Source organism: Spermophilus citellus (genome assembly GCF_964194105.1).
Source record: "Spermophilus citellus genome assembly, chromosome: 1".
Lineage (NCBI taxonomy): Eukaryota > Metazoa > Chordata > Mammalia > Rodentia > Sciuridae > Spermophilus > Spermophilus citellus.
In genome coordinates this window covers 230,270,485-230,847,200 of record NC_138182.1, presented here as the reverse complement: position 1 = coordinate 230,847,200, position 576,716 = coordinate 230,270,485, and the positions used below count along the sequence as shown (strand labels likewise).

At 38.7% G+C, this 576,716-nt stretch overlaps 7 protein-coding genes across 8 annotated transcripts; 2 read left to right on the top strand and 5 right to left on the bottom strand.

Annotated features, from left to right (window-relative positions):
• Positions 1-41,777: 41,777 nt before the first annotated feature.
• CRHBP (corticotropin releasing hormone binding protein) lies at positions 41,778-55,067 on the bottom strand (the record flags this gene model as incomplete). The annotated part of the gene is made up of 7 exons (XM_081305085.1): positions 54,952-55,067; positions 54,491-54,584; positions 54,047-54,204; positions 52,421-52,631; positions 50,166-50,314; positions 45,834-45,951; positions 41,778-41,935 (listed from the first exon to the last, which is right to left on the bottom strand). The coding sequence occupies exons 1-7, from the start codon at positions 55,030-55,032 to the stop codon at positions 41,778-41,780; spliced, it is 969 nt and encodes a 322-aa protein (XP_081161211.1). The 5' UTR covers positions 55,033-55,067.
• A 48,645-nt stretch (positions 55,068-103,712) lies between these two features.
• S100Z (S100 calcium binding protein Z) lies at positions 103,713-106,025 on the bottom strand (the record flags this gene model as incomplete). Its single annotated transcript, XM_081308359.1, has 2 exons — positions 103,713-103,871; positions 105,885-106,025. The coding sequence occupies 2 exons, from the start codon at positions 106,023-106,025 to the stop codon at positions 103,713-103,715; spliced, it is 300 nt and encodes a 99-aa protein (XP_081164485.1).
• A 28,717-nt stretch (positions 106,026-134,742) lies between these two features.
• On the bottom strand, positions 134,743-146,721 carry F2RL1 (F2R like trypsin receptor 1). 2 transcript variants are annotated; one of them, XM_081288060.1, is made up of 3 exons: positions 146,376-146,721; positions 140,342-140,380; positions 134,743-137,170 (listed from the first exon to the last, which is right to left on the bottom strand). In XM_081288060.1, the coding sequence occupies exons 1-3, from the start codon at positions 146,455-146,457 to the stop codon at positions 136,059-136,061; spliced, it is 1,233 nt and encodes a 410-aa protein (XP_081144186.1). In that variant the 5' UTR covers positions 146,458-146,721; the 3' UTR covers positions 134,743-136,058. The 2 variants fall into 2 exon arrangements, with proteins under 2 accessions (XP_081144186.1, XP_081144187.1); XM_081288061.1 differs by lacking the exon at positions 140,342-140,380.
• A 12,760-nt stretch (positions 146,722-159,481) lies between these two features.
• Positions 159,482-160,587, top strand: LOC308652667 (protein N-terminal asparagine amidohydrolase-like). The gene has a single exon (XM_081300695.1). It carries the CDS (start codon positions 159,488-159,490, stop codon positions 160,424-160,426), a length of 939 nt encoding a protein of 312 aa, XP_081156821.1. The 5' UTR covers positions 159,482-159,487; the 3' UTR covers positions 160,427-160,587.
• A 65,259-nt stretch (positions 160,588-225,846) lies between these two features.
• Positions 225,847-247,310, bottom strand: F2R (coagulation factor II thrombin receptor). The gene is made up of 2 exons (XM_081287435.1): positions 246,753-247,310; positions 225,847-229,088 (listed from the first exon to the last, which is right to left on the bottom strand). Exons 1-2 carry the CDS (start codon positions 246,838-246,840, stop codon positions 227,893-227,895), a joined length of 1,284 nt encoding a protein of 427 aa, XP_081143561.1. The 5' UTR covers positions 246,841-247,310; the 3' UTR covers positions 225,847-227,892.
• An 8,166-nt stretch (positions 247,311-255,476) lies between these two features.
• IQGAP2 (IQ motif containing GTPase activating protein 2) lies at positions 255,477-541,465 on the bottom strand. The gene is made up of 36 exons (XM_081284983.1): positions 541,152-541,465; positions 497,928-498,027; positions 404,277-404,433; positions 395,672-395,749; positions 391,691-391,767; positions 368,872-368,939; positions 368,456-368,569; positions 367,521-367,699; positions 365,369-365,456; positions 361,608-361,771; positions 357,746-357,906; positions 351,911-352,035; positions 344,619-344,782; positions 329,413-329,503; positions 323,944-324,111; positions 322,402-322,544; positions 318,324-318,491; positions 309,646-309,729; positions 308,346-308,417; positions 307,637-307,706; positions 305,966-306,174; positions 297,960-298,109; positions 294,785-294,948; positions 292,614-292,838; positions 291,089-291,229; positions 290,644-290,728; positions 289,735-289,967; positions 287,409-287,541; positions 276,858-276,960; positions 276,112-276,253; positions 267,483-267,570; positions 266,210-266,422; positions 264,044-264,204; positions 261,757-261,894; positions 260,578-260,686; positions 255,477-256,352 (listed from the first exon to the last, which is right to left on the bottom strand). The coding sequence occupies exons 1-36, from the start codon at positions 541,195-541,197 to the stop codon at positions 256,239-256,241; spliced, it is 4,725 nt and encodes a 1,574-aa protein (XP_081141109.1). The 5' UTR covers positions 541,198-541,465; the 3' UTR covers positions 255,477-256,238.
• On the top strand, positions 333,069-340,354 carry F2RL2 (coagulation factor II thrombin receptor like 2). Its single transcript, XM_081284994.1, has 2 exons — positions 333,069-333,244; positions 338,316-340,354. Exons 1-2 carry the CDS (start codon positions 333,181-333,183, stop codon positions 339,365-339,367), a joined length of 1,116 nt encoding a protein of 371 aa, XP_081141120.1. The 5' UTR covers positions 333,069-333,180; the 3' UTR covers positions 339,368-340,354.
• Positions 541,466-576,716: the final 35,251 nt, after the last annotated feature.

Genomic DNA, 576,716 nt, shown 5'->3' with positions numbered 1-576,716 from the left:
AAGCTAGCCTCAGCAACACAGTGAGGCCCTAAGCAACTTTGCAAGACCCTGTCTCTAAATAAAAATTTTAAAATGGGCTGGGGATGTGGCTCAGTGGTTAAGTGCCCCTGGGTTCAATTCCAATTTATTTATTGGTGCCAATAAATAAGTAAATAAGAATCAAAATTTTTAAATACCAGGGAACAAAATGTGAGTTCATTCATGTAAATTTATGTGTTATATGTGCATGGTAAACACAAATCCAGGGTGATATCCTCAAATTAACTATGAAAATATTAATACTGGAGTCCCATTAGACTATGATTTCCACGACTACTTCCTAATGAGACCTTTCTACATCACTTGAATTTTAAAATAAACTCTTTGTTTTCACAATTTAGTAAAATAAAATTATTTCATTTCCTAAATGATACAGAGGCACAAACATTAAGAAGCTCTACTAAGGTGCTAGGGGCATAGCTCAGTGGTAGGGTGCTTGCCTAGGATTATGAGGCATATTTGATCCCCAATACCAAAAAGCAAAAAAGAACTATAAGGGGCAACGAGGAGGAGATTAAAGCTGCAGACCTTAGGTCAGTTGAGGGTCACCCACAGAAAAATCCAAACAGCAAGGGGCAATAGAAGCAGATACCTTAACAGACAGTGGGCAGAGCAGGACAGTTCAGAGAACCACAGACCAATCAGAGTCAGGAGAGGTAGGGAGGGGTTGAGTGGGCAACCAAAGAATTCTGATTCTCCTTCACAAGACAAAAAAGACAAAGGAAAGAAAGAGCGGGCTGCTAAATTTAGCAACAAGATATTGAGGACCTAAAGGGAGTGCTCAGCATAGTATTCTATGCAAATAATGTAAATTTCCAGAGGCGCCCCCCAGTCCAACAGGAGTTGAAGCACAAGTCACAATCTAGGGGGAGACGGGATGTTCCCAGAACAGCCAGAACACCCACAGGTTTTCTAATAAGACAGCTCAGACCCTGAGGCCTAAGGATAGTTTCCATCCCTTTGCACCTAAAAAGAGATCAATCTGATGCTAAAATTTTTAAATTATAATCCCTCCACTCCACTGAAGAAGTACCTGATGCAGGTACCACCACCCTTGTGTTCACAAGGGAATGAAAGGCCAGCAGTTTGTGCTAGATTCAGCATCTCTCTCCACACTGGACTTTAAAGCCCTTCTTAGAAGGTCACCCACAGGCCAAGAGCAGAGGCTCATGTTTGGAGGTCAACCACTAGGGGAGCAGAGGCAGGAGGACTGAGAATTCAGTGCCAGTCTCAGCAACTTATGAGGCCCTTAGCAACTTGGTGAGACACTGTTTCTAATTAAAACATTAAAAATTGGCTGGGGATGTGGCTCAGTGGTTGAGTGCCCCTGGGTTCAATTCCTGGTGCCAATAAATCAATAAATAAGAATCAAAATTTTAAAATACCAGGGAACAAAATGTGAGTTCATTCAGGTAAATTTATGTGTTATATATGCATGGTAAACACAAATGTAGGGTGATATCCTCAAATTAACTATGACAATATTAATACTAGAGTCACATTAGATATGATTTTCTCGAGTACTTCCTAATGAGATCTTTCTACATCACTTGAATTTTAAAATAAACTCTTTGTTTTCACAATTTAGTAAAATAAAATTATTTCATTTTCTAAATGATACAGAGCCACAAACATTAAGAAGCTCTACTAAGGTGCTAGGGGCATAGCTCAGTGGTAGGGTGCTTGCCTAGGATTATGAGGCATATTTGATCCCCAATACCAAAAAGCCAAAAAAGAACTATAAGAGGCCAACAAGGAGTACATTGAAGCTGCAGACCTTAGGTCAGTTGAGGGTCACCCACAGAAAAATCCAAACAGCAAGGGGCAATAGAAGCAGATACCTTAACAGACAGTGGGCAGAGCAGGACAGTTCACAGAACCACAGACCAATCAGAGTCAGGAGAGGTAGGGAGGGGTTGAGTGGGCAACCAAAGAATTCTGATTCTCCTTCACAAGACAAAAAAGACAAAGGAAAGAAAGAGCAGGCTGCATCTAAATTTAGCAACAAGACACCTAGGACCTGAAGAGAGTGCTCAGTATAGTATACAAATTTCCAAAGGCGCCACCCAGTCCAACAGGAGTTGAAGCACAGGTCACAATCTAGGGGGAGACGGGATGTTCCCAGAACAGCCAGAACACCCACAGGTTTTCTAATAAGACCACAGCTCAGACCCTGAAGCATTGAAGTGGCACCCCCTCTCTCCACAGGAAGGTCTTAACTGGGCTTCTCCAGATATCTTTACCATGGCTGATTTTAGGACTGTCAGCAAAAGAGTCTCTGCAAAAGACTTCAATGTAGATAAACTTCCTATATTCTTGTTGCCCTGTTTTACTTGGCCACTGGCAGAGAAGATAGCAGCACTCCAGGTACTGGACACCCCCTTACTAGTTTTTCACAAACATATTCAGTATAGTACTTTGAAGAAATGTGCAAACAAGGCCTCTGGCCTTGAGCTGGGCTTCACAGAGATGTCTACATTTTTAAGATAAGTTACAATTGGGTTCCTTGGTAACAGCTGGCAGGGAGAGGAAAAAAGGGGAGAAGAAGCTCTCCCCTACTCAGGTGTTGTCCTTGAAGAGTTAACTTGCCCAAAACAGTGAAAGAAAAAGCTGCTTTTATGTGAACTTCTGCAGACTGTGAACTTCTGAGACCCTCCCCTTACATGCTGGGTATAAAACTCTGAAACTCCCTGAACTCGGGGTTCAGGGAATTGATTGATTACAGCAAAGGCTGTACCCTCTGAACCTGGCTGCAGCCAAATAAAACTGTTTCCTGCCATCTTCGGTGGCTTGCCTCGTTTGTCCCTACAACAGATCAACCTCTGTTGGGTCCGGAGTACTGTCCAAAGTAGTTGAAGCTGAAATGAACCCGGGGAGTCATCAGAGTAGTCTCTGTTCAGGGACAGCGAGCAGAGGGGAAACCGTGACTCCCTTTTTGTTTGGTTTGGAATTATTGGAATTTGGGTGGTATAGAAATTCTGTCCTGGCCATGTCTGTGGGGAAGTGTGTGAAACTTTGTGAATGACACAGACAAAGGGAAGGGTTCCGACCCAACCCGAGGGCCAAAGCAAGTGCAGAGTCCTGATCCGAAGTTCCGTGGCACCTCATACAGTCTATGGCGGAATTTCACCAACCAACATCCAGATGAAAGCTCCAGGTCAGCGGTTGATACCGACTTGCAAGGCTAAGAGGGCCCTAAGTCCCCATGAGAGGAGCGGCAGGAGATGGACGAAGCAACTCTAGTCCTAAGTGTGTTTTGTTCTAAGTGTGCTCCAAGGATGCAGGGTGGAACATGGGAGGCACACTAAGGAAACTGAGCCTTCTGAAATGTGTTAGAAACCTTTAGAAGGTTTTCCTGGTAACTGTGGAGTGAAACTCACTCCACAAATGTTGCGTACTCTGTGAATTAGAATGGCACAGCCAAGATGTGGGCTGGCCACCAGATGGATCTTTAGAAGAGAGAGTCATTGCTGAGGTCTTTTTGATTGTTGTTGGAACCCCTGAACCAATTTGCTTATATTGATTGCTTGCAAGAGATAGTTCAGAAACAGCCCCCTTGGTTGAGAGCCTGTCCAGATGGACAGTCCAAGCTGATGTTCACCAGGAGCATCTCTAAGACCCAGCGGAAAGCAGCTAAACAGAAAATCTGACTAGGAAAGAGGAAGGCAAACAGTTTTTCCTGTGAGCCAGAAGACGACCCAACACCTTATGTGCCACTCTACCCAACTTTGCCAAGACCACTGGGACAACAGACTCTCCTTTCAGCCCCCTTGTCCTCAGAGGCAACAAATGATGGCCCCCAATACTGGCTATTCCTTCCTCTGTGATGTCCTCAGAGCTGAAGGCTTCCTAGGACCAAAGACTCTTTCACCTCCAAAGATGAAGGTAGGAGATCTGTCCTAAGACCATAGCCACAACTCAGATGAGAACTCTCCAGATGCCCCTCCAAGGGACTAAAGGACATACCCATGTTGACCAGAAGGGAAATGTCTGAGGGAGAAAAGGCAGTTTTGTGTGCCAGCCTTTCACCACCACTGAGTTCATAAGCTGGAAAAATCATATTCCCTCCTACATGGAGAAAGCTTGGGCCATGACTGATCTGATGCAGCTCATTATCCAGACCGAGGACGGGGCTCAACAAAGAAGAAGGTCTAAAAATGAAGAGATGTCAAGAAGCCCTCATAGAAACTCTAAAAGAAAAGTAAAAAGAGAACAAAACACACTGTCTGTGCCCAAGAGTTAGAAGGAATCAGAGCCAGCCCTGAGCCCCAGCCTAAGCCCAGGTACATCTGCAGACAATCAGAGCTGAGATAAGCCTCCCGCTGCTCCAGCATCTCCCTGTCACACCCTCCATAGCCCTGAACATTTCTCTGGCAGCAATAATCAAAAGAGATGTGCCCAACTGACTCAGAGCTAAGTGTCCAGACCACCTCCGCTGCTGCCCCTCTGTCTGCCCAGAGGTGCCCGGGGGAGGAGGGGCACATACAAGTGTAACAGCCACAATGCAAGTTTGTCAGTAAAGAAATGCACAGGTGCAAGCAACAGGTGATCAATGCAGCCTTAGTGGGACAGGCTCAGAGAGCCATTTGCCAAAAATTACAATCCTAGAGGGCTTTACTGAGAAGTGTGCCAGTGAGCTGATTAAGGTGGCCACCACAGTTTTCGTCAATCGAGATCCAGAGACTCAAAGACAGGCAGACCAAAAAGATGAAGAGGAGGATGGATCTTCTTACAGTGGCCCTCACCACAAACCCAGAGGTCACTCAAAGGGGGGGGGGGTCTCACTAGAACAAAGCCAATGGTCCAAATGTTTATAAGGAAAAAAATCGTGGCCAGAAAAATGGGAAGCCTCCAGTGGCCCCAGCAGGCAAGCACCCACTGCCATGCTCAAATGCTAAGCCTTGAACAGAGAAGGAGTGAATGTTTTCCTCCAGCCTTTGGCCCCAGCCCCTCCTTTCAGTTTCTTCCCACTTACTTGGAAGTTGATGGTTGACGAATATGGCAGGGGTCCCACAGACACACAACTGCATCTGATGCTCGGGACCCAGCACCTCAGGAGGGCTCAGCTGCTGCAAGCCCCCAAATGAACCATGAATATGTTCATGTTAACAGCCGATAGTGGGCCATAGGGTGCTCACTCCAAAAGGACGTGCCACCCTGGCTCCAAGCCACATGCTGGGAGCCACCAGCAGGAAGGGCCACAGAGCCCCATGCACCCAGGCATACTGAACAAAAACACAAGTGGGGCAGCTACTATGGACAATTAGAGCAGGCTTCCACCTGGCAGGAGGAGAAAGCCACACAGTCAAGGAGCAACACCTAGGTGGGCACAATGTGGCTGCCACACTGGGACCTGCACGGGACCACACCACTGCCCTCCATCCTTGGCACACAGCCCACGACGAGATTGACATAAGTGGCTTTTACACAAATGATGTCCCAGATCATCAGTCTCTGTTAAGATTTACATTAGATTTAAGAGTTGGAGAATCCTAGCAGCAGACATCCTGCACTGGGAGATAACAACAACAACAAAAAATCCTGCATCTTAAAGCGCCAGAGGCTCTATATATGCTTCCCTTCCCTAAATGACAGTTCCTCCCAGGTGCTTGAGTACACCATGTTTGTGACAGCACTGGACTCTAACATAAAAGTCCACATCTATCAAGAAAAAGTCAAATACCTTAGTCACCATCTGACTCAGCAACAGAAGAGAACAACCAATGGGCCTCAAAAGAAACAGGAGATCTGCTCAATTCCAGTCCCTTCAACCTGCCATCAGACTAGAGAATTTTGGGGGGCTACTGAGTTCAGCCATAATTGGATCCCCATCTTTCAGTTAAGACAAAACCCCTCTATGAAGCCACAAAGAGGGGAGAATGGGATCGTCTAATATGGGGGCCAACTAAGCAAAAGGCCTTTGAAGACATTAAACAAGCACTCACCGGTGCACCTGGATTAGGGCTCCCTGACCTCACAAAGCCTTTCTTTCTGTATGTCCATGATAGGTCTGGAGTGGCTATGGGAGTTTTGACTCAGATGCTGGGTGTTGGGAAAAGTATAAACGGCAGCCATACCCCAGAGAAAAAACCCCAGCATGGCGCCTAAGGACTTCTTCTTCCTACCTTCTTCTTCTCTGCAGTGGCTCGAAAAGTTCCCGCCCTTGTGAACTCTCCAGCCGGCGCCAATTTCAAACCTCGCTGGCGGGGAACCTTAGCCCCAATGAGAGCTAATTCCTGGGCGCGGGAGCTGATATCTGGAAGAACTTGCCAATAAACGGGTGGCCTGCCATTTATCTAAGCCCTACCATCTCCCCTTTAGTTCTATATAAGCACACAGCTTTTTGCAATAAAATTGGAATTCTCCCTGTGAAGTGTCTTTGCGTGGGGAATTCTTTCACTGGGGACATGGAACCGTCCAGTGCCTATTTGTCTAAACAGCTGGACTCTGTAGCCCAGGACTGGCCACCTGGTTTACGGGCCCTTGTAGCCACAGCTCTTCTGGTATTGGAAGCAGATAAACTGGCCATGGGACAAGAGCTGGTTGTCAGAGTTCCTCATTCAATTTTGACATTGTTAGAATATAAAGGACACTATTGGTTGGCTAATGAAAAAATGGTCAAATATCAGGGCATGATATGTGAAAATCCATGTATCCACGTCGAGATCCTCAGAACTCTAAACCCAGAGAGTTAACAGAGAGGCCAGGTTACCTATCTGCAAGAAACGGGAAGAAAATCCAGTCCCAGGTTTAAATGCTGCCCTTCTGTCTGGCTGACTAGCTAACAGAATAGGAGCCAACATACTCCCAACATGAAAGTAAGTGATTTAAGACTGAAAAAGAAACTTTTCTCCTAGGTGGATGGTGGAGATTTTCTGATGGCTGGAATAGCCATCCCGGAGATTCTAGCCCCAGCCTTTATCAGACAGTTTCGCAGGAAAACATGTTGGACCTATGTTACCGCTGATGAGTCCTTGCTTCCGCAATGCTGAAGTGTAACACCAGAGAAGCACACCCAGGCAAGTTTAGAGTGGAAAGTAGAAACTTTATTAAGGACAGCAGAAAAGACTTCTCCCTGGAGGAAGAAGGGGACCCAAGAGGTGGAATCTGTGGAAGGGATTATAGCTAAGGTCTTCTTTCATCTTTCCCACATTTCTGTCCTTTGTTCTGTTATTTTGCAGTGATAGAATGTAGGTGAGCAGACTAAAGGTGAGGGGTAGGTGGGCCAGAGAAGTAATCTGGGCAGGAAGGGTATGGGGCTGCCTTTGATTAGCACTTCCCAGTTGGCTGGGAGCTGCTTCTTTAACATTTCTTTAGAATGGGCTCTGGGCCTTGGGAACATTACATTTCAATTTCCCCAAGGGCTGCTCTACTTCCCTGGGCTCCATTCTCAACATGGCCTTCATTTTTTATTTTACTGGATATTAGACCCGATTTACTAACTACACTATATACCTATCTTTAAACGTGGCTTCACATACAGCACTTGAGACAGTTCTGAGTCGACATTTCTATGTCCCCTGGCTCACAAGCAACACCTGGATGATCTGCAAACAATGTGAGGTTTGTGCTCACAACAATCCTTGTCAGAGGCCAGAGCTCCCAACAGAAATCCAAACTATAGGAGGAGCATCTTTTGAAGACTTGGAAGTAAGCTTCACTGAACTACATGCTCAGGGGGCTATAAATAACTTTTGGTTTTTGTGTGTTCATACTCTGACTGGGTGGAAGCCTTTCCCACCCACACTGAAAAGGCTAGGGAGATACTAGGATGCTTCTCTGGGAAATTATTCCCAGATTTGGTGTCCCAATAATTGTTGGCTCAGACAATGGGCCAGCTTTTGGACAGAGGTGATATGATTACTGACCAAGAGTGTAAACATCAGATGGAAGTTACATACTGTCTATAGACTGCGGAGTTCTGGATGAACAGGACTTTAAGGTTCAATTGGATAAGCTGTGTCAGGAGACTCACTTACATTGTGATGAACTTCTCCCTATTACACTGTTGAGGATTAGATCTACTCCCACTAGTAGGAATGAAAGTATCCAGGGAATTGGCTTCTTTCTCATTTCATTATGATTGTAGAGACCTGCCTTGTGGCCATTCCTATGCCTTCTAGGAATGGAGGAAAATCCTTCAAACTTGATTCTCTAGGATAACAACACTTTTTCATGAACATTCTTAGGTCAGTGTTTAGACAAGAAATTCATTGCTCTGATGGATCCTCTTGTAGCCTGGCTGGAATGGAGCTTGCTTTGTCATTTGTTTGGTCCAGATTCTGGAACAGCCTCCTCTGCTTTATATAGCTGGAACATGATGCCAGATTCACAGTCCAGAGTCCCAGGCTACATTCCCAGGCTTTCTCCTTACAGTATAAACAGTGTCTCTCTCATACTCTTTGTTGAAATCTTGACAGGCCAGCAAGGCTCACTAAAAGAAAAAAAAAAGTGGCTCTTCAGAAGAGAAACCTCTGCATGAAGCTGTTGCTGGTGTTCTTAAAGGAAAGTCTCTATCTGGCAGTGCTTTTTGAACTTGACTGTGACTCTGAATCATCTGGGGATGCTGCTAAGGTCAGCTTCTGATGCTGGGGTGGGGTCTGAGATTCTGAGATTCTGAGATTCTAGCAAGTTCCCCACTGCTGCTGCTGCTGCTGCTAAGGGAACAAGAACTGCAAGGATGTACACACCTGTGCAGAGGCAGGAGATTGCCACATTAGCACAAAAAAGGTCCAGAGGGAGAACCCAAGGCCAGCCTGTTGCCATGACACCAGATTAATGACACTGAGCTGAAAGAGGGATGATCCCTGGAGTAGGTATCGAGTGACACCATCTTAATCACTCATTGAAAAGAGTGCTGCTTCCACCAGAGCATTATTTCCTGATCAATAGCCCTGTCTCCTCAAATATGCTTTCTGGCCATTTATAACCAGAAAGAGAATCAGCTTCTAAGCAATCTCTACTTATCAGCAGCCCACATCCCTCAGGACCCACAGAAGTTTCTGTGTGGAGCTATTCTGAGTGGTTGGAAACTCCTCATCACTTGCTGTGTGTCAGGGACTTTGGGCTATGGATTACAGAGGCAGGCATCTCCCCTTGTAGCCCTTGTGTTATGCCCCTGAGGCAGCCTCTGTTTGAGGGAAGGGAGGGGGTTCTTGTGAGCCCTCTTTGAGGCATTTTGACCTGGGCTTCCTGTTGTTGCCTGAAGGCTTGTGGCTGGCCATCCCATAATGTGCTGAGAAATGGTCTGGGAAGGCAGAATGGCCCTCCCTTCCCTCCATGATACCACCTCATTGATTAGAAAGGTATTGATGAATACAGGGGATTGAATAGTGTCCTCCCCAAATTTCCTTGTATTCCCTTTTCTGTATGCCTCTGATTAGAGTTAGCAGTTCTTTTCTTTTCTTTTTTACAAGGTTGGTGTTTTGTTTTGTTTTTTTGACCTTTATTTTGTTTATTTATATGTGGTGTCGAGAATCGAACCCAGTGCCTCACACATGTTAGACAAGTGTTCTACCCTGAGCCACAACCCCAGCCTGAAGCCTTTCCTTTCTATGGATCTTTTGTCTCATCACTGAGGAGGCCTGGAGACTTGGCAGAGTTAGCAGAGCAGTCCCTGTCACAATGCAGTGATGCCAGCTGACACCATCCTTCGAAAGACCTCTGGACAGAGAAGATGGTCCTGATGCTTGGCAGTGATCTATAGAAGACCCTCTGTGTAGAAGGGAAGTGAACCAGGAACCCAGAACAGCTGGCTTGAGCCTTGAGCACCCCTGTTGGCTGATACCTTCTTGGGGTTCTCAAAAACTAAAGTGATTGGGAATGTGTAGGATCTAGGGTGCCAGGTCCTGCTGCTCCTGATGAAGGCCTAGTTCTTTAAATTGACTCTAATTCCTACCTGTGAGGGTATTGTCTGCACTCAATTATTTCTTCTGCCTAGTTTATCAACTGTGGTGTGTTGATGAGTCCACCTGTGGAGTTCTCAGCCTCAGCCCTGGTCAGGTGTACTGCTAGAGGTCAGCAGGAGAGGGGTTCTCTCTGTTGGAAGAAGGCTGCTGGTTTTCCCCACTGGCCTGTGTGGAGCAGCATGGAGCACACAGACAAAGAGCACACTGATGGGCCTGGTACTGACACAGTCAGCACTGTTACAGTAAGCAGCTATTACCACCTGGCAGGGCCACTTTCCAGGGCTTAGCACCATGACAGGAAATGTTAAACTGATTAGGGACTTTGCCATCCTGCCAAAGCATGTCTGGGGAAGCCACCGCCAGAGGTTGATGAACCAGTCACATATGTGCAGCCCTGAGAGGTTGGTCTGTCCAGAAAGGCTCAGCTTCTGAGTTGAGGGGCAGGGCTTGTAGCAGTGCAAGTACATCCAGTCCCAGAGGATCTTCAAAGACCCCTTGGGCACATTCTCCCTGCACTTCCTCTTGCCAGCCAGGGAGAAAAGGCCTTGGTCCCCACCCAGATCATGTCCGACATGGTGCCTAGGAGCTAGACAGGACCCTGGATGAGCTTTTCTTGATGGCTTTCAAACCCACTTGGCCTCATCTGGGCATTCTGAGTGGGACAGGGGAACCGCGATTGCACACAACATATGGACCAGGCCTGACAGCTCACAGGTCTAACCTCCTTAACTTTTTTTGAATTCTTTTTTTTTTTTTTTAAAGAGAGAGTGAGAGAGGAGAGAGAGAGAGAGAATTTTTAATATTTATTTTTTAGTTCTCGGCGGACACAACATCTTTGTTGCTATGTGGTGCTGAGGATCGAACCCGGGCCGCACGCATGCCAGGCGAGCGCGCTACCTCTTGAGCCACATCCCCAGCCCCTTAACTTTTTTTTAATATTTATTTTTTAGTTGTACTTGGACACAATACCTTTTTATTTATTTATTTATTTTTATGTGGTGCTGAGGATTGAACCCAGGGCCTTGGACATGCTAGGTGAGCGCTCTACCGTTGAGTCACAACCCCAGCCCTAACCTCCTGAGCTTCAAGAGAATACATCCATGCTGTTTTAAGCCATTAAGTGAGTGTGGTAAATTTTCTGCACTCAATCATTTCTTGTGCCTTGTTTATCAACTGCTTAAAGTCTGAATGTCTGGCTTTCTATAATTAGGTTTGGGGCTGTTGAAGGGAAAAAAGAATATTAGTATTTACATTTTTTTTGTTTTGAGTATTTCTTTTATTTCTGTGCCCCAAACCCAGTGTTGGGAATTGAACCCAGGGGTGCTTTACCACTAAGCTTCATTCTTAGCCCCTTTTTTAAAATGTTTTATTTTGAAACAGGGGCTCATCAAGGTGCTAAGGCTGGCCTCAAACTTACAATCCTCTTGCCTCAGCCTCCCAACTTGCTGAGATTACAGGCATATGCCATGGTGCCCAGCTTATTTTATGTACTTCTTAGTAACCAGAAAATTGCATACACATATATAATCACCTCTATATAAGTACGCAACTTAATGCAACAGCATTTTACTTTTTTATTTTTTCTCCTCTTTTTAAAATTTGTTCTTTTAGATATACATGATGGTAGATGTATTTTGACATATTTTACTTACATGGAGTACATCTTATACTAATCAGAATCCCATTTTTGTGGGTTATACATGATATGGAGTTTCACTGGGCATGTATTCATTTATGCACCTAGGAAAGTCATGTCCAATTCATTCTACTGTCTTTTCTATTCTTATCCTCCCTTCCTTTCATTCTCCTTTGTATAATCCAGTGAACTTTCATAGCTGCTCCCATTGTTAGAGCTGCATATCAGAGAGAACACTTGACTTTTGGTTTTTTAGAACTGGCTTTATTTTACTTAGCATGATAGTCTACAGAGCCATCCATTTACTATAATTTCAGTCTTCTGAGAATATTCCATTGTGTATGTATACTACATTTCCTTTATCCATTCATCTGTTGAAGGATAGGTTGGTTCCATAGCCTAGCTGTTGTAAATTGAGCTACTATAAACATTGATGTGGCTGTGTCATTGTATAATGCTGATTTTAAGTCCTTTGGGTATATAGCGTGGAGTGGGATAACAGGGCCAAATGCTAGTTCCATTCCAATTTTTCTGAGGAATGCAAGAGCATTTTAAAAGTCAAAAATTTTAAAAATAGGGCTGTGGGTATAGCTCAGTGATACAGTGCTTGCCTAGCAAGCAAGCACAAGGCCCTAGGTTCAATTCCCAGCATTGCAAATAAACAAATAAATAGATAGATAAAATTTAAAAATTAAAACCCCCAATTGTTGTCATTTCAAAAATGATCATTGAACTCGTTGATGAAATTATAATGCAATTCAGGGAGGAAAGAGTTCAATTGTCTAACAGCCTTCCAAGGAATCAGCACTTTGTAAAAAATGGTATGTCTGTGTCCATTTTAGTGGCAAGTTAAGCTGCAACAGAAATGAATGGGCTATCTTTGTTGCAAATCAGTTACCTACAGATGAAATATACCACTTTCTTACTAGCTTGGGGAAGAGATCAGCCTGCTTGCTAAGGAGATGAATTGTTAGTGCTTGAGAAGTGGGGAAAACTCTGAAGGGTCCTGAATTCCCAATGCTTATCTGGTGCTTTGTGTACATTTTGTTGAACTTAATTTTGTACTTTAAAACAGAAAACTTCCCCTCTAATAAATTGATACAGTTGACATTCTACTTAGTATTTCACATATAATAAAATGATCTCAGGGGCTGGGGCTGGGGCTCAGTGATAGTCAACTTGTCTGGCATGTGTGAGGCACTGAGTTCAGTTTTCAGCACCGCATATAAATAAATAAAACAAAGGTCTACCAACAACTAAAAATAAATTAAAAAAAAGAAAAAAATGATCTTAGTCCTGATGTTCTGCCACAGAATGCACACACCATTGGAAAAATGATAAGAGAGTTCTTGAGTCTCTTAAGGAAAATAGAATGAGCAATGATGCAAGCATGAAGTGAGACAAAAGGAGATTCTTTGTTCTTTTAACACAGTTGATTTTTTGATATACTGATTTGCTAATCCCTGCTGCTTCTTCTATCTAAAAGAACATTAGTCATCTTGACCCATTGGGCTTTAATGATTTTGGTAATTGTCAATTCCATTTGCATTTTCCTTTTGGAGGGGGGACCAGAGACTGAACTCAGGGGCACTTGGCCTATTTCCAGCCCTAGTGTATTTTATTTAGAAACAGGGTCTTACTGAATTGCTTAGCACCTCGCTTTTGCTGAGGCTGGCTTTGAACTTGCAATCCTCCTGCCTCAGCCCCCTAAGCCGCTGGGATTACACCACGCCCAGCTGCATCTTCCTTTTGACCATGCAATTGCACTCCAAGTATAGAGGATTTTGCAGCAGCAGTGTCTGAAATTGAGCAGAAAAAAGATTTATCTCATTTAAAACACTTGGGTACACAGGGGAGAGAACAAAGAGTGTGCTAGTAATACTGGCCCCTGCTGCATGTCTGCATGTACTCTGGATGGGATTCATGGCTTATCAACAGTCATAGCTACTGTCTGTCATTGTTGCTGCTTCTTTCTCTTGGTCCCCTGGGCACCTAAACAACTTAGCCGAGATGGAGTCCCTAGAAGGAAAATGTTTATTTTTCTGTTTCCCCCAAATTGGTGGCCAGGCTGTATTGCTCCAATGCTAGTCTTCCATACATCACAACTGTCTGCTTGTCCTTGGCCAGCTCCTTAAGGTACACTGGGCATACTATTAGGCATATTGGCTGAAATGATGAGAAATAAAATGCATCAATTAAATGACAATACATAAAAATATTTCCTTATAAATTCACAATACCTGAAATTAGCAAGTGTATGGCTTGTCTCAATTAATTTACCCCTAAAACTCTTCAAGAGCCTGAGGATGAAGGTGGCAGGTGATTTAAGTGGAAGACAGAACTTAGCTCTCAGCTAAGGTGCTCTGAGCCCCTTACCTTAGTTTGAGTGTGATGCTGAATCCCAGTGCCAAGGGTGAATGGGTTGTCTTCTCATTCTGGTCCTCTTATTTTGTGATTGTGTCTTGTCAACTGTCATTGTCTTCTTCCTCTGTGCCCCACTGCATCTGTTTTGTGCTTTTCCTGTGTCATTTTGCCTTTAGGGTAATTTTGGTTGTTTATGTTGGGCCTCAGCTACTATTAAGATTAAGTTCCTTGACAGTCAAAAATTTATATCTCAGGCTGGGGCTGTAGCTCAGTGGCAGAGAACTTGCCTAGCCTGTGTGAGGCACTGGGTTCGATCCTCAGCTCCACATAAAAAAATAAATTAAATAAAGTCATGCTGTCTATCTATAACTATAAAATTTTTTAAATATCACTCATATTTGTCTCTTTTACAACATATCAAAGCTCTGAGCACATACACATTTGCTGAGTATTCATTGATTGAATAATGGCAACTGATTGAATTATTTTTTCCTATTTTTTTCTGATTGAATTATTAACTTACAGATTCTTACAGAGCCAGGTCTGCAATGGCCTGGAAGAGTTACCTGGTAGATGCTTACCAAGGATCTTTACTGTATTGTTTTAAAAAATATGTAGAATATAATTTTTTAAACAAATTCCTTTTAAAAAATTAATGTATTTTTTAGTTGCTGATAAAATTTTATTTTGTCTTATATATGATGCTAAGAATCAAACCCAGTGCCTCACACCTTCTAAGCAAGTGCTCTACCGCTGAGACAGAACCCCAGCCCAGCCCTGCTTTTTTGTTTTAATTGATGATGTTTACATTCATAGCAAGTTTTACTTTTTTTTGTCTTTTGATGGTGCTGGGGATTGAACCCAAGGCCTTGTGCATGTGAAGCAGGCAGTCTACCAACTGACCTATATCCCCAGGCCCATAGAATGATTTTTAAAAAGGTGTATTTATCCATCAAATCTACCTTATTTTATTTTTTGCCATACTCAGGATTGAACTATGGCATGGCACATGCTAGGAAACACTCTTCCTCTGAGTTGCATCTTCAGCCCTACTTCATTCTTTTGACAAAGAACATGTATATAAGGATATTTTAGAATTTTTTAAACGACCAAGCACATCCCAAGATACTTATTATTTGAATAGAATTTAATGTCTGTAGAAGTCTTGGAGCTTCAAATTTCATAGAAAAGAAATACTGATGAAGTCTAAATCAATCACAGTAAGACAAAAATGAAGGTAAATTTGTCACATGGAGTCATTAGGATGGTTTCAAACTAGCCCTTTTTTCCTTTTTTCTATTTTTGAAAATGATGTTCAGTTAATCTATATAGTTTACATAGATAAACTAAAAGCACACTGTAAAAGCTATACCTTTAGTCATTAACTACTGAAATCAAACTCTGATAGTTTTTTTAAAATATATTTTTAATTATACATGGACACAGTATATTTATTGTATTTATTTATTTCCTGTGTGGTGCTGAGGATTGAACCCTGTGTTTCACATGTGCGAGAGAAGCGCTCTGCCACTGAGCATCACCCCAGCCCTCAAACTCTGCTAGTTTTGATTGTTCATATCAGTAAGCCCTTACTCCACTGGGTCACCATATCCCTCTGTTGGAAAAAAAAGGGAAAGGTGTTAGGAAGAGGAAAGAAAGAAGGGTTGTGACAGCTCATGCTGAGAAGGACCCCTTCTGTCCATTCACCTGTCCATTTAGAGCACAGATAACTCTAAAATGTGTCCCAGACCACCTGGATTATTTTTACCTATGATACCCAATTATCAAGAGTCCCATAAAACCGTGTCAGGCTAAACCAAATAAAATAAACCAAGGGTGAAAAAAATTGAGAACATTTGGAAAATTACACAAAAATGTTAATAAAAGGGTAGAGATCATTCAGTCATATTTGAATTAAATTCTATAGTCATATAATATATCAAATAAGAAGTATTGGCTCTCTGATTACCATGTGTTTCTGACATTATCTAGATCTTGAGGCCAGATATGAGTGCTCAACTGATCTGGCGCTGTGCACTGCCATATGTGAAATGAAAATATTTCTAACAAATATATCCTGGAATGTATCTGATTCAACTACTTACAGTGGAATTTGAATTCTGGAATTATCAAAGAAAACATCAATTTCTTTGTTATTAAAAAGGACTGAGTTGTACAAAATAAGTGTATTGTCTATTATTTGTGACTCAGGTCTAAGATTTTTTTGGAAAATGAATAAAATCTTTATGTAACTATTAATCTGTCATCTGGTGTTTTACAATACCAAAAAAGAAAGCGTTGACATTTTATAATTTGTTGCTGACACAAACCCATAAAATGAAATGTCATCCTCTAATTATTTTCTGATACCAACTTATCACAATTCCTACACTAACTTTTAAAGTGTTGTGTTTAATTTTCCAGTACCATCAATCTCCCCGCAGCATAACTCAGGTGACTCAACAAAATCTTCAGATCAAACAGTGCCTCCTGTCACTCTATAAACACTCTGTTTAATAAGGTTGAAAAATGTGTGAATAAGTTCTGTTGCAATCCCTAAGGCAGGCTTCTGATTAAGGGCTGTTAGAGTAACCACCATCCTTTGAAATGAGGGAAATTTTTATTCTATAAATTCACATTTGGAATCACCATTTGGTGAAGAAAAATCACTCTTCATTAAAGTTGGTAAACATGAGAAATGGCTGATATAACCACTTCCTAATTTATTCATTTGTTTAATCCTTTTTTTGGTACCAGGAATTGAACTCAGGGGTGCTTAACAATTAAACCACCTCCCCAGCCCTTTCTTAATATTTATCTAGAGACAGGGTCTCACTGAGTTACTTAGAGCCCCGCTAAATTGCTGAGGCTGGCTTTGAACTCACGTTCCTCCTGCCTCAGCCTCCTGAGCCATTGGGATTACAGGCATGTGCCATGGCATCTGGATATTCATGGCATCTTGTTTATTCTTCAAAAAATATTGATACTACTGTGTGCCACCCACCTGCCAACTGCAGATACAAAAGTACAAAGTAGACATGGTCTCTGCCTCAAGGAATTTTCATTGGAAGTAAGTCAGTCACGTGTTGCCACATGCACTTTTAAAAAATTTTTTGATCTCTTTATTTTTTACTTGTTCTTTTTAGTTATCCATGAGAGTAGAATGTATTTTGACATATTATACATATGTGGAGTATAACATCTCATTCTATGATTGTAAATAATGTAGAGTTACAGTGGTCATGTGTTCATATGAACGTATGAAAGTTCTGTCTAACTCATTCTACTGTCTTTCCCATTCCCATCCCTCCTCTCTTTCCCCCATTCTTCCCTGTCCAATGCAAGAAACCTCCAGCCCTTCCCTCATTCTCCCACTTATTGTGAGTCAGCATCCACATATCAGAGACAACATTTGGCCTTTGGTTTTTGGAATTGGTTTATTTCCTTTAGCATTCTACAGAGCCATCCATCTACTGTCAAATGCCATAATTTCATTCTTCTTTGTGGCTGAGTAATATTATATTGTGTATATATACCACATTTTCTTTATTCATTCATCTGTTTTTACTTTATTTCTTCTAATTAGCTATACTTGACAGTAGAACACATTTTGACACATCATACATTAAGGGAGAACTCCTCCCTCTTCTGGTTGTACACAATATAGAATCACACTGGTCGTGTAATTGTATATGCACACAGGGCAATAATGTCTAATTCATTCTACTACCATTTCTACTCCCATATTTCCTCTTCTCCCTTCACTCTCCTCTGTCTAACCTCAATTACATCTGTTCTTCCCTAGCCCCCACCCCCTTATTGTGAATTAGCATCCACGTATCAGAGAAAACATTTGGCCTTTGTTTTTTTTTTTTAAACTGGCTTATTTCCCTTAGCATGATAGTCTACAGAGCCATCCATTTACTGGCAAATGCCATAATTTCATTCTTCTTTAAGGCTGAGTAATATTCTACTGTGGATATATACCACATTTTCTTTATCCATTCATCTGTTGAAGGACATCTAGGTTGGTTCCTCAGTTTGGCTATTATGAATTGAGCTGTTATAAACATTGATGTGGCTGTATTACTGTAGCATACTGATTTTAAGTACTTTGCATATATAATGAAGAGTAGGATAGATGGATCAAATTGTGGTTCCATTTCAAGTTTTCTGAGAAATCTCCATACTGCTTTGCATTATGGTTCCACCAATTTGCATTCCCACCAGCAATGTATGAGTGTACCTTTTCCCCTACATCCTCACCATTATTTATTATTGTTTATATTCTTAATAATTGCCATTCTGACTGGAGTGAGATGAAATCTTAGTTTTTATTTGCATTTCTCTAACTGCTAGAGATGGTGAACACTTTTTCTTATATTTTTTGATCGATTGTATTTTTTTCTTCTGTGAATCATCTGGTTCCATTCCCTAGCCCGCTTGTTGATTGGGTTATTTGTGTCTTTTTGATGTTAAGTTTTTTGAGTTCTTTATATATCCTGGTGATTTATGTTCTATCTGAGGTGCATGTGGTAAAGATTTTCTTTAATTCTGTGGGCTTTCTCTTCATGTTATTGATTGCTTCCTTTGCTGAGAAGAAGCTTTTTAGTTTGAATCCATCACATTTATTAATTCTTGATTTTACTTCTTAACACTTTAGGAGTCTTGTTAAGGAAGTCAGTTCCTAAGCCAACAAGGTGAAGATTTGGGCCTACTTTTTCTTCTAGTAGGTTCAGGGTCTAATAGAAATAGAAAATAAACAGGAAATTTTAAAGACATCAACAAATTTCTAGAGACATATGACCTATTCAAATTGAATCAGGAGGACATACCCAATTTGAACAGATCAGTTTCAAGCAATAAAATAGAATATGCCGGGCTGGGGATGTGGCTCAAGCGGTAGCGCGCTCGCCTGGCATGCGTGCGGCCCGGGTTCGATTCTCCAGCACCACATACAAACAAAGATGTTGTGTCCGCCAATAACTAATAAATAAATAAATATTAAAAAAAAAATAGAATATGCCTTCAAAAGCCTACCAACCAAGAAAATCCCAGGACCAGATGGATTCTCAACTGAGTTCTACAAGATCTTCAAAAAAGAATTAATACCAATACTCTTCAAGTTATTTCATGAAATAGAAAAAGAAGAACCCCTCCAAACTCATTTTATGAGGCTAATATCACCCTATACCAAAACCAGACAAGGAAGGAAAACTTCTGTCCAGTATCCCTGATGGAGATAGATGCAAAAATTCTCAGTAAAATTCTGGCAAATTGCAATCAAAAACATTAAAAAGATACTGCATCATAATCAAGTGGGGTTCACCTCAGGGATTCAAGGTTTGTTCAACATACAGAAATCAATAAATATAATTCATCACATCAACAGACTTAAAGACAAGAATCATATGATCATTTCAATAGATGCAGACAAAGCACTTGACAAAATACAGCACTTCTTCATGTTCAAAACACTAGAAAAACTAGGGATAGTAGGAACACACTTCAACATTGTAAAAGCTATATATGCTAAACCCAAGACCTGCATCATTCTAAATGGAGAAAAATTGAAAACATTTCCTCTAAAAACCAGAACAAGGTGCTGGGATTGTGGCTCAGTGGTAGGGAACTCGCCTTGCACATGTGAGGCACTGGGTTCAATCCTCAACACCACATAAAAATAAATAAATAAAATAAAGGTATTGTGTACAACTACAACTTAAAAAAATATTTAAAAATAAAACTAGAACAAGACAAGAATGCCCCTTTTCACCACTTCTATTCAACATAGTCCTTAAAACTAGCCAGAGCAATTAAAAAGAAATTAAAGAGATATGAATAGGAAAAGAGGAACTCACTATCCCTATTTGCCAATGACATGATTCTATATTTAGAAGACACAAAAAATTTCCTCAGAAAATTTGTAGAATTCATAAATAAATTCAGCAAAGTAAGAGGATATAAAATTAACACCCTTAAATCAATTGTGTTCCTATACATCATTGATGAATCCACTAAAAGAGAAATTAGGAAAACTACCCCATTTGCAATAGCCTCACAAAAATAAAATAAAATACTTGGGAATCAATCTAACAAAATAGGTGAAAGACCTCTACAGTGAAAACTATATAACACTGAAGAAAGAAATTGAAGTAGACCTTAGAAGAAGGAAAGATCTCCCATTCTTGGATAGGCAGAATTAGTGTAGTCAAAATGACCATACTACCAAAAGTGTTTCCTGTTAAAATCCCAATGAAATTCTCCATAGAAGTAGAAAAAGCAATCATGAAATTCATTTGGAAAAATAAGGAACCCAGAAGAGCCAAAGCAATTCTTAGCAAGAAGAGTGAATCAGGAGGCATCACAATACTAGACCTTAAACTATACTACAAATCCATAGTAACAAAAACAGCATGGTATTGGCACCATAACAGACATGTAGGCCAATGGTACAGAATAGGAGACACAGAAACAAACCCACATGAGCACAGTTATTTCATACTAGACACAGTCACCAAAAACATTTGTGGAGAAAAGATAGTCTCTTCAACAAATGGTTCTGGGAAAACTGGAAATCCATATGTAGGAAAATGAAATTAAATCCTTATGTCTCACCCTGTACAAAGCTCAACTCATTCTTCTGTGAAAGGGCATCTAGGTTGGTTCCATGTCTTAGCTATCGTGAATTGAGCTGCTATGAACATTGAGCCCCAGGCACTCTTGGAAAGAACCATTGTCCAGGGGTTTTCCTGTATTCAACCACACTTTGTTCAAAGCATATTTTCCACAGATAATATTCACAGGTATGACTTAGGAGAACTTGATCATGCTGTAAAAAGTTTGAAACAATTTTCTAAATGGAGGCCAACAGAGCAATTGAGAACATCATTTACAATACCTTGAAAGATTGACAAAGCATTACCTAATCTCAAAAGACTATAATCCTACGGTCAAAATGTTCAAGATTAAAAGAATTTTTTCATTCCTTCTACTTAATGTTTCTCAGCTTTCTGCATCAATAAAGTTCTTTGAAATCATTCTTTTGCAGTGGTGAGGGCCCATAGTCCTAGCTTCTTGGGAGGCTGAATCAGGAGAATTGCTTGAGCCCAGGAGTTCAGGGCCAGCCTGAGCAAGACAGTGAGACCTCCATCTCCAAATAAATGAATGAAATATAACATTAAACCACTTAAGCCAAGAAGGGCTGCAGATAAATTGATTTTCAAGGATGGAACACATGGAGGTCACCACAGTGTCCCATCTTATAGAATTGTTCCCTTTTTCTCAACTTCCCATCATTCACATCTGCCTGTCTCCAGCAATAGGGAGGTGGTGAATGTGGCAAAAAGCAATGTTCACAGGTCCTCTGCACAGTCCTGGCACATACCAAGCACTGAATGTAATATTTACCATCATTGCTGATTTATCTTATTATTACTTTTATTTATTTTATAACTACTTTGGGTCCTTAACAATTTTTTAAAGCTTTTTGATAATTATGATTTTAAAATCCATAAAATCCACTGAAAGATTATTCTAGAAAAATATAATAATCTCAGGGAAATCATCTCAAGCCCCTGCTCCCACAATCATAGCCCACTCCCAACCCCCAAGGAAAAAAATTTAAAGAACAGTTGAGGTATTTTCACTCCCTGGATCCAACAAATGAAAATTTTGTAACGTGGCATGTCATATTTCACAAATCCAGCAGGTGGCAGGATTCCCAAATGTAAATGCTCTGGGGCTGAGAAACAGAGGTGACGCCCTGAGGGGAGTGCAGTGTGGAATCTGTGGACTTTCAGAAATGTAATACTTCCTTCAAGAAAAGTAAGATATCAAAACAAACAAACAAACAATATTTTAAGGTCTGGAAACCTTCCTGGTTGTATGTCATCTGCCTGCCCTGGCCTGCTGCAAGCTTGTGAAATAAACAAAGACAATGTCCGGTATTCACAGTCACTATTCTCCTTGCCTTTGCTCTGGTATTCTGTTTGCTTCCTCCCACTTCTTTGTTTCCTTCCTCTATGGAAAACTATCATCGGGAGAATAACTGGGATATAAATGTTAAAGAAATGTAAATCCTAGGGCTTTGACTTCATTACCAACACAGTCAAGATTGTCACTAACAATGGGACTTCACGTTTTTCAGGTGTGCTGCCAACATTCATATTAAAAGTGTCCCAATAGGAGTGGTTTAAAGCAAGGGCATTGCAGGGATTCACAGTCTTTTCTGTGCTCCTGTCTCAGGTAACTGTGCCAGGAAGATTTCTTTGCTGTGACAAAATACCTGAGAGATCACTTTAAAGAAGGAAAGATGTATTTTGGCTCATGGTTTCAGAGGTTTCAGTTTATGTTACTTGTCCCATCACTTTGGTCCTGTGATGAGGAAGAACATGGTAGAGGAGGGGTGTGATAGAGAACACAGCTGATTACCTTGTGACAGCCAGGAAGCAAAGAAAGAGGAAGAGGGAGGAGCAGGGTCACTATATACCCCTCAAGGGAAGGCCCCAATGACTGACTTTCTCGAGGTAGTCCCCACCACCAACAGTGCCATCAGCTAGAGACCAAGCCTTCAAAACATGGCCTTCTGGGGGACATTTAATATCCAATCCATAACTATAATTTTACTTACTGATGATAGAGAGAGAGAACATTTGTTCTCTCTCAAACACTAGTGCATCCTCTCCCGTACAGTCCACAGAAAAATAATAACAACCACAAATAATTAGAAGGAGCACAGACCAGAACAACAAAAGTAACAACAAAAGCCAGCAAACCTTGTCAACAGCCCTTTCTTTACTCTGGTCTTGGTCATGTAGTGATGATGGTGTTACAAAGTGCTAACAATCCCTCCTGACTTTGGAAATCTCCGATCATGTGTTAGAGCCAATGCACACACCCACTTTTGTAGAAAACAGAGGTTTGTTTTAAAATTTCATGATTTTTGAAGCAGCCATATAATAAAGACCTAAATTTCAAGATTTCTGTCATTTCCTCTCAGTGGAGAGTTATCAGAGATAAACAGAAAATTGATTCAAAAAAATCTATTTAAATGAGTGAAGCTATTTGGTACTAAAGTAGTGAATCCTAACTTTTTTCCCAGTGGGTTTAGGGAGGCATTTTAGTGACTTAGACTGGTGGTCAAATGTGTCTCTTCTTTCCTGACTTTTTGTACCTACAGATAGTTCTGGACCATACTGGTTCCCACTCAGGTCAACTCCTGCTATACCCAGACTTGTGTCTCCTCTGGGGGAAGGAAAAAATCAAGTTGCTTCCCTTCTTTCCAAACTATGATCTCAATCATAAGGTGCTTTTTTTTGTTTGTTTGTTTGTTAGTTGTAGATGGACATGATACCTTTATTTTATTTATATATTTTTATGGGTGCTGAGGATAAAACACAGTGCCTCACATGTGCCAGGCAAGCACTCTACCACTGAGCCACAACCCCAGCACTTCAATCTTAAGTCTTAAACCCAGATATTATGGGGCAGCTCTCACATTCCTTTAAATTTTCTCATCCTCAGAATTACCTAACATTAGACAGGTACGGTGGTACATGCCTATAATCCCCGCAATGCAGGAGGCTGAGGCAGGAAAATCACAATTTCAAAACCAGTCTCAAAAACTTAAATGAGACCTTAAGCAACTTAGCAAAACAAAACATAAAAAGAAGGTCTGGGGCTGTAGCTCAGTGGCAGAGCACTTGCCTGGCATGTGTGAGGCACTGTGTTTGATCCTCTGCACCACATAAAAATAAACAAATAAGGTGAAATGGTGGCACACGCCTGTAATTCCAGTGACTCAGGAGGCTGAGGCAAGAGGATGGCAAGTTTAATTCTAGCCTCAACAAATTAGCAAGGCCCTCAGAAACTTTAAAAAAAAAATAGGTCAGGGGATGTGGCTCAGGAGCACAGTGCCCCTGATTTCAATCTCCAGTATAAAACAAAACAAAACAAAACAAAACAAAAAACCTATTTGGCACTGGGCAACATTATAGAAATCCTAATTCAACAGTAATCAGAGGAAGAACTCATAGTTTGCTTGTCTATATTGTTGGCTTCCCATGTTCATTTCAGAGTGTAGTTTTTTAAATAATTAATTTATTTGTTCTAATTATTTATACATGAGAGCAGAATGCATTATGACTCATAGTACACGAATGGAGAACAATTTTTTATTTCTCTGGTTGTGCACAAAGTAAGGTCACACTATTCATGTCATCATACGTGTTCCTGGGTAATGATGTCCCATCTTTCCTATCTCCATGACCCCTCCCTTCCCCACACTCCCTTTGGCCCTATCCAAAGTTCATCCATTCCTCCCATGATGTCCCCATTATGTATCAGCATTCACTTATCAGAGAAAACATTGGCCTTTGGTTTTTTGAGATTGACTTACTTCATTACTTCATTTAGCACAAGTCTACAATTTCATCCATTTATCTGCAAATGCCATGATTTTTTTCTCTTTCATTGTTGAATAATATTCCATTGTGTATATATACCACATTTTCTTTATCCATTCATCTACAGAGGGCATCTAGATTGGTTCCACAGTTTAGCTATTATGAATGTACTGCTATAAACATTGATGTGGCTGTGTCCCTGTAGTATGCTGTTTTTAAGTCCTTTGTGTATAGACTGAGGAGAGGGATAGCTGGGTCAAATGGTGGTTCCATTCCAAGTTTTCTAAGGAATCTCCACCAATTTGCAGTCCCAACAGCAATGTATGAGTATGCCTTTCCATCCAAATCCTTGCCAATACCTAATATTACTGACTGAAGTGAGATGAAATCTTAGAGTAGTTTTGCTTCTCATTTCTCTAATTACTAAAAAAGTTAAACATTCTTTCATATATTTGTTGGTCAATTGTATATCTTCTGAGAAGTGTCTGTTCAGTTCCTTAGCCCATTTATTGATTGGGTTATTTGTTTTTTCGGTGTTAAGTTTTTTGGGTTCTTTACATATCCTGGACATTAGTGCTTTCTCTGATGTGCATATAGTAAAAATTTGCTTCCATTCTGTAGGCTCTTTCTTCACCTCATTGTTTCTGTTTCTGAGAAGAAGCTTTTCAGTTTGAATCCATCTATTTATTGATTCTTGATTTATTTCTTGTGCTTTAGGAGTCTTGTCAACAGGGTGTAGTTTTTAAGAATGGGTTTTATGAATAAGTTTGTCTAATGAGCTAGGAAGGAATACAAGACAAATGAGTTCTAGGTGGCAGTGGAAAAAAATAGGAAAAGTCTTAATTTATTACATAAGAAAAAGAAAGTTTAATAATATATTAGGAGAGGTAGCATAGTGAAGAGAGTAATGAGTCTGGAGCCAGACAGCCAGAGTTCAAATCCCAGCACTCCACTCCTGAGCTGGGAGACCTTGGGGAAGATACTTAATTGTCCTACCCCTCAGTTTTCTCAACTGTCTTCATCTCCAAGTGGTGGGTAATAGTGAGGCTTGCTATTTATAAAGAACTCAATATAGCACCTGTTTCCTAAGAAGTTCTCAATTTAGGAAAGCCATTGTTTTTCTTCCCCAGGTCTATTTAGGTAAAGTTCTCTTAGATGGGTCTCTCATTCAGGTCTGTGGTACATAACATACTAAACTTATCCAAACTTGCTGTCCTTCTACTTTGACCAATAGTGCAGGAATGGGGAAGTCTCCTGGAGAAAGTCCCCTAGGATGTCATGTATGGTGCTCACCCTAAGGGCAGACTTTGTGGAAGTTAAATTTACCTTTTGATAATACACTCATGTTACTCTATTTTTGGATAGCTTTAAGAATCTGGATGCCGGTCTGGGGATGTGGCTCAAGCGGTAGCGTGCTCGCCTGGCATGCGTGCGGCCCGGGTTCGATCCTCAGCACCACATACAAACAAAGATGTTGTGTCTGCCGATAACTAAAAAATAAATATTAAAATTCTCTCTCTCTCTCTCTCTCTCTCTCTCTCTCTCTCTCTCTCTTTAAAAAAAATAGATAAAGATCATTGTTAAAAAAAAAAAAAGAATCTGGATGCCCTTTAGGGTTTATAGTTAATTTAGGGTTTAGGTGTCTCTTCATCTACAGTTTGATTAATATGAGTAATTCAATTAAATATTTGATGAACCCATCTCAAATGCAAGGCAGTTCATGTACAAAGTTCTGTAAAAATGACTAAGAAACAGTTCTCAGTCTTGGGTTTGACAAGGAAGTTTATTTAACAGATTGCTAAATACATCTAATGACATTCTTACATGAAATAGGTGAGGAAGGAATCATTTATAAAAGATGATCACATTGTCGTGAATTTCTTCCACATGTCTCTTATCAACTGCTTCTAGCATCATAACATAATCCTAAATATCCATTTCTGAGGTTTACTTCACTACATGTATCCCTGGTAAACTGAGAAATTGATTATATGATCAGAGATAATTCTGAGTGTCAACAAAAGAAAGGAAGGTTGTTTTTATGCAAAAATAAAAAGACAGTTTCATAAAATGGAATGTTCTGTTTTTCCCAACTCATAAGGATATAGAGCCATAAAAGGAAGAAAATTTTAAAAACACTGGGTTTGATCCTCAGCACCACAGAAAATAAATAAACAAAATAAAGATACTGCGTCCATGTAAAACTATAAAATATTAATAAAAAAAGGGGGACTGGGGATGTGGCTCAAACGGTAGCACGCTCGCCTTGCATGCGCAGGGCACTGGGTTCGATCCTCAGCACCTCATAAAAATAAAATAAAGATGTTGTGTCCACCGAAAACTGAAAAATAAATATTAAAAATTCTCTCTCTCTCTCTCTCTCTCTCTCTCTCTAAAAAAAAAGAAAAGAAAAGAAAAAAGAACTGACAATACAATGGGGAGTTTCAGCAGGTGGTGTTGGAAGTAGAAGTGGAAGGAGAGATGAACGTGAGCAAATGAACTTCCTGTCATCTCTCAGTGAGAAGCTGGTCAGAAGCAGCCCTGGGCACTGGGGATGTGGCTCAGTGGAGGATCCTAGCATTCACGAGGCCCTGGGTTTGAACACCAGTATGGAAAAACAAAAAAGAAGAAAGAAGAAAGAAAGGGAGGGAGGAAGAAAAGCAGCCCTGGAAGGACAAGTTGCACATGCAGTGCTTTGCAAAACTGTCCAGGACAAATTTTTGCCCCTAGAAATTCTACTGCAATCAACAGGACGGAGTATACGGCAGGTGTTTTCAACCCTAGTTGTATATTGGCCTCCCCAGACCAATTTTTGGTGGGTCAGGGCCCAGATACCATCAGTTCTTTTGAATGTTTCTAGTGTCCAGCCAGGATGAGAATCCTGGTCTTGTAAATGTGGATTTTCCAGAACAATTCTTACACTAGGAGTTTGTATTGTCTTTGATGGCAAGTTGCTAAATTATAACTGAGTAGAGTTTATTTTTCTAAAATTTTGTGGTTTTGTATACATACATTTGAAGGTCTTCTGTCATCATCATTTTATTTTTGCTTTTGAGATGGAATCTCACTGTTTTGTCCAGGCTGGTCCTGAATTTGTGATTCTCCTGTCTCAAGCTCCCATTTCCTGGCACCCCAGGGCAAAGGGCCTGCTGGTGTTCCGATGGAGTGGATTTGGCCTTTGCCTCTGAAATAAGAGAAAGAAATATAAAAAGTAAAAATGAATTTAATTGTAGTTTGACCCAAACTGAGAAGGTAGCTAGTCTTCCTTCTCTCATCCTACACTAGTGTTGCAATTTATAGGAACAAAAGCCAGGAAATATACATATGCAGATTTAGCCAGGCTGTGCTACTCCAAGATTTGTTACAATTCCAGTTTCCTTGGTGCCTTTCTTCGGGGTGGGTGGTTTCTCAGTTTCCATTCTTAGCAAGGGAAGTTAAGACAAAGAAAGCAAGAAACAAAGGTCACCCTCCAGAGTCCACATGGAGATGGGATGAACTGTAAGAGAGAGATATCCCACCAATACCAGCTATATCCATTCCCTGCGATATCAACTCTAGCCACGATCTGATGACAAACCACATGGAAATGATGAGCCAGAAGCTGCCAGGTGAGTTCTTTCCAAGTCCCTCACATGGAAACAATGATAATACAACAATTAATGTGTGTGTGGGGAGGGAGGGGGGAGTTAAACTAGCAACAGAAAACCAAAAGAGAAAGTGGTGCCCTAGAAGTGGGGTACTGCTGCAAGAAAAGCCTAAAACAAGTAGCATTAGCTTTGGGATCAGTGATGGGTGGAACTGGAAGGGCCTCAAGCAAACCTTTAGCAGAGCAACCCCACTGAGTATTTCCCAAATACCAAACCCCATAGGAAACAGTGAGAGTTAATAAAACGACTATTGTTTTAAGTGAATAAGAGTTGTAATATTTTGTCACATAACAACAGGTAACCAGAGCACCCTGCCTCTGGTACCAAATTCTGAATGGGTTACTACTATTAAGAGAAGCAAAACCAACATGAGTAATTCAGATGGGTAAGACACTATGCAATTGTGGGAGGTAAGTAAGCACTCTCTGTAAGCCTGCAGCTTCTGCTATTGACATTGAACAGGAAATTAGCAGACCCAGCATTTTGGGAAAGAAGAATGGGTGTGAAGTAAGGACAAAGTGGAACTTAGGATGCAAACTGAGCACCACCTCTATTGCTCAAGACTCCCAACCTTAATGATGCAGATAAGCTGCAAAATAAGCTCATGTCCTTTACTATGGAGTGAGACACATACCCTTGAAGTAAACTAGCAGATTAGTGGCAGCATGGGGGAGTTGCGACAGCACCTGGCCCCACATTATCCTGTACAATGCGACAAAGTGGCTGCAGCTTCATTTCTATATTCCATAAATTTCCATGCATATAAATTTCTCCCAGGGCTAACTCTATCCTAGGAGCATACAGGGAAGGGAATTGTGGGAAATATAGTTCCATTAAAGTTGATGCAGTACAAATGCACCACAGGACTGACTACATAAATATGGAAGCACATTTATTGACGAGGAGAAAATATTCACAAAGTACAACTTAGGAAGAAAAGCAAATTTTATGGCTATGCTTGTAGCTTGGTGGTATAACATATGTTCAGCATGTACAAGGCCATGAGTTCAATTAGAAGTATTTTGGTGCCAATACCATGCTGTTTTTTGTATAGTTTCAGGTCTGGTATAGTGATGCCACCTGCTTCACTCTTCCTGCTAAGGACTGCTTTAGCTATTCTGTGTCTCTTTTTTATCCAGATGAATTTTATGAGGAAAGCAGTATAGAGATTCCTTGGAAAACTGGGAATGGAACCACCATTTGACCCAGCTATCCCTCTCCTCGGTCTATACCCAAAGGACTGAAAAACAGCATACTACAGGGACACAGCCACATCAATGTTTATAGCAGCACGATTCACAATAGCTAAATTGTGGAACCAAACCAGATGCCCTTCGGTAGATGAATGGATAAAAAAATGTGGCATTTATACACAATAGAATATTACTCAGCAATACAAGAGAATAAAATCATGGCATTTGCAGGTAAATGGATGGAATTGGAGCAGATAGTGCTAAGTGAAGTTAGCCAATCCTAAAAAACAAAATGCCAAATGTTTTCTCTGATATAAGAAGGCTGATTCATAGTGGGGTAGGGAGGGGGAGCAGGGGAGGAATAGACGAACTCTAGATAGGGCAGAGGGGTGGGAGGGGAAGAGAGGGGGCATGGGGTTAGAAATGATGGTGGAATGTGATGGTCCTTATTATCCAAAGTACATTCATGAAGACACAAATTGGTGTAAATATACTTTGTGTACAACGAGAGATAAGAAAAATTGTGTTCTATATGTGTAATATGAATTGTAATGCATTTTACTGTCATATATAAATTTAAAAATGGTTTAAAAAATTTCCAGTATTAAAAAAGGAGATTGTAAGACATATGATATCATTCCATTTATGAAAATATAAATATTTGTAAATATAGAAAAAGCCTGAAAGAATATCAGTAATACTGGTAAAAATATTTGTACTTATTTCTGCATTGATTCTCCTTAGAACGCTTTATTTTATTTTGGTATTTTTCTTATCTATATAATGGTAAATTGGATGTGTTTACTTCATGGAGCTATAGGATGCCCCAAATAAATATTATATCTGAGCTTAGATGTGAGGTGTTTCCAAATGAGATTAACATTTAAATCAGTGGACTCAGTAAAAATGGATTACCCTTCCCAAGGGGCACAATCCAACCCCTCAGAACTCAATAGAACAGAAGGAGGAGGATGGAGAAGTTTAGTCTTTTTCTCTGCTTCATTGTTAAAGCTTGGAAGTCTCACCCCAGCTTCTTCTAGTATACAGAATCTCCTATGTCCCATTGGTTCTTTTTTTCTAACACACTTTCTATCTGTATTAACATCCAATGTTTACACTAACAAACAAAATAAGTTCCCAGAGATGGTCTGGGAGAGCAGTGCTTGTGGCACTCCTATCTCTGTCCTCATTGTCACATGCCTTCTCCCTGTGTGACTCCTCTATCTCTTTCTTATCAGGAGAGCAGTGATTGGATTTTAGAGGCTCCCCCTTACCCAGTGTGACCTCATCTTAATCACACTTCCAAATAAGGTGACATTCTGAGGTTGTTGGTGGACACAAACTTTGGGAGGACACTATTCAATCCTCTGTACTCATCAATAACCTTTCCAATCAAAGAGGTGGTATCATGGAGGGAAGGGAGGGCCACTCTGCCTTCCCAGACTATCTCTCAGCACATTATGGGATGGCCAGCCACAAGCCTTCAGGCAACAACAGGAAGCCCAGGTCAAAATGCCTCAAAGAGGGCTCACAAGAACCCCCTCCCTTCCCTCAAACAGAGGCTGCCTCAGGGGCATAACACAAGGGCTACAAGGGGAGATGCCTGCCTCTGTAATCCATAGCCCAAAGTCCCTGACACACAGCAAGTGATGAGGAGTTTCCAACCACTCAGAATAGCTCCGCACAGAAACTTCTGTGGGTCCTGAGGGATGTGGGCTGCTGATAAGTAGAGATGGCTGAGAAGCTGATTCTCTTTCTCAGGACAAGTACATCAAAGGTTCAGTTATAAATGGCCAGAAAGCATATTTGAGGAGACAGGGCTATTGATCAGGAAATAATGCTCTGGTGGAAGCAGCACTCTTTTCAATGAGTAATTAAGATGGTGTCACTGGATACCTACTCCAGGGATCATCCCTCTTTCAGCTCAGTGTCATTAATCTGGTGTCATGGCAACAGGCTGGCCTTGGGTTCTCCCTCTGGACCTTTCTTGTCTCTTGTTCACAAGTTTCAGCTTGCTCCTTCCTCTGTGTTTCTCCCAGCATAAGTGACAAGGTGGGAAAAAGTGAGGCAGATTTTACTGTTTAGCATGACTTTTGAGGTCATCCCAAATGAATAATCTGGCCAGCAGCTGGCTACACTGGAAGGCAGTCTCCTGCCTCTGCACAGGTGTGCACATCCTTGCAGTTCTTGTTCCCTTAGCAGCAGCAGCAGCAGCAGCACTGGGGAGCTTGCTAGAATCTCAGAATCTCAGACCCCACCCCAGCATCAGAATCTGACCTTAGCAGCATCCCCAGGTGATTCAGAGTCACAGTCAAGATAGAGACTTCCTTTTAACAGCACCAGCACCAGCTTCCTGCAGAGGTTTCTCTTCTGAAGAACTTTTTTTTTTTTTTTTTTTTTTTAGCCATGCTGGCCTGTCAAGGTATGAGAGAGACACCATTTGTACAGTTAGGAAAAAGCCTGGGAATGGAGCCCTCCCAGTCACCCCAGGGACTCTGGACTGTGAATCTGGCATCATGTTCCAGCTGTACAAAGCAGAGGAGGCTCTAGAATCTGTACCAATCAAATGACAAAGCAATCTCCATTCCAGCCAGGCTACAGGAGGATCCATCAGAGCAATGAATTTCTTGTCTAAACACTGACCTAAGAATGTTCATGAAAAAGTGTTGCTATCCTAGAGAATCAAGTTTGAAAGATTTTCTCCATTCCTAGAAGACATAGAAAAGGTCACAATCCAGGTCTCTACAATCATAATGAAATGAGAAAGAAGCAAATTCCCGGATACTTTCATTAAAAAGAAAAGAACTAAAGCAAACCCACTGAATTATCTAGATATTTTTCCCCAGGACATAGATATATTTGATTTGTGGGAAGAGAGGACGGGATAGGATGGGTGGTAATGAAAAAAGAGGGGAAGGATTGTAATGCAAAAGAATGAATTATAAATAGGAATGAAATGGATTATTCTTTCAATCAATCAACCTTGGCCTAAAATTTGAATTCTTTTCTTTTATGGTTGAACACCTGTATCACCTTGGACAAGTGTCTTAAGCTCCTTCTCCTCTCCTTCATTTGTCAAAGTAGAAAAATAATATCCCTACCATGTTAGATTGTTGTGAAATTAAACGAGATAGCATACACAAACCATCTATCATTGCTCAGTATATATTGAACATTGAGTAAATATTAGGTCTAAATTATTATATAAAGAAGCAGTCAATTCTGGAACTAAAAACAGTGTTAATGTAAAAATGTGCATATAAATCAATTTAAAGTCTATATACTTATCAAAAGTAAAATAAGCATGCATGATTCCCTGGGTTCACCCTACTACCAGGAAAAAGAAAGAAAGACAAAGAAAAGAAAAGGGAGGGAGATTGACTACTATGTGAAATTATTTAAGAATAAAAAACAAGAGGGGGCAGGAGGGAAGCACACCTGTAATCCCAGTGACTCAGGGGTGACACAGGAAGATCCTATGTTCAAAGCTGCCTCAACATTTTAGTAAGGCCCTAAGCCACTTAGCAAGATCCTGTTTCAAAATAAAAATAAAAAGGGCTGGAGATGTGACTCAGAGGTGGATTTCCATCCCTAGTATGGCTTAAACATAAATAAATGAAATTAAATAAAAAATAAATTGTAAGATGGATCAGGCCAGGAAGGGGTTATTCTGAATTACTAAATTTGATTGCCTATATTTATTCAGTTAATAAAAGTGATCATTTCTTCACGTCTCATCATGGTTATCACTTCCTTAGCTGGTCATTTTCAAGAGAAACATTTTAAAGGACAGCAAAGTACCTGAGAATCTTCATCTAGAAGATTCATCTCCTGTAATGAGGAGAAACAAAAGACCTAATATCTTAAACCACTGGCCACTCAGATGAATGTCAGTGCCTCTCATTCTCTCCTCCATCTCTCCTCACTTTTCTTTCACAAATGACTTTGTCATTGACCTATTTTTGAACCTGTTAATTGTGCTTTGTATTTTAATGACTCTTTTCTTCATTTTCTACATTAAAAAAAAATCTGTCTTCTGACTTTTCTCCTCCAATAATGTTCTGCTCTTATTACAGAGCAATATTCCAGATGTTTCTGCAATCCTGAATAGAGCACCACCATAGAGTTTCTTATTCATTCTGAAGGCATCTTATCAAGGATCTGGGTAGATACATTGTTCATTCATGCAGGAGGGAGCACTTTCCAAATATATACATTGCTCTAGAAGAGACTTCCAAATTGATTTCATTGAAAACAAATGAGCAGGGGCTGGGTGCCTGTTCAATGGTAAAGCACTTGCCTAGCATGCATGAGGCCCTGGGTTCAACCCCCATCACCACATAAGAAATAAACAACACATTGTCATTCATGCAAGAGGGAGCACTTTCCCCAATTAAAGACTCCTCTCTGAAAAAAACTTCCAAATTAGTTTCATTGAAAAGAAATGAACAAGCTAAAAGCCTTTCACTTGAGTTTTGACAAGAGCCAGAAAACCTTAACTAGGAACCTTAAGTGAACATTTAATTAGCATGGCTATAAATAGAATTTCTCCCAGAATTTACGTCAGGCACAGTCTTATGTTTCTGCATAATTGGTGGCTGTTCCTTCCATGGTTATTCCTAAAAATGGCACTATGATATCTCAACCATTTTTGCACTGGTCTCTCACTTCAGAGATATTTTGGCTCTTGCCATCCTCAAGAGTTGGTTCTCAGGTGGAGGGAACTGAGAGGCTGTGAGGAAAGGCCAAGGAGTCTGTTGGCATCCAGGTATTTGCCCTTCTGTGCACAGGTAAGTGAGTCAGTTGAATTGTTAGCAGGAGTCACACAAGACTGTGTGAAGAAAGAAAACAAGGAAGAATCGATTCAGACTCTTCATTGATCAATACATATTTAGCAACAGCTTTGCCTACCACACATTATGGCTGAGTACAAGGAAAAGTTTTCAGGCTAAAAAAACAAGAAAAAAAAAATTAGTAGTATTTGGTGTTAGTCATGGTCCTCCAGAGTAACAGAACCAATGGAGACTCCCTATTCCTCAGGAGATCTCTGGTTTCCCATACCCCCTTCAGCCATCAACAGATTAGACAAGGCCCAAGTCCCATCATGGAGGGTAATCTGCATTATTTGAAGTCTACTGATTTAAATATTAAACTGATAAACAGCACGAGCTCCACTGTGGGATCACTGAGCTCAGAATCCTGCTCTCCAACTGCTCTCCAACTCTGCGATTTTCTTCTTTGTGCCTCAGTTTTCCCAGCTGTAAAGTGGGGGTAGATTTAAATGTTTTAACTCATGGGAAGTTTGTAAAACAGTGAAAGGATCATACTACATTTCAGTAAACATTAGTTTTATTCTAATTTAAATTAGCAATCAAGACATACATTTTCTTCATGTTTGTTGATCTTAGAGATAGGTTTTTTGGTTTGATTTTGTTTTGTTTTTTAAATCTGCAACCTTACAGAAAGTTACACCAGCCTCACTACTTCTTACTTTTACCCTGGGGTTGGCATTTCCATGTCCCCTAAGAGGCCTTCAATAACCATTGTTTTTCACAGGAAAGGCCAGAAGAGGGAAGCATTGTGGAGGCCCCTGTTCATAAGCCTGAATGTGATGGGTGGAGGATTGGTTTTTTTCTGAACAGATTGCTGCAAGGTAGAGCTACTATTTTATTAACCCTTGCAAATGAGCCACCTTATTTTTTTTTTAAAGAGAGAGAGAGAGAGAGAGAGAGAGAGAGAGAGAGAGAGAGAGAGAGAGAGATGATTTTTTTTTAATATTTATTCTTTAGTTTTCGGCGGACACAACATCTTTGTTTGTATGTGGTGCTGAGGATCAAACCTGGGCCACAAGCACGCATGCCAGGCGAACGAGCTACCACTTGAGCCACATCCCCAGCCCAAAGAGCCACCTTATTTTAATGAATTGATGAATAAATTCTATAGAGGTGAGGCCATTTCAAGAAAAAAAAATACATCACCATTTAACGTTACAAAAACAATAAGTTATTTTCTTCTTACAAAATAAATTCTCTTCACTTAAAAGAGCCAGCTCTAGTTCCTTTCAATAGTGAACTTTTTTACAGCATTTAAGTGAAAATATATTACCAAAAACCTGGTAGATAAACAGCTTCTCCAGGAAAGGGCCACAGAGTTTCAGCATCTTCCATGTCCCTAGACTGGTGCTTGGAGCATCATGTAAGCCACTGCATTAAAAGACAGAGGCACCTCTTCCACTTTAAATGGGAGGAAGCTAACATTCATAAAGGTGCAGCAACTGGCAAGGTCACACAGCTGGTTGTTGGCTTTTTTTTTTTTTTTTTTTTGTAGTTTTAGAAGCTCAACGTGCCTTTATTTTATTTGTTTATTTTTATGTAGTGCTGAGGGTTAAGCCCAGTGCCTCACACATGCAAGGAAACTGCTCTGCCACTGAGCTACAGCCAGCCCTGGTTGTTGGTTTGATCAGAGTTTAATCTACCTCTGGTTCTCCAGTCTGGGTCCGCCCATGTCCTGACATTGTGACCTGTATTTACAGGTCTAGGTCCTGCTTCTCCAGCTGATTATTTCCATTCTGTACTCCCATCCATTCCACACGGGCAAGACTGCATTCTGAGCTGGTCCTAGGAAAAAGGAAGAATGTACACAAAGTTCATCTTTTTCTTTTTTGGCAGTGGAGATTGAACCCAGGGATGCTTTAACACTGAGCTACATTCCCAGCTCAGCCCTTTTCATTTTTTATTTTGAGACAGGTCTTCCTGTTGCTTAGGGCCTGGCTAAGATACTGAAGCTGGCTTTGTACTTGCAATACTCCTGCCTCAGCCTCCTGACTCCCTAAGATTCAGGAGCACATTACCATGTCCAGACAAAAATTGTCTTTGACAACACCTCAACTCCATAGCAAGCTTTCTTTTTGCTTATTTCTATGAACTTTCAGCCAGCTAGGATTTCATTTGTACCTTGCTGTCTGTAGCTTTAATGAAGCATTCATCTGAGTTCATTTCTTCTTTAGTATCTCATACTTTTAATTTTACTTACTACCCTCTCCTCTATTCAAAACTTACCTGCCAATTTGACATCATGTCATACATAATGATTTGCTATACCATATGTGGCCTAATTAACTACCTATGTGTAAGCTAGTTCATTACCTAGTGTTTGAAGCTTTTAAACAGTAAGGTACTAATTCATTCCTTGCTTAGTTCAATCTACATTTTATTTTTAAAATTTATTTATTTATTTGTTCTAATTTGTTATACATAACAACGGAATGCACTTCAGCTCATAGTACACAAATGGAGCACCATTTTTCATTTATCTGGTTTACACAAAATAGAGTCACACCATTCGTGTCTTTACACATGTACCTAAAGTAATGATGTCCATCTCATTCCATCGTCTTTCCTACCCCCCTACCCCCTCCTTTCCCCTCCCTCCCCTTTGCCCTATCCAAAGTTCCTCCATTCCTCTTATGCTCCCACTCACCCCCATTATGGATCAGCATCCACTTATCAGAGAAAACATTCCGCCTTTGGTTTTTTTGGGATTGGCTTATTTCACTTAGCATGATACTATCCAACTCCATCCATTTACCTGCAAGTGCCATGGTTTTATTCTCTTTTATTGCTGAGTAATATTTCATTGATATACATTTTAAAGAACAAAAGGAAAGAATAGTAAGGGTGGCCATTTCAGTAGAGAGCAATATTTTTAGTCAAATGGACTTTTGTTCTCCCTCAAATCGCACACAGGTAGTCACTGATTTTGCCTGTGCCTGTGGCCAGCTTGATCACATCAGAGCCATTAACACAGGACACAGTTGCTTACGAACCTGAGCAAGGGAGGGGAGTCAGCAGGAAGACCTCATCTTCTTGCTGGGAACCTCCACTATCTGATAACCCTTGTAGTTACAAAGTTCATGGTTCCCTGGGGCTCATCCTCCTCCATGCCTTAGTGTTGACATTAAGGCTTTTCCCCCCTAAGCACAAGATACTTCCTGTTTTCCATTTTTCAGCTGCAGAGGGATTGAATGCACTGCAGTTACCAAGAGCAAGGGCCAGAGTCCAATTTAAATACTTTGATTTTCATTATATGTTCAAACTCTCTAATCAAGCCTTCTTTTTGTCTACCAGATTTCCTCTCCATATATGTGAGTCTTCTTTCTTAATGTAGTTTGAATGGAAAAACTTTCAAATTTAAAAATGGATGTTAATCATTACAAATGATCCGTTCAAACAGAGGCCATTCAACCTGCTTATTTGAACATACAAAGGTGTGTCTCTTTTCCTTGAGTTTTCACTGCACAGAGAAGAGTATATTCAAATACAATTTCATACGATTATCCTATAATAGGAGTTCCTTTACCCAAGTCTCTGTTGGGTGTTTTTGAGCACACAAACAAACTGCCTAAAAGTAAAGCCTGTCCACCAAATATTTGTTTTCTTTCATGAAGATTCTACTCTGCAGGCAAGCCCAGACAACATTGTTTTCCTGATCAATAGCAAGAAAAGAAATTTTTTTCTGTTGGGAGAAATATGAAAAAACTTTTATGTGTGTATGCTAGGGATCAAACCCAGGGCCTCACACATTAAGCAAACACTGAACACTGAACTGTAGTTCTCAGTCCTAGAAAAAACTGTCCCTAAAATTTGTTCCAAGTCAAATGTATGTCTTTCCCAAGGAAAAACTACATGGCAGATGAAGAAAAACTCAGCAAGAAAAAGGCAACGTAAATGGTAAAATGAAGGACCAGAGAAATTAAGTTGCTATTATGAGCACATTTACAGCCAAGTTAGTGAATGCTTTTATTTAGTATGGAAGACAGGGCAACCCAGTGGGAGAAAGCTGGTGTAAAAGTGATATTTCTCATTATTTACACATAAAGCATGAGTTCTGTGAACTTCAAGGGTCTCTGAACTCTCAGGAGATTTGAACGTGTATTTGAATTTTTTTTTTCTTTTCTGAGAGATCACCTATAAGTTTCCAAGGGGTCTAAAATTTGCAATTATAAAATTATTTAAGGGATATGGATAAGTTGGATACTGCTACTTCAGTGAAAGCTTGAGGATCATAAAATCAAAGATGTGCATTTGAAGTATTTTACATTGGAAGAGAACTGAGTCAGGGATAGTTATAGCAAACTGGACAGAAAACCTGGAGAATTAGCTGAGAATTGGATCTAGACAGGCCCACAGTATAAAGTAGGGTAACATTCAATTATATAGAATATTTAAAAATCCCAGGGGCTTAGCAAAATAAAAGCTTATTTCTCATTCACATAAAGCTTAGTATGGAAATTCCTAGTCAGTAGGCAGTCTTACCTGTGGTCATTCAGAGACCAGGCTCCTCGCATCCTGGCTCTGTTCCTGTACAGCGTTGGAGCCCTCTGTTTGAAGAAGCCTGTATCTAGACAATCCATAGGGGAAGAGAGAGAAGGTGTGGATCGCATGATTCCATCACCTGCCCATACTCCTCCTGTTGGACTTCAGTGACATCACCAAACTTAATTGAAAGGGATGATGGAAAATGTAGTCTAAATCTTCACTCATGAGGTAGAAAAAGTGAGTTTTGGTAAACACATAGCATCTTTACCCACTTAAAAGAAGCAATAGTACCAGGAAGCAGCTGGGAGTGAAGAGGACATACTGCTTTAGACACCAGGAGAAAGTCCAATGTCATAGGCAGAGGAGGAGACTAATAGGACTATGAAAGTGTCCAGAGGATGGGATGGTCACAGTGACGTACAACCCAGGAGCAAAGTGCTCAGAGTTTCAGGCATAGAGGCAGGAGGAATTGGGAGAATCAGTCATGAGTAGTAGAGACCTAGTGACCCAATAAATATTTAGGAAGACTAGGAGTAGGAGTGGGGGATAGGAACAGGATGAGGCAGGAGCTGGGATGGAATAACCCAGATCTAGGAAGATCACAGTCATGGGGAACAGAGCACAAGCATGGATCGTCAGGACAGGCTATTTGTGAGATGGCTCATTCATGAACAGCATGTCAGATAAGAGCTGGTTCAAGTTCCTTTTGCCCAGGTCAGCATTGGTCCTGGAGTAATACAGGGCCTCCTGACAGAGGTCAGCTGTAAGGAGAGGGATAAGGGAACAGGTAAGATCTGATAACAATCCATCATCAAGTGTTACCATAACTTTCTCAGCTTCTTGGTCGCTGACAACAGCCCTAACTAACCCCAACTTCCTCACAAATGTCCTGGGATGAAACGGCATCATTGAGTCAGTTCAAATCCTCCAGAGCACAAAGCAAATGCCCATTAAGAGGATGGGGTGGTTTATTTGCTTAGAAGAAAAAATAATAAAAAATAATAGTCAATATGTGCAACGCACTGTTCTTAGGCTTTCGACATATTAAAGCATTTAATCTTGACAACAACTTTATGAAGAAGGTACTTTTCATGTGTGTGTGTTTGTGTGTGTGGTCCTGGGGATTAGAATCCAGGTCTTATGCATGCAAGGCAAGCACTCTACCAACTGAGCTATATCCTCAGCTTAAGAAGGTACCTTTATTACCCTAAAATTACGGATTAAACACTGAGCAATGGAGTCTGACTAAGTGACTTAATCCAAGTAAGCAGTACAGCTAAGATTCAAGCAGAATCGAGTCTGGAGTGGATGATCTTAGAGACCTACATTTGACCATTTTCATCGCAATGTTCACTCACTCCATGGATGAAGATGCACCTTGAAACATTTTGTTTCAAGTTAAAGTTATCCACCCTAAGAAGAAGACATTAACAGTTTCCTAGTGTGTCCACACTCTCAAATAATGTAAGCTATCTGCACTAAAAAGTTTTGAAGTAAAATATGTCACAAATGAATGATTGCAGAAAGTCAGGGCTAGAAGGAACCTCAGGGATGACTGTCTTACCTGCATTGGGAAACCACATGTCACTTAGCATAATTGAGTCAAGAGGGTTAAGAGCCAGAAACTTTTGACAGTGATATAACTCCCCTAGTTCTTAGGTGGCTAGAGGGACAATGATAACAGGCCTCAACTTCAAAGGATTTATTTTTTATGAATTGAGGAGTCCTGTATTATGTGTAACTATTCAAGGATTGTATATTCGATCCATCCTCCACACATTCTTCTACCCATCCATTTATCTGTCCATGTATTTATTAATTCAGTTGCTAAAATAGACACTCATTCAAAAATATCTGCTGAGGGGCTAGAGTTGTGGCTCAGTGGTAGAGCACTCATCTCGCAAATGTGAGGCACTGGGTTAGATCCCAGCACCACATAAAATAAAGGCATTGAGTCCATACACAACTAAAAAAAATTTTTTTTTAAATTCTGCTGAGCCAAAACTTGTGTTAAATTCTAGATGTTTCTAACCCATTTGATCAGAATTCTTCCTTATGCCTGTATTTTTTGTTTGTTTTTTTGAGATTTTTGTTAAGCCCAGGGCATGGGATCCCAGTATATATCAATAAAGTTTATATTAAATATGTTTTAGGAGTCATAATCAGGACATTAATTATGGCATAATTTGAAGCTTCCTGCCACTATTCAAAGTAAAGAACTCTCTTTTTACTTTGAAATTCTAAGAGGATTTCTTACAACTTCATTTTGTTCTAAGATGTCTTTTCCATACCCCATGCTTAATCTCAAGCCAAACATGGACAAGGCTCAGTCAATAGTAAGTTGTTTTCAGAACCAAAGAAGAACTCAGTTTTCTACAAGCAGTATCTATAAGATTTATAAAGGTCCTTGCTGTTTTTGTTGAAAAGTGCATCCCCTATGACAGACATGTATTCTGAGTCTCCTGCAAGGATAGGGGGAAATGGATGTCAGTTCCTTGCTCCCTGCTAGGAACAGTTAGTGTTCCTTGTGCAAACATTGCAATTCTGCCTGTGCCCTACATAATTCACCTTAAATGTTCCAGAGTTCTACTAGCTCTAAAAAACTTAAAGTGCATTAGCTCAGCATTTGGTTCTGCAACACAGGGGAACATTATTTTCTGAGGGTAACAAAGGAGGTATCACTCAGGAAAACAAATAAAGCACAAAGTCAAGGTGCCAACCTTCTGACTATGTTTATTCACATTTAAATTTATGGATGGAAAGTTTTTTCCTTGCTACAAAGTTTTGTTAAACATAAATCAATAAATACAAATTACATAGTTACAACTTCTATCTATTGCAAGCAGAATTATAAATAAACAGATGCTACTCCTTTGGTATACACAAGACTTTTAATTTTTTCTGTTGTACAACTACAGTTGCCATCATTTTCCCTTTTTTTGTAGGACTTCCTTTGGGGATACAACTGTTCATTGCACATTCCTTAACACTGTCTTAACAGTTAAGATTTGTAGTACACCAAACAACTACAAGTATTTTCAGTTAAAATTTGTTTTCAGCCAAGCAGGGTTGATTTCTATCATGTGTTCATTAAGATATTACAAACAAAAAGGAAGCAAAGTACAAAAATGAATGTCCATATATATGTTCATGGCCTGGAAGGAATACTGGCTTGAAAGGCTTTTCACTGTCTGGTCATCAAAATGACATGCAATAGCCATGAAGAACTCACTTAGCTAGCAGCATGGAAATCACTGAGCTGGTTATTCAAAGATTGGACAAACAGAATTCCGGGATGCTATTTCCATTTTGATTTTCCAGTTCAAATGGTTCTAATTGACGATACTCAAAGGTCACACGATTTACTTGTTTTCCACTGGAGACCATGCGCACCACAGTGTTGTCACAGCCAATTTTCACTTGGGCTATAATTGATGGAAAAAATAAAAGTTTCCCAGCAGGTTAGAAAGCATAGCCAACTCATTGTTGTTGACTAGATTATTTAAGCACAACAAAAGTGAGGCAATGAATTTTCATTTATCGTACTGGAGCCACTTTTAGTTGAAATGTGTTTTTGTTTTTATTGTAGTATATAATTAATAAGAATCCTGAAATTGAACTCAGCCTTTCTCCTCATGTGCAAGAATACTGTAAGCCACAACTAGCTGGAAAGAGGCAAGTCATCTCTGCATAGGGGCCCTGGGTCAGTGTTCTTGATGGGGACAATACTGCCCTCCAGGGAGAGGCTGGACATTGGCAGGGGCAGTGTATGATTATCACAACATCTGGAGTTGCTGAGGGAATGTACTGCTGGATATTTATGTAGATGAAAATATTTTCTTCATTTTCTGAGTCTAGATAACAAGTCTGGTAGAGCACTTGCCTGGCATACATTAGGTACTGGGTTCAATCTTCAGCACTACATAAAAATAAATAAAGGTATTGTATCCATCAATAACAACAACAGAAAAAGAGGAATCAGGGGTTATGGTTGCAGGAAAAATGGTGGAATGTGATGGACATTATCACCCTAGATACATGTATGACTGCACATATAATGCGACGCTACACTATGTACAAAGAAATGAAAAGTTGTGCTGCAATTATGCACAATGAATCAAAATGCATTCTGCTTTCATGTATACCTAATTAAATTAAATAAATAAAATTTTAAAAAAGAATCATGTGCAGGGTGTAGAAATGCCCTGATTATACCAGCTTTTGTTCTATTGTCCACTTGAATGCTTCCTCATTTTTTTTCTTTCTCATGTTGAATAGCTTAAAACATTCTTACTTGTCTCACATTCAATATTTTCATTATCTGTATAAGCATCTGACAACTTTTATATCTCTTTTCATGAAGTTATGCATGAGCAGTTATATATTAAAGGTCATTATTTTATTAAAAATTGCTTTCTTCTTATTTCTCTAGCCTCAAATTGGTTCCTGAAGCAAGATTTTTCAGTCTTACAATAATTCTTTCTGCTCAGTCCCCCTGCCCATACCTATTATTTCTTAAGGTGTGGCTAAATTCTAAGAAATGGCATTGTAATTGTGTAACAGGTAGCTTACAAATATTACCTGGGCTGAAAGGAAGTAAAACAATTCTGTAATGTTAGTGAGGTAAAGTCAATTTGAAAACACAACAAATATAAAATGTATAATCATTTTAAAATAAGTTCCAGAGATCCTAGGGTAACTTCTTCCAGGAGAGCCAAATTTGTCTTTATTTAAATAATTTGGAAAATCATTCTTTTTTTTAATTTTTAATATTTATTTTTTAGTTTTCGGCGGACACAACATCTTTGTTTGTATGTGGTGCTGAGGATCGAACCCGGGCCTCACGCACGCCAGGTGAGCTCGCTACCGCTTGAGCCACATCCCCAGCCCCGAAAATCATTCTTTTTTTCAGATCTTGCTTTGGATTTTAATCTATATAGTATGCCTTATTTCCTATAGTTAATCTGCATATAATTTGTCTAAAATTTCACCTAATCTCTAATTAAATTTATATCTACAGATTTTTTGAAAAATTTAGGAGAAACTCATAAAAACAGAGTGGATAAAAAATCTAAAATATCTAAAATGAGCCACAGAGTGATATAGTTCAAGCCTTAAAAGCATCTTAATATTGGTTTTCATTATCTAGATAATTTAAGCAAAAAAAATATTTGGGGGCCTCAATCTTATCCTTTTGCCTTATTGAAGTCATATAATTCTAGCAGAAAAAAATGAACTTTGCTTCAATTATTTAAATTTTAAGGCATGCATGTTATTCAGTCCCAATCTTTTTTTTAAGTTGTAAATGGACACAATGCCTTTATTTTATTTGTTTATTTTTATGTGGTGCCGAGGATTGAACCCAGTGCCTCACATATGCTAGGCAAGTGCTCTACCACTGAGCCACAACCCAGCCCTTAAGTCCCAATCTTTTTACCCTATTCACATACACATCCTCAAGGTCTTCTCTCCACACAGTGCCTCAGAGAAAACATGAGCCAGGTCGGAAAAGCCATGCATACAAACATTTGGAACCAGGGCTCAGGTGTTGGCATAAATGAATCGTCTAATCTTCAGCAAAGTGGGCTTTTAGAAATCCACCCTTTCTTACTTCCAAGAGAAAGCTTTCCTTGAGCTCAGTTCTGCCTTTAATCTCATCTGAAACTGTAAGGATTCTGGCTTTGGAAATGTACAAGGCAGTGTTCCTCTGGTGAGCAAACTCACAGGGGGTAACGGGCCCCTGTTTCCCGTGGTTGTAATATTCTGCAGTTTTTCCAGGAACTAGTAAGATGACTAATACATGCTCAATGCCTAGCTACTATGGTAATGTCCTTCGTGAGGAGGATCTGTGCTAGAGTCTTATTAGCCTTGACCTTAATCCCAGACACTCAGCTTTTAGAAATAAAGAAACTCTCTTGTTAGACAATACAGTTAGGTCACTGAGCCCTAACCTGCCCATATAACAGTAACTTTATTCATTGAAAAATATGTTCTAATGATACCAATGAACTAAGGTAACCTATGGATATAAATAAAGCTGGCAACTCAGACAGCAGCCTCTTTTACTTTGCCCTCTGTACCTTGCTTCTGTCTCTGTTTTCTTTACCTGAAACTTTTTCATTCAGGGTATCCACAAAGGGTAGAGGACACATCAGGCCTTAGTTCTTACCTGTGTGTATTAATTCTGTTTCAGAGATATCCAGGTACCAGCATGAGTTCAGAGAGAAAATACTGGTGTGCTGATCTGGTTTTAATTATACCAGGGCACAACTAACAAAATGACTGTCTGTTTTGTAGCTTCATTACCTAGCTGATAACATCTGTGGTGACAGGACAGGAAGTGTCTTTAAGATTAGACACTTGTATGTTTCATTTGTGTTTTACTTTTGTCTCTGTAATGATAACCGGAGATTCCTGTACCTAAAGTACAAGTATGGAAGTGACTCTTACAGAAATATTTTATATAATCCACACCCCAACACACACATACATATTTGATTAGATTGGTATGAGCATCAGTAATTTCCACCTATCCTCACTGACCTGAGCATAATAATGACGTGGAAAATCCTCATTGGTTCCTGATAAAGAAGATCTGGTTCTATTTGGCAACTATGCACTAAGTCATTTATAACTGGTGCCCACTTTTGGATTTCAGAATTTACCTCTGGATCCTATTTTTTTTTTAAATATTTATTTTTTAGTTCTCGGCAGACACAACATCTTTGTTGGTATGTGGTGCTGAGGATCGAACCCGGGCCGCACGCATGCCAGGCGAGCGCGCTACCGCTTGAGCCACATCCCCAGCCCCCTCTGGATCCTATTGGCCTTTGAGAGACTGGTGTGGCTGTCACAAGTTAGGCATATTCGACAGTTCAGAAAATTTCTGAAAAAGCTTACCTCTTTGGTGTTCATTTACTATGACTAATACACTTATTTACATACATAGAAACTTAAATAGTATTTCATTATTATGCTATTATTAATTGATGATAGATCTACTATTGAATCATTTTAATTGGTAAGCAACCCTTTAGTCTTCAGGAAATGAAAGCAGGGACCACTAAGAACATGGAAAGAATTGAAAAGCTTTGTATTTTTCACAGTTCTACTTAGGACCAACCTTAAATATATGTCCTAATTGTTCCATAGGTTTATCTCTTTATGTCAAATTTTTGGAAATAGAGTTTGATATTATACATAGGCCTAACTGTATTTCCATACTGGATCAACATATAAAATGAAAGATTTTTGTGGTGGAATTCATCTTCCAAAATGTATTTTTAAAAATTGGGTATTTTATGCAAGGAAATGTTAACTCACCAGCGCCATGAAAGGGGTAGCAAAGATCAGCTAAAGGCATCATCTTGGAAGGGTCCAATCCAGTTCCTCCCAGCAATTCCACAAAGTCTCCTATTCCCCCACAACCTGCAGGGGCTTTCTAAGAGAATAAAGCACCAAAGAATACATTTAAACAAATTACAAAAGCCAAACTATTTGGTCAATGGTGGATAGTCAAATTCACTCAATCAGCCTTCAACATCCTGGCAGCATCATTGAATTTAACATCTGAGACTCCGGAAATGAAGACATTTTTAACAGAAAAAAAAATCACAAGAATTGCTTTTCTAAACCAGTTGAGTAATCATTTTTTTAAATGTGTGTGCCTGGTATTTTTTTTTCATAATTTTAAGCTTAAGGGCCGGAAGCTTGATATAAAATGTATGAAAATGGAATCCAAAAATGCTTTGCTTTTCAAATCTTTTGGACATACATACTGAATTATTTGAATTTCTTAATACATGAAGTCAGAGTTAAATAAAGTTGATTATCGGCATTTTATAAGTTGGGCATGCGCATTGGTTTTTCCCTTTGACTCACCACTTTCTCTTCTTTAGAAAAGAATTTCTCCACGTTGGAACACATCTTTTCTACCAATAAGGGTTTATTTTGATTATGAGTATATTTTTAAAAGGATAAAATTCTGATTTGGGGGCCCAAGTTAGCTAGACTTATCATCACCTTCAAAGCTCAGAAGGGACCTCTGCTTGGTTTAATGCTCTATTGTCTCTGTGTTGAAATTCCTAATAATTTTAAAAATAATGGTCCTCACATTTTCAGTTCATATTGTCTCCCACAATTTGTGTAGTCAGTTTGGCCTGTGAATATTTTCTTCATGGAAGTGAATTTATTAAGTGGCATGTGACAGGTGCCCAGAAGTTAACCAGATAGACTCTGACACACAGGAACCAAAATCTAGATAGGGAACTTTAAAACACACACATGTACGTGTGTGCGCACACACACGCACGTGCACACACATGCGCACACACACACACACACACACACACACACTCCAACATTTAGAAAGACACTGAAAAACAGCTGGAATGAAACTACAAGTTAGAAGATAACTTATAATAGCAATTGCTTAGCTAATGAATTGGCAAATGTTTTTTGTTTTTTTTTTTTGTTTTTTTTTTGTTTTTTTTTTTTTTAAAGAGAGAGAGAGAGAGAGAGACAGAGAGAGAATTTATTAACATTTATGTTTTAGTTCTCGGCGGACACAACATCTTTGTATATGGTGCTGAGGATCGAACCCGGGCCGCACGCATGCCAGGCAAGCGCGCTACCGCCTGAGCCACATCCCCAGCCCTGTTTTTGGTTTTTATTTTTTATTGTTTGGCACTGGAGATTTAACTCAGGGGCTCTTTTCCACTAGGCTACATACTCTGCCCTTTTAATTTTATTTTGAGAAAATGTCTTACTAATTTGTTTAGGACCTCACTGAGTTGCTGAAGCTGGTCCTGAACTAGCAATCCTTCTGTTTCAACCTCCCAAGTTGCTGAAATCAGAGGTGTGCAGCATCTGGTGGGGACATCTTTTTTTTTAAATTTTTTTTAAAAGTTGTTTTTAGTTGTTGAAGGACCTTTATTTATTTATTGATATGTGGTGCTGAGAATCGAACCCAGTGCCTCACACGTGCTAGGTAAGCACTCTACCACTGAGCCACAACCCCAGCCCTGGGACATCAATTTTTAAAGGGCCTACTATGTGCAGCGTTCTAGGCTTAGGTTCTTTTCACATAATTTCATCAAATGATGAAATAGAGATTTAATTAGCCCCACTGTGCACAAGGTTTCATGTTTGTGAATTGAGAGTTAATGAGCTACTTAGGAGTGAAGGGAAAAAAGACTAAACTGCCTTTCCCTTGAGTAGAGGATGTCCTGGGGGGAACATCTCTACAGACTAAAGTTTCCACTCAGTTCTTTAGGTTCCAAATTTCAGCAGGTGGTGTTGAAGGGAAAAGGCAGCCTTGAGAGAGAGAGAGAGGAAAAAAAATGGGAATTTAAAAAGTTGTGAAGAAGTGGAAACTAAAATGAGGGAACCAAAACAAGAGACAAGGAAGTTAGGTGGACCTAACTTAGTTAGGTGGACCTAACCTAACATTCCTAAGTGTTGAATGACATTTCTGTCTTCTTTGTAATCCTCTGCAGTTTTCTTATAAACAATGGCAGAAACTGAGTTGAGTAGGGACCTATCTGGGGTTTCATTCTTCAGAAGCATCCTTGAGATGTCTTTCTTGAGGTTTTAAGTTACTAACCATCTCTTGCTAGGTTACAACAATGTGCCAAAGGAGTACCTAGACTCCTTGTACCTAATGTAGAGTTCCCCACAGTACTCAATGTGCAAAACTGAAGCTTCCCTTGGTGAAACTCACTTTCCAATGCGTAAGAAAGCTGGAATGTTTTATTTTAGGAAATAGTCTTGATGGATACACAAATAACAACCAAAGAGACATCTATCTCCTGAGGACCGTGAAAACAGCAATATGGTCCCTACAGCCCATTCACTGTGTAGAAGCCAGAGGGCCTTTAGACATAAATATATATCAGGTCATGTTGCGTTCCTGTTTGACCTCTCCAATGGTTTCTCATTTTATTTAATATGGGCAACAGGGTTCTCCACACTATTGTGTTGCCCATCTCCCTAAGACATCTCACACAAGTCCCCGCTATCTTTTCTTCTTCTCATTTCTAGAACCCAGCAGGTTCAGTCCTGTCTCTCAGCCTCAGCACCACTGTTACATTTGCCTTTACTCTTTCTTTTTTCCCCAGATCTGGCTCCTGATCTATTACTCAGGTCTCGCTTTAAATGTCTCCTTCTTAGAAGATTTCTTTCCTGATTACCTTATATCAGATAGTTCCTCCCTCTCTTCACCTCCTTGTTCCCAGTTTATTGTCTATCAAACCACTGAGCTGCATTTTCTGTACAGCACTTGCCCCTAGTAGAAATGCATGGCAGCTTTGCCTGTCTCAGGACCTGTCTTGTTCATTGCCAATTTTCAGCATCAGAAAATATTTTTTCGGGGGGTGGGTACCCGGGATTAAACTCAGGGGCCCTCAACCATTGAGCTGCATCCCCAGCCCTATTTTGTATTTTATTCAGAGACAGGGGTCTCACTGAGAAGAATAAATGCCTAGGACACTGGGAGCTCTAAATTGTTAAGAGGAAACACTAACATTATTTCTTATAGCCTCAGTACTGAAAGGACAGATCTCTTCACCTGCTATCAAACCGCCTTTTACATCAAGAATGGCATGCAAACAATATCAAGCCAAGAAGACTAGAGCAAAGATATTAAAAGATGTGCTTATCAAAGAACTATTCTTCCATTAAGGTCCAACTTAAAAAAAAAAAGGCAGTTGCCCATTAATGTAGGACTAGAGGAAATTGGAGATTTGCTTTTCTCAGTCCGGTCTATTAATTTGGCTTCACTTGAATCTGTCTGATTAGGAACTATGACTATCTTTTTAAAAAATATATTTATTTTTTAGTTATAGGTGGACACAATATCATTATTTTATTTTTAATATCATTATTTTATTTACCCAGTGCCTCTCGAATGCTAGGTGAGTACTTTACCTCTAAGCCACAATCCCAGCCCACTATGACCACTTTGATACCAGCAAATGTGTGTCATTTTAACTTGGTCATATGAGAAAGTAATAGGAAATAAGGATGACTCATAGGGAAAATGCTACCAGTACAAGTAAATGTGGATAAGTTCAACATTAATTTTAAGGTCCATTCAGAAATTCATTTGAAAGAAAATTGATATGGATTATCAACTAATATTTTCATGCAAAATGCATAAAATTTGATGTGTTTCAAACAACTCTTCAAAACTTTACTGTCTTTGAAATATAAAAAATCTAATTTCGTATTTTATGCTACAGTTAGCATTCTTTCATACAACAGTTCTGTCAATGAGATACTTCCTTCATGTAAAAAAAAAATTCCAATAATCAGAAACAGCTGTGTAGATGACTCACAGGAGGTTCTGCTAGGAGAGAATTTTTGTAAAAGAGGCAAGTACAAGAGAGTTCAATTGTAATTACATACTACAACTTTACCAGTTGAAAGCATTTCTTACATCACAAGAAAAGTATTGAAATAGTCAGAATGGGCACCTGAGTAGGGTTCTGACAGCATAACAGAAATAGAAGAGGGCTTTTATTAAAGAAGCTGGGGCAAACATGAGATTTAATAACCAGAGGGACATAATACTCCAATTTGTTGATGCCAGGTTTCCTTTTCCTCTGATAAAGCTGTGGCTTTACCAAATGATTAGGAAGCAAGTAAGTCACTCACCTTTGACTGAACACCATGTAAGCGTCCCAGAGTAAGATCAGATATTTTGATCACTACTGGATAAATTATGGAGAAGCTGCAGTTTCGATGCTGGTGTGGAACTACCAGGGTGAACCTTCCATTTGGAGTCTGAGAGATGACATTGCAAGCTTTGTAGGAAACAAAATGTTACATTTGCATTACTTGGTTTGCTGGGTTTTAATAGAAGCTTATTGTCTCCTTATTCTAGATTTATGTTCATGGCCTAGAATCTTGTGCCAGAAAGAGAATATATATCACATGACGATTTGGAGAGAGGAAGGAGTTGGGAAATAAATCATCACTGATATTTAGATATTGTCAGGAGACCCTGGGCACAGGGGGCTTCTCATTTTATTTCACAGGGTTCTGTTTTTTACAAAAACAAGACATGAATTGTTAACCAGACAAACAATACTAACTGGTGTATTGTTCTATGAAGACTTCTGTCAACTAGGATCTAGGTTCAAGCTAGGAATATGGAATAATCCAGGCTTAAAGGTGAAGCTAGAACTCCAACTCTGTCTGTCTGAAGTCTTCACTCATAGAATTTGGAGCCATAATGTTGTTTAAAAAAATTAAATAAATAAATAAATAAATAAATAAATAAATAAATAAATAAATAGGGCTGGGGTTGTGGCTCAAAGGTAAAGTGTTTGCCTAGCATGCATTAGGCACTAGGTTCAATCTCAGCACCACATAAAAATAAAATAAAGATATTGTACCCACCTATAACCAAAAAAAATATTAAAAAAATAATAAAAATAAACAAATGATTTTATTTTAAAATAGCAACAAGATAGGCTGGGAAAAATAGCAGGCTTAAGTCTAATAAATATTTTCCAAATGTTCAGTGATATTGATTAAAACAAATTTTTTAAAAAATCAGTTGTAGATGGACATAATACCTTTATTCTATTTACTTATCTGTTTATTTTATGTGGTGCTAAAGATCAAACCCAGTGCCTCACATGTGCCAGGCAACCACTCTACCACTGAGCCACAATCCCAGTCCCCAAAACGTAAGCTTTTAACATTCAATTACTCTCCGGAATTTCTGGAAATTTTTTTGTTTTGTATCTCAAATCTAGACTTGTATTTATTTTTCTAACTTTGAAACAGAAGAATTTGCATTTTTGTTGATTATGGCAAAAGTTCCTGGTTAATCAGAAAAAGTCTGATTAACCCACCTCTTGCCTCCTTCTTATATTTTTAATCACACTTTTAATTTCAAAAAGAACTGAAATTTCATAATTCTAGAAGACTTCTTTTGACTTCTCACCACATGTAGGAGAAACATTTTCTTTTGTCCTCAAGAATTATTCTGTACCTCAGAAACTGCCTTTTCTGGAGGCAGGGGAGCTTCTTTCAAAAAAAATTATTGTTTATTTTTTTAAAAATAGAAGTCAGAAGACTAGTAGTACATTATTCTTGGGCAGATTAGGCCCCATCCTTCAACTTTTTGAAGTATTAATATTAATACTAGTATATGTAACCTAAATGGTTGATATTCTTTCATCTTCTTTCATTTTTAAAAATGTTTTTCTTCTAATAGGAAAAAATAAGCAAATGAGTGAACTCGATTTAATTAAAATAATAGGCTTCAGGCCTGAACTGTAGTTTTATAGAATATGTGTGTCTCTACCAGAAATGAAATAAATTAGGGTGGTGAGTTCAGTATCAGAAGACAACACAAAAGTATTCTGGTTCAATCCTCTGCTCAGGACATGACATCTGTCCACCATGTCTCTGATATGCAGCCTTTCAGTTTTTGCCTAGGTAGTTCTAGATCACAACTTCATATCTCATCCTTCAAGCTTATCCTGGATCAGTGGAATGACTTGGGAAATTGAAATTTCCCACTGAAATCATCGTAGTATCTTAGGAGATCTGAACAAGACTTTGGAGGAAAAAATAGAATTGTACCCACCCTAAATTAGTATACTACTTAGCCTGGGAAATAAATTAACAAGTGTGACTTGATTTTCATAATAATGATCAGAAAATAACCCTTAGATCATTTCCAATTATAAGTGAATTTCAGTTGTAGATGGACATAATACCTTTATTCTATTTACTTATCTATTTATTTATTTTATGTGGTGCTGAGGATCAAACATTATTTCTCAGTTCAAGTTTTCTAAGTCTGTGAGATAATGCTATTTTGGAAAAGCAGTTTGACTCCCCTCATTCCCCAAGTCTTGTCTTTTTACTGAGAATGCAGGAAAATCACTTACGAAAGAGGTTGGGGTCTGTCTTTATGGTTAGTGTGAAACCATTTCCTGGTTCATGGACCCTGAAGAAGATCATGGCCACATTCTGGGAGGATCTGATGCTCCTTCGGCTAAGACCACTCTCACAGAAATCTATGTACCGCTCATTGGTGGGGAGAGGATGATCCTGGGAGCTGGGGAATTTCTCCCCCTTAAGGATCCAACCATCAAATACCTTCCAAAAAAATAACAATACAGAGACACAGTTGGTCACTTTCATCAATTCCTATGTTAAAATGGGGAAACAGTTACCCAGCAGTAAGCCTTCAGTGGTGAGAAATTGGCAGCCCACTCCCTGCCTGCTTCCTTTCCATTTGTATGTATTCTGACTGTGAAAGTTCATTGCAAGTAATATTATTAACCAGTTAATGCTTTTTTTTATGTTAAGACTTGATGTTGTCAAATAAAGAGATTTTCTTATACTTCATTTTTATCATTTCAACTATTTTGGTAAAATGAAATCATAAATAATATACATTTTTATTTTGATCATATTTTCTATATCTCACCTTTAGAAGAATTCCACCAAAGCATAACGTGGATTTCATTCAGCTCCTTTCTTTCCTCTATTCATTGAAATATGAACAAAATATCTCAAAAATAGGTAGCAAAAGAAAACACAGGGGCAGCAATTTTATCTGCCAGTTCGCAAAAACTTATTCTTCTCTCTCCTCTCTCTCTCTCTCTCTCTCTCTCTCTCTCTCTCACACACACACACACACACACACACACACATACACACACACAGAATTTTTCCTGTTGTTACCATCTATGGTTGAACAAAAGGTGAGAGTCAATTGACTTTACTCTCAGAATTACCAGGGATCTTTAGTTTACTGAGTCCAACATAATCCACATTAACAAAATTACCAACACAGCTACAAATTATTTCTCACATGTTTGACAGGTTACAATATGATTCCATTTTGAAGGTTTTAATCATGATTATTTTCATTGAACAGTAGAGCTCCATATAAACTGACCTATTAAACATATGGAGACTGGTAATGGGGAAGCTGTGAGAATGGGGGGCTTTTCCTCCCCTCCCACCTACTCAAACTCGATTCCCCCACAGAATCCCTCCCAGTAGCCAGTGCCCTACTGCTCCAAAGTCGGATCACCCAGACTTTGCAGACAACCTCTGCTGGCCTGGAACAGCTCAGGCAGGGGGGAGGGGGGGGGTCAGCAGGAAAAAGGGCTCGGATCTCAAGGATCTCAAACGTATGAGGCTGGCATTCTCACCAAGACTGGCTTCCTAGGTGGACTTCCTGCCAGTTAGTTTTCATTATATTTTGTCTGTTTCAGATTGCATCACAACGTTTCAAGCTGCTAATTCTCAATTTCCCAGGGCCTCGAAAAGTTTAAACCACGCAGCGTCCAGCAGCAACGGCCCTACAGGCAATCGGGATAGGTCTTTCTAGGAATTGGGACCAAGTTCCAGCAGCTTGGGAGCCCGAGCGCGCCTCTCCAACACCGGCACCAGCAGAGTGTCTAATTGAGAAGTGTCATCTGTTTTCCACGGCGGTAGCAACACTCCAGCCCTTTCCAATTCCCCGGTTACCCCCATTCAGGCAATGACGGGCGCCTTACCTTTAGGAAGTCCCCGCCCTCACAGTCGATGGAGACCAGGTCATAGTGGATGTTGATGAACTCCTCTGGCTCGGCGATGAAAAACGCGGCGCAATGCAGCTGCGGCCTGTCGGCGGCGAAGGTGAACTGACCCGGGAGGCTCAGCATGTCCAGGCACCCTGGGGAAGGGAAAGGAACCAGGCATCCAGGACTGTAGCTCTCTCGGCACCAGCCTCAGGCGACCCTTCTTCGTTTGTCTCTTCTCCGGCTCTGCAGCGCGCACTGCAGCTAGCCCGGCCCAACTTCGGCTGCTCGGGGTTCCCGATCTCATCCTTAGCAATGAGGATCACGCCCAGGAGATCACGGCCACCCCGCGCCGTAAGATCCCGGGAGGCACTTAACACTAGGTGTCCAACCCTAACCTTCCAGCCTCCCAGGCGCCAGCGGACTCGAGCCCCGACTTACGCAGAGCACGGTGGTAAGGCTGCTCCCCAGCCAGGTCCCGCTTCAGGTTGGCGCTGAAGAGTAGGAAAGGGTCATATTCCGCGGTTTCTTGCAGCTGACAAGGAAAACGGGTCGGTTAGGAAAAGTTCAAGACGTGAGAAAGAAAATGCACCAGGAGCTGGGCACCCTATCTGCCTCGCAGCAAAGTGAAAAGAAAGTCTTGGGTGTCTGGAGACAATGGGAAGGTCTTAGACCCTTTCCCCTCAGACCAGGGCATCCCCAAGGGCGAGAGAAAAGCAGGCAGTAGAGATGCTCAGAGGCAAGGAGAAAGATAGGTCTAGGCGAAACCGGGGGAAAGGACCCAATACAGAGGAAAGAAAGAGCTAACCTCATAAAAGGTTGATAACAGAGGCCACCTGCCTGCCTCTCAAGGCTGAACATTCATAAGAAATGTGTGATGGGTCAATCTAGGGATGGCTTACCTCTAGGTACCGGCTCTCTCCTCTTAGAGCCATCAGGAAGATCAGAATGAAGTGACATTGGAGCTTGAAGTTAGGTGGCATGCTTGGCCTTGCAGCTTATGCACTCTGCTCCCGAGATCCTGGGCTTTTCTTCCCGCACCTTTGCCCAGACTGAGTGCTAGAAGGCAGTAGGGTCCCTCGGTTAGGTCTCTTTTATAGAGCAGCAGGGAGGGGAGGCTCTCTGCCCCTTAACTCATGGGAGCTTAGTTACCATGGGTTACCCTTTCTCAGTGACAAAGTGCGTGGTGATGACGAGGGTCCAGCTCTCAGTCACAAATTTTCAGCGTGGCCCAGCATTATTCACGAATGATTTCGATCATAACTTAGTGAATTAAAAGTGTGGGAGAAAGAATGAGGCAGGGACAAAGAATAAGGAAGGACATTTTACTTGGTCTTCCAAATGCTTCATTATACTTCCTGTGAACATTTGGAAATTTTTCATTTTTGCAAACAAAATCAACAAAGTTATACACATGCATAAAAATACCCAAATGCACATGACCTTATCCTACCTTGTCACATCAACTTGGATGGAATCATGCTGGAAATTGTCAGAGTACAGTACTTACACAATTGTTCATGCTACTCACTAAGAAACTTGAGGCATTTTTAGCTCCAAAACTTTGACAGAAATTGAAGTCTGATTTTGTAGAACATTGCCGTAATGCAATTACAAACTTTCTTCCTGTCCCTTAATTTTTGCTTTATCCTGGTTCAGTTTCTTATAAGTATTTCCTTAATGGAAAACTAACTTTCTGTGGTCTACGGACTTCTGAATTTTAGCTGAGCTCTGTCACTTCACCCGGTTGTTTATACTATGTATACACTCCTTAACAGGTAACTGCACCATAAATTGAGTAGCCACCTGAACCACTGGGAGAGTGTTGTCTACTCAATGGGTACACATACCTGGATTACTTCTGTACTATGGTAGAAAGAAGAGATGAGAAGCTATATTGTTACTGCTCACTAGCAAATGTACAGGTCTAATTAAATGACTTAGGGGTTCAGACATAAGTTAGGTATACACTTCTCTTCCCTGATGAACAAAGAAGAGCATTGCTTCTGCTGTATGTTCATAATTATGGGAAATATGGAGATGCTCTGCTTTTGGCTTTACTATCCCCCCCTTTTTTTTCCTGTAGTGCTGGGGATTAAGCCCAGAGCCTTAGTGCATGTGACACAAGTACTTTACCAACCGAGTTATATTCCCATCCCACTCCCTCCTTTCTTATAAAGCACCTAGTAGTGTTATTAAAATTATCATACACAATTAGACCATACTGCAGGGTTTTAATGGAAGGAAATGGCTATAGTTTGGGTTTAAAAAATACTCAACACTAACAGTAATTTGCCTAGTAGTGTCAGAACTTAATATTTTCGTATTCAGGACAATTCTGAGCTTTTTAGGGACTGCACCTTCATTAAACAGGAGGGCTTCTTACCCCAGCCTAACTTTATAAATACTCCTCAGACCTCAGAGGGGGGAAAGAGGGAGAACACCCAAAGGTCATGAACACTGGCAACTATGTCATTCTCTCCATCCTAGTGACTGTTTAGTTGTCTGGATTTTAGAAAGAATATAAAGCTATATGAGAGGAATAAAAGAGGAGAGAAACAAATTGCTTAACCCCCACTAACTTGGTCTCAAATGTGGTAGGTCATCCTCTTGTCCATCTCCCACTTCATTTGGGCCTAGAGAGAACCTCAGGCACATTCACCTTGCCTGCCAAGGGCTCATTCTCCTTTCATACCAACTTAGCTACAACCCTGGCTTACTTAGAACTGGAACTCACTTGGAAAACTCTGTCTTTCCCACTTGGGGGTCTGGCAACTTGTGTCATCCCAACTCAGTGCTACTTATTAGCATCACCAAAGAGACACTGTTCTCCAACATGCCCCCCCTCCACACAAACGTCAGCCACTGGTGCATGGATAACAATGATATTCCCAAAGTGCTTTCATGAAGCTCTTCCCTCAAGAAACACGCACATGAATGCAAGCAAACATAGGACTCATAGGTAGTATCTGACATTGCACAACAATTCACAAATTATAGAAATGAGCTTCATTTCCACCAAATCCTGTGTGGGGAAATCAAAATGGAATTTCCACCAGCTGGGAAACATCTTTTCAGCCAGGGGGGAATGTTTTTTTTTTTTTTTTTTAAATAAGGCTAATTAAAAGATGAAAACTAGAACTTATGGAGGAAAACTAAGAAGATAGAATTGGAGGACAAACAAAAGCCAGGTGGCCATCATCCATGAACCAAATTATTAAAAATGAGATCTGGTTGGTTTGTAATGGAGGGCTAGTTTGAATTGGATAGGGAAAAAGTTTCTGGACAATAAGCAGGCCTATGTTTGCAGACTGAGGATAAATTGTTCTACTGTATGGATTTGGTCATTCAAACAATTAGATTATTATTTGATAATTGATTTTTCAACAAATAACTGGGTTTCTGTTGTTGTTTGACATATGTTCTGTATAAACTCAAGAGTCCCCAAGCATACTGATTGGAAATGATCTGTGTATATGAAAATTATCTGCATCCATTCTCTCCAAATATTTTAAATTTTCTCCATACTTTTCTGACAGCTCCTTTGATGTTGGTGTTAGATAGTCCCTAATAAGTGTTTTTTAAGTCTTGAGCTATTGTTGGGCAGAGTGAAGACTTTCTTTTTGTCAGGTAGGAAAAGGCATTTTTTTCCTTTCATAAAATTCCAGAGCACATTGTCACCTGAAGGTCAGAGTAGCCGCACAATGTCAGATCCATGTCCATATTCATATCCACATTCAGATCCATATGAATTTGAGATGAGGGAAGAAACTGAAATTGTGCCAAGGCTGAAAAGGCACACACAGACAACTTGTAACTGGCAATGCAGAGGGACTTTGTGGTCACTATGGAAAAAATGTCCTAAAATGTAATTGTGATAGCCAAGGGCAAGCTTGTAGTCTCTTCCACTGCTTATGCCCTTAGGTGTCAGAATAAGCAAAGGGGACTATGTAACTTAAATCTCTATTTCATGGTCCCATGACTCATTAAGTATTTCTTACCTGCTCTACTAAATTTTTTCTTTTGTTTATCACATTGAAAGAGAACATCACTAACAGTGCATTCAAAGAACTTCTTGGGGTTGGCATCATGGCTCAGTGGTAGGGCACTTAACTAGCATGTGTGAGGCACTGGGTTCAATCCTCAACACCACATAAAAATGTATAAATAAAATAAAAGTATTGTAGCCATCTACAACTAAAAATAATATTTTTTTTAAAAAAGAACTTATTTTTTTCCTTCCCTGATTAATTTGTTATAACATTGGAAAAAAAGGTGTATAATTGAGTTTTCTTTAAGAAATAAAGGTGACCTAGCCAGTGTGTGTGATAGCACAGGCCTATAATCCCAGGAACTCAGGAGACTGAGACAGGAGGATTGCAAGTTTGAGGCCAACCTCAGTAACTTAGCAATTTAGAGAGACTCTCAGCAATTTGACAAGATCCTGTCTCAAAATAAAAAATAAGAAGGACTGGGGATGTAGGTAACTGGTAAAGCACCCTGGCGGGTTCAATCTCCAGTACAAAAAGAAAAGAAATCAAAAGAATGAAACTCATTATAGTTAGCCAGCAACAACAACAAAATATTTCCACTTGCTTTCAATAGGTTCTGCTGTTGGAATGAATTTGGAGGGTATTATTTTTATTTTATGTTGGTAAGAAAACAACATGAAATCTACTTTCTCAATTTAAATGCACAATTCTAGGCAAAATATTGTATAGCAAATCTCCAAAACTTATTTATTTTACACAACTGAAACTTTAAACCCATTAATTAATAACTTCCCATTTACCACTTACCCCTCCCCCAACTCTTGGCAACCACCATTCCACTCTCTTCCTCTATTAGCTAACTATTTTATTATAGACTTCATATAAGCAGAATCTTACAGTATTTGTCCATCTGTGATTGGCTTATTTCACTCAGCATAATGTCCTCAATGTTTATCCATTGTACAAAAATGGGATAACTATAACATTACTTATCCTAACAGGGAATTTCCTTCCTTTTAGGATAAGTAATGTCCCCTTATATGTATATACCACATTTCTTTATCCAGCAATTGACATTTAGGTTGTTTACACATTGTGGCTATTGTAAATAATGCTGCAGGGGCACAATTCACAATAGCTAGACTGTGGAACCAACCCAGATGCCCTTCAATAGATGAATGGATAAAAAAAAATGTGGTATCTATACACAATGGAGTACTATGCAGCAATAAAAAATGACAAAATCATAGAATTTACAGGGAAATGGATGGCACTAGAGCAGATTATGCTTAGTGAAGCTAGCCAATCCCTAAAAAACAAATACCAAATGTCTTCTTTGATATAATGAGAGCAACTATGAACAGAGCAGGGAGGAAGAGCAGGAAGAAAAGATTAACATTAAACAGAGACATGAGATGGGAGGGAAAGGGAGAGAAAAGGGAAATTGCATGGAAATGAAGGGAGACCCTCATTGCTATATAAAATTACATATAAGAGGTTGTGAGGGGAATGGGAAAATAAACAAGGAGAGAAATGAATTACAGTAGATGGGGTAGAGAGAGAAGATGGGAAGGGAGGGGAGGGGGGATAGTAGGGGATAGGAAAGGTAGCAGAATACAACAATTACTAATAGGGCATTATGTAAAATAGTGGATGTGTAACCGATGTGATTCTGCAATTTGCATTTGGGGTAAAATTGGGGGTTCATAACCCACTTCAATCTAATGTATGAAATATGATATGTCAAGAGCTTTGTAATGTTGTGAACAACCAATAAAAAAAAAGAAAACAATAATGACTTTGCTAAAATATTGGGGGGGGAAAAGAAGAAAATTCTATACCTAGTAAAAATCTTTCATGAATAAAAGTAAAAAAAAATAATGCTGCAGGGAACATAGGGTGCATAGATCTCTTTGAGACTTTAATTTCACTTCTTTTGGATAAATGCCCAGAAATGGGATTACTGGGTCATGCATGCATAATTCTATTTTTCATTCTTTGAGGAACCTTCACACTCTTTTCCATAGAAATTGCACCATTTTTGCATTCCTACCAACAGTGCATAAGGATTCTGTTTTCTTTACTTCTTCACCAACACTTGTCATCTTTCATCTTTCTGATAATAGTCATCCTAACAGGTATGAGGTGTTTCCTCATTGTGATTCTGATTTGTATTTCCTTGACAATTAGTGATGTTGAACATCTTTCTATATACATGTTATTCATGTGTCTATCTTCTTTGGAGAAATGTCTATTCAAGTCCTCAGTCCATTTTAAAATCAAGTTATTAATATTTCTTTTTTTCTGTTTTGGCTATTAGGCTATTGTAGTTCCTTATATATTTTGAAAATTAACCCCTTATCATATATTTAGTTTTTTAAAATATTTTCTCCTATTCAGTAAGTTATCTTTTCATTCTGCTTAGTGCTTTCTTTCTTTCTTTCTTTCTTTTTTTTTTTTTTTGAGAGAGAGAGAGATGAGAGAGAGAGAGAATTTTAATATTTAGTTTTTTGTTTAGATCTTCTGTGCCACAGTCTGGCTGGGCACAGAATCACGAGCCACCACACACCTTGTAGATTCAAACAGCAATTCTTTATTCCTGAACTCACACCGGCCTCTACACACGTTCTGGGGAAATCCAAGTTCTGCGCCCAAAATCACGTACTCCACCAGGCTTTTTTCCAAATACTTTCTGAATCCCACGAGAACTCAACGGGAACTCAGGCAGCAGGACACGCCCTATTCCCAGCAGGAATAACCTTAAACCTGGAACTGCCCTAAACCCAGATTGTCCTAAACTGGGAACGCCCTAAACCAAATTGTCCTAAACCGGGAACACCCTAAACCCAAGGAGCGGGATACTTCCTAAAACCTGCAGGATACACCCTAAACCTGGATCCACCCTGGTCCTTGAGCAGGGTCACCTTTCTCAAACATACATGCAATGTCACAGCGAATGTCCAAGGCAAGTCCATTTCCACGAATCCTTCCTCTAAGCAACATGGGGTACGCTGGCAAGGAAATTTCGATGCGTCATTCCTACTTAGCAATGGCCCTCAGCATCTCCCACCTTCTGGTTAATTAAACAACAAGCAATGTGGCTTAAGGACCGTGCCTGGTAGGTTGTCCAATTCAACATATGGTTCTTACCCGTCATGGGAAAAACTGACCTCTAGGCGTCAGCCTCCTGTCTTAGGTTGATACCACTGCAATTGGATCATACCCGTCACTGACTACCGGTCCAGCATTCAGCCATACTTGTGGATAGGCCTATGCACCAGTGGGGGGGTGAGGTTCTTGCCTCACCTCTGTTGGCCCCCAAATTTAGCCTTGGTGCCAGCGGGGGGGGTGAGGTTCTTTGCCTCACCTCTGTTGGCCCCCAAATTTTAGACCATCACTAGTAGAAGGGAGGAGGATACAGAAATGCCACGACACCAAGCCAATTGACGGCTCCTTTGGAAAAACTGCATCACTGCTGACACCATCAGCAAAGATATGCCAGCACTACCACAATTCGCTGCACCAAATGATAGTTCACAATGCATACAAGTGATATATAGTCCAGGCAAGTTCTGCAAGCAATTCAAAGCGGAGGAGTCTATCAGTATGTCCATTTCCTCCCAAAGTAAATCGAGTCCTTGACTGAGCATTACTTGTTGAGTTATATTCATTGATGCATCAGTTTATACAGTTTATTGTGATAGTTATCATAGAAGCTGTAGTTTGGTTTTATCTTAGTCTTCACCGGCACTGGGATGGAGATAGGAATTCTGGCAATGATGCTAAAGAGACATTATCCTGAACAGAATTATTAAATATAATGAGAAGGAAAGGTGAAAGTAAACAAACAGATCTGTTAACCTCCTTTAAAAACAATCCTTAACAGCTGTTTACCTAATTTAAATTAAGCCATTTAAATCACGTGAATAAAAAAAATAATAATAATTTGGATCCATTTTTTTCATGAGCGCTCCTCATATATGAAATATGGACATACACACATACAGACATACAACACAAAACAGAAGTGTGCACACATAACATACAACACATAAGACAATAGTAAAGGCCTTGTAACTTTACCTAGGGGAAATCTCCATTGCAATGTTTAAAAACTCCATAGTCAAAAAATAAAACTGATCAGAAAAACATTAACCTAGGTTTGTATGAGCTCAAAAATAAAATAGAACTTTATGATGTGGGAAAAATGCAATAATAAAATAGATATTGAAAAAAGCATCCTGGTTAATCACTGTCGCAGATGTAAGAATAGCCAAGCTGGAGCTCTGGATATCAGCTGTTACGGATTTGAGTCAAATCATCTTCTTTTTCTGTAGAAACTGCTTTAGTTAATCTCTCTGGAATCCAAATCGGCTGCTGTTCTCCCTGTGGAAAAACGCAAACGGAGCCCCGATTCCAGACAATCACTGGGTCAGGACCTTTCCATTGTCCTGTTAGAATATCTTTCCAAAGTACCTTAGGCTTATGTACATTTTTTTGGATATATATGTCTTTCCGCAGCACTAAGTCCTGATGAATCCAAATTTAGAAAGTTTAGAGTAAAAAGGTTTATTTAAAGTTTATCTTTGGGGGATATATACCCCTTTCCAATTCCCTCTTTTTGCTTTAATAAGTATGTTTTAATAGTTTGATGAGCTCTTTCAACTATGCCTTGTCCCTGTGGATTGTATTGGATTCCTGTTATATGAGTAATACCAAATGATGAGCAAAATTGTTTAAAAGAGGTAGAAGTATAACCAGGACCATTATCTGTTTTTAACTGTTTAGGAACGCCCACAGTGGCAAAATTTTGTAAGCAATGAGCTATAACATCTTTAGTTTTTTCTCCGGCATGAAGGGAGCCCATCAAAAATCCGGAAGAAGTATCAACTGTAACATGTAAATATTTTAATTTTCCAAATTCTGGCAAGTGTGTGACGTCCATCTGCCAAATATGGTTAGGTATCAGTCCTCTAGGATTGACTCCAAGATTAACTTGTGGTAAAAAGGTCACACAATTTTGACATTGTTTTATTATATGTCTGGCTTGTTCCTTAGTTATTTTAAAACGCTTTTGTAAAGTATTAGCATTAACATGAAACCTTTTATGAAAATTTGTAGCTTCTTCTAGTGTAGAGAAAATATGTATGTCATGTGTAGTTTAATCTGCTAAATCATTGCCCAAACTAAGGGCTCCAGGCAATTCTGTATGTGCCCTGATATGTCCTATAAAGAATGGATCTTTTCTGTCCCAGATTAGACTTTGTATACTGGAAAACAAAGAGAAAACAGTAGAAGAAGGGGAAATCCTACCAGCATCTTCAAGGGATATAATAGCATTAACTATATATTGACTATCAGAAAATAAATTAAATACAGAATCTTTGAACATCACAAAAGCTTGTAAAACTGCATTAAGCTCTACCTTTTGAGCTGATTGTTTGGGTACTAAAAATGTAAAAGTTTGATCAGGGGTAACTACTGCTGCTGTACCATTATTAGACCCATCAGTGAATATATTTGGAGCATTCATGATAGGTGTTTTCCTTGTCATTTTAGGAAAAACTACAGGATGCTTAGACCAAAAAGACAACAAAGGATTAGATGGTAAATGATTATCAAATGAAACATTAGATTTACACATGATTATTGCCCAAGTATTTAACTCATTAGCTAACTCATCAATTTGATCCATAGTATATGGAGTAATAATTTTATTGGGAGAAATTCCAAACACTCCCTTTGTTGCTCTTATTCCTTTGAGTATTAATTGTCCTACAGCCTCAGGATACCTAGTAAGAATAGTGTTAGGAGAATAAGATAAATGTATCCACAATAATGGACCTTCTTGCCAAAATACTCCTGTAGGAATATTTTTTGTTGGTAGTACAATAAATAATAAAGGCAAACTTATATCAATTCTATCCAGATGCATATTTTCCATATATGTTTCAATAATTTTTAATGCCTTTCTAGCTTTAGGAGTTAACATTCGGGGTGAATTTGGATCTGATGGACCTTTTAGAATATTAAATAAAGGTCCCAACTCTCCTGTTGGTATGCATAGATAAGGCCTTATCCAATTTATGTCTCCCAATAACTTTTGAAAGTCGTTAAGTGATTTGAGTTGATCTACTCGTATTTGAATTTTTGGTGGACGGACCATGGTTGAGGATAATAGAACTCCTAAATAATTAATTGGAAAATTTAACTGTACTTTATCTATTCCTATCTCTAGATTATAATTTTTAATAAGTTTGTAAGTGTGGCATAACATTCCAGCAATATGTTTTTATCTTTATGTGCTAATAATACATCATCCATATAGTGAAATATTTGTAGTTCAGGATTTTGATTTCTAAGTGGCTGGATTGCTTTATTAACATAGATTTGACACATAGTTGGACTGTTAGCCATCCCTTGAGGGAGTACTTTCCATTCATGATTTAATGCAGGGATAGTAAATTCAAAACGTGGACTATCCTCGGGATGAATTGGAATCGAAAAAAAAAATCTTTAATATCTATAGCTAAAACATGCCAGGTTTTTGGTAAAGCAGACAATTGAGGAATCCCCGACTGAGCAGGTCCCATAATAACCATCTCATTATTAATGGCTCTTAAATCTTGCAATAATCTCCATTTACCAGATTTCTTTTTGATGACAAAAATGGGAGTATTATGGGGAGATATGGAAGGTTGTATATGTCCTTCCGCTAATTGTTGTTTGACCAGATCATGGGCTACTTGTATCTTTTCTTTAGTCAGGGGCCACTGAGGAACCCACACTGGTCTTTCTGATTTCCAAGTAATTTTGATTGTCTCAGTGGCCCTTTCTGAAAATCCAACCCATGTCTGTCTGTTCATTGATCTATTTGAATTGGTGCTTCTATACCTTGTTCTTGTTCTCCTAATCTTTTTTCTTTCCTACAACCTTGTCTAGCCCTAGTAGTGGGCGCATTAGGATTGATGTTATTTGTTAACGTCAAACCTAGTTGATCTAGGAAATCTCGTCCCCATAAATTTATGGGAAGATGATCCAATACATAGGGCTGTATAGTTCCTTCACATCCTTCAGGATCCTTCCAATCTAATATCATTGCACTTCTATGGGGATTAGTCGCCACTCCTAGGCCTCGAAGCGTTTGAGTGGCTTGTTGTAATGGCCAATGTTTTGGCCATTCTTGACGAGATATGATGCTAAGGTCAGCACCGTGTCCAGTAGCCCATTAAACTCATGACCTTGAATATTTAGTTTTAGCATTGGGCGAGAATCTAAATTTAAAGACAGCATAGCCCAATCTACACCTGTGGAGCCTAATCCCCTGGAACCTCTTTCTACACTACAACTAGAGAATTTATTATGTAGGCTGGGTATTATTAACAACTGTGCTATTCTATCTCCAGGTGAAATTACTGATATACCTCTTAGAGAACTAGCTATAATTTTTATTTCACCTACATAATCGGGATCAATTACCCCAGGACTTATCATAAGTCCTTTTAACGTAGATGAACTACGTCCCAATAATAAGCCTACTATTCCTTGGGGAAGAGGTCCTTTTACTCCTGTGGGAATGATTTGAACTCCCATCTCTGGAGTTAGTACTGTTCTGGCAGAGGTTCAGATGTCCAACCCTGCGCTCCCTCGGGTTTGTCTGATGAGGGATTTAATGGACAATGTGTCCTGCGCACCACCCTGATGGTGTTGCTGGGTTCCTCCACTGCCCCGTTTATTTGTGGTTGTGGGCCCCAGAACATTGGGCCCCCAAGTCCGTTTTTTGGCAATGGAGCCTGATGCCTTTCTCCACAATATCGTGGGTAAATACCTGATCCTTGTCTGTTTTTTGATAAGGGAGTACCCTCTATGGTGGTTTGAGAACGGCATTCATTAGCCCAATGTCTCCCTCTATGGCATCATGGGCAAATACCCGGTATTCTATTCCTTTGATTTCTAGTTTTGTTAAACCCTCCTCCTATGGGGCAACTCCTTTTAAAATGTCCTGTTTGTTCACAATTATAGCATGTTTTTGGCCTGGCATCTAAAGCCTGTTGTATTGCAGCTGCCAAGACTTGCCCTTGTTCATTAATATCTCTACATAATTTAATATATGTGTTTAAATCTTCATGTCTCCATGGTCTAATAACCTCTCTGCAGCAACTATTTGCTTGGTCATAAGCCAGTTGTTTTATTAATGGCATTGCTTGTTATGTATCCCCCAAAATTCTGGCAGCTGTTTGAATAAGCCTATCTACAAATTCAGCATAAGGTTCATTAGTTCTCTGTATTACCTTAGATAGCTGACCTTGTAAATCTCCATGTCCTTGTAAAGTCTTCCATGCCCTAACTGCGTCTGCAGCAATTTGTGCATATATAGCAGGATCATATTCAATTTGTTGCCGTTGACCCTCATAAGGTCCTTTTCCTAACAACATATCTAGATTTCTTTGAGGGTAACTGGCTGCTGCATTTCGCCTAGCTGTCTCGGTGCAAAATTCCTCATTGGCAACCTTCCATAACAAATATTGTCCTCCATTTAGCACAGATTTACACATGCTAGCCCAATCTGCTGGCATCATGTCCAAGTTAGTAATGGACTCGACCATGCTTACCGTGAAGGGAGCTTGGGGACCATAGGTTGTTACGGCCTCCTTTAACTGCTTCACTGTTTTAAAATCTAAAGCACAGTGAATTTGCTGCCCTCCTACCTGTTCAAGTACAGGGCATGCTAATCTTTGAGGTCCTGTCTCAGGATCCCATTTATCAACTACGGGGTTTGAGGGCCACTCAGCTGTCTGCATTGGTGGGGCTGTTGGTTGAATTACGCCCTCTGGTAATAAAATGGAGTTAGTAACAGCCTCTTGTTGTGGCCTTTTTCCTAATAACCCCTTTTCCTTTAAATTTTCTTCCTCTGTCTGACTAGCTCGAGAGACCTTCTCTTTTGCTTGATCTAAAATGTCTTTTTCCATGGTCTGAACCTCTAACAATTTACTTAAGATCTTTGTTTGTATGTGGTGCTGAGGATCGAACCCGGGCCTCACGCTTGCCAGGCGAGCGCAATACCGCTTGAGCCACACCCCCAACCCTAGTGCTTTCTTTAATTTGATGTAGTTCTATTTATGTATTTTTGCTTCTGTTGCCTATGTTTTTGGTGACATAAAAAAATCATTACCAAGATTAATATTATGAATCTTTCTCCTATGATTTCTTCTAGGATTTTTACATTTCAGGTCTTACTTTTAAGTCTTTAATTCATTTTGTTTATTTTTGTATATGATGTAAGATAAGGGTTCAATTTTTTGCATGTGGATATCCAGTTTTTCCAACATCATTCGTTGAAGACATTATCCTTTCCCTATTCTGTATTCTTTTTTGAACCCAGAGCTTTGTAAATAATAAACACTTACTCTACCCTGAAGTATATACTCCAGCCTCTTCTCATTATATATTCTTTAAAATTTTTGCGGGGCGGCCACTGGGGATTGAACTCAGGGGTGCTTAGTCACTGAGAATCACATCCCTAGCCCATTTTTAATATTTTACTTAGAAACAGGACCTCAATAAGTTGCTGAGGCTGGCTTTGAATTTGTGATCCTCCTGCCTCAGTCCCCTTAGTTGCTGGGATTTCAGGCATGTGCCACCATGCCCAGCCTTATTATGTATTCTTGGCACCCTTGTTAAAGATGAATTGGGCTTTCTGTTCTCAATACGTCCATCTCCATGCCAGTACCCTAGTTTTAATTACTGTAGATTTGTAATGCATTTTGAGATTAGGAAGTATGATGCCTCCTGCTTTGTTCTTCTTTCTAAAGATTGTTTTGGCTATTTGGGGTCCTTTGTGGTTTATATGAATTTTAGAATTATTTTTCTATTTCTGTAAAAAATGGATTTGGCTATATTTAATGCAATTATTTAAGTAGATAAGATTTATTTTTCAGATGTGTTTGAAATTAGGAAAGAAGAAACTAAGCAAATATCCTTTCAGAAACTAGTCAGCCTTTGAATGAAATCCTCATGTGCCAGCTACTTTCAACCCACATGAAGAGGGGCAGTCAGTAGAAATTAAGATTTTGGGGATTGCGAGTTTACTGATTCCATACTTGAGCTCGAGCCCAAAGGGGAATTTATTATCAGGACACAGGGATGGCTTCCATAAGGTATAAGTGGAAGGACAGAAGCAGGACCTCTAATGCTACTCCTTAGCCTCTTTGTCTGAATGTTATCAACTTCTGCAGCCCTGTGGCGTAACCAGGCCACCAACAATTCCTAGGCCTCATGCATTACTGTTAGGCAAATGGGAATAACCAAAGTGATGTTTTTATAATCTCCAGTCCACAAAACTGTGGGAAGAGGCTCAGAGGCCAGGTGTAGGATCCTGCCATGACTCTTTCCTGATAGCCAAAGGGCAGAGAAGAAAGGGGAAGCAGTTTCTAGAAGCAAGGATGCTAGATTTACAAAGTTAAAGTATGTATATAAGAGAAAAACAAAACAAAATTTATTTGGGCCTTTGGTCATAAATTCATTTATAAAATGGTGTTCTATACTAGAAATTATTAGAGTCACTAAATATTGTATCATAAAAACTAGATTTAAATGATAGCTATTATTAAGTTTTACCAAATTATGGGGTTTTATCACTATGGTTTTACTTCTAATATAAGAAAGCATGCATAGGATATGTTTTTACATCATTATTAAGTTGGAATGAATGACTTTATATTAGAACATTAAGAGAGTTTAAAAGCCATAGTTTGAAAAAGAGAGAACTGGCTGAAATATAATTACAGAACTGCATTTTAAAAGTTGAGCTAGAAATGAGTCCTATTAAAGATTATGTACCATAATGGATAGTAGCTTAGCTCATCAGAGAGAAAAGCTGAAATGTGGAGTGGAGTGAAATTGAGAAGATTGAGGAAAGGAAGTTGAAGTCATAAAGCAGAAACAGAATATAAGATAATTAGGAACTAGCCCAAGGAAGTATTTTGATCCCATATCAAGATTGTTGAATGATATCATCTGTTATAGCTGAGGAATATTTCTTATTCTGGAAAAAAGAAAGTAGTGATTTGGTGAGGTTTTCAAAGAGTTAGATATGGAGAAAAGAATAAGAGATTAGATGATCTATCCAGATTATCACAGTGAGTGAGAAACAAAGTCCAAACAAACCAAAGGATCTGTCTATATCCAGTCAGTTAATCCTTCTCCAAAAACAACAGCCCTGGAAATGAACCAGAACAATAATATTTTAGGTTTAAAAATTACAAGACTAGCAGCAAACTGTGAGGTGGTGCAGCCCACAGAGAGAGGCCCGCAGATCAATAAATATAAAGGAGACTGGGGATTGTTTATGTTCGTGTAATGACTTCCTTGACTTTGGAGTGACTTTGTTATCTCAACTCTCTTAGGCTTATTCCAAAATATGCCATGACTAATATCTAGCCAGTGGATCATAATGAAATGCCATTTAATATCCTTCACTGCCTGCATCAAAGGGAAAAGTACAGCGAGGTCCAGAGCTGTCAGTGTATGTGTCATTAGGTAGTGGTGACGTGAATTGGCATGTAGCATCAACATCTGCCACTTCACTGACTGAAGAGAAATGAAGTATAAAGCATCATATTCCTTAGTGCCTTAGAATAAATCTAAAGGAGAGAAATCTGTCAGCTCTATACAGAGATTCAAGCGGTTCTAAATAAGGACGGGAGAGAAAACTGCAAGCTAGGCAAGGTTTAGTTATCTGTGGTGCCTCTTGTCTCACTTATTGAGACCCTTGGCAACAGCCAGCCTTCTTCTCTCCTTCCTCTCTTTCTCCCTTCCTTTCCTCCTTTTCTCTCTTTTGGGAAAACTCTGAGCAATAGATTTAGTTGATAAATGTTCAAAATATCCTATATGTGGCTTGAATAACCTTTATTGAATTTTATTCTAACATAATATATCTGACTTCCATCCTAATATAAAGTCCTCAAATTTTGACTCTGCCTCTGATCCATCTCCCTTCTCAGTACCCAGCACACACCCCTGGCACTTCTAGATAGTAAGAAAATTGAATAGAAGGTTTTTTTCTTCCACCTAGTTACAAAGTAGAAAATAGTCACCAATAAGATATTGCTGACAACATCCAGAAATGTGACACCTCCAGACAATGAGAGTCGAGTGGTAAAACCTCAGTGGGTAAAGGCAAGTGAGGAGGTGCTGAAGCATTTTCTAGGGTCACCTCTAATAGACCACAACCAGTTCCACCATGTGCTGGTGACATAAAGTATGGAGGAAGCTGTGGTGATAGGGCTGGGTGAGGGCAAGGCAAGTAGGGCATTCACCTAGGACCTGAAAGTTAAAGGGATGCAAAAAAAAAAAAGTCACCAAGACAAGTAATATTATAATGCAGCATATTACTGAATGAAATGAATAAAAAATTACAATGAACAAAATACCAAAGTTTGAAATAAAGATACTATCAGTATCTTCTGCCTTGAGTTCTATTAATGGCTCAGGACAGCACTGTGGAGACATATAGGCAACACCCCATGAAAAGAATCAGTAATTTTAGGCCCTGGAGATAGTCCCAGTTCCAGCCACCATCTGACTGCAGCATCACGAGAAACCCCAAGCCAGACCATTCCTATGGAGAGAACTTTCCCATACCCATCCATAGGAACTAGGAGAAATAATAAATGACCATTGTTGTTTTAAGCCACTAAGTTTTGTTGTGATGGGTCATTCAGGAATAGACATTTCTCATCTTCTCTATACACCCTGGAGCTTTGACTTTGGGGTTCCTAACTATCCCAGCTGTGTGATGGCCTTTGTGTATGAAGCCCTTGAATTGACTCACCATCTGTGAGGCATAGCCTTCTATCCAGACAGCTACTTCTAGACTAAATCAACATCTGTAAAATCAAGCTGCCTGGGGCCAAGCCCAGCTTGTGGGGGCATAGAAAGTGACTGGAAAAAAGATACAAGCCAGCCCCAATGCCTCAGCCCTGAAACCAGCATGCCCTCACCAGCTGCTGTTGAAATTATGTATGAAATATCAATAAACACTGTTCCCTTTTTCATCCTGACATTTCTACATTTCTAATCATCTCTACTGTGCAAACAGAACAAATTTCCTGTAGGTCGTCTAGGGGAGGAAGTCCATCAAATCAGGTTTTTGCCCATAGAATAGCTATACTGTAGGTCCCATTCATGTTTTTAAATATCACCGTATAAAAACATACCAGAACACTAAACTTTAGGATTTAAAGAGTAAACTTTCAGAACCAGCCAAAAGAGTTTTCAGAGGCCCAAATTGAAATACCTTGAACAATAGGATAAAGTTGTATTGGATTATAATCCAATGCATAAAATAAATTTCCATGAGACCATGTTAATGTAAATGAATGAATGAATAAATTATTAAGTGGGAAGAAGAGACAAGTCTCCCTTGCAGAAGAATTCCTAGTCAATTATGTTGATACTCTGCCACTAAGGAGGGGGAGCATAACCCCACTCCTTAAACATGGGCCGTGAATAGTGCCTTCCTGCCAAAAAGTATGAGAAGAGGTAGGTGGGGGGGGGGTGCATTGAGAGTGGTTTTTAACAGTGGAGAAATCTGACAAACACAGTCTCAGCCACACCAAATTCAACATCAATCATCATAAATCACATTGATAGTATGTACAGTTAATTTTATTTACATCTTAGACATAAGAAAGCAAACACAGTAAAGAGAGTGGAATGAGATGAACATCATTACCCTAAGTATATGTATGAAGACATAAATGGTACGACTCTACTTTGTATACAACAGGAGATAAGAGAAATTGTGCTCTATGTGTGTAATATGAATTGAAATGCATTCTGCTGTTATATACAACAAATTAGAATCGATCAATAAATAAAAAGTAAGAAAGAAAACAGAGTCAAAGAATAACACTATTAATTTTTGCTCTTGACAATGTCTTTTTTCCTCTATTAAACTAAAATACATAATTCTAAAGGAGTACATAATTTATAAATATCTGGGAGTCCTAAGCATTGGTTTTTAAGATTACTGGCCATGATTTAAAGAAGTAGTGGGATGCAGAGTACAAGGATACATACTTCTAAGATTTGATCCTTAGATTTAGAATATTTTTTCTTCATAAACAAAGACAAAGATAGAGGCATTCCATCAGTTTAATTATGTAGGCTACTAGAACAACTGAATTTCTTTTTTTTCTTTTAGTTGTCATTGGACCTTCACTTTATTTATTTATATGTGGTGCTGAGAATTGAACCCAGTGTCTCACACACTCTAAGCAAGCACTCTACTACTGAGCCACAACTCCAGCCCAACAACTGGATTTCTATATGGAAAAAAAAATGATCCTTACCTCACATTGTATATAAAAATGAATTTGAGATAGGTCTCAGAATAGATATGAAAGTTAAAACTATAAAGCATGTAGAAGAAAACATAAAATAGTATCTTAGCAACCTTAGGATAGGCAGAGATTTCTTAGGAAAACACTAAGAATAATTGAAATATTAAACTTCATTAAGATTAAACATTCTTGTTCATCAAAAGACAAAATTATGAGAGTGAAAAGACCAACCACAGAGAGAAAATATTATTAATTATTATTAATTCATGTATATGACAGTAACACATAAAAATTTCTATTTTTTAAAAGTGCAAATGATTTGAATAGTCACCTTACAGAAAAAGATAAACTTATTACCAACAAGTGCATGTACAAGGGTTCAATATCGTTAGTCACCAGGGAATGCAAATTAAAACCACAATGACAAACTATTTACATCCATAAAGGGCTGAAATTTAAAATACTGATAATAGCCTTAAAAAAAGGTAGTGTATTTTTAATAGAAAACTGCTATTTTATTGATTAACATGAATGAATCATTAAAATATTTTATTCAGGGGAAAAATAAAAGAAAAATCCAGTCACAAAAGAAATACATGCTGCAGAATCTAATACACAGAGTTTTAGAAAAGGAAAAAATACTAATACATGGTGATAGAAACCTGAACAATTTTGCCTCTAAAGGAGAAGAATGGACTGGCACAAGGGAACCTCTTTGGGGATGGAATGTTCTATATCTTCATTAGGATGGTAGTTCCATGATGTATCCACCCATTTATCAAAACTCACAGTGGAACAGTGAAAATCTGTAGGTTTTTAAAATTTTTTTTAAATTGTAGATGGACACAATATCTTTATTTTGTTTACTTATTTTTAATAGGCAAGCACCCTACCGCTGAGCCACAACCCCAGCCGCCAAATCTGTGTATTTTATCTTACATAAATTATGCCTCAGTTTTAAAACCTTCAAGAGAAATTCAACAAACTTTTGTTCCCTGAGGTACACTGGTTAGGTGTGACCAAGAGATATAAGGTAGAAGAAGGGGAAACAAGAAAAAGAAAGATGAAATAAGGAACAGGAAAAACAGAATAGGAATGAAAAGAAGAAAGGAAGAAAAAAACACACTAGGAAGTAGGAGGTCTTGGATTGTCCATTCTTAGTTTTCATCCTGGTGGTATACTCTTGGAATACACCAATTTTGTTTTGTATTATAAAATATATAATACATAGGGGGCTGGGGTTGTAGCTCAGTGGTGAAGCGCTTGCCTAGCATGTGTAAGGCACTGGGTTCAGTTCAATCCTTAGCACCACATATAAATAAATAAAATAAAGGTCCATTGACAATAAATACACACACACAAAAAAAAATACATGGGGGAGAGTATATAAACTGTACATCTACATTTTGTATTAGAATGATAAAATGCACTGCCATCCACATTCCAACCACTCAGTTGAAGAAATTGAACACTATCAGGGCTCTACCCCCAGTTGCATACCCCTTCCTCTCCATCACAGAAAACAAGAGTGTCCATTTCCTTATTTTTATTTTGTTTTTATCACTTATATATGTGTCCTAAGTGATTTATTATTTAATTTCAAAATCTTGAGGAGCAAGCACACATGTGGTCTGTAAGGAAGGCCTTTGGCATCCCCCAAGGAAGGGAAAGAGTCTGGCTGGGGCTGGGGCACAGCCCAGTGGAAGGTCCACGAGGGCTCTGGTGCATGGTGCATTCCTTCTGTTTGGGGTCTGGCGCGACTTTCACCTGTGTCTGGCACCCTAATACAGAGATCCTCTCTAGAAAATAAACCTTCAGTCTTCTTATGAGAGACTCAAGAGCTGAGGAATGACTAACAGCCGGAGACTGTATCCTGAGGTTTGGCAGCTTCTCAGACTGATTTCCCCTGTGCGCCTAATTTTGGTGCCCTCGCCTCCTCCCTACTCCCACACCTAGGCCCACCACGCTCATTACAGACGCTTCCTGTCAGGATTCTGCACAGAAAAGCAGCCTAGTTTGTGACTTTCTCCATTGCTGCCTTGAGATTATGCTTTCTCTAGCCTACCAAACCAGGTACTGTGCTCATGCTCACATCTCCCCCAGTTTCCAAAATGTTCTTGTTGTCTCCTTCACGGTTCTCCTGAGAGGAAGAGTGAGAGATAACCTGTTTATTAAAACTTTAATGGAGTTTGGGAGAGAGTGAAATTGGATATTGAGTTCAATCTGCCAACCTCACTTCACAATTATAAAAAAAAGGTTCTTATTTCCTCTATTGTATAAAACACACGTTCATAGTAGAAGAAAGAAAAAAACTCTTAAAATACAGCTAAATAAAAAAGAAAACCCACAGATCACCCTTAATCCTCCCATGTAGCTATAACCATGATTGATATTTTGGTATTTATCTATCCTTCTAGAGTTTATAAGTACATAATTTTCCTTATAAAAATCAGATTATAGTTCACATCTTTTGCAATGTGATTTTTTTGATGTCACATATGACAAAAATGTTTTCTTTTTTTTTAAAGAGAGAGGGAGAGAGAGAGATATTTTTTTTTTAAAGAGAGAGAGAGAGAGAGAGAGAGAGAGAGAGAGAGAGAGAGAGAGAATTTTCAACATTTATTTTTTTTTTTAAACTTTTGGCAGACACAACATCTTTGTTTGTATGTGGTGCTGAGGATCGAACCCGGGCTGCACGCATGCCAGGCGAGCGCACTACCGCTTGAGCCACATCCCCAGCCCGAGAGAGATAATTTTTAATATTTATTTTTAGTTATCAGCAGACACAACATCTTTGTTTGTATGTGGTGCTGAGGATCGAACCCGGGCCGCACGCATGCCAGGCGAGTGCGCTACCGCTTGAGCCACATCCCCAGCCCTGACAAAAATGTTTTCATGTAGTATACTTCCCTATCACTTAAGAGGTTGCAAAGCATTTTTTGACATACTTAGTTGTAGATGGACACAGTCTTTATTTTATTTATTTATTTTTATGTGGTGCTGAGGATTGAACCTAGTGCTAGTCAAGCGCTCTATCACTGAGCCACAGCCCCAGCTCCATGGTTGCATAGAATTTTATTGGTATGTAATATTTTATTTAACAGATCTCCTATTGATGAAATTTCTATTGTTTCTAAGAATTTACTATTGTAACAAAATTGATGTATAATTTTATTTTTTTAAAGGAGGAGGAGAACTTATTTTTTCAAGAGAGAGAGAGAATTTTTTAGTATTTTTTTTTTTTTTTTTTTTTTTTTTTTAGTTTTTGGCGGACACAACATCTTTGTTGGTATGTGGTGCTGAGGATTGAAACCGGGCCGCACTCTTGCCAGGTGAGCGAGCTACTGCTTGAGCCACATCCCCAGCCCTGATGATGATGTATAATTTTAAATCCTTTATTTTAATTCTCGAGATTTAAAGCTAAATAGTCAAACCAACAGATTCTTTACAATATTTCTTTGAGTCTGGATAAATCAACAGACCAGAGGGCAGCAGTACCATATATATTATCTGAGGAGAGATAAATCGATTATTTTTTATAAAATCTTGATCACTCTGAATTAGATGTGTCCCCCAATATTCATTCATTGTCTTCTTTTCAATTCAGAAGAGAGTTTAAAAGTAAAGGAGTAAGTATGAGACCCAGCTGAGCAAAGTGGTGGCTTTAATTTGTGACACTGAAATGGTGGATTCTACACTGCCACATACGGCAACTCATGAGTATTATGAGACCAAGAAAGGCCAAATTGATCTCAATGATGTGTCAAATTAGTAATCATACTAATTCATATTGTCACCTGCTCCTTGCCAGATTTGGTAAACCACATGTAAAGCTGATTATGCAGATAATTTTAGGTAAATTGAAATATCTTGTTCTACATAATGTCAGACTTCAAGGTGAAAGTCTTCCTGAAGGTGAGTTTTCAGTTCCACACTAAACATCTGTGGCAGCGTCATGCATAGATTTGCCAACATCTCAACTCATCCTTGTGTCTTTTCTTATGCCACCCATTGGGATGCTACATTTTGGCAGCATGACACAATAAGCTAGTTTGTTTTTCATACTTAATACATGTTGATGTGATCCATAAAAATGGGGATGAAAAATATGGAATAACTATAAAAAAGATTTATCTTTTCACTTCATAAAAGGATAAGTCTTGAGGTCACAAAGGACATATAAGGTTAACACAACAGAAATCATTCCAGGAGACCCTAACGGCATATATATAGTCTTTGACAACTCCTAGATTCTTGTTTTCTTAGTCTGTTTGTGCTACTATAACAAGATATCACAACTAGGCAATTTATAAACAATAAAAATTTATTTCTCATAGTTCTGGAGGCTGGGAAGTCTAAGATCAAGGTGTCAATATATTCTGTTCTGCTTCCAACTTGGCTCCTATTGCTGTGTCCACTGGAGGGGAGGAACTGTGTGACATCACGTGACAGAGAGATGGAAGGGCAAAAGAGCACTATCTTCAATCCGGAACTCTTTTATAAAAATGCTAATACAATACTATTCATGATGATGAAGCCCTCGTGACTAATCACTTCCCAGTGGTCACATCTCTTAATAATCTTACAATGGGGGTTAAGTTTCCACATGAAATCAGGAAGAGATACCATCATTCAAACCATAACATTTGTCTTCTGAGAGCACCGAAAACAAGCCTATAGTTTGTTATCATGCCATCGTTTTCTCCATCATCATCTTTTATTAGTTATATTTTCAAAAGGGAAGGATGAAGTAATTCTCAAACTTTGCTTTTACGTGGGAATTACCTGTGGAGTTTGTTAATCATACAAAGATGATCATTTAGTACGGCTGGAGTGGGGCCATAGAGTCAATGATTTTTAATCATTCAAGGTGTTTCTGATCTAGTGATCTGTATTCTGCATTGGAAAAAATACGTGGTAAGGTACAATTAAGAACATGGACCTTGGGGCTGGGGTTGTGGCTCAGTGGTAGAGCACTTGACTCAAATTTGTGAGGCACTGGGTTCGATTCTCAGCACCACATATAAATAAAAAATAAAGGTCCATCAACAACTACAATGAATAAAATAAATAAAATTTTTAAAAAAGAACATGGACCTTGTAGTTTTGTACAAGAGGATAAATTTTGTTATATATACTTTACCATAATAAAATAAAAAGAAAGATATCATCATAAGGGAATGAGAATAAACTTTCAAGTTTTTTTTTTAAGGGGAATAATAATTTCTGCTTCCTAAGGGTGTGGTGAATATTGAGTAAGACAACATGTGAAAAGTGCTTAAGACAGGGCCTGGTACTTAACAAATGTTCAATGGATGATAGTGACCTGAGGAACAGGTGGACTGCTCATCCTGCATATGACAACTTTTCCCAGGCTTTTCTGAGAAGCTGAGTGATCATATACCAGGGCTGGTCAGATGAAGCTGGGACTTGACCAGATAAGAGACTTCTCAGCTCTCTTGAAATTGACTCATACAGTCTGTCCCCTTGGAACTACTTCTAGAAGAATGCCTCACTCCATAGGATTCTCTCCTGCTCCTCTGTCCTGACAGAGGAGACATCACTCCGAGAACATTCTCCCTTCCATTCTGTTCCTTGAGTGGGGAGAGAACTCCACCCCACAACACAGTGGAGAATTGGAGAGGGAAGCTTCACCTGGGGAACCAGCTTGAAGTCAGGGACTTTGCCTTCCTTCTTGGAAACTGAATCACCCCACCACCTGACATCCCCTCCTCTCTCCTGCTCCTTTGAATCATGTCAGTTCTGCACAAAGCTTAGCACATTGTTGACTCTTTAAAAACTACATCCTTAAACAATCTTTAGGGGGAAAAAAAAGAACTCTCACAATTGCAAATGCAGGAGCTAAGATTATTACACTAAATTAAATTTAATTACTGAAGTACTTCTTTGTTTTCCCTTGGATTTATTTTAGCATTGATAAAGTGAACATAATTTTGATTTCTAATTAGTTTTAGCTCCCACTGGCAGTGAGCTTTGTTTAGGTTTTAAATGTTACAAAGAATCATTAAAGCCTTTTCTTTTCTTGGTTTTTCATTTTTAATCTTTCTTCCAAAACCTCACCAGAAAAAAATATAAGTCTAGCTTCATTTCATTTTCATTTTTTAAATGTTAATGAATAAATAAAAGATTTTTCTTTGAAAAAGGTAATATGAAGTCATTTATCTGTGGGCTGAGGATGATGGGGCAGCTCAGTGGCTTCATTTCGCTAATTGGAGTTTCAGAAACAGTCTTCACTTTTGTTTTCTTACTATAAGAAAATAAAAAGCCCATGCTGTTGAAAGCCTAGGAGAAAATTCAATAAAATATTTATTTTCCAGCTTACACAAATTTCATTGCTTAGGCATGTCTATGGGTTATCAAAATACCTAGTCAGGTCTGCCCCCAAACCAAATGGACACTAGTGACAAATCTTGTATCATTTTGGTGGAGAGAAAAACAAGAACCAACAATAAATGCTTAAATTTACAACTTATTGTTTTGAAAGATGCAGACACAACACAAGTGACCTTTGAAAACAATTGACATCTTGTGAAAAGATAAATTGGAGAGATTTTTTGACATAAATTACATATATAAATAATGAAATTTATTTTAGAAATCTAGCACAACAGATGCATAAAAAGATAAAAATAACTCATAATTCTACCACTCAGAGTTAACTGCCATTATGTACTCAAATTCTATTTGGTTTTTATCTCTTCATATACATGTGTACGGATATATGTGTCAGAAATCTGGTGTCAGATTTTATATACTATGACTGAACAGGTGCAAAAAATTTTTTTTTTCTTGCAGTGCTGGGATTGAACTCAGGGCCTCACTCATCCTAAGCATAAGCCCAACCACTGAGATATAGCACTGACCCCCTCATCTTGTTTTTAAGACTGTGTCTTGCCTCTGGGTATTAGGCTCCCATATCAGTGGCTTCCTAAAGCAACCCTGATATTCTACCATCTGGTTCTTTCTACAGTGCTTCATCCCAGCCAAGTTTCAAGACAGGCTGGAAATGAGGACATCTTCTGTTATGGGCTGAATGTTTGTGTCCCCCAAATTCGTATGTTGAAAGCCCTAACCCTCAGTGTGATGATATTAGAGGTTTCCCACCTTTGAAAGGTAATTAGGTTTAGATGAAGTCACAAGAGTGAGGCTCTTATGAGATTAGAGTCCTTATAATAAGAGGAAGAGAGACCAGAGTGTATGCGCTCATGCTCTCTCTCTCTCTCTCTCTCTCTCTCTCTCTCTCTCTCTCTCTCTCTCTCTCTCTTTCACACACACACACACACACACACACACACACACACAGTCGTGTGAGCTCACAGAGAAAAGCCAGGTGTCTACAAGGAAGGAGGAGAGCCCTCACCAAGAATGGGAGGACACCTTGATCTTGAACTTACCAGCCTCAGAGCTGTGAGAAACAAACATCTAGCCTATGGGTTTTGTTATAGCTGCTCAAACTGACTAAGACACTTCCATTTTCTAGTTGTGCAATTTAGAACAATTTATTCACCTCCCTGTGTTTGAGGATGATATGTGAAGTAAGGAAAACCTTCACCCAATTTTCTGAGTTGTTGAGAGGATGAACTGAAATAACGTGCCAGAAGCATTTTCTCTACTTGGTACAAAATAGTATTCAACAAATGCTATTTCCTGTCCCTATCTGTCTCTGCCCAGAGAAATAAATTCTGAGTAAACCAGGTAAAGCCTAGATTTTCATTCTTATCCACCCCCCCCCCACCGTCTCTCCTCCCTCTCCCTCTCCCTTTCCCTCCCTCTCCCAATCCTCCTCTTGTTAATTAAATTGCCAAGGAAGAATTCAGAGTGCCTAAGCACAGAAGAATGAAGAAGCACTTTATGAGTTTAAGGTACCAGTGTGGTTTTGAGGGCTTTCTAGCCCCCTTCAAATCACTCCTGAAATGTCATTGTCCCTGCAAGAAGCACGAATACCCTGTGAACTGGAAGTTTATTGTCTCCGCTGTCTTAATTCTTTGCTTGGTAATAATCAGTCCACAGAGTTCAGGGCTTGGAGTGGGGTGTACAGTACTCAGAAGTAGAGTGTTCTGTCGTAGAGTGCTTTCCTAGCAAGGACAAGGCTCTGGATATGATCCCCAGAACTGATGGGGATCATATGGGGATTATATGATGGTGATCCCATAAGATTATATTGCCTAGTGATATTGCATCCAATTTAGTTTGTGTGAGTACCCTCTGTGGTGCTTGTATAATGATGAAAGCTGCCTTATGACATGTTTCTCAGAAACTGTCTTATTGTTAGGCTATACATGAGTATAGATAGAAGTCAATGTATCAAAAATTATAAGTCAACATCAGTTGAATTTGGGAACTCTTATGGCTTTTCTTAGGATAAATGCAAAAATCATAGCCCAACGGCCTCCAAAATGCAATGGAGGTCTCTACCATAAATTAACATCTTAGGCAGAAAATACATTAATAAGGCTGAATCAATTTCTGTTTTCCCATGAAATTATCATTCAGAATACCCAAAAGGGTCCTTTTTAAGTCTACAACAGATTTTGCTTTTTTACAGTTCTGTAAGCATGCAGACTTCCTCTGAACCCCACTGCCTCCAGCCCTTCAAGCAAGGAAGCTCTTTGTTTTCCAGGGGTACCTCGTTCTAGCTCTCCCAGACAATTCCCCAATTGACTCAGGTGTCAGTTTCTATGAAATGTCTGCTGCACTGTACTTTAAAATATCTCCTCCAGTGGATTTCTTTTTTTTTTTAATATTTATTTTTTAGTTCTCGGCGGACACAACATCTTTGTTGGTATGTGGTGCTGAGGATCGAACCCAGGCCACATGCATGCCAGGCGAGTGCGCTACCGCTTGAGCCACATCTCCAGCCCAGACACAACATCTTTGTTGGTATGTGGTGCTGAGGATCGAACCCGGGCCGCACGCATGCCAGGCGAGCGCGCTACCGCTTGAGCCACATCCCCAGCCCTCCAGTGGATTTCTAAACCATATCCTAGGCAGGTAATATGCCCCAAATCTCAGGACCACAAATACCCTTCTTCTCCTTGGATTCTCTCTTTACACTTCAGACATAAGAGTCAACTGCTCCAAAATATCAGTGGTGAGTCAGACCCAGCAATCAATAGAACAGAGCTTGGGGTATTAAATAGATGTGTGATCTGGACATAAAGTAGCCCCAGGTGACCAGTGAATCAGAGTTGGATGGTGGTATCTTTGATAGGGCATCAAGCTCATAAAAGAACTTCCTGCTGCAGATTGAATAGAAGGGGTTGGTCCTGTCTCCTCCCGCCCTTGCATCATAAGATTTGGAATGGAAATTAAGTCAGATTGGGTTGCAATGTGCTTTAGACACATTTGAAAAAAAAAAAAACTACTCTTGTTAAAATAGTGAGGAATGCCAGGTGTGGTGGTGTATGCCTGTAATCTCAACAGCTCAGGAGGCTGAGGTAGGAGGATCACAATCTCAAAGCTAGCCTCAGCAACTGAGACTCTATCTCAAAAAAATAAATAAATAAAAAGGTTTGGGGATGTAGTTCAGTGGCTAAGCACCCCTGGGTTTAATCTTAAGTACAAATAAATAAATAAATACTATGTAGGACATGGTGGCACACACCTGTAATCCCAGCAACTCAGGAGGTTAAGGCAAAAGGATTACAAGTTTGAGGCCAGCCTCAGCTGTTTTGTGAGATTCATTTTCACAATTTAAAAATTTTTAAAAAATGGCTGGGGCATGCCTGTAATCCCAAAAGCTTGGGAGGCTGAGGAAGGAAGATTGTGTTTAAAGTCAGCCTTAGCAAAAGTGAGGCACTAATCAACTCAGTGAGACCCTGTTTCTAAATAAAATACAAAATAGGCCTGGGGATGTAGGTGCATAGTCGAGTGCCCCTGAGTTCAATCCCTGGTCCCCACCCCCCCCAAAAAAAGTGACTGTGGAGGTAGCTCAGTGGCAACCCAGTAAAACATACATATATACACAGTACTATAATGGGGTTTTGCAGGAGGGCAGAAAGATCAAGCTCAACTTGGAATCTAAGGGAAAAAGTGGGAATTCTATAGTTAAGGAGCAAAGTGGGGGTGTTGGTGGATGGAAAATTAATAGGAGAATAAGGGAATTCTTGCTGAAGGCAGGCTAGGTTGATTAGGTATCATCTGGGGGATGGTGGAGGATGATGAAGGTAATCAGATATATAGGATAGGATTTTTTTTTGTCTTTTCTTTTTTGGAACTGGAGATCAAACCCAGGGCTTCCTGAGTGTGAGGCAAGAGCTTTGCTGAGCTACAGCCCAGCCTAAGATGGGGATTTGGGCTAAATTGACTTAGATGGATTCTTGCTTAAACTGGCTACTGAGGCTGAGGCCAGTAAGGCCTAGTGGCAAAAAGTAATATAACAACAATGTTAATAAAGACAATTCAACAGAACCTGACAGGGTTTGCTCAAGGAGAAATCTTCATCACAGCTCAGTTCTGTCCTGGTTCTGCTGTGTCCTAAGAGATTTTAGGTATGTCCTTCTGTTTACCTCAGTTTCCTTCCTGATACAATTGAGATTTGCAGTAATCATATTACCAGACCTGGAGAAGCTTGAGAGTAAGCAAGGAGCTTGTTCAGTGGTGAGATCCCAGCTAATTCTCTGGAGGTGCAGGCAAAGTCCAGAGTGGGATCTGGGAATCAGTAATTAACAAGTATCAAAGATGATCCTGCCATGTGGAGGAATTACAGAATACTGGATTTGGAGCTTTCTAGGTCTTTGCTAAGTCTCAGATTTATTTGTTTTAAAAATGAAAAACTACTCTAAGTGGAAATAGAAGACATCTTTATTGTTAAATACTTCCTGAGTTCTACCTTGAGAGCTTGTTTGGAGGTTCTAGCAGGGGAGCGCAGCTACTCCTATACTCTTGACCGAAGAATGGTCCTCCTCGGATAAGGTCGTCCTCTTCGACCGAGCTTGCAGCTTCGGGAGGGACGCACATGGAGCGGCGAGGGAGGAAGGGGACACCCGCCTAGCCAGCCAGATCAGCCGAATCAACCCTGGCGATCAATGGGGTGACAGATGTCGCAGCCAGATCGCCCTCACATCCTCTTCCTGAGTTCTACAAAAAGCAGACAAGTAGCTGATAACCACATACTAGGATACTAACTGACTTGGATAATCACGTACTAGGACACTGACAAGATGTTTCTATTAACATTCTCCTCTCCACACAAAGGCTTATTCACCTATGATATGCAGGCCTAACTCCTTGTACCTATTTCTCACTAGTAATTGAGCTCCTACTAATTGAGCCTCCATCTCTTAGTGGGAGGGCCTTGGCATGTTTTTCCTTAATTAGTAATAGGTTTTTCCATATGAAATGGACACCACATAAACCTGTAGAAGTCTCACCTGTGAACATTTTTAATGAAAAAAAAAAGTATGATATGCTTCGATTTTCAGCCTTCATCCTGTCATATAAAAATCTAGGATAATTACATTTTGAATCCTAATTATAAAGACCAAAGTTTCCCATGTGTTTTCCTGTACGTTGGGCCCATTATCCAAGAGCTTTCATTCCACATTGGAGCCCCTATAATCTTTTCACTGATGCATTCATCAACTATTGATTAAGTTCCACCTACAGTGGCTCAGACTTCAATCATGCAGGGAATATGGAGCCAGCCAAATAAACTTTAACCCAGTAAGTGGCCCTGGGAGTTTGTAAAGGATCACAGCCCCAGATGGCTTATTGAAAGGACTGCTGTTTTTACTGAATCTACCTTCGACTAATTCTGTATCATTTGAAAGGGGAAGTAGAAGCTGTGACTTTGACAGTTTGCCTCTTTCTGTATCGTGGTGGGGAAAGAAAGCAGCCACTTTAAGTAGATGCCCTCTGAATGCACCCTTTCTCCATGAAGAGACTCTTTATTATTATGTAAAAAATGTCAGGGAGGACAAAAATCTCTCTTTCACTCTGAGGCTGCATTATCTCACTTTCAAAATGGACTCTTTCACAAGCACACCCCATCAACGTTCAATTCTGCCAAGGAAAAGATTACTCAGAAAACAAATTCTAAAATTCCAGGCATCTTTTGATAGTTTATATGTTCACCTTCTCTTCACCAGGGAGATTATTGAAAGCCTTGTTTCCTTTGCAATTGCTATAATTCATAGAGATCCCTATCATATAAGAATGACAGCGAACTTGACTCTGTTTCAAAATAGAAGCAGCAGTTCTGACTCAGATACTTAAATCAAGATAAATGGTGAGGGCATAAGAGGTATGATTGCTCCAATTCCTGTGGGTCTTTTAACACCTGGGAAATTCCAGCACATTCCTCACCCCACCTCTTGTCCGTCTCCCTCTCTTCCGGCCTTCCCTCTCTCTTTTCTTTTTTTTTTTTAATTTTTTTTTAATATTTATTTTTTAGTTATTGGCGGACACAACATCTTTGTTTGTATGCGGTGCTGAGGATCGAACCCGGGCCGCACGCATGCCAGGCGAGCGCGCTACCGCTTGAGCCACATCCCCAGCCCCCCTCTCTCTTTTCAACTACTCATTTTTTAGGACCTCTGGATTGTGAACAGCCCTAAGGAGAGGTTCTTGTGGCAAGGAACTAAAGTGCTCTGCCAGCAAACATGTGAGTGGATTGTCTGGTCCCTGTCATGTCTTTAGAGACTGTGGCTCTGCTGACAGCTGGACAGCAAGCTTGCCAGGATCTGTGAACCAGAACTACCCAGCTAAGTCACCCTGATTTCCGATTCTTCAAAAATACAAATGATCATAAATCTTTATTTGTTTGTTTATTTATTTTTTTGGTACCAGGTGTTGAACTCAGGGGCACTGAGCCACATTCCCAACCCCTTTTTATATTTTATTTATTTATTTTGGGGGGAGTACCAGGGATTGAACTTTAGGGTCCTCTACCACTGAGCCACATCCCCAGCCCTTTTATTTAGAGACAGGGTTCTCACTGAATTGCTTAGCACCTCACAGTTGCTGAGGCTGTCTTTGAACTCACGATCCTCCTGCCTCAGCCTCCCAATCCACTGGGATTACAGGCATATGCCACCACAAAATGTTTAATTTTTAAACTCAGTTTTGGGGTGATTTATTTCACAGCAGCAAGAAACTAATACAATTTCCCTCATCCCTCTAATCCACACCTAACTTCTCTGGGCTCTATAGACTAGTGCTTCTCAAACCTTAAAGAGGATGCTAGGGGCTGGGGATGTGGCTCAAGTGGTAGCGCGCTCGCCTGGCATGCCTGCGGCCCGCCCAGGTTCGATCCTCAGCACCACATACCAACAAAGATGTTGTGTCCGCCGAGAACTAAAAAATAAATATTAAAAATTCTCTCTCTCCTCTCTCCTCTCTCTAAAAAAAAAAAATGGATGCTAATCATGGGGAGAATTTTATTAAAATGAAAGTCTGCAAGTTCTGTTTCAATTAAAATACAAATTCAGATTCAGTAATTCAGTTTCTGCATTTAAAACAAGTTCTGACAACTCAGATTCTGATGCTGCTGGTCCAAAGACACTAAATAGCAAGGCGTGGCTGTGATAGAGGTATGGTGCTGTTATGGGCTGTGCTGGATGAGGAAACCTCTTTATTTAAAAGCAAAACTCAGTTCTGCATTCTCAGGGGAGAGTCACAGCTGGAAGGGAAACCACAGTGGAAGGGAGAGTATTTTGCATTTGTCTTGGTATTGCCCTCCCAGTCCTTCTATATACCCTCGACCCCAAGGGGCACTGCATATGACCCACTGGACTATAAATATAGACTAACAGTCACAGTATTGCTCATAAAGCACCATGGACTTCATAGCACTAACTGTGAAATACTCTTAACCAGGGTCCAACTTGACTCCAATGCAGTCTTTAGGTATTTTTTTTTTAATGGAAATCTGGATGATAGGTAGGGAAGCCAATTATATGAGATTCCAAGTAAGTGAATAGACATAAAAAATATAGAACTTTTCACAGGGGTACCTGGTTGCTAGAACATGGGTTTACAGGGAAAATGAGAGGAGACTGCTAAGGATTAAAATAGGTTTAAACCAGGTGTGATGGTGCCTGTAATCCGAGCAGCTCAGGATGCTGAGGCTGGAGGACTGTAAATTCAAAGGCATCAGAAAAAATCTGGATGAAGACGTTAATAGTTAATAGTGACATCTCTGGATGATGAAATGACACTTGATTTTTTTTTTTTTTGTACCAGAAATTGGACTCAGGGGTACTTAACTACTGAGCCACATCCTTGGCCCTTTTTATATTTTATTTAGAGACAGGGCCTCACTAAGTTGTTAAGAATGGCTTTGAATTCACCATCCTCCTGCCTCTGCTGGGATTACAGATGTGCATCACCACGCCCAGTGACACTTGATTTCCCACTCCCCCATAATAAACTCAAATCACATCTGTAATGAAAAATGGTAAAAGATTTTTCTTTTTTTGTGGAGTTTCAAGGCAAATTTAAAGAATCTATTTCACCCAGCTCTTTAGGCATATCACAGCAGCTCAGATTGCTGTAGACACTTTGCTTCCTCCTCCATCCCCAGCTCATCAGCATGAGAAGGTCTCAATCAGTTCACTGCAGGCCCCCAACCCTAGGCCCTACTTAACACATCCAGTGCTGTTACAGGCAGACCTCTTCTTGCAAGTGAAGACTTTCAAGAGTGCTTTCCACTTTTTTTAGCCCTTGATGAACATTCAGGAACTTCCTGACGTCACAGGCCCACACAATCACTCAAAATCCAGCCAATAGCTGTGTAGTATGTTCTTGCTGATGATGGTAACATTTAAATGGGACACACATTTATGCATTTATGGTAAATTTATGCATCATTCTGGTAACTATTTCTGTTCTGTATTGTGATTGAAGAATACTGCATTATAGTCAGAGGTACAGCCTTTCCTGGAAGGTGGGCAGGTGGGTTCCTTATAATTTAGGTAAATTTCAGTGAAGGAAAGTGCTATGTTTTTCATTATGTTGTACATGAAAGTCCACAGCACAATGGTACAAGGGCTTAGCACTGGATTCGTCTTTTAATGCCAAAAGCATGAAAATGTGTACTTCAGAGAAAGAACCATATATAGCTAGTAAATATATAACACATTCACTAATTTTAAAAGGACTGTTATACAAAATATACAAAAAATACTATTACAACTCAACAAAAAGAAAACAAACTGATTTAAAAACGAGCAAAAGGTATTGGACTAGAAATTTTGAAACTGCTAAGAAAATAGGGTCAAAACTCTAACATGTAGGCACAGGCAACCAGTTCTTCAAAAAGACTCCTAAAGGTTTGGAAATAAAACCAAGAATTAATAAATGGGACTGCATCAAATTAGAACACTTCTGCACAATGTGGGAAATAATTAAGAGTGTCAAAAGAAGGGATTCCAACATGGCGGCGGGCGCGGAGAGATCAAGTCTCTGACCTCTTCAGCTGTGCGGGCATAGGGAGTCGTAAACAATCTAAATTCTGTTTGCTCAGGATCACTAGGCAATGCTGAACTGACGTGGATCTGGGGCGAACAGTCTGGGCCTCTCAGAACACACACTGAGCCCGAATCGGCTGAATTCAAGCTCCCGTTTGCCTGCTTCCCGCAGACAAACAGCTGTGACTCAGCACTAATCCATCCGGCTGAAACAACTGGTCAGCCCTTCTGTTCCTACGGAGGTAAATGCCAACCGAGCCTTCATAGGTAGTGGCCACAGGTTTGAAACGGGGCTTGGGAGAGACAGTAAGGACCCACCCGTTGCATTGGTCACCCGGCAAAGGGAAACGAACTGTTGCCATTTGCAAGAAATACCACCATGGCAGAGAACTGACGTCACCAGACTGCGGCGGAGGAGATAACTTCATTGAAACCTGCGGCTACAGGTGTGTAATTCCCTAACCTTCCCTCTCCACACATTGGGGAAACCTTAAGGGCCCCTCCCAGCTCTCCCGTAAGGGCCCCCCCAGCTCTCCCGTGAGCGTGATAGCCAGACTGAGGGAATCAGAAGTGGCTCGGCACCCGCGGCGCGGAATTCCCGGCTACCGCTCCCACCAGTGCTGACAACTGAGGTCTCTTGCAACAGCTACCGGGGGCGTGGCTACTGGAGGGCAAATAAAATTCGCTGAGGATTCTCAGCCCCAAGCTCTACAAACTTACGGTCTGAGGGAATGGCAAACTGGAAGAGTGTGCCCAGTCATTCATGAAAACAGGGCTCCCGGGAGCAGCAGACCTGGCGTGTAGCCAGTATTATGGTGAGCGGCACCCATGAGAGGGGCCTGGCTAGAGGAAAACTGGGAAGTGACTAAACACAAGAGGAGGCCCTAGGCACTCAGGATTGGAGACTCGCCCAGTCTGGGAGGAGCTGCTGCACAGTGATTGGTTCCCGCGTATTGACAGGAGAAACTTGGCCTGGTGGGCACAGCGCCACCTACTGGAAGAGAAGTTAATCAAACTCTAAGACTGCATTTATTAGTTTTTTTTTCTCTCTCTTTTTTTTGATTTGGGTTTTTTCTTTCATTTTCATTTTTCTTTCTTGTTGTATTTTAAAATTTTTTTTTTAAAGAGAGAGTGAGAGACGGGGGAGAGAGAGAGAGAGAGAGAGAGAGAGAGAATTTTTAATATTTATTTTTTAGTTCTCGGCGGACACAACATCTTTGTTGGTATGTGGCGCTGAGGATCAAACCCGGGCCGCACGCATGCCAGTCGAGCGCGCTACCGCTTGAGCCACATCCCCAGCCCTTTTTTAAAAATTTTTTTACAATTTTTAAAAAATTTTTTTTCTTCTAATTTTAATTTTAATTTTTTAATTATTATTTTAAAAAATTTTTTTCTTTTTTTATTTCCTATTTTTTTCTTCTTTTGTCTTTTCATTTCTTTTCAATTTTCTTATTCCCCCTTCCTTGAATTCTACCTGCTTATTCTCATTCTCTTTAGTGGCTTCTTCCCTTCCCTTCTATTACCTTTCCTCCCAAGCATCAAATAAATTTATAGGAGTAAACAGTAACTCAGCAGTCAAACAGAACAAGAAGTAACATGAGCAACTTGAAAAAGCAAGGAAGAAAAGGAGTACAAACAATGCAGGACAGCCTAAATATTCAGGAGGACCTAGAGTCATCAGAAAAATGGTCATATAAAGAACTCAAGGAACACCTTAGACAGATGGAATGGAACCTTAAAGAGGATACGAGACAGCAAACTCAAGCAGCGAAAGAACACATTGAGAATGAATTACATAAACGGATAAAAGAAGAAGTTAAGCATCTTTATCAAGAGATAGAGATTATAAAAAATAATCAAACAATAATTCTAGAAATGAAGGAAACGATAAACCAAATTAAAAACTCAATTGAGAGTATCACTAACAGAGTGGAGCAAGTAGAAGCCAGAACGTCAGATAATGAAGACAAAATATATCATCTTGAAAAGAGTCTAGCCAACTCAGAAAGGCTGGTAAAAAATCACGAGAAAAACATCCAAAAGTTATGGGATAACATAAAAAAACCAAACTTACGAGTCATCAGGATAGAAGAAGGTACAGATATTCAAACCAAGGGAATGAGTAACCTGCTGAATGAAATAATTACAGAAAACTTTCCAGAAATAAAAAAGGAAACAGATATACAAATTGAAGATGCATACAGGACACCGAGCACACAAAATCACAGTAGACCAATGCCAAGACACATTGTTATGAAGATATCCAATATACAGAACAAAGAGAAAATATTAAAAGCTACAAGAGAAAGGAGACAGATTACATTCAGGGGTAAACCAATAAGGTTAACAACGGATTTTTCATCACAGACGCTGAAAGCGAGAAGACCCTGGAACAACATATTTCAAACACTGAAAGACAATGGATGCCAACCAAGAATTCTGTATCCAGCAAAATTAAGCTTCAGGTATGACAACGAAATAAAAATCTTTCATGATAAACAAAAGTTAAAAGAATTTGCAGGGCTGGGGATGTGGCTCAAGCGGTAGCGCGCTCGCCTGGCATGCGTGCGGCCCGGGTTCGATCCTCAGCACCACATACCAACAAAGATGTGTCCGCCGAGAACTAAAAAATAAATATTAAAAATTCTCTCTCTCTCTCTCTCTCTCTCTTCCCTCTCTCACTCTCTCTTTAAAAAAAAAAAAAAAGAATTTGCAGCCAGAAAACCAGCATTGCAAAGCATCTTGAGCAAAACACTACACGAGGAAGAAATGAAAAACAATAACCAAAACCATCAGTGGGAAGTGCCTCGGTAAAGACAGAGGGCGAGGGGAAAGATAATCATGGAGAAACAAACTAAATTTTTTTAAAAAAAGGATAAATAATCAAACATGGCTGGAAGTACAAACCATATATCAATAGTAACTCTGAATGTTAATGGCTTAAACTCTCCAATAAAGCGACATAGGCTGGTATCATGGATTAAAAAAAAACAAATCCAACAATATGCTGCCTCCAGGAGACACATCTGATTGGAAAAGACATACACAGGCTGAAGGTGAAAGGATGGGAAAAAATATACCACGCACATGGTCCTCGTAAGCAAGCAGGGGTGGCCATCCTCATATCGAATAAAATCGACTTCAAGACTAAGTTAATCAAAAGGGATAAGGAAGGACATTATATACTGTTAAAAGGAACCATTCACCAACAAGACATAACAATTATCAATATTTATGCACCAAACAATGGTGCTGCGACATTCATAAAACAAATTCTCCTCAAGTTCAAGAATCAAATAGACCACAACACAATAATTATGGGTGACTTCAACACACCTCTCTCACCATTGGACAGATCCTCCAAACAAAAGTTGAATAAAGAAACTATAGAACTCAATATCACAATCAATAACCTAGACTTAACTGACATATATAGAATATATCAACCATCATCAAGTGGATATACTTTTTTCTCAGCAGCACATGGATCCTTCTCAAAAATAGACCATATATTATGCCATAGGGCAACCCTCAGTAAATACAAAGGGGTGGAGATAACACCATGCATTTTATCTGATCATAATGGAATGAAACTGGAAATCAATGATAAAAGAAGGAAGGAAAAATCCTACATCACATGGAAAATGAACAATATGTTACTGAATGATCAATGGGTTACAGAAGACATAAAGGAGGAAATGAAAAAATTCTTAGAGATAAATGAAAATACAGACACAACATATCAGAATCTATGGGACACAATGAAAGCAGTTTTAAGAGGGAAATTCATCGCCTGGTGGTCATTCCTCAAAAAAAGAAAAAACCAACAAATAAATGAGCTCACACTTCATCTCAAAGCCCTAGAAAAGGAAGAGCAAAACAACAGCAAATGTAGCAGAAGGCAAGAAATAATTAAAATCAGAGCGGAAATCAATGACATTGAAATAAAAGAAACTATTGAAAAAATTAACAAAACTAAAAGTTGGTTCTTCGAAAAAATAAATAAGATCGACAGACCTTTAGCCATGCTAACGAAGAGAAGAAGAGAGAGAACTCAAATTACTAATATATGGGATGAAAAAGGCAATATCACAACAGATGCTACAGAAATACAGAAGACAATTAGAAATTATTTTGAAAACCTATATTCCAATAAAATAGAAGATAATGAAGACATCGATAAATTTCTTAAGTCATATGATTTGCCCAGACTGATTCAGGAGGATACACAGAATTTGAACAGACCAATATCAATGGATGAAATTGAAGAAGCCATCAAAAGACTACCAACCAAGAAAAGCCCAGGACCGGATGGGTATACAGCGGAGTTTTACAAAACCTTTAAAGAAGAATTAATACCAATACTTTTCAAATTATTTCAGGAAATAAAAAAAGAGGGAGCTCTTCCAAATTCATTCTATGAGGCCAACATCACCCTGATTCCGAAACCAGAAAAAAGACACCTCAAAGAAAGAAAACTACAGACCAATATCTCTAATGAACCTAGATGCAAAAATCCTCAATAAAATTCTGGCGAATCGAATACAAAAACACATCAAAAAAATTGTGCACCATGATCAAGTAGGATTCATCCCTGGGATGCAAGGATGGTTCAATATATGGAAATCAATAAATGTTATTCACCACATCAATAGACTTAAAGATAAGAACCATATGATCATCTCGATAGACGCAGAGAAAATATTTGACAAAGTACAGCATCCCTTTATGTTCAAAACATTAGAAAAACTAGGGATAACAGGAACTTACCTTGACATTGTAAAAGCTATCTATGCTAAGCCTCAGGCTAGCATCATTCTGAATGGACAAAAGTTGAAGGCATTCCCACTAAAATCTGGAACAAGACAGGGATGCCCTCTCTCACCACTTCTATTTAATTTAGTCCTTGAAATACTAGCCAGAGCAATTAGACAGACAAAAGAAATTAAAGGCATAAAAATAGGAAAAGAAGAACTTAAATTATCACTATTTGTGGACGACATGATTCTATACCTAGAAGACCCAAAAGGATCTACAAAGAAACTACTAGAACTAATAAATGAATTCAGCAAAGTGGCAGGATATAAAATCAACACGCATAAATCAAAGGCATTTCTGTATATCAGTGACAAAACTTCTGAAACGGAAATGAGGAAAAACACTCCATTCAAAATATCTTCAAAAAAAAAAAATAAAATACTTGGGAATCAACCTAACAAAAGAGGTGAAAGATTTATACAATTAAAACTACAGAACCCTAAAGAGAGAAGTAGAAGAAGATCTTAGAAGATGGAAAAATATACCCTGTTCATGGATAGGCAGAACTAACATTATCAAAATGGCGATATTACCAAAAGTTCTCTATAGGTTTAATGCAATGCCAATCAAAATCCCAACGGCATTTCTTGTAGAAATAGATAAAGCAATCATGAAATTCATATGGAAAAATAAAAGACCCAGAATAGCAAAAGCAATTCTAAGCAGGAAGTGTGAATCAGGCGGTGTAGCGATACCAGATTTCAAACTATATTACAGAGCAATAGTGACAAAAACAGCATGGCACTGGTACCCAAACAGGCGGGTGGACCAATGGTATAGAACAGAGGACACAGAGACTAATCCACAAAGTTACAACTATCTTATATTTGATAAAGGGGCTAAAAGCATGCAATGGAGGAAGGATATCATCTTCAACAAATGGTGTTGGGAAAACTGGAAATCTATATGCAACAAAATGAAACTGAATCCCCTCCTCTCGCCATGCACAAAAGTTAACTCAAAATGGATCAAGGAGCTTGATATCAAATCAGAGACTCTGCGTCTGATAGAAGAAAAATTTGGCTACGATCTACATATTGTGGGGTCGGGCTCCAAATTCCTTAATAGGACACCCATAGCACAAGAGTTAATAACAAGAATCAACAAATGGGACTTACTTAAACTAAAAAGTTTTTTCTCAGCAAGAGAAACAATAAGAGAGGTAAATAGGGAGCCTACATCCTGGGAACAAATTTTGACTCCTCACACTTCAGATAGAGCCCTAATATCCAGAGTATACAAAGAACTCAAAAAATTAGACAATAAGATAACAAATAACCCAATCAACAAATGGGCCAAGGACCTGAACAGACACTTCTCAGAGGAGGATATACAATCAATCAACAAGTACATGAAAAAATGCTCACCATCTCTAGCAGTCAGAGAAGTGCAAATCAAAACCACCCTAAGATACCATCTCACTCCAGTAAGATTGGCAGCCACTATGAAGTCAAACAACAACAAGTGCTGGCGAGGATGTGGAGAAAAGGGTACACTTGTACATTGCTGGTGGGACTGCAAATTGGTGCGGCCAATTTGGAAAGCAGTTTGGAGATTCCTGGGAAAGCTGGGAATGGAACCACCATTTGACCCTGCTATTGCCCTTCTTGGGCTATTCCCTGAAGACCTTAAAAGAGCATGCTACAGGGATACTGCCACATCGATGTTCATAGCAGCACAATTCACAATAGCTAGACTGTGGAACCAACCCAGATGCCCTTCAATAGATGAATGGATAAAAAAATGTGGCATTTATACACCATGGAATATTACGCAGCACTAAAAAATGACAAAATCATGGAATTTGCAGGGAAATTGATGGCACTAGAGCAGATTATGCTTAGGGAAGCTAGCCAATCCCTAAAAAACAAATACCAAATGTCTTCTTTGATATAATGAGAGCAACTATGAACAGAGTAGGGAGGAAGAGCAGGAAGAAAAGATTAACTTTAAACAGAGACATGAGATGGGAGGGAAAGAGAGAGAAAAGGGAAATTGCATGGAAATGAAGGGAGACCCTCATTGCTATACAAAATTACATATAAGAGGTTGTGAGGGGAATGGGAAAATAAACAAGGAGAGAAATGAATTACAGTAGATGGGGTAGAGAGAGAAGATGTGAGGGAAGGGGAGGGGGGATAGTAGGAGATAGGAAAGGTAGCAGAATACAACAGTTACTAATAGGGCATTATGTAAAATTGTGGATGTGTAACCGATGTGATTCTGCAATCTGCATTTGGGGTAAAATTGGGAGTTCATAACCCACTTCAATCTAATGTATGAAATATGATATGTCAAGAGCTTTGTAATGTTGTGAACAACCAATAAAAAAAAGAGTGTCAAAAGAAATCCTACTGAATTGGAGAAAATCTTTTCTAACTCTTCTACTGACAAAGGATTAATATGCAGAATATAAAAAGAACTCAAAAAATTTACCACCAGCTGGGTGTGTTGGCTCAGGCCTACAATTCCAAGAGACTGAGGCAGGAGGATTGTGAGTTCAAAGCCAGTCTCAGCAAAAGTAAGATGCTAAGCAACTCAGTGACCTTGTCTTTAAATAAAATAGAAAATAGGGCTGGGGATGTGGCTCCGTGCCCTAGGGTTCAATCCCCAGTGCCAAAAACAAACAAACAAAAAGCCCAAAACAAAAACTTAACACCAAAAAAAAAAAAAAAACAAATAACTCAATTACTAAGTGGGCAAATGAATCAAACAGACATATTTCTCAAAAGAAGAAATACAAATGGCTAATGAGTATGTGAAAAAAGTGTTGAACATCTTTAGCAATCAAGGCTATGCAAAGTAAAACTAGAGTGAGATTTCATCTCATTCCAGTTAGCATGGCAATCATCAAGAACACAAATAAAAATAAATGCTGGTGAGGATGTGAGGGAAAGGGAACAGTTAAATACCTTTGGTGGGATTGTAAATTAGTACAACCACTATGAAAATCAGTAGGGAAACAGAACTTTGGAGACAGAGACCACAGACTGGCTCCAACAAAGAAAAGGGAAGAAGTTTTTAGCCCAGGGCACATGGAGGACAAAAATTCCAGGCTGACTACAACAAAGATCAAAGGGGAGTAGCTTTTGTGGTATCTCTGCATCACATGAAGAGGTGGGATTTTAGTTGCACTTGAGTTTTTCTTCATCAAGCTTCTTCATGTGCCACATGTCTTATTACCATCTTAAGTCTCCCCCTAGGAGTGTGCATTTTACTATGCCAATGAGGTCAAGTAACGGTGGGTTACTTTGGCAACTACTCTACTTATGCATCTGGGGTTGCCCTTATCATCTGGGAATGTCTCTGATATTAACAGTTTGAGAGCTGCATTTCTGCTGACCACATAATCTCAGAGGGCCAGCTGAGTGTCCCCTCTCCGTCATGTTTCGTTTTGTCATTCCCATAGACTTGAAGAGTAGTTCACTTTTTAACAGCACCTAATACAGCTGAAAGCTACCTTGGCTGTATTATTTTCCCTGAGAGGTTTTATTCCTTTGTCCTAAAAGGGTTGTTTTTCATGGGGATCCTTGACTGTGACAGTGGTATAAAGAAATTAATGATGATTCAGAGAGGAAGTGGCAAAGTGTGGCTGAGGAGAAAGGTAAGGTTAAAAGAGAAGCATCTTAAGTTAGAGTAAGGGGAATTCTCTAATAAATAATGTAACAATTTTCCTGATTATTATTCATCATGGAAAATCAGAAATTAGATAAAAGAATAAGAAAAATTATCATTCTCTATTATGCCACCATTCAGGGTAAACACCTTGGTTGGTTCCTTTCAGTTTTTTGTCTATGCATATGTGACCAGGTATTAAGATTTTGGCTCAGAAATCAAGATGATAGATGATGAATTCCCAAGGAAAATTGAACATAGAGCAAGACTTGCAAAAGGAGATGGTAGAACCCTGGGTACACCCTAAGCAGATCATACAACTCCAATGTGTGATATATAGAAAATGAGGAGGCTGAGAAAAACTTAGGTATTTAAAGAAAATTCTCAGAGAGCTTATGTGTCTGCCCTCTTCTGGGGAACCACACACTACTCTTTCCTCCAGAGCTCAAGAAAATCTCTTTAGTCTCACAGGAAAGCCTTCCTTCAGGGCATTTCTGTTTTTCTTGATATTTTCTTTGGAGGCATCTAACATAATTTCCTCAAGTGTCCGGACACTTTTGAAAACAAAAACTATAAAGGGAAGTGACTTATAAACAACTTTTGCTTTTCTCTCTCTCATGACCCTTCCCTTGGCAAGAAAGCCTGTTCTTTTCTTAAAAATGAAAATTGCAAATAAAAACAAAGCAATACTTTATAAAAACTCATACTGCAGGGTTTGTTTGTTTTTGTTTTTGTTGGTACGAGGGTTTGAGCCCAGGGATGCTTAACCACTGAGCCATATCATCAGTACTTTTTAATTTATTTATTTTTCTTATTTTGAGGCAGGGTCTCGCTAAATTATGTAGGCCCTTGCTAAATTGCTGAGACTAGTTTTAAACTTTTGATGCTTCTGTTTCAACTTCCCAAGTCACCGGGATTATAGGTGTTCACCATTGTGCCCAGCTTGAAGGGTTTTTTTCATTTTTATTTAGTACTATTTCAGTTTAAATATGAGATCCCTCTGAAGCTCATCTGCAGACATGTGATGCAGAGATACCACAAAAGCTATTCCCCTTTGATCTTTGTTGTAGTCAGCCTGGAATTTTTGTCCTCCATGTGCCCTGGGCAAAAAACTTCTTCCCTTTTCTTTGTTGGAGCCAGTCTGTGGTCTCTGTCTCCAAAGTTCTGTTTCCCTACTGATTTTCATAGTGGTTGTACTAATTTACAATCCCACCAAAGGTATTTAATTGTTCCCTTTCCCTCACATCCTCACCAGCATTTATTTTTATTTGTGTTCTTGATGATTGCCATGCTAACTGGAATGAGATGAAATCTCACTCTAGTTTTACTTTGCATAGCCTTGATTGCTAAAGATGTTCAACACTTTTTTCACATACTCATTAGCCATTTGTATTTCTTCTTTTGAGAAATATGTCTGTTTGATGAAAGAAAGTTTAGAGGTGAAGTTATTGGGTTATGAGAGCCTTAACCTAATCTGTATGTTAATCCATTTGAATGGATTAACTGGGTGGCAACTGTAGGCAGGTAGGGCTAGAGGAGGTGGATCACTGGAGGTGTGCCTTTGGGAGTATGCTTTGTCCCTGGAGCAGAGCCATTTCTCTGCCTGATGATTGCCAAGTCCTGAGCTATTTTCTTCTGCCACACCCTTCTGCCTCTTCTCAGGCCTAGAGCAATGGAGTCAGCCATCTATGGACTGAGAGCTCTGAAACCATGAGCCCCAAATAAACTTTTCTTCCTCTAAAGTTGTTCTTGACAGATCTTTTGGTCCCAGCAGTTAAAAAAAAAAGCTAACTAAAACAGAGACCATATTGAATGTCCTATTGTTTAATGTTGATATTATACAGTGGATACTTTACATGATAGTAAATAATCTTTGAAATCATGTTGTTTAGTGATTAAACAGTGTTTCACTTCTTGGAAGAGAATCCTTTGAGAAAACTGGAGAAATCAGGGGAAAGGAGCCATTTAAGAGTGCCCAGTTTTCCTCTGGAAGGTAGTTGGTAGACATCACTGGTTGAGACTAACTTGAGACAGTAGGATGAATAAAATCCATGTGCTGTGGAATCTAGACTGGACCATTACCACCATCTTCATTACCATGGTTACTACTTATCAAGTCACTTGTTATCTTACTTAACCATCAGAGTTGTATTTTTCCAACGTAGGGTGCATAATAATCACTGAGAGTGCTTGCTGTCATTCACATTCTGGTCCTTCCTCTTCCTCCATTCTGATTTATTTGGCATGGGTCAGGCCTAGAGGTTCCAGTATTTAGTAAGTGTCCCTAATTGATTCTGATACAGGTGAGTCACTGTAGTTGAAACACCCCAGGAAAATGAGGCTTAAAGAAGATAAAATAACTTGGCCAAGATCTTTAGCCTGAAGCAGTCCTGTGTCATTCACTCACTCCTTCTCCCTCTTACTCAAGACCTTAGATAAGCTTCTCCGTGGTTTCTCCCATCCCTTTCCCTTCTCCTTGGACATTTCTAATGTCCTTGTGTCATCTTATTTTTTTAATTTTTTTTTATTATAGTTGGACACAATATCTTTATCTTGTTTATTTATTTTTTTATGTGGTGCTGAGGATCCAACCCAGTGCCTCATACTGAGAGGCAATCACTCCACCACCTAGCTACAAGCCCAGCCCTGTCTTATTTTTTCCCAAAGGGAATATGACCCAGCAAGAACTATTCTACAGGTGCCTGTGTTCCCAAATTACTCCTCCATACTGCCATTCAAACCCTTTCCTCTTCATCCAAGGTTCTAGACCATTTTTGCTAGCATCATCCACATCACCTGGGAATTTGTTGGAACTGCAGAATATTAGGCCCTACCCAGAACTTGGCAAGGCAAAATCAAATATCCAGGTGATTCATATGCACATTAAAGATGGAGCACCTGCTGTCCTAGACAGTTCTCAGTCAGATGTTGATCTGATTATTTGATTGAAGTAATTCACCATAAAAGAAGTGATTTTTCAACCCTGGTTGCATTTAGAATCATTTGATGCTCTTTAAAAATGCTGATGCCTGGGCCTCATCCCCAGACTAATTAAATCAGAACCTTTATGAGGTTGGGGCTCATTCATCTGTATTTTTAAAAGTGCTGTGGTTGAATTTAATGTGAAATAAGCATTCAAAACTGTTAGTCTAAAGATTTAAACATTTTAGGAGGATATTTAAGGACATAAACATAAAACTGCTTTAGGTACGAAGAACAAATTGTGCAAAATCCTATCATGGTTTTCCATAATATATAGGATAAATTTCAAATTTCTCATATTTGGCACCGATGATCTTTTCTGATTCTGAGTCCTATCTACCTCTCCAGCCCTATCTCCTGCCCTCCCACACCCCACACCATAGACTACCCCAAACAGAACTTACATTCTCCCAAGCAGATCGTGGTGTTCCATACCTGCACAACTTTGCCCATGTTCTCTTTCTTTAATAACCTCTCCCCATTTCTTTGTCTTATCAAAGAATTCACTCAACTTTCTGTTTCTAGAAAGTCTTCCTTGCCCTACCATCTCCTACCATCATCTTGAGAAAAAAAAGTCTATTTTAAAATTAAAATTAAGGTATTGTTTTGTTTTAGCATTCTAGCTAATAGCGTTGTTTCAAACCAGAGCCCCAGGAAGATTTAGGCTATTGTCTCCTATAAACTGCTCTATCTAACCAGAAAAAGATAAATCTGGCCAGTTGCATTGGTACATGCCTGCAATACCAGCTACTTCAGAAATTGGGACAGGAGGATCTCAAACTTGAGCTAGCCTGGGCAATGCAGTGAGATCTTGTCTCAAAATAAAATTAAAAAGGGGCTGGAGATAAGTTAAGGGCTCTAGTGCTTACACAAGTCCCTGGGTTCAACCCCCCAGTAAACACACACACACACACAAACATTAAAATATGTTCACTCAGACATAGTCCTTGAATGCTGTTTAAACTTCAAGTTTATTTAAACTCCAGTAAATGCAAAGGCCAGTTCTCCAGGACATAATAAATAAACAATTTTGCCTCCTACAAAATTATTATGTATATCTAATAAACAAGAAAGGCTTTCCTTTACTAGAGAAGGATTTTTGGTACATCATATAATTCTCACTCTTTTGAAATCTAATTTGAGACGTAAATTTTTTTCACACATTTGATCAATTTTTAGGAACGCCATGAAACATGCGTTGTTTTCCCACTTATTCCTCTCTATTGATAATGTCATTCCTAGAAACATGAATGAAATTACGGTTTCACTTTTCATGTTTTGGTGATCAATTTCAGAATATGTAAACCTTGGACCAAATTAAAATATTAAAGTTTAAAAGCCCCTGATTAACATTCAGACCCTTGCTGGGCATGGCCTCACACATCTGTAATTCCAGTGACTCAGAGGCTGAGGCAGGAGGATCACTAATTCAAAGCCAGCCTCAGCAACTTAGCAAGTCCTTAAGCAACTTGGTAAGCACCTATCTAAAAAAAAAAAAAATGCTGGGTATGTTGCTCAATGGTTATGTACCCCTGGGTTCAATCCCCAGTGCCAAAACAAAAAAAAAAAAGAAAAGAAAAGAAAAACAATTCAGCCCCTCTCTTGCATGATCTATGCATCAACTTGTAGAAAAGCCTAAATACATCCAAAATACAGTTTTTTCCTTCTTGTAATTTCTTCCATTCTTTCAAGACACAGAAGTAGTAAAAGTAAGGGTATACTTTCTCTTGCATGCTCTTTCTCTAAATTCTCCCTGAACTATCTGCCCAGGACTGGTTTGAGGCAGGCAAATATATATATATATATATATATATATATATATATATATATATATATAATTCTAGGTAAGAGAAAAATCAATGGGTCTTATCCCTAGAAAGTCATAAAATTTATAAATTCCTTCTTTTGATCATGACATAAATATTTATTGAGCATCTAATACCTACCAAGTAGGGAGATGGGCCTTTTTTGTAAACAGAATCAGTCTCCTACCATCATCACTGAATCATGATGATCTATACCTCGTGGGATCTAGTGGTCAAGTCTTCCTTCTCATCTTCTCCTCTCAGCGGATTTCACCCTCTTTTCTTTTTCAAATACTTTCTCTTCTCCAGGCTTCCAAAGCACCATTTAGTCCTGGTTTTTCTTCTATTTCCATGCTTTTGCTGGATCATTTGCTGGCTCCTCCTTTCCCGATCAAGCTATTGAAACTTTCTTCTTCACTATATATATGCTCATCTAAAGTGATCTCCTCTAATCCTAGAACTTAAGACCATGTAGATGCTAATATTTAACTACCAACTCTGTATTTCCAAGTTCCTTTTTATCCTCAGCTCTAGACTATATCATATGTGCAACTTCCTGTTTCATATCTCCCCTTGAATATCCAATAGCATCTCAAATAGAGCTATTGACTCCCCTACCCAACCTCATGCCCTCATAGCAAATCTGTTCCTCCCTACTTCCCATTTAGTAATTTGCATTATTTGCTTGACCCAAATGTAATCATTAGAGATTGTGTTTTACTGCATGCAACAGAATCCAGAGGGCAGTCATGTTTTTAACATAATGAGGTCAGAAGCAGACAGATCTGTATGGTGCCTTCTCAATGACAATGATGTCCCAGACTTCTGCCTTTCTTCTCCACTTTCCTCATGGTTGCAAGGTGGCAGCCCCACTTCCAGCCTCATATCAACATTCCAGTTGAAAAAAAAGAAAGATATTAATAAAGTGGAAGAAACAGAGCCTATAATGGAAATAACAAAACATTACAGGAATTTCCTAGAACTTCTGTTTATCTCTCATTGTCCAGAAATGTATTACAAGGCCCACCCCAACATTACAAAAGGCTGGAAAATAAAGAATTTTAGCTGGGCATGTTGCCACCCTGACAAATCAGGGTTCTGCTGTGTGGAAAAAAGATAGAACAGATATTAGAGAGGCAAATAGCAGGGGCTGCTCTGTTATCCTGCACTGTGTATCCGTTGGCAAATCCTATCAGTCCCTCCTCTAAAACACACTCAACTTGGGGGCTGGGGATGTGGCTCAAGCGGTAGCACGCTCGCCTGGCATGCGTGCGGCCCGGGTTCGATCCTCAGCACCACATACCAACAAAGATGTTGTGTCCGCCGAGAACTAAAAAATAAATATTAAAAATTCTCTCTCTCTCTCTCTCTCTCTCTCTCCTCTCTCACTCTCTCTAAAAAAAATAAAAAAAAATAAAAAAATAAAACACACTGAACTGCTTCTGTTCATTTTCTTTGCCAGAATCCTTGCTAGAGACACCAGCAAGGATAGCAACAGCCTTCTCAGAGGTCTCTATCCTCTACAGATTGCCCTCTCTGTAGTCTTCACCCAGTATCTAGGAAAATCATTTAGAAGCATAAGTGTAACCACACCACTCTTTTTATTAAAATTGTCCAAAAGGATCTGTTATAGTTTGAGTTCCCCAGAAGCAGAAACTGAGGTGAAGGTTTTCATGCAAACATTTATTTGAGAGATGCAAGAAACATGGGTTTTGGAAGTGTAATGAGACAAGGAAAGAAGGTGACCTCCTAGGGCCTACTGAAGCCTAATCCCAGGGGGAAGCACTAGGAAATGATGTAAAACACTTATCTCGGAATTAGCCAGCCCAGGAGGCAAGGTGAAGTGTTTATACACCAAGTCCCAAGAGTTGCTGACTCCAGTTCTTTTGGCTTGCTCACCCAGCCCTCTAGTTTATTCATTCCTTGACCTGACTCATGCAAAGGCCAGCAATTCCCTACTTATAGATCCTCACAGCTTCTTCCACTAGACACAGAATCACAAAAGTGTGGGGACAACAAGGTGATTATTTTAATTGAGTGGGAATTTCTCTAATACACTTAAAAGATGAGATTAACTTAGAAATTTGCCAAGTTCTAGTCCCATTTGAAAGTAATTAAATTTTCTTTTGATGTTCTCTTTTTAAAAATTATATGTATAAATTTAAAATATATAATGTATGTGTGTGTGTGTGTGTGTGTGTAGATTTGTTAGTTGTACCTTTATTTTATTTATTTATATGCAGTGCTGAGAATTGAACCCAGTGCCTCACACATGCTAAGCAAGTGTGCTACCACTGAGCTACAACTCCAGCCCCTTGATGTTCTCTCTCTCTTTTCTTTTTTTTGGTCCTGGGGATCAAACCCAGGGCCTTGTGCATGCAAGGCAAGCACTCTACCCTCTGGGCTATATCCCCAGCCCTAATGTTCTCTTTTTGACAGACAAATAAATACATAAAACATCTTAAATAATATAGGAAAATTTCAAGTAGGGAATATAAGTTTTTGAATATCTATGTAAAGTCAGTATATTAAAGTACACACTTAATATTGCTAGCAATTTTATGTGTATATTATAACCGTAAGTGATATCACTGTGTCTGTAGATCTAAAGGATATACATAAACCATAACTAAATAACTTTGGATGTATTTATGCCTTTAGTTTAGCTTACTACTTTATTTTCCTTTCTTCTTCAGTTGTTCTACAAAGTAATCATTACAGGCAACTGTCAGAGCTGCCACCATGACCACGAATTCATTAAAATCCACTTCATTGTCCTTATTGGCATCCAGGTCCTGCATTATCTTATCAACCAACTGGGGATCCTTTTGGCACTAAAAAAAAAAAAAAAAAAGAAAAAGAAAAAAGAAAATTTCTAACTCCCAGGCTTTGAGATTCATGATGACAATTGAAATTACATCTTAATTTTTATTTATATTTAAAGTTTTAAAAATCCATTTTTAGTAGCTAAAGACAAATCCCAAGAGCTTTTTGCAAGAAAATTTGAGCCAGGCACACATTCTAAATAAGGCAGTTTTTGTTCCAGATCTATATAATGCAGACTCAGACCTGTTGATCAAGAAGAGCAAACAGTGACTGATCAAATGTTTTTGACTGATGTTACAAAAACATTTACAGGACGCCCACAGGTCAGGACACTGGGATATAGGTAACTTGGAAACAGTAGCTTTAAAGTCAAAAGGGACAGTGAGGGGCTGTATCACTTACCGAAAATAGGATTTTGAGGAAGCATTTAACATTTTAAGATTTCCTTGTTTATAAAATGGGGAGAGTATCTACCTGCATTTTGGGGATACTTCAATACACTTTTGAAAGTGCTTAGCAGAAGGGTCACTCTATTTACCCAACAAAATTATAGGACATCCAATTAAATTTGAATTTTAGATAAACAGGTAAATTTTTAATATAAATATGTCCCAAGTATTTCATGGGACATAAACTATTCCATCTGGAAGTCTTACTAAGCAAAATGTCTGACACACAAAAAAGAGGCATCCATCAAGGGTAAATATTGTAAGAATGGCTGCATTTTATAGGCGGAAAGAAAAGCAGGAAACTCACCTAAGAGATCAAGATCATGAGGGGCGAGACCGGGAACACCTGCCTCTCCTATGATTAGTGGGTGACGAGAAATATTTCTAAAAGCAGTTTAATTTCCTCCAAGAATCCCTCATTACCCTCATTATCTGATAACCATTAAATAATTGGAGCTTTGAGTATAATTGATCAAAATCAACTTCATCAAAACAATTATAAATTTCACTTGAACAGAGCAATGTGTCAGGTTTGACCTACTGAATTTTTTATTCCAAACAATACAGTAGCCGAACTGAAATTGAGAGAAAGACAGTTCCTATAGACTCCTAAAATTACTAAAAAGAGATTTCAAAGGATTACTATGTTGAAATTGTTTTTTAAAATTTTTTTTTAGTTGTAGATGTATGCGATACGTTTATTTTATTTATTTATTTTTATGTGGTGCTGAGGATTGAACCCAGGGCCTCGAATGTACACTACGGCGGAGCCACAACTCCAGCCCTTGAAATTGTTTTACTTTAAGCTTTTGCCATAGAGGACAGGGAGAAAAATGTGTTATAATTACAATCTGTGATCTTAATACCGGGTTGGGACAAAATAATATGCAACAGTACATTGTGTTGGAAATCAGTTCAAGGCAATTTCATAAACATCAGAACAAAGTGTTTTACTCAGAGGGAGCCCACGCATTCTACTATAAAGTTTAATGTTTAGATTATTGGGCTCCTGGCTATTTTGAGATGTGAATCTGTTTGCCACCCATCTGTTTCTCAGCCAGACACATCCTTTTCATCAATCCCAATTAGCTTGTGCTTGGCTGACAAAGCTCTGGTAAGTATTTGTCATTCACTAGAAAATTTACCACCACCTCACAAGGTTCTCTAAGATTTCATCTCAGGGCCAACACAATGTTAATTTATAAACAATTGGGAAGAGCTCCTGTATAACTAGCTATAACTAGTTTTAAGTAGCTATAACTAATAATAATTATCATCCCTGGCATAACTAGCTATATAATTTATTACTGCACCAGAATGTTGAATAATTGATGAAAATCTCAATATAATTGTCCACACTTAAAAGCCTTCACCCCAGGCAGTATGGAAAAAGGAACACACCAGGATACACAGGAAAAAATGTCTCTAGTGTTTGTTTCCCATGCATCTTGAATCTCAATACAAATTACAATGTTTGCGTCAGAATCATAGGACAGTTTATACCTAAAGGCTGTCCCTGAACTCATACCTCATCCACCTTCAGCAAAATGTGGCAGAAAAACTGTGACTCACTGAGAGGAATTCTGTGAGCTCTCGCTGCAAAAGCAGCTTCAGTTCCCCCTTGTTGAGCTTGAATCTGTCCCCTTCCTTGCAAGAGTACCGGTGGAAGATTCTAATCATGGTGTCCATGGCCATCTCCAGCTGGGTGGGCATGTCAGCAGAAGAACTGACCACTCCAGAAGCAGACCACCAAACTCAGGGAGGAGGCACTTGTTCAAAAGAAGCAGATGGGGAGCATCAATACTTTCATGAAAACAATATAACATCATCTCCTGAGTCACCCCACTACACAAGTGATGGTTGCTAAACCATAATGATTTTCCATTAAAGACAGCATCTGCCCCTTCTAGAATAAGCTGCAAATGAGAATTTGCAGGTGGTACGTTTCTTCTCCCTAATACCCACTCATTCCCCACAATGTAGCAGTTTCAGCATGTTCATAAGTTAGCAACCCGAAAACAAGCAGAGAGTCATGTAAAATGTAGGATTAAAAATAAATATAAAGAAAATACCTAACTGTACCTAGTCAGCCAGTACACAGCTCCGTCAACAGGTGCTTACAATTAAACTATGAGCATTTATACTTGGGCTTCCACCCCCACACACCTGTTCCCAACAAATGAAAATTGCCAGTGACAAGAGATTCATCTGGAGGTTCCTGTTTTTAATCAGCAGAATGAACAGGTGTGAACTGCTGCCCCAAGGGCCATCAAGGAAGGCTGGCACCCATTGTGAGAAGGGGAGAAGGAGAGAGGTTTCCTTTCCTTCCTCTCATAGGGGAGTGAGGCTAGAAATGTAGTTAGTTGCTAGGAAGTTGATGACTAGAAAGAACTCTAAAAATAGAGGAGCAAAGGCGGAACATTTATTCAAGCCAAGAGACACCTTAGCAAAGCCAATAGAGAGAAAGCTCTTCATGTGCTGATGGAGTGATCACATCACAGGTTTAAAGAAGTAATCCTGTGTAAAAATAAATAAGTAAATAAAATATAATAAAAATGTATGTATATATAAGCTTGTGTGTGCCTGAAGAATCACTAAAGTAGGGGCTGTAGTTTTGGCTCAGAGGTAGAGCACTTGCCTAGCACACATGAGGCACTGGGTTCAATCCTCAGCACCCATACAAATAAATAAATAAAAGTTAAAAAAATCACTAAAGTAACTCACTGATAGCTGCTACAAGGCATTATTGGTAAAACAGGGTGGTTGCCTCCTGGCTGTCTCTCTCTTTCATGCTCTTTCCCTCTCCCTCTCCTTTCCACCAGCCATGGAATGAGCAGCTTCCCTCTGCCACACCCTTGCCATGATATTCTTCCTCAACTTCTGTAATGCCACTTTGTGAACAATGGTTTGACAATGGATTCCTCTTTTTCCTTGGTCCTTTCCAATCTTCCAACCAGAAACCAGCCTTGCCCCCATAGAATATATGCAAAGAAGATGTATTCACATAGTTTATTGCGAACCCATCCCCCAAAAAAGAACAGAGTTGTTGGGCATAAGACTTCTCACGTTATACCTTTTTCATTGATTTTAGCTTTTTCAGTTATAATCAAAAAACAAAACACAAAGAAAAAAAGGAAGAAACAAAACTGCAAAGCCATCGTGTCTGCATTAATCTATAATGGGAGATTTCTAAATGAGAAAAACTTAAAAAAAGAAAAAAAGTCCCTGAAAAAAAACAAAACCAGAAATTGGCCACTGTGCTTTTAAATGCTGTCTGTCCCTTTTTCAGGACTGAAGTTTAATTACATGGAAAGCGGGGATATCTCCTTTCTATTTCCTTTGAAACAGCCTGTCTATATGAACATTCAACCAGCCGGTTCACTCCCCATCTTAATGCCAGGGCACTCCACTGAAACCACCTTGTGAGGTCCCTGGAGATGCCTGAAGTTCAAGTCTCAAAAATACTTTAATATATTATTAAGGTAATAAAGCACGTGATAAAATAATCATATTTTGAATATAAATGAGTATAAAATAAAGTAAAATTCTCTCTCTACCATTCACTATCCTAGAGCCTCTCAGTTAACATTTTCCTGTTAATATTTTCCTCTCTCAGACAGTATTTTGGAGTTACAAGAAGGACTGCTTGGCTTTAACTCTCAGCTCTGCCATTAATGAGTTGTGTGATCCTTATCACTCTGTGCCTCAGTTTCCCAAGAAGTATAAAGATGCATAACTTTGGGGCTGGGTTTGTAGCTCAGCAGTAGAGTACTTGCCTAGCATGTGTGAGGCCCTGGGTTTGATCCTCAGCACCACATAAAAATAAATAAATAAAATAAAGGTATTGTGTCCAACTACACCTAAAAAATAAAGATTTTTTGGGAGGGCATAACTGTAATTTGTGCCCAATTGGAAGGATTAAATGAGCTATATTCCTTGAGTGTAATAACTGATATGCTATGTCATCAGTGTTATCTTTATGGAAAAAATTTTTACATGTTACTCATATAACTGTATAACTATTACATACATATTCTTAAATGTGCATATACATAAGCAACATTAAAATATATTCCCCCTTTTTTCACTTATTGTATCTTAGAAAACTTTCTCTATTGGCACATTTAGCTCTACCCTATTCTTCATTAAATTTGTATATTATTCTGTGTGGGAGGATGTACTAACAAAGAGTCAAGAAATATTTATCAGACTTATATCACACCAGGACCTGTGTAAACATGAGAGAAGAATATTGTTCTTGGAGCAAACCCTAATTCTATTTTTATTGGAGTGTATTAGACACAAAGAATGCAGGAAATACAGATATCTTTTTTTTTTGTTTTTAAATTTTTTTTAGTTGTTGATAGACCTTTATTTTATTTATTTATATGTGGTGCTGAGAATTGAACCCAGTGCCTCACACATGCTAGGCAAGTGCTCTACCACTGAGCTACAGCCCCAGCCCCAGATATCTTTTTTATGTTGAGTTTTCCTATCCAAGAATGCCCCTACAGCTTTGTGGCCACACTTTTCTGGGTTTCCTCTTCATTTTTTAAAAGCATTTATACTTTCCAACTCTCCCCCATAGTCTCAACTACTTCCATAATCTCAATCACTCCCCAGGTCTCTCTGCCAGGTCTCAAGCTCCAGAATGATCTGTCCAAATGCCTATTGGACCCATTCCTTCTTCAGTGTCCCATAAGCTTTCCAAATTTGACTAGGATCAAAGTAACACTCTTCCCCTCTTTTCACCTAAACCTGCTCTCCTCCTGTACAGACCATCTCAGTCATCCAGTTCCACAGGTCACCCTGGCTTCTTTCACCATTTAAAAATATCAGTTGAAATTGTTTATTCCTCTCCAATCTTCACCACCTTCAGCATCTCATAGTATATATACTTTTTAATCTCTATCACTGTACCAGTTTCATCTCTGCTCTCTCTACAGTCTGTCTGCACCTTCATTCTACTGTCAGAGTAGTTGATCTAAAAATACAAACATGGGTTGAGGGAGTAGCTCAGAGGTAGAGTTCTTGCCTAGCATGCCTAGGACCCTGGGTTGGATCCCCAATACCACACAAGTAAAAAGCACTTAAAATACAAATCAACAACTGCAGTCCTGGGCAGTCAGAGATCTGGCATTACCTGTAAACTGACCACAATGTTGGACTGTCTCATTCTTCTGGGCCTTTGCATGTTCTGGGTCCCCTGCTCATCCTTGACCTCTTGAAAACACTATTCAGATTATCACTTCCTCTTGCACGTTTTTCTGCACTCTTCCTTTCTCCCTTCCTCTAAAAGGTGCCTACCTTGTCCTCCCTTATGCCCTGTGGTATCTCTTTCTTAGACCTTTTTCACAGTTTGGAGATTGAACCAGGGGTGCTCTACAACTGAGCTACATCCCTAGACTTTTCTATATATAAAATGTATGTATATAAAATGTATTCATAAATGTGTATATATACATACATATAGGTATATAGCTATATATGTGTATGAATATATATGTACCTATATGTATATATACACACACATGTACACACAGTTTATAGGTTTTCACTGAATTTCCCAGGCCGACCTTGAACTTATGATCCACCTGCCTCCGCCTTCTTAGTCTCTGGGATTAGAGGTGTGGATCACCATGCCCTGCCTCTTCATCTTTTTGGGGTTTTTTTTTAATCATTGCATTTCTCACATATTCTTTTTTTTTTTAAGACAATTCACTGTACACATTTTATTTACAGTTTTGTAAACTATCTTAATATGAATGGGACTGCTTTTCTACTTGAGCTTTTTTTAAAATTAAATTATTTATTTATTCTAATTTGTTTTACATGATGGCAGGATGCAATTCATTTCATATTACACATACAGAGCACAATTTGGCAAGTCACTGTACACAAAGTATGTTCACACCATTCGTGTATTCATACATGTACATAGGGTAATGAATGTCTAACTCATTACACAAGCTTTCCTACCCCCATGCTCCTTCCCTAGGCCCTCCCTCCTCTTTGCCCTATCTAAAATTCCTCCATTCCTCCCATGCTACCCCCCCAATGCCCTTATGAGTCAGCATCCTCATATCAAAGAAAACATTTGGCCTTTGGTTTTTATGGGATTGGCTAACTTCACTTAGTATTATATTCTCCAATTCCATCCATTTACCTGCAAATGTCATGATTTTATTCTCTTTTAACGCTGAGTAATATTCCATTGTGTATATACATCAAAGTTTCCCTGTCCATTCATCTACTAAGGGGCACCTATGTTGGTTCCACAGTTTAGCTATTGTGAATTGTGCTGCTATAAACATTGATGTGACTGTGTCCCTGTAGTATGCTGTTTTAAGTCCTTTGGGTATAAAACGAGGAGTGGGATATCTGGGTCAAATGGTGGTTCCATTCCAAGTTTTCCAAGGAATCTCCATGCTGATTTCCAGATTGGCTGCACCAATTTGCAGTCCCTCCAGCAATATGTGAGTGTGTCTTTTCCCCCACATCCTCGCCAACACATGTTGTTTGTATTCTTGACAGCTGCCATTCTGATTGGAATGAGATGAAATCTTAAGTACTTTTGACTTGCATTTCTCTAATTGCTAGAGATGTTGACTTTTTTTTATATGTTTGTTGATCAATTGTATATCCTCTTCTAAGCAATGTCTGTTTAGTTCCGTGGCCCATTTATTGATTGCGTTATTTGTTTTTTGGGGGGTGTTAAGGGTTTTGAGTGCTTTATTTATCCTAGAGATTAGTGCTCTATCTGATGTGCTTATGGTAAAGATTTGCTCCCATTCTGTAGGCTCTCTACTCATCTCGCTGATTGTTTCTGTTGCTAAGAAAAAACTTTTTAGTTTGAATCCATCCCATTCATTAATTCTTTTTTTTTTTTTAGTTATACATGGACACAATATCTTTATTTTATTTTAATGTGGTGCTGAGGATCAAATCCAGTGCCTCATGCATTCTAGGCAAACGCTCTACCTCTGAGCAACAACCTCAGGCCCATTTATTGATTCTTGAGCCATTTGTAACCAAAGCAAAAATAACCTAAGTAATACTAAGTATTAAAATACAACATAAAGATACAAAAACATACATACTAATTCTAATTAGGAATGTAATTATGATGTTACATTTTTTATAATCTACAATTATGTTTAAGAAAATCACACAAACATAGATCACTGCTTTGAATGAAATGCATAAATTTGTAGTAAAGTTTTATAGTTACAAAAAACAACAAAAAGTACCAAAGAATGTATAAAATTAATGTTTATTCCACCTTTGTGTCATATTCCTGGATCCTTCACCAATGTTACATGAGGAGAAACAAAATCAAAACAAATAGAAAACTGAAATCAGAGAGAATCGCTAATGTTATCAAGTAGAGAAACAAATTAAAATCTAGTAGGCATCAGCAAGAGTATAGCAAAGATAATGCTGTCCAAAGAAACAAGAAAAATTGCTAGAAAACTGTACGCTTCATACTCTTTCAAACTAGCAAAATGTGCCCTTGCATACAATGGAACAGAAACTCAATTTTTTTCCTATTAAGGTATAGAAATGCAAGTTCTTTTGAATATTGTGAATGGGTAAAACATGTTTGTAATGATAATTCTACTAAGCTAATACAGAGTGAGCCAGGAACACATTTATGGATTCTGGGGATGATGTGGACTGTAATTCTTTGATTGGGATTGTGGACACTAGGATGAAAATTTAAAAAACAATGAACACAGAAGTACAAGACAAAGGCGAATGGACTTCTCTTATATCTGAGTAACATTTAGATGGAATGAAATTTAAATGCAGTCCACTCTGCTTTTGAAGAGGATTTGGTTCAGCTCCCAAATCTTGATTGTTTGACACAGTCTCCTGTGAGAATACTCAGAAGGTGTCTTCTTAAACAACAAACCTATTTTTAGTAGTGAAGCCACCCTTAGTAGCTGTGTCTTCATGGGATTGATAACCAATCACTATCTTTGGAGGAAGTCCTAACCTTTCCCTGTAGATTCTCCCCATGTGTGTAACAGCCTCTCTGTTTTCACATTCAGTAGTCCATATTGCTATCTTATCACCATTAGCTCTAACATTAACAACAGCTCACATACATATCACTATAGTTATCAAAAGATTTTCCAAAAAGGCCAGCAGTGTCTCTAACCAAAAAAACAATCGAGGTCACTTCGTCTCTGCTGTTTGTTCAATGTATGAGCCATCTTCCGCCCCATTTTTTTTTTCTCATCAATAGTATCAAACTTAGAGATCAAAGTTTTGCCTGCCAAGTTTTACTTTTATCATTTTAAAAAACCAGAGTGTCCATCGGTTCCACAGTTACCATTTTAGATAGATCTCTCATTTATCACATATTCTTGTAATCACTTTTTAAAATCTGCTACACACTCCCCACTTCCTAAATATTAAATGAGTTTCTAGTTATCAGGGTGGATGTCTGGCTCATCTTTGCATTTCAAAGCACTTAGCACAGGATCAGGCATGTGGACGTGCTCTAAAATCCTTGCTGATGGATGGATTAATGAGCCAAAGAATGAACAATGGAAACTGTAAAATCTCCCAAGAGCTGAACCTTGTCTAGCTTAACTATCCATATAATGATTTGATTTTTTTTCGAATTTTAGAAAATTGCCTCATCAAAGGCAGAGAGACAGACAAATGCATTCATTTCAATGAATATAGTTTGAATTTGAACTGAAATATTATCAGGGAAAGTTGCTGAAATTACAGATTCTTTAAAATCAGTAAATCATACAGTCTATGTAGGACTCCATAGTATTATGTTTAAATCACATTCAACCATGGAATGATTCACTTGGAGAATTCAATTGGCAGGTAAAACTCTTAATAGAAAAGATACTGAAAATTGTAATGCTTTAATTTTATTGAAGAGATGGAAATGTGGCTTCTACATCCCAGGTGCTCCTAGAGCTTAAAAACAAGGTGGGGTTTCCTCGTTTCTGCCTGGTTGTGGCAGAGCTGAATGTTACCTTTGGTACATGCTGCCCCTTAATGTTAGGCTCCAGAACTGCATCTGGAGCCCTCGAATTTCCAGAAAGCACTTGAAATTGCATGTTTTTGTTTTTGGGGTACTGGAGGTTGAACCCAGGGATGCTTTACGGATGAGCTATATCCTCAGTATTTTTGTTTTTGTTTTTCTTGGTACCAGAGATTAAACTAAGAGGCAATTAGCCATGGAACCATAACCCCAGCCTTTTTTTAAAATTTTGAGCAAGGATTTCACTAAGTTACTTAGGGCCTCACTGAGTTGCTGAAGCTGGCTTTGAATTTATGATCCTCCTGCCTCAGCCTCCCAGGCCACTAGGATTACAAGCATGTGTCTCTGTGCTAGGCTCAGTCCTCTTTATTTTTTACTTTGAGGCAGGGTCTTGCTAAATTCCTAAGAGCCTTGCTAAATTGCTGAGGCTACCCTGGATTTGGGATTTTCCTGTCTTAATCTCCCAAATTGTTGGGATTAACAGGCATATGCCACTGGGCCAAGCTTGAAATTGTATTCATAAAATACATGGCTTGGGGTGGGTTGTGACTCAGGAGTAGAACGCTTGTCTAGCATGTATAAGGCCCTGCGTTACATCCACAGCACCACATAAAGATAAATAAATAAAGGTATTGTGTCCATCTACAACTAAAAAATATTAAAACAAAACAAAAAACCACCAACAACAATAACAACAACAACAAAAACACATGGCTTTTCTTCAGGGATTATCTTTGATATAAGCCAGTCTCAGCTTGTGCCCTTCTAGAAGCCTTTCAGAAACAAAAATAATGTCTAAAGGCTCTGTCAGCTAGGAACACAAATGTACAGGAAAAAATGAAATCTCAAGGAAGGGAGACAGGCCCCTTCATAGCACAGAAGTGCTATGCTGTGTACTTTGCTTGCTCTATAAATTATTGCTGTTTTATGCTTCAATTTTTGGCATAAGTCATGATCCTTGGGGACACAATGTCCGACTTCATATCTAAATTAGCATGCAAAGTATGAGGAAATTGAAATAGAAGATTTGAAAGAGTTTAAAGGATTATTGGGGGAGTGGCTAGTACTAGTAATCCATGAAGATGGGACAAAGAGTAAAGATGTTTGAAAATGAGGCTTTGGCAAGGGAGTCTGAAAGAAAAGATATACATGAAAATAAGCCTATCATCTTAACTGGGACATGACCATTACCTCCTCAGGCTAAGGACACCCTGGCTGCCTGAGGTTGCTGCACTTCCCAGGAAGGTCTGCCTGCCCTTAGGAAAAGCTGCTCTAGGGCCCAGACAAGAGTCACATAGGAGACCAAGTTGATTCCTTCCAAAAGTTTCCAGGTTTTGTCTCTATACTACTTAATTATAATATTCTATCATTTTTATAGCAATGACGTGGATGAATCTCAAACAATTATGACAGGTGAGAGGGAAGGGTCACAAAAGGGTTTGAAGAAAGTCATGGAGGTGAAAGATGTATTTATTATCTTGATTGTAGTGATTATTTCACAGTATGTATATGTCAAACATATCAAAGTGTACAATATAAATATGTGCAGTTTACTGTATGTCACTTGGAACTGTTTCAGAAAAAGAAACTCCCAAATCTCAAAACTAGATAGTAGCAAAGCTAAGGATCAAACACATGTTTGTTTGACAAAAAAGTGAATCATGTAGCCATTTAAAACTAGAATGATAAAGACTATGGAAACATAACAAAAATCTTTTCAGTAAAATGGTAAGCAAAGATAGCAACATAAAAAGCCTTGGGATAGTAGAGGATAGGAAAGGCAGCAGAATACAACAGATACTAGCATGGCAATATGTAAATCAATGGAAGTGTAACTGATGTGATTCTGCAATTTGTATACGGGGTAAAAATGGGAGTTCATAACCCACTTGAATCAAAGTGTGAAATATGATATGTCAAGAACTATGTAATGTTTTGAACAACCAACAATAAAAAAAAGCCTATGTATATTATGATGGATAAATTTTGTATAGCAATAGAAGAGAAAGGAAATACAATTAGACATCATGGTTATTTAACAGAAGTATGGATTATTCAGAAATTATGTAACACTGCTTATAAGTTCCATTTTCAATTAAAACATTAATTGTAATAATACCCTATTTAAAATTGTAAACATCTCCACATTAGGACAGTCTCTTTTAAAGTATAATGTTGAATTTTAAAACTTATCATAAAAAATAATTTGATTTTGAAGAAATTTAAGTATTGCTTGTTAAGTAATCACCTGCAGAAAAAAAATAAATAAAACATCATAAAATTTCTAAATTCAAAATTGCTAGTTTATAAAGTCCCTTTCACAACACTGTTAAGCAGCAACTACTTTCCAGTGCTGGATAGAGTCTGTGAGACAAAATTCAAGACAAATGCTCAAAATATACTGAAAAATAGATTACAGATATTACTAAATGCTGAACAAACCACAAGTTATGTGATATAGCCAAGCCTCCTCTTTCACAAGTGTAAAATGGCAACCTTAGGCTGTGACCTTCAAGTTCTCCTTTTTTTTTTTTTTTTCTGGTCTGGTACCGGGGATTGAACTCAGGAATGCTTCACCACTGAACTACATCCCCAGCCCTTTTTATATTTTATTTTTGAGCAGGGTCTCGCTAAGTTGCTTATGGCCAAGTCAGTGGGATTACAGGCATGTGCCACTGCAACTGGCTTAGTTCTCTTTCTTTAAAAAAAAAAAAAATTCTATTCTAAAAATTGTGTAAGGATCAGTGCTTTCATGTATTCACTGGGCACTGGTATTTTTCTTTCAGAAAAATAATTTAGGCAAGGAAGTGAAGGTCAAAGGCTCCTGAAGGAACTTCAAAGAGAGCCTTGACTGCAGACTTTTCCTCCTACTCTACATGGCCCAGTAAAACAGGTTTAGAGCTTTTGCCACACTTTTCTGCCAGAAAAGACAGACAGCTCTGCTCTAGGGACTACAGAAAGTATTTTCTCATCTTTAAATGATGTCTCCCATGCCTGAGTTGTCTGCTGAATCACAGGTAGTTTATCTTGCTTTTAATCCATGGTCTAAAGCTGAGAGTCAAAGAGAAAAGGAATTTTAAAAGAAAGAGTTTAGAGATTAATTTTCCTTTCATAAGCTGAACACCTTTTTCCCTGGATGACATAAGAAGATTTCTGCAAACTGCTTCAAAATAACTCCTTGGGTAGGAGGAAGATGATACCTTGGGAAGGGGGAAGACATTAAAACAAGGTTGGTCATAAGTCATTCAATTATTAAATATGGGTGCTAGTACATGGAAGCTCATGAAACTATCCTACTTTTTAATTTTCTTTATATTTGAAATGTTTCTTAATAAAACATTTATTCATACACACATTTTGTTAGGTTTCTGTGACTGTAACAGATAACTGAGATAAATAACTTAAAAAGAAAGAAAGTTTATTTTGGATTGCAGTTTCAGTCCATGACCGATTGGCCCTATTGCTTCGGGCCTATGTCAAGACAGAACATCATAGCAGGAGAGCATATCAGAGCACACTCACTTCATGGTGGAGAAATGAGACAGAGAACAAGAGACTCAAGACCCATAGTCCCCTTCTAAGACATACCCTCAATAACCTAAGACCTCCCACTAGACTCCACCTCTTAAAGGTTCCAGCATCTCCCATTACCACCAACCTGGGACCAAGCCATTAGTCCATGGGCCTTTGAGGGATCCAAACTATCTCTCTCTCTCTCTCTCTCTCTCTCACACACACACACACACACACACACACACACACACACACACACATCCCTATCCCTCTCAGCATGAAGAAAAAAGTTAACAAAATGAAACGGTTTTATCAGAGGAAAGAAAGTAGTTTAAGAACACTGATTATGTGGGAGAGCTTCAACTGAGGAGAAACTGACTACTTGCTTTTTGTCACTGCTTGCTACAGTCAGATGAAGGCCTAAGCAATACTAAAGGAATAAAAAGTTCCCTAACTATGAAGGCTAGTAACATTGTAATAGTTATTTGGAGAAGATAGCTAAGAAAATTCTTTTTCTGAAAATAGAAAGTGAAACAGTTTTTATAGGTGATTGCCAAGAAGTAAAACACAATCGCTTTTTAATTGTTCAAATTTATTCCTGGGTCAAAGGAAATAGACGAATTTTGATCTGAACCTTAGCTAGTCAGATTGGCTAGACTAAAAATAAGCATGTAAAATGTGTTTGGGCAAGTGGCATACAACTATGCCAGAGGTCTGAACTTCAGCTCATATTTTTATCAAGACTAGCTATTAGCCCTGCGTAGTGGCACTCACCTGTAATCTCAGCAGCTCTGGAGGCTGAGACAGGAGGATCACAAGTTCAAAGGCAGCCTCAGCAATGGAGAGGTACTAAGCAACTTAGTGAGACCCTGTCTCTAAAAATAAAATACAAAAAAACATAGGGCTGGGGATGGGCTCAGTGGTTGAGTGTCCCTGAGTTTAATGCCTAGTACCCACCCCCAATGACTAGCTATTAGCAAGTCCAACGATTGCACTGCCATTGCCAAATGAAACTATACTCCTTCTCAGCAAGGAAGCCTAAACAACGTTCCAATGGTGGCCAGCCTTCACAATGGTCCCCAGAGTTCATCGTCTTCAGGTGTTCTCACCTAGATAATTCCTTCCTCTTAAAATAGAGCTGAGTTTTTTGCTCCTAAAGTAGTGAAAACTCTAAGTAGTGAAACTCTTAAGTCTAGAGTATAAAAGACTTCCTGGCTACTACTTTGCTTCCTCTTAGGTCCCTTGTCCTAGAGAAAACCAGCTGCCACTTTGTAAGGACAGCCAAGAAGCCCCATGGAGAGATCCACATTATGAAAAATTGGAGTCTCCTACCCATAGCCAGCACCAACTTGAAAGGCCTGTGATGAACCATTTTAGAAGCGGATTCCCAGCCATGGGCAGGACTTCAGAGGGCCACAGCACAAACTTCTGAGAAACTGAAAGTCAGAACCAGAACTAAACAGCTCCCAAATTCTTGTGCCAAAGAAGTTGTATGAGATAATAAATATTTGGAGGTAAATTCTTCTGCACAATAGAAACTACTATACTTCATTAAAACTTTAGAGTCCTTTTTACACAACTGTTTTTCAAAAAATGGTGCAATGTATATAGTTATGTTTATTTTATTTTAAATATTTTTTAGTTATAGATGAACACAATACCTTTATTTTATTTTTATGTGATGCTGAGGATCAAGCCCAGTGCTTCACACATACTAGACATTCTACCACTGAGCTACAACCCCCCCCCCCCCGCCCCGGTTGTTTCTTTTATTATTTTTTTAATATCCTTCACAACAGTTTATTCATTTATTTTTATATGGTGCTGAGGATTGAACCCAGTGCCTCATGTGTGCTAGGTGAGCGCTCTACCACTGAGCTACAGCCCTAGCCCCAAAACAGTTTGTTTAAATCAACTTTGGAAAATGTCATCTTTCCTCTCCCCTCCCAGATCGGATGAGCATAAAAACTTGTTATAAAAATAACAAATGCTGAAATATATAAATTAATCTACCATAAGTCTCTGAAATGTCACCAACTCTCCTTCACCCCAGTTGTTTCTTTTATTAGAGTTTTTTCACAGATAAAAATATGAGTGAATACATTCTTGTGTGGTCTCAGAAAGAACATGCCAGGCTCTTACAGGAGAGAGTACTGTTTCCCACTTTCTATAGCACCTTTCATGGCAATGCAAGAAATTAAAACATAAGGGAAATGACTGGGAGTTTTCTGCAAGTGACCTTGAATATCATTATAAATTGGGCTTTCAACAAATCACTGTTTCTGATTTTGAAAGCCTCACCTCATATTGCAAAGCCCTGCACTGTCATACCTCAGTGTCAGCTGAGCAATGCCAGCTTAGTTAGAAAGCCTCTAATTATATCCAAAGATCATTGAAAGTCATCAGGACTTTTTTGTCAGGAGTTTGCTTGCATGATATGAAATCCAGAACCCCAAACCCTCATAACCCATTTCCCAGCTACCCACAGTGATCAACTGAGAGGGCAGAGCCATCTCAGAATCTCCAGAAGACAACCCCCATATTGTTCTGCCTCTGAAATTTGTAGTGTAGGCCCATCCTACAGCGCCCCCTGTTTCCTATCCCAAATGAAAGTACAGTTTCTGGTGTATAAACACACAGTGGTTAGTGGCAATGGCTGCCAAGTCCAGTGGTGCAAAGTGAGGTCTGTAGAGCTTGGTGGCTATGCTAGAAGTGGTTTTCATCCAGCCAATTTTGCATTGTGGTTTTGAACATTTTTCCTGGAAGATTTGCCTCAAAGTCTTATTTTTTTTTTTTTTTTTTTACAGCTCTCACAAGAGTTTCATGCACCACCCAGAACTTTTCTGCTTCAGCAGCTAAGTCAGCTCCCAAGGCTTGCAGTTAAGAACTCCAACTGATTGACATGCCCCATTCAAGACTGATCCTGCTAGGCAGATTGAATCTCTACGAAACCCTGCCCTCAGCCCAGAACATTGTCATCTCTTTCTACTTGAGGAACAGCCTTGAAAGACTGGATTTGCCAGTTTCAGATTAGGTTACAAACTAAACTTACCCAAAGTCACAGAGGCTAACTGTGACTGCATTTTTCTAGAGAGAGAGAAAGAGATTTTCTGGAGTTTGGAATTCATCTCCATGTGATGAGGCTCCTTTCTTTTAAGCAAAGCTGGTTGTGGGCCTGGGTGTGGAGATTCTGCATTACTGGGTTTTTTTGTTTTTTTTTTTTTAGTTCTCGGCGGACACAACATCTTTGTTGGTATGTGGTGCTGAGGATCGAACCCAGGCCGCATGCATGCCAGGCGAGTGCGCTACCGCTTGAGCCACATCCCCAGCCCCGGTGTTTTTTTTTTTTTTTTTTTTTTAATTCATTTGTTTGTTTGGGGAGGGGATGCATACTGTTTGTTTTTTAAAGACCAGGATTAAAAAAAAAAAAAAAAAGGCATTCTCTCCTTTTCAGTGTGCTAACTCCTTTCTCTAACAGTTCTTGTAGGTTGGTGGTGGTGAAAGTGGGTCAAAAATTCTAATCTTAGCCAGGTGCAGTGGCACACGCCTATAAACCTCCCAGTGAAACTGGAGTTTGGAGATGAGACTCAATTCCCGCTGCCTCACCAATTTCCTCTGGGGTCTTGTTTCACAAATTTTGAAGGATAAAAGCCACAGACAACTGAGCACAGTGGCACATACCTATAACCCCAGCAGCTCGGGAGACTGAGACAGGAAGATCCGGAGTTTAAAACCAGCCTCAGCAAAAGTGAGGCCCTAATCAATTCAGTGAGACCCTGTTTCTATATAAATTACGAAAAGGGTTAGGGATGTGGCTCGGTGGTCAAGTGCCCTGAGTTCAATCCCTGGTACCAGAAAAAAAGAAAAAGAAAAAAAAAAAAGCAACAGTCACAGAAGGGAAGAGTAAAAGGAGCAGGATTTATTTAAGCAAGAAGAGATAGAACTCCCACCATAGGGGAGGGGGCCTGATAGCAGAAGAACCCATTTTGGTGTGCCAGCTTAGGAGTTTATATATGGTTCTGGACAGAACATAGAACAAAATCTATGTAAAATAGATATTGAAAAAGGCATCCTGGCTACCATTCGGGTTCACTTCCATCCTCTTTCCAGTAACTTCCAACTGGGTTCACCCTCACCTTCCAGTTTCTACCTCTGGGACAAAGGAATTGGCTGGAGGTATTCCCACAGGTGAGCCTCGAGGCTTTTTAATTTGAAATAGGCTTTGGTGATGCTAATTAATGTGTTTACTGGCTAGCTTCCAGGTGTGGTTGAATGAGGCCCATTATCCTGACTGCCTGGTCATTTTATTGTCTGTTCTGTTTTATCCTCATTTATCAGCTGCTTGGAAGGCTAAGGCAGGATGATTGCCAAGTTCAAAGCCAGCCTCAGCAACTTAGCAAGACCTTGTCTCTAAATAAAATATTTTCAAAAGGGCTAGGATATGGCTCAGTGGTTAAGTGCCCCTAGATTCAATTCCCAGTACCCACAAGGGAAAAAAAAAAACAGGAATCCTAATCTTTGTCAACATTGATTTCTAAAGTTCACATAGTAAGAATATAGTTCTCTTATCTTCATTTCAAGCCTAATTAATGGAAGTCATGTGCTTTAACATTTACATTTCTCCAGCTAAAGCAAATTATCTGGTTACAATTTAATACTATTTTAGATTTGTTATATTCTATGTATCCAAGTTGGGACTTTTCTCTTTGGAGGTTATAGCATGACCATAAAGATTATTTCTTATGTAACATCCCTCTAAGGAGATGTGAATTGAAAAATTCTCATCATTACTTATTTATAAAGAGAATTTATAATTGTGAAATAAAAGTCCACAAGTGAATTCTGAAGACTTTCTAGACTTGGTGATAATTAGTCCCTATCCATTGGCCTTGGGGACTGAGCACATTAGATCTTAATTGGATCAGCCATTCCCACAACTTTACTCTTACTCTTGACCTAATGCTCCCTGTACCAGTTTGTGCCATGACTGTCGGACCAAAGAGAATAAGGGCAAAAGATTGAGAAGGAATGAAGGACTCTCTAAATGTGTCAAGAATCCCCTGAGTTCTCACACATAATTGGAACTGGGCACTTAGCAAGACCCTATCTCAAATAAAACAAAAAGTGCTGGTGATGTAGCTCAGTGGTAGAAGAGCACTTACTTAGCTTGCAAGAAGCCCTGGGTTCAATCCTCAGTACAAAAAAAGAAGAAAAGAAAGAATAAGGTCCATTCGGGAACATTTATACGTACAGATGACATCTCAGTGGGAGTACATATGGAAGCACAGACATCATGTGTAAGACCATGATATTATTGAGTTGTGTTTGACACTGTTTCCATTCCTGTCTTCTCAAAAGACTCTGGTTAAAAAAAAAAAAAAAAAAAAAAAAAAAAAAAAAAAAAAAAGCCTCTGTTCTCTTGATTTCTATGACCTTTTGCTATCTTGGTTTTCCTCTAACTTCTCTAACTTTTCTCCCATTCAGTTCTTTCTTAAGCAGGAGCTTTGTCTTCTAACAACTGCCCTTTAAATGTGGGCATTCTTTATTGCTCTATGGGGTTACCCTGGCAATTTCCTCCACTTGATGGTTTTATCTTAAAAGTGTATGATTACAATTCTCACCTCATTCCCCTACCCTGACATGAGAACCCTGAGATCTATCAAAACTATTTCAACTCACCTGAAATACACTAAGAACTTGTATCATACCAATGCTTTTCATAGCCTAGCTATTTGTCTAACTTATTTTTATATATTCCCAAGAGAAGAAATAAAATTATGGCTTCTATTGTTCTTTCTTTAGACTTGAAGAATTTATGACTGCACACTAATTATAATGCTTTTGTCATCAGGTAATAAAATAACTTTAAAAAGTAGGTTAAACTTAATAAGAACATTAATTATCTCACACAATAAAGATTGGTTATTTCAGGGGCTGGGTTTGTAGCTCAGTAGTAGAGCACTTGCTTCACATGTGTGAGGTACTGGGTTCTATCCTTAGCACCACATAAAAAGAAATAAATAAAATAAAGATATTGTAAAAAAAATTAATAAAAAAATATTGGTTGTTTTTGTATTTCAACAATGTTATCAAGGACACAAACTATTTGCATCATATAATTTTTTTTTTAGAGAGAGAGAAAGAGAGAACGAATCTTTTTTGTAGACGGACACAACACAATACCTTTATTTTTATGTGGTGCTGAGAATCGAACCCAGGTCACGCCCGTGCTAGGCGAGCGTTCTATTGCTGAGCCATAATCCCAGCCCAACATTTTATAATTTTTTAATGCAAGTAAGATTTTAATGTTATTGGGCAACCCAAAATACATTATTTTCCACCATAAATAGTATAACAAAGTCTTTTAAAATAAATATGTTGCTGGGGATAGTAGCTCAGTGGTAGAACACTTGCCTAGCATGTGCGAGACCCTGGGTTCAATCCCCAATGCAGAAAATAAAATCAAATATAAAATATGTCCATCCTTCCCCCACCCTGACCTGGTGGCAATGTTCTGGATTTCAGGGGACCTGGATTTCATTCCTGTTCTCATTATCTCTCTCCCTTGTGCTGCAATGAATAAAATAAGAAATAAAATCATTGTCCTGCATCCTTACTACCATAGGCTGTACCCTTGTCAGATTTCATAAGCTAAGCTAGATGATCTTGGTTAGTATAAGGGTGGAAGACCTCAAAGAAAATTAAGTATGGACCACAACATCTTCTATGCAGCCTTCTTCCATGAAACCTTCTCTTACAGCAATTATTGCACTTTCTTCTTTACTATTTATTTGATTGCTCTAGGAGAAAAATTAAAAAGTCCTTACAAGTAAATCCATTTCTGGATTTAAAATTAATGCATTATTTAAATTAATGCATTTATTTGTTTTCCCTTTTCAACTGACTGTTGGGTTTGAAAGATATTTTGTTATATTTTTTTGTTGGTGGTGTTGTTTTAGTTATATATGACAGTAGAATGTATTTTGATGTATCATACATACGTGGAGTATAACTTCCCATTCTGAGGTTGTTCATGATGTGGAGTACACTGATCGTGTATTCATACATGAATATAGGAAAGTTATGTCTGATTCATTTTACTGTCTTTGCCATTCCCATCCTCCCTACTTTCCCTCCATTCCCCCTGTCCAGTTTGGTGAACTTCCACTCCTCCTGGCCCTCCATTATGAGTTAGTATCCACATATCAAAGAGAACACTGGGCCTTTGATTTGGGGGGTTTGGCTTATTTCACTTAGAATGATAGTTTCCAGTTCCATGCATTTACCATCAGACACTATAATTTTGTTCTTCTTTATGGCTAAGTAATATTCTATTGTGTATATGTACCACATTTTCTTTATCCATTCATCTGTTGAAGGGCATCTAAGTTGGTTCCATAGCTTAGCTATTGTGAATTGAGCTGCTATGAACACTGAGGTGGTCACGTCATTATAGTATGCTGATTTTAAGTCCTTTGGGTATATGCTGAGGAGTGAGATAACTGGGTTAAATGGTGATTCCATACCAAGTTTTCTGAGGAATCTCCATACTGTTTTCTATAATGGTTGCACCAATTTGCAGTCCCACCCGGGGGACATTTCATCCCAAACAATTTTTTTTTTTTTTTTTTGGTGGGGGGAGACTGGGAATTGAACTCAGAGGTGCTTTACCACTGAGCCACATTTCCAGCCCATTTTATTCTATATGCTGAGACACAGCCTCACTAAGTTGCTTAGACTGGACTCAAACTTGTGATCCTCCTGGCTCAACCTCCTGAGTTGCTGGGATTGCAGGTGTGCATCACCACACCCTGCCCAAGCAATTTCTTGCAAACTTGATGCCTTCCAATTCTCTTTACTCAGAGATTTATGGGCTACAGGTTGTAACTTAAAGGTCTTCCTGATTTCATCCCCCCACACACACCCATAGTGAAGTCATGCCTGAGACATGAGTCACGACGTTGGCAGACACAGGGAGTTCCTCAGAACTGTGATAATCATAGCCAGGGCTTCTCGCTCACTTCAGGTCCTTGGGAATAGGGGGAGCCTTGCTAATTACCACCCCCAGAAATCAAGATAAGAGCATCCTGCTTACCTCATCTGCCTAGAAGGCAACTTTCAGATAAAAATTCTTTTTGTAGAAGATTCCTATTTCTCAATCCAGGAGAGGTTTGAGAAGAGAGGGCTCTGGGACATAGGGTGGGGATTGGGGAAGACAGACAAGGGCAGAGGGGGACTGCCAAAGGGCTTTCTCTCTAGATGTGGTCTTATCTTGGCTACAAAGTGGGGAAAGAAAGAAAACAGCCTCATGACAGGTTGGAGCCCTGAGGTTTTGGCAGGACCCTTGCCTGGCAGAGTTCATTTCATTTTGGCTCCTTTGCTGGTGATCGTCTTGAATGCTTGGCCTTCAATCGCACCTTGAGAAATTCAACTTCTGTGTTCCTATCCAGGCCAGAAGACCAAAGAAAACTTCACGCTGAGGTTTGGCCTCCTTAGATCTACTCAGGAGATATACCTAATTTTCCAAACATCTACCCAGATGCCAGTTTATGCCCATTCTCAAAAGATGCAGCTCCTCCTCAGATTGGCTAGTGCAGGGCAGGACAAGCCCATGAGCCTAGGTGAAGGACTACTCTTGGCCTAGAGAGCTACATCTCAAAAGAAAACAAAAGTGGGTGGGGGTGGGGAGGAGTTGGTCAAAGAAAACAAAATTTTAGTTAAGAGGAATAAGTTCAGGAAAGCTATCATATCTCATGATAACCTTGGTTAATAGAATGTGTTATATATTTGAAAATGGCTGAGAGCGCAGATTTCAAGTTTCTCACAACAAAAATAATTTTTGTGAGTAATTCATATATTAAATAGTTGACTTACCCATTCTACTATGTATACATATGTCAAAACTCTTTATATATTCATATTCCATAAATATATGCAATTGTTACTTGTCGATTAAATAAATAAATAGGGCTGAAAGTGTAGCTTAGGGTTAAAGCACATGCTTAGTATATATGCAAGACCCAGGATCCCATGCCCAGCACCACCAAAAAATAACAAAATAAAAATAAACAAGAAGTTCAGAGACCGGTCAAGAAATGTTTAATATAATAAATTATATCCCCTAAAAAACAAATACCAAATGTCTTCTTTGATATAATGAGAGCAACTATAAACAGAGCAGGGAGGAAGAGTAGGAAGAAAAGATTAACATTAAACAGAGACTTGAGATGGGAGGGAAAGGGAGAGAAAAGGGAAATTGCATGGAAATGAAGGGAGACCCTCATTGCTAAACAAAATTACATATAAGAGGTGTGAGGGGAATGGGAAAATAAACAAAGAGAGAAATGAATTACAGTAGATGGGGTAGAGAGAGAAGTTGGGAGGGGAGGGAGGGGAGGGGGGATAGTAGGGGATAGGAAAGGTAGCAGAATACAAAAATTACTATTAGGGCATTATGTAAAATTGTGGATGTGTAACTGACGTGATTCTGCAATCTGCATTTGGGGTAAAATTGGGGGTTCATAACCCACTTCAATCTAATGTATGAAATATAATATGTCAAGAGCTTTGTAATGTTGTGAACAACCAATAAAAAAAAATTATATCTTGAAGGTAAAAAAATTAAAAATAGGTTCTGAAGACTAAAAACATCTCTCTCTCTCTCTCCAAAATAACCACTCTTTCCCACCTGAGAAATGAAACTCAGAAGGCCCAAACGGTAGAACTATAGGATGATACACATTCTGGAGAAATAAGAATAGATAGGCAGGAGCAGAGGGCACATGTGAAATGCCAGCATTGCCAGTTCCATGTTGTGAATCCTGTCAGAGTGAACGCCCAGGCATAGTCAGCCAGATCTGCACTGTGGTCTTCAGATCACCATAGGAATCCACGTAGGAGAGCAAACTGGTAGGAATTTTAGCATTTCTAGTTGCTCCCCATAAGTGCTAAATGAATAGTTGGACAACCAGAGTTCTTGGCCAGCTGAGTCCCTTTCATATCTTATGGTAAGCTTTTCAAATTTCCAGTTCCAGATACAGTCAGTGAAACCCAGGCTGAGAAGGAAAATTTACAAACAACCTGGTTTCATCAACAAATAAATTACAGGGGAGAGAAAAGACGTTTAAGATTCAAAAGACAGCCAGTTGCAATGTTTGAACTTTAGATTCTGATGTTGAAAACTTAAAAAAAAAAAAAAGAAAGAAAGAAAAGAAAGCAAGAAAGCACTCCACTGGATTTGTTCTACATTAAAAAACTAAATAAACAGAAGTATTGTGTCCATCTACAACTAAAAGTATTTTTAACAAAAGAAATATGAACACACACGGTATTTAATATTAAGGAATTGGGTTTTTTTTGTTGTTGTTGTTAAGGTATGATCTTTTAAAATCCTTATCTTTTAAAGTAGAGACACAGAAGCATTTATAAGTAAAATAAAATGATTTCTGAGATTTGCTTCAGAATAAACAGGAATGAGGTGTGGATGGGGTAAAGTTGACCAAAGGTTGATCATTTGGGGGACTGAGTGGCGGAATTGTGGTGGTTCCTTCTTCAGTAATTGCAATCCTGTGTGAATACACAATTTTCCACAATGAAGTTTTTAAAAAGTAAAAAACAATTCCAATTGAATGAACAGAAACTGTCACTGGAATAAACAGTATTCTTGTCTATTTTGTTCTCTACAATATCCCTTAGGCCCTAAACCATGTGTTGGCACACAGGATCCTTGGTGGGCAAATATTGAATGAGCGAACTATGGTCACTCAATTATTATTTGTATATCACAAACTAGACCTCATAAATTATGGTATATGCATAAAGTGGATGTAGTCATTTAAAATAATGAGGTCAGCCAGGTGCAGTAATACATCCCTATAATCCCAGCAACTCGGGAGGCCAACTCAGGAGGCTGAAGCAAGAGGATTGCAAGTTCAAGACCAGCCTGGGCAACTTAGTGACAGCCTTTCTCAAATGAAAATTAAAAGGGTTGGGAAAGTAGCTCAGTGGTAAAGAGCCCCTGGGTTCAAGCTCCAGTTCCAGAAGTAAATAAACAATCAAATTAAATAATGAAGTTACTATATAAATGCTGATAAGGCAATAATGTACAAAATGTGTTCATATACACAGTGTGGTAGCCAGACTCCAGTATGGTCCCCAGTGATCTTCTTTAGTTATTTACATAGTCTCTTACATAGTCTCCTGACAAATTGAATTGCAGCTAGTTTATGTGACCAACAGAACACGGTGGAGGTGACAGCGTGTGACCTCTGAGGAAAGGCATTCCAGCTTCCTCCTTGTTCTTCTGCCTCACTTGTTTTGGAGAAGCCAGCCTTCAAGTCTGAGGTCACACAAGCAGCCCTGTGGAGAGGCCTGTCTGGAGAAGAGCTGAGGCTTCCGGCCGACAGATGGCACTTGCCAGCTTGCGAGTCAGGTACACAAACACTGAATCCTCTGGTCCCAGAAAAGCATTTCAGCTGACAGCAGCTCCAACCAGTATCTTTTTATTTTATTTTTACTTGTAGATAACTTTATTTTATTTATTTTTAGGCAGTGCTGAGAATTAAACCTAGTGCCTTACACATGCCAAGCAAGTGCTCTACCACTGAGCCACAACCGAAGCCCTCCAACCAGCATCTTAACTGTTACTTATGAGATCCCAAAACTTCCTAATCCACAACCACAGACATCATGAAAGTTAGTTAATGTTAGTATTGATTTAAACTACAAAGTCTTGAGGTAAATTATATATATATATATATATATATATATATATATATATATATATATATGTATAACTAATACATAGTATAACTCCTATTTTCAAAAAGCATATAGGTACACAGGCTTATTCATGAATAGAAAACATCTCATCACACAAGGGAGTAACTTGGTTCCAAATTAGGATGTGTGTGGGTAGGGGAGGGTTATGTTCATTCAGTCTATGCTCTTAAACTTTCAAGATTTCATTTATTTATTTATTCATTCATTCATTCATTCATTCATTTATTGGTACCAGAGATTGAACTCAGGGGCACTCAACCATGGAGCCATATCCCCAGCCCTGTTTTGTATTTTATTTAGAGACAGGGTCTCACTGAGTTGCTTAGCACCTCACCATTGCTGAGGCTGGCTTTAAACTCGAGATCCTCCTGTCTCAGCCTCCCAAGCTGCTGGGATTACAGGCATGTGTCACCACACCTGGCTATAAATTTTGTTTTTTTAATTTGGCCCTGGGGATTGCACCCACAGGTACTTTACCACTGTGCTACCTTCCCAGCACTTTTAATATTTTATTTTGAGATATGATCTCACTAAGTTGCTGAGGCTGGCCTCAAACTTATGATCCTCCTGCCTCAGCCTTCTGAGTCACTGAGGTTACAAGAATGTGCCACCATATCTGGCTTAAAGCTATTTTTCAAAAGTTGTAAGCAATGTAGAATTTAGAAAGGTAAGCAACACCTGGCATGGTGGTGCATGCTTGTAATACTAGTTACTTGGGAAGCTGAAGCAGGAGGATGCCAAATTCAAAGCTAGTCTGGGCAACGTGGCAAGACCCTGTGTTAAAAATAAATAAATAGATAAATAAATAAGTAAATAAATAAATGGGACCAGCTCAGTGAAAGCACCACCAAGTCAATGCCTAGCACCTGACCTCCTCCACCCTCCAAGAGTTAAGTAAGCCACAATAGTGGCTCTTCTTAACCCTTCTTGTCTCTTGCATTGTCCTTGACTTTCTGCCATTCTCAAGACTTTGCTTTGTGATGGGCTATGGTTTTAAGACTCTGAGTAGCCTGGACACTAGAGGGCTGGGTTTATTTGAGTTGTAGATGTACACAATACCTTTATTTATTTTACTGTGGTACTAACATTCAAATGCAGTGCTTCACACTTGCAAGGCAAGCACTCTACCACTAGCTACAACCCCAGCCCTGTTGCTATTTTTAATATCCATGTATTTCACTAAGACAATCAACCCCATCACTATACCACAGCTCAGATAGAAGTCCTGACTTAATTATTTATATTTAATACTGCAGCAATGTTGCAATAAATGCTTGTGGAATGAATGAATGAACCACTCACACTGCTGCTGAATGCTGATGGTTTGCCTGGAGTTCACAATGGAGTCCCCAGTCTCTGAGCTGTGGTTTCTGCAGGAGGAGGTGGCCAGTAACTCTGGTCATGCTTAATCTCTCACCAATAAAGACAGAGGCTGGGAAAACAGTCCATAGATAGGCCAACAAGCTTAAACAAGAGCAGTTCCTACCCAAACCAGGAATTCTTCATATATTCCCTCAGTAAAGGTATTTCCTTGGTGTTATCTGAATGACTCAAAATATTTACATTAAAATATAACAACCATCTCTGAGAAGTCTCAAGGCCTGGAGTTGAGGTGATTTGATTTTCAGTCTCTAAGGGCTTGTTTTGTTTTTTTCAGAACTGGGGACCAACGGAGGACTAGACACACACCTTTCACTCATATGCAATCAGAAACCTCTCTGTGAGAAGACACACAAATCCCAGAGAAAACTTGGGGGACAGCAGTGACAACCTTTGATTCTGTCATATATTCCAGTCCACTCCTGGGCCTGCAGAGGGTTAAAGTTTCAGAAACAAAGTTGTAATCACTGAACTATGCATACTGATGAGACAATAGCCTCAGGCTTTTGAAATCTTGATAACCAGGAAATTAATTATAAATTCGTAACTCCTGCTGTGATTGACTGAAGTGATACACAAAAAGTGCCCAGTGAAACAATCCCAATCAACTCAGCTTAGCATTTGTGTCCTGAATAGCAGGACAGCAAATCTCCATTCACTTTCAAAAGAGGAGCCTATTATAGTGAATGAGCCAGTGGAATGCAAAATATTAAAATGTTCAGATATTCTAGGACTTAGATCCTTCAGAAAAATCAAGACTATATAACACAAACACAAGAAAAAAAGACAACTACAACCAAGGCACTTCTCTTCTCAGCCCCACTTTCTCCTACTTCCAATCAGGGTCCTAATTCAGATGGACCAGAAATTTCCCAAGCCACTTCTCCAAGACAAAAAAAGAATTGGTAGTGCACACCTATAATCCCAGAAGCTGGGGAGGTTGAGGCAGGAGGATTGCAAGTTCAAAACCAGCCTCAGCATCTCATTGAGGCCCTCAGCAACTTAGCAAGAACCTGTCTCAAAGGGGGGAAAAAAGGGCTGGGGATGTGACTCTGTGGCTAAGCACCTCTGGGTTCAATTCCTGGTTTAAAAAAAAAAAAAGAAAAGCTTTTATATTAGCAAATATGATTTTATTTCTCAAATCATTTCTTTTCTTGGGGATATAGCTCAGTTGGTAGAGTGCTTGCCTCACATGCACAAGTCCCCGGGTTTTAATCCCAGCAACACACACACAGAGAGAAAAAAAAAATCATTTATTCTCTCTCTCTCTTTTTTTTTTTTTTTTGTAATTCTGAGGATCAAACCCAGGGTCTTCTGTATGCTTAGCAAGCACTCTATTGCTGAGCTACATCCCCAGTGCATCTTTTACATCTTTGAATATAGATTCAAAGGTTTGGTAAAAATGAACCAAGAAATGCACCTATTCTTTTTTTGTTTTTTAGTTGTTGATAGACCTTTATTTTATTTATGTATTTATATGTGGTGCTGAGAATCGAACCCAGTTCGTCACACTACATGCCAGGCAAGTACACCACTGCTCAGCCCCAGCCCCAGCCCCAAGAAATGCATCTATTCTTTTTTTATTATTATTATTTTTTTAAGGTGGACACAATATCTTTATTTTATTTGTATGTGGTGCTGAGGATTGAACCCAGTGCCTCACGCATGCCAGGCGAGGGCGCTACCACTCGAGCCACATTCCCAGCCTCTGCATCTATTCTTTAATAGGCACTTTTGATTAAATTTGGGGGCATCCATACATGGAATACCACCTGGTTATTAAAATTAATGAGGTATAGTGAATGAATGTGTTTAAAAAAGAATAAGTCTGTATTAGCTGATTTTTAAGTTAATTATATGTGCATATATATGTATACATATACATTCTTTTTCTTCTAAAAATTTTTTTGGTGCTGGAGACTAAACACAGGGGCACTTACCACTGAGCCACATCACAGCCCTCTTATTTTTTTAAGAGACAGGGTCTCACTGAGTTGCTTAGTGCCTCACTTTTGCTGAGACTGGTTTTGAACTGGCGATCCCCCCTGCCTCAGCCTCCTGAGCCACCAGGCTTGGCTTACATATATATTCTTTGTGTGTGTGTGTAGTGCTGGGGATTGAACCCAGGGCCTTGTGCATGAGAGGTAAGCACTCTACCAACTGAGCTAGGTCCCCAGCCCACATATACATTCTTAATAGTATAATATACCTATATTTTCCATTAAAAAATTATTATAGAATTCAGTTCTATCAGGGAAATAAGAATGGTTATGAGCAATAAATTAGAAATTTTTTGATTTAGTTCTGTTGGATTTTTTTAAAATCATCAGTATATATTATAAAAATGACTAATAAAGAAATCCAAATACCAAAATAGTTTCATCCACTGGACTGGCCTATAGAAAGTCTGTGGGGCTTCTGTGAAGCCTTTTATCCTGTGTTCACCTTTCCATTTCTCACCTGTGGAGAATAGGAGGACAACCTCAAAGGCCTGCAATGAGATTCAAAGCAGAGCACAGGCAAAGAAAACTAAGGTTAAATGGTAGTGAAAGGAAAAAAAAAAGGCAGAGCAGAAAAGAGGTGTCAATAATCACAGAAAAGAGTGTTCCCTGCCTCACCCTTAAGGGAGTATGTTCCAAGACCCCCAGTGGATGCCTAAACCCCATATAAAGTAGTTTGTTCCTAAGCACATATAACTGTGATAAAGTTTAATTTATAAATTAGGGTACAGCAACTAAAAATAGAACAATTATAACAATATACTTTAATAAAAAAGTTATATGGTGGTGGTCTCTTCTCTCTCCTCCCTCAAAATATCTTTACATATTTTCACTTAAAAGAAACATTCATGGGCTGGGGTTGTAGCTCAGTGGTAGAATGCTTACCTAGCATATGTGGGTTCGATCCTAAGCACCACATCAAAATGAATAAATAAAATAAAGGCATTGTGTCCATCTATACCTAAAAAATATATTTTTTTAAAAAAAAAAAGCATTCACGAGCGCTGGGAATGTGGCTCAAGCAGTAGCACGCTTGCCTGGCATGCGTGCGGCCTGGGTTCGATCCTCAGCACCACATACAAAGACGTTGTGTCCGCCGAAAACTGGAAAACAAATATTAAAAAGTTCTCTCTCTCTCTCTCTCTTAAAAAAAAAAAAAAAAAAAGCATTCACTTTGTGGCTCTTATTAATGAAGGATTACTTGAACACAAGCAGGAGATCCTGCAACTGATAGCCCACATGAATCTGATCGATGAAACAGAACTGGGTAGTGCATACTGCTTGGATTCCCTGGACAAAGAGATGATTCATGACAGCACAAGATTTCATCACACTACTCAGAATAGTGTGCAGTTTAAAAAATTATGTATTGCTTATTCCAGAATTTTACATTGAATATTTTCAGACTATAGTTTGATCATGGATAAGTATGGAAAGTGAAAATCCAGATAAGGGAGAACAGGAATGCTGGAATGGTGAAAATACAACATAATATTTGTGAGTATTTATGAGTGCATAAATGTGCCCAATATTTTATCCTCATGATTTTATGGGGAAGAAATATTATTCTCTTTGTAAAACTGGAATAACCTTCTCTAAAGTAACAAAAACCTCCGTAGGACCTGCACTCAGCCACTAGGTTGTGCTGCTTCTTCAATAAAAATTAAACAATGGGATTTTTTCCCCCTAATCAGATCAGCAAAATTTTAAAAGATTGATGGCATCAAATGTAGATAAGCATTTCAGGAAACAAGTACAAGTTTAGTATTTTGATGGTAAGAAGAATCCTGACTCAGCACAGTAGTGCACGCCTTTAATCCTAGATTGCAAGTTCGAGGACAGCCTCAGTAACTTAGCCAGACCCTGTCTCAAAAAAAAGGAGGGCTGGGGATGGGGATGTGGTTCAGTGGTAAGTGCCCCTGAGTTCAATCCCCAGTACTAAAAAAAGAATACTAAAAGCAATTCAGCAAAATAGCACCCAGCACAAAACATCCTCCACCCATGCTGGGGATGGAACTGAGGGTCTTGGGCATGCTAATGCAAGTGCTCTACCACTAAGCTATACCCAGACCCCCAAAATAGGTATCTGACTTTGGACTTGGTTTTTGTACTTCCAGAAACTTATCCTACAAACTAATTTCAAAGATGTCTGTACACCAATGTACAATGCAGTACTGTTTTAATGCCCCCCCCCAAAAAAGGAGTCTGTATCCTTTAAAAATGGAAGTCAATCTCTAGAACCAGGTGTGGAAAGAATTCTAAAACATACTAAGTGAAAAACAACTGCCACAAAGGAATATGTACAATATTCTTTCTGAAAAAATGGTATAAACATGCGAAGGTTTGCTCTCTAGCATAGCTCCCCCCCCAAAAAAAAAGTCACATTATTTCTTCTTGGAAGAGTAAGGCTGTTGCTTCTTTCTCCTCCTCCCTCCTTCAAACAAACAAAGCAAAATCATAACTCAGAAAGAAGTTGTAGAAAAAGGATCATGTGTTATTTATCAACCAAAACAATCATAAAACCATTTTTAAAGTCACAAATACAACAGGTATATAAAGTCAATCTGGAGTCAGGTACTTCTTTTATTTATTTATTTATTTATTTATTTATTTAGTAGGTGTAGTTGGACACAATGCCTTTATTTTATTTACTTATTTTTATGTGGTGCTGAGGATCAAACCCAGGGCCTCACATGCACTAGGCAAGTGCTCTATTGCTGAGCTACAACCCCAGCCCCAATGGTCTTCTTAAATATGCTGCAAATTCTTGTACATCCCTGCTACTTTCCAAACAGATGGGTTCAAACCCTATGGAGACTCTGCAATTTCATAGCTCGTAAGAGGTGAACAAAACTCACAATAAATATACCAACAATTTTTAAAAATACTAAGTGGTAAATGCTATTTTTAGTTATAAAATACTCTTACTCAGACTGAAGTTAGTAAAAAGTTGTACAAAATTTGTGTTTACATGTTGAAGATCCTCATCGTATTTTTCTTGAATAGTAATACACACAAGAACTCAAAGGATCAATAAAGAAATAACTGAAAATCCCAATAAGTCAACCAGGGAATTTCATTATAAGCTAAACACAAAAAGGCACCAAACATTTTTTTTTTTTTATATACCAGGGATTGAACCCAGGGGTGCTTAACCACTGAGCCACATCCCCAACCTTTTTAAAATTTTGAAACAGATCTCGCTAAGTTGCTTGGAGCCTCACTAAGTTGCTGAGGCTAGCTTTGAACTTGGAATCCTCTTACTTCAGCTTCCCAAGCTGCTGGGATTACAGGTGTGAGCCATAGCACCCAGCACAAAACATTCTTACAGACTTTTCGTTTTAGAAACTATTTTGGCACCTTGTCAAGTGGTAGCAAAGCTCAGTTCAGTAATTCTCATATTCAAGTGCAAAAATGTTACAATGTTTATAAAATGTCTCTGTTCCCATCACCTGAGCTCTTGTTATGGAAACTGAGTAACTTATACTTTTAATAAGATCCCCAGTGATTTTAATGAAGTGCACAAGAATGCTGCTCCCTGAACATTTGAATTCTATCGCCCAACCCAAGCTCACTGCTCACTATTGGTTGGAAATCAGACTCCAACCAGCTCGTTTACCTTGTTAAATTTCCTCGTTTGCAAAGTCAATCAGACTGATGCTCTCTGAAGGCCCTCAAGCCCTAACAAGGCTAAGATGGACCCCAAATGCAGAAGAAATAGTTTCAGTTTGTAGAAGAAACAGTTTCAGATAGAAACCTAGCCTTCACACCAGGTGCAGTTTTTGCAGGTAACTGTGTTCCTGTCTTTCCACTATCTTCTGCATCTTGCTCTGTCAGTTCAGTTTTTAGGATATTTGAGTAGGAGAATTCTCACACACATTTATGTTAATGTGGGAGGCTTTTCTCATGCAAACAAGGAAGCTTCAAGCAATCCTGGGAGAAGCTACACAGACAATGGCCTGTGCTAAGCCCTGCTTGTTTAAGAAATAACAGCCACCTCCCACGTCAGTAAGCAGGCTCCTCAGCTCCTGTAAAACTCCATCTGTAGAGCTGGCAAACTCAATAGGAAGTTTTAACACTTGTTGAACTTGAAGAATAAGAGCTGGATTTCCTGGAGAATTTCTTGGAGGTGAGGGATACTTGCATTCGCTTCACAGTGCGGACACTGCGACAAAGGAGAGCATTCTTCACATGATCCCTGAAATCTTGTGAAACAAAGTAATAGACAAAAGGGTCAATGCAGCTGTTGAGGGTGGACAGACAGAGGGCTACAATGTACAGCGCATAGACATGGCTCTGGCCTTGGCTTTTAATCAGGAAATAATGCACCACGAGCAGAAGGTTACTGGGAGTGAAGCAGATCAAGTACATGGCCAGGACAGTGACAATGAGTTTGATGGCCCTCTTCCTTTTCTTTTCCGAGTGTTCATCCATGGCAGAAGATTGGAGCGTTCTGATCATGAGCACATAGGCAGAGGCTGTGAGGAAGGCTGGGAACATAAAGACTCCAATGGCTAGAGAGAGGAAGTAATTGAACATGTCCCCCACCAACACCTCCTCAGGCAAAACATCATGACAGGTCGTGATGTTAAGGGCTGGGATGTAGATGGTCTGCTTCATGACATACAAGGGGATAGTGACCAGCAATATCAGCAGCCATATTCCCAGGGAGACACCAATAGCAATGTTTGCACTCTTCCTGGTGTGTACCATGGGGTTCACGATGACCCAATACCTTTGCACGCTGAGGCAGGTCATGAAGAGAATGGAACAGTACATATTGCCATAGAAAAAGCCAATGAGCACCTTGCAAAGAGATTCCCCATAGATCCAGTTGTTGCCATGTATGTGGTAGGCAATCTTCAGGGGAAACCAAATAACAGAGAGGAGGTCTGCCACAGCCAGATTGGCCATGTAAATCACAGCAGGGTGCTTCTTCTTTGTTCGGAAGAGAAAGACCCATAGGGCTATGCCATTACTTGGTAAACCAACCACAAATACAGTTGTGAAGACAATTGGAAGAAAGACAGTAGTGAGCTTTCCAGTGAGGAGGGACGTGGAAAACTCATCCACAGAGAAGTCTGGTACCACCGTAACTCCTTTTCCAGTGACTGAAGGGGGCTTATTATGCTTCCCAATAAGACTTCTTCCTTTAGAGGTTCTATTGGATCCTGTGTGAGAAAAGCAGACAAGGGTTATTGCTGAATTGAATGCTTCAGCAGGAAGTCTAGTTTGCTTAAATGAAAATATTTAAAGGAAGACAGAAATATAATATTAGAATATTATACAAAATGCTTATAAGGGCTTTCTTTGGGTGAAGGCACTTTTTTATTGAGAGTTGTGAAGCACACATGGGAAACTTGATATCAAGAAAAGATTTCTTGAAGAAAAATGACAGTTATTTCAATTTATTTTAAAAAACTGCATACTAGCTAGATGTGGTGGCATGTGCCTGTAACCCCGATGACTTGGAAGACTGAGGCAGGAGGATCCAAGTTCAAAGCCAGCCTTAGCAACTTCGTGAGGCCCTGCCTCAAAATGAAAAATAAAAAAAAATAAAAAAGGTCTGGGGATGTGGCTCAGTGGTTAAATACCCTGGGTTCAATCCCAGGTACAAAAAAAAAAAAAAAAAAAAGAAAGAAAAGAAAAAAAAGAAAAACTGTGCATACTCATTAGTTCTTGATTATTCTTACTCATGTGCTTTCATGGGTCAACTAGTAAAAATAAGTTTAGGATCATGAAGTAACTGCTTTATGAACACTTGTGTAAGATAGAAGCCCTACCATGACATCAGGTTTCTAATTATTCATTTTGTAATGGCTGTCTATCCTACTCTGGTCCTGAGCCAGGATCCAGCCTAGCCTTCAGTCAAGCCCTATGCCAGAGCTTGGCAAGGAAGATTCCCAGGATTACAAGGGACATTCCCTCTCCACCCACAAGGAGGGCAGGAATTCCCTTCTTCTGTGCTGGTTTCCTGGAGACCTTTCCATAGCTGCTTGCTGGCAGGCAAGTTTTTGAAGCTCAAGATCACTGGAACAGTGATACCAAGTTTGTGTTCTCATTTTCAAGATGTAACATACCAAGTTTTAACAAATTATGCCTCTTCCCTTACATTATGAATTTAACAATAAAACTCATAAACAAGCCATGCATGATGGCATGTGCCTGGAGTCCCAGCCCCTCTGAGGCAGGAAGATTGCTTGAATCCAGGATTTGGAGGCGGGCCTGGCAACATAGTGGGAACCTCTCTCAAAATAAACAAAAAATCCAACAAACAAACACATCCACTCTTCATCCCTCCCCAAACAAATGCTCTTGGACTTTAGGAGGAAATGAGAACACTAAAGAATATTACTTTAATTATAAAAAACAGTAGGCCTCCACCATGCAGAGACACGTGTACCATAATATTATACCCAGGAAGGATATTATCCCTCTAGTGAGTTCACCTGATAATTCTTATGCTCAGCCACCACTTTTCCTCCTTGTATCTTTGCACTTATGTTCAGCAAAATTACTCACTTCCTAAGGCTTCCCTATGTAGGACCAATAGTGGGTAGCCTGGGTGGAGTGTTGGAGGTTACAGAAGTCAGTATTTCAGTTTTACTTAGTTTTGAAAGGTAGTTTCCCCCAAAGAAATGTCTGGGTCCTAATTTTCAGAATTGTGAAGATTACCTTATTTAGAAAAAGGGTCTTTGCAGATATAATTAGGGATCTTGAGAAAATTATCCTGGATTATCTAGCTAGGCCCTAATCCAGGACAAGTGTCTTTTTAAGAAGGGGAGATTTGAGACAAAGAAGAAGACACAGTAGAAAGTAATGAGAGAATGGAGGCAAAGACTGGAATAATGCCATAGTATAAGACAAAGGACACCAAGGAATGCCTAACAACCACCAGAAACCAGAAAAGGGAAGAAACAGATTCTTCTCTAGACCTCTTGAAGGGAATGTAGTCATCCCAACATCTTGATTTCAGACATCCAGCCTTCCAAAACTATGAGAGAATATTTTTTTGTTTTATGCCAAGAGTTCATGGAAATTTATTATGGTAGCCTCAGGAAACTCATACACTTATGACAGACCTATCTCTATTGTTTCAATTTCTTCTTCTTCTTTTTTTTTTTTACTTTTTTTTTTTTTCTTGGTACCAGGGATTGAACCCAGGTGTACTTTACTGCTAAGCTACATCCCAAGCCCTTTTTATTTTTCATTTTGAGGCAGGTTCTCACTAAATTGTTTAGGGTCTTGCTTAGAGCCTTGATAAGTTTCTGAGACTGTTCTTAAACTTGTGACCCTCCTGCCTTAGTCTCCTGAGCCACTGGGATTACAGGTGTATACCTCTATGCCTGACTATTTCTTTTATAACTTTCCAAAATGAGTTTATTTTGTTTGTTTTTAGTTGTAGACAGAATACCTTTATTTTATTTATTTATTTTTATGTGGTATCAGGGATCGAACTCAGGGCCTCACATGTGCTAGGGAAGCACTCTACCACTGAGCCACAACCCTGTCCTCAAAATGAGTTTTTGAATTAAAAAAAAAAAAAATTATTCTTATGTATTATAGTGTCCTTCAAATACTGAACTCTTACCCATGTAGCTCAGTGATAATGTGCTCTCAGTTCAATCCTTAGTACCAAAAAAAAAAAAAAAAAGATAACCAGACATCTTGGGCCTCTAAGGAAACATGTACCTTATTGTTACCTTTTTGGTAACCCTACCAAAAAGGAACCTGATTTCATTGTCCGAGTCCATCTGGGCTGCTATGACAGAGTACCAAAGAATGAGTGGCTTATAAACAATAGAAACTTATTTCTCACTGTTCTGGAGTATGGAAATCTGAGATCCCGGCCCCAGCATGGTAGAGTTTGAGGGCCCTCTTCCAGTTGCAGATTGCCTGCTTTCGGCTGTATCCATGCACCACAGAAAGGGGGAGCTAGTTCTCCAGCCTTTAAGGGCACAAATAGCATTTACATATGGCTCTTGCCCACCCTGATCTTATTATCTCTCAATGGCCCACTTCCTGATACCATCCCACTAGGAATTAGATTTCAACATGTGAATGGGGGTGGGTTACAAACATACAATCCATAACACCAGTCCAGCACCTGAATCCAATTACCAAATTAATAGAAATAAAGGGCTAATGGGAAACGTTAAATAACACCTCAAGAAGATAGTCAGATTTGGGGAATTGCTACTGGATAAAGGACAATGTTTCTTCAAAGTATAAATTGTAAGGCAAAAAAAAAAAAAAAAAAGAGAGAGAAAAAGAAATGTAGAAGTGAAATTAAAAGATTTTAAAAAAGGAGTGGGACTGTAACTCAGTGATAGAGCACTTACCTAGCATGTACAAGACCCTGGGTTCATTCTCCAGCACTGCTAAAAAAAGATTTAAGATACATGTCACATAATATATGCACTTTATTTAGATGTTGATTCAAAGAAGCCATTAAAATAACATTTATGAGGCCATTAGAAATTTGAACCCTGAGTATTTGATTATATTAATAAATTATTGGCAGACAGATGTGGTGGCATATGCTTGTAATCCCAGTAACACAGGAGGCTGTGGCAGAAGGATTACAAGTTTCAGGCCAGCCTGGACAATTTAACAAGATGCTAGACCATGCCTCAAAAGAAAATAAAAGTGAAGGGAAGCAGGGACTGAGGATATTGTTCTGCAGTGGAGTGATTATCTAGCATATGTGAGGCCCTTGGTTCAATCTCTAGCACAGTTAAAAAAAAATAAAGGTGGCAGGCAGGGGGTTGTTAATAGGTATAATAATGGTATTACATATATGTTTGAAAACAAATCCCTTATCTTTAATGAATACATTATAAAATATTTTAAGATGAAATTTGATCTGGGATTTATTTTAAAATCACAGGGATTGTTGGGCCTCTCGACACAGCTGGTGGGAGTATAGAACAGTATAATCACCATGGAAAATTATCTGGCACTCTTCAAATGGTTAAATTGAGTTACTATATGACTCAGCCACTTACACCTAGGGAATATATCTAAGAGAAGTGAAAACATATGTCCATTCAAAAACTTGTTCATGAATATTCATAGAGCAAACATTATTCATAGTAGTAAAAAATGAAAACAATCCAAATGTCTATCAACAGATGAATACCACAGATGAATCAAGTGAGAAATATCCATACACTGGAATGTTACTTGGCAATGAAAAGAAATGAAGTATTAGCAGGGCAAGGGGTGCATGACATCATCCCAAGGACTCTGGAGACTAAGGCAGGAAGATTGCCAAGTTCAGGTTCAAGCCCAGCCACAACAATTTAGCAAGACCCTGTTTCAAAATAAAAAATAAAAAGGGCTGGGGATGTGGCTCAGTAGTTAAGCACCCTGGGTTCAATCCTCAGTACCAAAAAAACCCCCATAGAAATGGAGCATTGTAGCTGGGTATGGTGGTGGGTGACATTGCCTGAAGTCTCAACACTCCAGAGACTAAGGCAGGAGAATCGCTTGAACCTAGGAGTTAAAGACCAGCTTGAGCAACACAGCAAAAAAAATAGATAAAAAGAAAAATGAATGAAGTATTAATACAAGCTATGACATAATTTTGAAAAAATTATGCTAAATAAAAATATCAGTCATAGAGAACCAAATATTGTGTGATTCTATTTATATTAAATGTCTAGAATAGACAAACCCATAGAGACTAGCTTAATGGTTGTCAGTGACTGGAGATGGGGAGTTTTAGACAGCTAAGGTTTCTTTTGGGATAATAAAAATGTTCTAAAATTGTGGTGAAGGTGCACAATCCAATGAATATACTAAAAGTCATGGGTGAATTGTATGGTATGGAAATCTTAATAAAGCTATTAAAAACTAACCCAGAGCTGGGCCTGGTGGCACATCCCTGCAATCCCAACGACTCAGGAGACTGAGGCAAAGGACAGCAAGTTCAAGGCAAGGCTCAGCAACTTAGTGAGGCGCTAAGAAACTTAGTGAGACCCTATCTCAAAATAAAAATAAAAAGGGCTGGGGATGTGGCTCAGTAGTAAAGAGTCCCTGGGTTTAATCCCCAGTAACAACAACAAGAAAAAAATTAACAAACCCAGAGAGGAGGGGTGAGAAGTGGGTATAGACCAAACAAGTTTAGCAAAAAGTTAACAATCATTTAAGTTGTATGATAGGCACATGAGATTCATTACTAATATTCTATTTCTATGCAGTTAAATTTTTCCATTAAAAACAGCACATATCAATGCAGAAAGTTCATGTGAAGAGAGACTAAAATCTATTTTAAATAAGAATGCTAAAATAAAGAGAGAAAAGGAACAAGGAAATACATTATTAACGAAAGAAAGGGGGCATTGAGTTACGTACAAAAATGAAGAGGAGAAGGTGAAAAAAGAGGACTCATGCGGTATGTATATTTACTGGATCATTATTCAATATAGGAAATAAAAAATGTTAATATCAACATCTACCAAAAAATGTCACAATAATTTGTGACATTTACAGTTCCCTTATAAAAGTATGGACACATTTCTATAGGTTGGCCATGAATAGATTTATTAGGTAAAATTTAAAAAATTATAGGACAGTATTACAATACTGTCTTCCTATTGCTATATTATTTGTGTATAGATAATTCTAGTTGACACTGGACCCATTCTTCCCACCAAATCAAGATAAAACAAGTACTTTGTGTTAACCTTCTTCTTATCCCCTCAACCCAAATGTTCTTTTGCTCTCAACCTTTGGGAGCACAGGCTGAAAAATAAAAGATTTCAACTGTTGGGTACCCTTCCTAAGTATCTTTTAGAAAATGATCTTTTAGAAAATTTCCCCCAGCTGCTTGGGAGGTTGAGGCAGGAGAATCGTGAGTTCAAAGCCAGCCTCAGAAACTTAGCAAGGCCCTAAGCAACTTAAAGAGGCCCTGACTCAAAATAAAATATAAAAAAGGGCTGGGGATGTGGCTCAGTGGGTAAGCATCTCTGGGTTCAATCTCTGGTACCAAAAAAGGAAAGAAAAAGAAAATAGAAAATCTCCAAAGTGTTCTTTCAGGATAAAGTGTTTTCTTGAACAGCTGACCAGCCAATAAGACATTAAGAAGTTAAATACAGATTTCATGAAACATCACCTATCAAAGTTAATTAATAACTCCAAGGCAAACAAAAGGAATCAAGCACAAATTTAAAGCCCCGTCTTCATGTTCATTATTCTCTTCTCTTATGTTATAAATCATTGAAAATATTCCATGTGTCTATCAATAGAAGACTAATTTTTAAAAGGATGATATGGAGCTGAGAATGAATGTCAGGAGTGGTTATTTTACACTGAGGTTGGGATGATTTTATTAAATATTTTCCTGTTTTCATTTGTACCATGGAATGACTGAACCACAGGGGCCCTTTCGGGCTTGGGGCATGGTATAAAGAATAAATGTCTAATAGAAGCTAACTAAGTACCACACTGCCTCTGACCAGCAGTCATTCTATGCAAGTTCCCTCACTTCATTCTTCCTTTGATGTTTACTAATGTTGTTTAGGTGAGAAGACTGGGACGAGATGAGATGATGGAGGCTATGGTAGTGTCCCTGGCTTTCAGGAGTCTATGCCCTGGTGGGGAGACAGAGTTTTTATACACACACACACACATACATACATACTACATTTTAATATATATATACCACATTTTCTTTATCCATTTATCTACTGTATTTACACAAATAATTATTCACAACAATTGTGAGAGAAAAGAGAGAGGGCTGCTGGAGTGTTTTCCTTGACTTGCTCCCTCCCCTATCCATGGTCCTCTACCTACAAAATGAGGTTATTCTAGGCTAGTTCTTTTCTATGATGCAGCCTTTTGGAGTGAGGCTTTGGGGAAGAAAATCAAATCCAATCTGCCCTTTAGAAAACTGGGGAGCACATAGAAGGACCAAGCTAAAAGAAAACAAGCAAAGAGCAGAAAACTTTTGATGATACTCTACTTTGTATCAAAGTCAATTTAATTGCAGGTTGGGAGGAAAGTCTCCTGTTACTTAAAGAACCTAGGAAAGTTACTCTGCAAAGGAGTACAAGTGTGAAGGAGAAATAAAAACCATGGTGCAATATTAAATAGCTCTGGTTAACAAGTAACTTGATTTTTCTTCATGGTGAAGTCAAGTTCACCTTATACTGCAGGTGAATTCTTTATACTGTCCATTCCCAGTCTCACTCTGAAAACAATAATAAGTCAAATAATCAGGGATGTTTCCTATAGAATTATCTGAATCATAGTGTTGAATCATCTATACTCACATTTTTAAATTTTTTTTTCATTTTTTTTATTGGTTGTTCACAACATTACAAAGCTCTTGACATATCATATAAAATTTTTATTCTAATTTATTATACATGACAGCAGAATGCATTACAATTTATATTACCCATATAAAGCACAATTTTTCATATCTCTGGTTGTATACAAAGTATATTTACACCATTTGTGTTTTCATACACGTACTTAGGGTAATGATGTCCACCTCATTCCACACTTATTTCTACCCCCATGGCCCCTCCCGTCCCCTCCAACCCATTGGCCACATCTATAGTTCCTCTAATCTTCCCATTGTTTCCCCTCCCAACCCCACTATGAATCAGCCTCCTTATATCAGAGAAAACATTTGTTTTGAGGGGATTGGCTAACTTTACTTAGCTTTATATTCTCCAACTCCATCCATTTACCTGCAAATGCCATGATTTTATTCTTGTTTATTACTGATAATATTCCTGTGTGTGTGTGTGTGTGTGTGTGTGTGTGTGTGTGTATCACATTTTCTTTATCCATTTATCTACTGAAGGGCACCTAGGTTGGTTCCACAATTTAGCTATTGTGAATTGTACTGCAATAAACATTGATGTAGCTGTGTCCCTGTAGTATGCTGTTTTTAAGTACTTTGGGCAAATGGGTGCAGCCAATATGGAAAGCAGTATAAAGATTATTCCTTAGAAACCTGGGAATAGAACCACCTTTTGACCCAGCTATCCCACTCCTCATTCTACCTTCATATTTTTAAAGTCTGCATACATTAACCTTTGCTCCTGGGTTTTAAGTTTCCAACTTTAAAAGAAAGGCAAATGGAGAGGCACTAATAACAGTTTCAATACTCCCCCCAAATGAATAAATGCCTTTACTCTGATACTGAACAATAAAATGTGTGTCAGTGGTGCAATTTTCAAACTTAGATCAAAACACTCTTTTCTGTAACTCCAGAAAGAAAAGAATCACATTCTACAGTCTAATTCACTGTGATTTGCTCTTTTTACAATGTCTTTTATGTAGAGGATAAAAGTGTGAAACTGCCTTTTACAGCACATCTGCAAATTGCTCAGGGAAATTCAAATCTCCCTTTACCTATGGGAGGCAGTCTCCAAACAGAAGCACCTCAGTCAGCATCACACCCCTAGAGACCTGCTCAGCCAGAGAGATTGTACTTCTAGCAGCGCCAGTTAAAACACCCCCGGAACAGCCCACCCATCAAACTCGGGCGCCAAGCACAAGTTGGCCCCAGAGCACCGCCCTGCACAGCTTCCTTACTCTTCTGTTCCCAGGGCTGGCAGTCTCAGGCCTACGGACCTGAGTAGCCCCCAGCCTGCCCTCTGAATAGCATGGAAGGGCCAGGAATTCCAGAGCCAAAAGGTTACCTAGTCGAACATAAAGCAAGATCCAAGAAATTCCACTTGTAAATCTACCTGACACCCAAATGGCCTGAAAGTCCGGCCTGCTTTTCTACGCAGGTCATCCATCGCTGGGTCTTGGACATTATGGAGCAGACCCCAAAGAAAAAGTTGCAGTGGTTAGAGGGGGGTTCAAAAAGCGAGACAAAAGGCTCCAGGCCGCGGGCTCCCACCCACTCCCCGCTGCCCTGAGCCATCAACTAGCTAATCCACGGCCCCGCGGGACCAGCCCAGAGGAAGTCGCCAGAGTGTGCGAAAAGCTACTAATGACTTAAGTGTTTGCAAAAGAACTAACTCAAGGGAGCAAAGGCCGAGTTCTCAGCGTACCTTTTAGAAGCAGGCACTCCTTTCCTGTCTGCCCTTCCCTTCTCCACACCAATACCTGCGAATTTAAAGTGCCCTGTCCAAGACCCTCTCCAACAAGTGAGTAAGTCCCTGAGGCCACCTCTGCCTTCAGCCGGTCTCCACCGACTTCAGTCACTCCTGGATGTCCCTCCGATGGGTCCTCCAGGTGCAGGGATCCCCCCATTATAGCTACTAAGAGACTGAGGGATTCGCGGGGTAGTAATGGGGGCAGCAAGCTGTTGGTGCACTAGTCCCGCTCCCACCACCTGCCCAGAGTGCCCCAGACTCCAGCTCCTCAGCCGTAGGAGCCCTCCTAGGCTTAGTTTCTTACCTCGGGTGGTCTGACTGCAGGAGGCAGAGGCCGCCAGCAGAATGGCGCCCCCCAGCAGCCACATCAGGCTTCGACTTCGCATCCTTCCTGCAGCTCCGACGCCGGGCGGGGAATCCGCCGCTACTGATTTGAAACTCAGTGTCACACTCGATACACCCTGAAAAAGCCCCTATTTCACTTGCCTCTAATCAGAGACTCTGCGCGCGCTTCCTCAGGTTCGGATCAGTTTCACTGAAACCCGAGCCGTTGAGCGCACCTGAGAGAAGCCACGCCCTGGGACTGGATCGCGCACCTCGGCCCCGCCCCTTCGAACCTTTGGCGCCGAGTCCCCGCCCCCGGCCTCCTGGCCAGGGACTGCCACCCGCCTACTCTGGGTTGTCTTGGCTTGCCAAGGTCTCAGTCACTGCGGGAATCTACGGCCAGACGAATTTGGGCGGGTGAGGTGGTTGCATTGGAATGCAAATGACAGGAAGGCTGAGACCGCGCGGGTCCTTCCGGACTTGGGCAGTGCTTGGAACTACCTTTAACCTTTAATCGTTCCTAAAGAAACAGTGTTGGCAATCTCCCTCACCTGCGCTGAAAATGCCTTGACCAGCCTTACTTTCCATTATCGTTGATGATACGCAGATGGGGGGCTTCCCAGTGTAAAGGGTACTGCGAGGCCAGGAGTGAGTTTCTAATACGGAAAATCAAGGCAGGCAGGCAGGCCCCTGTGGATACCAGGGAAGGTAGCCAGAAAGGGTCAGGGATTAGTTACTTACTCTACCTTGAACAGCTATGACCTTGAACAAACCTCCTCACGCCCGCTAGGCCCTTTGCTCCTCTGTGAACTGGAGCGTGGGAAAACTACCTGAAACTGTTATTGTACTTTAAGTGCCAAGTGCCAACACTTCAAGAACATTATTATCTTGTTTAATCCTCACAGTAACCACACAATAAGTATGGTTACTCTTCCATTTTACAGATCAGAAAATTGAGTTTAGGAAGATTAAATTGCCCAATCACATGGTTCATGTTTTATAAATGTCTATATATTTGAACTTGAGTCTATGGTTGACATTTTCTTCTGTTAATCGCTGCTCTATCCTTGCTTCCACCACGGCCTCTTCTGCACTTGGATCCCATAGTCTAACAAAATACAGGGGTTGGAGGCGTGGTTCAGTGGAGCAGGTGCTTAGCAAGCACAAGGCTCTAGTTTCAATCCCTAGCACATATAGGTGTGTGGGCCAAACACACACACACACACACACACACACACACACAAATGGATAAGGGAAGGAGGAATGTGGAATTGGAAATGGGTGCACAAAGGCCTTCATCCTGTTGATAATATCTTACTTTTTAATTTAATTTTATTTATTTATTTATTTTTGGTACTGAGGATTGAACCTAAAGGGGCTTTACTACTAAGCTACATCTCCAGCCCTTTTTATTTTTTTAATTTGAGACAGGATCTTGCTAAGTTTCTGAGGGTCTCTTTAAATTACTGAGGCTGGCCTCTATTTATTTATTTACTTATTTATTTATTTATTTATGGTCCCAGGATTGAATTTAGGGGTACCCCACCACTGAGCCACATCCCAGCCCTTTTTGTATTTTATTTAGAGACAAGGTCTGACTGAGTTGCTTAGCGCCTCCCTGTTGCTGAGGCTGGCTTTGAACTCATCTCAGCCTCCTGAGCCTTGGAATTATAGACGGGTGCCACCATTCCCTCCCAGCAAGCTTGGCCTCTTTGAACGTGCTATCCTCCTGCCTCAGCCTCCCAAGGATTATAGGTATACACCACCAACATTAGGCATTAATTTACATTTTTAAGGGGAGAATAAAACAAAGTTAACTGTGATCTGTTTAAACTATGTTCTAGAGCTGAGTGCTGTAGTGCATGCCTATAATCCCAGCTTCAGGAGACTGAAGCAGAAATTCAAAACCACCCTGGGCAATTTAGCAAGACCCAGTTTCAAAATTTGTTAAACCCAGTACTGCAAAAAACAAAGTAAAACAAAAATAAAATAAAATATTGTTAGCCAGGCACAGTGGCACACACCTGTAATCCCAGCAGTTTGGGAGGCTGAGACAGGAGAATCATGAGTTCAAAGTCACCCTCAGCAATGGCGAGGTGCTTAGCAGCTCAGTTAGACCCTGTCTCTAAATAAAATGCAAAATAGGGCTGGTGATGTGGCTCAATGGTAGAGTGCTCCTGAGTTCAACCCCTGGTACCCCCCCCCCCAAAATAAAAATAATAATAATAAAATAAAATATTGTCCTGGAAGAACAGAGAGGATACTTGAAGGATTAGCACATTAGAAGAGAATCAGACAGGGCTGGGGCTGTGGCTCAAGTGGTAGAGTGCTTGCCTAGCACGTGTGAGGCACTGGGTTCCATCTTCAGCACCACATAAAAATAAAACCACCTAAAACTAAAAAATAAATATTAAAAAAAAGTTGGGAGGGGGGAGAATCAGACAGCTCCATGAGGCATGGTGCCTTTGGTCCTCGCTACTTGGGAAAAGCTACTTGGGAAAATGGAGAGTTTGAGACAGCCTAGACAATATAGTGAGATCCTGTCTCAAACAAACAAAAAGGAAGAAGAAGAAGATCAGCTCAGACTTGCTTTGACTAGCTCCAGAAAGCAGAAGTAGATGGAGTCACATCTAATTCTTTTAGCTCTATGTAAAAAGAGCTGGTTCCAGTCTTGATGGCTTCCTTCTGAGGGTATGGACTGCTTAACTTCAAAGTCTATAGCAAAAGACCAGAACAGGAGTTAGCGATGGAGTCCAGAGAGCCTCTTGAGGGACCTGAATCCTAATGTTTGCTACTAACTAGCAATAAGCAGTGAAATGCATGGCAAGGTTACAATTGTTGTTTAAATTATTTTAAGGTCTTCTTTAAACTACTTTCAAAGTAGATGAGAAAGCAAAGGGTGTTAGTTAATTTGTAGAAAATAAACAGGAGTGAAGGAGCTAATGGGAGAACATGTCAAAGGAAAAAGGATTAATGGGACAGCTCTTGACAGGGTCCATTGAGGTTGGTGTGAAACTATGAATTATGACTACAGGTATCTCCATTTGTCTGGGAAGCAAGATTCCTTTAGTAGCAAAGGCACATTAAGATAACTTCTGACCAGCTACTGACCCCAGTGCCCACATTAATGTGGGATTCACTTATGAATGAAACCCTCCTAAATAGGACGGCCACCATGACAGTCTAGGCAAGGACCAACTAAGGTCAAAAACTTTACATCTGACCTGAAGGAGGAGTTGAACATTGATTGGTAAAGACTGCTGAAGGAGTCTTTAAACATTTATTAATGTTTGGTAAACATCAAACATTAATAAATTTGGAGACAGGGGACTGGGGTTGTAGCTCAGTGGTGGAGCGCTTACCTAGCACATGTGAGGCCCTGGGTTCAATCCTCAGCACCACATAAAAATAAAATAAATGTATTACGTCCACCTACGACTAAAAAATATAAATAAATAAACAAATAAATAAGTAAATTTGGACACAGCATTGTCTCCTTTATTCTCTGTTTGGAGACAATCCACTCTCTCTTGAGAATACTCTTTGAGCCTTTACTTTGCTTTTACTTTACTTTCAGCTCTCTTTCATATATAACAAAGTTCTCTTGCATGGCTTTGGTATCTAACTTTAAATTTTCTTTCGTCGGAACCAAGGTTTGGGGTTTCAACTCACTGCTTTCCTAAGACATATTACTTTCAGGAGTCCATAATTCTCCCTGGGAGACTAAAATTTGGTGAGTCAGTTGTCAGTGACAATCACTAATTTTGGAACAACCAAAAACCAAATTACCACCATCTCTAAGCCTTTCAGTGTTCAAGATGGAGCTTACATCCGATAAAAGGCCTACATTTTGTATATTGAAGCAACTTCGTGGGTCTCAAATAATTCAGAAAGACAATATTATATAAAATGTCATATTAGCCAGTTGTTTCAGCCTATATCTCTCCTATAAAACACTTTTCCAAGCCATGCATTGTGATGCACTCCTATAATAACAGTGGCTCCGGAGGCTGAGGCAGAAGGATTGTGAGTTCAAAGCCAGCCTCAGCAACTTAGCAAGGCCTAAGCAAGTTAGTGAGACCTTATATCTAAATAAAATATTAAAAAGGGCTTGGGATGTACCTCCATGGTTAAGTGCCCCTGGATTCAACCCCTAGTTAAAAAAAAAAAAAAAAAATTTTTTTCCAAGAAACCCAAGTGAATGGTTAGTATTCCACCTCTTCCCTCTGCACAAACAGGGGCTAATACAAGCAGAGAAATAAAAGAAAGAGAAATAAATAGCCTTTAATAGCCCATGAGAATGGAACACATATTTTCTGAGTAACAGAAATCATGGTTTCTTTTTTTTTTCTACCCCAAAACCACAAAAAAAGTTTCCAGGAAACTGTTAGGTGAATGAGACAATCTCTTTAATGAGACATCTCTGAGGAGCCTCTCATGGCTGTCTCAAGTGCTTTGGGGAATGTAGAAAAAACTTAGCCTTTGAAATCATGAAATTCTATGGCAGGTACTAGCTTCTCTTCTTGCTAACATCTATGTGGGTTAGGGTAAATTATTTACCCTCTCGATGCTTTAGGATCCTAACCAATGAGATAAGATTGATATTTTGTCTAGTTTAAAAGTATCTGAGGATCAAATAGTGACACTGATGGCAAAGTAGAAGTTCATTAAATTTTCTCCTTTTTTCCTTTCTCTGAGGGGTCTTCATCATACCCCACTTGCTCTCCAGCTCTCACGATGCTTGCTCCCAGGGCTGCCCATGCCTCAGTCCAGGGCATCTTTTCCTCCCAGGAAAAGTTGATTTCTAAAAGCAGCACAGGAGCTGACCTTGTCTTGAATGGGGAAGTTTTCCTGACAGGGACAAGGTCACTCCTGCAGGTCCCTCCCCAGGAGAAACACCTGATTCCTATTAGGATGTACTGTCAATCTTTTCATTTTCTCATCTGTGATTATTACAACTGCATCTATAATCTGGGTAAGATAATAGTACCTTTCTTGAAGGGTGATTGTGAGGATTCATTTTGCTAAATGCCCATGAAGTGTTTCTGAGCACAGTGCCTGGCATATAGTAAGCACCCAAGAAATAGGAGCTGATATATGATGACTGCCTTCAACCAGACATCTTCTTTCTAGAGAACACCACATCAGACATCAGCCCTCTCAATTTACATTTTCACTGATATTTTGTGGGATTATGCTTTGAATCATCAAATTTTCAAAAAAAAAAAAAAAAGAAAGAAAGAAAGAAAAAGAATTGGTGAGCAATGTTGTGAGTTAATAATCACAAGAATGTGGTTTCTTCCTGCAGCCTGACCAAAGGAACTGTACTTATTGAATTAAGTTTGCAGATGTTTTTCTGTAACTTGGGGACCCCAGCATTTGTGTTTTAGATGTTGGTGATTCATTTGGCCTGAAGGACCTGGAGTGTTGTGTTCTGTTGAGTCGTAAAGAGCAATGACCACAAGCAACTCAAGACTGTCTGGCTTCCAGGGACTAGAATTTCCCACTTCCTACAATTCCAAGGAGGAATTTAGATAGTGAAGGAAAAAAAAATTGTTTAATTCAAATGAATGCTGTACTCACTTATCAAACTTCCTGGAGAAACAAAGTACCTGAACTCTGAGAACCTGCTCAAATAGAGTCGGGAAGAAAACCTGTGCTCACTGATTCACTGACTTGTTGAGCACACAACCTAGACAACGATAGCACTGACATCTACATGATGAAGCCTACAGTCATTTCTCAAGCTTATGTCACTCAACCTAACTGTAGGATCCAATCCAAGGGATCTCCCCAGCTCCACTTTTTCCTTGGTTCTTCTACTTCACTGGAGACTCGAAGTTAGTTCTTCACTGGTTCCGGCTCACCCTCCTGACCTTTATCTTGTCAAGTGCCCTTGGGTTAGTTCTTGCAAAATATAATTATATAACATATAATTGTAAACATAATTATATAAATATAATAATATAATATCTTTGATCTCATTTAGTCCCATGTTTTTAAATACCATCCATAGGCCAACAACTCCCTAATTTACATTTCTACCCCAGATTTCTCCACTGCAGACATGTAACATTTCCATTCAGCTACTCAGGATCTCCTCTTGGATGTGTCCACTAGCCTATCAAGCATAAGTTCCAAACTAAATTCCTGATCCACCTATCTGTACCTGTACCTGCTCTTTCATGGTATTCCCCATCACCTTAAATTGCTGGACATGGTGGTGCACTCCTGTAATTCTAGGAGGATATCAAGTTTAAGGCTTGCCTGGACAACTCACTGAGACCTTACCTCAAAAATAAATAAATTTAAAAGAGGGAGCTAGGAATATAACTCAGTGATAGACCACTTGTCTAGCATGTGCTAGGTCCTGGGTTCAATCCCCAGTACCACAAAAAAATCAATTAATTATTAATTTTAATTAAATAACTCCAGTACAAGCCTTGATATCATCCCCCCCCCCCCCGCCTTTTTTTGGCACCATGGATTGAACCCAGGGGCGCTTAACCTCGGGGCTACATCCCCAGACTTTTTTATATTTTATTTTGAAATAGGGTCTCGCTAAGTTGCTTAGAGCCTTGCTATATTACTGAGGCTAGTTTTAGTTTTAAACTCATGATCCTCCTGCCTCAGCCTCCTGAGCCACTAGGATTACAGGCATGAGCCATACCTAGCCATCCCTGACTTCTTTATGTTCCATGTCTTACCTAACAGCAAATTCTACCATGCAAGTGTATTCAAAATACAATCCTGGCTTATCATCATTGTCTTTTGCCTATGTTGTTACAATAGTCTGTTAACTTGGCTCCCTCCTTTTGACCATGATGGTCCACTACACCCATCAGTCTTCTCTCGACATAGCAGTCAGAGTAAACCTGTTTAAATGGCCATCAGATCAGTTCATTTTCTTGCTGAAAACTAAAGTGCTCCCCACTTGACTCTGAGTAAAACTCAAAGTCTATCCCTGTAGTACTGCCACATCGATGTTCATAGCAGCACAATTCACAATAGCTAGACTGTGGAACCAACCCAGATGCCCTTCAATAGATGAATGGATAAAAAAATGTGGCATTTATACACAATGGAGTACCATGCAGCACTAAAAAATTACAAAATCATGGAATTTGCAGGAAAATGGATGGCACTAGAGCAGATTATGCTAAGTGAAGCTAGCCAATCCCTAAAAAACAAATGCCAAGGGGCTGGGAATGTGGCTCAGGCGGTAGCGCGCTCGTCTGGCATGCGTGCGGCCCGGGTTCGATCCTCAGCACCACATACCAACAAAGATGTTGTGTCCGCCGAGAACTAAGAAATAAATATTAAAAAATTCTCTCTCTCTCTCTCTCTCTCTCTCTCTCTCTTAAAAAAAAAAATGCCAAATGTCTTCTTTGATATAATGAGAGCAACTAAGAACAGAGCAGGGAGGAAGAGCAGGAGGAAAAGATTAACATTAAACAGAGACATGAGGTGGGAGGGAAAGGGAGAGAAAAGGGTAATTGCATGGAAATGGAGGGAGACCCTCGTTATACAAAATTACATATAAGAGGTTGTGAGGGGAATGGGAAAAAAAACAAGGAGAGAAATGAATTACAGTAGATGGGGTAGAGAGAGAAGATGGGAGGGGAGAGAAGTGGGATAGTAGAGGATAGGAAAGGTAGTAGAATACAACAGTTACTAATATGGCATTATGTAAAAATGTGGATGTGTAACCGACGTGATTCTGCAATCTGTATTTAGGGTAAAAATGGGAGTTCATAACCCACTTGAATTTAATGTATGAAATATGATATGTCAAGAGCTTTGTAATGTTTTGAACAACCAATTCAAAAAAAAAAACCTCAAAGTCTATCAAAGGTATACATGTACTATCCTCTCCCCTCTTTCATAACGCAAAACCTCCTAGGCCTCACCTCCTCTTATCCATCCCCCAGTTCTGCTCCAATCTGCTATTCCTTTGCACTTGCTTTCATCTCAAATACCCCTCGATTCATCTCTCTGAGGTATTTATTTACTTAGACTTACAAATCATTAGAGCTGAGGGGATCATTAGAAGTCAAAGGCACCTCCCTGACCCAGTAACCCTTCACTTGTCAGCAGTGAGGCTGAGGAGTCTAGATGGTAGCCAAAGATTGAACCAGTAATGGTGCCTCTTGTCTACACAAAGGCTTTTTTTTTTTTTTTTTTTTTTTGTATCAGGGATTGAACCCAGTAGAGCCACATCCCCAGTCTTTTTTTATATTTTATTTAGAGACAGGGTCTCATTGAGTTGCTTTAGGACCTCACTAAGTTGCTGAGGCCAGCTTTGAACTCGAGATCCTCCTGCCTCAGTCTCCTGAGCTGCTGAGATTACAGGAGGCGCACACCTGTAAGGCTTTTGAGACCCAAGGGAATCATCCCTAAAGATAACATTTTCAGGCACTGGTGGCCAACCACTGACTAGGCTTGTCATCTTTTGGGTTGTTGTTGTTGTTAACATTAGTTTTTTTTCTCCTTGCCATTCAAACAAAATGGACAAAATATTTTTAGGGCAAAGAATTGTGAAGACTTTCAAACTGGACTGGAACTTTCTAGGTGATGCTTCTCTGAGACACATGGACAGAGTCACAACATCATGGGAAGTGTGACTGCAATCACACTCTCATCTTTCTGAAAAAAAAAATGATAATCTTTGGGGAGCTAAATTGGTACACATATCTTGTGAAGGGTCAGGTGACAACATCTGTGCCAGGGATTACTTAATGAAATAAGTACCCGATGGGATGAGTTAAAGAGGGTATCATTATGCCACCTGCTGACTGCAAGGGTGGGAGAGGCCGAGGTGCAGAGTCTGAGGTGCTCACTGAGGCCACCCTTGGGGTGGATGCAGTCTCTCTTCCCATTTTCCTCTCCTCTTTGCTTCCAGCTACAACTCCTCCTTTTTCTTTCGTCCCAGAAAGGCCATTCTGCCAATCTGAGATATGAAGATAAGATTGAATATGGATGATTCAAACATGATTGAATATGGATGATTCAAAACGACAGATCTTCATTGCCCTCAGGATTCAAGTCCAAAGTCTTTTTTTTTTTTTTTTTTTATGGGAAATGCATGACTTTCATAGGTGAGGCCTGTCCACCTTTCAGGCAAGGCCTTCTGGGGTATCCACCTTACTGTGGGAAAGAAGGGTGATACCAGGTATAGACTTTGCCACTTGATTCTGTTCCAGAAGCTCTCAGTCAGGAGGGTATCAGCTACTCCTGGCCTAACCACTAGGGCTAAGAGCCTTATTTAAAATCCTAAAATTGCTGGTGTTTCTTGTAAAATTATTCATGAGATCCTCTTTAGATAAATATGTGTGGGGGGACATTTTCATAGCAGAATATTTATTGCTCTCAGAATCTTGTAAAAAAAATACACACACACAATATATATATATATATATATATATATATATATATATATATATATATCTTATTTATTTATATATTCATAATATATAAATAAATAAAACTAGGGATTGAATCCAGGGCTCTTAACACTGAGCCACATGCAGCCCTTTTTTATATTTTATCTTGAGACAGGGTCTCGCCAAGTTGCTCAGGACCTCACTGAATTAAAGGCTGGCTTTGAACTTGGAATTCTCTGCCTCCGCCTCCTGAGCCACTGGGATTACAAACATGCTATATTTCTTTTTTGATTACAAGGCAACCAACCCATGTGCCAGGTACAGTGGTACATGGCTGTAATCCCAGGGGTACTTAACCACTGAGTAACATCCCAAGCCCCTTTATATTTTATTTAGAGATAGGGTCTCACTAAGTTGCTTAGACTCGTGCTAAATTGCTGAGGCTGGCTTGAACTCAAGATCTCCTATCACAGACTCCCCAGTTGCTGAGATTATAAGCATGTGCCACTAGGCCCGGCAAGTGTTATAATTTTAAAAATTTTTACTAATGTGATATTTTGTTCTAATTTCATATCTATTTTCTTAGACCATAGAGGAGGGAAAAAGGTTCTTCATAGGAGTAAGAAAAACCTAACTGAGTGGGTGGAGGGGAGAGAACTATAATTCTAAAGTATAATCTAAGTACATAATCAGTAAATAACAGCATAAGTAGTATTTAAATCTTTTATTAACAGTTACTTTAGTATGGCAGATATATCTCTGGAGCTGGTATAGGAGACCTGCCTCAGTCCCTTGTACTTTTTAGCTGCACAACAAGAAGCAAATCATGAGGCTGCTCAGCCTCAGAACTCTCTTATGAGGCTCATCCCTCAAGGTGGTTCTGACAGTGTCATGAGGAAGTGTGCATAAATGTCTTTTGGAGCGGCTGGGGCTATAGCTCAGTAATAGGATGCTTGCCTACCATGTGGAAAGCCCTAAATTTGATCCCCCACACCTCTGGGAAGGAAAGAAGGGCCAGCATTTGGGAACCAAAAAAACACTGTACAAATAAAAGGGATTATCATTATTGTTGTTACTAACCACAGCAAAATATCATATTAAAAATATCATATTGTTTCTAAATGAATCATCCCATAATTCCAGTCAACTAAAAGTTTTTCCTCTGTATTCCAACAGGACCCTGTTAGACCATCATCTTCAAAGTCTGATAGATTTTAGGGTAAGAAGGAGAGAAAAGAGAGTGGATAAAACAGAGACAAAAAGAGATTTCATTTAGAGTTACTTCCTAACAGCTTAGGATCTTACAGCCTAACAAAGCAACTCTGGACCTACCAAAATCAGTCACCAGTGTGTGACCTCAATGCTATGTTGTAAAAGCTGCTCATATTAGCATCAGGAGACAAGCTCCACCAAGATCTTGGGAGAGAGATGGGCTGGGGCAATACCTTAGCTTTCTGTTACTGCTATCCAAGAGAATCAACTAAAAGAAAAAAGGTTTATTTTGGTTTACATTTTTGGATTTCAGTCCATGCTGGTTGGCCCATTGCTTTTGGGCCCATGATGAGATAGTACATCATGGTGGGACCATGGGGTGGAACAAACTGTTAACCACAGGACTGGGACATGGAAGAGAAATAGAGAAGAGGCCAGGATTCCAACATCTCCCTCAAGGGCATGCCCCATGACCTAACTTCTTTTCACAAGGCTCCACCTCCAAAATGTTGTCACCTTCCAATAGTGCCATAGACTGGACCCACGCCTTCCACACGTGTGCCTTTAGAAGACATTTAAAATTGGAGCTATAGAAGGCAAGAAGCTGTGGCTCCAGTCAGGAATCAGAGCCAGATTTGAGCTCTCTCTCAATTTACTTCACCTCTTATTCTTCTCATGGACTCTCTTCTCTTCCAGATTCAGTTGTCCCATCCCTTCTCCAATCAGAAATGTCCCTGCCTTTGGAAAGGAGCCATTGTCTTGAGGAGGAAAGCCAAGGTGTCAGACATGTCTAATTTGAATCTTGGCTGTGTCACTTGCTAATTATTTGATATTGGTTAGGGTATTTCTTCTCCCTGGAGGCCTGTTTTCTCACCTTTAAGATGGGACAATACTGATGCAGGAGAGAGAAATGAGGACCCCAGAGAATGGGATCTTTCCACTCCAGATTAAAACCCTAGGCTAGAACTAGGCCCCACTTACCTTCAACGCCCATACATTCTATTGTTGCCCCAAGTTCCTTTGACTACCCTACCATAGTCAACCCCAGAGAGTTGTTTTGAACCCTAGCAATTATTTTGTTTTAAGGAACAAGTACAGGATCAACCCAGGTTAACAAAGACATTAAACCACCCAATGATGGGAACAAGAAATTAAAATTGGCCAGGCGTGGTAGAGCACGCCTCTAATTCCAGCCTCCGGAGGCTGAGATAGGAGAATAGCAGTTCAAAGCCAGCCTCAGCATCTTAACGAGGCACTAAGCGAGTCAGAGAGACACTGTCTCTAAATCAAATACAAAATGGGGCTGTGGATGTGGCTCAGTGGTCAAGTGCCCCTGAGTTCAATCCCAGTTACCAAAAAAAAAAAAAAAAAAAAAAAAAAGAACAGTGTGAGAGCCGGCTTTGGTGGCACATGCCTGTTAGTTCAGCAAATCAGGAGGCTGAGGCAGGAGGCCAAGTTCAAGGCCAGCCTGGACAATTTAGTGAGATCCTGTCTCAAAATAAAAGTAAAAAGGGCTGAAGATGTAGCTCAGTGGTAAAGCACCTCTGGATTCAATCCCCACTTCTACTACTACTACTACTACTACTACACACACACACACACACACACACACACACAGGAACATTGTAAATATTCAAAGGACCAAAAAAGCATTGCCTCAAGTGTACCTTATACTTGTTACTGGCTGGTAAGAAGCCAAGATTTGCCTGGAATCCCAGGTCTCACTGCCCAGAAAGACAAAGGCCTATAGAAAACTGTAAGGAGAGAAAGCAATACTCAGGAGGACTTTGGCTTGGAGAAGTAGGGGTGTCTGGATTTGATATGAAAGATAAGTGGAGGCCACACAAGCCCAGAGAGAAGTTATAGTGAGTGGGTTCTGGCAGTTTGAAGTACGGCTGCTGGGAATAGAGTAGGAAAGGAAAAGTCTGGGAAATCTCTGAGAAAGAGGGTAGCTCAATAACTTCCAGCTGCTCAGGGCAGCAGAAACTAGTTTGGTCCTGTTGTTTAGCTTTTGTGAGCTGTTCATTAGCATTTGAAGGAAGTGCCTGCAGAGCACCCTGGGTCTCTGCAGCCGTGCTGTGCGTGCTGGCTGGGCGAGGGGGGGCAGGGAGTGAGGTCGCTCTGACATCAGCCTGGTTTTTCAAATCCACTAATTCTGGACCAAATAAGAAGTGACTGAATCTCTCTCCCTCTCCCAGCTCAAGCCAAAATTTGTCCTATTTACAAAACTTCTCAAGTTCTCAGCTATTTCTATCATTGGCCTCATATAGAATAATGAGAATAATTTGGGAAAGAAAATAAATATAATAAGAAAAGGTAACATAATGGATGTTATTAATGCACTTAATCTTTCCTACACTTTATGAAATAGAAACTAGGATTATCTTATTTCTTAGAAATAACATGATTCAGAAGCAATTTCAAAAACAAATGACAGCCCGGCGGTCCGAGGGGCGGGGGCGGCGGAGGCGCCAGGGCTGGGGAGGCCGCCTCCGCGATGCCGCTGCTGGTCGACGGGCGGCGAGTGCGGCTGCTGCCGCAGTCCACCGGGGAGCTGGTCCGAGCCCACCCGTCTCTGGAGGAAAGAGCCAGACTTCTCAGAGTTCAGTCTGTTCAACAAGTGGGACCCCAGGGCCTTCTGTATGTTCAGCAAAGAGAGCTTGCAGTGACCTCCCCAAAGGATGGCTCCATCTCCATTCTGGGTTCTGACGATGCCACTACTTGTCACATTGTGGTCCTGAGGCACACAGGTAATGGGGCTACCTGCCTGACGCATTGTGATGGAACTGACACCAAAGCCGAGGTCCCCTTGATCATGAACTCCATAAAATCCTTTTCTGACCACGCTCGAAGTGGAAGGCTGGAAGTGCACCTCGTGGGAGGCTTCAGTGATGACAGGCAGTTGTCACAAAAACTTACTCACCAACTTCTTAGTGAATTTGACAAACAAGAAGATGACATTCACTTGGTGACATTATGTGTGACAGAATTAAATGACCGAGAAGAAAATGAAAACCACTTTCCAATAATTTATGGCATTGCTGTCAACATTAAAACAGCAGAGATATACAGAGCCACATTTCAAGATCGAGGCCCCGAGGAGGAGCTGCGAGCTGCCCGAGCTTTAGCTGGAGGCCCCATGATTAGCATTTATGATGCAAAGACTGAGCAACTTCAGATAGGCCCGTTTTCCTGGATGCCATTTCCACATGTGGATTTCTGGTTGCAGCAAGATGATAAGCACATATTAGAGAACCTTTCCACTTCCCCTTTGGCTGAGCACCCCCCCCCCTTTGTTCAACATATCAGATCTACCTTGATGTTTTTAAAGAAATACCCCTCTCCAATGAATATGCTGTTTCCTGGAAATAAAGCTCTCCTCTACAAGAAAAACAAAGATGGCTTATGGGAAAAGATCTCTCCTCCAGGAAGCTAAATGTAGGAATTACCAAAGAAAGCTACTTTTTGGCATGACAAAGACCATCGGTGGGGTTTGGAAAGAAGATAAATTTGGAATGTACACCATTGAGTCTTAGGTTTCCTTCCTTCCTCAGTGTCTCTCAAATGACTTTCAAAATAAAATCTTATTTTGGCAAAGAAAAAAAAAAAAAAAAACCAAATGACAAACTCTTAGCCTTACAATGCAGGCATTCCTGTTGTGAGCATAAAACGCTTGTGTTACCAAGAGCTTCCATTTTTGGCATGCTGAACAAAATAATAGATTTTTATTTCTTAGGAGGAAAAATCAAGCACATTTTAATTTAATTTAATTTTTTGCTTTTGATCCCAATTGCACCCAGGATTTAGTTTGGAAGAACCACAGCCAGGTATTGCAAATTGGGACTGCCTTATCCACCTCATCTGAGAGGAGGGATGCTCCTGAAGAACAGGGTGTTTTAAGCTTTTAGAAGCTCAGTTCTGTCCAGCCAGCTCTAATGGCGGGTTACTTAATGGTTCAGCCCAGTTATTCAGAAAAGAATTTCACTTTAAAAATGCAAATGACTCACCAAAGAGTGAGAAACATTAGCGTCTGGCTCGTCTGTCCTGTAAACTGTGGCTCTGAAGACCTTTTGGGAACCCTCTTTGTTCTCCCAGGAATACCTTCTAGGATGGCTGTTGGAGGCCATCCTAGAAGACTGTAAAGGGGCTTGGCAAAACCTCTGTTCGAAGGAACATTCTCTTTCATAGTGAAAGTGCTGAATAGCTCAGGGCCCCTGAAGGAGTCTGTGGGAAAGGAAAGATGTGCAGGAATTCTTATTTCTCCAAGCAGCGTAGACATAACCTTGGTCTAGAGCTGCTTCTATTACTAAAATGATTTTCCAATCTCTCTTCACCTATCCCTCACCCCATCCCATTGCTGAAGCTGCTCTCTCAGGAGTGGTCTTGTGCTGGAATGAGTTTAGCCAAGGACATTGCTGCTGTACAGGTCAAAGAAAATAGACCTGCACCCTCCAACAGGAAGGTTGGAGGCCACAGTGAAGGCACCAAAGGTGAAGCGAGGTGAGGTCCAGGTGGAGACAGAGAGAAGGGAACAATTGAGGAAGGGGGTGAAAAGAGAAGCCCAAGTGAGACTCCAGACTCTACTGAAGGGCCTCTGCAAATCGTGTTACTCAGTACCCAGCAGGCTCCCCTGTAACAGTGGTGCTGCTCTGCCACTGCTACTTACTTCTAAAAGAACCTGTTTCTTTGTCTTCCTCTCTCCCAGATCCTCCCTAACCTCTCCCCCTCCGTAATCTGGGGTTGGGGGAATAGAATGGCCTTTCTGCCCTATCCTAAACCGTGTTATCTGTGGAGCACACACTCACCAAAGTATTTCAGACTTGGGGATTGCACAGGGAAAATCTCAGAAATGACTATCTCCCAAATTAACAAGTGAATTGCAACTCCAGACAGAGAATAGGAGACTGTGGCTGTTCAATACTTCTCTAAAAGCCCCCTGTTCCCCTGATAGGCAGAATCACAGCCTCTGGGACAGGAGTTCCCGGGCTTCTCCTTTGCTAGTGAAGCAATAAGCCTTCTTTTTCCCTTTTGCTCAAAACCATGTCCTTGTTATTGGATTGGCCTAGGGACAAGGACTGATCTGTTTTTTTCTTTTTTTGGTACCAGAGATTGAACCCAGGGTCACTTAACCACTGAGCCACATCTCCAGCCCCCTTTTTATTTTCTATTTTGAGAAAGAGTCTCACTAAGTTGCTTAGGGCCCACTAAATTGCTGAGGCGGGCCTCAAACCCGTGATCCTCCTGCCTCAACCTCGAGAGTCTCTGGGATCACAGGTATGCACTACTACGCAGGGTAAAGACACAAAGAAATTTTGGTGACACCTAGATAATCTTTAAAGCTACTGCTAGGTTTTCAGATGCTAAAATCCCCCCTTTCTTGATGAGTCATTTATGTCTCCAAATTAAGTTTTATTTTAGAATAACTGAGCTTGACAGGATAACTGAAAGTCAATATAGTCCCAGAATAGAATTTTAGTTACCCCAATTAACAGCTGAACAAAACTGTTTGGTTTGAATCAAGACTTCACTTCTTGTGAGCTATGTGATCTTGGACAAGATGATTAGCTTCTCTGAACCTCGGTTTTTCTCATTTGCATATCAGGGATGATGATAATAGTACTTTAGTTCTGAGATTTTTGTACAAATGAAAGGAGTTAGTATTTGTAAGAGTGGTTAGGACTGGCACATAGTTTCATTAAAGTTAATTTTTGTATGTTTGTTTTGGTGCTGGGAATTGAACCTAGCACTTTACCACTAAGTTATATCCCCAGTCCTTTTTATTTTTTCTTTTCAGATAGGATCTTACTAAGTTACTGAGAGTCTTGCTAAATTGCTGAGGCAGGTCTCGAGTTTACAATTCCGCCTCTGCCTTCCTCAGCCTCCCTAGTTACTGAGATTATAGGTGTAGGCCACCTGTAATTAAAGTGAATTTAAAAAAAAAACCACTATTATTGTTATTTAATTAATGCATGACCATGACTTGGTATAAACTCTGAGAACAGAAGCTCTGTTTGGGTTTGCTCTTAATGGTGTATCCAGTGCTTAGCACAGCATATGGTAAGCACTAAACTATTTGTCCTGTGAGCAAACAGACAAGGAGGACAAAGGGAACCTCCCAAATCTTTCCAGACTCTGGGAGGAACTACAGAAAAAGGGGATGGGGCCTCATCTCTCCTCACCCAGGAAGCAGTAAAATGCACCTACTAGCTGTCAACCCAGTAATCCCAGGGGGTTGTGACACAGGTTCTGTTCTCAGACCCTTGAACTTCTCCTTGTGTTCACCACAAAGGATGTGGGCCCTAGATCTTATTTGATGGGAGGAAGTGCTTGGTCTCTGAGTCAGGAGAGTGTGCTCAGTTCCAGGTATGGGGCAAGTGAGGTCCCCATCTTGGTCTCACTAATTCCGGTGAGGAAGAATAATCAGCAGAACAGAGAGGCTCTAAGCTGGTGGGCAGAGCGTCAGACTCCCCTCTTCATCCTTAGGAACCTTGATCATATCTGCAGAGGCTTGGGCTAAATATATCTCTAACAGGGAGATCTCTTTAGCCCACCTATGCAGATGGAGTGATGGGGAGGGAAGGCTGGTGCTCCCATCAGGTCTCACCTCAGAAGGCAAATGGCATTTACAGGGACCATTTTATTCTCTGTAGAGAGCACTCTACTGATATCCCATTCACCAAATCCAAGTTATCTTTGACATAAAATTTTACATAGTATTATATATATAGCACTCAAAGAATACCAACAACTAAATACTCCATTGGTTTTAGGATTTATTTCAATTTCAAAAATGCTAAAATGTGAAAAAATATGCATTTTAAGCAGATGGAAATAGCATCATTACTATATACAGACAAAGCAGGAAGGAGAAGTAACCAGAAGAGAATGTCTGCATGTTCCACCAACAAAATGTACCCCCCATACACCCGGGCCTCCCTTTTTTGACAATGGGTAAATGTTCATGCCACCATCTAGGCCCAGCCCAACCTGGGCCCATATGCACTAGGTTCCATCACTTCTTAATGACTCAGGGACATCACTCCAGCAAGCTTCAGTCCTCCTGTATCTCTTTGTCTTCTGGCTTATTTCCATTGCCTACATTTATGAAATAATGCCTTCCTTCTTGATCTCTCTCCAATTCCATTTCTTGACCACACTGAGAGTTGTCTGCTCTTGCTTATCTCCTCATCCTCTCTTTCCATTCTTTCCCCCCCGAATCCTGATGGGAATAACCGCCTTCCATTCCCACTACTCCATCTAAACAGGTTTCTGTCAAAGTCACTAACATCTTCCATTTAACCTTCAGCCCCTAGCTTACTCCCCTCAGCAGCAACCGGCTCCCAGGATCCTACAGTCTCTTAGTTCTCCTCCTTCCTCCCTGGCTGCTTCTCCTTTGCCTGTTTCTCTGGCTCCTTCTCTGCACACTGGAATGCCCTGAGGATCAGACCTCTGCTCCATCTGCCCTCACTCCCTAGGTGACCTCGTCCGGTCTCATGGACGAGTTAATTACGTCCTTAACTGCGATAACTATTGTCCACAGCTCTGACCTCTCCCCTAAACCCAAGGCTTACGTATCTTAGTAAGTGTCTCAAATTTTCATGTCTGAAAGCAAGCTTTTGGATTCCTACTTCAAAGAGTCTCTTCTCAAGAAGTCTTTCCTGTCAGCCACGCCTGTAATCCCAGTGGCTCAGGAGGCGGAGGCAGGAGGATTGCAAGTTCAAAGCCAGACTCAGCAATTTACCAAGGCGCTAAGCAACTCAGCAAGACCCCTGTCTCTAATAAAATACAAAATAGGGCTGGGGATGTGGCTTAGTGGTCGAGTGTCCCTGAGTTCAATTCCTGGTACCTCACCTCCACCCACCCCCCAAAAAGTCCTGGAATCCAAATCATCCTTGACTATTTATTTGCTCTCACATCTAATCCTCCAGAATGAAGTTACTTCTTACAATTTACATGCTACTGAGGTAGGATAGAAGGAAAAAGAAAAGGGTAAAAAGGAGACATAAAGGCAGGACAAGGAAAAACAGGTTTTTATTCAGAAGTTCTGCATACTGGGGCTGGGGATGTGGCTCAAGAGTTAGCGCGCTCGCCTGGCATGCGTGCGGCCCGGGTTCGATCCTCAGCACCACATACCAACAAAGATGTTGTGTCCGCCGAAAACTAAAAAATAAATATTAAAAAAATTCTCTCTCTCTCTCTTTAAAAAAAAAAGAAAAGAGAAAAAACAAAGAAGTTCTGCATACTTTTCCCTAAGTCAGTCTCTTTTGCAGGCTTGTTATTCCCAAATTCCTCAGAAATCTGTAAATCTACCTTTGCACTATTACCCCACCTTCGTCAGTGGGTGAAGCAAAGAGTGTTGTGATATTTTGAGGAATCTTATAACTTAGTGGACCTTCCAATGCAATCTATTGATCAGAAAATGGAGACCACATCAGCCTAAGGATCTGGAGACTGACAAGACCAAAAGGACCCATCTTGAGATCACTGGACTGATGTCATTGCTCTGTACCTTTCCATATCCATCCCTCGCCAAGTTTTCTTAATAAAAAGAAGAGCCTAGAACTACCAAACCATATCTCTGACTCTTGAGATGGCCCACATTCTCCTTGAACATGTTTTCCTTTCATTACACACAAAGAGGTCTCTCTTTTAAGATTGCCTGTATGTTCCCTTTGGTACCTATCTACTTCACTAAACAAACCCCTTTGCATGCCTGTAACTGGCACATGCTGAAATTCTTTTCCCTCATGTATGCCTAGAACCACGCTGGTCCTCAGTTGAGTTCACCCCTTCTCTCTGGGAATTCCTTGGAACCTTCTTCAGAGACACCTCTTCTCCTTTGATGCTACCACCCTCACCCGAATCACTATCATCCCTTAACCAGACTATTCCAGTAGCCTCCTAATTGGCTACCTTTTCCCCAGCCCTGACTGTCACATTCTATTCCTAAGCCTTACAAAGGTAAACCAGACCTGTCGAATGCCAAGTCTCCCATCTCCCCTGAGCAAAAGCTGAAGGACTTCTGCATAATCTTCGCACTGCCTGCTCTGGGTTCCCCTCTTGCCTCTCTTCCCTCCCTTCTCTCCTTTAGTCACACTGGCGTCCTTCTAGTTCTAGAATACATCTAGCGCTCTCTCACCTTGGTCTCTTCTTCCTCAAACTATCTGCTAGCCCCCTCATCCCTTGGCCTAGGTTCTATCAGAGAGGTCTTCCTTGACTGAACCTGCAGAATAGCCCCTCTCTGATGTCACTGCCACCCCCACTTTGTTGTTCCTTTGCATTTACCCCTGCCCCACATATTGCATGGCTCTTTGGGCTTGTTTGCTTGTTTTGCTGTGTCTTTGGCCCCCACTTGACATAACCTCCATGAAGTCAGGGATTAGATTCATTGCCATTCACTGAGCACGTGGACACTGCCCATCACCTAGGAGACATTCGGTGAAGGTTTATGGAGTAACTTGTGATGTTGACAAAAACTTTCTTTATACAGAAACATTAGGAATGTAACTATGTTTCCTACTCTTTTCTGCAACTAGATATCCAGAAGTTAAAAACAAAGGCATTGGGGCTGGGGATATGGCTCAAGCGGTAGCGCGCTCGCCTGGCATGCGTGCGGCCCGGGTTCGATCCTCAGCACCATGTACAAACAAAGATGTTGTGTCCGCCGAGAACTAAAAAAAAATAAATATTAAAAATTCTCTCTCTCTCTCCTCTCTCACTCTCTCTTTAAAAAAAAAAAAAAAAAAAAAAAAACAAAAAACCAAAAAACAAAGGCATTGAGGTTGGGACTATAGCTCAGTTGGGAGAGTGTTTGCCTCGCATGCACAAGGTCCTGGGTTCAATCCCCAGCACCACCCAAAAACATAAAACAAAACCAAAGGCATAAATACTTTCTCAAAATTGCCTGAAGTGTTAGAAAACAGCTGCCTTGTTAATTCTACCAAAGCATCTCTCGGATTTGCTTGGGTGGGGCCTAGTGTGCTGGTGCAACTGAGGAGTGGCTGGGCTTCACTCAGGTCATTGAAACAACACAGCTAGTCACTTGTGCCAAATGTCTTCTCATCCCCCTGACTTATTTCCATCCCCGCCCATCAACCTCCCTGCCCTCTACATCTCACCGCCTACATCCAACTGTGCATAGAAGTCTGATCAGCTGTGCCTGACTTCTCTCTTCCTTCCCCCAGCAGTTTTCCTGCATACACTCTCAGTTCCTTCTCTAGACCTGTCTTAAGTCATTTAAGATTTAAATCCTTTACACCTCTGTGGCACATATCTGCTTCCCCTCCATGCCTGTCTGCCCCCTCCTCAACCAGTCCCTCTTCCAGACTGTGAAGCATTTGAAAGCAAGAGTTACATCTTCATATCCCTAGCCCTATTCATAGTACCTGGCACATTGTAGATGCTCAAAAATGTTTGTTGATATGACGAATGAACTTCCCATTGTTGACTGGTTGGCATTTTTAAAATTTTTCCTACAGGCTGAGCTTATTTCACACACACACACACACACACACACACATTTACACACAATAAGCAAAATATTTCAACTCAATAAGCATTTATTGTCCATTTACGATGTTCTAGCACTGTATCCTGAAGTTGATAAAAATGAATTGGGTATTTATTTATTGGATCATAGACCATAAAATACATATACTTCATTAGGCTTTTCTTTATAATAACAAACAATGCATATCTTTCCCCTGCCAGACGAGTTCATCATGAAAGATTAATTTCAGAGAGAGGAAATAAAGAACCATATGTTGTTCAGACTGTGGTACATTGGGTGTCAGAATGCCTGGTTCAAACTCAAGTTTTCCTACTTACTTGCTATCTGGCCTTTGTCTCTGAGCATCTGTTCCCTCACATAGAAAATGGGGGTTACTTCTTTCATCGGGTTGTTAGGAAGATTAAATGAGATGTTGCATCCAAAGCACATAGACCATGAGCAAATTTTAACAAGATCCACAGGTGATTCATACATGGTCAAAAGTAAGTCAGCTGCTATTATTCTCATCACCACAATTTAGTTCTTTGATAGGATATACTACTTTATGAAGTGTTGTTTGTTTATTTGTTTTGGACAGTACTGGAAATTGAACCCAGGGGTGCTCTATCACTGAGCAACATTCCCAGACCTTTTGATTTCTCATTTTGAGACAGGGTGTCATTAAGTTGCCTAGGCTAGTCTTGAACTTATGATCCTCCTGCCTTAGCTTCCCAAGTTGCTGGGATTATAGGCGTGTGCTACCAGGCTGGGCTTTTATGAAGTGTTCATTGTATAATTCTGTCATATATGTAAATCGCCTCTCAACTGTGACAGTTCCAGTTAGGAAGGCATGGATCATGAGCAAACAGTAGAGCTAGAATGAGCAAGGAAGAATGGAGTTGTTCCAATTACATAAAAATTCACTAGTGGTTCCTGAGGCTCTATCTTTTTTTTTTTTTTTTTAACCTCTTGACAGGTCTTTTTCTCAGAAGATTAGGAGAGACAACCAGACATTTCACACATAATTCCACATATGTAAGTCACCCTGGCTGAAAGAGAGGCATTCTATATGGGAGTATGCAGGAACTCTTTGTTCCAGAACTGTTATTCTTTTTCCTAATCAGCGGGAGTGATTAACTGAAAGTAGTGCTCCATAGAGCAGAAGCCTACACAAAACCTCATAAAACCTTGGCCATGACTGTCCGTATCGGTTCTGCCTTTCTCTAACTGTGCTTCTTTGGGAAGTTATTAACCTCCACTTCCTTACTTGTGGAGTGAGAATGATGGTAGTAGTTCTTTCTCTAAGGGTTATTGTAAAAATTAAATCAGTGCCTAACACACAGTTAAGGTCTCCCAATGTGGTTATTATTTTCATGAGAAGTTCTTTGTTTATTTGTTCCAGTTCTGGGGCAGGTCTTGGAGTAGTACGTCCAGTGGGTCTGTTTTGACATTTCCAGACCAAGGCAAGAACTCCTCTGAGAGTTACATGGGGTTTTATAATTTTATTTTTTTATTTTATTTTTATTTATTTTTTAGTTGTCAATGGACCTTTATTTTATTTATTTATATGCACTGCTGAGAATGAAACCCAGTGCTTCACACATGCTAGGCAAATGTTCTACCACTGAGCCACAAACCTAGCCCCTGGGTTTTATAATTTTAGAAGCTTGCTCTTATCCGTACCCCTTTGGCCTGAGAGAGTGCCCACACATCTCCAAATGTTCTTCCACTGGAGAGTAGCTGGGGTACAAGACAATGTCAAACATCTTACTCCAATTATTTTATTTGTGTTTTTCAAATTAACCTGACAGCAGAATCAGAATATTAGAGTAAGAGGTCTTGGTCAGGCTCTCTTAGAGAGGATAAAAGTACAAGTGTTGGAGTCAGACTGAAGCTAGGTTGCAAATCTAGTGCTGAGTTTTACTAGTGGGTAAACTTGGGAAAAATGACCAAAGTTCTCTAGCCTCCTGCAGTTCTAAGTGGCAGTTTGTTAGACAAGCAGAATCTCAGGGCTCCTACCAGACCTACTGAATGAGCAAATTTTAACAAGATCCACAGGTGATTCATACATACTTTTTTGGTTTTGTTTGGTATTTTTTGGTGGTGGGAATCAAACCCAGGGCCTTGTGCATGAGAGGTAAGCACTCTACCAACTGAGCTATATCCCCAGCCTTCATTCATATTTTGAAATTTGAAAAGCTATGATCTAATCCTAGTCTTTTCATCTATAAAATCAAGTGAACAGTAAAATAAGAAAATAGTACCCTTGTATAGTATCCAGTAAAGTTATTAGCTTTCTCCCTTTTTTTCCTTAGCACTCATCACCTTCCCTTTTCTGACAAGCATCTTAAACTTTTATAATTGCCTGATTAACTGTCTTGTCTCTCTCATCAGAATTGGAACTCTGTGAAATCAGGGGCCATATTTATTATGTCCACAACTATATACTCAATGCCTGTCATGGAGTGTCATATAGTAAGTGACTGTCTAGTTGAATGAATGAACCAATCAAGTCCAGGACTATTTCCTACTCATCCTCTGTAGTACTACCAGTACATTGTTTCATGTAATATGCTCAAAAAAAAAAAACAGTAGTTTTATTCAATCCCCTATTTTATAGATGAAAACATTGATTTTTAAAGTTATTTAGTAACTTAGCATATACCCATATCTACATATTGTCAACTTCCAGGCACAAGCAGTCTATCTTCTCTGTTGATATCTTTATATTAAACCTCCCCCATATATAACAACTGTCCAGAAGACAGTCCTGATTTGGAGATGGATTGTCTGTGTTCATTTTTTAGAACTAACATAGAAATAATCCACTTGCAAGTTGGGTTGCTTTCTATGGTTATGAGAGAGACTTTATTAGTGCCCCCACTTATTTATTTGATCTTTTTTCTTGAGGTAATCCAATCTCACAGAATCGTTGTTATCATTATTTCAAACAGCTGAATGTCTGATCTGTAGGTTCAGTGTTGCTAACCTGTATGAGTGCTTTCTCTGAATCTATATGTTATATTACCATTGACCCTCAATTCTAGCTTTGTAAACAGCATTAATGAATTTATTAACTTATGCACGAAAAGGGGAAAAAAGCCAACAACCAACAGTGCTAATACTGATAAATTCATTGTCCACTTCATCTTGAGAAGTGGTACTAGAACAAAGTGGTCCTTCTATCTTTTTGTTATGTACCAGGTTTTTGGGAAATTTCTATTCTGCATCATATTATTATATTTAATTATAAGGTTTCTTATATTATCCTTCTGTGTTAAAATAATTTGTTTCCCTATTTTTTCCATTCATTATGGTACACAGGGGCTTATTAAATATAGGGGTCAGGGAAGGGAACCATTAGAGGAAGAGAGGGAGGAGATGGATGGGAAAGAGGAAGAAGATAGATAGGAGTGAAGAAAATGGATCTAAAAGGGGAGGTCAAAGAAAACAATAAGAAGGAAAAACTCAGTGGATATGATGGAATAAAAAGGCATAAAATTATTTGTCTAATATTACATAACCATGTACAACATGAATAACAAAAACTGGAAGGATATACATCTATAGAATAAGAGTGATTGTGGTAGATTAGATTATTGCTCTTTATTTTTTCCTGCTATGTGAATTTATAGTGTTCTAGAACAGGTGAGATGTGCTTCTCTACTCTACTGGTGTTGGGTGTCATCAGATGACTTGCTTTAGTCCATGGAATGTGATGGAAGTACAGTACATTAACTTTAGTGAAGCCATTAAGAGGCATTCTGTTTTTCTGCTCACCATTTTGCATTCCTGTGAACTTCCATGAGAAAAAAAAATTCCCAGGAGTTGTCAATCTGAGAAAAATGAGGAAACATGCAGCAGACTTAACCCAACTCAGAGTCCAAACCCAAGCCCAGCCAAGCCCAGCAGGGCACTCAGTGCCTCAGTGCATCCATGGGCCCATGAAAGAGAAAACAAGCATTTATTGTGGTGAGCTGGTGACATGGTGAAGTTGGTTAAGGAGCAAAAACCATTCATCATGATCATCTCTGAATGATGAGATAGTTGATTTTTATTTCCTTCCTTGTTATTTTCTGTAATTTCTGAGTGTGTACTTGAATGAGTTTGCATTGCTTATAGAGAAAAAAAATAAGCATGAGAAAACATGCACTTCGCTATTTTGATATAAGAGCAAAGTTACAAATTGATAATTTTTAAAACACAGTGTGCTCATTCAGATGTACTTTCTCTCCCAGCAACGTCTCTGCACAGTTAACAGTGAAGTCAACATCACATATTGACGGCCTTGATAGATATTTTTCATGTTTTGAAAGAGCAACCCTTTGCCAGGTTGCCTTAGGACCTGATTATGTCACACAAAATGGCCAGCTCAGGAGTTGGGAGACTTTATCTAGGTTGAGAGAACAAACACGAAGTTAATCCCCTGTCAGGGCTTGAATCTTAACGAACCACCACTTCCTTTCCTATTAATCTTTAATCAGAATACTTTTTTGCTTTATTGATCTTCCCCCATCTATTATGGTAAATAGTTGAATGAGAATAAAATAAAGGAGGCAAGAAAGGAGCCCTCAAAGGAAGGAATGAAGGAAGCACATGAAAAAAAGGCAGAAGGGGAAGAAGAAAATGGATCAGAAAGAGAAAGCTGAAGAGAAGAGAAAAGGAGACGGGGAGACAGATAAACCAGGAGGGACAGGGACTCGAGGCAGGAGGACAAGATAAAGTGGCTCTTGCTGCTGCTGTGAACCGGGTCACTTGTGAACCGGGTCACTCGAGTCTCTCCTTCTCCCTGAGCCATTTCCAGCCCACACTGATGTCTCCTTTCTCTGACCTCTGAACTTTGCCCCAGATCTCCCTGAGCTTCAGATGCATAAATCTGATTTCCATCTTGGTGTCTAATAGATATCTCAAATGTGTCTGAATTTCTCAAACCCTACATTGGGATGTAAGATCTTTGAAGCAGGGATTTGGGTTTCATCTACTCACTGCTGTTTCCCAGCACCCACAAGTGTGCCACACCCACAAGTGTGCAGACACAAAATAGCTATTAGTTGCATCAATGAATAAATGAACTACCATAGCAGTGACAGGCCAGGAGAACACTTTTGCTTCTATTGCAATGTGTGCTCCTGTTTCTTGGTGTCTAACTTTCCCTGCTAAACTACAAAAACCCGGAAGAATAAAGGATGCTATGCTTTTGTATTACCCTTGGCATTTATTTATTTATTACCTGGTATTGAACCCAGGGGCACTTTACCACTGAGTCACATCCCCAGCTGTTTTTATATTTTATTTAGAGACAAAGTCTTATTAAGTTGCTTAGGGCCTTGCTAATTTACTGAGGCTGGCTTTTCTTTTTTTCATTTTTAGTTGTAGATGGGCACAATACCTTCATTTTTATTTTTATGTGCCTCAGTTCCTCACACAGGCTAAGCGAGTGTTGTCTATCACCGAGCAACAATCCCAGCCCCTTCCCTTGGCTTTTAGCACTAAGCTGTACCTGTAGGTGATTTGTCAACAGCAAATTTAAAAGCCAGCTCTCTCAAATTCTAAGAACAAAATGCTACCTCAAGAGAACACATTAATTCCTCTCCACTGGTTTTAGAGTATTTTGGCTTGAGCCCTGTATCATATCTGTATACTACTTTTCCTGTGTTTGGTTCTCGTCATCTTTTTACTTGAGTATGTCTAATCTACATTCTGTATTGTAAGCAGGATCTGGGTTAACTCTCTTTCTTTCCATCCTCCAGTGGCCCACAGGAGAAACCCAGTGCAGGACTGCAAGAGGCCTCTGCTCTTGATTAAAGACAGAGGCCAGGAGTGCTGGGGGCCGATTCCTTCTGGGAACAAGTCCTGCAAGTCCCTTCTGGGCTGAAAGCAAAGGTTCCGATTTGCTCCCAATGACGTCCCACTTCTGGGAAGCTTCCTTGCCAGATGTGTGTCTGCTGTGTTTATCTTAGCACCCCATTTCATAGCAGCAACAAGACACAACAGGAAGCACATGTTTGGAACTATCTCATCCGCTCCAGTTTCAGGTTTTTCTCATAGCATCTTCTCCACACAAGAGTTGCTCCAAGTCAATTACGTGGGCTTTGCTTGAACTTTTTCCCACCAGTGTTATTGTTGTGGGTGGGGCTGGCTTCTTTCTGTTCAAGTTTATTTCTTCTCTACATGGAATCACTATTGGAATGACTAATACCCGAATCATCGCTATGTTAGGAAGTAATTATCTGGAAACAAATTCATTTGCTGAATCATCCAGCTAATTTCGTTGGTAACGCTCCTTTTTTTCTTTTTCTCATTTTAGCAGTTAAGAAACCAAACGTCCTATAGAAACTCTTGCTCCAAGTTTCAGGAGATAATGTCTGGTTTAGACGGATCACTTTTTATTAATTTTTCCTGTGTGACTCAGTCTTTCTTATCCTAATCCTGGATTTCTTTTCAAAGGACAAATGAGTTTTAGGATTAATTTATTTTCCTTTCACTCCTTTATGTGATAAGTGACTAAGACTGCATTCATTAGCTAAACAGCTGCTGGGCTCTATTCCTTTACTCCCTCTCTTCTGTTCTAAAGATATGAATACTTTTTAAAAAAATCATCTTTGTATTCTGTATTAGTTTCCCCTTTCTTCTGCAATAAACTACCACAAATTGGATAGCTTAAAGCAACAGAAATGGGCTGGGGATATAGCTCAGTGGTAAAGCGTTTGCTTTGCCTATAGGAGGTCCTGGGTTTGATCCCGGGTACCATATATACACATTCACACACATACACAAATAAATAAGTATCTGAAGATATATTCTCTCACAGTTCTGGACAGGCCAGGAGGCTGAAATCAATATCACTGGGTAGAAATCAAAGTGGCAGCTGGGTCAACTCCTTTCATAGTCCCCAGGGAGAATCTGTCCCTTTCCCTCTCCACCTGCTGGTGGCTGCTGGCATTCCTTGACTGGTGATCATTTCACTATTTTCTGCCTCCTTTTTCCTATGTGGAATCTCCCTTTGCTTCTCTCATGTAAGGACACTGTGTCCATTTAAGGCCTACTACCTAGGTTATTCACCATTATCTTTCCATGGCGAGATGAACCACATTGGCAAAGACTGTTTTTTTCCTTGAAAGGTAACGATTATGGACTCATGGAATAAGACCATGAGTCCTTTACGTACCTATTATGCAGCTAAATATGCTTTCCATTCTCTGCTCCCTACAATGTACAGGATATTTTATATCTAGATAACAAGTTTAGAGAGGCAGATACGGAAAGACAGAGAAAATCTAAAGGAAGCAGAAGATAGTGAAGAAGTCTTTTTTGGCAGTTAATTGCTACAAGCATAGGATGACCCTCTGGCGCTGGTTCTTGGTCCTGCTCCCTGTGGAATTATGGGTGGGCAGGAGGCACCCTACTCTGGATGACAAAAGGGGCTCAGCTGTTGTTCTTTCCTTCTCCTTGGCAGACAGGGAACCAACATGTGACATTAGCTCAACTAGTTAGTCACTTCTACCCAGCATTTTCACTTTTGAAGGCATGTAACATACAGGCAGAGAGAATGAGATAATTTTCATGGCATCAGAGTTGAGAGTCCAAGAGCAGCAAAAGTGTCATCAAGAGGCAGTGGCCCCCTTCCCCCACTGTTGTGGTGGCTCAGGTCTTTCTTTTTCTCTTCAGTCTCCCCAGATTCCTGCCCTTTTCCACCCTGGTTCTCCAACGTTCCTATGATTCTGTGTGCTACTGAACACCCTGCCAGGATATTCCTTCTCTATTTAAGTTAGTCTCAGTTGTTCTCTATTGTTTCTAGAAAGTTAGTGAGACCCTGCCAGACTAGAACCTGCCTGCATTGAGGCTGTTTTCTACAGGTTGGCAGCAGCCTCTACTCACTGGGTGGTTCCTGGTTCATCAGCAGCAGGGGGCCACAGGCAAGGCCAGAAAGGGTTTGCTGAGGCCCACAGTGGCACTGCCAGGAAACACCAGATGTTTGCTAAAAAGGTGGCTCCAAGTTATGAATCACAGCTTTCATAAGGAAATCGTTATAGTTCTCAGCTATCACCCTTAAAAATTAAAAGGAAATATATATATTTGTTTGCATATGTGGTGTTGGGGCTGAAACCCAGGGCCCCACACATGGTACGTAGGCCCCTTATTGCTGAGTTATGTCCCCATACCATAAAAAGAATATTTTTAATGCCCCCCTTTGTGAAGTGAACTCATACATAATATAATATTTATGTAATTTTTTTCAGTTGTGTGGTGTGTGTGTGTGTGTGTGTGTGTGTGTGTGTGTGTGTTATGTTGTATAGGGGATGGGGAGAGAGAGATTATAAAAAATTAGTTCATGTGGTTATGGAGGCTGAGAAATTTCAAGTTCTGCAGTCAGCTGAAGATCCTGTAGAGCAGATAGGGTAAATTCCAGTATAAGGCCAAGGCCAAAGGCAGTTAAGATTGATGTTTCCAGCTCAAAGAGAACTAGGCAGAGAGAGCAATACCTGTATTGCTGTATTCAACCTTTTGGTTGTAGTCAGGCCTTCAGTGAATTGAAAAGATCTGACCATGTTGAGAATGGCAACTACTAATAAAATGCAATTGCATCCTGAATCACCCTCACAGACACACCCAGAATAATGTTTAACCAACAATCCAGGTGTCCCAAGGCTCAGTCAAATTGACAAATAAAATTAACCATAATAACAATGTCCAGGATAAAATTCAGAATGTGAAGGCAGATGGAGTGGGAACACAGGAAAAAACTGTTAAAATGAAGATTTTTAGGCTCCACCTGTGACCTACTGAATCAGAATTTTTATTCAAAGAAATCTGTTTTAAAGAAGGTCCCTAAAACCTTCTTGTTTGATTATAGTCAAAGACTGGCTGCTTTAGATTCTGGCAAGTTTCAGTAATAGGAATTTAGCACTTAATCTGAAGGATTTTTTTTTGGGGGGGGAGCGGGGGTAGTAAGAAATGAACTCAAGGTCACTTGGCCACTGAGCCACATCCCCAGCCCTATTTTGTATTTTATTTAGAGACAGGGTCTCACTTTTGCTGAGGCTGGCTTTGGATTTGTGATCCTCTACCTCAGCCTCCCAGGCCTCTGGATTACAGGCCTGCTTCATCGTGCCCAGCTTGAAGGATGTTAGAATTGTAAGAATAATCATAAAGTCTGGTCAGGGTCCTTCTACTGATTGTAGATAGACCATTTTCAAGGGAGACAGTGGTCGTTTATGTGTTGACCTGCCAGAAGCCAGGCATCAGTTTGAGTGAATAATGTTCCAGGTATACCTCCTCACTCATCTTACTGTAATATCATAATCTTTTCAGAATTCAAGGGACAAAGCACAGTGCTAGATTGTCAGTGTTCTTGGGTGAGTCATATTTTACTGCTTACTAGTTCCTCTTGCTCTTTATACCTGCTTCCTTCTTCTCTCCTGAGGTTGGAGGGTTTGGTTTTGTTTTTAATCATATTCTGTGTGTGTGTGTGTGTGTGTGTGTGTGTGTGTGTGTGTGTGTTTCTGAATTTTGAAAAGATTTTATGTGTTCCATGCAATGTAATACTTTTTTTTTTTTCACAGTTAGAGCCAATTTTAAAATATATATGGGCTGGGGATATAGTTCAGTGGTAGAACACTTGCCTAGCAGGCACAAGGCCCTGAGTTAAATTCCTAGCACCACCAATAATTAAATAAGTAAATAAATTATATATATATATATATATATATATATATTTTTTTTCTTTTTGGTGATACTAGGGATTAAACACAGGACCTCACATATGTTAGACAAGTGCCTTTACCACTGAGCTATATCTCCAGTCCAAAATATATAGATTTGTTTAATTTTCTAAATGTAAACTTTGTGAAGTATTATATATATATATATATATATATATATATATATATATATATATATACCCCTACAAAAATCTATACATGTGTACAACTTCATAGATTTTTTTTTTCTTGGTATTAGGTATTGAACTCAGGGGAGCTTAACCACTGAGCCACATCCCTAGTCCTTTTATTTTTTTAAATTTGAGATTGAGTCTCGCTAACTTTGAGGTTGACCTCAAAGTTAAGATCCTCCTGCCTTAAACTCCTGAGTCGCTGGGATTATAGGCATGTGCCACTGTCCAGCTGGCAACTTCATAGATGTTTTATAAATTTAATGAATCTATATAAATAGAACCCAAATCAAGAGCCATAATACTATCAGAAGTCCCCCCCTCCACCCCCACCCCACCATTGCTATCTTCCAGTCCTCAGTTTCTACAAGAGTAACAACTTTTCTAACTCCACAAAGGATAGAGTTGTTTTGTCCGTGCTTTAACTTTGGAATTTTATGTAAGTGGAATCATACAATATGTACTTTGGGGTTTTTTTGGTCTGTCTTCTTTTATTCCTCATTTTGTTTGTGAGACTCATCCATGCTATTGTAGTAGTAGCTTTTTCAGATCTACCACTATTTATTTATCCACCTTTTTTTTTCCCCCATAGTATTGGAGATTGAACTCGGGGACTTGCACACATGCAAGAGCTCTACCAGAGTTATATTTTCCAGTCCTTATTCATGCTATTTTCAAAGGATATTTAAGTTTCCAGCTTTTTGACTATAGCAAATAGTGTCAAATTTTATACCCAGTAGGGTTTTAAGAGGGAGTATTAGATAATCAAGTTGAAAAACAAGAGACTGCAAATGATAGAACAAATGAGCATTCCAAGGATGCTTTTTTTTTTTTTTTGAGAGAGGTGAGAGAGAGAGAGAATTTTTTTTTTATATTTATTTTTTAGTTTTTGGCAGACACAACATCTTTGTTTGTATGTGGTGCTGAGGATCGAACCCGGGCCGCACGCATGCCAGGCGAGTGTGCTACCTCTTGAGCCACATCCCCAGCCCCACAGATGCTTTTGTTCACCCTGAAAATGGCTCCAGTTTTATGAGAGACAGGGAGAAGAAAGGAAGCCCAGAGCAGAGAATGGTTTATGGTCAGCCTGCCACCTATTTGCTTCTCCAAGGTAGCTCCTTGCTCATTCTGCTATTTTGGTCCAAATCAATAGCTTTTCGAAACATCTGCTGGGCATCCAAATGGACCCATTTAGGGGCTCTGTGAGGATTCATTGTTACTTGGTCAATAAGCCAAGAGAGGAGTGGTCCTCCAGCTTGTCCAGTTGAAGTCCTATGACATTCTACCCAGAGTTTTGACCTTCCCTCCAGGGGTCAGAAAAGGTCTAGTTCCATAGAATTAGAAAATATTTACGCTAGAAAAGACCTAAGGACAAGTCTAGTGCATTTTATAGATGAAGAAACTGAGTTCCTGAGCCTGCTGAAGATAACAAGTGGTCATGGGTCGAGCCAGACATTGACACGGAAGCATATCTTCAGCTTCGAGACTTTGTTTTATTTTCGTTTTTCTGAGACTGCACTGTAGTATAGATTACCTCTTCGTGGTATTTGGCAACCTGACCCTGTTTGCTTTATTTTCTGACTTTCTGCTTTTAGAATAGTTTCATTCTGGTAAATATATTAATGCCTTCTTCTGTGTCTTTGTCAGTTTTCCTCCCCCTCTATTTTACCCTTCAGTATATCATCAGTGATATTACTGTGGCCTAGATAGTGGAGGAGGGAACTAGACATTTTTAATAGTCAACAAAGAGTTATTTTTTTTTTTTTTTTAGCAGTGCTGGGTATTGGATTCAAGGCCTTGCACATACTAGGCAAGCACTATACAACTGAGTTATATCCCCAGCCAAAGAATTAATTATTATTATTTTTTATATCAGGAATTGAACCCTGGGGAACTCAACCACTGAGCCATATACCCAGTCCTATTTTGTATTTATTTAGAGACAGGGTCTCACTGAGTTGCTTAGTGCCTCTTTGTTGCTGAGGCTGGCTTTGAACTCATGATCCTCCTGTCTCAGCCTCCCAAGCCGCTGGGAATTCAGGCATGTGCCACTGTGCCCACCAAGAATTTATGTTTTTTAAAGATGTAGCATTGTGAATATATACACATTAAAATATACAAATCTGGAAGAATATAAGCACCAACAACATTTTTTAACCATGTTGCTGAAATTATGGATAATTTAAATTTTCTTTTTTTATTAACATTCTCTGATTTTTAATTTGTTCTAATTAGTTATACGTTACAGTAGAATGCATTTTGATACATCATACATAAAAGAAGTATAACTTTTCATTCTTCTGGTTGTACACAATATAGAGTTGCATCCGTCATGTAATCATACATGTACATAGGGTAATAATGTATGTTTCATTGTACTATCCTTCCTAACCCTATACCTCCTCTCCTCTTTTATCTGATTTTTTTAAGTCAGTAAAACACTGATGAAAGTTACAAAAGGAAAATAATATTTTTTAGATAACATTCTCCAGGGGCTGAAGGTACAGGTTAGTAGTAAAGCAGGCCCTGGTTTGATCCCCAGCACCAAAATAATAATAATAAAACAAATTAAACAGACACCCTTCAAACCAGAGCCTGTCATTAACTTACATTGGCTCTGAGTACAATTGATTGGCAAGACAAAAACTGATTAAAACTATGAACTTCATGTGTAAGACCTTGGATTCTATCCCCAGCATCACAAAAATAGACAGAACTACAGAGCGGGCAGAGTTTGATTTTTGTTGTCTCCTATCTTATTTTGCCTAACCACTAAGTAGCATACCAAATTTTCATATTAAATTTATTATCAGGATTATTTAATCAGTATCCATGTACTATTCAGATAGTTTTGTCTGAATAGGCAGTAGGACAGTGACCAAATTATTTCAAATGTGGAGAGAGACTTCTGAAATCTACTCTGTACATATCTTAGTTATAAGAAAGGTTCCTAAAAAGTTTGATTTCTTTATTTTTTCATTTCAACATTTATTAAGAACTTAGCTAGAGAGGATAAAACTATACGTGTTTGGAAAGGCTACAAAAACATTTTGCCAATGTAGCTGACAGTCTAGTTTTTAATGGTTATAGTAATTGAGTAAGGCAACTCTGGGGCATTTGCTATGAAGAATTCTATTTTTTATTAGACAAACTACTAAAATTGGGTGAATATTTTGACAGTGTCATGAATATTTAATTTCTTAGAGTTATTTTAATAACCTTCCAAAAGTAGCGATCTTTGTAGTTACTACAAATCATGCTTTGGAAGTCCAAAAAAATTAAACACTGCCCTTCTTTTACAAAAAACTGCAATCTTAGCTTGGCACAGGCACACTGGTGCACACCTGTAATCACAGCAACTTGAAAGGCTGACGCAGGACGATGTAGGTTTGAGGCCTGTCAATCTAGTGAAGCTTTCATCAACTTAGTGAGACCTGCCTCAAAATTAAACAAGTAAACAAACAAATAAATAAAAGGGCTGGAGATGTAGCTCAGTGGTAAAGTGTTATAGAGCAGAATGCATTTTGATACATCATACATAAATGAAGTCTAACTTTTCATTCATGCTGTCTGACAAAAAAAAAAAAAAAGCAATCTTGGGCCTCCTGCAATTCACATAAGCATTTATGTAGTTCAATTTCATGTTCTCCTTTGCAAAGATAAGTAAATCAGGTTTTCTAAATGGTTATTCTTAAAATTTCAGACTTAAACACCTAAGTAAATTTTACTTAAATGTCCTATGTAACAATTTTTAAATGAGTACAGGTATTTGGAATTGCTATTGCAACCTAGTTGTGTGTGTGTGTGTGTTGTTTTTGGTTAACATCTATGGTCTAAGCATTGATTTGTAGGATGTTTTCCTATGCCTATGATGAGTTTGTGAACCATAAAGAAAATAAGACTAGATAGCCATGCACAGTGGCACATACCCGTAATCCCAGCAGCCTAGGAAGCTGAGGCAGGAGGATTGCGAATCCAAAACCAGCCTCAGCAACTCAGCGAGGCTCTGAGCAATTCAGGGAGACCCTGATCTCTAAATAAAATATAAAAAAGGGCTAGGGATGCGGCTCAGTAGTTAAGCACTTCTGGGTCCAATCCCTGGTACCAAAAAAAAGAACATAAACCAATGGGATAATAATAGTAATTATAGTGGCTACTGATGTGTGAAGATTATTATTAAATTGTAATTAATAATTTAGACAGCCAATGTTTATCTATGTTGCAAACTCTCATAGCTGAGTTGCTTAAGTATATAGAATTCCAGTGAAATTCTTTTTCTTTTTTGCACTCACCCACTGAGCCACACCACCAGCCCTTTTTTATATTTTATTTAGAGGCAAGGTCTCACTGAGTTGCTTAGGACCTCACTAAGTTACTGAGGCTAACTTTGAACTCTGGTTGCTCCTGCTTCATCCTCCAGAGCCACTGGGATTACAGGCATGTGCCACGGCACCCGGCTGTGAAATTCATTTTTTTTTTTTTTTAAGGAGAGAACGAGACAGGGAGAGAAAGAGAGAGAGAGAGAGAGAGAGAGAGAGAGAGAGAGAGAGAGAGAGAGAGAATTTTAATATTTTATTTTTTAGTTATCGGCAGACACAACATCTTTGTTTGTATGTGGTGCTGAGGATCGAACCCGGGCTGCACACATGCCAGGTGAGCGCGCTACCACTTGAGCCACATCTCCAGCCCCCAAAATTCATTCTTAACGAAAAATCTGAAACATAAATTAAAAGTTTTTAAAGATAGTGTACGACCTTTGTATCTCTAAGTAACTTTACTTAGCACCTTTGAATCACTTAGAACAGTATGCAATATGTCATGGGGTAAGAAGTGTCTCCATAAAAGAGGAATTCCTGGAGAGACAGGGGAACTTGACTCCAGACCACAAGGGTTCTTGGAATACAGGACAGAAAAGAATTTCAGCATGCTCTAGTCAGAAGTAGACAGAGGTTTATTTGTGAAAGAAGATACATATTCCAGGGAGAATGCAGACAATCTGGAGAGAGAGATGCCTTTGGGGGATAAAGCAAAGAATACACATTCATGGGAGAACATGGGCCATCTGGAGAGGGACAGAGATTTGGTTTGGGGGTTCTGGACCTACTTTTAAAGGAAACTCGGAGAGGGATCAAGATGGAAAGGTGTGTAGGAATGCTGTGTGACTGGTGACCTCAAGATGGGTTCTGGTGGACTGGTCAATCTCCAAATCCTTTGTCTGATGTGGTCTTCATTATCTATTCAATAAATAGTGCTGGAAAGTCCCTTAAATTATAGGTTCCTCAGATATCATATCTCTGCTTAATCTATTTATTGGGGGATTGGTTACAGTGCACAGATAGAGATTTCGGAGGAATTTGGGAGTAACTGGCCTGCAAGACAAACTGGACTATGGATTGTTGGGCCTAGAGAGGTGTGCAGAACTTCAGAAAGCAAATCTTTCCCCTTGACCTTCCTGTATGTCTCCTTTCTATTTCTTATTTCTTCTGTTATGGTTGGGAATATCCAATTGGGTTGTGGGTCCTTGGTGTCTCAAATAAAGAATTGAGCAAGACAAACAGAATGAACAGGCTAAGCACAGATTTATTGAAGGTGAAGGTGAAAGTAGCACTCTGTAAGATAGAGCAAAGCAATGGGATGGGAATGGGTGAGAAGGGCTCAAGGCGCTGATGCCTACATGTCTGGGAATTCATGTTTTGTATGCATGTTTTATATGTGAGGCATTCTCTTCCTTATTTGGACCTGATTGAAGACCTTACCTCATTTGCTCCTGTTGTTTACCTTATGATACCTAATTAGAATACTGCCCACTTTACCCTCATTGGTTATTTTAGAATAAGGAACCTGTGGCAGGAGTTGTCACGGTAATGGGACTTAACATAAATAGGATCCTGATGATTCATCTCCCTGTTTTGTCCTCCAACGGCGTTTTCTTGTACTGTGCCTCTGCCATCTTGGCGTCCCTGAACTCTTACCTAACACTTAGTATTACTTCAGTGAGCTCTTTGGTGAGTATTATCAAAGTTTAGTGTTTGTTTCTTGGTACTAAACTCATTTTTAATATTGTGCTAGACATTTTGCATTCAAGTGACCAAATCCAGGACCAATTTGTGCCATCCCATTGCTGTACAAAGACGCAAGAATTAATTGTACCAATCCCAAAGAAAGAACTTGGAAGAATCAATGACAAAAGTTTGCACATTTTATTCTTCATGTGTTTCTTGGTGGCCACAGGCTGGGATACAACAGAGGGCTGCATGGTATCTGTAAGCAGGGGGATATATAATATAGATTGCATGTCCAATGTGTAGATGGATTTCTTCAGATGTTTTATGAGTACATTCTGTACAACCAAGGTTGCTCTGCTTTGATCCCCACCTAAAGACTGGAAACTGAAGGTGGTCAGTTTCCCTTCTCTTTTTCCTTCATTATCACATTTTTTTGGCTTATTCTCACCTCACTACCAGGAACAATAAGCCTTTCCAGGCACTGACTTGTGCTCACCCCAAGTCTTTTTTCTAATGGGCTCTGTACCACTGGTGCATGCTCCTTAGTTCCTTGCCTGCTGCTGGAGTGTTATTTTACATCCCTGTGACTATTGTCAAGGCTAAGGAAATGAAAAGCTATATTTGTATACAACTTTAACCCTTGGATTGCTGATGTGTGTTTCTGCTTGCTGTGCCTTATCATGACTGGTTTCTTATGATACTGGAGAACGCTAGGTGTCTTCTTTGTATATTTTTTGTTCTATACATTTGCAACTACTCTTGGAAATGGAATGGCTCAGGTTTTTAAAATAAGCATTTTCTCTCAACCTACTAGAGTAAGACAAATTTACTGTAAAGTTAAATATTTTTTGTAAAGTCTAATTTGAGTCATTTGGGTAAGCTAACCTTCAATTTAGTATTCTAAATTTATTTATTTCCATTTATAACCACACTGTGAAATAGTATTACTATACAGTTTAGATTCTAACAGAAAATTAGCAGAGAAATAATAAACCCAACTGATTTTTCTGTTTACTTGTAAGAGCAAAGTTGGATCTATACATAGTAAATAGACATGTACAGTCTCCCATTGCATAATATTTCATTATCTGATGAACTACTAATAATACGTTAGCACTATTTATTAGTTTGAGGGGGCCATCTTAATTGCTAACAAATGTCCAAAGTATAGGACTTTAACCAAAGAGTTTAAAGCACTATGATGACTGAGGGGATTTCTAATTTATGTTCTTTTTTTTTCCCCTCAGTACTTAGATTGAACACAGAGGTGCTTTACTACTAAGATACATTTCCAGTTCGTTTATTTTTTTATTTTTAGACAGAGTCTTACTAAGTCACCCAAACCAACCTTGAACTCAGTGATCTTCTCTGTTTTAGGCTCCTGAATTGCTGGAATTACAGGTGTACACCACCATGCCCTGCCTTAATTTTCTGTTATTTCTAATAGAAATCTCTGAAGAACATATACCAAAGTGTTTGAGAACTTCACTCAACTCTACTTTAAAGCATTAGGTGCAATTGTGTTGTTATGACATAATTTTATTGCACAATTGCTGGGTCTGTTTTCTTGAACTTGTAATATACCTGGAAAATAAATCTGTGTGTGTGTGGGGTGGGAGTCATACTGATTATTGGAGAAGGACTATTTATACAAGCAAGATCAAATATTAAAGAGGTAACCTGAAACTCCAAGAAAGTGCTTAATGGTTCTATATGCTTCTGGCAAAATGATGTTCTAATTAACATTTTAATGCTTTTATGAATTTCAGAACTTTCGTATGTTAAGCAGATATAATTTAAAATGTGTAGCTACTTGAATTATTTACTTTGTGCTGAAAGTCACTTGTGTTTCAGTTTGTGCATGATTTTTAAAATTTTTCTGGTACCAGGGATTGAACTCAGGGGCACTCAACCACTGAGCCACATCCTCGGTCTTATTTTGTATTTTATTTAGAGATGGGGGTCTCACTGAGTTGCTGAGCACCTTGCTTTTGCTGGCTGTATATGATATTAATATGCACCTTTGGTTTAATTTTTTTTCTTAAAACACTAATGGTTACATTTTAGAAAAGAAAAATCACCGGCATGAAATGACACCTGTCTTCTATATTCCCTTCTCTTTTTTGAATTCCACTGTAGCCTTGCTACCAAATTTGTGTTTTTATGGCCAAAAAAGCAAACAAATTTTACCATTTGCCAAAAGCTAACCCAAACACAAAGGATAATGGGATGAAACATTCATGGAGCTCATCATACAAAATAGGGGACATGGGCAAGTAAGTAATTAGAGTTCAGAAAGTCTTCTGGGTTGGCTTTATTAAAAATAGATGCTACCTCTCTCAGAGGTGAGAGGATGTAGCCAACCCAGACTTATGGGAGGGAGAGTCTGGGAAGATCCCCAAAGGAGGGATCTTTTCTGCTTTGCTGCACAAGAGGGAATCAGTGAGCTCTGTATCCCAGAAGGGCAAGCATGCAGGCCTACTCTATTTGTGCCAAGCCCCAGTCCCCTTTCCCACTTTCTTCTCCTTATAGGAATTCACTCATCAACAAATTTTAAAGCTTTACTCATATTGTTTGTGTTAGCCATCTTTTTATTGCTCTGACCAAAATACCTGACAAGGCCAACTTAGAGGAGAAGTTCATTTTGGCTCTGTTTCAGAGGTTTAGTTGATGGTAGGTCAACTCCATTGTTCTGGGTCCAAGGGTGTGGTATAAAAGTACTGCTCTGTCCATGGCAGTCAGGAAGCTGAAAGCAAAGGTAAGGTGCAAAGTGAAAATAATCAAAAAGGTTTCTGCACCATAATGAAAGTACAAGTGGCCAGGATGGATCAGCTTATGGATCAGCTCTGACTTTTATTCAGCAGCAGAGTCAGGCATTGGATGGGCACACTTTCTGAGTAGAAAATGTCCCCCCATGACAGGAGAGGTCTGAGTTTACATAGGTTACACACTGGGAGATGACTTAACTACTTAAGACTTTAACAGAACATATCAGTTTGGACATTCAGGAAACAGGTTGTGAGAATTTGAAGTTTGTTTTTATGCAGCAAGGATGGAGGGTCCAGAGTTTTGCATTTAGTGCTTATCTCTTTCCCTCCAGGGTCTTTTGTACTGTCACTGGGAAAGGATTTATTTGGGGAAGGATCAATGTTTTGGCTTTTTCCCAGAAACTGTCATTTTAGGCCGGATGGATATCTTCTTCCCAGGGATTGTCTTGTCACTGGGTGATGTTTGCTTCCTTTCTCGGGATTGTCTTGTCACTAGGAAAGGATGTATTGGCAAAGGATCAATGTTATCAACGTGTTGCCTTCTCCCTCCCTCCCTCCCTCTTCCCAGGCCACTGTTTTGGGGGTTGTCCTTTCCATATCCTTCAGAAGGGGCTGCAAGGAAGATTTAACTTTTCAAAGACCACCCCAGTGACCCACCTCCACCAATCAATATTCCCACCTGCCTACATTTTCCATAAAGTAGATTCAAACTAAGATGCACTAATTAGGTTCAGTTCTCAGAATCTAATAATTTCACCTCTGAACAATCCTTCATTAACACAGGAGCTTTTGGGGACACCTCATATCCAAACTAAACCATTGTTCCACTGAAAATAGTTTTGAGTTTTTAAGACTTGCATAGAATTTCAGAGTGTGCACCAATATTTTACTTTCCATTGTGATGGTCACCTAGGTTTTTTTCTTATCTTCCCTATTGAAACTGGAGTTTTGAGATGAGATTAGTTTCCCCACTTGCCAATTTTCTTCTGGGTTCTTGTCTCACAAATTTTGAAGAATAAAATCCATAGGCAATCATAGAAAGGAAAAATAAATGGAGCAGGATTTATCTAGGTAAGAAGAGATAGAACTCCCGCCATGTGGGAAGGGCCTGATAGCAGAGAAACCCATTTTGGTGAGCCTGTTTAGGAGCTTATATATGGTTCTGGGTGGAGCATGGAGCAAAATCTATGTTGAACAGGCATTGAAAACAGCACCCAAGCCTATAGCCTTCCAGTAACTTCCATCTGGGTTCACCCCCAACTTCTTCTTTTCCCACTCTGGGACAAAAGATTAAGTTAGAGGTATTCCCACATTTGAGCCTCAAAGTTGTTGTTTTTTTTTTTTTTTTTTTAATTTAAATAGGCTCTGATGGTACTCATTAATATGTCTACTGGTTAGTTTCCAGGTGTGGTTCCTGCATTTGAATAAGACTGATATTGATATTCTTATTCACTATTGTCAGTAGCGCTGCACAAACTTTCCAGGTCTCATTCACTGTCTGATAAATTCTGTAGAAAATACACCTAGAAGTGGGTGTTTGGGTCACAGGACAGGCATATGACTGATTGTATTGAGTACACTTGGTTATTTTTCAGAATACTGTACTAGTTTGCATTCCTACTAACAGGGCATCCCATCTGCAGAGAGAAAAAGTGTGGTGAATGCACACAAACTTCTCAAAGGCATTGCCATAGGCCTTTTATATGTATTTCATTGGCTAGAACTGGTCACTGTGCACCATCTAACTGCAAGGAGACTGGGAAATGTAGTCTTGGACTGGACAGCCACTTTTCAGCTACAGATGAATTATTATGGATGGTGACAATGGATTTCTGTGGGAAAAATGCATCTCTGCTATGCAGTTGTTGTCTTTTCCTTATAATTTTGCAGGAGTTAATTTTATTCTTAAAATGACCTTCTATCCATGAGGCAACATGGAGCATGTCTACAATCCCAGCCACCGAGGAGGATGAGGCAGGAGGATTATAGATTAGAGGCCAGCCTCAGCAACTTAGTGACGACCTAAGCAACTTAGTGAGATCCTGTCTCAAAATTAAAAAGAGCTGGGGATGTAGCTCTGTGACAAACAGTCCCTGGGTTCAATCCTCACCAGCAATAAATAAATAAGTAAATAAAATTAAAAATAAAATTACCTTCTGATACCACTGGTTATCGGAGTTCCATTTCCTCAGATGAAGTTTGAACACCAGAGAAACACTGAGGCGAGCGAAGACAGCAAGTTTTATTTAAAGAATAGGAACAGATTTCTCCGCAGAGAAGGGGACCCAGAGTTGGTATCCAAGGAATATCAGCTGTCCCTTTTGTAAATTTTAGGTTCTCTTTGTTCTCATACTTTCCTTCTCCTTTATCTCTCCCCATCCAGTGGGGAGGAAGAAGGCAGTGCACCAAAGGTGGGAAGGAAGTGAGCAAGGGGGAAGGGCCCATGAGCAAGTGATGGGAAGGGAGCGCAGGAGGTGCAAAGGCTGTTAATGAATAGGCAGGCAACTCTGGTAATGGGTGGAGGAAGGGCTCTGGAGGCATTGGTATTTCAATACCCTAGAGGCCATCTCCTTTTTCCCAGACCCAAAGCAGTTTTTATCTCCCCAATCCAACCCCATCTCCTATATACACTAACTACCTCTCCTTAATTCTTGCTTCACTTCTATTGACCTGGTGTGGTGGCACACTCTACTTTCAGTAACTTGGGAGGCTGAGGCAGGAGAATCACACATTCTAGACAGCTTGGGCAATTTTGAAACCCTGTATCAAAACAAAAATAAAAAGGGCTGAAGATAGAGTTCAATGGTAGAGCATTTGCCTAGCATGCAGTTCTAGGTTCAATCACCAGTACCCCCCTCAACTCCCCATATAATCTTCTATCTGCCATATTTTCCGTTAGCTTTGACTAGAACCTGTCATTATGTTGAAATTTTTAGCTTTCCTCCAAAATTGTATTTTGCAAAATCTCAAGCATGTAGTGAAGTTCAAAGAATCGAACGATGTAGGTCATTGTAGGGGTTGTGTCTAAGGGGAATCCACTTGAGAGTCATCTGCAGATGTTATGCTATTTCACATCTAAATACTTCAGCAGGTATTTCCTAAAGAAAAAAAAGACAGTATATAATCAAAATATTATTAGTAGAATGTTAATAATAACCCCAAATCATCTAATATTCAATACATTGTCAAATTTCCCAAATTGTTATGTAAATAATTATGGAAATCATATTTATTAACTAAAGCATATAAATAATTAAGTGCACATGTCCCTTCAAGGAGATTCTTATTTCTTCTGCCATTACCTTTATATAGTTTTTCCAGCATCAGGCATGTTTTTTTTCTTTTTAACTTCTACCTGGAACACTGCAAATGAAGGTACAGTTTGCCTTCAGGACAGTAGGCGGCGCCATGAGCTCGTTCAGCAGTTTGCCAGAGCAATTTCTGGAGCTGTAATGGGTGCCCAGGGCTCTGGGTAGTGGCACTTTGTCACACAAGCACCTGAAATTTCAGGGTTCACTCAGACTTCACAATATCACCAATTTCCTTGTAGGATATTATGAAGACTTCAAAGCAAAATTAAATTTTATTTTATTAACAGCCAGTAAAAAGTACCACATAGGTACTTAAAAAAAAAATTTTTTTTTTTTAGTTGTGGTTGGGCACAATACCTTTATGTTTTATGTGGTGCTGAGGATTGAACCTAGGGTGTCACATGTGCTAGGCGAGTACTCTACCACTGAGCCACAACCCCAGCCCCTACATAGGTACTTTTTTAGATGATTTTCAAAACTATTCTGGAAAGTCAAATAAGGAAAACTTATAATTGATTGAGCTAACTAATGTACTTCCCAGAAATGACCGTAGTCAATTCTCAATTATAGCTTTCTCTAAAGGTGGATTTGCAAGTCAAAATGGCAGTAGACAGCCATAATTCAATGTTATACACATTTTTAAAAAAATCAAAATAATACGTAGACATGGATAAGAAAATTAAACAAATGGAAATGATTTTTAAGAAAAAGAAATGGGGGGCTGGGGATGTGGCTCAGGCGGTAGCGCGCTCGCCTGGCATGCGTGCCGCCCGGGTTCGATCCTCAGCACCACATACCAACAAAGATGTTGTGTCCGCCGAGAACTAAGAAAAAATAAATATTAAAATTCTCTCTCTCTCTCTCTCTCTCTCTCCCCCACTCTCTCTTTAAAAAAAAAAAAAGAAAAAGAAAAAGAAATGGTTCCAAATATTTGTAATAACAAAAAGGATTTTCTATTCTTTTCTTTTGGAGGGTGCTGAGGATCAAACCCAGGGTACATGCTGGGCAATTGCTATATCTGGGCTATACCCCCAGCCCCGATACAGAGGATCTTGAGTGTAACTAAATACAGTGTATTGCGTTAACAGACTGGGATAAATAGGATTTTCTCTCTTTTTTCTTTCTTTCTCTCCCCACCTCCACACTGGGTATTGAACCCAGGAGTACCCTACCACTGGTACTCCCCCACCTTTTTATTTTGAGAGAGAGTCTCACTAAGTTACCATGGCTAGCCTTGCAATCCTCTTGCCTCATTCTTCTGAGTCACTGGGGTTATAAGTGTGCGCTGGTTTAACCACCGTTCTTAAAGAAAGAAGAAATGAGTCTTTGTCTTCAGGCGTCCCCAAGTTTGTTTGTTTTTCATTTTCTTACTTTGTATGTCACCTGAAATCCAGTACATTTCTCTCAAATGTGTTTCTCATTTCTTCTCAAATTATAAACAGACTGTTTATAATTTGCATAGCTCTCATCCTGGCTTGGTTCCTCTGTCTCAGCCTACCAAGTAGCTTTTGTTCGCATCCCATATCTTTTTCTTTCTTCTGCCTCCTGCCCTCTCCTTTTTTGCCCCTCTAACCAGAGTACATCCTGGAGTAATTATATAAGAAAGAGTATGTAGTGAGTAAACTTGCTCAGTCTTGCCAGTCTGCATATGTCTTTATCTACTTTCATTTTTGATAGCTGGTAGATGATAAAGAATTATAGATCCTAAATAATTTTCTGTAGCATTTTGAGAATGTTGCCTTTTAGCATTCTGTGCCAGCACGTTCTCAGCTTCCCTCTCCTCCTGGGCAGTCTCCAGTACAAACCCTCCCTGGGCAGAGAACTCCCATTCCCCTAGGGCCCGCTCCTATACATAACCTTCCATTCCACTCCCCCCCGCACACACACACATTTAATGTGATCTTTTCATTCTTTAGAAATTTGTTGAAAACCCTTAACTAGTAGATACAAAATTCATCTCTTGTCTCTGACCATGGATTTATACTCTTTTAAGTTCTTTACCACTTCAATTGGATTCTTGGAAAAAAAGAATGATAAACCTACATGTTTTCAGTTTACCTTCTTGGGAACTCTTTTATATAAATTTTGGGTACTTTTTTTTTCCTTTTTGCTTATTTACAAATACCAGGATTGTGCTTGACTCTCTTTTACTAAAACACAGACACTATTGCTACCCTGTTTATATAGCAGTTTTGCAAACTTGACTAGATGCTTTGGATGTTTAGGAATCCCTGACATATTACCAGATAGTTTGAGCTGCAAAAGAGGCATACAAGGATTGTGCATGGATCACAAGTTAGGGGATGCAGCCCTGATTATTTCTCAGAACAAGCACTCATCAATTCACACATTTCCTTGAGCTGTACCCTGTATAGAAAAATCGTGTCCTCATTTCTAGTAAGTTTCCATTTCTAAGAGCAAAACAGACACAAATATTTATACCACCAACTAGAGAGAAATCCCAGTGAAAAACAAATAATGCCGATCAGCAAAGTCATTGTGATTCACAGGCCCCTTTCAATGTCCAGTCTAACAATTTGTTCAAACAAATGCCTATCTTAATATGGTAATCATGACTATAAAATGGCGATGTTTAGTCTTCCACAGTTAGATATAAATTTTATTGCAGTAATTGAAGATCAGTTACTATTTTCATGTTATTTAGGCACAGAATCTTGAGATCAATGGTACTTGATCTTCTCATAACAACTATAAAATATTATAAAAGCTACAAAGGAGGCTGTGGCTGTGGCTCAGTGGTAGAGCACTTGTCTGGCACGTGTAAGGCACTGGGTTCTATCCTCTGTACCACATAAAAATAACAAAAAAAGAAGGTATTGTGTCCATCTACAACTAAAAATATTTTTTAAAAACTTTAAAAAAAAGCTACAAAGTCATTTCCAATGCAATTATTTTTTGGTCATTCATTTATAACTCTTTGTAGGTACCAACTTTAAGCTTTAGTTGTGCTGTTTTGTGTGTGTGTGCATGTGTGTGTGTGGTACTGGGGACTGAACGGATAGGCACTCTACCACTGAGCTACATGCCCAGCCTGCCCCCACCTAAACCACTTTTTTTTTTACATTGCCCACACTGGCCTTGAACTTGGGCTCCTCCTGTCTCAGCCTACCAAGTAGCTAGCTGGGCTTAAAGGTGTGAGCCACCATGCTCAGAATCTTTGTATTTTGATAGGTTATTAGAGGCTATTAAACTGAATAAGATTTTGACCTCAAGAATTTACTTTTATTTCTTTAATTTTAGCAGTAGTCCATAGATGACTTAGCAGAGGAATGCTAGGTTTCCATATGAATATCTGAATATTATACTTCATCTTGATATTAATCTTTTAAAAATAACGTAATGGATGGTTGAAATGACCACATTTTAATTGGGTTCTGCCCAAAGCCTGCTGGGCCATATTTCCCTTGACTCCAAACTGTATTTGAAGCAAATGAGAAAACAAAAAATCATGGAGAAGTTGTGAATATGTAAATGCTACACTTATGCCAAATTATATCAAGGCAGGTGGCATAAATGAAAGGCTAATTTGAGTTCCCACTGAGAAAAAGTGATGGAAGATGGAGTAATCACGTGGCCTATGGTAATATATACATGCTGAACTCAAATAAGAACCTGCATCAAGCCCTGGGGTTAGCCTCCTTGGGTTCAAAGCCTGGCTATGTCACCACTGAGATGTGTCTCCTTGGAAAATACATTAAGCTTCTCTGGATCCTTGTCTTTTTAGTAATATAGGAATAATAGTAGTACTTTTGGTGGTGTCATGAGGCTAAATGTGCTAAGTAATTTAGTACTTTGGTTTGGGACAAAGTATTTGCTTTAAAGAGCTATTGGTTGGGGTTGTAGCTCAGCAGTAGAACTCTTGCCTAGCACATGTGAAGCACTGGGTTTGATGGTCAGCACCACATAAAAATAAACAAATAAAATAAAGGTAATGTGTCCATCTACAACTAAAAATATTTTTTAAAAATGCTATTATAATTATTGCTGGGAGTGGAAATTTAGTTTCAGGAAAATCAGCATCATCTGATGTGAAAAATAAAAAGTACTAAATTAGATTTGGCATTTAGTTTTCTATGTATTTGTTTTTATATTTGTAAAAACCTAAGGTATTTATACTTAACATGTGTGAGAGCACCTTTATAACAAAAATGATTCCAGCTGCTTGGAGGCTGAGGCAGGAGGATTGCAAGTTTAAGACAAGCCTCTGTGATTTAGCGAAACCATGTCTTCCAAAAAAGAGGCTGGGGGTGGAGATGTAGCTCAGGAGTAGAGGCTTGCCTAGCATGCAGAAGCACCTGGATTCAATCTCCAGCAACACATACAGATGATTCCAATCAACATTTTAGGGTATGCCTTCCTCCAAGATTTTCTAGAAACCTTGCTCTATATCCATGTTTTGTAGACGATGAGATTTCATTACTCTCTTCCTTTAAAAAAAATGTTTGGCAAGGAATTAGCCATTGTAGGGTTACTCTTTCATAGAGTAAACTGTGGACTTGCTTAAGAGGAACAAGAAGTAGGGGACTGGTTTTGGTCATGGCTAAAACCTTATGCTCTAAGCTTCTGTGATTCTGCTTCAGTGTGGACATAGCAGGGACAGCAGGAGAGTGGAAAAGAGGCCCTTGGTTGAAAACTAGACTTGCATTGGCAGTGACTCTTTAGGAATGGGCAGGCACCCCCTTGGATTTTTGGTTCTACCTAAGAAAGGGAAGAGAAGTGATATTCTCATTCTAAGTAGAGTGGGGTCACCAGGTCATACTAGAGAAGTTTGCTGGTGCAGTGGTGCACACCAATAATCCCAGCAACTCAGGAGGCTGACGCAGGAGGATCTCAAGTTTGAGGCCAACTTTAGCAACTTAGTGAGACCCTAAGCAATTTACTAAGACCCTGTCCCAGAATTTAAAAATAAATAAATAGAAAGGTTTGGGAATGTGACTCAGTATTAAAGTTAATAGGCCCTAGGTTAAATCCCCAGTACAAAAAAAAAAAAAAAAAAAAGAAAGAAAGAAAGCCAAGTTGGACATAAAAATTATGCACCCACTAAATCTTCCATTGATTGCCTATTTTCTATTGATTACCTGTCTTCTGCCTTAGGAAGTTGGGTGGGAAAAAGAAAGGGCAGTTGTCTAGGAGACTTCCAGGCCACCTGGCTTTGGCTGCAATGCTTGCTGGTTGTGGAGTCCAGAGACAGCAAATTGATCCCAGCCCTGCCCTGGCCCAGCAAGGAAACCGGTAACTGTTGCTATATGGACCTTTCCAATCCTTAGTGATCTCACCAGTAATCAAAAAGAAATCAGGATTGGCACTGACAGAGGGTTGTGGTGAAATGGTGAAGCTCGTCACTTCTTTAGGAATGTGAACTTTATGTTTTCTAGAGTGGAAAGAAAAAGTGGGCTGAGTGAGAAGAAATTCTTTGAATTATCTGGGGGAGGGGAGGTACTCTGCTGCCTGGGTGGAAGGTACAAGCTCTGGCCAGCACTAGTTATAATGGAGGGCAGCTTTTGCCAAATCCTACTGAGCTCCGTCTGAGGCTGGAGAACTGAGAATGCCCAGTCTCTTTCCACAGGTGAACACCTCTGGGTGCACATGTTTTCTCTACCTTTGGGGAATTCTGCCCCACTCTGTGGGATGAAAGCGCTGTTCTCTGGATCTTCTTCTGTTTTGGTCATTTGTGTGATGTCTTGGATATTGCTCAGGGCTAAATACCTAAGTGAGTAGTACTTTTAAAAAGCAGATATTCACATCAGCAGTCCTCATTGGCTCTAGGAAGTTATTTTAAAATAGGAAAGAAAACCAAGTAAGTTAACATGTATCTTTCCCTTACCCTAAACCCACAAAGGAGTAAATTTTTTAAAATTTGTTTTAATTAGTTACATATGACAGTACAATGATCTTGACATATCATACAAAAAGGAGTAAATTCAAGTTCTGATTAGTTGGCAACAGTTGCAATTCCACAGTCCAGAGCCTTTAGCCAAGAATTTTGTCCCATCTTTTCAACTCATTGTGGAGGAGTGCTTGACAATAAGCACTTACAGAGAGACAGAGTGTAGGACTATCTGTCCATCCACTCTTTCTGAGAGGCTGGCAGAGAGCTCCAAATGGTGAGACTGACACCCTAAACAACCTGAAAATCCTTGCCAGATCAGGGCTCAAGGTCAAACCACTGGCTCTCTGGGAAAAGTCAGCTAATTCAAATGTTAAGTAATGTCCCCTAAAAAAAATCTAACCCCAGGCATGAGATTCTTTCCTAAATTAGGTCATCTATAAAGTGGGTTTTGAAAGCCATGTGGACTCAGACTTGAACTATGACCTTTTGAATAACATGCTGCTTGTGGGATAGAAACTCATAGATTTAGAAATGAAATCTTGGCAGAGTGTTGTGTTGACACTACTTTCCCTTGGCCTGGGTCTGTAAGAGGTGCAGCTAGAAACATTCCTTATCCTGTCACAAATCAGGTGGGGAGTGACTGAGAACTCAGGCCATCAGTTACAAACCAATCAGAACACCAGTTGGATGCAGAGCTCTTAGTGGCTGTCACCAAGTAGATCTGATCTTTGGTTCTTTTGATGTTTTGTCTTATCTTTGTTTTACAGGAGAAATAGACACTTCAAGAGTTTACCAAGTGTGAAGCACATTAAGTGTTACATAAACTAAAGCTGGGCTGGAGATATGGCTGGTAGTTGAATGCTTGACTGGCATGTGGAGGCCCTGGGTTCAATACCCAGCATTACAAAACAAAACAAAATAGAAAAATCTCTACAGAATAGACTAATAGCAAGCAGGTAAGGAGACTGAATTTTTAAAAAATACTTTTAGCTGATATTCACATTGAACCCAGTGCCTCACATATACTAAGCAAGCACTCTACCACTGAGTCACAACCCCAGCCTAGGAGACTGAATTTAATAAAAATTCTATCATCAAAGAAAAGCCCGGGACCTGATGCCTTTACTGCTGAATCTTAGCAAATATTTAAAGAAGCATTAATACCAGACTTTCTCATACTTCTTCAAAAAACCAATGAGGAGGAAATATGCCCAAATTCATTTAATGAGGCCAGCATGATCCGGATACTAAAGCCAGATAATGATGCTGTAAGAAAAGTAAAAAAAAAAAAAAAAAAAAAAAGGCCAATATCCCTAATAAATAGAAAAACACTCAAACAAATGAGGATGGTGTGTTCAACAGGGCATTAAAAGACTCATTCACAATGATCAAGTGGGATTTATGCCTGAAATGCAAGGATGGTTCAACATAAGAAAAATCAGCCCATGTGATATAATGAATGAAGGACAAAAATGTCAGAATGAAGGACAAAAACTATATGGTCTTCTCAATAGAGGCAGAAAAAGGATTTGACAAAATTCAACATTCTTTCCTGATAAAGACTCTAATAAGTATGGAAGGAATGTACCAAAGGTCATGTATGACAAGCTCACAGGTAACATCATATTTGGTGATGAAAAGTTGAGGACATTTCCTCTAAGATCAGAAACAAGGCAAGAATGTATCCTCTTGCAATTTCTATTCAATCTAGTACTGGAAGTTTGGGGCAGAAAAATTAGGCAAGAGAAAAAAAGAAAGGCCACCCAAATGGGAAAGAAAGGAGTGAAATAATCTGTTTGTACATGACATGGTCCTGATACAGAAAACTCTAAAACTCCCCCAAATTGATAGAACTCATAAATAAATTCAGTAAAGTTATAATTCTATGTTGATACAAAATCAACATAGAAAAAAATACAGCAGTGTTCCTGTATATTAGTAACAAACTACTTAGCAAAAAAATAATCAACAAAAGAACTCCATTTATAATAGCTATAATAGCTTGTGTAGCATGAGTGAAGCCCTAGGTTTGATCTTGAGCCCTTTAAAAAAAAAAAAAAAAAAAAAAAAGCTCATCTAGAAACTAAAGATCCAGGAGCTTCAGGAGTGGCCTGAATACATAAAACTAGTCAAAGTGGAGTGGTTCCTGTTTTATCTTTTTGCTGCTGTAACTAAAGATTGGACAAGAAAAATTTCAGAAGAGAAAAAGTTGACTTTGGGGCTCACAGTTCCAGCTATCTTAGTCCACACATGGCCAATCCATTCCTGGGGGGTCTGAGATGAGGCAGAACATCTTGGCAGAAGTGTGGTGGAGGAAAGTGGCTTGAGACATGATGATCAGGAAGCAGAGGTGGGGGCGCTCTGCTAAAAAGGACAATATATATATACCAAAGATCTGCACCCAGGGAACCACCTCCTCTACCCACACTCTACCTGCCAACAGTTACCACCAAATTAATCCCTATCAGGGAATTAATACACTAATTAGGTTAAGGATCTCATAACCTAATCATTTCATCTCTAAACTTTCTTGCATTGTTTTATACATGAACTTCTGGGGAAAGCCTAATATCTAAACCATAACAGTCCCTGTGGGTGCAAAGATAATTTAATGTTTCCCCACACTGCCTCCCATGTGCGCCCAGCACCCATCAAGCCAGGTAACTTCCTTGCTGCTTCTCAGATACTGTTCTTGCCTCAGCTCCTCTTCATAAACCATTTGAACTTCATCATTGTCCAAACACCCCACTGCTGGCATCTGCACTCCTCCTTTTGCCTCCCTCTCTTCCTTCCTTCTTTCCTTTCTTTCCCAGGGATTGAGCTTGGGGATGCTTAACCACTGAAACATATCCCCAGCCCTCTCCCCACCTTTTTTTAAATTTTGAGACAACGGTCTCATTATATTTCTTAGCGCCTAGCTAAATTGCTGAGACTGGCTTTGAACTTGTGATCCTCCTCCTCAGTCTCCCAAGTCACTGGGATTACAAGCATGTGCCAGCTCTTTTGTCTTATTTTGTTCACACCCTCAGGTCTTTCACAGGTTCCTACCCTGCTTCTACATCAACGTTTCTCTTGACCTGCAGTTACACTCTGTGTCCATTGCCACCTGCCTCCCGATTTTCTGGACTTAGCCCCACCTGCTTTAACTTCTTCTCTAATTTGCTTGACTTCTCTACTTCTACTCTCGCTGTCTCCATTTCCTCACGTGTTGACTAATTCCATCCCAGGAATGTCTCCTACTTAAACTTTCTGCACTGGAGTTTTTGATTAACACGTTCATGATTACTATTCTCAATCCCTGCTCAGTGCTTGGTGGATGATCCCTGGTTGGTAGCAGAGAGATGGCTGCACCTTCTGCTCTAGGGAGAAATGGGTCCCTCAGGGGTAAATTTAATACAGTTTAACCCCAACACACCAGGCAGGGGCTGTGCAAGGAGCTTGCTTGACTGAGAAAGCATGTTGCCCACTTAGGAGTATGGCAAGTAGGTTCTGGGGTGTAGTGAGTGTGAAGTTTCCAGAAAAACCGAGCCAAGCCAAAACAAAAGGATAAAATAATAATAATAATAATAATTAGGGCTGGGGATGTGGCTCAAGCGGTATCGCGCTCGCCTGGCATGCGCGGGGCACAGGGTTCGATCCTCAGCACCACATACAAAAATAAAATAAAGATGTTGTGTCCACCGAAAACTAAAAAATAAATATTAAAAAATTCTCTCTCTCTCTTTAAAAAATAATAATAATAAGACAAAAGTAAGAGCCAATAGAGCAACTCCTATTCTACACCAAGTCACTAATCCTTGCAGCTGTGCTGATGGTGGGAGGGAAGTCCTGGAGCCTAAATGGGCCCTGGTCACAAAACCAGAACAGCTGAGACTGAGAGGACCACAAGGGAGGGGTGGTGGGAGCCTGTGTCGCTTTCCAGAGCTCACCTGTCTTGGGCGGGTTCATTCAGGGCAGGAGCAGGGCATGTGATCTCTTCCTCTGGTGGATGCTGTGTTTTCTGTTTTTATCTTTCCCCCTCATTAGTAACAGTAGTCTTGTTTCCACTTTTCTTATTCCATCAATATTTACTGTTTTTGGTCTTCATTCCTTTTCTTTTATACAAACCTGTTCAGAGCTTTCTCATTATAAATTATACTACTATGTTTATAAGTTTACAGTCTAAACTCAACTCTGTACCTTTTTCTAGCACCTTCTCTCCTTCTGTTCAGTTCAGGCCTTAGGAGCTAACCACTTAGCTCACTTCCCTCTTGACATTTCTAGGCTGCTGTCCCCAGTGGTCCTCAGGCATCATCCCCCATGTCTTCTAGTGCAACCAGTGACTTTTCCTGGGTGTCATGCTGCCTGAACCCTCTAGAGCACATGGCAGCCTCTCTTGGATACTTGTCTCCTTGGTCTTTATCACCCACTTTCTTCTGGCTTTCCTCTTTCTTCATGGGCTATTGGTCCCATTTATGGACTCTTCTTTTTCTTTTTTTTTTCTTTTTTTTATTGGTTGTTCAAAACATTACAAAGCTCTTGACATATCATATTTCATACATTAGATTGTAGTGGGTTATGAACTCCCATTTTTACCCCAAATACAGATTGCAGAATCACATCGGTTACACATCCACATTTTTACATAATGCCCTACTAGTAGCTGTTGTATTCTGCTACCTTTCCTATCTCTACTATCCTCCCCCCCTCCCATCTTCTCTCTCTACCCCATCTACTGTAATTCAGTTCCCTCCTTGTTTATTTTCCCATTCCCCTCACAACTTCTTATATGTAATTTTGTATAACAATGAGGTTCTCCCTCCATTTCCATGCAATTTCCCGTTTCTCTCCCTTTCCCTCCCACCTCATGACTCTGTTTAATGTTAATCTTTTCTTCCTGCTCTTCCTCCCTGCTCTGTTCTTAGTTGCTCTCATTATATCAAAGAAGACATTTGGTATTTGTTTTTTAGGGATTGGCTAGTGTCACTAAGCATAATCTGCTCTAGTGCCATCCATTTCCCTGCAAATTCCATGATTTTGTCATAATACTCCATGGTGTATAAATGCCACATTTTTTGATCCATTCATCTATTGAAGGGCATCTGGGTTGGTTCTACAGTCTAGCTATTGTGAATTGTGCTGCTATGAACATCGATGTGGCAGTATCCCTGTAGCATGCTCTTTTAAGGTCTTCAGGGAATAGTCCGAGAAGGGCAATAGCTGGGTCAAATAATGGTTCCATTCCCAGCTTTCCCAGGAATCTCCATACTGCTTTCCAAATTGGCCGCACCAATTTGCAGTCCCACCAGCAATGTATAAGAGTACCCTTTTCCCCACATCCTCGCCACCACTTGTTGTTGTTTGACTTCATAATGGCTACCAATCTTACTGGAGTGAGATGGTATCTTAGGGTGGTTTTGATTTGCATTTCTCTGACTGCTAGAGATGGTGAGCATTTTTTCATGTACTTGTTGATTGATTGTATGTCCTCCTCTGAGAAGTGTCTGTTCAGGTCTTTGGCCCATTTGTTGATTGGGTTATTTGTTATCTTATTGTCTAATTTTTTGAGTTCTTTGTATACTCTGGATATTAGGGCTCTATCTGAAGTGTGAGGAGTCAAAATTTGTTCCCAGGATGTAGGCTCCCTATTTACCTCTCTTATTTTTTCTCTTGCTGAGAAAAAACTTTTCAGTTTAAGTAAGTCCCATTTGTTGATTCTTGTTATTAACTCTTGTGCTATGGGTGTCCTATTAAGGAATTTGGAGCCCGACCCCACAATATGTAGATCGTAGCCAACTTTTTCTTCTATCAGACGCAGAGTCTCTGATTTGATATCTAGCTCCTTGATCCACTTTGAGTTAACTTTTGTGCATGGCAAGAGGAGGGGATTCAGTTTCATTTTGTTGCATATGGATTTCCAGTTTTCCCAACACCATTTGTTGAAGATGCTATCCTTCCTCCATTGCATGGTTTTAGCCCCTTTATCAAATATAAGATAGTTGTAACTTTGTGGATTAGTCTCTGTGTCCTCTATTCTATACCATTGGTCCACCCGCCTGTTTGGGTACCAGTACCATGCTGTTTTTGTTACTATTGCTCTGTAATATAGTTTGAAATCTGGTATCGCTATACCACCTGATTCACCCTTCCTGCTTAGAATTGTTTTTGCTATTCTGGGTCTTTTATTTTTCCATATGAATTTCATGATTGCTTTATCTATTTCTACAAGAAATGCCGTTGGGATTTTGATTGGCATTGCATTAAACCTGTAGAGAACTTTGGGTAATATCGCCATTTTGATGATGTTAGTTCTGCCTATCCATGAACAGGGTATATTTTTCCATCTTCTAAGATCTTCTTCTACTTCTCTTTTTAGGGTTCTGTAGTTTTCATTGTATAAATCTTTCACCTCTTTTGTTAGGTTGATTCCCAAGTATTTTTTTTTTTTTTGAGGATATTGTGAATGGAGTGTTTTTCCTCATTTCCTTTTCAGAAGTTTTGTCGCTGATATACAGAAATGCCTTTGATTTATGCGTGTTGATTTTATATTCTGCCACTTTGCTGAATTCATCTATTAGTTCTAGTAGTTTTTTTGTAGATCCTTTTGGGTCTTCTAGGTATAGAATCATGTCATCTGCAAATAGTGATAATTTAAGTTCTTCTTTTCCAATTTTTATGCCTTTAATTTCTTTTGTCTGTCTAATTGCTCTGGCCAGTGTTTCAAGAACTATATTGAATAGAAGTGGTGATATAGGGCATCCCTGTCTTGTTCCGGATTTTAGAGGGAATGCCTTCAATTTTTCTCCATTCAGAATGATGCTAGCCTGAGGCTTAGCATAGATAGCTTTTACAATGTCCAGGAAAGTTCCTGTTATCCCTAGTTTTTCTAATGTTTTGAACATAAAGGGATGCTGTACTTTGTCAAATGCTTTTTCTGCATCTGTTGAAATGATCATATGGTTCTTATCTTTAAGTCTATTGATGTGATGAATAACATTTATTGATTTCCATGTATTGAACCATCCTTGCATCCCAGGGATGAATCCTACTTGACCATGGTGCACAATTTTTTTAATGTGCCTTTGTATTCAATTCGCCAGAATTTTATTGAGGATTTTTGCATCTAGGTTCATCAGAGATATTGGTCTGCAGTTTTCTTTCTTTGAGATGTCTTTGTCTGGTTTCGGAATCAGGGTGACGTTGGCCTCATAGAATGAATTTGGCAGAGCTCCCTCTTTTTCTATTTCCTGAAATAACTTGAAAAGTATTGGTATTAATTCTTCTTTAAAGGTTTTGTAAAACTCCGCTGTATACCCATCCGGTCCTGGGCTTTTCTTGGTTGGTAGTCTTTTGATTGCTTCTTCTATTTCATCCATTGAAATTGGTCTGTTTAAATTGTGTGTATCCTCCTGACTCAGTCTGGGCAAATCATATGACTTAAGAAATTTATCGATGTCTTCACTATCTTCTATTTTATTGGAATATAGGTTTTCAAAATAATTTCTAATTGTCTTCTGTATTTCTGTAGCATCTGTTGTGATATTGCCTTTTTCATCCCATATGTTAGTAATTTGAGTTCTCTCTTCTTCTCTTCATTAGCATGGCTAAGGGTCTGTCGATCTTATTTATTTTTTTGAAGAACCAACTTTTAGTTTTGTTAATTTTTTCAATAGTTTCTTTTGCTTCAATTTCATTGATTTCCGCTCTGATTTTAATTATTTATTGCCTTCTGCTACATTTGCTGTTGTTTTTCTCTTCCTTTTCTAGGGCTTTGAGATGAAGTGTGAGCTCATTTATTTGTTGGTCTTTCCTTTTTTTGAAGAATGACCTCCAGGCGATGAATTTCCCTCTTAAAACTGCTTTCATTGTGTCCAATAGATTCCGATATGTTGTGTCTGTATTTTCATTTATCTCTAAGAATTTTTTGATTTCCTCCTTTATGTCTTCTGTAACCCATTGATCATTCAGTAACATATTGTTCATTTTCCATGTGATGTAGGATTTTTCCTTCCTTCTTTTATCATTGATTTCCAGTTTCATTCCATTATGATCAGATAAAATGCATGGTATTATCTCCACCCCTTTATATTTACTGAGGGTTGCCCTATGGCATAATATATGGTCTATTTTTGAGAAGGATCCATGTGCTGCTGAGAAAAAAGTATATCCACTTGATGATGGTTGATATATTCTATATATGTCAGTTAAGTCTAGGTTATTGATTGTGATATTGAGTTCTATAGTTTCTTTATTCAACTTTTGTTTGGAGGATCTGTCCAATGGTGAGAGAGGTGTGTTGAAGTCACCCATAATTATTGTGTTGTGGTCTATTTGATTCTTGAACTTGAGGAGAATTTGTTTTATGAATGTCGCAACACCATTATTTGGTGCATAAATATTGATAATTGTTATGTCTTGTTGGTGAATGGTTCCTTTTAACAGTATATAATGTCCTTCCTTATCCCTTTTGATTAACTTAGTCTTGAAGTCGATTTTATTCGATATGAGGATGGCCACCCCTGCTTGCTTATGAGGACCGTGTGCGTGGTATTTTTTTCCCATCCTTTCACCTTCAGCCTGTGTATGTCTTTTCCAATCAGATGTGTCTCCTGGAGGCAACATATTGTTGGATTTGTTTTTTCAATCCATGTTACCAGCCTATGTCGCTTTATTGGAGAGTTTAAGCCATTAACGTTTAGAGTTACTATTGATATATGGTTTGTACTGCCAGCCATGTTTGATTATTTATATATATATATATTTTAATTTAGTTTGTTTCTCCATGATTAGCTTTCTCCCCCGCCCTCTGACATTACCGAGGCACTTCCCACTGATGGTTTTGGTTATTGTTTTTCATTTCTTCCTCGTGTAGTGTTTTGCTCAAAATGCTTTGCAATGCTGGTTTTCTGGCTGCAAATTCTTTTAGCTTTTGTTTATCATGAAAGATTTTTATTTCGTTGTCGTACCTGAAACTTAATTTTGCTGGATACAGAATTCTTGGTTGGCATCCATTGTCTTTCAGTGTTTGAAATATGTTGTTCCAGGATCTTCTCGCTTTCAGCGTCTGCGATGAAAATCCGTTGTTAACCTTATTGGTTTACCCCTGAATGTAATCTGCCTCCTTTCTCTTGTAGCTTTTAATATTTTCTCTTTGTTCTGTATATTGGATATCTTCATAACAATGTGTCTTGGCGTTGGTCTACTGTGATTTTGTGTGCTTGGTGTCCTGTATGCATCTACAATTTGTATATCCGTTTCCTTTTTTATTTCTGGAAAGTTTTCTGTAATTATTTCATTCAGCAGGTTACTCATTCCGTTGGTTTGAATCTCTGTACCTTCCTCTATCCTGATGACTCGTAAGTTTGGTTTTTTTACATTATCCCATATCTCTTGGATGTTTTTCTCGTGATTTTTTACCTGCCTTTCTGAGTTGGCTAGACTCTTTTCAAGATGATATATTTTGTTTTCATTATCTGACGTTCTGGCTTCTAATTGCTCCACTCTGTTAGTGGTATTCTCAATTGAGTTTTTAATTTGGTTTATCGTTTCCTTCATTTCTAGAATTATTGTTTGATTTTTTTATAATCTCTTTCTCCTGATAAAGATGCTTAACTTTTTCTTTTATCTGTTTATGTAATTCATTTTCAATGTGTTCTTTCACTGTTTGGATTTGCTGTCTCGTATCCTCTTTAAGGTTCCATTCCATCTGTCTAAGGTATTCCTTGAGTTCTTTTTATGACCATTTTTCTGGTGATTCTAGGTCCTCCTGAATATTTAGGCTGTCCTTCATTGTTTGTACTCCTTTTCTTCCTTGCTTTTTTATGCTGCTCATGTTACTTCTTGTTCTGTTTGACTGCTGAGTTACTGTTTACTCTTATAAATTTATTTGATGCTTGGGAGGAACGATATTAGAAGGGAAGGGAAGAAGTCACTAAAGAGAATGAGAGTAGGCAGGTAGAAATCAAGGAAGGGGGAATAAGAAAATTGAAATGAAATGAAAAGACAAAAGAAAAAAACAGAAAATAAAGAAAGAAAACTTTTTTTAAAAAAAAGTAATAATGATAATAAAAAAATGAAAATTAAATTTAAAAAAAATGATAATAAAACAAAAAATTAAAAACATTAAAAACGTTAAAGAACAACAACAACAATAAAATGAAAATGAAAGAAAAAAACCAAATTAAAAAATAATAATAATAATAATAAATGCAGTCATAGAGTTTGATTAACTTCTCTTCCAGTAGGTGGAGCTGTGCCCACTGGGCCAAGCTTCTCCTCTCAATAGGTGGGAACCAATCACTGTGCGGCAGCTCTTCCTCCCAGACTGGGCGGGTCTCCAATCCTGAGTGTCTTGGGCCTTCTCTTGTATTTCCTCGAGCCAGGCCCCGCTCACCTGTGACGCTCACCACAATACTGGCTACACGCCAGGTCTGCTGCTCCTGGGAGCCCTGTTTTCATGAACGACTGGGCACACTCTCCCTGTTTGCCTCCCTCAGCCCTAAGTTTGTAGAGCTTGTGGCTGAGAACCCCCAGCGAATTTGCTTGCCCTCCGGTAGCCCCGCCCCCAGTAGCTGGTGCAAGAGACCTCAGTTGTCAGCACTGGTGGGAGCGGTAGCCGGGAATTCTTCGCCGCGGGTGCCGCATCACGTCTGATTCCCTCGGTCTGGCTATCATGCTCACGGGAGAGCTGGGGGGGCCCTTACAGGAGAGCTGGGAGGGGCCCTTAAGTTTTCCCTGCTGTGTGGAGAGGGAAGGCTAGGGGATTACACACCTGTAGCCACTGGTTTCAATGAAGTTATCTCCTCCGCCCATGATGTCAGTTCTCTGCCATGGTGGTATCCCATGCAAATGGTGACTGTTAGTTCCCTTTGCCGGGTGACCAATGCAACGGGTGGGTCCTGACTGTCTCTCCCAAGCCCCATTTCAATCCTGTGGCCACCGCCTATGAAGGCTCGGTTGGCTTTTACCTCTGTAAGTTTAGAAGCGCTGACCAGTTATTTCAGCAGGATCGTTAGTGCTGAGTCATGAGAAGCAGGCGAACCGGAGCTTGAATGCAGCCCAATCCGGGCTCGGTGTGTGTTCTGGGAGGCCCAAACTGTTGGCCCCAGATCCACATCAGCTCAGCATTGCCTAGTCACCCGGGAGCTGGCAGAGCGTGGGAGCCGGCACGTCCCCTGGCCTCAGGAGCAGGACGCGGCCCCGGCGCGCGGTCCTACACCAGGACCTCGCTGGGCGAGGCGAGCCAGACACTCACTCCAGCCGCTGCCGCCGCCACTGTTGCTACTTCGCCACCTTGCCCGCCATCTTGACTTCCATTATGCAAACTGCCCTAGGAGAGATTTTATGCGAATTCCCCGCTGTATGGGAGATGAGTTGAGTAACACGCACTTGTTTTATTGTTGTAATCTGTCGGAGAGTGGCGGTGGTTACTTCAGCTCTCCAAGATGGTGGCCGCTGGTTTCCTTGGTGGAGTTTCCGTTGTGGGGGATAGAACTGTACTGCTTCCTTCCCCGTCTGAAATCCCCGACTCTTCCTTTTCTTCTGCTGGCCCTTAAATGCAAATGACCACCAAATCCTGGTCTTGATATTCTTCCGTTTTGGCTATTCATTCTCTCCCTTTGAAATTTCTTTTACTGCAATGGTTTTAACACACCCATACACTAAGAACTCCCTAAATATATTACTGTCAGGCCCAGAGCTGGAACTTGGATGAAAAACTTAAAAGTAGTCCTTTTAAAAATGAGTAATCTTGCCGGGCACGGTGGCACATGCCTGTAATCCCAGTGGCAGGAAGATTGAGAGTTCAAAGCCACCTCAGCAAGGCACTAAGCAACTCAGTGAGACCTTGTCTCTAAATCAAATACAAAATAGGGCTGCAGATGTAGCTCAGTGGTCAAGTGCCCCTGATTTTAATTCCCTGTACTTCCCCCCACAAAAAATACCCCAGTAATCTTGAAAAATAATATATTGATATAATATTGTAAAAAAGGGAAATTAAAAATTTATTATGAATAAAATATCAGAATTTTAAATAAAGAAAGGAACAATAGCAGTGCTATCTAGACCCATCTTGAAGTCTGAGGCAAAAGGAAAAGTCAGTAGTACTGATTCTCAAGCATATCAGTAATCCTCTAGATTAGTGGGGTTCAACTATGTCTGTGCATTGGGATCCCCTGGGAAGCTTTGTGGTTTTTTTTTCCTTTGATTTTATTTGCATTGAGATAAAATTAACATAACATAAAATTTACTATTTCAAAGTAGATATAGTGTTTTTTCCAGTATATTCATGATGTTATACAACCATCCCCATTAATTCTAGAACATTTCCACCACCCCAAGTAGAAATTCCATGCCCATTTGCAGTAATTCCCCATTCCTCTTCCTCTACTGATTTTCTGTCTCTATGGATTTTCTTATTCTAAACATTTTATATATATATATATATGTGTCAGACTTTCATGAAATATGTGTCTGACTCCTTTCACTTAGCACAATATTTTCAAAGTTAATCCATGTTACATGGTATGTATTGAACCTTATTTCTTTTTATGACTGAATCATAGTCCATTACATGGATGTGTTGGGAAGGTTTTTTGTTTTGTTTTGTTTTTTAATGAGGATGCCCCAAGCTCTATCCTCAGAAATTCTGATTCCATTCATCTGCAGTAGAATCCAGGCATTTGTGTTTTAAGTGTATCCCTTTCCTCCTGTGGTACAAATGGCCAGCCAGTGTCGGAGATTTCTACCTAGACAGTTAATTAAGCCCTTTGTCCTCAGAGTTCCTATAGAAACTACCACTTACCTCCCTATAAGGGCATTTATCATGCTGCTGACAAAATGCTTTATGTTTGTTTTTTTCCTACTAGATACTGAGTTTTCAAGTTCAAGATCATGTCTTAACCATTTCTGTATCTTGCCGAGTGTTTTTTTCTGTGCCTGATCCATGATAGATTCAGATTGATGAATAAATAAATTCACTGAATAAAAGGAATGAGAGAATCATGAACTATATACTTCATTACATTATTAAATGGTACACTGGATAAATTAAACTCTCAATTTATGGGCTAAGAATCATCATAACAAGAACTGTGATGTGGTAATGCCCCAAGGATCATCTATGTTAACAGAAATATTTATTACCACCTTTGCCACCATTATTATTTGCTAGTGCTACAAACTAGGAAGAATTGAGCATCTCAATTTGATAAGCAAATTTGAAAAATAAGGAGTTTAATTTAACATGGAGTCAAATCCAAGTGGAGAGACTCTAGCCTAAAGATGATTCTTGCCTTTCTTAAGTAGATGGGTTTCTAAGACCCATGTGAGTGCCAGCAGGAGGATCTTAAGTTTGAGACCAGCTTCAGCAACTTGGGAGACCCTCCAAAACTTAGGGAGAACCTGGCTGAAAACAAAAAATTAAAATAAAAAAGGACCAGAGATGTAGCTCAGTGGAAAAGTGCCCCTGCGGCTCAATCCCCAATTCTAAAAACAAATAAAAACTCTGGAAGTTATTTTGGCTTGACATGCAGTAATATTTTTTTTTTCACTTTTCTCAGTTTTCATTGTAAAAAGCTGACTAGGGAGGAAGCTAACGTGCTGCCCACATACTGACTTTGCAAATGTTCCATCACTCTCTTTCTTGTTGAGTGGTGTAGCTACAGCAGGTGGTTGCAGTAGTGACTGGTTACAAGACTCACAATGCCCATATCTAGCCCTGTCTTCTATCCTGTCTTTAAAGTAGCCAATACTGGGTTAGTGGCCAACCTAGTGTATAGCTCTGACTCTTGATCTTCAATATAGTAGTTGGCTTTGATCCCAAACACAGTCACTGCTGTAGTTTGGATCTGGAAGTTTGATCTTCAGCTTGGCGCTATTAGAAGGTGGTAGAGCCATTAACATGTGGAGCCTAGGCTGAGTGTGTAGCTCAGTGCACTTGCCTAGCATGTGTGAGGCCTTGGGTTCAATTTCTAGTACCCCCTCATCCCCCGCAACTCCAAAAAAAAAAAAAAGTCCTTAACCTCTAAAGAGTATAGACCAAGTTGGTTACTTTGCTGGGTGTGGTGGTGCCCATGCATAATTCCAACCTCTCAGGAGGCTGAGAAGATTGCAAGTTCTAGGTCAGTCCTGGCAATTTAGCAAGGCCCTAGGCAACTTTGCGAGACTCTGACTCAAAATGAAAAATGAAAAAGTCTTAGGTTGTAGCTCAGTGACCAAGTGCTCCTGAGTTCAATCCCAGTATCCCCCACCCCCACCAAAGAAATTGGTGTGAGGCCTAGTGGGAGATTTCAGGTCACTGGGGACATGCCCTTGAAGGTGACTGGAGGGCACTGGTCTCTTTCTTTTTTTGCTTCCTAAGTGCCATGAAGTGAGCAACTTCTTCTACCAGGCACTCCCATCGCATTGTGCTAAAGGCCTAAAAGAAATGAGGCCAACAAACCATGGACTAAAATCTCATGAGCCCAAACAAAACTTTCCTCTCTTTAAGTTGATTATCTCAGGCATTTAGTGGTGTACACCTGTAATTCCAGCAACTTGGGAAGCTGTAATGGAAATCTGATGAACACAATCACCATCTAAATTATGTGGAGGAACATCACATCCTCTTTATTCCATTTTATGAAATAAAATCCTCCTCTGTTCTTTCTCAATTTCTTTCTAATAAAATTTGAGCCTCTCAGAACGGCTCTTTTGTGAATTAATCTAATGATATCTGCAACTTAAACTTTGAAATTTTCAAGTCTTCTTAATTAACATTAGATCAGAAAAAAGCCAGAATCTTAGAGGACAATAATGAGATGGCATGGCCTCTTCTTCACAAGCTTCAGACAAAGAGATTCTGTATCTTCAACCAATTCTATATCTTCAAACTATTTCCCAGAATATGATCCAATAAAATGTCAGGTTGATATCATTCAGAAAATTTGTTTTCCTCTCCATTCAATGTCTCTCGAGATAGTGATTACTCATAACTATTATCAACCTGTGTTTGGACTATTATTTGAATGAAGGACTTCATGAGATACCCCAACTTCATAAATTGTTGCTATGGTCTATAAAATAAATCTTTAGCGTTTAAATAATATCTTATTATAATATGTTGCCTCACTTGACAATTTGTTGCCCCGTAATGATGTTATAATTGATGTCTCTGTTTTCCTAAATGATCTTAAAAAAAAATTCTTTGGGCCACTCCTCTGTGACGTGTGACAAATGGGGCTACAGAGGCTTCTGCAGTGCACAGAGAGAGGTGAGGCAGGTATATGCTAAACATGCCCTCTCCCTTTAGCCACTTGCTGCCCAATTTTCCTAAGGGGACTCCCTCAGTTTGAAGCTCTGACCCCGCTCCAGTAGCTCCCTGAAACCAAGATTCCAACAACCAAGAAAAGAAAAACCCTTCCAAGGAAGGTTTCCTAGGTCTTTTCATGTGAAGGATCCTTAAGGTCTTCAGACCTTTTTGCTGAATCTTAGGAGACACCTGAATACTGTGGATCTGGCTGTTTTGATAATGTTTAATTCTGCAGTCTGAGAGAATTCAAAGAAAAATATGTGGTTATCCTGAAATAATTTCTGAGCTGAATTGCTGGAAGACAGAGGAAGGGGCAGGGAAAAGGGAGGCAGCGCACAAGCCCAGGAGGGTGGGTAGAAGGAAAAATGCTTGGGCGTTTTGTGTACAGCGACACCTCATTTCTCAGCAACATTGGAGAGCAAATCTTTTTTTCAAATCTGTGAATGTTCACATAATTGAAGCTTACTTTTCTGCTTTAGTATAGATTCTTCCAGAGGCAGATTGTGAGACACGATCTTAAGACAAGTGGAGAAATGGGAAAGGTTGTAACAGAAGCTATTACCAACCCATTACCAAAGAGGGTGGCTGGAGCTTCTCCCAGTGGGAAACTCAGAGAAGCCTTTAAATGATACCATCTGAGGGGCACTGGAACTGGTATATTCATACACCTAGCCCTGAGAATTGCCAGTTTCATTCTAACCCTCAGGGATGGGGGTGGGTACTTCCATAGCACTTTTGGACTGCTGAGTGGAATTATTTTCAGGAAAATAATCTCCTGGTTTTAGGAAAATCACTCTGGTACACTTACAGGCAGTTGGAAGTCAGCCAGAGGAAAAGGAGGCAGTAAGGTTGGAGGGATGTCATCTGGCCACTGACAGTGTCCACTGCATTATTAACCCCCAACTCACTTTAGCCCTCCCAAAACTTCAACAGAGTGCATGAAAAATGGCTGGCTAGCATCATAATGAGCATCAGTAATTTGAACAACCCTGTTCAAGCTACTAGGAAGGTGATAGAATGTTTTCAACAGCTGGGTTGTCAGCCCTCTCAAAACTCCTGCTTCTTACAGTTCTGTCTCTCCCTCTTTTGCCTGTGGGTGAGTGGTGTGCCTGCCTCTGGCTGCACCATTCCTTCTCAGCAGCCAATTTTAGTCTGCTGGGAGCTGGAAAGCAGGTAGGTAATTGAGCTTGGAGTGGGGTGGGGGGTAAGGGGGACTGTGGTCAAAAAAGAAAACAGATGGTAAAATGGCCAGGAGTTCTCCTGTGAGCATCTGAAAAGACAATGCTTATCTGGCTCCTTGGAAGCCATTTCTGCCTCTTCCTTGAAATCTGGCAGAGCATTGTACTGTTGAAGAAATGACCCTGGAACAAGTTCAGGGATTCTTGTGACATGATGAAAGGGATTCATGCCTTTGCCTTCTTGATTGAGGCCCTGACAGGAGCAGCCATCACTTGCAGTCAATGCAGGGACACTTAAAGGAGTCAAAGATAGCTATGAAACAGAGACTGAAATTATTAATTAAATTTATTAATTTTAATTAATTATTATTATCAGTTATTACTTTTGATTAATTATTAATTTTTAATTAAAAAGCAAAGTGGAAAGTGAGCACTTAAATTATGAAGAGACATTTTAGAGACTCACAAGTGCTGTTTTAGTTAGCTTTCATTGCTCTGACCAAAGACCTGCAAAGAAAAATTTAGAGGAGGAAAATTTATTTAGGGCTCACAGTTTTAGAGGTCTCAGGCCATAGATGGCCAATTCCATTGCTTTTGGCCTGAGGTGAGACAGAATATCATGGTGGAAGGGCATGGTGGAGAAAAGCATCTCAGGATGCTTGTAGTTCTGTCTGGGCAACAAGGAAGCAGAGAGAGTTCCACTTGCCCAGGGATAAAATATAAACTCTAGAGGCACCTCCCCCCTGCCCCCACTTACTTTCTCCAGCTACACCTTCTTCCTAAGGTTACTGCCTATCAAACAGTGGGTTAATCCACTGATCAGGTTGCACTTCTCATGATATAATCATTTCACTTCTGAAAATTCTTGCATTGTCTCACACCTGAGCTTTTGGGGGACACCTTATACCTAAACCATGATAAGTGCCAACACTAAAAGCATGCAGTGCAACTATGAACTTCTGGGAAGTGACAGGAGCAAGATCCTCAGGTGGTATGAAAGGCACACCCTCAAGACTGCCATCCCTGAGAAAGGCTCCTGTGTCCATTGTACTGAGAAGTCCCTCTTCCTCTCAGGGGTGGCAGCCACAGCTTCAAGGCAGAGTCTTTGTGGCACTTTCCAATCTTGGTGATTCTTAAGAATCATTTGGAGCACTTGTCACAAAGATTCCAGATACCAGCTGCAGAATTCCTGACCCAGCAAATCAGAGAAAGACCTGAGGGTCTCTGTGCCTAAGGAGCACCCCACGTTATCCTTTTGACCTGATGCCTGAAGGAAACAATGAAACAAGGACCAAATCCTTCTTTTAAATTTTAATTGAATTTATTATTTTTATGTTGCTGGGGATTGAACCCAGGGCCTCATGCATGCTGGGCAAGTTTTCTACCACTGAGCTACACCCCTAGGCCTTTAAAAATTATTATTTTAAGACAGGGTCTTGGTAAGTTGCTGACTAAACCCAGCTGATACCTCCACATCCAGAATGAAATGAAGGAAATTATTCCTGACATAGCTTTGCCAAGGCCTATAACATTTTTGAGAGCCCAAGGAAGCTCTAGTTAAATCGGGTTTGTTTAAACTGAACCTCGGAACCTAGAACTGGGCTTCCACTTGGGTTTGCTCTAGAAGGAGGATTACCAGTTGAGTGGGCATTAATTACGGTGAGGGCAAAGGAGGCACAGTAGATTAGAGGCTTTACAAGGGCATAGTTAGAAACAAATTCTTCATTGGGAACTGCTTTGTTTTTAGTCAAAGTACTTTATTTTGAAACTTGTAAGGTGTTAAAGAGGTATGATATTTGAATGTTTCTCCCAAGGACTATGAGCATAAAATGGTTGACAGGGCTACACCAATGGCAGGGACCTCCTGAAACTCACGCTCCCTGGCCCCTGCCTGCTGATTGTCGTTCTCCAGTCCAGCCTCCCTCTGCCAACTCTTTAAAACTCAGATCACATCCAATCAGTACCCCCTTGAAGTCGCTCAAAGGATCACTGTTCCCATGACATAAAGTCCAAGCTGATGTGATTATGTCTAGATCCCTCTGTCCCGCCCCACCCTACATTTCCAGCTTGATCTCCCCACTCTGCTTTCCATGACATTTTGTTCTTGCAACACCAAGCTACTGGGGTTTTCTGAACATGATCCTACCTCTGATACTGCTCTGTGCTGTGCCTTTTGCACATTAATCTGTCTGGGGGGCCCAATTCATCATTCAACTGCCTTTTTGTTCAGCTCTTCCCATCTGCCTGGAAGAATACTTGTTTCTGTTTCCCCAAACCAGTGGAGTCTGAGTCATCTGTGCATTTGCCCAGTTCTGCCCCAGGATGGCACTGTTGTTTGGGCTCTCTCTCTCTCTCTCTCTCTCTCTCTCTCTCTCTCTCTCTCTCTCTCTCTCTCTCTCTCCCTTTGTTCCTTCCCTCTTCCTTCTTTCCTTCCTTCTTTTCTCTTTTTATTGTGATAGAAAATATGAAGCTTAAAGGTCTAGGTCAGTGGCATTGAGTATTCACATTGTTGTGCCACTATCTCCCTCATCCATCTCCAGGACTTTTTCCTTCTTTCCCAACTGAAACTCCATACCCTTTAAATAACAGTTCCCCATCATCCCCTCCTCCAGCCCTGATAGCAGTACTATTTTTGTCCCTGTGAATTTGACTATTCTGGTCATAGAAGTGAAATCATGAAATATTTGTCCTTTGTGTCTGATTTATTTTCCTCAGCAAACATTCTCAATGTTCATCCATATTGTAGCACGTCTCAGAATTTGATTCCTTTTTTTTGGGGGGGGTACTGGATATTGAACCCAGGGATGCTTAATCACTGAGCCACATACCCAGCCCTTTTGTATTTTACTTTGAGACATGGTCTTACCAGGTTGCTTAGGGCCTACGTTGCTAAAGCTGGCTTTGAACTCATGATCCTGTGCCTCAGCCTCCCAAGACACTGGGATTATATGTGTGCTCTACTGTGCTTGGCTCATTCTTTTTTAAGACTAAATAAATTCCATTGTGTGTGTATATATATATATATATATATATATATATATACATACATACCACATTTTGTTTATGCATTCACTTGTTGTTAGACATTTGGTTGTTTCCACATTTTAACTATTTTAAATAATGCTCTTATGAATATGCATATACAAATACCTGTTTGAGTTCCTGCTTTCAATATTTTTGATCATATGCCTAGGAGTGCAATTGCTACATTATACAGTAATTAGTTTCTCACTGTAGATTATTTAGTTATTTACTTACTTATTAAATTTATACCAGGGATTGAACACAGGGGCACTAAATCACTGAGCATATCCCCAGTTCTTTTATTTTTAAATTTGAGATAGGGTTTCTCTAAGTTGATGAGGTTGGCTTTGAACTTGCACTCCTTCTACCTCAGCCTCCCAAGCCCCTAGTATTATAGGTTTAGCACCTCTGTGCCCAGCTCTCATTATAATTTTGATTTGCCTTTCCCTAATGATTGGTGGTGTTGAGTCTTTCAAAGAACACTCATTTTATTGAGGTATAATTTATGTACAATAAACTGCATACATTTTAAGTTCAATGGATTTCAACAAATGTATAAACACACATGTAACCACCACCATAATCAAAATACATAACATTTCTATCATCCCTTGTTGAACTTTTGCTGTCAATTCTCCCATCTATTCCCAACTCCAGGCAACCTATAACCTGTTTTCTCTCACTATAGATTAGTTTGCATTTTCTAGGTTTCCATACAAGTGGAAAATACAACATATACTCTTTCATATTTGGTTTCTTTCTCTCAACATAATATATTGATTCATCCTTGTTGGTGGATATATCAGTACTTCGATCCTTGTTGTTGCTGAATAGTATTTCATAGTAGGGATGCATCACAGTTTTCTTGTCCTTTATCTACTGATAGACCTTTAGGTTGTTTACAGCTTTGGGCTTTTGTGAATAAAAGCTATTATAAATACTGTTGTATAAATCTCCATGTGGAATATGTTTTCATTTTTCTTGAGCAAATAACTAGGAATAGATATGTGTACTCATAAGTAGGTATATGGCTAAAACTGCCAAACTTTTTTCAAAGAGATTGTGTTATTTTATTCTCACAATAGCAACATAAGAGTTCTAGTTGCTTCGCATTCTTGTGGTATCCATCTTTCTGACTTCTGGCTGAGCTCAGAGGGCCTCTAGTGATGTGTCCTAAATTATGCCAATGACAAATACAAAGAGAAAGGATAGAGGGAGAAGAGAAATTTACAAAGTTTACAAAATTTGTAAAGTTTTTATGTATCTCAGAATACAGAGTGCTGTCAGTGGGCAACAATTGGCAATAATCCATCAAAGGCTAACATATGTCCCAAATTCATCTCTAAACCTTTAAAACCAATTCCCAGGTGTTAAATACAAGTCTAGGTTCATTGAACCATGACCTGATCCCTGAATGTTACAAAGTCTTACCTCTCATCTCCAATCAGAAAGAAATGCTCTATTTTTCCAGTTACTGCTTACCAATCAGTAGGACTAAATGTGGTTGAGTAAAGAATGTTATTGTCTAAGTAATTCCACATGCATATTAAAGCTCTTGAAAATTATAGTTAAAAGGTTATTTAAAAAAAATCAGGATAAGGCTACTGATAGCATCTGAGGCAGTACTATCTTAAGAAACAAAGTTAATTTATTAATATAAACAAAATAGCAATTGAAATTAAGTTAAATGGGAAAAAGAAACCAGTATCACCTCTGACATTTGTTTCATAGACCTTTCCCAAGGGTCATGTTGCAAGCATGACTATTCTGATTTTAAAAATCCAGAGATTTTAATCAGCACTAAAACACTAAAAATAATTCCCCCAAACATGTTGACACTGAAGGGTAAAAACTGCACTATTTTTCCAGGAATGGGTTGTCAGTACATCCGCACCCCGATGGAGGAAGTCAGATATTTAAGAGCAAATCTTCTATTAATGTGCTACTCTTCCTTGATAACACTTGAATTGTATTTTCTGCTTCTTCAAATAGTCCCCTGGAGTCAGTACTTACCTTTTCTTGTTTCACATGTGACAGTAAGGTGCATACTGACTGTACTAAGCCCAGGTCCAAAGTTTTTGAGATGCTTTCACAACCTTTCTGTTGATATTAAAAAAAAAAAAAATTTAAACAACTAAAATATCAGAAGCCATGGTTGTTTGTTTATAAAAATATAATACTTTGACACTAAGCCAAATATTGTTATTGTTATGCATTTCCAGTCATTATATATAGTAGATTTCATCAGTAACCTTAATTCTTTATCTCCCTATGTCCATGGATTTGCCACTTGAGTTTAAAATTCCTGTCACCAAAGAAGCAATGTCTATTTTGCATCCTTTTAAATCTGGGATGTCCTGTGTCTTGCTTTGGCCAATTGAATGTGTAGTGGGGACATGGTTGTTCCAATTGCACATCTCAAGGTGTTTCCTCTTATCTTTCTCTGCCATCTCTGCGAGAATGTGCTGGGATTGGCATGCTTGTAATTGAGAGATATGAGAAACTAAGGTAAGTCACCCCAGTCATCCCAGTTGAAGCTTTCCTAAATCAGCACATGGATCTCCAGATGTGCTAGCAGGACCATCTAGCTGACTACCCCATTCATCTAGCAATGAATGCTTGTTATATACCTCTGTGGTTTTGTGTGGCTTGTTACATAGCAATATCTTTCTGATGTCTATATGTCAAAAGGAGATTTTAAAACCCAAAAATAAAATGAAAAGGTAAAATGACCGATTTTTACTCTCCATTTTTCTCCAAAAGTAATTATGAGTTTTCAGATTATTTTAAAATTAAATTCAATGCCAGACTCAAAATGTTAGCTGTGGTTGTCTCTGAGGAGATGACAGGGGTGTGAGTAAAATTTTCACTGTATATCCCTTGTTCCTTCTGTTTTGTTTTGTTTGTCACCAGTATTGAATGCAGGGACACTCTATCACTGAGCTACAGCCCCAGCCCTTTTTATTTTTTATTTTTATTTTTAGACAGGGCCTCACTAAGTTGCTGAGGCTGGCTTTGGACTTGTGATCCTCCTGCTTCAGCCTCCCAAGTTACTGGAATTACAGGCATGCACCACCACGCTTGGTTCATCCTTTTGTTCTTTTGATATATGAACCATATGAGTGTTACCCATTCAGAAAAATACAATAACAATCCTACATATATTTAGTGCATTGACTTGTATCTCCAGAGGAGAGATCAAAGCAGGGAAAAAGAGACAATTATTTGTAAGACTAAATCTTTCAGTGGATACAGTTGGATATTTGGGGCCATATATTAATACTGCAATAACTTTACAGATAGAGAGGAATCTATAGATCAGTTCTTGTAAATTGTGGTTTTCCTCTTGTTTCCTCTTGTTGCTAGCAGAGATTTCTTAAACACCGAATCCTTGGTTCTCAAAGTTTAGGCTGCATAAAAATCATCCTTGGCTTCTTTAAAAAAAAGTAAATGGTCCAGTACTGTATCAGAGATTCTGATTTTAGGTCAGAGGTGGTGCTCAGAAATATGCATTATAACTAGCAACTCAAATGGACTCCACTTGTAGGAGAACTCAGAGTAATCACTGTGGAGTGGTTCTATCAACTTCTCAAACTGCCTTTGTTGTATAGAAACCATGAGACTGTGGGTGTTTGACTCTTTCTCACCAAGCAGAAGGCCATTTAATTTGGTAACTATAAGGAAAGGAACTGGGTGCAATGGGGCATGCCTGTAATCCCTGCAAATCAGGAGGCTGAGATAGGAGGATTGCAGGTTTGAAGACAGCCTCAGCAACATAATGAGGCCCTCAGCAATTTAGTGAGATCCTGTCTCAAAAAAAAAAAAAAAAAAAAAAAATTAAAACGGCTGGGTGCTGTGATGCATGCCTGTGACTTGGGAGGCTGAGGCAGAAGTATTATAAATTCAAACAAGCCAGCCTCAGCAACTTAGTGAGGTCCTAAGCAACTTAAGGAAACCCTGTCTCAATAAAAAAATAAATAAAATAAAAATAAAAAGGGCTGGGGATGTGGCTCAGTGGTTCAGTGCCCTGGATTCAATCCCTGGAGAGAGAAAGGGAGAGAGAGAGAGAGAGAGAGAGAGAGAGAGAGAGAGAGAGAGAGAGAGAGATGGCTGGGGATGTAGTTCAGGGTAAAGTACCCCTGGGTTAAATCTCCAGTACCTAAAAAAAGAAAGAAAAAAAAAAAAGGAGTAAGTGACATTCAGAACCCAAAAACATGGGTCAAAGAATGCAGAAGATCAGTATATTTTAAAAAGAACTTGTGGAAGAATTAATCAGATTTTTCAAACACTATGATAGAATGCTATTTACACACATAAACTAATTTTAAGATGTGGTGGAGGCTCACATCTGTAATTCCAGCTACTCTGGAAGCTGAGGTGGGAGGATCATGAGTTTGAGGCCAACCTGGAAAACTTACAGAGAACCTATCTAAAAAAAAAAAAAAAAAAAAAGGTCTGGGGGTGTAGCTCAGTGTTAGCGTACCCTTGGATTCCATCCTCAGCAACACATACACATACAAATGTACTAACATAATTATGCAATGAAATCAGTCAAAATAAAGTTTTTATTTTGATTTGAGAAAATAATATTTACTGCTTGATGAGGAAAGAAGAATTCCAGAAGAAAATAAATGAGTAGTCCTTTGGCATAAGTATGAAATTTATCAAAGTAAAACAGTCAAGTTCTGGTTACGTATGTTGACTGAAAACTGTTCTCTGAATATTCTGGTAGCTGTTGGGGACAAATAGAGACATTTCTGGCTTCAGGGTCTAGCTAAAGACATTTTTGTTATTGTTTTTGAGAATGCTAAGTTTCTACAAGATAGTCTTGAAAAAAATCCTTGTAGTTTATAGCATTTTCTAACTCTTATATCTAACATAATGAGGTACAAAATACTAGTTATGCCTAGTAGATGCTCAGAGGGTTTGTTTTTAATTGAGTAAAATTCAGTTTTAATTGAGTTTATTTTTGTATGGGTTTTTGTTGTTGTTGGTGGTGGTGGTTGGTTGGTTTTTTGGTTTGGGAAATAGTATACATTCAGGAAAGAAGTGGGAAACACAAATGAAGAAAAAAAAATAGCCCTGCCTCCAAACACAAGTTTAAATGTCTTGGTATTTTCTCATTAGCCTTTGATCTATTTTACTTCCAGATTGGTTGGAATTTATACTAAATACAAGTTATACATATATAACCACTAAGCCACATTCCCAGCCCTTTTTATTTTTCATTTTGAGATAGGGTCTCACTAAGTTGAACAGGCTGGTTTTGAACTTGCAATTCTCCTGCCTCAGTCTGCATCTAATTTTTTAAAAATTAAATTGGTGGGGGACAGTACCGGGGATTGAACTCAGGGGCACTCGACCACTGAGCCATATCCCCAGCCCTATTTTGTATTTGATTTAGAGAAAGGGTCTCAATGAGTTGTTTAGAGACCTCAATTTTGCTGAGGCTGGCTTTGAACTCTCAATCCTCCTGTCTCAGCCTCCCAAGCCACTGGGATTACAGGCATGCTCCACTGTGCCAAGCTGAAACTAAACATTATAATTACTTCTCTGTGTCTTTTGTATCCTAAATACATGTCATTTTTAATGGGTGTAATATCTTTGGAGAAGTCCCTTAGGATTAGGTATCTGGAGGGTTTCCAGACTCTTGCTACTATGTAAATAAGGTTGTTATTAACAACTGGTTAACATTACTTTTTTTGATGGTGGTATTATTTATAGTCACTCATTGAGAATTCCCAGAAGTCATACATCTGGGTCAGATGTTAAGAATATTATTAAAGATGATGTTGTTTTGTCAAATTGCTTTCCTAAAGCATGCTCACCAACATTACATCACCCTTGCTTGTATTTATATTATATTCCTTCTTTTCTTCATTCCTTCTCTAATATTTATTAGAGAGCTGTTTATAACCATCATAGGAAAAAAATCATTGCTGATTAGATAGGAGTCAGTGATATCCTGTTTCAAACTTTAGCTATTTGATTATTGTTGAAGTACATTTTTCCATCTGTTGACTAATAGTTTTAGTTTCTCTTTCACCTCTAGTAGTTTTTTCATCAACTTGTAACAGGGCTTCTACAATGAAGAACTTACTGCGGGTTTATTGTACATGCTGCAAATATGTACTCTCAGAGTTAATTTTGAAATCTTTGTTTTTCCCTGGAGTCACTGATCCGCTGATGGTGATCCCTGGGCTGACTCATTTTCTTCAGGGTTTGCAAAGCTCCTCATTCTAGCACCCTCAAGACTGATGCTCCTGATGCACCCCTGCATGTCCCTGATGTCACCATTTTTCAACCAGATCCAGAGATGGGAAACATATCCACATCTGCTTTCCGGTAATCAGACTCTACTGCTATCTGTTGGATACTATCTTTAAAAAAGCGGGAGTCACCATTCTAAACCCCAGTGTCTGTAAATGGTTTTCTGTCTGAGATTAGAGCCTTTTAAGCTATCTTCTCCCCTGGGGGGGGGGGGGGAACTAAGAAGAAAAAAGGCTTATAGCAATATAGTTATTACCTAAAACAAATTTGGATTAAGGCGGTGTGCTATCACTATATTAAAAATTGCCCCAATTTTATCAGAATTAAAAATAATTCTAAAAAAATGAGTTTAAGGATATGAGGATTGAATTTTCTGGGTGCCTGGACCACTTTAAACCTCTTTGGGTTCTGCTACTCTAAGTATGGTCCAAGGGTAAGCAACTTCAACCTTCCCTGGGAAGTCATTTGAGATACAGACCTCACCCTAGACGTTATGGGTGAAGTCTGCTGTTTAAGAAGAGATCCAGATGATTTGTACTCAGATTAAATTGGAGAAGCCCTTTCTTAAAGCAGTGATCTCAACCCTGGTTTACACATTAGAATCCCTTTGAGGAGTCTGCAAATAATATCAGCACTCAAGCCCTATTCTCAAAGATCTTGCCTCGTTGGTTGAGTATGGGTTTGGACTTTGGACTTTGGGAAGCTCTGCTGATTCTTTGTGTAGCTAGAGTTCATAACTGACTTAAGTTCCTAAAACATCCTTGTAAAAGCTATAAAACTTTTTCTAAATCTAAGGTCCTCAAATCTCATGCTTTTAAGCTAAATATTATGTATTATGATTAAAAATCAAAGATCTTAATGGACATGAATGTATTTTGTCTTATGGGGGAGGGAATTGTCTCGGCTTGTTTCAAGAGCAACTAGGTATCTCAGGATAAGAAATAAAGCAAACACACACACAAAACAATAGGGCTCTTGCCCACAAATGCATCTCAGTGTCTGCAGACATCCCCTTTGTGGTGTTCTTACCTCCCTGAATGGGTCACATAGCAGCACGGTAAACAGATCCAACAATGAGGTCAGTAAAATGAACAGAACAGCCAGGCTGGCCCTTCCCTCACCACACGTCTTCACGCTACTATGGATGCAGTTTTCAAAAGTAATCTCTCTACTGCTTATGAGTCATTTCCTGAAGTGAGGAACAAACACAGGGCCACCTGGGTAGGAACCATACACGCTGAATTCCAAGACATTGCTGAATCTGTCCTCTGGCTTTCCACGTGTTTCCAGAAGACCAGCGTGCAGTCAACAATCCCCATGACTACAAACTCAGAGACTGATCTTCATTTTCTAGGGCTGCCTTCACAGGTAAAATCGTCTGCGGTTTTGAACAGCTTCTTGGCCTGCTGGCCAAAATGGTGCTCAGCAAAAGCGTCTCTTTTCCCTTTAGACAGAAACTGGTTGAAAACCAGACCTCACACAGAATTTTCCAATTGGTGGCCCCACAATACTTGGTGAATTGAATTAGTTTTTATTGTTTTAAGACACAGATGTGGGACAGCCAGAAAGCCAATATGGTAGCTAGCAGCCATGAGCTGTTCACTCCACTTTGCTTTATCTTAATTACCATTTTTTTTCTGTGTCCTTTAAGTCAATAAAGTGAAAATCTTGTGTAAGAACAATTGTTCTCAAGCTTCTTTGGTTCAGAACACTTTAATACAACTGGAATTATTGAGGACCACAAAGAACTTTGTTTATGTGGGTTATATTCAATGGTGTGCTGGTATCAGCTTGTACCCACCATAAGAATTCATTATTCAGGAAAATTTTAGGTCAAGTATTAGACTGTTGGAAGCTTGCAAATGGCAATGTAACGAGTATTTACACCACTGAAAGTGACAAATCCTACAAATCAGGACTTTTTTTTTTTTTCTTTTCATGGAGATCCAGTTTACCTGAACACCTCAGAACTTATCTCATGATATTTTCTATGTTAAACATTAAAATAAAGAACTTTTGAAGACATTCAGTTAAAAATAATAATAAAACCATTACATGTGAACATAAATATTGTATTTTATTTTATTTCTTATTTTTGGAACCAGGGATTGAACCCAGGAGCACCTAACCACTAAGCCACATTCTCAGCCCCTTTTTAAAATTTTTTTTTTGATTTTTTTTATTTTAAGAGAGTCTTGATAAGTTGCTGAGGCTGGCTTTGAACTTGTGATCCTCCTGCCTCAGCCTCCTGAGCCACTGAGATTATAGATATGTACCAAAAGGCCCAGCTAAACATACTTTTTTTTTCAAACAATAATTTAATGAGAAGATTCACATTGTTTTTATTTTTGCAGTGTCTTTAATGACTGACTTAATAGAAGACAGATTTTAATATTTATTTCTGCATGCTTCAGTCAGCTTTTTTTTGTTGTTGTTGCCATGATCAAAAGACCTGACAAAAACAATTTTAGAGGAGGAAAAGTTTATTTTGGGATACACAGTTTCAGAGGTCTTTATCTGACAGCTGACTCTATTCTTTGGAGCCCGAGGTAAGTCAGGACATCATGACGGGAGAGTATGGTGGAACAGCTAGGAGCATGGCACCAGGAAGCACAGAGACAAATCTCAGCTCATGAAATATATACCCCAAAGCCATGTCCCCCAATAACCCGCCTCCTTCAGCCACACTTACCTGCCTATAGTCGCCACTCAGTTAATCCCTATTAAGGCTGTCATAACCCAATCATTTTACCTCAACCTCCTTGCATTGTCTCACACATGAGTTTTTGGGGAATACCTAATAACTAAACCATAACACTGTGTTTAACTTGTTGCATTATAACATCATGTAATCTCTGGAAAACTCAACTGTACTTCTGTGAAAACATCAGACCAAAAGAGATGAATAAGGTCTTAGTGTGTTAAGATAGTTTTGATCTCATGGATCTCCTGACTCTGAGATTACTGCATTAGGGCATTTCTCTTGTTTCCTGAAATTGCAGCTCACTTAACCACACCTCCTTCATCGAACACAATTGGCCTTATTTATCCTATGGTCGATTTTTCTCCATGCACTCAGACACTTAAAAAGCTGGTTCATAAACACTGCCTAACATTTTCCACTTGCTTCTGAAAACCAAGAACATGCTGTTTTCTTAATTTCTTAAATCTGGAAATATAATCTAAAATTTTCCAACTGTATATTCAACAGCCAAGTATTCCATTTCCTCAAAAATACTATTTTTGACTTGGTGGAAAAAAAACCCACTTTTTTGTGTTAATAAAATTCAAGTGTGTTTTCTGAACTCAACTGTATCTTGGGGAAAAAATAACAGAAGAGTATAAAGGTCACTTTCTGGTGAGAGAGAGGATCCTATTTCTGGTGGCCATGAGCTGAGACCATCTGACTTCATTTAATATTTCTATGGACTCAGAAACTTTAAAAGGTCATGTTACCATAACTTAGTTGAAATTTTTTTTCCCTTTTTTTTTTATTGGGGATTGAACTCACTCGACCACTGAGCCACATCCCCACCCCTATTTTATATTTTATTTAGAGACAGGGTCTCCATGAGTTGCTTAGTGCCTTGCTAAATTGCTGAGGCTGGATTTGAACTCATAATCCTCCTGCCTCATCCTCCTGAGCCTCCGGGATTATAGGCCTGCACCACCATGCCTGGCATTGAAATAATTTTTTTCATTGAGTATGAATCCAAAAATACTTCATTGGAAACTTTTTATTGATTTTTCAACTCTCAGAGGTTGAGGGACCCAGGCAGCATTCAACAGCGCAGGATTGTCACTCAGGGCAAAGGGGCAGCACAGTCCCCCTACCAGTGTCCTCCCTGCTCTAATGTTTGTTTCTCACTAGGAAATGACAGTAGACATTAAACTTAATGCTTATAAGCCAGGAATCTGAGTATATTTTAATGATCTAACCTTGAAATTTCCTAAAAAAGAATAAAACAAATAGAAAGCTTATTGCCCAGTGTCTTTGGTAGAAATCATGCTGTATCTTTATATTTTTTAAAATTTTTAAATCTCAACTTGATTTACTAACTCCATTCTCCATGTCCAAAGAAGCTGATCTTTATGGATTATGTCCCCCTGGTTCCCTAAATTTCACACTGTGAGGTTAATAGGAGAGGAGCAATGGGAGGCACCAGGAAGAGATCAGAGGGTCACAGAGAAGGGGTCAGTGTATTCCTGCCTCTATCCCAGGGGGCTTGGGGAGGTAACAGCTTTCCCTAACTGCTAGTCTCTGGGAACTTCACCAACCCCTGTAGGTTTCCTTAACCCTGCCCATTCCTCTGCAAATCACCTCTTCACTAAACACTCCTCAGTTAAACCTTTCAAGTGTGCCATCTGGCCAGGACCCAAAAGACATAATAAACTATTCCAAACAGCTATCAAGCAAAAATTTTCATGTTTATTAATACAGGTTACATAATGTTTTTTAAAAAAAGAGAGTGAACATAAAAACTGAAATAATATAAGTACAATAATGATAATCATATTAAGTCAGAGGCATTTTAATATGTATAGGCTGAATAAACAAGATAATCTACTACTTTAAAAAGTGAATATAGTAACTAGTTAACAAAATAAGTACTAACTTCTACTTAAAATACAGTTATATTACTCTTCTGTAAATTGTTCTATGATATTTGGAAATACTTTACTCTTTCATTATGTTTTTTATTTTTATTTTTTTTGTGGTGCTGGGAATTGAACCCAGGGCCTTGTGCATGCAAGGCAAGCACTCTACTAACTGAGCTATACCCCAGTCCCTACTTTGCTCATTTTTTTTTTGTTTAAAATATCATTTTTTTTTAAATCAGGAAAAAATATATATTTTAACCTAATTTTCAAATTACTTTGTCAAACCCACAAAAGACTTTCTATTTTCTACAATTATGATGGATTTTTAAAAAAATATGCTTTTTTAAACAGTCCCTTAATTCTTAAGGAAAGTGAATGGAAAATATAGAAAAATTTTCCTAGATTTCAATGTCAATTCCATTTTCTTCGTAACCAGATGAACATAAATTATTCTTAAAAGAAAAGTTTATTTGAAGCCTGGTGTGATAGCACATGCCTATAAATACCCAGCTACTCAGGAGGCTGAGGCAGGAGTACCAAAAATTTGAGGCCAGCCTGGGCAAGTTAGTGAGACCTAGTCTCAAAATAAAATTTAAATAAAGGGCTGGGGATGTAGGTCAGCGGCAGAGTACTTGCCTAACAAGCACAAGGCTCTGGGTTCAATCCCCAGTTTCATTAGAAAACAAGAACAAAAAATGTGTGTGTGTGTGTGTGTGTGTGTGTGTGTGTGTGTGTGTGTGTGAGAGAGAGAGAGAGAGAGAGAGAGAGAGAGAGAGAAAGAAAGTTGATTGAGCATCTTACTAAACAAAATATTTATAAATAAATAGTATCAAATTAATGTAGAGTGACTTATTTAAGAAACATACAATTCCTGTGTTTTCATCTTAAATTGTAATCACAGGAAGTAGAAACCCAATGTTCAAAGATCTTTAGATGATAGGTTTGCTTGTGTGAAATGCTTGTTGACATCTGATTAACAACACTTTTTTATATAGGACATATTTATTACATGTATATCACAATCTAGCTATGTGCCTTCTGCATTGCTTTTCTGAGCAAGATCTTAGTCTTATATATTCTGTAGGCCTGGTACCTATCAGAGTGGCTAGGTGCCTCTGTATGAGAGCCAACTTTGCAGGACATCTACTTGACATGAGCATGCCTTCCTTCTCTGTTCCTAAGAGGGGCAGAAAAACCTTTCATAGTTACTACCTCCCAGGATGTCCATCCTGCTTTGCGGATTTCCTATAGATGTGATCAGTTCACAGCTAACCCTTGGGAGTGCCCCAGAAAAATGGAGTGAGTGTGGTGGTCTCCAGTTTCTGCTCTCTGGGAGGCTTACCTGGAGGTTTCTGGCCAATGTGCAGCTCTGCCATTTTCTGCTGCTTGGTGTCCTCCATGGGGTGGACAAGTGCAGCTCTCAGTGTGGGCTGCATAAAAGGCAGTTTATTCACTAGTGGGATTTATGCTCATTTTGGTTCACATAGTCTGTGTATAAAACATCAAAAATGCTACCCATATCAAAATGGGCTTTTCATCTTTTTTGATAATTTTTGACAAGAATTTAAACCTTGATACATTTGAAATGAAAAATAGTAAACTTTTCTACACAGAGATAATACCAAACTTTATCCTTCCATGACTTACATATTATTTCCCAACAATTTCAAAATGCACTTATTTGCAAAAGTTGTGAAGTCTAAACTATGGAATTTCTCATTATTGATGGATATCTTTAGATGTCCAGGGCTAAAGTATACCAACCTAGATGTTTTGCATATTAAGTCAGAGATTATTTCCATAATTGCTGGGAAGAAAATGTGAGTTTCCAAGTGCCTGTTTCATACTGCACTGCAAATAATATGTATTTGTGCATATATGTACACATATAAGTCATCTAGATATATCAAAAAGTGACATTCAGTAATTGTAGCACTGGCAGGCAATACTCCCTTGGAGTAACACTGTTTTCTCTTCCTGTTACCTTTTCTGACAATTAAACAACATATATGCTTGATGGCTCTCTTAGGAAGCAGACATGCAAATCATACATTGGTTGTTTTAGACGGTGAAGTAGTTTTTCAAGGGACTAATAGAATCCCCAGGTTATCTACTTTCTAACCTTCTCTTTTTAAGTCAATGTTTATAATTGTCATGAGCATGATGGAGGCATACATATATTACTGTAAAATGTTGTAGTGGCAAAGCAACACATTTCACACCAATTTCCAGCAGTTCCTTTACCTAAGTTAACAGCTTTTTGTATATGCTGTTATTTAGGTGACTAGAGCACGTATCCATTTTACTTGCCATCAATTGACCACTGCTGTTGTAACTGTTGGGGTCAGAACTTTCTTTACAGCATAAGATACCATAGAGGTGCCTCTGGCACTCAGAGGAAGCATAGTAGTAGATCAAGGGATCAATGCAACAGCTCATGCTGCTGACACAGACACAGAGGAGATAAGCAAAATAGGCAGCCTCCGTGGCGGGGTTATGAGAGAGGAATAAGTAATGCATAATCAGGAGGACATTTGTGGGTCCAAAGCAGAGAATGAAGATGCAGAAGACAGCAGCAGACAAGAACAAAGCCCGAGACTTCTTGCTCCGGTTGGCCACAGCTGAAGAGCTAAGACATCGGATGATTGACACATAGCAGACTGTAGAAATGATCAACGGCACAAAAAAGAAGACAGCCGAGAAGGCTGAGAAGTAATAGGCGTAAAAGCCTTCGAGCAGGGTTTCATTGAGCACATCGTGACAGGTGGTGATGTTGAGTCCCGGGACCTGGGTGGTCTGCTCCTTGAGGAGGAGAGGCACCACCCCTGCGATGGCCATAGCCCAGATGGCCAGACAAGTGAAGGAAGCCCTTCCCAGAGTGCGCCAGGAGAGGGACTGGATGGGGTACACCACAGCCAGGAACCGGTCAATGCTTATGACCGTCATGAGCATGATGGAGGCGTACATGTTACAGTAAAATGCTGCAGTGGCAAAGCGACACATTTCAGACCCGAATTTCCAATCGCTGCCCGAAAAGTAATAGCTGATCTTAAAGGGCAGCACGGACACAAACAGCACATCTGCTGTGGCCAGGTGTAACATGTACACCACGGCTGGCTTCTTGATCTTCATCTTCAGGATGAACACAGCAATGGCCATGATGTTTAGGGGAAGGCTGATGATGAACACGCAGGTGTAAACAGAAGGGATAAAGAGAGTCAGCCAGGGGCTGGTCAGGTATCCTGAGGCATCTTTCGAGATGAACACAGGGGGTGGTTTTTGAAGAGGACTGCTTTTATTGAGGGAGACGAATCTGTCTTCCGTTAATGCACTTTCATTTTTCTCTTCATCCTCTCCCAATGGGAAGATTTCAAATCTATCATTGGAATTCCTGAGAAAAAATGACCGGGGATTCACAGTAGCATTTGTTGCTTGTGACTCTGAAAAATAAAAATTTAAAAAATAAATAAACTAAAAAGGCAAAAGAGGCATGTAAAGAATACATTTTGCTTTTGTTTGTTGTTTTCTTCCTAGCAGAGGGGGTGGTAAAGATCAGTTCATGCACAGATAGACAATAGGTTTTATATTAGAGAATAAGGTAACTCAAAATATTGTGTCATGTTGTGTTTTGATAGAAGCTAATATTTTTAAAACTCTGTGCCCCAAAGGAACTCAGGTGAACGATATACTTTCAGAAAGGCTGAGTCCCTGACATGAAGGAATCTAACAGTATTATCTTCTGTACTACCTTCTGTCTACATATGCAAATCACACAATTAGCTTCTGTGAATACTCTTCCCTCCATATGCTTTTAGGTACACATTTTCACCAGTTAGTTTGTGCCATCCTGTGAAATCCACTGCTAATTGAAAAATCCACAAGGAAAGTGGAGGGGAATTCTTAAACGCTACAGAGCATGCAACACATTGACCCAGGGCTCCCAATTCTAAGACTATTATCCATGTGACTATAGTTAACCTCTTCTATATTTAGTTTGCTTATGTAGTAGTAGGCCCAAACCTCTCATGTATATCTGGGTCCTAACCACAGTCCTTCAGGTTATCTCCTCATAAAACCATGAGATATCTATCACCTTAGTCATCATCCTGCCTCCTTCTTGAGGAGGTCAGCACAGCAGTATGTTCTCAGCCATTCACACCAGGCAAGTACCTTGGCTTTTCTCTAGAATGCTACATGCCTCAAGGCACATGCCAGGCCAACCAGACTTACTATAATAGCAACCAGAAGTCAAAATAAAGGCTGAGCTGTGCACTTCTTCCTTTTATCTCTCTCTTCCACACACACACAAACATCCATTTGAAATGTCAATCAGAGAAAAGCAACACTTAGCAGAGGAAATTCGATAAGCTTTTCCTTCCAAGAAGCTTTGCTAAAATCCTGTCACTGAGCAGACTTGGACGAAGAGCCTTTGTTGGACCTTGGGAAGCTAAGGTGGGAAGAGAGAAACCACAGAGGAAAAAGAGGAAGGGTTCTATTGCTGAGGGTGCTCACAACAGAGGCTGGACATGTAGGTCTCTGAGAATGATGTTAGAGGATTGAAAACTTGGCTGGAAGCTGTCCAAGTATAGAGACTTTTTAAATTTTGTTTTTGTTTTCCAAGCTTGAGTACCCTTCCTGCAAACAAAACTTTACACAGAAAGGCATAATGCAACAGAAAAACAAATATTGTTTCCTGGATGGCTCTGTAAGGTCCCCCATATCCAACCAACCCTTAGATAAAAATGATAAACTCTGCACTCTCCCCAACACCACCATCAATGGCCTGAGAGCTTTTTGGTTCACAGGATGGTAGAAAGAGAGGGTGGAGGAAAGAATGGATAAATCTTGGAGGAAAGGGTGGCACCAGGTTCATATTTTTAGTGACTTTTAGCTTGAGAAATGGCCAAAGTCAGTGTCTGTGATATTGTGAAATACATGTTTGGTCACCCTCCCATTTCCTCCTAGTACACAGTTATTAAAATTCTTGGAATCTCTAAAGTGATAAGAATGTCTTTTGTATGCTAATGAGCTGACTGGTCATTAATGGCTCCTAGATAACTTCCGGATGGGGGCTGATCACAGGGAAGGATTAAGCCATGATTGGAGGAAGAGGATGTGGGAGCTCCAAGCCCCTTCCCACAAGACTAGTCCTATGTATCTCTTCCATCTGGTTTCCATCAGTATCCTTGTAATATCCTTTGTAACATATGGGAAAACATAATTAAAACATGTCTGTGTGTTCTGTAAGGCATTCTAGAAAATTAATTGAAACTGAGGAGGAGTCCGTGGAAATCCCAATACATAGGTGGTTGATCAGAAGAAGTTCTATAGACACTGTAAAGTTAAAAGAGAATCCCAGAAAGGAGAAAGCTAAAAAGGGGAAACCCTAAATTCTAGTGTAAATTCTGTCTTCTGCTTTAGCTGACCATTGAAATTTGCATGTGTAGGGTACATGCAAGGTAACCTTAATAAACAGAAAAGAACTGAAGTGATATTTGAGTGTCTGCTCAAGAGAGTTTGCAGTCTGGATCTAGTCAAATTAACTGACCACTAAGGCAAAAGCACTAATTCTCTTTGAAGGATTATAACAAAATCCAGAGTCTTCATAGCACAACATTGTCCAGAATACAATCCAAAATCATGATAAGAAGAACTGGGAGGTTCTACCAGATCTAACCATCTTTTAGATAAAAATGATAAACTCTGAATCCCTTATCTCATACCATATACAAAAACAAACTCAAAATAGATTTCAACCTAAGCCCTGAAGCTATAAATGTACTGGAAGAAAAACATAGAAAGCTCCATGACATTATTCTAGGTAATGCTTTTATAGATACGACTCCAAGACCACAACAACAAAAACAGAAATATTCAAATAAGATGTCTTTAAACTAAAAAGCTTCTGCACAGCAAAGAAAACAATCAACAATAAAGAGACAACTTACAGAATGGATGAAAAACATAATGTGAATTATATCTGGCAAAATATTAATATCCAAAAGAGAACTAAAACCACTGAATAGCAAGCAAACAAAAATCCCATTAAAAATGGAAAAAAGAATTGAATAAACATTTCTTTAATGATGACATAAAGCTTATGAAAAACTGCTTAACATCACTAATCATCAGGGAAGTGAAAATTAAAACCACAATGAGATATTCCCCCATTCTAATATCTGTTATAATAGTCATCACGAAAAAAAATGAAAGATAACAAATGTTGGCAAGAATGTGGAGAAAAGAGAACTCCTGTACTCTACTGTTAGAAATGTAAATTAGTCCAATCATCATGGAAAACAGTATGGAGGTTCCCCCAAAACTTAAAAATAGAACTACAATATGATTCAGCAATCTTATTACTGAGCATATAACCAAAGGATATGAAATCAGTATGTCCAGGAGATATCTGCACATCCATGTGCAGCATTATTCACTGTAGTCAATATATGGAATCTAGCTAAATGTCAACTGACAGATGAATGGATAAAGAAAATATGGTGTATGTACATAAAAGCATACTGGTAATACTTTACAAAGAAGGGAAGTGTGTTATTTGGAACAACATGGATGAACCTGGGAGAACACTATGTTAAGTAAAATAAGCCAAACACAGAAAGACAAATAACTACATGATTTCCCTTATATGTGGAATCTAAAAGGGTTAAATTCAATGACAGGAGAATGGTGGTTACCAGGAACTGAGAGATGAGGTGGGGATTAGGGAGTGGCTGGGGAGAAATGGTCAAAGGTATAAAATTTCAGTGAGATAGAAAGTTCTAGAAGAATTTTGTACAACATGATGACTATAGTTAACAACAATTGTACATGTGAAAGTTTCAAGAGTAGATTATAATTGTTCTCACCACAAAAAAAATGGTTAAGTATGTCACGTAATGCATATGGTAATTAGCTCGTTTTAGCCATTCCACAATGTATACATATTTCAAAACATCATGTTATATACAACAAATATATATAATTTTTATTAATAAAAAAGAAAAATAGAAAAGAATCAATAAAAGATGACCCATTCTCAAGTAAAAAGAACAATCAACGGAAACCCCAAGTAAGAATTTTAAATGTATCACAACTATATTCAGTGATGTAAACTTTTGACCAAAACAAATTAAAAAATAGGAAATACCAAAAATTAACTAACAAATGGAAGTTGAAAATAAAATAAAATATGTCAACATCAATTTACAAAATGAAGGGCAAAGCTAGAGTAGTATCAACTCAGAGATAGTAACATGGCAGTGAGAAGCTGAGGTCAAACTACCTTAGCAAGGTCCTTTGTGGTCCCCTGAGAGCCTGGCAGGAAACTGGTCATGGGTGACAGGTAATAGATGTGAGTAATGTGGAACATACGATTAAGGGGATCATTCTATGAACTGGACCTACTGTACTGGCCCCCATACGCTCTGTCTCCAAAAACAATTTACTTGCAGCCCTGCCTGGCTGATGTCAATGGGATATGTTATGTTCCTCAAGAATAATCTATTACCTGAAAGACTCCTCCCTGCTGACAAAAAGAACACAGATTACCCAGAAGCAGAGGGGTGGGGAGATGGGACTGCTGTGTCCTTTACATAGACCATATTCCACATCTCAGGGTGACAGGATAATTCCCCCAATCACATAAATCTATAAGAACAAGTTTCAACTAGAATGGGCCAATGTAGGCCAAAGTGACCCAGAGTTGCCCTGGATCTTTAGCATGTCATTACAATAGTAAAATCTTCCTTCCATGGGGCAAAACCATGCACAAAGGGGCCTTCGAAGTCTGACCCAATCCTGTTGTCAGAAGTCAAGAGGTAGTCTTGGGGCAGGACTCTCTGGAAACTTCCCTGAGACCCCCAATAAAACAGGAGGGCAGGAAAGTCATGCCCTACCTCTCTGAGAGGACCCATTCTCTTCCTTAAGACTGTTTCTCTCACCGCTTTTCCTATCCCTTCTAATAAATACATGCCTACTCAGAGAACATGTCTGAAATCTTTCCAGTGAGAGTACAAGAAATGGTAGAAGAGGACCTCTGTGGCTGCTTTGGCTTCTTGGTGGGCCCTTGTTCTGTAACAACAGGGAAAGGACAAATGTTTCCAGTGACACATTTCAGTATATATGCCTCTAGATCGCTCCTCAAGGATAAGAATTATTCCTATTAATATTTGCATTCTAATACTGGCTCTGCTAGGAGCCACTTAAGCTCTCTGAACTCAGCTCAGAATCATTAAAATGCGATTCCAACACACCTATTTGGGCTGCACGTCTGGCAGCTGGATCAACCCATGTGAAATAGAACATGAACTTACTTCGAAAACTACAAAAATTAAGCAACATAAGAAACTATTATTATCTTTCTCCCACTTCCATATAGTAGGCTTTTAGACGCGACTGTTTATTTACTCAACTATTTTAAGTTAAAAGAAAGTCTGGCTGGGCATGGTGGTGCACAGTTATAATCCCAGCGATTTGGGAGGCTGAGGCAAGAGGATTGCCAGTTTGAGACAAGCCTCAGAAACTTAGCAAGACCCTGCCTCGAAATAACAAAATGAGGGCTGGGGATGTGGCTCAAGCGGTAGCGTGCTCGCCTGGCATGCGTGCGGCCCAGGTTCGATCCTCAGCACCACATACAAACAAAGATGATGTGTCCGCCGAGAACTAAAAAATAAATATTAAAAATTCTCTCTCTCAAAAATAAAGTTTAAAAAAAAAAAAGAAATAACAAAATGAAAAGGACTGGCAATGTGATCAGTAGTTAAGTGCCCCTGGGTTCAATCCCCAGTACCTGCCCCTCCAACAGAGTCTAGAATTCCCTTGCTCCCTATTTAGCAATATTTAATTTTTCCACATGATTAGGGAATGGACAGGTTTGTAAAATGTATACCTTAGGGAGCTGGAGATATATAGCTCAGTGATAGAGTGCTTGCCTAGTACATGCGAGGCACTGGGTTGGATTCTTAGTACCACCCTGAGATGTGGAATATGGTTTTAGTTGTGTCCATCTACAACTAAAAAAAAAATATATCAAAAAAAAGTATGTATCTTAGGGTTCTAAGCTATAAATCAAAATTTCAAATTTACACCTTTTCTAGATGCATCACTTGTTTTCCTCTGTGATACAACTAATTTCCTCTGTATTCACCTTGACCCTAACATTTGATGGCCACTATGGAATGTGAAGCTACCCTTAAGGTCGTGATGAATATGTAGGGGCTGAAAGAAAAAAATGAATGGGTTCTGGCACTTTAATACCACAAAGACATGTATCCATGAAACACTGACCAGAGAAACCTTAAGAGAATGTGACTTGCCACTGCAGTTTTGCAAGCCTGGCCAGACTGAGGATTTTTGTGATATGGAGAGGAAAAAATTACACATGAACATGCACATCTCTGTGCACACACACATGTGAATCAAGCTGATACCTTGAAGAGTGATATGATTTGAAAACTACTGAATACTCCTAAGTTTCTTAGATACTAACACTGAGTCTGAAAATAAAATTGTTATTTGGCTTCATTCTGTGTTTAGTAATATGTATTTGTTGGGCAATGCAGTGTTTATGACAGGAACATTATACCCATGGAAACACCCAATGTGGATAAGCTAGAACCCAGGAGGAATGCATAATCCCTAGACTAAATATCACTGGTTAAGGTGCTACCTTTTTACTATAGGTTTGATATTTTATATTTTTGTGAAATTAAAGAGGGCCAAAATCTCCCCCTCCAAAAAATATATATATACAATAGCAACAACAACAAAAAATTTCAAACCAAGTAAGGTGACTAGGTACTTTCAACTAGCTCAAGTTTCCCAGGCTGAAATTCAAGTTTGCATATCTCCTTTCCTTACTGTTCTTGTACAGCTCAGCAGTCAAGAAGAAAGTGAATGTCAGTGAGCTGAAAGCACTTGTAATTCATCTGTGCTTTTTGTTAAGCTATGGTTTCACACACACACACACACACACACACACACACACACACACACAAAGGCGACACAGTCCTGAAACCATTTCTCATTCTTCTCACTATGCTTCACGAATACAGGTTCTCTAAATGCTTCTAGAGTGCTTTTGTTGTTGTTTTAGTGGCAATGGAGCTTAAACCCAGAAGCCCTCCACCACTGAGCTACATCCTAGCTCCACTTTTATTAAATTTTATTTTGAGACAGTGTCTCACTACGTTGCTGAGGGTGGCCTTTAATTTGTGATCATCCTGCCTCAAGCCTTGGGATTGATAGGATTATAAGTATGCCATCACACCCCACTGTACAGTAGTTTTATTATTGAAGACAGCAAATTACTAACCTAAACATGAACCAACTCTAAAGACTTAAAATTTGTGAGTCAGACAATGCCTGTTCTGGCTTTGATGAAATCTGGCCTGGAAGCAGAGTGGTGACTAAATGCTCTTTCAATGTCCCATTTGATCCTGGGATTGATACCATGCCCACAACAGCTGGCCCTGGCTGTGACTCATTCTGTCCCACAGAGCTCATGCTTTTGGGGAACTAACCAAGCAGAAGTCCTAGGACCCTGACCACATTCCCACAAAGAGCAGGTCAGTTGTGATCTGCACTTTTCAAACGTGAAACAACACAGTCTAAAGAGAAACGAAGAGGAGGATACTGGAAACATAATAAAAATATACAAACTCCATCAAGTGGAAAACAGCAGCATCGCCGGAATGTTCCACTCCCTCTAGTCAAACAAATACCACTCTCCACTGGTAAGAACTAAGGCTCCTTAAAGAAATGGCTGGTTTCAGATCTGGAGTGGGAAATACACAAGATAAGCCTTCAATATCTTCAAAGAATATTAGGGTTAGGTTAGAAAGACTGTGAAGTCAAACCAAAGGGGATCCCATGGGCCAAAGAAGTGACCATTTGATCACCCAAATAATAATGGTGGAAGTGAATTGAAATACTATATATGTTAAGATCCATAAGTTCAATTTGCAGTCACCAGATCTGGTATGCAGGAGCTGAGACAGATGGCCCAGTTTATTTGATAAATAAACAACAATTAAAAAAGGGGTAGGGATGTGCTAAACCCTGGGTTTGATCCCCAGTACAAAAAAAAGAGCTGGGGAATAGGAGACAGTATAGACTAAGAAATTTTTGAGACATAAGGATAAAATGCAAAAATGGACCTTCTTTGGTTCTGATTTTTTTTTTTTTATATGGGGAATGAACTCAGGGGCACTCAGCTACTAAACCACATCCCTAACCCTATTCTGTATTTTATTTCAAGACAGGGTCTCAGTGAGTTGCTTAACACCTTGCTTTTGCTGAGACTGGCTTTGAACTCGTGATCCTCCTGCATCAGCCTCCCGAGTTGCTGGGATTACAGGCATGCGCCCCTATTCCCAGCTTTGATGCTGATTTGAACTAACAAACTGTTGACAGGCATTTATGAGACATCAGGAAAATTTGGACATATACTGAATATTAGGTGATATTAAGGTGTTCTAATAGTACTGCATTTATGCAAAAAAAAAGAGTTCTAATCTAATCTCTAGAGATATGTACTGATGTATTTGAGGCAAAATGATATGATGTCTGAGATTTACTTTAAAATTCTCTGGGTGGGGAATCATATGATCATCTCAATAGATGCAGAAAAAGCATTTGACAAATACAGCACCCTTTCATGTTCAAAACTCTAGAAAAATTAGGGATAACAGGAACATATCTCAACATCATAAAGGCTATCTATGCTAAGCCCCAGGCCAACATCATTCTAAATTGAGAAAAATTAAAGACATTCCCTCTAAAAACTGAAACAAGACAGGGATATCCTCTTTCACCACTTCTATTTAACATAGTTTTGAAACACTGGCCAGAGCAATTAGACGAAAGAAATTAAAGGAATACACATAGGAAAAGAAGAACTTAAACTAGCACTATTTGCTGACGATATGATTCTATACCTAGAAGACCCAAAATGTTCCACCAGAAAACTTCTGGAACAAGTAAATAAATTCAGCAAAGTAGCAGAATATAAAATCAACACCCATAAATCAAAGGCATTTCTGTATATCAGTGACAAATCCTCTGAAAGGGAAAAAAGGAAAACTACCTCATTTACAATAGCCTCAAAAAAGATAAAATACTTGGAGATCAACTTAAAAAAAGAGGTGAAAGATCTATACAATGAAAACTATGGAACTCTAAAGAAAAAAAAAATCAAAGAAGACCTTAGAAGATGGGAAGATCTACCTTGCTCTTGGATAGGCAGAATTAATATTATCAAAATGACCATATTACCAAAAGCAATCCCAATCAAAATCCCAATGACATTCATCTTAGAAATAGAAAAAGCAATCATGAAATTCATCTGGGAAAATAAAAGACCCAGAATAGCTAAAGCAATTCTTAGCAGGAAGAGTGAAGCAGGTGGCATCACTATACCAGACCTTAAACTATACTACAGAGCAATAGTAATAAAAACAGCATGGTATTGGTACCAAAACAGATTGGTAGAACAATGGTACAGAATAGAGGACACAGAGACTAACCCACAAAATTACAATTATCTTATATTAGACAAAGGTGCCAAAAACATGCATTAGAGAAAAGAGGGTCTCCTCAACAAATGGTGCTGGGAAAACTGGAAATCCATATTCAACAAAATGAAATTAAACCCCTATCTTTCACTATGCACAAAACTCAACTCAAAGTGGATCAAAGACTTAAGAACTAAACCAGAGACTCTGTGTCTAATAGAACTAAACCAGAGACCCTGTGTCTAATCTTCATCATCTTGGATTAGGCCCCAACTTCTTTAATAAGAGTCCTATAGTACAAGAATTAAAACCAAGAATCAATAAATGGGATGGATTCAAATTGAAAGCTTCTTCTCAGAAACAGAAACAATGAGGTGAAGAGAGAGCCTACAAAATGGTAGCAAATTTTTACCACATGCACATCAGAAAAAGCACTAATCTCCAGGGTATATAAAGAACTCAAAAGACTTCACACCAAAAAAGCCCCCCAAATAACCTAGTCAATAAATGGGCCAAGGAACTGGATACCTTTTAGAAGATGATATACAATCAATCAACAAATATATGAAAAAATGTTCAACGTATCTAGCAATTAGAGAAATGCAAACCAAAACTAAGATTTCATCTGACTCCTGTCAGAATGGCAGCTATTATGAAGAGAAACAACAATAAGTGTTGACAAGGATGTGGGGAAAAAGGTACACTCAAATATTGCTGGTGGACTGCAAATCGGTGCAGCCAATATGGAAAGTAGTATGGAGAGTCCTTGAAAAACTGGGAATGGAACCACCATTTGACCAAACTATCCCTCTCCTCAGTCTATACCCAAAGGACTTAAAAATAGCATACTACAGGGAACAGCCACATCAATGTTTATAGAAGCACAATTCACAATTCACAATAGCTAAACTGTGGAACCAACCTAGATGCCTTTCAGTAGATGAATATATTTTTAAAAATGTGGCATTTATACACAATGGAATATTACTCAGCAATAAAAGAGAATAAAATCATGGCATTTGCAGGTAAATGGATGGAGTTGGAGCAGATAGTGCTAAGTGAAGTTAGCCAATCCTGAAAAACCAAATGCTGAATGTTTTTTCTGATATAAGGAGGCTGATTCATAGTGGGTTAAGGAGGGGGAGCATGGGAGGAATAGACGAACTCTAGATAGGGCAGAGGGATTGGGGGGAAAGAGAGGGGATAGAGGGTTAGAAATGATGATGGAATGTGATGGACATCATTATCCAAAGTACATGTATGAAGGCACGAATTGGTGTAAATATACTTTGTATACAACCAGAGATACGAAAAATTGTGCTCCATATGTATGAATTGTAATGCTTTCCACTGTCATATATAAAAATTAATTTTAAAAATTCATACAAAAAATTAAAATTCTCTGGTTGAAGGAGGAGGAAAAATAAAAGAGGAAATAGGTAAAACAAGACTGGGCATATGTAAATTATGTTGTAGCTGGATAATGGTAATGGGAGGTTAATTACATTGCTCATTTTGAAGTAAGTTTGATAACTTTCACATTAAATTTAAAAAAATCAAAGAAAATATTTTAGGCTATTTATCTATCACTAAAAATTAAGGGTAAGGATTTTTGGTTTTGTTTTTCTTTTATCTTAGTTCTGAAGGGAAAATGTTTTCATGAGCATAATTTTACATTTGGAGAATTCAATTGATACCAACTCTTCAAAGCCGTTTTTGGAATATAGAGAAATTGGTGTATGAAAAAAACCCACTAACAGTTGTTGAATATCTACTAGGACAATATGCTTCACTGACCTTATATCATGTAATATTATGAAATAAACATGATAACCCCCATTTAATAAATGACAATATTGAGGCACAAAAGGGCTAAGAAAATAATTCGAAGTCACACTGCTAATAAGCAGAGGAGCCAGAATTTGAACTTAGATTTGCCTAGCTCCAAAGCTTATACCCTCTGACCATAGAGAACCATCCTCTCTCTTTAAAACATTTGATTTATAACCTACATCTAAAATAGCACCCTTTTTTTTTTCCTCATACCATTTCACCAAACAAATGAATTGGCCAATCCTTTTAGCTATAGCAGGTAGGGTGTGGATATGTGTATGATTCCTGGCAGTGGTGCCCATAGTTGTTGCCTGGGCATTCTAGAATCCTGCTGACGTTGGCTCCATACCAACCACATGCCAACAATTCAGCCTTTACAGACAGGACAAATGTGTGGAGATGTTCAAGGACATGAACGAAGAAAAACAAATCTTTAAAGTATTTTTTAGATGGGGCAGAAGCAAGAACAGTGAGTGAGCAAAAATCTCTGCTGCAAAAAAAGGACAACTAGAGGTAGAATTCAGTAAACACTGGCTTCAGGGCTAAGATAGGGCTGCCACTAAAGGAGGCTGCCTCTCCCCGCCAAGCCACATCCAGGAGCAGGGGTTCCTCTGGAAGCCCAGGCGAGCAAGCCTAGGAGGAAGCTGGGAGTGGGAAGGGTACAGGAAATAAATGTAGGTGTATTCAAGGACATAGCAGACACACTATGTTATACAAGTTCCCAGAAGGACACATAAGGGAAGTGTGTGAGTTCCTTGCCTTCCGTGGCTGGAGGCAGGAGCCTGACCTGTGGTTAGGATGCTAGCAGGCCTTCCCAGAAACCACTCATTCCCTGGTTTTCCCCATCCCTCCAGGTCTCTTCTCCACCTAGAGTCACAGCTCCTGAGTTCTCCACTCTCCAACAAGACAGCAAGCTGAAAGGAAAACTAATTCACATTCAAGGGTGTTACTGATCACCTGTTCTTCCAGGGTTTCATCAGTCTCCACCCTCTAACCCACCCTTCTGCAGTTTGTAAACTTGAGCTCAAATACATTAGGTCCTCGAATATGATAGGAACAATCACAAACAGCACTTTGGGGAAAGCAGAGTTCTTCTTGTGAAGCTAATGAGGCTTTTGATTCTGCTACCAAGGAACAATTCATCATACTTGCTGCATTATAACCCCCATTTAATAAATGTTTTAAATTATGGTAGAGACATAGTAGTATCTATGAAATTAATTGATTAATTAATAAGGTTGCAATGAATGTTTTTTTTAAACTGTATCATTTTATTTTTTTAAGAGAGAGAATTTTTTTTAATATTTATTTTTTAGTTTTTGGCAGACACAACATCTTTGTATGTGGTGCTGAGGATCGAACCCAGTGCCTCAGGCATGCTAGCAAGTGCTCTACCACTGAGCCGCAGTTCCAGCCCTGTTTTTTTTTTTTTTTATTTTAAATTTTAGACAGGGGTTTCACTATGTTTCCCAGGTTATTCTTGAACTCAGGATAAATAATCCTTCTGCCTCAGACTCCTGAGTAACTGGAACTATATGTGTATACCATTACACACATATAGTTCCAGTTATGCTTTTAAAAAACAGAATAGTGTAGAAAATATCAGAATGTACATCATGTAGTAAAGGTGAGAACTGTCTGGTAAAACTTTTGTTTCATACTCATACATACATATGATGATCTAAGCATATGTACTGTACACATACCCTGACTGCTTCACAATGTACACTTCTTATAGTTCTTTATGTTGAATAGCAAAAAAAAAAAAAAAAAAAAAAAAAAAAAAAAAAAAAACCCAAGATAAACACTTCTATAGTACTAAAATATCTGACTTCCAATTTATCAGACTCAAAATATATAAATAGGTTATATAATATCCTTTCTTAAAGTTATATAAATTTAATTGGTTTTCAAGTGCAAATTGCAGATTATTCCTATCATTTCAAATGGTTAGTTATTTCTGAAATCAAATATAATTATAAAGGCCTGTAATGGCATTTTAAAAAAATATTTAACTTTTATTTATAGTTGGACACAATACCTTTATTTTATTTATTTATTTTCATGTGGTGCTGAGGATTGAACCCAGGATCTCACTTGTACTAGGCGAGCACTGGACCGCTGAGCCACAACCCCAGCCCTGTAATGGCATTTTAAGTGACAAAACTTCATGGATTGCCTTGGGATAGAAGATGAGGACCGTGACTTCAATGAGTTCTGTCATGGCAGGGTCAATGTGAGGGACAGTGTTTGGGGAAGGGAAAGCTTAAACCCAGAAAAACATCTCAGTCTATAGAAAACACTGTTTACTGACAACTCTAGGGAGAAGAAAAAGGGAGGAATAAGCAGAATTAAAGCAACCACAAAAGAGAGAAACAGAAAATTTTGAATGTTAACACTACAGAGTCCCTAATACTGGCATCATACTAAAAAATAAAACCAAGGACATGGTTCCTAATGACTTTCCTGGCAATTATGTGTCATTGGTAGCATCTGCAATGGAAGGGGGAGCCCAGGTACTCATGAAACCTAGTGAAAGGGGAGTTCCCCAGGCAAGAAATGCCATATTTTATGATTCCATTTATATGATATATCAATAAAGGGTAAATCCATAGAGACAAAAAGCACATTGTCATTTCCAGAGAGTAGGGAAAAGGGGGACTGCCTAATGAGCATGGAGTTTCTTTTTGGTGCAATAACAATATTTTAGGACGAGGCAGAGGTGGTAGCTATATAACATGGAAAATGTATTAAATGTTGCTGTACTATATACTTTAAAGTGGTTAATTTTATGTTATAGGAATTTTACCCTAATTAAAAAAAATAAAGGAAGGCGGGAGACAGGGCAGGAAGGAAGGAAAAAGTAGGGGTGGAGAGGGAGGGGAAAGGAGTACCTAAGGAAAAGAGGGTCAGGGTTTCTAATAGGGTCCTGCTACCCTATTGTCTTGGGGTCCTTCTGCTCAAGCCCCAGTTGAGCTCCAGTGTGTGAGGGTGATAGGCACAGAGGTGAAATGACTGAGGGGGAGGGAAAGAGCGAAAGGGTCCAGGGAAGGAGAATGGCCGTAAGCAGTTTGGAAAAGGGGAAAGTTCAGAGCTGCTGAGAAAGAGCAAGTTAGTGTTCACAGCACACTGGACCGTTGAGACATGAAGGCTCAGATATGCTGAAGCTGAAGCTGAAGGGAGTAGAAAGGCAACCAGCAGAGATATCATGAGAGAATCCTTGGAAGGGGGCTGAGAACAGGTCCCTAAAATTCCCCCATACAAAGTAAAAGTGGGCAAATTAGGAGACAACATACTATGTCAATGTCTTATAAAAATAAAGGCAAAGCCACTAAGGAATACAAGAGGAGAGAGAGCACACATAAGTGTAAATAAATAAATAAATAAATGTTAAGGTAGAAAATTCCTTGCTGGCTCCTAAGAAATCTTACGGTTAGGGGCTTTTTTCCCCATTTCTTTTTTCTTTCTGTGGTACTAAAAATGGAACCCAGGGCTTCATATAGGCTAAGTGCTATACCACTGAGCTACATCACTTAGCACTTCATGCTTTATAGAGCTTTCTGGTCTGCTTAGGGCAGAATCACTGCCCAATTTTGGGTCTTTCTGTTAAGGCTCAGGATCACCACCTCTCAGTAACAGCCAATTGATTAGCATTTTCAAGAGTAGGGGTCTATTTATAGCTTTTCTTACCATTGGTTAGAAAAAGTGAATGGCAGAATATCGGAGTTCATGCATGATTGTTTACTAAATGCCTCTCTTCTCTGGGCTTGGTCTGGCTTCCCAAGTCACTGGGGCACAGACTCTACCCTCTAGGGGTACTGGGAGCACAATGGGGTTACTTCTGTATTGTAAGAGGTGCTGGGAGATAAGATGGTTCCCTCTCTGTAGGGAGAAGTAGGTAAAGCTTGTACTCATGAAAGAATGGCCTGTGATCAAGTCCAGTTCCACAAGTCTCTGCTAGACTTATGACTATACTTTTGACTTTACTATTCTGGGTCTCAGTGTCCTTACCTGTAAAGTGGGGATGACATCTACCTGAAAGGTTGTTGTGCCACAAGTAAGGTAGTCTATGTAACACACCCCAGCAGCTTTCAGCTGTGATAGATGCTTCATATAGCACACGTGTTTTTAACTGAGGACAAATATGTGAGGTATGAGGAGGGTGTTCTGGCCAGACAGAGTGAAATGGGGACAGAAGCCAGAGAAAGCATAGCTCCTTGGGGGAGGAAGTAGAAAGTAGGGCTTGATGAAGTGGAGGATATGTAATGGGGGTGCTGAACAGAGGCTGGGAACCCATCTTGCCAGGGGAAAGATACTTACTACCTGCAAAGGACCTGGGCTTGACCCCGTGAGTAGGAGAGCAGCACATGAAAATACCCACTCAGTATGCCTACCACGGTTGCCACTAGGTGTTCTTGAACACTTTAAACTTACAAAATTCATAAACAGCACCTTTTCACTCTTGGACACTGGCCCTCTTTAACCAACTCACATTATCTCACTTAGATTACTTGGCCAATGGAATGTAAAATGTTTAATGAACTTACAAGTTTCTCAACAAGTATCTGCTGAGTGAACGTTTATTCTAGACTGCATGGGGACAAGTGGAAGTTATAGTTTTAATTGGTCAATGAGATACACACAAAGTGACAAGGGAACGCAAAAACAAAACAAAACAAAAAAACACTGCAGAAAAGCTCAGATTGGTGGGCAAGGCCCGTCCTGGAAGGGTTTCACAGTCCTTCTCAACACATACAGCTGATGATCATGAGCAATAAGCTGGCAACCCAGCTGTGGCTTATCAAGGGCCAGGGAAGAATTGCTGGCTGGTGGGAGAGGTCCTTGTACCACTATTTTATGACAGACACTTTTGGAACTGCCAGTTCACAGTGATAATATAAGAAGCAGACCTATTTTTGTTTGATTTTATTAGTAACTTTAAACTCTCTAAAGACAAAGTCCCACTTACTGCCTACACTCAGCATGGGAAGACCATTCCAATACCTCTCTTTCCCATTTGGCAAGGCACTGTCTCTGGGAATAAGCAAAAGGGGATAAGCCCCTATCTTGAAGCGAAACAAGCTAAGAGGAAATTCCTCTTGGCCCAGGGTTTGATATTGACTTGAAACATACTCCTTTTTTCCTTCTATCTGGCTTTCTTTTCGCCCTCCCTAAATGGTTCCACAATCCAGTGAGGATAAATTAGCCAATGTTTAGTCAGTTCTCCATCTGTATCAGTGCTGTCCCTTAGTACGCTACCATCCCTTCCAGGAAAATGTAAAAAAAGTGGGTCAGAAACTGGCAGCTTTTAACTTCATGTCCTAAAAGGGACCAAAAGCCTCAGCGGGGGACTACTGTGAATAAGGATGGTTACTGTGGATGTGGCACTTGTGTATCCCTGTGCTTTGCCCCAAATCTCAAACAAAAATTTATACTGTCAAGAGCTTGTCCCAAAATAAAGTTGAGCAAATCACACAATGTTATGTGTAATCACAGATCACCACAATTTTTCAGGAGTTCTCTATGCTTCACCCACATTGGTAGTAATGTTCATATTTTCCACAAGCAGAATGGCTAGTTGCTGCTAAACTTTGAGCTCTTAAGTTGCCCCCAAAGCATCCCCTCAAATACCCTGAACAAAGAGGGAGAGCAGAGAACATGCTATGTCTTTGTCACGGCTTAATCTTGATGTGTGGAAGGAATACAGAGTGCGCTTTCTTTCACAGATAACAAGAAAATCCAGTAGATTTTCTTCTGCATAAAAAAAAAGTCCAAAGTTGCTGAAGTATTATCGCTATTAAGAAATTAAAAACGTTTTTCTTACTTTCTAATTAGCTCCTTTGTAGGCTGAAAACAACTCTACTGCCTGGTTTGAGGGGAGGGAGAATAGAAAACATGTAACTAAATAAATGGACCAAGTGTATTTATTTGTTCAAGAAGACATTATTTTAAAAATATATTCGTGGGGAACGTATCCTTGCAGTAGAAAAGAAATTCCGTTAGGAAAAATTGATCCCTCTGATAGTGTCAGAGGGAGCTTGGTTCTGGGAGGGGTCGATTTCCTCAACCCGGAAAGAAGGGATTACTGGTAACAAAGTCTTCCAAGCACCCTCACCAGCCAGTGGCTACAGTGTTATCCCCAGTCTAGAGAACCTCCGGAATACCCCGGGGCAAGGCCTTTCTGGGGACTGCTGGTCTTAATTGTCTGCTAAAAGTGCCTAGGGCTTTCTTTACAAGACTCCCCCTTCCCACCCACCCCCAACCTCACGCTCCCTACCCGGCCAACCCTAGAACAAGGTGCAAGAAAAAATAATTCCAACAAAGCAAAACTCCAGCGGGAGCGGTTCTCCACTTTGTACAAAGAAACTGGAACGTTTATTGGTGGAGCTACGCGAGACCCTTTGTTTTGGGGGGTGGTCTCGGGAGAAACAGGCCTCACAATGACAGCAAATGCAACGCTCCAGGAGAATCGGCCCCCTCTTTCCTATCGAACACCGGGTGGCAGACTGCTCAAAAATCAAGTCCAAAGGGGCATTGGCGGAGCCCAGAATGGGGTTTGCTGGGGTGGCACGTCCCGCCTAGATGTCACTAGGGGAGACTCCGGATCTCAGCCTAAATGCCAGTTTGGTTTCTGAAGGAAAATGAGGCAGGGGTGCTGCCAGGGACAACCCCTGAAGGAACAGGGGCAATTCTTACCAAGGTAGCCCGCATCAGTGTCCCTCCATCTCCTGCCCGACCCACTCTCCCAGCTGCTCTCACCTGGCTTGCGGCCTCGGATGCGGGCCGACAGCAGGGGGCCGCACAGACTGAGGCCGGCGGCGACCAGCAGCAGCCGCCGCGGCCCCATTGTCCCGAGGCTGGCGCGGCTCCGCGCGGTGCTGCTCTTAGAAGTTGCCTCGCTGCGGGCGGTTTGGCTCCGCTCCGCTCGGCCCTCTCGCTTTTTTTCTGGCCGAGTGGAGCTGCGGGTTGGTGCCGGAGGGCAGAAGACTTTCTGAGGCAAAAAGAAGAGAGAGACTGGGGCGTCCTCCGCGGGCGGTGTGTCTGGCTGCAGCTGGGAGAGCGCAGCGCGGGCGCTGACGGAGATGGGGGCGGGACCCGGCGCGCGGCGCGAACTGAGCTATTCCAGAGTGGCGCCCCCCGGCGCGCATCGTGAGCCTCCTAGATGTCGCCCACTCCAGCTACACTGAACCTCCGCCACCCCCGTCAACCCTTCCAGCACTGTGCACCACAGCCTTGCGCGCTTTTTCGCGGGCCCGGGCCGTGCCACTGCCAGGCTGGGGAGACCAAAAGTCACGGTCTCCTCCCGGCGCCTTGCCCTGAGAGGCTGTCAATGGCTCAGAATGGCGGGGTCCTGGGGCGACCCGTGCAGCTCGTAGGCTGCTCCCTTGGCCTGTCAGAAACCTCCCCACCACGCCGACTGGGACCGTGGTGTCCAGGATGCCCCCAAGGATCGCGGCCTCCGCGGTCCCGGCCAAAACTTTCCTTCCTCGCTCAGGGCATGGAACCTCGTGCCAAGCGCTGTGGCCGCTTTGGGAAGTTTGGTATCTAGCTAAAACCTCGGGAGTTGTTTCTGTTTCTGTAATTTAGGGATAATGGATTTAAAAGTTTATAGTGTAGTCACAGGAGTGTCCCCAAATGTTTGGACAGAATTCGTGACATGTAAACTTCTTTTCTCTTTATTTCACGGCATTAGACGTTTTATAGTCCGATGCTTGTTCTTTGACAGACACGCTGCCTACTGCGCCGTCCGATCTAACCAACTCATACCCAAGTGCAGCTTCTCCTTCCTTCCTCCCGCAAGGCTGCAATTTCTGCCTTCCTCTCTGGACAGGTGCTCTCCCACTGCCCCCTGGATGCCCACCTTCGGGGATGCCATGGGCACCGGGTGGTGCTCTGGCACCTCCACGGTGAGAGATGTCCACAGGGCGAAGCGCCCTGGAAACTTTTTTTTTTTTTTTTTTTTTTTTTTTTTTTTTAAGAATCCTTCTTGAATGTTATTATGACTTGGGATAATTCAAATCTTGGAGCAGGAGACACTCAGCAACTCTCTAAGAGATCTTGAGGGGACTTGGATTATGAGGCTCAGAAGGGAGGAGCACTCAGTTTATTTTGCTTAGAGTCTCTGATGAGCGCGACTTTTAAAAAAACCGCAACAGGAAGTGGGTACCCCGAAGAGGCTGTTTCTAGGAAAGTTCAGCTGCAACCCTTGGCCTCTCAACCCAGGGCACTGGTGGCTGCAGTTCAAAGTCATTGGTCAGGATCCTAAGGCTTTTTATAAAGGGAGTTTTGCATGAAGATAGTGTCATTTCTCAACTAGATCCCTGACACTTTAACCAACGGAGAAAATAGGAGCAGAGACCATCTTCTCCCCTATATTCCTCCATCATCCTCACAGCACAGTGCCTTGTTGTACACAGAAGTTGCTCAATAAGTTATGGAGTTACCCAGTTAAATAATACTATTTAAGATCTTCCCTGATTCAAGCACTCAGGAAAACATATCCAAAAAAAAAAAAAAAAAAAGTGTGAGCCATCAAAATTGTATACTTGTGCACCCACTATTGTGTTGCTTTTTTTTCACTAACTATTAACTTTAAGATTCATTGTTTTAACTATGATCACAAGCAGGCAAAAAATACTGCCGATTAACCTGGGACATACCATTCATTTTAAGAAACACTCCAATTTCAGCATAGTTAGACATGAGAGGGCATTTTAGAATCAAGGAAATACAGTGTCGAGTCTCAAAGTAATAAAATGTGATATTTCCGACACTTCAAGTATATAAAATAGAAAGTCCAGTAGTTAACCCTCATCTCTACCACGCGGCCTGCGCAGTGGTTTCATTAATGAGGTTCTAGGCATAAAGTTAGTTAGAAGAGATCGAAATAAAACACACAAACCAGTTACCTTCTTTATATTGCTAGGTCTGAGAAGTTGAGGGGGGCTGCACTCCAAGGTCAGGGTCAGTGATTGGGTCTCCGGGGTCAGTGGTCAGGCACACCCCCACACGGATGGGCTCTCTCATCAGGAAAGGGTCGGGAAAGCTTCCACACAGCCAAAGCGCCTCAGGCCCTTAACGGGAGTCACCCAATCACGTGTCAGAATGGCTCCCCACACTCATCTATGGAAAATGTGTTCCAAGATCCCCGATGGATGTCTATAATATGAATAATATCAAGTCCTAAATACAGTATACCACCATGCCTTTTCCCTATTTCCCCTGCAGCGTGGCCCCATAGTGCCAGAGTTAGTCTGTTCTTTTGTGTTTTGTGCCCTGATGCCTCCTTTGCCTTAATACTATTGTACTTTGGGACCATTATTAAGTAAAATGTGGATTATTGGAATGCAAGTATTGCAACACTAGAATAGTGTATCTGATAACTGAGATGGCTCCCAAGTAACTAACAGGTGCATAGTGTATACGGTGTGGATATATTGGGCAAAGGGATGACTCACACAACCTCAGGTGGAATGGAATGAGATTTCATCACTGTACTCAGAATAGCATTAAAATTTATAAAATGTTTATTTCTAGAATTTTCCATTTAATATTTTCAGACATGGGATGGCTGTGGGTAAATGGAACTATAGAAAGGGAAACTATGGAGAAAGAGGGGGATTTATCTTTCACTTCTCCTCTCATAGTCTCCACGATTATTATTAATTTTTTTATCAATCCTTAAAAGAGCAGAATAATACTATGACTACATTTAAAAATTTTCATTTAATTCATTGTTGGAAAATGTTTTCAACCATTTACAAAGCTGTGAAGCTTAAAAGGATGCTTTGAAGGTTTAGTATAAGATCAAAATGTACCACTAGTGACAAAAAGAGAGCTCCTGAAACAATGAAATGCATAAATTGTGTGTATTAACTAGATTAAAGTGTCCCTATGAGTGGGACTGACATACAATGAACAAGGGAGAGTGGAACAGAATGAGGTATTTCTTTCTTACTTTTGTGAGAAAAGATTGTGAATTGCTTGTAGAATAGACACCAAAAGTTGAACCTAGTTTCAAAAACAATGATTGTAATGTTAGCAAGCATAGGTATAGATTTCTGGATCCCATCCCAGATCTATGATATTATATTCTACATTTTTGACAAGTACTCTTAGGAGATGGTGAGATCTACATGTTCCCAGACCAAAATTTCCAGAAACATTATTCTAAGACAGTGGTGCTCAAACTTTAGCAATGGAATCTGGTGTGATTTTGCATGTCTATAATCCTAGCTACTTGGGAGACTGAGATAGGAGGATTGCAAGTCCGAGGCCAGCCTTAGCAAAACCCCTTCTCAAAAAAGTCTAGGGATATTAGTTCAGTGGTAGAATTAATCCCCAGTACCACTACCATCATCACCACCACCACCACCACCACCACCACCACCAACAACAACAACAAAAAACACCATAAAACTTCAGCATGGATCAGAATCACCTGAAAGACTTGTTCAGTCACAGTGCTGGGCCCCATTTCCAGCAAGACTCCCATCTCAAAATAAAAAATAAAAAAAGGCTAGGGATGTTAGTTCAGTAGTATAGTTAATCACCAGTACCATCACCACTGCCACCAACACCAAAACCACCATAACACTTCAACATGGGTCAGAATCACCTGTAAGACTTGTTTTATCACAGTGCTGGACCCCATTTTCAGAAATTCTGATTGAGTAGATCTGAGAGATGTGGACTGAGAATTTTCATTTCTAACAACTTCCCAGGTGATGATGATGATGTTAGGGGTAGGAGGAACATATTGCTGAAAAAGAACTGCACAAGATTCCACCTAGTCATCCCTCAGTATTCAAAGGGGATTGGCTCCAGGACCTCCAAGGATACCAAAATCTGAGGATTCTCAAGTTCTTTATATGAAATGGCATAGATTTGCATATAAGCTACACAAAACCTTCAATATACTTCAAATGGTCTCTAGATTGATTATAAGTAAGGTAATATGAATGCTATGTTAATAGCTTATATATTGTATTTTTTGAAGAACAATGACAGGAAAAAGTATCTCTGCATAGTCAGTGCAGATACAATATTTTTTCCCCATATCCTCAGCTGATTGAACTCGAGAATGTGGAATTCTTGAAGGGCTGACTGTAGTTTGTTTTTGTCTTTTTTAGGGAGGGATATAGGAGATTGAACTTAGGAGCACTCGATCACTGAGCCACATCCCCAGCCCTATTTTGTATTTTATTTAGAGACAGGGTCTCACTGAGTTGCTTAGTGCCTCACTTTTGCTGAGGCTGGCCTTTAACTCATGGTCCTCCTGCCTCAGCCTCCAGAGCTGCTGGGATTACAGGCTGTTACTTTCTTTATACTACACAATATTTCAAGCATAGAAAAGTTTAGCACCTACTAAAATACCCATGGGCCTATAACCTGTCAATAACACATGCATACATATACATGTTAGTCATTAAGCCATTTTTCTACATTTCTCTAATGTCATTCTCTTTCCTAACCAAAAGAATAATTTTTTCATCAATATTTTTGTAATTTTAGTACATTTATGTTTATAAAAATATTATTGCTTAGCATTTTTAGATGTTTGGATATCTATAATATTTACAACATGCTCTTAGTAATTCTTCAATTGTATTTTTCTATATGCACTTGTTCATATATATATAATTCTTTTAAAGATTTATATTATTCCCATGCATGCATATACTACATTTTGTCCTTCTAAAACTATTTTATCTGTAGTTTTGCTCCCATATTTATTTCTAAATACTTATTTTTTCCCTTGATTTATCTGGCAAGAGATTGGAAGTGACTAGTTTTCAATGCTCATCTTTTTTTAAAATACCTTTATTTATTTTTATGTGGTGATGAGGATTGAACCCAGCACCTTGTACATGCTAAGCAGGCATTCTACCTCTGAGCCACAACCCCAGCCCCTCAATGCTCATCTTTTTGTTTTGTTTATTTTCAGTGTCATTTATTTTCACATTGGTTTTGTTTATTTTTTTTTGTTTTGTTTTGGTACCAGGGATTGAACTCAGGGCCACGTGACAACTGAGGCACATCCCCAGCTCTATTTTGTATTTTATTTAGAGACAGGGTCTCACTGAGGTGCTTAGTGCTTAGCTTTTGCTGAGGCTGGCTTTGAACTCATGATCCTCCTGCTTCAGCCTCCTGAACTTTCACATAGATTTTTAAATTCTTTCCCTCTCCTTTCTTTAGGTATAATATTTAGTCTTAAGTTTGAACTGATTGCTTAGTTTGTTAATCTGTACCTCCTCTCTCTCAAAGAAACACTTTAGCTACATTTTGCAAGTTTTGATGTGTTATTATATGGAATTTGAGATGAAACATTTTGTCAATGTCATTAAATATTTAACTCATAAATCACTGGACAATTTTGGCTGGCTCTTTGGATTGAATTCTAATTTGGTATTATGATCTGTTGGTGATGTTTTTTCTTTTCTCTATTTTTCCTCAGACTTTATATTAAAGTTCGAATAATGTGTGTGTGTGCTCACTTTGGAGAAAGGTATCAGTCCCTCTACCTCTTTTGTTCCATGTCTACAGTGCGAAAACCCCTTTGTCAGTTTTAGAGTGAATTTATGTAGGCTGCCCAGAGTGGAAATTTTATCTAATTAGAGATGATAAACATGTTGAAAACCTACCTGAGCAGAGTTGATAAATAATTTCCCAGATGTGGAACTTTGTAGCATCATTCATATAGGAAGCACTTGATATTAGTTCTTGGTTTTAATTTTCTGTTTTTAGTTCACCTGGCACTAAATATATGAGTCATTAGGCATTCTCCCATGTTTATAGTATTTAGAATTGTTTAAAAACAAATGTGGCATCAATGTGGTGAAAGTTTTAATCCCAAAATGATATGAAAGCCATTTCTTTTAAACCATTAGATGACCTACCTGCTTTAGGTATTCTGGTTACCACACCTTTATCTAAAGTTCTCCAAAGACAACAATATATTCTAAGAACTTGCCTAGTTATTTCCTTTTTTGGAAGAAAATGGTGGTGATACTAGAGCCCATATACAAAAAAGCATGGAATACTCCAATTAGGTGTGAGATACTCCAATTCTTTGTAAAGACCTCCATATTTATTTTTTTTTAAGCAAACAGGAGGTTGTACTCAAAAGCTAACCAGTAGGAGTCCTGTTTCTGTCTTTTGTTTTCACAAACCTGTATTAGTATTTTGAATTTAGAAGTTAATCTCTCATAATGGATCAACAAATGTACTTCCATCAGTTATAACACAGAGTAAATAAATGATCATCCTTTGGGTTCAGAGTGCTAAGGAAAGGCCAAATTCAGTGTCTTTTAGAAAAAAAAAATACAAAAACCAAAACTTTAATTCTACCTAAATCAGGTAAACTCGATATCTCTTGGTTATCCTTTTGGATTTCTCTTCTAATATATTTTAGCTACGAAATTTGATGCTCTAAGGAATACATCAGTGAGGCAATCTAGTAAATCTGTATGGTCATTTTATTTGGAGATTGAGAGGATTTTCACTGTTAGAAGTAGATAGTAAGAGCCTCTTTCATATAAGTGCCAGCCTACTGTGGTTCTGGACTCTGAAGGGGCAGTGAGATGGGGGACTTTGTCTCCTTTACACCCCATTGCCAAACTCATGTCAGTGAGTTTATGTGGCACTGCAGGTCTCTGGACATACAGAGGAATTGAAACACCATGTCTATCCTCAGGAGCTCAGAGGATCCTGTTTTAACCTGTTACCAAGTCTGGATTTCAGTAACATTAGAAGCATTAGTTTTGAAAAGCTAACCAGCAGTAAGACCATTCCATGCTTACAAGGTCTTTCAAAATACAGACAACTCTCACCAGAGTTCTGTGGTTTGCCGCTTGTAATGTTTGAGGAGTACCACAATCTATACTTAACCACAGTCAAAGTCCTAAAAATCACATCATGAATGACATCTCTAATTAGTATCCAACCACAACACACACCAGCAATACTCACTCTAATTCTGTCCTTTTATGCCAATGATCATGATCACACCAGTTGGTCTCTTTTTTGGTCACTTTCAGAATAGACAGGTCTTCCCCCTTTGGAAGTCACTAGAGCATATTTACGGAAAGTAGCTAGAGTGCTGCTTCTGGCCTTTTTGCCTTTTCAAAGTTCCAGGTGCCACAGTGGAGGCTAAAAGCATGGAGCCTCTCAACCTCCCAGATCAAAGAACACTTTATAATAGTGGAAATGTAATCAAACATACATCAAAATGTAGGAGTCGGCATTGCAAAAAATCGTTATAGTTCTAATTGCTCAGAGACATGATTATATACATATGTTTATAAATATGCTTATAAATGTATGAATATATATTCACCCTGCCTCCCAAACACTGGGTAAGAAACTGTGAGTTCCTAGGAAAGAAGCTGGTCAGGAGCCCTGAGAAGCTCAGAGTTACAAAGGAAAAAAATGTCTCCTGACTTGGGGATGGTTCAGTCCTCCTAAGAGTGACCCAAACTTTGTCTCCAACAATCTTTATAAATTTAGCTCTGACTACAGTTTAACCTCTTTTGGGAAAAACTGTTAGGTCTCTCAAGATTGGATTTGGTCTCAAGGGAGTGGTTTCTTGGGACTGGATTAGTTACTGCAGAGTGAGTTTTCATAGAGCAAGTTTACCCCTGGTGCTTTGTCTCTTCTGCATTTAATACCATCTATCATGAGGATCTTACAAGAAGTCAAACAGATGTAAGTGCCAGTGCCATGCTTTTAGACTTCCAGAACTCTGAGCTTTTTTTTTTTTTTCCCCCAGTACTGGGGATTGAACCTATGGGTGTTTTACCACTGAACTATATCCCCAGCCCTTTTTATTTTTTTTATTTTGAGGCAGTCTTGCTAAGTTGTATAGAGCCTCACTAAATTGTTGAGGTTGACCTCATACTTGTGATCCTCCTGTTTCAGCTTCTGGAGTTGCTGGGATTACAGTCATGCACACCATGCTTGCCAACATCTTTTCTTTATAAAGTATTCAGCCTCAGGTGTTTTGTTAGAGCAATACAATACAGACTAAGGTAGGGACTATATTTAGCTAAGTGTGACTATGTGACTAGATTTTGGTAAACAGAATGAACAGAAGTGACTCATGTAATTTAAAATATTTGCCATGGACTTCATTCCCCCATTTCTGCTGGTTGGGAATCAGTGGCAAGTACAGAGCCAACTGGTCAACCTGGATTTGTGGATTACTTTATGAACTTGCTCATTTGCCTTTGAACTGTTGAACTTGAGAAGAATAAACTTCTACCTTATTTCAGAAACAAGAATTTTTGTATATCCCTCTTATAGCAGCTTATTCTATTTCCTAATTAGTAATAACTTTATGTTTATCAATTCTTTTCCTGATAAAGCCCCACACCAAGAATCTTCAACCACTAAATGATTTGGATATTTTAAGAAAACTTAAAAGCCCCATTAATGTAATTAAGTAACATTTATTTTACATTAAGCAATTTTCAAAGAATACATTTAAAAACCATCTAGATATTGATTTTATAGCATTACAAAAAATTGAGAGGCACAATTGAAGTAATCAAATAAATTGTGAGGGGTAGAGGTGGGGGCCTATGATTGGTATTCATGTTGTTCCTTAGTCACTTAAAGACTCTTCCTATTAGAATCTTTACATGAGGCAGTAGTGCACTTTCATTTAGTAGGAATAAATCACATAAAATATATACTTTTATACAGAAAGTGTTATTGTATTGTCACTTTCAATTACTTATAAAAACTTCATTTTGAATTGCACAAAAATTCCTCAAAACTGCTAATTCCCAGAAGATGGGTCTTAGAACTATGTGTCTAAATAATTCATTACAAATTAATTAGATTAACATTTCTCCATAGATAAAAAACAATCCATGAAGAATTACATTATTAAAGTGGGACTTTTAAAATTTTTCATAGGAAAATAGGCTTACACATTTGTCCCTAGTTAGCTAAGCTTCCCCTCCTACTTTAAAACAAATCACAGGCTGTCCAGAGTTTTAAATCAGAGTACCTATACCACATGTATATGTTTACATTAATTCATTTTGTGTATCATTTTACTGTAGTATCAAATTATCAAAAAGGCACGTGGGTACATTCTTCAGAACAGTTTTGGTCTTTTTTTTTTTTTTAAATCACATGTTTATAAGCAGGGATTTCAATCATGTTTAAAAACAAAAATATTAAACAAATTCATCTCAATCCAGGTGATACAGAATCCATGAAATCTCTGCAGGCACTTCACTTCCCATAGAATTTCTTGTTGAGCAGGTAGATGAGAAGATTTACATTCACTTTAACCTTATCAAACATTTTCATCACAGCCACGCCTTCATATTGCATCTGAAGTAAGTCCTGGAATTGGGAGGAATATCATTAAACCTTAATTTTGATATTTTGCACATTTAAAAAATATATTAGAAGTATTTGGTAACAAATATAAAACTCAACTTATATAATGACCTAAACTTGAGCATGCACCAGAATTACCTGGTTAAAAACATAGGCTAACTAAAACTTAGGTTTCTGGATCCCTTCCTCAGGATTTCATGGGTTTGTAGCTCTGAGGTAAGGTCTACAAATCTGCATTTTAACAAGTTGTCAAGTGATGGTGATAATAATGGTCAAGACACCACATTTTGAGAATTACTGATGAAAGAAAACAGGTTTTTAAAATACAAGGACTCTTTGAGAAAATGATTATCATTACGTTAACATCAGATATATAGTCATAATTTCAATTTTTTTTTCAGTACTAGGGATTGAATGTAACCATGTTGTACCACTGAGCTATATCTCTAGCCTTTAAAATTTTTTTTTTTTTTTTTAGTTATAGATGGACACAATTAGAGTTAGCAGCTATTATGAAGACAAACAACAACAAGTGCTGGCGAGGATGCAGGGAAAAAGGTACACTCATACACTGCTGGTGGGACTGCAAATTGATGCAGCCAATTTGGAAAGCAGTATGGAGATTCCTTGGAAAACTGGGAATGGAACCGCCATTTGACCCAGCTATACCTCTTCTCAGATTATACCCAAAGAACCTAAAAACAGCATATTACAGGGACACAGCCACATCAATGTTTATAGCAGCACAATTCACAGTAGCTAAACTGTGGAGCCAACCTAGATGTCCTTCAGTGGATGAATGGATAAAAAAATGTGGCATTTATACACAATGGAATATTACTCAGCAATAAAAAGAATAAGATCATGACATTTGCAGGGAAATGGATGAAATTGAAGAATATCATGCTAAGCAAAGTAAGCCAACCCCCCAAAACCAAAGGCTGAATGTTCTATTTGATGAGAAAAATGGAGGAACTTTGATTGGGCAAAAGGGAGGGAGGAGAGGAAAGGGGGCATAGGGGCAGGAAAGATGGTGGAATGTGATGGACATATTACCCTAGGTACATGTATGACTGCACATATGGTGTGATGTTACACTGTGTACAGAGAAATGAAAAGTTGTGCTGCAATTGTGTACAATAAATCAAAATGCATTCTGCTGTCATATATACCTAATGAAAATTAAAAATAAAAAAAATGGATCTCATCAGCCATGTATGAGACTAAGTGGTAACATTGCCCAATAACATAGGACAAGTAGGCTTTTAACAAACAGAAGATATTTCTGAACTGCCTTGGACAAATACCTAGGTCTTAATTTCTTGCTCTTAGTTCTGGAATTGTTTTTTATTCTTAATAATGCCTAGGGACTCTATTATGCAAGACCATCTGCAGAGGTTGGAACCATCTTTGAAGGCACTTTGGCTCTTGCCAGCTTCCTCCTCCACTTCCTCAATTACCTCCAACTATACTCAACTACATCCCTACGTCATTTAGATATACTTCTGGGACTGAAATTCCACAGCAACTGAAGTCCTTTTAACAAGAATGCTTTTATCCATTAGGGTGTAGACGATGCTCAGTTTCCCTCTGGGTAATGTGATATCTGTTAATCAATTTCTCTTGGAAAAGTATTGAGCCAACTTGATTAGGTTGAGAAGGAAGGGTGTATGTTGGGGGAATTAGCTGGGACCCCAAAGTCAGAAGCAGAGAAAACATAGCAAAACTTTTAGTGTTGATCCTACCATTTGCTATTGCGGCATCCTGCAACATCAACTAACTCATAAAAGTTCTGTCTTGTGTGTGCATTGAGGACGGCCATGTCAACATCATTGATGTGCTAGTAGGCAGTGGACTAGCACATCTGCAAACCCTTTATGAACTCTGTCTCATTGAGATTAACCAAAATCTTGTGAGAGAGGCAGTGGAGAAGAGCTTGGATCCCACTTGCTTTTTCCATAAAAAGCCCTCTGTTTTTCATCTGGGAGAGGAGGAATTCCTACCCTGAAGCTCCTGATAGACACTGAACTTAAGTATGCAGTACATCTGCCATTGAAGTCACAGTCTCCTCTTGTGTATATGCTTACAGTTATAGGATATCATTATGTCCGATGGTTTTTTTTTTTTTTTTTTTTGGTGGTGGGGGGGATTAAAGGGAGACTGGACTGAAGATGACCTAGAAACAGAGTTGTAATGTTAGAAGGGCCCTGCCTTAGAAATTCAGAAACTTCTCTCCAGTTCACAGTCTAAGACTCAGCCATCAAGTTTTTCTTTGCTAATTTATACATTCATGTGATTATCTGAAAACTACATATGTAAATAGAAGCCTGACTTCACTTTTACAGTACTTATGTGCTGGGCTGGTTCCACAGCCATGTGATCTTTGCAGTTGTACAGGGTTCCATGCTCAGAAGGGCCATATACCTCATTTCATGCTCTGTTGCTGTCATCCTAAAATCTTGCATGTTTTAGACAAGGAACCTGTATCTTTATTTTTTCACTGACCCCTGAAAATTATGTAGCTAGTTCCAATTGTATGTTAATGAAAAACATCTGGGGGCACATTGATCACTTGCCTATAGCGAAGGAGTAACATTTTACAATGAATTTATGTGTATAAAGGAATGGTGTGAGTAGCTAGTCCTATTGTATACTGAATCCTTAATAAAGAAGCAAATAAAGCTTGGTTTTTATACCAATACAGAGTAAGTCCCAGGAATTCCTGAGGTCTCTCTAAATACAACAGAAAGTGTCTCCTTGTCACCTACGATTCATCTGTCCAGTTGATACTGATTGGCCTTGGGTCATTTTCTTCCTGGGAACCACATGTGTCTTTGCTATTTCTAAAGACCAAGGTGTATCACAGTCATATTGTTTTTTTCTTCCTTATTTATTTGTTACATAAAGTTACTGAAGACTCTCATTAACTGAATTGCTAAATGAATACATTTAGATACACTTAAAATAAGTTAGAAAACAATACCATTTACTAACATATTTTACATAATTACACATCATCTTTCATTTTTCTTGCTCAACTGATTCACTCCCTTATCTCAATATTCTTATCAAACCCATTTAGCTCCCATTTTTCTTTTTCAATTCACAAGGCCTGCTAGACAGAAAAGAAGAGCTCTGGCACATGCTCCCATGAGGGGGAGGTAATTTCAGGGCACTGAGCCATGAGCCAAGTAGGCAGTGAAGCAAACTGACATCACTCGCATGGGCTCAATGATGACTTACACAGATCTATGCAGAGGACCTGGAAACCATTTTACAGGTATCTTGAGGTTCAGATGAATAAGAATTATTTAAAAAAGTGTTATATCGAAAAGAGAAACTCAATTTCTTTAAACTGATCTTGTGCCCCCCATGCCCCCCCACCAGTTTTCTTTTTCACATAAATTTGATGTGTTTGTGTCTTTTAATGAGAAAACTGATAATTCATTTTGAGAACAATGTTTTTCTATCTATAGGTTTGTGCTCTGGATAATGTCTTTCATTCTTGTGATCCAAAACATTTAATAAATACATTTAAGAAGTAGATGTAGGGCTGGGGCTGTAGCTCAGTGTCAGAGTGCTTGCCTAATGTGTGTGAGGCACTGGGTTCGATCCTTAGCACTGTTTAAAAATAAGTAAACAAATAAAAATAATTTTAAGAAATGGATGAAAAAACTATTCTAAGAAAGAGAAAGAAAAGAAGGAAAAATGGGATCAGTTAATTTCCAATCTTGGGTATACAGTCTTAGATATCCATGTTTCCAACAAAAGAAAATGTTTTGGCCTTTATTTAATATCTCTGAATTATTTTACATTATATATATATTTTTGTCTAAGCCCAAAATTAGAGAGATGGCTTAGAAAAGCCAACTGCTACAAATTTACCACATAAAAGCATTTTAAATTTCAATATATTTGAAGCTGGGGTTGTGGCTCTGTGGTAGAGCGCTTGCCTAGCATTTGTGAGGCACTGGGTTCGATTCTCAGCACCACATATAAATAAATAAAATAAAGGTACATTGACAACTAAAAAAATATATTAAAAAAGTTTCAATAATTTGAAAAAGCCCAGCTTTTAAAAATCAATCACACTTAAAAAAATGAAACTGACAAATGAGGCTTGCACTGGTCATCTGTAAACTTCATTATTGTCATGAAAGTACTAGCTGTGGAGCTATGATGTCCTTCATATAAAAGTCAACCCCAATTTGCAGAAATCCCAGCTCACCTGAATATTGAGCTGCACTTTTTCCATTTCAACACCAAGGAACTTTGATCTGACATCAAATATGCCCACATCTTCCGTAGCTAAGATATCGAATATAACATTCTTAAACCTAGTGAAGAAAGGAACAGTCACACATATGGAATTACAAATACACCCTTAAAGATGAAACAAACAAATGGAATCCTAATTAACACTAAGTGAATGGTCTGTTGTGAAAATCCTGTCGCCAAAATTCTCACATCGTCTTTACCTACTCTGCACACCAAAGACTAGATCTAATGTCTGCTGTTGAAATCTTTGGCTCACAGAGACTGAAATAGTTGCTTTATTACAAAAGAGATGGAAGAAATGGTCCTTGAATCTGAGGAACAAAGTATAGTTAAAAATATACGAGTCACAGAACACAAGAATTATATATTGACCTCTTCTGTTTTCAGAGCAGCCATCAGTATTTCAGATGTCAATTTTTGTAGAAACTTCAAAAGAGGAAGAAGCATCTTGTCTGTTTGTGTAGTCAAAAGATTTCCTGGGATTAACAGACTAGAAGCAAGGCCTTTAGGGGAGGTGGAAATTAGAGACATGGTAAATGCCAGTGAGTCTGACTTCCCTTGAAACAAAGGTTGAGGGAGAGATGGGGCACTGGGCCCATGAACCTTCCAAAAAAAGAGTCACTTGGTACCTGCTGTGGGCTGTGGAGGAATAGAGTTTGTCTTCTCCTCCACCTGGAGTGCATACACTCTCAGCACACCGTTGGAAGTAGCTCTGACCCAGAATTTTACACAGTCCGTGGCTTTGAAATTAGAAAGGCCCTGTTTCACAATTATAGACAACTCATCTATCAAGACCAAAAGACAGCCTTTCATGTTCATTGCTATGACTCAGTTCTTTTGGAGGATTCAGGGAAGCTGGCAAATCTAAATGCATTGGACAAGCCACAGGAAACACAACCTTTCCATCTGTACTTCATATCACCCACCAACAGCACTAGACACTGAAGGCCTGAGGGAAGATTAATGACAATATTATGAGTGTTCTTCCCATAAACTATAACCAAGGGTCAGCCTTGAGAGACCAACAATGACGCTTTCTTAAAGGCCAAGGAAGCCAAAGAAATGTTAAGTCAGATACTGTGTGAGTGGATGGCATGCATGTTCCATGCAGATGCCAGGCCATACTTACTGGTTTGTCTGAAGGTCATCTATCCCTAGCAGGACACCTTTCTCGTGCAGCTTTGCTGCAGTGTATCTCACTGGCTTTGCTCTCTTCATCCCTTTGGGTTCTCCTTTTCCATCCAGTTTAATTGATCTCCGACTATTTCTGACAAAATAAGAACAGACCACCTGTTGTCTTGATGTTTTTGGTAGTACAATAGTCATGCCCAGAGTGACACCATTGCTCACACCTAGCACACATTGTGCTTAATGTGCCTATTATATTGTTACCTACTATAATGACCTTTTCATGTCGTTATAGTAGGTAACAATTTTCCCCATGCAGTAAAACCTCAACACTGAACTGTTTGCAGAAAGGGGTTTCCCCCAAGGGACTCAAGTTTATGTTACAGATTAATATTTTTAATGAAATTTATACCCTATGTTGTCACATGGAGTTAACTGTCTATTTTAAGTCATTTTATAAGCAGCTTTGGTGCAATAGCATGAACTGTGTATTCTTAAGTTAAGGTATTACTAGAAGGCTTCAATCTATTTAATAGATACTCTGTGGCTGGTTCTATTCTAACTGCTTTATAAATATCACCTAGCATTTACAAAATTAACACTTCCATAGGGCTTTCAAATTAATAAGTTCCTTTGCCATATATTATTTTATTTTGCTCTCATAGCAATACCTGAGGCTGGTACTCCTGGAACCATCTTAAAATAGGAAACGTGAGGCTCACAGAAGTTCACTGGTCTGGGTTCAAGATCATACAATGTGGGCTGGGGTTGTGGCTCAGCGGTAGAGCACTCGCCTCGCACATGTGAAACCCTAGGTTCGTTCCTCAGCATCACAAAAAATAAGTAAGTGAAATAAAGTTTTTTTTTTTTTTTTATAAAAAAAAGATCATACAATGTAAGAGAGAATCAGAACTGATGTCCAGATGGTTTGACTACAGAGCTTGTGGAAAACACCTTAAAGTAACCATAATAGCTATAAAAAGCAAACTGCTAACAATCTCATTTCTACTGAAAATTAGCTTGACTAACTTCTTCCTATATAGGAAAAAAAATGTACATATATATGTGTATATATATGTATATAATACAATCCACAATCAAATTAATTACAATTGAGAAGTAGTAGGCTGCAAATAAAGAGGTTTACATTGGTTATTTCCTTTCATTAAATCTTTTATGATTAATATAACTGATTTTTTCCATACTGTATCATTTGCTACTGCTAATTTAATGACTAGGGCTTTATGAAGATATTGCATTACATATTTAAATGGGTACTTAAAATTTGATTAGCATTGACCTAGACTAGTGATGATAATTATGAGCAAAGAATAATTCACTAAAAGTGGCTATATAATGCATAAAAATCTATAATAGGTATGCTAATGGATAACAGAGAGGTGCCAAAGTTTGCCCATTGTGTCAATATTGATTTTTTAAAACCACTAAGCAATTTTCAATCATTATGCTGCTTTGTGCAATTAGCAAATACTTGGCATTATCTAATATTATCACATATATAAAATCCTGTTTATAATGAATATTCCAAAAACAAGAGTAATATAATGTATACACAAACACACACAAATACGAATATATACAAGAGTAGTTGTTTTTAGAATACTTATGTGTATGTGTGTATTTATTCATTTATTTTTACAGTACTAGGGATTGAATCCAGCTGTACTGTACTACCAAGATACATCTCCAGCCCTTTGTATTTTGTTTTGAGACAGGGTTTAAGTTGCCCAGGTTGGCCTTGAGCTTGTCATTCTCCTGCCTCATTCTTCTGAGTATTTGGGATTATAGGTATGCACCACCATTCTTGTATATATATATATATGTTGTAGTTGGACACAATACCTTTATCTTATTTATTTTTATGTGGCGCTGAGGATCGAACCCAGCACCTTGCATGTGCTAGGCAAGCACTCTTCCGCTGAGCCACAATCTCAGTCCCCCTTCTCTGCTATATATTTTATAATAGTGTTTTAAAAGCATCTTTGACCACAAAAGACAAAGAGAATAATGAAAGTTCTTCCCCAGATGATAATGCCATTTGCTTAAAAACCAACAGGGTTAGCTGCTTTAATTCCAATGCTGATAGAGAATTAAAAAGCTGAATTCATTCCTGACTTCTTAGGTCATAGAAGCCAAAAATGAAATTGATACTTCACATTTTGGATATAAAATAGATTAAGTTTGCCACCCAACCCAAGCTATCAGGATTGTAGTTTCTCCACATAAATCATGACATTACAAATGAATATGACATGATTTTAACTTACTTCCTTTTCAAGTTGTCTAAACAAGTCTTTATGTAGGTGTCATAATAATTAATTTGCTCTTCATAAAATGCTGCCTTCTGATTGAGCGCATTCAGGGTCTGCTGAAGTTTTGCCAACTCAGCTTTTCGTAGCTTACGATAGATTCTTTGATTTAGAATATCCTAAAATGACAGATACAGGCTATAATAGTAAGCTGAAGCACAAATTTGCTTTATGAGATCGTCAGTTTGGACAAGAACAAGAAGTCACTCTTTGCAACTGTTAATTTGTTTATCTCATGCACCTAGTTTTATTATTATCTAAACAACAGAGCATTCTCATCCCTCAGAACTAGAAAGTGTCCATATTTTACTCTAAGAGACTTGCCAAGGTCTCTCTTTCTCATGATAGAAAAACAAAAGAAGAAATAATCACACAATTCTTTTAAGGCAAACCAATGTTTCAAAAGGGGCAGAAAGAAAATCTTAGTAGGAGTTGTGATTCCTTCAGACTATTTTGAATTTTCTTCTTTGAGGACTATTTTCAACTGAAATACTTCTCATTTAATTGTTGAATTCATTTTAGTAATAAGTAAAAAAAAACCTTTTTCATCTGGCAAATACTTCTCAAGGTTTGAAAAAAACAACCCCTTGGCCCTCAAAACCAATTGAGAAGATTCAACATTGATAACTTTTATAGTCAGCCCTGCATATCTGTGAGTTTCAAATCTATGAATTCAACCCAAGACAGATAAAAAATATTTAGGTGAAAAACAACAATAACAAAAAAAATTGTGCCTGTACTGAACATGTATAGATATTTTTCTTGTTATTATTCCCTAAACAGTACAATGTAACTCATATTACATAGCATTTACATTGTATTAGCTATTATAAATAATCATGACATTTTGTGTAAGGAACATAAGCATCTGGAGATTTTGGTTATCAGTGAGAAGTCCTAGAAGCAACCCTCTAAAAATACTGACAAATGACTGCACTTGGATTTAAATAGAATTCCTAGAACATAAAGTTGAGTAAAGTTGCTTATAATTTGTGCTAAATTTAAACTTATAGATTTAAGTAGATATAAAGGTTTTTAAATTGTTTTTACAATTCTAACTGGCAAATTCTGAAGATATTTTATTCATTTAATATTATTTTCCCTTTCTGAACCAAATTAAAATGCATTCCCCTAGGAATTCAGATACCTTCCATTCTTAAATAAAAATTCTTCACTAAATAGCATATTTTGGTAGATGTCTTCATGACAGTGTTTTTCTTTTGAAGTAAAAGCATTGATTTTTTCTCTATATTTGGAAATATGCAGTAGAGAAATACTTTCCATCCCAAAGCTATAGAAAGAAATGCTACTTCTCTTTGGTCACTCAGTCTAGGAGGAATAAGCTTACTGCGACAAGTGACCATAATTTTCCACTAAAGAAGAACTTTGTGTGCATTTTCCTTCCAGGAGGTGAAAAAGCTATTTTTTTAAAATGATCATCTTTAACTGCCTTTAACTTCTAGACCCATATTAATTTGCATGTTTGAATAAAAAGAAAGAAATGTACTTTATGCCCCAGTATATACTTTTTTTTCAGTATATACTTCTTTATCCTTGACAGGCAGACCTCAGTCACTTCCTGTGATGTTTCCTTGCACTAAGTTGAGATCCTTTTCTCAGGAAGTTTCTCATGTGTAAAAATGTGAGCTGAGAAAACAAAAACAAACTTTTAAGTCTGAGTTGCATCTAAGCTAAACTGCTTGAAAAGATATGCTCAGGGACGGAATAACCATCTTGATGGCAGCTTCTAAAAACAGTTGGGAGTAATATATTATATTGATATGATAACTAACAACTCAAAAGCAAGTTCTCCTAAAAATGTCATTGAAAAAAAAATATATATAGGTACTACTTAAAGGTATTGACCTAATTTGTCTGTTTTATCTCCTGAGCATTTATTCCTGGTTTGTTTCAACTCTCCTAGCTTAGAGGAGTTGTGGTTATTCTCCCAATAACAGTCATCAACTGCTCTGAAGTTGTAAAAAATCAGTAATATTGAGGAAAGTAGGAGTCATGGATATGCAACCATGAAGCTCTCATGTCATTTCACAGGGTGTCCAGCATGTGACTAATGATTAGCAAATGTCTGTTAAATGAAAAAGGAAGAATACTGTTTCTAAAAACCTTGGCAATCTCATTGAGGATGTCTTGGTATTTATTTTTGGATGACACAAGTGCATTCTGCTCCAAAGTTCGAAGATTTCTCTGGATTTTCCTCTTCTTCTGCTCAAGAGGCAGCTGTGCATCTTCAATCATTGATTGGTTATGCTTCATTTCTTCTGGAGTCCTGGAGTCTATAATTGCCCGGCTCACCATGTCTTTGTTATGATCTATTTCCTGAAGAGGGAATATCAAGAGGTCAATTTTTCTCTAATTTCCTAACTTCACAGATTTAGTAGCTAGACAAGGCAAATTTATGTTAAAATGAGAGCAGTCCTCGAACCAAGCCCAAAGACTAGCACCAGGACATGTTCTTTATGGTTTTGAAGTAGGACCTTGGAAGGAATTATTCCTTTTTTTTTTAAATAACACAGTAGTGATGTCAGGCCTAATTTGAGCAAAATTCCAAGCTACTTTATTGCCAAGGTGACAAATCACTTAAGTAATGAACATGTTTTAATGGATATTTTTGGTAGATGCCTTCATGATAGTGATATTTTGTAATGCCCTGGATAGAAGTAATTATATAATCCAGTTGAGAAAATTATAACTAGATTATCTATTAAAATGTGGCTCGAGAACCCTGAAAGTATAGAGCCAACTAAACTCTCACATACCATTCATATTTTATGGAGATCCTTAAGCCAAGCCAACAGCAAGGCAGTAAGAAAGTTTCATTCTGATAACAGAATCACTCTTTATCTGCAAGCACTGAAACATCTATAGGATTTCTTTAAACCAAAGGGAATAAAGATATTCTATAGCATACAATAATTCCTGAATAAATGAGGACATAAATGAACACTATCTAGTTTGTTCAATAAAACAGTAATAAAAAGAGACTGGTGATCCTCCCATTTCATTGTACAAGGTAACTGAGTGACCCAGTAGATGAATTCTGCGGATATGATTATTATCAGCAAGACACAGTAATGTTAAACACAGGACACACAGGTGAACATTGTGGAAACTGGAAGTTTACCAGAACTATCTTCCTAATGTAGGATAAAATTACATTCAGCATGAATTTGATGCTACACTTACACTTTCTATTTGATTACCATTAATATTCCACATGGGTTTTACATATGGTTGAGCTCAGATAACAGATACAATTCCTTATTTCCAGGCCATGTCAGACAGTTTCTCCCAGGTAACAGTAAACATTTGGCATGAAGATTTATTAAATTCAACTCTTGTGGATTATATTTATTATTTATACTTAAATGCAAAGTACCTGCTGTTCAGTTGCTGGTGTCTCTAAGATTTCAGTCAATGTGTTCCCTGGCTGGTTCCGGATCACATCAATTACTAGCATTTTGGTCCTTAAAAAGAGAAAAAGAAGAGACAGACTTTCAGACAGCAGTCCTGATGCACAAAAATCTGCTGCTTCCACATGAATGCACAAACATGTACACAAAAATGAAGCTTCAAAGATAATTCCTTAAAACAAAACATTCTTTTAGAAATTCACAAGTTCTATTTTAAGGCTCTCCAAAGTTTGTGAATGCTTTTTAATCAAAGTCTAGGTCTTATATGCTTGATGCTAAAGGATTAACAGATATGCAAAAGATTCCTTATCTAAGTACTTTTTCCTCTTTTTTGACAGAGAACACCTTTTGATGACTAGCAGGGACAAGTGCTGCCTGTACGACTTACTACTACAGAAGGATAGTTTAAGAAGTGCTAGTTCCCTTTCCTAACTTTAGCCGCATTTAAACTTCTGAGCCCATTAATATACCATAAAACCTTAGAAGACAACAGCTACTTTTCTGCTATGAAAAAGTTATGAAATTGTTTGAAGACTGCTGGGAGCAGAAGTTCTATGTGGCTGGTAGAAACTTTGATAGCAGCTAGGAGGATGCTGATGAACTAGCAAAATTAGTTTGGGTTCTTGTTTTTAGGTGGAAGAGAAGAGGAGAGGAGAGCTACTCTGTGGAAGTTCAGAGCTAGAAAATCCCTTTGGAAGTTCTAAAACCATGTGTTCTTCTGTACATATTTTTTTTTTAAAAGAGAGAGTGAGAGAGGAGAGAGAGAGAGAGAGAATTTTTAATATTTATTTTTTAGTTCTCGGTGGAAACAACATCTTTGTTGGTATGTGGTGCTGAGGATCGAACCCGGGCCGCACGCATGCCAGGTGAGCGCGCTACCGCTTGAGCCACATCCCCAGCCCCTGTACATATTCTTTATGGCAATCAGCCATCCCCTTCTAATTAAGGATCAGGTTATGTAATTATGTCAAAATATTTTTTAAAAAATCTATCTATCTATATATATATATATCTATATATATCTATATCTATCTATCTATCTATCTATATATATATATATATATATATGTCAAAATATTTTTACAGAACAGGTAAATGGTCAAGTTGGCTCATGATGAACAACAATATTATTGGAAATAACCTCCCTTCCAAAAGAAGGAAGGAAGGAAACATAAACAGAAGTTGCCTTAAACTACAAATAGGTCAGGGATAAAGTTTGCTTTTATTGTACTTGTACTTAATTTTAGTTCTGTCAAAAAATAGAATTCTTCCTTAATAAGAGCAGGAAACGTTCACATAGCATGAAAACTGGAAACGAAAATAAAATATTCACATTTTGAAGCATACGGGAAACTGTTCCCAAAAGACTCCTTAAAATAAGAGTTTTGAAAATGAGATAAGATCTAATAAGTCATCTGTAAACACGATTTTTCTCATTTCCTATTTACAGCAAGTCTTCATGAGAAGAGCCATCACAATGCAGCTGCCTTTCCTCCCTTCTCCCCTGCCTCTGGAGAACCATTTCCTCTGCCCCCATGACCCTTCGCTGCTGGGGATTTTCAGGCTGTCTGGGAATGCACAGCTCAAAACTCCACTGAGAGTCAAAGGTGGGCACACAACTAATTATAGCCACATGAGACACGGCACAGCTCCTAGGTGGCTGCAGCTTAGGAGGCCGTGTTTCCTTTCCTCCACTTCCACCTCCCACCTCATCAGAAATAAATTAAACAGAAAGATTTAGTTAAAAATAAAACTTTGGATGATTTAAAAAATGTTAACTGTGACTATACCCTATTTGAAATAATTTTCTAGAACTACTTATGATATATATTCCTAGGAAATTCCTAGCTCATCTTCTTAAGAGACGCTGTCTAATGATCAAGCAAGTGGGGTCACTTACACATGTCCTGCCTGGGGCAAAGAATGTTTATTTGTTCAGGAGTAGCTGGAGGACAAATTGGCGACATAACCTATTTCTCTTGGAATTCTACTTTACATCAGACCCATGGAATTCATTGCCAAAATTCCACCCTAGACTCCTATATCCAAATAACCATTAGTCTCAGGACAGGGAATTCAGCTCCCTCTCCCACTGTGTGTCCAAGGGTTAAGGACACTGGGGTCAGATAGACCTGGGGCCAGCCACATCTGGGCTCCCATTACATGCCAGCTGTATGAACTTATGCAAGTTATAAAACCCCTGCTTTAAAAAAAAATTTATTTCCAGAAATCTCTCTTGAGAACGGATATAAGGATTGAACAAAAAGATGTCACATAAAGCCTTATACTGGAGTCTGGCACTTACAGGTCATTATGGTTAAGAAAGGCATGCTGCCAAGATGGCAGCCACTTGCCACAGTGGCAAGTGATCACTTGAAACATGATGCCTAACCCAAATTGAGATGTGCTGTGAGTGCAGGACACATAGCAGAGTTTGAAGACAAAGTATGAAAGAAAGACTCGACAATATTTCATTAACATTTATTTTACAGTAATTACCTATTGAAATAAAAATAGTTTTGATATGCTGGGTTAAATAAAATATACTAATAGAAATAATTTCTACTCAAAACACAAAGAAATGATATGTGTGAGGTGACTGATATGCCAATTATCCTGACCTGATCATTACATGTCATATACATGGCTTGCAATGTCATAGTATACTCCATAAATATGTATAATTACCATGTATCAATTTTAAAAATCATAAAATAAAACTGACTGGAAAAATATTCCACATGCTTCTTTTTAAAATGTGGCTTCTAGTAAATTTAAAATTACATGTGTGGCTCATATTAAATTTCTTTTGGAAAGTGCAGCATTGGAACATTCCATTCTTTAACAGGAAGCTAGCACTCTGAGAGGCCCACTCCCTGGACCTGGTTAGTCATAGGACTTCAGTGCCGGGAGAACCTTTGGGAAATAATCCACTGACTGATGTTACAAATGTAACAAAGACAAAGAGGTTTAATGGGTAAAGTTCTCACCCTGCTTTCAAGTGTTACATAAAACAAGGCAAATTCCCTTCTCATGTCATCAGCTCCTTACCACCACAGACTTGTAGAGAGGTACTGTGACTGTGCCTTGGAGTCCTGTATCCTTACACACCCTCTATGTTTTTTTTTTTTTTCTTGGTGTGTGTGTGTCTGTGTATGTGTGTGATGTTAATCAAACTCAGGGCTTCATGTATGCTAAGCATGTGTTCTACCATGGAGTATATCCTAGCACCCTGGACCCTCTTTTAGCACCTTTCCCAATAAAATCCCCTTGGTCCTTAAAATCTCTCCATAATAGGATCTGGAGAGAGTTACAGTCTAATTCACATTTCAGCTGCCAACACCCTTTTTAAGATGAGTTGCCCTTCTCACCCCAGTGCAAACACAAAATTCTAGATATGTCTGACCAGCCTAAGTCAACTGGTGAAGTACTGGTCCCATGACTGTTTGATCTGCAAGACAGGCTCATCCAAACCAAGAGCCCTGCCTTTACCAATGAGGTCTCTAACTCTAAGAATTAAAATAAATGTAATACACACACCAGGGAATTTATTCACCGTAGCTATGCTCACAGCTCAGTGTCAGTAAATGAGATCAAATGGCAATTTAAAATTGGTGCAGCTCCTTGGGCTTGGCTACTCTATTCATATGGTATCTATTACTACACTCTGAGCCATTCCCTCTGTAATCTGCCTTATAGTGTACCCAATGTTGAAAAGAAATTTGTGTTTGTGGAAGCTAAGGATTATTTCTGGTTGTTGAAAACTCTAATGACATCATTATACATTTTTAGCACCAGACCTCAAACATCACCTTAGCCATTGAGTGCTCCTGTCAGTTTGAACCAAAACTAAATAAATCTTTTGGGTGGGAAAATGAATCTCTAAACTGAATCATGTGAAAGGAGAAAAATTCTTAAGAAATGACAACTTAAGTACTTGGGCAGATTAGTATGATTAAAAACCACAAATATTGCCTTCTACTTAAACACACATACTTTTATAGAAATACAAGCTTAATAAAGGGCCGAAGGGTCCCATATTTTAAAATGAAACTTAACTTATAATGAGGGAGATTTATAATTTGATTATTCTTTATAATTTATAGGATGTTAATATACGATTTTCATATGAAGCTTATATCCTTTCCCACCCATTTCCACTTAAGGATGGGGACACTGAGGGTTAGGCTATATGCTGGATCCCTTGGCCAACAAGTGAAACATCAAGGCTGTAATGCTACCTCATCCTAGGACTCCTCCACCAGGCTTGTTTAATATCACCATGTTTGTCAGTACTGGGAAAATGGCAAAAGCTAGCTGAGGTTCTCTATTTCATAAACTTGATGAAGGGAAAGAGAAATCAGTGTTTCTTCCTATTCCAACTGTGTGTCTTTCAACTCTATCAGACACTCCCTTTTGGCTTGGAAAGATGACCAGCGTCAGTTATATAGAAAATTGCCCTGTTATAATTTTCATTATTTATTCTAGAATTCCTAAGAGTGCAAAGAAGACCTCAAGGAGTTGTAATACTTTGTGATCAAAGTTTAGGTTTGGAGGATTTAACACTATTAGGTTAAATCAGCTCCACTTCCTATTATATATATTACCCAGAAAAAAGTTTGTATCTGTTCTGTGCCTATTTTTCTCATCTGTAAAATATTTTATATGTATTTTGTATATGCATGCCATCCATTCTCTATGTTTATGTATATATAACAAATAATTAGAAACACAGCAAATATTTTTTGCCTCTTCTGTGGGTTGTCTTTTTCTTTTTGGTAATGTCCTTTTCTGCAAACAAAACAAAACACCTTTTTAGTTACACAAGAGCATAGAAGAATGATCCATAGAGGTGGCAAAAATATTTGCAGATCATGTATATCTAATAAAGGTCTAGTATCCAGAATATATGAAGAACTCTTATACCCCAGTAGCAAAAAAAAAAAAAAAAAAAAAAAAATACAAATACAAAAATCAAAACCAAATGCATACCAAAGAACCACTTAATTTAAAAATGGGTAAATGACTTGAGTAGACATTTCTACAAAGAAAATATACGAATAATCAACAAATACATGAAAAGATGCTCAATATCTTATGACTAGGGAATTCCAAATCCAAACCACTACAAAAATATTCCACACATTTGGGATGGCTATTGTTAGAAAGAAAGGAAGGAAGAAAGGATGGATGGATGGAAGGAAGGGAGGGAGGGAGGGAGGGAGTGAGAGAGGGAAAAAAAGAGAATAAAAATGCTATTGAGAATGTAGACAAAGTAGAACTTTTTTTTTGGCATTAGGGATTGAACCCACGGGCACTCAACCACTGAGCCAATCCCCAGCTGTTTTTTAATTTTATTTTGAGACAGGGTCTTTCTAAGTTTCTTAGAGCCTTGTTAAGTTGCTGAGGCTGGCTTTGAACTTGCAATCCACTTGCTTCAGCCTTCTGAGTTGATGGGATTACAGGCGTGTATCACCATGCCTAGCAAAGCTGAACTTTTATACCTTACTAGAGGAAATATGAAATGGTGCAGTTATTGGGGAAATTAGTTTGGTGATTACTCAAAAAGTTAAACATAGAATTACCATTTAACCCAGCAATTCCATTCCCAGTATACACCCACCAAAATTGAAAATGGGTGTTCAAACATAAACTTCACACCAATATATATAGTAGTACTGTTCATGATAGCTAAAAGGTAGAAACAACTCAAACATCCATCGACTGATCAGTAGATAATCAAAATGTGGATATCCATACAAAGAAATATTCTCAAGTCATTATAAAAGAAATGAAGTACTGATTCTATCTTGCACAAAGGAACCTTGAAAACACTATGCTGAGTAAAAGGTTAGACACAAAAAATTACATGTCACACAATTCCATTTGTATAAAATATCTAGAATAGGTAAATTCATAGAGACAGAAAGCAGACTATTTGTAATCAGGAGCTGGAGAGAAGAGGGTCAGGACTGAATGCACTTTGGGGATGATAAAAATGTGGAACTAGACAGTCATGATGGCTGCACAATATTGTGCTAAATGCCACTGAATTGTATGCTTTACAATGGGTAAAATAGTAAATTTTATGCTATGTGTATTCTACCATTAAACAACAAGAACAACAACAACAACAAAACCCACTGGCCATGCCTAGTGTGGTGATTAGAGGAATAGTCAGCATGGGTTTCTAGTACATTCTGGAGAGCTGGGAGACTGCCACATGGGGCAGGGGCTGGGTAAGGCATGCAGGACAACAAGTCAGGTTCCCAGGCCAAGAAGTAGAACTTCCCAAAATATCTGACTTTGATGGTTTTGTTTTTAAAATGTGAATTCCAAGAATTTGCAGAACCATGGAGCCTCAGTTTTAGAAATATATATATGGTATTCAGATTATTTAATATTTTAGACTTCTTAAATTGTGATTTTTACTCATTAATGCAGACATTTGAGTTGAATCAAATGCTTTTAGAAATGGCATTTAAATAACAGACAAAACCAATTAAGAGAAAATTTCATATCATTACTGTAAAGGACAAAGTTTCTGAGATCCTGGGAGGCTTGATCTAATTTCATTTGCATGGCAGAACCATACAATCTAGAATTTCCAGTTACCTTAATAATTGCTTTCCCCTCTTTTCTCCCTGCCCTTCGGTGAACTGTCTTTCTGAAAGTTGAGTCTACTTGGTAATTAGTAGTTGAAGAACATTGCCCTCAGTCTTGCCCAGGATGTGTTCTAGAATTCAGACCTTCAATCTTGGAAGGCAGAGATTGTCACTGTTTTGCCACTGCTGTATCTCCAGTCTCAAGCATGGCATAGAGCAGGTTCTCTAACATTTATTGCACAAGTGAATGGAAGCTTAGCTGATTCCACAAGTGAATGGAAGCTTAGCTGATTGACAAAATAAGTAAACCTCATAGAAGTAACATATGTCACAACATAGCACACCAAGGAAGCTTATTTTTGATGTGGAAGTGGGTGCAAGGGATAAAACTCAGGGCCTCATGCATGCAAAGCAAGCACTCTATCACTGAGCTATACCACCAGCTCCAGGAAGCCCCTTTTGGCATTTATGTGGGTGGCAGATCATATGGAAAAAAGAATCATGTGGAAATGAGTGCTGTCTGAAGCAAGTCAATGGCAGGACAGAAAACAGCACAAATGAAAACAATCTCAGCCCTCTAGACATGTAGTGTGGAAGACATGTGCTAAATATTGTGTCAAGGCATGTTTAATTTTGTTTGTTCCCCTTTCTTTCATTTTCCACTCCAATATATAATTGTTCTAATGTGCAGATATGCATCATTCTTTTTATACAAGTTCTTTAAAACTGTACTGTTTGATGAGCATGTGTTTTTGATTAATGGTGTTGTGTTATAAATCTCATTCTCTTCCTTACTCTGTGCATAAAAGACTGGCATAGCAAATGCACAAAGCCTTAAGGGGGAAAAATACAGTATTCATTTAGAGTGCAAATGCTTCATTTGAAATCTTTCAGGACAGGAAGTAAAGGATGAATAAAATCAAAGCTGGCAAAGGTATCCAGGATTGATTGATTAATTAATCTTTTAAAAATATATTTTTCAAGTTGTAGATGGACATAATAACTTCATTTTATTTGTTTTTGTATTTTATGTGGTGCTGAGGATCAAACCCATTACCTCCCAGGTGCTACGTGAGCGCTCTACCACTGAGCCAAAACCTCAGCTCCAGGATTAATTAACAGGAAAGAAAGCCAATAAATGAGATGAGAAGTCTTATCATGTGTGTCTTTTTACATTATCATTTTATAACAGGAATAAAATGTGGTTAAAGGTAATTCCTTACTAATCTTTTAATCACTTTGACACAGGTATTTCTGTGGTTAATTTCATTCCTTAAAGGAAAGGTATCAAAGTACTACGTGAAATAAGAACCAAAGCAGATTTTGTACATTATTATAATACTTAGTTCCTTCCTATTATTAATAGTCTACTTATCCTTTGATCTGATGTTTGATGGATAAACATAATACATTTCAATATTCATCTATTGTTAAATAAATTTTTTGGGGATTTAGCCTTACTTGATTTTGGATGGTTTAAGACATGAAACTGGAGACATGCCTTTAAGCCCCAAACTTAACTGCTAATGATCTGGTTCTGAAACATTCCCTAAAAGCTCATGTGTTAAAGACTTGGTCCTTAGTGCAGCGGAGTTCAGAAGTGATGCTGGGAGGCAGTAACTGGATCAATAAGGCTCTAACCTTATCAATGGATTAATCCATCAATGGATTCATAGCTTAATGGGCCATTGGGAGGTGGAGGAGACTTTAGGAGGGGGGACTTTTGGAGAAAGCAGGTCCCTGGGGTGTTCTCTGGAAGGGTTTATTTTGTCCACTGTCCCCTTCCCTCTTTTTTCACTTGCCAGTCACCATGAGGCGAGCAGCTTTACTCTACCATATACTTCCCTGCCATGAGGTTCTGCTTTGCCAGATACCCAAAGCAATAGAGGCAACTGACCGTGAACTAAAATCTCTAGATAAGAAAACACTTCAAAGAAGGGAAGATTTAAGTATTTTGTCAAAGAAACATAAAGCTGACCAACACACTTACTTTATCATGAGGCTTCGGCCATCCATACCTTCACCATCTTCTATATCATATTTGCTTGTCAAGTAAAGGGAAATCTCAGTCTTTGAGAGTTGATTTAGTGTATTGGCCTTGTTAGGGTCATTGGGGTCAACTGCTCCTTCCCCTGTACAAAAAAACCCAACAGTGTTATTCTTGCAAGTCACTCCTTGTGATGGCATCAGCAATGAAAGAGAAGGTTCTGGAAGACACAGGATGAGTAATAAGATGGGTGATCATAGTCCTCACAAAACCACAGATCTTCAAATTATGAACAAATAAATAAAAAGAGAAAACTACTAATAAAAGAAATCCTTAGAAAACACAGTAAGGAACTTTCCATTTTCTAATAAATGTTTCTGTAATGCTTTCTTTGTGAAGCAGATTAACAAACCCTTTTTGATGTATCTGGAGCTTATCCTTATATATATCAAATGTTTTACAATCCAGGACACAGTGAATTACAGAAGTCTTAATTTTTTGGGGTGTGGGGGGTAGAGTATTGGGGATCAGACCCAGGGCCTGGCAACTGCCAAGCAGGTGCTCTACCAGTAAGCTACACTCCAGCCCTGATTTACAGAGTTCTTAAAGTAAGAAGGGGGCAAGGTAGTTATTCCTTTAAATTAGCTTAAGTATTAAATTCCAAAAATAAAATTTTTATCTAGGATACAAAAATGAAAAGAGCCAAAATCCATAGACATGAGGATTAGTTAACAGGAACAAGCTCTTACCGAGAAAGGATTCTACGGTGGGCACTTCTCCCAGCGACTCCAGTAATTCATTGAGTAAGTCATTTCTTTCAGGAGCAATGGCATCCTGGTGTTCCAACAGGAGCTTTATACAGAGAGGAACACATGTACAGGGACAGAAGTCAGTTCCTAACTGCTACCATATATATATTCCTCCCATTCAGTTTTCAATATTTTCTCCAGATATTGTTTACATCTTTAATACAAATCTGACATTAATTAAAATTGTGGACTACAAAGAGACACTGTTTTCATTTTATCTTGAGGGTAAATATGCTCTCTATGTTAAGAAATTATAGAAAGAAAGGTATTCATTAAAAAAAAAAAAAAAGCTACTTGCCAGCAAGATCTTGTGCTTCCTCACCTTTACAGAAAAATTCAAAATTGAGGAGGAGTATAAAGTAAAGCACAAGTCTCTAAGCTAACACTGGCAGCAAACTGACTGGAAAGGCATTTCCATACCTCTTCTGAGATCAATTATGCTGCAATCAAACACTATGGTTAAATATTCTAAAAATCACAACTATTGCCAGGCGGTGGCACATGCCTATAATCCTAGCAGCTCAGGAGGTGGAGGCAGAAGGATTTAGAGTTCAAAGCCAGCCTCAGCAAAAACAAGGTGCTAAGCAACTCAGTGAGACCCTGTCTCTAAGTAAAATACAAAATAGGGCTAGGGATGTGGCTCAGTGGTCAAGCTCCCCTGAGTTCAATCCCTGGCACCCTCCCACCACCCCCAAAATCACAACTATTAGCTATTTTAATTTGTTGCCTGGCATTGAAGATCCTTCACAGGTAAGGATGACAGACATGCCCATGTGGTTCCCTAACCTAATACCTAAAAGTGATGGGTGGATCCCTCTTTTTGTGATCCTAAAGAGGCTCAAAGATGAATAACAACTGCTGGGGTGTCTTTCCAGGTCTTATAGATAGCAGCATCTGAGGGGAAAATGATAAAGGACAATATATCTGTTTTTGTTTGCATTTCTAATTAAACTGAAACAATATTCCAAATTACGGAGTTAATACCTCTGATGATAGGCAATATGCTTTCAGGTGTTGTAGACTATTTCATAAAAATCTGAAACATAATCATAAAATTAGCCCCATTTCCATTTTAAATCCTTTTTTTTTTTTTTTTGTATCAGAGATTGAACTCAGGGGTGCTTAAACTAAGAGACAGGGCCTCACTGAGTTGCTTAGAACCTCCCTGATTTGCTAAGGCTAGCTTTGAACTGGCCATCCTCCTGCCTCAGCCTTCCCAGCAGAAGGGGTTACGGGGCATGCACAAAAATTGCACAACTCATTTTTAGTCACCAAATTCATTTAAAATGTTTGATGTCTGGTGTTTAATATACAGATTTGCAAAACCAATTCCACTATCTAATTTCAGAATATTTTAATTACCCTAAAAGAAAACCTGTGCTCATTAATATTCACTCCCCTCTGTCCCCTTCTTCCAGCCTCTGGAAAACATTAATCTAATTTTTTGACTCCATGAATTTGACTATTCTAGGTACCTCATGTAAGTAAAATCACACAGCATTTGTCTTTTTGTGACCAGCTTACTTCACTTAGTGCATTGTCCTTAAGGTGCAATCAGGTAGTATGTATCACAATTTTCTTCCCTTTTTAAGATGAATAATACTGCATTTCATATGTGTCATATTTTATTCATTTATCTATCAATGGACACTTGGTTATTGTGACTAATGCTGCTGTGAATGTGGGTGTACAAATATCTTTTCAATCTTGCCATTAATTTTTTTTGGGTGTATATCTAGAAGTGGAATCACTGGATTACATGGCAATTCTATTTAAAAAGAATTTTTTTTTTTTTTTTGGTACAGAGATTGAATCTAGGGGCACTTATCCACTGAGCCATATCTCCAGCTCTTTTTATTATTATTTTTTTTAAATTTTGAGATAGGACCTCAATAAGTTGCTAAGGCTGGCTTTGAACCTGTGATCCTCCTACCTCAGCCTCCTGAGCTACTGGGATTATAGGCATGTGCCACTGTGGCTGGCCTATTTCTAATTTTTGAGGAACTGTCATACTGTTTTCCATATCAGCTGTACTATTTTATAGTCCCTCCAATAGTGTATAAGGGTACCATTTTCTTTACAACCTTGTCAACATTTTTTTTTTAAATTTTTTCAGGTTGATATTATAACATTTATTAAAATAATTCTATAGGTTAATAGAAACACCAAAGAATCCAAGAATTAAAATGTAAGCTATGTAAAATCCCAACTAAAACCCAAAAGTGTCTAAGGTATTCATTCATCAGCTAACTAAAAGCCCAAGAAAGACAAGACATCCAATATAATAAAGTACTGCAAAACAATTAGCAATTTTCACTTACGAAAATTGTGGATTTTGCATTTTATATCCATTTCTCAATTAAGAAAAAAATTATTTTTGAATTTTATATAACACATAAAATAAGAAGAAAAATACATTATAAACTTGTAAAAATGGCTGTAAATACATTATCTTACATGTTTCTCAGAGGCAATAGGTTGATTATGGTATGTACAGAGCATGAAAGCTACTAAGACAATAAAGAATAGACAAAAATACATGTCAGCTGTCCATTAACATAACATTGACACTCTTATCTACCCATGCTAAAAATTATATAATACTGTCAGAAAAAAAGTCTTAAAAACTACATACTTTAATGAGAAATAAATTCAATAAAAAATGATAATACTGAGAATCAAGGCACCAATTTGCAGTCCCACCAGCAACATACGAGTGAACCTTTTCCCCCACATCCTCATCAACAATTATTGTTACTTATATTCTTGATAATTGCCATTCTGACTGGAGTGAGATGAAGTCCCAGTGTAGTTTTAGTTATGTTATTTCTCTAATTGCTACTCAGCTATAAAGAAGAATGAAATTATGGCATTTGGTGGAAAATGAATGAAACTGGAGACTACCATGCTAAATGAAATAAGCCGATCCCCAAAATCCAAAGGTCTAATGTTCTCTCTGATATGTAGATGCTAACACACAATAATGGCGGGGCATGAGAATAAAATTTCATTGGATTAGACAAAGGGGAATGAAGGGAAGGGAGGAGAGATGGGAATACGAAAGACAGTAGAATGAATTGGACATAACTTTCCTATGTTCATATATAAATACACAATCAATGTAACTCCACATCATATACAAGCACAGAATGGGATCCTAATTAGAATAAATTATACTTCATGTATGTATAATGTCAAAATACATTCTTCTATCATGTATATCTAAAAAGAACAAATAAAAATAGCAATTATATAAATGGGTGTGGGATGGTATATAGTGGTTTTGATTTGGATTTTCCTAATCATCAGTGATGATAAACATCTTTTCATGTACTTGCTGGCCACTGGTATATGAAATGTCTATTCAGGCTCTTGGATCATTTTTTAATCAGGCTTTTGTTGTTGTTGAGTTGTAGGAGTTCTTTGTAAATTCTAGATATTAACCTTTTAGCAGATTTGTGATTTGCAAATATTTTCTCCTATTCCATAGGTTGCCTTTTCACTGAGTTGATTGGCTTCTTTGATGCATAGTTATGCCTTTAAAAATCAGATTATTTATCTTTTTTATCATGGAGTTGCAGAATTTTATACTCTGGAAACAAGTTCTTTATCATATTATTTGCAATTATTTTCTCTCAATCTGCAGGTTATCTTTTCAATTTCTTCTTTTTTTAAAATGTACATTTTTTTAAAGTTGCTGATAGGCCTTTATTATTTATTTATTTATATGCAGTGCTGAGAATCAAACCCAGTGCCTCACACTTGCCAGGCAAGTGTGCTACTGCTGAGCCACAGCAGAGTCCCCCATTTCTTTATGACACTATTTACAGCACAAAAGATTTCAGTTTTGCTGTAATTTAATTTCTTTCTTTTGCTGCTTGTGTATCTGGTGTCACATCTAAGAAACCAATGCTGACTTCAAGGCCACAAAGATTTACTCCTACAATTTTTTTCCCCAAGAATTCTATAGTTTTCATTTTTACATTTAGATGGAACCCTTCTTGAGCTCTTTAATTTTTTTTTTTTTTTTTTTTTTTTTTTTTTTTTTTGGCACAGCATGGAAAGAAATCCAACTTCATTCTTTGGGTTGTGGATTTCAAGTTATCCCAGTACCATTTGTTGAGAAGGTTATTTTATGCTTATGCCAGCTGAATGCTGCCTTGATTACTGGCTTTTCTTTGTCAATCTTTAAGATTAATTAAAGAGAGAACATTTTTTTTTACTGCTGAATTTTCCTAACACTTCCCTGACATTTCTAACTGGTTTTTTTCAAAAACAGGAGAGCAGCCTTAAATGCAGTTTCAAGGCAAGGAAGTACTCTTCTGTTTTCATTATACTTGTTTTCTTCTGAAGTTTCTGTTTAGTTAACTTTAGTAGAAGCACTTTGTTTTAATGCAAAGAAATAGGAATTGTTTTTAAAAAGGTAAGTGGCTTCAAAGAAAAGTTAACTAAACAACAGAGGTGAGGCAAAACCTGGAAGGGTTGCATATAATGGCATTCTGGGGTAAAATATGTCAGAAACAAGAAAAAAAAAAGCAGGATGGATAAATTTATGTACTTGTTTTTTTTAGAGACAGTCCAGCTGATTTGGCTGCCATATCTGGAAATGGATGATTTAGGTGATCAGTTTCTATCCCTTTATTCTGTAATTTGTGGAACAAAAACATTTCCTGAAAATGTCTCCTTAAAGACCTTATGTTGAAATTCCACATGTTCCCTAGACAGCGAGGGTCAACCACGTGGCCAAGGGCTTGGCAGGTCTGCAGCAGACGCCTCCACCCTTAGACAGTGAACAGGACAGTCTCTGCCTGACAGTCTCTGCCATTACACATTGTCCCACATGACATCTGCTTTCAACCCAACACCCCCAAGGAACTGCAGCCTCATGCTGTTTCCCAGGACTGCATTCTGTTTTCAATCTTTGTTAACCAAAGGAAACTATTTCTCCTTAAAGACCAAATTAATACAAGAGCATTTTCTCTTTGCTCTCCATGAGAAACAATCCCTCTGAAAGAGAATTCCCCACTATCTTTTCTGAATGTGGATACTGCCTTCTGCAAACATAATCAAGATGTCCATATTTAAGATGGATCTCATATACCATAAAAATAGACAAATGGGTCATTGTTTAGATATGAGCCTATGTGTTCATTAGAAAATTATTTTTGTACATGGTGCCTTGCTGAATGGTTTTGAGACTTGGGGAACTTCTAGAGAAAAGGAGGATGGTTTATTCATTTAGTCAATACTTATTAAGAGCTTGTTGTAAATGTCAGAGATGTTCCCTGTGTCAGCCCTGAGAGACAAAAATCAAAACTAGATACAATCTTTCCTCCAAATTGACATTTAATTTTTCATTTCTTAGAGAACTTTAATGTAGATACCAAAATGTTAAGTGGCCAGTTTGCTACTTGTAAGTATATCTGGTTTGAGGGACAGGAGCATGATCTTTGAGAGGTGTGTATTGTTATGCTTTCCTGTAGTTGTGACAAAGGCATTCAGAACTTTCATGTGCATCAAAATACCCAGGGATCTTGTTAGAATGAAGACTCATTTTGCAGAGGTCTGGGGGACATTTCTGACACATCCTGAGGACCCTGCTTTGACTACTGAGGTCTGAAACTATTCTTTAAAAAAATCTACTTCTTGGGCTAGGGCTATAGCTCAGAGGTAAAGCTCTTGCCTAGCATGCTTGAGGCACTGGGTTCGATCCTCAGCACCACTTATGAAAAATAAAGGTATTGTGTCAACCTGCAACTAAAAAAATAAATGTTTTTTTTTTTAAACCTACTTCTGATGAGACTTAAAACAACAACAACAACAACAACAAAGCCCCAATTAGTCTTTTAAAAACAAAACAAAACCCCTCAGTGCCTGGCTCCTCTTTTCATTTTAAATGATTGAAAAGCCCTCTATGGCTTCCTCATTCCTTCCCAGTGCCACTGTGGAACACTAATGGCTGATGATGGTGAAGTTTGCATAAGAACCAGATGGAGACATTATGACAGCACAGACTGCAAAATCGACTGCTTCTAAGAAATGGGAATTCCCAGAACAGTGGAAGTGATTTTTTTTTTAAAGACCATCATAGTTATACATAGTACTTGGGTTCATTTTAACAAAATCATACATGCATTGGTTTTGATTTACTCCATCTGACCCTGCTTTTCACTCCTCTTTCCTCCCTCCTCCTATTCGCCTTTCTCTAATGATCTTCCTTTTGCTCATGTATTTTTTTAATATATATATTTTTTAGTTGTTGATAGACTTTATTTATTTATTTATTTATATGTGGTACTGAGAATTGAACCCAGTGCCTCACACATGCCAGGCAAATGTGCTACCACTGAGCCACAGCTCAGCCCATCATGTTTTTATTTTTGATTGAAAAATTTGATTAAAAATTTCACTTTTATATATATGTGCTTTCTACATATATATAAAAATAAAATTCCCTGTGGTATATTTCTATATACACATAATGTGATTTTGTTAAATTCTTTCTACATTTCCTCTCCTTTCCTCCCTCTCAATCTCCTTCTAATCCATTAATTAGAAGGAGATATCTTTATGATATCTGATCCATTCCCCATCGCCTTCTTTCCTTTGATTCTCTCTAGCTTCCACATATGAGAGAAAATATTTGACCCTTGACTTTGTGAGTCTGGCTTATTTCACTTAGCATGATGTTCTCCAGTTCCATCCATTTACTGGTACATGGTATAATTGCATTTCTCTTTATGACTGAGTAAAGCTCCATTGTGCTTATATACTACATTTGCTTAATCCATTTATCTATTGACAGGCACCTGGGCTGATTCTATATTTGGTTGTTTTGAATAGTGCTGCTATAAACACTGAAGTGGCTGTATCTCTATCGTATGGTGATTTTAGTTCTTTTGGATAAATACCAAGGAGTGAGATAACTGGGTCATACAGTGTTTTCCATTCCTAGTGTTTTGAGGAATTTCCATATTGCTTTCCAGAGTAGTTGTACTAATTTTCAGTCCCACCAACAGTGTACGAGAGTGCCTTTCCCCCACATCTTTACCAGCATTTATATTCTTGATAATTGCCTTTCTGACTGAAGTGAGATGAAATCTTAGTGTAATTTTGATTTGCATTTCCCTGCTTGCTAGAGATGTGGAAAATTTTTTTTTGTATATTTGTTGGCCATATATTTCTTCTTTTGAGAAATGTCTGTTTAATTCTTTTGCCCATGTATTCATTTGGTTATTTGCTTTTGGGGTGTTAAGTTTTTTTGAGTGTTTTATATATTCTGGATATTAAGTTCCTGACAGAGGAGCATCTAGCTAAGATTCTTTTTTTTTTTTTTTAAGTTGTAGATGGACACAATACCTTTATTTTGTTTATTTATTTATTTTTATGTGGTGCTGAGGATTGAAACCAGTGCCTCACACATGATAGGCAAGCACTCTACCACTGAGTTGCAACTCGAGCCCTCTCTTCGTGCTTTTTAATCATTGCTGTGCAGAAGATTTTTAATTTGATGTCATCCTGCTTACTGTTTCATGGTTTTATTTTTTTAAGCTTCAGAGGTATTTTTAAGGAGTCTATACCTGCAGCAATATGATGGAAGGCTGACCCTATGTTTTCTTCCAGCAGTTGTGAAGTTTGTGGTCTAATTCCTAAGTCTTTGAACCATTTGATTTGAGTTTTGTGCATGGTGAGAGATAGGGATCCAGTTTCATTCTTCTACATATTGATGTCCATTTTTCCCGGCCTCATTTGTTAAAAAGCTTTCTTCTATATTTTTGGCAGCTTAGTCAAGTATCAGATGGCTGTTAGTGGGTGGGTTTATTTCTGTGTCTTCAATTCTATTCTAGTGTTCTTCATGTCTATTTTGTTTACTAACATCATGCTGTTTTTGTTACTATAGCTCTATAGTACAATTTGAGATTGGTATTGTGATGCCTTCTGCATCTCTCTCTCTCTCTCTTTTTTTTTCTGTGGTGCTGGGGATTAAACCCAGGGCCTTGTACATGTGAGGCAAGCACTCTATCAGCTGAGCCCCTGCATAGCTCTTCTTGCTCAAAGCTTCCTTCTTTTTTATTATAGAGCAGTATTTTTTTTTTGGAAAATTTTCTTTTTTTCCCCACATTTTAAATTGGTGCATTATAGTTGTATACAATAATGGGATTTGCTATATATTTCTACATCCACATAATACACAATTCAACAATATAATTTGGCCAATATCTCTTCCCAGCACTTCCTCCCTCCCTCTCTTCCTCTCACCCATTGGTCCTTTCCTCTACTGATCTCCCTTTGATTTTCATGAGATCAATCCCTACCTTTCTTTTCCTTTTCCTCTCTAGCTTCCACATGAGAAAAAACATATGACCCTCAACCTTCTCAGTTTGACTTATTTCACTTAACATAATGGTCTCTAGAGTTCCATAATTTTTCCCATAAATGACATAATTTCATTTTTCTTTATGGCTTGTGTATATATACATGTTTTTATGTATATATACCATATTGTGTATATATATCATATTTTTAATCCATTCATCCACTGATAGATATCTAGACTGGTTCCATTGTTTGGATATTGTGACTTATGCTGCTATAAACGTGGGTAGTATGTATCATTGTAGTATGATGATTTTAATTCTTCAGGATAAATACCAAGGAGTGGTATAGCTGGTTCATATGGTGCTTCCATGCCTAGACTTTTGAGGAACCTGCATACTGATTTCCAAAGTGGTTGTACTAATGTATAATCCCACCAACAGTGTAAAAGTGTTCCTTTTTCTCCATATCCTCACCAGCATTTATTATTATTTATATTCTTGACGACTGCCATTCTGACTGTTATGAGATGAAGTCTCAGTATAGTTTTGATTTGCATTTCCCTAATTGCTAATGGTGAACATTTTTTCATGTTTGTTGGCCATTTGTATTTCTTCTTTTGAGAAGTGTCTGTTTAATTCATTTGCCCATTTATTAACTGGGTTATTTGATTTTTTTGGTATAAAGGGTGAGAGATAAGGGTCCAGTTTCATTCTTCTATGTATGGATATACCTTTTATTTTCCCAGTACCATTTTTTGAAAAGGCTATCTTTTCTCCAATGTATGCTTTTGGCACCTTTGTCAAGGATCAGATGACGTGTGTCTTCTATTTTTTACCACTGGTCTGTGTGTCTGTTTTTATGCCAGTATCATGCAGCTTTTGTTACTATAGCTCTGTAGTATAATTTGAAGTCAGCTATTGTGATGCCTTCAGCATTGCTTATTTTGCTTAGAACTACTTTGGCTATTCTGGGTCTTTTTTTGTTCCAAATAAATTTTAGGAGAGTTTTTTTTCTAGTTCTGTGAAGAATGTTATCAATATTTTGATGGGAACCAGGTTAAATCTGTGTATCATTTTTGGAGGTATGGTTATTTTGCCAATCCATGAACATAGGAAGTCTTTTCATCTTCTGAGGTCTTTTTCAATGTTCTATAGTTTTCATTATAGAGGTCTTTCACAGATTTATTCCTAGGGTTTTTGTGTTTGTTTTTTAGGCTATTGTGAATTATTTTCCTGATTTCTTTTTCAGCAGACTTATTGTTGGCATATAGGAAAATTATTGATTTTTGTATTTTGATTTTGTAACCTACTACACTTTGCCAATTATACTAGCTCTAGCAGTCTTTTCGTGGAGTTTTTGGATCTTTTCTAGGTATAGGATATCACATCATGTGCAAAGAGTGACTTCTTCCTTTCCTATTTTTATCCATTTTCTTTTCTTTTCTTATTTAATTGCTCTAACTAGAATTTCTAGGACTATATAAATTATGAAAGCATGGATACCTTTGTCTTATCCCGGATTTTAAAGGAAATGCTTTCAATTTTTCCTCGTTTACTCTGAGGTTTGCTTTGGGTTTCTCATATATTTGCTAGGGATTTCTTTGGGTTTCTCATATATTTGCTAGGGATTTCTTTGGCGATTCTAGGTCTCCTATTGTGGAAATGATTCTTTGTTAGGAGGCTACTATTGGTGGTTTCTTGTCTTTCTTGAACAGCCTATTTTCTATCTCTCTATGTCCAAACCTTACATTGCTTTTTGGTCTTTTGGCTAGGATCAAGTATAGTATATACCCAAACAATAAAATAGAACATTCTTACTTCTCCAGAAAAAGAATAGAAAAATCAAGATTCTCATGAAAGGGGGAGAAACAGGTGTAGATCTAGGCAGCATGGCTCTAGTGAGAGAACTCCAGAGCTTTTCCCTGTTCAGGGCCTAAATGTTATATTTACAATTTGACTTTGCAAATTAATCGTGTCAAAAATAACCTTTATTGTTTAGGGAAAGGAGTTTTTATTAATGTCCAAATGTTAGAAAATAAATAGTGGAGGGTTTTTTAGGATTAAGAATATGAGTATTAGCACATGTATACCCTAAGTCCTGCAGAGACCAAGCATTTTCAACTGAACAGACATTTGAACCATGGGTCTATCACCCCTCCTCAGTCCCACTTACTGAATGCGTGTTGATGATTTCTTCAATTGAGATATAAATGACTGGTTTGCTGACTGTCACCAAGTCTGTGTATTTGTCCATATTAAACTTCTCTTCTGGTTCAGGGACATTACATGCTTCTTTGAAATAATTCCTAACAAAGGGTGAAGAAAAGCCCAATGTTACAGTCAAATCTGTGAGTTAAACAGCTTTATCAAAATAGGAATTTTTGAATGATGGCTAGTACTTTGTTATCCATCCCACACCTTGAAAAAGATGTTTACAGCTTCTGACTATGGGAGCCCATCCATGTTTCTGGATGTAGACCCAGCTCCTCAAACAGAACCGGAGAATAAAAGTGGCATGAGGTCCCATTTATGAATCACTGTGATCAAATTATAGACACATCATCTTAAAATGTTATCATTTTAAAAATGGTCCCTGAGGGATGTAGATCAGCGGTAGAACACCTGCCTAGAATGCATGCATGACACTCTGGGTTAATTCCCAGGAAAACACACACACACACACATACACACACAGAGTTCTGGATGTTTCAATAAAAATGTCAAGATTAATTCTAATTTTGTGTGCTAGGATTGAATTCAGGGTTTTTGTGCATGAAAGCACACATTGTACCAATGAATAACATCTCCAGCCCTAAGATGAATAATTCTTGATTTGAGAATCAAGTCTTTGTAGAGAATACAACCCACAAGGTAATTCATCAAATTTACAACTTTAAATGGTCTACACCACCCTAACTACTGCCTTGACAGAAATGGGAGTTAAGACTACTTCATTCTTGCTTGATTCAAGCAATAGTTGCAGGTCTATGGAAAGACTATTAAAGCTACACATACAAATTTGGAAAATGCTGTAATACTCAAGACTGTAAAAACCTTTACTGTTTTAAACTATGGCAAATATAGACAGAGATATGAAAAAGAGACAAACATCTTGTGATGTCAGTTTAAGAGAAGTTCCAAATGACCTTAGCACAGGTGGTGTGTGCGTGTTGTTCTATACAGTTGTAAATGTTTCAGACATCTGAAATCATCCTTGAAAGCTCTCCTAAGAGCACTCAAGGCTTATCCACCAGAAATGAGTTCTCCCTTCCCAACCTTGCGTTGGGGGAGGTGAAACGGCAGAAGTCATGAGGTGGTGGGGAATCATGCTCCCTAGGACAATAGATCTCCCTGTTCTGTTTTGGTTATAATTGTTCACGGTAAACTGAGAAACACAAAGAATAGATATGAGTGGAAGAGAAAAAGGATGAATTCAAGATGAGGCAAGGGGATATGTTTGGGGTTGTTTTTTCTTTTTAAATGAAGAGCTGGGAACCATCTATAGATGGATGATAATAATTCAAGAAAAAAGACACTGAAAGGGAAGCTTTAACAACATTTAAGAGTTTGCAAGAAATATGGGCCATGGATAGTACTTTTTCAGTCACTGAGCAGAATTAAAACAAGCAGCTTGAAAGGCCAAAATTTGCTGCAGAGGACTGGGGTAACTTTCTCCCAAAAGGCTAAAAATTCCAGATAGGGATGGTGATCATGAACTATCAAGTCATTAACCCAGAGGAAACTAAAGAATGGGCAGTTAGTCTCCTAATGAAGACAGAAGGAGGTAGAAGTTGTGTAACACTTGTACAATCTTCTGTAGACAAGAGAACAAACAAATGCCAAGATGAAAGTGTTTCATCAGAGAGCTCCCTGACAGGGGAGTAAACCTTGCTGACTCACTCCATTCTCCCTGTGTAATGATCAGGGTGATATTTTGGAAACACAAAGTCAATATTATTAAATCTTACTTATATAACTAAGAACGGCTGAGAACAGGAGAGCCCACATGCACACATAATCATCTACAAATATAAAATCTGGGATTTTCCCAACCTTTCAAAACAAAATACTCCATTTCCTCCTGTTGTTTGTTGCAGATAAGGCAAATTCTTCCTGTCGGGAAAACAACTCAGTCTTTTCTAAAGTTACCCTCGTACGTTCAACAAAACAGAAATTGACTAGTTTTAGTGTTTCATTCTAAGTAGTACAAGTGTGTAACATACCAGGAAGAGTAAGCATTTCATTTTGCCAATAGCAGAAATTATACATGTAGGAAGCATTCAGTGTGGCAGGAATACTAGGGGTGGGAAGGGAATGCCTGGGCATCAGCAACCTAGCCTGCTCTTCCTTCCCTTCTCCTTCCTTCAGTGGCAATTGATAGAAGAAATGCATGGAGTCACTGGGGTCCCTGTTTTCTACCCCAACAATACCAGCTCCAGGCACACATTGCTCTTGCCCACCTCCTTGCATGTTTCTTCAAACCTAACATCCCCTCTCACCTGAATTTCTGATATGTCTCTGATAAATAATTGTTCATAGATGAGAGATGCTCGTTTTCTCCTTCAAACAGCTTGTTGGAGGCTGCGTGCTGAAGAACCTTGGCCACTGACCCCAAGTTTCTCCTTTGGTCAGAATTGATCTGACCTCCAGCTGTCATGTCAATGATATCAAAGCCATCTGGAGCTACAATGGCGGGGTTCTTGTACCGATAGTACAGGAGATTTCCAACAATCTGAGGTGATGCAAAAGAAAAATACCATTTTTAAGAGAGAAAAATCTAAGAGTTTTTTGATTAAAGTGCATATTCATCACATTTCCCAAGTGAAAGGAGATCATTTGATCATTTTCCGTTTTTTATCTGTTTGTTTGTTTGAAGGATTGAACACAGGGGGACTTTACCACTGAGCAATATCCCCAGACATTTTTATGTTTTTTTATTTTGAGACACGGTCCAACTAAATTGCTTAGGGCCTTGCTAAGTTGCGGAGGCTGGCTTTCAACTTGTGATCTTCCTGCCTTAGGCCTCCAAGTTGCTGAGATTACAGGTGTGTGCCACCACACCCTGTGCAGATCATTTTCTGATGTGTACCCTAACAAAGCATTAAGTAAAGGCAGTGAATACAACCATACACTAATATAGTTAACAAAACTATCTTTGGTGAAAAATATGCTAATCGCCCCCAAAATGTTCTAATACAAAAAAACTGCAGTCATGTCTAAGATTTCTAAGTTAACCTTAGCATAATCAATAATCTTGATAGTCTTTAGAAAGAGAAGTCTTGCAGCTTATTATAAATAGTCATGAGGTTATAACATGAGGTTAAAAAAAATCTTACAAAATGGTATGTTGGTAATTTTGGTCAGACCCCCAAAAAGAAGCTATGGTGAGAGTACCCTTGAAAATCTACCTTTAATAGCTCATCTTCTGTGGCATCAGGGAATTTCTCATGGATCGAATTCTTCAGTACTTTGGCTATATACCTCAATCCATAACTACATACAAAACAGATGACAAAAGAAAATAATGGAAAAAGGCTAAGTGAGGAAGAAACAAACAGCAATTGTTCCAGTCAACTAAAGCTGAGCAGTTTCCCTAAAAAGTAAACATAAAATGGGATGGTAATGGAATCACAGGACTTCCACTGACGATAATAACTGAGCAGTGTTTGTGGCTATGACCAAAATATCATTCCTTCTTTAGAGAATAGTTGTGAATTTAAAAGGTAAATGTGATCCTCTTCAAATAGTTAGCACAATGTGAGGAGAACTCTATCTTCACTGCAGGGGCTTATCTTACACAGGATTCTGAGAACTTCAGCAAATAATGCCAAAGTTGCTACAAATCCAACTTACGGCAGTAGATCAAGGGAGGAAATGATAGAATTCAGGACTTTGTCGGTGACTCTTCTTAGGTTCTCAATGGATGCCTCCAGTTTGTTTTTCACTTCTGGGTACGTTAGAGCTTGTTCTGTGGTCACATCATAAGGCAACTTGCTGAAAACACAAGCACTTTAAATTAACTGGAGCCTTAGGTATAAATATTAGTATTCCTGCCAAGTTGGCTCTACAGTTCAGTTTTTTTTTGTAAGTGAACTGGATGGATGTTGCTCACTTGATTCCAATAATAAGATTCTGCTAAGTGAAGTGTCAGATATGCCTTCTGCCACCAGCGGAGCAGGAGGGACTCCAGGACACCCTCTGGGCTCTTTTGAAATTAGAAAAGGTAGACCTATGTAATATGGATCCAGCTAACTTTTATTTTATTTATTTATCTATCTATCTATCTATTTATTTATTTTTGGTATGGTGCAGAAATTGGATTGCTCAAGGCCTTGTGTGCACTAGGCAAGGGCTTTACCACTGGGCTGGGGATATGGCTCAGAGGCAGAGTGCTTGCCAAGCAGCATACACTAGGCCCTGGGTCTAATCCCCAGCACAGCAACAATAACAACAATAACAACAACCACCAAATAAAACCAATGAACCATACCCTGGCTCCTACTTTCTTTGCATTAAAAATCTGAATTATTATTAAAAGTAATATGTTCATCACAGAAAAAAATTACACTGAAGTAAAGTAAAAAAAATAGTACCAATACATAGAACCCGTTTTCATGCATCTGCCTAACTTTCCAAGTCCTCCTCTATACATGTGTGTATGGGACCCATATATTCATATGTATGATGCAATTTGTGTATATACCCATTCTATACAGATCCTATGTATATGTGAGATAGATATAACCAATAATTTAAAAAAAGATAATGGGGTATTATTCCTAATTGCATCTATATCACTATCACAATCATTTAATAAATTCTCCAAAGCTAAATATTTTGACTTTTCCTGAATTTTCACTCTTAGAGTGCTATGACAACCACCCATATAATTCTCTGTGCATATCTTCAGTATTTTACAAGATATACTTTTGCAAGAAATTAAAAGCTAGGATTGAATAAATCCATAAATTACCACCCAGAATAAGCCCATCTAACTGAATTCTTAATAGTTATGCACAGAACTTGCTTACTTGGTAACTAAACCAGGATTCTCCTCAGGTGAAGAGAAAGCATATACCACATCTAGATCTAGGGTTAGTAACACATGAGGGATAAACAAGGGAGAAGATTACAATATTTGTGGCATTGGGGAGCCACTGATTCCGAAGTTTGAAAATACCACTTAGTATCAAGATGACCAAAAGCTCAAGAATATGAGATATGCAGGAGCGAATATGCAGGAGCGAATATTTTGAATTGAAAACTGACTTTTCACAGTAAATTTTTTTGGCTTAACAGAGTTGAAGAATATATATCAATGAATATGTAAAAATGATCAGAAAACGTTAGTGAAAACCATCATTCCTGACTTTGTTACCTGGCTTCTCCAGTTTGTGTTTCTAGTTGGTTCACCCAAGCCTTGTACACCTCTACAGGGTTGGTATTGATGATCAGGTTCTTGTCATCAATGATTTCTTTTACTACTGGAGCCAGAAGTTGGCGCAGGCTGTTCTGTCCTCGGGCACCTCTGTTGAAGCTGACCACCATCTTGATGACTGTAGGGTTACCGGTGACTATGTCCTGTACCTGGTCCACCTTCGACCTAAACAAAGCCCAGCCCAAAATTAAATGGTTTGATTCTATGGATAGAATTTTCAACAATGTCTCCCTGGCAGGCAAGAGCATTTTAGAGTTTAATTTTTTTTCCATGAAGATCAAGGTTGGTGTGATTTGAATAAAAACAATTATTTGTAAGATGTATTTCTTATCTGAACATTTTAAGGATCTAAAAATAAGGTCTCAGCCTCAATTTTAATCTAGGAGGCAGGTATGAATTGAAAATGAACCAAGACAACAATACTGGGTGACACTATACAAGGAATGTAATATTCTCCAGTTATCACATTTCAAAAATAACTTTCTTGATCAAATAAACTGTCTCTACACCTTCAGATCTCACTCAACTCATTGCAATGCAGCGTCTAGGCACAGTGCATGGCTGAGAAAGCTCTTCTCGACTTTGATAGCTGCTTTTCATGACTTCTTTTCTCTTTCCTCTGTCTAACCCCCCTTGACCTCCTCCCTCTTGACCACTCCTCCTCCCTTTTCTACTTCTTTCCCTTTAGGGTCTTGACAGTGCCTTTTTTCTAGTTCTTATCTTACCTAGTTATTCTTTTTTACTTCCTTTGCTGGTTTCTCCTCCAGTTTTAAATTCTGGTTTCTTTCCCTTTTTGACTAATTTTATGTATAAATGGGATGAACCAGTGGTCAAACAAAATAACTAACTGATGCTGTCCCCTCAGAATTCACTCACCTGGCACAACCACCATTCTTTTTAGGACTTGTTCTCTGACCTCAATTTCTAATCTGTACCTTCTCCCCAGGGGCCAGTCTGACATTTCCAATTTTCTCCACCTACAGCTCAAACTCAGTGTATTAAACAGTAAGCTGTGTCTGTTTTCCTTCTGACTCCATTTTTCTGACCTGTGTAGCTTCAATTCATCCTGTATGTACACTATTGGTAGATCCGTCTTCTAAGAAAACCAATGTGGTCATGCCAATACCCTGTTCAGAAATTGTTCACAGCTGCCCAGAAAGTAAACAGAACCTCAATACCTGGGCTTCTACTCTGTGTCTCCAGTGATCTGGCCCCACCCCATCTTTCCTGCTTTATCCCTTTCTCGAATGAGTGTCTTTTACACCACTATTTCTCTATCTCATCTTTTAAGAGCTCTAGTTTTTCCTTCAAAATTTTGGGTCAAGCAGCTCCTCCTCTTCCATAAAATCTGCTTCAGTAGTCCTACAGGGAGCACCTCCTTCCATCTGTCTAGTCTGCTACATTGCATTTGTCGCTCATTTAGTACTCACACACTCCCCACTGCAGGGCATTATGCTTCTCATGCCTCATTATCTCTCATGCCAGCTTATAGACACCCCCTGGGCAGGGCTGCCTGGCTCATCTGCTTCAGAAACCCAGAGGAACTAGCAGAGCATAAGTTCCCAAGAAATTAGACAGCCAATTATGGTCTCTCTTGGCTTACGACATTTCTCATGTATTTTTTTTTTTTTGGGGGGGGGAGCATTTGTTACAGTTAACTGCACATTCTTTACATCAGCTAAGAGAGAATAAATTAGCAAGAGCAGCTAAGAACTGTAGCAGAGATCATGATCATGATCTGCATCCTACCTATTTATAGCTCTATTTCTTAGAGAGTTTTGATAAAATACATTTTTTCATTAATAAGCTTTTGGTTTTGGTTAATAAACTTTTGGTTTCCAATTGTTGTAGACATACAAAATAAAAAGTTAATTTAGCCCTAGAAAAGGGATCACTGTGGGAAAAAGCTGAACTGCAGAACAGTTCTAACAATGCCAAAATGAAACCATCCATTGAGATTCCATTTCAATTTCAAGAAATTTCATATATTTTAATATGCACGAATAACATACCACAATAATTTAAAAATTACTTTAGTAAACCTGAAAAAAGTCACCACTAAAAAAAGGACCTATGCATTGGTATTTTTACATACATATTTGTATACATACTTTATTTCTTCCTCCAGAGCAGTTTTAAAAAGCTTGAGGAGTAAGAACTCTTCCCGCTGATTAGAGGCATAATTGTACAGTGTGAAAATAACAGTGTCCATAAATTTAGTTGACTTGTTCTGTGGCATCTGGAAAATCAGCTTAGCCAAGTATGAAGGATTTGTCTAAATGGAAAGAGGGAAAAGGAAAACACAAAACCCCCACACACTGTACGTTAATAAATTATTAAAGCAGAAAGCAGTATCTAATTCCTTGCTATTTAGTGACTTAATGTCATTAAAAGCAATATAAACACATACCTGACACATAACCTTAAGAGGTATCAAATAATATTATTAATACTATAGTATAAAGGTAGCTATATTAGTTATGATAGGATTTATGTTATATATATATATATATAAAATAAGAATGAACTAAGGCAATACAGACTGGCCTAGAGTGATTGATAGATAAATAAAGAGAACATCTTCTGAGACTAGAAAGAAAAAGGCTAGGTTATGTGTGGAGACAATGAGATGGCCATGCTGCTCAGGAGATCTGCTGAGAAAAATTCCAGAAGGACATGACCAAAAAATTGGCAAAAGAGATTTTTAAAAGACTGACAGTAATTCAGAACAACTGATGTGCAGCCCTGATCCACTAATGGAGTCCATTAGACTCAGCACCTGCCTTCACAGTCTTAGGATTTTCCTCAATAGCTACACCAATGGGGCAGAGATTCAAAGAGAAATAATACTATTGAGAGAGGAAATGATTCATATAGAAAACAATTTAAAGATTTTAAAGTAAAAAAGTCATTCACTTTTTAAAAAATAAATTTATTTTATTTATTTATTTTTATGTGGTCCTGAGGATTAAACCCAGTGCCTCACACATGCTAGGCAAGCACTCTACTACTAAGTCACAATCATGACCCTCACACAGAAAAATTTAAGACTCCTTCTCTTCATCATCATCACCCCTGCCCCCATACCTTTTTTTTTTTTTTTTTTTTTTGGTACTGGGGATTGTACCCAGGGGCTCCCACATGCTAAGGAAATGCTCTACCACTGAGTTACATTCCCAAGCTTTTTTATTTATTTTTAAAATTTTGAGACAGAGTCTTGCTAAGTTGCCCAAACTGGCCTTGAACTTGCAACTTTCCTGCCTCAGCCTCCCCAATAGCTGGGATTACAAGCATGTGTCACCATACCTGGCTTCATCTTCCTTCTGATGAGAAAAGAAAATGTTTAATTTACATGCTTGAAGACTAGTATTCACCTAGTATACTCTATAGCAACTAATTAGGCTTTAAGGGTTTCAAGAAAATCCAAATTTTGGTTTACTTATTACTTAGGTTGACTTTTGAGCTCATAATAATTGGTTAAAATTTTATGAAGCAGCAGCTCAGGACAACATTTTCTTGACAGCTCTGTAATGATTCTTTTCTAACACTAAACAGGTGGAAATTACGAGAAAGGAAACTCGCTATAGGACTAAAGAAAGAAAGCTATTTGCCATTTCTCCTCAGGTGACCCCAAATCTTCAAAACTTAGGCTGCTACTGAAGAAATGAACTCAAAGCAATCCTTTACTAGCTGACCTGCTGCTGTGGTTGAGACTCCTTGCTAAAGGGCAATGCCCAACCCATTTGCTGTCCTGAAATGTCTACACTGATTTTAGGTTAATGTCTCAAAAAGAAAAAAAAAAAAAAAAAAAAAGAGGAAAAGATGGAGAAAAAAACATAAGAGACACTTCACTTCATACAACTGAATGGCCCTGCCCTGGGACTATTAGTTTGGGATAATTTGGGGCATAAAACTCAATGGAGTTATTCTAACCATGTTCCTGTCCTTTTTCTAATTCCCACTAATAGGTCTTATTTACAACAAGGTAAGAAGTCCAAGGCCAGTGGCTAAATTTTTACTTTTCTTATGACTGGTTTAGTAAATTTAGAAAAACTAAATCTTAACCTACATAAGCTTGGATTTTCATGGATGTAAAAAATAATAAGTGCCTAAGATTAGATTTACAACTGGTGATTGACTACTAATTGAAATCAATTAGACATAAAACCTTCCCTGCTTAATATGAGCCTCCTTTGTTTCTGCGAAGATTTTTGGATTCCACAATTTTAAGTATTTATATTTTTCTTTCTATGCTGCCACATGGTGGCCATCTGAGGCAACTACATCTGTTTGAAGAAGATATTTTCCCATTCATTATTCCAAGTAGAGAATTTTTGAACCTAAAGTAACATCTACCAAAACTAACACTTAGTCACTCAACTGGGATAGACGCATCCTTATTTATGGTTTCTATCATGTGTTCTCTATATCAGTGACATCCTCAAGCAAAGATTCAGGCTTCTCCAGGCTTTGAAGGAATCAATGACTCACAGCAAGGGACACTGGACTCTCACAAGAAAGAACTACTGATTCTCGTCTTATGGAAAAGTTTTCTTGGTGAAGCATAGGCTTGGACCTTTTACCATCACCTACCCAGTTTCCTCTGTGATTAATTTTATGTGTTAGTAGGGTGGATGGGGTAAATCAACGGTCAAGCAAAACAAGAACTGGTCCATTAAAGGGCAAACATAACCAATTAAATCTAATAGTTCTTACCAGAACTCTGGAAGTAATGGAAAATTACAATTCATTTATATCATAGTTATGCTATGAAAATAATGAAATACAAAAGGCTCATTATTTCCTAATCCCAAGCCTCTTGCTCTTTTTTCTCAAATAAGGGCAGGCAGGTTTTGGTAAACATCTGTTTTTCACAGTTATTTTAGCTTTTTTCATGGTTAACAGTCTGTGTCATTACTAGATCTATACCATTTTTGCAGATCACATAGTATAATATAGTCATATTTTTGTAGATCACTGTAGTATAATACAGTCATGGACCCTGAAGTAAAATGCCTGGTTTTCAAAGCTTTCACCTTACAATTTAATAACTGTGTTTCCATTTTCTCATCTGGCAAATCGAAAATGATAGCACTCACTGTCTCCTGGTTCCCAGAATCATAGTAAGATGATATGTGTAAAGCACCTAAAACAGCACTTAGTATTTGGTAAGGGCTCAAAACATGCAAATCATTATTGCTGAAGTGTGGGGAAAGATCCACCATAAACCACAAACACAACAATATGTTTATTCAAAACTCATAGTGAAAGATAAATTGTGCTCACCTGTAGAAGGTAAAACAGCTGTTGATAGGTTTCTAGTGTTTTTCTCCTCTCCTTACTCAAGCTTTTGATTCCCTGGTGTTCAGTGTTATTCAGTATTTCCATTTCTCCTCCTTTTTTCTTATTCAGTTTTGTTCTGTGTGAGATTACATCCTGTAAAGAATTTCAGGACATTACTGTTTTGTACTCTGGTATTACTTACCTCATCCCTGTACACCCAGAAGCACACTCGTGAATTTGGCTTCTGTAACAGGTATTCTCTGAAGCTGTATTATTTACTCCTAGGATTTAATGTAGGCACCAAAAAAATTCAATAGAGAATAATACTTTTTAACAACCGATGCTGGAACACTGGGTGTCCACATTCAAAAGAATGAAGTCAGACTCCTGCCTCACAACATAAACAAAAATTCACCAAAAGAGATGAAAGAATAAAATATAAGAGCCCAAACTATAAAACTCTTGAAAGAAAAACCAGACATACATTTCTGTGACTTTAGATTAGACAATAGTTTTTTAAATAGGAGACCAAAAGCATAAGTGATAAAAGTAAAAAAACGTCCTTTGTTACAATGTAAACTTTGTGTTTTAAAGGCTACTATGAAAATAAAAAACAATTCACAGAATGGGAGAAAATATTCACAAATCCTGTATTAGATAAAAGACTTGTATCCAGAATAAATAACTCTCTTTCAACTAAAATATAAAAAGATGAATAACTCCAGTTAAAAAAGTGGACAAAGGATTTGAAATGACATTTTCCCAAAAAAGATATAAAAATGGCTAAAAAACACATTGAGAGATGCTCAACATCATTGCTTATCAGGGGATCCAAATCAAATCTACAACGAGATATCATTTCATACTAATTAGGACGGCTACCACAAAAAAGGGAATATATCGGTGAGGATTTGAATGTGCTAGAAACATTATAGCTTGTTAGTAGAGATCATCATGTTAAGTGAAATAAATCAAATTCAGAAGGTCAAAGGTTGTATGTTTTCTCTCATATGTAGAAGCTAGAGAGGAAAAAAGAAAGATGGGGCTGGATCTCATAAAAAAAATCAAAGGGAGCTCAAAAGCAGAAAGGGACCAAGGGGTGGGAGGTGGGAAGGTTAGGAAGGAGGTGCTGGGGAGTGATATGGGCCAAATGATAGTGTTATATAATGTGTAAATATAAATATGCAACAAAAATCCCATAATTATATACAACTATAATGCACCAATAAAAATATGGAAAAAATGGTGTGGACCCTCAGAAGAAATTTGGCAGTTCTTCAGAAGTTCAACATAGAATCACCAGATGACTCAACAATTCCACTCTCAGGCATATATTTAAGCATACAAAAAATATATGTCCCCACAAAACCCCGTACCTGAGTGTTAACAGCAACAATATTTAAGAGGCACAAAGTAGAAATAACCTAATGTTCATCAGCTGATAAACAGATAGACAAAATGGTATTCCATACAATTTTTATTGAAGAGTATTTTTCAATAAAAAGGAAGGAAATACTGTTTTATGCTATAATACAGGTAAAACTTAAGAACAAGATGTTAAGTGAAAAAAGTGATTCACGGTGTCTCGCGTGTATAATTCCATGTATATGAAATGTCCAGCATAGACCACGGTATATAGATAGAAATAAGATTAATAGTTTCCATGGCCAGGTGTGTAGAGAGAATGCAGAGCTATTGTTAGTAAATACACAGGTCCTTTTAAAAAAAATTAAAATATAATTCAGATATTATACTATAAAATTCATCTTAGCAGTGTACAATTCAGTGGTGTTTAGGATATTCACTAGGTTGCACAACCATTATCACCATCTAATTTCAGAACATTTTTCTTGGGAGTACGGAGTGATGAAAATGTTCTAGAATTAGATAGAAATGGTCAAAAAAATCTTGTGACTATCTTAAAACAACCTTGAATTGTACATTTTAAAGTGTGACTTCTATCTCAATATAGAAAAGTACTTGTAAAAATGAGTATTATAGAAATTAGATATGAAAGGGAAAGGAATCCTCTAAATATTTAGCAGAATTAAAGATTTTCTTTCTCTATCATGATCTTTTAATCCTTTATAGGGAATCTTGGAAAATGTGGTTGAAAGTGGTCACTTTGGAAGCTTAAAGGTTAGGACCAAGATTAGGTCCTTCAGATGAGGGTCTATCAGAAGTTTTTACAGAGATCCATAGTAAGAAATATATTTTCTATCTTGTGTTGGTGAACATACTATAGGAAACAATACTTATCATCCTTACTACTGGGACCTACTCTGATATTTGCGATTCATTTTTACTCTATTCCAATTGTTGCCAATTGTGACACACTAAGCTGACTTCATGACCTTCTAATGGCACATGACTCACATTTGAAAGGAGTCACTTGTTCTAGAGTGCCATCCCTGCCTATAGACTGGATCACTGTCCTAAAGAGTAAGTGGAGGGCTGGGGATGCGGCTCAAGCGGTAGCGCACTCGCCTGGCATGCGTGCGGCCCGGGTTCGATCCTCAGCACCACATACCAACAAAGATGTTGTGTCCGCCGAGAACTAAAAAATAAATATTAAAAATTCTCTCTCTCTCTCTCACTCTCTCTCCTCTCTCACTCTCTCTTAAAAAAAAAAAAAAAAAAGAGTCCTAAAGAGTAAGTGGAAAGAAAGTTTGTTTTCCTAAAATAATGTTTGGTGTTTCACTGAGCTCTTAGCCCAACCTCTACAAGAGAACTCTATTTGCAGCCAGCATCAAGAAAGCTTGACTGCACTGGTCCTTGGAAGAAGCACTATGGTACTTGGGGCAGTATAGTGTTTTTCTGTGAATACACTATTGACCATCTAGGATCCTTGGTTCCTTCCCGATAAATATCAAAGCAGTCCCTAGTCATTTTTTAAATATTTATTTTTTAGTTATAAGTCCCTGGTCATTTTTTCCCCTAGTCTTTTGATGACTGAAAATGTGCCTGCCCCCATTTCCAGATGCCTCTGGGGATAATAAACACTGCCAGGTCTTGCCAAAAGGTCAAGATCTAGTAACTCAATTCGCCCCTCATGGGGGTCAGCCAAGAGGAAGAAATAGAACTTTTCAGCTCCAGGATATGTAAGATAGCTCCATGTGGTTATATCCATTGCTTACAGAAAGATTTTATTCTTTCTCATTCTCAGCTTAGAGAGGACTTACCCACTTACTTCTGTCACCCTAATTATTTATACTGGGAGAGAGAAAGGGTATTTGATTTGCATTTCCATGGAATTTCCTAAGAAAGCCACATTCCCCCCTCGCTTTGCCAATGTATAAAATAGATTTAAGAGAAAGGACGTGTAGTTACCACTGGATACAGGGTAAGTGAAGGTCTGGGCAGGTGACTGTCTAAATATCTTTATCTATAAATCCCAAACATTGCTAGAGTAACTCTGGTTTATAGTGCCATTTAATCCAGGTATCTGCTCTTCAAATTATTGGTGACATGTAAATCATTCAACTCCTCAAAGACGTGAACTAAGTCTATTACTCTAGTTTTAAATATATGGTAGGAAAAAACCTTTTTACCTATAATCCGTCACCATCCCTCCCAACCACACATTTTCAATGGAAGCCACTCTAAAAGCTGGAGACTTTGTTTTGTTGCAGGGTAATGGTTTTTGACTTACAGATGAGAAGACAGGGTAGGGGTTGTGGAAAAGCTCTGGGGCAGAACTCAATTTCTATCCTTTAGAAGTAGAGGTTTCATGAAGGCAGAAATGGAGGAAGCAAAGGGCAGAGCTCGGGAGGGGGAAAGAAGGGAGCGCCCTGCAGATGTACCAGTGCCTGTCTGTGGGGGGTCCAAGGGCAGTGCCCCTGTCATGGATAAGCCCTTTTTCCTTCTTCCCAGGAAATTCTGACTGGCTAACAAAATGCTCTGGTGTGAATGTGAAGCTCTGTTTTGGGAAGCTTGAAGAAGGAAACAAGGACCAACCCAGACAGGGGTTACAAACACAGGCAGATACTTTAACTAACCAAAACTTAATTTTCTTAATTATTCTTACTTAATTCATATTGAACATTAAAGGAATATTGGTTTGAAGGAGCAAGAGTATTTAGCTTCTTCATGATAATTCCACATCTCAACGTTGCCCTTTTGTCACCATCTTTTCCGGTCCCTTCATAGTAGGATATCTGCGTGCAGCTAATATGTTAGGATATAAACAGTTTTGTAGAAGGAACGGGTTAACACAAAGAACCTGACTTTTGCAATCATAAAAATAAGGGTATCCGCAAAGAATAATTAGCTTTGTGACCTTGCACAAGTTAACCTAGGTCTCAGTGGTCTAACTAAAAAAAAAAAAAAATGGGTTTAGTAATAATAATCTTATAGAAGGTTTATAAGGTTGCTGTGAAAGTTAAATACAATATACACAAATCATCAAGCATATTTCTAATGAGGAAAAGGTTAGAAAACATGGCCAAGAACACATGCTAATACAAATAGTGAAATGGTATAATTAGGAGGTACTGGTCTGCAAATCTGGGTTGTTGCATGATATAGCAAACTCTTGACTGGAGATAATACTGAAAGATTTACTTTTAGTTTCTATATTAATCTCATCTGAATTTATACTTATTTTTTCCCTCTTATGCCTTTAAGAAACTTGACTTCAATTGCTTTGTGTTCTCCAAGATGTTCTTTTTGTCTAAAACAAATGTCAGTCACTTCACTAACGGCTGATTTGAGTTTTTTCTCAGCAAGAAAAACAATAAGAGAGGTAAATAGGAGCCTACATCCTGGGAACAAATTTTTACTCCTCACACTTCAGATAGAGCCCTAATATCCAGAGTATACAAAGAACTCAAAAAATTAAACAATAAGAAAACAAATAACCCAATCAACAAATGGGCCAAAGACCTGAACAGACACTTCTCAGAGGAGGATATACAATCAATCAACAAGTACATGAAAAAATGCTCACCATCTCTAGCAGTCAGAGAAATGCAAATCAAAACCACCCTAAGATACCATCTCACTCCAGTAAGACTGGCAGTCATTTTGAAGTCAAACAACAACAAGTGCTGGTGAGGATGTGGGGAAAAGGGTACTCTTATACATTGCTGGTGGGACTGCAAATTGGTGAGGCCAATTTGGAAAGCAGTATGGAGATTCCTGAGAAAGCTGGGAATGGAACCACCATTTGACCCAGCTATTGCCCTTCTCGGACTATTCCCTGAAGACCTTAAAAGAGCGTACTACAGGGATACTGCCACATCGATGTTCATAGCAGCACAATTCACAATAGCTAGACTGTGGAACCAACCCAGATGCCCTTCAATAGATGAATGGATAAAAAAATGTGGCATTTATACACAATGGAGTATTACACAGCACTAAAAAATGACAAAATCATGGAATTTGCAGGGAAATGGATGGCATTAGAGCAGATTATGTTAAGTGAAGCTAGCCAATCCCTAAAAAACAAATGCCAAATGTCTTCTTTGATATAATGAGAGCAACTAAGAACAGAGCAGGGAGGAAGAGCAGGAGGAAAAGACTAACATTAAACAGAGACATGAGGTGGGAGGGAAAGGGAGAGAAAAGTGAAATTGCATGGAAATGGAAGGAGACCCTCATTTTTACACAAAATTACATATAAGAGGTTGTGAGGGGAATGGGAAAAAAAAAACAAGGAGAGAAATGAATTATAGTAGATGGGGTAGAGAGAGAAGATGGGAGGGGAGGGGAGGGGGATAATAGAGGATAGGAAAGATAGCAGAATACAACCGTCACTAATATGGCATCATGTAAAAATGTGGATGTGTAACCGATGTGATTCTGCAATCTGTAATTGGGGTATAAATGGGAGTTCATAACCCACTTGAATCTAATGTATGAAATATGATATGTCAAGAGCTTTGTAATGTTTTGAACAACCAATAAAAAAAAGTGATAGAAAAAATACTACTATCAATGTTAAGATCAAAGACAACATATTTAAAATAATTATCGTTTAACTTCTGATAAATATTGGATATAAACTTGGTGTTTGAAAATGTAAGTTGAAAAATTAACTTTACCATATTTCTGTATGTGCACATTTTTGTTTTGTTTGGACAGAGTTTTGCAGTGTGGCCCTGGCTGGACTTGAACCCCTGTGGAATCAACTAATCCTTCTGCCTCAGCCTCCAGAGTAGCTGGGACTAGAGATAAACCCCACTGTGCCTGGCTTGAAAAATTAATCTTGTTTCGTAGTGCTATCAAGTGAATAATAAATGCATTTTTAAAAAGCAAAAAAACAAAAACAAAAACAAAAACAAAAAACCTAACCCTGCAAACATTCAGAGAGATCTAGAATTCTGCCATGGTTGTATTTCTTCAAGATACACACTATTTAAACTATAAGACTTCATTTTGAAAGGCAAGATATTTCCTGTTTACAACATCATGGGGACAGGGCACAACAGCAGTTTAAGGCTATAAAAGGCATTCTCTCCAGGACCTTCTGGAATATATTATACTGTGGAAGTTTTTTTTTATGTGAATCAAACAAATACAAATCCATGATTTTTAAATGAATGAAGTATTACTGTATTTCAGGATAAAATAAAGAAAATAGGGTTAAATATAGAACATTTAAATTGCAGTTTTATTTTTGAATATTTAGAAAATATGATCATATCCTATTTTTCACCCTGCTCTGTTTTTCTTAGTTTCTCTTAGACTCTTTCCCTGGTATCTTCATGAGCTCGGGAGGACAAGGGTGGGGCATTTGTGTGCCCACTTGACAAGGTATCCTATGGCTGCTCACTTACTCTCTACCTTTGACCCACTGTAGCTTTCTCTGAACTTCTGGAAGGTTAGCTGTCCTCTTTGAACTCTTAGTTTTCTGAAAACTGATTTGGCATATCAGAAAGGAACAGGGACATGGAGAGAGATCGTACCCGAGAAATGCATTCTTCAGTAAAAAATAACTCTTTTTTTTATGCTGTTTAGAGAGTAGGCTTCAACAGATACAAAGCCCACAACGTTATTTATTTAGAAGTTATTAAGAGGTGTGGTTTCACTTAATAGGGGACATTTTGGAAATTTGTAGGGTGTTTTTGGATGTCTGAATCAGAAGGCACTTGTGGTTTCTGTGGGATGCTAGAGATAACAGATGATATATTGTTCAGCAATTTGTGGGGTGGTTCTGTTTAAATAATCACCCCACACCCATTTTTTATGGCAGAACTTATATATGCACAATGGATTTTCTCTACACAGATTATTATTTTTTTTTTTTGGTACCAGGGATTGAACTCAGGGGCACTCAATCACTGAGCCACATCCCCAGCCCTATTTTGTATTTTATTTAGAGACAGGATCTCACTGAGTTGCCTAGCACCTTGCCATTGCTGAGGCTGACTTTGAACTTGTGATCCTTCTGTCTCAGGTTTCTGAGCCACTGGGATTATAGGTGTGCACTACCATGCCCAACTCTACACAAGAAATTTTAATATACATTAGATTTTCTATGACTGCAACTGCTATGTATAGTGGGGGCAGACCATATTTATTTTGAGGTTTCTAAGGTGTTGTTCTCCATTTTGGAAAATTAGGTGTCATGTGTTCTGTGATACTTTCTCCTCTGTGATACTCTCAATCTTTGATCTTTGGTGATTCTGGGAAGAGGCCAAAGCCCCTAAAAACTTTATGATATCTTGTAATGTCATCAGGCTTGTGTATTTTCACATTTAGATATGGGCTTTTCAATACGAATCATTTTATTTTTATTTATTTCATATTTATATAAAGGCTTTAGTTTTTTATGAAAGTACATAAGAAACTACAGTTTATTGTATGTAAATTTCATTTCAAAATGGTAAAATAATCTTGGAAAATATGTCATAAACAGGAGACATAGGATTTTGTAGTCCTGTGACCCACTAACTTATAATAATAAAAATGACCAGTGAACTTGGTTGGACCAAAGTGCCATGAGCATAAACATATTCATCTTCTTCCTCCTAAGAGCCAACAGTCTTTCGAGCCCCACTGACCTCTAGTGTGATCCTGTTCTTCACCAGGAGTCCAATCTTGATGTCCATCAAGTTCAGGTCTTTCTCCAGCTGTTGATTGGCCCTGATCTTGGTCACTACTTCTTCCCTTAATCGTGCTACCTCCAGCTCCTCCTGGAAATCCAAGTCACTTTGGTCCAATAGGTGCACAAATTTGCGGATCACTGTTAATGGTGGGTTTTCAGAACCAACTGCAGGGAGAAGAACAGAATACTTTAATTAGGAAAGCTTGGAATTATTATCAACAGGAAAGAAAGTAGGCCTATAAATAAAGGATTACCAGAAACATGAATCAATAAAAGTACTTGTGGAGTAAAACATTTTGTATCATGTAAAATTTGGACAAGGAAACTAATCCTATAAACAAATATACAAAATGGATACTGTCTGGCCCAGTATTTTCTAGTTATCTAATACTCATTTGTCAGCTGTCTGTCACACTGTTCCCAGAACTCAACACATTGAGAGGACAGTACTATCTGCATCTTATCGATGAAGAACCTGGGAAACTTGAGGCAAGTGACCTCAGCTCTGAGGCCTTATGGCTGAGCCAGATAAGAAATTTATGTTCTTGCTGCAGGAAGCAGAAAGTGGTTAACTCAGCTTAAAAGATCTTTGGGAAGGAGCCAAAGCTGGGTGAAAGCTGAATTAGAAAGGAAGTGAAGGAAGACTGTTGAGGCCAAACAGGAATCAATGTGATGATAAGAGGAATGAGTGTTCTACTTGACAAAAGTAAAGATTTTAGAAATTGAAAGTTGGTCTTGGTCTTTCTAGTACAGACCAAGGGAGGCTATGCTCAGAACCTAGGGGTTCAGCCTCGGTAACTAGGAGAGAGGTTTCTCATATAAATTCTAAGAGGGTTTCCCTTAGTAACTTTAACTTGAGGCTTTAATTGCCCGGAACGCTGACTCTTAAAAAATATCTTTTTAAATATGCTTTAGTGAGAGCAATTCTGGGTTAATTATAAGAATAAACTGACTCGGACGAAAGACACAGAAGTACAAAGATGACTTGAACAGCCCCTAAGGCCCTCGCAGGTGGTCCTTGGTCTTTGGGCTTGATTCTGTAGTGTTTTTGACACTTAGGGAATAAGAAGAGTTAAACCAATAACATAATTTACAGCATGAACCCAGCAAGAATAACCAAATATAGAGTCACCTAAGTTTCTCGATGGGACAAAGATGTTTGTGATTATCACCTTGGGGTAGATGAGGTTTTCTTTTCTTGTTCTTTTTAATTCTCATGAATTTCTTATGTGAATATGTTTTATCCTTAAGGTAAGGTATGTGTATGTGGAGGGGGTTGATAAGCCAGCTACTTAACAGTTTAAATGTAGGCTTATCTTGTGATTAATTCTTTTGCTTTAGATGCTTGATCTAGTTCATTTAATATAAAAATAAAATTTAATATAAAATAGCATTTATGCCAACTCCATTCTTTTTGAGGAAGAAATCACACCCACTCTGCTTATCTCTTCCACTTACAATAGGAAGGCCCATTCTTGTCACAGAGCCTGAGATGATCACAATCTACAGGACACAATGGCATCATCCTCTGTTCTTGGAGTGGCCTCTGAAGCCACTAAAGCTGGAAAACACTTGTTTTCACTGTTTAATAAGGAATCCAGGCTCTGTTTCTGAATGTTTTACTTACCCAGTGTTTTGTAGTCATCTCTAGCTTTGCTTGCTCTCAACAAGGACTGTATTTTCACAATTTCATTTTTCTGAAAAATATTGAGACAAGTCATGATCCCAGAGTCCCATCTGCCCCACGACTTCAGAACTTAGAACTTTAAGAACAAATAGTTCATCACAATTGATGCTGTTTAGAACTGATGATCCTTAGACACAGTGTGTTTAACATTTATGTTTCCTTCTTTTTTGAAGAGGGGTCACAGAGGTTAGCTTCCAGAATAAACAAGACTATAAGGGGACTGTTTAAAGAGATCAAAAAAGAGAAACAGACTTCAGCATAGAACTTTGATGATTCAATCTCTGCTCACACATCTATTTAAAGATTCTGAAAAAAATTTCTCCAATGGGTTTCAATTTAAACAGTGAATAGTTAGAAAACTGTACATGCAGTGCTGGAAAATACTTCTCTAGAATCTTCTCTGATACACTATCCCACACTGTTTTCTTCTTACTCTCCACTCCTGACTGATGAAATCGTACTCTCAGTATAACTTCTCAATAAAAAATGTAAACTTCCAAATACTGACGTATTAGGCTCTACCACCTAATTTTTCCTAAGTGGTCATTAGCATCATTTAATAAAAATCATTCAGTGCTAACCAACATTCAATAAACATTCTTTTAGTTCATTTTCAATCCAGTTAAAAACCCGCATGCACTTCTCTTACATGATCCACGAAATACTGTAGTCGTTTAACGTAGCTCTTTCTTGCTTTTGCCATTCGGAACCAGGACTGAATCTAAAATTAAGTAAAATGGAGGAATCAAAGTGATCACCAAACAATGCTTTAATATAATTTTACACAATCTTTCTAAAAATATTGATACCTCATCTCATAAAAAATGAACAGACTGCTAAGTAATACCTAAAGCCTGCCCTTCACTTCCCATTTCTTTACTACTTTTCTCAGGAGGTTCAAAACACCTTGCTACCTTTCATCCCACTTCCTTAATGGGAGGGAGGTTTTCTTTTAGTCTTAAATAAAAGCCAAGAGAGAAGGCATTTTGGTGAGAGTTGCAATGAGTCAGGGAATCAAATTAATCCAAGGATTTTCATCATCATCCCTTTAAATGCAAACAATACCCTTTAGATGTCTACAGGAAAATATCTCAAGAGGTCTCAGAGGAACCAATTGCTACCAACAGTTTTCTGAGGGAATGGGCATATTCACCCCAGTGAACACATAGCATTATTTGGTTCAGGAGGTAATATACAATGAATGTAGACCATGTTATTCTCTGACTTTACCATCTAAAATATTTAGTTAAATGAATCTCATCTGATTCCAGCTTCTATCCAGCTCTGCTGTTCTAATCTCATCTGGGACTTTCAAGTTATCTATAACCTCATTTTTCTACAGTCTTTTGGCTTTTAGCTCTCTGAGTGCAGTGACCACAGTGCCTTTGCTTGCTCTAGAGCTCAGAACTATCTGCCTGGGTAGAAAACTGGGTTATCCTGGTTCAACATTCAAATGCATATCTTAAATTAGCTCTAATTCCCTTTGTCATTGGTTTTGCATTTGCCTTATAATTAAGGTTTTCTTTCTACTGGTATGTTTGAGCATTCTAAATATTATTAGCAAATGTAAGAAGAGGCACATGAACTAAGGCTGGGTTTAAATAATCAATTTAAATAATCAATTTAGATTATTGAAGTTTAAATAATCAATTTAGATTACTGGAGTTTAAATAATCAATTTAGACTTTCTAGACAAATTGAGAACATTTACTGGTTATAGAATCACTTTCACATGATTCTCAAAACCACATAAATGAACTAATTGTAGTGGTTCCATTGAACTGACTGAAGCAGATCAGTCTAATGAGTAGCAGAGTTGGGATTTAAACCCAGGACTGACTTTGAGACTCACACTTACCCTTTCTGCAACTCTGTATAAATCAAAATCAAAACAAAGTGAGGGGAAAAGTTAAAGCCAAGCACTTGATATGGTAGGAAAGGATATTTACCTTCACAATAGAATTAACATTGTCAACGAACATTTTTCGCCTGGCTGTGTATGCCTTCTGTTGTTTATGTCCCTTCCAAAAAGCCTAAGGAAAAGAGTGAGTTATGAGTTATTGATGAGTGAGTTTCCCACAGTTGACTAAAATGTAAGCACAGACACATCTCAGGAAGCACTGAGTTGGGACACCACCAGGGTCTCTCCCTTCTAAATTTAACCAGGAGACCATCTCCAGGGGTGGACATTTAACTGGGGCAGAGAATACCAGCTCACGGCTGAGATTTGTCCCAAGATGGGAAAGGAATAATGGGGGTTGAAAGCTTTCCCTGCTTGAAAGCTTATTTTACCAAGGGTCTGGGGTGATGACTAATAAAGTAGAATTACCCCCAAACACACAGGTGCTAGTGTTATATTTGGTAACAACATAAAGTGCTTAAAAATAGTGACTAATAAGTATCTTTACTCCAGTGAATGGTTCACCATAGCCCAGATTGAAAAGAAAGACACGCCACTAACTTATGACCCTGACTCCCTGAAAACATAAGTGCTATTAATTTAGCCATTTATTATTTTATGTATTCCTACAGAAAAGTTAATGATGCTTCAATTAAAATATCTTTTTTATAAAATTGTAGATGGACACAATATCTTTATTTTATTTATTTTTAAGTGGTGCTGAGCATTGAACCCAATGCCTCACACATGTGAGGCAAGTGCTCTACCACTGAGCTACAACCTCAGCCCCAATTAAAATATCTTTACTTGGTTATTATAATAATGAGAATTTTTATAGGAAACATTTCTGAAAATTGGATATAAACTGTTATCATTAGAATAATTAAATGTATAATTGTCATTAGTTTCTTCCAATTCATCTTGAGGACTTTTTATTAAAGTACATTTGAAACTCACCCCAACTCTCTGATCTTGTCTTCAAATTAGAAATTAAATACAATAAAAGGTATAAAAACAATAGTCAAATTATTTTTGTCAATTTCTTTTCATATCTGCATATATCAATCTACCTTCCTCATTGTTTTAAAAAGTGTAGGTGGATGGAAATCAATAAATGTAATTCATCACCCAATAGACTCAAAGATAAAAATCATAAGATCATCTCAATAGATGCAGAGAAAGCATTTGGCAAAATACAGCATCCCTTCATGTTCAAAACGCTAGAAAATCTAGGGATATCGGGAACATACCTCAACATTGTAAAGGCTATCTAAGCTAAACCTCAGGCCAACATCATTCTAAATGGAGAAAAATTGAAAGTATTCCCTCTAAAAACGGAAAGAAGACAGGGATGCCCACTTTCACCATTTCTATTTAACATAGTTCTTGAAACTCTAACCCGAGCAATCAGACAGACAAAAGATTAAAGGAATATGCATAGGAAAAGAAGAACTTTAGCTCTATTTGCTGACAATATGATTCTATACCTAGAAGACCCAAAAAGTTCCAACAGAAATCTTCTAGAACTAGTAAATGGATTCAGCAAAATATCTGGATATAAAATCATCACCCATAAATCAAAGGTATTTCTTTATATCAGTGACAAATCCTCAGAAAAAGAAACTAGGAAAACCATCCCATTTACAATAGCTTAAAAAAAAATACTTGGGAATAAACTTAACGAAAGTGGTGAAAGACTGCTACAATGAAAACTACAGCACACTAAAGAAAGAAATTTAAGAAGACTTTAGAAGATGGAAAGATCTACATAGCTCTTGGATAAGCAGAATTAATATTGTCAAAATGACCATACTACCAAAAGCACTATACAGATTTAATGCAATCCCAATCAAAATCCCAATGACATTCCTCATAGAAATAGAAAAAGCAATCATGAAATTTATCTGGAAAAATAAGAGACCCAGAATAGCCAAAGCAATCCTTAGCAAGAAGAGTGAAGCAGGTGACATCACTATTCCAGACCTTAAACTATACTACAGAGCAATAGTAACAAAAACAGCATGGTATTGGCACCAAAATAGACCTGTAGACCATGGTACAGAATAGAGGACAAAGAGACCAACCCACATGATTACAGTTATCTTATGTTAGACAAAGGTGCCAAAAATGTACACTGGAGAAAAGACAGCCTCTGCAATAAATGGTGCTGGGAAAACTGGAAATCCATACGCAACCAAATGAAATTTAACCCCTATCTCTCACCATGCACAAAACTTAACTCAAAGTGGATCAAGGACCTAGGAATTAAACCAGAGACCTTGTGCCTAATAGAAGAAAAAGTAGGCCCTAATCTCCATCATGTGGGATTAGGCTCAAACTTCCTTAATAAGACTCATATAGTATAAGAATTAAAACCAAGAATCAATAAATGGGATGGATTCAAACTAAAAAGCTTCTTCTCAGCAAAAGAAATAATCAATGAGGTGAATAGAGAGCCTACAGAATGGGAACAAATCTTTACCACAAGCACATCAGAGCACTAATCTCTAGGATATATAAAGCACTAAAAATCTTTAACTTAAAAAAAAAAAACAACCCCACAAAAAACAAAAAACAAAATAACCCAATCAATAAATGGGCCAAGGAACTGAACAGAAGATGATATACTACCAATCAACAGATATATGAAAAAAATGTGCAACATCTCTAGCAATTAGAGAAATGCAAATCAAAACTACTCAAGATTTCATCTCACTCCAGAAAGAATGGCAGCTATCAAGAATGTGAACAATAATAAATGTTGGCGAGGAGGTGGGGGAAATGGCACACTCATACATTGTTAGTGGGACTCCAAATTGGTGCAGCCAATCTGGAAAGCAGTATGGAGATTCCTTGAAAAACTGGAAATGTAACCACCATTTGACCCAGCTATCCCACTCTTCGTTTTATACCCAAAGGGCTTAAAAACAGCACAATACAAGGACATAGCCACATCAATATTTATAGCAGCACAATTCACAATAGCTAAACTGTGGAGCCAACCTAGATGCCCTTCAGTAGATGAGTAGATAGGGAAACTTTGGTATATATACACAATAGAACATTACTCAGAGAGAATAAAATCATGGCATTTGCAAGTAAATGGATGGAGTTGGAGAAGAATATAATGCTATGTGAAGTAAGCCAATCCCAAAAAACCAAAGGCCAGATGTTTTCTTTGATATGAGAATGCTGACTCATAATGGTGATGAGGAGGGGGATGGGAGGAGTGTAGGAACTTTAGATAGGGAAAAGGGGAGGGAGGGGAAGGGAGGGGGCAAGGGGGCAGGAATGACTGTGGAATGAGTTAGACATCATTATCCTAAGTTCATGTATGAAAATACGAATGGTGTGAAAATACTTTGTGTACAACCAATGACTTGAAAAATTGTGCCTTATATGTGTAATATGAAATGAATTGCATTCTGCCACCATGTATAATAAATTATAATAAATAAATAATTTAAAAAGTGTATGTGGAATTTTATTATTTCAAAAATAATATAGTCTTTGTAAAGACTCAAAATTAAAAAGTCAGAATTGAATCAAAATGATTAACAGAGCACTTATTCCGGACTTTCCCTCATGATTTGCATCCCTAGAAATGACAATTATGCTTTAAAAAATTAATTAAAAATTGATTCACATAAAGCTGCAAAAAATAATATATTGAGTTCCATATATCCTTCACCCAACTTACCCAATGGTAACATCTTACAAATATTCTTTGTGTGTGTGTTTGTGGTGCTGCGAATTGAACCCAGGGCCTTGTGCATATGAGGCAAGCACTATCAACTGAGCTATGTCCCCAGCCCACAAATATACTTTTTTTGGGGGGGGGCGGTTGAAAACATTTTTATGATTATTTGATATGTAGCTATACAGTATTTCCCCTCTTATTTACATAGATTGTTTCTCATTTTTAAAATTAAATTATTTATTTATTCTAATTTGTTATACATGATGGCAGAATACAATTCATTTCATATTACACAGATAGAGCACAACTTTTCAAGTCACTGATCGTACAGAAAGTATTTTCACACCATTTATATCTTCCACAAATATACTTTTAAAGTAATCCAAAATAGGGCTAGAAAACAAGAAGGCATATAAATTACAAGTTATGAGCATTCTTGGAAGACAGAAAGCAACTGAAATTGATCTGCAAGAAGGGATCATGGAAAAAACTTTAACAAAAAACAGGGAAAGATCTTTGGGATGGCTCTGAACTTGAGGGAGTCTTGAGTAGCCATCAGAATCATTTTGGGGAACTTATCACTTTATCCATCTGTGAAACAGGGACAAAAAAGCATGGAGGGTGGGGCTTGAGAAAACAACAAAAGGATACAGACTTTGGGAGGGAATTTAGTGATATCCAATTTAAAAGTTACGAAAGGCTATTCTGTTTTCCAATATATCCAGCCTAGGGAAATACAAGCAACTGGGGAGAGAAACCATATATAAGGATTTTTGTTGCTGCATTGCAAAACCAAAAATGTGCATAGAGCAGGATGAACGCTCCCCCAAGAAGGCAACAGCTACATACAGAACTGTATTGCACTCAAACCAAGGGATGAACCCAACAGGTGAGAGGGAGGCGGGCACATTACTAACCAGGAAAGTGTTTTGCATCTAGAGGGAATAGGAAGCTTTCCAGGATATATCGTCCCTCATATTATGATACCACACATCAGCAACAAATAAAAACCTAAAATAATTCATATTCCCCATTTCACCTATCTTTTACTCCCCTCCACTTAATACTTGTTTTAGGTAATTCTACATATATTTAGAACCACATGAAACAGAGTTAGAATTTTTGCTTACATGGGCAAACAAGGAGAATGTTAAAGAGGAGAAGAAAAATGCAAAAAGTGTATTGTGTTTATTTTTCTCATTCCCCCCGCCCCCACCCGCCTCCATGTTCCAGAATTCCTTTAGGGCAGGTTTTCTGGAGACAAACTCTCTAGTTTCCTCTTCATTCCTAAGTGATATTTTTCTGGATATAGAATTCTTTGTTGATAGTTCTTCTCTTTCAGCACTTGAAAACTGTGATACCACTCACTTCCTTCTGGATGTCTGAAGTTCTTATGAAAAATCCTGTCACAGAGTTGTATTCCTCCTAGGTAAGCTGTCCTTTCTGTCTCCCGATTTCAAGATTTTATTTTGTTTTGTTTTGGTAATGGGGATTGAACCGCTGAACTACACCACCAGCCCTTTTCATTTTATTTTGAGACCAGGACTTGCTAAGTTGTCCAGACTGGCCTCAAACTTGTGATACTCCTGCCTCAGACTCTCCAGTCACTGGGAATTTTTATCTTTTGATTTTTGGAGTTTGATTATGGTCTGTCTTGACGTAATTTTCTTTGGGTTCATCCTGTTTAGAATTCGCTCAGAGTCAGGTGTATTAGTGCATGCCTATAATCCCAGAATCTTGGGGGGTTGAGGCAGGAGGATCTCAAATTCAGTCAGTCTCAGTAACTTACTGAGGCCCTAAGCAACTTGGTGTGAGACCCTGTCTCAAAATAAAAAAATCAAAAGGACTGGGGATGCACTTAACTCAGGATTAAGTGTACCTAGGTTCAATCCCTGGTACCAAAAAAGAAAAAAAAATTTTTCTATCTATCTATCTCTATCCTATTCTGAGCACTTGTGGGAAATGTTATATTGGCCATTTTATTTGTTCTGTTTTCTGGTACTGTAAATATATTTTCTGTGTAGTGCATATGTAATAATGAAGTCTTTCAAACTACCTAGACCTCAGAGGTTATTACTAAGTTTTATAGATTTTCACTGTTAATCTGGAAAATCTGGTTTGCTGAATTGGTTGCCTTACCTGATAACTGGTCACCCAGTACAGTAATATTTCAAATTACCAAAATCAAATCCTAAAGCACAAATTCTCACCCAATGTTGGTCAGCCAAAGGAGTCCTAAACATTTTCCTCTTCTCCCTTTCTCCTCAACAGTAAAATTCATCAGTTTACAGGGAGAGATTCTCTGAAAATAATGTGATGATCAATTCCCCAGTGAGGTCCTCCCCAACTTCCTTCCAGCCCTCAGACTCTGCTACTTCTGGCAATCTGGAGTTGATTCACATAAGCCATTTCTTTTTCTCTGCATGGATGCTTGCAGTACTCCTTGACCTTTAGTTCAATAATCCAGTAACTCCTAGGTCCAAGTTTTGGAGTCTATCACTATTACATCCTTACCAGAAGTGGTATTCCAGCTCTCTTCATTTCAAAGGGAGTGGGGAACTTTCTTCCTGTAGTTACATATTTTTTTCTCATTTCCTCCTATGCCACACCAATGATCTCAGTATTGGATCCCCACTCTCTGTCATCCAAGGTCATTATCTCTATCACCTAACCATATTGAGCATTAAAGAACAACATGCTGGCGAGTGTCTGCTATGTGAATTATTCCATCCAATCCTCACAATCCCACAATACAATGGGCATTATAACATCTGTATGAGAAAATGCATTTAAAATCATTCATTCTTTTGGCCAGCTTTTGGTACATATTTTCCAGCTCTACAGGTCTGTTTCAAGTATTTCAGTGTCCATTTTGTATTCTGCAGTTTTAGATTCATTTATATCCTATGATGTCATTATTTCTGAATTTCCATGGTTGTCGCTTGTCTTTTCACTTTATTCTGTGGTCTTATCTTGTTTCATTAACTCCATGTCTTATTAACTTCCTCAAGCAGGAATTTATAAGCAGGTTCAGTGTACAATTTTCTTCTGGCTTCTGGAAGAACAACCTTAGATATATACTTCATTTATATTTTTACAGGTCATACTCTTTTGTCTGTTTTTGATATAAAGTTTTGTTCTTATTTATAAGATATTTTTCTCACTTATTTCCAAACTTACAGAATTTTATCAAGGCCTTCTATCTCCTCAAAGATAATATGGCTATTTAGAGTCTCCTTTCTTGACTTTCTTCTGTGTTGACCTGGGCACCTTTGGATTCATTTCATAAGCATTTGAGACACAGCACTGGATGGGGATTATACACATTCTCTGTACCACTCTTCAGTTCTTTTGTAGAAAACTGAGGATGACACAGGTTAATGGAGGGTATGGCTGGTCTGTGCTATAAACTTTCTTTCCAAATTTGTGGAGACTATTTGGGGCCAATTCAGCAAGCTAGAAAGATTGAGCTGTTTTATGCAAAGGAAGACCTCAGATATTAGAACATTTCTCTAGTTCAGGATGAAAAGCCACTTTGGTGAGAAATGAGATGAGCAAGAAACCCTTTGGTTTTGTGGATTGGGTTACACGAAAGCACGTTTACTTCTGGTTCTCATCTGTGAAGCTAACTTACCTTTGAACCTTGTTAAGAAACTGCCAGAAGAATGTAAAGAAGGCATGGTGGGGTGAATTCAGAGTTAGATGCCTTCTTCTTCAATCCTGCTCCTCTGCTGAGGTGGAGGAAGATGACTCCAAATGACTGTTTCTTTCCTTCCCCAGCCTGCTTATGACTTCAGCCCTGGGTTTGAATACCAGGAGATTCTATTCTGATGGGCTTTTCAATATGTCTCCCAACTGTGACACTGGTCCACATCTCAACATTGGAGAGCATGGGTTGGTCCAAATTGTATCATATCAGCTCACACTTTGAATTTTGTAGAAAGCATCAATGTAGCATCATTGCAGATTCTATTTTTTAGACTTATGTTCACATCCTGTGTGTTTTGCCTAACCGTTTATGTAAATAAGGAATAACTAGAAAACTCATTGGCTCACCTAGAAAAATCCCTTGAATGTCAGGTTTTAGCAGAAATTTCTTTGAAAAATTCATTTCTGCCTTGATAACATCTTGGGCAAATTCAAACACTTGAGTATCTATCATATGCAAGACACAAAAAGACAAATATTCTTAAAACTTTTTTTCTTCCCGGAATGACATTACACTTAAGCGGGGAAAGTATATGAGCTCAATGATAAGCCACAAAAGAGAAGCTCTACAATGGAAATTTAGGGAATTTAATAGTTAATTAGCCAAAGCAAAAACCCGTCAAACTCAGTCAATAACAGTATCACACTAGACTAATGAAAAAAGGACAAACACACAATCTTTTGGAAGGCATTGTGATGGTTGGTAGAGGGCACCAGGGAAACACAGTCTGGCAAATTTCTCTCTTCCAAACCAGAAAGTTGGACAAGTCATGCAGGCATTTGTGTATCACTTACAACAACATCAACAACAATGAACTGGGGAATGAGGATTTGTCCTGCAAGCCTAAGTGAAGAGTGACAGATTACACAAGGGAGAAGAGATTCTCTCGGAGATGGTAACTCAGTTCTTCTGTTTTTTTCAGGCTAGAAGAAGCTTGTGCCATTCAATATCCATCTACCACAAAAACCCAAAGTCGGGTAAAAGGTGGCATATACAAAGCCAGCATTTTAGAAAAGTGTGTTTTCAACTTTGATCTGAGGTGTCCCTTTGGCTCCAAACTGGTTGGTGGGCAGGTGGATCTGGGCAAGTCTACAGTGCCCCAAAATACTCTCCATAAAGCCACAAGTGAAAAGTCAATCATCAAAATATTTCCCCTTTGAAAGTCTAACTAAAGTAGATGAGGGGTCACTGATTAGCTAAAGATCTGCAGTCCGAATTGTTTACTAGAAGGCTCATAGTAGACTGTCCTGTTTTCAAAGAAATCATTTTCAGGGGAAAGGACAGTTTGCTGTTAACCAGTGGTAGGTGAGTCACATACCTGTATTTTGATCACATTTGCTTCTTGTTCATACAAAAATGATTTCCTAGCTTCAAATTCTTCCCTAAGGAGGGATCCTGAACTTCCTTTAAGGTGAAGAAACAAATCTTCTGAAGTAGACCACATCTTCTCACGGATGTAATTTACAGTGATTTCCTCAATGATGTCCTGGCAAGAGATATTTCTTATGGTTACACTTCACACATCAGGTGAAAGGACATACAGAATAGCCTGTGGAAATGGTGTCTTTTAGAAAATGATCTAGATTGTTCTTTTTGGCTTGGTTTAAAAACAGATTTAACCAGAGTCAAGGGATGAAGGGGCTTAGCTTCTTTCTAGAGTCATAATTTTGGAATCCTCTGAGATTGGTGCTGAGGTAGCATGAGATGGTGGTTGAATGACCTCGGGGCTTTGGAGACAGAGATGTACAGATGATGCTAACAAGAACCACGTGTGAAGCACAAGCTCCACAGAACATAAAAGGGACAAGGATGACGACCATAAGAACATGCATCGCCTCATCTCTTCCTCTGGCTACTGAGGAAAAGACCTCCATGCCCACAAAGTCCTTAGCTTCCCTTTCTCCTTTCTTGCCAGGATAGAGTAGGGAAAGCCCTGCAGTGAGTTGGGGAAACTCAAAGTGATGCTCAGGGACAAATAAAATACTTGGGGAAGAAAGAAAAGGGGTGGAAGAGGAAAGATAAGCACTTGTAAGAAGGCCAAACAGAGGAAATCTAAAGGAATGAGAAAAAAGGAAGAAGGGGGATTATGACAAGTTTATATTGTCTATGAATTGGGTTTACTTTTTTGTTCATTGTGAAATTCAAGCCAAGACTGGATTCACTTCTACAACTGAAGACTTATCCAGTGCATTTGGAACCAATAGTTGGTTAATTTAAATAGCTAAAAGTGAAATCATTCAAAAACATGTATACACACACAACAACAATCCCATAGAGTGAGCCCCTCCACCTAACAGACTGATGATGCACAAGTAACAAAAAGTTATACCGGAAGCATCTTTGGATGCCACATGTGCAATTTTTTTTTTTTTTTTTGTACTGGGGATTGAACTCAGGGACACTCAACCACTGAGCCACATCCCCAGCCCTATTTTATATTTTTATTAGAGACAGGGTCTGAGTTGCTTAGCACCTCACTGTTGCTGAGGCTGGTTTTGAATTTGAGATCCTCCTGTCTTAGCCTCCTGAGCCACTGGGATTATAGGCATGTGCCACCATGTTCGGCCTCACATGAGCAATTTTTTATTCTGAATTTTAACTCTTCAATGCTGCTTTCTTCACAGTCTGGTACATCTTTTCAATCATGGCATAAATATTTTTAGTATTTTCCATAATCTGATCTTTTTTTTCAAAAAATTAGCACTAACAATCCATTGCTTCAATAAAAACTTAAGAACTTTGAAAATTTGGTATTAGCTTAAAAACTATGTTCTTCAGTCTCTTCTTATCATTTAAAATTTTTGTCATTTATTGTTGTTAGACAAAGGCCACAGTTTTCCTTTTTTTTTTTTTTTTAGCACATATGGCTACATTGTGGTATCTGATGTTATTGACTTCTAATGATTCAATGAGATCTATATTTGTGTATTCTATTTTTTTTCTTCTTGAAGATTGAACATGATTAGTATCAGTATTTTCTCTTTAAACATATTACAATGCCTGGATCCATCAGCAATTTCCATACTTTTGGGGTCCAACTTTAGGTCTTAAGTTCAAAGCAATCTTGGTGAACATTCCTTCAAGAGAATTTCCCCAGGGAACCATTACTCACTTTATATAGGACCTATGTTTCTATGTTAGAAAAACATCTACTTCTTGATTTGCATCTTGTGTTATTAATTCCACAGGAATGGATACATATGACCCTCAGAGATGCTGATGGTTGTGTCAAAAAACACCAACAGTGGAACAATGAAAAAGACTGTATATTAGAAATTAGGAGCATAGGGCATAAACAGTTTATTGATGGATTCTGTGTAAAGTGCACAACTGGTAGATGTTGCTTTATCCACTCTGCACCTCCATTTCCTCACTCAGAGAAATGGAAGATGATATTTATTCTGTCTCCTCTTGGAGAATGATTTGGGGATCAAACTGATGTGAACATGTGCTGGAAAGTGAAACTCCATGTTAACCAAGGGCATTGGGCTATGTTTGTGGTTTCAGAGATCTTATTTGTAGAGCTACATATCTTGGGGGTATTTGTAGGCACACCAGTTAAGATTACTTTTGGCCAAAACTTATTACACAAATTTTTTTTATAAGTATTGAGTCCAAATTCACAGCCCTCCAATTTAATGCCTCTGGTTTCTTCATGGTCTCCCACCACCAACCTCCCTCAAAACAAAGGGCTTCCCAAAGGTGGCTTTTCTGGTATGATCCACCTTATAATCTGCTTTCAGATTAAGTTCCTTTTCATTTTAGGAAACTTTTATGAGGCATCTAGTGTTATTTCTGTTATAAAAAATATTCAGATCTAATAAAGCTATGGTCACAAAGAAATAAATCTGTTGCTAAGCTGCTCCTTTCATTCCTTTACAAAGAAGAAAGAACTAAAAAAAAAAAAAAAAAAAAAAGAATGAAATTACATGACCTAGAACTGAGACCAGAAAGAGCTCATTTGCCCTACTTTTTGTTACAGTTTTGCTCATAAGTTGTTTATCATCTTTCTTTGTAAATACTCAGCCCTGAGTTCTTGCACTAAAAACTGCTGCATCATGTGGAATACAGTGTATAAGTCAGATGGAGAGAAATTCACAGGTCCCCTAAGACTTAGGCCAGTATTGTATATAATGAGAAATGGCCTTTGACCAAGTGATCCTAACAGACTCTTCTAAGTGGGTTTCTTTTTTCTGTATTTTAACACACCACAGGTCCTAATAGTCAATAAAGATATTGTATATATCAATTAATGCATTATTTCTTTGTTCCTAACAAGAAGCTAAGATAGGTACTATTTATATATGTCTTTGGTTAAAATGGGATGGGAAGGAATGGATAAATGCTTTTGGTAAGTAAAATCTGCAGATAAAAACTTTCAAATATGGGCCAATGAGTCATTAAAAGGGGGATTTAAAAATTATATTTTATTTATTTATTTTATTTTATTTAACTAGAGCTTTCTGATTATACATAGTAGTTGGGTTCATCCTGACAAACTCATACCTGCATGGAAATTGATTTCAGTCCATGATCCCCCTCTTTCCCTCCCACCCTCTCCCCATTCTTCTTCCTCTACTATACTAGACTTCCTTTTGCTCATCTATTAATTTGTATTTTGTTGGTTTTTTATGTAATATTATCCTCTGTCCCCCTAAAAGGGGATCTTCAGAGGTTAATTTAAATTCTGACTCATTGTGATATGTTTAACCTTTGGTTAGTATAACAAATGGGGAAATGGCTAATTTTTATCTCAGTTAATTAAATGTCGTGTATAAAATACACTTGGTTGGGTTATTTCCATTTACATTTGGGTATGAACACATCAAAAGCTTCAGAAATTACATTAAATATTGAAAATATATTAAAATAAGCAAACATTTAAAGTTTACTCATTCTGTCCTCTCCTAAAGCCAGCTTGGAGATGGCTGGGATCATCTGTGGCAAAGAAGCCTTCTCCAGCACTACGGAGAAAAAGTGACATTTTGGTGGGAAAGATATCATGTTATATTGTAGCCTATGGTGGTGGTGGTGGTTGGGTAGGGTGGGGTGTGGGAGGATAAGACATTTTGAATACTGACAAGCTAGAAATTATAACTAGTTGAACTATGTCAAGGAAGACTGATTTTTCTAGAATAATCTACCACACCAAATAAACTGCAAAAGCTTTCTTGCCCATTCTGTTTGGTTTTGTTAATGCCACTGAGGAATTAAAAAAAAAATTGCTAGAGTAACAAATGCAGCCACATTCAATGCATTACCTGAAGATTTTATTCCATGCCAAGCCTTCAAATAAACCAATTAGTTCCTTCCATCATTTTCACAAAACAAAAATAGGAAAACTATCACACTTATCTTTATACCAAATAGGTTGCCATCAAAAAGCAGTCTCCTACCTCAATTTCTTTTCCCATGATCCATGACTGTTTCAGCACATATGATTCAGGTGGTCCCCAAGAACTCTCCTGAGAATCAATGTTGTAATAGTAATCATATTTATCCTGCAGATTTAGTTTGAACCATGAGCCATCACTAGAAGCTAAGGAAAAAATGTTTGTTAAATTCTACAAAGGAACATTAGTGTATTTCATTACTATGTTAAACATGTAAACTACATGTTTACTACACCTTGAACATTAGTGTCGTTTCCTCAATATAAAATATTGTCAATGAGAAGGAAAAGAAAACAAAGAATCTGTGCCCCAGGTAGATGTGAACATTATTACAAGTAGACAGAGTAGATCAATGAGCAAGATCTTCTTAGCTCAGTCTTCCAACAATTTCTCCTAAAAGAAGGGACCCACGTTTGGGTTGGGGGACAGTGATCTGCATTGGACCCAAGCAGAAGTGAGCTATCTTTGGAGACAAATTTATCCAAAGTATGAAGGCAAATACACACCACAAAGCTCAACTAAAGTGAGGAAAAAGAAAGATCCTAATTCCTCTGAGTCATATTGCTCTACAAACACACAAAATGAGAAAAAAAAATGCCGAAAGCACTTAATTTGGGTTAGGGGCATACTAGAAAAATCTATGGTGGTCATGGCTTAAATTGGTCAAGAAGAATGCTTCCAAATTAATCTATGGGCTACACTTCATATTTAGAAATCTTTATTTTATACCAGAGAACTAAAAATAACAACAACAAAATCTTAAACATTCTTTGACTGAGCTTAGTCTAAGTCAACTGTTAACAAGTGAGCTTTAGACTATCTTTAAAAGTAAATCAAAGTCCAAGTGACTATTTCCATAAACTATTTAAATGCATTCAAATGACTAAAGGTAACTTTAAGTCATGTTAATATGTGCCTTTTGGGGGGGTTGTTGTTGTTGTTTTTAAAATGCCTTTGTCAGTGCCTAGGAAGAAAGATGTACCTCTTCAAGTGTGCAATCAGATAGCTGTTCAACTGTTGGTGGCCTTTTTTACCTGACCTTTTTTTTTTTTTTTTTAAACTAAGCATACTGTTTTCAAAGTTCATCCATGTTGTAGCAGGTATCGGTTCTTCAGTCCTTTTTTGGCTGATAATATTCTATTGTCTGGCTGTGTCTTATATTGTTTATCTATTACTACTTAATATCCTCCACTGAAATGTTGTGCAATTATGTACCATCTTTCTCACAAAGTTTTAAATGATAGAATTGATTAATAAAAATCTGAACAACAACCAGATATAAAATATAAGGCAAAAAAAAAAATCTGAAGTACTATATGTTCTCCATTCAAAAAAATAAATCTCAAATACGATGTTCTCAATTCTATGATGCCATCACCCATGTATTGCTAGACTTAATTATAGCTTCTCCCACAAAAAAAAAAAAAAATCTAAGAATGTTGATTTGAAAGCAATACTTGTCTTAAAATTAAGAAAATACAATACCACAGAAACTATAACATTTTAAATGACACTTAATTTGTGCTAAGTAATGAAAAAGCTTACCATATTCAGATTTGCTCTCTTTTGCTTTCATAAGGGCATCATAGTATCTGTCAGCACATTCGGGGATTATGTCGTGTGCGTTATAAGCAGAAGATTTCAATACAGACAAAATATCATTTGATTTTTCCCCCTCCAAACACTGATTGACATCAACGATCAGTGTCACCCCTGGGTAATGAAAATAAATGTTTCTGTTAATGGTTATCTTCTACTAACTCCAAAAGCACACAAATATATAACTGAATATTTTAGGAATGTGTTGGTATTTTTACTCTTTAAGAGGATATAGCATGCATGTTCCAGTCAGTGGGCCAAGTCACCTACCAGTTTAAGTTGTAAGAAAAACAAGATTCTTACAGGTATATTGTATATTAAATACCATGTTATTTCCTGGTTAGTCTGATGTGGTATCAAGATACTAGGTTTTGCTCACTGCAGTAAATGAAAAGCTGGGTAAAGCACACCAAAAATAGATATTGAGCCTTGATCTACGTCATTAATCAGGGTTTGAAAAACTAGCTTTATAAAGACATTTATTTTAGAATAAGCAAAAAGCAATTTAAGCTATAGAAATCCTATTATTCTCCTATATCTCGCTAATATATTTGGCAAGGTTGTTATAAGAAACTGAAACAAATGGTGTAGAGAGGCACAGTTAGTGACCATGTTCAATGGAGCCCAGAAATTTAATTCTAGAACAGATTTAGACCTAGCAAGCAGCGTTTTATCTCATTTTTATTTTCTGTCTCTCCCTATAAATAAAACCACATTAAACTCTTGGTTGCTTAAAGAAAGTTAATTTAATTAATTCTTTATTATCCACTTCGGTTCTAGGTAAGAATGTTCTGGTCCAACCCGTGGAACTACTCTTTTTCACAACCTGTAAATACATTCTGAGTTAGCAATGTAGAACAACCACAACAACAGAAAGGAAGAAACAGGTTAAAATTTCTTCCCAGATTAAAAAACAAAACAAAACAAAATATAACTTGATGAAAAAAAAGCTGAGAGATGGATATTTTTTCTTTTTCTTTTTTTACACACATGCCAAACATTGTCATCAAATTAGGTTCCCATATGTAGAGCACTATGAAGGTTGAAAGGGCAAGAAAAAGAGCCAACTTTTGACCATTAGGAGTCAAAGTGATGCATATCTGGAAAAGCTCACAAATACTTAAGGAGGGCTTCTCCACAGGCTGCTGAACAACACAAAGCACACAAAAGTGTGCTTTTGTGCTTATGGAGGTTGGCAGTGACTGAGTGAACCATCCCCCGTTCCTCACTTGCAGGAAAGCTTGGTAAGCAGGAGAAAAACTGACATGTAAGAAGTCTGTGATCAGAGAAAAGCAGAAGGAACAAGTAGTTGACAAAGAATTCTCATGTGAATTACACAAGATAGCTTCATCCAGCTAACCCAATAAGATGTAATGTTCCTTAAAAGACAATACTATGAAAGCACAAAGTTCCTGTATACAGTAATGTTCTTTATCATCAAATATTGATGTTCAAGGAACTAGTCCACAGGTCCACCTCCTGTACCAACTTCATCTTAATAGTATCGTTTCTCATGAAAATCTAAAACATGTCTTGGGAAAAAACACTAACAGAGCAGTTGCATCTTCTAATCATTGTATTCACAGTCTTTGTTACATGGTAGGTGTTTAATGTTTGCTGAGAGCTTCTAGAAGAGTGCTTTATGTCATTAAAAATTTTTCATGAAACAGTGAGCAATACTCTCAAGGATGTGCAGTTTGGGGGCCTATCTGCTTCTGCACTAAATGATCTCAAACTCATATGGTTCAGTTTTTCCCTCTTCCTTCATGGTTAGCTTTTGCTTCCTCCTGATACCTGCATGCCTGCCTATGGCAGCCCACAACTTTATCATCTTGTAATCTGTGGCTTTTGCTGTGCTCTGAGTCAGGAAGAGAGACAAACATCCATAAGAGCGTTATACCTATAAAAAGAATGAATGGGCCCAACATGACTGTCTAGGGTCCCCCATGAGGAAAGTAGAGCCAATGCACAGGCTGTGAAATGTCTATTTTGATGGCCTTTTTTTTTTTTTCTTATTCTGGGGGTTGTGGTTAAGTCCCAGACAGTTGAGGATGTTAGATAAATGACCTCCAGAAAATCAGATATGTTTCTTCTGGGGAATGAATTAAGAGACCTACTATAAATCTCCTAAGAGATCCGGACAGCATTTGCTTTATATCTTAAGACATATGCCAGCAGGCTGTCTTTGGAGTGCATTCCCAAAGAGGAGATATAACCTCCAATAGGGCATATACTTGTTTTGGGGAGAAGAGGTAGGGGAAAAAAATAACTTTTTATGTATAAAGCACAGATCCTATGTACAGTACATAATATATCTGTGGTACTAAAATTTCTTGATGAGAGATTATGGAAAAATATTTTAAAAGATTCCTTTGAGTACAAATATGAAAAAAAAAAGTTGAGAAACATTGCTCTAAGGAGTCGATGTTGAGGCAAATTTTAAACAAGCAAGAAACTGCAGTTTCTTGAAAATGAACATGGAGCCCAAATGAAGGAGACTTGAGTTACCTTGCCCTTTCAAATCTTGCCTGTGGAAATATATGGGCCAGCACATTTTCTTTTATCAAATTATCTGAGATGCTTACAACATGTGGCCAGAGTCTGTTTCAAGCCTTCATGGAAAGGATGAAGAACGCTTTTAAAAGTATGATTAAATTTCTGCTGAAAACCCCAAAAATTCTCATTTCAATGTCTGAATAAGATGGTTGACTTCAAAAAATATTTTTGTGTTGTTGTATAATGTAGGAGAGAGTGCAGCCACCCTTGCAAGGGACGGGGCAGAAGGATAAGATAGGCCCTTAGATGTGCAAGTAAGGAGTACAAAATCATAAATATTTAAGAAAACCTCTCATTGTTATTGCCTATAGGTCCATGAGTCTCAGTGTGAAAAAAGAACCAACATTTGCAGGCCAAACTAAGAACAATGAATAAAAGGAATACAATAACTTCTACCTTGATAGTGAAGAAAAAAGTCATAATCATTTTAGACTATTTGGGTGCCTGCATTATTCAGTCTATTATAAAAACTCAAGAAATTCTGATAAGTAACAACAACTATATATAAACCAGGCATGATGGCACAAGCGGGTAATGGCACAAGCCCAGTGACTCAAGAGACTGAGGCAAGAGGATCATAAGTTCAAAGCCAGCCTGGGCAACTTTGGGAGAACCTGTTTCAGGAAAAGAAAGAAAGGAAAAAAAAAAAAGAAAGACTGGGGATATATTTCAGTAGTAAAGCATCCCTGGGCTCAATCCTCAGTACCACCAAAAATGAAAAAGAAGTTTCTATATTACAATCTAGTAGCTATCTTCAAACTATGGCTGCCTTTGGTTTTATATGTAAATTTAAATATCCTATGTTCCCATCTGAACTGTAATCTTTTTGTATGTAAATTTAGATCTCTGATGTGAACATCTCAAATGTGTGTGTGTGTGTGTGTGTGTGTGTGTGTGTGTGTGTGTATTTTTTCCCTTGAGTAGTAGAGTACTGGAAAGTAATGACTTCAAAGTTTCTAAGTGTATAAAGTTCAGATTAGAGAAATACATGTATTTTTTTTCCAAGCTAAGGAAATAGAAACCAGATGTTCCTCACAGAAACTTCCAAAGTTTGAAAGTCCATCTGTGAAGTAACAGTAAGCAGTTTCAACAGCATGCTAACTTGCTACAATGGAATCTAAATATGCCAAGTATGGGCAGGTTAATGAAATATACTTTTAGGACTCGTTTTAATTTATGTAGAGATTTATATATGGAGATTGTTAGTAATATCAATTTAGAAGCTATTTCAAATTGTCAGGTGAATTTTCTTACTATTCCCCCATGAAAAATTGATGGGATTGAGGTTTGAAATAAAAATGATGGGACTGAGGTTTGAAATAAAATAAAGACTTTAATCATTAGAACAAATGCAGGGATTCTGCTAGTTGCTGAGTGTGTCCATCCCAATTAGGCACCTCAAAACTGAGGAAGTTCCACAGGATGGGTTTGGGGACCCATTGTGAGATAGGTGTGAACTAAATAAAACTCCAGTGATCACCTGACTTCCAAAAGCTCCTACTCTGAGTGGTAGACTAGAGTGACACTGTGGGTCTCCTGGAGTTAGTGTTGGTTCAGAGTCAGTATCTAATAGTCCTTGCAGAGTCTGATTATGCTCTTCCCCCTACTTCAGCTTGGTACAAACAAGACCTGTTTGGTGAAGGATGATAGAAAGATTAAAAGTATAATTTTGGGGCAGTGTAGTGTCATACTTCTTCAAGGGGACCTGGTCTCCTCCTTCATTCAAACGGTTTTGAGTTTGCGAACTAGCTCCAGTCTGGGAATTGAGAGGCTTTGACTCTCTTTATATTTCAAGTTAGACTTTTCTTCCCTGACTTAGAACTCTTCTATTTTGTCATGCTTTGGTTATAAGTTGTCCCCTAAAAGCTCCTGGGTTAATGCAGAAATGTTCAGAGGTGAAATGATGGGATTGTGAGAACTGTAACCTAATTAGTCTATTCTAGTTTGAATAGAATTACTGCAGGAGGTGAATCATGGGATTGTGCCTAGGAAGGGTTCATCTTCCCCGCAGCCCCTTTCCCTTGCTCTCTTTGCTTCCTGGACACCATAAATGGAGTAGAACTCTTCCACCATGTCCTCCTGCCATGATATTCTGCCTCACTTTGAGTCCAAAGCAACGGAGTCAGCTTACCATGGACTACCCTTATGACACTTGAGCCAAAATAAACTTTTCCTCCTCTCAGTTGTTTTTGTCAGATATTTTGGCCATAGCAACTAGAAGCTGACTAACACATACTTGTACAGACTACGAATTTAGTAAACTACCAGTCAATTTCTATTCTAGGAATACCATGATCAGTTGCACAACTCTATAGTTCTCCAAAACTATTCCAATTAACTGCTCTGACTCTGGGGTCATGACAGTAACCACACCCATTTATGTTTAGTGAATAAGGGCCTGGCTCCTGTCAGCCTGCCTTAAAAAGATATACCTGTACACCCTCTTACCTCAGTCCCTATTAGTCTGTTTCTCTGAAAAACCTAGCAGTGGAGGGCATGGAAGAGAATACTCATTTATGGAGCGGGTATGGGCTAGTTTTCTAGGGATTAAGAAAAAAAAGGATTTAATTCAGTTACAAAATTCAAGAACATACAAAGTATTTTTTTTAATTTCCTGGATTTTATTCAGCAACATCATCAAATTTTGATAACTGTTGAATGAGAATTCGTGGAAGTTATTAATAAGATGACTCTGAAAAGCAGTTACTCACTGAAAATATGCAATCAAAATCATATTTTTATATAAGTACACATCTAAGAACTGAAACTTGGTAAGAGAGCCCAAATTATCCCAGGAATGAAAAGCTATATGACTTCAGGCATAGCTCCCAAAACAAGCAAAAGACTGCAGGTGCTTACATTGCTTTGCTTTGTCCTCATCCACGTTGGCCTCGTCGATGGCTTGCTGTATCTCATCCAGCCAAAGAACTTTGGAAGCACTCTCAAGATCCTAGGAAAAGTATCAGAGGTGGTTATGGGATGGAATCAAGAACCGCTTTTCAGAGTCATCTTATAAATTATAACTTCCACGAATTCTCATTCAACACTTATCAAGTCCTGCCATATAAAGCACATGCTATTAATGAGCAGAGTCCAAATCTGACCACTTCTCCCCTTCTTGCTCCTTCCCTTGAGTCTGGCCTACCCTCGTCTCTCAAGTGGCCAGCCACACTGGTCCCTTTATTTGCTTTTGCTGCTTCCAAGTTTGCTCTGTCCCTTGGTGGTTCTCGACATAGAGCCACAGGATATCTTCAAAACAGATGTCTCATGATCCCACTCATCAGCTAACCTCTCCCAACCTTCCCCTGCAGTTGGAAGGAAACACAAAGCACAAAGTCTCTTCTCATGGGCTTTGGGGATCCAATGATCTGCCTACTCCTCTAGCTTCATCTCACACCCTTCTGCTTCCCTGTTCCAGAACTTCACACCAGCTTCCTTCAGACTACAGCACTCCACCCTTTCTGTGTGGCTGCTCTTTCCCCCTCATCATTCAGGCCTTAATTCAAATGCTTCCTTCTCCAGAAAGTCTTCTCTGGCTACTTAGTCAAATACTCTCTCCCCTAAGCATTCAAAAACCGTCAGTTCCAAACTATGTGCCAAGGGATATTTTAAATTTAAGGGAAACACAGTGATATTCAGCATTTATCAGAGAGAGAGAGAGAAAAATGTTCTCAAGGACCTGACAGTCTAGTGGAAGAGACAGATGTGTCAAGAAATAATTATAATACATATTTTAAAGTAATTATGATTGGGGCAATCTTAGCTGTAGACACATGATCAAGGAGGAGTTCAATAGTAGGGGTCTTAAGTTGCAACAGAAGAAAAACGTAGTTAAGGCTAGCATTTGAAAGCAAGTGATAGCAGCAATGAAAAAGTACTGAATGATTTTCACTATTTTCCTTTGGGTTGGTCCTGATGAGACTGCTACAAATGTGGTGCTGGGATCTATTAAATGGGATTCCTGGATAGATTTATAAAAACTTATCCAAGATGGCAAGAAATTTTTATCCAAGGAAATGAAATATTTTCAGGAAAGACATGATATTCCACTTAAAAAATGGGAACATTTAAATATGTGTAGGGATTAAGTGCTGTGTTCTAAATTCTGAATCAAGGCTATGACAAATGGAAACAAGTGACTTGGTATTGCAACCATACAGAACCAATTCCATCACTTAGGACTCAAGAAGGATGGGGAGGGTGAGGAAGAAGAAGTAACATTTACCAGCTTTTCTGGTAGGCTTCTAACTTGCATGTACCAAGGGCTCTGAAAATGAGATAAAATATGGGCCATTTCTTTTTGCATCATTGTTGTTAATAGAGTTCTGGGGAAGGCGTGGTATATATTCCTCAATCATCTCTAGTTATGGCTGTCACACGGGAGCCACCAGTTGTTAGTATTTTTCATCTCTTTCTAAATGAAACTTTGGATGGGTTATAGTCAATCAGGAAGCAAGGTAAGAAGAAGCCTGGAGGAGGAGGAGAAGGAGGAGGAAGAGACAACAGAAACTGGACTACCTGTTCTCTATTTCTAAGTCCAAAGAGACCCAACACTCCCCAGGAACAGCCTATAAACTGAGTTCCATACAAGTTCATTTATGTCCATCTCAGGGTTTTCTTGAAGGATATTATGTTCATTTATAACTGATTACTGCAGAAGATGCACCACTTCTGACTTCTGCCAGAAGAGAACATAGTCACAATCCTATAATCCTTCTTCAAAGATTAAAATATTATAAATTAATCTAAAGCAAGACTTTGCAAAGCCAAATCAAAATCAACAGTTTAAAGTGTGACGTGCTGAACTAAGTTAAACACAAATTCAAGGTAAAAGTGATATCCTAGGCTGGAGGTATAGCTCAGTGATAGAACACTTGTTTAGCATATGTGAGACTCTGGGTTCCATCCCCTAAACACTGCCCAAACCAACAACTACAACAATAAAATGTAGAGTCTCCTTTCAATTACTCACTAGAAGACTGAAAAGACTATGGAATGGCTAGGTCACCACCCTCAGCTAAACAGCCAGGTTCAACATGTGAGTTACAAATGAATTAAATGACCAGAAACCAGAGCATGTGCAAATCAAGCCATAAACTCCTGAATTTAGATGACTCTTAGAAACATTTTAAACAACAACAAAACTTCTTCATGTCTTAATGATTTTTAAAAATTATTTTTTGCCATATAATAGCTTCAATCTCGCTTTGTGTTATCATATATTATTTAGCTGAAGTATGAAACATCAACCTTTGTAAAAATCTTGATTTGATTAAACTTAATTAAGATGTCTATACACATTATCACTTCCTTCCAAGTTTATCTTACCTTTTAAGTCTCACAAAATTTCATTTTCTGGTTTTGCCATATTTTTATAGCCAATAGGCTGGCTGGCTTAGAGTTTAATCATTTTATTAATTATAGGCAAATTTATAGTGCAGCTTTTTCTTTCTTTCTTTTTATTGTACATTAAATTGTACTCTCCAGAAAATAACTACTCATGAAAGCTTAATATATGTTGTACAACAATGTGAATATACTTAACACATTGGAACTATGAACTTAAATGGTTAACGTGGAAAATTTTACTTATGTATATGTTATCACAATTTTAAAAATCTTATTGTATAACCAACACTTATGGAGACCTCTGCATTTCAATGTTGCATTATGATTTCAATTCAACCAAATAGTGTTGGTCGGGGATGGGTCTCTCTAGTTATGTGACCCTATAGAGTTACTAAATGGCTCAGAACACATGAACTATGGCAAACAAGTGACTCCTCTTTCTCCAAACAACAACAAATATAAAAGTAAGTTCTGGCCAGCCACTGGTGACAAGTTCAGACCAATATGACATTGGCAAAGAATTTTCTTCTTTTTTCTTTTTGGTACTGGGGATTGAACTGGGGCACTTAACTACTGAGCCACATTCCCAACCCTTTTTATATTTTAGAGACAGAGTCTTGCTAACTTGGTTAGAGCTTTTTAAGTTGCCAAGGCTGGCTTTGAACTCCCAATCCTTCTGTCTCAGCCTCCTGAGCCTCGGGGATTATAGGCTTGCACCCCTATGTCTGGCAACACAGAATTTTCAAAGAAATCAAGCACCTAAACAATTTTTATTTCTTAAAATTTGAAATAGCTGGCAGAATAAAGTTAAGGATAATTTCTGACTGTTCAACTACAAAGTAACTTTTAAAATGAGTAAAATGAGATATGGGACAGTTTCAAAACTAACTGCTGCTCTGCATCTGTTTTTCAGCTTAGTTCTTATAAAGGGCTCTCTACTTTCTGTTGTTTTTAAAAAATGTACATAAACACACCAGGTGAAAATTACAGCATCTGTTCAGACCAGATTTTTGGGTATGGGTAAGAGTTAAATGATTTTTTTCATGGATAACAAAACATGCTCAGAAGCTCAGCCTGAGTCATGCATACTGAAACATTGAGTTGGTCATATCCTTCCCCTGCAGAGGACTCAGCAAGTTCCTGCCGGCACAGGCCAGGGTAGCACACTTCTACGGACAGAACAAGCTTTTGTTACTAACATACGGAATTGAGGGGAAACTGTGCTCCGTGATTTTACACATTTGAAAACGTTAGAGAAATTGGACTCAGGTCATTGAAATGAAAGCCCTCATCTTTACAGCTGCTGGACTACTTCTTCTGTCACCCATGTTTTGTGGAAGTGGTAAGCTCTTTTCTTCTGGAGTAGGAGGGTGGGGAACTTGTTTGTGTCACAAAAGCCAAGTGAACCTAATCTTTGCATCTGACAAAAACCGTAGAGTCTGATCTTGGTTATCAAAAGGTATGATCATGGAAGTCAGAATCTACAGTTTGTGCACTAGTCAATTTTTTTTTGGGGGGGGGTACTGGGGATTGAATTCAGGGGCACTCGACCACTAAGCCACATCCTCAGCCCTATTTTGTATTTTATTTAGAGACAGGGTCTCACTGAGTTGCTTAGCACCTTGCTTTTTGCTAAGGCTGGCTTTGATCCTCTGGTCTCAGCCTCTGGAACCACTGGAACTACAAGTGAGCACCACCGCACCTGGCTCACTAGTCAAGTTTCACCAAAGACTAATATCTCCTGATATTTAAAAGTGTTGCCTCGTCAAGATTTTAGACAACTATAATTAACTCAAGAAACAACTTTCTCTGTGAGAAGTTCTGTGTTCCTTAGGAATTTCCTCTGATTAGGAAAGACAGCACTTTTTCAAGGGATTAAAAAAATCCTGTGTTTATACTTTCTGGTGAGACACAAATGGGGGAAACAAGAATATCGCCTGAAAGAGTCATTTGCCTTTAGTAGCTTGTGATGCCAATACATTAGTATTTCCAAAATGGAATAGTGCCAGGGAGTCCTCTCTACCCTTATAAATGAGTTTTTATAATTTTAGAAATACTGTTTCCAAATACTGTTATGCTACCATGAATGTTTTCTGTTTTACCCATCACAATGCTAGCCTGCTACGCTACTTGTTCTGAAGTTCATTGTTCCATCCATGATTTGGGATGGAGCTATATCCACAGCTTTTTTACTGTTAGGTCACACTCCACTACATTGGTAGGAGTGGGAAAGGTAGGGGTACAAGGCATAAAACACCCCAAATTAAACCACTACCACCATCACCACCAACACAAAAACCTTGAGTAAAGGAATGTTGCTTAAATTGATAGTTGGAGGTCATTAGGTCACCACAGAGAGAGCCAAGGGAACTTGTAGATAGTGTAGCACTTGAGAGGATAAACATGTAGTCACTCTGGGATCAATGAACCAAAAAGTTGAGCAGCATTGCATCGAGAAACAAGGTTGATGAGGGAGGTTCCTTCAAAGACGGTAGTACAGTTTGGTGAAAGTGAAATAGGGAACTTAAGAAGAGACAAAGTGGGGCTGGGGTTGTAGCTCAGTGGTAGAGTGCTTGTCTAGCATGTGTGAAGCCCTGGGTTTGACCTCAGCACCACCTAAAGATAAATAAAGGTATTGTGTCCATCCACACACACACACACACACAAAGACAAAGTAAAGGGCAGTGAGTTCGTTTTCTTTGACGGGGTCAGGGGAAGATGTAAAGGGAGAACCCATCCATGGTGAGGGAAATCTGTTCCCTGTGGACTAGCCCCTCTCCAAGGCCTTTTCCCAGGTGGAAATCATTCCACAATCATGATGCCAAATGGAAACCTATATATAAAGAATTCAAATAAACTTAAAAAATAAACTTAATGATAAGCACTATTCTTAAGATTAGGCTCTGAGGACTAAAAGACTTATTAAGTGGAATCAGATCCAGAATTCTCATGGAAAATTGGATTCGAATCAACTTTTCTACCAATGAGTCACTGTTGAGCATGCCCACAGGCACCATGTCTTGCTTAATCACAGGGATTTTCTGAAAACTAACAAACACTTGGTTTCAACAGCTCTCTTATCAGATCCTGAGGGGAAATCTCTTGTACAGCATGGTCTGCAGTTACCATTCTCTAGCTTTCTGCTTATCTTTCTTTACAGGAATCTATCTCTCCTTAGGTCACATAAGACCCAAGATCTTTTACCAAATGCAAAAAAAAAAAAAAAAAAAAAAAAAAAACCATGAAGGATTTGTGCATTGAGTTCAAATGTCTAACAACATCCCTTCAGTGATCATGTCTAAACACAGGCCCTGAAGAGTGCTGCCCTCCAAATTCTTTCCTTTTCTCTAATCCACTTTTCCTTTAGTGACATCTGATCACCTTTAGGTCTCCAGTTGTTCAGATCACATTTTCTCCATCTTACACACTGAAATCAGTTTGTGCAATCTCAGAGTTATAAGGGAGGCTTCAATTTCCCCTGGGAGGAAGCCACTAGAGATTAGAACAGTAAGAGCAACTGGCTCTGAATGATGAACAATTTGGTAGACACTAACTTCAATATTTTTTTTTTAATTTGTTCTTTTCAGTTATATAAGATAGTAGAACATATTTTGGCATATTATCCATACATGGAGCATAACCCATTCTAATTAGGATCCTATTCTTGTGGTTGTATATGATATGGAGTCACCCTGGTTGTGTATTTAAAAACAAAACTAGGAAAGTTATGTCTGATCCATTCTACTATTCTTCCTATTCCTCTCTCCTTTCCTTTCATTCCCCTTTGTCTAATCCAATGGACTTCTATTCTTCCGCTCCCCACCATCTGTTGTTGTGGGTTAGCATCCACATATCAGAGAGAACATATGGACTTTAGTTTTGGGGATTGGCTTATTTCACTTAGCATGACATTCTCCATTTGCATCCATTTACCAGCAAATGCCATAGTTTCATTCTTCTTTATGTCTGAGTAATAACCCATTGAGTATATATACCACATTTTAAAAATTCCATTCATCTGTTGAAGGACACCTAGGTTGTTTCCTTAGCTTGGCTCTTGTGAATTGAGCTACTATAAACATTGATGTGGCTTTGTCACTGTAGTATGCTGATTTTAAGTCCTTTGGGTATAGACCAAGGAGTGGGATAACTGGGTCAAATCATGATTCCATTCCAAATTTTCTAAAGAAACTCCATACTGCTTTCCACAGTTAACCTCAAGTATTCAACACAAAGAAATTTAGAGGTCATGTGGTGAGTTATACCTGGCAGAGTACTGGCATTTTAAATTGACAAGAGGTTTTTATAAGGCATAAAAGGCACATACATCTAGAAGGTCATATTATAAATCAGAGAGAATGTATTCTCTATAAACATCCAGAATTAATTTATGGGAAACTTATTTGCATATTAAGGTTTACATATTGAGGTTTATTTATTTTTGAAATTGCCCTTTCAAGAATTAGGATTATTAATGTCAACATGCCAAGTAATGCCAAAAACTTATAGCATATAGTTTATATGTTTCATTCCTTTTAAAATATTCATTTCTAATATCTTAAGTTATTTTAACAATTTCATTTTCTGATTTTCTTCCTTTGTCTTCTCTCCCCTTAATACCTGGCATTTTCCTTAGTCGGCCTTTGGATTCTTCTCACATCTCTTGGTAGGCCATACCTACCACTCCTTCTAAATTAAATGATGGCCTCTGTACAGACTAAAAAAATTCTTACCTCTAATTTGGACTCCTGGAATTTTGGATTCCACATCTGGTTATCTAACCAGTTGCTGGCATTTTACATACTAACATTCCATCAGCAACTGCACCTCAGTAATACTAAAAACAGGGTTTAATTTCTCCCTTATCTGCTTCTTGTCTCTTGTCCTAAATTCAGGTAATGCATCCTCCTCTGTCAAGTCATCTAGAGTAGGCACCTCTGAGTCAGCTTGCCTCCTGCTCTTCCACTGCTGTCAGATGCGAAGTCCCTGTGAGCTCTGCTCACCACCTTTCCATGTCGTTTGCTCTAGTTCGGTTACTCACCATTCCTTAAAGTTTGAATAATAGCAGCCTCCTATCAGGCCCCCTTGTCTCCAATTTCCTCCTGTTACAATCTATTCTCTAGTATGCTAGCACCAAATTCATCTTAAACATGAGGTCAAAATCACGATTATATTAGCTTCTTATTGCTGCTATAACAAATAATCACAAATTTAGTGCTTAAAGCACAGGTTTATTATTTGATATTTCTGATGCTCAGAAGTCTTAAAATCAAGGTGTTGGTAGGGCGGTAGGAGAGAATGCTTCTTTGCCTTTTCTTAGCCTCTAGAAACTTCCTGTATTCCTTGGATCATGGCTCCTTCTTCCATCTTCAAAGCCAAGTAGCACACATTATCTTTCTATGTCCCTCGCCTCCCTCCTATAAGGACTCTTACATTTAGCCCATGCTTGGACAATCCAGAACACTCTTCCCATCTCAAGTCTCTTATTTATACCTACAAAATCCCTTTATCATATAATGTAACATATTCATAGAGGGTTCAGGGATTAGCAGGTGGGATCTTTATGTGTAGGAGTACCATTATTCTAGCACAATGGTCATTCCTCTGTTCAAAGATGTACATGCAACTTCTGTATTTATGGAGTTCATTGAAAATTTTATACCATTGGCACATAAGCATACAATAAACATTTGCTGAACTAGCATCTCGCATTCCCAGATCCTATGCCAGCCTATATTATGCCTTTGCCCATGCATCACCAGCAGGATAAAATTAATCTATTTATAAATTCCATCTCTTTATAAGCCATGGTTATCTTTACTCAGTTTTGTCTTTTCCTTGACATTTTGTTTAAATGCCCAAATCTGTTAGCTATTGTCTGAATACCTATATAGCTTATAGTCAACATAGCATTTGCCTATAATATTCTGTTGGCCTATTTTTTTTTTAAAGAGAGAGTGAGAGAGGAGAGAGAGAGAGAGAGAGAGAGAGAGAGAGAGAGAGAGAGAGAGAGAGAGAGAATTTTTAATATTTATTTTTTAGTTCTCGGCGGACACAACATCTTTGTTGGTATGTGGTGCTGAGGATTGAACCCGGGCCGCACGCATGCCAGGCGAGCGCGCTACCGCTTGAGCCACATCCCCACCCCCGGCCTATTTTTGTTTCTTTCAATAGCATCATAAACTCCTTACAGGCAAGGAGCTGCCATCTAGTTTATGTTCATACATGGATTAAAATGGTTCTAGGGCATATTATATGTACTAAATACATGCCTGAGGATTGCTTGATCTATAATGGTTTTTTAAAAATAAAAATAACCCTAAATTTTACAACTACAGAAATTATGTAGTACAAAGCACTTCGTTTTATGATATTGCCTTCCACTAAATCATATGTTAATATTTCCATTACAGGCAAGGAAAATGTTTCAGACAACTTGGTAAAACCAACCCTAACTATTAAGACCTTTCATGGATTTCCCCCAAATTCTTTTGAATATTTCCCTCCCTCTGCCATAGAAGGCTGGACAGGAGCTACCACAACTGTAAAAATGAAGTGCCCTGATGAAACTGCTTCAACTCTCCATGTGAATAATGTGACCATGGGGTACCTGCAAAGTTCCTTAAGTACCAAGCTGATACCTGCCATCTATATCCTGGTATTTGTGATTGGTGTGCCAGCCAATGTTGTGACCCTGTGGAATATCTTCTTTGTGACCAGATCCACTCGTTTGACTATCTTCTACACCAACTTGGCCATAGCAGATCTTCTTTTTTTAATGACACTTCCATTTAAGATAGCTTACCATTTCAATGGGAACAACTGGGTATTTGGAGAAGTCATGTGCCGGGCCATCACAGTCATCTTTTATGGTAACATATATTGTTCCATTCTGCTCCTTGCCTGCATGAGCCTTAACCGCTACCTGGCCATTGTCCATCCTTTCATATACCAAAGACTGCCCAAGCGCACCTATTTTTTGCTAGCATGTGGACTGGTGTGGATAACGGTTTTCTTATATATGCTGCCATTTTTCATTATGAAGCAGAAATATTATCTTCCCCAGCTGGATATCACCACCTGCCATGATGTCTACAACACATGTGAGAAGTCTTCACCTCTCTTCCAGTTCTACTACTTTATCTCCTTAGCTTTTTTTGGATTCTTAATTCCATTTGTGGTTATAATCTACTGCTATACAAACATCATCCACAAACTTGGAACATATGATCATAGATGGTTGAGTTATATCAAGGCAAGTCTCCTTATCCTTGTGATTTTTACCATTTGCTTTGCTCCAAGCAATATTATACTCATCATCCACCATGCGACCTACTACTACAACACTACTGATGGCTTATATGGTGCCTATCTCATAGCTCTATGCCTGAGTAGCCTAAATAGTTGCCTAGATCCATTCCTTTATTTTCTCATGTCAAAAATTGTAGATCACTGCACTTCTTAAGAGTTGTGAGATCATTTTAAGATCATGGAAAGCTATATGTGAAAACACACATAGTTAGGACAACATATGCAAAGTGCAAGGAGCTCTATTCTCTAGCTCCACTTTTTTACCTTCTAAGAAATAATGCTTCAAATATCAAATGTTACAAAAGTACTAATAATTGGGGCTGGGGCTGGGGCTCAGTGGTAGAGCACTTGCCTAGCATGTGGGAGGCACTAGGTTCAATCCTCAGCACCACATAAAAATAAACAAATAAAATAAAGGTGTTTTTTAAAAAAAAGTACTAATAATTATTTTTTAAAAATACTTCATACTTTAGTATTTTAAGAATGTTAATGAGGAGAAAAATTTGATAAGTCTGCTTCAACTCTCCATGTGAATAATGTGACCATGGGGTACCTGCAAAGTTCCTTAAGTACCAAGCTGATATCTGCCATCTATATCTTGGTGTTGTGAGTGGTGTGCCAGCCAATGCTATGACCCTGTGGAACACCTTCTTTGTGACCAGATCCACTCATTTGACTATCTTCCACACCAACTTGGCCATTGTAGATCTTCTTTTTTTAATGATGCTGCTATTTAAGATAGCTTACCATTTCAATGGGAACAACTGGGTATCTGGAGAAGTCATGTGCCGGGCCATCACAGTCATTGAACTAGTCAAACTTTTTACTTTGCCATGTCAAACCTTTTGTCAAACCTTTTGCTTTGCCATGAAGTTAATTTTTCCTCTTTTTACCCCTGCCTCTGCTGGAAAACTAGTTCTAACATCTTTGCCTTAATTCTGTCCATTTCTGGAAGTCCTCAAAGGACAGTCCTTGCCAGATACTTACGTTAGAAGTGTCATTTTTCTCATCTCAACTTCCAAAGCACTTTCTTATACTTTCTATTATATATAGATATTATGTATAGTGCAATTTATACAAATATTAGTTCCACAAACAATTAAGCACTATGTACAGTAGGCCCTCTATATCTGTGGGCTCCACATCTGCAGATTCAACCAACTATGGATCCAAAACATTTTTAAAAAATACTACCTCCGGGCTGGGGCTATGGCTCAATGGTAGTGCACTTGCCTGACATTCGTGAGGCACTGGGTTCAAGTCTCAGCACCACATATAAATAAATAAAATAAATAAATAAAAGTCAATCAACAGATATTTAAAAAAAAAGACTACCTCTGTATTGAACTCGTACAGACTTTCCCCTTGTTGTCACTCCCTTAACAATACAGCATAACAACTATTCACATAGTGTGTACATTTTACATGCTTTGCACATCATGTGGTCAAATAAGTAAAAGAATAAATTCCCCAGACATCTAAATAGCATGGAAACCCATTCAATTCACCTGGAAGAGGCAATATACTCTGTATGAGATGACCTCATTTCTGGTTGGGCATTTTTAAAACAAAAAAGCAAGGGAGTTAAACTAAGAATATACTCATAGGTCATTTAGAGGTTTAAAATAGTGCCTCTATTTTTCTTCCTTCAATTTTGTCCCCAAAAGAAAAGAGATATTATGTTATAAACTTTCAGTATATTTCCATTGGTAAATAACTGCATTTCTCTTGACTTAGGGATAAGATAGGAAGTGAAATTAGAGCCTAATAGTGGGATATTATTAGAGAATACAAATAAGTTTCATGTTAATCATGAAGCAAAGCACTACTGTGAAGAATTTATGAAGTATGTAGGAATGGGCACTAAAACAGTAAAAAAATTTCATTGCATACTTTTGAATGAACAGGATTTCATATTTCATTGGACTTAGTTAAAAAATCTTGCACATGAAGATTCTTAACAGTATGTGTGTGGTTATGTAAAGAGTAAAAATCTGGCAAACATTAGAGCAAGCAAAGAAAAACAAATCTAAAATAAGTTTCAAGATTCCAAAAAATGCAGCAATATTCACTTGTTAAATGCATACCTAATCTGTATAGAGTAAATATACAATGAGTAAATCAGAACTTTTTGGTGGAGTGTATTTCATATGCTGTCAGGTAAAGCCATCCATTTTAAAATTGCTCACAATTCACTGCCTCTAGTGGATAGACAAAAAAAAAAAAAATGTGTTCTACTCTGCTACATGTATATCAATTTTGTCCCCAAAAGAAAAAAAAATTTTTGCCTACACAAAGTTACACTGTTAAAAAGGATCAAGAATCCTCACTAACTTACATCACTGTTCCCAATCTTTGAGCATCCTTTTGTGAAGATGTTATCCATTGTGATCTTTAATGGTTATATATTTTGTAACATCTTTACCCATAGTAATAATACCAGCAATGTAATTCTCTTCTATTATTTTTCAAGTTCAATCTTTGGAAAAACAAGGCACTGAAATACCACCCTATAAAAAGACACTGGATTTCCATCAATCAAAACATTATGTTTAAAAAAAAAAGTCTCAGCCAAACAAACAAAAACAGATTTTTCCAGGGAAAAGAACAGACTGAGAAAAGTTTAAAATATAATGGACTTCAGAGTACCTTGGCAGATACTTATAAACCAAAATTTGGGTCCTGAGGCAGAAGGATTGCAAATTTGAGGTCAGCTTTAGCAACTTAGTGACACCCTGTCTCAAATTAAAAAATAAGAAGGACTGGGGATGTAACTCAGTGGTAAGTGTCCCTGAGTTCAGTCCCTAGTGCCAAAATTAAGTAAGTAAGTAAATAAATAAATAAAAATGAACTGAGAACGTAAACTGTATTTAAAAATAGTAATTAATCAAAGGAGTAATTCCTTGAAATTTTAGTGTTTTGAATTTGTCAGCAATGGCCAATATAGCTCAAGCCTCTAGTTTCATAGGTCAAAAATGTTTTGACTTCTGAGGTAGCATCAGATCCCTGTCCTCCATATTTAAAACTCTGATTGCACCACTGAGGCTGCAGCTTCCACACATAGGAAGCCTGACCAATAGAGGAAATTGGAGGCTTCTGAGTGTTCATCTTGTTCTAAAGCTTTCGACTGGAATGCTCTGGAGAGGGCCTATAGCGCCTGTAAAAGTTCTTGGCCATGTGATGTTGGGTTCACCTCAAAAGACAAATACCCATTGTAGGCAGAGAAGAACCGAGGTGTGTTGACAGAGCAGATCCTGTGTCTAGTAAGGACCCTATGATATGATATAGATATTACTCACCCCAACTTGGAAGGTAGCCAGCCACAGGTGCTTATACTACTAGCTATATTATTTAAGCTGGGTTTTTCTTTGTTTGGTGGGGGAACACTGCCAGGTTTCATGCTAAATGCTGTAACTGTATGTGTGTGTGTGTGTGTGTGTGTACACACAAATGTTTATAATTAATGTTATTATATGTAATCATTGTTCATATAATATTACTGTATATATTTTATATAATTTCATTTAACTCTCATTATAATCCTGTAAGACAGGTATCATGTTTACTTTACACATTTGAAAATAAGCATATAGAGATGTGGTAACCTGACCTAGGTCCCATAGCCAGGATCTAAATGGTGCCTGTCTTCAAGACAAATAATTTTCTCTTTCAATGTTGACAAGTTTGCCTTATACCATGGACACAGCCACCTCCATGGGAATAGCAAGAAGCCCCATCCCCTCTCCCTGGATGTGGGGACATGAGACTTGGGTTTGGGTCCTCACTCTTCCAATTCAATGGTAGTATCTGGCCAAGCACTCATTCTGAAACTCAATCTACATCAGGTGAGAGCACCACTCCACAGCTGCTGTGGCAGATTTCCATGAAATGAGTAAGCACTTTGTAAGGCAATCCTGCTGGAAGGCCAGAAGGCCCCACCCTGGGGCATCATTTCCTCCAAGTGAGCAAGATATACTTTGGTCTTTAAAGGTTTAGAAACACTCAGTGTTTCCTAAAAACACACTCTAAAAATTTAAAAATCCAAACAGTAGAAAGACAGAGAAAAAGAAGTCTCCCATCTCCTTCAGTCTTCTAGTTCATATTCTAGAAGTCATCTCCTTCCAGAAATATTTCATACATAGATAAGTGTGCATGTCTCCTGCTCCCATTGATATGTCTCTCATTTTTATGTAGAAGCATGCATTTTTTGCCTTGAAACATTTAAGTAATTTTTGGTCTTTTGTTATTGCAAATAAAGGTGCAATAGACATCTCTTTCCATCTGTCTGAATGCACAGCAATGTTATTTCTGAATTGGGCAGACCTGGGTTGTGGTCCCAGAACTAATTGTCTTTTGGATGGCTTTGGACAAGTGATTTAAGTTTTGCTTTATGATCCATAAGAGGGCAATAATGATGGTGAAAGGAGACTTTCCTTCTTTGTTAAGAGGATTATATGAGATAATATACATAAAATACTATCATGCCTAACAATAGTTGCTCAATCAGTGCTTTTTTTCTAACCAAGGATATTTTTCCTATCTTAGATGAGGTAGTTCTTAGGGTCTAAAGACTTATACACAGAAGATATCTACCCTTTCACCTGGGGACATGTCAACCACCAGTGGCTAGGTCCCAGGTAGTACCACCTTCCCTCTCAGGTAACAGGTCATACAGGTTTCAACACTCATCCAAGCACAATTCTAAAAGTGGCCAATCTCCACACAAGCTTGCATCCACTGTTCTTCAAGAGCAAGTCAGCCAGGCAAGCTACCTACCATGCTCAGACCAAAAGATGCTGGTTCCCAGTGAGCACTGAAGTACCTGACTGCATCATGCTGCAGACCACCCACCTACCCAACTCTTTCTCACCCTTTTGCCTCAGCTACCGTCCTTCCTCCGTGGTAACTTCTCTTTAGAGTCTAGACCATAACAATCCCAACCATCTCTCAATCTCTTTTTCATTTCACTACACAGTCATTTCTTCTGTTTAATTGCTCTATGAAAGAATGCATACTACCTCAGTAAGTTCCTAAGTATGTTGTGGATCAGAACAGAGAACACCCAAATGGTACCGTGCATCCCCCTGTATCTTTATACCCTCTTCCCTATCAAAGGCTATGTACTGTACTATGCACACAGCATATACTTGAGAAAGATCCAAGAATTGGATTCGAAACAAGAAGTCACCTGCAACTGAGTTTTTAGTGAAAGAATAGAAGCAGTAATCATCTCTGGAGCTAGCATTCCCTTAAAGTTTAGTACCAGGAAAAGAATAGACTTTTGATTTTGAATTTCCATTTTGATTCACTAGGAAAAAAAATTTATGAAATTTAAAATACAAATCTTCCCTCCTGTTCCCAACCTTGCCTATAAACTTAAAAGAAACAAATATACTAAAACCTACCATAAGTTTCTGTGATTTTGCATGGTGTAAAATATCTTGGTAGTGCTGGGCACGATCAGGGTCCACATTTCTAATCTTAGCATTAGGTAACATCAAGGCATCTAAAGTCTTCAAAGGATTTCCTTCATCTATAGCGTCATTGATGAATCCTACAGCCACAATTCCTAGAAAAATACAGAAAAAAAATTTATTTTAAATTATAGCACATCTTTCTTTGTTTAGTATCACCTATTACAAAGCAAGTACAGCAAGGCTGATATAATAAGATCAATGTAAAAACATTAATGTATTTCTACATATATATAATATGCAGTCTGAAAGCAAAATGAGGAAAAAATCTATTCATAATAGATTCTAACTACTAACATAGGTCAATTACACAAAGAATAAATATTTAGGGATAATTTAACACAAAAAGACAAGACATGCACTGAAAACTAGGAAGTACCACAGAGAAAATTTAAAAACAACCTAAACAAATAAAAAGATATCTTTTTAAAAAATTTTTTAATTTATTTTTTGGCGGACACAACATCTTTGTTTGTATGTGGTGCTGAGGATCAAACCCAGGCCGCATGCATGCCAGGTGAGCGCGCTACCGCTTGAGCCACATTACCAGCCCCTAAAAAGATATCTTATGTTTATAGTTTAGAAGATTTAATATTGTGAAAGTGGAAATACTCCTCGAATTGGTCTATTGATTCAATGCAACCTCTATAAAAATTTTAGCTGATAAGCTCATTCTAAAATTCATATGGAAATGCAAGGCCTGAAGGATAATCAATGCAATCTTGAAGAATTGAAAGATATTTTTCAAAAGTCACTACAAAGTTGCCCCTGCAACAATCAATACAGTATAATCTAGGAGAGGATAAACATTTATATCAATGGAATAGAACTGAAAGTCTAGAAATAAACCCTTACACTTATGGTTAATTGATTTTTTTTTTTTTTGACAAAGGTGCCAAGACAACTCAATGGGCAAAACATAGTCTTTATAACAAATGGTGCTTTGACTTCTGAACGTCAATGTGCATAAGAATAAAGTTGAACCCACACATCAAACCATGCACAAAAAATTATCTGAAAGTGAATAGTAGATCTGAATGTAAAAGCTGAAAGTATAAAACTCTTAGAAGAAAACAAAAAAAACTAAGACTTTGTGGCATTGGGTTAGGCAATGATATTTTTGGCTATGATGCCCAAAGTAAAAACAACAATAGATGAACAAAATAAATAAATAGAACTTTGTCAAAATTAAATCCTTTATGATTCAAGGGATGTTATTAAAGAAAGTGAAAAGACAATCTGAGGAATGAGAGAAAATATTTGTAAGCCTTATATCTAAGGACTTATATGATGAATGTAAAAAGAGCTCTTACAGCTCAATTATAAAAAGGCAAGTTAAAATGAGTGAAGGATATATACATTTCTTGAAATAAGACACACAAAGAGTTAAGAAGCACATGAAAACAACACAACATCATTTGTTATTAGGATAATACAAGTCCAAATCACAGTAAGATGCCACCTTTACCCAGTAGAATGGCTTTAATAAAAAAAGATAATAAGTGTTGGTGAGAATATGGAGAAACTGGAGCCCTCATACTTTGTTGAAAGGAATGGGAAATGATGGAATCATTTTGCAAGTCATCTTGCAAAACATATTGTCAGGTCCTTAAAATATTAAACATAAAAGTACCAAGAGATTCAGCAATTCTGCTTCCAGGTGTATACCCAACTGGAAACATATGTCCACACAAAAACTTATAAGCAGCATTTATACCCATTATTTATAATGACTAAATAAAAGTGAAAACAGTCCAAATATCCATTGACTGGTTAATGGATAAACAAAATGTATACCCATGGACCAGAATATTCTTTAATCTATAATGAAAGATAAAGTGCACTGATATTTGATACAACACGGATGAACTTTGAAAACATTATGCTAAGTGAAAAAGCCAGACACAAAGGCCACTGTATAAGTGGCAAACTTAAGGGCTGGGTATGTGGCTCAGTGAGAAAATGCTCGTCTGGCATGCTTGAGGCCCTGGGCTTGATCACCAGCTCCACACACACACACACACACAAAGGTATGTGAATTATATTTTAATAAGGTTATTACTAAGAAGGGGGCATAATTTTGCTTATAAGCAGCCACAGAAACTATTTTAGTGTTACCCTCACTTAGATGTTAGACGGTGATGCCAAGATATTAGGTGATGGACCCATAAAATACTAGAGCTGGATTAAAGTCGAAATGTATAGAAAGAAAAATTAAAGTACATAAACATTTGGATATACACTGTATTCTTCAGATTACTTTACTTCAGCACTCTGTGAAGGTTTACAAAACAGACTGTTCCAAGTCAACCAACTCCCTACAGTGTTAATAAATAGTACAGTGTATATATACCCAATATATATAGCCCAATGCTATCCAATAGAACTTGTGTGGTGGTGGAAATATTCTTTCTCTGCTGTCCAATATGGTACCCATTAGCCACATTAACTTTTGAGTATTTAACAGATGGCTTGTATGAATGAAGAACTGAAGTTAAGAATTTTGCTTAACTTCAATTAAGTTACATGTAAACAGTCACATATGGTGACTGGAAAAGGTAGGCTCCACAGAAATAAACACAGTTATGCATATTTTGGGATACTTCTAACGTTCAAATATGGATAATTAATTCCACATATTTCACATATTATTTATACAATAACAGGTAATAAAATGATACCTGGAGTCCTAATACATAGATACATCAAGGGATGAGTAGTACATCCTCTATCTTAATTTCCACCATATCTAACCCTCCAAATTATCTTGGACTATAAAGTCCAGGAACAAAAAGCACAGAAATCAAATCAGGGAATCTGAAAACTTTATGTAATTTTAAGTAAAATGGATTTATTTGGAGACTATTTCTCATTACTAACTCATTATTAAAAATGAACTATCAAGTCATAAAAATAATACAATGTGTGTATATATGTATACACACTCATCCATATGCATGCTAAGAGCAGGTTTTTACTTTCTAGTTTCATGCCCATGAACAAGAAATGGTAAAGAAGCTAAAGTAACAAGCAACAAGCTTAGAAAATAAACTTTCTTAGGGCCAAACTAAGATTTCTTTTGTCAGTTATTTTTCATAAAATATGATCACAAGTTACTTTACAAATGTGATGTGCCATGAAACCAAATGAGTACTTCAAAGTTTTAAAAACTATCTCCATCTTGATATTGAAGTTAAGGTAAAAGAGTTAGCTAACTATTTTCTGAATAGATGACCCCATAAACACCACAGTGAAAGTGAAAACATAAATACCACCTTGATATGAATAAAAAGATTTATCTGTAAGGGGAAAGGGATAATCTAAAACTCAAAGAAATATTTCCAGATTATAATATTAGGTATGTTTGAAGTAAACACAAAATTATTTCTCTAACATGCAAATTAAATTATTTCTAAATATTGGAAGAACGCTGGAAAGTGCAAGTAGAATGCACATATGAGGTATTGTTATCTCAACCTACAGTATTTGTAAACTGGAGAGTATAGGATATGTCACACACTGAACACTCTGCTGGTTAGGCTATTGTAAATAGCTTCAAACACCCCATCCAAAAACAGTCTTAACAGAATCAAGTCTGAGAAAGAGAATGTACACACATCCTAACTATCACCTGGCAATGAGTGCATTCCAGCTGACTTGATTGAAATCACCTGCTTAAGTTTTTGTTTGGTGTATTTCTAACAGAAGTAGCTGAGGTCATAGTAAGTGACCTCATAGGAGCTGAGAGACACACCCAGAAGCCCCCTGGGCATCTCTGCATCATTTTCTCTCTTCAGACAGCAAAGGGGGAAGTCCCATATGTACAAAGATTACTAAGCTTTAGGCCATGACCCACTTCTTCGAATCAAAGTGTGATATTATATTTGAGATGGTGGATGAGGTATCCTACAAAGAATGGTCCCTGCCAAATTTAAAAAGCAGAATCTCAAATAAGAAAACTTCCTTGTCTAGGCTACATGGTTAAAATAATATTTCTTTATGGCTCTACAGGGAAAAGTGAGCTTTTCATCAAGAAATCAACAGAGCAGCCAGGCATGGTGGCACATGCCTGTAATCCCAGCAGCTTGGGAGGCTGAGGCAAGAGGATCACAAGTTCAAAGCCAGCCTCAGCAAAAACTCAAGGTAGTAAGCAACTCAGTGAGACCTATCTCTAAAAAAAAACACAAAATAGGAGTGGGGATGTGGCTCAGGTTAAGTGCCCTTGAGTTCAATCCCTGATACCAAAAAAAAAAAAAAAAAAAAAAATCAACAGAACATATGTTTGAGGAAATGCATTTAAAGCTTCTCCACTGAATCTACCTTCCACATTTAGCATTTTCCATTAGCTGATCCACATCACCGGTGACACACAGAATTAGAACTTGGACCATGTGGCAGCAGAGTGGTGGGAGGTGGTAGGGGAAGAGGAATGTACCTTCATAGTACCCATGAAAAATTCTCAGTTCTTTCAGATTATTTAATTATATTGTGTAACCATTGTCTGATCACAGTGGCATATTTTTTAACTAGCTTTTAAAGTAATTATCTAAACATTTAACATCAAATGCAAAGCTTCAGGAATTTTAAACAAAAATACCTCTTTTCAACAAAGGGGTAAAAAATATCAAACCAAATTACACATAAATTCCAAATTCTCGAAAGGAAATAATATCTGAAATAACTTCTCTGGTTATGGCATACCATAAGTAGACAAGATGCTTTATGACAAGATGCTTTAAAGAAATATAAGAATGGCCATGTGCTCTGTTCTATGCAGAATAACTTAGTAGTGAAGTTTCAGGTTAAATGAAAGTCAAAACAATCAACAGATTTCTGTTACTAATAATAGCCACCTAAAATAGACTTTTAGATGTTGAAGGACCTTTACTTTGTTCATTTATTTATATGCAATGCTGAAAATTGAACCCAGTGCCTCATACATGCTAGGCTAGCACTCTACCACTGAGACAAAACCCCAGCTTCTGCCCTTTTAAGTTATATGGACCCCATTTGTTTTTCTTTTCCTGGTAAAGCAAAGGTTCTAGTTGACATCTGAAATTGACATTGACATTTCCCTTATTATCATCAGTGTGAAGAAAAAAAAGAGCAGAGTTACAATTGTTCAGCACTAAACTTTGGGTAAGCACCACATGCTGGGGTTTCTTAAAGAAGATGTAGACTCTAGGTATTCCCCCAAAAAATTGGAAGGAAAGTTAGGAAACAAAGATGAGACCTCATTCTTTGTTTTGCCTACCAAAAGAAAGCAGTCCTACCCCTTGGGTAGCATTAGCTATACTACCCAAACCAACGCAGCAGAAGATTCAGAGTGCAGAGGTGGGGTCCAAGAAGTACAAAGAGAGCCAGGGGACTAAGCTCTACAGCAATATGCACACACAGGAGTTCTCCCCCAGCTCCACCCCCTTGATATTGAACATCTGCTCAAATGAATGCTTCCCTCTTGACTCACATCTGGCAAAAGCCACAAGCTCCCAAGCCAACACATAAGAAAATAAATAGCTAAGTGGGCTGTAAATGAAGCATCTGATTGTAGACTTTCAAATGCCTTGTAGACAGGAAATGAGGAGGCAACAGAAAGCTGTGAAGTACTAAAAGAGGAAACTCAGATGTGTTTCTACAACTTGAAAAGGACAAAATTAAGAAAGTATCTAAGAATCAGTGTCACAGCTGTACATCCATGGAACACAGTGTCAAGGCAGCACACCTGAGTCCTGTTTTCTAGTAGGACACTTCAGAGAGAAGATATTTTTTAAAAAAATAAACAAATAAAACTGGCCTTGATTTTTGTCATAGTGCTCATAGGAGATAGCAAAGAAAACTATGCAAATGCAATTAACTAACAAAGTCATGTGCTTTATCTCAAGGATGATTTTAATATTTCAAAGTTAGATACAGCATTAGAAGGCCAGACCTGAGATCTTACCTAAATGCATTACAGGAAAACTTTGTAGATTGCAAGAGCAGTTTCCGCTTGCTCCATCAGCAAGCTTAGAACAAGTGAGTTAACAAAAATCGAAGCTGGGGATGAAGAGAAGTCAATGATTCTAGCAATTCTAACGCACAGTTGCTACCAAGTTAAAGCAACTAAGAACAGAGCAGGGAGGAAGAGCAGGAGGAAAAGATTAACATTAAACAGAGACATGAGGTGGGAGGGAAAAGGAGAAAAGAGAAACTGCATGGAAATGGAAGGAGACCCTCATTGTTATACAAAATTACATATAAGAGGTTGTGAGGGGAATGGGAAAAAAAAAAAAAACAAGGAGAGAAATGAATTACAGTAGATGGGGTAGAGAGAGAAGATGGGAGGGGAGGGGAGGGGGGATAGTAGAGGATAGGAAAGGTAGCAGAATACAACAGTTACTAATATGGCATTATGTAAAAATGTGGATGTGTAACCGATGTGATTCTGCAATCCGTATTTGGGGTAAAAATGGGAGTTCATAACCCACTTGAATCTAATGTATGAAATATGAAATGACAAGAGCTTTGTAATGTTTTGAACAACCAATAAAAAAAAACAATATAAAAATTCAAAAAAAGAGATGGTGTTGGTTTGTTTTTTTATGATGGAAAAGAGAGTTTAAAGCTTATATTTATCATTCATACTATAGAAAAGCAATGAATATGCTGACAGATGAAGTTGCGCAGCTCCTCACTTTTCACTGTTTTTATAAGAAAGAGGCAAATGCCAAGGAAGTAAGTATATGCTCAAGAAAGCATGTTTCAGGGCATATCTTCTTGAGGTAGGTCCATTTCCATGCTAGCAGCTCTTAATTTTAGAAACACAGCAAATTACCATGATTTATGATCATAAAGTTAGAGTACATTTTAATTTCTTCCTTCCTAGGACAAGAAAGTAGGTCAAATTTCAAGAATGACCAAATGAAAGGTCAAAATAAAGTTGAGTGCTTTAAAAAGTCAAGTTACAGAGTAATTTTGTCTAGATAAGAAAATAATAAGGACTTCTATTTAGGTATTTTTACCCTATCCTTTTGTGTCTTTTGTGTATGCCTTGGAATATTTGTAATATGTTGGTATAGCAGTACAGGCCTAACATCTATATAAAAATAAATGCATACATATTAAGGGAATGTGTTCTTATAAACTTCCATAAACAAAAACTTGTAACTCTAATTTAGGGGATTAAATTACTTAGGCACCCTTTTTTACCACTAAGGTAGAGAAGGAAAGTATCCCATACTTACGATCATTTTCTTCTTGAATCTCAATATTAATCATATCAATGCAATTCTGAATTTCATTCCAGCTCAAGTTATCTTGCCCTTGGGATAAGGCTTCTAGTTTAATGGAGAGTAGTGCATTGGCGTAACTGTGAAAGAGAAAATGATGATACTAATCATTCATTCATTCTTTGCTCATATTATATCTTAAATTTGACATCTATTGCCAAGTGTAGATGTTATGAGGTCAGATAAAGAGTAGAAGGGCAAATAAAACTGTCTTGTGCCACTCTGTCAGCATCCACTAAACTCACTTATACTATTGGTGTTTTGCTTAAAAGTAGTTTTATGTTTACAAAGAATTCTCTTTAATGAAAGTTCCTCAAAATCCAATCTGAGGGCTGGGGTTGTGGCTCAGTGGTAGAGCACTTGCCTAGCACATGCAAGGCCCTGGGTTCAATCTTCAGCACCACATAAAAATACATAAGTAAAATAAAGGTGTTGTGTCCAACTATAACTAAAAAATAAATATTAAAAAAAATCCAATCTGATACCTAACTCAAGCAAAACTGCAAGTTCTCAGTTCTGTGAAATAATAATTACAATATTTTTTTTAAACTCAATTTCTCCCCATTACATGTCTTGGTTCTGCTCAGTCTCTGAACTGTAATAAAATCCAAAGCTACTATGGCTATTTTCTTATTCTTTATAAAAGCCAAGCTTTTCTACTGTGACTGTTATATAGGTGGGCTGCCTTGAGACCTAACATGCCTGAAGGAAGGAAGGAAGGAAGGAAGGAAGGAAGGAAGGAAGGAAGGAAGGAAGGAAGGAAGGAAGGGAGGGAGGGAGGGAGGGAAAGAAAGAAAGAAAATCCATTAACCATTTCCAGAAATCTTGCTTATGAACCGATATTTCCCACCGTATATTTTCTTGAAGAAATTGTACATGAGTTAAACCAGAATATCCTAAAAATTCCTTGTCACCTGTCCATTACTCCAAGTGCTTCACAGCAGCAGCTCAAAACTCTATGTCCCTTCATTACCAAGGCACTCAGAAATTATTTCTGACCCTTGACTCTCCTTACTGTATACCGCTTCTGGAAAATAGACTTGAGTTGATTTTTTTTTTCTTGTCTAGGGAAATTTTAGGACAAAACTTATTCATATTGATATATTACTAAGAAACTCTTTTCTTTGTAGTCAATTTTATCCTTTAAACATTATAGAACCAATGTTATTCCACTTGCTAACATGAACTAGTTAGCTGAAACCAAATAAATTTCAGAGTTAGTTTGTTTTTGTATCTTTACACCAGGAAAACGAAAGCCCATTCTCTATGTACATAGAGATTCATTTGCAGTTCACTACTGACTTGCTTGAGGTATTTGCTAACTACCAGCAGAGGTTGAAAGAAGTAACACATTGAGTCTAAAACTGTTTTCCAGGTTGTGACAAATTTTCTCAAAGTTCTGTATGTTTTAAGGAAACATGAAAGAATCTTCCCCAAAATAACTTGAGAAAAAAAAGTCTTCAAAATAGGAAGTGATGATGACAATTCATTTTCTGTATGAATGAGGTCTTCCCAAATACAGGCTGAAACTGGCTAAATCCTAAATGCTCTGTGTGAGATTTTTACCTTTTCAAGAATTTAAAACCTAAGAAACACTCTACCACTCTAATATCTAATAAATAACACTGACTCCCATAACAATTAAGATAATCAGTAGCTTATACTGGCTAACATCCCTCAAAGACAGGAACCATCTATAAGAAAGTGCAAAGTGATTCACACACTAATGTCTAAGTCATGATCCAACAGGAGTAAAGTGAGGAAGCTTAGGATGAACACAGAAAAAGACCCACAAACACTCATCATCTCTTTAGAAACAAATACCAACAAGCCAAGAGAAAAGACTATAGGGGAAACCCAACAGAACTCAACAGGCTTTTCCAAATGTATAGTTGTCTCCAGGACTGAAATAATCAACCTTGGGAACCATTCCATAGTCTGCTGACACAGATTGAGGTCCTTCATCTCCGAGCTCTCTTCCCGCTCTGCCATAGATGGACTAGAAAGGCTATAGATCTAAAAGACCTTGGAAGCTCTGAGAAGACTAACAATCCAATGTAGTTCAGCAGATTTTTATTAAGCACTTATTACATCCAATATATGTGATGGACACTAGAGGAAGATTAGGAGGAACGAGAGGAACCATTCAGACCAGGGGGCAAGGAGACAAAATTTCAAAACAGGTATAAGGACAGAGCACAGGGCTGCGGTTGTGGCTCAGTGGCAGAGTGCTTGCCTTGCACATGTGAGGTATTGGATTAGATCTCAGCACCACATAAAAATAAATAAATAAAATAAAGGTCTAAAAATACAATAACATTATTCAAAAAAAAAAAAAAAAAAGAGCACAGTAAAGGCCACAAAAGTACAGAAAATTCCAAAGACTAGATACGATAGGATTCAAAGGAAGGATAAGTGGAAGAAAATTCTTAATGGTGGAACAACTTCCCTGGGACAGACCCTAAACCAGGCACTTAATCATCAAAACAGTTATGCAGATGCAGAGTAGGGTTTTTGTTGTTGCTGTTATTTTGTTCTGTGCATTTTTTGTGCAGAAAGAAAGAAAGAAAGAAAGAAAGAAAGAAAGAAAGAAAGAAAGAAAGAAAGAAAGAAAGAAAAAAGGACTCAGCTAGGGAGGTGGGACACAGATATTTTGGCTCCAAAGGTTGTATTCCTTTAACCACATCATGCTAGTTCCCAGAAGAAAGAACTTAGCTGGGATGAGAAGCATGGAAACAATTCACAGAAGCATCATCTACAGTAGGCAAGGCTCCAATATTATGTTGAGCAGTGTGGGATGAAGATACTAAATTTTTGTTAGTGAAAGGAGCATGCACAGGTACAGACAGGAAAAAAAAAAATCCATGAAGTGGTTGGATCCAGCTTGGCTAAAGTGCAAAATAGGACTAGAGATGTAGCTGGAGCTAATATCAGAACAACATGTTTGGAGTGTGGAGTTCCTAGATGAGAACAAAGAACAATTAAACAGAGGAACAGTTAACCTGGAACAGTATATTCCCGGATTCAAGGCTAACCCATATGTCACTTTTGTGAGAATTAAACAAAAGAATCTCTGGGAAAATACAACTATAGGAGTGGAAGCCAGGTGAAGAGGTAGAGACTGTGCAAGGCTTCATCAAGGTGGGCCTGCCCAGCACCCCTGTGCTGTGAATCTGTACAACTATAAGGAGTGGCCCTATGGAGCAGTGCTTTTCAAACTTGATAACCTGCAAGCCCTGGTTTCCAAGAACCCAGGTTGATATTGAAAGTGAAATACTGAGGCTGTGGAAGATCACTTGGGGCTAATGTGACAATTAATACAAGAACAAAAGTGGACCCTGAAATCTCATGTTGATACTGGGTCACCGAGGTAGTTGTCCAGGTGATCCAGAATGTACTTAAATAAAAATGTACAAATCATCAAAATATACACATTTCAAATGTTTCTTCTACAAATCACTTAGACTCTGTATCTGTAGGTCCTGATTGAAATTAATAGGTATTGTTATGGTTTGGATGAGTGTCCCCCAAAGGTTCATGTATTAAAGGCTTGGTCCCCAGTGTGATTCTTGTGAGGAGGGATCTAGTGGGAGGTCCTTAGGTCTTTGGGGGTATACCACTAGGTGGAACTGTAGGGCTCCGTTTTTTTTTTTTTTTTTTTCTTTGCTTTTTGGCTCATGAGGTAAGCTATTCTGCTCCACCAAGTGCTTCCACCATGATATGCTGCTACACAAAGCCATGGGCCACTTGAATATAGACTAGAAACTCCAGAACTGTGAGTTAAGATATACGTTGTCTCTTTAAGTTAATCATCTCAGGTATTTTGTAGTAGTCACACAAAACTGACTAAAAAAGGTACAAACATAGTGGGTACCACTTCCTTATGGGGTGTTTATAAATGGAGAGGGGATTTTTGCTCATCAAAATGAATGACTGGATGGGTGGGTTCATGTGTTAAAGACTCGGTCCCTAGTCTTTCATTTAAAGGGCAGTGGCTGGGCTGCTAAATATATGGAATAGTCCTGACAATTATGCCCCAAGATGCATCAACAGATTGTAGCTTCACAAGGGAGAGACCAGCTTTGCATTCTGTTCCAGAACCAAGAGTGATTGAAGCCTTGTTAGGTAAGAATGAATGGTGAATGGTGAATGGCTGGAGCTGGGGCTCAGTAGCAGAGCACTCACCTAGCCCGCATGAGGCACTGGGTTTGATCCTCAGCACCACATAAAAATTAATATATAAAATAAAGATATTGTATCTATCTTTTGAGAATGATGAATGGATGAAAGAGAAAAGAAAAGAGGTGGGAACTGTAGTGGTTATTACAAAACAAAGTGAGAAACATAAAGGTTAAATAAGGGTGGTTGTTGGGAGCAGAAATGTTTTGCAGCAGCATCCTGATACAGTTTGACTACGGAGACCAGAAGGGAGCAGGCTCCTCACAGCACAATGCTGCTGGTGCTGGCAGAAGGCAGAAGGAAACTCAAATGGAGCTCGAGGTTTCTAAGCTCGGAGAAGAGGTTGATGGGAACAGTGGAGGCAGAAATAAATTACCTTGGAAACAAACTCTGGGGAGTTATATGAACCAGATGGTTTAACTAAAGTAGAATAAGAACATTAATTTCTCCAGCAAAACTAAAAAAACTAAATTCACTGTCTTCCCAGTACTTTTTGGTCATTTTGTTTGTACACAAGTGGTCAAACACCACTTGCTTAAAATCTAAGAAGTCTCTGATTTTTTTTCCCTCTTTTCTTCTGTTTACTGTATATTACCCAAGACAATCAGCCAACCTACAGATTAAACTAGTCCGGGAATCAGTATCTAAAAAGGCATTTGTCAAGATCTAGGCAGACATCTCCCTCTGGTGGTCACAAGAATCCAGGGTTCCCTCTTTTTAAACTCAAGTTTTTGTCTTACTGAGTCTCTAATCTGAGGGCTCAGTGTGTTAGTATTTATGAGGCCCTGGGTTCAAATCCCTGCACCAAAAAGAAAACAAACAAACAATAAAAAGAATCTTTAATTCTGGCTCTTTAATTTTCTCTTTAGATCTATTTTATTACAATATCAGTTGTACCATCTAGAAGCATATTTCAGGAACATGAAATGAAAGATACTAAATTGAGGTTGTTACCCACTTCCACAACCCATTGCGGGCTCAGGATTCCTCTGGCTTAATAATAGAAAGAGTGGAGTTTGGTCCTGTCCAACTTTGAGGCCATAACTCCAGGTTCAGTTTCCTCACCAGTGAATTGAAAAATTAGTGGAGTAGATGATTATTAATTTGCTTCCAACTCTTCTACAGTCTACTGTCTCCAAGAAGCCCTTAAGGTATGTTTTCAATGATTCCTCTATTTTTAGCCCATTACATAATCTGTCAATGACCAGTCAGTCATTAATTGCCTCAAGATGATCACTTTAAAATTTGTTTTGTTCCCCCAAAGAACACAGTGATACACACTTCTCATCCCAGCAACTCCAGAGGCTGAGACAGGAGGATTGCAGATTCTAGATCTGTCTCAAAATTAAAAAAAAAATAAATAAAAGAACTGGGAATATAGCTCAATGGTAAAGCACCCTTGGGTTCAATCCCTAGTACCAAAAGGAAAAAAAAAAGGGGGGGGGAGAAGGAGGCCTCTAGTAAGAAGAACTCTTCAGACAGAGTAGACTAGCTCTCAAGAAACATGAGTGTGGAATATGGATTTTTCCACCAAGGAACAAATTCTTAATTTATGCTATCTGCCAAACACAAATTTCTGCATTGAAAGAGGATTTGGAAAATGTTCCTTACCGTTCCACATATGCCTCATCCAGATTGTTGAAGCCTGTTGTGGGGCTTCTGAGTTGATTCTGCACAGACACAAGATCATTGCTTTCCAAGGCCTGGTTTAGTAAAGCAACAGCAGACAACATTTCCACCGCAAACAAGAGGTCCTCATGGGCCAAATAGTTCTGTTAGCAAACACACAGCAATGTAAGGTCCTCAAATTATAGGATGTGATAGGGTGTAGCATGCACACTGCAAATAACAATGAAAAGGCAAAGATTTTGACAGCCAAGCTGAGAGGTCATTGCCTACCTACTTCTCATTGGCTTTAAAGAATAGATAAATGGCTCCTAGGTTTTCCTTAGATGATCATTTGGGGGGCTGCATTAATTATGACCAACAGTTATAATTCCAGAAATATCTGCATTTCCATGGTTGATACCTACTCCCAGCTGTATCGGCTGTTTATAGGCTCAGGCTAACCTTATAATTAAGCCAAGGTTTAGACAAACCTGACTGAGAGTCCCCTGTAAGATTTTTAGCACAATTAATGATTATTAGTTGAATTAAGGGTAAAAAAGAGGGCAGAATTTCACCTAAACATTGTAACTCCAGAAAAATAAATCAAGATCTTTAATTAAGTCAACAAAATTGTTTCTAATTCCAAAAAAGCAAGGTTAAGTAACATTTTTATAAATTTTTATAAATTGGGTAGAACCATTAAAATATACTACAAAGTCTTGTTATCTGAAGAAATTTGAGGTAAATATTTCATAAACTAGTAAGGATCAACAGATTTAAAAAACTTATAAATCTAGATTTGGCTTATTTAAAAAACATATATTGGGGCTGGGGATATAGCTCAGTTGTTAGAGAGCTTGCCTCACATGCATAAGGCCCTGGGTTCAATCCCCAGCACCACAAAGGAAAAAAACAAAAAACAAACAACAAAAAACATATCTTAGATTAAGAACATCCTTCTCCTTCAATATTTTTTCCATTTACCCATCTTATACCACTTTGATCAAACTTTAAAAGGGAGATTTCTTTAATGTATGAAAGGAACACAAGGAAGAACTTGAAAAACAATTACAAAAAAAAGCTGATATACATCTTTATCTTTTAGGATATTATAGATAATATATCATTGCTAAAACAAAGGGGGACAGTAAAACACGTCCCTTAATGCCCCTTTCTGTTCCCCAAAATCTTACCATATTAAGGGAATAATGAGAGCAAGTCTGGGCTGGAAAATCCATATACATATAATCTCAAAGTACAATGGCTTTCTCTATGCACACTGGGATCTAGGGCAAGTTAGTGTTATCTGTAGAAAACTACTTTCTTGCACGTACACTAGGACAGTTGCTCCTTGGGATCCTGCCAGACAGAGCAAACTAACTAAGCCAATGCTGGTGATGTCACTGTTTGGGAAGCCTAACATATAAAAGCCCTTTCTAATTAGGGACAGGCACAGATCTGAGGGCACCGTGGAAAGGATACATGTCACTAATTCAATTGGCCACCACTGAACAAAACACTGTGAGGGAGAGGAGGCACTGCTTGGCAGAGCACTATGAGAGATGGAGGTGCTATCTGTCAGCCTATGTCCTCTGAACTCTCCTTGGAACTGTCACTGATCTCTTGAAAGCTTCCCCAACAAATCTCCCATGATGTTCTGAGGCATTTTCTTTGGCCTGTCTGCAATCTACCCCACTCTCTTGGCATAATTAGACAGTGAACAAGACATGTGTATAATGTAATATTTATATACAAATGCATTATTATAGCTTTCTGGATCTCCACAGAAATATTGAAGCAAAACAATTTCAGAGTAACAAAGCAAAATTTTACCTTCTAAAGCCACTAGGAAGAGGTTATCATATGAAGCATGTAAGTAAATTCTCATCTAAATACCTTACATGAACTACAGGCACAAGATTGCAAGTAAAGAGCAGAATGGAACCATTGCCAATTTACCTCCTCCACTTCTTCCAGTGCACAGTTCATGAATATCTAAAGTAGGCTATAGCAAGGATGAGGAAAAAACAAGAAGAAATGTGGCTGGATGACCACAGATTGACTATGATCACCTGGAGATAAATGACTGAGCTATAATATAACTGACTGTGGGCTTCAAAGTTAGACAAGTACAAGAAAAAAAATGAATGAAAGAACCTAAGTGTAATTTAAGAAAACAACCTATTTTTGCCTTTATCATAAAATATTGTATTTTTATTTAGAAAACAGAAAGTCTTGATTATCAAAAATAAGAAAACAAATCCAATCACCCAAACTCTTTAGGCTACACACTTTTCATTTTTAATTCATGCATTCATTTTTACAGGTTTTGTACTTCTTTATTTTCTGACTACAAAAAAAAATGCAATATATTTTAGATTCAAGGCATTTTCCCCTCCCACTTAGTGTGGGTTATTTTTCTGATCATTATAATTTTGATTGGTTGCATGACATTTCTAGAATATGGAAGTGCCACAAATTAAGAAATCCATTATTGAACATGGGTTAGTTTCCTGTTTCTCAATAGTATAAACAATGCTGTGAAATATCCTCATGGTTAAAACTTTTCATTCATATTAGGCTCATTTTCTAGAATATAATGGTCCGGACCAGGGGCCTTTGATGTACATTACCCTCCAGAAAGATTGTACCATTCACACTCCTAATAGTTATTTAGGAAATGCCCACTACCCCCCATTTATACCTACATTGGGTTAAATCCTTCTAATAAAAGCCAGGAGTGATGGCACAGGACTTTAATCCTGGCAACTCAGGAGACTTGCAAGTTCAAAGCCAGTCTCAGCAACTTAGCGAGGCCCTGAGAAACTCAGCAAGACCCTGTCTCTAGATAAAAAATAAAAAGGGCTGGGATGGGGTTCAGTGGTTAAGTCCCTTGTGTTCAATCCCTGGTATTATTAAAAAAAAAAAAAAAAAAAAGCCCTCTAATATACTAGTATGTAATCTAATCTTAAAAATATATGTATATTTACTTCTGAGTTTCAACTTCTCATGTGTTTGTCATTTGTATATTCGTTGTCTTGTGAATTGCTTGTTAATGCTTTAATATACTATAATATAACTGATGTGTGTGTGTATGTGAGTGCTAATTCTGATTTTTAAAATCCAATCACTAATCTTCTGTGTTTCCTTAGAATTTTAAGTTCTTTCCTTTTTTTTTTTTTTTTTTTGGTGTTTATGTGTGTGTATGTGTTAGAGATTGATTTTAAGGGTCTCACACATAAAACATTTAACCTAGTCTTGTAGAAATTTGACAGATGATATGTGTAGTGAACTAACACTTTTTTGAACAATGGTTAAACAGTTGTAAGGATGCCTATTTTCTTGAAATATGGAAAATTTTTGGTTCAGCTTCTAGTACTTTAAAGCATTCCGCTCCCCTGCTTGGCTCATAGAAATACTAATAAACATGCTCTTACAGTAAACTTATGTGAATACTACAGTTGAACCCTATTAGCATGTGAAAGAATAAAACCAAAGCCATGGTGTTAATGTTCTTAGTTGTACATTTCTAGAAACGTTTTAGAGCTAGCTTATTTTTCTATAGCAAAACATTACATATTTTAAAAACACTTCAGTATAATTAAAAAATTATCTAAATTTCTTCCAAAAAATAACACAGAATTGAAACAACCTGTTTTTATGTGTATTCGTGTGAATTTCTAACTAGGTTCCTAGAATCTTCTCATAGTCTAAAGCAAGAGTTAAAGAGGAGGGAAGGCTAGGGATCTGCACAGGTAGGTCATGAGGCTGGAGATTAGTGTGAGTGAGAGACTCTCCCCTCCCCACCCTCTCCCTGCTTTCCTCAGTTGCTTTCTTTCTGTGCAAACAGTCTCTTGGGACTCACCATGGTGTTCTGTTTCTGGAGGTTGAGGAGTTCATTCTGATACATAGTAGCAGCAAAGGAATAGACCTCAGGCAGCTGGGCCTCTGGTTTCTTCAGTGCAAGCAGTGTATTTGCAGGGTCACCTTCCCGAATGACAGCATTGATGTGGTCCACGGCAGCCAGTCCTGAGGATGGGTTCACATGGCTCCTTCAGAATAATTGTCGTCCCCCACACCCCTGCCCAACCCAGCCAGCCTTTCTTCCCAAGAACTATAAGCAGTTTCCAAGAACTCTGAAGAGCTGCAGATAGGGGACAGGCAAAACCCTGGAAAGCCAACTCAGTAATACAAGTCAGCCCAATCCTTGGAAGAACCTCACTCAGCATTGATGGAGCTGGGGCTACAGGATCATTCCTGCCTAGTATGACTTCCCTTCAAAATCCTTGCTTTTGGGACTAGCTCTGGTCCCCTCCTCTTCCATGATACCTTCAAACTGTTTCAGTCCCTGAGGATTTCTCTCACCTTGTAAACTCCCACAGCTATTTAAAACTAGGCTATTCCACCAGGCTTTTCTTCCATTGCTCCTTGTGGTTTAGTACTGCTTCCCTAAGAAGACTTAAAGCTACATGAACACTGGAAAACAAGTCTTGCCCAGCTTCTGTATCCTTTCAATGAACTGGCATTTGGTAAACCCAGATAGGCACTTGGATACTTTGCCACTTCCATCATCTGATACATCATAAACTATGTAATCTTCCCACCAGTTGTTACAAGGAATTTTAGTGAACAAACTAAGGGTGCTTGGAACAGCAGATTGAATTTAGCTGATTAGGCATAAAAACTGAATTGCTAAACTAATGGAAGAATGGGTGATGAATTCTATCACTGGAGCCTGCAGAGTGTGCCCTCTAAACAAGGCATCTGGGTAGCAGGAAAATCAAAGACCCATAGATTTCTAGAGATTTTCAAAGCAAGTTTGTTTGGTAAAACACGCCTGGGCTGCAGCTATGATTATTCTACCCTTTTTGACAAGATGACAATTAATTTTTTCTACTTTTGCAAAGAGCATCCCTTAGACTTTCTGCTAAGAAATAGCAGGAAACATGACTAATGGAGGACTTTGAGTCAATCCCAACTGGAAACATGTACTTAATATAAAGAATCTTTGGATCCCAAGCACTACATTTTTATACTTAGAATTAATGGGACAAATATCCAGAAAGGAGAGTTGGCGATTGTTTGTGGTGTCTATTTAACTCTGTTAAAGTTATCGAAAGCCTTTCAGCTACATCTGGAAGTACTCTAAGTAGGATCTTGCTTCACCTCTGAGAACTTTATTATGTGGGTTTGTATAACTGGATGTTAAATATTCAGAAACCCATACCCTTAAAACCCTTTTAATAAACTGTTTCTTCTAAAGAAGTTTCATCTTTACTCATTTATACTGCCTTTAATAAAATTTCCAGCCGTGATCTTAACATAATATAGTGTGCAATGAATGGAACGCATGAGCCAAACACAAGAGCCAAATGACCACAGTTTAAACAAAACTGAAATCTCTGAAGACAGAACCATTGGCTTTACCACCAAAGCTGTCACCTAGGCCATTACAATGACTGCTACAAATGTAAAGTCTCAGCATTTGTTTAATAAGTTATTTTTTAAACTTTATTTAATTTATTTATTTTATGTGGTGCTGAGGATTGAACCCAGCGCCTCATGCATGCTAGGCAAGTGCTCTATGGCTGAGCCCCACCCCCAGCCCCTTAGCCTCAGCATTTTAATGTAATAACCCACACAGCTGGGGAAGAGCTTGTTAAAGTACCTATATTTTATTTAGATTTTAAAGTGCTCCTCTGTCTCATTGTCACATTACCAACCAAAATAGCTTCAGATTGTTTTTACAAGACTACTTTCAGTCCTACCGTGCTATAAATTTCTAGATGAGGACAGATCAAAAACTTCAGAATTATCTTGTTCTGCACATTTAAAGCCACCAAACATTGTAATGTCCTTTGTCAATTTCAGCTAATTATTCCATTATGTGCAAATCATCCAATGCCTTTTACTTAAAAATAGGGGGAAAAAAGTATAGCTAATTTGGCATTAAATTTGCAGGCAGGAAATTGTGTCATTGTATATTAAATATTTACTTATAAGGCATTTTATTTAACATGAAAAAGACTGTTTTAGTGGTTGTAACCATTTCAAAAATAAAAGATGGTAAAAGATTATGAAACTATTTCCTTTTTAAGCTATGGACTTCAGATGTTGTCTTACTGGTCATATTAATTTTTTCTTATAATGAAAATTCTCACCTTTCAAAAAGAGCAGAAAGAGAAACCTGAAATTGGAATATCATATACCATCACTAACCTGATTCAGATTTAATAGGGATAGAAGAATAGAAAAATATACCCCCCCAAATAATAGGATATTGACTTAAAAAAAAAAGTCACTTGAGAACTCTCAGCTGTATTGTATGTGAGTTAAATTCTCAAGTTTACTCAGTTGCTAACTGCCAAACATTGACATTAACTTTATTTGATCTTCCTTGATTACTGTTTGAACCCTTTGGGACTTTGTTTCTCCCTAGCAACTTAGGAGCAGACTTCTGAGTAACACCTGCAGGTGTGCATTTCCTTGAAGGTGTTCATAGCAATAAAAAATATTCCAAACTCATTTAGGAAGTTACATATAGGGCAAGATTTAATACTATCGTAATTAGTGAACACTTCAAATTAAGTTTGACAGTGGGGTTCACATGCTTTAGGTCCAAATGTTCTATCATGAATTTGTTTTTTTAGAGGGAATATATGCATTGTTTACATTGATCTAGAGAATACAAAAGTTTAGTAGAATTCCTTGCTGCCTCTTCTGAGGCTCAAGTAATAAAAAATTTTACTAGAGGAAGAAAGAGTCTAATAACAAGACTGATGGGTCTGACCTGCATATGTTTATTTTAACCACCCAAATTTTCTATTCTTTATAGTCACATAACTGAACAAGGCACTAGGAGGAATTAAACTAGAGAATCAGGGAAGTGAGACTCAAACCTGCCATTGTATAATTTTTAAAAAATTTTTAATATTTAGTTTTCAGTTTTCGGTGGACACAACATCTTTATTTTATATTATGTGGTGCTGAAGATTGAACCCAGTGCCCCATGCATGCCAGGTGAGCGTGTTACGGCTTGAGCCACATCCCCAGCCCTGCATTGTGTAATTTAATGTGGCCCATCGATAGTCTTACTCTCTTATAAGTCACATGCTAACCAATTGCTATTGGAGCTCTTATAATCTTATTCTCTTGCATTAAAACTACACAAGCTGTAAGAAAAGAATTCTTGCAAACTAAAGACTAGTGACTGAGAAGGAATAAAAGGCATAAGTGTCAATAAAATTTTTTATAATTCCATAGAACACCATCAACTATCACAGGCAAGGAGATATAATCTTGTGGTCATAATCTTTCACTAAATAACATTCAATAATAGTCCAAAAGGGACAGATTCAAAATATGAAGTGTACTGTACCTATAATGAAACAGGAAGGTAGAATCAAACTAACTTCAGGGAACTTGGAGATACTTTGTATGGACTGGGAGGAGGTACACCAAAAGACTCCAAATGTCAAATGTCAAATTATGATTAAGAGCAATACTGACATTTACCAGATTTTTCATCCCACAAAACAGTTTTGGAAGTACACAATTGTAGATTCTAGTAAAGGAAGTTTGTAGCTTATAAAACTATCCATTTCCTTCATATAATCCATTACTTACTATTGACTTTATTGATATTTCCTTGGATTTCTGCTTGTGTCAGCAGTTCTTCATATGCATCTCTTTCTTCTTCTGAAATACAGCTATTCTGCAAAACAAAGTCTTCAACTGATTCCTAAGGTTCAATAAAATCTTTCCAATACTCAACACTTGATTGCAAAAATGCAAGCAGTGATTTAAAATAATCCACTAGTTTTCATTTCAGGTCAGTACAAACATTTGTGAAGTGCTTGCTCTGTGCAGGCAACTAGGGGAGAGACATTCAGCAAGAATTACAAAGGACAGATCCATTGACTCTTAGAAAAAGGCTAAATTTCTAAAGTGGAAAATATTAGGCTTCATGACTTAGTATTGGGGTTTTTGTTGTTGGGTGTTTGGTGTTGGGGGGGCACTAGGGATTCAACCCTGGGCCTCACATATGCTAGCCAAGTATTCTACCACTGAGCTACACCCCAGCCCATTTTTAAAAATTGTATTTGGAAATATGGTCTCAGTTGTCCAGGTAGGGCCTTGAACTTGGAACTCTCCTCTCTCAGCCTCCTGAGTAGGTTGAACCACTAAACCTGGCAGTCTTGTCATTTTTTAAAGTGAAAAACAGCTAAATATTGGTAATTTCACTTGATTTGATCTAATAAAATTAAGAATGCAAATAACAATTATTCACAACAGAACAGATTCTATTAAAAAACAGATTCAAACTAAATTGGGAAGGAAACTTTGAAAAGCATTAACAACTGAGGAGGGTTTGGAGGAACAGAGTAACCATAAAGGCTGATTGGGTGACAGGAGATAGACAGCAGGAGTTGGACACACAGGTCACAAAGCTTGCCATGTTGGGCCATCAATGGAATATATGTCCAGGGTTAGCTAAAAAGGTAGAGAGGTCAGTTAGGCCTCATGGAGGCCTTTGAAGGCCAAGCTAAGGACCTGTACTTAACTCAGTAGGCACCAAAGAATCAGAAGAGGTTTTGGGTGGGGTGACATCAGATCTATAGTTAAAGATTAATTTTGCAAACTCAAGCTCTGAGAAGGGTTGGCTTGGAGAATGACAGGAATCAGGGAAACCCCATGAGGAAGGTGCTATGAGTCCTATGACAAGGTCAGGAGGGTAGCACTAAGACAAGTTTGGTGAGACTAGACCAGGCACTGGATTTAAGTTGGCAAAAAAAAAAAAAAAAAAAAAAGGACAGAATATAGCCATGAGTAGGACAGAGGGGACACAAAGAGTCTGGACAAGGTGGTTGTCATTCCAAACCAAGGATTTGGGGGAGGAGCATTGTGAGGGTGGAGATGAGCACTCTTCTGCTGTGGTGGAGTGCAAGGCCTGGGAGACAGGGACGATGAGATCTGGAGGAGTAGTAGAGAGGCCTATTTGAAAAGAACTTGTACAAAGTTGATGGGTGACTTCCTCAACAAGTAGATGAGCTCAATGGAGGAAAAACAGAGAAGTAATCAATGTTGGACCTGGAAGGATCTCTATGTGTAAAAGGAGGAAGAGAAGGAGACACTAAGAGATCAGGGCTGAGGGAGCAGACAATCTCAAGGCAGTGAATGCTGGTAGAAGCTACCAGGTGAGGAAAAGCCATAAAAATAATGTGGCTAAAAGTGACTAGAAAGAGCCCAGTGAGAGAAAGCTGGTGATGAAGTAGAAGTCCTTAGTGTGGACAAAGCTTTCAATAACTGGTTAGACAGGGTTAGGATCAGGAGCAATTTGTCTTGCTGAGACATATTTGCTACCTTTAAATGTATGAAGGGTTAACTCTTAGGAAAAAATGAAGATAGCAGATTAAAAACTACCCTCTTTAAACTTTACCACATTATATCATTCACCTCTACTAATAAATACAAAGTCACTTGGCCAATACAGGATCTGCTGACGGTGATCTTTGGCTACTACTTCTACATTTTCTGGGTAAGGAGTATGTTTATGACATGACCTTCAATCCTTCCAACCTATAATATTCTTCATAAAAAAAAAGTCTATCTAATTTTGGTATGTAGTATATGGTCTTCTTTCACCCTTACATTTCCAAACCAATTATCTATGGACAAAGAAAGTTGATTTTAAAATATCATTTTAAAAAGCAAGGCTTTTTAAAACTAGTAAATCATATTCATAACTGTATTTATTACTCAGAATCTTATTAAGTACCTTCAGTCTTGCATTTTCTTCTTTTTTCTTTTTGGCTTCCCAGAGTTCTTTCTGATATTCCTGTGCGAAGTTGTCATTCACTAAAGTTAAAACTGCATTTGGGTTTCTTAGCGTTATAATGGTCTGTTCTGCTACTCCCTTTTCGATAGCTTCATTAATGGCTATAACTGCAGCATGTACTGCAAAATTAAGAGAAAAAAGAGAATTTTGTCAGCAAAAGACAACATCAACAGTTGCCTTGACATTACATGAACTCAAGCAGTTTTATTGTCTTCCTTGGCTTCTAGTAAGTATGGAGATAGAGATAAACATCGGACATATCATGGAGTACCTGACAATCTTTCCTCATGTCACTTTGTCTTTTGTTCTGATTGCAGCATCTGTTAAGTAAGCCCTATTTGTTTATTCAACTTGCACTGAATGGCTAAAATGAGCTAAGCTTGTGAACAACCAATAAAAAAGAAAGAAAGAAAAAAAATGGACTGGCAGCAACAAAACATAAAAAAATAAAATAAAATAAAATGAGCTAAGCACTGTCAATCATTAGGAGTTCAGAGATACGCTCTATGGTTAAGGTAATATAGAACATTTTAAAGTAATAAGTAGATTCCAAGGAATACCTCTAATTTAGCTTGTAACCCTAAAAGATTCATAGCAAATGTACCCTATCACTAAAATGTAAAGACACAGAATGTAGAAAAATATTTTGGAGAATGAAGATATTTCTGGAAATTCTTAATTTACACTGTACAAAATCAATTACTTGATTACATTCTGACAGACATCCTCAAATTAACTAACTATAATACATACAATAATGACTTTCAGCATTCTTAAAATATCTTCTAAATATACTATTTTACATCATCAAAACAAAAAAAATAAAGTATGGGTAAATTGCATATCAATGATGTTTGGATTTTAGATAGACTTACATGCAGCTTCATCCACAGACAGTTCATTGGCCAGAATACCACCTATTTTGCTGAAAGATGGCATTTGTATTCCATATTTCTCAAGTTCTTTTCTCATATTACTGATTTCTTCCTCTAAAAAAGAACAATAACAAAATGAAATAAAGCCACACAGAGAGAGATGGAGGCAGTACATTCATATCAACAAATGCCTCCTCTGGAAGGTGGGGTGCTTTCTAAACAAGGGCATTAGGAAGAGTCCAGCCTGAGAGTCTCATCACACAAACATGGGGAAAGTTGAATAAAACAAGACAGGTAAGTTTTCTCTTCTGGTTAACAAAAGAATTGACAACATCAAAATGAAAAAGAAAGTCTCGGTACTTTTTTTTTTAGTAACCAGATTGTTAAAAAATACATATATATAGAAAGAATAGTACCTGTGAAGTCCACTTTGCCCAACAAATCCTGGATCTGGGGTGCTATTCCTAATTTGAACAGATATAAACTGAAAGACAAAGCACAAAATTATCAGGAACTTTTATCATCATAATTGTGTGTGGGGGTACAGGGGATTGAACTTGGGGGCTCTTTGCCACTGAACTACATTCCTAGTTCTTTATATTTTTAAATTTTGAGATAGGGTTGCACAAATTTCCCCAAGCTGACCTTGAACGTGCAATCTTCCTGCTTCAACCTCCTCAGTTGTGGGATAATAGGCATGCACTAGCACAGCTGGCTTATCATAAATCTTCAGTTGAGAAGGACTTAAGACATACCATATCCAATCTATTCATTTTACAGATGAGGAAAGTGCATGCCAAGGTGACATAGTCCCTGTGGAACTATGAACTACTTAGAACTCCAGTCTAAGTGGCAGAGCTGGTCTTCTATATTACACAGCATTTCTATTGAGTCAACTAACTCCATCATTCATTTGTAAGGAGAATAAGAAATTCAGCTAGTACAAAACAACAGGTAATAAATACAACCAATATTTCTACGAATATTACAAGATTCTTATTTGATTGAAAATGCAGCTTGGATTGTATTTTTGTTGCAGCTGTTGTACTGACAACTTAACCCAGGAGTGCTCTATCCCTTGAGTTAAACCCTAACCCTTATTTTTATTTTAAGTCAGTGTGTGGATAAGTTGCAGAGACTGGCCTCAAACTTACAATCTTCCTGCCTCAGCCTCCTGAGACCCTGGGATTACAGGGATGCACCACCCCACCTGGCTATATCTTTATATAGGGGTACTTAACCACTGAGCCTTTAAAAAACCCAGCCTTTAAAAAAAAAACCAAAAAACTTGAGACATGATCTTCCGAAGTTGCTTAGGGTCTTGCTAAGTTGCTGAGGCTGGCTTTGAACTTGAAATCTTCTGGCCTCAGCCTCCTGAGGGGCTGAGATTACATGTGTGTAAAACTATGCTCAGCTACATTCTTATTTTTATAATAAATCTCTAAAATCACCCAAATTTCCAGATTGAAAATGTATACAACATTGAAAACTTTCAATGTATTTTGCCAACATTTGATTTTTAAAATTACATTCATTTATCATTTATGTGAAAGGGTTTTTTTTTTAAAAAAAAAAAAGCCCTTTTGTCCCTTTGCGAGATTTTAAAATTTAACTTCAAAATATATATATATTTTTGGTAGTACCGGGGAGAGAACCCAAGGGCGCTTTACTACTGAGCTACATCTCCAGCCCTTTTAAATTTTTGAGATAGGGTCTTCCTAATAAGTTGTCCAGGCTGACCTTGAACTTGTGATCCTCCTGCCTAAGTTTTTGGACTTGCTGAGTGTTAAGGTTTAGAGATGAGGAGTCCTCCAAGAGCTCATGTGTGAGACAATATAAGAAGATTCAGAGATGAAATGATTAGATTATGAGAAGTATAACCTCATCAATGGATTCATCCTCTGATAAATTAACTGGGTGGTAACTGTAGGCAGACAGGGTGTGGCTGGAGGAGGAAGGTCACAGGGGGCACACCTCTGGGGTTTATATTTTATCTCTGGCACATGGAGCTCTCTGTGGTTCCTTACTGCCACATTCTGAGCTGCTTTCCTCCACTGCATCCTTCTGCCATGATGTTCTGCCTCACCTTGGGCCCAGATCTGTGGAATTGGTCATCTATGGACTGAGACCTCTGAAACTATGAGTCAAATAAACTTTTCCTCCTATAATGTTCTTGTCAGGTCTTTTGGTCACAGTGATGAAAAGCTGACTATAACACTGGGATTAAAGGCGTGTACCACTATGCCTGGCTTGAGTTAATTTTCTAGCTCTGTTCTCCTAGGAACCTAGTAAAGGTACACTGTCAACTTCATTACCAAGCTTCACTACTTGGGCGGGGGGCGGTAACCTGATTGATCAGTATATCTTGACCTGAAGGAATCAAAATATACCCAACATGCACCATATCTTTGGGCCCTCCTGAGTTCAGTAAACTTTATAACTGATATATACTTTGCAGAGAACTGGAAAGCTATGTAGTAGGGGACATAGTAGTTACAATAGACAGCAACTCCCCGGGGAGTGAAGCTTTTAAGCCAGGAGGCTTGAACCTGCCAATATGACTCCCATTTCTTTTTTTTTTCTTTTTTTTTTTTAAAGAGAGAGTGAGAGAGGAGAGAGAGAGAGAGAATTTTTAATATTTATTTTTTAGTTCTCGGTGGACACAACATCTTTGTTGGTATGTGGTGCTGAGGATCGAACCGCTTGAGCCACATCCCCAGCCCCATGACTCCCATTTCTTAGCACCAAAGTTGTTGCTGGTGTACTGGAGAATAGCTTCTAGATAGCTATGTAGACAACCATGTGGAGTATGTGGAAGATTCCCAGGGAGAGCTGTCCTGCCAGTTTGCTGGGCTTCTAGACTCTCATCCTAAGCAACTGGTGCCAGGTGTGGCTTATGGCAGATGTGTGAAGTTGACTGTCATCAAGTCATGTGAAAGCCGTTTTCTTTGCCCATTTATCACCTCAGAATAACAGCAGAAACTTTCCCAGTTAGGGACTGGGAGTATAGCTTAGTGGCAGGGCACTTGCCTAGCATGTTCAAGGCCCTGGGTTCAATCCAAAAACAGCAACCAATCAATCAACCAATAAATAAATAAATAAATATTTTCCCAATCTAATAGCAACAGCATGTTAAGTCTATATTTCCTTCATTAGTGATTAGGTTAAAGATATAATGACCATGTAAATTTCTTCCAGGAAATGTGTATTACTGAATTTTCAAATTTTAAGAATTTTGAGTGGGGGCGAGGTCCTTTCTTTCACTCCTCACCTCAAAATTATACCAAAGGACAAAGAACAAGTGGTAATTTTAATTTCAGTTCTAAACTCCAAAGTGATATTCCTATCTTGTCTAAGGGAAAAAAATATATTCAACTTTGGTCATTCATCAATGTGAAACAGCCATTATATATTCATAATTCGAAGCTAGAAGGACAGGATACATTTTTTAGTTTAAGTTCTAGGTCTTTTGAGATCATCAAAGATACAAAACTGTTTACACAGCTATTGAGGATTTTATTACCAAAGGTTCATGCTAAACAAGTCATTATAATTAAACTACATCATTAAGACACCATGTTGACATTTTGTAAACCATAATATTTTATGAGCCATTTCCCAACTCATTATCACATAGAGAAAATATTCCAGTTGAAAGGCAGCCCCTGGGCTGGAGATGCAGCTCAGTGGTAGAGCACTTGCCTAACTGTCCAAGGCCCTGGGTTTGATCCCCAACACATACACACATACATACATACACACATGTGTTAAAGAAAAAATATAAAAAGAATGCATGAAATTAATGAAACATCATCCTCTTCACTAGCACCTTTCTAGTAATAGGAACTTCAAAATTAAGTGGAATTTAATAGGTATAGCCAAGCTGCAAAAAGAATCCTTGAGAAAAACAAACTATTATTTAAGAAATGAAAATAAACAAATGATGATATATGTAACTTTGTGCCAACTTTTTTCATAGTACCTGATTTGCAAATCTATCTCTTCCCTTTCTACAAATTTTAATATACATCTGAACTAACTCATGAAAAAAAATATTTTAAAAAGTTGGTGAGTCAATTTGAAAATTCGACAGTAAAACTTAAGTAGCAGACATCCATAAAATATCTTCTAGCAATTTATATCTATTTCAAGTACTAAATGTGTTCTCTTTAATGTGTATATCATATTAATATCCTATTAAAATTTTAATATACTTTAAAATTTATATTTTTATAGCAAACCTAAGCTAATTAGTATCTATTATTCTACATAGTTCCACTTCTATTTCTCTACCCACAAAATGTCGAGATAATCTAAAATTTTAGATCCAAAATTTATTTTTGTATTATGCATTGATAATTTAGATAAATATAAATTCTATTAATTTCTTTTCTAGTTTTTTTCTATACAAAATTTCCTCTTTCCTAATTTTATCTTTGGATCTGGAGGAGTAAGTGGTAGAGAACTTGATTAGCATGTGGGAGGCCCTGGATTTGATTCCAAGCACTGCCAAAAAAAAAAAAGAAAAAAAGAAAAGAAAAGCAAAACCAAAAAAAGTTTATCTTTGGTTCTGCTATGTAAAAGTACTCAATAAATATTTGTTAAGTGTATAAATTGGATGACTGTCAATTGTACATTTTCTTTTCATTTCTTCCTTAGATATTAGTTTTGTTTGTGTAATCAAATGCCTCTTTCAATGTCATTTTCCTTTAAACATCTGACATCTTTTGATGTGGCACTTATCTTGGGGTTTGTGATTTGTAATCTGTCCATTTTCAACTGCCGACCCCGATGGTAGGAGCCAGCACTAGGGAGGCTATGGGAAAACAGTGGGACTGATGCCAGGAGGTTGTCAGAGTCTTTCCTTCTGAGATTGGGGTTTCCCTGTCTCTTCTTGAGGCCATCGGGTATCTTGGGTACTGGGAGGCTCGGCTTCCACCAGCACCTATGCTTGGTGCTCTCGGGAATGGTCAGAGGCTCCTTGAAGCTGATGACTTCTTGCTTTGAGGCTCTCTTTCTGGCTCTCTTCTTGGAGCCAGCCCCAGAGAAGCTCCTAGCTCTGATGCTTCCCTCTGTTTTGTGGATTATGGGCTTTTCCCATATTGTTTTTCAGTCAATCCAATTCCTTCTTTTTATTTTGTGTCAGGAGTTGTTCAAATCTCTGGATGACATTCTTTTTACTGTACGTACACTTTTAAAATTTTTATTTTTACTTTTTTGTTCACTATAATTATACATAATAGTGGGGTTTGTTATGTCATGTTTGAACATGCATATAATATAATTTGATCAATCTTATTCACCAGTAACTTCCCTTTCCTAAGTGTATTTTTTTTTTAACATTAAAAGTTTCATGTCTGGGGATCCAAGATTGCGGGCCAGAGGGAGAAAGCATTCTGTGTCGCTCTGTGACCAGGGTCTCAATTAGTGGGAATAATGCTTTGCTGAGAGTGATCCTACACAGGAATCACAGCAGCCATGCACATGGGGCCCCTGGCCTCAGCATTAGAAAAGGACTCCTGACTCTGACTACTCACCCACGCAGGTCTCGAATGTGTCTTAGCGGGACCACATACAGGTACTCTGGCCACCACTCCCGTGTAGACCCCCATCTACTAATGTGGGGGTCCCCCAGTTGCCTCCATCTTGAGACTCGGCAGCTACTGCCATAGTTCCCTACTCACGGTAGCCTGCCTGCACTTGGGGACATCACAGTCTCTGAAGAAAGCCGACAGCCACAAAATTGCACATCACAGAGCTCATCTCTGAAAGCATCGTACAATGCTATCGCCCAGCTCCCCCAACTCGACCTGACACCCCATTGCTGAAAGCAGCTGCCTCTGTCTTGGGTCACCTCCATCACCATCTTTAATCAGGGCAACTACCAGTTGGCAACACTGGATAACCAGGTACCCATAGTTTTCTAATTCCCCTCAACCCCCAGCAGCCACTAACTCAGCAGAAAGACTGCCCAATTCAGTACAACCCTCTGCAAGAGGTGCACAGCCACCAGAATGCAACATACAAGCCCCCAGAGAGAAAGGTTCCTGATTAGGAAATAGAAAGGGAGAGGGAGAGGAAGATACACTTTAGAGACTAATTTAGACAGCAGGAACTGTGAGGTCTACAGGCAAGATGAGAGGATGAGACCCGCATCCACATCACAGGAGCAGACCCCAAAGGAGATCCTTGAAGTGCAGTCTTCCAAGACCAACCCTCACATTCTGGTATCCCCTACCATTCTGAGGGCAGAGATACCAACTACCAACAGACAACCCCACCTATTGGATGAGAAGGGAAGCAGGAAAGATACTGATCTGCAACCAAAACAATCCTTGTTTCTTCCTGAGATTTTTTCTCCTTTCTTCTCCCTCTTTAGTCTCACGCCCTTATATCCCCAACATATGTGAAACCAAGTACTTTGCATGAATTAAGATACTGAGGACTGAGACAACTAAATAGTATATTGTAGATGTGTTGTATATTCTTCTAATTTTTTTGTTTTTTTCCTCTCTAATTTTCACTATTTTAACATTTTTATTTTTCTTAAAATACATGTGTTTTTCTTATGTACTCTACTGTCTTCCCTCTTACTTGTCTACTCAAAATTACTACCCCTCTATTTTCCTGCTACTAACCTTCTTCTTTAAGTTTCTCTTGTACACTTCCTAAAATATAATAACTCTATATCCTCACCTCATACCTCCTCAGCATATCTTCCTACACCTCACCCCTGATTCTTTATCCACTATCAGAAACTGTAAACCCTTTTACAAACCTACTGATTATATTGTAGATAATAATTGAATTCACCATTGTGACCAAACTGTAAACGTCTTAATAACAACTATTTGTTTTAGGTGGATTTTTTTTTTTTTAATATTGGTATCTGTTAAAATTGTCCTTGCTCTTAAAGGAGAGGTATTGGAATCCTACAGTAAGCCTATGGGGTAAAAATGGTAATGCCTAGGATCTACAGAATTAGAAAGAAAGACTCACAAGCAACATGAAAAGACAAGGAAAGAAAGTTTCCCAAACAAATCAAAATACCATATTATTAGAATCCATGGCTAGCACAGCAGATGAAATTACAGATAGTGTTCAGGATATACATAATTAAAATGTTCTGTGAATTAAAGGATAATATAAGAGAGCAAATACAGGCAGCAAAAGATCATTTTGACAAAAAGCTACATAAGCAAATGCAGGAAGCAAAAGATCACTTCAATAGGGAGATAGAGGTTCTAAAGAAAAACCAAACAGAAATCCTTGAAATGAAAGAAAAAATAAACCAAATTAAAAGATCAATTGAAAGCATTACCAACAGATTAGACCACTTACTTGGAAGACAGGACCTCAGACAATGAAGACAAAATATATAATCTTGAAAAGAATGTGGACCACACAGTGAAAATGGTAAGAAACCATGAGCAGAACATTTAAGAAATTTGGGATAGCATAAAAAGACCAAATTTAAGAGTTATTGGGATAGAGGAAGGCATAGAGGTCCAAACCAAAAAAATGAACAATCTATTCAACAAAATAATATCAGAAAATTTTTCCAAACATGAAGAACGAATTGGAAAACCAAATTCAAGAGGCTTACAATACACCAAATGTACAAAATTACAACAAATCCACACCAAGGCACATTGTAATGAAAATGCCTAACATACAGAATAAGGAGAGAATATTAAAAGCCATAAGAGAAAGGAATCAGATTACATATAGGGAGAAACCAATTAGGTTATATGCAGATTTTCAACCCAGACCCTGAAAACTAGAAGATCCTGGAACAACATATATCAAGCTCTGAAAGAAAATGAATGTTAACCAAGAATTTTATATCCAGGAAAATTAAGCTTTAGATTTGAATACTTTCCATGATAAACAAAAGCTAAAAGAATTTACAGCTAGAAAATCTGCACTCAGAACATCTTTGGCAAAATATTCTATGAAGAGGAAATGAAAAACAACAATGAAAATCAGCAGAGGGGGGTATTACACTAAAGGAAAAGCTAATCAAAGGAAAAATCAAGTCAAATTAAATAACAAAAATGGCTGGAAACACAAATCATGTATCAATTATAACCCGAATGTTAATGGCCTAAACTCACCAATCAAATGACATGGGCTGACTGGATTAAAAAAAAAAAAAAGACCCAACAATATGCTGCCTCTGAGAGACTCATCTCATAGGAAAAGACATACATAGACTGAAAGTGAAAGATTGGGAAAAATCATACCATTCACATGGACTGTGGAAGCAAGCAGGGGTTTCCATCCTTGTATCAAATAAAGTAGACTTTAAGCTAAAGTTAATCAAAAGGGACAAAGAAGGACATTTCATACTGCTCAAGGGAACCATACACCAACAAGACATAACAATTATAAATATATATGTCCCAAACAATGGAGCATCTATGTTCATCAAACAAACTCTTCTCAAGTTCAAGAGTCAAATTGACCACAACACAATAATTCTGGGTGACTTTAACACACCTCTTTCATCACTGGATAGATGTTCCAAACATAAGCTGAACAAAGAAACTAAAGAACTCAATAATACAATCAATAACTTAGACTTAATTGACATATATAAAGTATTTCATCCTTCAACAAGCAAATACAGGGCTGGGGATGTGGCTCAAGCGGTAGCACGCTCGCCTGGCATGCGTGTGGCCCGGGTTCGATCCTCAGCATCACATACAAACAAAGATGTTGTGTCTGCCAAGAACTAAAAAATAAATATTAAAAAAATTCTCTCTCTCTCAAATACACTTTCTTCTCTCTCAAATACACTTTCTTTTTTCTCAAATACACTTTCTTCCCAGCAGCACATGGATCCTTCTCTAAATAGACCACATATTATGTCACGAAGCAACTCTTAAGAAATACAAAAAGTAGAGATACTACCCTGCATTCAATCAGATCACAATGGAATGAAATTAGAAATTAATGATAAAATAAAAAACTACTCTAACACCTGGAGACTAAATAATATGCTACTAAATAAACAATGGGTTGCAAAAGACATCAAGGAGGAGATAAAAAAATTCTTAGAGGTAAATGAGAATACTAATACAGCATATTGAAATCTCTGGGACACTATGAAGGCAGTACTAACAGGAAAGTACATTGCATGGAATTCATTCCTTATAAGATAAAAAAGTCAACAAATAAATGACCTAACACTACATCTCAAAGCCCTAGAAAACAGAAGAACAAATCAAAGCCAAAAGCAGTAGAAGACAGGAAATAATTAAAATCAGAGCTAAAATCAATGAAATTGAAACAAAAGAAACAATTGAAAAAACTGACAAAACAAAAAGTTGGTTCTTTGAAAAAAAAATATGTAAAACTGACAAACCTTTAGCCATGCTAAGAAAGAGAAGGAGAATAAAAACTCAAATCACTAACATACATGATGAAAAAGGAAATATCACAACAGACGCTACAGAAATACATAAGATAATTAGAAATTATTTTGAAAATTTGGACTCTAATAAAATAGAGAATATTGAAGGCATCAACAAATTTCTAGAGGCATATGAGTTGCCCAAATTGAATCAGGATAATATACATGATTTAAACAGATCAATTTCAAGCAAGGAAATAGAAGACACCATCAAAAGCCTACCAACCAAGAAAAGCCCAGGACCAGATGAATACATAGCCGAGTTCTACAAGACCTAAAAAGAAGAACTAATACCTATGCTTTACAAATTATTTTGCAAAAGAGAAAAAGAGGGAGCACTTCCAAACTCATTCTATGAAGCCAATATCACCCTGATTCCAAAACCAGGCAAAGAAAGAAAATTTAAGACCAATATCGCTAATGAAAATAGATGCAAAAATTCTCAGTAAAATTCTGGAAAATCAAATACAAAAACATATCAAAAAGATAGTGCACCACGATCATCCCAGGGATGCAAGGTTGGTTCAACATATGGAAACAATAATCATAATTCATCACATGAATAGACTTAGAGATAAGAATCATATGATCATCTAAATTGACTCAGAAAAAAAATTCAACAAAATATAGCCCCCATACACTAAAAAACTAGGAATGACAGAAACATATCTCAACATCATAAGAGCTATCTGTGCTAAGCCTCAGGCCAACATTATTCTAAATGGAGAAAAAAATGAAAGCATTCCCTCTAAAAACTGCAACAAGATAGAGATGCCTTCTTTCACCACTTCTATTTAACATAGTTCTTGAAACACTAGCCAGAGCAATTAGATAGATGAAAGAAATTAAGGGGATATGGATAGGAAAAGAAGAACTCAAATTATCACTAATTTGCAGATGATATGATTCTATACCTAGAAGACCCAAAACATTCCACCAGAAAACTTCTAGAACTAGTAAATGAATTCAGCAAAGTAGCAGAATACAAAATCAACACTCATAAATCAAAGGCATTTCTGTATATCAGTGACAAATCCACTGAAAGGGAAATGAGGAAAACTACCCCATTTACAATAGCCTCAAAAAAAAAAATAAATTAAAATACATTGGAATTCAACCTAATGAAAGAGGTGAAACACCTCTAAAACAAAAACTACAGAATGATAAAGAAAGAAATTAAAGAAGACCTTAGAAGATGAAAAGATCTACCTTGTTCTTGGATAGGCAGAATTAATATTGACAAAATAACCATACTACCAAAAGCACTGTACAGATTAAATGCATTCCCATTCAAAATCCCAATGGCATTCCTCATAAAAATAGAAAAAGTGGTTCATGAAATTTATCTGAAAAAAATAAGAGACCCAGAATAGCCAAAGCAACCTTAGCAAGAAGAATAAAGCAGGTGGCATCAGTATACCAGACCTTAAACTATACTACAGAGCAATAGTAATAAAAACAGCATGATATTGGCACCAAAATAGACCTATAGACCAATAGTACAGAGTAGAGGACACAGAGACTAACCCACATAATTTCAGTTATCTTATATTAGAAAAAAGTGCCAAAAACATACATTGGAGAAAAGACAGCCTCTTCAACAAATGGTACTGGGAAAACTGGAAATCCATATGCAACAAAGTGAAATTAAACCTCTATCTCTCACCATGCACAAAACTTGGATCAAAGATTTAGGAATTAAACCAGAGACACTGTGCCTATTAAAGAAAAAGTAGGCCCCAATCTCCATCATGTTAGATTAGGCCCAACTTCCTTAATAAGACTCCTATAGCACAAGAATTAAAATCAAGAATCAATACATAGGATGGATTCAAACTAAAAAGCCTCTTCTCAGCAAAAGAAATAATCAATGAGGTGGTGAATAGAGAGCCTACATCTTGGGAGCAAATCCTTACCGCTCACACATCAGATAGAGCACTGATCTTTAGGATATATAAAGAACTCAAAAAGCTAAACATCAAAAATCAAATAACCTAATCAATAAATGAGCCAAGGAACTGAGCATACACCTCTCAGAAGATGATATGCAATCAATCAACAAATATATGAAAAAATGTTCAACATCTCTAGCAATTAGAGAAATGCAAATCAAAACTACTCAAGATTTCATCTCACTCCAGTCAGAACGGCAGCTATTAAGAACATAAACAACAATAAGTGTTGGTGAGAATGTGGGGGAAAAGGCATACTCATACATTGCTGGTGGGACTGCAAATTGTTGCAGCCAATATAGAAAGCAGTATGGCGATTCCTTGGAAAACTGGGAATGGAACCACCATTTGACCCAGCTATCCCTCTCCTCGGTGTATATCCAAAAGACTTAAAAACAGCATACTACAGGGGCACAGCCACATCAATGCTTATAGAAGCACAATTTAAATAGCTAAACTGTGGAACCAACCTACATACCCTTCAGTAAATGAATGGATAAAGAAAATGTGGTATATATACACAACAGAATATTACTTAGCAATAAAAGAGAATAAAATCTTGGCATTTGCAGGTAAATGGATGGAGTTGAAGAATATAATGCTAAGTGAAGTTAGTCAATCTCAAAAAAACAAATGCCAAATGTTTTCTCTGATATAAGGAGGCTGATTCATAGTGGGGTTGGGAGGGGAGCATGGGAAGATTAGAGGAATTCTAGATAGGGCAAAGGGGTGGGAGGGGAAGGCAGGGGGCATAGGGGTAAAAAAGATGATGGAATGAGATGTATATCATTTCCCTAAATACATGTGTGAAGACACGAATGGAGTGAATATACTTTATATACAACCAGAGATATGAAAAATTGTGTTTCATATGTGTAATATGAATTGTAATGCATTGTAATAACAAATTAGAATAAAAAAATATTATTGGTTTAATTATCTACTATTCCATCTCTGATTTTTGAATGTATGTTCACCATGAAATCAGTCTGTCATTTTCTTTGATGATAATTTACTTGCTCTGTTTTGGTATGAAGGTTATTAACTGACTTCAGAAAATGAGTTTGGAAGCTTATTTTCTGCAACAGATTGTGTAAAATAGGAGCTACATAAGTAGGAGTTTGGTAGAATTTTTCGATATAATATTGTCAATGTCAGCAGTTTCTGGGGCAAGGGAAGAATCTGATCAAATTTAATATTTTCAGTTGTTATTAGCCTTTACAATTTTTTTTTGTAAAAAAAGAATTGTATTCTTTTCTCTAATACCAAATTTTTTATTTTAAGTTTTTTCACAAAACTTCCCACTTCATCTAGGTTTTTATGTTTAATTCTCTCTGGTTCCCATAATATTCTTGTCAATGAATTTTAAATTAAACTGTTGTCCAAATTTATCAAATACTTTGATCTTGTGTAAATAAATAAATAAATAAAAGTTTCATGTCGTTTTTGGAAAGGGGTAAGACAGCAGTTCTTAATCATCTTGATATAACTTTGTTCACATTATGTCCTGTTCATTCATTCACTTAATTAGTATTTATAGAATGACTCATATAAAAAATATTTTTCTCTACTATACTAACCCTAAAATAAAGGTATTTGGGCTGCCATGAAACAGGATTAGCCGGGTGGGGTGGCACATGTTTGTAATCTCAGCTACTCAGTAGGCTGAGGTAAGAGGATCACTTGAGACCAAAGTTTGAGGTCATTTTGGTTAACATACAGTGACCCTGTCTCCAAACAAAAACAAAAAACATAGGTTTGTTGGCAATATGAAATAAAGGAATACTTATACTTAACAAAAGTGTTCATTTTCCCTTTTGGTAATAATTAGGTACCTCTTTCCAATTATACTTTCTACTTCTCCATTGTACACTGTAACATTAATATACATTTCACAATAAGCAAACAACTTAATCCAACTAAAAGTCACCACAAGGTGGTGCTGGAAAGTTAGCTTTTTGGATGGAAGAGTCTGCTTCTAAATTTAAATCAAAGATTTTCTTAAACTATTATCGATTTGAAAAAAAAAAAAAAAAACTCATTTGCCCAAAAGTTTTAGGTGTATATTTTCTATTTGACTTTGTTTTTCAACATTTATTATTGCTGATGTTGAAATTTAAACTGTTAGCTTTAAAGAGATCACTTTTCACAGTGCAGGAGTTTTATAGTGAAGGTTGTATATAGGTACTTCCAAGCAGATCATTCAAAGGGGTAAATGTTTATTAGAAAATTGTATAAATTGTATTTATCCTGTATTCCCAGGACCAAAAAAAAAAAAAAATTGGCAACAGCAAACTGCTCCCTTCTTAAGCACTTAAATTGAAATGAGGTCATTTATTACCTGAAGTGTATAGGAAATAGGGTCTTAATCTTAGGGGAAAAAATCTACCGAATATAAAAAAATACCAACCACATGTAGCTCTTCAACTCTGAACTTATTAAGTACCTCTTAGTGCCTAACAGCCAATATAAAAGGCAGGAGCCGTGGAATTAATGTCACCAACACTTTCTGTATATAAGAAAGCACTTGGTGTGGACTAGGGAGCCTCTTATCACAGAAACAGGCTGGCAACAGAGCGGCTGTCTTGAAGTAGCTAAAGCCTCACTGGCCCAGGTACCCCTATCTGTACAAAAGATATTAGTGAAAGTCTGGAAAGTAATAAAGAAAAGATAGAAAAATTATGATTAGGGCCAGGGTTGTGGCTCAGTGGTACGGTGCTTGCCTAGCATGCTTGAGGCACTGGGTTTGATCCCTGGAACCATGTAAAAATAAAAACTAGGGTATTGTGTCCATCTACAATTAAAAAATTTAAAAAAATTTAAAAAAGAAAAATTATGATTAGAGTTTCTTCTATTACTTTAAATATATGCATTTAAAGTTCCTACAGTAATGAAATGCAAACTTAAAAGGCAGGATTTGGGTTTATTTCAGCTCTTCTGGATCACATCATGTGCAGCTCATTTTGGGCCATAACATGTGGGATGAATGTTTGTAAATCAAAGCCTCATGGCACACCAGAGAGACCACAGGACTATAATCAGAAGCCCTGGCCCCAGCCCCCAAACTGGCAATATCTGGATATGCAACTATGATCTGGACAAAAAAAAAAAAAAAAAAAACAACTTCCCAAGGTTCTTACAGTTTTCAAGGTCTATGATTCTGCATTTTAAGTGTTTTGGCTACAACTTTTTTTATTTTTAGAAATTATTTCAAACATTTACAATTTTCACTTTAAATGTAAAAATAGCTGGGAGAAAGAATCGGAAACTGACTACATAGACATCAGCCTTTGGTATTTTTCAGGTAATTAGGGGGATAACCTCTTAAAACTATTACTTCTCTCCAAAAAGGTGATAGTTCTCTAAACAGGTATGTTCAAGTCTCATGCCACTGTTCTATTAATTTTCTTAATCATGAGGAAATGTCTGGCTCTCTCTGAAGTCAATGGCCAGCTGAATGGGTACTAGCACACGTTCAGTTATCATACACCTGATTTTGAATCTCAAGTCCATCATTTACTAATCATGTGACCTTAGGCAATCTGCTGGCTACTATTGCCTTGGTTACAAATGAAACTAATAATAGTACCTACCACAAGTATAGGTGGTGACAAGAGAATATGTGGTGCTGTGAAGATTAAATTAGATTACACTTGTGAAGTACTTCGAGCCATGGAGAAATATGGTTAAAAGCTCCATCAATGTCACCTTTTTTTTTATTGTCACTACTATACTCTATTAAGTAAATTGTCCTTTGTAGACACTTAACTGACAACTTACCACAGTAGTTTCCTCTTTCAACAGATAGAATCTTTTACTATTTTCCCTCACTGACTCCAGGTTTGAAATGGTTTTATCTATTGTACCAGATTATTTTTTCCATTTTAATCACATTATGCAACTGCCAGTATCATGTCAAAATCTAGTGTTCTACACCTAATTTTTAATCCCATACAAAAGAAATCCTGAGGCAGGCTTATCATAAGAAATTAATTCAGTTAAATTCTGAAAAGTGAAAAACATAAATTTTAGAGATTTCAAGTTGCAATCAAAGGTGTATGTGCTATGTTAGGAAACAGTTGAAAGAACTTGGAAATTAGTAAGACAGAAAGGTTAGTCACAGTATTAATTCGGATGGGAAGAGCAAGAGAGAGGATGCTCCATCTGGGACATGGGGAGGATTTTGAGAAAGGAGTGACTTAAAAGATGCCTGCCTTGGGGCTGGGGCTGTAGCTCAGTGGTAGAGTGCTTGCCTTGCAGGTGTGAGGCCCTGGGTTCGATCCTAAGCATCACATAAAAAAATAAACAAATAAAGATATTGTGTCCATCTACAATTAAAAAAAAATGCCTCACTTTCATCCCAAATACTGCCACCTCCAGATATCCCTCCTGAGAACACAGGATTAATCTGTCCTGGAAATATAGGATAAATACAATTTTCTAATAAGAGGTACTTAATAAGTTCAGAGTTGAAGAGCTACATGTGGTTAGTATTTTTTATATTCGGTAGATTTTTTTTTTCCCTAAGATTAAGATTCCTATTTCCAGGTGTGTGGGGGAAGATGGCGGTGGGAAGTGAGTGAGCCGCTCTGTGCTCCGCGTCGCCGCGCCCGCAGCGTGTGTTGCCGCGTCTTAAAAGAAAAAATAAAGATCATTAAAGGAGATCTGTCGACAAAGACTAAGCACCGTGTCAAGAAAGAGGCCTAGGTGGAGTGAATCCGTCACGACTCCAGCCAAGGTGGAGTGAGTCCGTCACGATTCCAGCCAAGGTGGAGCAGTAAGGCTGCAGCCCCCGAGCTGCCCGGCTCTCTCGGCCCCTTTTCCTTCTCCACTCTGCCTTCCCGCTTTGCTTCTCCCCTGCCATCTCTCCTCCCACGCTCACTCCCTAAATCTAGATCTCAATTTCTTTTCCCCGCCCGGGCGATCCGATGGCCGCACCTGGGCCGCGGCTGCCACTTCCTGAGGAGCACCTTAGAGCAGACTCTTCACCGCGAGAGTAAGCCGCCGACCCGCTGAGTAAAATGGAACAGCTGATGAGTGACAATTTAAAATCTAAGTGATCCAAAATGGTGGCAGACGCGGAGAGATCAAGTCTCTAACCCCTTCAGCTGCGTGGGCATAGGGAGAAGTAAACTATCAAAATGCTGTTTGCGCAGGACCACTAGGCAATGTTGAGCTGAAGTAGATCCGGGGCGAATAGTCTGGACTTCTCAGAACACACAGAGCCCGGATCGACTACATTCTAGCTCCGGTTCGCCTGCTTCTCGTGACTCAGCACTAATGATCCCGCTGAAATAACTAGTCGGCCCACCTGAACTCACAGAGGTATAGGCCAACTGAGCACGATAGCCAGACCGAGGGAATCTGGAGTGACGTGGGACTAGCGGCGCAGAACTCCCGGCTACTGCTCCCACCAGTGCTGACAACAGAGGTCCCTTGCACCAGCTACCAGGGGAGTTGCTACCTGAGGGCAAACAAATTCGCTGGGGGTCCTCAGCCCCAAGTTCTACAAACTTAGGGTCTGAGGGAGGCAAACAGAAAGGGTGTGCCCAGGCATCCATGAAAACAAGGCTCCCAGGAGCAGCAGACCTGGCGTGTAGCCAGTATTGTGGTGAGTGTCACAGGTGAGCGGGGCCTGGCTTGAGGAAACACAAGAGACGGTCCTAGGCACTCAGGATTGGAGACCCGCACAGTCTGGGAGGAAGAGCTGATGCACAGTGATTGGATCCCACCTATCAAGAAGAGAAGCTTGGCCCAGTGGGCATAGCTCCACCTACTGGAAGAGAAGTTAATCGAGCTCTATGACTGCATTTATTATTATTAATTTTTTTATGATTATTATTAGTATTTTTTTATTTTATTTTCATTTTTTGTTGTTGATGTTGTTGTTCTTTAACTTTTTTATTAATGGTTTCAATTTTTTTTAATTCTTTTTATTTTTTTATTATTACTACTATTTTTTAAACTTTAATTTCCATTTTTTTATTATCATTATAATTTTTTTTGGTTATAAATTTTTGGTTTTTTGTTTTTTCTTTCTTTCTTTTCACGTTTTTCTTTTGTCTTTTCATTTATTTTCAATTTTTTAATTCCCCCTTCCTTGAATTCTACATGCCTACACTCATTCTCTTTAGTGACTTCTTCCCTTCCCTTCTAATATCTCTCCTCCCAACCATCAAATAAATTTATAAGAGTAAACAGTAACTCAGCAGTCAAACAGAACAAGAAGAAACATGAGCATTAAAAAGCAAGGAAGAAAAGGAGTACAAACAATGAAGGACAGCCTAAATATTCAGGAGGACCTAGAGTCATCAGAAAAAATGGCCATATAAAGAATTCAAGGAATACCTTAGACAGATTGAAAGGAACCTTAAAGATCACATTGAAAATGAATTACATAAACAGATAAAAGAAGAAGTTAAGCATCTTTATCAGGAGATAGAGATTATAAAAAATAATCAAACAATAATTCTAGAAATGAAGGAAACGATAAACCAAATTAAAAACTCAATTGAGAGTATCACTAAAAGAGTGGAACAAGTACAAGCCAGAACGTCAGATAATGAAGACAAAATATATCATCTTGAGAAGAGTCTAGCCAACTCAGATAGACTGGTAAAAAAATCACGAGAAAAACATCCAAGAGATTTGGGATAACATAAAAAAACCAAACTTATGAGTCATCGGGATAGAGGAAGGTACAGGGATTCATACCAAGGGAATGAGTAACCTGCTGAATGAAATAACTACAGAAAACTTTCCAGAAATAAAAAAGGAAACAGATATACAAAGATTCCTATTTCCTATACACTTTAGACTAGGACTTTGTCTCTAGACACCTTGTTCAGAAATGCAAATATATGTGTTGTAAGAGATACAATCAATTTGATATTTTAGGGAGGAAACAGTTCAACTGGTTTCGTAGAGAGAAAAAGGGTTCTGGGAGAATGGAGTGTTGAGACTAGGAAAGTTATGCATTAATTACTGAGGAACAGATTCAAAGGCAACCTGGTAGACCACACAGCCACCTGACTGTATACGATTGCTGGGGAGAGTGATACCGCCAGCTATTGGTAACAATAACCTGCTTCCACACATGTTGAAGTATAACATTAGAGACGTACACTAAAGCAAGCATATAAAGCAGGGTTTATTTTTAAAAAGGGTAATATATATTTGTCCTGGGAGGGAGAAGGGGGCCATAGCTGGTTTCCTTGTATCCCAGTAAGTGACAAATTCCTGAGGAATATCTTCAAAGCCAACCTAGTGGACCACACAGCCACCTGACTGTGCAGGATCACTGGGGAGAGAAGCCCTCTTCCACAAAGAAAGCAGTCAGGGTATTTGGAACAGCTGGTCAACCAGAAGTAGTTCTGCCACAGCTGTTTTCATCACAATGCAAGCCCTGAATGTGTGCCATCTCAGCATCATCAATGCACTTAAAAACCAGACTGCTGAACACAGCTACAGAATCTGGAACAGTTATCCTTACACAGAGAGGAGGCAGACAAATTTTTAGTTTGTGGTTGTCAGTGTAGCAAAATCTTAATAGGCAAATAGATTTCATAGTTAAGAAAAACAGAATCCAGCTCCCTAATTATGTTAAGCTAGAAATACCAATATGAACACATGACTTTAAAGGGATTCCTTGGAGAGTAGATGATTCTGTTTCTATAAGCAAGAAGAATCAGAAATAGTATATGGAAATCTGGTTGAAAACATAGGCAAGTATATTTCAAGGAACACCAGGGGCAGTGCTCCAGGGAGCTGCCAGAAAGAGGTCTGCCTGACTGAACTGAAGCAATCTGTTCCATCAAAAAAGAAGACAATGATCTTGCTTAAGTCTGTGGAAAGCCAGAAGTTCAAAGCAATAATCCACGGAATAGTATGCAGAGTACAGAAAGGAAGTTGTTACCCAAAAAAGATAACAGCCCATGCATAATTATTTGTTTTGATTTCTAAAAGGGGAGTGTTATTAAAACCTACTTGTTGATTTTACATCTATTTATGCAATACAGATACATACTTGTTTCCTATATATATATAATAGGAAAGAATAAAGATCAAGAACTCTGAGTAAGCCAAACAGTTCCAAAAAAACAAAAGAAGTATTCCAAGATGATAAGGAAGGACTGTAGAGTATAGGTGGTGACAAAAATAGTCAGGTGGAGAGAGAGAGTCTGGCACTAATGTTCACAGTCAATAATGAAGCAGAGAGGACCCATAAACACGATCCTAAATGATAAATCAGCCAAATGGCCTAAAGAACATTGGGTAGAGTCAATCCTTTGTCTCCCAGGAGATGCAAACCTCTAGACAGTCCAACTAATCTCAATAAAAAATGAAAAAGGCATACATAAGCTTTTAATAATGTTCACAGGTCAAGCCAATACATCATTATGACAGGACAATGGATTGTATAAAATTGGCCAAGCGAGACAGGAAGTAAATCATTGCAGGGCAATGGGGGTGGGGGCACCAGATTGTAAATAAGAATCTAACCTGAAAGTCATGTACTTACAAATAAAAAAAAAATCTGACTGACTTAAGCTCAGGATAATACTGGTGGCCAAGGTCTGACTCACCTTGGGAGAAGAACCTAAAGAGGTTCCATGTTCTCAGCAACATTGATAGGTTCAGTTGAAACCAAATCTGTAATCACAGCAAGTTTGAAGGGGTATCCTTGTGTTTCTGGTGGTGCTAATATCATGTTATCTCTGGGTAAGTAGCAAAATAACAAACAACTCTAGGAAATGTCCAAATGAGAGAAACTTGAGGTGTGGATCTTTCTGAATAGGTTCCAGTGTGGTAAGTATATAAAATGTATCTGGGCATGTCATCTGTTCTTTAAGGTACTTGAAGTATTAAAAAAAATTACATCGATTGTTTTTAAACATCACATAATTATGTAAATTATTTATATCCAATTTTATAACTAAAGTTTAAAAAGTGAACCACTTAAGTCTTTAATAATAAATTGAGTATTAAACAACACTACACACAAGTGTTTTTCCCCCTCCACGTTTGGAAGGCCTCCAGACACTCACCAAAAAAAAAAAAAAAAAAAAAAAAAGTGTAGTAACTAGTTAGCAAGACTCTCATTTCTTGAACTGGCTCCTTTTCATACACAGACTTTAGAAACATTCCAAAAGAAGCCACAAAAGGAAAACATGCCATATACAGATTTTAAGTCCAATCACCAAAATAGTAACAGTGGTTTTCACTTGGTATTGAGATAGTGGGTGTTGTAACTTTTTCTTTTGACATTCCAAATTTTCCAATTTTTTCACAATGAGCATATGTTACTTTAAAAAAAAATAAGAAAAAGATAAACATTTCCTGGGGAAAAGTATAAGGCCACCCACCATGAAGGTAAGTCACTCTATGTGGGCCAGAGCTTGAGAATTTGCCCTGGGGCTGCTGTTGTGACATTCTCTGGAGTCCAGCTTGAGAACACCAAGCTAGACTGACAAAGGGTTCAATGAATGATATAGGCAAAGAGACTGGGGTCAGAAATAAGATGAAAGAGGTGAGGGGTGGGCAGGAAAAGGGAAAACAGACACAGACAGGAAGTCAGGGCAAGAAACCCAGGGGATTATGGGTTGTAAAGCCCAAATCAAGATGACAGGGAACAGGAGACAAGTTTGGTCAGGGCCACTAGCTAACTCTGTAGATTAAGTCAGGCCCACAGGCTGGGGCAGGAGGAGAGCAGGGCCTAGCAAGCTTAACTACCTGGAGCAATTTTTCTCCTAGCTCTTGAGCTATAATCAGAATTTCCAACTTGCCTAATTCTCTGCCAGGTAATGATAACTCTGTACATGTTTGCTCATTTTCAGCATCATTTCTAACTGTGCTGCAAGGGCAAATTTGCCATACTTAATTCAAGGATCATGCTACCCTATTTCCAAATGTGTCTTGTCCAACACAGCCGAAAACAAGCCTCACGTGAGTGATTGTATGCATTCTAAACCGTGGCAGGGAAAAGTTTTGACAAAAATATCTTTAGAAACACTTTTGATTTCTCAGTTCCATAGTGAGAGGTAGCCACAGAGTACAGAGAAAAACTAAAGGATATTCTCCCAGGGAATGTTATTTACTAAATTAATGTTGCTTTCAAAGAGAGTTCCTACTTAAGGTCAGATCTAGCAAGTGACAGGACCCAAAAGGAATCCCCTCCAAGACTGACAAAAATTAATGGAACCCTCCAAGACGAGTAACAGAGAATAAGTTTCCAGAAAACATTACATCAACATTTGCATGCAATTGGCAATAGTACATAAGAAGTTGCTCATTCTTTGTTTACCAAGTTGTTCAAGTTATTGATAAAACTATAGCAAACATACATCTGTAAGCCTTGGTGCCATTTTATAGAACTTTAGAACAGTGATACCACCAGAAAGGAACTTAGCACACCATTTCTTGATAAGTTGCTGAATGTGAACATCCCCAGTGTCTACTTTAGAAAATGAACATACGCTTCCATGAGACACCCTACAAGAATGCTACAGATTTGGAGATTAGCACCATGAAGCATGGATATGATAATGCCATTAATTCAAGCTGGCTGGCTTAGCAAGTCACAAAAACGGTGCTACATACAGTGTTAAATGATCATTCTAAGCTCTGAAAAGTGTTTGATAAGGAACATAAGCAACACAGTTGAAAATATCTTTCAAGACAAGTACCCAAGAAGCTTTGTGAAAACCTGTTGACATACAATACTTTAGCGCCATAGGAGGAGTAAGGCAAGAATGGTTCTTCCCACATTATTTAAAGATATTAGAATTTTAAAAATCATAGCAAAGTCACCTTCATTTGGTCTATATTTCTACCAACTATCATCTTCCAAAGAAGTCTCATAAGTAATGACTCGGGGGAAAGTCAAATTATATGACATAATCAAAATTTTTCTCTAGAAGACCAGCATTGCAATGAATTATTATAGAAACCTTTTCCTTTGGAGAGGAAAAGAGCCAGGAAGAAGTTAACATAAACCCCTAGGCAGAATATCTTGCCAGGAAAATGACTTCTAGTGATATAAACACAAGGCAGATGTTGTAAAAGGAATTTAAAATTTCATTAAACATGAAGTCTTCCAACCATTACCTGTGTTCACACAAGACAATAGCTACAAGCTGGATTTTTCAGAATCATTTTTAGTTAGCATCTTATTAAAAAAGAAATCACAGTTCCTTCCAAGCCAACAAGATAAAAATCATTTTTGAAACAATAGAATTTCAACATTTTCATACATTATATAAAACTGCTATAAAACAATGAATGTGTCTTGATTTATCTAATTTAGGGCAACTTCTGTGTTTCTTTCTTATCCTTACAGTACAAGTTCTATTAAACAGAAAGCAAAAAAAAAAAAAAAAAAAAACACCTGTCCTTATACTGGATTTTCTTAATAGATGGTAAAAATTGAATCACACTGATAATTTTAAGAAGAATCAAAGAAGAATCATAATGACTATTGTAGTGGCTCATTTCATATATTTCAGTTACATTTTTGCAAACTAGATTATAACTCAAGAACGTAGTAGCACATTATTATTGGATTCCTTTAAGTTTCCACTTAAATTTCTCTCCTTGTTTTACTTAAAGGTCTTTGATTCACTTTTTGGTTTTATACTTTGAACCATACTTTTAAAAGTCAAAAACAGTTTTTTTTTCTATTTTTTTTTAAGTTCAAGGATGGTGTTTATGTGGCAACTATTGAATTCTATACCATTAGATTCAAAACTGAATTTAATAAAAAATTTCAGATTATTAAAGTTGCTTAAGAGCTTTCACAATTGAAATTGTAGTTTTATTTTAAATCTACTTCCTAAGAAGTCTCTTAGCTTTATTTTTTTTCCCCACCTTAGGGCATGAATGCAATATATCATTCTTGGTATGTTTTTCCGATCATAGACATCTGTTGTTTCTGGATAAAATATCTGGAAAACAAAAGAGACAACGTGTTTATTATGTGTTGCTTCTCACAATCAATTTAACTCCCCAGATACTCCTACACTGATTGGCCTGGGTATTCTATATTTGTTCCAGTGTAGAGAAGCCCCTCAACTGTGGCTTCATCTTGCTCTACAGACAGACCAGTCCCGCACCCAGTTCCCTGCCTCTCCACATGCCACTTTGGGGCCAACAGAGGAGGGATGAGGTTCACAGTCAGCCTTTCCACATGGCTGGGTCCACAGTCATGGGTGGCAGTGTTTCTCTCTGTACCCTCACTCCTGTGACTTCTCATAGGCCTGAGAAAGTGGCCTTCTTTCAGCCACTTTATTACACTATTAAAAAATTGGGGGCTGAGGTTGTGGCTTAGCGGTAGAACGCTTGCCTAGCACATGCGAGGCCCTGGGTTCGATCCTCAGCACCACATAAAAATAAATAAAATAAAGGTATTGTGTCCAACTACAACTAAAAAAATAAAAATAAAAATAAAAAAATAAAAAGTTGATACATCGGGCTGGGGCTGGGGCTTAGTGGTACAGCACTTGCCTAGCATATGTGAGGCACTGGGTTCGATTCTCAGCACCACAGGTAAATAAATAAATTAAATAAAGGTCCATCAACAACTAATAAAAACATATTTTTTAAAAGTTGGTACATAGTTCTATGAACATGAGTTCATTCATATACAACACTCACACATGGGTTTTTGTTTCCACTTAAAGTAACACCTTTCCACTGAATAAAATCTAGAAAGTTAGTGAAGTATAAAGGAAAAATACCTATAATCCCACCTATACTTTTACTGTTTTTTTTTCTATGAGTCTCTTTTTTCTTATGTTTATGTATACATGAAAACAAAATTGTATATATCTAAAGATATTAAAAATACTTAATAGAAGATGACAATTAAACGTCCTCTTTATAATTCTTTAATAGTACTATATCTAGCAAATGCATACGATTCTTTTATATTTTTGAACCATAGCTTAACCATTCCCCGTGGCTGAACATTTGTTTGGTTCCCAATTTTTTCCTTATTCGAAGCCACTGCAGTGAATGCACTGGCATTTTGAGTATCTGATTTCTTATTTTAGATAATCATCTAAATATGGAATTGCTAGATTGAAAGTTCTGAGCATCAAGGATTTAAAAAAATATTTTTAGTTGTAGATGGACACAATACACATATTCACACTGTTTTTCTTAAACTTAAAAAAACTAAATCAGAAACATATTTCAAAGGGGACACTAACTTTTCTGTTCCTAAGCAATGCAAAAATGAATAATTAGGCTTGAAACTTATAATGTCGAGACTAAACATAAATGTCGCTTGCTTTCAGTAAATATTTTACACAATTTGACATAAAAACTAACATCGTGGGCTGGGGATGTGGCTCAAGCGGTAGCGCGCTCGCCTGGCATGCGTGCGGCCCGGGTTCGATCCTCAGCACCACATACAAACAAAGATGTTGTGTCCACTGAAAACTAAAAAATAAATATTAAAAAAAAACTAACATCATATGCAAGATGGTAGTATTTAATATCCAAGGGCAATTTTCTATTGGACATTGAAAAAAGCAGAGAAAAGAATAAAGCAAAGTTTCTCAAGCTAACAATGTGTAGTTTCTACACACTTAAAGAAATGGCCTGGGAAGTTTTCAAAGGCCCTTTGAGCTTTACTTTTAATATTTTCTATCAGTGTCAGTGAAAAGAGGCTTCTCGATTCCGAAGAGCTAGGTTTAAAGCTCTATGTAAGTAGAGAACGACTACAATTCTCACCCTACCCCTTGCTGTATTATTAAAATCTCCCCATCCCCCTTTTAAAAATGAGAACCTTCTATATTTATATTTCTCCTGGAAAATCCTCATAAATGTATCTTCCTTCAGCAAGGAAATGGAATCAACTTGCAATTAACCAGAGTGTTGTATTGTGTCTCCAGCCCCTTACATGGTGCTGAGCTCAGAATTAATTAAAAAAATTAAGGGTAAATCACAGACAAAGTTAATCTAATACACTATTAGCCTCTCAACCCTAAAATATAATGTATCAATTACTTCATGGTAACAATCAATATTAAAATAGAATCTGCTCTATAGATCACTTGTTTGGCCCCAAAGCTCACAAAGGTTTTAATCATATCTATTGAATTATCTGGTTGTCTTAATCAGATGTTGCTTCACTAAGAAAAATCCTATTCAAATGTGTTTACCACCCAGACCCATTTAATACCCCAAAATATGAATTCTATATGACAACTAGCGCCCCAAAGGGATAGCATTTAATATTCTAGACACTTTAAGAGAAGGGAAACTAGGCCAGGTACACACATATAATGGCACACACATATAATCCCAGCAATTCAGGAGATTTAGGCAGGAGAAATACAAGTTTGAGGCCAGCCTCAGTAACTTAGTGAGGCCCTAAGCAACTTAGTGAGACCCTATCTCAAAGTAGAAGAATAAAATAAAAAGTGCTGGGGATGTAACTCAGAGGTAAAATGCCCCTGGGTAAAATGCCATCTCTAGTATTGAGAGAGAAAAAGAAAGGGAGGGAGGGAGGAGAGGAAGGGAGAAAAGAGTGGGAGAAACTAGATTGATAATTTCAAGAAAAATGAGACTGCTAAAACAGAAATGAGCAGGAATATAATGAAAAAAAAAGCATTCATAATTTACATTAAGAAATCTTTTTTTTTTCTTTTGGTCATGGTGGGTGTTTTTAACAGCAAATCTGGCTTAATCAGGAGACAACACAGATCTTCATATGTCGGTAGCTATTGCCTTTTCCTCAAGCTGAAACCCTCCTAAATCACCCTCTCAAAATAGCTGTATCAACTAAGCAATGCAAAGAATTGAGCTATTGATACATATGATGGAGCTCAAGAATAACACAACAAGTGTAAAAATGTCAACCTCATCTACTGTATGATTCCATTTCATGTTATTCTCAAAGTAACAAAATTAGTAGTAGATAACATATTAGTGGTTGACAGGGACTGGGCAGTGGGAGGGATATAGCATAAAAGACCACTTCTCTGTGGTAGCTGTATCTTGACTATGGTGGTGGCTACACAAACTTATTCATGGGCCACAACTGCACAGATCTACACACTAACATTCTCACAAATGAATGCATGTAAGAACAGTGAAAATTGAATAAAGTCCATTCACACCCCAGAATCAACTTAATGCTGTACTACAGTTATGTAGTACAGTTATGAAGCTGAATGAAGTTATGTAGAACAGTTATGAAGCTGAATGAAGGATACACACATAGATGCACTATTTTTGCAACTTCCTGTGATTTTATAGTTCTTTCAAAATAAGAAGTTCAAGTAATAGCTCTATAACTTTTATCAAATAAAATTCCCTCCTTTCCCCAAGGTATTTATTTCTCTCACAAGCTTAAGAGTACTTGCTCCTTGAATTTAACAAGCATTGAATCCTTACAGAATCAATGAAGATCTTTTCAAGAATAAAAGCTACAAGCCTCTAGACTTTAAAATTTAAAGTGATTGTATGATTTATAATAATTTGGGAAAATAAATTGATAATAATTTATAGTGATACAATGAGACTTAGAATTTTTTAAGAATAAACAGCAACACAGAAAAAGGAGTTGACTATCTTAAATCAACCATCTATGAGCTGAAGCTTCTTCTGATCTTGTTTATGCATACACACTTTCACCTGGCTGCTGTCATGTTGTAACCCTACCTCATTCTGAGTTCTTCCATCTATTACTTTGCATAAGCCTTTCAATATTTTTGTTTGGTTCTCACATTTCTCATTCTTGCATTAACATAGTTCAGTCTGCCAAACATTTGTCATAATGAGGTGTTTCTGCACCACCTTTTCGTCTCCCCAGTTAGGATCCAGTATGTGAAGGCTTACCTTGGGTAGTCCAATAGACTCCATAGCTCTCAACCACTGGACAGTATTATCTGTATGTCGAAAATGAAGGCCAGACTTCTAATGTGAGGTTAGTAGGAGGAAACAAAGAAAGAAAGACCATACAAAAAGTGAGTCATTTGTAATAAAGTTTTTCATTAGCAGGATGCTTTTCAATTGTATTTTTCCAAGAACAGAGTTATTAATGCTTATAGAGAATAAATACAGACACAATGAAAAAAAAAAGATTACACTGTATCTCAGCAATATACACACTTGAGTAATTCTCAACTTGAATCTCAAATACCATTTAATGTCTAGCATATGCCTAAGGATTACGTGCACAGGCGGTCATGCATGCATGAACGTGTATATACATGTGGTGTAAGATTTTGGCAACCATGGTTGAGAAGCCTAGCAACTTCAGGAAAAACTGGATTTTTATAAGACAAAATGCTCTCTTTTCTTTTTTTCTTCTAATCATGAATGTAATATTTCTGTAGAAAACCTGGAAAATACAAAGATGAAAACGCAAACCACTCTTTGATTCAGAGCTAATTTTAGTACCTGCTCCTCTTATAATTTAATCATAATAAAAAGTAAAACCTTCAGCAGAAGTGTCTTATAAAACATTTTTTCTACACGTACAATTCTTTGTGTCTTCCATTTCTTCTTTACGGTTTTAATCAGCCACTTTTTCTGTAGTCTACAAATAAAACACCCTTGCCTGCATCTCATTATTTAGATTAATGAACCGCTAAGAGTCTTAAAGTGATCTTATATTCTTCACTAATTAGATGTATAAACAATGTTATCTAGTTTTTCCATTTTTAATAAATGTACAAAAAATAACTATATAAAATTTCATCATATAACTAACAGCCAATGGCAGAGAATCACATTTAGAAAGCCTGGCTCTTCCCACTTTCTATGACCTTCTACAATCTAATATAAAATATAAGAAAATTAATATTTTTGACAAATGCTTATGCCTTTAAATAGTGGTCACTATTTGCCATTGGAGTATGCACTTCAAGTACTTTATACAAATTTTCCAAACACCCTACAAGGTAATTACCATTATCATTTTTTTTAAAGATGAAAAAAGCCAGGCTAAAATGAAGAAGTAATTTACCTAAAGTCAAGTAACTGTTTAGTGGTTGAAAATCTTCCTTGTGCTAAAACTCCCCCATGGGAGAACACTGGGCCTAATGATTGTTTGATGGTTCTTTGGAAGAAATTAGCTAGTTGCTTGAGGGAAGAAGAAAGTGTGGGGTGAGAGGAAAATGAGACCGGGAAGGAGGGAAGACAATAGAAAATCCAGAACATTAGCTACCAGGCCATATGGTTTTTTGTTTTGTTTTGTTTTGTTTTAGTTGTAGATGAACACAGTACCTTTATTTTATTTATTTATGTGGTGCTAAGGATTGAACCCAGTGCACCACATGTGCTAGGCAAGTGCTCTACTACTGAGCCACAGCCCCGGCCATAGTGTTTTGACTGTTTGTACCTAGCACAAATAACTTTTGCAGAATACAAGCCACTCAGTGACAAAGAACAAGTGATGCAGTGATGAAGGAACAAGACAGAAGCAATCTTCAATCAAGTGTGAAGGAAGACAGAGACGAGGACTCTGCACCACTCAATAACTAAATGTTCTCACTTAAAATAATACTCAAATGTCTTCAGCTAATATGAGTTTCTTTATTGATGACAATCTAGTTCCCCATTTAGTCTTGCTGCCTCCTACATAAAAATGACCAAGACATCAAATTGAGCCAGCTCCAGTCCCAAAGAAAACTAGTCTTTGTACCTAAAAAATAGTTTTTTAACATCACCTACCACAAGCCCAAATCTATGCTAAGCCTTTCACTTCTTCTTCCAGTGGCTTCATGGATATGCATTTTCTTTTTGCCCCAATGAGTTAAATAAATGCAATTTATGGGTTTCTGGTTTCTTTGGCTGATGGGCTTCAGCCATCCCAAACAATGTAACAAAGACATCTTATCTATTTAGTGAAGTAATCCTAAGAAACTTCTAAATCCTACAGAGCCCTCAGCCCTCAGCCATAAAGGCTTTTTGGAGCTGCAGAGATTAAATTGAAAACAAAAGAAAGTATTTGGTTACAAAGCACACCAGCAAATGTTAGATGTTATAATTAGTATATTACATAACTGGGCTTGAAACTTTTATTCATCTGTCAGGTAAGATAAAGATACATTACTTCATATCAGAGGAACTGAAGGAAAGGGCAGCTATCTTGGTCATATTTTTTTTTTTTAAAGAGAGAGGAGAGAGAGAGAGAGAGAGAATTTTTAATATTTATTTTTTAGTTCACGGCGGACACAACATCTTTGTTGGTATGTGGTGCTGAGGATCGAACCCGGGCTGCACGCATGCCAGGCGAGCGCGCTACCGCTTGAGCCACATCCCCAGCCCCTATCTTGGTCATATTTTTATAGCAAATGAAGCAGATTTCAAATTCTTTGTTTTAAAAACCTGAGAAATGCTGACTTCAATACCCTACAGTCCATGTTACGACTTTAAAAAAGTACACTTCAGTGAGAAAATTGTCACAATAACATATTCAATCTATTGATTTGTTTCATTTGCTTCATTATAATGAAAATAGCCTTCCAAAAGGCTCAAAATAATCTCAGTCCACTGTAATTATTTTTAGTGAGTCTATTTTCTTTCATTAGTTCTATATATTAATACCAGACTAGATGTCATGATTGTGATCATACTTAGCCAATGGATACTTTTGTTCATAACTTTAGATTTCATATAGAAACAAATCTTTTAATTTCATATAGAGTACATGCTGATTTTCTATTGCTATTTCAATGCCAGTAAACAAGGTTCACCTAGTTTAAATTGTATAGGTGAGGAATTATGTAAGTCTTATTTGGATGCTAATTTTCCACATAGTAGACTTAGAGCATTTTAGAACTCTAAAGAAGCTTAGAAACCAATTATTGTTGTAATTTACTTATTTTATTGATGCAGAAACTGAGGGAGCAAGTATATACAAACTCTAGCTGACCTAACTTGTCAATCTCAGGGCTAAGATTCCCTTGCTGAATCTCTGACCCCAAGTCCAAATATTCTGCCATTTTTCCACTCAGTGCCTCAGAACAACAACCACTGCCAGTGCTCATTGAGAGCGTTCATCTGTCAGGCACTGCACCAAGTGTCTTCTGTGGGTGATCACATCTGTTCCTCACAAAATCTCTACTAAGAGAGATACTGTTATTATTAAGCCCAATATAAAGTGGTGAGGAAACAGGCTCCAGGAGGTAGAATGTATTTTGCTTCTACAGTTCACATTGCCAACCACTATGCCTATGTCTTCCCTACCTAAGACACACCTAAATACCAACAAGCATTCATTATAAGCTTACAATTTTCAAGGCATTATTCAGAATTCTGCTTGTATCTTTGAGCCTTGTCACCCTGAGTCCTCTCCAAGGAATGCCTTCCTTCCTCTTCTTTCTCTTGTCCATCTCAGCCTGCTTGGGAACACTCACTGCTATAGTTTGAATGTATCTCCCCCAAATTCACATGTTGGAAATGCAAGCCCAAAATTAATAGGTTAACAGTTTTTGGAGGTGGGCGTTTGGGAGGTAATTAGGATTAGATGAAGTTGTGAGGTTTGGGCCCTTATGAGTGGCTTTATTTAAAAAAAAAAAAAGGAACAAAGAACTGAGCTAGCACATTTGCTGCTCTGCCATGTGATGCTCTCTCTTATGGCATGATGCAGCAACAAAGGCCTTCAGCAGATGCTGATGCCATGCTCTTGGACTTCTCAGGCTCTAGAACCATGAGCTAAATAAACCTCTGTTCTTTAATCACCCAGTCTGTGGGATTCAGTTATAGCAACAAGTAAGACATGCACTAAGCCCTACCCTGTCACCCTCTGCCTCAGCCATGGAAACCTTCCTGACCCCTTCACCACCTCCACTCCCTTTAGAACTGATCTCTTTTCTGCTGTCCACCAATGCTTCTCTTCATGGCCCTCCACCAGTCACAATGCCTTTCCAGGCAGGCCACTGCCACCTGGACTGAATTGTTCCCTTATGGGATGGACTTTCTTTCTTCTCTCCCTCCCTCCCTCCCTCTCCTCTCTCTCTCTTTTCTCTTTCTCCCCTGCTCCCACCCTCCTGTTACCTCCTCTGCAGAGCATGGACTCATCTTTCTAAAGCACACATATTGATCACATTGCAACGCCTGTGTTTATTGTTTCAGTGGCTTCCCCCACACACCAAATGACATCACAGCATCCTCTGTGGGGCTGGTGGGGCCTGTGTGCCCTGTGATACCATCTTGGCTTCCTTCCTGGCTTCATCTCCTACCATTGTCCCTTGCTGCAGCCACTTAGCTCTGCAGTTGGGGCCAAGTTCTTATCTTCCTCAAACTCACCATGTGGGTTCCCTTTTTCAGACTGTTCTTTCTACTCCCCACCCTCGACTCTGCACATGGATGGCTTTCTTCTCTTTTTTTCAGCCTCAGAATAAACTTCCCTCAGAGAAGAACTGTCTTCTGCCCATTGCTATGTCAATAACACAGGCTTTACTTTCTTCCTTCATACACTGATCCAAATTCGCAACCATATCCTTATAGTCTATCTCAACAGCTGTAAGCCTCATGACTTCAGGACCATTCTATTATTAGTATCTGCAACAGTGACTGGCACAGGGAAAGTGTTGGTAAGTATTGTATGAACGAATGAATTCTTAGCATAGACTTTACTGGTTCAGAATCCCTAATCCAACAATCTGAAATCCAAAATGCTCTAAAAACTAAAACCTTCTGAGCATTGCTGGCACTCAAATTTCAGATTTCAGAGCATTTTAAACTTCAGAGCATATTTTTATCACGGCACAACTTTATCTTCTTTCCCTACCACTTTATTGCAATTTATGTTAATGTTCATCTATTAGAGCAATGGTTTTCAAATTTTAGTAGTCTATAAGAAAAGCATTTCCTGCAGGTGAATTATTAGAAGTACAATTTCCTAGGGTCCCAGGCCAAGAGATTCTGCCTGACTCAGCAATCTGGGGTGGGGCCAGTTGGCCAGTTTTAGCACACACCTAGTATATGGTACTGATGAAGGTCTGAGCATTATACTCAGAAGAACAGTGTCAGACTCTGAGCTCCTTTAAAGAATACCAAATAAAGCTCAGAAGGTAGGAAAGGAATGAAGGCTTTGGGCTCACTTAAAACTACTATCGTTCACTCCTTCACCTAACAACTATTTTCTAAGTACCACTGTGGACCAGGCCCTGCACCATAGATTGACAACACAGCAGAGAAGGGGCACATAGTTCCTTCTACAAAACAGGACAATCTTTACAATAAACTACAGCATGTCCCAGGGGGACAGTGATAGGTGCCCAGCACACATGGAGTAGTCATGTACCCAGGCCTGGGATAGAGAGTGGAGGTGATCTAGAAAGAATACTCATAAATGGAAGGCTTAACTCTAATACCTAGGATATATTTCTAACCCTGAACAAACGAGGGAACAGGGTTATACACTGGCTGGCAAATAAAGAGGATCCAGCAGCAAGAAAGGTCACATCTGCCTAAACGACGGCTATCAAAGCTGCTGATGCCAACACAGTGTCCTTCAGGACTCAGGGACATAGCCTTGCCTTGGGGATACCATGTCTAACAGGGGGATCATATTTTATGACTGCAGCCTAGGCAGACTCTGCAGCGAGAGCCGAAGTTCACTGAATTCATGGTTTCCAGATGGCACATCAAGGGGCTGGGCAGGGTTAGTGAACATTCCCTTGTGTTTCAACATCTTTGCCTCAGTCTCATGATTTAGTGCTCCTTGGAAAGGATCACGTGATGGACTCTAGTTCCGAAGAACACACGAACAGGAAGTTGTGTCGCCTATTCATGAAAATTTGTCTCTTCATTTTTGTATAAGAAACAAAAAGGCCCTAAAATACAATTTTATGACTACATGGCAAACCACTAAAAATTTCCATCAGGAACACTAGGCACTTTCAGGAACTTAATAAAAGGAAGGAAAAAAGAAAAAGCTCTGTTCTCTAGTGAAGTCACAGAGGGATAGTTTCCATGTGTCCTATGTTTTTCTTGTAGCTCAACAGCATGGAGGGGGTCCCCCACCACAGTTGGCAACAGCCTCGTTCCCTCTGCTGCTTCCCTTCCCCCAGCCCTTCCCTCACCATCACTTCTGCACAGCCCAGTCTTCCAGGGGCCTGATGGGCCGAGGACCCCAACTCAGAGCACTTTCCTCTCGTGATATCTTGCTCAGGGATGTCATTGCCTGCTTAGGCCCTGCAGGTATTTTGTTTCATAACAAGGGACTGAAAATATTTCCCCTGTCACCCTCCCAAAGAGGAACTGATGTTCATTAAAGTAGTAGGATCTTGGATGCAAAGGGAAGGCTCCTGTTTAAGTAGCCCTGAGGCAATTTCATGAGGTCCAGAGCTGATCTGGAAGAAGACACCCATATCCAAGGCCATAGTTTGCTCTGAGGCTCACACCCACTGAGGGTTTGTCTTCCCATCTGAGTCTCACTGTCCACAAAGCCAAAGCTAAAGGAAAATCTTCACAATTGTCCCTTCAGGGCAGCCTGAGGTCTATCCCAACTACAATTTATCATGAAATCTACATGGGGGTGTTGGCACTGACAGTCCTAGATCTTGGTAATAACTACAATAAGAACATGAAACGGGCTGGGATTGTGGCTCAGCAGTAGAACGCTCAACTAGCATGGGTGGGACCTGGGTTTGATCCTCAGCCCCACATAAAAATAAAGGCATTGTATTGTGTCCATCTACACCTAAAGAATAAATGTTTTAAAAAATAAAACATGAAAAAGAAGAAGAGTCAGACTCTAAAATGTGGACAAACATTTATTTTGTGGAGGGGGTGTGGATACAGACTTTTTTCTGCACTTCTCTGAATTTCTAAAAATAGTCATTGAACTTTAATTTTGGCTGACTTGGTCATTGTTTTATTAAAATCTTGTGAAAGACCATTAGTAGCTGGTTCTCAGAGTAAAACATATGACTTTATAAACCCAAACTTAAACAAATGGCAAACAATTATTCACAACATTATTCTAGCAAAAAACTTGTGCTCAGTTGTCTTATTGTCTAGATGATGTAGATGGACTCAAAAGAGATTTGTCAAATGACCTTGTCCACTGAGAGCCTCAATGATTATTTAAACATTTGAGCTGAATTCAATATATACATTTAAAAACTATATTTTGTCTAGAATGGATTTTCCATTTATTTCATTTTCAACTATACTCAACATTGTCCCTGAAATTTTAAGAAAAATAGCATTCATTATAAGAGTCATAAGTTTTAGGAACACTTGAAAATCTGCAGTAAAAAAAAAACCTTGATATGAAGATCTAAATATGAGCTGCAGATGTAGCTTGGTATAGTGCATTTGCCCAGAATGTGTGGGATCCTGGGTTGATCCCCAGCACTGGGGTGGCAGGGGGTGTGGGGGACAACCAAAAAGCAAACAAAACAAAACAAAACAAAAGCTAAATACATTAAGAGAATAAAGAACCAAGTTTCAAAGAAACTATAGAAATCTTGGCCTGTAATTGATAAGAGATCACATATTCCAGGATAGAACACTACATATTTTAAATTCCCTTCTGAAGACATATCTTTAATGCATAAGCTTTTTATGTAGTTGTCTACTTTTTCCTTTTTCCATGTTTTAGTGGAAATTTTCAAATATTAGAAAGGAGGTGGAATAGTATAATGATCCCCTGTATACCCACCCCACACCTTCAGTAATTATGAGCTCATGGCCAGTTTTGTATCATCTATCCTTCCTTCCTTTGATTATTTTGAAGCAAAATACCATTTTATCTACAAATACCTTGATATATTATTATTTTTTTAAATCCAGATCTTTTAGAGATATATAAGATTGGTGTTTACCATGATTTTTTTTCTCCCCCTAGCTCCTTCCAAATTTAAATAATGGTATTTTGTTGTCACTGCTGTTGTTTTTTCTTCAAGAGGGTTATGACGACTTTTTATTTTCTGATTCTTCCCAAATTAGCCATGAAACAGTTCTTAAACAAGTTGCAAACAAAAAGATTAGTCTTATTTTGTTTTAAACACAAAACAGAAAAGAATTCCTACCTGGTCATTCAACATTACTACTTATTTTATTACATTGGCCTTAATTCTTTAGGGGCATAAGTTCAAGTCCCAAGTAGGTATTTAGTTCCTCAATGAAAAGTTGGGAAGCAATAAACTGTGTTGGTGGTGGAAAAAACAGAGGTGTAACATGCCCCCACTCCTACATTTACTGGCACTAATAAAGCTTCAAATGTCCTCCATGAAAGAATAATGGGGGAGGCATTGAGTAGCTTCCAACATGAGAGGTCTCTCAGCCTGGAAATAGAAACACTTTCCTTTTCAAAACTGCTGCTGCCTCAGGAATACTTATTAACAGTCTCCAAATACCAAGGACACTCCCTCTCCCAAATCTTTACAGACACAGTAGAAGTGAAGAGAGGAAACGGAAGTGAAATACCAAACTTTCACTTCTTTTATCCAGAAGCAAAAACCAATTAGATCTTGGTTACCTTATAACGTGTTTGTTCCACATCATAGATCTTTTTCTCTGATACCATTTTTGGGGCAAAGAACTTGGCTAACTTCGCAAGGTAAACTCCATTCCGAAGCCCTTCTTCCAGTTCAGTGGTTGGGGGCAATTCTTCCACTAAGCAGACTTCCATCCACCTAAAAAGATTATAAAATGTTAAAGTGACTCCAGTTGGATAACTTTCTATAAATGCAGATGTGTAACATTTCTCCATGTGTGTTGGACACATTAACAAAGGGAGCAGGATTTCAAACATTTTTAGGTGTCAGTGATGGGAAAGGACAACTTACTGGGCAGAATAAGGATTCAGAACATGAAAAGAAAAAGGGGCCTAAAAGCCCAGGGCACTGAGCTCATTATCATTCTAGAGCTTGCCAACTTTACCTTTATCCAAGGCTTTGCCAGTTATCTTTTGTGCCAAAGAAAGGGAAAGGCCAAACCATTTTGTATGAAAGGAATTAGTCCTGACATTAAAGAAAAACTAATTCCAAGTTTATGAGCCCTTAGGAGAGGCAATTCTTGTACCTTGGTAAGAGCAGAGTCCAAAATACAGTAAAATCTGCAGTTGTTTCAGCTCAGAAATGACTATCAGGAAAGGTTCAGAGGCATGGCAAAGGTTATCAGAAATTTAGATATTTAGATCAGACTTTTTGAAAGAATACTCACTCCCTTTGCCAACACTAGGACATACTAAACACGCTCACCTTTATGGGAAACTACAGTACCTACTGGGTTTTGAAAAAATATTTTAAACAAAGATCAGATTAAATCTTAGGACACTGTATCAGTATTATAAAAAAGAGAGCACCAAGGTCATGACTCAAGGACGCACTGGAGGAAAGAAGCCAGGCCAGTCCTCGCACTTCACACTGGAATGCCAAGAGTGTGCCAGAGTAATGAGGGGGGTGGGGTTGCTCTTCCTACCCATTCTCAAGTAATCATTCCCTACTGCAAAACCTGAGAGGAAGGTGTATAGTTCTCAGTGGGGGAGTTCCCAGATACCTGTAACCCAGCCACGGATCCACACACTAATGCAACTTAATGTGAATGCCATACCTACCTAGGCAGGTCCCCAGAGAGCATCTGCATGGACAAATTTGGATCCCCTCAATATTTAGAAGACAGTAGAATGCTATTTTGTGATATTAACAACCAATCCTTATCCAATCTGCAAATTCTTGTAGTTAAAAATTATACCTTCTAAAACTCAACAAGCTCCTAATAAATAAGGAGTAATTACTGACCATTTGATAGGCACCATAAAAAAATGGAATATACAATTCACAATTGCTAAACTGTGGAATCAACCCAGATGCCCTTCAATAGATGAATGGATAAAAAAAATGTGGCATTTATACACCATGGAGTATTACGCAGCACTAAAAAATGACAAAATCACGGAATTTGCAGGGAAATGGATGGCACTAGAGCAGATTATGCTTAGTGAAGCTAGCCAATCCCTAAAAAACAAATACCAAATGTCTACTTTGATATAATGAGAGCAACTAAGAACAGAACAGGGAGGAAGAGCAGGAAGAAAAGATTAACATTAAACAGAGACATGAGGTGGGAGGGAAAGGGAGAAAAAAAGGGAAATCACATGGAAATGGAGGGAGACCCTCATTGTTATACAAAATTACATATAAGAGGTTATGAGGGGAATGGGATAACAAACATGGAGGGAAATGAATTACAGTAGATGGGGTAGAGAGAGAAGATGGGAGGGGAGGGGAGGGGGGATAGTAGAGGATAGGAAAGGTAGCAGAATACAACAGTCACTAATATGGCAGTATGTAAAAATGTGATGTGTAACTGATGTGATTCTGCAATCTGTATTTGGGGTAAAAATGGGAGTTCATAACCCACTTGATTCTAATGTATGAAATATGATATGTCAAGAGCTTTGTAATGTTGTGAACAACCAATAAAAAAAATGGAATATACAAGCTGGGCATGGTAGTGCATGCCTACCATTCTAGCAAATCAGGAGTCTAAGGCAGAAGATTCCAAGTTCAAAGCCAGCTTCCAGCAACTTAGCAAGGACCTAAGCAATTTAGTGAGACCCTGTGTTAAATAAAAAAACAAAAAGGGCTGGGGATGTGGCTCAGTGGTAAAGAACCCTGGGTTCTATTCCTGATTGCAAAACAAACAACTAAAAGGAACTATGAAAGAAAAATAGAAAAACAAATCTTACCTTTAAAAAGCATCCAACACAACTGATTGCCTAGCATATGTAAGACCCTGAGCTGGATTTTTAGCACCTCAAAAAAAAAACGTATGTGTGTGTGTGTGTGATTGTGAAGCCGATGCAATTCCAAGGAAAAAACAGAGAACCATGCAGGAGAGGCTCTATGCCCACTGCTACATGGTAGAGCACAATAAGAATGTTCAGGAATAAAGGGGGAGCTCTGGGTTATCACTGGAGTAATTGGGAAAAATCATCTAAAAAGTGGTGTGATTTGGACTTGGCATAGATGGATGGAGGTTTGGCAAGGCAAGAAGGAAACCATCAGCTAAAGAGCTGGACAAACCAAAGGCATCACAGAAACATGGCTGAATTGTTGCGAAATCCCAGAGGCAGCTGTGGGCCTTTGGGGGTCACAGGGAGAAAAGAGAAATGAGGCTGGGCATCTGCAGTCAGGTAGGCCTCTGGAGGAGTGAGCCCAGGAGCCCACGAGGAGAAGTGTTGACATTTGTTGCCATAGGAAGCAGGAAGCTCCTGGCAGCTTCACAGAAGAGGACTGACATGCTGACAGCAGTAATTACAGCAAATTAATCTACATAATGGATGCCTCAGAGACACAGAGCTGTCAGGCCTTTCCCACTGTGAGGTCCTGAGGGACTGGATTAGACAGGAAGAAATGGGAAGGGAGGGAGCCAAGAGACATTTCAAGGAAACTGGAGCAGGATTCTGTGACAGTTTAGGAAGAGGAAGATGGTCAATGGAAGGAGAAATAACACCAGTCAGAGAAGGCGTATGACACAAATAGACCAGGACTTGGCTACCTAGTGATGTCTGGTATCACTGCAAGACAGTCCCCTAACCTCTCAGGGCCCCATTTCTCTCCTGTGCTAAAGGATGGGGTAGTGGTGAGAACTGGATGATAAAGACCCCCTGTTCCAGTTCTAACATTTTAGGGATTTGTGAAACTATGAGTGCAAGAAGTAAAACAAGAACATGAAGAACATGGTTTTTTTCTATGAGCCTTGCTTCAAATAAACTTAAGAGTATAATGGATTTGTTAAATTAAACAAAAAGGAACAAGTTATAATGTTGCCTTTAAAAAAGCAGGCGAAAATAAGAGCCAATGAACTAGGCCAAGTATATTAGTCAGCTTTCTATCACTATAATGAAAAAAACCTGAGATAATTGAATTACAAAGGGGAAAGGTTTATTTTGGCTCATGGCTTTGGAGTTTCTAGTTCAAGATCAGATAGACCCATTACTTAGGGTTTCTTGTGGGGTGCCAGATGGCAATGACAGGGAGCATGTGGTAGAGTAAATGGTTCATCTCATGACCAGAAAGCAAAAGAGAAAGAAGAAGGGGCCACAATAACACAATTCCCTTCACAGGCATGCCTCCAGTGACCTAAGGAACTACCACAGGACCTTTTTCCTAAAGTTGTAGAGCACCTCTCAATAGCACCAAGCAGGTGGGGGGGGGGGGCACGCCTTTAACCTTTGGGGAACATTCAACATCCAAACTAAAGCACCAAGTTTCTAACTTAAATAAAATAATTAGAATACTAGGCTACTGCACATAAAAACACAATCTGTTTTCACCCAATGATGTTTTCAAATAATTATCTGAAAAAAGTGAAAAAATACACAGCAATATACAAATGTTTTATAACAACCTGATAATCAGTGTATATGTGTGTGCTAGGGAGAGAGGTAAATTGACAACTGGTAGACTTGGACTTTCTTTAAAAAGAGAGATAATCACGTCTATTTTTGTCTATATTAGAATATATGTGCAGTTGGCTAAAACACTGACAATACAAAAACTTAGATCACCTATGGTCTATTTGAAATATAGATATGGCTATATTTGTTTTTGTTTTGTTTTTTTTTGTGGGATGTACCAGGGATTGAACTCGGGGGCCCTCGACCGCTGAGCCACATCTCCAGCCCTATTTTGTATTTTATTTAGAGACAGGGTCTCACTGACTTGCTTAGCACCTTGCTTTTGCTGAGGTTGGCTTTGAACTCATGATCCTCCTGCCTCAGCCTCCCAAGCTGCTGGCACACACACAGGTGTGTGCCACTGCGCCTGGCCAAAGATGGCTAATGTTATGACATGAACTGCTCAAAGACAAAGATCATTTCTTCTTTCTCTTGGTAGTCCTTTAGTATTTGGCAATCTATTTACAAATAGTGGATATCCAACAAATGGCTATTAAATAGAAGATTCTTATGACTTTTCCAAACATCATGGTTACATTGTAAAATTTACTGGGATACTGACAGGCTTACAAAATGTTGTAGTTTTTTTGTTTGTTTATTTTTGGGGACTGGGGATTAAACACAGAGGCACTTAACCACTGGGCCACATCCCCAGCCTTTTTTATGTTTTGAGACCAAGTCTCACTAAGTTGCTTAGATATCATTAAGTTGCTAAGGCTATCTTTGGACATTCAAGCCTTGCATTTCAGCATCCTGAGCTGCTGGTGTTACAGATATGCAACACCATGCCCCATCAAAATGTTGCATTTTTACAACATTAGGCATCAATGGAGCTATCTCCTTTTCATTGCCATTAATACTGGATTTTAATGTTTCATAGGAATTATCAGTAAATCTTCACAATCACTCTACATGAAAGAGATCCTACAGATTTTGATATTGTTCTCAGATCCTGATGATTTTTTTTTTGAGATGATTCCTTAACTTTTCTAAGGTTCAGAAAACTCAAGGCCACATAGCTGGTAAAGTAAAAGAACTCGATAAAACTGCCAGGGACCTCTGCTCCTCTAATTCCAACTTTTACTTCCCTTCTCATAATTCATTCAACAACAACAACAACAAAAATTGGCTCCTCCAGTCTGGGTCCACAGCCTAGTACAAAACAAAAGTCATAACAAGACCCTCCCAGTGACTTCCAGAGCAGAAGTATAAGTTTCATGGTTTGAAACCACAAGTGCTCTATGATTCCAGGATAGGTGAGTGTATTTCTGGGAGTTCATCTGTTCTCTCAGAAATCCCTCTTTGTCATTTACTCGGCAACCATCATGACAAATGGTGCAGGCCAGCTCTTGTGGGTACTTCAGAAAGACAGAGAAGCTGAGGTGCCATCTGAATGGAGTCATCCCTTCAAGGACTCCTGCAAGCCTTATTATCAATAGTTCTTTGGTAAGATACAATTGGAAACGCCTGTCAATTATTGGTCAGTATGTGATCAATAAACACAAGACTATTCTCTTGGACAAGGGAGATTCTGCTGACAGAATAACCAGTCAGACTAGTACTCATTGTTACTCTAAAGGTATTAATACCTCACAATGAAGCAGGAACCAGAACGAGCAAAATTTAAGCTAGAGCAGGCCATCATGGGATGAATCTCTTTTTGAGCTTTTCAAAGTACAAGGAAGAGAACTTCTAGCACAGATACCATATTGTTCAGCCCAAAGACGAGGAGACAACTACAAGTGGCCACTGGTCAGGGTCTACAATCCCAGCAGCATTGCATCTGTGTAGGGTTGGGGTGAGGGGCTGGGATATGACCACAGAAGATGAGGAAAAATGATGTGCACCAGTCCTAGGTCTGGCTTACAAACACCTCCCATGGAAAAACGTCTGTCCTTTCCTTCCCTATCTACCAGCTCAGCCCACCACTACCATGAAAGACAAAGTACAAGAACTTCCACCAGCCTGCGTCCTTGAGTAACTGGGTGTAAACCACCCCTTCACCCCTGCCCAATTCTATTGAACCTCCCATGAGTGAGAACTAAACTTCTGCCAACCTCAACCTTAGAGATTTATCTGTTACATAAGTTAATAGTACTGAGTCAAACCAAAATAAATTCAAAGTGTGACTTTTATGGTTTATTTGGTACAATTTCTACAAAGATCACAATGCGAAGACAATTGGCCTAATGTTTAAGAAGTCTGGCTGTGCCATCATTAGCTGTATGTGCTAGAACAGTCACTGAAAACTCTGAGCACTCAGTTTTAGTCCATAAATCTAAATTATAATGGAATTCAAAATGACAGTGTAATTATATAATATGGCTGTTGTTTAAAAACAGCTTAACTGAGAGATGATTCACACACCATACATGAGCCCAAGTAAGATATACAGTGTAATGGCTTTAGTAGTCACAAGACTGAGAAATTATTATCATCATTGACTTTGGAACATTTTCATCACCCCCAAAAAAGAAACCCTATACCCATTAACATCACTCCTTTTTTAGTTATACATGACAGTAGAGTATATTTTGACATATTTATACAAACATGACGTATATCTTATACTTTATTCATCCCCAATGCACTAATTTACTATCTATAGATTTGTCTACTCAGAACATTTCATAAAAATGGAATTAAACATTATCAACATGTGGTCTTTTGTGACTGGCTTCTTTTACTTAGCATGTTTCTGAGGCTCATCCATGTTGAAGGATGTATCTGTACTGTATCCCTTTTTATTACTGAAGAATATTCCATTGTACGGATATATCACATTTTATTTATCTATTCATGCATTTATGAACATCATCCCCCACTTTGTGCTATTAGGAATAATGCTGTTGCAAACATTACTGAACTTGTTTTTGTGAGGACATAGTCTCATTTTTCTTGTGTATATATTGAGGAGTGAACTGCTGGGTCATATGGCAACTCTTATGTTTAACTTTTTTAGGACTTCCAGACTGTGTTTCCAAGAAGTTACACATAAGGATTACAATTTCTCCATATCCCCTTCAACACTTATCTTTTTGAGGAATGATACCCTAGTGGATGCAAAGTGATGTTTTATTAAGGTATTCATTCTCATTTCCCTGATTACTAATGATATTAAGCATCTTTCTATGTCTTTATAGCTCATTTGCGTATCTTTAGAGAAATATCTATTCAAATCCATTTCTCATGTTTTAGTTATATTTTGAGTTATATGTATTTGGTATATAAGTTCCTTATCAGATATATAATTTGAAAATATTTTATCCATTCTGTTTTCTTAGGGTATCTTTTGAAGTATGAAAGTTGGTAGTTCTTTCCTTTTCTTTTTTTTTTTTCTTTTAGAGGAGGAAAGTTTATTTGGTGTTTATGGTTTCAGAGATCTCAGTCCAAAGATAACCAACTTCACTGCCCTGGGCCCAAGGTGAGGCAAAACACCATCGTGGAAAAGTGTAAGAGAGGAAAGCAGCTCAGAACATGACAATCAGGAAGCAGAGAGCACTCTTGTTCACCAGGGACAAAGCCTAAATCCCAAAATCCCCTACCCCACCACTGCTGCAGTGAACTACCTCCTCCAGCCACATCTACTTCCTTACAGCCATCACCCAGATAATCCATTCAAGTGGATTAATGTACTGATTAGATTGAGACTGTCAACCCAAACAGTTCACTTCTAAACTTCCTGGCATTGACTCACACATGAATTTGTGGGGAACACCTCATATCTAAATCATAACATTCAACCCCTGGCTCCCAAAAGCTCATGCCCATCTAACAATGCAAAATACATCTAGTTCATTTTCAAAGTTCCCATAGTCTTAACAGTTCCAGTATTTCCCAAAAGTCCAAATCCAAAGTCTACTCTGAGACTCAAGGCAAACTCAGTGTGAGCCCCTGCAAAAATCAAAAGCAAGTTAAATATATATACAATATACGAAGACACAGAGTCAACATTTGGAGAAATAGGAGCATAGAGAGAATGAATGAGATCTAAATAAGATTGAAATCCAGCTGGGCAAACAAGTTCTATTATAGCTCCATGTCCAGCATTTGGGTCACATGACATCATGATGCTCTCTCCAAAGGGCTTATAGAGCTTATGGTCTTGCTGGTTGCAGCATACATGACCTTTCTCTTAGCTTGTTTCTGCTTAAATCCTGCAACTTTACTTCCTAGATGTCCCACATTACTTGCATCTCTTAATCTTGGGGGTCTCTACTGAAGCTTCCTTCTCACTTCTTCATGCATTGCCCTCTCAGGGGCAGCTTGCAGGGACTTTGATCCTGATGCACTTTGCCCGGCCTCCCAGGTCTTTTGAAATCTCAGTGGCAGGCTCCATTACTTCCTAACTCCAGCATCCTGCATTCCCCCCAAGGTTGTTGCCAAGGTCTCTGTGTCTATCTCAAACAGTAACTAAGCCTCCTGGGACCCTGGCTGCCACAACTTCTGAGTGCCTAGGTGGCTGAGCATGGTGAAACAACTTCCTAGGTTCCCCTGTGCCCGCAAAGGAGTTTTTACTTTTACATCCTTGATCCTGAAATGAGTGTGGTCTTCAAATTCCTGAGATCCCTGCAGCCATCTTTCCTATTGTTTCTGGGTAAATTAATATTTCTTTAGTGACTGTAATCCCTTTAACAACCACACCTTCCTTAGTCCCCATTTTACTTGCGGTTTTCTGGCCAACCTGCAAAAATTTCAAATCTTTTTGTTCCTGATCATCACATTATACTTGGCTAAAAGTTGCTAGCAATATTCATACCACCCCAGAAGGCTGTGCTGCCTTGAAAGTTCCACCACCAAATTAGTTAGTACATCACTTTTAAGTTCAGCCTTACAGAAAGTCTAAGGGCATGGGCAAAATGTAGACGACTTCTTTGCCAAAATGTAACAGGAAAGCCCCTAATCCAATTCCCAATAGATCCCCCCTTCTCCTGTGAAACCTCATGAGCCCAGTTTTTATTGTCCAAGTTCTATTGGCATTCTGGTCTGAGCTCCCACCAGAATCATCCATAAGCTCTACTTACAAGATTCTAAAACTTTTCCAGTTTGCACAGTTGGCATCTCTAAACTTTTAAAAATTCCTCCCACAAATTTCTAAAAGCTCCAAAAGCTTCTGAACCACATGGTTAGGTAAGTTACAGAAATGACCCCACTTCTCAGTAATAATTTTTGTTTTAGTCAGTTTTTTTTTTTTTTTTTTTTTTTTTTTTTGGTGGCACTGTGACCAAAAGACCTGTCAAGAACAATTTTAAAGGAGGAAATTTTTATTTGGTGCTCACAGTTCCAGAAGTCTCAGTAAACAGACAACAAACTCCATTGCTTTGGGCCCAAGGTGAGGCAAAACACCATGGTGGAAGGGTGTGGCAAAGAAAAGCAGCTTAAGACATGAGAATCAGAAAGCAGAAAGCAAAGTTTTTAATTTGATGAAGTCCTATTTATCTATTTCTTCTCTTGTTGGTTGTGCTTTTGGTATCATATCTAATAAGCCAGTGCCTAAACAAAGAATATTTACACCTGATTTCTTGAAAGCATTAGAGTTTTTGCAATTCAGATTAGGTCTTTGATCTAACACAGTTGTCTCAGCACCAGTTGTTAAAAAGACTAGATTTGTCTTGATAATGTTATGAAAAATCAATCGACTATTGACAGGTGCAGTGGCACAAACCAGGTAATCCCAGTGGCTCCAGAGGCTGAAGCAGGAAGATCTGAAAATTCAAAGCTAGCCTTAGCAATTTAGTGAGGCCGTAAGCAATGAGCAAGATCCTGTCCAAAAGGGCTGGGAATATGGCTCAGTGGTTAAGTGCCCCTGGGTTCATCCATCCCTGGCGCACACACACAGACACACACACACACACACACACACACACACACAAAAAAAAGACTATAAAAGCAAGTATTTATTTTTAAAACTCTATTCTGATCATCTATTTGGTCTATAATTTAAATATGAATAGTATATAAAGCATGTTTATATAAAATCAAACTAGTGAGATTTCCTATGCTTTCAAATTTGGCCTAAAAATTCACACAAATGAAAACCAGAACTGCCCCACCTACTGCCCTTGCCTTCACTGCTTCTTTCTTTTCCTTCTATTAATTACCTTTATTGGCAGACGACACCAATATGTGAACATCTCATTCCAAAGCAAGAGCTGAGGCTATTTCTCATGAGCACCTTGAAGGCTGCTAGAAAACCTCAGGTTCCCTTCCAGAGTGGAGAACCCTACCAGGATCACTTATTTTCTCTTCTCTCTGCAAGGAAACTGTGTATTGCTTAAAACAGAGACTGAGGTTAAAATGGAAGTAAGAGGAATTTTCTTTTTATTATTCACCTGTTTTATTTGTGTTTTTGGAGTTGAGGTGGTTTCCATAAGCAGCTTTATGTGTCAATGTACAAAGTTTGATCCAAGTCATAGTGAAGAAAGAAGGGAGAAGGTATTTGGGAAGAGGGGAGAGAAAGGAAAAATATTTCCAATTTTAGGTTAAGGCCAAAACAAAAAATAATTAATGTCATTTTATCTTGCAAGAGACAAAAAAAAAAAAAAAAAGAAAAAACAACTAAACCTAAAATTAAAAAAAATAGCCCACAAAAATCTTGGGACAAATGACCCATTCTATTGTGCTATGTTATACCTTGCAAAGCATATGAAAGTTGTTTTGTGGAGACATTTGCTATCGGAGTTGTTATTCAGGAAATCACCAACTATAAATCTTGGTCTGTATCTTACAGTTCTATGGAATAAATGTCCCAAAGGTAGAGCAGCTGGCCAAGAACAGAAAATGTTTTTTCTTCACAAATTCTGCTTTATGTAGTGCCCTGTTCCATGAACTTTCTTTCTTTTTCCAGTGTTTAGAAAAGTCAGAATATAAGATATTTTGTTCTAGAAAGAATGCAAAAATATCTGGTCTTTGTTTTCACATATAACATAATTGGTCACTCTTTACCTTGTGCCCCAACAGGAAATAAAAACATCAGAAGGACTAAATTCAGGGAACCATTTTCATTAGCTGCACACTAATGCAAAACTGTTGCCATCATTCTACCAGCATTATTCACATGGATGTAAAACAGGTGGGCATCCATGCACCACCATCCTTTCAGATAAAACCTATTTGATTCAATGTAAGAAAGTGACATGATATGCTAATTTCTTTCTTTAAAAAAAAAAAGATACAATACCATGAAAAAAATCAACATGTGACTCCAAGGTCCAGCAGGAATAGAACAGACAGAGGATTTATTTTATCATTCTCCTCTTTAGGATGGAGATGATACAGCAGAACCTGTTAAGTTTGGCAAATATTTCCCAACTGGGTTCCTCAGTTAGATGCTAATAGACACCGTTGGTAGAAATGTGAATGATAAAATAATTCTGATGAGGTCTCAGATGGAAATGAGGAACATTATTGGGCACTGAAGAAAAGGTGATCATTGTTATAAAATGGCAGAGAACTTTGCTGAATATATTTTAGTATTTTGTAGGAGGTAACACTTTAACTTGGATTTTCAGCTGAGATTTCTAAGCAAAGTGTTGAAGACATAGCATAGGTTCTCCTGTTGCTTAGAGTAAAATACAAAAGGAGAGGGAGAAATTAAGAAATTAAGAGGGCACTAAGTGATAGGCTAGACCTGGACAATCGCTCCATTTAGAGATTATGGTGTGCACATACATAGAACAAGGACATTACAGTGTGACTCCTAGATCTAATTAGGCATCTCAAGAGAATCCAGGGATAGAGATGGGGTTATATAGTAGAAATAGTACTAGCTTGAACTACAGGGGACAGAGAGAGGACAAAAATTAAGGAGAGCTGTCAGAGTTCTGGGATTCTACAACAAGGAATAATAGAGCTATCTCACTGTGAATATATGCTATCCTTAAAGAGAAGAAGGCTTTTTAAGGAAGGCTGCCACTCCCTCCACAGCTCCAAAAGTGCACACATAAGGGAGTGAGGCTGTCTTCTCCTAGGTTTCAGAGGGTGAGGCTCTCTCTGCCTCAGTTTCAGACCAGGCTGCCATCACCCAGAGGATCAAATACAGGAGGGACCTCTCAGAGCTTTAGTTAGATGCTGCCACCTAAGTGGGCCAGGAGGACAAAGATCAAGAACAGAGGAATATTCTCAAGGCTTAACATGCACTTCAGCTTGCCCTGCCAGGTTTTGCACTTACTTTGTATCTATGACCCCTTTCTTCTTTCTGACTTGTCCTTTTCTGAATGGAACATCTATCCACCTAACCCATCATCACATATTTTGAAAACAAATAACTTGGCTGGTTTCATAGGTAGGTACAGAGCTGGAAAAGGATTTTTTTTTCTTTTTTGCCTCAAGGTGAATCATACTTCAAGTCTCACCTGCACTTGATTTAGATGATACTTAGATGAGATTTAGTGTTTTGAGTTGATGCTAGATTGTGTTAAGACCTGGACTGCATGGGGTGGATCAATACATTTTGCATGTGAAAAAGCACATGAATTTGGGGATGTAGAGGACAGAGTGTAAGAGGCAGAATTGTCAACTCCCAATGTCTCAATGTGTGACTTTTGTTTTTGGAGATAGGACCTTCAGAGATACGGTTAAGTTAAAATGAGGTTGTTAAAGGCAGCCCTGATCCAGTCTAACTGGTGTCTTTATAAGAAGAGGAGGATCAGAGCATTACAAGGCTGCACACCCACAGAGGAAAGACCATGTAAAGACATGGTGAGAGGTGTAAGCCAAGCAGAAAGGCTTCAGAAGAAACCAAACCTGCAGACCCCTTGATCTTGAATTTCCAGCCTCCAGAACTGTGAGAAAGTAAATTTCTGCTGTTTAAGTCACTCAGTGTGGCAGCAAACTAATAAACAAGCTAAAATATCAACCCCTAATCATCCTCTAAAATCCCTTACCCAATTTTATTACTTCTTACTTTATTTACTACCACCTGGCACATTATACAGGATGAGTATCCCTTATCTAAATTGCTTGGGACCAGAAGTGTTTTGGATTTCAGAATATTTGCATATATGTAATTAGGTACCTTGGGATAGGTCCCAAATCTAAATACATAATTCATTTATGTTTCATATACACCATATATATATATATAGGCCGAAGGTAATTTTATACAATATTTTCAATGCACTTGCACTTTAAGTGTGACCTATCACATGAGGACAGGTGTGGAATTTTCTGTTTGTGGCATTATGTTAGTTCTTCAAAAGTTTTAGGTTTGGGAGCATTTTGGATTGGGGATTAGATGTTTAACCTATATCATATTTATTTATTTATTGGATTGACTTAGCCACTTAAGAATGTAACCACATGAGAATGAGGCCCTTGTTCGTCTTGACCAGCTTATAGCACACTGGCTAAAAGCACTAATTCTAGCACAAGATGCCTGAGACTGAACCCAAGCTCTGCTGCTTATGAATTATATACCCCTTGGCAAAGTGACTTAAACTGAATCTCTGAATATCCTAATCTGTAAGGTAGGAATAACAGTATTATTTCAGAGGATTGATGTAAGTTAATGGAAGGAAAGCACTAGAACTGTGCCTGGCACATAACAAGCACTGTTGGTGGTAGCTACTGTAGCTTTGAATATCTCAAGACCATTCCCCTGCCAACTGCCAATATAATTCACTGTTTGTATCTGTTCTTCAGCACAACCTGCTTAGCTGTCCCCTGCCATACAGACCCTTGGGTAGCAATGATGCTAGTATCTGACTATGCCAAATATGCCTTTTCCCCATCACAGACTGCTGCATTCCTTTGCATAATCCACTTTTCCCCTTCATACACATTCCATTGCCTTAAACAAATTACAGTCTTTATGCTATTTAGTAAGTACTCTGTCGATATTTGTATAAGTTCATGAGAGCCGGGTTTCCACTATAAGACTCCCACAATGCTAATAATTCCAACTGGGAACAACTGCAGCTCATAGTTACTTAGCACATTGACCAACACTTAGCACGTACTTGGTATTTGCATGCATGTGTTCTTACACTAGCCAGATGAGATCAATATTATTGTCCTTTTTAATACAAAAGCAAAGATAGGCTTAGAGAGTTTAGTAACTTGCTCAAGATTAAGCAACTGAGCTATGATTTAAATCCATGTTGTCACCTCCACAGGATGTCTCCACTGCTCTCTACTCTGCTCTGACAAATCATGATCGATTAATTAGTGCAGTGAACAGGGTTTAAGCTCACTTCCCAGGAATGTTCAATGCTTCACGGCTGAAACAGTGAAGCCTTCAGTAAAATGAAAGAAACCAGTTCAGCTCAAAACTGTTTTCTGAAAGCAAAGTGTACCTGTGCTTTATTACAAAATGATGGAAAACATACTCTCTGGGACTGGCTGGCACTTCTAGCATTATCTGTGGAGTGTGGCTATGCACTGGATTATGGGCTTCTGAAAACCTGGCTTCAAATTTGGTTCTACAACCTATTAGCCATAATTTCCTTGGGGTGCAACAGTCTCTCTGGGCCACATGTTTCTTTCAAAAAATTGGGCAAAGGTCTGAGGTTGTGGCTTAGTGGTAGAACGCTCGCCTAGCACATTTGAGGCACTGGGCTCGATCCTCAGCACCACATAAAAATAAATAAAATAAAGGTATCTACATCTAAAAACAATTTTTAAAAAAATGGGCACAACCAGATACTTCACAGAGATGGGAGGTAAAAGGAGACAGGAATCTGAGCATCAACTTAAAGTGTGATGTTCCAAAGGCTCCACCACACTCTCCTTCATGCAGTAGCCTGGCCATGTGTTCCTGAACATCTAAGATCCAAAGTCTTCTGGGTGGAGTCTGCTGGGACCCATGACACCCTACAGAAAAAACACACTTCCCAAGGGACCTTGGAGAACTGGGCTTAAAAAATGGGATTCTATCAATTTGGTGTCCCTAGAACTTGCTACAGGTGAGACTATGCTGTCTTGTCCATTTGCAGTGCTAAGCATCTTCCATTTTACAAAACAACAATGAGCTGGGGTGCAGAAGAAAAGTAAAGAAAACAAACAAAAAGTACTCAGTAGCAGTTTGCTGCACACCAATGCTCATCTTAGGCTTTCACGTAAATTTGGCCTAAATACCAACCTAAGGCTTGATGAAGCAGATTCTCCTTCCTGGGTTTACACTGTGCATGTAATCTAATCACAAAACAATCACTGTTCCTGCACTTCCAAACATTATTTGTTCCAATGTAGACAGGAAAATGAAAGCAGCAAACTTTGTAAGATCATTGTGAACTTACCTAATTTGCCATATTCATTCCTACCTTTGACTCCCCTCTTGACAGCCCTTTTCTACTATCCAACCAAATATTGAATATGGAATTGTAAAATAATGGACAGTCCAGAACACCAAGAGAATGCCATCCATGGCTAAAAGGCAGATAATAGTTCAACATGTAAGAAACACAATTGGCAAAACCTGTATCTAGAATAGATTTCCTTCCTTATTTATAGGTATATTCTCTATAGGTATAGGTTCAAAGTTAACTCTTTCTTGGAGGTAGAGAATAAAGAAGATTGATTCCTTTAAAGTCTACAAGACCAAGAGAGAATAGCTCTCAGCAGAAGTTTGAATCAATAATGTATGATGTTGGGATTGGGGTTATAGCTCAGCAGTAGAGCGCCTGCCTCGAACATGTGAGGCAGTGGGTTCGATCCTCGGCACCAATTAAAAATAAATTTAAAAATAATACAAAGTAAAAATAATGAAAAAGTAAATTTAAAAATAATACAAAATTCATCTTAAAAAAATCTTTAAAAAATAATGTATGATGTTACTATTGAAAAATTTAACTGTGATAAACATAATTTCAATGTCATATTTAGAGCCCCTTCCTCCTCTAGCTATATTCTGTGTCCTTTGCCCAGCCCTTATTGATTTCTCCCACCCCCACTACCAGCTGTACTAAGGAAGCAACAAACGGGGACCCACTAGATGCCATCAATCACTGTCACCAAGAGGAAAATGAAAAGAATCCAACATATGTTCTTGCAAATGCCACCTATTCTTCACTCCCATCTCCTCCTCTTCACCAACACACAATCTTTTAAAGCAGTAAGCCACTTTTGAGTTTCCCTTCTGTAGAAATATATGAGGAGCAGACAGTAGAAGCATCCATACACACACATATACTCATAGGTACAGTTCAGGAAGGCTAGACTGGAACAAGGCTGTACACCAAAACGCCTGCCAATCCCAACCACCGCGAGCAGCAGGACTGGTGATCAAGCCAATGCTGCTCTGGTACTCATTGGGATGATTGAATAGAGAGGATGCATAATACAGGTAACAGATGGTACTCTGCAACTTGTTCTGAAGGCAGAGAGCAGGGGTTCCTTATTTTTCTGCTGACCACTGTGACACTTGTTAGATAATTCTTATGGCAACAATGTTAAGTATAAGGCACTAAAAATAAAGCAAGGAGGTTTTAAATTGAAGATAGATACTTGTGTTTGTTACTGGGAATGCAGGAAGAATCAAATTATGGCAGCTTGCGTCACAGATCATGGAAGGATTTCTCTTTCATTCTGTAATCCCCTACTGGGCATGTATTCTAGCTACATAATCTGCGAAGCAAATCAACAAAGACCGACTATATGTTTGAGCAAAAAATCCCCAATATTTCAAGATAAATAACTTCAAATTTCATGATATGAAGAGGCTGTGAAGTTATGCTGCATTATGTGGAGGAAGTACTATGTAGCATTAAAATTTATGATGATAATTTGGTAAAATAGAGAAGTTAACAAAGTAAATTTAAAAATAATACAAAATCCATGCAGTTTTTGTCATTTGTGTTACATGTAAAAAAGAAAAGTTGATATATTGGGTTGGTAAGATTCTGGGGTTTCATTTTGGAATGTTTGTGATAAAATTTGAGATAAAAAGAAAAATTAGGGTAAAATTCACCATAATTCCTTCCACCATTTTAAAAATCTCAGTTCTGCCCCACAAAGATAGGCAACAACAAAGTAGAAACATGTCTAGCAGAATGGAAATCCATCCTGGATATAGTAGGGAAAAAAAATTTAAAAAAAAAAAAACCTAAGGAGAAGAATGAAATAGCCATTTTTTATACACACACACACACACACACACACACACACACACACACACACATTTATTTATTTATTTATAAGATAGATTGCAAGAATACAGACAAACCTGAATGGTATACTTTATATTATCCAAATGGCTGCCTAAGGGAGAAAGGGACCAGAGACACAAGAAAATAATTTTTAGGGACCCTGAACAAACCACCACATACCATGTGCTCAGTGAGACCCTGAATCAGTCTTAAGCAGTGTGGTCAGCTCAGCCTTTTCAACCAATGTCCTCCAGCAGGGCCAGGCACATTTTTAAGGCTGTGATGTCAATCACAGCTCTGCCAGAGTGGCAGACATTTCATCTTCATGACTTGTCCCCTGCTCTCCAACAAGAGTTACTTTATATGACACCATTTTGTTCATTGCCAGGTTCTAATTTTCCCTCCATTTAAAATCAGATTAAAAGGCTATAAGAAATCATTATTGAGAAATATTCAATGATGTTACCATATACACAATTGTGTTACACAATTGCTTAATGGTTTTATGACTTTACATATAGGTACTTGTAGATATAGCTGTATTTACACATATGTGTACATTATATATACATTACACATATGTATACATTATATGTGCATAGGTATATCATATATATATATATATATATATATATATATATATATATATATACTTTCTCTATGCATACCTATACAGTCCCCTGGTATTCATGAGGGAATTGTTCTAAGATCTTTCTCTCCCAAGGATATCATAATCCAGAGATGCTTAAAACCTATGAGCATCGTCTTACATATTTCAAATCATTTATAGATTACTATAATACTCAATATAATTTAAATGGTATGTAAATAACTGTGGCATCACTTAAGAAATAATGACAAGGAAAAAAGTCTGTACATGTTTAGATGTGTTTTTTTTTTCCCAAATATTTTTGATCTGTAGTTGGTTGAGTCTGAAGATAGAGAACCTATGGATACAGAAGTCTGACTGTATTATATCTTTATGAAGTCATGGCTCCATATAGTTATCCACAAATATATATTGCTATATAATTATAGATAATTATGCAGAAATGATCCCTGCAGGCTAACAAAAGAAACTGGAAAGAGTGGTTGCCTCTGGAGAGGGGCACTAGGTAAGAGGAAGATTTAATTTTCACTGTGTACCCTTCTTTTAGACATTTTAAATTTTGTACTATGTGCACATATGACAAAATAAAAATTTGAAATCACCTCATTAAGCAACCACTCATTCTTCACACACATTAAAAAATAAGTTTCAGAAGTAACATGTTTCAGTTTCAGCAGAACCAGGAGGAAGACAGCTCTACCCTGGCATTTTTACTTGTCCTCCTGGGGCCTTTTCACCCAGCCCAACCTCAGGAGCTCACAAGGTGGCAGCATTTGCTGCTGTGCTTGCCTGTACTTCCTTGATTTTACATGTGGGTTAATAATTAATTATAGCCCTGCCACCCAGAATATTTTCCCAGGACCAAAGTCACCTGCAAACTGCTGTCCTGTCAAGTATCCCAGCCCTTGTGTCTCCATATTCTTGGCCACAGAACTACAGACTCCTCTGATTCATGTCAGACTGCAGGAAAAGCAGGAGCCCTGGGGACTTGCAAGCCCTTATACCTAAAGAAGGCATGCTAAAGCTTTTGTAAATTAATGTCATTTCCTTATTTGTTGTTTTGTTTCTGCCAGTTTATTTACTGTCTGTCAGATCCTTGGTTATAACAGCAGCTGCCTAGGGTGGAGTGGCCATTAAAACAGGAAGAAGACGACAAGGGGCCTCCAGGAGACCACTGCCTCACACCTGCAGAACTGCCCCTATAGCACGGTCAGGATCTAGCTTTCCAACTGGCCAGTCACCACAAATTCTCTCTCAGAAAGCCTTTGAGATGTGTAAGAAATTCCAGGCAGATAATTAAGTACCATTTCGCTATTCTAACAATGTCATCACTGTTTTGTATTGAAACAGACATTAGACGTAGAGAATTTTTTTCCCTCCAGCAAATCCTTATTGGGGGGGTATACAAATTCACATAAATAAAATGCAATCTTGTCTCCCACGCACCTTGAGTACAAAACAGACAATTAGAGTTTTTAGGAGGTGGGGACAGGGAGAAGCCAGAAAATAAACTTCTATGTGATAAGAAGATCAAGATCTAAACTCAACAACTGAATACGAAAGAAGATAGACAAGAAAAAGATTGATGGATGCAAAGAAACCGGCAACCACAAGCACAACACTAACACAAACACACCCTGGGTTTCCCCTCTGACAGGAAGCACATATCGTGGGGACTGACTTTGCAAGTGTCCAGCTCAGCTGGACAAATGAGCCAGGCTCCCCAGAGGAAACCTTCCAGAGTGGAGTTGAAGAGATGGGAGGTGGGGAGGTGAGTTTGTCTGAAGGACTGAGACCTTCCATCACACTTATCCTTCTCTGACCACCATCACATAGGGGTTCATTGTCAATAAAATATTTCACCTTCAGTGAAGTCGTTAGTGGCCACAGAGAGAGAGACAGGCTGAAAACCATAAGGAGAGTCACGCGAAGGTTTTAGTGAACAGGAGCCGGTTATAAGAGACTTCTACTCCACTCTGGTGTTCTTAGGTTTCAGGAAATATGGCTTGAGTGACAGCATAGCCAGCTCTGGGCAATAACAAATCATGCAGCAAGGGTGTTCTGGGCCAGCTTGGGTTTCACAATGCCTCCATTTCATGGCTGCAAGGCAGCCTTAACCAGCATCTCCCAGTGCTGGTTATCTGTAAGACACAGGATCTGAAGCTGGCCAGTTACAATCTTTACAATCTAAACATTGCTAGACATTGCTAACTGTCTTTCCTGGCCATGAACAAACAGCTTCTATTTCTTGAGCCACAATCCTAGTACATATACAGAATATTAGTGACAGACACACTCGCACACATATATGGGTGAAAAGCAGATTTTTTGATCATATAATATCTGGAGAAGAATATCGAGCAGGGGCTTAGAATTAGGTGACAACAAACTGAAAGGCCACAAGTAGGCCTCTGAGCTAGAAGACAGCATGTATGCCTGATGAACAGATACAAAACACGATTTCAAATTATTGCAGGAAAGAAAGTTTAAGGTGACTTTGAACAAGTAGGTTCTGATCTGTTGGCAAGACCTGTCCCCATGGAGTTTAAAGCATACAAAGATAGGTAAGAAGGGGATTTTAGATTTTACTGGGAAAAGTGTCAGTGGAGGTATTGAATTGCTAGGTCGAATGGAGGTATTAATCATATCTAAACACCTGAATTATTTACATAAATTGGAATAAATCCAGACTAACTTTAGCTTCAGAAAATCTACTCTAGCAGGGCTTGCAAACAGATACCTGAAAGAGTGAGGCAGGTACTGGAAAGGAAGGAAGCGGCTGGGTGGGGCCGCAAGCCCATCACTCTAGACCACACTGCTCATGGGAATCATGAGGGCTGGACCTTTGGGGTTTCTTTGGAGGTGGGAAATCCGATTTTTAATAGTTCTTTCAATTTTTAAATACAGCTAAATTAAAAATAAACACTTTTCATGTTACATGAAATATATCTGGAACTTTTATAGTATTTGAAAAAAGAGATGAAAATATGCTCCTTGAGTATGTTCTCAGAGGGGAGGTTGGTCCTAAGTTTGCAGGGAAAATAGTTACTTTTTCTAGCATTCTTGAAAAGCAGAGTTTTCTTAATGATCAAAGTATATTAGAAGAAGCTGTATAAATCTAAAACAAGAGACATCAGAGAAATGCAAATCAAAACTACAGTAAAACGTCATTTTACACACCAGTATGGTTATTATAAACAAAACAAAACAAAAAACCCATAGAAAACAGCAAACATTGGTGACGATATAGAGAAATTGAAATGTTCTCCATCTTCTGTCCTTTGAACTCTGGTCTGGACACTTGCCTCTGATCTAGTGCCTCCAATTCCCCCTATCAGATGATCAAACAGTGGCCAGATAGATTTTCCCCAAATAGGGCTGCCCATTTTACTCACCTCATCCCCAGGGGTTTCCCTTTTCTTACTTCTATCTGCTAAACAAATGAACACTGATGCAGTTTTCTAGCACTTAATTCACACCTAATTGTCAATTCTGCTATTTAAAATAAGTGTTTATTTTGACCTCATTTCTTAGGTGAATATAAAGAGGATCCAGGAATTCTAACAATCTGTGCAAGAGAATACACCTTGACATTCCAAGTTTCTAGAAAGGAATCAGTAGAGAAAAGTTGAAGAAAACTTGGGAGACTCTTGAACCATAGATAATTAAAGCAATGTCCATGAAGACCCTCAACAAAACTTTCTCAAGTGAGATACATTTTAAGCTTACCATTCAAATCTTAAATAAGTACCCATAAGTGTCACACCCATGATACAAATGGTTGGCACAGTATTCCAACTTCATCTGACTCATATGACAGTGCAGGAAGGATGCACAAGAGGAACATCCCAGGCATCACATGGAGGGTAGTGACAGGAAGAGAATATTAGTATTGTAAAGAAGACATTCTTGAGTGGGACGCTTTTCTTATTATTAGAATTATAGCTAAAGTCCAAAACTGAGGGCAAGGAGATCAATTATCCTACTTAGAAAGCCAAGAACATGTGGGGTAGACACTGCCCCCTATTACTTGCCAAGAGGTGTGAGGAGTGCCTGACAACACCCCCCCTCCCCCAATCTCCAAGGAAGGAAGAGTGTTTGACATTGGCTTTGTGGGGAGGGAGAGTTTTCAGTGCAGGTTATTACCTGCTTCTCCAATAAGTTAGGAGTATTGGATAGGTTCCAAGAGAATCCCTGGAGGAGACCAGGACACCTACAAGAAAGGAAGATGGGAGTTCTGTTCTTTATCTGGCTACTGGCTGAGCTATAGACCCTATAGGCCCACCCTGGGCTTGAAGAGGAAATGGCAGGGAATTGAAAGAACTTAGCATCCATTTCCTGGATTGGAGAAGGAGGAACACAAGACTGGCACCCATTTCTGAACTAGAGATTTAGAAGGAATGGAGGAAACCTATGCAAACAGAACATAAAGAGAATATTCTAGATCTAGTGTTCTAGGAAAGAAGACTGGAATACTCCCACCCCATCCTACTTCTCTACAACCCCCTGGACAGAATGAAAAAAGACCACAGTAGCAGAGTTGCTTTGAAGGAGTATGGAGTTCAGAAAGGCAGGAGTCCTAGCACTGCCACATAGATAGATGCTGGCCAAGCAAGGACCTCAATCAAAGGAAAAGCTGGGGACATAGGTGGAGCATGAATACCTAGCAATGCAAGGTGTTCTCCTATGAATAGATTTGTCAGAGAGGAAGCAGGGTGACACTAAACAGCCCCTGAAGAGTCATTCACATCATCTGAGCAGAGCATCTACCAGCAGAATAAAGCCTATGGAAGCAGGAAACCATCAGAATCATCTTCTCATCTCTGATTAATACTTAGTGAATTAATTACCTACCAGACCTTTGCTCCTTGTTTCCATCTTCTTCTATTCACCCCAACACCCTGGAGGAGCTACAGCTCAGAAGAGAGAGTAGAGGAGGGTTGAACTAGACATGAGATAAGCAGTTCTGGAAAGACTAAGGAATTAAGGAATGTGCCCAATGCATCATTCATAGCTGGGAAAGGGGTTGAGAGCAGTGACTGGAGAAGATTAAATCCTTTTCATGCTGTTAGCAACAACCAAGTGAGGCTCCTCAAGGAGCCAGTGACATAAAGAGTAGGTAGGCCAAACACACATCGATTGCAAGCTCATTGAACAAACTGTGTACAGTTGAAAAATAGTCCATTAGTATTATCCTCTAGCTTGAGGATAGTCCAGGTCAGCTGTGAGTCTCTGTTGGCCTTTCTCTGAGGAGCGGCCTCTGACAACCCTCATGGCTCTGGAAGAGAAAGGTCCCTGAGTCCTGACTCATGTGGCTCTGCATACAATCTCAACACTTCTTTAGGTGTTAATTTACAAGGGAAACTAATGTGTATACCATACATACTAGGTGGCAGGCAATACACTCTCCCTCACCTAATAGCTGAGCCAGGTATTGGTAGTACCTGATATTACAGAAATTACTTAATGTGAATGTCACACCCATGATACAGATGGTTGGCCCAGTATTCCAACTTCATCTGACTCTAAGCAGAGTGTGGGTTGACTCTGCCCCATGATGCTGACCTGGAGGTAAAGAGGACCAGAGGGATAAAATGAACCCAGAGAGTTACAAATGTCCACAGTGATTTTTGACCTGACAAGGGCTCATAAGGAGCTTAAAAACACAAACCACTTTATTTACATTTAAAAATCTATAAAATATAGCATATAGCATTGTGAGAGGTTATTTTATATATATATGTGTGTGTGTGTATATGTGTGTGTGTATAATATGTATAATAATTTAAGTCAATACATCCACCCCCATTCCTAATAATTCACAGCAAGGAACACCAGTACTCAACAACTACAGTCTGACCTTTAGCAGAAAGACAAAAGCACTATTGAAAAAAAAAAAACTAGATCTGAACAGAATGCACCAGAACTCAAACTTGCCAAGCTGTCTGCACTTTGGAATTTTGCAGTGTTTAATGTCAACTATCCAAAACTGGCCTGTGGCTTTCTCCGAAATATTTTAATACCACCATTAGTACCTAGCTCTCTAGGTGCCATTTTAGACAATCAAAAGTCCCTGGAAACTTTGCACAGTAGACTACTTGGACAAGATTTTATTAACCTTTTAAAAGCATAAACCCAGGAACTTATCTTAACTAAATTATCTGAGCAGTCAACCTCCCTAGTGCTGAATCACTATGCAAATATCAAGGCTCTGAGTCACTGAAAATTGCCAAAAGGAACTTGGTAAGTAAGCACAAGCTCTTTTTCCTAGAAGTGTAAGCTATGCATTTAAAGGTGTTCTCATACTTTGCCCTCCAGATGGTCTGGTACAGAGCTTGCCAACTGAACTTACCATAGATGAAATGACAGTGTCTGATTTCAGGGTATTCCAAATCACCAAATTCCACCACTCCTATTTTTCCCTCTGTGATATTAGCAGGATATATATATATGTATATATATATATATATATATATATATATATATATATGTATATATATATATATATATATATATATATATGTATATATATATATATATATATATATGTATATATATATATATATATATATATCACTCTTTTAATTTTTAGAGTTTCAGAAATTTGCATTTTGTAAACTCTTGTTAAAACCTCCGTCACTTGCTGAACTATTTTTCAGAGATATAAAGTAAATGGAGAGGATCCCATCATTTAAAATTGAGGACAAGGCATGGCTTACTAATTCTTTAAAAATAAATAAAATAAAAAGTAGCACACAATTTTATAGGAAACTTTTATCCAAACAAGTGTTCCTTTAAACTGTTCAAGAATATACTATTGGGAAGCCAGTTAAATGGGTATACATAGTAAGGAATAAATGGTTCTAAGGAACAGGTTTAACATTAATGTTATTCTTTTTTCCTAGTTTATGTTTTCATCAACCACAGCCAATAACACAGGAAACAGCAAAACAAAGATTCTTAATTCCCATCACCATCCCCATTTGCCCATCTAGTCATTCTACTTATCAACTTTGTTTCCAGTGCACTCTTGCATTGGTAAGATTAAAAAGTGCTTCTAGTCATAAGTATGTAGTAGCTACACAAGTGTGGTTGGGTCTTTGTCCCTCTGCCTAGAACTAATCCTTTTTCTGGATCAGAAAGAAAGATGGGGCTGACCCATGCCTTTCTCTCACATAGACCTGGGTGAGAACCAAGCAATCACACAGGCCCCACATTTGTTTAATGCTCTGGGGCCCCCATCTTGAAATTCTAAAGACCTGAACAAAGGGTCATTTTATATTTATTTTATAGTGAGTCTTGCAAATTATGAAACTGGAAATACACAGACCTGATTTAAAAAAAAAATGACACTGAAGTATTAAATTAAACATTTTCAAAAGTTTTATAATATATCTTAAGTGGCTTTTACTCTACTTAAAAAAATAGATGTTAATATTCTTTATATACTTTCAAATCCAATAAAGGGAAAGTATCTTTTACTTGAATCACTGTAAGGATTTTCTTAATTTTTTTTTTCTGGATTCACCCTTTCTACTTCTAATCTGTCTTCATGTAGTACCCCAAGTTCTCATTTACTACAAACCTCGTCTCACTTCAGCATTAGGTCCAGAGTCTTCACCTGGCTAGGAGGCCCTGGCCCCTGCCTGTTGCTCGACCTCACCACTTGCCTTGCCTCCTGCATACTTCCTCACCAAGGGGCAGATATTTCAATCTGTGTATGACCAAGGATTTATATAAAATCAGGCAAAGATTCTGGATTCAAACTGATGTAATCATTACTAGCTTTAATTTCTCAAAGGGAACACAAGAAGAGTTAAAAAGATTTACAGCTCTTCATTAGAAGATTTTTCACTCATACTATGCCTTGAGCTACTTTTCCCAAGGAGGGGCGAATAAGCCTCAATATACCTAGGAAATCCACAACAGGTCACAACAGGGAGAGGTAGAGAAGGTCAGTTCATAGTGTTTTAGACCAAGTGAATCTGGTCTAAGAGGCATCTTTGTGAACTTCACTGGTCCTGAAAGAATGTTCTCAAACAGCTTGGAAGGATTTCAGGGAAACAATGAAAAATGTTAATGGGAACAATTAAAATAAAATCTTACATATGTTCTTAGAAGAAATTTAATTATTAGACTTGATAAAAGATTCATAGCAAAGATTCATAGCAAATACTTCAGACTTCTCTTCCTCAAAAAAATAAAAATAAAGGAACAATTACAAATAAGCTGGATCAAACTGTTTTCTCATGAGTTATACATCTGAGGATACTCCCAGCTTTTGGTTCTGTTTCTATTTAAATGCTCTGATCGTACACGGGTCAAGGGATACACTGTCAAGGGATGCCAGCGTCCACTTACAAAGAGCTTTCTCATAGGAGTGTGTCCTAGACTAAGAAGTCACCTCCTCTTGATTACCTGTATGTTTGACAGTAGCCTCTCATCCTCCTCCACCTGTCTTCCTTTAACTGTCTCTTTGATTACACTCACAGGACACTCTGCTGGCTTCTCACAGGAGTGTTAAGACAACTACCTCTCCATTTGTTAAAAAAAAAAAATTACATTAGAATCTTACTGTTTACAAAACTATTCCAGATGGATTAAGACTCAAAGCGTTAAAAGATTTCAACTATTAAAGCATTAGAAGGCTATATGAGGGAATGTGTTTATAGCCTTGGAGAAGGAAGACCCTCTTAAGACAGACACAACAACAAAAATCCACACAGAGAGAATTATTTATGGTGCCTTTGATGTCGTCCAGTTTCCCAAAGTTAAAAGACCAGGCCAGGCTTAGAGAAAATATTTTCAACATAACAAAGGATGAGTATTTAGGAAATATAAAATACTACAAATCAATAAAGAAAAATAAAAATAATCAATTGGGCAAGGGATATTAAACATGAGCTGCTTAGTAAATAAAAAATAAATAGCGAAGAGCATGTGGGGGTTTTTTTTCTTCAAAAGACTGGCCAAAAACATACAGATCAGTTTTATAAAGTGCTGGCAAGTGTGTGACATGTATGTAAGACCCTGTTAGTGAATAATTTAACAGTCTTCTTTCTACTTTCTGACTCCTACAATCCAACCATCCCTCTTGTAAGTCTGTACACCAATGTAGAGACAAACCTGCACCTACATGTCAACCTGGTGCCACATCAGAAGTTTTGAGCATAACACAAGATACTAGCAACATCAGATAACCAATGTGAGCTTTTAAAACAGCCTGCTCTGGAAAACATGCAAAAGGGGGAAAACTGAAAACCAGCCTTCAGAAGGAAAAAAGCTTCATTGAGATTCCTTTTATTCAGCCCTTCTCCCCATTGGGGGGAAGGGTGGGAATGTCAGTTTTCAATGAGGACCAGTTGAGAGTTGGTGTCTGACTCCTCTGGGATTCTAGAACACAAGAGCACTGGATGATGAGCTGCCTTGGAGGCCCAGGAGTAATGGAAAAAAGCTTATGCACTGAATCTGGCCCATCATCTCACAGATTTAGGTGGGGCAAAGAGGGGTTGAGGTTTCCATGGGCTTGGGGTGGTCCACAGACAAGATAGAGCCAGTCCAGGGCTTGTCTTAAGTCCAGTCCTCCAGGGCAACGGGATCTCAGGAGGCAGAATTGGAGGTGGGCCACTGGACTCTCCAGACTGAAGGGGATAAAGGCATGAGTCTTTTTTTTTTTTTTTTTAAGAGAGAGTGATAGAGGGAGAGAGAGAGAGAGAGAGAGAGAATTTTTTAATATTTATTTTTTAGTTCTCGGCGGACAACATCTTTGTTTTGTATGTAGTGCTGAGGATCAAACCCGGGCCGCACACATGCCAGGCGAGCGCGCTACCGCTTGAGCCACATCCCCAGCCCAAAAGGCATGAGTCTTTAGAGAACCCTTAGGAGCACTTTACAAATGAAACAGATTTAAACCTTAACCGGTTCTACAGCACCAGAGGCAGGCATCTTGCCAGGGTAATAGTTGCAAAAAGATTTTCCAATCCCATTTTTCTACTCTCCCATCCCATCATCAGGAAAGCACAAAGAAACAAAGAGCCTACCTGTGCTCTCCAAGATATCATAAAGTTGGGGGAGGGAATCAATTTTCTTTATAATCCATATGGTTGATATTAAGAAAGACACTTTATGAACATTTATATATAAACATACAGAAAATCATTTAGAAAGACATGAAAATTGATAATAATGGCAACCTACAATGACTGAACATTTATGTTGTCCCCAAATTTGTATGTTGAAATCTTAATTCCCTTTTGGGAGATGATTAGGCCATAAGGGTGGAACCCTCATGAATGGGATTAGTGGGATCTTCAAAAAAGACCCCAGAGAGATGGTAGCCCCTTCTACCACATAAGGTAGAGTGAAATGATCGCTATCTGTGCAGAAATGGGCCTTCACTAAATGCTGGACCTCCAGAGTCCTGATCTGAGACTTTTCCGACTCCAGAACTGTGAGAAACAAATTTCTGTTCTTTATGAGCTACCTACTCAACAACATCTTGTTATGGTGGCCTAGATGGGATCAGACACTACCTCTGTCAAGAGAAGTAGAGTTTGAGTGGAAGGGGCAGTGCCAAGTGGGATGTTCAATTTATTCCTCTTATTTAAAAGATAAGAACATAGTCATGTAGCCCTTGAATAATTAATACATATTTAAAATGACACCATTCCCAGGAACAGAGCCTGCTGTGGTCTTAACATGTCTCCTCCAAATTCATGTGCCAGAAAATTAATCTCTGAAATCACAGTACTGGAAGGTCACAAGGGGTCCACCCTCAAGAATGAATTAATGACACTATCAAAAGGTCCTGCAAGAATGTGTCCTTACTTCTCTGCTCTTCTAGCCATATAAACACATGGATTTTGTTTCCTATAGAGAACAGAGCGTTCAAGGTGCCATCTCAGAAGCAGAAAGATGGAGTCCTAACCTGTTAGGCCTTGGGCCGCCCAACCTTCAGAACTATAAGAAATAAATTTCTATTCCTTATAAATTACCCAATCTGAGATATATTGTTCTAATAGCAGAAAATGGACTAAAAGCCTATCTGTCAGAATTAATCTACTAATCATGATCAGCAAAGCTCCAACATCAGCATGCACAAAACATCTTTGGGCTATTTATAAATGACTGACTCCCACTCCCCAGCTTTCTCTCCAACATGCTCCCACCCAAGTGAATTTTGCATCTGGACTTGGATGTCAACTGTGGGCCTCAAATTAATTCTCATCAAAGTTTATAGGATTCACAACTGAAGGGTCCACTGTTTCCTTGGTTTTAAGAAATCCTTTCTGTGGCTTTTCCTTCCAGAGAGAGTAGGAAAAAAATAGGTCTTTAACAAAATAAAGCTAGGATGGACATTTAGGAATAAACTGACATGTGAAGAATAAAGAATCACTGGGAGGAAGTGAATTTTTTAAAAAGGGGTGGGGATAGAAGAACTTGCTCAGGTAAAGGCCCCTCCTGTACGTGCATATATATGCACATTTGTGTACATACACAGTTTGTTTTAAAGCAAGAAGAAACCTAGCACTAAAATACAGCAATGATAAAAGTAAAATTCAGCAATGAAAACAGTACTTCGAGTATAGACCACATATTTCAGAAAAGCTGCTAATAAGTTTGACGAAACTAGTGAAGAAAATCTGGGGTTCTGAAAATGACTTTTGAAAGTGAATGGTCTAAGAAGTATTAATTGCCAAGAAAAAGCTGGGTAAAGTTCCCTTTCACATTAAGGCAAGTACATTGCAGCCTGTATTATTTTATACTATTTCTTCTCTACACCTGTCCTCTTCTATCTTATGAATCAGATTTTTATATTGTTAAGTGGCTGAAAATTTTCAAAAAGTATAGTATTTTATGACACATATGTTTATATAAAAATCAAATTTCAGGAGCTGGGGTTATAGCTCAGCGGTAGAATGCTTGCCTACCACGTGTGAGACCCTGGGTTTGATCCTCAGCATCATGTAAAAATAAATAAATAAAATAAAAAGGTATTGTGTCCATCTACAAAAAAAAATTAAAAATCAAATTTCAGTGTCTATAAATAAAGTTTTATTGAAACTCTGTAACTCCATAAACACACATTTGTTGATGGATGGTCTGTGGCTGATTAAATGCTCTAAGGGTAGAGTCCAAACAGCCCCCCAAACCATCTGGCTTTTTAGAGAAAAAAGTATGTAGCCCATTATAGATCAATTGAACCCTCTTTATTCCCATTTGCTTTATGCAGACATCATGAATGATAGTAGTAAAAAGCACCATTCAGCTTTAACATATCTTTGATTGATTACCAGTTGCTCAGAGATGGGCACCTCTTCCTATCAGCCTATCAATTAGTATTCATTCAGACTTTTTGGGCTCAAGTTGCCCACAACATTCTCCACAGGATAATGAAGCCCCTGGTAAACATGTAGCTCTACGATTGCAAAAATACTCATCAGGGTTAAAGGACAATAAACAATATCCTTGGAATTAACATCTTTCAGTTTCTGCCAATTTAGGGTATTATGGATTTCACATTAAATCTTACTTTAAAAATAACCATTTTGTGCCTATATATGTTATTTTGGAGTTCTGAAGTTCCATGTAAACACCATTAGTTAATTTAGTTAAAGATAATTTATTCATAACATCTGTTATTCATATATAAATCATTGGCCAAGTCGGCATCAGGAAAAACAAAATAAAAAAAATAAGCAGACATCAGTCATACTTTTCTTTCAATATGTTGAGCTCCCTTCAGTATCTCTCAACCGTGCACCTGTCCCTGCAAAACTGCTGTCTCCCTTGCACTCTGAGACACTCATTCTCTCTAGCTCACCAATATCATTTGTCTGATTCACAAACTCATCTAGTCCCCATTGCCAGTTAGAACTTAGGTAATACTGTTGTCAGAGTATATGAGTCTGTTTTTGCTACCTTCCCTTTGCTTCTCAAACAAACCAAATCTGGCCTTTACAACATCACCTTGAAGGTTTTACTCCTAAGTCTCTAGAACAACCCTTCAATTCTTAAAAACAACGAGTTCTCTATGAAGAAGACATGAAATTAAAAAGCAAGAACTTGGCATCCTGTCCCTAGAGTCTAAGTGGTACACGCTTAAAGTTCAGGGCTGGTTCAAATGAATCACTGTGACCATCTATAATTCTGGGAGCCCTGCTATAAGGGAAAGAATGTACCGCTTGGCTAACACAGATACTCCAGTTACCCAGAATCCTGGGCTTGGTTTATATGAATGAGTTCCCTGAGCCTGGATCAACTCTGAATGAAGTAGGGAACAAGTGAGTTTTTCTGGTTCTGTAAAATAGGCACACTTGTTGCATAACCCCACCAAGGGGCCACCTCCTCCCATGAAATACCTTACGCAGGACACCTGTTTCCTCTAACTATGTATTATTTTTCTTCTTTCTTTCTTTCTTTTCTTTTTTTTTTTTTTTTTTTTTTTTAATTGGCAGTACTGGGAATCAAATCTAGGGGCACTTTACCACTGAACTATTTTCCAGCCATTTTTATTTTTTGTTTTAAGACAGAGTCTCACTAAGTTGCCAGGGTTGGCCTCAAACTTGTCATCCTTCTGCTTCAACCTCCTTAGTAGGTGGGATTACAGATGTGCACCACCACTTCCAGAAGTTTCTTCTAAATATTTATGGAACACTTATGATGTGCTAGTGTTAAACTTAAAATTGTAATGTACAACATAAATAAAGCAGAGTCCTTTCTCTTTAGAAACTTTAACTTGCTGGGGAAATTATTCACATGTAAAATGATAAAAGCCCAGTGTAAAACCAAATATACTAAGTGACCAAAACAGCAAGAGAGGATGTGAGAATGCAGGTGAGGCAGTGTGGGCCAAGAATGGATAGCACTTTACCAGGAGAAAAAATCCTACAAATGAAAGGACAGAAAAGAACAAGAGGCATCTGTTACAGTTTAGATGTGAGGAATCCTCCAAGAGCTCATGCATGAGACAATGCAAGAAGGTTATAAGGAGAAACGATTGGGTCATGAAAGCCTAAACCCAATCAGTGAGTTAATCCTCTGGTTGGATTAACTGAATGGTAAATGAAAGATTGTTGGGTGAAAGATTGAAAGATTGGGGACGTGCCTTTGGTATATATATATATATATATACATACATACATATATATGTATATATATGTATATATATATATATATATAGTGTATCTGGCAAGTGGAGTCTCTCTCTTCTCTCTGATCATCATGTGAGCCACTTCCAGCCACCATACTCTTCTGCCATGATGGTATGACTCACCTGGAGCCCTGAGGTATGGCTGTATATGGACTGAGACCTTTGATAGTGTGAGTCCCCAAATGACTTTTCCTCCTTAAAGTTGTTCTTGTCAGGTCTTTTAGTCATAGCAATGAAAAAGTTGACTAAAACAGCATCTGGCAATAAAGGAACTACATCAATGAGGCCAAAGATTCATGGTGGTGGCTGGAGTCAAAGAAGGTGGCTATGATATGAAGATGTTGCCTGAGATTTAGATGGCTGGAGAAGTTAAGACTTGCTGGGGAAAAAAGGGGAAGATTCTCAAACAAGAGGATCATGTCCTGAAAGCAGCATTTTGGGAACATACAATCTTCCTTCTGATTGAACAGGTTGGATCAGAAGAAAGAAAACCAAGAGAAAGAGGTTAGTTGGCAAAAGATGCATGACAAAGCATAAGCCCAGGTATTCTGAAGTTTGGACTAATGGAAGAAAACAGTAAAAACTTGCAAATATCCAAGACATACACATAAACCATTCCTTCCCTTCCCTTTCCCAGAATGTTTACCATACATATGAGGTCATCAAATTGGCAAGCCACAGTATATGATGACAATGAAGCCAAGGCACAGAAACCTCCTAAATTCCTATCTATAATTTCAGAGGTTAATATGACAATTATAGATTTAATCCTTAGTGATTTAGTCAATCATTCTATGTTGAAAATTAGTATGCCATGCCAGTATATTTGGTCATTCTTTTTTCTTTATGGTATAAGGATTGAACTCACTTTGCCACTAAACCGCACCCCCACTATTTTTGTACTGGGGTGCTTAACCACTGAGACACATCCCCAGCTTTTAATTTTTTTTTTTTTTTTTTAAATTTTGAAACAAGGTCTCACTAAGTTGCTTGGGGCCTTGCCAAGTTGCTGAGGCTAGCCCTGAACTTGTGATCCTCCTGCCTCAGCCTCCTGAGCTTCTGGGATTATAGGAGTGTGCCTGGTTATATTTGGTAATTCTTTATGAATTAGCACTCCTTGTTTCTCTAGCCATACCAGGTAGCAATTTATAATCTTTGTCCTGTACTCTCTTCCCCTCTGCATTCAGAAATGTCAAAGAAGAGCAGGAAATGTCTACTGAGGATGTCAGGTTATTTCAGTGGTGCTGGGCTGGTGGAGGGTCCTTGTCAGGGTTGGAGAAGCACTGCAGGTCCCCAAATGGCTCCTAATTCTAACAGCTCTTGGGAGACAGGAAGCACCTCCGGGACTAGCACACCTTTTTGAAGCTGTTTAGACACCGTCTCCATCTGTTTCCCTTAACAGCTTCCCTCTGTGGAGGCGAAGCTTTTCCCTCTTATCTGGCTTGAGTGACTGCCAGTTTGTTTTCATAAAGATCACTTACTTGGCCAGACACTGGGAAATAAGTGAGACGACAAATCTGGTTTTGATGAAGAGGAGACATTAAATAGAGTGTTAGCCATGACCCAAGGGACAAGGAAATCCTGAAACCATTGCCTCACCAACTTCACACCCACACTGAGGGAATGGAATGGATCAAACACTACAGTATTCTGCCTTCAAATCCATCACAGAAAAAGAGAAGGATTGCCCAGTACTGGGCCTACACTAGTAAGTGACTAGCCAGAAAAATAACACATTCTTATGCATTATAGGTGTGTTTCGGAAAATATTCAAACAAAATCACGGTACCCACTCTTCCAAGTTTCTCCTTAAGTTAAATAATAAAATTAGGTCCCAAACATGTATTAAACCAAAATTTGCCCAAAATTTAATAGAAAAACCAGTTTTTTGGGGGGCTCTGCAGGTGTTGTAGACAGGCTCTGAGAAGGTAGTGGTCCTGTCCCTTCTAGAAACAGCCAAGACATGTCCACGCCCTGCAGCCAATCAATCATCAGGGGACCTACTACTCTTCAAACAAAACAGCAAAGCTTATAACCCAAATCACTGGGCCATTTCTAGATTCTGCTAAAACTTTTATGACGAACAAAAAGTTATTTCTTTGCAAGTAAATGTTTAGATCAACAAAGCAAGGGGGAAATTTTCTCATATATTCCCTGCTGCATATTTTATAATGCTTTCCCTCTTCTCCATATGATGCCCCATCCCTTAGATTCCTTAAGGTCAACAGATCTTGAGAAAATCTAAAGGTAAATAGTTTTCTGCTTTCCATATACTCTGTACAAGTACAGCAACTGCTAAGAGACACAGGAACCAACAAGCCCCGAGTTACCATCTTCACCCAAGGAGGAGGGCTGGGCATTATGTTCCTAAGCCTTCTAACAGCTCTGTGAAGTGGGCATTGTCAATCATGTTACAGATGAGGAATTAAAGTTTTTGCAGTTATGTTAACTTACCCAAGGTCATTTAGTCAGTAAATGACCAAATTAATATTCTAGCCTAGTTCCTCTAACCCAGAGGATCTTACCTTGATTGAGATCCATGGGTTTTTAAGTCTATAGACAGGGACAAGAAATTATGTGCATTTTACTTTTCATTAACTGCTGGCTGAAATTTAGCATTTTTCTTTAATTGTGAATGCAGACAACTAACCACAGTAGATACTGGCAGAGCTTATGACTTTGCCACCAATAGAAATAAATATACTTTGTATCACTTCATAGTTGCTGCCAATTGTAAAACATTGTTTATTCTCATTCTTATTCAAAATTACATTAGTCATTGGATCCTACATTAGAGTCTGTTATTTTAGTGAAGAAGTGCATCATATTCTATCACAAGTTTGTTTTCTTAAATATTTTGATAATTTAAAAAAAAATCTGGGCTGGGGTTGTAGCTCAGTGGTAGAGCACTCACCTAGCACATGTGAAGTACTAGGTTTGATTCTCAGCACCACATAAAACTAAATAAAATAAAAGTGTTATAAAAAATCACTGGCTTCCACTATAGTCTCATTTATCTTATTTTATGCATTATTCCAAAAGGAAGTCCATAGATTTTTCTGCCTGCCAAAGGGGCTCCTGCCATTCGGAAAATGTATGAACGCCTATTACCATTACCCGACCCAGCCTGCCTCAAACTGTATTTTCCTCTTTAGTTCTCTTTTTCAGACAATCGTTTCCCACATCAAATTAAAAAAAAAAAAAAAAAAAACACTGAAGATTCAACCACTAAACCAACTAATGCCCTGTCTCCTATTAAGTAGTATTTATACATTTGCATGGCTCCAGATTTTAAGTACCAAATTAACTTTAAGTATGATGGACAACAACTCAACTTATCATTTGCTGACATGAAGAAGAGGGGGCACTCCATTTATCAAAAACCCTAGAACTTCCTCATAATTGCCTGCCAGCATGAAATAATTTCCATCAGAGAATAACAGGACAATTGGTTTAAAAAAAGTATCATAAAACAACAGTAAACTAATCTAGAAAGTGCTGTTAAGCTTCAGCCAAGATTCTCTGAGTATCAGGTAACATCTCTTCTTATACTTAAAAATGCCAAGACACAGCCTTTCCCCAAATCTAAACTTCCAGCAGACTCAGGACAGTCTCATGGGAGTGTACTTACACAACACACCAGACTCCCATGCATAATGCATAAGCGTGGGTTTCCCCAGTGAAAAGAAGAGGAAAAGATAGCTTCCTTGTTGAATACATTGGCACAAGGTGTGCATTTGTGATAGGTTATGGGTGGTTGCAGGGTGTCATTGTCTTGATGTTACTCCAAACACATTGAAGATTAGTGGGAGGTAAAAACATATTTCAGATTTGAAAAATGAGTCCTACATTGCAAATATTCCCTAAATCTTTAATGAGGCTATTTATGTTAACTTTCTTTTCAAATAAATCTTCCATTCAATACACACAAGAATGTGAATGCCCTTGTTATAAGAATGTCTTTAACATAAGAATATTTCTCAATTGATTCAACTGGACCATGATATCATTTCTTCCTCTGGATTATTCAACTCTATGTTTTCTGATTCTTAACAAAGAAATTCTTTGTGGTTTCATGTTAAAAGTAAAGTGAGAAACCATGGCCTTCATTATGCCCAGGCATGTAGCTTGACCAATCAACACCACTTTCCATTCTTTTTCTCCATAATCACAGAGTTTTTGTCTGTGTGTCACTGGATTGGTATTAGCTGATTCTCAAATACAGGGTGCCCTTGGAGAACAGCAATGATGGAGGCCCTCCCAGAGAGTCTAGATTGTTATTAAAGACTGTTATTGAAAGATTAAAAGGTTTTACCATGCTGCACCAATTTGCCCAGCTTTGGGGATCTCTGAACAGCCAAATGTACAGATAAACAGGTCACAGTACACACACCTCCAGGCACAGGTTGGCTTAGGTACAGCATTTCTTTCAATACCAAAGGCTGTTAATTCTCAGAGTTGGAGGTGTAGCTCAGTGTAGGATGCTTGTTTAACATGTGCAATGACCTGGGTTTGATTCATGGAACCAGAAAACAAACTGATTTTCCTGAACCCCAAGGTGAAATTGAAAGTGTGATGTCCTGTGTCTTACTTGGGAGCTATTTCTTAACAGTGAGTAACTCAGAGAGGCTTGCCCTCATCTCAAAGCATGTATTCCAGATATATAGACTCCTAAAGATTAGGTTACAAAAGGGTTCCTGCTTGAACTTAAGATTTCCTAAATGTAGGGCTGGGGCTGGGGTTCAGCTGTAGTAGCTCTTGCTACTACAACTGGAATCCATCCTCAGCACCCATAAAAATGAATAAATAAAAAAAAAATTTTCCTAAATGTATAGGTAAAAGGCCAGAGGTCAAAGGGCACTTGAAATCTATCTAATTTTACCTGCTTCAAAAATTGGGTCTAACTTCCTCCTACTCAAGGCAGGTAAATAAGCCCACAACACATCCAACTCTAGTGTGTGTATAACCATTCAAAGAAGGATGGTCACTGATCTCTAAAATCCCTAAGCTTCTCCCCACCTTTGTTTCCTCCTAATCATCTCCATTTAACCCAATTAAAAGAAATGTGATTATTAATCAGAAGCTCTTCACTACTTGCTAGATGAAAATTTTTCTCTTTAAAGCACTTTTAGAACTTTATGCTCCAGAATAGATTGCTGATGAATCCCTCATCCTATTCAGGGCTAGATGATGAAAGCTGAGCAATTATTGCATAGCTGATTGGACTGAGAGATAGTCAACAAGCTACACTTTCAACAGCCTTATTCCCAGCTCCTATTCAGTAGCGCCTTGTCTATTTGATATCTGCAGACAAATGTGCACATTTTAGAAAAATGTACAAATTCCTTATTTCAATACAGGTAGCAAGAATTTGATATGGCAAGATCCCTAATGAACAGAGCACAGAGCATGGTTCAAATATCTCTTCCTTTGAAAATTAAGACTGAAAGATTTTGCTAATTACATTTTATGTCCTTTTGATAACAGCATATTATACAAAAAGACATTTAATTTATAATGATGGTGAATGGTGGTGAGAAAAGAAAGGTATTATTTGCTTGGTTGGAAGTAAATAGAAATAGAAACAGGAACAAAATCACAAAGCCAAAAAGGAGCTTAAAAGATAATTTGAAAAACTGCTCAGTTTCCTGATTAAAATGATACCCCAATCAAGTGACTTTTCAAAGGCTACTATATTGACTGTCCAAGACACAAAGAACACAGATTTTTTGAGTTAATGACTGATCTTTCCACTTTATCATACTCTCTCTGCTCTGTCAGTACAAGGAATAAACCTTTTAGTCAATGGTAGGCACTTCAGAAAGAATCAGAGTTGCATTGTAAATTCCTTTTGAATTCTACTGAATTTTTTTGAATGCTGCTAAATCCACTGTTGTTTGCTTTCAACTCATAAAATTTAGTATGTTTACATGAAATAAATGAATTCATTTTATACCTCTTTGAAGTAAGCAAGAGGCCCAATCTTAAGAATAAAATAAGCTATTAAATTTCTAGGGATGTGCTGCATCTTGGTTGTATGAAAGGAGAGCAGAAAGCAACTGATGCCTCTCTCTGCATCAGAGATGGGTGGGGCTTTCCAGCAGAGGCATTCCACTTCCCATTCAATAACCAAGCACAAATGCATACCATTTCCTCAAGCATGAGAAAGATTTCAATGTAAACATTTTAAGATCCTAGGGAGATGAAGGTGGTTGTAATTTTTTTTTTTTTTTTGGTTATCCATTCTTTTTAGGGACACAGACAAATTAGAAAAATGAATCTTAAAGTTGTCCCCAAACCAGCAGCCTCAGCCAACTTCTGGAAGTTGCTAGATATGTAAAGTCTCAGATCCATTCCAGCCCCATAGAATCAGAAATTATTTTTTTAATTTATTTATTTTTTAAATTTTAATTTGTCATATGACAGCAGAATGCAATACAATTCATATTACACATATAGAGCACAATTTTTCATCTTTGGTTGTACACAAAATAGAGTCACACCATTTGTGTGACTTAGGGTACTCATGTCCATCTTTCCTATCCTCATGCCCCCTCTCTTCCCCTTTGCCCTATCTAGAGTTCATCTAATCCTCATATGCCCCCCCAAACCCCATTATGAATCAGCATCTTTAAATCAGATAAATCATTTGGCATTTGTTTTTGGGGGATTGGCTAACTTCACTTAGCATTATATTCTCGAACAGCAATCTGTTTTAATAAACTCTCCAGGTGATTTTGAAGCAGCTAATATTTGAGAATAACTGTACCAGAACATTCCAAAATGCTACAGTGACGTATGTTGATGGACTGATAAGCCTGGCACACAGATATGCAAACAACGGTCTCTAGTTCCTAATGCTTTCTCTACAGGGGTCTGAAACTCATACAAATCATCTAGCTTATCCAAGTTAGATCACTTTCTGGCAAATAGCTGTGGCAGACTCTGCCTAAAAATGAGTCATTTTCCAAAAGTATGGAGGAGTTTTATGAAGACAGAATTTATGACTCAGTTTTCTATTGTTTAAATGGACAACTAGTTCAATGCATTACAAATTAGATTTTGCCTGCTTTTCACCAAAGACAGAAACTACAACTGAAAATAAAGAGGAAAGAAATAGGAAATAGTGATGGGAATTTTATCTTAAGAGAAGTTGGCTTAATAGGTGGAATTGGTACTGTCACTGCCCTCTGGCATTCTGTCATTAAGGCCTGGAAAATCTGGACAAATGACAGACTTTCTCAGTATGTCTACTGCAGTTAAAACAAGAATACAAACTCAAATCCAATTTTTAAATACATTTTTTTTAGGAAGAAAAGTAAAAAATGCCTAAGATATCAGAATCAATAAATGCTTCTTAAGTATATTGCAGAAAGGTTCAGTCAAACTAATTATGATATGTCACCTCACCAATTTACCTATTTTGTGTGTGTGATGAGAAAATAGGTTTTAACTCTTATAGCAGTTTCTTTCCCCGTTGAAGAAACAATTCAGCAATTACACAATTCAATAAGTGATGAATCCAACTTCTAGTTATTGCTACCTACCAAATTCTCCCTCCACCTTCAACTCCCCCAATAAAATAATAATAAATCAAAGCCTCTGCTTTGTATTGTCTTTCTTGCACACCTATCAGTTCAAATAGTTTCAGAAATACAACAGACTCGAATGCATTGATTACATATCTAAATGCCATTAAAAGGAATAAAATTTGGGGCAACACTGAGAAGGTTCAAAAGCAGTCTGTGGGTTTATACTCACTTCCCAACATCACATCACACAGATGCACATTTATATGTACATGCATGTGTGTATATCCAGTGGTACATAAAGTAAAACAATATTCTGGAATAAAGGCTTATAAGATCCCTAATATACTTTATCTTATTCTTCAAGCATTAACCTGCTTAGGGGAAACTTATTTTATCTTCATTTATAGATTAACCAGCCTACCAAAATTATTACTGAGCACTATTACTTGGTCTCTGGTTATTATTTTCTTTCAGTCTTATCAAGTGTCCCCTCCATAACCTCAGCTTCAACAGCTCCAAACCCCACACTAATAGAGAAGAGGCAACAATCTATTTATCTATCTATAAATAATTTTAAAACAAGCATTTACAAGTGCAAGTTCTTTGTTAGTTTTTAAAATACATTTTTATGTTTCCTAGCACTGAAAACAAAACTTTAAGATAGCAATTCTTTGGAAAGCAACCAAACATCAAAAGTGACCACATTATTTTCTTCAGTACTACTTCCCCCCCCAAAAAAAAGGAAGAAATAAAAGAAAAATTCATTTGTAAATATTCAAATATTCAAAGATCTAATTCACACATATCCGTCACTTAACATCTGTGACAATTTTCCAATCTCTTTGAAAGCACCAAGAATGCTTTGGACAACTTCTCATCTCTCAAACTCCCCACTCCACAACATATACCTTTTCTACAAAACCCACTGTAAAGCTTTTCTGATCAACTATTTATATTATCCTGGAAAATTATGAAATAACTGTTAATTCAACTATAATCCAATATAAAATTGAAAAATATCATTCACTATATTGTTGAAGACAAATATCATGAGATGACTTAAATTGTTGAAGCTTTATGATTTTATAAGTCAAATATAAGACCTCATAACTATGTAGTATCTGAAACCCTAAGAGGATGCTTATCATTTCTCGAAGCAATAAAATATATTAAAACAACCTAAGTTCAGCCACTTTACATTATAGATGATATATTGAGTAGTCAACTAAAATCTTAATTCTACTGCCTACATACTATTTTTAAACTCCATCACCTTTTTAAAAGATTACCCTCCCCTTCCCTGTTCTTAAATGAGGACATTATATCTCTAAATCCATTTCTGTTCTAACTTTCCAGTTGATATCTCTCCTAACTTTTATTTTTAAACAAAATAAAACAAAACAAAAAAAACTACTTTCTTTTTCTCAAAGTACAGCACATTCAGCATTTGGAGCCCTGCCATTTAACATCTGGACATCTCTCAAGTTGAAATTCAACATGGAAAATGTGCTTTGCTTAAACAATTGTTAAAACAAATAAAAAACAAATTTGTTCCTACAGATGCACATTTATTTCCTTCTCACCTCTGTCCTCAGGTTACATTCTTTAAAGTTGCCTATTGTTTTTTTCTCAAATTGAACTCTTATATGTTAGAGGCAATTATGAGCTAGAGTATTTCTATCCCACCCTCTTTTTGCTTAGGCTAAAGAAAAATCTCTTTTCACTTAGCTGAAAATCTTTCACTGGAATTAAATCACAAAATGTTAAAGAAAAAGAAGAAAAAGAAAAAGAAAAATTGCTTAACTAAGTGGTAATAAGACTAGTTATCAAGTTAACTTCATTTTGAATCATTGAAATTTTTCTGATAGGAAAGACAGGCAAAGACAGCTGCTTATTGTGTTGGAAGAGTATGTGAATAGATGTTTGATTACTGGTTAAAAATTAAAACCAATCTGAGCTCTTCATTCAAGACACAGTAGAACAGCCAAAGGAGGGGTACAAATCCCAAATATAAATCCCAAATAGAATGCATGTAAGCAATAAATTACAACACTCTAATGTCAGAAACATCTAAGCTCTTATATTGTGGATTGCACTGATGGTCAAAGGGGTTGAGTTCTGAATAAAGAAACACAGACACACGGAACTTGGGTCAACGTTCAAGGGCCTACTGTATTCAAAGCACTACAGGTGACTCAAAAGCAAAAATGATGGGAAAACAGAATTAACCATCAAATAACTTATGGTCCAGTTGGCTAGGAGGGGAAGGCAAGTACAGAGGACTGTTTATACAAGAAAAATGTCAACAAAGTTACAAATAGTATGTTTTGACAAATTATTTCTCATTTCAACAAATAATGCTCTTTTCCACAGAATATGAGCCACCTGATAGAGAAACTGAGGTGGGAAAGGGGCACAAGGGTATTCTGCCAGGGGATTGACACAGTCAGGGCTACATGCAGAAAGGGTAATCTGAGGGCAGCATGTAGGACAGGCTGGAAGTGGGTAGAATGCGTGTAAGCAGCCAGCATACTGGCAGCTAGGAGAAGAGAAAAAACAGATATGGAAGAGCTCAGTCAGAGTAAAAGCAAAAAATCAGGCATGGGGGGAGTGGGGAAATGTTATGTCACAAAAGCTCATATATGAGATAATGCAAGAAAGTTCAGAGGTGAAATGATTGGGCCTTGTGAGAGTTTAAACCTATAATCAACACATTAATCTACTTGAATGGATTAACTGGGTGGAGCCTGTAGGCAAGTAGGGTGTTGCTGGAAGAGGTGGGTCAATGGAGCATGCCTTTGAGGTATATACTTTGTCCCTGATGAGCCTAGCTTAGTCTCTTTGCTTCCCGATTGCCTTGTCCTAAACAGTTTTCCTCCTCCACTCCCTTCCACCAGGATGTTCTGCCCTACCTCTGGCCGGAGCAACGGAGTTGTCCATTTATGGACTGAGAACTCTGAAACCACGAGCACCAAATAAACAAAAACAAGTATCTGATTATCTTTTTTTTTTTTTGAGCAGTTTTATATTGACAGAAAAATTAAGGGCACAGTACAGATTTCCTATATATCCCTGCCACCACTGCAGCTCAGTTTTCCATATTAACATCTTTCATCAGTGTGGTCTGAAAGGACACTCAGAGTCCATGCAAAGTCCAAAGACCACACCACACACCAGAATCCCACACAAGAGATTTGTTGTCCGTAACAGGAGGTATACCAATAAGGCTGTCCCTCCGAGGAGAGCAGCAGCCTGTTGGCACTCACAGAAGAACTGTATAGCCCACAAGAGGAAGCTCATAAGGTGCTTAGGAGTTTAAACTGGGGTGGGGTGGATTGTAAACTGCTTAGGAGTTTAAGCTGGGGTGGGGTTGATCGTTTTGCAGGAACAAGTTCCTATGGGAAGTTAAGCAACGTTGCCTTAGAATTGAAACTTTGGAACCTCTAGATAAAATGGCTCCCGACCTAAAATGGCAAAACTGATGCCAATATTGATCTGATGCCAATACGGTCTACTTGTTACATCTTATAAGCCAATATCCATACATTATTACAAACAAATGTATAATGACATGTACATTGTAATATCACACAGAATAGTTTCAAGGCCCTAAAATTCCTCCATGTTCCTCTTATTCATTCCTTCCTCTCCAGAGATCTGGCAACCACCAATCTTTTTATTGCCTCCATAATTTTGCCTTTTTCAGAAAGTCATATAGTTGGAATTGTACAATAAGTAGCCTTTTCAGGCTTAGCTTTTTTATATGGTCAACTAACCCAATAGCTTCCACTAACTCTTCCACTATGTCATATCAGTACATTTGTAGCTTATCTGAAAGATAAGAAGTTATCAAACTTCTATGAGTACTATAAATAATTCTAGGAATTTCAGACACATACACAAATCAATTTATGTGAACTGAATATGTTTGATTTTACCCCTGTCTCAGACCTTTCAGCAGGAAGCTCAGCACTGAGAAAAATCATGAATGATCTCTTTTAAGAGTGATGCTTTGATGGTAGACAGACCTGATTCAGGCCAGAGGTTTCCCTTTCAGCTCTGATGTGGAGTAATTAATCCTGAAATCTCAAGAGTTCTTAAAATGTATTCTGATAACAATATCATATTTGTCAAAAGCTTACTGTAAGGACTAACAGAGACAATATGTCTAAAATATTTAACACAATGCCTGGTACAGAAATCGCACTCAAAAGATGACAACCATTAATGTCTCATGATCTCTGTAGGTTTTCTACCAATAAAGAAACACTAAAACTAGTTAAGTCTATGAGAATTCATTTTTTAAACCTCATATACATGGTAAATAGTTGTTAGAGACAGAATACTGCAATTGGTAGAAAAAATTCTTTTATGAAAATAATAATTGATAGACTCTGCAAGTCTAAAAATCAGGGAACATCCATATACTCAGCTTCCCCTACCTAAGATCTGAGAAGCACTCCAGTCTCACTGTAAATCTAATTAGCTTTTTCCCTGCCTAATTCAATAGATATCACACCTCAAAGTTTGGTTTCTTTAGAGACTGACGCCAATAAGCCCAAGTTATTTCTTAAAGGTCACCAATAAAGGAAGCAATTAAAAGGTTTCAATTTCATGGAATTGAAAGTTTAGCTATTAAAGCAGAAAGGTTAGCATGCGGAAGCTCAGCACTGAGAAAAATCATGAACAAATGAATTCCTTGAGGTACATTTCTCCTTTAATGATACAGAAGCCTTAAATGAAATGTTAGTTCCATAGTTTAAATCTGTCTTCCAACACTGTTTTTGAATATCCCAGCAACTGCCTTAGGATAGGATTAAGGACCCTCTCTTTTTTGGGGGGTCAGGATAACCAGGGATTGAACTCAGGGGCTCTCAACCACTGAGCCCCATCCTCAGCCCTGTTTTGTATTTTATTTAGAGACAGGGTCTCAATGAGTTGCTTTAGGCTGTTGAAGCTGGCTTTGAACTCTCAAGCCTCCTGCCTGAGCCTCCTGAGCCGCTAGGATTACACATGTGCACCACTGTGCACAGCTCAGGACCCTCTCTTTTAATAGACATTTCTATCTTTTGACTAATAGTTCTAGTCCAATTCTACTAAAATTCCTGTTTCCAAAAACCTTGCCTTTCTTTCACAGACAATGAATTAAAAGAATCCACTTCCAAAGTACTCTTGAGATTATCTGTAATAGGATGTGTATAAAAGGACTATATACCAATCATCTGTACAGAAAGATACTTTTTATTGCAGTCACCAATACCACCTTGGAAAAATTTCTTATCAATGATTTCATGTAACATTCAACAAAGTAAAGAAAGATAAGAAAATTATCACTTAAATCTTTTCTATGTAAAAAAAGGAGCTCTCTAAATATTAAATCCCATAATTTAAAGATATGAAAAATTGTTAGCAATTCTTGGGAACTGTTTGGTAGGAAGTTAGTTAATTATTCATTCTGCATTGACTGTCTACCATGGACAAAGCACTAGGGAGACATTCCTCATTTACTGTACTATGAATTAATCTATCTCTTCCCCTAGGGTACTACCACATCTAAAAATAAAGACTGTGAAATAAGGACAAAAGATTCTGACACAAATGAGCAAGTACTATAATAGAGGTATTTTGTAAGGTACAATTGTGTCTTGTTTTTCCCCAATTGGCATTATAATCATAAACATTTTTGCAGGTACAATACAGTCTTTCTCACCATCATCTGTAATGCCTGCTAACACTCCATTGGCTGGCTAGATTAAATATGGTAGATATTTGTGTCATTTCCAACTATTCACTATAATGTGCTATGATAGGCATGTGGTACTTACTGTACTTGAGATTGTTTTCTCAGGAAGAGTTTAAAGAGAAACATTAAGATATTCAAGATTTTATATGTATGTGTATATACTATATATGTATATGTGGAGAGGTGTGTGTGTGTGTGTGTGTGTGTGTGTGTGTGTGTGTGTGTCCAAACTGCTTACTGAAAGGTTCCCCCCCAGAGCAACATGTCATCTGCATGGCACATGGGCAACTATTTCCCCACAACAGCCAAGAGGATTCTCTAGGTACTTAAAACATTGAATGCATGTAGGGGTTTATGCATATATATTGTGCTGTTTTATTAAATCAACAGGTAAAAAGGGCACCTAACTGTTTTTATGGCATTTTTGTGGAATTAAGGATGTTATAAGTTCTTCATTTTTATTTTTCTATGAATTGGCTACTTCTGTTCTTTGTCCATGTAACTCATGGGCACTTGGTATTTTTTTTTAATTTATTTATTTATTTTTACTATAAATCTATATGCATCTCAACTTGATTCCAGTGCTTAGTCTTTAGCTTTGGTGGGAATCTGAAAAACACAGTCCATACCACCATGTCATGAAGGCTTTTCTTTCTTCAATTCTTACCATTTCTATCCTTGTGCAATTGGGTACTGAGGATGTTCCTGCTCTTGTGTGTTAAGCCATTCTTTTAATTTTTTTTTTTCCTTTTCCAGGTCACAGTTCAGACTTTCTCCACTTTCTCAAAATCAAAGCAGACACATCCAAGATTTATTTTGATACTATCTTACATATATAATCTAACTTGAACTTTCCATTTTACACCCTACTTCTCTTCATTTACCTCCTGAGGGTGTTCTTACCCAACTAAAGTGAAAACCCTTCCTGTGCTCTCCCCCAGTCCTTTCACAGGCCAACCCCATCCCACTGTTTGAGGTTTACCATTGGCAATGGACAGGAGCAGCATACATTCTGCCTCTGGTTATCTTGAACAATGGTCTTTAGACTTTCTTGATTATAAATACGTATCAGTAAAAATATTCTGAACACATGTGAGTGTATTTGAAAATTTTAAACACATACTGCAGCTTAGCAAAGCAGTTATTAACACAGCTCTGGCCCCAGACTCCCAGAGCTTGACAGCCTGCTGCTTATCAGCTGCATTAGAAGGTAACTGCACCTCTGTTTCCATGTCTGTAAAATGGGGACAAAAGTACTCATCTCATAAATTTTTGTGAAGATCACTATACATAAGACACTTAGAATAGTGCCTGACACATAGGAGCTATTATTGCTATATAATGTTATATTTTTCAACTGACTTTTTAAAAAGACTTAGTAGCAAAATTGAGCAGAAGGTATAGATTTCCCATATGCCCCTGTCCCCACACATGCATAGCTTCCTCCATTATCAACAACCCCCATCACAGTGGCACATTTTCACAACTGATGAAGCTCCACTGACATATCATTATTGCCTGAGACCCACAGTTTACATTAGAGGGTCACTCTTGGTGTTGCATATTCTATGGGTTTGAACAAATGTATAACAACAGGTGTCCACCATTTGAGAACCATAATGGTCATTCACGGTCATAAAACTCCTCTGTGCTTTATCTATTCATTCATCACTCCCCTGACCTCTGGCAACAACTGATATTTTACTGTCTCCATATTTTATCTTTTCTGGAATGTCATAAAGCTGGAATCAGGTGGTATATAGTCTTTTCCCACTGGCTTCTTTTACTTAATAATATGCATTTACATTTTTTCTGTGACTTTTCATGGCTTGATAGTTCATTTCTTTTTAGTGATGAATAATATTCCACTGACTATATATGCCATAGTTTATTTCACCTCAGTACAGGGACATATAGGTTGCTTACGTGTTTTGGCAAATATGTAAACATCTGTGTACAGGTTTTTCTGTGTGGGCATAAGTGCTCAACTCAATTGGGTAAATTATCAAAAAGTACCACTGCTGGGCCATACGGTAATAGTATATCTAATTTTGTCAAAACTGAGCTGTCAGACTGTCTTTCAAACTAGCTTTACCATTTTGCATTCCCCTGAGAGTTCCTGTTGGTCCACATCTTCACAGGCATTTGTTTCTGTCAATGTTCCAGATTTGGGCCATTCTAATAGGCTTGTAGGGATTGATATGTCATTATTGTTTTAATTTGCTTTTTCCTGGTGACAAAAGATGTGGAAAATCTTTTCATATGCTTATTAGGTGAGATGTCTATTCATATGCATATCCCTTTGGGTGAGACGTCTACTCACATCTTTGGGCCATTTTTTAATCAGGTAGCTTGTCTTCTTCCTGTTGAGTTTTAAGGGTTCTTTGTCTATTTTGTGTATCTTTTGCAAATATTTTCTCAGTCTGTCACTTATCTCTTCACTCTCTTTACATTTTCACAGAGCAGAAACTATCATTTTTGGGATGTCAATTTTAGCAATTCTTTCTTCCACAGCCTTTAGTGTTGTGAGGTCATTGTCCAATTCAAGTTTAGATTTTCTTCCATATTGAGGTCTGACCTATTTTGTGTTAATTTTTTAAAGGGTATGTAAGGTGTGTCTTGATTTTGTTGTTGCTGTTTCTTTGCATGTGTATGTCCACGTGTTGCAGTATATTTGTTGAAAAATGGCATTATGTAAAAATGCGAATATGTAACAGATGTGATTCTGCAATCTGTATTTGGGGTGAAAATGGGAGTTCAAAGCACAATTTGAGTCTAATGTATGAAAGATGATATATCATGAACTATGTAATGCGATAAATAATCAATAAAAAAAAAAAAAAAAAAAAAGAAAAACCTTTTTTTTTTTTTCTTCCTTGTATTGCTTTATCTCCTTTGTCGAAGATTGGTTGACTTTATTTGTGGGGGTCTATGTCTGGGCTTTTTATTTCGTTCCACTGACTTCTTATTCTCTTCTTTCACCAATACCACACTGTCTTGATTTCTGTAGCTTTTTAGTAAGTATTAAAGTCGGATAGTGTCAGTCCTCCAATTTTATTCTCTCCTCCAATATTCTATTGGCCATTTTGGATCTTTTGCTTTTTCACATTAACTTTTGAATCACTTTGTCAATCACTGAGTCTCTGGCTGGTATTACATTGGGTTTGTAAATCAAGTTTAGAAGAACTGACATGTTGACAACCTTGAGTCTTCCTATCCATGAATATGAAATACCTCCCCATTTATTTAGTTCTTCAATTACTTTCATCATGGTTTTATAATTTTCTTCATACTGATTTTTATATATTTTCTTATATTTATACCTAAGTATTTCATTTTGGGGGTGCTAATGTAGATGGTGCTGTGTTTTAACTTGAAATTCCATTTGTTCATTGCCAGTATATAGTGATTCACTTTTTAAAAAATATATTTTTTTAAGTTGTCAAAGGACATTTATTTAATTTGTTTATATGTGGTGCTGAGATTCAAACCCAGGGCCTCACACATGCCAGGCAAGCACTCTACCAATGAGCCACAACCCCAGCCCCAGTGATTAACTTATGTATATTGTAATGCTGCAACATTTCCATAATCATTTATTAGTTCTAAAAAATTGTTTACATTTCGTATAGCTTAAAAGGGAAATTTTTGAGATCATAAACAAACAGACCTTCTAATATTAACTTCCCATTTTTCACTCTGAAGACCACTATTTTGGCTTACTTTAGAGTCCAGCAGTTTTAACTGTTGTGTGAAATCCAAAAAGAATGAATAGATTGTGTTCAGTTGTAAGGGACCAGCGAAGCGTCGGAGGAAGAGACCACCAAGAGACCACTCATGCAATTAGCAGAAGGGGATTTATTGAGATTCCAGCATGCTGGGGCTCTGTGCCCACTCAAGAAGGGAGAACAGCCCAGAGCCCAGAGCAGGGGTTGAACAATGCTTACGTACACTTTTTGGGGAGGGTGGGGACTTTGCATACATCACAGTCTCCTTTAACAAATCACCTTACACCGAGGGAAAATCAAACAACAACTCCTAGACTTGATTAGTACATTCATTGGTGGGAACAGGGCGAGCTGGAGTGATAGGTCATTCCTAAGGAGGGGGTTACATTTAAACTGATTGGTTCGGGCCCTGAATGTCTACGTGACAAGCTGCACAGGGTCTTGAATGCTTACGTGACAAGCTACACAGGGTCCTAGGCTATAAATCAACTAAATGGCCAGTAGGGCATTGTCTTAACTGCCTCAGGAATTTAAGGTTCTGGGTGTAGCAGAGGAACTTAACAATACCTGGTCCTTCACTTTTTAACTCAGGCCTTGCAGCTTAGAAACTTTACCCTTTCACAGTGATCAATATTTTTCCATAAATTCAAGTTCACAATAAAAAAAAATACTACCACTTTCTGGGGGGGGGGAGCATTTATGAATTACTCATTAAGTGCTAAAGTTTCCACACTTTAGAAACAGGAAATCCACTGGCAATGAACAAGTGTACTGAGATCTAGGGCTGGGGACAGGGTTGAGAAGGTGATTGAGAGGAAATAGACCAATCCTTCTTCCTGCACTCACAGTAGGTCTCTAGGGTCACTTTCTATACAATTTTGACCTACTAATGGATCAAGAGCTCAGAGCTGCCCAGGAGCTAAAAAACCTGCAGTGTGGGGCTGGGGATTATAGCTCACTGGTATAGTGCTTGCCTAGCATGTGTGAGTCATGGTTCAATTCTCAGCACCCTAGGTAAATAAATAAATTCAAGGTCCATCAACAACTAAAAAAAAAAAAAAAAAAAAAAAAAAACCTGCAGTGCTTGGTGGGTTACAGAAAACCTCAGACACTTCCCAACTTCACACTAACTCATCTGTCAAATCCCTACCTGGTTGAAGGCAGTGTGCACAGATTTCAAGGCATTCAACACATCTCAGATTCTGATCCTAGCACAGTGCCTGAACATAGAAAGTGCCCAATTAATGTTTAAATAGTGAGACTGCACGTTTTTATACTCACCTCATTACGTAACTAATGATACTTCCTGTAAAAGTGTGGGGTTGCTGAGCAGTGAGGCAATGTGGGGAGGGGAAATGCTGACAAAGAACTGGAATAAAGTTGGGTAAACAGCATACTGCCTGGAACACAACGGGAGGTCAATAAAACAGTTTTAAAATGAGCAAGCAGAGTGTAAAAGATAAGAACTGAAACAGTGGACAGTAAATAAGGTGAAGCAGTTTGAATAACCATGCCAACCCCGGAGATCAGGAAAATACCTGTGAGGCTATGGGGAGAGCAGCCAGAGACGGGTGGAGGGCACTTCAGTAAGGGGGTCTTATGCAAGGGCTCTAAGATGGGAAGGTTTTAGAGCGGCTGGGGCAGTGGGAAATGAAGCTGGTGTGTAGGGTACAGTCCAGGTCATGCTGGACCTTACAGCCATGGGAAGAACAGAGATTGAGGAGTTAGAAATAACCAAAGGAGGGCACAAGTGAAGACAGAGTGAAGGACAGACTGTGCCAATAACTCCCGGGTTCCCTGGATGATAGTCCTTTTACAAGAAGGTCCAGAGGAGAACCAAGTCTGTAATTCTGTTGTTGGGGGAGGGTTTGGGAGGGAGGGTTACCAAATCTCAAGTTTAGATCTGAACACTTAGAATCTGGCATAGTGTACAGAAGTGCAAAGTGTTGAGTTTGCACGCATAACAGACCTATGGTTAGAAAGGTAGCCTGGGCCGGAGGACACCTGGGAGCCATCAGGAATTCTCCCCACATCCATCCATCCCAGGAAAATGAGTAGAGACTGAGGAGAAGCAGGCCTGGGACTGTGGCTTGAGAAACATGAATACCTAAACATTCATCCTACAGAGAAACACACGATAGCCGAGTGTTGGGGAACAGCAGTATGGAGTAGAAATGACAAGAATTAGAGAGGCCAAAAGCCTGTACAAAGTGGATCATCTGGACGATGGAGGTTCTGTGACTAGTTCCCTTGCCCTTACTTTGAAGGAATTCATCCAAATTGTATCCAAAGACTTTGCCTGCTCCCCCACCAGGGTAGGCGTTGTCAACAGGACTTGGTGGCAGAAGGTTGATGAAATGCAAGGGTGGAGAGTATTGGGTGGGAGGAACATACTTGGAAACCTGAAGCCTGGACATCACCCTGATGCTGTTTTGGTGAGCCAAGCTCCTCTGTCAACACACCATGCTCTAAAAGTCAAGGCCACTGTCAAAGTCAGTTCCTGCTTTGATTGTTCAGGGATTTAACAGCTTTAACAGGGCATTTTGGGGGAAAAAAAAAAAAAAAACAATAGTCTGGTCAAATTTTGCAGGACCCAAAAGTCAAGGCAGACATCTCCAAATAGCACCAACAAACAGAGAATGCCTGTACCCCACAAGAGTAGCAGTCAAGCTTGAAAGAAAAGCAACCCATGAGACTTCCTATCCTAATAAGGCTCAACACTAACCCAGGTGGCACGGCTTCAAAGTCCAATCTGTATCACCATAAAAATAATTGAAAAGTTAAAAAATAAATATTAAAAGCAAAAACAATTTAAAAGCCAGTCTGAACTTCACATTAAGTTTATTATTTTCCAGAGTAAACTTACATATGAAAATATCCTAATCCCAGCAGCTTGGGAGGCTGAGGCAGGAGGATCACAGATTAACACTAACCTTAGCAATTTATCGAGGTTGTAAACAACATATCAAGACACTGTCTCAAAAAAAAAAAAAAGAAGAAGAAGAAGAAGAAGACTGGGGATGTGACTCAGTGGTTAAGCATCTCTGGGTTCAATTCCTCAAACCAAAAAAAAAAAAAAAAAAAAGAAAAGAAAAGAAATATCCTGACAATTACTAAAATTCTTTAAAAATAAATTGTTTTATATTTCAGATATGATGTTGGGTCACAAGAAATTTTTTATGTTGCTTTCTTTTCACAATCCAAGTTTTAGAAAACCTATTTTAATTCAGGCACCATTAATTGAAATAAAACTGATTATTGCATTAGTTTGGAACCCTACAGTGCAAGAATTCAAATATATACACAAGTGGTCACTGACTGCCTTTCTCCACTCCTTTGATTGTCCTCAGCAAGTGGTAGTGGCTATTGGCATTTAATGGCCATTTGAAAAGAAACCCCAATGGTGTTTTGCTACTTACTGGTAATAGGCAGTGAATTTCCATGTCCCCAAAAGATACTGTGGCAAAGTTAATATTTATGTCTATATCAATAAACACTTTTGTGAGCTTAATTACTGCCATCTCACCTCATACTGCTATCCTGCAATACGTGACATCAGTTGTTTGCAGAAATGATGCTGTTCCACCTAAATAAGCACAGACTTCTTCACCTTCTGTCTCTACGTGCATCTTAGAGTTCACAGGGAGTAATTAAGTATGCCGCAATACCTGCAGCATATTATCAGCAAATTTGTCTGTGCCACGATGAGACTCCTCTCTCTGCAGAGAAATGCACAACTTTCTAGTCAGCTTTGAGTTCAACATTGTAGCTACTGCAGCAACCATAGCAACCACTTTATTCTTGCAGATCCGGCAGGGCAATGTCTCCAGGGGCAAAGCAAAGAAGAAGAGCAGCCCCCTTCCAGGTTGCTCCATAATCACAGATGCACAACTATAGAAAATGCAGCAGGGGGCTGCTTAGAAAAAAAAGCTCAGACTTCACAGCAGCATGGGGGTGGTGGGGAGCTAGGGGATGGGTCAGTGGAAAGATCAGACAAAACAACGATACAGACCCTCTAAACAGGAGCAAATGTTTTGTATACAATACAGTTCTGATTATCAAGATTTTTTCTTTTCCTACATGACTTGTGAAAGGACTTCAGTTGGATTTTTCTGGCACCACACATCTGAAAACTAGAATCCGGTCATGTATGTTATTCTTGCAGAAATATTGTATTTAATGGCCAATTCTTTAAATGTACATTGTGCTTCTAAAACACAGCTTATAAAGATTGCATGTCACTGGTAGAAATGACAAAAGATTTAGAAACACGGAACCTAGGCTCTAATGTCGGTTCTTTTATTATATTACCTTGGCAATTAAACATTCTGAAGCTTAGTTTCTGCATCTGCAAGATAGGCAGCACCTGCAGCTTATGATGCTGTAAAATTGAATACATATTTTTAAATTGGTGCATATTGTTATACAGAGTAATGGATTTCATTGTGGCATATTCATATATACATTTAATATATCTCTCTGTGTCTTACACACACACACACACACACACACACACACACACACACACATTATCCTCCATCCCCTTCTTTAATAGTCTCCCTCTACTTTCATGTCATTTCATCCCCCCTAGATTCCACATGAGAGAAAACACATGATGCTTGTCTTTCTGCATCTAGCTTATTTTGCTTAATGTGATGATCACCATTTCTACCCATTGTCCTGTAAATTACATGATCTCCTTCCTCTTTATAGCTGAATAACACTGCCTTGCATACATATACGATAATTTTTTAATCCATTCATCTACTGATGAGCACCTAGGCCGTTTTCATAACGTGCATGGCTGCTGTGAACTGTGCCACTCTAAACCTGAGTGTGTAGGTTTCCCATTAGTGTGCTGAACTTAATTCCTTTGGAATGGAGGAGTGGTTTAGCTGGATCATCTGGTAGATCTATTTTTAGTTTCTTGAGGAACTTCCATATTAATTTCTGTAATGGTTGTACTAATTTGTATATACCCACCATCAGTTCTTCAGGGTTCCTTTCTCCCAGCATCCTTGCCAGTTTTGTTTTTAAATTCTAGATAGCCATTCTGACTGGGGTGAGACAGACTCTCACCGTAGTTTTGATCTGCATTTTCCTGATGGCTAATGATGTTGAACATTTCTTTCCATACAATTTGGTCTTCTTTTGAGGAGTGCTTGTTCAATTCATTTGCCCCTTTACCAACTGGATAATATTGTGTTTTTGGTTTTTGTGTGTGTGTGTTATTTTTTGAGTTCTTTATATATTCCGGATTACTAATCTTCTGTCAGAATAGTAACTCAAAGATTTTCTCCCATTCTGTAGGCTCTCTTTTCACTCTTGTGTCTTTTGCAATGCAAAAGCTTTTTAATTTGATGCCATCTGTTTGTCAATTCTTGCTATTATTTCCTGAGCTACTGGAGTCCTATTCAAGAAGTCATTGCTTAAAGTGTTTCCTCTATGTTTTCTTCTAGCAGTTCCAAAGTTTTAGGTCTTACACTTAGGCTTTTTGACCCATTTTGAATTAGTTTCTATACAGAGTGAGAAAGAAGGATCTAGCATGTCTTCTACATCCAGATATCCAGTTGTCCAGCACCACTTTAAAGAGGCTATCTTTTCCCCAATATGTTTTTGGCACGTTGGTCATTAATCAGGGCTGGAGTTGTAGCTCAGTGGTAGAGTGTCTTCTCAGCACGTGGGAAGCACTGGGTTCAATCCAGCACCACATAAAAATAAATAAATAAAATAAAAGTATCGTGTCCATCTATAACTAAAAATATTTTTTAAAAAAACAGATGATAACAGTATGGGTTTATTTCTGTGTCTTCTACTGTATTCCATTGGTCAATATACCCACTTTTGCAGATTTACTTTTTTTTTGGGGGGGGTCATTCTAGAAATTGAACCCAGGACCTCATGCATGTCAGGCAAGCACTCTGTGACTGAGTCACAGTAACATGTATTTTTATGTGAGTACCATGCTGTTTTTGTTCCTGTGGCTCTGTAGTATATTTTGAAATTGGGTTTTTTATACTTCCAGCATTGCTCTTTTTGCTCAGGATTGCTTTGGCTCATCAAGTTTCTTTGTGCTTCCATGTAAATTTTAGGATGGTTTTTTCCTAGTTCTGCAAAGAATGTCATTGATATTATGATGGGAACTGTATTGAATCAGTAGATTGTTTTTAATACGGCAATTAAATGAGTATTTAAGGCATGATGCCTGGTATATGTTAGGTCACTAATATCAATTATCATTAGGATTAGGCCAGTCTGTGGTCTGTGATTATCTCAAGCTCCAAAGAAAAAAGAAAACCTATAGTGATGATATTATAGGAAAAGGATTATGAGCAGGTAGGGTAAAGAACACAATATGAGACTACAGAAATACAACTTATACATTCTATAAAATGAAATAAATAAAAAGAGGTACAAAGGAGCTCATAGACACTGGCAATGTTCTACCTCTTGAGCCAGGTGAGAAGTGATCTTATGGTTAATATTACTCAATTCATATATATATTGTCTATACTTTCATAGGCATGATTTATTTCACACACAAAATCTAAAAATTAAAAAAGTAACATTTACACCAAAATGTCCATAAAGAGAGGTTGCACATGAAATTTATTTTCTTCATTATATATTTATATATTTTCTAAGCTTTCTATAATGAGGAAGAAAAAAAATTGAGTTTTGACAATGCTATTCTGACAAGTCCTTAGCCCACAGTGTAGACATGGGAAGAACGTTTTCCATTTCTTGGGCCACTACCTCCACCAATGGGCTGATTAACGCTGCCTCTGCCTTCACTTTCGATTACTTAGGAAATGTCCACACTCAGGAAATGGTGGCATACAACAGGAGGAAGTGAAACAAGTGCTTCTAAGTTTGGGGGGAAAAAAGGAAACTGACTTTTTTTAAAAAAATTTTTTAGTTGTCAATGGACCTTTATTTTATTTATTTATATGCAGTGCTAAGAATCAAACCCAGTGCCTCACACATGCCAGGACAATAATTTTTTTTTTTTAACAGCTCAGAACCTTTCATCAAATGCTGGTGGGCATATATATGTGTACGATACCAGGCTTTAAAAACAGCACAGACAATGCTCCAGTATTGAAATTAAAAAGAGCTCAGGGAACTTTATTTTCTGCAATACATCTCAGGCCTCAAGCAGGAAGATAAAAGAATGCCTACTCCTCAGGAGTTGTTTTATTTTGGAATGGGGAAAAGGAGATCCAGATAAGGAGCAACAATACTTTTAGTATAGTTTAAAAATAAATCTACTCAGAAGTCAAGAGATAAAACTTCTGATTCAAACATAGAGGGTGGAATTAGAGCCCCACTGCTTGAGTTCCCAAAGAAACTCTCCTCGGCGTGCATAACGAAAAGCACCTGAATTCATGACAGCAAATATGTGTTGATATTAGTACATGAGTTGGATCTTGAGAGCTGGAAAGAAGAGATGGCTTCTTATTAAAGACAACATGACTGGGTTATCTGCACTGGTGGCAAATTAGAGTCTAAATTGCTGTCAGGTGGTCAGAATTAAAACCTCTGATGTCATAATTATGGAAGCTGATCATACCACCCTGGTCCACTTTTCCCTAAGTGAGTTGTTAATGCACCTGAACAGCAAAGCCAAGAGTTTGTTCCAAAGCCTCTCCTTTCTATTTCTACTCTCCTTTGCTCCTCCTCTTGGTTCCAGTTTCTCATCCCATGTCATGGTGGTTCTCCTCTTTGGGGTACTAGAGAACAAGCAGCAACCAGTGCAAACTTCAGATATAAACCAACATTCTCTCCTCCACTGACTCTGGGGTAGAGGCCTACAATGCCATGCCCAGATCCTATGGGCTTGAAGGAAATATACCAGGTGAGCTCAATTAACAGCTAAGTTCTAAGAGTAGGATTATGTCAAACCCAACATAAATTATATCTACAGTGCCACTTACTGAATATTTGCCAGGCTTAGGGACTATGTACAAATTTTCACTTAATCCTAACTCCCTGCTTTTCACTGTAACAAATTAACCAAAGGTATCTGAGGTTGGTAACAAGAAAGCCTTGGTTTTCATCTCTGCCACAAATGGGAAACACAATCTTAGGCAAGTTCTTAAACCTCAGGTTCCTTATCTGTTAAAAGGATATAATGCCATCTGCCACATCCACAGAATGTGGATGTATTCAATGAAGAGATATGAAAATACTGAAAGGTTAAGCATTATATAGATACGTGGCTCAAGCAATTCTTAGCAAGAAAAGTGAAGGAGGCATCACAATACCAGAACTTAAACTATACTACAGAGCAATGGTAACAAAAATGGCATGGTATTGGCACCAAAATAGACACATAGACCAAAGGTACAGAATAGAAGACACAGAGACAAATCTATAGAAATACAATTATCTCATAATAAACAAAGGTGCCGAAAACATTGACAGGAGAAAAAAGATAGCCTATTCAACAAATGGTGCTGGGGAAAATGGAAAGCCACATGGAACAAAATGATATTAAATTTCTATCACTCACCCTGCACAAAACTCAAAATGGATCAAAGGCTTAGACACTAAACAGAGACCCTATGCCTACTAGAAGAAAAAGTAAGCCCAAATCTTCACCATGTAAGCCTAGGATCTGACTTCCTTAACAAGATGCCTAAAGCACAAGAAGTAAAATCAAGAATCAATAAATGGGATGGATTCAAACTAAAAAGCTTCTTCTCTGCAAAAGAAACAATCAATAATGTACAGAGAGAGCCTACAATTGGGAGAGAATCTTTACCACATGCACCTGAGATAATGCATTAATCTCTAAGACACATTGAGAACTCAAAAAACTTAACACCAAAAAAACAAATAACCCAATCAATAAATGTGCTAGGAACTGAACAGACACTTCACAGAAGAAGAAATACAATCGATCAACAAATATATGGAAAAATGTTCAACATCCCTACAAATTAGAGAAATGCAAATCAAAACTACTCTAAGATTTCATCTCACTCCAGTAAGAATGGCAATTATCAAGAATACAGGCAACAATAAATGTTGCAAGGATGTGGGGGAAAAGGTACATTCTTACATTGCTAGTGGGTCTGCAAACTGGTGCAACCACTATGCAAAGTAGTATGGAAATTCCTCAGAAAACTCGGAATGGAACCACCATTTGACCCAGCTATCCCACTCCTCAGTTTATACCCCAAATGACTTAAATCAGCATACTATAGTGATGTAGCCACATCAATATTTATAGCACGTTTGTAGCATGTCAATGTTTATGATTTACAATAGCTAAACTATGGAACCAACCTAGGTGATGAATGGATAAAGAAAATGTGGTGTGTGTGTGTATATATATATATATATATATATATATATATATATATATATATATATATTGATGGAATATTACTCACCTTTAAAGAAGAATGAAATTATGGCATTTGCTGGTAAATGGATGGAGTTGGAGAATATCATGCTTAGAGAAACAAGCCAACCCCCAAAACCAAAGGCTGAATGTTTTCTCTGATATACGGATGTTAATGCACAATAAGGGAGGGAGAGCTAGGGAAAAATAGTTTCTTTAGGTAGAGTAAAGGGAGGGGAGGGGATATGAGGATAGGAAGGATAGTAGAATGAAACAAACATTACTACTTTATGTACATATATGACTGCATAACCTATGTGATTCTACAACATGTACCATCAGAAATATGAGAAATTTTTTATACCCCATTTATGTATGATATATCAAAGCTCATAAATGGTTCTACTGTCATGTATAACTAATTAAAATAAATTTAAAATTTAAAAAAATTATGGAAATTATAACCATGCATTCGACAAACAATTGGCCCAAGAGAATGCTGAATCATATCTCTGTCCTAAATTCTAATGTGTGTCAAGCAGAACCAGAATGAATATGGTGGGGGCTGCACAGGCTCCTTGGTCTCACTATGTGGGAGAGAAAGGAGATTTCATTTTTCTTTACTCAGAGTTCCAAAGTATAAGATGCCCCAAGATTTAACAATGCCTTGCTATATTTGGTCACTCAGCCTGATACTTAGGATATGATGAGTATGTGAGTTATAAAATATTCCTGAGTCTAGTCACCAAAACTCCTACCTACAGCCACTGGAAGTACCATATGTGGTGGTCAGCACACCTGTGAACATCAGAAAAAATGTTCCCCATTTATCAAGGCTACTTGATCCCTGTCAATCATCCTTTCTTGTCTACTCAATTACACATGTACTTCCAAATCCTTCAATTGTTTTGCATTTCAGTCTAATCCTCAAATAGCATGTTGGCTTTCAAAATTCCCATAAAATTCTTAGCATTGTATAACAACATTTTCCTAAAAGAGACCTGACTAAGCAGAACTCTGAGCTAGTATAAGGAGGGGGAGCCCAGCAGAGAACACCAAGTGCCACACTTCTCATTGGAGAATGCCAGTTAAAAACAACTCAAAAAATGGCCTTTTTTCAATCTAGAGATCAAGTGAAAGGTTAAAGCTCAACAATAATTCTGAGTGAAACAAAGCAATGTTTATTTTCACTGCAACGAGTACTTATTATGAAGACTGTGCAAATAATAAAAGAAGTCCTACATTTTAGCAAAGAATTTAAAAATCACCTTTGAAGTGATATTTTAATTAACTCTTTCTTACAAATTAGGTCTTGAGCTCCTGACTAGCTTCCCTGGCTGGAAGATCTCAGACAATAAGGTTTTTCCAGGGATAGAGCCATCACTTAATAAGCTCCAAATCTCAGAAGGCAGAAGGCAGAGGCCACTGAGAGTTAATATTAAGTAAGTACAGTGTAGCTTAATCTTGCTCTCCACTCAATGTTATTATAAGCAAATATTTCTCTCAACTATTCTCAGCTATTTTCTAAAATACTGTCTTTGCCTGTACTGAGAACGCCATTTGTAGCAAACAGCCCACCTTCACTTTATTTCCCCATGATGTTCACATTTTCCTGTAGTCCCCTCCTCTTGAGTGAAAGTGGGACCTGTGACTAACCTCTAAACAACATTACATAGCAAAAGTGACAGAATGCCAGCTCTGGGACTTTGTCTCCCTAGTGTCTTTTTTTTTTTTTTTTTTTTGAGAGAGAGAGAGAGAGAGAGAGAGAGAATTTTAAGAGAGAGAGAGAGAGAATTTTAATATTTATTTTTTAATATTTGGCGGACACAACATCTTTGTTGGTATGTGGTGCTGAGGATCGAATCCGGGCCGCTCGCATGCCAGGCGAGCGCGCTACCGCTTGAGCCACATCCCCAGCCCTCCCTAGTGTCTTGTTCTTGCATTTCTCGTTCTCCCCTCTTGCTGGCTTTGAAGAGCAAGTGACTGTGAATCCTGCAACCTCAGGAAAATGAACACTGCCAACCACCACTTGACCAGGGATGAAGAGGCTTTCCTGATGAAATCTCCTAATGAGAACCCAGCCCCGGGGCAGCACTTTCATGGAAGCCCAGAGAGGCCTTAAGGAGAAGACCCATTAAACTGTGCCCAGATTTCTGATCCACAGAAACCATTAAAGATAAATGTGTAAGCTGCTAAGTACTGGTAACAGAAAGCTAATACACCATTACAACAGTCCTCTGTAAAGTGAGCAAACCATCTCTCCTAAATCATGGTTTTCAAGTTTGGTTCTCTTAGAGGAAATGCTATGCCTCTCCTGAGGGCACTCCCTCATGAGGAGAGCCAGCTGCTTACTGAGCCACTCTGTGCTCAGCGCTTCACACACGCCACCGCAACACTGCCTCACCATGGACTCATGAGGACAGGAGATGATTATCATACCCATTTCATAGATGGGAAATCTGCAGGTCCCAGAGTTTAAATAACCTGCCCATTCCCCCACAGTCCCAGCCATGATTCTAACCCAGAACCATCTGACTTGCCCCTTCTACCATTCCACAGTGCTTCCAATTCTTTCTCTGTTTCAGTAACCTGTAAAATAGCATACGCTAATAATAAGGGCATTTTATCAGATGAGTTTTCCCTTTTTTACTCACTGGGAAAGAACCTTTAAAGAAAAGTCATCCTTAAAGTATTAAACCAATAGGTAATATTATTAAGAAACTAAGATTTATGCTTCTATAAATAAGATTTGCATGGTTTAATGATTTTTTCCTGATTATGGGAAGAATTCTGATCTACTATATAAACTCAAGAAATTACAAAAAGTATCAAGAAGTATTAACTGGGTATGGTGGCACATGCTGATAATCCCAGTGACTGAGGTGGCTGAAGCAGGATTGAAAGTTCGAGGCCAGCCTGGGAAACTTAGTGAGACCCTATCTCAAAATTAACAAAAAAGAAAAAAACACAGGTTATAGCTCAGTGGTAAAAAGCATCTTTGGGTTCAATTCCCAAGATCAAACAATATGGGGCTGGGTTGTAGCTCAGTAGTGGAGCACTTGCCTGGCATATGTGAGGCACTGAGTTTGATCCTCAGTACCACATAAAAATGAATAAACAAAATAAAGGCATTGTGTCCAACTACAATTTAGAAAAAAAAACCTACAAATGTTTTATCCAACAACAAATATAATTGATAAGATGTACAAATTTCTGTGAATTTATACAACATATACTTTAGGTATTACTTTGTTAGTTACACAATATTTACAAACTTAATTTTAATGGCAAAATAAGCCATCATTGTTTATATAATTTAACCAATCTGTCATTTATTCCCAGACATGCAGGTTGCTTGTCATTTCTCATTTCTGTAAATAATGTGGCAATAAACAACCTTGTAGAAGAATTTGCTGAGCCATAAAGAAACATACATTGTGAAATCATCCTCCCCAAAGCTGTTCTGTCCCACTCCCACATGAAAGGTTTGCATGTTTCTTTCCTTAATCTTAACAATGTCGATCATGCTTTAATCCTTGCCAGTGTGATAAGTAAATGGGATGTGTCTTATCATTTTCATTTCCTTGAGATAGTGAGCATGCATATGTTTCAGATGTTTACTGTTTACTAAAAATATAATCTATTATTGGAGAATAGAGTTAACCAATCTGTTATTACAGGCGGTGGCACATCCCTGTAATCACAGGTAGTCAAGAGGCTGATGCAGGCAGGAGGGTCAAAAATTTGAGCTTCAGCAACAAAGCCAGACTCTGTTTCAAACTTTTAAAAAAATGGGGCTGAGGCTGTATCTCACTGGTAGAGCACCCCTGGCTTCAATCCCCAGAATCACAAAACAAACAAAGTAGCAGAAAGCGCCACAAGTGCTCTTTCCTTCTTTAAAAGAGGCTCTTTATGTATTAAAGAGATTAATCTTTGCCTTACACATTATTATTTCCCCACTCTATCTTCTTTCTCTCATAATCGAAGCTCAAAAACTTCAAAAAAAAAATAAATAAAAAACACCCCCAAAATATTAAGTTGCAGAACTTAATTCTAAAGTTAGGACTTCCCAGATCCTAAAAACCACGATTAGGTCACAAAACTTACAGGAAACTTGGCATGTGTTAGTGTAGGTGCTGAAGAAAACAGAGATGCTATCTCTGACATACAAAATGTCTGGGTATACTTTTGTTGATATTTTAAGGCAAGCTTTGATTTAATAAGTTGTAATAAAACTTTAAAATTCTTTCTCCAAGTAGATGCTAAAAGGAACCACAGAGGAAACTCTTCAATGACAATTATTCCCTATGTCAAACACTGAAGCTGGTAAGTTAAGCCTCACCAGGAAGGTGAAATCTTAGGATGCCCATCTCACTCTCAGGATGCACCATCACAGAGAATCCTCTGAGAAGTGGCCCCAAGACACTCCTTAAGCACAGGCAACTGTGTGTGAATCCTAGTGGCAACCCCCTACACATACGTATGGCTGACATGGTAGCAGACGCAGGGCAGCCTGTCTTAGGGGCCAGAGGTCTGTCCACTGGCAGCTTCATTTAACTCTGCTCAAACCAGGATGGCAGAAGTTACTTGTCCACCAGAACTTTGAAATTTAAATGGGAGGAAAGGACTGGTGAGTTAGAAAGGAGAACCCAAATAAAAAGCATCCCAAGGAGATCAAAAGGAACTGCATAAATGGCAGAGGCCTACCGTCAGGACTGCAGAACTTCCTGCTTCTCGGGGAGATTAACTTATGCTGGACATTTCAAATGCCTTTTCCTTTCCCAAATTCTGCTCCTGTCAGCTAGTCCTTGGGAGCCTGGCAAACCTTCACTTGGTCTTCTAGGACCTGAGAGAGTCTGAGCAATTCTGTCTCTTTAAGCAAAAATGGCATAATAGGTTAAAAATGATGGTAAACTTGTCTTCTATCTAACCCTCTTTCTCTGGAGTACAGCTCCTGATAAAAAATCAAAATGACCCTCTTTCTGTCCCCGCCACATATACACAAAACCACAAAAACATCCAGAGCAGACCTTTTATGCTCTAGTTTCTCAACCATGTTTTCGTTACTGTCCCCCACCCCAAGAGTATTATTAGACATTTTTCTTAATTGCCCACTCATAAAATTTTTATGCCATAGATATACTGTATATCAATTTATGTACTATATGCACTATTTGTGCATAATACATAAAAAGTTGTGTGGTTTTTCTCAAGAACCAATGTTTTCTCCTTTAAAAAAGATATTAGTCCCAGTGAGAAACATGTTATGCAATTTTTAAAAAGCATAAAAACAGCTCTCAGAAAACACCTGCATGTTCTACATGAAACTGTATAGTGGAAATGGAGAGACAACTCACTTTTAGAATGTCTTAGAAGACATCAGCCTATCTACACAAAGGCCACCCAAAGGTTTGCCAGTCTCCAAGTTCTCTTATGTATTTTCTTCAACAGCTTTTGTCAATGGAAAGAGGGTAGGGGGCATGAGAGTGAGAGAATATAAATGTGTCAATGTGTGTGTGCACAAGAGAAAAATTGTCTAAGTGACAACACCCCCCCTTCAAGGAAAAAAAAAAGAAAACAAACAAACAATAAACAAAAAACAACCAAAAATCTCTTATCCTTTCTCCATCTTATATTCTATTATGTGTTTGGTATTTAGTGGGGGGGGGGGTAATTCCAGAATGCTAGAGGGCATATATGATTGTGGGGCTAGTTGAAATATTCCAAAATACTAATGACAGAACTTAGTCAGTGTTCTTAGGAACAATTGGAATGTACCCAGAGAATCTAAGCCAGAGAGGCAAAGGATTTTATTCTCTTGTTACAAGACTTTTATATTTCCTTCAGCCTTGCAGATTACAAATCCTTTACAATGTGATTTAACCCTTTGGCCAAGGAAATTTCTTTTATTTGAAAAACTGCCTTCAAATTTTCTTCTCTAGTTATCATACATATTTTCTAAAACTTTGTTGTAAAAGTCTAACAGGAAAATAGGCAATTTGAAAGAAATAAAAATCAGGTAAAAAAAAAAAAAAATATATATATATATAAATTTAGATTGTGATAGGATCAACTGTTATTCCTCAAAACCAAGATCAGGGCTGGGGATATAGCTCAGTTGGTAGAGTGCTTGCCTCCCATGCACAAGGCCCTGAGGTCAATCCCTAGCACCACAAAAAACAACAACAACCAAAAAAAAAAAAAAAAAAAAAAAAAACTACTCTGTAGAATGGGAGGATGATAAACAGTCCTTATTAATAACAGCAGATAAACCACAATTCATTCAACCATCATTATTGAAGTTTTTGTATCAGGTACTGTTCTAGGCATTGGTGATATATCAGTGAACAAAAGGGACCAAGATTCCTGCCTTTAAGAGCTTACGTGGGGGAAGGGAGCAATGTGAAAGGATGTGACAGGAAACAATAATAATCAATGATGTTATCATGTCAGAGGGTAATTATTACCATGGACAAGAAAAGATGGGACAGGGTCAAAAGGACTGGGAGGGCCTGGGTGGAAGACAGATTGTAATTTTAAACAGGATGATAGAGCGACATGTGAACAGACTTCAAAGAGGTAAGAAATTAGACATGGAGACATGCAAGGGGTTAAGAAGGGGGCTCTGGGGCGGGGCTGGTGGTCAGCAAGGGGTGTGAGGAGCACCAAGGAGGCTATGTGCCCAGAGTAGCTGAGCACAGAGGAAGAGGCCAAGAGCAGAGCAGAGAGGCAACATGGGGTGGAAGCGGGGTAAGTACCCTGCAACCACCTGGAGAACTGTGGCTTTTACTCAGAGTGTGAGGGAGCCACGTGGGATTTGGGATGAGAGGCAATGCATTCTGACTCATGATTTAAAAGGCTCACCCTGGCTGCCATGTGAGAAGATATGGTGGGGGAAAGGGAGGAGCCAGGGAGCCCAGTTAAAAGGAATTGCCGCTAACACCAGCAGGAAGACTCCAGGCCTAGCTACCACAGCAGCACACAGAGGGTATTATGCATTTTGTTGTGAACAAAGCCCAGATCTGCAATCTGTGATCTGAGCATCCTGCAATCTTGCTTTTCTGCTCAGATCAGTTAACTAATACTGGATCACCACCTGTGGATTTTCCTTCAGCTTGCCATTTTTTTCACTATTATGTGAAAACTGAGGTGATTTTGTTTACATGCCCTTTTCTTGTTAAGGGGCCCCACTTTATGTACCTGTGTGTCCCCACTGCCTGGCACAGGGACTCAATTTTGTTAAATGAGTGAAGAGTGGACTCCTGTCTTGTAGGGTAAGATGCCTTTTTTCCCATCCGTTTCTCAGCTCAGTCTTCCTCTCCTGTAATCACTAGATCCCTCTTGCTTCCATTTCTTCAAAGCTGTAAACCCATCAAATAGTCTTTTGCAGGTCAGAAAAATACCCAAATGTCTGCCTGGCAGTCAAGGCTCTCTGATTTCACTCGTTTCTCAGTCCTGCTCTGCCTTTCACCCCACGAGGTCCAGAACAGGAAATCTCGGCTCCAACCTTTTGCCCAAATACCTTGTCCAGCCTCAATACTAATCTTTTCCTTGTGCTCCCCACTTCCTCTCCCCCTCACCACAGCTTATAGAAATCCTATTTATCCCAGGTAGTGTCCCAGGGCCACCCTTTCACTCAGTCTCTTAAGTCCTACCACCAAGATGTTTGCTCCCACCCCACACTGTAGGGTAGGAGGACAGTAGCTTCTATTCCCATACCTCACACTCAGGTGAGTCCTAAATACCATCCACAGGTTGAGGATGACTCTGACTTACTTTCCAATTTTCTGCTTACTAGTATGACAACCTTCCTCAGACATTACTCCCTAATCCAAGTGACAAATATCAAAATTCTCAGAATCTCTTTCAAAGCATAGAGAAATTCAGTATTTACCAGCAATTTGCTCTTATGAGGTCATTGCTTAATTAATGAACAGACTCTGCTATATGGGAGTTAGAGAGATCATGGGAGTGCAGAAAGGTGAGCCAATCAGCCATGACTGCTCAGGACAGTAAGTGATAATAAGGTAGGTTGGGAGCATTGAGTTCTCTTAGGAGTAAAAAGAGGCAGCAAACCAGTAACCCTACGTGTGCCAAGATGTGGGAGGTAGGGAATGAGCACCAAGGAGAACTTCTGGAAGCGAAGGCACAGCTCAAATGTCTTCAAGGACATGTCAGAGTTAGTCATGCAAGGAAGAGGAAAGGCATTTGAGGAAGGGGGACAACATGTTCCCAGGCATACAAATTATGGAGAAAACCACAAGGAGTTCTCATCCTAGAGGATGGAGGCACGTGGGAGAGGAGGAAGAGAGAATGGGAGCCGAACATATGTGGATGACTGTCAAAGGCTAAAGCACATGTCAGAAAGCAAGCGCAAAGTTTTGGAAAGATGAGAAACATTATAAGGATCTTGCATTTCTTTCCAGTAGATGAAAAGTGCTACAGAACTATAATGCTGTTACCAATTCTGTTAGCACAACTCACAGATATACCTATTAAATCATATTCTTCATTTTTTGTAAAATATGAGGGGAAAAAGGGAATCCTCCTAGCATTTCATCTACTGAGACTTTCAAAATCTAACAGAGAATTAAGACATACAGTTAGTGTTGACCATTCAGAGAAGTTGCCACAATGAAACAAATAGTTTTATCATGTCCATACAACCATGATATACAAAACAGCAAGAACAACACTCAAAAGGGAAAGCCATCTTCCTGGAATACAAGAAATGAGGCCATTTTAAAGCACACACTATTATACCACACTCATTATTATGTAAATATGCAATGATGCCATTGAAAGTTTCCAACTGATAAGCCCAAGGTCATAAAAAAGAGAGAGAAATCTAAAGTGCTACATATTCTAAATGTCATCTTCATTTTATAGAGATCTTTTTTTTTTTTCGGGTACTAAGGAATATACTTTTAAACTTGCATATTGAAAGAACAATGCCCCAGGGTATTCAGCATTTTGGTCCTAGAATCTTAATGTAAATCGTTCATCTTAAACATATTCTGCCACATAGATGCCGGTATTTTTTATGATGTAACGGTCATGCTTGAAAGTCAGAATGGGAATAAAGTGTATTCAGTTGAAAAACTGTAAAAGGACCAATAACATATGCAGTGCCTTGTTGGCTGTTATAACAGTAACAATAAAATAACTCCTTTCTTCTATCCACTTTTCTGCTTTAGGCCCCATTTTTGGCCAGGCTGCCCTGCTTGAGTGGTGCTTGCAGGTTTTATGCAATCATTATTCAATCCTCCATTCCTTCATGTTCACCTCAGGGCTCACAAGTCCTAATGCTCTCTAAATGCACTCCAAACACAAGACATTAATTTTATTTTTAGATTTAAATCATTAATGGATAAATGCCTAAGGTAGTTCATACATGGTAAAGGGAACAATTCAAAGGAAAATAGGCATTCCAGGGTGATGGCAGCTTATTCATTTAGGAATTAAAATTCAAATACAGTTATCTTTGGTCCCCCAAATTACTAGCAATCTCCCACTGTTAAAATTCCTGAGACTATTATACACTCTTGTTGGATATGCACATTTCTATAGTAGACCATATTTGCTTAAGTGAATCATCCTGAATCCTGTTACACACTGAAAAAAGCGATATGGGAAAAAATTTCTCTAAAGTCTGTCTTCCTTTTAGGGAGTCCACAAGAATCAGAGCCTGGATAAGGCGATTTACATTTCAATGAAAAATACTGCTTAGAGAGAATTGTTATTTCCCAGCAGCATAAGCCAGTTTGAGGCATCCTTCTGATACCCTGAAATACTGAGGTGGGAGGCTAGCAGAGCTCTCCTCACACACTATGTCAGGAGTAGAGAAATTTCCCTGCAACCAGATTAACAAATCCTACTTCAAAGTGACTCATCTTGAAAGTGGGTGGGGAAGTGCGTAGTATGTGTGTGTGGTGTGTATGGGGAGCATGTGGTGAAGCAGTGAGAGTGATAGGGAGAACTGGGAATGAGAATTAATCCCCATGAAAACAATAGCTTAATTCAAATTTTGTCAAGATAGACTATCTTTGTCAAAAGCATACTGGGAGAGGCTGAGGGAAAGGTGAAAAGATTTATCCCCCACAGGAGCAGGAATTGAATCCAGAGCCAGTATACTACTACTGCATTATATTCCAGCCCTTTTTTATTTTATTTTGAGACAGGGTCTTGCTAAATTGCCCAGATGGGCCTCACACTTGCAATTATCCTGCCTCAGCCTGGGATTACAGGTATGCACCACCAAGCCCAGCAGTGAAAGGACATCTTAACTGGCAAGATGTTTTCCTACAAAAAGTTACTTCTAGGCCTGAGATGTGATGGAAAACAAAGGAGTCAAATCTAGAAGACAAGACTATATAGTTTAAAAATCGGGAAACACATGGCATCAGGAGCCAGTTACTGCAAGGACTGTGTCTGGTATCTGGGTGGAAGGGGCTGTTCTGATCCCTACCCAGCACAGAGTCTCCAGAATGGCTCTTCAAGGTAAAAGTGCTTAGAGATGGATTCTTTGCACCTCTCTATTAAGGGACATAGAGGAAGCATGGAATGGAAATTCCACTTCCCATTCTCCAACCCCACTGGAAAAACTCTATGGGGCTCAAGCTTGTTAGGAGTTTAGAAAGCATTGAAAGAACAAAAAGGTGAGAGCCTGGCCTCATGTCTGGGGAGTCACCCTTTTCCAATACTGTGACCTTGAGTGATTACTAAGCCTCTTATGCTTGGTTTTCTACCTGAAGGGAATTACAACACCTAAGTCACAGGAGTGGTAGGGAGACTAGAGATAATGGATGAAAAAAATCTAGCTGAGTGGTTAGCTTTCAAAGTATGATATTTATTAGCTCCTACCTGTCTTGCCCAAATCTTCACATCAAGAGAATCTGAAAGCAGACTCTTTTGCCTCCATTTTGGAAGGTAACAGCTGTCTAATCTTACTGATTCACACTGATGAATGTGTCTGGGAATCACAGGATGAGAGTAAACCTGCAACCTCTGTAGTAATGTGCAGTTTGTGCATGCACACCTTCCTTTCAGAGGCCCAACTCATCTGACTGTCCAAAGAAGTGACTTATAAACAAGATCGATCCCAGAAGGACAAAGGATTAAATCTCAGTTCCTCTGCCCTTTCCCCAAATCAGAACCTTTTCAGTCCAGAGAGTAGAATTCTAGAAAGCTGATCTTATAGTGTATTGTTACTTTTTTTAAAAAAAAAAAAAAGAGTCTCCCATAGGGCAATTATTAAGTTACACCCTACACTACTACTCTATGTCAATTTTAAAACATGGGCATTCATTATTGACTGATAACCTCAGGAGGATGGTATAAATAATTCTTTATAATCTAAAAGAACAGCCCAACCCCAGCTGTAACTAATAGACAACAGAGACAAGTGTCATAGATGGTTTGATGCTAAAAAGTAATCTACAGTAAGCTAATTACTCACAAGAACTTCTTTCTTCTCACATTTACAATAATTTAAACGGGTACTAGAAATTGACAACCATGGGGCTGGGTTGTGGCTCAGTGGTGCAAGGCCCTGGGTTCGATCCTCAGCACCACATAAAAATAAATAAATAAAATAAAGATATTGTGTCCCCTACAACTAAAAAATAAATATTTAAAAAAAAAGAAATTGATAACCATTAGATACCAAGTCCCTGAGAAAACCATGTGCAAATAAAAACTTTCAGCAATAAATATTATCCATTGTTTTTCTAGTAATTATTCACTATTACATTTAGCAAAATTAAATAACTATCCATTATTTATCAAAATAACTATTCATTATAGTTCTCACAGCGTACTATGACTCTAAGAAAACCAAGGGTGGGGAGTTCAGTAATCAAAGTCACATGAATGGAAAAGGCCTTGCTCCCAGATCTGAGGCCTGATTTGCGCCACCTTGAAACTCATGAAGTCCTCAACTCCTCTACAGCTTGAGTCTGATACAGCTTCCTCTCCATTCAGAGTTAAGGCTTTCCAATATAGTTCCATCTTTTCAAATTTTGAAGACTGGACATATTCCACATGTTTGACTATTCAAACATGATTTTCTAAACCACTATTTTAGTACAGACTTGGGCATTCTGTTCTTGGGGAGCTGTGCCCAACAGATTCGTCATCAGGACAAAGTGGAGGTCAAACAGACACAGCGTCTAGCTCTCTACCCCATGAGATCACATCCAGAGCTGGAGAAGGAAGAAATTCCAATTCCATTCTCCAACCCCACTGCTCAAGTGCACTCTTGAGCCCGGTGGGCTACAGCTGTGCTTGAAGTGAAAGAAGGGGAGCCACTAGAAGGGCCAGACTTCAAAAGCCTCTTTGCAACAACCTCATACTCAGATTTACATACTAAATATAAAAAATAACAACACCAAGTAATAAAGGATACTAATATGCTCAATTTTGTCTTAGAGTTATCCTATCTGTTCCCCTCATTCAAACTCACAATACTAAATATCAATAAACACACATAACACCAATCACAGTAAGTAAAAATAGCACTATTGAATGTAAGGTGCTTAAAACAGTGTTTGACAGGGAACACTCAGTTATGACAAGTTTTGGCAACGAAATATAATATAATTAAGTATCTTAAACTCTAGACAGTCTTCGGATTGATTATTAACCTAACAGGTAAAGACAATGTGTTAGGATGCTATCAAAAGAAAGAACAGAAAACAGCTCACTGGTCACCAAGCTTTTAAAGTGACTACAGTGGCAAAATAACTCTGAAGCAAGTTTAAATTTACCATCTTCTTTATGATATTCAAATATAGAATTGGCTTCTTTTAAATGGGTATTCTCACTTCTGAGGGTGTGATAACATTCATTCTGTTAAGGGAGAATTTGTTTTTTGTTTTTGTTTTTGAATCCCTGAACTGCAATACTCTTCTGCACTGCCAAGACCAGTGATACATCAAAATTTTCATAATTGGCAAAATAATTTATATTTGTGTAAGAAACTTCCATCTAGTCAGCCGATAAGCCTTTAGCAAGAATTCAAGTCAAAAATATTTTTCTGATGATTATGCCACAGGGTCTGAAATTGGTAAATGTATGTTTCAAGAAAGAAACTGAATTTATTTCAACATAAAGCAGTATATTAATATAATCCTGAAATGTAACTCTAAGCTAATCTATGGGTAAAATCATATGAGAATAAAGGGATATCAACTAGGCAGAATTTTAAATGTCTTGTAGGCCCAAGCAAAATCTAAGCTAATGATATTTACATAACCAAATGAGAATTATTTTATGGAAAAAATGGCTAAAAATTCCCATGATAAGTTATGCAAGCTACAAACCTTTTGTATTTTTAGTCCTTGGCAACGTTTTTCATGACGATTCAGTTGAATATCTTTATACTAAAGTTAATTCTGCCTCTACATTTTTTAAATAAAATGTTCAAACATATTTGCATTAGGACACATTCTCAATTTTATGAAAATTGCCATAGCAACTCTTGCTAATTAGGCCTTGGCTGAGTTTTTAAGAGGAGAAAAGGTAAATCTAAACATGAAGGACTAAGTTTTCACAAAAAAATTAGAACCAGAACAAGTGTTTATGCTAGGAGTCATTTACAACCTTCCTCTTAGGCTGTGAGAAACTCCAATGAAGACTCAAAATTAAGCCAGACACAGTGACGCACACCTGTGATCCCATTGGCTCAGGAGGCTGAGGCAAGGAGGATCATGAGTTTTTAGCCAGTCTGAGCAACTTAGTGAGGCCCTAAGCAATTTAGTGAAGCCACGACTCTAAATAAAATATAAAAAAGGGCTGGGGGTGCTGAGGCTGTAGCTCAGTGTTAAAGCACTTGCGTAGCACATGTAAGACACTGGGTTCGATCCTCAGCACCACATAAAAATACATAAATAAAATAAAGGTATTATGTCCATCTACAACCAAAAAAAAAAAAAAAGAGTTGGTGCTAGGGATATGGCTCAATGGTTTTATCCCTGGGTTTAATCTTCAGTACTAAAAAAAAAAAAAAAAAAAAAGTTAAAATGTATTTTATATCAAAGACCTAAAATACAATTGGAAAAGATCACTCCTGCCCCCATTCAGGGCCGTCTGACAATGCATACCTATCTCATTCCATCTATACCTGGGGACAATGCAAGTAAGCTACTGGCCAGGGAGGACATGTAAGGATCTGCACACAGCCCTGGTGGCAATTCTGACACCTGACTCTGGCTATTTTTCTTATGACCATATGTACCCTCGATCATCCGATCATCCATGTGGACATCATACTACACAGGAGATGACTGTTATACAAACTCCAAACACTAGGATCCACTTAAGGGCTCCAAGAACTAACACATGCAAATGCAAACACCAGGTGGTATTCACTAAAAGGGAAAGATGTATTTACTAAGATTTATTCACTCCTTGTTAAATTAAAATGTAGCAAAAGAAAAATTCTCTCCTCTCCACAGCAAAATAGAACCTACGACTAAAGCAAAAGCATGTTAAAGCTATTTCAGATAATGTTTTGTTCTGAGTATGTGTTTAATAAATCTTTGTCTATCAAAAGGGATCAAAATAGTTCACAAAAAAAGATCTTTATACCCAAGAAGCATCATCACTCAGAGAATTAGGGTGTGGCCTGGGCTCTGAAACTTGCCTCAACTCCCTTGTCTCTTTACCTATCAGTCCCTTACCTTAGGGCACTGAAGGGAAAGTAGAAAGGAAAATGACTTTGAAAAATGAAAAGTGCTTCCTTATAAGCCTGTTGGATTTAGTGTCTGCTTTAGAAGGTGAACAAGAGAACCCCCACCACATTCCAGTGCCTGAATATAATTTTTTTTTTTTTAAATCAGGGATTCAACTCAGGGGCACTTGACCACTGAGCCACATTCCCAGCCTTATTACTTAGAGACAGGGTCTCACTGAGTTGCTTAGTGCCTTGCTTTGGCTGAGGCAGGCTTTGAACTCTCAATCCTCCTGCCTCTGCCTCCCAGCTGCTGGAATTATAGGCATGTGCCGCTGTGCCCCACTGCAGTGCCTGAATATGAGACCAGGAGGGGAGGTGGAAGGATGCCCCTGAAAGGAGAATGAATACATGATGCCCAGAATTGGGAAGAAGGGCATCAAGCCGATAGAAATCAGTGAGCCCTCAGACCCCACTCCCCACTGGAGGGGCTTTCCAGAACTGCCTGTCACAACCAGAGCCTCACCCAGACCTGTAAAGGCAGGAAGACTAGATTATTCCTGTAAACCTGACAAGGTATTTGCACCTGAGTGAAGCAACCCTCGTAAGCATGTGACATTACATGCTCTATTTTGGTTCTTTGAAGTTTTTGTTTCCTCTTGCTTTGGGGCTTAGCTTGGTTTTAGGTTTGAAAGCAAGACCAGTCAAATGACATATCTGGAGCTCATACTAGAAGTCGTCCTAACCACCACACCTTACTGAGAATGTGATAAAAACCAGAGATCCTGAAAAATGACAGGACAAACAAACTACCATCAGTGAGACAGTCTCTACCTTCAAAAAACTTGCAGCTCTAACCCTCAAAGTCAGGCAGGCTTCCCCTGCTCTATCCACACTGCAGCTCTGAGTTACTTTAATAGCCCTAACACCTGAATCTGGAAGGTTTCTCAGAAAAGGAAAAGCTATAATTATAGCTTGTTTTATTATACCCTGATTCTTGTTCATCTTTTGGCTCCTCCTGGCAAGTTTCTGAAGGTCTAAGGAGCTAAAGACATGGAGCCCTCTCCCCATCCTCTCAATTTTCCTTGGCTGGTATGGGGTGGCGGTATAGAATAGAGACATCGAGACTAGTACAAGGGGACAAACTTTAAGACTTGAGGCTGGGCAAGAACAGGAATACACACACAGCCCAACCTCTGAGGGAGTCGGGGAACAGGGTTGAAATGTGCTTTATTTCACAGTTCACACAGAGTGCTATCCTGTCCCAGAGCTCCGGATAGCCAGGAGAAAACCTATAGTCTTTTATGCATTTGACTTGAGGAAGTCCAGTTTACCTGCTGCCCAAGTCACTTATAAGAGCTGGTGACTAAATTACAGCCCTGCCCAAGGTGGAAGGTCAAAGAGTAAACACCTTTTAACCACCTTATGCTCCTTCCTGAAGGAGATAACAACCCTTCCAATAAGAATTGTATTTAGGAGTTGAATGTGCTAACATTGGTCCAAGTATTTCTATGAGCAATGCTTTACCTCAAAAAGGTGAAAACAACCACATGCATACATTTTGTTTTAAAAAGTGATTTCCTTTTCTTCTGATGGTATAAGAGGCTTGTGTCTAGCATTGAAAGCACTATTTTCAGAAGGAAGATTCCCTTTCTAAGATGTTCAACATTCTCAATTCTTCTCTGATAAACTTCTCCACCTCTATTTGTGTTAGACAAGAAGTGAACGTGCAAACAATATCAATAAAAAGCAGCTGAAGGCACACATTCTTCGGCTCTAATTAGGTTGGGCTGCGTGAGTCACAGCTGTTCCTGCTACTGAAAATGTTTTTGTAATAAACAATGGAATTTAAGAGGTGTTTTGTTCCACACTTTACAATTTATACCAACATAGTACTGGATTCTCAGCCTGCTTTTCAATATCATAATGTTACAATGTAGATGTAAACAGACTTCCTGGACCCATCTCACCAATACACAAACTGAGGCATTGAGATAGTGCCCAAGGTCACTCAGCTACTAACAGAGCCAGGGCTAGGAAACAGAAATCAAGTTGTTCCAGAAGAACAAAATCAGCATGTTACCTGCACACCTTTTGGCCAAAGCCAAACCAAAACAAGCCTGATCATTTTCTTTATATAATGCTGCCCTGATAACCAGGGCAGCATTATATAAAGATAACCATTTTCTATTGTTTCAGCAGCTGAACACAATGAATAACTGAGGCTTGATCTTCTTGTGAATAAAATTGAAAAAATGTTTGCCCAGGTAGAAAGAGAGCATTCTTTCTGTACTTTATAACAGTAGGGAATTTGTTTCTAATCCCAGGTATTAAAATGGCAATATCAGGCCTCTTTTCTTCTGTAGATTTATTCTACTCTTTTCTTTCCCCCCTCTATCACTACCATTATAAAATTAAATAGTGTGGACATATCTTAACTTCACTGAGTCTAAAAATAGATGGTCAATTTTGTCAGTCTATAATTAAGTTAAAAGCAAGATGCCTGTTGACCAAGAAGGGATTCCTGATTACTTTCTTAACAGAGTCACCTCGGAAGCAATTACTGAGCTGTCACCAGATACCAAACCTGCCAGTACCTTGATCTTGGGCTTCCAATCTCCAGAACTATGAGAAATAAATTCCTGTTCTTTATAAGCCACTCAGTCTCAGGTATTTTGTTATAGAAGTGTTACAGATAAGTTAGTTGTGCACACAGGGATTTACAAGAAATTCTCTGACCATATAAATTCTCTTACCATAATTAAGGTAGACCATGACTTCATTTACAGGGTAACTCCTTTCCCCAAGCAAAATATTCGAGGCACATAAGGGATCAGATAAGGCTTGATACAATGAGTTTGTGTTTGTGAAGATAGTACACAGAAGTCAACAACAGAAACACTGAAGCTGCCTATGTATAGAAGATAGAGGAAAGTTGAGGTTCCTCTATCTACTGTTTTATACATGATATTGGAGTTAAATGGACAATAAGTGCTACAGGCATCTAGAGGAGGAAACCACTACCATTTGAGTGGCTAAGGAATGCTGCAGAGAAAGAGTCAGTTCTAAATTTATCTTTGACGATCAGGTAGATGTTCAAAGGGAAAAAAAATGATTAGGGAGAAGAGGAAAGAGAAAACCACCCTAGGGAAACAAGATTAGCAAAATCATGACTATGAGAAAGGAAGGAGAGAAAAGAACCAACCTCTACACCTTGAATTTGGCCAGTTCTATGTAAATTATCACCCAAGAGACACTTTTGTGCTTCTCCCTGAGCAAACTGACATCACTTTCCTCTTCCGAAACACACGCCACTGAGTGAGGTTCTGGGGTGGAGAAACAATTCTCCCTGCCCAGCTCCTCATCTATACAAAAAGTACACTCTGTCAAAACTGAAAATGGCAAATGTCCCTTCCCTTCTCCTCCTGCACACCTAAGCCATGTCGATCCTCCCCTCTCCCTGAGCCTGAGCACTTCTCCTTTGTTCCTGATCATAACCAGAGCGGGAGGCTCGTCAAGAACAAGAAAACAATACTCCATCTACTCCTTTTGTCTATCAGTAAAAGCCAAAGGTTGACACCACATAGGTGAATTTATTGTTCAACTTAGCTGTTGGACTTCCAAGCATCCCCAGTTATCATTTAAGTTTGATGAACCTTTGTTAAGTCATCCTTCAATCTGTCTTTTTGGTATGTTTTAGGTTGTTGGTGGTTCCAAGTCACAAAGAGTCTATTTAAATCTACTTGTGCACACACTGGTTGGGGGTGTGGAGGGCCTATCTGCACAGAGGTGCTTTAGAATCCCTATTTTATAATATCATGCACACAGAGCAGTTACTAGACCACCTGCTCCTTTGAATTGGAAAGGTGAGAAATATCCAGTTCTATGGGCACAGTATCCAATCTATGGCACACTGCTATGGTTTGAATGTGTTTCCCAAAGTTCATGCATTAAAATGCAACAGAGTTGAAAGGTAGAATTTTTTTTGAAAGGTAGACTTGGGCCTTGATTAAAAGATTAATGATGCTTGTCATGGGAGTGTGTTCTTGATAAAAGGATAATTTTATTCCCCTTCCTCTCTTCTCTTCTTTTTTCTTCTCAGGGCTGAGGATCAAACTCAGGGCTTGGTGTATCCTAAGCAAGTACTGCACCACTGAGCTACACCTACACAGCTGTACCTTACAAGCCCCCTTCTCTTTTACATACACACCCTGTAGCTATGATATGACTTCTCTCATGATGTAGCAAGAAGGCCCTCAGCAGATGTGGCCCCTCGAGAGTAGACTTCCCAGCCTCTAAAACTGTAATCCAAATAACTCTGTAAAAATTACTGCATCTCAGGTATTCTGTTGTGACAGCACAAAACAAACTTAGACATGCTCCACTGAATGTCCACCAGGTGATGGAGTACATGTGAGAATAGGAATGCAAAAACTCTGAGACCAATTCCACAAAAATATCCTTGCTTCCCAAGTACAGTCAGCTGGTCTCTGTTCCTCAAAGGGGCCCATCCAGTTCAGAAGTGAAAATCATCAATGATCATCAAGAGCTGGTCAAAGGGCCAAAAGTACACTCTGTCAAAACTGAAAATGGCAAATGTCCCTTTCCTTCTCCTCCTGCACACCTAAGCCATGTCGCTCCTCCCCTCTCCCTGGCATTTCTCACAGGTCTCTCTATGCCAAATCACGCTAAACAAGAAATCTAAGCCAGGCCTTGTGAGGTCCCTGCACTGTTCTCTCAGGCAGGCCACTGTAGCAGCCACTCTGCACCAGTCTCCATGTGAGCCACTGGGGTACCAAAATGTCTTCCTTGGGGAGCTCCCTGACTGTCAGGAGAGGACAACATACAACAAAGGGTGCCACAAGTGCAATCAATAATTGTATTGGAAGCAGGACAAGGCTGTAAGGAAAAAAACAAAGACAGGATGATTACAGGGAGGGGTGATGCACTAAAAAGGGCAAGATGAGTGTGGGATAGTGCACCAGGCTAGGGGCCATATGATGATCCTGCAGGTAGAGTGGAGGCAATGAAGGTTTTGAGCAAAGATCTGATCAACCATGACTTCCTGGTTTTTCCCTGATCATGTGATAAACTCTAAGCATGGCATAAATGCAGAAAATTAATACTTCTCATCAAAGAGATGACCAGAAAACAGTATCTAGTACTACCAGCAGGCTCAAGATAGTATAAAGCACACTGTTTCAATTGCAGGTTGTACCCCTTCAATGGGTCATGAAATCAGTATAACGGATCACAACATTTTCTCAGAGAATGAAAACAGGCTATCATATAAAATATCAGAGTGTGGAGAATTTGGTAAAGATGAAGTGTGGTTTTGTAAATCTTTGTTCTCTTTTGTCAGACACACACACACAAACACACATTTACACAATGGGTATCATGATATAAAATGGTTTAACTCCAGGTCACAAGGCTTTAAAGTCACTTGCTGAAGGTAAAGGTCCTAGTGAATGAATTAGTGAAAACTGATAATGAAAGATGTCTAATGGGCCCCTATCACAATAAAATAAATCTAAACGTGTTTTGGCAATGGTTTCAGCCTTTGACTTAAGGTGGACAAAAGCGTTGACCTACAATTCTCTTTCAGATACACTCATCTGTATTAGTCCTACAAACCGGTCCTCCTCCTACCTACTCCAATTCCACCATTTCTTATCAACCCACTCCAGAGGTGGTGGTTCCCCAAATTTCCAAAAAAGGGAAGGTCTTTACTCTCCTTGCTGAACTTCTTTCCTAGACCACACCTTGCTCTGTCACCTCTATTCTAGCAGCTCCCTGGTATCTCTCACTCCCCAATACTCTGACCTCCAGGACATTCCTTTCTTGCCAATAATCATTGTGTTCCACAGGTACCTGCTTCTGGTGGCTTCTCACAGGTGGATGACCTTGGTAACACCCAAAGGCACAGCTCAGAGGACTTCCTCCTCTATCAAAAGTTTTCACCTCCTTTACATTCCAACCAAGCACAAGCCCCACCACACCTTGGGCTTTATCACTACCAGGAAAAACTCCACCTTTGAGATCTAGGCTTCCAAATCTCGAGCTATATAGATTTGTATTTATCCACTTGTCTACTTCCTTATCCTTAGATCCTGCCCTCATCTTCATCCTTGACTTTGCCTTGCTCCATCTTACCCATTGTGGCTTTATTAGCCTCATTAGTCTGATGGGATCTCAAGGCCACCAGCTGAGGTAGTATCAGCCTTAGATGCTAGTCTCTTCCCTCTTGAGAACATAATTCTCAAGCCTTGGTATACATCATAGTTTTCCTGTGGACTGGGGTTGTGGCTCAGTGTGGAGTGCTTGCCTAGCTTGTGTGAGGCACTGGGTTTGATCCTCAGCATCACATACAAAAAAGGTTTAAAAAAATAAATCTTAAAAAAAGTTTTCGTGAGTAATTTGTTAAAATTCAGACCCCCTGGCCCCCCTCCCTAGATACAGAGTTATAGGGTCTGAAGTGATCCCCAAACTCCTGCATTTGCACAAACACCTCTGAAACCCCAGTGCAGGTCATAGTGAATTTGGGGAATCACTACAGTCTAAGTCATTCAGTTGGAAACGACATAGCTTCCTCATGTTTCACCCTGTGAAATACCAGAGGCAGGAAAAGCTGTGCCTTACAAGTTATGTGATGGTAAGATGGCAGGAACAAACTCCAAGGAAATTTAAGCTAAACAAGACTGAAAGAGGAATACAGAGATGACTAGCGATGTTATTCCTGAAGTCCTGTTCTAACACTTCAATGGGTTCAAGTTTCTCAGCAAAAATGAAAATCAGAGAACAGAAATGTACGCATAGGTAACTCCCCCATGTAAGATATTGAGCATTTAACTAAAAGCAAACTTAAACAGAGTCTATCAAACCAAATAAGTTTAATATTCATTTTTATTTATTTTCACTGTTGAGCTTTGTACCTATGACTTTTCCTAATCAGCACAACCTGGAGAGACTCATGGGATTTAGACCTTTGTCCTAAATCCGAATCTGCCACAAACTCCATCATGGATAAGGAAGTTGATGAGCTCCTCCAAGCCCCACATATGAAATGGGAATTTGACTCTGTTAGAGGAAAATGAAGGTGTTCAGACTGAGACAGCAGTGAAAGACCATTCTACACTCTACAACCACTCTGAAACATGAAAGAGATCAGCCAGCCTCAGTCATGCACTGTCTGTAATCCCAGCAAGTCAGAGGCTGGGGAAGGAGGACTGCAAGTTCAAGGCCAGCCTCAGTAACTTAGTGAGACCCTGTCTCAAAATTAAAAGTAAAAGGCTGGGGATGTAGTTTAGTGATACAATGCCCCTGGGTTCAATTCCCAGTGACACAAAAATAAATATAATAAATAAATATATAAAGTGAAAGACATGAAGAAATCTGTCTGTGAATACTTCCTACAAATGTTCTCCCCCACCAACTTCCTTAGGTCTCTCTATGCATTGAATAATGATATTGCTTTATGAGTTTTAAGCATCGCAGCATGAGGCAGCATCTGGTGGGGAAGTTCATACAGGAAGGAAGAGACCTCAGTGGTGTTTGCTATTCAGACCTTTTGATGTTTCAACAGAAAGCCAAGCAATCTTTGAACCAGTCTTAATAGTAACATAACCAAAAAGACGATTGATGAATTAAAAGTAGAATCCAGACATAATCAGAAGTAAAGATGAACCCAAATTATCTTGGATGAGGAGAATCAAACCTATATAACAGAAAACTGCCAATTCCTAATAAAACTTTTAAGATCAGGAAGTAGGTAGAAGGGAAAACAAATGCTACGTAAATACATGGTAAATTCTCCCCATAGCAAACTGCTCATAGTGGTACCAGTTAAAACAAAATGAACAGGGGCTGGGGTTGTGGCTCAAGCGGTAGCGCGCTCGCCTGGCATGCGTACAGCCCAGGTTCGATCCTCAGCACCGCGTACAAAAACAAAGATGTTGTGTCTGCCGATAACTAAAAAATAAATATTAAAATTCTCTCTCTCTCTATCCCCCTCTCTTTAAAAAAAAATGAACAAACAACATAAAAGGAAAAAAAGAAAAAGAAAGGGAAAAACAAATAGACAGTCGATGGCTACATTGTGCTAATTCCACCAAAACTCAAGAAGGAAGAATTGATCAAGAGCTGGAATAGAGATAACCCACAAAGAACCTAAAAACCAAGACCACATTTTGAATTTACAAGGAATATGTAGTCAAAATGCATGACAAATAAAGTAGTGGGACAGTGTGTCCATTTTTAAGTACCTAGACTTTGAAGTCATACAGATTTAGGTTGTAAGACTATTTCTCTTGCCTGTTGGCTCTGACACTGGCCAAATTACTTAAGTTTTTCCAGGAACTGATTTCTCCATCTATAAAACAAGGATACCCCTTGTCCCCCAGGGTGGTTATGAGAATTGAGATCATATGCATTGAGTGCTCAGGGAACCATGCCTGGTGAATAGATACTCACGTGATCACCCTTATTAGTAAAGTACATTTGAGACCATGGAAAATTCCAAACCTCTCCTAGGCTTCCAACTTTGAAGCGCCTGAGAAGCAAATATAAACTTTGAGATTAAATATCAGTTGCTCAACTTGTCTTTGGCTGGAAGATTAATACCAATTGTTTGTCTTTAAAACTACCAGCACTTTGAGAAATTACATCTTCATGTGTCAGAACATACCTAATTGGCACTTGTCCGATATATATCTAAAACTAGAACACATAATATATGCAAATAACAAACAAAAAGCCTCCCAGAGATGTGACCCAAGTCTACATTCAGCTAAGAGAAACCACAAAATGAGTTCATTTGGGTTAAAAAAGCCCCAAAGCATCCAACCCACCCCCCATGGTTCTGCAATCCAAATCCAGTCCCCTGCCAAATCCTGTGACTTCTTCCCTCACATCCTTAATAAATGTCCCTTCTACTGAAGATCATAGCATAATCCCTGGACCTCAGTACCAACACCTCCCCTGAGGATCCAGCTGTAAGTACGAGAAGCTGGCAGGCAGGGCTGGTTGGTATCACATCTCTTCTTATGCCATGAAGACACCCCATTAAGATCACATCTCATCCACTTGCAAGCTACCCCCAGATAAGTCCTTTCTCCTCATAGACTACTATTTTCCTACTACAGGGATGTGCCAAACCCTGGCTTGTCTAAAAGGTAGAAGCCTTACTAGCATATAGTTTCGGAAGCAAGCTGGTTGGAAAGCAACCCCAAGCAGGCTATTCCTCAGAGGTAGGCCTTTCCCTCACCCAGGAATCAGACCTGAGAGGGTCTGCTCTCAACTCACTGCACCTCTGCCCCACCAGCCACCACATGGAGCAAACCCACTCTTCTACTTATCCCCCTTGGACAGCAGAGATGAGGTCAGAGCCAGGGAAGGAACAAGGGAGTAGGAGGGAATGCAGTTACCATGGAAACATTAAAGCTGTTTGTTTTGAAAATACAATTAAGAGAGTCCTTAAAATTTCATACAGAGCAACAACAGGTCTCAATAGATTGTTCACCAGGAAAGGTATTTTGGTCAAAATTCCAAGTTTTTATTAACATTACTGATGAGCACGTCCATGGAGAGTGTTCTTAGAAAGAGAGACAGTGAGGTCCAAGCATGAAGAGAAAATCCAACAAAATCCATAAAGCATTCCCAGGCATAAGATTCCTTTTTTTTTTTTTTTTAAAGAAATCATGATTAATTGTTAAGTAAAACCATCATTCACGCTTAACCTGCTTAAACATTTGAGTATTTTTTATTCCAAACCTGATTGTCTAACTTGCTGTTAGGTTGGGCCTGAGCTTGAGACTTGATCTAATCAGAGGTGTCCTTTTGGTATCTGAGTTGTAAACACAGACACAAAAGCAATCACACCCGTGTTTTGTTTTCTTTCCAGGGCACATACAAAACTGTCCCAGACTTACCCATACAGAGAACAGTTTGGCTCACATAAAGAGTTCTTTAAAGATAATATTTCTAAACAAGCCCATCACCAAGGGAAGGCTTTTCCACTTTGTTTATTTTCAAAGTTAGGACAGAAAAAGTAAGCACAGCAAAAAATTTGTATGCATTTTCTCTTTTCTTAAAAAAGGATTATAATATTACAGGAACTTTCCTTGGGAGATACAATAGTGGCCCCATTCATAACTACTTACTTGACTGTAATTTGCAAACTCCCTCTCCATGTCTTGCCAAGATTCCCTCTCCTGTTCTCTGACCTTCATAAGAGCTCCAATTGGATTTAGTTCCTCAACCCAGAATTTTCCCAAAGAGACCTATCTTAAATTTTTTTTCAGTTATCTCCCAAAACTGGAAAACTAAAATTTTTAAGGATTCATTTTTATTATTGAAATATATTTAACACAGATCAGTAAGAAATCTGCTCAGCAGTACCAATTCTTTAAATTAAAAGAGTAACTTTTTCAAAACTAAGATTTCTGGCATCAGAGAACCTTTTATTTAAAGTCCATGAGTCACATGCTTGTCTGCAGAGTTCCATTTCAGCAAAATTCCCGTAGTAAAGAAGCTTTAAAGCTAGCTTTTGGTGATATCCAAAAAGAAAAATGAAAAGTTCATTTACTATTATTATTTTAAATGATACAGGAATGAAAAACTTTCTTTCAAACAGCTCAGGACTGAATGTAGATGGTAGAGTGTTTGCCTATTATGTCCAAAGCCCCGAGTTCAATCCCTAGCACTGAAAAACAAAACAACAACAACAAAAAACACTTCTTTGGGGGCAGGAGGGACGACCCAAACTCACAATTAAAAAAAAAAAAATCAAGGCAGTAATAACCTTAGTATTACAGCTATTCAGATCAAGACATCTAATTCCTGGTTGGGTTTCTGATAATAAAAAGGATTTACCCCTGTCAATGGCAGCTTAGGGTACTCACTGTGACCATAACCAGGATCCTCACATGAAGACATTCAACTTTGGTTCTGCCTTACATCAGTTTATTGCTTTCAATATCCCAAGCCTGTTCCTCTGGCTTTTCCATCAATTCTGGCAGCTATCTATACCCTTCTAATTCATTCTTTTTATGCTTATGGTAACCAGAATTGGCAACCAAGAATCTTGACCAGTACAATACACTTGCCTAAAAAGTTTCAAGAGAAGGTATCATGATATATTTCATCAAGTAATTATAGCTTAAAGGGGATTGTTTTGACATGTTATAAAACCTGTATTAATCTTAGGACATAACGATTTGTGTACATTCATGTCAATCTTTTCCAATCCAAAGAGAAATAAATTTTTCTGCTCTTATGGGCTGAATTGTATCCCCCATTCACATGTTGAACCCTAACATTTGGAACTTCAGAACATGACTAAACTTGGTAATAGGGTCTTTAAAAAGGTAATTAAGTGGGGTTGTTCAGGTGGCCATAATCCAACACAACTGGGGTCCTTTCAAGAAGAGGATATAAGGATACAGACAACCTACAAGGATGAGCCCGTGAGGTCTCAGTGAGAAGGTGGATATCTGCAAGCCAAAAAGAGGCCTCAGCAGAAACCAAACCTATCAACACCTTGATCATGGACTTCTAGCCTCCAGAATTATGAAAAAAATACATTTTTTTAAGTACCCTGTGAATTCCAAAAGGATATGGATACACAGTATGGGCAGCTTCTAAGGTGGCTCTTGATGATTTGTTCTGTTTTAAATTTGTACTCTTGTGTACTCTGACTTCCAGCTGGCTCTCTCACTGGGTCACTCGGATAGTGGCTGGCTTCAACATAGAGGTGACATATGGTTGCCATGCTGGGAGCTGCCCTGCGGAAAGGTTCAAGTGGCAAGCAACCAAGGGAAAACTCGACCCAATAGCAGCAACGAACTAAGATCCTCAGTCCAAAAGCCTGTCAGGAGTTGAATCCTGCCAACAGCACTGAGTGAACTGGAAGTAGAAGTACCCTATGTGAATCCTGAAATGACTGCAGCCTTGTGAGAGATCTAGAACCAAAGGACCCAGCGAGGATATGCCCAGACTCCTGCTCTCCCAACATACTGAGATAAACGTTTGTCAGTGTAAGCTACTAAGTTTAAGGGGAATTTGTTATACACTCCTGGTTAAATAGTAATACCTATCACAGACATCCCTTGCCTCCCAAAACAATTATAATTAGGTCTCTTTGACATCATCTGAACCCTTCAACCTGTAAGGTAAAGAGCCACATGCAATGTCCTGGGTGGAGGGAAAACAGGTCCATGTGGCCAGAGCAGAGAACAACAGGGAACAGAGCACACTGTGGGGCTGGAGAGGCTGCAAGGACTGGACTGTGCAGGGCCCATTCAGCCCAAAGGACTTCCATCTTTATCCCAGGAGTATTTAGGAACCACTGGAAGACATTAAACAGAAGATTGGTCACAGTAAATCTGAGTTTTTAAATGATTCACCTGACTATAATTCAGATAAAGGATTGAAAATGGGCCAGAGAGGAGTTCGGAAACCAATTAAAGTCCACTGTAGCAATCTAGCAAGAGATGTTCAAAAACTTCAGTAGGCTTGTAATGGTAGAATAGCGTTGAACATATGAGAATAGTTAGGAAGATGATACTGATATGGAAAGATATACACATACCGAAATTAAAAGAGCAGATGAGCACTGTCATGCACACCTGTAATCCCAGCAACTTGGGAGGCTGAAGCAGGAGGATTGCAAGTTCCAGACCAGTCTCTACAACTTAGTGAAACCGTTTCTCAAAATAAAAATTAAAAGGGGGCTGAAGGTATAGATCAGTGGCTAAGCACCCCTGAGTTCAATCCCTAGTGCCAAAATAAATAAATAAAATAAAAATAAAATAAATAACTAAAAGGAAAGAATTTTAAACTTTTGAGTAAAAATTTCAACCTGAAAACCTGAATGGTGAGCCTTTCTGAGCATAGAATTTAGTTGTTGGACCTCTATCTGCAAGAGCAACCCCATTGCACTTGTTTACATCTACTGGATGCCCAATAAGTATCTACAAAATGAATACAGCACCTAGGTACTTCACATATCTCAGGAGTACCATATGTATGTGATACATCTGCTAAAATCCAATTAATCTTATTTATCAGCTTCACTAAGGACCTCTCCAAGCTTTCCAAGCCAGTCTAAATAAAGGAATTTTTCTCTAGGTAACAGTTTTATTAAGGTAATTTATATATACCAAATAATTCTTCCTTATAAAAGTATACAATTCAGTGGTCTTTAGAGTTGTGCAACCACACCACAAGCAATTTCAGAACATTTTTATCAGTCCAAAAAGAAACCCCACACCCATTCACAGTCACCTACCATTCATCCCCCCAATCAGGCCTCACTAATGTACTTCATCACTATTTCATTTGGACATTTCATAGAATTTGTTACCTTCTGTGTCTGGCTTCTTTCACTTAGCAAAATCTTTTCAATGTTCCACCATGTTGTAGTATGTATTCCATTTTTTTTATAGTGGAATAATATTTCATTGAGTGGAGATACTACATTTATCCTCATTTCTTCAGTGGATGGATGTTTAGGTTGTTTCCATTTCCTGCTAACATGAATAATGCTTCTTTGAATATTTGTGTACAAGTTTATGTGCAGGTAAAGGCTTTCAATATACCTGGGAGTGGCATTGTTGGATCATATGGAAACTCTATGTTCAAGTTTTTAAAGAGCTGCCAGAACGTTTTCTAAAGAAGCTATGCCATTTTACAATCTAACTAGTAGTATATGAGAGTCCCAATTTCTCTACACCATTAGCAACATTTGTTGTAATTCAAGTTATGGATTGAAGTGATCCTAATGGATGTGAAGTGATGTCTCCTGGTGGTTTTGCTTTGTGGTTCCCCAACAAGGAGTGATGATGAGTTATCTTGCCATGTGTTTATTGGTCATTTGTTTATCTTATTTCTCAAACTTCCAGAATTCTTGTCTCTTTTTAAATTAGCCTATTTTAAAATTAGGCTATTACCTTTTTACACCAAGTGATAAGAATTCTTTACATATTTTGGATGCAAGTCCTTTATCAGATATGATTCATTTTTCTGGTATCTTTTGAATATTAAAAAAACTTTAATTTTTATGATATTATATTTATATATTTTACCTTTGTCATTTTTGGTTTTGGTGCCAAATCTTGGCAGCTACTGCCTGAACCAAGGCCCCCAAATTTACTCCCATGTTTTCTTCTAATAGAATTATAGTTGTGGGCTGGGGATGTGGCTCAAGCGGTAGCGCGCTCGCCTGGCATGTGTGCAGCCCGGGTTCGATCCTCGGCACCACATACAAACTAAGATGTTGTGTCCACCGAAAACGAAAAAATAAATATTAAAAAAATTCTCTTAAAAATAAATAAATAAATAAATAAATAAAGTTGTTCATTAGACAGTTATTTAAAAAAAGTTTTTTAAAAAAAGAATTATAGTTGTGACTCTCACATTTCGGTTAATAATCCATTTTACAATAATTTTTGTATATGGAGGGAAGTGTGGTTCAATTTTATTTTAATGCATCTGTGGAGCTTCAATTGCCCCAGTGTTCTTTGTTGAAAACTATTTCTCTCCCATTGAATTGCCTTGATTCCCCTGGCAAAAATGAATGGACCATAAGTATCAGAGGCTTTTTTAGATCCTCAACTGCACTCCATTCATCTATATGTATATCCTCATGTTGATACCACACTGTTTTGATTTTGTAAGTTTTAAAATTAGGAAATATGAGTCCTTCAGCTTTTTTCCTCCTTTTCAAGACTGTTTTGACTATTCTACATTCCTTGCACTTCCATATGAATTTTTAGGATCAATTTGTCAATTCTGCATTGAGAAAAGAAAAAGGCAGTTGCAACTTTCTAGAAATTGCATTAAGTCTATAAATCAATTTCAGAAACACAGTTTCAAGATTGACTGCCAATCCATAAACATAGGATGTCTTTCCATTTATTTAGATTTTTTTTTTAATTTTTGACAGTATTTTCTAGTTTTAAGTTTCAAGTCTTGCACATATTTTGCTAATTTTATTCTGAAGTATTTTATTCTTTTTGATGCTATTGTAAGTTGAATTGCTTTCTTAAATTCATTTTAACTATTTTTTGTTCGTATGTTTGCATTTTGTTTCCCATGCATTATAATTGTACATAATGATATATTTTTTTAAATTGTCGACAGACCTTTATTTTGCTTATTAATTTATTCATATGTGGTGCTGAGAATCGAACCCAGTACCTCACACATGCTAGGCAAGCACTCTACCACTGAGCCACAGCTACAGCCCCCCATAATGATGATATTTGTTGTTACATATTCAGACATGTACATGATATAACTATATAATTTGGCCTATATCATTTCTCCCACCCCATCCCCATCCCCTGGTCTCCCTTTGATTTTCATGAGATCCCTGACTCCCACCTTTATTTTTCTTCTTCTTCCTCTCTAGCTTGCACATATGAGAGAAAACATACAATCCTTGTCCTTCTGATTAACTTCATCTTTAGATTTCTCATTGCTAGTGTAGAGAAACAAAAATTTTACACATTCTTTTAGTATCACACTACAATCATGACAAACTAATGATTCTGTTTTTTTAGTAGATTCCTATAAAGTTTGTGTAAACTAGCTATGTCACTTTGAAATAGTTTCACTTTTTTTTTTTTCATTTTACTCTGGATACCTTATTTCTTTTCTCCTTATCTATTTGCCCTTAGCAGAACCTCCTGTGCAACGTTTAATTTAATTGTTGAGAACAGACATCCTATTCCTGATCTTCTGGGAGAAAACATCCAGTATTTCACCATTAAGTTTGATATAAATTGTGAATTTTTCACAGATGCCCTGTATCAGGTGAAATTCTCATCCATTCCTAGTTTGTTAAATGTTTTTAAATCAAGAAAAGAAGATGGATTTTTATCAAATGCTTCTCACGCATCTTAATGAAATGATCATGTGACTTCTGCACTTTATTCTACAAATGTGGCCCATTATATTGATTTTCAGGCATTCAACCAAGGTTGTATTCCTTGGTTAAATCCTACTAGATAGTGAATACTTGGTTTCATATGTTGTTGGATTCTATTTGCTAAGATTCTGTTGAGGATTTTTGCAATTTTACTCATAAGAGATATTGGTCTTCAGTTTCCTTGAGATATCTTTGTCTAGCTTTGATATTAGGGTAACACATGCCTCCAAGAATGAGTTGGAAAGTGTTCCCTTCTTTCATTTTTTTGGAAAAGTTTGTGAATGACTTGTGTTAATTTTTCTTTGTTAATTTTCTTAAATATATTGTTTAAATAGTAAAAACCATGAAATATAAAACTTACCATGTTAATTCTCCTTTATATACTTAGCAGAATTCTACCATGAAGTCATCTGGATATGTTGGAAATGTCTTTCTTTCTTTCTTTCTTTCTTTCTTTCTTAGTTGTTGATGTACAGAATGTCTTTATTTTATTTGTTTATTTTTATGTGGTACTGAGGATTGAACCCAGTGCTTCATGCATGCTAAGCAAGTGCTCTGCCACTGAGCTAGAGCCACGGCTTTCACATGTGTTGTATTTACTCAGATTTTTTTTTTCTTTCTGCAACAGAGATTGAATTGGAGGGGCACTTAACTACTGGGCCACATCCCCAGCCCTTTTTATTCTTTATTTTGACACAGGGTCTCCCTAAGTTGCTTATGGTCTTGCTATAAGTTGCTGAGGCTGGCTCCCAGCCTATGATCTTCCTGCTTCCACCTCTGGAGCTGCTGGGATTATAGGCGTATGCCACCGTGCCCAGCCTATTTAGATTTTTTTCTCTTTTAATTCAGTTTTGGTAGTTTGGTGTCTTTCTAGCAATCTGTTCATTATCTAATTTGGGACATAAAATTGTTCATATTATTTCCTTAGAGTCCTTTTTATTACTGTGTTAGAGGGGTTCCCTTTGAATAAAGGATTTTTTAATTGTTTTTTAAAGTTACACATGACATAGAATCCACTTTGATATAATTATAAAAGCATGGAATATATCTTGTTCAGACCCCATTACCTCTCCTTTCCCTTCCTTCTCCCCTCCCCTTTTCCTTCTCTCTACTGATCTTTCTGAGAAAAAGGAACTTTCAAATGACTTAGTATTATAAAATCTTGGAACTAATAAAACCAAAAATAAACAATTTTAAATTTTTGAAAATTCTAAGTTACAGGACATACAAACTAGATACCTTCCAAATGCAGAACTAATATATTTCTAATTAAAATGCATCATATTCATCTAAAACTGAAAAAAGAAACAAGAAAAAGTTTCAGCCTGAACAAACACATTACACCATTTGGTAAAAACTCAACATTCTAAGCAACTACACTCACATGAAGACACATATACACATTGTAAATACAATATGACAAATTCCTAAGGTGCTAGTGCTATAAAAGAATCATTTATTTTCTCAAATTCTCTTAAATAAATAATCTTTAGAACAGAGAAAAACTCACTTCTTAATACATTTCTTAAATTCAGGATCATGAAATTTCTGTATACTATGCTTTCTTAAATCATAGCCTTCTATGTATCTAGTAGTAGTCACATAGTTTTTATATGATTGGTAAACAAAATTCAGTTTCTTTGAAAGAATTTATATCTTCATGATTCATAAATACATATTATATCTCATCTTTATATCTCATCTTTTATAATAAAAATTATGAAAATCTGTCTTAGAGGAAAATTTTAATTTTTGCAGCCTATTATTTGAAAGAAACTATTCCAAAGGAATAGTTTCAAACTATTTCAAGGAACCTGGGGTCATTGTTATGTGAATTTGTTTTAAAAATTCAACTACCAAATTTCAAAAATACTAGAAAAAATGACAAGCTTTCAAGCTTTATTTACATGACCTTGATATACTGTAGAGAAAATTGAGCTTATATTATCACCATACACCTGACTGGTATTATAGCTTGCAGAATACTTTCATCTTCTTTAATTAATTTTTTTTTTTTAAAAAGCCCACTAAGTAGGTAAGGCAGGTGGTAGTACTGTGTTTATCATGCCATTTATATAGAAAGAAAACTGTGCTTCCCCATAGGCCAAGAGGCCTGCCCAAGGTCATGCAGCTTATAAATGGTGGAGCTGGGACAAGGAAATCAGGTCTACCAACTCCCAATCACATACCTTTTCCCACTTACCAAAAAAAAAAAAAAAAAAAAACAATAGCAGGAGGCAAAAGCACAGACTATGATGTATATGCATGTGAAGGATGCTTCCTTTAACTAAAACTTTTTCACTGAAATCTCATTTCTTTTGAATGTTTATGAATCATTCTTCTTATCTAATTATTTTTTGGAAACCACTTGACTGAAAGCATGTTTTTCATAATCATTAGACCGGTAGAGAATCTTTAGCATCCTGCAATCTAACTGTAGATTTCACAGACATGTTAAATAAACCTTAAAACGTAACCATTAGAACTTAAAGGAAGTTACATGGTACTGTTAAAATATTAAACAACACTGAGAAATCCCCCTGTGGAGCAATTCTGATGCCAAATTAGGGCATGTGTCACTGAGTTAAAATTCTCACCATTCTAGCTCTGTAGGCAGCTATATACCAGTGATCAGAGATAAGCAGCACCAATGACATTTAAGTGTTTATTTTCTATAGGGATAACACATCATGTTCAGGGAATGATACAGTTCCTCCAGTATTGGTGCACTCTGTCACACAAGCATTAAATCAAACTCTAACTCATGGTATACGAACAATGTAGTATTCACCCAGGAAAGGACAAAGTTCCTTGATTCCTCTGATACAAAAAGTATTTGCACTTAGGACTCTTTATCTTCACTTTCTCCTTGGAGAACCCAACACATTTTCTTAACCTAAAGACTCTAACTGAGTCAATGTGATTTTAGAGACAACATATCCTAAGTGGTCACACACCCACAGGTTAAAGAGAAGATTGCTGTCATAAACCTACACTGCCCTGAATGACCAATGGACTTCAGTCCAATACGCTATTGTCTTACTAAGCTTTTATCATTAGGCAAGTGGAAGCCTGAGGACACTCTTGAGGAGAAAGGACTTGATTCCAGTCACTGCTTCTCCTCACATCCAAACCAGTTTGATGAAGAATTTGAAATCATCTGTAATTTTCTCAATAGGACCTCTAAAGCACAGGAAATAATGCCAGAAGTTAGTAAATGAAATGGCATCAAATTAAAGTGCTTCTGCACAGCAAATGAAATGATTAAGGATGTGAAGAGAGACCCTACAGAATGAGAGAAAATCTTTGCTAGCGACTATTCTGACAGAGGATTAATATCTGGAATAAATAAAACACTCAAAAAACTCCAAAAAAAAAAAAACCCTAATAACCTAATTAATAAATGAGCAAATGAACTAAACAGATACATCTCAAAAGAAGAGATAAAAATGGCCAACAAGTATGTGGGAAAAAAATGTTGAATATCATTAGCAATCAGGGAAACACAAATCAAAACCACACTGAGATTTCATCTCACTCCAGTCAGAATGGCAGCCATCAAGAATAGGAACAATAGCAGGGTGTGGTGGCACATACCTATAACCCCAGTGACTCAGGAGACCAAGACAGGAGGGTCATGAGCTCAAAACCACCCCTGTCTCAAAATTAAAAAAAAAGGGCAGGGAAAGTGGGATCAATCTCTGGTACCAACAAACAAACAAACAAATAAATAATAATAAATGCTGGAGAAGATGTGGCGGGGAAGAACACTTTCACACTTGTTGGTGGGATTATAATTAGTACAACCACCATGGAAATCAGTATGGCTCCTCAAAGGACTAGGCATGAAGCTACCATATGAACCAGCTATTCTACTCTTCAGTTTTTATCCTGAAGAATTAAGGTCATCATACTATAGTGATACATGTATACCCATGTTTGTAACAGCACAATTTACAATAGCCCAACTATGGAACCAGTCTAGGTGGATGAATGGATGAATGGATAAAGAAAATGTGGTATATACATAATGGACTTTTATTCAGACATAAAGAAAAACAAAATTATGTCATTTTCAGGAAAACAGATGGAACTTGAGATCATTATGTTAGGCAAAATAAGCCAAACCCACATATGCTTTCTCTTATATGTGGAAGCTAGAGAGAAAAAAGGGGGAAGAAAAAAAAAGGTGTTGGGAAAGAAATCTCAGGAAAACTGAAGAAAGTTCAGTAGAATAGAGGAAAGAGTCCAGGGGAAGGGAAGAGGGGTAGAAAAGGGAAATAATGGGGAACAATATTGGCAAATCAATTTATTACTGTGTGCACGTACGAAATACATAATTACAAATCCTACCATTATATACAACTATATGCACCAACAAAAATATGGAAAAAAATTGCTTTCAATATAATGCACTAATAAAAGCATAATAAAAAAGAAAGAAAGAAAGGAAAATCTGCAATTTGTTCAGTGATTTCTTAGGAGACTCCGGAGAAGGAAAAGGGAGCAGATGTCTCCCTAGTCCCTGGACCTGGGCTTGGTAACAACTTTTTCTTAATCCTGTTTGATCATTTGAAAAAATAGGTTTTTCATCTTCCATTAGCCTGCCACCAACAAGACCGCAAATGAGTTATTAAAAGTATAGCAGCATGCACACAGGTGAGCGTGGTGCCCATCTAGCCGTGACTGAGAACTGGAGTTTGGGGGGACACCTCTGGCCCATTGAGCTGGCATGGGGAGTTTGTCCAGTTCTAAATCATGGATTACAGACAAGATTCTCTCCCTGGCTATCCTTAACTTTTGACAACTCTTCGGAGCTGCTAGCCCATTCAGGTACCTTCTGGTCATTAAATCCCACACCCTTACCGCAGAGCTTATCTCCAAAAGAAGGTGCACCAATAGCCTAGGTCTGGCTCTTACCTCTTGGCTTCCTCCAGATGGCACAAATATTCATAAGCAATGTTCTGCCGCCTCCTCTCATCCATCTCCTCTGCAGAAAGCCTTTCATCATCCACGATAGCTGGAAACAAAGGAAAACAACACATTATTACAAGGGCAGCCTTTATTGAATAAATACCTGAGACCACTTAGAAAAAACTCAGTGTTGAAGGTGTAGCTCAGGGGCGCAGTACACGTTTAGCATGCAGAAAACACTGGTTTGATGTGGCGGCTGGGGGTTGGGGGACAAGGGGAAAGAAAAGGAAGAAAGGGAGGAAGGAAGGATGGATGGATGTTAGTTCACCAAACCTTCAGAAATGGGGTATTATAACACCACACCTAGAAAAAGATTTGCATTTGAATTTACATTACATCAAAAAACAACAAACGAACAAAAACAAGACAGAAGAAGGATTAAAAGTACTATAGAGTCAGAACAGAGATCATGTTTTATGGAGTCAATGCCTTAGGATTTGAACAGCCTCAAGTCAATCAGAGCTAAAGAATTTTGTCCAGTGGCTACACTTGGAGGCACTGCCCCACACAGCATCCCAGAAATCTGGGACTGAACAAAGAATATACATGTACTTGTGTGTTCCCAACCAATCCTTGAAGAAATTAATGCCTTTAATCTGACCCAAAAACCGATTGATCCCACTGTAGGAATGCCCAAGCCTCAGTTCTGCCTCATTCATTTACAAGGCCAACCTTTCTACTTGGCATGTATCCAAAAGACAAAATCAAGACAGGAAGTTATTTTAGATTTTTCAAGTCCACACTCTTTGTTCCAATACAAGCCTAGTTCATAAACTTCAATACTTCAGCCTTGCTTTTCTGTGGAGACTACAGCCTCACCATTTCCTGCAGCCTCCACAGCATCCAACTGTCAATCAACTCTGCTGCCTATTTACATGACAATGTTGCTTTCCCATAAAAAGGACTCCTTTCCCTTTTTCTCTCCTGGAACTTTAAGTCTGACAGCCCTAAAAGTAATTCTAGTTTGTTAGATCACTTCATATAATAAAGGTTTTGTGTGTGTGTGTGTGTAGCAGGGGAGAAATTCAGTGTTTGCTTTTTTGTTCCAAAAAAACAAATAATCAGTCAGCCATTTTCATAAAGGGGGCCGGTGGTCACAAGAAAAGATAAAGATATGAAGGTCACCCATCAGTCTCTAAGAAAACCATGCAAATCCCACATCCTGCTAATGACGGGGTCAACTACATCACTTTGGAAAACAAACAGAATTAAAATCATGTTTCGAACTCTTAAGGGGATAAGTACCATGCTTAAGATCTAAAACTAATGCTAAAGCCTCAGACTATTTGAAAGAGAGTGCTCTTGTTCTACAAATAGAAAGGCAGAATACCATAAGCATAGAAATACATACTAGATTCTTATTTATTGAGCTCTGTCTTTGTTTCAAATTATGTCATTTTTCAGGAGCAACGTTTTTTTTCTATGCATTTCCCATGCAGGTGTCATGACACTATGATAAGGAATTTGCTTCCCTTTACAGTTAGGCACACAGGCTGAGTGGTCATTTGCCCAAGTGAAGAGCAGAAACACTGGGACTAGAAATATTTGGACAGAATGGAATAGTGTGGAAGAACTGAATGTCTCTGTAGATGATGAAGAAAGGGAATCAGCAGGAGAGGGGAGAGAGGCAACACGGAGCAGCACCTGCAGATGGTCAGAACAAAGGCAGGAGCGTGGGACTCTAGCCTGTCCCCATCTCCCTTCCCGCCATTCCCAATTTTCCACTGTCCCTCCACTCCTTCAACAGCTTCCTCATCCTGAATAAAGCCAGAAGAGGATAACAGGGTTTATACTTGTCAAAATCATGTGGGTTTTTTTGGTTTTGTTTTTTGTTTTTGTTTTTTTTTATTATTATTATTAAACTCAATCTGAGCTGAGCTTTAAAAGAGCTCTCTCATTTCAGAAAAGTACAAAAGCTCTCAATGCTCTTCCTCTTCCCCTCCACTGGGGGAGCCCAGACCTTCTGCTTCTCTCCCCCATCTGAGCAGCAGATTTTGATGCTCAGCCCACTTCTCTACCCATTCACAACCCAGCAGAAGCTTCATTCTAACACATGGTCCTACTAATGTCATTCCCTCTCATGAAACCTTGAGATGGCTCCCCATTTTCTCCAGCACAAAGTTCTAGAACTCTTTGCCTCTCCTCCCCTCCATGGAGCTACACTTCAGCCAGCCTTCCATAAAGCGCTGTATCCCAGAGCTGCACGGCACAGCTCGCTTTTATGTTGAGGTCTTCTGCTCTCCACCTTCTCACTGCCTGGAAAGCCATTCTTCTGCTCTGTGTATGACATCTCCAGGAGACCTCATGATTTCTAATTTCCTATTTTAATATCAGTTTAAAGACTGTTTCCTATTTCTGACAGGATATTTCCATTTTATAGTACCTTCAGACAAATTTTAAAGCTTGATCTCAAAATAAAATTGGGGGAGCCTACATATGTCTATCATCCCCAACTTTTAAGAACATAAACACTGGAAGTACTCTCCTTTCAGCTTGATCATTCCATCTAGGAAAAAGCAGAAGCCTCCAGCTTTTGCCCCAACTGCATCCACAAATCATGCAAGATTCTATCAGCCCAGGAGAGTTGCTGAGGGGCTTACAGACTCTGCTATTATTCAAGTTAAAATTTTTTAAAAAGTCAATGTGTAAATTAATACATACAGTTTATGTATTTATTTATTTACTTACTTACTTAGCAGTACCACACAGTTTTAAATGGCAAATGAAACAAATTGACCACAGCTGAAGAAATCCTATGTTTAAGCCTCAACCCAATAGCTACTTCCTTCCTAAAGTCTTCCCCAATTGTCTCTGCTCAAAATGTCCTCGTTTCCTAGTCCTCTTTTACTGTGTCTTAACTCCTAGAAGACACTTGTGCCAGGTATGGTGGCACACACCTGTAATCCCAGCGGGTCGGGAGGCCGAGGGAGGAGGATTGTGAGTTCAAAGCCAGCCTCAGCAACAGAGAGGCACTAAACAATTCAGTGAGACCCAGTCTCTAAATAAAATATGAAAAAAGACTGGGGGTGTGGTTCAATGGCTGAGTGCCTTGGGATTCTTATCCGGCCACTCCTTCCCCCCCAAAAAGACACACTTGTGTCCTCAGAACATCTTGCTTACTTCGATGCAAAGGCCACGTACCCACCAAAAATCTTTGGTAAACATAATCTCTTATCAAAAAAAAAAAAAAAAAAAAAGGCCAGGAAAGGAGCCCAAAAATATCTATGTGGAGTAATTTTATTTTCTTATTTCCCTGAATAAAATAAGGGTATGATCATCAATGGGTTCACTCAACTAGTGTTTAATTCATTGGTTCCATGTACCAGACTTAAAGCACCAGGGACAGGGCAGTGAACTACCCATGTGCCCCCACAGGGGCTTCCTTATACACATATCCTCCTTCCCTCTGACCTTCCACATACCTGGCCCCCTGCTCTTCCCTCCATGCTTCTGCCTCACCCTCTTTTCTTCAGTGGTAGAGAACACTTATCATGACCTACCATCAAAGTGTAAACCAAAGCTATGAGATTGAAAAGGTCTTAACAGCAAAGACAGACACTTTGGACCCCAGGATGCCTGCAGAGGTTTCTGCATTATTCATCATTTACTTAGTAGCAACTTCTGATAAGAGCCGCAGGCATGGATAACAGCCCTGCCATTTAAAGAGCCATCATGGAGCTAATAATTCATTTGAGACATGACTTTACTGCCTGTAAAGCTCTTTTCCATGTTGTTGTGTGGTTTTCATAATCTCCCTGAAAGATAGGCATAATCTCTTTCTTACAAATGAGGGAACCGAGGTCAAGTGAGGGAAAGGACATCCCATAGCTACTCCTGGGTCAGCGGCAAAGCCAGAGCTGGATCCCAGGCTTTCCAGCCCGGCAGCCTGCTGCTGCACTGCTCCAGACCAGTACTCACCAACACACCAAGCACGGGTCATTTGAGTGGCTTCAGAATTACTTCTTTTAAAAGAGAACTTTATTAACTATGATTTCCTCTAAAGTTCATCTTTATTTTTATGCCTTGAACCCTAAGACATATGAGGAAGAATGTTTCTTAGATATAAACAGTGGCTCTCCTGAAGTATTAGCAATTCACAGAATGCCATTTATAAAATCAGCTGACAATGGCTAAAAGACATTATTTTAAAGCAGTTACATTCTATAGAAATCACATGATAGGGCTTATTCAGAGCTTTAAGGAGCAGAATCAAAGTGAGTTGGTAGAGAAGGTTTGGAAATAGAAGTGAGATGAAAGGAAACTCGAGAGTTTCCTCTATCCAAAGAACATCCACAAAGTTCAATGTAAAAAGAGCAAAGATCTACCTCCTTTCATAAAGGATTGACATGGTCACTGCTTAATCTCCCCTACTCTCTACCTGCTTCCTTCACACAGGGACATGAACACCGCCACCACATCCTTTGTATTAAAATTCATTCATTTGTTCAAATATTTGAGTGGCTGCTTAGTGCCAGTTTGAACTAGGGGCTAAACACAGTACACAGGTCTCTCATTTTTTGTGTGTTTTTTTAATATTTTTTTTTGTTGGTGGACCATTATTTTATTCATTTATTTATATGCAGTGCTGAGAATCGAACCCAGTGCCTCACACATGCTAGGCAAGCACTCTACCACTGAGCCACAACCCCTGCTCCTCATGGTTTTTTTATTATAGTTAATTCAAAGTTTGGAATAATTATAAATGATTAGATTTGGGGGATATACTAGAGGGACAGTTGGAAAGAATCAGCAAAAACCGTGCTGGGGATCCAGTTTTATAAAATGGTGTCATTTAGAGTATATCCTCTTAAGGAAAAGCAAAAGATTGAGACTATGATGGAATCATCAATACAGAAAAATACACCCACCATTTAGTATTTTAAGTACACACTGTTATTCTGTGTAATGCAAAATTTCTACAAAGAATCCTACATATCTTTGGGTATGTAATTCGCTACAGTTGTGGACCGAACCATTTTCTATGAGTTTGGAACTGCTTTACCTGGAAGGAAATAGGTAAATGGATACATTCTCAATCTCTGAGCTTAAAGAATAATCACTAGAGATGGCATTTATACCCCAAGGAATGCACAAGAAGCAAGAAAATTGATTCTAAAACTAAAACTGGGGGTGAGGTAGGAGAATGGGATACAAAGTTGAGAACCAAAAGTTCAAGATTTTAAGAAAGCTGATACACTCAAGTAAACTTGACCCATGTTATATTCTGGCTTCCTGAAGTATTTCACAGCTACTTGAACTTAAAAGGGCCCCATGATCCAACTTCCCTAAATTGAATTAAAAAAAAAAAAATAGGCAAACCTGAAGTTGCTAGCAACCTGATATATGTTCATAGGCACTCTAAAGAATATGGAATGATGATGACAGTGTTAACCCATTTGTTAAAAACATGCTTCCTGGGCTGGGATTGTGGCTTAGTGGCAGAGCGCTTGCCTCGCACATATGAGGCGCTGGGGTCAATCCTCAGCACCACATAAAAGTAAATAAATAAATAAATAAAGGTATTGTGTGTGTGTGTGTGTGTGTGTGTGTGTGTGTGTGTATATATATATATATATATATATATATATATATATATATATTAAACCTATGGTTTCCTCAAGTCACTGAGAAACTGAGTGCATGGCCTCAAGTCTCATCCATTTCTGTATCTGCAAGGGACAAGGAAATAGTAGGTGCTCATTAAAGGCGCATAACAGTGTGCTCAACCTTTGGCTTAAAGATAGAGATACTAGTCATTCCAAGTCTGATCCTACCAAGCCCACTACCCTGATGGAATACAGCCTTCTTCTCTGGTACTAAGGGAAGGTGAATTTTATTTAAAGGTAGCCCTCCACACCATTCCTGGAATATCTCCCCATCACACATGGCTAAGAAATTTCCAAAGTTGTAAAGCAACATACAACCCCAGGGACTGTTCAGGTTAGACAAGGCTGTAAGGACTATGGTTACCCACTTGAATAAGAAAAGACCTAAAACGTCAAGTTTAGCAGGAGGAGGAAAAATTTTCCAGGTGAGGAAATAAGGACAGCCAACACTGAAGCTACATGTTTACCAATAAGGGTTAGATCCCGTATTGGCCAACAGTCCCCTCCCTGTTCCAATGAGGTCACTGAGGCCCAAAAGAGTTAAGAAGCTCCTTTGTACAACTATTCAGGAATATGGAGAAACAACCTTACAGAAATAACTGATCCTTTCCTACAAATGTGCTTTCCAGGAAAAGTGGCATTGAGTGCTACACAGGAAATAGGGTTCTTGGATCCCACTTTCATATAAGAAACCCAAAACTTTTCCCCTAAGAACGTGGACATCACACTTGAGCAGTTGGGTGCTGTTTGTACCAAGCCTCAATGGCAAAACCCAGGACACCTTTTAAGAACAGGACTTCATTTCTAATTCTCACAAACAAAAGGAAAATTCACTTTGCCCACTGTGCTCATTTGAACAAGAATGTCTAGCTTCATTTTTCATAATCTACAAACCCAAAGCAGACCATAGTGATGTTAAGGTCCATACAAAGAGATCAGCCAGCTGTAGGCTGAGATGGGAGGAAATAGGTCTGTCTAGAACTTTGTTCCATTTGGGAGAAGAATTAAAGGCAGTGATTCCTAGATTGGGAATTTCTTAGACAATTATAATTTCAAGAAACATTCTGGGAACCAAACCACCTCTTGCTACCAAGAAAGCACAGGGAAAATTCCACTTGCCCACTGCCTGCTCCCACACAGACACTCTGTCATCTTCACCCCACACAGTCTCCGTAAGGAAGAATGGGGTGTCAAATTTCCATGGCCAATTTTAAAGCTTTAACTTCAACAACCAAAGGTAATTTAAAAATCTTCAGTATCTATAAGCTGCTACTATTTTTTTAATTTTTTAATTTATTTTAATTAGTTACACATGACAGTGTAACGCATTTATGCACTTTGATGTATCATACATAGATAGGATATAATTTCTCATTTTTATGAGTGTGTGGGAGAAAAGGTACACTCATACATTGCTGGTGGGACTGCAAATTGGTACAACCACTATGGAAAGCAGTATGGAAATTCTTCAGAAAACTTGCAATGGAACCACCATTTGACCCAGCTATCCCACTCCTCGGTTTATACCTAAAGGACTTAAAATCAGCATACTACCGTAATGCAGCCACATCAATGTTTATAGTAGCTCAACTCACAATAGCTAAACTATGGAACCAACCTAGATGTCCTTCAATAGATGAATGGATAAGCTGCTACTATTTTTAAAAGTAGGGAAAGGAACTCAGACCATCTCTACTGGAGTATGAACTTATTTATGCTTAAGATGGTCAGTGAAAAATGCCCCAAATTATTTAGAACCAGTCTTAAAATGATTCTCACTATTCTCTATAAATAATGAATACTTTAAAGACCCAGATGTTTAGTCAGGCATGGTAGCACAGGCCTGTAATCCCAGTGGCTCGGGAGGCTGAGACGGGAGGATCGAAAGTCCAAAGCCAGTCTCAGCAAAAAAGTGAGGTGCTAAGCAACTCAGTGAGACCCTGTCTCTAAATAAAATACAAAATAGGGCTGGGGACGTGGCTCAGTGGCTGAGTGCCCCTGAGTTCAATCCCCGGGTACCCCTCCTCAGAAAAAAAGACCCAGGTGTTTACCTATACTTTAATACCTCATAGGAATAATGATATTTTATAAATGTTAAACAGACTTAGTAAGTTAAATAACCACAGTCTTCTGGGTTGTTCCCAAGGAGTAGCAAGTGGGCTGGAGGTGTCACTCGGTGGTAGAGTGCTTGCCTAGCATGTGTGCAACCCTGGGTTCCATCCCCAGTCTTAGAAAAACAAAAACTGTCTCCAAAGGGTACCAAGTCACTGGTAACATCTTGTCCTTCTCTTAACAACTACCCACAAATGGTAAACTATCAGAGGATATTCCTGCAAAGCTGGAAGCTTTAGAAGACAATAGAATAGTCTTAGATGATTTTTCCTTGACCATTAGAAGAAAAGAAAAATAAATCACCAATAGCTCAAATGGAGGTACAAAATAACTTCATGGTTAAGACTAGTATTTTTTTCCTGTATATGTTTCATAGTCCACATGTTTTATTTTTCTAATCAATGTAAGCTCTTCATAATGGGTACATAAAAAACAGCAGACACAGCTAGGTGATATAAGCCTGTAATCCCAGCTTCCTGGGAGGCTGAGACAGGAATTCCAAGTTTGAAACTATTCTGAGTAACTTAGTGATATATATAAAAAAATGGCTGTGTATATTGCTTAGCGGTAGAGCACTTGCCTAGCATGAGTAAGGCCCTGAGCCCTGAATTCAATTCCTAGTCCCCCCCCCCTCTCTCTCTCTCTCACACACACACACACACACACACACACACACACACACACACACACACAATAGCAGACAGGAAGGATTAACAGTGAGCTCTTTGTAAATACCATTATTTTTTATATTTCTTAGTCCATGCATCCCTCTTTAAGATAAGAATTGCATTCTCCATTTTCCTGATAACAAGAGATAAAAGAGGTCATGTAATGTAGGCTTAGGTCACTCTAAGATCATAAAGACAGTTAAATGGCAGAATTTGGATTTGAAACCACTCTGATTCCCAAGTTCATGATTTTTCCACAAAACTTTCCTAAATACTCTATATTACTAATATATATCCTTTTTAGATACCTATTATCAGAAATAACAAAAGCTGGGCATGGTAGTACATGCCTGTAATCCCAGCCACTCAGGAGGATGAGCTAGGAAAATCACAAGTTCAAATCTAGTCTGGGGAACAAGGTGAGATCCCCACATCTGGGGGGGGGGGTTAGAAATAATGCATAATGACAGAGAAGCCTTAATGCCAAGTCCAGCAAAAAGGATGACTTTTATGCATCTAATTGATCTATTTGAACTGCTAGAAAAGAATTACAGTCACTCAAAATGTCTGATGAACCTTTAGTTGGCCTTGTACAAAAAAAAAAAGAAAAAAGTTCAAAGGCAGCAGAGAGGACATGATCAGAAAATGACTAAACGCTATGATTGATGCTTTACTAGAAAGCCCAACTGTCTGAACAGACAGCTCAGGTATGATAAGCTAAAGAAAGAATAGGTATCGGGGTGAGTGAAATGGAGTGAATGGAACGGACCTACTGGGGAGTAAAGAGAAGGCAGCAATAAGCTTATATGACGTGAAATGTTAACATGTCAAAATCAGAGAGCTGAAGAAAAACACGGTGATGTTTTGCCTGGGCAGGATTTGGCAATAGAAGGAACAGGATGAAGAGATGGTACGGGGGAAGAAAGAGGAAGCCAAGTAGCAGCCAACTCATTTTGTGACTTCAGAGAGTGGAGGTGGAAACTGCACATGGCTTAGCTCCAGAAAAATCACCCAATATGCCAATTTATATAAAGACGAGTTTGCACCATGAAGGGGGGGGGGGGAGGAAACATGCATGCACCCCACTGTCCTAGCAATATACTAAGGAGCTAAGCTGAAACTTATATCTGGTAGAGAATTTTAATATAATAGACTCAATTATGAGGCCATGATGTAGAACAGAAGGGTACTATTAATGCAAGCATATGCTGTTTGTTAGTCAGTGTGGATTAACACAATTCAGGACAGTCAATTTAAAAAATATTGCCAAAAACTTAGCTCTGAAATGGGTCACACTATTCCAATAGGGACATGTTGACAATACGGTCATGGATCAAGAATACATTTCAACATAATTATATTCTAGACCAAAGTAGATCAGGCTAGATCTCATGAGTAAGAAGCATCTCTGGTTTTAAGAATATCAGGAAAATCAGCACCAATCAACACATTTACGGTTTGTAGAGGGCTGGACTTGTGAGAAGTCATAAAACACTGAATATGATGCCAACATCAAGCAACAATACTTGAACCAAACATGCCGAGTTATTTAGTTTCCAAAAGTCATATATATGTATAAAGTGCTATGCCACAAATGATCTCATATGACTATGCCATCATGGGATGGATGGAAAATATTATTGCCTCTACTTGCCCAAAATGAAAATGGACTAAGTGCATTGTTCAATGTCTCAGGGTTAGTAGATGGCAGAGCTGGTTTGTATTTAAAACTTCTCTTGGCTTTTGTTTACTTTCCACTGGCCTTTGTGTTTTGGAGGTCCCCTATTATGTTACAGCAAACACATTTTTATTCTTCTCAATCATCAGCATGGGAAGCAGAATGAAATGGAATGGCTGATGTGGGAAGGGAGTGGAATTGGCAGGAGTAGGTGAGGCTCACATTGAGTTTGCAGCTGAAGAGAATGTATACAATCCAGGACTTTGTAAACTACTTGGAAAATATACAAAACACACGGAGAACACTCTCTCATGGGAAAGAATTTACCTCATTTGGGCAAAAAAGCTGCAAACAGTTTGGTTTTGGCCCATGTGCTTCTTGTCCTAACATGCAATGCCCACTACCTTCAGAAAGCAGATGGTCCCAAGTTTAGGAAAACTATTAGATATTCTTATGAACACAAGACAGACATAAAGGTTTTCAGATACTCTAATGCTACCTGGGATAGCAACCACATTAAGTATAATTCACACTGTTGTGGTCCAGACTTATAGTCTAAAGACTTAGCTGATCTCCTTCAGGCAGTTCTTCTTGGCTGGAGACCGGACCTTGGTACTGTATGTAACTCCCCTAGCACCACATGTCTACAGCAGAAAGGGGGAGAGGGCCAAGTTTTCTCTTTTATCAGCCACTAGTTCCTTAGAGGATTTGAACACAAATTCAGAATTAAGTCATTGTTTCTACTCCAGACATGAGAGCCCTGCCAGCATTTGTGTAGCTAAAGTATTCACAATTATGGAGCCAAGCAAGAATAGAAATTTCTTCCTATTATTGATGGTCCACTAGGTACAAAATGCTGGCAGAGAATTACGGAGATGCAGAATCCTAAAATGCATTCCAAGTGTCTTATAATTAATATCAATAAACACAACAACAGAATGTGTTCTTTTTGGTTTGTGGCAAAGTCTCTAAGCTAAGTCATTACAGAACACTTCAGGAATAGAGAGAAGGAACGGGGTGGGAGGACTTTATGGCCCACTGATTTACACTCTAGCAGAAGAAAGCACATTTAACATTGGAGAAAAGTTATAAAGCCCCTTTGGAAAAAAATTAGAATAGAAAAAGCAGATGTGTGAGGGGGTGGTGATTGTTCAATGATGAGAGTAAAAATAATAAGTAAATGGTACACATACTTCAAGATGCACTTTTGTTCCTTGTACTTGGTTCTATTCCTCAGCTTTCAAAATCTGTTTTGTGAAAATACCTAAGGTAGGCCATTCCTCCCCAGCCCCTCCCCCAAATCTCTAAGTTTCCTGAGGATAGGAACAGGGAGACCACTTAGGATGTTTTGCAGCTGTTTCCATCAGTGCAGGTGAGAGGAGTGCAGGTATGCGAGGACAGCGAGAACACCAGGTGGCAGCTCAAAATCAGGGAGCTGGGCAGAGAGTTAGTCTATTTGCAAAGTTTTGTTACTCAGTGTTTTGTTACTGTGACAAACACCTGATCCTCAGAAAATAACTTAGAGAGGAGGAAAGATTTCTTTGGGCTCATGGTTTCAGAGGATTCAGTCCATGATAAGATGATTATTGCTTTGGGCCTGACATGAAGCAAAACATCACAGTGGAAGGGTGTGGTGGAGGAAAGCTACTCAACAGCTGGGAAGGAAGGAGGGAAAGAGATAGAGGGATTCGGAAGGGGTCAAGCGTAAGGGCATGCCCCAGTGACCAATGACCTACTTCTTCCAACTAGATCCCTCTACCCAATAATCCACTCAAATTATTAATCCATCAAATGAATTAATCCACTGATAAGGTTACAACCCTCATGCTCCAATCATTTTCTAAAAGCTTCATCTCTGGGCATTGCTACACTACGGACCAATCAGATCAAAACCACAGTTTTTTCAACACAGTTAACTTGGCATATCTAATAACAAAACTCACTGCATCAGAAAGGTTCTGTTCATTGGATATCAACTGTTAAGTCACTGGCATAAGTTACTATAGTCACTGTTCATTCAAATACTCAAAGGAAGGTCTCCACAGCCTGTTTGCCAATATTCAAAGTCCACATGGATCTGCTTTCCCTGGCAATATGCTTAGAGTTGTATCCACAGAAAGGTGGCTGGAGGCTAAAGAAAATGGCCCTAGATCTGCACTTCAAAATCCTCGGTGGTTCTTATCCTCTCTCCTAATGCTTCATCCACTGCCACCCTCATTGCCTCCCCTGCAGACAGCCTCCAGCAGCACACAAGACACTTTTCTGTCCTCTAAGCTAGATTCCTCAGCAGTGGTCTTGGGCCACTCCAGACTTTCCTCCAATCTGAGCTGTGATATTGAACAATACACTAGGGGTTTCCACCCACAAACCCTTCCCTCTCATATCAGGTCAAGAAGTAGAGGTACTTTGGGGACGTTGCAGGGCAGAGAGGTGGGATTCAGCAAGCAAAGAAAAATTTGTAGAAACCTTGTTATATGAATGAGTAAAGAGAGGAACCAGTGGAGGTGCTAATAAGAAATAAAGGATGAAGCTTTCACTTAACATCCACACTTCCACAGCCACAGCCAGCACCAGTCCTTCTCAATGCACAGTTGGTTCTGGTACAGTATTATCACATTTAACTCACAGTATCAGTATTACCCCCATTTTATATATGTAGGAAGAGCCTTTAAAAAGCTCAATCATTTGTCCAAAATCACCACTGACATGAGCCACATGGCTTGGAGCACTCTCATTCTTAACTGCCATGCTGCTTTCAGGAGACACAAACCTAAAGGCAGTTTGGGGGACCCTCTCATGACCTCCACACCCCCACCCAGCTTTCCAAACTGCATTCATGAGCTTTCCACAGAAACCTCTGCTATGAACATGGCTGCATAAATATCCATTGGAGGCCTTGCTTTCAATTCTTTTGGGGTCTATACCCAGAAGTAGACTTGTTGGATCATGTGGTAGAAATAATATTCCATGTTATTGTGTGTGTGTATCTGTTTGTCCATCCACATGCTTTGATGTTGCTTCCTCCTTTAAGCTATTATAATATAGCTGCTACAAACAGCAGGAGAGAGTCAAACAGGAAAAGAACTGGGGGTGAAGAGGAGTATCTGTGGGCACAGCTCAAAGAACAATTAGCATAAATATCTCACATCAGTGTCACCCTTAAAAATACTATCCATTTTTACTCCACAGCTGCTCAACGTTTCACTATTTAATACACTAGGGGTTTCCACCCACAAACCCAATAAAACTGGCATTCCAAAATGATGTGCCATGTACCTGTGGGCTACATGGATGGGCCTGCATGCCACCAGCACCTGGCTTAACAGCACAGGTGAACAGCTTCATCTTTGAACAACTGGGCTCTGACTGGCTGGGCTCGCACGGTTCTGCACATGTGGAGGCAGTTTAGTGAACCCAGTTGAGAGACAGCATTTCTGGGAAGACCTCATTCCCGTCATCTGACCCACAGCCTCCATCCACAGGGCTCTCCAGAAACTTCTCAGGAATGGATGTGACCCTCTTCTTGCACCAAACCTCAGGACCCACTCTGTTCACAGAGTGGGTCAAAGAAGATCTTTCTCATTCCATTTGTCTTTTGTAGGGCTGGGCTCATCTCATGATAGAAACTGTTTTCTTCTTTCAAGTTTTACAATATACTTGGAGGGTAGGATTATTCCAATTTGCTAGAAAAAAAAAAAAAACTAAGCAAACCCATTCTTCATATACTTTAGCACAGAAACCACAAAGTTCTTTGATGTAAATAATTTTTTTTTCTTTTTTTGGTACTGGGGATTGAACCAGGGAAACTATACCACTGAGCTACATACCCAGCACTTTGTATTTTTTATTTTGAGATGGGGTCTAAGTTGTTGAGACTGGCTTTGAACTTGTGATCCTTAACTTTCCAAGTCACTGGGATTACAGCCAGGAGCTACCATGCCTAGCTATAAGTAAAATTTTTTGTGACAAATGTATTACATACGACTTGCCTTCATCCTTAAAAGCAGAGAGCAGTGGCAATGGTGGAAGGAGCAGTTAGTTCAGGGAGAGGTTAAGTGAACCATAGAATAAGGCTTTTGGTACAAGATGTGCTGGTAAACATCAATTAACCAGTTAAATAGAGGATTTCCCATATCTTTTCTACTCGTGTTTTACTTTGCCCTCTTTCTTTAAAAAGATAGGGCTGGAGTTGTAGCTCAGTGGTAGAGCACTTGCCTCACTTGCGTGAGGCACTGGGTTTGATCCTCAATACCACATCAAAATAAATACATAAATAAAAATAAAAACATTGTGTTCATCTACAGCTAAAAAAAAATTAAAAATAGAAAAGATTAAAGTAACAATCTAGAAGATATTGAATATTATTTCTACATGTAAAATCAATTACATTTAAAAAAAAAAACAATAAGTAACAAGCATTAGTGACAATGGGGAGAAAATGGAACCCTGTGCATTTCTGGTAGAATTGAAAAATGGCACAATCACTGTGGACCATATGGCAACTCTTTTAAAAAGTTAAACACAAAATTATCACATGATGCAACAACTCTGCTTCTGGGTATAGACCCCAAAAGAATTGAAAGCAGGGGCTCCAATGGATATTTGTGCAGCCATGTTCATAGCTGCATTACTCAAAATAGCCAAAAGGAGGAAGCAACACAAAAGCCTTTGGATAAACACAAAATGATACACAAAATGAAGCATGCACACACAATACAATATCATTTAGGCTTAAGAAGGAATTTTTGAAACATGCTACATCCTAGATGAATCTTGAGGACATTGTTCTAAATGAAATAAGCCAACCACAAAAAGACAAATACTATGATTTCACTGACACAAGAAGTAGTTAAATGCATAGCAAGGCCAGGTGCAGTGGTGCATGCCTATAATTCCAATGGCTCAGGAGGCTGAGGCAGGAGGATCACAAGTTCAAAGTCAGCCTCAATAACTTAGTGAGACCCTAAGCAACTTAGCGAGAATCTGTCTTAAAATAAAAAATTAAAAAGGGCTGGAGATGTGGCTAGTGGTTAAGCACCCCTGGGTTCAATCTTTTGTACTAAAACAAAACAAAACATAGAAAGTAGAATGGAGATAGTTGGGGGCAGAAGATAAGGGAGACTGGGGAATCAGTGTTGGATCCACAAAAAATGTGATGGTACTTAATGCCACACAGCTACATATTTAAAAATAGCTAGAGTAGTAAATTTTTTGTTATGTATATTTTACTATAATTTAAAAATTCCTATATAGTACTTTGTCAATGTTCTAACTTCTCTGCACATATTAATTCACTTGATTTTCTCAACAGCCCTATGAGGTAGTTCTATTGTTAGCATCATCTTCTTCACTATGACTTTGTCCAGTGTCTCACCGCTGGTGAGTGGCAGAGCCAAGATGTGAACACTGGAATTCAGGTTCCATCATCTCATCCTTAACAAGCTTGTTCTCATCATTTCACACAGAAACAGAACAGATCCTGTTGCCCCCATACCATTGGGAAATTGCTCAAACCTCATGTGATATATTCAACAATATCCAAAGGGCCCATCACACAGAGACATCTTGTATCAAATTCAGCCTCTTTAACCAATTTCACAGGACCAGAGAGCTTCAAAGTAGATATGATATCTCTGGTCTAATTCTCTTTTCAAGATAGAACTATACTACCCCAAGAAGATATAAGTTTGCCTTCCTAAATCTTGTATATTTTTATCTTGTTATATTTCCAAAATTACACAGAAGCCATGGTCTCTGAAAGAAACCAGTCCCAGGAGCCCAAAGAATGTAGGTTCTACATCTGGCAGGAACCACTTTGACCAAGAGGGTTATCCTCTCTGGATCTTCTTCATTGCCAAGTGGATATAATTTTAAATCATCTTCTTTTAACTAGTATTCACAGTCTAAGATTACCTTAGCATATGTAGGAATATTTTCAAATGTTTAAAATGCTGTTCTCATTGAGAACTGAGAAGTTTAAAAATAATCTAAATAAAATGCTTAACTGACAGTTCAATAAAGATCACATGTATGTACACCTCAAACCTTGCTCCTTGAAGTCTAATCAGTCCCTCACACATTGTTACGCATCTATTCAAAAGACAATGATGAGACAGTCGACAAATACCTAGGATTTCACTTCTGCTCAAATAAAATGCCTTTCCTTCATTGCCAACATTCTGCACATTTCTCCCAAGCTCATGCTAGGACAAGAATAAAGAAGATCAGATAAGCAAGGACACTGTCACAAATACGAGCCCCTCCACATGGGGGCTGCAATTCAATTTCTCTGCCTTGTTTCAGTATATTTTATTTTATAGTATTTCTTAAGAAAAAGGAATTCTATTACATAACATCATACTATTACTCAGACCAGGAAATTTGATACCATACTACTACCTAGTCCATTTTTAAGTGTCATCCATTGTCCCAGTAATGTCCTTTATAGTTTCTTTATAGTTGTTTTGTTTTGCTTTGTTTTTGTCTCTTTAACTATCATGTGTCTCTAGCCTCCATTACTAAGGAACTGTTGTCAGCATTTCTCTTTTTTTTTTTTTTTTTGTACAAGGGATTTAACTCAGGGGCACTTAACCTCTAAGCCACATCCCCAGCCTTTTTTTGGTATTTTATTTAGAGACAGGGTCTCACTGAGTTGCTTAGGGCCTCGTTAAGTTGCTGAGGCTGGCTTTGAATTCATGATCTTCCTGCCTTGGCCTCCCAAATTGCTTGGATTACAGTTGTGTGACACTACACCCGGCAGCCTCTTTCTTAATCTTATGTTTTTAAGGATTTCCCAGGCAGTGATTTTGTCATAGAATGTCTATCAATTTAGATTTGCCTGAAGTTTTCTCATAAGGATGCACCAAAGGTTTTCTTTTAATTGAAAGGATAGGAAAAGAATTTCAAAAACTTCTTTAAAATATATATATATATATTAAGAAACAGAGTAGATATGTTATCAATGAAGGCTTTGTAGCCCAATCTTTCTCTTTATATCTCCCTTAACCTTCTCTGTGGGCTTAGACAATTCCTGTGAATGTCTCACCTGGAGATTGGGGTGGGCAGGGAGGGCAGTCACACAGAAAAGAATTCCACTCCTTCATGTGTGAGCAAATCAGGCTTTGGGTTCCAGGTCCTCGCCAGGTCCTTTCCTTCTTTCAGCAGCTATTCCCTAGCCGGTAGATAGTTTTGTTTTTGTTTTCCTCTCTACCCCACTTTTTGCAGGCAGAAGGGCTCTTCCTGGTTCCTGGCATTACAGTAGGGAGAGCTCAGAGACATTTCCCACTCCTTGTAGCCTACACTTCATCCCACGTGTGCCATGTTCGGCTGTGGCTCCTACTCATGCCTGGGCTTTGAATGCCCTCTTTATTGATGGCACATAAGGCTTCCTCATTCTTGCTTTCTTCAGCGAGGCAGTTTCTTTAGTGTTGATGTCTTCAACACATCTGGCGCAAGAGCAATGCTTGTCCGCAACAGTTCAGTCCACCAAGTTAAACATAGGTAGGGAAGAAAAAGGTACAGATGACACTCTGCAAGCTGAAGACAGAGACATGAAAGGTAGAACAAGAATGGCAAGGGGTACCAGACTCACAGAATCCTAAATGCTGGCTCTGTAGGAAGCAGCATTATTAGGCTTCTAGCTTGTCTCACCTGCAGGCTCACTTTCCCACCAGGTATCTAATCCCTTCTTCTCTTTTGATTCTTTTTCTCACATTCCATGGCAAATGCAACCTCTCAGAGAACAGATAATTTACGAGAAAAATATCTATACTTTAGGGAACTAATTTCTGTATTTTTTCTAGGAAAGGAAAGAGTTCACTGAAATGTGCTAGACAAGACCTACGGAGGAAAGCCTAGAGGGAGGGGTGTCCCAGATTATGAAAATGAGGAAAAAAATTAAAATCACATGCCAACCACTACCGCGCACTTAGAGTGGTGCTAGACACTCTTCTGAGCCTTTATACAACTAATGTAATCCTCCTGAAACTGTGTGCAGTTTGGCTCCTGGACCCACATCTTAACCATCAGCCTATGTCACCTTGAGCTCTTATGGTCTCAAACACTGTCATTCTAGCTAGCCTGGGAGTTCCTCTGCAGGTCAAGGAAATGAATACCCTGTCAGGATGCACTGACATGAGACTCAGGTAACATGAGTAAATTTTGGTATTTATGAATCAAGAGATCACATGCAGAAATAAATACTTTGTCTTTCAAGGTATCCCTGTTCCATTTCTGTACAGATCACATGTTTGGATTCCTCTTTTGGAATACCTTCAACCCTCTACCCTTCCCGTGTTGGGGGGGTGATCATTGATACTGGGAATTCCGCAGGGGCACTCTGCAACTGAGCTACATCCTCAGTCCTTTAAAATTTATTTTGAGATAGAGTCTCAAAAAGTTGTCCAGGCTGACCTTGAACTTGCACTCTTCCTGCCTCAGTCTCCAGAGTTGGTGGGATTCCAGGTGTGCGCCACAGTACTCAGCTTATGTATTTCTTTTAAATACCCTCAAAGATGAATCACACATTTGCAACCAACCAGTAGTCAGTTTGAACCAAACCTAGAAAATAAGGTAGCAAACTAAAGGGTTGATTACTTTGTTACATTATTTTGTCCTTCCTAGCTTATAAAATTATTCTGATGGCAATTCCAAAAGAAAGTAACAAAAAATCCGAACTACAAGAATTGATGGGAAGGGCAATTGTTCACGTAAATGTTTATTGCTGGTTTGTTTTTATCCTCACAACTTCACATTTCTATCCAAAAGTTAAAAAGCTGTTCCCTCAGTTGTCTCCTCAATTTGAAAATGACTGAGAATTCATTGAATGTGTCAGGCAAATACTAAAACATTGAGGTTAAAAAGCAGGCTTTGACATAAAATACCTGGAGCCAGACACAGTGGCATGTGCCTGCCTGAGAGGCTGAGGCAGGAGGATTGCAAGTTCAAAGCCAGCCTCAGCAACTTAGCAATTCCCTGTCTCAAAAAATAAAAAGGAAATGTCACTCAGTGTTTAAGCACCTCTGTGTTCAATCCCCGGTAGAGAAAAACAAAAAACCAAAATAAAACAAAACAAAAAACCCACAACCTCGAGTCTTATCCCAGTTCTGATGTCCACCAAACTCTAAGCCTCAACTTCTTTACTTGTAAAATGGGATATTATCTAAAGAGGCAAGATCCAGGCAGGAAAGAAATGGTACTCCAAAAACTGAACTGAAAACTACAAAGGTGTGAACAGGGAAACTGCTAAGGATTGTGGGTATTTGGGAACGAATATCTGCAGAGCCACTGCCCCATCCCGAGGTCTCTCTCAAAGATGTTGTCAGCTGATCCTCAAAATTACTTATTTTATGTGTCTGTCTATTCTACTAAATGGCAAATGCCATAAGGACAAGTATCCAGCTAATTCAGTGCTGGGCCAGAACACAGCTCAGTCCCTGGCACAGGGCAAGCTACTTTTATGAGCTCTGATTATGAGGCTATTTTAAATAATATAATCATTTGAAAAATAAGGTATGACCAGGTTGCTATACAACACAAGAAATAAGTAGGGAGCTGGTACCTTTAAAATACAGATGTGGGTCTCCATCCCAGCTCCCACCACTTTGATTAGCTCAAGGGGTATGTGATGCTCCAAAAAAACCCACCCCCATAATATTAACTTGGGAATACACCAGTCTGATTTTGACTAAAGCCATAAATCTTTTCCGGTGCTTATGCGCTCCCTGAATTTGATTATATGAATACATAATCAAATTATATGAATAGTTAATAATTATATGAATAGTTAATTCTATTTGGGAGATTATGCAAGTTTATATGGTTCAATCCAACATGAATGTGTCTGCTCTTAACTTCTACCAAAGTCATTATAAAAAGACCATTTGGAATCACCACACATTCTGGGAACTGTGCAGCCACTGAGAAAACTGCCTTAAGCAATAAGAGAAACATAACAAGACAGCAAGACCATTTTCCTCTACAGTGCATGTCAAAGAGATTACTGTTTACCTGTGCACATATCATTCCTACATACCTATATTTTATACTAAATTATATATATATAAAGCAACCAAACTAACAATATAACTTTATTTTTTACTTATTGGTTTTAGTTATACATGACAGCAGAATCCATTTTGATATAATTAAACAAGCATGGAATATATCTTATTCTGGTTAGAATTCCATTCTTATGGACATACATGCTGGTGTGATTAACTGTGTTATTTTCATATATACACATGGGAAAATTATGTCAGATTCATTTCACTGTCCTTCCTTTTCCTATCCCCCCTCCTTTCCCTCCATTCCTCATTATCTAATCTACTACACTTCTATTCTTCCCCTCACTGCTCCTTCCACCATTGTGGATTAGCTTTCACATATCAGAGAAAATATTTGACCTTTGGTTTTGTTGTTGTTGTTTGGAGGGGGGAGGGTTGGCTTACTTCACTTAGCAGGATAGTCTCCAGATCCATCCATTTGCTAGGAAATATGAAGTCATTCTTCTTTATGGCTGATTAATACTCCACTCTGTATGTGTGTGTATAATATATACACATATTCACATTTTCTTTATCCATTCATCTGTTGAAGGGCACTGAGATTGATTCCATAGCTCAGCTACTGTGAATTGATCTGCTATAGGCATTTATGTGGCAATGTCACTATGATAGGATGATTTTAAATCTTTTGGATATATACTGAGGAATGAGGTAACTGGGTCAAATGGTGCTTCCATTCCAAGTTTTTTGTGGAATCTCCACACTGCTTTTCAGTGTGTTTGCACCAATTTGCACTCCCACCAGCAATGTATGAGTGTAGCTTTTTTCCCACATCCTCACCAAATTTGTTACTTTTTTTTTTTTCCTGGTACCAGGGATTGAACCCAGGAGTGCTCAACCACTGAGCCACATCCCAAGCCCTTTACTGCATTTTATTTAGAGACAGGGTTCATTGAGTTGCTTAGGGCCTTGCTAAATTGCTGAGGCTGGCTTTAAACTTGCAATCCTCCTGCCTCAGAACTCCCAAGCTACTAAGATTACAGGCACAAGTCACAGTGCCTGGCTGTTACTTATATCTTGATAACTGCCATTCTGACTAGAGTGAGATGAAATCTCAGTGTAGTTTTAATGTGCATTTCTGACTTCCTTAATAAGACTCCTAAAGTACAAGAAGTAAAATCAAGACTCAATAAATGGAATGACATCAAACTAAATAGCTTCCTCACAGCAAAGTAAACAATCAAGAGCATGAAGAGAGAGGCTACAGACTGGGAGAAAATCTTGGCCACCTGCACCTCAGACAGAGCATTAATTTTCAGGATACATAGAGAACTCAAATAACAACAACAAAAAATCAATAAATGAAATAGACACTTCACAGAAGAAATACAAATGGTCAACAAATAAATGAAAAAAAAAGTTCAACATCTCTGGCAGTTAGAGAAATGAAAATTATGCCTAAGTCCTACTCTCTTCTCCATTAGAAATCCCCACTGACAGTTTAGTGTAATTCCTTTAAGATTATTCCTTAAATTGTTATACATATACACATATTAAAATACTAATGGATCATTGCATACATATTATTTTGTAAGTAATCTTTTCATTTAATGGATCTTGGATAGATTCCCATATCTGAACATATAGAGCCACCTCATTCTTTTTCAAAGCTGCATAGGGTTATTTTTTTTTAATTTTTAATTTGTTTTCATTGGTTATACATGACTGTAGAATGCATTTATGTACTTTGATATATCATACATAGATGGGATATAATTTCATTTTTCTGAGTGTGCATGTTACAGAATTACATTGGTAGTCACACACACACACACACACACACACTCACAGTAATAATGTCTGTTTCATTCTACTATCTTTCCTATCCCCACATCCTCTCTCCTCCTCTCCCATCACTTCCCTCTACCTAATCTAAGGAAATGCTATTCTTCCCTAGTGCCCTCCACACACACTTACTGTGAATTAGCATCTGCATATTAGAGAAAATATTTCATCATTTACTTAAACCATTCCCCAACTGCTAGGCATTTAGGTTAACTTCAGTTTTTCTACCCCTCAATTATTTTCATTAATTCTGCACAATATATACAGCTCATATTTTTTCTTCATTTACAATTAACTCACTCTTCTTGATACAGTTTTGCTGATTCTACTCAAGCCAATTTCCTATTGAATCAGTGCTTTGTGCCATATGGGCTGAATGGTTTATGTGTTGTAGTTTGGTTTGCTTTAAGTAGTTGCAAATTCTTTGCTTACTTCCAATGAGAGGTGAGTCCACTCTCCTTGAATCTGAGCAGACTTGCCATGGCTTCGATCAAAAGAGGGTGGCAGAAGTGATGCTATGTAACTTCCAAAGCTAGGTTATAAAAATCCATGCAGCTTCCGCTCAGTCATTAACTGGAACATTAACTCCTTAGAATGGAGCCCTCTTAGAAACCTTCCTCTCTGGAAGCTGGATGCCAAGCTGGGAGATGACCAAGCTGCACAGAGAGCTGATCTTCTGAAGATGCCCTGGTATCAGAGCAGAGACCAGCCCTTAAGCAATCCCAGCCCAGGTACAGGCACAAGAGTGAAGACGCTTCCAGATGATTCCAGCCTCCATCAGCTTGAATCTTTCAATAGAGGTTTATTAATTGATCCAGTAAATGGAGCAGAAACAAACCATCCCTACTGTGTCCTACTGAAATTCTCAATTTAGTGAATCTGTAAGCATAAGAAGATGCTGGTGATTTTATTCTACTAAGTTTTGGGTGGTGTGCTATGTAGCACTAGAGCACTGAATGGGTCTGGCCTGTCTAATTTGAGCAGGTAACATTCCCCTCACCCCAAATCCTATTAACTTCACCCATGAACTAGAATCTATTCTCCCTACCTAGAGGAATGTCATAGGGAAAAAAAAAAGCTAAAATTCTATACAAAGTGTGTGTGTATATTGTTTCCTTTCATTTGGCTGGAGCAAAGATATTCAAATGTAAATTCTTAGTGAACTGGGGTTTAAGATTCAGCCAGGATCTCTGGGTTTTAGCCTTTCACAAAGACTTTTGTGGTCAGTTTTCTAATTTCAACAAATTACGACTAGAATAAATTTAACACCTATCTTTAGAAGATAGGAATGCTAACTAATTTTAACACAGACTTTAAAAAAAAAGTAGTAGAAACAAATATAGAAAGGAATAAAAATGAGAAATATACCTAAAGACTCACAATAATGAGTAATAAGATTAAAGATCATTTTCCCCCCATGACTATTACATCTAATGTCTTTTCTCAAAAGCAAGTTAGTTAGTTTAATAAGTAAAGATGCCACTGCACTTGCAGATTAATATCCAAAGCCAGCTCCTGGCACTGAGAAGTAGGCAGCCTGGGCTCCCTCCCTTCCTTTGCATCACCAGATGTAAATTTTTTATCCACTTCACAGAGTGACAATACCATATCCCCCTCCTTCCCTTCACAAGCATCCAGTAGACCCACAGAAACAAAGGCTTGGGACAACAAGAACAGTACAACTGCTCTTCATGTCACCCAAGAACCTGGAAGGATGTCCCCACCAAGGAGACTGGGTCCACTGCCCATCACCCACAGAGCTGAGCAACTCTGAGTGGGCAAAGACCTCTCTGAGGGGATGCTTCTCCTTCGTGGCCTCTGCTCAAATCAAACCCAGGAAGCCAGCAAACAGCTCAGAGTCTATAACAGTCCAACCTGCTACATTTCAGACCTGCCTTTCCCTTTCTGTGCTTATTCAAGAATGAGTTTAACAGGATAGCCATCTGTCTCAGGCTGTCCTGTTAAACTCATTCTTGAAGTGCCAGTAAGTCCCTGTAAGCACTGGTCCCCCACTGCCTGACAGCCTGTGATGTCACCCCTAGCACATGCTCATGGAAAGGTCTGTCAACAGCCATGCCCAAGACAGACCGCTGCCCCCGCTGCACATTATGTCATCCTCCTGGACGTATGTGACAATTGTTCTTTAACTGGCAAGAGGTGATTCTTCTTAGAGCCTCACTCCTTAAAATGTGGCCTAGATCAAAATATGGGCAGACCTGGGGGTGCATTAAACATGAAGACTCTCAGGTCCCAGCCCAACCATGCCAGAGGAGAATCCACAGTTGAATCAAATGCTCACATGACATATGCCCATCCAAGCGTGGGCAGCACTGTACTAGAGAACCCTCATTTGAAATTGAATATTTTTTCACAATAAAACCTGTAACACTAGACATGCTAGACCCCCCACACCCCCACCCCGTGCTGGGGCTTGAACCCAGGGCCTCAAGAATGCTAGGCAAGCACTGTACCACTGAGCTATATTCCCAGCCCTCATGGTAGACCTTTTAAAGAAATAATTTTAAAGGGTGGGGAAAAAGCATAATCCCATTCCCAGCAGAAAGACCTCATTATTCATGCACTCTTGAAAGGGGAAAGGGAAGCTGAGCTCACTTTATTTCCAAGCCAAATCCAAGGATATTAAAGTGAGGGCATTTCATTGAATCCACCACCCACTGTCACAAACACTAATTGGTCCAGTAAATGGTATTATAAAGGCTTCAGGTGGGAGCTTGGCCAGACAAAACATAGTAACACAAAAAGAAGTATCCAGAAATCAGTTTTCTTTACTTATAGTAGTGATTCTCCCCCAGGGACATCTGGCAGTGTCTGTAGACATCTTGGGCTGTCATGAGTGAGGGGGACGCAACTTGCATCTAGTTTTATCAGGGATGATGCTAAACAGCCTACAAAGCTCAAGTCAGCACCGCCACAATTGTCCAGTCCAAAATGTCAGTAGTGGTGATGGCCCACAGGATTAACTAGAATGCTATTTTCTCTTCTCTCTCAGTGCCCCCTCCCATCACATACCAATCACCCCACCAAACAATGCACTTTCCAGGAAAGGCCTTCATTCTCCTGGCTCCACGGCTTCCCCTCTTGGCTCAGAGAAGAGCCTGCCACTGAGTATGTAACAGCCAAGGACAGAGAGTGAGGCCCCTTCCTTTCATGGGGAAGGGCCCCACTTGTCCCCTCCTCATTACCCATGCAGCGCAGGCCTTGGGTTACCTATTATGAAATCATGCATACACTGTGAGAGCTGGAAGGGGCCTGAGCAATCCTGCAGTCCAGCTCCCTCGGCATCTTAAAGGGGCTGCATCCTAGCCGACTCCACACAGACTGTTTCCTTTATGACAAAGGAAGAGGAGCCAGGATTCCAAGTAGAGAGAAGGAACAATGGCACAAGCCCCAGTGTTTGAAAAGTGCAAGAGGCACCATTCTAGTTTTAGCTCAACTTTCCTGAAAAGGCAAGTTCCCCTTTTCTGAAATCTCTCCAACTGTTTTGGCTTCCCCTCTCCTCAAAAATGATTGCTATAAATACTGTCTGGGAAATTGAATCTCATTTCACAGAACAGAGACTTGTCCTTATGGTCACGATGACCAGATTTCCCAGTTTGCCCAGAACTGGCCCACTTACTGTGTTGCCTTAGCAAAACTAACAGAAGCCCCCTTTCCTATGTGTGTAGGTTTGGATGATAAATTATACTATAACCTTTCTTCTGGGGCATGCTGTTCCCAGGGAAAACAAAGCTGCAGGCCTGGCAAGCCTTTGCAGAGCACTTTAAGCCACAGACCTTAAAGTTAAACTCATGTGCAATTATGTCTAATTTGGCCCTTGCTAGAGACGTGCCAGCTGACCGAAATTCTGCTCACTGAAAATGACTAGATGCCAATGAAGGGAAACCCAGGACTGAGCAAACACACTCTAATCTTGTGACTTGAGGCATCAAGAGAGAATACTGGCACAGACCATGGGAAAACCTGCTCTGAACCAGACCCATGTAGTTACCTAAGAATTCCCAACTCAAACTCAGTCCACCCTCCAATTGCTGACCCCCAGCAAGCACACACACACACACACACACACACACAAAACCCTCAATATTTGGTATGATGCACATGCTCAGAGCCACTAGGCACAGATGGTGTTATGAAGCTCCTGGACTCAGGTAAAAGTATCAGAAAAGCAGAACCAGCAAGCTGATCACTGGCAATTCATTTCATCACACCATTAACTCCTACCTGACACCATAAAAGCCCCAGTAAATCAAATCCAGACGGGGATGAACATCTCTCACAATTGAAAGGAATAATACAAAAACTAACATGATTTTTTTTTCCTTTAATATGATTACAGGTCTCTTTGGGAAAAACGAACACTGCAGAACAGGAAACATCACTCTATCTAAAACAACTGTTAACAATTTGACACATTTCCTTCCAGGCTTTCCCTCATACAACTTAAGTTCTAACTTCCCCCACAGTGTATCCTGCTTTTTCATTTGTTATATAAGCATTTATTCATATTATTATAAACTAATCCATTTATTTTGTGGTTATCCAAGGGCAGCATTAACAACTGTTTACTATTTGGACTTCAAAAGCTTATGTACAATAGAAGGTGGCAAATAATGAGGATGGAGAAGAAAAAGAAAACCAAGCAATAAAATTTTATGAAGAATCTGCCTCCCCAAATAGTCTTGGTCACCAATGTAATGAGCTTTGAAGCCCTCCTTCAATTCTGCTGGAACCAGTAAAGAGGGCAGGATCCTGACTTAACAGAGGTAGCACAGGTTCCCAATGGATGGAGGGCATGCAGGGAAAGAGACAGCAAGAAAGGCTTGGCCTAGTCACTGCAGGTAAGAAGGAATGTGGAGAGGAAGGAGCAGAAAATGTCAGACTGTTGGTGTCTCTTTGGTCTCCAGAATCCTTGTCCTCCACAGCAGTAACACTTGCTGCTCTCCTTTCTCACATGAATCCCACACACATGTGCACATGGACTCTTAACTCAGGCCTCTCCTCATGCTGTCTGCTCTTCCTTCTCCACTCACTAAGCTCTCTCTCCCTGTGCCAAATGCTATCGTAGGCACTTAACATTTGCCATCCTGTTTAGTTCTAATGAGGCCATTGGACATGCTATTATAACTTAATCCCCTTGCCTCACAGGAGAGGAAACCAGAGCCCAGTGGTAGTAAATGACAGACCCACATGGCTCTGAGTCATTCTGCCATGTCCCCTATTGGAAAGCCAGCTCCCTGAGGGAAGAGAGCAGCCCAAATTGAGTAAAGGGAAATAAAAGTAGATAAGAACAATGAGGGCAGAGGGGATATTAAAAAAAAAACAAAAAAAAAGCTGAGAACCATGTTTAAGTTCTTCACAAAATCTATGGTTCAATTCCAGATTTGGTTCTGTATTTGTTAAAGAAAACCACAAAGTAATATTCATAAATGTGACTTATGGATTATTTCAGAAAGCCCTGTTGCTATAGAAATTGTGTTGGAAACAGCATCTGTCTAAGCCATTCAGCCTGATCAAAGGGCTTCTAAATGAGCCTATTTTCTGCTTAACTGTTGGCTAAATCTACAGGCACTGTGATGTAAACTTGCTAGGGATTGTTCTAAAAAGGACCACACACTTCCCAGTTGCCTTACTCAGAATGTGCTCAAGTCTTTGGGAAAGGGTTCGAGTCATCATAAGGGGTTACTTGCTCCTAAACTGTGATACTATTAACTATGGTCCACATTCTCTCTCTCATTAGGTTAGTCCCCACCATGGCTTCATCTGCCTTCTGATGCTTCCAGATTATTACTCTGATATCTTCTGTTTCTTCCCTTTTCACTCTTCTTCTTTCATCTGTTTTTATGATGACTTCTCAGTTTTGGGGATGACCCAGCCATGGTTTATCAGCAGGCACCAGCCAATCCCTACCATCATCAACCTCACTACCTCTCCCTGGTGATGCACAACATAGTTCATGATTAGCTGAAGTCACTATGCCAAGAAACCTAGGATGTATAGAAATCTTTTTTCCCCAAAATTTAATGGCCATATTGCCTCTAAGAGTCATACTTTATTATGGCCGGAACAAAAAGAAAACTAACACAATGATTAAGTGCTTTACTCAGAAGATAGCACCAAGTACCAAAAGGTGACTTTTAAATTTGGATTCAACAGGCATGGTAGGCACAAAGCCTGAAGTCACACTGCTTGAGTTTTTATTATCTGCATCTTGGGCAGATTACCAACCCAGAGGATTGTTAGGAAAATTAAATTGAGTGATTCATTAAAAAAAAAATGCTTAGAACAGTGTCAGGCACTTGTAAGAAGTGTTTGTTATTATCAGCATCACTAGAGATTAAGTTGGCAAACCTGTATATACAATGCCACTTCTTGTGGTCCTGTTGCTTCCTACTAGACATAAAACATGATCTTCCCAGGCTGTACAAGGGACTCAGGGTCAGACCTGAGATCCAGGGATAAGATCAGGATTTACCACTGAAGTAGCATTGTCCACTTTTCAAAACTTAGTAGGTTCTTCTGCAGAGCCAACATTTTTTCTCATTAAATAACCCTGGGAACTCCACACATTATACTTAGCACAAGCTCCAAAGTAATCATTAAGAGAAAACAACTTGCTTACATGGAGTTAGACTGTTGATCTTATGATCCCTAGCTCATTTCCAACCAGGGAGTGGAAGAATGATCAGCCTTCAAAATCAGCAGGTTGCATAACCCTGGATCACCTTAGCCAAAGTATAACAAAGCCTGAATCTTCCAAATATACTTGCTTAATCTGCACTAAGTGGCCTCTGCAGTATGTGAAAATATCAAGTAGCTACCCTTACTGTCAGTCCATAGTTATTCCAGAGTCCTGGCTTTCATTCTTCTGCCACTTTTGGCTTCAGTTGATAACCACTGTTCTAGAGGTCTCAGGCTGGTAGTACTAATAGAGCCAAGTAGAAAGACCAGGTCCAGTAAAACAGTAATAATGGATTTAAAATACTAGCTTCTGGGAACACTCAGAGATTACCTATATATCTTTTGAAATCAATGGGAAACAACACATTATTAATAGCTTACATTGAATAAGTAACTTCTAGGTACCACTTTATGTAGATTAAGTAATTCAATTCTGATTGCAACTATTATCCCTGTTTTACAGCAGAACATGAGCCAGGGAAGTTACTACCTTGCCCAAGACCACATGGCTAGCCAGGTGTGGTGGCTCACGCCTGTAATCTCAACAGCTCAGAAGGCTGAGGTAAAAGGATTGCAAGTTCAAGGCCAGCCTCAGCAAATTAGCAAGGCCATAGGAACTTGTCTCAACATATAAAAATAAAGGGCTGGAGTTGTGGCTCAGTGGTAGAGTGCTTGCCTGGCTCATGTGAGGCACTAGGTTCAATCCTCAACACCACTATTAAAAAAGAAAGAAAGAAAAAAAAAATAAGTTAAACAAATAATAATAAAAATAGCTAGGGATGTGACTCAGTAGTTAAGAGGCCCTAGGTTCAATAATGAATAAATAAATAAATCCCATGGCTAATATTTGGAAGAGCCAGGTTAACAAACTAAAACAATAATCAATTTTTAAAATACCAAACTCCCCCAAAGAGGCAGTCTGTTACTTCACTTTCACCTTACAATATTTATAGAGATCGAAGGTAACTAGTTGTCTACGAACTCATATCATCTAACTTACAATTAAAAACTAAATACTTAAAAGCTATGCACAATGTAAATGAAAAACTAGACTCTAACCTTTCTCTGCATAAAACCTGAAGTTATGAAGAATTTTGCCCCAGCTAGATTTCATAACCCCTCTTTTATTAGTTTTTAATTTTTATTTGTTTTCCCATGCCAGGGATGGAACCCAGGGCCCTACTCATGCGAGGCCAGCGTTCCACCACAGCCCCATCTTCCCATTGCTCTTTACTCCCTATGAAGAAAAGATGGATCCACACATGGCCACCCTAGTGGTAACCTGCACAGGAGCTTAGAGGCCTAATTGTAATTGAGCTTTCCTTGAACTCAAAGATATGCTTCACCTTTCTAAGTGCTCTTCAACTCACTCCACTATGAGTGAGGGATACATGGCTATCTCTCAAAAATTAAACACAGAACTGCCATGTGATCCAGCCATTCCATTTCTTGGATATACACACAAAATAGCAAAGGCGGGGATTTGAAGAATGTGCACACCTGTTCACAGCAGTATGTTTCACGATAACTAAAAAGGCAGAGACAACCCAAATGTATATCAACAAATGAATGGATAAATGTGTCATGTGATATACACACACACGGTACCCATAATATGATTATTCAGCCTTTAAAAGGAAGGAAATACAGACACATGCTACAACATGGATGAACCCTGAAAACATTCTAAATGAAATAAGCCAGTCACAAAAGGACAGATACCATATAATTCCATGGATATGAGGTCCTTAGAACAACCAATTTCATAGAAACCGAAAGAAGAAGGATAGTGACAAGGTTCTGGGTAGAGGTGGGAATGAGGAGTTATATTGTAATGAGTACAGAGTTTCAGTTAGGGAAGATGAAAAACTTCTGGAGGTAGATGACAGTGGTTCCACAACAATGTGACTATGCTTCTAATGCCATAGGGCTGTCCACTGAAAACTGACAAAAGTGATAATTTTATATGATGTGTACTTTTCCACACATGACAACACACAAAGTGGGGGCTTTTAATTAATTCAATGAATTTCAAACCTTGTCTGCACTTTGGAAGCTCTGAGGGAGGTTTTTAAAAATATCTACTCATCCCAGGAGTGGGAGACTGGAGGACACAGTGGTTCCTGACATGATGCACCTGGAGGAAACAGGGTCAGTCAGGCCAGGAAACCGGCTGAGGCTCTTCAGGGGATTCCATGTCATGGAACTGATAGGGAGGCAGAGGCCCTGTTTTCACCTGAAAAAGACTAAAGGGGAACAACAGCCTAAGGCAGTGTGATAAACCAGACTGGGTGTAAAAAATTAAAAAAATTAAAAATGACCATAGAGTTCAGTTGGGGAAATCTTAGTGTGCTATCTATGTTGGACAACAGAACTGAATGCAGTACTAGTGGCACTGAAGGGGTAGTGTGAAGAAGAATGTCCTCATTCTTGGTAGTGGGATGTAGGAAGCAGGGGTGAACTGTCCTGATGTCTGCAGATGGAATGGTGTGGCAAAGTGTGAAGAGCTGGTGAAGTTAATTGAGAGGGGGCTGGGGATGTGGCTCAAGCGGTAGCGCTCGCCTGGCATGCGTGCGGCCCGGGTTCGATCCTCAGCACCACATACCAACAAAGATGTTGTGTCCGCCGAGAACTAAAAAATAAATATTAAAAAAAATTCTCTCTCTCTCTCTCTCTCTCTCTCTCTCTCTCTCTCTCTCTCTCTCTCCTCTCTCACTCTCTCTTTAAAAAAAAAAAGTTAATTGAGAGGAATTGGTGTTCATTGCATTCTTCTTCAAGGTTCAAAATGTTCAAACATTTTTAAAAAAAAAAAAAGGAAAATAAAAATACCTATGCCAAAGCTCTTTCCTAAAACAACAACAACAAAAAGATCTAAGGGATGGTATCCTGGAAACCAGCATTTTCTTTGTAGTGCTCCTTTAACATTTCCAATGGGTAACCAGGTTGACAACTGAGTTAGAAGACTTCTAAACCAAGAGATAATATCATAAAGGCATGGACATGGTCAAGGATGTGCAATCAACCTAGGAGGGAAGCCTGCTATTGATACTGGGAAATTTTCTAAATACCCAAGTGACCCCAGCTGTTCTACTCTCCACTCCTCTTCCTCTATGAATAAGCCAAAAAACAAAACAACAAAAAAATTCTACCAACAGAAGAATTGCCTTCCCAAGATTCATCCCCCATCATTAACAACAGAGATGCCTTTTATCTCCTGTAGTGTTATAAAGTGTTTTCCAACCCACGGGGCTCAAAGAAACCACTATGGGAAATCTTTTCAATTTTCAGACTCTTGCTCTGAGAAATACTCAGAAGGACAAGAAAGAATCTAGCCAAAGAATCTAGATTTAGAAAACTTTCACTTCAAAAATATTGCTACCAAAATACAAAATTTTGCCTCGCAAGCTGGAGGAAGAAGAAAAAAATCCTTTCAAACATGGATATTAAAAAAAAGTCACAAAACTACAGTGATACTGCTGTGGATGGTTAAATGATAAACCCTAGAATTTTGCTGTCTCTCCTGACCCCACACATATACACAAACAGCATTTAGACCCATCTCCTATACCTCACATCCCATTTTAAATAAACATAAACCCCTCTTTCAGATGGAGAAAGGAGCTCAGAGAAGCCATACCCAATGTCACACGTAAGTGGCACTTCCATCTAAGTCCTCAGACACTAGATGCTGTCCTTGGTATCATGGGGACTCACAACTCTCATTATTCCAGGTTAATAATACCTCAGTTTATTGGTAAAGGCGAGGGAGCTTTCAATGGGCCAAATAAGACTTCTCTACCTTGTTTTACCTGTACCCCATTCACAACCGTTTTCCTCTTAATTTGAGTGACTATGATAGCCATGCATTCTCCAGCTGGGAGAGCTCCAAAGCTTCCTGTCATTTTATGTGAGGCCCTGATTACACTTGACCCTGAAGACATCTGGTCTGCAAACTCTCTGTCAATGCCACTGTACACATATATGTGGCATCTTGTTGAATCAGGCACAGCCATGAGTGATCACCTTTTTCAGGTTCTGGAGAATTCTCCTTTTGAGTTAAGAAAAGGATGCCCTACATTATGTCAGCAATCTTTATTTTACTGGAGACACTAACTACTTCTTGATTCATTGTTGCCTTTTACAGATCAGCTTCCTACACACTTCCCCTTTACACATTTTTAAAATGTGGAATAGCTATGTGGTTTTTTGTTTTTTTCTGTCACTATTGCAAACTTCACTTTGCTGATCCTTATGGTTTTTATCCAACCTCTCATCATCTCTATCCTGATTGTAACATCATAACAGCTATGCAGTCCTAGATCTTTCAACACTTATGTCACTCAATCTCACACACATGTACCTAGAAAATTGGATCTTCATTGAATCCTCCCAATAAAAATAGATTTGTTTTTCCAGATTCTAATTTTCTCAAGACAGAGTTGATAGCTGAAGGGAACTTAACATCTTCAGCAGCAAAGGGAAACTGTTACAGCTTTTCTAATTGGAAATATGTACATGGTAGAAAATTTGAAAAAGAGAAAAACAATATTTTAAATTTATCCATTATCTCATTACTTAGAACCACTCCTGACATGTTGGCCTTATATTCAGACTCTGGGAAAAGGGTATTGACCAAAAGATGCAGTCCTGATGCTAACAAATTTATTACTGTTTTATTTTGTCCATATTCTTCTCAGAGTAATCAGTGGAGACATTATTTTTAAAACATTCATTTGCTTTATTTTTTGAAAGGTAATAAATGGTAAAAACAATATCAAACAGTATTCCCACTGATCTCAGTCTCTCCCCAAAAGGCAACCTCCAAAAAGGTTTTGTATAACCTTCTAGAAATATTTGCAAACAGGCTAAGTATATCATTCCCTGCTGGGCCATTGCCTTTTGTTTATTCTACTCAACAGTTTAAAGGTCCCCATTTTCAGAGATTTCAAAACCACTACATAGAAGCATAAGTTTCATTTCCTTCTCACAGTTCACCTAATCAAATATGGAAAGTTATAGCCAGAACCTACATTAGAGAGGAATATGCAAACACATCCTTCAAGCTAGTCGATTCAAACAAGAGCAAATTTCATGTGGGCGACCTGAGAAAGCAAGCTTCAAGGCTATCCCCAGAACTGGTGCAAAAGTGCCAGGTACAGAGGCCACTCCTGTAATCACAGCAATTCAGGAGGCTGAAACAGGAGGACTGCAAGTTCCAGGTCAGTCTGAGTAACTTAGCAAGACCCTGTATCAAAATACACAAGAAAAAGGACTGGGATATACCTCAGTGGTAGAGTGCCGGTGGGTTCAATCCCCAGTACCAAGAGGAGAAAAAAAAAGAAAAACAAAATCAATGTCAAAGCAAGAACATGGCTTTCAAAAATGTATATTTTTTCTTTGTAAAATAAAACTCACTAGTAATACAGAATAAAAAGCATTAGCTCTGTAATGGCCATTTCTTGGAAAAACTACTTAAGAGTTCAACATGCAGCAAGGCTTTGAGCAGCCACCTTACTGGAAACTACATGGAGGAGCACAGTTTAGGGAGTAGATGAACACAGAACTCATTCCAAGAGGCTGGCTATGTGGCTACATCTTACAGGCCCCTCATCCCAACCCTGGGAGGCCTGCTCAGTCAGTCCAGGGCTGAGACAAAGAACACAGAAGTGATCTACTCAAATTCCAAGGTGGGAATCAGCCAAGTCTGGCTGATGGCAATGGCTCCTCTGGTGGAGGTAAAGAGTCAAGCAGGTAACAAGAAACAATTACATGAAATTTACTGGAATGAAAAAAAAAAAAAAAAAAAAACCTGGTAGAACCATATGACCCAGCTATATCACTCCTTGATATTTATCCAAAAGAATGAAAGTCAGCATGCAATAGTGATATATACATACCCCAGTTTACAGCAGCACAATTCACTATAGCAAAGTTATAGAACCAGCTTAGGTATCAGTGAACAGACGAATGAATAAAGAAAATATAGTATATATACAAAATGGAGTTTTATTCAACCGTAAAGAACAACAAAATTAGCTATTTGCAGGAAACTGGATGGAACTTGAGAATACTATATTAAGCAAGATAAGCCAGACTCAGAAAACCAAGGGTCATATGTTTTTCTCATATGTAGAAGCTAGAGAGAAAAAAAAGGAAATAAAAGGGGGGAGTGTTTCATGAAATTAGAAGGGAGATCAGTAAAAGGACCAGGGAGGAGGAGGAGGGACAGAAAGGAGTGGTAATGGTGATGAAATTGACCAAACTATGTTTTGTGAATGTCTAAATGTGTCACAATGTATCCCCCTATTGTGTATAATTATAATGCACCAGTTTAAAAAAATTAATAAATACATGGTTCAAAGGAGAAGGTGGCAGAATGAGTGACTAATCTGAAAGTGGGCACTGGAGTTCTCCATTTCTTTTTTCTTTTTCGTTCTTGATCAAACCCAGGCCCTTGAGCATGGTAGGCAAGCATTCTACCACTGAGCTACATCCCCACCCCATCTCCACCACTTTTTTCCTTTTTCTTGGTATTGGGGATTGAACCCAGGGCTTCATGCATGCTAAGCACACACTCTGCCACTGAACTACACCGCCAGCTACATTTAATTTTTAAAAATGATATAAACATGTCTTCTTTCAGAGATTTCACAGGAATGAATAAAGGAGGGCAATTTAAAGTTTTTTTTTTTTTCTTTTGGCAATCCCTGGCAAAAAAACAATCATAGGAAAACTCTCCTATCTTTTATCAATAGTAAAATAAAAGATCTGTAGTTTCCCTGCAATGTGGGGCTGACCTGGATGCACTCAGGCCTGTCAAATATCTTCTTGGCTGCTAGGCACTATGGCACATTCCTGTAATCCTAGAAATCCAGGAGGCTGATGCAGGAGGATCTCAAGTTTAAGGCCAGCCTGGGCAACTTAGTGAGACCATATCTCAAAATAAAAATATACAGGGCTGTGGATGTAGCTCAGTAGTAAGTAGAACATCCCTGAATTCAATCCTGATACTGTAAATAAGTAAATAATAAAATATGGTCTCCGCTAACATATTCTACAGTTTTTTAAATTGTGAATGAATAAGCAAGTGAAGAACATTGTCAATTGTCCTCAAGGGAAAAAAAAGTCATCCTCCAACCCTTACTGCCTACCCCAAAGTTCCATGTCCAAGCGATCAGAAGCCCACAATTACTACAAGAAGGTTCCCCAGTTCACTCAGGCTTCTTAGTGGTTTCTGACAACACCATCTCCACCTGGAAATCCTTGGACAGTTAAATCACCTAATCTTCAGTCTGTTTTTTCTTTTTTTTTTTTTTTTTCTCTAATCTTCAGTCTGGAGACTTTAGATTTTCCTTCCAAAGTGCATGTTTCCCAAAAGAGAAAAAAAAAAAAAAAAAAAAAAAACCTTAAAGCTATACCAAAATAGATTCTATAAAACAAACACACACAACTTGTATAGAAATCAATTCCTGGGTTTATATGTGGTGCATATTTGTGCTCAAATCAAACACACAAAGGAATACTGTAAATAAAGCACTCTATAATGTGGCCATGTGTTTTCACTTACCTGACAAAAACCTGCAAGCATGGCAAAGTAACTATATACCAGAAATGTCTTTTTACCCTTCCAATGTTCTAGTGCATCAGCATCACCTAAAAGGCTTGTTAAAACTCATTGTGAGTGGGCCCTCACCCCAGAGCTTCTAATTCTGCAAATCTGGGTGCTGACAAACATCTGCCTCTCTAGTAAGTTCTCAGGCAATGCTCTGCTATTGCTGCTCCAGCAACTACTCTTTGAAAACCACTGCACTGATGGAAAAACAGCTGTCTGCTCCTTTTAGCTCTTTGACAAGAACAGCCATATGTAATGCATGATTATAAAATTACACTTGATCTTGGCCAAAAAACAAGAAGCAATTCCTGATTATAAAATTAAAGGGGAGTCCAGTTAGATTTCAGTCAAATCTTTCAACCTCTTGCCAAAATGAATCTACTGAAAAGTTCCTCAGGTAACTGCTAATGATCCGGAAACATGGTCATAACCATACTTCAACAACCTGGGGAGTTGGTCATTGGAGGACACTAAAATCTGCAGTGAAATCAGAGAGGTGAAAACTGCCACAAGTAATGGAATGAGGAAAAAGAAAAAGAGGGGAGAGAAGCCTTGCCACCTAATAATTTAGTTGTCAAGATCCTTGCCTTGCTCTATTATACCAGCTTTTCTTACCCATTCTCAGGGAATGTACCTATCCTTAGCAAAACCATCTGGCAAAGCTGCCATTCTAGCCCAGAAGCATGGCAAAGAGACCCCTAAGTGGCTAGAAGAAAAAGCACCAAATGTATAACATCACCAAACTTCCTCCACCTAGCTTTCCCCCATTCCATTAGGTCACTCATCCATGAATGTCTAATGAAAAGTTTATTAAAATCAAACACCTCAAACTAGGTACAGTGCCACATGCCTATAATACTAGCTATTTGGGAGACTGAGGCAAGAGGATTGCAAGGTCAAGGCCTATCTGAGAAACTTAGTAAGACCCTTTCTCAAAATTTAAAATGGGAATAGGATGTAACTCAGTGGTACAGCACTTGTCCAGTATGTGTAAGGCTCTTACACATAGAAGAATAAGATACTTCAGTGAAGGGTCAGCTGAAGCAACTCTCAGGACAGCTCAAGTTAACCTTTATCCTATAAATAATGGATTCCAAGATAATCCCCTTCCAGATACATCCCCCTTTCTCAATATCTATGCATACATACTAAATATAAACTCCAGCAAACTCCTCAAGCAGCAAACATACTAGAATGCCTTTTGGTTAACTCTGACCTTTCTCAAGGTCATGTGCAAATCCAGAAGCTTCATAAAATCTTCCCATTTTCCTGATCCAAACCCACTGCTCTCACATTAACACTTCCACAGAGCTTCAAAGTACACTAGTGGAAGTACTATTTTTTTTTTAATCTCCAGAACCTCTTGTAAGCTGCAACTAGCTTAGCCACAACCTTTTTGTACATATTAGATGATCAACTGAAATAACTACAATTTGTGCAACAGGAACCACATCAGTCACCTCTTTATATCTATTTTCCACATACCTCTCAAGGTACAGGAAGAAACCCAAATCAGGGAGTCAGTGTAAGTCAGAATTCAGGCCTATATCTTTTGAACAACACAGTTTTTGTCATTTCCTCAACACCAAGTTGCCTCTGAAATGGGAAAAATAGAGCAAGAAAAAAGTATCAGCTCAGGGGCTGGGCTTATGGCTCAGCAGTAGAGCGCTTGCCTCGCATGTGCAAGGCTCTGAGTTCGATCCTCAGCACCACAAAAAAATAATAAAAAATAAAGTTAAAAAAAATTAAGAAGAAGAAGAAGTCGTAGTATCAGCTCACTGGTCAGTCACCCACTACAAGTTTCTGCCCAGTTTCTCATCAGACCCAAACTTAAAGGCATGGCTGAAGTGTGTAATAAAATGTGTTTTTACAAATTATCCTATTTGGAATCATTGGTGCATGCCACTATATTATTATGGAAAAGACTTCTTTCACTTCAGTGCCTCACAGTGAGAAGAGGGATATTTTATGAATACATAAAATCCTTTGATGAAGCCTGAATGCACTCTATAAAAAGCCCATGTATTCTTCTAGAATTTTTCTTAGGGAAAAAAAATTAAGCAGCAAAATTCACTTTAAAGAACACAGTGCATTTTTTTATAGTGCATCTATTTTTGAAAGAGCACATGGCCCCAATGGCTACAGTTTCTATGTTTCAAAAATGGTGATAAACAGCCGAAAGAGATAAATGGATGAACCCTCATCATTCAGGTGAGGCAATCTGGCAACAGTCCATGATGAAAGGCTTCAAAATCTGACCATACTGCTTCCAAGTTCCCTTGTTACCAGCTAGGTTTGGGGCCTTGACACAGTACCATGGATTTCAACTTCCTTGTAGAGTACTGAAGCTACTGGTCCTTTGGAAGGTAATAATAAGCAGATGTTCGAGCATGAAAAGCACTCAGGCCTTGGTAAGATCACAAAGTTTGGGCTGGGGATGTGGCTCAAGCGGTAGCGCACTCGCCTGGCATGCATGCAGCCCGGGTTCGATCCTCAGCACCACATACAAACAAAGATGTTATGTCCGCCAAAAACTAAAAAAAATAAATAAATTCTCTCTCCTCTCTCTCTCTCTCTCACTCTCTCTCTTAAAAAAAAAAAAAAAAAAAAAAAACTTAAAAAAAAATCACAAACTTTAATTCCATGCCCCATGTTGAACTACCTGCCTGTAGGATTTACCTGACCCCATCAGATCAGAAGTTGAGTGGCCTCTGTTTTTCTTTTGGTTACCATGAAAACTAACCAAGCATTAGGTATGTTTATTTATGAGCCTTTTAACTAAAAGGAGCTGTTAAAAAAATTTTTGTTGAGGGTTGGAAGAGCAGCTCAATGGTAGGGAATTGGCCAAGCATGTACTGGCCTCCAGGTTTGATTCTCCAGCACTACAAAAAAAGAGAGAGAGAGAGAGAGAGAGAGAGAGAGAGGGTGGGGGTGAGAGTGAGAGTGGGAGTGGGAGCGAAGGTGGGGGTGGGGGGGGGAGAGTGGGGGTGGGAGCAGGGGTGGAGGTGGGGGTGGGGATGGAGGGTTGTGGAGCAGCAGGGTAAGGAGCAACAGTAAATCAGTGTATCAATAGTTCCCTAGGAAAAAAAAGGTTTAGCCGACACCCTAAACAGCACTAAATTTTAAATAAACTTGCTATTACAAGTTTAAACTCTCCCAAACAAGTCATTTTGGCTAACTGAATGTGTAATTAAATTTAAAAGCATACTAAAATAACACTTTAGCTGTTGACCTTAAAGATCCATTTTGAAAAGCTCAACCAAAACACTAGCACAGGAGTGGCTTGACTTTTTGTATACTGAAGACAGCACCTCATGGTGACATGGTATTTATCCTTTTGCTCTTCAACTGATTGGTAGAATGTTAGAGTCGAGCTATGCTAAGTACAGATACACTCAATCCTTTTACATAACTGGGTTTAACTAGTTTCTTACTCAAATTTCATCTCAGATTGGTAATTGTAAAGAAATAAGATTTAGTTGCAATGACCACCTCAATAGTCAATTAGCCAATGATTTAGAAATCCTGCCATTCAGACAAAGTTGACAGCATCAGCCAGAACCTTCCCCCACTCTCACCCTCAACACACACAGCCTGGACTTCTGTTGCACTTTTCACAAGAAACAAGCAAGGGAACATTGATCACTATTATTATTACAATGTAGCTTAAGAGAAGAAGGACCTCTGTTTTGCAGGGTAAAAACCCTGGGTTCTTTCCCTAAACATAATCATTAGTGACCCACAGTGACACTTCAATGTTGATATGGATTATCAGTGATGAAAGACCCTTTCTGCTTTCAGTAGTCTTTTTAACTCTCAAGTAATTAGAGAAAACTTTTGACAGATCATGGCAACAAGGTGTTTCCAGAACTATTTTAGCAAATACATCAGAATTCATTATAACAGCACAAGTCATTTGCAAATCATACCTAAGCATAAGTGTTATTTATATTTTGAGTATAGAAGGATATTTTGCACATACCATATCAATGTATTGCATTGCAGTACTGAGATGATATTTCAGTTTTGTTCTGAGGTGTATTACTATCACAACTTCCAGGTTGCAGTAAGTTCTGGCCAACAATAGCAGGAATTGAGTGGAAAGCAGTAGTCTATATAATTTTGATTCAGTGTCCCCACCCTCATGTACAAATCAGGATGCCTTCAACAATCTTGTATCTGTCAGAAGTCTAAGAAGTCTTGCAGCTTCCACGGAAAACTCACTGGAAAATTCCTCAAGTACAAATTACTAAGTAGTGTTTTAAAGATACTAACATGGGGGCTGGAGGGGATGGGACAGTAACATTATGCCCTAAGCCAGGTTCTTACTTTGTGTAAAAATTACTGCATGTAATGACAATTCGAGGTGGTAGAAAAGATGACAGAACAAATGCCCATCCCTGAAAGAATTATAACAGTTTAATTCAAAATACCTAAAAGTTTTTTCCAGAAACCCAGTCTCAAACACTTATATTCAGAATGTGCAGCACTGAAATTGAAATTACAACAATCTTTTGGTGATTTATTTATTTATTTATTTTAATTTTTTTAATATTTATTTTTTAGTTTTCGGTGGACACAACATCTTTGTTGATATGTGGTGCTGAGGATCGAACCCGGTCGCACGCATACCCGGGTCGCATGCTTGAGCCACATCCCCAGCCCCTGGTGATTTATTTTTAATTGTTGGAGATAAAGCTTGCTTGTATAGTTGGAGGTTTAACTGAACCTGAACTTAAGTTACCAAGCCAAGGAACAAGAGAAAGCACAACACAGTGACACAACAGAGCAAGGACAATCCATATTATCCTTCCCTCACAGGAAGAACTCCAAGCACTGTTTTCAGTCTCATATTGACAGGAGGCCCAGAAAGCCAACAACAACCAGAAATTGTACTAACACATGCAACCACCCCATTTTTTGAGAATAGTCAATAGTCAATGGTAGGTAGTGTCTATTTAATACTGAAGTATATCTTGCTAGGTATCTTTTTTTTTTTAAGTACACTGGAACATATGTTCATAAAACTGTTATTAGAATTATAAAAATACTCACTTTACACATAACAGGCTATTGCAGTAAAGCCTTCATATTTTAGGGTGATAATAAAGCCCGGTAACATAAGTACATATTTTCCATTTTTGACTATGTTAAGGAGCCAATGAATGACAGAGGTTAGTGGCTCCAACAAAGGCCCACTACCCCATTACACCAGACCAGGGAAGAAAGGTAAATAAAGATTTCCAAAGAAGATGGCCCCATGAAGTGGGCTTCAGGCTTGCCAGATCTGAGCCTCCTTACAGTTGCTTCTGGAGTGCACTAAAGCCACAGGTGGATTGAAGAAAAATCAGTCACCCTCTCAGATACATGCACAGAGATTGATGGAAATGCTACATTCATGCACCACATTCATGGCAATTTTGCACTGTGCATTAGTAATGAGAGATACAACAGGATCATGTGATATTTACAAACCATTTTAATGTATATTTACCTAGTTGCCAGACTATAATCATTTTACAATATGACATAGTAAAGCTACCATATGTTCAGAGAGCTTGTCACATTAGACCTCCACCAATTTGAGGTTGACACTGAAACCACTAGATGAGCATAGCATTCCTCCTAGAACCCTAAAAGCCCCTGTCTGTGTGGTTTATTAAATTGTAAAATAAGGCTGCAAAAAGCTTTGAATGCATTTTCTTACAGAGGCTGTTGCTAGTTCCTCCTCACTGATACCAAAGGGTGACATGGGAAAACTAAGCTCCTCTTGACACTCGGTTCCAAGATGGAGAGAAAAGGTCTTATAACAGTTGATGACCCTCCCCTCCCTTTTATCTGTTTTTCTTGTAGAAGGACACAATACTTTTATTTATTTACGGTGGTGCTGAGGTTCAGACCCAGTGCCTCACATGTGATAGGCAAGCATTCTACCACTGAGCTACAGCCCACCCACCACCACCATCCTTTTATTAAGCAAGTTTGTGGTGCTACTAACAATCCAGAACCACATACAAAAGTCCTGCTGCACACATCACCACCTTAACCCAAACTTGGTGCCTTTGCCACCAAGGCCAGCCCAGGCAAAAGATTAACCTGTGGTCATCGGCCAAGGAGTCACTGACAGGGCCAACCCTGGAGAAAGAGAGCCAACTTTATGTTTGTTTTAAAGGAAACACTTCCTGGCACATGTTTAGGACTCTGAACTCTGCACATGAAGCCACGTGGTTGGTCCTAATCTGGCTCCATCCACTCACGATCAGCCAAAGCAACCTCTTTCCTAGGGCAGCCCCAAGCGGGGTAAAAGAACTATCTATTTCAAGTCACGCGCACTTTGAGTTCTCTCTCCACAGCAATCCTCCTGCGCGCACAGAGTCAAAGGGGAAGTGGAAAGCAGAGAGGCAGGGGGCAGCTGGTGTCCCTTTCGGCTTCGGCAGGAAAGGACTCACACCTGTGGAGCCCAAACTGTGTACGGTGGCTCAGGAGAAGTCTGAGAGAGCGCGACAAGAGCCTGCGCTTCCAGAAAAGCTGCTAGGAGAATGCGCTGGCACAATACTGGCGGCGCCCACCTGTAGCCACAGCAAACTTTCCGCCCCTTCTGGATTAGAAGAATCCGGTCCCTTACGCCACCCTCTGGCCCAAACCGACACGGCCGCGAGCTCCTCACCTGAAAACCCCAAAACCCCAACCTGATCTGTCCCATAGGGCTGCCTGCGTCCGCGGCCATTCGGGTTTGCAGTATGGAGGGTCCGGGTTGCCAGCTGGGGATTGGGAATTTGCAGAGAAGTGCGAGAAGACGCTGTTCTCTACCCTTTCCAACTTCAGCTCCCAACTTTACCAGCCACACAGCCGCTGCCCCGCGGCATGTACCCGGCCCCCGCGGCCTCTCCAATTCGGTCCTTGGGGAGGGGGCTACCCAAGATCCACGGAAGCCCCGAGCACTTACAGCCATAGCGAGGTCTCTGCAGAGACGGCAGCTCTTCATGGGGCATCCTGCGCGCCTCCGGGGGCCCTCCCGGGGCGCGCCCCCCACGGCTCCCCTCGCTGGCCAGGCTCGCGGGCTTCGCGCCCCGCCGGCGCGCTGGGATCCCGCCTCTCTGCCCTCGCCCGCCGGCTCTGAGATGGGCGACCTGCTCCCTCGGTGCTTCCACCCCAGAGCCCGCTGCAGCCGCCGCGCGCTGACACTGGAGCAAAAGTGAACTCTCCTCCCTCGTTCCCTCACCGGCCGCCGCCTCCCCCAGCAGGTTTCCTTTCTCCTCCAGCCCGGCCCCGTTATTCACCGCGATGGGAGCGCGCGCCGCTGCGCAGCGACCCCTACCGCAAGCTGGGCGCAATGCCCAGACAGCTTGGACCCGCCCCTGCCCGGCCCTCGGGTGGGAGGAAGGGGTTGAGCAGCCCGCAGGGCAAGGACCCCCTGCTGCTGGGGCCCAGCGCACAGCTGGCGGCATGGAGGTAGAGGCCGCCCCGCCTGGTTTTTTAGTGCTAGAACTAGAACGCTTAGAGGGTGGAAGTGAATCAACCCAGAGAAGAGCTAGAAAAACCGCAGAAGACACCGGCAGCCCCCGTCGCCCGGGGTGAGGGACAAACAGCGAAACTGCGCGGTTTCTTCACTGGGGAGATTGCGCGGATCTCTCTCTCTCTCTCTCTCTCTCTCTCTCTCTCTCTCTCTCTCTCTCTCTCTCTCTCTCTCTCTCTTCGTCCTCATTGAAAGTTGCTTCTGATTTTTTTTTAATATAACATATAGGGTTCCCCTTTCATGACAAGAAGCTGTAAATGTGTTTGCGCGCGCGAATGCTGGAAGGACAAGATAAACATTGCCCAAGCAACCACTCAAAACATAACTGCCAGTCACCCATCACTTCTGCCCGCCCGCGTCCCCGCCCCGTGTGCACAACTGTAGGTCAGGCCCAGCTGGGGTCCCACAACCACAAAAACCTTTTCCGGCTCAGTTTTAAAGGAAATTAAACAGCATATTTCTGTTTTAAAATCCAGGGGTTTCATGCAGTCACCAGGAGTTGTATTTCTCTTTGTGCCCTAGACTGATGTGACCTAAAGGAATGTGAGACACTTTCCCTGTGCCTTACCATTTTGACAAGTGTGGGATTATAAGTGACCAGTTGACTGAAAAAACAAACTGAGGCAGGTCTAAACGAGATTTTTATTTAGGTGAAACACAATAAATGTTTTTGCATTTGTATGTAGAACACACAACACAATCTTACTCATAAATGAACTCCAAAGCAGTGAAAATTTTTGGATTATGTATGACAAACCCACAGCAAACCTCAGACAGCATCTAAACTACAAATTTCAGAAAACAATAACAAAAAGAACAATACATTTATTTACAGTAGGAGTTATAACTAAATACAAGCTTTAAAAGAAAATGTTTTATGTCTCATGTGACGATATAGCTACATAATGACTATTTTGCGATGACTTTCATGCTGTTGAGTGGACCATTATTACTTGACTTGTGCCATTAAATATCATCTTTTTTTTTTAAATCTTTTTTTGTAGTTGTAGATGGACAGAATGTTTTTGTTTATTTTTATGTTGTGTAGAGGATTGAACCCAGTGTCTCAAAGCATGCTAGTAGGCAAGCACTCTGCTACAGTCCCAACCCTACATATCATCTCAATACAGCAAACAAACTTGCAAATCAGCAAAGGAAAGAAAGAAAAAGGCAGCACAGTGATAATAACCATTTTTAATTATGCAAAAACACAGCCACCAGCTGTTTTCAATTTCATATGAGCAATGCAGTGCTCCTCAAACTTGTTAAAACTCACATTCTGAAGGCACCCTCAGTTTCCAATTCAATAGGTTCAGTCTGAGGCTCATGGAATTTGCATTTCTATCAAGATGTCCTGTGAGGCTGAAGGACAGATTTGTAGCCTGTGCTCACAGTACTTCTTTACTCAATACCCACCCACCCCCCTTTTTTTTTCTGGAGACTTTAGATTCTCACCTGGAAGAAATGGGATGGGGGGGTATCTTTCCTCAAAAAGTAGATGTCTCTAATTATAAGAGCAATTCAGAGATGAAATGGTTACATTCTGAAGCACAGCACCATGTCAGTCAATGTTGATCCAAAGGCAAACATGTAGAAGGTGAGTGTTCTGTGTTACATTGTTACAGGAGAAACAATGTAACACATTGTTTCTGAATGGATGCTGAATTGGATGATATCTATTAGTCCATGCATGGAATACTAACAATTAAGCCCTTACACTTAGCAAATTTTAGTATGAGTGTATGATTTAAGTCCCAAATAAGTGGTCAGTCTGAGTATTTAGAGGTGGGAAATAAAATCACTGAAAACTACAATGGCCAAGGAAGATTGCAGGATTTTAAAGTGTGAATTCAGGTAGACCTTGAAAGGTGAAGAAGAATTGGACACAGAATGTCCTTTCTTGGGAGACAGGGGAGAGCAAGAGACTATAGGATCAGACAGGAGACTTAAATGGATATGAGCAGGGGAGCTATTATCAGATAATGGAGAACTTGGAATGTCAATCTAAGAGGACTAGATATTACCAAAGGAGCATCTGTGAGCTCTTCAAAGTTTTCAACATGGGAACTACAGGACAATAGGGAGTTTAGGGAAGGTAAATCTTACAGCAGGTTATAGGATAACTTGGAGCAGGGCATGTTGGAGATGCTGACACCTGGTGGAAAGGACTGTAGTAGAAGTTGAAAAAAAAACAAAGAACCTCAATGAAGTTGACATCACTAACACTAACCAAAGGGTCTGTTTTCACAAAACAATTGGTTACCAACAGCTCCTAAATATATCACACATACTAATAAGCAGACCAAATACAGAAATATCTGTTCCTGGTAGAAAGTAAGGGCTAAAGCAAAAAGAAGTGAGCAGGAGGATGGTAGTTAATGATTTATTTGATCAGTCCTTTGGAGGCTCTGGGAAGTTTTCAAGCTTTCTCATGGCTAATGTCACTATGAGAACTAAACCCAAAGAGGAAATTGTAAAGCAAATGCTCCTTCTATTTCACAAGTGACGAAGTTGTCATTTGGGTCTCCAATTCCCTGGGTAATGATACTATCTCACAGATCACTGTACCTCAGCATCGGAGAAAAGAAACTTGTCTGCAAAATGCTGGGCTATTTTCTCTTGGGGTTTGACATTGAAGAGTGATTCAAATAAATATGAGGCATTGTGCTAGCTGACATTGCCATCTGACTGTTTGAAAGAATATTAAAAACAAAAACGAAGGTCAGCTAGTTAAAAAAAAAAAAAAAAACTTAAAAAGATCCATTGACCACTAAAGAATGTTTTAAAAAAAATGTCAAGAGAGTTTTTCTTTAATGTAAAATAAAAGCTGAGATTGCAAAAGTACTAAACATGTTTAAACCATTTAAAAAGCAATTTTGTATTTAAAAACTGTTTTTAAGATCCATCTCTTCTTTTGACAAATTAAAATGAGAATGGAGGCATTTGAAAAAATGCAAGTTTTTATAACAATAAGAAATTATTTATATCAAGAGCATTAAAGGGGGAAAAATATGAGTAGAAATCTTAGCACACAATATTTCATTTACTTTTAAGATGGTTTTATTGTTCAGTATTGTCACGTTGCTGATCATTTTAACATCTGTACCCATAGTAGTGACCAATATCTTTCAAAGCATGAAGAAATCACAGAAAAGAAATAATTCAAGGCTCTTTTGTAGTACTAAGAACCTTCAGGTTGTTAACATTCTCTTGTTCCCTGTCCCAGAAGGAAACTAAGAAGCAACAGAAACTGCACTTTGTTGCAAAGAAGGATTCCATATATAAATAGGAAATTGTTACAGTCCAACATCAGTTCAACTCTTTTTTAAAAAAGAGTCAGCTAGGCGGTGGTGGCACACGCCTTTAATCTCAGCGACCAAGGAAGATGAGACAGGAGGATTGCAAGTTCAAGGCCAGCCTCAGAGAAGTGAAGTACTAAGCAACTTAGTGAGATCCTGTCTCAAAATAAAAAGAAAAAAAAAAAAGAAGAAGAAAAGAAAAAGCCTGGGGGATGTATCTCAGTAGAAAAGTGCCCCTGGATTAAATCCCCAGCACCAAAAAAAAAAAAAAAAAAAAAAAAAAAAGTCAGAAATGAACAAAACAGTGTTTCAGTTATCAAAAACAAAAGTAGGAGTTGAAGTCTCAGAAGAGAAAAACTATAGAATTGGGTTCTTCTTAAAATCAGTTTATAGACAAGGAAACTGAAGCACAGAGTCATTGCATGATTTCCTCAGGTATGGGAGAAGAGAAATTATATTTCAGCCCCACGGCCAGAGTTTCTGAACTATTGCTTTTTGGTTTTCCTTGCACATATTTTTGTTTATATATACAGTTTTTTTTTTTTTAATGAAATCCTTTTCCACTTCACTAAAGCCTATAATTTTGGACAATTTTCAAATATTTTGTAAATGCTAAATCAGTAAAGCAATCCAGGAATCTTGCCTTTTTATTCTTTGCTTTGACGTTCCAAGCAAATTGAAGTTTGGAAAGATTGTCTGAACTTTAATTTAGCAAATTAAATAAAACCACACACTGTTCCATGATTATCCCCCATCCCATTCCATAGTTTAAGAAAGTTAGAGTTCAAATAATTCTGAGAAGATAATCCCCAGGGTAGCCTGTAAATGATCAGGAAGAGAAAGCAGCATTGATTGCCAGGTGACATCAATGCCCTCTCCCGCTGAGCTACACCCTAGCCCCAGCTCCCTCCATTCTTTTTTTTTTTTTTTTGAATACCAGTAAGTCTTTATTCATTGTATTTCCCCCTTCATTCTTTATCCCCTTTACCCTGTACTAATTTTCTCAACTGCATTTATAATCCAACATATACTGAATTACTTGTTGATCATTGGTCCCCTCCCTTTAGAATAGTAGCTGCTTCTTGACAGCTGGAACTTGGTATAATTCTTTTTTTTTTTTTTTAAGAAAGAAAGAAAGGAAGGAAGAGTTATTTTTTAAAAAATTTTAATATTTATTTTTTAGTTCTCAGTGGACACAACATCTTTCTTTGTATGTGGTGCTGAGGATCGAACCAGGGCCTCACGCATGCCAGGCGAGCGCGCTACCACTTGAGCCACATCCCCAGCCCTTGGTATAATTCTTTAGTGCTGTGTTTCCAAAATTAATCAATGCCCAACATGCAGTAGCTACTTATTTTTTTTGAAAAAAAATGGATTTATTACATACTTATATGCACCAGTCCCAATACTAGGAATAGTTGTTTCTTTGAATCCTCATTCTCTTTGGTAGTAAACAGCATAGCTGGATTTACTGGAATGCACACTCCCCTTGCCCCCCACACCAAGAAACCCATCTCCTGTTCCATTGATGGATACATTGAACTACAAATTTCAATAAGTTCACCTACTAAACACACATTCCTTTCCCTAGATGAACATTAAAGGACCTACTACAAATGCCAAGTTACTGTCATCTAGTTGCCATCAAAAAGAAGTAGGGACTTGGAGCAGAGTTTGAGTCCAGGCACTCACTTTTCATTACACTTTTGGTAATCCTTTGCAGTTCCCTGTAAATCTTGTAAGTACTGATAGAATAAAATCTGAAAAGTGCTTAGTAAAGGGCTCTCCCACATACCTGCAAGTTGTTCTGAATCAACTATCACTTTCCATCAACAGACAAAGCCAGAATCACCCAGTTCTGCCATATTCTCTGTCTTCCAATGGATCTTTCCTCTGAATTTCATACCGTGTTAGAAACATTTTCAGTCACTTGTGTTCAAAACATCAATCATTCCTTCAGAAATGATGTTCATTCCTGCAGGATCATTCCTTAGCATCCAGTCATTCACTGAGACTTGGTGAGTCTTCATAACTACTGCTCTTCTTTGAGATATCTCCTCTTTCTTATTGGTTCCCATCACTACCACTTCTACTCTGGTTGAAGCTTTCACCATCTCATACCTGGACTACTCCAATAGTTGTTTTTTTGTTTGTTTGTTTTGTTTTGTTTTTTTTAGACAGAATTTCAATATTTATTTTTCAGTTTTCGGCGGACACAACATCTTTGTTTGTATGTGGTGCTAAGGATCGAACCCCGGCCGCATGCATGCCAGGGCCAGGGGAGCGCGCTACCGCTTGAGCCACATCCCCAGCCCTCCAATAGTTATTCTTGTGTTGTTTTTCTCTTCTTATTATTTGTTTCCCTTACTTCTTCCTCTGAATTTCTGTATGAAATATTTTCATTTGTTCTCTTCCTTTGAGCCTTTAGCAAATTTACCTCGGTTACTATTGGTGCTTCTGTGTCCTCTTGATTAAAAATAAATGTTGCTGTCTGGAGAAGACAGACTTTGCTTTTACTTCCCACAATAGCATACAAATGAAGCAACCTCAAAGGGTCCAAGATATCAGTGTGGGAAGGTATACCTATCAAAAACCTGCTGTTCTTCCATGAGTAGAATTTTGAAGTGTAAGAGAGAGAACCCTCCTGCTAATCTGCCCCAGGGCCCAGTAGGGGAGGGGAGGCACACCCAGGAGAAGCTGCTTTAGTGTCCTGTCATTTTAAATCTTTCAAGTTTACTCATGTTTCACAAAACCCTCAATTATTTCTTCCCACCTAAAGTGCTATGTGTTGGCTAGTAGTTTTATTTAAATTAATTGAAAACAATTTTTTTTTCATTTTCAGAGTGAATTCCACAGTCTCTTGAAAACAACTGAATACTTTTGGAGAGATGAAATTAAGCAAAGTAGAAGCTGGGGTTTTGGCTTAGCAATAGAGCACTCACCTAGCACGTGCGAGGTACTAGGTTCAATCCTGAGCACCACACAAAAATAAATAAATAAAAGAGTATTGTGTCCAACTACAACTGGAAAAAAAAAAAATATATATATATATATATATATATATATGTATATATATATATATATATATTTACACATACACACACATGTACATATAAATTAAGCAAAGTAGTAGAAGAGAGTTATTGAAGGCTTGCATGATGGTACACACCTGTAATCACAGAGACTTGGGAGGCTGAGGTAGGAGGACTACAAGTTCAAGGCCATCTTGGCAATTTAGTGAGATCCTGTCTCAAAATAAAAAGGGACTGGGGATGGAGTTCAATGATAGAGTATGACGAGGTTCCATCTACAGTAACACACACACACACACATGCAGGCATGCACACACATGATAAATAAATAAAATTAAAGAATGTGGTGAATTAGGTTCTTCTGAGCGTCTGAAGTTTATATCTTCTCAGGAAAATCTGTTAATTAATATATAAACTTGAGGCCTAAAACAATGTTTCATTGAAACATACAAGGAGCTCTTCTGAAAAAAGAAAAGAAACAGCTGGACATGCTAAAGAAAGGATTTGTGCACTCTGTGGAAATGCCTTTTCAAAAAGCAACAAAATATATGATCAAAATTTTGAAAATTAGGACCCAATTCATATGCAATTCCTTTTCAGAATCACTGGAAGATGATGTTGTTGGCATTCTAAATCTCCCAAGATCCCAGAAGATCCAAGCTCCCTTTTATTTTATTTCTAATTTTACACTAAATTATTTGTAGGCCAATTTACAAATAATGCTTTAAAATCTTAAATGACTTTCTTGTTCTTTCTTCTATTTTTAGCATTGCTTTAACCTTTTCTAGTTCATCTACTTAAATTAGTGCTTATCTGTGATAATACAGTTTTCAACAGAATCAAGCTAACCCTGGATATTCAATCTGTTTCAGGAGCTTGGACAGTTTTATAGTACTTGGCCTCAAAACCTAGGTTTTGGAATTCCACTTGTGTTTTGCTTCCCTTGCTTAAGTTCTTTGACCTTAAAACAAAGCAAAACAAAATCTCCAGGATCTAGTGTCCAAGGGCCACGAAAAGGGGAGAGGTCACATTCCCCCTTTCCTCCTCCTGAAATCTTTTACTAGGAAGATATTGATTTTTCTCTGATACCTCTATCAGGCTTCAGTGATAACTCTAATGGAAGAGTCTATTTTAGGCCACAAACACACACACATACAGAGATAGATAGATAGACAGACAGACAGACAGACAGACAGACAGATAGATAGATAGATAGATAGATAGATAGATAGAGAAAGAAAAAGGAAAGACTAAAGCTTGAGCTGGCATATGTCTTCTACTTATAGGTAATTTTCCTTTCTTCCGCAGAGAGTTCTTGGATCTCCATGACTTGGAGCCCTTAATAACTCATCTGTTGTTCTGGTTTAGCAGCTCTCCATTTTTATGTACTCAGGATATGGTAGACACCCAATAAATATTTGTCATATCAATGAATGATTAACTCCAGTCTCAAATCTCTCCAAAATTAGTTTCTTGGTGCATCCTGTATCACTTGTCTCAAACTGGGGTTCTGACATTGAGTTTTTGCCTTTCCCAAGGTCTTTGATACCAGTAAACCCTGCTGGGAATGAGAGGTTTGATAATATCCATATTTGGCTGAGGACCAAACAATATCTGGTTGCAACAGATAGCTACATCTTGGTAGAGGACCTATTTGTAAACTAATGAGTAATTAAACTGTGGTAGGTATTGCCCACACCCCAGACTCCTCCCCAAAAGAGCAGTAGTATAGCAGAATTGTGTAAAATATTACAATGAAATCTGGATTCTATGACATCTCTGAGAAGTCAAGACACTACATGCTTCCAATGTGAGGGTTTCATTCCAACCATCTCAACTTCCACAAAGTCTTACGAAATAGCTAGATATGGTGACACATGCCTGTAATTCCAGTGACTCAGGAGGCTGAGGCAGAAGAATCACAAGTTTCAGGTCAGCCTCAGCAACTTAGCAAGACCCTGTCTCAAAATAAAAATTTAAAAAAAATACTGTGATGTGGCTCAGAGGTAGAGTGCCTCTGTATTTAATATCTAATAATAATAATAATAATAATAATAATAATAATAATAATAATAATATTTCATGAAATAAAATAAAATTTGGATTTGACTTTCATGGCTGCTGCCCATTCTGGACAGGCCCACGTGGTGAGAATAAATCCAGCTAGAGCAAAGCCCTGTTGTAGAGCAACAGGTCATGCTGCAGGGGCTCCAACTCTAGGACAGCGGCAAAAGTTACATCAACACATTCTACCAGCTTTACTGTCTAGGGACAAAGGTGAAGGAGAGGGGTCAGGAAAAACACAAGCTGCATAAATAAAGGGGGAAGAATGACAGGTCATAAGTAAGAATAGAAAAAAGGAAAAATTCTAGGGGCCTGGGCTTTATCAAACTATGTATATCATCAACAAAACACTGCCACAGGGCACAGTACAATGCTGGCTTTTACTCACTTGCTTAGAAGAGAGCTTGGACAGAATTCACTGGGCCATGTCTTTCCTCTATTAGCAGCTTCTGAATTATTAATGCAAGGCTGTAAGAGGGCAGTGATCAAAATGATTACCTGCTTGGGAGAAGAGAAGCAGTTAGGAAGGGTTTGAAGAGGGTCATTCAGCTCCTTTGCAGGAAAGTGGGAGAACTCAATGTTCCTTAATGCAGGGAAAATGAATTGGCAACAAAGCCAATTTTACTATGAAACTTTACTATGGAGAGTCTCTCTTATAGCTCCAATGCAGCAAATGATGCGCAGATGGACCTAGGCAGGCTCTCTCTATCCAGAGTCTGGGTTGGAACAGTTGCAGTTCCAGGCTGCAGGCAGGCTTTTAACCTTCCTATTATTTGACTCTTATTCTTAGACACCATGCACTTGCTGCATATTTCTACTATTCAATTATTCTACCCATTCAACAATTGATCTGACACCTCCTTTATGGGGTTACTACACTGAGTGTTGAGGAGGGTTGGAAAGAAATAAATGCAAACAGTGCACTGTGCCCTATAGCAGCTTACTGTTCTACTTTTCTCTTCCTCTAATTTGTATGCAAATTTGTGATTCTGAAAGGACAGGTAAGTAGGTTTAAATTACCAAGGCCAAATAATAAGTGTGGGTGGGGAAGTTATTTCATTCATTAGGCAATATTGTAATAAAACAGTGTTTTTTATTTCCTAGCAAAACCATTCATGAAAATATTGTTTACAAGTTCAGTTTCACAAAGTGGTTTAAACCCAAATAACCTGAGATGGGGGAATGTAGCTCAGTTTGCCTAGTATGTGTGAGTCCCTAGGTTTGATCCCCAGTACCAGAAATAAAACATAATAACTCAATAACCAAATGAAGATGGCAGTAGAAGGGAATTTGCAAGAAGAAAAGACTCATATTTATCAAAATACATGTGTCCTTTTTAGTGTTGAGTTCATTTGCAGCTCTGGTTCTCTAGTCAGGATAACAAGGTAGGGTTCGGGACAGAGAAATATGCTTCTCATTCTGAAAGTTGTTCATCCAGTCTTGCTACTTTTAAAACTTGAAGGGAACCACACTCTGTGTTCAAATACTTCCTTTTATGCTGGATAAATAAACCTGCTTCCAAGTCAGGATGAGCAGAGAGATCCAAATACTAAACATTCAATGGCATTCAGCAGTCCTGGATATGACCTCTAGAATCAGCAATTGGCACATTCTGAAACTTCAAGGGAAAAAGAAAAAAAAGGTGCACTAACCATTCATGTTGTTTTTGGTGCCAGTGATATTCATAATATTCTCTGCCACTTAGTGAATTGACCCAACTTTTTGACTCAATGAAGTGTCCCTGGCAAATCTAGGGATCAACTAGAGGGCATCAGGTAACCAGAGGTGGGCTGGAATGCAAATAATTCCAGGAAGCATTTCTCATTTTTTTTGCTCAGAGTATTCCAGAGTGCCACCAAGGGAGGTGACCTAAGCCGAAGACTGTCAGAGACAGTTGGTCCCTAGAGACCTTAGGCCTATTCCACTAAATTTTTTTTCATTATCCTTATTTATTTATTTATTTTTATGTGGTGCTGAGGATCGAACCCAGGGCCTCACACCTGCAAGGCAAGTGCTTTACCATTGAGCTACAGCCCCAGCCCAGTTCCACTAATCTTTAAGAAGAAATTGAGGCACATGATGTCTGGTAGATAAATGTCAGACACTTTTGGTTTTGTGGGTTTTTCCTCACTATAAAAATGACTTAGTCAGTTTTTTCATCACCGTGACCAAAAGACTGGACCAAAAAAAAAAAAAAAAAAAATTAGAGGAGGAAAAGTTCATTTGGCTCACAGTTTCATAGATCTCAGTCCATAGCTAGCTGACTCCATAATTCTGGGCCTGGTCCAAGGTGAGGCAGGACATGGTTGCAGGGTCTGGTGGAGGGAAACAGATCAGGACATGGCAACAGGAAGCAGAGAGAGAGAGAGAGAGAATGTTCTGCTCATTAAAGGCAAAATATAAACCCCAAAAGCATGCTCCCAGTGATCTACTTGTTCCAACTTCACCCTACCTGCCTGCACTTACCTGTTAGTAAATCCCTGTCAGTGAATTAATGCACTAATTAGGTTAAGAATCTCATAACTCAATCTTTTCACCTCAGAATTCTTGCATTGTCTCACACATGAGCTTTAGAGGAACACCTCATATTTACACCATAACAAAAAGTTTTTCTTAATAAGCCAAAGAAGGGAATCAGATAGACTAAAAACCTTATCCAAGGGCAATCAGAACCTTTATCTAAGTTCAAAACCTTCCTGGATTGGTGAGCCACCTGAAACATAGCTGACAAATGATCTAGAGGCAAAAGTCTCCCCTAGAAACCGAAGTGCTGTCTCTCCAAAAGAGCATTCCTAAGGTGGCTTTGCATTTCCCTCCTTTGAGTTGGAGGTAGAAAAAAAAAAAAAAAGAAAGAAAGAAAGAAAAAAGAAAAGAAAAGAATGGATTGAATTGCTTTCAGGGTTAAGATATGGGTCTGAAGTGTAAAGAGGCTGACCATATTGCACTTAGCTCTTGCCTTGAATGAGTTGGATTGGCTATTAAGAAGGGCTTCAATTGGGGGTTCATAACCCACTTCAATCTAATGTATGAAATATGATATGTCAAGAGCTTTGTAACGTTGTGAACAACCAATAAAAAAAAAAAAAAAAAAGAAGGGCTTCCTGCTGGGCCAAGTGTAATCCCAGGAGCTCAGGAGGCTAAGGCAGAAGGATTGTAAGTTCAAAGCCAGCCTCAACAATTTAGCAAGACCCTGAGCAACCTTATCTCAAAATAAAAAAATAAGATGGGCTGGCCTAGAGGCTCAATAGTTAAGCACCCCTGGGGGTAAGGAGCGGGAGCACAGGAGGAATAGATGATTTCTAGACAGGGCAGATGGGTGGGAGGGAAAAGGAGGGGGCAGGGGATTAGCAAGGATGGTGGAATGTAATGGACATCATTATCCAAAGTACTTGTATAAAGGCACGAATTGGATGTCAACATACTTTATATACAGAGATATGAAAAATTGTGGTATATATGTGTAATAAGAATTGTTATGCATTCTGCTGTCATATTTTTAAAAATCAATTAAAAAATATAAAAAATAAAATTATATGCATTAAAAAAAAAGAAAGAAAAAAATAGTTAAGCACTCCTGGCTTCAATCCCTGGTACTAAATAAATAAATAAACAAATGCCTTTCTGGCGAGTCTTGTTCTGCCTCTCAAAATCCTGCTTTCTTGTGGGTGGTATCTCACAAATGAGCAGTCTTAAGGCCATTCAAATCAGGCTGGCACCATACCCTTCCAACACCTTTTCATAGGTGTTCACTGGACCTACAGAAAAGAGTATGTTATACCAGGTGACAGGCAGTTGGAGAGAGATTTGGGTGTGTCTGCCTGTGGTGCCAGCCTGAGGGATGTGCTGTCTCTTTTTGGGGGGGTTACAGAGCTTATCTCAGAAAGAGGCCTCACCACTTCATATCTACCTCCAAAAGTTTCCTCCAAGGAACTTCCCTCAGGGCATGGGGCTACAAGAATCCTCTCTGTGGGACTTGAGCACATAGGGAGGCTATTATAGCCACATGGGATGCCAGCAGGGCAAAGTGCCAATCACTGCTTAGGGAAACACAAGGCTCCTCCCTCACCCTGCAGGTATAACTTCAAGGTCAAACAAGGCTGGAGGGCAGCCAACTAAAGAAGTTGAACCTGGGATCCTGCAGTCCAGGAAGGGAGGGTGTTCATTTACTTATAATTTTGCCCCTTCCATTACACTTCCCCCACAACTGACCCTATATTAGTGAAGTACCATGAGCATCAAATTAGCAGCTGGTTTTGTTCTTACATCTTTTCCTTCTTCCCCAAACTTCTAGAGCTGTCTGTCTTTGGAAGTCTTGTGTTATGAGAATCTGAAAACTTCAAGGAATAACAGGCAGAGGTGACCAACCTCCCTCAGAGTTCCCTAATTTTCCTTTACAGCCCAAATTTTCCTGTATGAATTCAGAAAATAATACTGTTGTCAGAGAGAGAGAGAGAGAAAGAGAGAGAGAGAGAGAGAGAGAGAGAGGGTTTTTGCATAGAATTTGGAAATAAATCTTTAAAGAGAATGTGCATGTCTCTGGCAAACATTTCTAATTTCCCTGGGTTTGCAGGAGACTTAGCAGAATTTCAAGCTGCACCATATATAGTCAGCCTACATGCACGGATTTGCAGTCCAGATTTAGATCTGGGGGGAAAATGATAGAAAAACATAGCATATAACATGTTTATCTTTATTAAAACTGGAAGGAGGAGGGATATTGGCCAAATTATAATTTTATATTATATGCATGTACTAATGTGTAACAATAAATCCCACCATTATGTACACCTATATGCATTAATAAAAATATGGAAAAAAAATAACTCGGGAGGCACCAGGTGTGGTGACGCATGCCTGTCATCCCAATGATTTGGGAGGCTGAGGCAGGAGGCTGAGACCAGTCTCAGCAACTTGGCAAAGCTCTAAGAACTTAGTGAGAACTTTCTCAAAACAAACTAACAAACAACTGGGAGGGGGTAGTAATTACACTTAAGTTTTATAATAAAAACAGCATTCCTCTGTTCCGACCTCCTTGGGGAACATACTATCCCAGATAACCACCCTCAATATTCTGCTTCCAGAGCATATAATTCAGTACTTAAAAATAAAATTGATGATTTGGTTAAGTGTGAACAGTTGGATTCTATAGGGAAATTATTAGGTAACAAGTGGTTTTCATGAAGTTGGAGTGTGTTTATTGAGTGGTAAGTACATAATAACCTCTGCTCTCAAGTTCACAGTCTAACTGGTTTAAGAAGCATGGGTTTTCAAAGGATTAATAACAATACTATTGCTTGCCAAATAAGGTCAGAAAGCTGTAGAAAGAAGGCATTTCTCAGTAAAAATCAGTGCTCTGAGTTTTTACCACAAAGATTAAGTTAGATCCTTCAGGGAAAGTTTTGTGGAATTTGGCATTCTACATATAGTGACCCAGTGTTTGGGCAGCCTGAACCATGTCTCATTTCTAGCATTTAGAACAGGCCTGATGCTTAGAGGAAGTACTTGACTCATGCTTGCTAAATGAGTGAGTGAATGAAGGAATTAAGTTAAAGAAGCAGACAGATTCTAGAATTTTTTTTTTTTTGAATTTTAACATTTATTTATTTTTTCTTAGTTCTCGGCGGACACAACATCTTCGTTGGTATGTGGTGCTGAGGATCGAACCTCGGGCCGCACGCATGCCAGGCGAGCGCGCTACCGCTTGAGCCACATCCCCAGCCCCCAGATTCTAGAATTTTCAGGCATTCCTTCTCCACACAATTTGCAAAGGAGAAATAATTATAAGAGTCACAGGGCCTCCCTGTATTTACCAAGGCAATCTTGGAGATGCTGCTCTGCTGGAAAAGCTGGGAGTAGCAATTTTGTTACTTGTAGCCATGTGACCCTGGACAAGTCCTTGTGTCCCTTGGGCAGCTAAGACATCATGTGTCAAGTCATATGCACTTCATAGGATTGTGAGAACATCAAGGGAGATAATGCAGCAAAGTGTTCACAGAGGCAATAGTAAAGGGAACCTGCTTTTAACGCATTCTAGTTTGCATATAAGTAAATTTGCATGTAGGTCACATTCACCTGTTCCAGGAGGCTTCTCTAATTTTTTATGTTTATTTTGTTTTATGTTGCTTGGGATCAAATCTAGTACTTTGCGTAAGCTAGGCAAGTGCTGTACCACTGAGCTATATCCCCAGCCCCCTAAATTGTTTTTATTTATTATTATTGTTATTATTATTATTATTATTAGGATTGAATCCAGAGCCTTTTGCATGCAAGGCAAGTACTCTACCAATTGAACTATATCCCCAGCCCTTTGTTTGTTTTTAAATAATCTCTATTTGGTCCTTCTCTTTCCAATTGAAAAAAAAAAAAAAAGAAGAAGGTTCACTGTGACTGGGAGTGTTGCTCAGGATAAAGCACTTGCCTACACACACAGGCCCTGGATTCCATCCCCACCACAAGGAAAAAAATATTGCTCATGAATGCAGACAATTTTCTGTAAAAATTTCTTTCCAGTAACAGGATGAGCCAGGATAACCACTATGGAAGGACTTACAAGCATCTTACTATGGAGCTCTTAACTCTCCAGAGCAGGGTAGGTGCCTCCTCATCACACAGTGACGCTGGGGCAGTCAGGGTTAAACCTGATAGTGAATTTCAGTGTCATTTCTCTGGCAGCAGCACCCTACAAACTGCAGTTCTTCCCACCTTCTGCTCTACTGGAAACCTGCCATTCAAGCATCTTGTTTTTGTGTATGAGCTTCTCAGTTAAAAAGAGATTTAAATGAACAGATTTAAAATGGGGCCCGGTACAAACTCTGGATCCTTGGTCGCATTTACAATTCCCTCTATCATACACTCCACATCCAAGAAGGAGCCAGTTTACTCCCTTTTGCAGCCAGGACACCTAGAAATTTTGCAGCACAGATTACATTTCTCACTGGAGGGGAGCAGGAGGAGTGGATTTCCAGGAGCCTCCACTGGCCTGGGTGGCAGGGCTGACTTCCAACTCTGCAGTTGGAGGTTGGAAGGTGAAGGGGATTGCTGGACCACCAGGAGAGTCTATGCAGGGTGGTATGAGGAAAGCAGTCTCTTTCCTGACAGCTCCTGAGCAACATGAAAACAGATGATGAAAAAAAAATCTATTTAAAAATCAAATATATGGATAAAATAAATGAATATGCTTCAACTACTTTGGGGTGGGGGTGGAATAGAACATTTATTGGGCAAGAGAAGCATCTGTTAGTCAAGCGCTCAGTTGAGAGGCAGTGGGTGCAGTGGTTAAAATTCAAATCACGGTACTATTCTTTCCGAGCTGTGATTTAAATCCCTCTAAGCATCACTTTCCTCACTGTGCACAGGGGACAATAATAGTACCTAGCTCATAAGGTTGTGGTTAGGATTAAATGAAATAATGGTATGGTAAATCCCTTAGCAAGATGTGGGGGGGGCACACTGTAAGCACTCAAGAAATAGCAGCAGTTATTAGTCAGAATGAAACTTATTCTTGCATGGTAGATAGGTAGATGTATAATTTGAGGTTCTCTAGAGAAACAGAACCAATAGTGTGTGTGTGTGTGTGTGTGTGTGTGTGTGTGTGTGTGTGTGTGTGGAAATGGGGTTGAGAGAGAGAGAGAGAGAGAGAGAGAGAGAGAGAGAGAGAGAGAAATGTCTTAAGGATCAAGTTCAAAATCCTCAGGGTAGTCCAGCAGACTGGAGACCCAGGGAAGAGCTGACAGTTGCTGTTCAAGCCCAAGGGCAATCTGCTACGGAATTCCTTCTCTCTCTCTCTCTCTCTCTCTCTCTCTCTGTTCTGGGGATCAAACCCAGAGCAAGAGCTACTCCACCCCCACAATTCTTTCTTACTGGGGTTGGAAATGGAGAAGTCAAACTTTGTTCTATTGAAGGCTTACTTGATTGGATGAGACCCACCCATATTATGGAAAGCACTCTACTCAACGTCTACCAATTTCTTTTATCAATGCTGGGGATTGAATCCAAGAGCTCATGCATGCTAGGCAAGTGCTGTACCATTGAGTTATATCTCCAGTCCTTATTTTAGAATATTTATTTATTTATTGAGTGGGGTCTCACTGTGTTGTCTAAACTGGCCTTGAACTCCTAACCTCAGGTAAACCTCCTATTTTAGCCTCCCTAATAGGTGGGACTATAGGCATGCACTACCATGCTGGGGTTAAAGTCCACCAATTTAAATGTTAGTTTCATCTAAAATTATCCTCACAGGAACATAGAGAATAATGTTTGACCAAATATTGGCACTGTGGTCCATGCAAGCTGACAAAATTAACCATCAAGTAGACTCCATCAGTCACATTTTATAGATAAGAAACATAAGGCTCTAAGAGATTAGGTATTTAACCAAGTTTATAGCCAAGTAGTAAGCTGCAAAGCTATAATTCATACCTGGGGAAACCAGCACCCAACACCGTGTCTGGTTCACAACAATCTCCCAGGATTTGCTGAAAATATTTCTATCTCCAGAGTCCCAGCTTTAACCACTACACTGTGTTCTAGAGGAATGGGCCACAGGGAAAGATGAAGTTCTATTGAGGACAGGAAAATAAATGGAGAGCAAGGGAGAAGTGAGAGAATGCTTGATACATGCTTTGGGGGACACCAGAGAGGTGAAGTGAACTTGAAGACCTGAGCATTGGTTCTCGTTGGGGTCCTGGAGGAAACACATAGGAAAAAACATAAGAACAAGGATGGATGGTACTCTGACCTCAAGCCCCTATGCTAGCCTGCTCCAGACCAGGTGTCTGGAGACAACTAAGCATGACACCTGGAACCAAGAAAGGGAAGGGTGGGGGTGGGTGGCTGGAAAGTATCCCAGTCCAGGGCCACAGAAAACACACAAATTGGAGCCTGTGGGCTTAGAGGAAGGAGGCTGATGTTGGAAGCAGGGAAGCTTGCTTAGGACTTTGGGTATTCTTCTAGAGGGATGGGAAACAGGCTGGGGGTGTAGCTCAGTGGTAGAACACTTGCTTAGCATGTGTGAAGTCCTTACTACTAGGGATGAAGTGGTCACACCCTTTGTGCCTGTGTGTATATGTAGTACTAGAGATTGAATCCAGGGCCTCATGCATGCTAGGCAAGCTCTCTACTACTGAACTACATCCCAGCACTTTTTTTTTTTTTTAAATCCTGTTAAAGGTCTTGCTGAGTTTCCCAGGATGACATTGAACTTTAAATCCTCCTGCCTCACCACCCTGCCTACAAATAATTGGAATTATAGGCATGTCTACCATACCCAACCAGACTGATTCTTTAGATGTCATTACTTGCCCAAATCCAGGTTTATAGCAGCTTCCTGGAATCTAAAAACAAATAAATACTCAAGAAGTAAATACTTAAAAAGTTATCAAATTTAAAGTCTAAATATTAAATGAGGAAGTCTCTTCCCATCTTGATAAAACATTCTTTGGCTTTCTTCTTCCCACAGGCTCTGAGAGGCCCCTGATGGAGTAGAGAAACCAGTGCTGTGATCACCAGCCTAGGAGATTCCCTCAGTCCTGCTGCTCATACTTCTGCAGGGCTGAGGCCAGGTACTGGGTGCAATAGTGACTGAGAGCACTGTGGGCCCAGGGCAAATGACACAGGGACAAGAGAGAAATGGTTTGGACTTCTGTTGAGGGAGAGTCATAGAATTAAGACTGGTACTGTTAAATGAAGGACAAAAAAATAAATACCAACAGGGCTCCATGCCTGCATATTCTAATTCTAAAAGTCTGGTTGATTATTTATTTACATTTGTTTATTTTTTTCATTTTTACAGTAATGGAGGATGGAACCCAGGGGTATTGTACAACCAATATCACCAGTCCTTTTTAATTTTTTTTTTTTAATTTGGGATAGATTTCTGTAAATTGACCAGTCTGGCCTTGAATTTGTGAGTCTCCTGCCTGAGCCTCCAAGTCACTGGAATTATAGGCATGTGCCGCAGTACCTGGCATCTGGTTGATTTAAACAGCCAATGATCACTCCATGCATACTCATGCTGAGAAAGAGTTCAGAGAGCAAATGTGAAATGTAGGTGTGAGAGGCAAAAATAAGGTACCCAACAGATAAGAGTTAGCTGGGTACAGAACAGAGTCCTCCTTTTTATCTGTGAGGAACCACTGGATTTAGCCCTTCTAGCTTAGGATTAAGGAAAAATAGTTCACACAATAAGAAAAGTATCATACATACAAATAAGAAAGTATCCATGAATGAGAGGATTTAAGTTCAATGAAAATACCAGTGGGGTATCTTGTATGGTAGAAGGCCCACGGGTTCCTACCATAGAACAGGGCTGAACCTAAGCTTCCTGGCTGTCTCCTTCTGCAGTGGTCTTAGGTGAACTACATGATGGGCAACAGCTCTTTTTTCCCCTAACTATAACTTTCCCTTTGGCTCCCAGGTCATGCTGGGGCTCAGCTGGCTCAGCCACAGCTGTGCCCTGGGTTTTAAATGCAAGCTTATTGAAGGAACATGGAGAAGTAGCCCTCACTCTCCTCAAGAGACCAGCCCTGGGAAGGAGACCAGGCTTTCAGAGGAGAACACTGGGTAGTAGTCCTCCTAAGCTCGGGAGTGGTCTGTGGGAAGCCATTATATGAGGATGCCTCAGTGTGGGCTGCTGAGCAAGGGGTTAAGAAATTCCACTAGAAGTTGATGAAATCCTGGACTGGCAGAACTCGAGTTCTTCAGATGCCAGATTGTCAAGGTTTTGCTTTGAAACAAAGGTCAGTGAGAGACAGATAAAGTCGAGTAGTACTCTGACAAAAGAGGTGGTGAGCATATGGGTTTAACTCAGATACATACCACTTCCTTTTATGGGGATGGTGTGTAATAAAATGGCAATATATGTTATGAGATTCTTCTTAGTGATGTTTAACTGTTATGGTGGAGGATTCTGGAAAATCCTCTGAGGATTCAGCCACCAATAAAACCTGGGCTAGCAGCTCCTAGTTCAGAGCCCCATTAAAATATCTTACATCCATACATTGCAGTGCATGCCTTTCAGAGTGCTTTGCTTTGTGCTAGCTTTTTTGATCTTTATAGTAATTCTATGAACAGGTTTTACTGTCCTCATTTTATGGAAGAGGAAATGAAAGCTCAGAGAGGTGCCCAAAGTTGCCCACTTAAAAGTATAGCCAGAACTAAAATCTAGTTCTATTCATGGCAAATTTTGTGTCTTTTTTTTTTTTTAAACAGAGCAGGGTTAGAAATGCATATTCCATGATCTCAAATCCCACAGATTGTGCCAACTGGAGAGGCCAGGGTATTTTTTCAAGTCCTGGGCAGCTTGAGGATACAAGATCACACCATTTGTTTATTATCTTTGATTTGGCAAATGAAGAAAAAAATTGGAAATAAGAATTTAATAAATGGAAAGAAAGAAAGGAAGTTAGTTAGTCCCATGGTTTTGAAAGGAGCAGAAGCAGGAAGTCTGCCTCTGACTAAGAGAATGCCCTGGAGCACTCCAGGTAAACACAGTGTCCATCATCATGCATCCAGAGTCCAAAGATAAAGCTAGTAAACACCTCAAACAGTTCTCTAGATGCTGAGCACTATTCCAATCCAGCTCACACCTAGTTTCCTTTATCTCTACAGCAACCCTTTGAGGTTGACTCCAATGAACAGATGCAGAACCTGAAGCACAGAGATTCACTTGTTCAAGACTAACTAGTTGGTCCCACTAAATGGAAGCACTAACTCGCTAACTGGCTGAGGATACAATCACACAAGCTGAATGGGTCAGACACCAGTGGACACAGGGAAAGGCAGGACTCCTAGGGTTTGGCAGTAAAGAAGACCCATGTGCTTGCACGCCTGTGGCTGCCTCCTACCTTCCATTTCAGGAACTTGAGGGTAGCTTCATTACTGTCCAAGGCTCATCCTTCTACCCTACTCTGGGTCACATGCCCTCTGGTCCCTTCTAGGCCTTCACCCCACTGATTACTGCTCACCCCTTTTTCTTCTTGGTCCTTAACATCACCTTGGAATGGTTCTTTCTTAGGGATCTATGAATAGGGACAGTTGTCCTTTACTTTTGATCTGTCCTTCCCCTTATTACTATAGATACTAAAACTGATTTCATCTGTTTCCCTATCCCACATTCTAGTTAATAACTTCACCATCCACTCAGGTGCCCAAGTCAGATGTATCTTCATTATCCCCTCATGCATTTTCTCATTCCATTCATCACTCAGTCTTGTGAATGCTACCCTGTAAAAACCTCTCCAACATCCCCGCTTCTCTTCACTGTCATCCCTTTCAGTCACCATCCTTCTCTCCTGGGTCAGCAAGGTACTCTTCTTTGCTCCAGTTTTTCTAGCCTCCCTTACCGCCTGCTCATCTGTCTTCTACAGCAGCCAGAATGATCTTCACAGAATGCTAACCCAGCTGCTCTGCTTAAAACCCTGCAGTGACTCTGCATTGTTCCTAAACTCTGAGGGGACACAAGGGCTTTGAGGATATGATCCTTCTTATACCCTTCCAGACTCATGTCCCCCTCTCCCCTGCCACTACCAAGTGGGGCCAGTCCTCCCCAGTCTTCTTCCATCAATGGGTATGTCCTCTAACCCAATCATACTAGAAGGTTAGGAAGGACAAGTTGGAGGTCTTCCCCAGAGGGACCCTTCCACTCACAAATGTCAGAAGAAACATGAGGGAGGGGGGTGTTCAGAAAGTTTTATTTAACCAGATATGAGGAACTTGGGAAATTATTCTCAGATGCTTAGAATCCATAACTGATTAGAGTCATGAGATGAAATGAAAAATAGGAGGAATATATTCAGAAGAGGGTGTGAAAGATATTGCTTGGAAGAGTCAGGAAGGTTTCTTGTAGGAAGTGGACTCCGTACTTGCCTTGAAGGAAGAGGAGAAAAGAAGAGTAAGTAGGCCATTTTAAACAGAGAGAAGAGCAGGGGTAGAGTTGGAAGGGCTGGGAGGGTATGATGTAAAGGAATTAAATGAAAACACTGGTTCTTACAGTGTGGTACCTGAATCAAGAGCATGAGCATTACCTGTGAAAGTGTTCAGAGTGCAAATCTTGGGGCCTCTACCCCAGACCTACTGAATCAGATCCACTGGGGATGGGTCTAACATTGTGTTTTTTCACAAGGACTTAGAGTGATTCTGATGGACCCTAAACTTTAAAGCCCATTGAATTAGATCATTCCTAATCAGAAAACCATAGCATGCTTGCTTCCAAGGTAAACTTTGGGATACTGGGGTCAGGCAAGGGGGGTATCAGGATCAGGTGTATGTGTGTTGGGGGGGTGTCAGTGGCTCCTCCAACAAAGGTGCCTGACAACAAAAGCGTAAGGACCACCTTGTCCTTGTCTAGCAGGGACTGCTGGGGATGAGGCTGGGCTGGCCCTACCATCATTCCATGATAGGGCACGGGTTTAGAAGGTTCAGTGTGGCACTGTGGCACTGGGGTACATATCTTTGCCCATTCCAGGCCCCAGTGCTCAGCTGAAGAGTTTCTCTTTAAAGTATGGCAATACTTTGGGAAACCTGTGCAATCCCATTTTAAATGCACCCTTTCTCTTTATTACTGTGCAGGGAAAAGGTCAGAGTGAGGCCTTGTTGCTAAGCCAAATCAGCAAATAAAATTCTATGTTTGCTCTTCCAGTGTGGCCCTGAAGCGGCTCCTTTGAGGCAGGCAGGGGTAAGGCGGGGGAGTCAGAAGGTGGAGCATGTGTGGGAGGAGGAACATAGCCCCTGTCCTCCCCTCCCCAGCAACCTGTTTGTTTCTTGTCTAGCACAGGGTCTGGCCTTCTTTCTGCCTGTCCACCAGCCACTTACTGTCCTGAGTCCATTCCCAAGGATGTGTCTGGAAAGCTTCTCATCTGTCCAGATATAAAATAATTTTTGTAGATTTGCTAGGGTGATTCTAAAACATTTTATTTTGATTCAACCTGACACTGAGAGTGTTAAAGGTCAAATTCTTAAATGACAAACATGTTGTCCAGATAGCATGATAACCTAAGCTCCCTTGTTCCATGAATATTTATCAAGTTACATTAAGTGTTAGGAGCTAGCCTGATATGGAGGAAACCACAGAGACAAGACAAAAATTCCTACCCTCATTGGGCTTCGGTCAAAAGGAAAGACAGATATTAAACAAATAATGATGAACAGAGCAATATTATGAAAGGAGAAACACAAAGTGCCACTGTTGCTTATAATAAGAGAGACTCGATCTCGTCTGAGTTCTATAGAACTTCCTTGAGGAATGAGTAACCATTTAAGCCAGGTTGAAAGGGTATGAAAGGAATGTTCTAGACAAAGGAAAGTATATATTTGCAGGTTCAGGGTGATGGTGGTGGTAGTAAGAAAGTGGGAATGTGGGAAGGGGGATGACTGAACCGTAGAGAGGTAGAATCAGTGAAAGACTTCGAATACAGTTCTGGGGAGATAGAGTTGGCTTTGGGGACATAGAGTCTATCCTCATTTGACATTTGACAGACAAATGACTTTCTCTCTTCCAACTTTACATGACAAATGATTTTTACCATTTATAAACCAATATACAAACAACCTATCATACTCCTGAGAGTCTTTCATGTCAACAGTGAATTTACTTTTTTATTTTTTAAATTGTTGATGGAGCTTTATTTTATTTATTTATATGTGGTGCTGAGAATAGAACCCAGTGCCTCACACATACTAGGCAACCACTCTTTCACTGAGCTACAACCCCAGGCAAACAGTGCATTTCATTATTTTTCTTTTTTGCAATGCTGGCATCAAACTCTGGGAATTTTACATGCTAAGCAAATGCTCTAGCACTGAGCTACACTCCCAGTCCCTACAGTACATGTAGAGAAGAATTCACCACATAGCTGGGCACCCTGGCCCAGCCAGCTGGTACAAAGTGAACATTTGACCCAGAAAAGCCAATCTGTAGGCTGGTCAGTGACCTGTGAAATGGCTTATTACATAGGCTTTTTGAAATTGAGGTAGCCTGTACTACACAGTGGTGAGCAAACCAGTAAGAATGTCTCTCTTGGGGAGTTTGAATAAGTATATTGGACAGCATCAGTCAGCCAATAGCAGCAGGAGAAATGGAGACCAAGGATTGTTGAGATAACATAATTGTGAAACCTTTCAATGGAAAGCCCCAGAGCCTGCTTCTGAGGGTCGTCAGATCTCTAAAGAACAGTTTTATTTCCATGAGGTCTGGCTATAGGATTGAGAATTCTGTCTTCCTATTTCCCTGTGTATCCCTATGACAAACCTCACTTACCTGCCTGATTCTGCTCTAAAAAGTAGCATTTGTGTCCTTGTCAGTATTCCTCATTGTTGAGCTGGGAAAGCCAGATATGGCTATATGGAAATGTGGGCTTAATGTTTTGCACATAAATGCCCAGTCTGTACTCTCTAATGACATTCAGGACCAGATGGAAGAAGAAAGGACACAGATATTGTTGAGTACCCACTATGTACAAGCAAGATATGTTCTTCTTAGAACAATTTAAGAGGTACGATAACCTTACTTTACAGCTGATAGAAGACAGAATTAGGATCCAAATCCAGGTCTCTCATCTCCTGCTCTGTTTAACTACACTGTGCTGCTTCATTCTTTCATTTACATGTATATTTTCATAGTGCCAGCTATGTGTTAGTTATAAAGTTTTGAAGTTGTTCTCTTTGAGGACAATTTGAATCTTGTTGGAATCTCTGCAATTTGGGATCTTAGTTTTAGTAATTTTGCTTGTCCTCTTACAATTACAAAGGCAATTACAAAGAATCAAGTAAGAAAGAAAACATTTTTATTTAGATTCAGTAACTCCACAAAGATTCTAAAGATTTGCTGATTCATTTTTATGTTTGCTTTACTATGATTTTTTTAAAGTAGTGCTGGGGATCAAATCGAGGACCCTAAGCATGCTAAGTAAGTACACTAGACTGGCTATATTCCCAGCCCTACCATGTTTCAATTATGTACATTTTTAATGTATTATGAGGCTCTATTATCTTTAATAATTTATCCATTTAATTGAAACTGAATTTCAAAACAGGGTAGGACAGATGGAATTTACTTCAAAACCTTTCACTTTTAGTGAAAAAAGCAATGATTTAGCTAAACCTTCTTAGAATGTGGCATTAGCATTATCTAATGGTAACCAGATGTGTCCAACAGAAATCTATCTTTCTTCTTGGAATTACCAAATAAAAATCCCAGGATTAGATTTGCATGAGATTGACATGTTCACAGCAAACATAAGGGATAATGAGTATGTGACAATTAAAGCACACCGTTGTAGAAATAGTGGTCCTCTATTACTCCTAGAGCACATTCAAACAAAAGTTAAAAACAAATGTGCAAAACCTTCTGCCACGGGTCAGTGTCTAAAATCATTTCAGAAAGTGTTTTGTTTCAGAGAATGAATAATGTATATTTTAATCATGTTTTAAAAATTACTCCAATCCAGAGATAGTGGTAAGCATCTTTAGTCCCAGCTACCCAGGAGTCTGAGGCAGGAGGATCACTGGATCTCAGGAGTTTGAGGCCAGTCTGGGCAACATAGTGAGCCCCATTTCAAAAACCAATCAACCAACAATAACAACAACAAAAAAATGGTCACAAAAATTTTAAATAAAAAGCATTTGTTTATTTACATAAAATAAAAGGAATACAATGTTTCACATATCCATAATGCAAGAGGAAATAGTGAAAAATGTTTTTTGTTTATATTTATTTTTGTACCACAGGGATTGGACCCAAGAATACTCTACCACTGAGCTACAGCCCCAGAGCTTTTTATTTTATTTCGAGATAGGGTCTTGCTAAGCTGCCAAACTTATGTTCGTCTTGCCTCATCCTCCTGAATAGAAGTTTCTTGGCTTTTTATTCAGCTGACAAGGAACCTAGTGGAAAGAGTATTGAGTTAGTGTGGGATATTTTCCAACACCAGCAGCCAATTCTCAGGGCAACAACTTGGTGTGCTTGATTCAGTTCGGTTCTGACAATAATGATCCAGAATTAGCATTGATCTCACAGGTTAGGGCTCGATCTCACAGGTTAGGGCTCAATCCCACAAGACTACCCTATTTCAGATGCCAATTGCAAGTCACAGGCCTCTGGTTATTTCTGTCTTGGCTACAAATTGGTGGTTTCTGCAACCTCCTCCTTGTGTTCAATAATTTGATATAATGGCTCAAAGCTCTCCGGAAACACTTGTGTTATAGTAACTATTTTGTTATAAAGGGTGCAACTCAGGAACAGACAAATTAAAGAGTTGCATAGAGCAAGGTATGAGGGTTGGGAGGTATGTCCACACCCTTTCCAGATGCAAAACCCTTGCAGCAACCTTCATGTGCTCACTAACACAGAAGCTCATCAAATCTCATTGGTTGTGAATTTTTTTATAGAGCTTAGTCTCCAGCACCACCCTCTTCTTCCTGGAGAGGTCAGTGGGTGGGGCTGAGATTTCCAAACCTCTAGGTTGGTCTTCCTGGTGTTCAGATTCATTGGAGCTATGAGGGGACCCACCCTAAGTAACCTCATTAGCATAAAGTCAGGTTGATAAAAGGGGGCTACTTATGAATAGGAAGACACTCTTATCAGAAAATGTCCAGGGTTGTAGAAACCTTGTACTGGGAACCAAGGACGAACACCAAATATACTTATACCACAGTTAGGAAACCTGAGTTCAAGTCAGCCTGCATATAACCTTGAGCAAGTCTCTTACCCTACGTTGTTCAGCTGTATGATTTATGATTGAGCTAGATAAGTGATCTCAAGTCAAATGCCTGCCGTGGCTGGGCATGTGACATAAGTGAAATGGAGCTGACTTATGAAAAAATTGAAGCTAAGCATTACCAGGTCTTCTAAGTTTTCAAGATAATTCGAAATATGGATTGTTTTTCCTTCACAAAGTCTTCTGACGTTTGAATTTTGGACAACGAATTCAAAACTTAAAAAAAAAACTGTGTCTTTTAATCCTGCACAAATCACACTAAACAAGATTTGGTTTGTAGATTGTCAGGTTATCATTTCTGGATTACGCTGTGGTCACCAGAGCAATAATTTTTTTGTTTGTTTGTTTTTTGGTACCAGAGAATAAACCCAGGGATGCTTAATCACTGAGCCACATCCCCAGCCCTTTTTATTTTTTATTTTGAGACAAGTTGCTTAGGGCTTTGCTTTGTTGTTGAGGCTGGCTTGAATTTGAGATCCTCCTGCCTTTGTAATCCCAAAATGCTGGGATTACAAGCATGCACCATCACACCTGGCCAGAGAAGTAGTTTTAAAGCTGAGATTTCTATACTCATGGAGAATTTCATCAGGTCAAAGTCCCCTCACCCCAAAATTGCACACTTAGTGAGGGTGAATTTTGGGGAGGAGAGGAATCATAAGTTCCACTAGGGTCTCAAAAGCACCAATGACCACGACCAGCAAAGTTTTAAGATCCATTACTTAGCCCCACACAGGTTTTCAACACTAGCTTTGCAGAATGGCAAACTGTTAATGTTGATGTAATCAACATTACATCATTTTTTTTACAATATTACATCATCATTTACAAAGATACTTCATTTTCCCACAATAGTTACTGAGCATTTACTATGTACTAGGCATCTTCAAGGTACTGGGAATAAAAAAGCACGTAAAAGATAAAGTCTTGGTTCTCTTTAAAAGGATATTCTATGGGAAACACACAGATAACATCTATTTTTTTTTTATAATTTTTTTTAAAGAGAGAGAGAGAGAGAGAATTTTAATATTTATTTTTTAGTTTTTGGTGGACACATCTTTGTATGTATGTGGTGCTGAGGATCGAACCCGGGCCGCATGCATGTCAGGCGAGCGCGCTACCGCTTGAGCCACATCCCCAGCCCAACATCTATAAAGACAAAAAAGCATATTATGTTAGGTAATGAGGGCTCTGCCAGTAAAGGTGACAGAGTAGGACACAGGGACATTTTGAGTTAAAGCCCTCTCTTTTATGATTTCACCTGAGCAGAGAGCTGACTGAAGGAAGGAAGCAAGCCATGCAATCATTTGGAGAGAGTATTTCAGTGGAGGTCAAGTGAAGAACAAGGCCCTAGGAGGGTGGTCTGTTTATGAACTAGAAGGTAAATATAGCATATCTACTAGTGGGGTTCAAGGGAAGCCCAGTGGATTTTTTTTTTAATAAAATAAAGAATTCCTTCAAGTTGCTTGCAATGATTTTATCTCTTGCAATGATTTTATTTCTAAGGTCAAATTTAGAAGGAGATCCAAGAAAAGAGACCCACATCCACTAATGGCCCAAGCTGTAAATTGGCTCCATCTTTCCTGAAAGTTGCCTAGTAAATTTAGCATGAGCTATAAAACTGTTCACACCCATTGACGTGGTCATTAACTTTGTGGAATATTTCCACAAGGCAAAGGGGGAAATAAAGTCCTTTGTAAGGCCTCATATTATGTGAAAAATCTCAAATGATTTTTAGTCCTTAAAAATGAAAAGGGATAAGCAGAAGTAAACAATGAATTAAAACATGCTTAGACTCTATTGAGTTGTTAAAATGATATGTGGGAACAATATTATAAGTAGAAATGTATTATATAAAGTGAAAAAAACCCTAAAATATAGACCTGCATGTATATTGAGAGAGGTTGTGGCATATGTATTAATAATGAATTTTTAAAAGACCAAAAGGGAATTGAGAAGGATAAAAAAATATCTCATGTCCAGTCAGCTTTTTTCAGGGATAGAGTTGCTTATAGTCATAATGTATCCTAATTTTTTGATTGTTGAGTTACACACACACACACACACACACACACACACACACACACACACACACACAAGCTGAGGTTTCACTATCTCCGAAGTCCAATGCTTGGAGGAGGATGCTGAAAGGAAGAGAGCTATTTCACAGGCATTGAACTCATCCTGTAATGGTGAGAAATTTTTCATTGGGGTCCACAGAGAATGGTGTTTCTTGGACTGTAACTGGAGCTACGGAACAGCAAAGTGTGTCTTTTCATATCTACACTATACAACAGATTTACTCCCTAGGACAGAAACACAGCAGCAGTTCTAGTGAAGGCAACTACAAATTGTTAAATAAAAATCATAAGATACCTGCATCGGGACCCAACAGAACAAGCTTAAAAAAAAAGAAAAGTAGTCATTCATACTACAGTTCCATATCACCAAACTGAAACTAAACTACTTATCTGACATTAGAAATCAGGGTACAGTGGCACATCTCTGTAATCCCAGGAGCTCAGGAGGCTGAAGCAGGAGGATCGTGAGTTCAAAGCCAGCCTCAGACAAAGTGAGGTGCTTAAGCAACACAGTGAGACCCTGACTCTAAAATAAAATTCAAAATAGGGCTAGGGATGTGGTTCAGTGGTTGAGTGCCCCTTGAGTTCAACCCCTGGTACAAAAAAAAAATTGGGGTTAGAGAACAGCCAAATTTTCCAAACAAGCTGATTTCAATAACCATAATGATGAAGTTCCTTCTCCTTTAAAATCCATACACACATCTGAAATAGCCCAATGCTAATTAATCAGTTATTTTTCTACTACTTTGTCTCCTTATCTCTGCTTTACAAAGAAAGCAACTTTTTGAGATGACCTGTCCAAGTCAGGTTCTGTGGTACCTGTCTGAAGTCCTAGTCACTTGGGAGGATGAGGCAGGATTACTTGAGAGCACACATTTGAGACTAGCCTGGGCAACATAGTGAGACTTTGTTTCTAACTAAATAAATGAGTCCAATTAAGGCCTTTAAATAAAATTGTTATTTTGTCCTTTGACAAACTATAGGCTGATATGTCCACTGTGGCAGTGTGTAGAACAGCTAAGTGATTTTCTTCTATAGTTCTCACACCCTTCCAGATATAGCGAGGCACCTAATTTCACGGTCATCTCCTTGTTGGAAGATGACCCAGTTTATACAGGGTTCCAAAGCAAAACACTATCTAGTGTAAACTGAGTGTTGAACCACATTCTTGGGATTCTGGTCAATGGTCTCCAACCTTCTCTGGCCATTGAATCTAGTTACACCCACCCAGCAACACAGGAGACGCTATACTGTTTGCACTTTGTATATTAGTTCTGCATACTGCCTTACAGAATCTTATTAATTTATTTGCTTACTTGTTAATCTGTCTTTCCTTATTGTGATATAAGTTCTTTGAGTATATGGACCAGATCACGACTATTTCCTACTAGTGCCTAGAACTATTTCTGGTTCATCTTAGTTACCAATATTTACATTTTTAGTGAATGAATAAACATACTTTGGCAATCTGAGGCCTCTGGAACTTCTATGGCTCATCTGGATACAATTGCTCAAGCCACGTTTAGCAAGGGATTTCACACTGGGAAAATGAGACCACAAAACCTGGCTGCTGTATACATTAGAATTTCAACAGGAACTTCATGCTATCTGTAGTCCCAGAAAAAGGCTTGTTCTGGGGAAGGAAGGGAGACTGCTTCACTTCCTCTCCTTGGAGAGTTCTTCATATTCCTATATCCCTTCCCCTTCCTTCGCCCTTTCCTGTTCTTTGTTTCTTCTGGGGAATGCACCAGTAGTCAAGTAAGCAATGATGAATCTGAGGGAAAACCTGAATAAACCCTTTACCTTCACTTATTTTTAGCTACTTGCTTTGATCACCAATTTTAGACGTCATGTAGCTAAGCAATATACTCCATTAGCTTTGATACATAACACCTGATATATGGGTCATGGTGGGTGATGATGGTAACATTGCCTAAGTTGTTTTTCAGGAACTTGAAGGTAGCTCAAACCAGTTGAAACCACTGGCCCTTCACTTCCTCGGGCGTGAGTGTCTGAGAGGTGAATTTTTAACATCAGAAGGCTAAAACTCCACCCTCCAAACATGCTAATGCTTCCATTTTCTGAACTTGCATTCTATGAAGAGTCATGAAGTTTGATTACATACATGAAGACTACTGATTACTTCCCTTTTCCATGCCTCCAATCACCTTTCCCTATGCCTCAGAATACCTAGTTTCTTAATGCCAAAAACCTATCCTTGGGGAGTGGATTTGAAGATAGCTCTCCTGTCTCCAAACAATTGGTTACCTTTTGCAAAACTTGTCATTTCAGTTATTGGTTTATTGTGTGGTGGTAAAATAGGTGTGGTTCAGAAATCTTTTCATATCTTCTTTTTTAGTAGTTACAGGACCTTAGAGGGGAAATTCACATGCATGGAGAGCAGGATAGGGGAAGTGGTCTCTCAGGACATGCAGATTTGTGGTTATTTAATTCTTGCACCATTTTAAACAAACAACTCACAAAATAGCCCAAGACAAAGGGGGAGAGTCTGTTTCATTCCAGAAAACTGGAGCCAGCATTTAAACATTAGCAGAAATTAAACTCTTGCATAGCTGTTGTTGACCTGATATTGGTTTCTGTTGGGTAGGTATGGAAATGCTGTCTTGCTTGTACTGCTAAAGCAAGTTTTCAACTGAATATCTAAGATTATTGCTCTGGAATGTCTGATACACTGCTTCACTGTGTGAGAACTTAATCTCCACCATGTGGGATTAGGCCCCAACTTCCTTAATAAGACTCCTTTGGCGCAAGAATTAAAATCCAGAATTAATAAATGGGATGGGGGGCTGGGATTGTGGCTCAGTGGTAGAGTGCTCGCCTAGCATGCATGAGGCCCTGGGTTCGAACCTCAGCACCACATAAATGTAAAATAAAGATACTGTGTTCACCTAAAACTAAAAGATAAATATTAAAAAATAAATAAATAAATGGGATGGATTCAAACCAGAAAGTTTCTTCTCAGCAAAAGAAACAATCTGTGAGGTGAATAGAGAGCCTATATCTTGCGAGCAAATCCTTACCCTTCACACATCAGATAGAGCACTAATCTTTAGGGTATATAAAGAACTCAAAAAGCTAAGCACCAAAAAAAACCCAAATAACTCGATCAATAAATGGGTCAAGGACCTGAACAGACACTTCACAAAAGATGATATACAATCAATCAACAAATATATGAAAAAATGTTCATCATCTCTAGCAATTAGAGAAATGCAAATCAAAACCACTCTAAGATTTCATCTCACTCCAGTCAGAATGGCAGCTATTATGCACGTAAACAACAATAAGTATTGGTGAGGGTGTGGGGGAAAAGGTACACTCATATACTGCTGGTGGGACTGCAAAATGGTGCAGCCAATATGGAAAGCAGTATGGAGATTTCTTGGAAAATTGGGAATGGAACCACCATTTGACCTAGCTATCCCACTCCTTGGTCTATATCCAAAGGACTTAAAAACAGCATACTACAGGGACACAGCCACATCAATGTTTATAGCAGCACAATTCACAAGAGCTAAACTGTGGAACCAACCTAGATGCCCTTCAATAGATGAATGAATAAAAAAAATGTGGCATATATACACAATGGAATATTACTCAGCAATAAAAGAGAATAAAATCATGGCATTTGCAGGTAAATGGATGGAGTTAGACAAGATAATGCTAAGTGAAGTTCGCCAATTCCAAAAAATCAAATGCCAAATGTTTTCTCTGATATAAGGAGCCTGGTTCATAGTGGGGTAGGGAGGGGGAGCATGGGAGGAATAGACGAACTCTAGATAGGGCAGAGGGGTGGAAGGGGAAGGGAGGGGGCATGGGGTTAAAAATGATGGTGGAATGTGATGGACATTATTATCCAAAGTACATGTATGAAGACACGAATTGGTGTGAATATACTTTGTATACAACCAGAGATATGAAAAATTGTGCTGTGTATGTGTAATAAGAATTGTAATGCATTCTGCTGTCACATATAAATAAAAAAATTAATTAAAAAAGGCTACTAATGAACTGAAGATTAAAAATGTGTCTCTTTCTCTGTGTTCTTAATTAAAAGTGGGGTTTCCAGAATTTTATACAGTCATTTTCTGACAATCTAAACTGACTTGCTTAAAATGTACATGTCTTTGGTAATAACCACTGAAGTTTACTGAACATTTACTAGGTGCCTAGTACTGTTCTAAGTGCTTTTTATTAACTTGACAATCCTAAGGTTTACTGACTGCAGATCAAAGAGGGCCTGAGTTACATGCTGAGGAATCAGGTTCCCTTCAATGCTTATTCATTAATTCATTCTTTTTTTTTTTTAAATATATTTATTTATTTAGTTAGTTTTTGGCAGACACAACATCTTTGGTTGTATGTGGTGCTGAGGATCAAACCCGTGATGCACACATGCCAGGCGAGCACGCCACCGCTTGAGCCACATCCCCAGCCCTGATTAAGTCATTCTTGCCGGAAGTATTAATTTTGGGGTGTAATTCAGTGGTAAAGTGCTTGCCTAGTATGCTTGAGGCCCTAGATTTGATCCCTAGCACTGGGGAAAAAAAGAAAAAGAAAAAATATATTGTATAAACTTACCTTCAGGCTATATGTTATTAGGCACATATGAAATAAATTAATTTCTTGTTTAGACTTGGGCTCCGTTTCATTTCCAAGATATTTCATTATGCATATACAAATATTCCAAAATTCAAAAGAATCTGAAATCTGAAACACTGCTAGTCCCAAGCATTTCAGTTAAGGGATACTTGACTTGTAAATAAAAACTCATTGAACATGACCTTAAACATACAAAAAAGTACTCAATTTTTATTTCAGGAAATGCAAATGAACCCATGTTAAAATATCACTAGTCACCTCCCAGAACAGCTCAAATTAAAAGATTGATAATAGGGGCTGGGGTTATAGCTCAGCAGTAGAGCGCTTACCTTGCACATGTGATTCATTGTGTTCAATCCTCAGCACCACATAAAAATAAATAAAATAAATACAGATATTGTATCCATCTTAAAAAAAAAAGAAAGATAATACCAAGTGTTGGCAAGAAACTTTCATCAAGGATACCCATTGCTGTTGGGAGGGTCAATTGATGTGACTGCTTTGGAAAGGTATTTAGAAATATCTGCTGAACCTGAAGTTATGCATATATTATGGTGCAGAATGTTTGCATATATGCACCAAAAGACACGTGCAAGAATGTCTGCAGTGGCCTGTGCTGTACATGGGACATGCCTGGGAGATGCTGCTTCCATCAGTGCAGCCTATACTCACTCACTGATTAGCACTCTCATCTCACTCTCCCATCTTTTTTCTGGCTTTCACATGTCCTCCTGTACTCTATATTCTTACTTTTCCCTTTGCCATGTGTTTTTTTGTGTGCTGGGGGTCAAACCCACTGCCTACCTTGAATTAGGCAAGCACTTTAACATTGAGCCTTTCTCCAGGCCCTGCTAAAAATTTTTTCTAAAGTAGATTTTACCCCAATTTCCTAAATAAGTACGATTTTAAAGGCCAAAGTCACTAAAGAAAATCTAGAAAAGGCAACTTGCTCTGAATTGATGACAAAAGGCAATGAATCTCTATGGGAAAAGGATGGTTTCTTTTCCAAGACTTCCTTATAATATATTGTCTACTATTTATTTGAGTTCCATCTATGAGGCTTGGTGCTTTATAGACATTATTTTTTATTAATTAACTTAAACTTATTTTCGACTTTATTGTATTTGTATTTTAAGTAATTTAATTAGAAAATGGATTATTTACAGTTTGTTATATTTTATTTTGGGTCCCAAGTAATTTATAATCAATTATTTTGTTGTATTTATTTTATAACCATGTAAGTATATTATTACCCTTATTTTTTAGATAAGGAAGCTGAGACTCAGGAAAGTTGCCCAAGGATGCACAGCTAGTAAGTGACAAGCAAAATTCAAACCTAGGTCAATCAGATTCTAAAACCCACAGTCTTGACCACTAGACTATGGCATTTACATAATTCAGGATTGGCCTAGTACAGATGTTACTCCTCCAATATTCTCACTTTTGTCCTTTTAGGCAGCAGAAGGAAAGGCAAGCTCTTTTTAAAAGTAGAAGGAGGGCTATGGGTATAGCTCAGTGGCAGAGCATGTGCTCAGCATGAGATAGGTTCATTCTCTAGCACCTCCACCACCAAAAAAAAAAAAAAAAAGTAAAATGAATTTTGACTTGAATATGGTGGTGAGTGCCTGCATTCTGGTATTTTAGAACTAATTTATTCAATAGTGACTGTACCACACAGCAGTTTTGTTCTTGGGACTAGACCAAAGGACCCAGTCCCTACATCACAGGGCTTCTACAAGTGAGCAAATTCACCACTGTGTATTAAATGGTCATCATGTGGCTGGCATTGTGCTGGCTGATGGGGACACAGCTCCTTCTCTTTCACCTTACATTCTAGCTGGGGAGACAGACAAGTTAACAGGCAAGGACAATATGACATCATTATTATGGCAGAAGTTCTGGGTATTATCAGAGTTTGTAGAAGCGGGGTATGCTCCAACAAGGAGCAGTTAGGGAAGGCTTCCAGGAGAAGGTACACCATCCTCCCCTGCCCCTACCCTTGGAGTAAGACCTCAAAACGGCTGAATTGTCTTGGCTTGTCCAGGCTGCCATCATGACTTTCAAAGTACTCTTTATCTGTCAGCCATCTCAAGAATTTTATTAAAATTTATTATACTTTACATAGCGATCATCTGTGCACAACATTTCTGTTTATAGTAGAACCCAAAGCCCAGTGAGAATGTCACCC

Excerpts from the sequence above, each read along its gene's own strand:
- F2RL1 (XM_081288060.1), bottom strand. The coding sequence starts at position 146,457 with ATGCGAAGTCGAAGCCTGATGTGGCTGCTGGGGGGCGCCATTCTGCTG. Across the intron at positions 140,381-146,375 it reads CTGCAGTCAGACCACCCGAG|CAGTGCTGGAGAATGAACCC; the intron begins GTAAGAAACTAA and ends ATCTTTTTTTAG. Across the intron at positions 137,171-140,341 it reads CAGGGTCTTGTACATGCTAG|GATCCAATAGAACCTCTAAA; the intron begins GTAAGTGCTCTA and ends TTTCTCACACAG.
- LOC308652667 (XM_081300695.1), top strand. The coding sequence starts at position 159,488 with ATGCCGCTGCTGGTCGACGGGCGGCGAGTGCGGCTGCTGCCGCAGTCC.
- F2R (XM_081287435.1), bottom strand. The coding sequence starts at position 246,840 with ATGGGGCCGCGGCGGCTGCTGCTGGTCGCCGCCGGCCTCAGTCTGTGC. Across the intron at positions 229,089-246,752 it reads CATCCGAGGCCGCAAGCCAG|AGTCACAAGCAACAAATGCT; the intron begins GTGAGAGCAGCT and ends TTTATTTTTCAG.
- F2RL2 (XM_081284994.1), top strand. The coding sequence starts at position 333,181 with ATGAAAGCCCTCATCTTTACAGCTGCTGGACTACTTCTTCTGTCACCC. Across the intron at positions 333,245-338,315 it reads ACCCATGTTTTGTGGAAGTG|GCAAGGAAAATGTTTCAGAC; the intron begins GTAAGCTCTTTT and ends TTTCCATTACAG.
- IQGAP2 (XM_081284983.1), bottom strand. The coding sequence starts at position 541,197 with ATGCCCCATGAAGAGCTGCCGTCTCTGCAGAGACCTCGCTATGGCT. Across the intron at positions 287,542-289,734 it reads GAGACATATCAGAAATTCAG|GAATTATTTCAAAGAAGCAT; the intron begins GTGAGAGGGGAT and ends ACCCTTTGTTAG. Across the intron at positions 266,423-267,482 it reads CACCAGCAACTGAACAGCAG|GAAATAGATCATAACAAAGA; the intron begins GTACTTTGCATT and ends TTCCCTCTTCAG.